Source organism: Neoarius graeffei, chromosome 24 (assembly GCF_027579695.1).
Source record: "Neoarius graeffei isolate fNeoGra1 chromosome 24, fNeoGra1.pri, whole genome shotgun sequence".
Lineage (NCBI taxonomy): Eukaryota > Metazoa > Chordata > Actinopteri > Siluriformes > Ariidae > Neoarius > Neoarius graeffei.
Window position 1 is genome coordinate 9212896 of NC_083592.1, and position 508584 is coordinate 9721479.

General features: G+C 43.8%; 11 protein-coding genes across 26 annotated transcripts in view; 6 read left to right on the forward strand and 5 right to left on the reverse strand.

Moving 5' to 3' along the window:
* The window catches only part of LOC132872919 (occludin-like), a 9533-nt gene extending 8428 nt beyond the window's left edge, over window positions 1-1105 (forward strand). The window contains exon 6 of the mRNA XM_060908042.1: window positions 1-1105. This exon is cut by the window's left edge and continues 48 nt beyond it. The gene's annotated coding sequence lies outside the window, so the exon portion shown is untranslated.
* Window positions 1106-9678: 8573 nt separating this feature from the next.
* LOC132872920 (uncharacterized) lies at window positions 9679-14140 on the reverse strand. The gene is made up of 14 exons (XM_060908044.1): window positions 13976-14140; window positions 13024-13242; window positions 12841-12902; window positions 12530-12644; window positions 11686-11910; window positions 11509-11580; window positions 11369-11401; window positions 11151-11219; window positions 10980-11060; window positions 10829-10891; window positions 10540-10742; window positions 10304-10461; window positions 10126-10213; window positions 9679-9994 (listed from the first exon to the last, which is right to left on the reverse strand). The coding sequence occupies exons 5-13, from the start codon at window positions 11813-11815 to the stop codon at window positions 10174-10176; spliced, it is 849 nt and encodes a 282-aa protein (XP_060764027.1). The 5' UTR covers window positions 11816-11910; window positions 12530-12644; window positions 12841-12902; window positions 13024-13242; window positions 13976-14140; the 3' UTR covers window positions 9679-9994; window positions 10126-10173.
* A 4622-nt stretch (window positions 14141-18762) lies between these two features.
* LOC132872917 (occludin-like) lies at window positions 18763-34195 on the forward strand. The gene is made up of 9 exons (XM_060908040.1): window positions 18763-18860; window positions 19437-19494; window positions 19589-20300; window positions 20394-20558; window positions 21226-21335; window positions 26988-27092; window positions 29906-30077; window positions 31151-31192; window positions 32655-34195. Exons 2-9 carry the CDS (start codon window positions 19457-19459, stop codon window positions 32751-32753), a joined length of 1443 nt encoding a protein of 480 aa, XP_060764023.1. The 5' UTR covers window positions 18763-18860; window positions 19437-19456; the 3' UTR covers window positions 32754-34195.
* A 55-nt stretch (window positions 34196-34250) lies between these two features.
* Window positions 34251-43997, forward strand: gtf2h2 (general transcription factor IIH, polypeptide 2). The gene is made up of 15 exons (XM_060908041.1): window positions 34251-34568; window positions 35269-35346; window positions 35447-35483; window positions 35576-35662; window positions 35755-35805; window positions 35905-35959; window positions 37450-37555; window positions 38408-38498; window positions 38595-38682; window positions 38914-39021; window positions 40477-40540; window positions 41868-41974; window positions 42074-42176; window positions 42606-42645; window positions 42761-43997. The coding sequence occupies exons 1-15, from the start codon at window positions 34510-34512 to the stop codon at window positions 42869-42871; spliced, it is 1185 nt and encodes a 394-aa protein (XP_060764024.1). The 5' UTR covers window positions 34251-34509; the 3' UTR covers window positions 42872-43997.
* Window positions 43998-45926: 1929 nt separating this feature from the next.
* Window positions 45927-67409, reverse strand: LOC132872921 (endoplasmic reticulum aminopeptidase 1-like). 2 transcript variants are annotated; one of them, XM_060908046.1, is made up of 18 exons: window positions 67362-67409; window positions 65477-65991; window positions 65203-65341; window positions 60484-60618; window positions 59893-60013; window positions 58591-58745; window positions 56207-56320; window positions 55958-56089; window positions 55408-55539; window positions 52366-52523; window positions 52025-52104; window positions 51456-51639; window positions 51210-51369; window positions 50902-51086; window positions 48609-48770; window positions 47960-48100; window positions 47456-47537; window positions 45927-47378 (listed from the first exon to the last, which is right to left on the reverse strand). In XM_060908046.1, the coding sequence occupies exons 2-18, from the start codon at window positions 65974-65976 to the stop codon at window positions 47193-47195; spliced, it is 2766 nt and encodes a 921-aa protein (XP_060764029.1). In that variant the 5' UTR covers window positions 65977-65991; window positions 67362-67409; the 3' UTR covers window positions 45927-47192. The 2 variants fall into 2 exon arrangements, with proteins under 2 accessions (XP_060764029.1, XP_060764028.1); XM_060908045.1 differs by having other exon boundaries at window positions 65477-65988; window positions 67362-67404.
* A 16706-nt stretch (window positions 67410-84115) lies between these two features.
* On the reverse strand, window positions 84116-102543 carry LOC132872925 (endoplasmic reticulum aminopeptidase 1-like). Of its 4 annotated transcripts, none has more exons than XM_060908053.1 (18): window positions 102482-102543; window positions 101642-102153; window positions 101404-101542; window positions 101096-101230; window positions 100403-100523; window positions 100037-100191; window positions 99481-99594; window positions 98562-98693; window positions 98346-98477; window positions 98099-98256; window positions 95555-95634; window positions 93374-93557; window positions 93128-93287; window positions 92820-93004; window positions 91094-91255; window positions 90863-91003; window positions 85457-85538; window positions 84116-85379 (listed from the first exon to the last, which is right to left on the reverse strand). In XM_060908053.1, the coding sequence occupies exons 2-18, from the start codon at window positions 102139-102141 to the stop codon at window positions 85194-85196; spliced, it is 2766 nt and encodes a 921-aa protein (XP_060764036.1). In that variant the 5' UTR covers window positions 102142-102153; window positions 102482-102543; the 3' UTR covers window positions 84116-85193. The 4 variants fall into 4 exon arrangements, with proteins under 4 accessions (XP_060764036.1, XP_060764037.1, XP_060764038.1 ...); XM_060908054.1 differs by having other exon boundaries at window positions 101642-102156; XM_060908055.1 differs by lacking the exon at window positions 102482-102543 and adding an exon at window positions 102405-102460.
* Window positions 102544-104180: 1637 nt separating this feature from the next.
* naaladl1 (N-acetylated alpha-linked acidic dipeptidase like 1) lies at window positions 104181-119953 on the forward strand. The gene is made up of 19 exons (XM_060908058.1): window positions 104181-104383; window positions 105332-105504; window positions 107751-107869; window positions 108392-108514; window positions 110785-110974; window positions 111054-111147; window positions 111237-111341; window positions 112814-112899; window positions 113003-113122; window positions 113510-113595; window positions 115731-115794; window positions 115985-116052; window positions 116134-116225; window positions 116337-116430; window positions 118860-118941; window positions 119035-119208; window positions 119358-119445; window positions 119519-119611; window positions 119767-119953. The coding sequence occupies exons 1-19, from the start codon at window positions 104181-104183 to the stop codon at window positions 119951-119953; spliced, it is 2241 nt and encodes a 746-aa protein (XP_060764041.1).
* A 115-nt stretch (window positions 119954-120068) lies between these two features.
* On the reverse strand, window positions 120069-313023 carry arvcfb (ARVCF delta catenin family member b). Of its 5 annotated transcripts, none has more exons than XM_060908052.1 (18): window positions 312956-313023; window positions 219298-219456; window positions 211902-212497; window positions 198853-199343; window positions 181857-182040; window positions 172937-173054; window positions 172575-172746; window positions 170175-170192; window positions 168806-168877; window positions 146982-147109; window positions 146160-146310; window positions 141695-141887; window positions 135730-135841; window positions 135360-135447; window positions 134750-134803; window positions 125598-125689; window positions 123550-123662; window positions 120069-122304 (listed from the first exon to the last, which is right to left on the reverse strand). In XM_060908052.1, exons 2-17 carry the CDS (start codon window positions 219421-219423, stop codon window positions 123561-123563), a joined length of 2697 nt encoding a protein of 898 aa, XP_060764035.1. In that variant the 5' UTR covers window positions 219424-219456; window positions 312956-313023; the 3' UTR covers window positions 120069-122304; window positions 123550-123560. The 5 variants fall into 5 exon arrangements, with proteins under 5 accessions (XP_060764035.1, XP_060764031.1, XP_060764032.1 ...); XM_060908048.1 differs by lacking the exon at window positions 312956-313023 and adding an exon at window positions 246311-246785; XM_060908049.1 differs by lacking the exons at window positions 170175-170192; window positions 312956-313023 and adding an exon at window positions 246311-246785.
* A 124800-nt stretch (window positions 313024-437823) lies between these two features.
* On the forward strand, window positions 437824-461463 carry tango2 (transport and golgi organization 2 homolog (Drosophila)). 3 transcript variants are annotated; one of them, XM_060908060.1, is made up of 9 exons: window positions 437824-437940; window positions 438684-438937; window positions 443331-443419; window positions 448710-448829; window positions 449685-449799; window positions 456555-456622; window positions 456778-456928; window positions 460548-460652; window positions 460869-461463. In XM_060908060.1, the coding sequence occupies exons 2-9, from the start codon at window positions 438882-438884 to the stop codon at window positions 460987-460989; spliced, it is 825 nt and encodes a 274-aa protein (XP_060764043.1). In that variant the 5' UTR covers window positions 437824-437940; window positions 438684-438881; the 3' UTR covers window positions 460990-461463. The 3 variants fall into 3 exon arrangements, with proteins under 3 accessions (XP_060764043.1, XP_060764042.1, XP_060764044.1); XM_060908059.1 differs by having other exon boundaries at window positions 438811-438937; XM_060908061.1 differs by having other exon boundaries at window positions 437825-437940; window positions 438811-438937; window positions 456781-456928.
* A 7580-nt stretch (window positions 461464-469043) lies between these two features.
* On the forward strand, window positions 469044-478715 carry tmem150aa (transmembrane protein 150Aa). Of its 5 annotated transcripts, none has more exons than XM_060908062.1 (8): window positions 469044-469134; window positions 470082-470297; window positions 470395-470442; window positions 470531-470617; window positions 470968-471035; window positions 472449-472576; window positions 472685-472862; window positions 475507-478715. In XM_060908062.1, exons 2-8 carry the CDS (start codon window positions 470233-470235, stop codon window positions 475767-475769), a joined length of 837 nt encoding a protein of 278 aa, XP_060764045.1. In that variant the 5' UTR covers window positions 469044-469134; window positions 470082-470232; the 3' UTR covers window positions 475770-478715. The 5 variants fall into 5 exon arrangements, with proteins under 5 accessions (XP_060764045.1, XP_060764048.1, XP_060764046.1 ...); XM_060908065.1 differs by having other exon boundaries at window positions 469063-469134; window positions 470079-470297; XM_060908063.1 differs by having other exon boundaries at window positions 469084-469159.
* Window positions 478716-482887: 4172 nt separating this feature from the next.
* rnf181 (ring finger protein 181) lies at window positions 482888-487039 on the reverse strand. 2 transcript variants are annotated; one of them, XM_060907596.1, is made up of 6 exons: window positions 486956-487039; window positions 486418-486595; window positions 484793-484926; window positions 484470-484585; window positions 483714-483788; window positions 482888-483296 (listed from the first exon to the last, which is right to left on the reverse strand). In XM_060907596.1, the coding sequence occupies exons 2-6, from the start codon at window positions 486501-486503 to the stop codon at window positions 483237-483239; spliced, it is 471 nt and encodes a 156-aa protein (XP_060763579.1). In that variant the 5' UTR covers window positions 486504-486595; window positions 486956-487039; the 3' UTR covers window positions 482888-483236. The 2 variants fall into 2 exon arrangements, with proteins under 2 accessions (XP_060763579.1, XP_060763580.1); XM_060907597.1 differs by having other exon boundaries at window positions 486418-486463; window positions 486956-487014.
* Between the last annotated feature and the right edge of the window lie 21545 nt (window positions 487040-508584).

The window sequence follows — 508584 nt, forward strand, 5'->3', positions numbered from 1 at the left end:
AAACTCTCCCACATCAAGCAGAAGATCCAGGAATATGACAAAGTGATGGACTGGAATGACGGCTACAGTTAAAACGTGACCTCATCATCATCTCTGCTGTCTGACATCGTCACTAACCCAGAGTACTGACAGCGTTAATGTGTGTGTACTGTGACCCCAGTCACCTGATCCAGGGTTAAGTCTGATCTCTGATGCTTCACTTGCCTGTAAAATAAACACTAGCACTGTTCATGAAGTTGTATATAGTACTATAATCTAAAGGCAGAATGCTTTTAAGAAGTTTTTTTTTTTGAAGGGGAAAAAAAACGGCTATTTAAATTTGAAATGAATTTTTATTACACGCAGCTCGACAGGTGCCAAAAATCCGTGTCCTTGTTCCGACTGCTGTCCGCACGCAGGCAGCCTCCTGGAGTGGAAAAGCGTATTTGAACGTGTCCTTGCTCCACTTACACTAAGGATTTTTAAATTGTCACATGTTAAATGAGGTGATTTATATTATTTGTATATATATATATTTTTTCTCCATCATTTCATATGATCCCCATCCACCAGGAGAAAACAACTTTTACGCTAACCTTATACTTTGTGAAGAAAGAGAAATTCCCTCACGACTACTTTTTTTTTTTCCTTTAAGCGTACGGTCACGGTGATGGACATAACTTTGTGTGAAAACCTTTTTTTTTTTCTCACGTTTTATAACAAGTTCCTCAAATTCACTCTGGCTTGTTAGAATGTTTAGGAAATTTGTGCGAGATTGTAGTTTTTTTTAAAAAAAAATGTGAATTCTTGTAATTGTGTTTTTGAAAGATGATCTATGCAATGTGAGACAATGTTTTAAATTTTAAAACATTTTTTAAAGTCATAGCCAATTTTACAGTCCTAGCCAATGTTTCTACAGAATCCCTGTATGTACAGTATGTGCTGCTGGATGTTATTGAGTGACGTGGCTTATTTTAGATGAGACAAAATGCACAGGTTTTTTTTTTTCCTCTCCAGCTGTCTGCATAATCTGTGATCTTTGCCATAATGTAACATGTTTGCATGGAGGTGCTTAGAGAAATTTTACACTTTTGTATCAGGAGAGTAAAAAGACAACTTGCGTTAATGGGGCGTGGTTTTATTTTTTTATTTATTTTTTAATTGTGTTACTGTTATGCTACTTAAGTCATAAACATTTCTTTTGATTATCTATAGTTGAGGTTTTACTTTCGATTTTGACTTCTACGACATTCTCCTCAGGGACTTTTTCAAACGTCAGTGCATTTCACATGGTAACATTTTATCGTCAGACATCTTCAAGGATCTAAATGCCTCAGAATGAGCGCCGTTATTGTAATCTCTCCTGAAGGGCGTCATAAAAGAAACTTAACGTACAAAAACTATGGCCAAGTGCCACTGAATCTCTCTCTCACGCACTTACACTGTCAGAACTAGGGCTACAACTGGGGTCCATTTCTGTCCTCCATGGTACACTAATGTAGATTATACACTAATGCTCTTTGGACCTAAAGGTAACTATGTTTACATTTTTAGGGTCAAAAAGATGCATATGGGTCTGTCTCAGAAACTGGGTACTGTGGGGGAACCCCACTAAATATACTCACAGTCAATATATGGTTTTGAATGGTGATGTTGGTTTTAATTTGAAATAAAATGAAAGAAATAATACAGATAAAACTAAATCTTTGATGTGGATATTCTATTCAGAATTTGTCAAAAATTCTGCTAATTTGCAGAAAAATGGCGGCTTGATCTGGGACATGATAAATGGTTGACTACATTGCATTCCCTTAAAAAGGCTGTAGTCCACTGAAAAGTCTACAGTTATCACTAATTGTATTTTAAGTGGTAACTTTATCCACCTAAGAATCGGTGCGCTCACAGAATAATCATAACCATAATAAAACATCATGCAAAATATTTGATCACCGTTGTAACTCAGTGTTCCGCAAACCCAGAACCAATACAATCGTGTGTTTTGATCTAAACGGAAAGCCTCAGGGTCAAGGTCACTACCTCACCAAAAGTAGTAACTTGAATCACTACGCCATATAAAAATTTAATTATAAATCTATGATTTTTTTCAAAATGAAAGCTGAAAGTTAGGTATAGAATATGTTTCTTACAGAATATGTTACGATGGTAGCTGGTCTTGTATGAATTTCTGAGCTATAAAATGAGTTGTGGTCTATTTTTTACCGTAGCGTGTTATGTGTGTGCGGGGAAGGACACACATTAACAATTTGCATGTGTAGAATGGAATTTTCCACTCCAACAGTTAGAAGTTGATCGTGCTTCCATTTGCGGTCTTTCTGTTACGCGGGTGATCTGTTCGGACGTTATCACTGAAAAGGTGAGTTTTGACAGTTTTATTTTGTTTTAGTCTTGCAGTATAAGGCAATAGAATGATTCTTTTTCATCTTACTTTCATATTTTGTAGTGTTTGCGCATTTTTGGCCAATATTTTGCAACCATGGTCAATTTAGATCAAACTTTTGATCGAATGTACGGCCAGTCGTTTTGTGCAGCAGAGACCCGCACGACCTTCAGCCGGTACAGTCGCTGTTCTTTTACCACCGCCGTTATTCTCATCTTTCCGGTGTGTTCTTGATTTTTCCATTGTGTCCTATTTCGCCATATCAAATACCCAAAATGTATCATATTATTCATATTTAAGTGAATAATCAATTCAGTCATCATAACTTGGCATTTTTAACCCAAGCAATCAAAAAGAGGAAATTTATTCAATATTTTCACTCATCTGGGAAGGAGGAGCTTTAATTCTTCATGATGGAGTTATTTTATATGGAAATCAATTTTACAAAAGCATTTGAATTGTAATCAAAAAAAAAATCCACAGTGGAGGCCAGATAAAGCAAGATACTATCTTTATTCTTATTAAACATGACAAAAGAAACATTGAGTGTTAGGCAAATGCAAAAAAAAAAAGTAAAATTAGAAAATTTATTTTTTGACCAGGGGCAGCACAGTGGTGTAGTGGTTAGCGCTGTCGCCTCACAGCAAGAAGGTCCGGGTTCGAGCCCCGGGGCCGGCGAGGGCCTTTCTGTGCGGAGTTTGCATGTTCTCCCCGTGTCCACGTGGGTTTCCTCCGGGTGCTCCGGTTTCCCCCACAGTCCAAAGACATGCAGGTTAGGTTAACTGGTGACTCTAAATTGACTGTAGGTGTGAATGTGAGTGTGAATGGTTGTCTGTGTCTATGTGTCAGCCCTGTGATGACCTGGTGACTTGTCCAGGGTGTACCCCGCCTTTCACCCGTAGTCAGCTGGGATAGGCTCCAGCTTGCCTGCGACCCTGTAGAAGGATAAAGCGGCTAGAGATAATGAGATGAGATGAGATTTTTTGACCATAATGTCCCAAATGAGAGGCCAGTTTCTGAGATGGACCCATATACACTCACTGTTCACTTTATTAGGAACACTCATCTATCCACCTGCTGTTTTTTAATCAGCCGATCCCTTGACAGCAACACAATGCATCAAATCACACCGATACAAATCAAGAGCTTAAGTTAATGTTCGCCACATTCAGATATCTCATCTCATCTCATTATCTCTAGCCACTTTATCCTGTTCTACAGGGTTGCAGGCAAGCTGGAGCCTATCCCAGCTGACTACGGGCGAAAGGCGGGGTACACCCTGGACAAGTCGCCAGGTCATCACAGGGCTGACACATAGACACAGACAACCATTCACACTCACATTCACACCTACAGTCAATTTAGAGTCACCAGTTAACCTAACCTGCATGTCTTTGGACTGTGGGAGAAACCGGAGCACCCGGAGGAAACCCATGCGGACACGAGGAGAACATGCAAACTCCACACAGAAAAGCCCTCACCGGCCACGGGGCTCGAACCCGGACCTTCTTGCTGTGAGGCGACAGCACTAACCACTACACCACCGTGCCGCCCACATTCAGATATCAAAATGGGAAAAACCGTGATCTCAAAGTGTGACTGACTTTCCCTGTGGTATGTGTGTTGGTTTGAGCCAGATGGACTGCTGATTTGAGTATTTCAGGAACTGCTGATCTCCTGAGGTTTTCACACACAACAGTCTGGTTGGTGGCAGCAGCGTATTCCAGGCGTCCCTCTTCCCAGTTCCTTCTGGGGGGTCCCAAGGTGCTCCCAGACCAGATGACATACATAATCTCTCCAGCGTGTTCTGCGTCTACCCTGAGGTCTCCTCCCAGTTGGACATGCCCAGAAAACCTCCACAGTAAGGCGCTCAGGAGGCGTCCTAATCAGATACCCCAACCACCTCAGCTGACTCCTTTTGACATGAAGGAGCAGCGGCTTGACTCTGAGATCCCTCCAGATGTCTGATCTCCTCACCCTGTCTCTAAGGGTGAGCCCAGCCACCCTACAGAGAAAGGTAATTTCAGCCGGTTGTGTCCGCAAGCTCATCCTTTTGGTCACTACCCAAAGCTGATGACCATAGGTGAGGGTTGGAATGTAGATTGACTGGTAAATTGAAAGCTTTGCATTCTGGCTCAGCTCCTTCTTCATTATGACGGTCCGGTACAACGCCCGCATTACTGCTGACGCCGCCCCAATCCGCCTGTCCATCTCACACTCCATTTTACCATCACTCATCATCAAGGGTACAAATAAGTACAGTACGTTAGAAGATCCTGCCCCAGTGATGAGCCTTTGCGCCCCTAAAGCTACAATAATGTGCAGTATTTTGAAGAATATCCGCTGTTTAAAGGACAAAATGGAAAAAGATCAGGGTCATTTTAGCACCATAAGAAACAAAAGGATTATCCCAAGAATTAAATATAAAACTGGGCGGCACGGTGGTGTAGTGGTTAGTGCTGTCGCCTCACAGCAAGAAGGTCCAGGTTCGAGCCCCGTGGCTGATGAGGGCTTTTCTGTGTGGAGTTTGCATGTTCTCCCCGTGTCCGCGTGGGTTTCCTCCGGGTGCTCCGGTTTCCCCCACAGTCCAAAGACATGCAGGTTAGGTTAACTGGTGACTCTAAATTGAGCGTAGGTGTGAATGTGAGTGTGAATGGTTGTCTGTGTCTATGTGTCGCCCTGTGATGACCTGGCGACTTGTCCAGGGTGTACCCCGCCTTTCGCCCGTAGTCAGCTGGGATAGGCTCCAGCTTGCCTGCGACCCTGTAGAACAGGATAAAGCGGCTACAGATAATGAGATGAGATGAGATGAAATATAAAACTGAGTTTTACTTGGAGACACTAAATTTTCAGTCATTATGAAAAAAAAAAACCTGAGAAATTTTCTCTTGTTGTGCTTAAAATGAAACTTTATCCTTGAATCACCTGATAGAAGTACAGTAATGGATTTAATTTCTTTTACAATGTAGTGTTGTATACGCCATGCAGCGTTACACACTTAATCCATTTCCTCAACGTTTTTTTTAAATGAACTCTTTCATGCATAAATTTGCATGTCATATAAATTGAAATCAAAATGATTTGAAACTAAATTTATAAAACCAAAAATGATATGAATCTCAATGTGCAGGAAGGCAATGTGACAATAGCAATAAAAAGAGATTAAAAAATATTATATATAGGGGGAAAAAATCATGTGTTAATATTTGGATCTAAATTTAGGTGCAATTTTGATAACCAGAATTACATACTAGTATATGGGTCCGTCTCAGAAACTGGCCTCTCATTTGGGACATTATGGTTAAAAAATAAATTTTCTAATTTAACTTTTTTTTTTTTTTTTTTGCATTTGCCTAACACTCAATATTTCTTTTGTCATGTTTAATAAGAATAAAGATAGTATCTTGCTTTATCTGGCCTCCACTGTGGAAAAAAATTTTTTGATAACAATTCAAATGTTTTTGTAAAATTGATTTCCATATAAAATAACTCCATCATGAAGGATTAAAGCCCCTTCTTCACAGATGAGTGAAAATATTGAATAAATTTCCTCTTTTTGATTGCTTGGGTTAAAAATGCTGATGACTAAATTGATTATTCACTTAAATATGAATAATATGATACATTTTGGGTATTTGATATGGCGAAATAGGACACAATGGAAAAATCAAGAACACACCGGAAAGATGAGAATAACGGCGGTGGTAAAAGAACAGCGACTGTACCGGCTGAAGGTCACGCAGGTCTCTGCTGCACAAAACGACTGGCCGTAGATTCGATCAAAAGTTCAATCTAAATTGACCATGGTTGCAAAATATTGGCCAAAAATGCGCAAACACTACGAAATATGAAAGTAAGATGAAAAAGAAACATTCTATTGCCTTATACTGCAAGACTAAAACAAAATAAAACTGCCAAAACTCACCTTTTCAGTGATAACGTCCGAACAGATCACCCTTGTAACAGAAAGGCCGCAAATGGAAGCGCGATCAACTTCTAACTGTTGGAGTGGAAAATTCCATTCTACACATGCAAATTGTTAATGTGTGTCCTTCCCCGCACACACATAACACGCTACGGTAAAAAATAGACCACAACTCATTTTATAGCTCAGAAATTCATACAAGACCAGCTACCATCGTAACATATTCTGTAAGAAACATATTCTATACCTAACTTTCAGCTTTCGTTTTGAAAAACAAAATCGCAGATTTATAACTAAATGTTTATATGGTGTAGTGAGTTTAAGTTCCTACTTTTGGTGAGGTAGCGACCTTGACCCTGAGGCTTTCCGTTTAGATCAAAACACACGATCGTATTGGTTTTGGGTTTGCGGAAAATGGAGTTACAACGGTGATCAAATATTTTGCACGATGTTTTATTACGGTTATGATTATTCTGTGAGCGCACCGATTCTTAGGTGGATAAAGTTACAACTTAAAATACAATTAGTGATAACTGTAGACTTTTCAGTGGACTACAGCCTTTTTAAGGGAATGCGATGTAGTCAACCATTTATCATGTCCCAGATCAAGCCGCCATTTTTCCACAAATTTGCAGAATTTTTGACAAATTCTGAATATTCACATCAAAGATTTAGTTTTATCTGTATTATTTCTTTCATCATTTTATTTCAAATTAAAACCAACATCACCATTCAAAACCGTATAGTTTATTGACTGTGAGTATATTTAGTGGGGTTCTCCCACAGTACCCAGTTTCTGAGACAGACCCATATATATATTTAAATTATGAATTTTATATATATTTATGGTATTGTTGCATGATACAGCTGGTTTCTGAGATGTAAATAAATATAAAAGTCTACAGAGTTGATTACATAGCCTAAATATCTATTTAATTTTTAATTTTGTGTCGAACGTTGTGTAAGGACATACCAGAGACACTGAGAATGACAAATAGTCTAGAAAGCAATAGAAATTACGAATAATGATTTACAGTACTGTGCAAAAGTCTTTGACACCCTAATTTTTTTTCATACAAATTTTGTTATAGATTTCTATTTTATGACTTCTACATTATCGAGTCAAAACATTACAAAAACATTTTAGAGTCCAAACGTTCGTGTTTTTTTTTTCCAGCAAAAAATTAAATGTTACAGGAAAACAAAAGTTTGTATCTGAGCAGCGTATTGCACAAGAGAGCACTTTTCAGATTACAGAAGAAAACATAATGAAGGCTGCTGGGTTTTGGTGCAAAATGAAGAAACGAATGTGACACTCAAAGTGTCCAGAAGAACCGCGGCTGGTTCTGGAAGATGCTCAGGAAAACCTACAGCTCATTTCCGCATAAAACTGCACTCACTGGACCGGAGACTAAAGCAAAGGGTCGTCTCACACCAAATACTGACTTTGTTTCATTTATTATGGCTTACTGATTACTGTTTATAGCGCGGTGGCTACAATTATCGACAGTCCATAATTATCAACACCTTTTCAGATTTACCAATAAAAAACAATTTTACAAAGCTGAGTTTCAGTTCCAACAGTTGTTATCGGTTAATTAATCAATCAGAAGACGCCCTCGCCCTTTGATCTTGTCATCTGATGACACAGCTCGTTACCTGAGATTGAAATTTTTTTAGCACAATCAGCAATTTTTCGGAAAACCTGGACGTTATCATCTCAGGTAAGCATGGTGGAAAGATCATGGACATGGTTTTACTTCTCAATTTCACCGATATTTCATGATCTCCTCGTCGAAACTTACTTTGTTTCTTACTCTTTCATTTGACAGTCACCGTTGTGTATCTAAACATACGTTTGAGAAGTCACGTGAGGTGTCGATAATAGCGATCACTTTCACTGTCCACCATTATCGAAATGCTGTGGAATTAAGTGACATTTACAACTGTTAAGGATCGATCTTTGAGTAACATTCTTGAAGTAGATGTGTGGTACTACATTTCTTGTGTGTCCGATCCAGTGGCCTTTGCTGGCCCAACTCAAGACAAGGCTGAAAATGTAGAATTTATATGTGATCAGTGCGACAAAGTTTCTCATTCTTTTCCAAATTGAGGATGTAAATGACATTTATTGGTAAACTATCCATCCAATCATTATCTGTAGCCACTTATCCTGTCCTACAGGGTCACGGGCGAGCTGGAGCCTATCCCAGCTGACTATGTCCGAGAGACGGGGTACACCCTGGACAAGTCGCCAGGTCATCACAGGGCTGACACATAGAGACAAACAACCATTCACACTCACATTCACACCTACGGTCAATTTAGAGTCACCAGTTAACCTAACCTGCATGTCTTTGGACTGTGGAGGAAACCGGAGCACCCGGAGGAAACCCACGCGGACACGGGGAGAAAATGCAAACTCCATACAGAAAGGCCCTCGCCAGCTGCTGGGCTTGAACCCAGAACCTTCTTGCTGTGAGGTGACAGCGCTAACCACTACACCACTGTGCCACCTGGTACATAAACACTGACATCCATATATTTATATAAAATATATTTTGCACTAAATATAAGTCTGTGTAAAACAAATTTTAAATAAAAACTATGTTTTGTTAACTTAATACCACATACCGATTATTTAAAAAACTTTTTTTTATAAATAATCATCTGGGTGTCAATAACTGTGGACAAAGGTGTTGATAATTGTGGAACGGTGTCACGTGATCTGATACGCTAAGTAATCGGGAATCAACTCTTTTTTTTTTTCCCAGTGGAATTTTGAGTTCATGCACAATTAACGTATTGAAAGTCTTTTCTACTTTTTGCAACGGCCAAAAGATCGTTAAGGTGTCGGACATTTTTTTTTTTTAATGTTGAAAAAATGTTTCATTTCATCATTTTTAAGCTATTTTTGGTCGACAGCATTTCTTTACACGTACCTCAGACTTTTGCACAGGACTGATTTCGAGTGATTCGGAGGAGTTGTACTTGTTATATTTTCCTAAAATCTGACCAGTCACTGCCCTAGTAACAATTTTATGTTCCCAGAACGTTCTGGGCACGTACGCCTTTGGTTGCCTATACGGTGCATATACGTTAGGTTTGGTTGCCACTTGGTTGCCACGTGGTTGCCATGGAAAGTTTTTCTGACGTTGCCCAAACATTTCCTGTTGGTTACAACAACAACCTTCCCCTGCCCGTCCCCTAACCTTGCTGGTTGCATGTTTGGTTCCCTGAATGTTAGCCTAACGTCCCCCTGACGTTGTAGAATGTTATGTTTTGGTTAGATTTTGCTTTCAACTAATTAGCAACATCAACACATAACTGCTAGCACATCTACATGAGAAAACTCAGTGATGAATGAACAGGCAAATTTGGCAGGTCTTGAAAGTTTAATGAGATAAAATATCAATAACAAATTTGAATAAAAAAATGTTTGAAAATAAAAAAAGTTTCTGAAAGTGTAACAGTGCATTCAATAAAACAATCATATATACAAAACAGAATAAAATAGAAAAGTTTCTGAAACGGTGCATTCAATAAAACACATTCAAAACAGAATAAAATAGAAATAACAGTTTAAAGTGTAACTGTGCATTCAATAACAAAATAGAATTAAAAAAAAAAAAAAAAAAAATCACTTCACAAAAAAATAGAATAAAAATCACTGTTCACCCGTTGCTGCTGACCTGAAAAGAAAAAGGAACAAAATGTTTAAAAACAAGAACCATGAGCACATGTCCACAAAAGCATGATAAACCACCCTACTACCAACCACGAAATTTCTGTGATTGCACCAAATTAGAGAGCAGAAGTATACCGTCTGTGTGGTGCAAATTTTAGAGTCTGCCCAAGGCATTCCTCCACTTCAGCTTCCGTATGGCCAGGAAATTTTTTGACGCATGCAGCTAGAAGGCAAAATAAAGGAAAGTTACACATCAAAACCTAGTCAGTCAAGCATGGCATAAAAGTGATGTGATCAATATATAAACACTTACCCTTTATAATCTTGCACAGAATGGACATCAAAGGACATTTTGGCCCGTCTGACCCGCAAGCTGTACTGGGCGAGTACCTCATTATTTGCCGCTCGGCGTAGCATACGGTGAATGGCTGCCCCTAAACCTGCCCCTCCGACAGTTTCAAGAAAATGTTGCTGTAAAAAAATAAAAATAATTATACAATGAAAATTACTGTAGCGAGCATAGATAGATAGATAGATAGATAGATTTACCATCTTGTTCCTCTTGTCTGGTTGTTCCAGACTCCTATCCAACTCCAGCAGCTCCATCACCATGCTGCATGGTTTAGCCAACACCACATCTTCTTGCTGGAGTTGAGGCGTGTGTGTCGGGGCGTTGGTCTCCACCAATGACTCAATCTTGTCAAACCTAGCCTCGAGCCTCCGCATCAAGCGACTCATGTGGGCCTCTGTGACTATGGGGACAAATGTGATGGAAGTTGTAATTTATAATGTACTTCCCTGAGTGAGTGAACTAGTTAGTGTGTATAAAAGTACTTACTTCTCTCAAACATGGCTGTGATAGCCGAGACACCCTGTCCGTCATGAAGCGCCCGGCTGCTGGCTGAAGTTTTCAAAAAGAAAATATTAGTTTTCCTGTTCATGATTTTGTATTCCAACATCTGTAAATGGGAACTTGAAAGCAACTGTACCTTGAACAGAGTCAAAAGAGGTTTCCAGTGATTCTTGGAGGTGCCTGGCTGACTGAATTGGGTGTAGTGCCCGGCTGCTGGCTGAAGTTTTCAAAAAGAAAATATGTTAGTTTTCCTGTTCGTGACTTTGTATTCCAACATCTGTAAATGGGAACTTGAAAGCAACTGTACCTTGAACAGGGTCAACAGGACTTGGGCTAGGGTGGTGAGGACTGGCTCCAGTCCCGGCTGGTGTTGACCCTGAAAAGATGGTGCATATGGATGTTAAGTCATTTATTGGGGGGGGGGGGGGGGGGGGGGGGGGGGTGGTGTTCTTATACATGGTATTCACAAAAGAAGAACCTATGATAATACATTAGACATTTACAAATAAATTGAAAAACACTTACATTGTGGTGGTAGTGGCATTGGGTCCTGCTGACCTGAAAAGAGCACACAAACATCAGATCAGTCACGTAATATGCACCGGTTATTCATCATGAATGTTAGCTCCAAGCTATGAATGATGATTTGGGAACTGTTAACTTACACACAGGGCTTCCAGGCACAGTCAGAGTCTTGGGTTGCTTTTTGGTTGCTGCTACCACTGGAGCAGAATCATCTGGAAGGAAAGACCATACAATGTGCAATGTAAATTTCTTGTAAATGACTTGAAAATGAACACTGAATTGAGTAACTAATGTTGTCATTAGTGAAGAGAGCTTACCATCATCAGAGGATTCGGAGACAAACCTCCTTGGGCGCTTACGCTGCCTTAGGCAGCTGGGCCATAGAAGGTTCACGCTGCACGCTACACGTTCACGTGAAGAACCGGACCCTGGGCCATTAAACTTCATGCTTGGATGTTCACGTGTTGCGTCTGTTCTACTTTGACCGAGTAACCAACAATATGGACTCTTCGGATGACGACGATTGCCTCATTCTGCTTTTACTGAGACAGAGGAAGAGAAAAAGGAACAGAATTTGGAGCCGAGAACACTTCCTTCTGAGAGAAACCCGTGGTGAATTTCACCGAACATTCTATAATCTGCTTGACAATCCCGATGAAGAACTATTTTTCAATTATACCATTCAATTATATTTTTTCTGAAGTTTTCCCCTGAAAGCATAGAGTTATCTCCCTAGACCCGTTCTGATTGGCTGGCGCGGCGGTGACTGCATGCATTGACTGGAATTTCCATCTTCACGCCTAGAAAAAAGTGTGCATGTTCATTTCTCGCTTCACGCGTGAAGTGTGCAGCGTGAACGCCGTTCTATGGCCCAGAGCAAGTCATGCTACGTTTGTCCACTTTTCTTTACATGCGTGTAGCGTGCAGCATGCAGCGTGCAGCGTGAACCTTCTATGGCCCAGCTGCCTTGTTGCAAAAGTGTTCACATCATCCTCTGTCTCAACACTTGAGGACTCCATCAATTGCAAACACTTCTGTTCAGCTTTGGCGTATGAATCTATGGAAAATGACTTAGTCAGTAGCACAAAAAAAAAAAAAAAGTACTGCCATAGAGAGAACAATTCAGTATATTCTATGTAGTGCATAGCAGCGATAGCTCACCTGTTTCGTACCAGGTTTTCTTAACGGGATGTTTGGCCCAAGTTGTATTTGGTGCTCGGCACTTCACAACATGCAATCGCACATTGTGTGTCGTCCAGTAGCAGACCATGCCATGCTAAAAATATATATAATTAAAAAAAAAAAAAATTATATATATATAAAAATAAATACAAGCATATATATATATATATATATATATATATATATATATATATATATATATATATATATTTGCTATCAAAAATATATAGGCATATATGTAAGCATACATATTTGCTATGTATCGACAAAAAAAAAAAAAAGACTCGTACCTCAGAAGTGTGTCCAAGCCATGAAAATGGCACAACCTCAATAGCATTGTCTGTGAACTCATCTGTGAAAACAAAGGCATCATTAGCAACTTTCCTTGACCACAAACGTTTGAGACATATTTGCAAAACAGACGGAATTCTCCTTTAAGGTATAACCACAACCAGAAAGAAATCACAAATTACCTTTTCGAAAGTAGAGTACTTGAACAGAAGCAGGCTTCAGTACTTCCAACAGAGACGTTTGCTTCCAAATCCAAGTTCCGGGTAGTGACTTTACTACACGCACCTACATCCTCTTATCCATCTGTCCAGCCAATGAGGAGTGCTCATTTTGCGTCACATGCCGTTGCGTCAGGCAACCTGACCAATCAACAACTTACAGTGGCTAGGTCTCGTTTTTTCCTGTAGACCCCATGGGAACAAATCCAATGGATAAGGGAATCTGAACTATAAAATAAGTTACTTATTTTATAGTTCAGATTCCCTTATCCATTGGATTTAATACATGATGATTATTAACTTTTAGACAACCCTTCACACCAACAAAGTGTTGTTTTTCAACAGACAGTAAAAGTTACGTTACGTTTTCTGTGCAACCTCTGAACTACAATGCTTGTCTCGTGCTATATTCTAAACTCTAAGCAGTGTGGTTTGAGTGAGCTAGGCCAACAGAGTACTGCAGTAAACGTGTTGCTGATCTTTGCAGCCTACAAAAGTAGGCCATCACATGAGGTTTTATCCACCAACATACTATATTTCGTCAAATAATACATGGGGAAATCCGTACTGCTGTTATGCCGCCGTTCTGAGGCACAAATACACAGACATTTTAACAGAGAACACCGTCACCTACACGACATGTATATCGATATGGAGTAATCATGCGTAACCTCGGCGCTATGGCGTTAGCCATGCTAAGGTATGCTACATAGCATTATATCAGCGTGCTAAATCACAACAAAGGTGAAAGAATTATGTACAAGTTCTTTGTCAGATGGGAGACTGGAAAAGACGTGTTTTAGAGATACCAACAACGATTCACTTCGTATAATGTGACCGGAGATGGTTGCACGCATAGCAGCTAACTGCTAGGTGAATACTATTCACATTTATACAGAATAAAATAACACATTACCTGATCGCACGTACTGTAAATCCAGATAACGTACACTGGCGCTGGTAGTTCTAAATCCAACAAGGAGACTCGGTGAAATTTTCAAATAGCTAAATAAAAGGGCTATCATAGCATCCATTAAGTCCGCCATTTTGTTATTTGCCTTAGAGCTGTTTGAAAGCACAGAGAATTCTGGGTAATGTGCAGGATGATGATGCATCGAAGCTACCTAGCTGGACTTTTATTTTTAGAAAATAAGAGGAGAAGAGAAGTGGATTTTTGTATTGCAGCAGATTTTGTTAGTGGTACAGGGTGGATTTGGTTGTTGTTGGGACAAAGTACAAATAAGTTGATCAATGGAGCTGGGTGTGAGTGAGTTGGGGCAACAATAGGGATAATGTACCAGAAGTATGTGCATGAGAAAATGTAGTTGGGGCAACAATAGGGATAATGTACCAGAAGTATGTGCATGAGAAAATGTAGGCATTATTGTAATGCAGCATGTTTTGAGGGCGAAATGTGTGACCACAACTTAAAGGTCAAACTTTTGTTGCTGCTCTGCCATATTATCAGGAGCCAATTTGCACCACACAGGACTGTGCACCAAGTCACAACGACCCATTGCCAAACCATGTTCACCCTCTTCATATGATATATGCTGCAGCCTGCTCATTACAGATCACTTGAATTCCACAAAAAACATCACCACTTACAATCCAAACAAATTTAGCTTATAAGTTTATTTCTGCAAATCAGCCACACTCTACCCACATTGCACTAACTAGAAAAACATTTAACCTGTCCATTTTTGCTTTCACCATTCCCTTCTTGCCCAGTAAAATATCTTTTACATTTAACACTCAAAATGCTTCCTTTCCTTCGTTCTTAATGGGGTCTCCTGGAATTGAATTGGAGTCGCCTGAAATAACCAATAGAAGGAAAATACTGAAAATAAAAATGTTCAACTAATTATGTTATATATTACAAATAAAATGCTATATATCAGCTTTGAAAAGAAAACATCCACATAACTGAAGGCTAGGCTGCTGATCAAAATATAGAATATGTGACACTGTGCAATCTCTATAAAATCTAAAAAATGTGTATGGGGTCATGAGAAATTGGTGATGTAAAAATGGGGTCCCAGGCCAAAAAAGGTTGGCAACCACTGCTTTAGACAGTCAAAACACATTACTCAGGAATGTACATGGGTTTGTCGCCTATTTTTGTGAAAATTTCCTTGCAATATATCTCACAACTCAACATAGACTAGCCTATTTATCTGGCCTAGTATGCACACATTTCTGTTGACCATATGGTGTCTTCAATGTGTGAGGGTTGGATTCCAAACCAAAATGGCACGACATAACAATGCATAACAAAAGGAAAGTTATATGTGACAGTTTACTATGGCAAAAAAAAAAGGCTACAAGTACAAAAGAGGTTGAAATAAAAGATTAAAAGATAATTTAGCCAGCATCAGGAAAAGCAGATAGTATAGTTCTCAGAACAACAAAAAAACAACCAAACATAACGTTGTGTGGAGGTTATAGTGTAACCAAATGATAACGTTTCAGTTGGTTAGTTACCTCAACGTTTCGGGGACGTTTGGCTTCGTTAGGTTTATGCATAACCATGAGGAAACGTTCTCTAAATGTTAGTTGTTGGTTACGTTCTAACAAACCTTTAGAGAACCATAGGCTAACGGTACGTTGATGGATTAATTTGCTGTTTCTCACCTGTGAAAGGTAATCCCATGTGATCTCCTTTGGACGGTAAACCTGTTGGTACAGTTAAACGCAGCTAATCTTTATTCTCCGCTTTGACCTTTCCAAAATGGCGACGAGGATGACGTACGCGGAAGGCGGCGTCTTTAATTGTCCGGAATAAATTGAATGATACACGTTGATGGATTAATTTGCTTTTCTACGCCCTTTTTTGAGGAATGTATTGTAGGACTTAAACCATCATCTGAAGAGGTGAGATCGCTCCTTTTTTCCCCTTATTTTTGCTGGCGGGATTGACTCTGCCCTAAGGGCTATTCTCTCTCTCTCTCACTTTGCACCAGGCATTACACAATAAATATTCACAGTGAAAATATTTTGTAAGCGCGTTTCATGAACCAAGTTATAGGATTTCTTGACAACTCGCATCGCATCGCAATGAGATCATTGGCACTACTGGTGTTAAGAATCAGACCATTTTATAAATGAATATTTTGCTGTAGAGCTGCAGTGTTTGTACAATTGCATGTTTTTGCTTCACTATTACTGTCACTATTCTGCTTCTTGCATTACTACTGTGAACTAACACTGAACATAATAATAATAATAATAATAATAATATCCAAGCTCGTGTTTCACTCTCACTAGTGCTCTGTAAGGCTTTTTCCTGGTGATATTCGTTACACTTCTACCCGGCGTGAAGCATTCACAGTCATGTGGTTGTGACGTCATCGTAAACAAATCCGTTTTACTCATCCAGACGACTTCACAACGGCAACGTTGCCAGATCTTTCCACTCTGGAACCCGTTCTCAAAAAGATTGCGTTTTGGGCACCCAAAACGCCGGCGCCGTGTGGACGCCAGGCCTAAACGATAAGCAATTGTATCGGAGTCACCTGAATCCGTTGCCGTGTGGACAGGGCCTAACATTCTGTGTTACTAGGGTGTGCATGAAAAGGTTAATTTGACACACTGCTCGAATTCTCCCTTATCATTTCCCTTAAAACATCATTATTTTCTGCAGCACGCTCGTGGTTTCAGTGCACGGTGTGCTGTCATGTGTCGGGAATGCTGTATTTGTGATGAAGGAATTTGAGATGTGAGTTTCGACTGGTCTGACAGGTTTGTAGACGGCAGTTTCGCTGCACTACCCATAACTAGTTTCAAGGAAAGAGCCTGCCTTCCACCAGACACCGCTCCTGATAACTAATTTAACCATTTAAAAAAGATTTTCTAAAGTTTGTACTCTCAGTATTGATCAGAAATGAAACTGTGGTGTTGTCTGGTAATATAATCACACCGCGTCCTGATCAAACTCAAACACAGGCCTGCTCCAAGCATGCATCGAACTTTAGTCGAGGTTACTAAACTCTATCATTCCCTGTAAATTGAGTGGCTAATAAAGCAGCATGGATATCCTTCACCTGGAAATGTGGACATGGTGTGTGTACGACATGCCACTGGACTCATTTACTTACTTTCCTCACTTTTTATTACAGCTTCATACACTCTAAAGTTGGGTGGGTATATACCCTAGGTGTGTGTGGGTGTGGATATATGAAAAATGGACATGAAAGGAAGAGGAAGTACATTAGTAATGACACCGCTGTCAGCAAAATCAGACAATATCTACTATCTGCAACATCAAATCTCATCTCATTATCTCTAGCCGCTTTATCCTTCTACAGGGTCGCAGGCAAGCTGGAGCCTATCCCAGCTGACTACGGGCGAAAGGGCAACATCAAATACCCAGGAAAAAAAAAATACCAGACAAGCTTTAAAAAAGGATGTGTGTCTTGTATCTCATCTCATCTCATTATCTTTAGCCGCTTTATCCTTCTACAGGGTCGCAGGCAAGCTGGAGCCTATCCCAGCTGACTACGGGCGAAAGGGCAACATCAAATACCCAGGAAAAAAAAAATACCAGACAAGCTTTAAAAAAGGATGTGTGTCTTGTATCTCATCTCATCTCATTATCTCTAGCCGCTTTATCCTTCTACAGGGTCGCAGGCAAGCTGGAGCCTATCCCAGCTGACTACGGGCGAAAGGGCAACATCAAATACCCAGGAAAAAAAAAATACCAGACAAGCTTTAAAAAAGGATGTGTGTCTCGTATCATTAAGCACAAATGACCTGAATAAGTTTACAAATGGAAATCGAAAGCAGTCACAACACATTTACATGATAGAAAAAAACAGATCATGATGAAGAAAGGTAAAAACGGTGCCAAAGGAAGAATGCTTAGAAATGTTGGTTGACCAACATTTCTTGTGTCCGGAAACTGGAACATTCTGCCGTTGGTGTAAAAATACAGTATATTTAGCATAGCAGACAGCAGTCAACATGTTTTTTTGGACGGTGGAAGGAAACCTGAGAACCCAGAGGAAACCACAGACAGACAGACAGTAAGTGGAGCTCAGGAGCAAACCTTTTGAGAAAGTAGCACAGGATGTTATGAAGCATTTTTCGAAAGAAAGCTTGATTTGTATGAAATGATTTCTAATTCGTGATTGTTCATGCGGGCGACACGGTGGTGTAGTGGTTAGCGCTGTTGCCTCACAGCAAGAAGGTCTGGGTTCGAGCCCCGGGGCTGGCGAGGGCCTTTCTGTGTGGAGTTTGCATGTTCTCCCCGTGTCCGCGTGGGTTTCCTCCGGGTGCTCCGGTTTCCCCCACAGTCCAAAGACATGCAGGTTAGGTTAACTGGTGGCTCTAAATTGACCGTAGGTGTGAATGTGAGTGTGAATGGTTGTCTGTGTCTATGTGTCAGCCCTGTGATGACCTGGCGACTTGTCCAGGGTGTACCCCGCCTTTCGCCCGTAGTCAGCTGGGATAGGCTCCAGCTTGCCTGCGACCCTGTTGAACAGGATAAAGCGGCTAGAGATAATGAGATGAGATTATTCACGCGAGAATGGATTACAGTGTCGTTCTAACATGCTTACAGATGAAATGAAAAGTAGAGCAACATGTACAAAAAAAAGGAGACTTGGTTAGGGAGGCAAAAAGAGATGAAATGCGCATGCGCAGTAATGCATTCGGGCCCTCAGGGCTTTGTGGAGAGATGCGGTCGGTGCTGCAGGGTGTGGTCTGTGTACCTGTTGCGCACTGCTCACCTGTCTTACAAAGAGAGAGAGAGCAGGGTGTTTTGTGTATAGACACACACACAGTGCTGCGCAGGTGAACAGGTGAGTACTGGCTTTGTCTTGGTCTTTTTGGATTGGATTTCAGATTAATCTACCGTAACACCTTTTCACTAAATTGTCGATAATCCTTAATGTAAAACAAACAGGTTTTTGTGGCGCATGATGAATAAATAGGCTCCGTGTGTCTTGTGCGTTTTTATTTCTACTCTGCCTAAAAGGCACGCGCTTGCTCCTTATCTCTAGTTTTCTCTCTCCAAAAGTCTGTTTATGAGCACTGACCACATGAATTTAGTCGTTTCTTTTAGCCTACCGTCTGATCTGATCTGATCTGATCTTAAACACAATTAAAGCAGCATGTGAGTTCTCTATACCATGTCTCAAGATTGAAATCAATCATCATCATCATCATATATGCAAATCTCTGCGGCTGTGAATGTAAAAAAGGTCCGTCAGGGCCCGTGTCCTTGTTAAATGCATCACTTCCGGTCTTAAGTGTAGCCTTCATGTGATTAAAAATGATCAGTGGACTTCAAGTTCAAATAGTGTTCGTGGTAAACTCGTGTTGTTTTGTTTGTTGCCTGACATAATAAAGGTGGATTTTCTTTTTGGTGCTAACAGGACGACAAGCATCCACCAGAATGCCTTCACATAAACACCACAGCAGCAGTAAGGATAAGTAAGTCGTGTGTGTGTAAATAGATTTGTGATTCAGGAATCACTCCGGTAGGAGACTTGATACATGTAAGTGATTTTGTTTTCTAATTCTTTAGTCCTCTCCAGGTGTCCCAGCACACGTTCTCGCACTACCACAAGGATGAAATGCTCCACTTCTACCGCTGGACGTCGCCACCCGGCGTCATGAAGATCCTGAGCATCATTATCATCATCATGTGTGTGGCGATTTTTGCGTGTGTGGCATCCACGCTGGCATGGGATTACAACATGGGGATGGGCGGCATGGGCGGCATTGGCGGCATGGGTGGCATGGGCGGCATGGGCGGCATGGGTGGCATGGGCGGCATGGGCGGCATGGGCAGCATGGGCGGCATGGGTGGCTCCTATGGAACAGGGTACAACTATGGGTCAGGCATGTACGGAAGCAACATCGCAGGCGGGTCGTATGGGAACAGCTACTACATGGACCCTGTGTCGGGCAAGGGCTTCATGATTGCCATGGCTGCCATCACTTTCATCGCCGTGCTCATCATCTTTATCCTTGTCATTTCGAGGCAGAACGCAGCCAAGTCCCCCAGGTTCTACTTGGCAAGTATCATCATCTGTGCAATCCTGGCCTTGTTCATGCTCATCGCCAGCGTGGTGTACCTGGTGGCCGTCAACCCCATGGCACAGGGCAGCGGATCCATGATGTACAACATGATGTGGCAGATATGTGCCCAGTACCAGAATCAACCACCGACACAGACATCTACCCTCTTACTCGACCAGTACTTGTACCACTATTGTGTGGTCGACCCTCAGGAGGTGAGCAGTTGACTTTCAGGAGGGAAACACATACTATAGCTCATGATTAAAGGCAAATTCTTCACTTTGAGTCTCCCTTTTTGCTTCTTCCAGGCTGTTGCTATTGTTTTGGGGTTCCTGGTGTTCATAGGGCTCATTGTTCTGATGGTGTTTGCCATTAGAACCCGTTCCCAGATGAACCAGTATGGGAGACACCATGTGCTCTGGGAGGAGCCCCGTAATTTGAACGACGGCCTTTCTAATGGCGTCGAAAAATGGGTGAGTAGAACACAATAGGTTTGCTGTTCATTTGATACTTCATACTTGATCCTTCACAATGGGTGTGTCCCAGGCACCCAGAGGCCCTGGAATTGCTCAGGATATCTTAACTTACGATCTGTGAAAGCAGCAGCAGTTGTTTGAAGGAAATAAAGTTCAAATGATTGTAGCCCTGTTAAACAGCAGACCCAAGAGAAAGTGGTCCTCTGACTTTCTTAAAGCTCTTTTAAATTCTTCTCATATTTGGGGTAGACAGAGGCAGCGCTTGGCACTCGTCAGTGAAAGCTTCAGCAGTTTCGTCCTCTTTTTGTGTCCTGGTATCTGCAGATAGTGACTGGAGGAACTGGTTCTACCAGAGCTGAATGTTGTTTGTGAGAGAGAGAGAGAGAGAGAGAGAGAGTTGATGACGACGACAACAAACTAAAAAGTCAACAGTGCTTCCTGATACTGTAAAAACAGGAACGGGTGCTGCATATTTAGTCGTTGTGCTGATGTTGAAAATAATCAGCTTGCTTTAAGAATGTTGTGATTAGTATCCAAAGGATATTCCCCAAAATATCCAATGTTCTTTCTACTAACCAGACCCTCTTTCATAAACAGACTTAATCTGGATCACTTGGAGGAAGGGCTGTAGGAAGGTTGTAATCTGTTTCAATTCTGTTCTCAGGTGACTGATGTGTCCGGGGAGCCAGAGACTTTCCTGAATGATCACAACGACCAGATTGGGAATTATCTTCACCAAAGCCCAGACGTGACGAAACCGCTCTATCTGCCTGGGTGAGTGTGCGCACCCATTAGACTGAACGTCTAAAGTCCTTCACATCAGGCGGCGCCGATCTTCATTTCCATGGCCCTTGGCCTCTCGCCTATACAGCTAGGGTTACAGTGGGGGGCGGGTCCTCTGGTAACCGCGAGAGTTTGACTCCCCACTTGCTGCCGTCTGGCAAGGCACACTGTAGGTACCACTTTTATGATGGTCTTTGGAATGACCCAACCATGAGTAGAACTCGTGATCTCCTGATCGAGAGGCGGACACACTAACCACTAGGCCAACTCGCGGTCATTAGACAGAACATAGCCCTGAGTTTACATCGATTTGGTCTTGCCAGTTCCAGCACACTAGCTAGCTTGGGTGAAATATTCGTAAACAATATTTAAAAATTAAAATGTCATTACCACTCTTGGAGAGAGGTGCTACAGAGACAATCGTCTGGGGACACATTGTCTCGTCTCGTCTCGTCTTCTTCCGCTTATCCGGGACCGGGTCGCGGAGGCAGCAGTCTAAGCATGGAAGCCCAAACTTCCCTTTCCCCAGACACCTCGGCCAGCTCCTCGGGAAGAACACCGAGGCGTTCCCAGGCCAGCCGAGAGACATAGTCCCTCCAGCGTGTCCTGGGTCTTCCCCGGGGCCTCCTCTCGGGGGGACATGCCTGGAACACCTCCCCAGGGAGGCGTCCAGGAGGCATCCGAAAAAGATGCCCGAGCCACCTCAGCTGGTTCCTCTCGATGTGGAGGAGCAGCGGCTCTACTCCGAGCTCCTCCCGAGTGACTGTGCTTCTCACCCTGTCTCTAAGGGAGCGCCCAGCCACCCTGCGAAGGAAACTCATTTCAGCCGCTTGTATCCGCGATCTTGTTCTTTCTGTCATTACCCAAAGCTCATGACCATAGGTGAGAGTCGGAACGTAGATCGACCGGTAAATTGAAAGCTTCGCCTTTTGGCTCAGCTCCTTCTTCACCACGACGGACCGGTAAAGCGACCGCATCACTGCGGAGGCTGCACCGATCCGCCTGTCGATCTCACGCTCCATCCTTCCCTCACTCGTGAACAAGATCCCGAGATACTTAAACTCCTCCACTTGAGGCAGGACTTCTCCACCAACCTGGAGAGGGCAAGCCACCCTTTTCCGGTCGAGAACCATGGCCTCGGACTTGGAGGTGCTGATTCTCATCCCAGCCGCTTCACACTCGACTGCAAACCGCCCCAGTGCATGCTGAAGGTCCTGGTTTGAAGAAGCCAACAGGACAACATCATCCGCAAAAAGCAGAGATGAAATCCTGTGGTTCCCAAACAGGATTCCTTCCGACCCCTGGCTGCGCCTAGAAATTCTGTCCATAAAAATTATGAACAGAACCGGTGACAAAGGGCAGCCCTGCCGGAGTCCAACATGCACTGGGAACAGGTCTGACTTACTGCCGGCAATGCGAACCAGACTCCCTGCTCTGTTCGTACAGGGACTGGACAGCCCTTAGCAAAGAGCCCCGAACCCCATACTCCCGAAGCACCCCCCACAGAATACCATGGGGGACACAGTCGAATGCCTTCTCCAGATCCACAAAGCACATGTGGACTGGTTGGGCAAACTCCCATGAACCCTCGAGCACCCTATGAAGGGTATAGAGCTGGTCCAGTGTTCCGCGACCAGGACGAAAACCGCATTGTTCCTCCTGGATCCGAGGTTCGACTATCGGTCGAATTCTGCTCTCCAGTACCCTGGAGTAAACTTTCCCTGGGAGGCAGAGAAGTGTGATTCCCCTATAATTGGAGCACACTCTCCGGTCCCCTTTCTTAAAAAGAGGGACCACCACCCCAGTCTGCCACTCCAGAGGCACTGTCCCCGACCGCCACGCGATGTTGCAGAGGCGTGTCAACCAAGACAGCCCCACAACATCCAGAGACTTGAGATACTCAGGGCGGATCTCATCCACCCCCGGTGCCTTGCCACCGAGGAGCTTGCAAACCACCTCAGTGACTTCAGCTTGGGTAATGGACGAGTCCACCTCTGAGTCATCAGCCTCAGTCTCCTCAGTGGAAGACATGATGGTGGGATTGAGGAGATCCTCAAAGTATTCCTTCCACCGCCCGACAATGTCCCCAGTCGAGGTCAACAGCTCCCCACCCGCACTGTAAACAGTGTTGGCAGAGTACTGCTTCCCCCTCCTGAGGCGCCGGACGGTTTGCCAGAATTTCTTCGAGGCCGACCGATAGTCCTTCTCCATGGCCTCCCCGAACTCCTCCCAGTTCCGAGTTTTTGCCTCCGCAACTGCCTGAGCTGCAGCACGCCTGGCCTGCCGATACCCGTCAGCTGCCTCAGGGGTCCCAGAGGTCAACATCGTGGTTGGGAGGAACGGCCTCCCCGATCTGAACCCGAGTGGTGTTTTGTTATTGGACTTCTGTGCTAGTCACGGTTTGTCCATAACGAACACCATGTTCGAGCATAGGGGTGTCCATAAGTGCACGTGGCACCAGGACACCTTAGGTCGGAGGTCGATGATCGACTTTGTAGTCGTTTCATCTGATCTCCGGCCCTATGTCTTGGACACTCAGGTGAAGAGAGGGGCTGAGCTGTCAACTGATCACCACCTGGTGGTGAGTTGGATCCGCTGGCGGAGGAGGAAGCTGGACAGACCTGGCAGGCCCAAACGTATGGTGAGGGTCTGCTGGGAACGTCTGGCCGAGCACTCTGTTGGGGAGGTCTTTAACTCCCACCTCCGGGAGAGCTTTTCCCAGCTTCCGAGGGAGGCAGGGGACATTGAGTCTGAGTGGACCATGTTCTCTACCTCCATTGTGGACGCAGCTGTTCGGAGCTATGGCCGCAAGGTCTCCGGTGCCTGTCGTGGCGGCAATCCCCGAACCCGGTGGTGGACACCGGAAGTAAGGGATGCCGTCAAGCTGAAGAAGGAGTCCTATCGGGCCATGTTGACCTCTGGGACCCCTGAGGCAGCTGACGGGGGACACATTGACTTGATTTTTATTTCTTTTGACTCATTTCACTCCACAAAGTCAGGAAATCAAATACACGTGAATCCAAATCTGAAAAAAAAAAGCAACTGGATTAAATTTCAACACGAACCTTAGAATCGCTATTCTGCAGACTATTCTCAAGTTAACATGTGGATATTGGAAGCTTAATCTGTTTGTTTTGATAAAAAAATGGAACTGAGATGTGCAGAAACACACTTTGGAGGATTATTCGTATGTTGCAGGACCTGGAAAATCTGACTGATTTTTATTCAGCCGCCACGTCATCCTCTTTTCCACCGCAGTACTTCAGGCACAGATGGTGATCTGTAATGTAATCACTGGTACACATCTGGGTTGTTCAGGATTTTGCATCGTTTATCCTTAAAAGACAATCCACCAAAAAGTAACAGTCTCCGAGGATTTAGGTCCGCTGATGACGGGTTTAAAGTAGGCAGTGGAATGTGGATGGAGTTCAGAGATTTTGTTCATTCTTTAAACTTGATGATCCTGCTCCACAGGAAGTGAGCATGGTGACCCAACAGAGACCAGGGTTTCAATCATTAATTAAAGGTTTGGTCACTGTGTTTTTTTTTTTTTTTTTTCCCCACGCTGCGCCTGAACCTTGAAGTGAAAGAGACAAAAAGCACAATTTGTAATGTTGGTGAGAAAGCACAAACCCATCTGTCTTTCTGAAGACTTTACTGTGGTGGAAAACCTACAGACTAGGGTGCATCAGTTGCCCCCTAAAAATGAACAGTTCCTCCGATCATGATGCATTTTTGTTTTTATGTTCCTTTTGGTAAGAAGGGTGAAATATTTTGACAAAATTCAAAAGTTTAATGGTGGCACCAGGAGCTCAAAGTTATGGAAAAAGCTGCTATTTTATGACTTTTATGACAAAATTTCAATCACTTTTCATGAAACATTATGGCACCTTATAGAGTATACCAAATATCTTAGATACACATTTTTAGTACATATTCTAAATATATTATCAAGCACAGTTTGAGTTTTAGCTGTTCATTGAATCATTGTTCAACTACTTTTAAACAATACAAATGTATTATGAATCACATTAATGCTTCTCAATCCCTTGCAAAGGTTCTTAGCATGATCTCTGGCTCACAAGAAATCAATAAATGGAGTCCAACATTGTGATTCAAACCTTACACGAAAACATAAAATAAGCGTTTTTTGGCAAAAAATGAACCTCATGGTGCCACCATTAGACTTTTGAATATGGTCAAAAAATTTAACAGGATGTCTTTATTGGTGAGAAGGAACACCCAAACAAAAATGCATCAGATTTTATGAAAGTGAGGGCAACTGATGCACCCTACTACAGACTGTGACAAAGCGCTGACACATCAGACTCCTTCCATAAATGCGAAATAAACGTCTCCTTACGGAAAAACTCATATCAGCAAGTATATGTTTTTCTCTGTTAAATAAAACCGCTATTAAAAATACGTTTGAGATCTAATTAGTGTGGCGCATTTGCAGAACAAGCTGTTACTACAGAAACAGTAACATATGTCAACGTGTGCTTTAATATAAACCTGTGGTTTGCGGTTGCGCTCATGTCAGAAAATTAATCAACACCTTCTGACCAATCAGCATCCAGAACTCAACATCGCTGTGGTTCATGTTAAAGAAGGTTGGGAGAAAAATCGATTGCTGTAATTCATCTAATTGTCAGCTGATCTGTGATTACAGTCATTAAAACTGGATTATGACTCAGTTGCGAATGAATCAGAAGAAACACAGTGTGCACTAAATTTACTTCATAGGACGAACATTTGGCACAAAACTTCGAGACGAGTTAAAACCATGAGTCAAATTTTGTCAAATTCCCCTTATGCGTTTGTAAAATGCCAGGCTGGACTTCCTCTTTCTACACAGTGTGCTCGGTCATGTGACTAGCAGCCAGCAAGTAGTATACAAAAACAAACAATAACAACAACAAAAATAATCTCATCTCATTATCTCTAGCCGCTTTATCCTGTTCAACAGGGTCGCAGGCAAGCTGGAGCCTATCCCAGCTGACTACGGGTGAAAGGCGGGGTACACCCTGGACAAGTCGCCAGGTCATCACAGGACTGACACATAGACACAGACAACCATTCACACTCACATTCACACCTACGGTCAATTTAGAGTCACCAGTTAACCTAACCTGCATGTCTTTGGACTGTGGGGGAAACCGGAGCACCCGGAGGAAACCCACGCGGACACGGGGAGAACATGCAAACTCCACACAGAAAGGCCCTCGCCGGCCACGGGGCTCGAACCCAGACCTTCTTGCTGTGAGGCGACAGCGCTAACCACTACACCGCCGTGCCGCCCCCAACAAAAATCATACTTGCTGTAAATAAACCAGACAGATTATTGAAAATCACAAATTTTTTTTTCATTTTTGTTTTTCATATTGGGAAATAGAACCATATTCCTGACCGATCATGTGACGCTTAGTCACATGACTCATTAGTTGTGTATTTGCAAGAAAAAAAATATGAAAATTATATTTAAATTTTAAAAATACATCTGGAACATTTATAGCCCTGGTGTTTGTGTCAGTGACCTTGTGTGTTTGTGATCCTGGTCGCTTTGTTTGAACGTTTTCAGTGACTAAAAGTGTGTGTTTTTTTTTTTTTTTTTTAACATTTCCGTGTTTCCTTATTTGACAGTGACTCTGAAACAACCAGTACATCGATCATGTTGAAAGGCCGACCGAGAGATTATGACACGGGAGCGGAATCGGCGGATGAGCTGGACGATGCTGAATACGACAGGTGAGAAGTTTTAAAATGAGCTTTACGTGAACAAGGGTTCGTACGAGCTGTTTCTAGTTTACGTTGTGGATGTGCTGTACTTGTTCTCACTTACTTCATTCCCTCACTGGACTCTCTTGAAGTTAGAAAAACACGCAGCTTGTTATGTGACAGGAAACCGCAAAGCGTAAATGTCTCTTTAAGCGACGGCGTTCATTCTGGCTGTTAGCATTAATATTAATCCTCTGTGCTGATTTATGCCTTACAAAAACAGTCAGTGTTTTTTGTATTGGGTTTACACCGTGCGATTTTCATCCTGATTTTGCTGTCACAGATGAATCGCTTGTCGTCATAAGTGAATCTTACAAATCAGCTGAATTTGGTGCCACCATGACCAAAGACGGCGATGACAAAGTTAGAGTGTGAGCACTGCTACGATACTCATCTAAAAGCCATCAATAACATGATTCCAAACTCGCAGGATGGCGTAAATGTAAACGAAACGTGCGAATGGACATAAAACAAATCTCTGCATTACCTCAAGTTTGTGTTTTTAAGCCCGTTTTCCATACATGTCAACCTATACGGAATGTCTGTATTTTATACGGATTTGATTCAATAAACGTAGTATACAGGCGTACAAATAGTTATACGGATTCTTTAAAAAAACTTCAATATTTATTTAGAGCTATAATCAATTCCCACGATGATAAAAGAGCGCATAACATTTACAAACGTACCGTACACCACAGAAAGCACAAAGAGCCAGTAAAGAGTCTTATGAAATCGCGCGTTATCTTGTGGTAGCAAGACTTCGTTCCACTTCTGATCATGCGCACACCGCATTGCGAGAATCCCGCCAACCATGAAGTAACATTTTATTTGAAATGCGTATTTCCACCTGAGCGACTTTCACTAGTGACTGAAAAGATTCTGAATGGGCACTCTGGCAAGATCAACACAGACACTTGCTGTGACATGCAGCCTAGTGAGGTATTGGTGCGGAGTGCTAAAAAAGCTGTCATGGAGTACAATTCAGAACATTAGAGTGACACTTTGTGTTTTTGTCGAAGATTGGAGCTTTGTATTCATTCTGAAGGTTTATTGTTATTAATATTGAATAAAAAGTAACTTGGATATATCATTGTTAATTATCATTCAAATTTTAGGTAAATTATTTTAATTTGCATCTTATACGGATTTTATAAGGGAAATATGGATTTTGGAGGTTGGTTATACAGGTTTGATTGACCAAAGGTTGACATGTATGGTTTTCTGTACAATTTCCAAATCATAGCTCTATCGTTAGAGGATCTTCATCATATAACCACCGGACATGAGAACATTATTACAGAGTCTGGTTTGGAATTTGGCAGATATTCATCTACAACATACTGGAGCTCCTACTTTTCTGTCACAATCACAACTTTGTCATCATCTGTCATGAATGAGCAAACACTGTAAACCTGCGAGAGTTTAAACATCAACACGAGATTCAACCGCACCCTGCCAGTGATGATGTAATCATGTGTAAGAACCAGAAATTGATGGATTGAGGAAACACGGTATAAACAGTTTTCGGTGAACTCTGTGTTTGTGTGTAATATAATAGTTCCTGGGATGGAAATGATACTCTTCAGGATGTTCAGGGACACTTTTCTTCCAGGGAGCCGTAGACTTCTTGGAAGAAAAGTGTCGAAACTCGGAAACAAAGAATCTGAGAAATCAGCACGAAGAAAAAAAAACACAAGTAGCGAAAAAAAAGCAGAATCAAGCAGTTGATTTATTGATTACACAGAGGAGTAAATGGATTCTGTAGTTAAATTTTCATAACCCTTTTCTTTCATTCTGTTTGATTAATTAATCAAGAAGCGTTTATTTTCATAATATCTTCATATTTCAGCCTGGTTTTTTTTCCCTTGTGAATGTGTGATGGCTCTCACCACGATAATGAATGTTTGTATTCTGTTGTCTGAATACAGTCTTTAAATTACAGCCGCTATAATTAGCAGTTATTCCACGAAATCAAGTCGTACATGAGCTGATAGCCGACGAGGCGCGTAGCACCGAGTCGGCTGTAATCCATGTACGACGAGATTGAGTGGAATAACTGTTTTATTCTATCCACATTCACTGTATTTTGAGAAATGGAGCATTTTTATTTTTTGCAAATTCAATAAATAGCAACTTTATACAAAACGTCCAACAAAATAATTTCTGCTTAGAATGTAAACAAACTGGCGAAACGACAAGAGCAATTTGTGAAAAATGCGATAATTATTCGTAAAAAATAAAAAAAGATACGCTCTTACCATCAAATACATTTATTCCATATTTTGTTGCTTTTTTTATTTTTAGGGTTTTGTTTTTGAGTAGTTTTGATTTCGTCCTTGGTTGCTTCAGCAACACGCTCTGACATTTTGTATATGAGCTGATATCCTAGTAGTACAGTAGCCAATCAGGGCATGCGATTGCTCATATCCAGTGAATGTGGATAGAATAATTAGAGTTAGCGGTGTGTAACTTTATCAGATTGACGTCTCCGTGACTTCAGCACTTTGCTGTGTGCACCGCGTCCTGCACGGATTATACACTAAATAAGGGACCGTATGAGAGAAATTTTAGCCGTTGCTTTACTAATAGATCAGCGCTGCTTTGGCTCTAGAGTTTGGAAACCACGGCGCTGTTGGATTCTCGAATCTGATTGGTCAGAAGGATTTAATTGGCACATAAAGCTGAATTTTGTTACTGAAGATTTCCTGAGGCGACACTGCAGTCTGCCTAATGACTTATCCAGTGACCTCATTGTGTAATTCTCTCTCTCGCTCTCACAGTGAGTTCCCTCCTATCTTGAATGAAAACGCGAGGGTGGAATACAAGCGCCAGTTTGACCGCAACATCATGGAGTACAAGCGTCTGCAGGCGGAGCTCGACGACATCAACCTGGGCCTGGCCAAAGTGGACCAAGAGCTCAACAAACTTCAGGAGGGAAGCCCACAGTTCCTGGTGAGTGGAAACTAGACATGTGACTCAAAAAATGATGGCTCTGTAGTTCTGACTGCACAGAAACTATCATGCTACTGAATAATACATACAGATCATTACAGCACTGTTTAATTAAAGCATATTCACTAACCAGTACAGTGACTAGTTCTGGTCTCACCAGTGGTCGCTAAATATACATCTTTTACTTGTAACGTCCTCCTGGATGAAATAGTCTCATAAACATCACTGAAGACGTCTTTATCATGCCTTTTAAAGCTAGACGGCCTTTCGATTTCATAAAATCGGCGAAATTTAGTTCCATCTGAAATGTGGTCGTTGTGATATATGTTAATTTCTGTAATATCTCACAAAATATCAGGCCATTCTGTGGCTGGGAAGTTATTTAATTTGAGGGAATTAAAGCAAATAATATGCATGACCTCACTCGCTTCGCACAGTCAAGCAGACAGAGGAAGTCCGTGTGTGTGTGTGTGTGTGTGTGTGTGTGTGTGTGTGTGTGCGCGCGCGCGCATGGGCAGGTTTACTTTTAACCGTGCACTGACAGTTCCAACATTCTGTTGCTAAACAAAAAGCTGATCACACCGAAGTGCTCGCTGACGCCGATATTTATTAGTTTGGTCCTGCGTTTCTTTTCCGTTACTGTAGTCAGTCTTTCACGTTTCATTCGCACACTCACGTCGTCCATTTTTCTCTTCCGTTTCAAATTTGTACCCCACAATGCCTTGCATGAACCGGGAAAGCCCACCACGTGATGTGATGTAGTACCTTGAATTGGGTCATGGTGAAGCAGGAAAAAATAGTGGAGAATTTAGGGCCATGTGGCCTTAAATTCATTAATCGTCCTGTTTAAAAAAAAAAACTAATACAATTGGAAGTCTGTGATTTGAATTCGGTAGCTTTCGGTCACTAAACAAAAATAACTTGGTGTTGGGGAAAATTCTTTTTATGACCTACACTTGAAAAATCTGAAAGGCAGTCTAGCTTTAAATGTCTTTGTGTTCATTAGATGTTTTTACCAGCTTCATTTGTCCAATCGTTATTATTTATTATTCTTTTTTACTTGTTCCAATCAGGACGCCATGGATGAATACACACGATTGAGGAACTTGAAAAAGGTAACAAACACTCATCCATTTTTTTTACAGTACTGAGTTTTCCATTTATCTTTACTTGAGCTAATACAAGATAAGAGCCTGTTATGCTTTAATAGAACAGGATGAACATTAGTTTTGCATTCGTTCAACAAATACTTAGATATAATTTCTGAAAAAAAAAAGACAAAGGACGTCCCCATGGATTACACAAGTGTCCGTTTTTAGTGTGCTGGATAACATTTGACTTTGTCAAGGTCAGGTCAATCATGATACACCGCGACAATCTTATGTTTCTGTAATAGCAGGAAAATGTGCTTGGAATGTTTTCAGGATGGAATAATAAGAATGTCTTAGGATAATTCTGTTAGCAAGGGAGCACCAATAAACGTCTAATAGGTGTACAAGAACCAAGACGGTTCAGCTGAATGCTAAACGCCCGACACTAATTACAATATCCAGTAATTTGGTGCTTGTACTGTACACTTACTCATTCACCTCATTCTTCAAGGGTTCGTTGACTGATTAAAGAGTCAAGCTTCTGAGAAAAGGTCTATTTAGCACCTTTTCTAATAAAGAACCACTCTTACCCCTTTTCCACCAACAGGGAACGGGTTCTGTTCTGGTTCACACACCAAAAATTAATTGGTTCGTAATCTGAAAACTTGGCTCCCAACTGGAACCGCAGTAGCTGTTTTTTCCAGCGCAAATCATGACATCAGTCATTATTTTGGCAAGGAAGCAGAGCACAGCAATGGAGACCGCAACGGAAACGGAAAAATGGGACGAAAACAAATATCTGGAATAACATAAAAAAAGCTGGCATGTAATCAAAGTGCTCTGCCATCTTGCTCCTACTATTCACTCCTGTTGTGAATTGTGTCATGCCGTCTGTTCATGATGCATCCTTGCTTACATTGGCTCAGTTCAAATCTGGTGAACATGTGGGCTGGTTCGTTAGCAGGCACCAAGGTTCAGAGAATCCTGAACGAAACTAGTTCAAGAACCCGTTCCCTGTTGGTCAAAATGTGGCTTCTGTTGTCGGGTTCTCCGTAAATGTTTCTTCCAGAAAGAGTCTAGTGAAGTTTATTGCGCATGATCTCATCTACAGATCTTGATCTTAGTTCAGAAGGTTTTCAGAAGTTGTCTTGTTCCATCTCCGACTCTGAGACCTGTCAAATCTCCATTGATTTGTGTCCAGTGACTGAGCGTGATCTGGATACTTCGATGAAAAAATGGGCTGTAATTCGGCCTAATCTATTTTTTTAAACATGGATCTCTGTAGCAGAGACTAGATGAAGGATGAAGGGCTACAGATGTGGGCTTAGAAAGGGGAGATTTTTCCACAAATTCAGTCATGTTAGTCACTAATCCAGACATTTATAAGTGAAGAATTTATGTAACTTGAGTATCGATCGATAGATAGATCGATCGATCGTCTTCTTTAATTGTTGTCTCATGCTCTCTGCCGTTGTCTCCCTCACAGTCGTCAGAATACCAGATGAAGAAGAAGAGAAGCAAACAGCTGAAAGCCAAACTCTCGCTGCTCAAGAGGAGGCTGAACGATTACGACCACAGACCATGAGCAGCTCGGCCACTTTGTGTTTTTGTTTCCTTGTGTAGCTTTCCAATGCTTTGTTTATTGTCCATGTTTGGGCCTCTCAGCTTATTTTGACGTTGTCACTTTTGAGCCATTACAAAACAATAAGCTTTTTTTCCCCCTCATCTGGTTTTATCATACATTTGTGTAACATAGTGTAACATTTGGTCTTTTGTGTTTGTTTGTTTTTTATTGGTGGCTTTCTGCTGTATGAGAACCCATGACGGGATAAAGGCACCAAAGCAGGATGCAGATTGTCCTAAAGTTCCTGTTGTTTTATCAGGACGTGTGTACTGTTCCTCTTCTTCTTTATACTTTTATTTTTTAAAATCAACACTGCATGAATAAATTATTAGGATCACACTCAGGGCAGCACGGTGGTGTAGCGGTTAGCGCTGTCGCCTCACAGCAAGAAGGTCCTGGGTTCGAGCCCAGCGGCCGGCGAGGGCCTTTCTGTGTGGAGTTTGCATGTTCTCCCCGTGTCTGTGTGGGTTTTCTTCAGGTGCTCCAGTTTCCCCCACAGTCCAAAGACATGCAGGTTAGGTTAACTGGTGACTCTAAATTGACCGTAGGTGTGAATGTGAGTGTGAATGGTTGTCTGTGTCTATGTGTCAGCCCTGTGATGACCTGGCGACTTGTCCAGGGTGTACCCCGCCTTTCACCCGTAGTCAGCTGGGATAGGCTCCAGCTCGCCTGCGACCCTGTAGAACAGGATAAACGGCTACAGATAATGGATGGATGGATGGATGGATGGATGGATCACACCCGGGTGAGAGCTGGAGCTCTGAACACCAGGGTACAGCGTGACCATTCGAGGAACAGAACAATAAATGTGCAGAACGTTCCAGCTACATAACCTTACCTCTAACTAGGACATTTAATCCAGGAAACACTTTAAAATCGTGATCACTTTAATCATCAGGGTTGTAGGATCAACGAATACAAAGTGTAACAGCTGTGAAGGAATAAAAGCTTTTCACACTTAAAACTCACATGAAGCTCTATTTTTTTAGTTCATTTTTGTAAAGGATCTCGTTTCTTTTTGATTACTATTCATTATATTATAATATTACATAATTTGCTATAATACTGAATAATTATATTCTGTTTTCTCTTTTAATGTATACTTTTACTACAGCCTTTGTGGGAAAATGTAATTTTACTTCATTTATTTTTTATGCAAGTTTGTGACATTGCTGATTTGTGTTATGCATTTTTTTCTGTGTGCATAATTCTCTCTGTATTTTGTCTCAGGCTTTAGAAAACAAATTTACATAGACATGTAAAATACTTGTACATTCTGTATTGAACAAAGTTATTACTAATGTATTATTTTCTTGTTTTTTTTCACACGTTATGAAGTTTGTATTCTGTCACGTTTTGTTCTTTAAATAAAGAATATGATGAACACATTATGGAACCCGGAACCGAAGATCCTGCGTGTTTTATTTCCGAGGGGAAGGGTTATGGTGTTGCACACGCTTGTGCAGGAATGAAGCGCTAGCTACCTACATGTTTATTACAACTCAGATAAATTATCATATTTATACATGTAGGCAGTGTGTTTATGTGAAATATAATAAACTAGAATTAGTATTTTGTTTCTGAAAAATAAACTCCGTGCATGAGTTTGTAAGCTAATTATTTTTTTTAGTTTGCTAGCAAAGCTAGGCTAGCTAAAAAAAAATCCGCACACACTTGTTTGTTTTCCCTCATTTTTTAAAAGTTTAATTCTGTAAAAATGATTGATGAGGAACCGGAGAGAGCAAAGCGCTGGGAAGGAGGTTATGAAAGAACATGGTGAGTGAATATTAACCACTAATAACAGTCTGTGTTTCTTTGTTTATAGATATATTCAACAACAACAGCCCAGAATGTTCCTGATTCCCTTTAGACTTGAATTAAAACTTCCGCTTTATCACGGAACTGATTAAATCACGGTGTAGAAATGCTATTAAATTAATCCCAGGTAGAATTGAATACATTTGAATGAAAATCTAGACATAAATACAGACATTTGTTCATGTTGGTGCTCTAAAGCAAGTGAGACGGAGTCCAAATTGTGGCTGTCAGTCCTGAGATCTGACCCCATAACCTTCTGTTCCTAACCCTGACTTTATAACAGCTAAGACACTGGATTTAAGAGTTTAAGATTTAAAAAAAAAAAGCCTAATACACAGTAGTCCAGTGGTTATGATGCCTCAGGTTTTGGGGTTCGATCCTAAGCTTGAGTTACTGTCTCTGTGGGTTTCCAATGGTTTCCTCACACCTCCAAAAACACGCCAGTAGGTAGACTGACTATGGTAAATTCCCCGTGCACGCGTGTGTGAGAGAGAATGATGTACTGGGATGTACTGACTTCGCATCCCTTCCCCATACCATCCCAGGCATTTTCCTGCCTCACCTCCAGTGTTCCCGGGATCCACTGTGACCCTGTCCTGGATAAAATGCTTCCGGAAAATGATTAAAAAAAAATTATTCAATCTGTTCATGTCCTCAGGGAGGTGCTGAAGGAGGATGAGTCCGGGTCCCTGAAAGCCACCGTAGAGGACATTCTCTTCGAGTCCAAACGGAAGAGGTGAGAGTGAGGGAGGGACATGTGTGTATCATGTGTATTATACTAAACAGCACGTATCTGTGCGTGCTGATGTTCAGTGTTGTCACTTGTTGTGTTGTAGAGTGTTTGAGACTCATGGGCAGGTTCGGCTGGGAATGGTGAGCGCTCATTATTATCATCTGACATTTAAAACAACAACAAAAAAAGGTTGACAGTGTTTTGTAATAAAGCTGCTGTAATCTGTGTGCAGATGCGCCACCTGTACCTGGTGATCGACTCGTCTCGGACGATGGAGGACCAGGACCTGAAGCCTAACAGACTCACGTCCTCTCTGAAGGTGAGATCTGATTTCCTCACACTCGCTGTGTGAAGTTAATACACACGAAATGCAAACAAATCCACACACTCGCGCTCTCGTTTCCTCCTCAGCTCATGGAGTATTTTGTTGAAGAATATTTTGACCAGAACCCCATCAGTCAGGTAACATGTAGATTTAATTTTTTTTAACAGTATTGATATGATATTAGCTCATGCTGTTCGAGTTAGTTATCGTTAATTTGTTCCTTTTCTCTTCGGCAGATTGGAATCATCACCACCAAGAACAAACGAGCTGAGAAACTCACCGACCTCGCAGGTAAAAACAGACCGACACAGAGTTTTATCCCTCACACACATGGATCACACATTATTTTAGAGCAGGATAAAGTGAATTGAAGATACATTAAATGAAGCGAATGAGACGTGCTGGAGTAACAATCCTGCTGTAAAAACACGACTATTATTATTAGTTATTACTGCAGTAATTAATAATATCATTTTTATTACAAAAGAAGTAATAATGCTGATTCTACTACTACTACTACTAATATTATTATTATTATGTAGTGGGTTTAGTACATTAAAATGCAGTTTGAAGTGCTTTACAAAGGGAAAAACATTAAAAACAGTATAATGGAAAAATAATTCTAAAATCGTTCAAATGAGCCATGAAATAAACAAGTACATAAGTGATAATAATGAATTGGGTGAGGAAGGGGATTAATTAATTAATTAATTAATTAATTAATTAATTAATTAATTAATTAATTAAAATTATTTATTTCATACAAATTCAACTAAAAATTGCTAATCATAATAATAATGGGCTTTTTATTGTCTAATTTTATTTATTAAATATATAACTTTTAGCTCAGAATTTTACAAGAAAAGTGTGTAAAATTAAATGTTTAATACAAAGTAAAATAAATTGGTCTAGTTGTTGTTGTTATTATTAGTAATAACAATAATCATTTTGGGTTTTTTTTAGTTTGAAGCGTATCCCAAAAAAAACCAGAAAATAGAAATTTTGCCAATAAAAATTTCTAAAAAATAAATCATAAAATAAATAAGCAAAATAGATAAAAATGATTAAGTCGGGTGATGCAGGAAATTATATAATTACTCTATAAACTCTATAGTTAAATTTGTAGTCAATGTAATTAAGTAATTAAATGTAATTCAAATTCTATGTTTGATACAATTTAGAAAAGAAAGAAAGGACAACTTTATTCATCACACACTTGTGAAATTTCCTCTCTGCATTTAATCCATCTGAAGCAGTGAACACACACATGTGCGTGCACACGTGAGCAATGAGCACACACACACACACACCCAGAGCAGTGGGCAGCCATGCTAACAGCGCCCGGGGAGCAGCTGGGAGTTAGGGGCCTCGCTCAAGGGCACCCCAGCCCAAGGCCGTCCCATATTAACCTAACCGCATGTCTTTGGACTGTGGGGGAAACCGGAGCACCCGGAGGAAACCCACACAGACACGGGGAGAACATGCAAACTCCACACAGAAAGGCCCTCGCCGGCCACCGGGTTCGATCCCAGAACCTTCTTGCTGTGAGGCGACAGCGCTAACCACTACACCGTCCAAAAAATTTCATAAATGAATATAAAGCGAGAGGAAGCCTGCAGTAAATTAATCTGTTTGAAGGAGTGTTTTTATCGTGTTGTGAGAGTTCCACAGATGGAGTGTGTGTGAGTCCTGTGAGACTGAGTCACTGTGAGATACAGACAACTAATCTGGCTGATTTCTGTGTTGTGTTTTTTTTTTTTTAACAATTCTCCTTGAACCAGGAAACCCGAAGAAGCACATAGCGGCGTTGAAGAAAGCCGTGGACTCGGGGTGTGTGGGCGAGCCGTCTCTTTACAACGCTATCAGCATCGCCATGCAGACGCTCAAGTGGGTGGAGAATTTACATCACAGACCACACCATGTCTTAGATAATGCCATGTCTCAGATTATATCGTGTTTCAGCATCAGTTTCATATCAACCTGTGAATGCAGGCATATTAGAGATGGAACACTGTTTATTCATCACCTCACAAAGAGTCGATTCAAAGAGTCGATTCCTTCACAAACAACACACCAGTGTTTGTGAAGGAATCGAGTCTTTGAATCGACTCTTGATTCAAATCCTGACTCGTGTATTTGTGTAACTTGAGAGCTGTTCATTTGTGTGAATGATTCAGTGTGATCCGAACGACTCTGCACCAGAACTGAATCTTTTTAATGAATCACAGATCCATGAGCACTGTAATATTCATGCTGTGACTTACTGTATTTGTCAGTGTACATTTATGATGCCTTTCTAATTTTAGATTAGATAGAACTTTATGCAGGCATATTAGAGCTGGAACACTGTTTATTCATCACCTCACAAAGAGTCGATTCCTTCACAAACAACACACCAGTGTTTTAATAATTAACTGTTTTTTTGTAATATACAGTGCAAATTAATGTTATCTTTTAAATTAGAAATCAGAGTAGGATTTCGTTAAACAATTTCAACCATAGTTAGGTAAAGAATAATAATCGACTGGTTAAAATCTCACAGACTTTGTCCGGTTGAAGTAAAAAGCCTAGTGAGTCATTTTGAGGTTTAAAAAAAAAGTTAATCGACTCTGATTTGTGAGCTGAATCAAACGACCTGACTCACTGTAAAGAGAGAATTAACATCATTAGTTGGCTGTGTACATTCTGTCATGTGTCCTGCTCTGATATGACTCTGTGTGTGTGTGTGTGTGTGTGTAGACACATGCCAGGACACACCAGCCGAGAGATTCTAGTCATCTTCAGTAGTCTGACCACCTGCGATCCATCCAACATCTACGACCTCATCAAGGTACCACAGCAGAAACGCTTTTTAACCGAAAAAAGTGCATTTCTCAGATCAAGTGCTGATCTGTTTGTCTGATTAAACATTTTTTCTTTGAAACAGACGCTGAAATCGCTTAGAATCCGAGTGTCTGTGATCGGACTGTCTGCTGAGGTCCGGGTGTGTACCGTTCTCACCAGAGAAACAGGAGGTGGGTGTGTGTGGGTGTGTTTTGTTCCTCTCTTATGATCTGCTTCTCCTCTTTGTGACCCAGTTTCAATGCTGGTGGAGCTCCTGTCAACACACCTTGGTGTGATGTAATAAAGCCAGGATTAACAGAGGGATGGGCTGTAACTGATTGTTAAAATGTCTGATGATGTAATAACACCAGATCGGATTAGATCATATCAGCAGAACCTAATCCTGCCGTGTGCTTTAACAGGAAGCTACAACGTGATCCTGGACGAGAGCCACTTTAAGGAGCTGCTGACGTTCCACGTGAAGCCTCCTCCTGCCAGCTCCTCCTCCGAGTGCTCACTCATCCGCATGGGTAACGCTACAGAACGTAGGAATGTAACGATGTATTGTGCGACGATAAATGATGAGTCAAATCGTGGGAATAAAAATGGAATCAGCCTGCATAATTGCTGAGTTTTTCCTTGCATTGTTGAGACACCAGGGGTGCAATAACATACATTATTATCTATACAGGACACTTTTTCGATGGAATAAAAACGTGTTCTATTCCCTTCTAGCGAGTTTCATTCATTTGGTTTGATAGCATGCAATATTGTTAGCATATCGCTTATCCTACGTGTATTACATCAGTCTACCCAATGGAGAACGAGTGTTGAATATGGTTTACGATATTGCATGGTTGTCAAGACAACATGACATCACACGTCGGAGACGTAAAAATTTCATGCTAGCCAGCGACTGTGACAATTTGTAAACAAACATGGCCGCCAGGCTTGCTGTATTAAATGTGGAAGATTTTGAGAGAGTTTTGAAAGAGAAAGACGCGCTGAACACCCGAAAAGAATGTGTATGTATTATAATAATATTAATGGCTTTTTTCGTGATATATCAGATATATTCCATTCAGCTAGTGTGATAGTCGAAGTCGAGTAGCTGAATGGAATATATCTGATATACCACCAAAAAAAGCCAGCCAATATTATTTAAATAGAGAGAGTGCGCCTGACTTAACTGTAGGCAGAAGTAATACAGCTCTAATGCTGCAAAAACAGGTCTAAAATGTGAAAGAGCTGTTGTGTGATTGTGTGCAAATAGATTTAACAAGAAATCGGAGTTCTCTTTTTACAGACTGCTGAAAGATAAAGAAAAGAGAAGCAAATGGAGGCACTGCAAATGTTCATAAATGTTTTATTACAAAAAAAGGAATATTTGTTAATTTTATTTGTTAGTAATGTTATCATTTTTAATAAAAGGAATATTTTAGTTAATAGGCTGTTATATTTTGCGCCAACCTTTTATAAGAGTTTGTAAAAAAAATATTGTTGGTTATTAAGAAAATTAAACAAAAGGTTTTTTTTTATTTCACAAAAGGAATATTTAAGTTGATAAAGAATAGGAAAATGAATGTTGCACTTTTTGTACTAAAAATTTTATTCATTTAATTTTTTTAAATTGGAAAATCAAAGCGATCTGAAATTGGCCGATTCGTTACATACCAAACATAAAGTCAGCTTTCACACACTACAGTGAACGGGATTCAGTTCCACACGCATTAAACACCGTTGCACACTGAGTCATGATCATGGACAGTGTGCAGATCCAAGTTTGAGAACGATGACAGATCCGAAGGTACTGGAATCCACCCACTGATGAGGACAGGCCACACCTCCTTGACTGTGATTGACAGGCAGAGAGGGCACGCCTCCTTCACTCTATTCTGAACACTGCAGGAATTTACATTCATACAGCATTTAATCAGCCAGAATGAACTGATGGTGTACTGACTGCGTGTCTCTCCTTTCTCCAGGTTTCCCTCAGCACGTCATCGCTTCTGCGTCTGATCAGGACGCCAAGCCTTCCTTCAGCATGTCGTACGTACCGATCACATGATCACATTCTGAGCCAATGAGAAACGTCCTGAGTTATAATGACTGTAGAAGCACACTCCCAAGTGTGTATCAGTACACAGAGTATACATAGTTTTCACTGACGTCACGGCATTCCGGGGAACGCCCCCCAGCTGCCATCTTGTGGGGCAAACAAAACGGACCATCGCCATTACCGGCTACGTTATCTCGGACGAATTTATGAAGTTATATAGTCAGTTTTCTAAAATAAAGATCAACGTCGGCAAAATCAAGCAAACGGAAGTATATAGATACATTGGACGACATCTCACGACAACGGTATGCAGCCAGACTGGCCTTGATTGGGGGAATTGACCCCTACTAAGTGGACAAAGATGCATTTTCAAGTGACTATACAGGGCTGCCATCCATATCGTACCCTGATATTGTGAACTATTTCGTGAATAGTAAAAGTGCCTACACACTTGACGACCTCAAAGCATACAAGTCGCTGGAGTCATACAATTATTTTGTCTGTGGCTGGGTCTGTGAAGTCCACCATATAAAAACAAGTGAGAGCCATGTCCTAATCACAGCCAAGGTATGTAAACATGGGAATTTTAGAGCTCTCAACACTGCATATAAATATATGTGTGTGTGTGTATAATATCGAGTTGATTTAAGACAAATTTTACATGCATTAGTGCTATTACAGTACCATGTCAGTGTACAATGTAAACGTACACTCAGCGGTTCCAGTTAGGCATTCTCCAGAGATTGTTTACACGATGTTTTGGTTTCCAAAAACAAACTTAAACACAGTTGATTGTTTATTTAAACAACTTACCACTTATAAAATGATCGGAGCAGACTTTGCTGTGTTTGGAAGGCTGATAATCCTTGTGGTTGATTCTCGCAAGCCATAGATTTCTCCTTTGTATGCCGAGTTTCTTTGTTTGCTCGCCTTCGTGCTCCCGTACAGTGGGAATTCCATAAAAGCTCCGCTTGACGTCATCATCTGACCTATTACGACAGCCGTGAATACAACAGGTGTGCACCATTGCTAGCTTTAAATAGCCTGCTTGGGTTCTTTTGAAGACTTTGTACTCGCGCGTTACAATGTGTGCTCAGTGACCCGTACGGTAAGCTTGCCCCACAAGATGGCCGCCACTAGGGAATCCCCGACTCTGTGACGTCATGTGAAAACTATGTATAGTGTTACAGACATTTGTTTAATAATCTGGAACATTTAACAGCCTGTTAGGAGGACAGAGGTGCATCTGTGTATGTGATTTGGTCAGTGAACATGGTGTTTGTATGTATTTATGAATGTGTGTGCGCGCGCGCTCAGGCACTTGGAGAGCTCAGACGGAGGGCCAGGACTCAGTCTCGGTGGTTATTACTGTCCCCAGTGCAGAGCCAAATACAGTGAGCTGCCTGTGGAGTGTAAAGTGTGTGGTACGTCCTGATGTGAAGCTGAGATTTAACGTTCCTCTCACACATTCTGTGCTCAGATAGCGCTGATTGTGTGTGTGTGTGTGTGTGTGTGATGCTCAGGTCTGACGCTGGTCTCTGCCCCTCACCTGGCTCGCTCCTTCCACCATCTCTTCCCCCTGGAAGCGTTTCAGGAGTGTCCTCTAGAGGAGCACACAGGAGACAGGTGTGTGTTTTTATATTTACATACGGTTTATAGTGTGTGTGTGTGTGTGTGTGTGTGTGTGGTAATTAAAGTCATACCAAACACTCAGATAACACTGCTAACACTCTGGCGGTTTACTTAACGGACAGGTTGCCTGGGTCAGTGTAAAGGTTTGGGGCTGGACTTCCTGTTAAAATGAGCAAATAAATGAAGCAATTACTATTTTCATAAACGCGCTGTACGGTCGTGCTTTCCAAAGTTGAATATCTGATAACCACAGATCAGTGAGGGACAGAATGAGAGTAGTAGTGATGATGATGATGTTTTCATGCTAGTGCTAATAATGACCACATCAGTGATCTGCCACCAAAATATCTGCTCAGTCGTGGTCCTTTTTCTTTCTTTTTTTAAACGCGTGGTACACACAGTAACGCGTTTCTCCTCACTCAGGTTCTGTCAAGCCTGTCAAGGAGAGCTGAAGGACAAAAGTGTGAGTTTCACGTCTTTTTGTGTCGCCAGTGGCTCGTTTTTATATTCAAACAAAATCTGTAATTTTTCAAATTGTATATTCTGGGTTACTGTTTTTCTCTTAATCCCCTCCGCAGGTGTTCGTGTGTCCAGTGTGTGCGAGTGTGTTCTGTGTGGAGTGTGACGTGTTTATTCATGACACGCTCCACTGTTGTCCGTGCTGTATACAGAAACAGGGGGCTTCCTGAGGACGGAGTTTAAATAACACACACGCGCACACATCCCACATTCCTCAGCTACGCTTCTGCTTTTTACTGGAACCTTCTGGATTCACTGGAAGATTACAGCTTTCGGCGAAGAAGCTGATTCACAATTGTGTGTGCGCGCCTGATTTTCGTGCACCTAAAATGGGTGTGAAATGTGTGTCAACTAAATTATACATCATAGATCAAGGTCAGGTGACTCCACTGCTTCCAGCCGTATTATCACACACACCTACCTCATAAAGATCCTGATTAGATGGGTAATAAACAGCTATTAGGAACAGGGTGTATGGTGTTATTGTACTGTCTGTCTGCTGGCTGTAAGAGCCTGGAGACGCCCAGCGTTCCCAAACGTGAGCAGCGGGGCTCCCAGGAAGCCACTGGAGCAAAATTCGCTGTGCTTTCTAAGTGGGAGGGGCAAACTTTTTGTTCTCTCGTCAGTCACAGCGATACTAGCCAATCGTGGGTGTCGGTGAGGTTCGGTATGCGGAAGAGGGTTGATGGTGCTTTCACCCTACCAGGTGGGTGGGAATTGACAGCACTGATTTAAAGAAAATGGTATTGAATTCTGAATACAAAACAATTTGGAAATAGTTTTACCACACTGAAGTTGATTATTTTCTCATTACAGCATGTTCCTAAGTGTCCTACTGTTCTTGCACAACAATTTGTTAACTATTTTTGTTTATTAAATAATGACTCATTTTTTTTTATCCTTTTAATGTTGTGGCTTGTATTCGTGTGTGTGTGTGTGTGTGTGTGTGTGTGTTAGAGTAAGACAGTATGGATTCAGAGGAAAAAAAAACAACCCATACACCTGTCCATCATTCCTGGTGTACTGTACACTCCTGCATATTATAAATCCTGGAGTTATCTAGACTGCTCATTTTAATAGAAGGTAAAATACGGTATTGTTTTTCAAGACGCAGTACGCGCACTCTGTGACGGAATGAGACTAAAATCCCAAATTAATAATTACATTACCTCACATCCACATGTAAAACTAATGTGGTCGGAATAGGGCTCTGGAAGGACATTTTCCAGAAAAGCTTTGTGTCAGTATTTATTATGGTGAGAGAGAAAAAGAGTGAGTAATTAAAATCACTGGGTTTTTTTTTTAAAGTCAGTGTCCGATCATAGACAAAAGCTGTAAAAAAAAAAGTGAATTAAAGGATGAGATGGTAAACAACAGCAGAGAGCTTTTTCTTTTTTCTTTTTAAAAAAAATAGATTATATTGTAGTGAGTGGAATAGTGCGGAAGTTGGTCCTCAGCCCCACTGCTCCGGCTCCAGTCCAGCAGGTGGCGATAAAACTCAAATGTACAAATTATGTAAAGGTGCTACAGTGATTATTTAAAAAAAAAAAAAAACTCCATTAAATAAACGCTTTCCTCATCCGGAAGAACAAACAGCAGCACACGGTTCTTTCAGAAACAAAAATAAACATTAAAATAATAAATATATTAGAGTAAGAATAAACATTAGCGCTTTGGAAGTTTTTCTCTCACTGAGCACTTTATTCTAGTAGGTACACCTACTCACTCTGTACAACTGTGATGAACAGAAAAGCATCTCAGAATGTACAACGTGTTGAACGTTGAGGTGGATGGGCTACAACAGCAGAACACCACTTTGGGTTCCTCGTCTGTCAGCTAAGAATGGAAAAACAGCCTGGTCTGATGAATCTTGATTTCTGCTGAGGCTCACCGCTGGTGGGGTCAGAATTTGGCCCGAACAATCTAAATCCATGAACCCAACCGGCCTTGTGTCAACAGTCCAGGCTGGTGGAGGTGGTGTAATGGTGTGGGGAATGTTTTCTTGGTGCACTTTGGGCCGTTAATACCAATCACTCATTGCTTGAATGCCACAGTGTATCTGAGGATTGTTGCTGATCATGTGCTTCCATTCATGGCCACAATGTACTATCTTCTAAAGGCTACATCATCCAGCATCATAATGCACCATGTCACAAAGCAAAAGTCGTCTCAAACTGGTTTCATAAACATGATGAGTTCAGTGGTCTTTCCAGGCACCATATCTGAACTCAGTAGAACACCTTTAGGATGTGGGAAAATGGGAGATTGGCAGCACGGTGGTGTAGTGGTTAGCACTGTCACCTCACAGCAAGAAGGTCCTGGGTTCAAGCCCAGTGGCTAGCGAGGGCTTTTCTGTGTGGAGTTTGCGTGTCCCCCCCCCCCCCCAATGTCTGCGTGGGTTCCCTCTGGGTGCTCCAGTTTCCCACAAAGACATGCAGGTTAGGTTAATTGGTGGCTCTAAATTGACCGTAGGTGTAAATGTGAGTGTGAATGGTTGTGTGTCAGCCCTGCGATAACCTGGCGACTTGTCCAGGGTGTACCCCGCCTCTCACCCATAGTCAGCTGGGATAGGCTCCAGCTTGCCTGCGACCCTGTAGAACAGGATAAATGGCTATAGATAATGGATGGATGGAGAACGGGAGATTCACAACATGAAAGTGCACAATGCTCAATAAACATTTACCTGTGGACAGTTTTGAAATGGCTCCAAGAGACTCTTTCTCAGATCTGCACTGAGCTCCTTGGACTTTCCTGTTGTACTGTGTGTTGGTCAAGCCAATAAGTGCTATCAATCAAACCCTTTTTATGTTGTGCACAGAGAAGCTACTAGCTGGAGTCAGTCATCACTAATAGGAAGTTAAGAAGCCTTGGATTTGGCAAATTTAGACACTTGGGAACCACTGAATTAATAACCTCAGTGGGGGTATGTAAACTTTTGACCCTGTATTGATTTCAGAAAACCCAGAATAAATTAAAACTGCACCAATTTCTTGTTTTTCTATTAAAGGTGTTGTACAGTCATTCTGTCATTAACGTTCTGCACATTATTTCCATAACACTCATGTCCGCGTATGTAAACGCTTGACCACACCTGTAGTTTTGACCAGGAACCTGTAAAATGTAACGAAATGAATGTCTTAATTTGTAGCTGTGTGTGTTCAGCGGATTGATGACAGCACAGAGATCACATGTTTCAGTAACAGGAAGTATGGAGATGGAGTCTAGTTTAAAAGGTAAGTTTTATTTCAAAATTTATATCTAATCTATCAAAACATTTCACTGAGATCTGCACAAAAAAAAAAAAAATCAGCAATAAAATAAAAATACAGTGTGAAAGAAACCAGTGGACCAGCAGTTGACCAACAGCAAGACGTCTAAAAAAAAGTTAGGGCTCAAATTTAAAATCACAAAAGTGCCTTTTCTGAACCCAAAAAAAAAAGCTGAAATTAGGAATAGTACATTTAGTGCACTGGAAAAAAAAAAGAATTATTTTGTATTTATGTTAAATTAAGATGGATGTTTTTCTCACAGTCAGAAAGAATAGTCTGGACATTTTCACTTATTCAGAAATATGTGCTAAAATTCACTTTATTGCCTTTAAATCCATCATATTATAATAATAATAATAATAGCAGCTTCTCAAATGTGTCATCACTTTACAAAATCCATGAGAGAAATCAGAAATAAGAGCTGTGACAAAGTAAGGGTAGTATCTCACTGGGCTGCGACAGCCTGCGACTAGTTGGAGACACAACAATTGCGATAAAATATGCAAATTTTCACTTGGAATCACACTGAATTGATATTCGCATATTTTACCGCAATTGTTGTGTCTCCAACTAGTTGCAGGCTGTCGCAGCCCAGTGAGATACACTCGCACTTCCTGTCTCACAAAAACTGACTTGAGAAGTGTTTGTGACGGCTTTGCGACACCAGCGACGTGTTTGCGGCTATTTCGAGAGAAATTTTGTCGCGCTAATTTTTTGAACGTGTTCAAAATTTCAGCAATGAAGGAGCGACACTTTGCGACTCATGCGAGGAAATTGAGAAGCCCCGCGAATGTTTCAAGACACTTTTGAAACTCTCTCGCGAATGACGTTCGCAATTTGTCGCAAGCTGTCACAGCCCAGTGAGATACTGGCTTATGTAGAACAAAGACAAATAAAAACAAAACAAATAAATCCTTTAAAAACCCACCCAGGCCGATATCAGGCTGTCCGAAAACATTCGGTCTCAGAATCAAGCGTACCTTCAGGATCACAAATGTTTTCTCTGAACATAAATAGGGAATAAAAACGCACCAAATATTTAGGAACTAAAGATGTTTCAAGTGTCCACGTGAATCTTCTCCAAAGAGATACGTATCTGCGTTTTACTTCAGTGTGTGTTTTGTAAATCATTTACACACACACACACCTGACTGTTTTCTTCTTGTAGCTGTTTCAGGCCCGTGATCAGGCGGGTGTTCAGGTCCTAGCTGATTCTAGATCTTCACAGGTCCGTGTGCAGGTCGTAGCGCTTCTGTGCTTCCGGATGGTTCTTATCCAGCCAGGCCTGCAGCAGCGGCAGGTTCTTGTCCATCCAGCGGATGTTCTCCTCTATGGTCTCCAGTGCCTGCTGGATGCACCTCATTTCAGAGCCTGTCTCAGCGCTCAGAGAACCGAAGAAGCTGCGAATCTGATGGAGCAGAGACCTGAGGTGAGCTCGTGTAGCACCTTACACAGCAGAACCTGGACACACGTTCTCATACATACCTCCTCCAGCTTCTCTCTGGTGGAGTACTGACTGGTCACGCCCATCACCATGTGCGCTATGGAGTGGGAACCAAGGTCAAACCTAAAAGACAGAGGTCAGGGGTCATGCTGGAGGGTCTTTTTTTTTTTTTTAACTTGTTTTGTGAATGTTTGAATTTGTTTCCTGTTAGAACTAGAACATTGGTGGAAATGCCTTACTGATAAGAGAGGTCAGAGGAAAAAGGCCAGGAAGGATCTATTAACTTATATAATCACTCTTTACAACTGTGGTGAACAGAAAAGCATCCCCACATGCATAAAACATCAGGTGGACAGGCTACAACAGCAGAAAACCATATTGGGTTCCACTCCGGTCAGCTGAGAACAGGATTCTGAGACCATCATGAGCACAGATTCATTTAAGACCAACTTTACACATTGACTTGCGTTCTGGTGTAATTACATCACAGAACACCTTCACACACACACTCGGATGTTTAAAGAGCTGCAATATGTTCGACTCACTTCTTCACCAGCGAGTGCCAGTTTGCCCTCAGGAACTCCCAGGCGTGTTTATGACCATTAGGGTTCTTACTGATGGACACCACGACGTATGGCAGGTCCTGAGTCTTCATCACCGAACCCTCCAAACTCTGCTCCATCATCCTAGAGACATTATTATTATTATTATTATTATTGGGCGGCACGGTGGTGTAGTGGTTAGCGCTGTCGCCTCACAGCAAGAAGGTCCTGGGTTCGAGCCCTGGGGCCGGCGAGGGCCTTTCTGTGTGGAGTTTGCATGTTCTCCCCGTGTCTGCGTGGGTTTCCTCCGGGTGCTCCGGTTTCCCCCACAGTCCAAAGACATGCAGGTTAGGTTAACTGGTGACTCTAAATTGACCGTAGGTGTGAATGTGAGTGTGAATGGTTGTCTGTGTCTATGTGTCAGCCCTGTGATGACCTGGCGACTTGTCCAGGGTGTACCCCGCCTTTCGCCCATAGTCAGCTGGGATAGGCTCCAGCTTGCCTGCGACCCTGTAGAAGGATAAAGCGGCTAGAGATAATGAGATGAGATTATTATTATTATTATTATTAAAGATGATCTGTGAAGTTTGACAGAATGCTAAAGATTAGACTTACTGTGACACTTTTTTATCTCCTAATTGTAAAATCTCACCATTTCAGTTTGTGAGCGAGGGGAGTGATGGACAGGGCTGACTTGATCCGTCTCTTCAGAGACGTGTAGATTGTTTCACGATACTTCTCAAACAGGAAGTTCCATCCTTCCTCGGTGCGAGCCCCGACCGCAAACACTGCCAGGCTCACATCGTTAGGAAGACTGCAACAAGAGAAACATAACGCAAATGTACAAATTATGTAAAGGTGCTACAGTGATTATTAAAAAAACCCTCTAATATCCTAAAACACCAATTAGAATTTTCTGTATTTCTGCATATATATGACCAAAAACATTATCAGATTTTCACACAAGTCCTAAAAGTAAATAAAGAGAACCCAGTTAAACAAATGAGACAAAAGTATTGATTGAGAAAAAAGATCCAATATTAGATATCAGTGTGTGGCAAAAGTATGTGAACCTCCAGGATTAGAAGGTGAAATTGGAGTCAAGTGTTTTCCATCAATAGAGTGACAATCAGGTGCCCTATTTTATTTAAAGAACAGAGATCTATCAAAGTCTGATCTTCACAACACAGTTGTGGAAGTGTATCATTGCATGAACAAAGGAACTTTCTGAGGATCTTGGATAAAGAGATGCTCATCAGGCTGGAAAAGGGCACAAATCATCTCTAAAGAATTTGGACTCCACCAATCCACAGTCAGACAGAGGGAGGAAATTCAAGACCATGAGCAACAAAGATCACTGCAAGAGCAAGGCGTGCAATAGTCCACGAGGTCACAAAGGACCTTAGGGTAATTTCTAAGCAACTGAAGGCCTCTCTCATATTGGCTAATGTTAATGTTCATGAGTCCACCATCAGGAGAACACTGAACAACAATAGTGTGCATGGCAGGGTTGCAAGGAGATGCTACTGCTCTCCAAGAAGAACATTGCGGCCTTATTACAGTTTGCTAAAGAGCACGGGGACAAGCCAGAAGGCTACTGGAAAAAATTGTGGATGGATGAAACCAAAATAGAACTTTTTGGTTTAAATGAGAAATGTTATGTTTGGAGAAGAGGCGGCACGGTAGTGTAATGGTTAGCGCTGTCGCCTCACAGCGAGAAGGTCCGGGTTCGAGCCCTGTGGCCGGCGAGGGCCTTTCTGTGCGGAGTTTGCATGTTCTCCCCGTATCCGCATGGGTTTCCTCCGGGTGCTCTGGTTTCCCCCACAGTCCAAAGACATGCAGGTTAGGTTAACTGGTGACTCTAAATTGACCGTAGGTGTGAATGGTTGTCTGTGTCTATGTGTCAGCTCTGTGATGACCTGGCGACTTGCCCAGGGTGTACCCCGCCTTTCGCCCGTAGTCAGCTAGGATAGGGTCCAGCTTGCCTGCGACCCTGTAACAGGATAAAGCAGCTAGAGATAATGACATGAGATGAGATGTTTGGAGAAATAAAATGCTGCATTCCAGTATAAGAGCTGAAATTGAAGCTGTTTTGTACAGAGGAATGGGCTAAAATTCCCCTAAGCCGATGTTCAGGACTGATCAGCAGTTACCAGAAACATTTAGTTGCAATTATTGCTGCACAAAAGGGTCACAGCAGATACTGAAAGCAAAGGTTCGCATACTTTTGCCACTCACGGAAGAGTAACACTGAAAATGATTTGGTACTCTCTTTTGAACTACATGCCTTGGCAGTGATCTCTCTTGGCATGCTCTGGTGGCTGGATGAGTCTAAAGTGGTTGAATCATGGGTTTCTGCCCAAAGTAATGTCGCCCACTTTTGTTAATCAATGTATTGACCTTGCACTGTTCCATGACTGGGAACCTGTTTTGCATTCCTTTCTATTCCCAATTTGCAACCTGTGGTGGTATTTGGACTAGATTGCAAGGATTTGATCATCAGATCAAGCACAAGTTGTACCTTTGATTAGTATCTCCCCTCCCAGTTTGTTAAAGACATGTTGGTTCCTCAAGACCATATATCCAGGTCATGCTCACCACCCTTGGCTTTTGCATTGCTAGATACCTCTGTAACTGTTGTTCTAGGAACACTGGTTAACCACCAGGATTACTGCTCATTGGGGTCCAGCACCAACCTGGTGGGAATTCAGCAAGAAGGTTCTAGGGAACAGTAGTGTCTATATAAAATACTGTGATACATGACTGTGACTTTGTTGAAGGTCTGACCCTACATGCACACATTCTCAAGAACATAATCCAGGTGATCCTTGCACCTTTTTCAATTACTGATTGACTTGTAGAACTTGTCGTGTACCCCCTGTCTATAGAGAGAAACCGATTATGCCTTTACACCCATCTACCGATATGTCTAAATGACCTCTGACCTCATTTTGCCATCAGACTCCTTCCACTTGTTGAAGAGCTCGTTGGCGGTGGAGATGCAGGGCGGGTGACCCCTCACACACGCGAACAGGAGCAGATAACTGCGCAGCATTCTCTGAGACACCGACCCATCATCACTCCACACCTGCTGATCAATGAGCTTGCGGAACAGCTGCACGATGTAGCTCTGTGTGACAGCCACAGCACGTTTGGGATGAAAAATCTCCAAGATAGTCACCAGGACGTGCGATACTGAGATGGAAGTCTGAAGGAGTCATGTTTTAAAACGTCTGCATGATCCATGACTGACCTTCATCTGGTGCTCCAGTGCCTCCAACGTGTCCCTCTTCTCCATCAGCTTGTAAAGTGGCACGAGCTCACTGAAGCCCTGCGTGACGGGCATGATCTCCGTCTCCCGGCTCAGATACAGCGACAGGTCCAGGGCTTTGTCCAGCGGCAGCTTCCCCACACTGTCCAACAGGGTGAAGGATTACTCAAAAGTGGAACATGCTACGTGTCTGAGGACAATTGACCAATCAGAACACAGGAAGCTCACCTGACCAACTGGAAGGCGTTGTTGATGAGACTGGCCCGGTCGTTGCTGCTCAGAGCCGTGTGGTTGTGATTGAGCAGAGTGATGAGGTCGTCCCAGCCCGAGCCCTCATAATGGACGATGTAATATCCGCTCATATCCACGTTAAACTTGATCCAGTCCACTTCCTCAGGCAGGTACAGCACATCTGTCATTAAAATATCAAAGTGGTAACTTTAAGTGGAAACAGTAATATAACGCGACCCTGTTGTTGATTATTTTACTACAACACCACACACTCTTTAACACTGAGCTCCATGAGGACAGGGTTTGTGCAGGTTGGAGTGGAAGAACTCGAGTGTCCTACAGAGCCCTGATCTCACTAATGCTCTTATGGCTGAATGAACACAGCCGTGATCCACAGCCATGCTCCAAAATCTGGTGGAAAGCCTTCCCAGAAGAGTGGCGCTTACTTTAACAGGAAAAGGGGAATAAATCCGGAACGGGATGTTCAACAAGGTCATGGCCAAATAGTGCATCAGCTAACTTTAATGACCCTCATCAGTGTTGTTTTTGTGGGTGCGCACACACACCTGTCTTGGTCTTCAGCAGGAAGCGATGCACTGTACTCGAGCTGCTGGTGATGTAGGTCAGCGGAACATGCCACAGAAATCTGTTTCCAAAACAGGAGTGTTCGATAAAGAGACACCTCAAGACATCTAGTAATGAACTGAAGCGGTTTTAACATGCAAAATCCAAACAGATACAGTGTCTCCCTGCAGTGTTCCTTCCAAAGCCATGCACCAAAATCTACTGTATGTGAGCTTTGTTGGTTTCCCTAACAGAAAGGTTTCTGAGTAGTTCTTGGAAACGACTTATTAGCTGCAGTAACTTTTGTAATTAGAGGACTGTGAGATCTCAGTGCTGTCCTCACCCAGAGGTTTGGGACGAGTCGTCGCCCTTCAGGTATCGCTCCTGACTCAGGCGCACTTCACGACCTCTGACCTCCACCGTGATGAGCGGGAAGCCTTCCTGCAGGGTCCACGTGTCCATCATCACCCTGACGTCCACCTCGTCTTCAGAGTGCTGCTTCTGAGAGAACCAAACACACACACAGTTTAATTCACCTTCCATTGAATTACACAAGCCCTAGTAGAGATACCTGGCAGCTCAACCAAGGAATAGTTTAGTGAGAAATCAAATTTAGAAGAAGAAGAAGAAACCTTTATTTGTCACATGCACACTCCAAGCACAGTGAAATTCATCCTCTGCATTTAACCCATCTGAAGCAGTGAACACATGCGCGCACACACCCGGAGCAGTGGGCAGCCACACTAGAGCACCCGGGGAGCAGTCAGGGGTTAGGTACCTTGCTCAAGGGCACTGCAGCCCAAGGCCGCCCCACATTAACCTAACTGCATGTCTTTGGACTGTGGGGGAAACCGGAGCACCCGGAGGAAACCCACGCAGACATGGGGAGAACATGCAAACTCTACACAGAAAGGCCCTCACCGGCTGCTGGGTTTGAACCCGGAACCTTCTTGTTGTGAGGTGACCATGCTAATTTAGACATTTTTCTTGAATTTAAATATAGTTGATTAGTCAACTGGTTGTTTGGTTAAATTAAACCACATTTGTTTCTTCAGACGGAGAGTAACAGAGAATTGCTGATGTGTTTTAGGACACAGTGGGACACCGCCACAGAGCCGAATGTTGTGTCTTGGACACATGGAATCACTTTTTTCCTGACCTTAAGTTGAAATCACCCATCTTTCCCCAACCCAAGCCAAAGTTTCAGGGGGAAGTGACACATATGTAGTTGATGTAGTTCTACTTTTAAATTTATTTTGTACACATGGACTATCCCTATTTTTTTTTTATTTTTATAAAAACCTAAATATAGAAATTATGGAGCTTCATTAATATTTTTAGACTTCTATTTCTTGTTAGCCTCCCTGCTCTACTGCAAACCGTAAAAAAGTAACCGTAAATATTCAGATGTGTCCGGGCTGAAACTGTGGACATTTTGATTTTTCACCAAATCGTTCCCTTAATCAAAGGCATTACAAGACCAGACTGGTTCAACCATGCAAAATTCAATAAATTCAGCGTTTTATGCAAGTTGTCAGACTTGCATAGCTTGCACAGATGGACAAAGTACCCAACTTCATTACTTAAGTCAAAGTTCAGATCCCATTGGTCAAATGTTACTCTGATACAAGTAAATGTTGTACAGTCAAATTTTTACTTAAGTTAAAGTACTGAAATACTTGCTTTTAAAAATACATTTTCTGTCAACACATTGTTGTATTATTGCCACAACGCTTACAAAACCTAATGCCGTTACCAAAGACAGAAACGTGAATTCACAAAATGAACTCATGCTGTGCATCATGGTGGTTTAACGTTAAGCTAGCTAGTCAGTGAAACTCCACCTGACATGCTAGCAAACTCTTTTCAAACTCAAAATCATATTGGGTAGCTAATGCTACTAGAAAAGAAAGATTTCTACATTCTGTTTATTTAGTAAGAATATGCTAAAACACATTTCTGAAAGGACTTCAGATAAGTTAGCATTATTCATGTTAGTGTAACTCCATTTTTACATGCTAACTAAAGGCCAATTTATGCTGACAACCCAGTCCTCGCAGATAGCGTCGCAGACAGTGTCTGCGTAGCCCCCCCACCTTCACAGACGCTCTGCGCGCACCTCCCAAAAATTGTGACCACCGCAGAAACCTCGCAGACAAGAGGGCTCTGATTGGTCCACTCTACATCCGCTGTACACGCACTTCCGCTTCCCTACTTTCCCGGTTTGGTTTGTTTTCACGACCGGCATTTTTAAAAACACGAGTGAACGAAGCACGAAGAGCGGTTGATTGAGGAAGTACGTACATCTATACGACTCCAGTTCTAGTCATTATAAAAAAAAAGTTCTAGTCATTATAAGTAACCGGAGGATAAACACTCCACTAACCACACCCACCAACTACTCCTAGCGACTTCGCGCCCCCTTGCGTTGTGCCAGTGAATAACATCGTGCACCCCCGCTCAACGATAAATTACAACTGTCTGCGAAAAGCTATCTGCGAAAGCCTTGTCGCAAGAGCATGCAGAGGCCTTAACGGTGTCCGAGTTACCTAGCTACGTGTTAACGTTATTCGTGGACAAGGCTATGGCAACTTGGCGGGCAAATCCATAGAAAGTCATTTGACTAACCAGACTGCATAGCTATTGCAACGTTATCGCTAACTCTAAAAGCACAGACAACTTCATTGCAAGCTTTCTCTTGGAATAAAATGTTTACAGACCTCAATATGCTTCCGCAGGTTGGATGGTGAGTTTTTGTAGGCCGTGATGTGGTTTGTTTTCAGCAAACAAAGCAAACATTTAAAATTAAACGAATCTTTAATCCTTTCAGAAAACTGAAACATGGGTTCTAGCTATAGAACCGTGGGTGCGTGCATTCTCCAGAAGAACGCCTCCTTTCATTCTACCATCAACTGATTGTGTTCAGATAATGCTGCGGAGAAATCACTGCACTTGATTTTTTCCGGTCTACGGATGTGACATGACACTAGTGATTACTGATAGACTGTCTCAGTGTCACCTGCGAAAAAAACAATCATGTTTTAGACAAAACAAACATCCACTTTCAAAGCTGCTTCATAGTCACGGGGACCTTGATAGAAATGTAGTGGAGTAAAAAGTATGATATTTGTCTTTCAAATGTAGTGAAGTTAAAGTCGTAAGCTTCCAAAAAAATACTCAAGTGCAGATACTCAAAGTGTGCCTAAGTACAGTACTCAAGTATAAATGTGCTTCGTTACTGTCCACCTCTGATAGCTTGAGATTCATTCACTTTCTTCTATCATCAGTTTTTAAGCACCTGTGACATGTGACTTTACGGACACCAGGAATAAACCATAGATGTGTGCTCAAGTACTCCTTTATATTCACACCAGCGTGAACTCACAGCGGTCAGACTCTCCCACAGGTGTGTGTTGACGGTGTTCTGGTAGCTGTAGCGTTTCAGGTAGGCAACGATCCCCATCTTAAAGTCTTCAGGGCTCAGGAACTCCCTCAGCATGTGCAGGATACACGCACCCTGACAAACCACACACACATACACAAGTGATTCACAGTTCCAGGATTTAGCTGCCCGGATGGCCTGAGTGATTCACGTAGGATTGCCTGTACTTGCTATAAACTGGCAAGGTTTGATTAAATATTAACAGTAGACATTGTCTAAAAGGCATCATGCAAAATCACATCATACCTCAAACTACTTAAAATAATTCAGTATCTCAGACCGACTAATGGAACGGTTTCTAACGCCGTATTGGTGCTCACTAATCACATAAGCTCTGCATTTTGAATCTGGAATCTAAAATTATTTGTCGTCGTTGTTGCGTTGTTTGTTTATTGGCTTCCGCTACTTGTTAACTGCATTAGCTTTGTACATGCAGTGCAAACACCCCAAACCCATTCATTTAACACAATACAGCATTGAAATCTGGCCAAACCTTGTCATAAGACACATCATCGAACATCTCCTGTATCTGAGCCGGGTTCTCCACAGGGATGGACACGGGGTGAGAGGAGCTTAAACAGTCCACCTCCATCGCCTCGAAACACTTCCCAAGGAAATAGTCCTCCTGCAGAAGACGGGCTTACGTTCAGAAAGCAAGTACTATATTATTCAAGTCGTTATTCATTCATTTGACGGGTCTTCGGGTCAAGTTGACAGTTTATTGCACTTCGGAATGACTCACCACTTGCAGCTCGGGGTTGGTGATGTTCACAGACACAAACTCCATGAACTTAGCGAAGCCCTCCTTCAGCCAGAGATCGTTCCACCACTGCATCGTCACCAGATTACCGAACCACTGTGGAACAGAACCGACAACACAGCTCAAGGATCGTGAGATGGGAAATGTGCTAGTCAGGATATTCCCGGTTATGGATAATAAACACAAATTTGTTATGTGGCGATCTGGGAAAAGCCTTCACGTGATCAAATTTAACATTGGAGATATTTTTCTGAAAATTTCAAGGACCAACTTCCTTGAAACGTGTTTCTCTTTTGCATTTCCATCAGCCAGAGGAAAAGTTCGAACATTTTACATTCTGCTTGTCTCCAAAAAGGAGAAAGTAGCATTTTTCAAGATTTAATTCCAGTTTCAATAAAATACTCCACACTTACAGTACCTCTACACCAATAACCTAATCTACTAATGGGAAAACATTACTGCCATATTTTAGAATTCCAAGTTTACAATGGGGGAAATAAGTTCTCCCTTTGATGATCTGCATCATCCGCATCAGTCTCTGCTTCATCACTGGAGTGAAAGTCAATGAGAATTTAAACACAAGCCTCATCATCATCTCTTCACTCCACTGATCTCTGTACAGTGTTCGTAAGTGCTCTTCTCTGTTTTGATGATTTTAGTTGTTCTCCAGGACTTGGACACATCACACTGGGTTTCACAGAATGTCATATAATACAACCCCGATTCCAAAAAAGTTGGGACAAAGTTCAGATTGTAAATAAAAACGGAATGCAATGATGTGGAAGTTTCAAAATTCCATATTTTATTCAGAATAGAACATAGATGACGTATCAAATGTTTAAACTGAGAAAATGTATCATTTAAAGAGAAAAATTAGGTGATTTTAAATTTCATGACAACAACACATCTCAAAAAAGTTGGGACAAGGCCATGTTTACCACAGTGAGACATCCCCTTTTCTCTTTACAACAGTCTGTAAACATCTGGGGACTGAGGAGACAAGTTGCTCAAGTTTAGGGATAGGAATGTTAACCCATTCTTGTCTAATGTAGGATTCTAGTTGCTCAACTGTCTTAGGTCTTTTTTGTCGTATCTTCCGTTTTATGATGTGCCAAATGTTTTCTATGGGTGAAAGATCTGGACTGCAGGCTGGCCAGTTCAGTACCCGGACCCTTCTTCTACGCAGCCATGATGCTGTAATTGATGCAGTATGTGGTTTGGCATTGTCATGTTGGAAAATGCAAGGTCTTCCCTGAAAGAGACGTCGTCTGGATGGGAGCATATGTTGCTCTAGAACCTGGATATACCTTTCAGCATTGATGGTGTCTTTCCAGATGTGTAAGCTGCCCATGCCACACGCACTGATGCAACCCCATACCATCAGAGATGCAGGCTTCTGAACTGAGCGCTGATAACAACTTGGGTCGTCCTTCTCCTCTTTAGTCCGAATGACACGGCGTCCCTGATTTCCATAAAGAACTTCAAATTTTGATTCATCTGACCACAGAACAGTTTTCCACTTTGTCACAGTCCATTTTAAATGAGCCTTGGCCCAGAGAAGACGTCTGCGGTTCTGGATCATGTTTAGATACGGCTTCTTCTTTGAACTATAGAGTTTTAGCTGGCAACGGTGGATGGCACGGTGAATTGTGTTCACAGATAATGTTCTCTGGAAATATTCCTGAGTCCATTTTGTGATTTCCAATACAGAAGCATGCCTGTATGTGATGCAGTGCCGTCTAAGGGCCCGAAGATCACGGGCACCCAGTATGGTTTTCTGGCCTTGACCCTTACGCACAGAGATTCTTCCAGATTCTCTGAATCTTTTGATGATATTATGCACTGTAGATGATGATATGTTCAAACTCTTTGCAATTTTACACTGTCGAACTCCTTTCTGATATTGCTCCACTATTTGTCGGCGCAGAATTAGGGGGATTGGTGATCCTCTTCCCATCTTTACTTCTGAGAGCCGTTGCCACTCCAAGATGCTCTTTTTATACCCAGTCATGTTAATGACCTATTGCCAATTGACCTAATGAGTTGCAATTTAGTCCCCCAGCTGTTCCTTTTTTGTACCTTTAACTTTTCCAGCCTCTTATTGCCCCTGTCCCAACTTTTTTGAGATGTGTTGCTGTCATGAAATTTCAAATGAGCCAATATTTGGCATGAAATTTCAAAATGTCTCACTTTTGACATTTGATATGTTGTCTATGTTCTATTGTGAATACAATATCAGTTTTTGAGATTTGTAAATTATTGCATTCCGTTTTTATTTACAATTTGTACTTTGTCCCAACTTTTTTGGAATCGGGGTTGTAAATAAATGCAATTTACAAGTCTGAGAAACAGAGAAGGTGTGGAACCTGATGAGCGAGCTCATGTGCGATGATCATGGTGATGCCCAGCTTATCAGAGGCTGAGGACTTGTGGGGGTCAAACAACAGTGCTGTCTCTTTGTAGGTGGTCAAACCCCAGTTTTCCATAGCACCTGCCTCGAAGTCCGGGATGGCAGCCAGATCTGAGAGGAACCAGCGATATACAACAGTGAACGCAGAGGAATCTGCTGTGAATTATTCTGAATGTGCATGTTACTTTTCAAAAAGAAGAAACCTTTATACTTGGATAAAGAATGATTCGTGACTTGACTTGGACTTGAGCACTGATGACTCAGAATTGGACTCGTGCATTAACTGCTTTCAGACTTGTAAATTGGAGACGAGGACTCTGATTTTTTTCTTTATTTTTTTTGTAACCTGTCATAATAATTTGGCATAAGATATTTATATTTACATTCATTTTTATACTAATTTTGTGCAAGAGAATGCACATTCACCTGTTCATACGTCATGTTCAGGAACAAACTAACGTTAAAGGCGCTAAAATGCCTGGAGAGAACGCCCCTAGGACTGACTGCTTTGCTGATACAGACTTCTCGTGCATTGGGAAAAAATGCACTACTGTGTGTTCCATATGTAGAAGAACTATCGAGGAGACGACGGGGACAACCTCGAACTTCAATTGTCATTTGGTAAGACTCCACCCAGAGAAGGAAGTGACACCCTATGTTCATTGCTCTGTTGATAGTGGGCGGGGCTTGCTGAGTGATGAACAAGCTTTTCATCTGTAGCCTATTAACTAAAATGCGGCAGTCGAGCAGTAACATTAGTCCAATACAGTAGCAGAGATGGCTTCACATAATGGCAGCAACAGCCACCGTCAAATAGTGTCGTTGGAGTCTTGTTCTCGGCCTCGACCCGGATCAGTAGTGGACTCGACTCGAAATTTTCTTGAATGACTTGGACTTGACTCGGACTTGAACACTGGGGACTCGAGACTGGACTTGGACTCGAGGTTTAGAGACTCGACTACAACACTGGTAATGGTTTAGGTATACGGTGTACACAATGCTAAACTGGTAGATGTATCTTCCATTAGCGTTAGCGACATTTTAGCCTTGTAGTGCCAGGGCAAATTTAAAGCGACAAACTTTGGGCATCTTTTCTTGTAAAAGCCTTGTTTAATGCTGCATTAATGACTGGCATTACTAATGGCAGTGTTTGAATATGAACCAGGAACCTTCTGGCAACTATGTCATGAGTAAACGTAGCACATCGATGTGATGTGCGAGATGTGTACCAGTGTGAAACAGCTGTACAGATGTTCACCTTGTTTAAGTAGAGGATAGGGAATGTCGAAGTAATCATCGTAGAAGTCCAACAGCTTCACTGCAGCGTCCAGAGCAAACTCGGCCTGGTTGATCTTCTCAGGGACAGTGTAGACCGAGATCTGACACAACAGCACAGATGAATAAGGACAAAATGAAGAGAGTTGCTTTCCTTCAGTGACCAAGAACCCTGATCCTGACCCTTTGGGAGCAACTGGAACACCGACTGCACCCCAGACCTCCTCACCCAACATTGGTGCCTGACCTCACTAAGGTTCTCGTGGCTGAATGAACACAAATCCCCACAGCCACACCCAAAAATCTAGTGGAAAGCCTTCCCAGAAGAGTGGCACTTATTATAACAGCCAAGGGGGAATAAAGCTAACTAATTTGTAGTGCGTGAACCAGGAACCAGAGTTACTAACAAGCTGGCTAACATTAAGATATCCTTTATACTGTGTAAACCAGTATACAACATCACAAGTCTGCTAGCACCAGGCCATTATTTTGTGTAAATGGCTTTTCATTTTCCAGCTGTAGTAATATTAAAAAAAAAAAAACGAGTTCTAGTTGGACTGAAACCTGCTCTCACCTTGACTCCATGCTGAGTGTGTTTGCTGATGGACGGGAAGTCACACACGATGAAGGCCACCAGGTACGTGCTCATCGTCACACTTTCATCAAACTGATCCTCAAACAGACCTCCTGGGAGAGCCAGCGTCCTCAGCTGAGACAGGGACAGGACAAATTACACATCTTATAACTGAAGAGAGAGATGAGCGACTCTTCACTCTCCATTAATATTCACTTTTATGATTCAGTCTAATGCTGATGGTTCAATGAGCAGACAGACTGCAAGCTAATGCACCAGTACACACTCATTTCTATGTTTTTGGACAGCAATGGACATCTCTGCAGTTTTTGCTCTGCACATTTGTCCTGGAAACAAAAAACTATGAGTTTAAAATGAATCTGAATCTATATACTGGTGAAATGAACAGCCAATTCAACTTTTGTTTCATTTTCTTAACGAGTCTATCAGTGACGGCGTAGCTCACTCGGGCCCCGTCTAGTCCAAAAGGAACGATCTAAAGTGGGCCACCTTGCACTATAAATGTTGCAAGCTATATACACTATATACACGCTATATATAGAAGTGATATCCACCCTAGGAATACCGACCTATTTACCAGAAAGAATCCAAAACAGCGAGGAATTGACCGAGAAGAAGCGATTTTTGTTGAACTGCTCATTAAGGCTTAAAGGGATAGTTTGGGATTTTTGACATGAATCTGTATGGCATCCCCATCAATAGTGTCATGCAAACACACTGACTTGCCCCTGACAGCATCCTGTGAGTCCAGTTCTTGTCCAGTTTTGGTCCAGACGAAAGTAGTCCGGCAAGTTTGTTGGGGTCACGAAAGTAAAACGTTTTTCGTCTCAAAACAGTATGTGTTCAAAAGAGTGATATATTTGCATCACAAAACTGTTGCCAAATAAAAAGTCAGACCTCGGTATCACCTCGGTATCACTGCGCGCTGTCATGTTGACATGTGCGCAGGAATCAACACCTTTCCCATTGTTTGGCAGTGATTAGGAGTTCAGATCAGTGGCGCTAACAAGCTAATTTGAGAGCAAGAACAGCGACAAATTTATTACCTTCTATAACCTATACAATAATATATTTGTGAAAATGGTGCGCACTTGCGACTATCCAGGCTGTAGCAACAAAGATGTGGCTGAATCTCCGCACACATTTCACCGTCGTAGTCAGACATGTTGTCGCTAACTTTGCTAGCAGTAAACAATGTAGTGATGTGTCGGTCGCGAACGATCCGGTTCAAAGAGCCGGTTCTTTGAAGTGAACGACGGGAGCCGGCTCTTCGGTGGGAGCCGAGTTGAGGAACCGAATCAGTTTTTTGTCCTTAGGTGCCTCAGAGAGAGAGAGAGAGAGAGAGAGACAGAGTTCAGCTCAGCTGAAGGATGATTGTCTATTTGACAACCATGATCATTGTTTTGTTGCCGTGAATTCCTAAAGCTCATGATATAAATTGTCGCTCATAAATTGACAGGTTCAGGCGGCAACCGCCTTGGCATGGCCAGATTAATCTGCGGTATACAACGAGACAGCAGTCATTATAACAGGAGCATATTTGCTGTTCCAGCGGCTTCTCATTACTGGTGGAGCAGAGTGCGGCACTTTTTTCTCTTTTTACATGCGCTCAAGGTGCCACATATTTTGTTGCACATTGTTCTGTGTTTGTTAAAATAATTTCCAACTTTGCTTCATAGTTTCTTAGGCCTGATTTATACTTCATAATTTATTTTGTGGCATTTTGTTCAAGGTCGAGTGTGAAATAAAGCCATAAAGGATAAACAGTTGATGTCTTCTGTGTATTTTATATTGGTAATATAACACAGTTTTGCATTATGTTTGTGAGAAAATAATTTATTAATTGGTAAGTAAGTTTTATTTCTATAGCTAGAACATTGTTACACTGCTATACTTTACAAAGTTTTACAATGGCTACAAAAACTAAAAAATAAAATGGAAAACATCCTATTGATAAAATATAAATAATAATGTAATTAATTAACTAGTTAATTGCAGCAATTAAATCAAAAATAAAATCTCAGGAGCCGTTTGGGAGCCGAAAGAGCCAGCTCCTTATAGTAAGAAGAGCCAAAAGAGCCAGCTCCCGAAAAAGAGCCGAAATTCCCATCACTAAAACAATGAATGAAACAGCCGTGGCTGTCACCTGACGGCAGCGCGCAGTGATAAGAAGGGAGAGAAAATAGTGCCAAGCGATTTCGAGGTCTGACTTTTTATTTGGCAACGGTTTTGTGATGCAAATATATCACTCTTTTGAACACATACTGTTTTGAGACGAAAAACGTTTTACTTTCGTGACCCCAACAAACTTGCCGGACTACTTTCGTCTGGACCAAAACTGGACAAGAACTGGACTCACAGGATGCTGTCAGGGGTAAGTCAGTGTGTTTGCACGACACTATTGATGGGGATGCCATACAGATTCATGTCAAAAATCCCGAACTATCCTTTTAATTACTCCATATCTTCATTATTAATTGCAATTATGCAAATTTGGGTAGAAGCTATATGCACCCCAGGCAGATCTACCTTCCTGCCAAAAAGAATACAAATCGGTGAAGAATTGAGAGAGAAAAAGCGATTTTCGTGAAATGTGGACGACGACGGACAACACATAATGGCATAAACTCATCACCTGTCGGCCGGATGAGTTAATAACCAACAATAATTTACTCATGATTGTAAAGATTGGAGTAAAATGTAATAGTCAGTTAACTAAAATATTCCTTTTATTAAAAATGAAAACGTTAATAACAAATAGGCCTTTTCTTAATAAACTTTTATGAACATTTATGCTGCCTCAATTTGCTTCTCTTTTCTTTATCTTTTGGCAGTCTGTAAAAAGAGAGCTCTGATTTCTTGTTAAATCCATTTGCACAGCAACTCTTTCCAATTTTAGATCAGTTTTTTGGGGGGCATTTGAGCTGTGTTACTTCCGCCTTAGGTGAAGTCATGAGTATTCCCAGTACTGTATGTTATGTATAGACAGTCCTCTGCTCTCTAAACAACATAGTAACAGCTAAGAAAATCGAAGAAATTATGCCACCTGATAATAATCGCAATTCATTTTTTAGTTCATTGATTCAAATTGTCATAAATTTGTATTGCGATTTATCGCTCCACGATGTATCATTCAGGCTTGTAGTACTCGAGTCCGGGGCTCGAGTCCAACTTCTGCCCTAATTTTAAGGGCTCATGACTTGACTTGGACTTAAGCACTGATGACTCGGACTCGTGCATTAACTGCATTCTGACTCATAAATTAGAGACGAGGACTCGCATTTGTTACGATAAAAAACAGAGTGTTATGTTTGTGAGAGTGTTATGTTTTTGACATGGATGCTTAACATCAGTGCCACCAGCCTTTTCCTAAATATTCCTGATAGAAGACATCTTTTTTTGTAAATTTATTGTAGGCTATGGCAGTGTTTCTTAACCACTGGGCCGCAGCCGCGCCATCTAGTGGGCCACGAATTTTTTTTCAAGTTGAAGCTAATTTTTAGTAGGGTACAATTTTAGGTAGTTTGAGATGTCGGGGAAGTCACCGGATGGATCATTTTCCAACTCGTAGGAAAAATCCTTCTTTGTTAGTGTGTAAGGATCTAATCCCATTCAGTGGTTTCTATATCCACTTCTTTTGAGTGAACTTCTTGGTTTTAATAACTTGCTTGTTTGCTGAACACAAACATGGCAATAAGTTCTTGTGTTAATCAACCAGACTCCACTTTTGGATCATTAATGCCTTTTGACTGAGAATGTCCTGCATGCAGGGTTTTATGTTGGCTTCTGGCATATCCATACAGTTTTAAATACAATACCTACAATTAAAAACAGTTTGTTTTGATTGCATTTATTTAATTCCTGGGCTCCCATCTGTAACAGGGAGTGATGTCGTATCCCATTAATACACTTTACAGTAGATAATTAGATTCTAATAGAATAGATGAGCCAAAATAATTGGGGATCTTTGTTTTAATGGTCCTTGACTTGTTAAAAGTATGAATAGGTGGGCCTTAAAGTAGAAAAGGTTGAGAACTCCTGGGCTATAGTATGGGATATACATCTTCACACTACCCAAAGCTATCAGTGTTTTAGAGAGTGTGCATGTGCGACAGCTGTGTCATTTGTGTCAGACTCGATTCGGATCAATAGTGGACTTGACTCAAAATTTTCTTTAATAACTTGGACTTGACTCGGACTTGAACACTGGGGATTCAAAACTGGACTCGGACTCGAGGTTTAGTGACTCAACTACAACACTGATCTCATTCCCTGCCTAATCAACCGTTCTCTTATTATATTCTCTTATTTAACTGCTCTGGTAATAACAACGTCCCTCTGTGACATTAGCACGAACAACCGCTGACTTCTTATAGAATTAATGAAAATACAGCATCAACCAACAGATTATCACCAGAATCAATAAACATATCACACAGGGTGGAGGTTTCCTTGAAGATGCTGTATATTTGTGTTTAATTGCCCCAGCGGCAAACGCTACATCTCAAACAATTGTTGGGCATCGACTAATGAGAAAACAGCAGGTTTTTGTTTCCTGCAGTAGGAGCAGTACGGTGCTTTACTTCTAATAGTTTGATATTTAAGTTTGGATTCTGCATTTTAATCCTTATTAAAAGTCACTGCTTTATTTCAGACATTAAGATCAGAGTGATGAACTGTACGGTGTCTGAATGTTACCTTGGGCATGTTGGAGATGGCGATGTGTCTGCTCTCTCGGCGAATGTGAATAGAGAAGTTGGCTTTAAAAGCAGGTTCATCGAAACAGGGGAACGCTGATCGTGCGCTGGTCGGCTCAAACTGAGTGGAGGCCAACACCCTGTCAACACACACATCAATAAAGTGGGAAATGAGTGAAATATATTCTAGATAATTTAGAAAAGACGCCATATATATAAATTTCAACTATGGGGTTCAGACATGTCCATAGATCTCCCCATGATTGGTTCCTCACCGTTCCTCTCCATCGCTGGTGCGGTACGTGCTTTTATAAAACCCAAGGAAGCTCTCAGACAGTTTGGCTGCAAACTCCAGCTCGATGACATACACAGCTCCCTTCCTCAGCACCATGTGTTCGCTGATGAGAGCGATCTGCTGGTAGGCCGAATACTCCAGAACCCTGAGAGCCTGGCTCTGACCTTCAGCCAAGCCCCGGAGACCAGCCCTGGAGATGTTGAGCTCCTTGCTGTGGAGGACGACGGTGTGTGTGTCCTGGAGGACGTCCACTCGGATCTTCACGCTCCCTGTGAAGTCGAGGCTGGTGAGGTTGGGGTGGATGAAGAGAGTGTAATGGAATGGAGAGACGGTCTGAGGAAGCCTCATCTTGTTCCAGGGGAACGTCTCTCCACTGGTCGATTTTGGAAAAGAGGACTCGCTTTCTTCACTGGTTTGTGTCACTGCAGTCCAAGATGACGACACGAAGAACAAACACAGGAGGAGAACCAGGAAGGACATGTTCTCCAGAAACTGCTGAGAAACAGGAAATGGAAACAAATCAACATTTGAAATAATCTTACAAATAATCCAATTAGCCATTACATTAAAAGCAGTGGCAAGTGAAGTGAATAACATTATCTCGCTATAGTGGCACCTGTCAAGGGGTGGGATATATTAAGCAGCAAGAGAGCAGTTAGTTCTTGAAGTTGATGTGTTGGAAGCAGGAAAAATGGGCAAGCGTAAGGATCTGAGTGACTTTGACAAGGGCCAAATTGTGATGGCGAGATGACTGGGTCTGAGCATCTTCAAAACAGCAGGTCTTGTGAGGTGTTCCCGGTATGTAGTGGTTAGTACCTACCAAAAGTGGTCCAAAGAAGGACAACCAGTGAACCAGCGACAGGGTCGTGGGTACCCAAGGCATCAGAACACACAGTGCATCACAGCTTGCTGCGTTTGGGGCTACGTAGCCACAGGCTGGTCAGAGTGTCCGTGCTGACCCCTGTATACCACCGAAAGACCTACAATGGGCACATGAGCATCAGAACTGGACCATGGAGCAATGGAAGAAAGTGGCCTGGTCTGATGAATCATGTTTTCTTTTACATCATGTGGATGGCTGGGTGTGACGTGGGGAAGAGATGGCACCACTAGGGTAAGAAGGCAAGCCGGTGGATGCACTGTGATGCTTTGAGCAATGTTCTGCTGGGAAACTTGGGTCCTGGCCTTCACAGAGATGTTACTTTGACTTGTAACACCTACCTAAACGTTGGTACAGTCCAGGTACACCTCTTCATGGCAATGGTAATACTCCGTCATGGCACTGGCCTCCTTCAGCAGGATAATGCTCTGTGCTACATTGCAAAAGGTGTTCAGGAATAGTTTGAGGAACATGACAAAGAGTTCAAAGTGTTGACTTGGCCTCCAAATTCCTCAGATCTCAATTCCATTGAGCATCTGGAGGACGTGCTGGACAAACATGTCTGATCCATGGAGGCACCACCAAGCAGCTTACAGAACTCAATAAAGGATCTGCTGCTCACATCTTGGTGCCAGATCCCACAGCACACCTTCAGAGCTCCTGTGGAGTCCATGCTCGAGGGTCAGAGCTGCACAATATTCAGCAGGTGGTTTTAACGTTATGGCTGGAGTTCAAATTACAACTCTGAGCCTGAAACACCATCAGTGTTTTTATATTTATGATGTTTAACACTTATTTGCTGATTCCTGAAGGTTTCTGATTCATTTCTTGTCACATTTCATCCACAAGCCCTGGCTGTACACGGACACAATAACACTGCAAAATCCCTCCATTTAGAAAACACACACAGTCTCACACTCTCCTGGTTTGCAGCTTAAACCTCATGAGCTTCTGTTTCACAGCTCGGTCATTAATATTTACTCACAGTGACTCTGCGCTGAAACAAACCGCTCACAGTCCGGGAGAGTGAAAGTGAAACAAACCGCAGTGCATCATGGGAAACTCGCACAATTTAAAAAACAAACACCTCAAATCATCCACAGTTACAGCTCACACACCAAAACTATGAAACTGAAACTTCACGATATAAAAACAAAAAAATATATATAAAGTGATGAAATGTCACTCGATGTTAATCAATACTATGCGCAAACAGAGCGCAGACACCACCGCGCGAACAAACCGGCGGCCATGATGGATTTCAAAATAAAAGTCCAGGACCTTTAACTGTGAGGAAAATCTTGAATAGCACTTTCTCTGGAAAGGAAAATGTAAAAAAAAAAAAAAGCTAGTTAGTCAAGTCAAGTTTATTTGTATAGCGCTTTTAACAATAAACATTGTCACAAAGCAGCTTTACAGAATTTGAACGACTTAAAATATGAGCTAATTTTATCCCTAATCTATCCCCAATGAGCAAGCCTGTGGCGACGGTGGCAAGGAAAAACTCCCTCAGACGACATGAGGAAGAAACCTCGAGAGGAACCAGACTCAAAAGGGAACCAATCCTCATTTGGGCAACAACAGACAACATGACTATAACATTAACAGCTTTAACAAAGTCAGCTTCATTGATGCTATAAACCCCCCACCGATGGAAACCCGAGTGCAAAAGAAGAAAACCTTTATTCGTCACATGCACACTTCAAGCATAGTGAAATTAATCCTCTGCATTTAACCCATCTGAAGCAGTGAACACACACACACACTCACAGCAGTGGGCAGCCCAGAGCGCCCAGGGAGCAGTCAGGGGTTCGGTACCTTGCTCAAGGGCACCTCAGCCCAAGGCCGCCCCACGTCAACCTAACTGCATGTCTTTGGATTGTGGGGGAAACCGGAGCACCCGGAGGAAACCCACACAGACATGGGGAGAACATGTAAACTCCACACAGAAAGGCCCTCGCCGGCCGCTAGGTTTGAACCCAGAACTTTCTTACTGTGAGGCGACCGTGCTAACCACTACACCACCATGCCGCCCAAAACCGTTCACGATAACCATTAGTTATTTCCTTACTTGATTACTTGCTTATTTATATACTTATTAATTTGTTTATTTATATAGTTACTTATTTAGTTATACAATTTATATACTTATTGATGCTCTTTTTTTTACCCATTTACATAATTACTTATTTCATTATTGTTTAATACATTTATGTATTTACTTACATATTTATTTATTTACTTTGTTATATTTGTTTCTTTATTTTTTATTTTTTGACCCATGTATTTAATCATTTACTTAATTATTTAATTAATTGTTTACGCATTTACCTATTTACTTACTGCTGATTTCTAAAATTATTTACTTAATTATTTATTTAGCTACTTTCTTACTTTTTTTTTTTTTTACTCACTCACCTTGATCAGGTTAAAACTGTTAATGAAAGGGCACATTTCCCAAACATTTCAACCCTGTTGTGGGAAAAAGCTCCTGCTAGAATATAATAATAATAATAATAATAATAATAATAATAAATTGTAAGATAAAATGTGTCAGTGATGTTTAAAATAAAACAGGGTGCTCACTCACACCTGGTTGTCATCCACTTTGACTGAAAACACCTGACTCGAATTTCACTTTTAAATTAACCGCTAATCCGGGAGGTGCACATACTTTTGCCACTCACTGATATGTCATATTGAATCGTTTTCTTCAATAAATAAATTATTAAGGTTTTTTTTTGTCTCACTTACTTAACTGGGTTCTTTTTTAATCTACTTTTAGGACTTATGTGAAAATCTGATATTGTTTTTGGTCACATTTATACAGAAATATAGAAAATTCTAAGGGGTTCACAAACTTTCAAGCACCACTGTGGAGACGTTTTTATATTTGCGCTGGTGATTGGAAGTTAGAGTGGAAGTTCGTCTTTCAGATCGGCAGAGACAGGAAATTGGGTCTGTAATGATCTGTAGATTTCAGGAAATAGTTTCTTTCTTCTCTTGGGTTGTGTTTATGAACACCAGTGAGGTGAGTTCAGTTCCCTCAGCCAGCTGTGTTGGAGCAGGTTATGTTTTCGCTTCAGTTTGTTTATCTGTTCCCAATGTAACTCAAAAAGTACTAAGACATGCGGTGAGGTTAATTTGGGACGGCCTTGGGCTGAGGTGTCCTTGAGCGAGGCTTCGAACTCCCAACTGCTCCCTGGCACTGTTAGCACGGCTGCCCACTGCTCTGGGTATGTGCGTATGCTCATTGCTCATATGTGTGTTCACTGCTTCAGATGGGTTAAATGCAGGGAGGAAATTCCACAAGCGTGTGATGAATAAAATTATTCTTCTTCTTGGATGTAATTTGGTGGACAGCTTTAAAGCCAGTATCTCACTGGGCTGCGACAGCTAGTTGGAGACACAACAATCGTGATAAAATATGCGAATTAGTGACAATTTTCACTTGGAATCGCACTGAACTGATATTCGCATATTTTACCGCAATTGTTGTGTCTCCAACTAGCCGCAGGCTGTCGCAGCCCGGCTTTCCCTCGGCAGGCAGGGAAGTAGAGGAAGCCTTACGGAAACTGACTTGAGAAGGGTGCGCGACGGCTTTGCGACACATTTGCGGCTATTTTGAGAGAAATTTTGTCGCACGAATTCTTTGAACGTGTTCAAAATTTCAGCGACGAAGGAGCGACACTTTGCGACTCATGCGAGGAAATTGAGAAGCCCTGCGAATGTTTCAAGACACTTTTGAATCTCTTTCGCGAATGACGTTCGCAAGCTGTCGCAGCCCAGTGAGATACTGGCCTTAGTATTATCTGAGGTTCAAGTGATGTGATTTTGATGTGGCCTGGTGGAGGTATGAACTCTACCGAGCGTCCTTGTGGTTTGGTGTTTTGAGTTTCATGTGTAAGACATGAAATTTAGGAAGTAATCTATTGGCAAGAAACTGCTATGTTTATTGAGGTTTAAAAAAAAAAAGACCCTACATTTGAGTGTCCTCTGTGGAGAGTAAACGTGTTTAAAGTGTTTTGTTTGTGGAACCAGTTGTGTGGTGTGTGTGCGCCTGAGGCGGGGCAGGAGCGCCATCTGTCGGAACAGGACTGAAACACACTGGCTGCTCGCTTAGCCGTGGTCACGTGACCGGGTCGCTCTGAAGCCGCGGAGTTTGGAGCGGAAACGGCGGCGCTGCAGAGACTCCACACAACGCCAAACCGGCAGCTCCGAGCGGCCGGTTCCTGAGAGAAACATCAGCGCTTTTCCGGAATGAAGCTGAATGAGGAATTCAGAGCTGTTCCTGCGCACAGGTGAGCTAAGAGCTAAAAGCTAAGCGCTAACTCCTGTGTAGCTAACTCTGCTAGCACCTGGAATGAAGGTCACGTGACTGATGGAGCTCCTACTGCATGTTTTCTGCTGAAAGCTGTTTTCCTCCCTGTGGAGTGAATTTATAACCGGATCTGTTCTTCTGTCCGACCTTGAGAGAGTATTATTGCAGATAAAAACCGTTCCATACACCTGGTTCTGTTCGTGTTGCTGGCAGGAGGACATTATTACAGAGCCTCGAACCCAAACCAGCATGCCCTGAGGCCACATCTCCCACACAGGAGTAATAACTGCCTGAATATTACACAACGCTAGAAAACCAACCTTTTTATTTCCTGTGAAACCCATTCCCAGTGCACTGATTCACACTGAGCAGATGTTGGTATTAAAGGTCATAGGCAAGGGTCGGAGGTGAAACGTAGAATATCAACTTTATTGTCGAGAAGAACGACCCAAAAAGCGAATTCAATCTTCCTGGTGTCTAATTTGCACCCTAAAATTGAATAAAACGGTTAAAATATACCGTTTTGCCCAATTTCCGAAGGTTTGTTTACAGCTCACTTATGCGCACTTTCACCGCCAGGGGGCAGTCGTCGTGACGTCATTTAAGCCAAACAGACTGGGAGCAGCTCTGTGTTTACCTGTGAACCGAGCACACGTGTACAGACTTTGGTCATGAGAGATGGTGATTTTGAAGTAGGAACTCTCCAAATTGAATATCGAGAGGTGAAACCATATATGTTTGACCCTATGGCCAGCGCTCGAAACTAACGGTGTCCCGACGTCCCGGGGACTATAAAAAATGTCATCGGGACACAAAATTATCATATCTGGGACAATGGAAAAAAATAGATCTAGAAAAAAAGTAATACATTAATATTATTTACAAAGCCGTAACACATACGTAGACATTCACCTAATTTGTCAATTTTAATTTTAAAACGTTAACAGCGAAAAATACATAGTAGCTACACTTTCGATGCACCTGCATCCGTAGGCTACAGAGCAGCGCATTCTGTTCTAGAATCTTCGGCCGGAGTCCGCATTATATGGACTTGGAATGGAATTGCTACCGCACACGCTGCGCCGACTCTTGCCAGAACAAAAATGCTTAAGTGGTTGAAGCGGACCGACCGCGGGGAAGAAACTGAAAGCCCAGACATAACGTCTCCGGGACCTTCAGGATCCAAAGTGTCATCGCCTGGTCTGCAGGCAACGCTAGCAACTGAATGAACTTAATGAACACTGTTAGACACGTTATAAAATACAACAGGAATGATGTGGATGATATTGACGGAAGATACCGTTCAACAGAATAAGTGAGTTTTCTTGGTGTCTTTCTCGTTCAGAAAGTTTAGTCAGTCAGCAGCACGACTAGGCTCGGACCTGGCACTATGCTGATGTTGCTAACATTTGCACCCGGCAGCGAAAGTTCGTAAAATGGATAACGGAAAGTTCATAAAAATGGATAACGGTAATGGATAACGGAAAGTTCATAAAAATGGATAACGGTAATGGTGAAAATTATAAGTTGGCCTTATAAGTGCCAACAGATATTCAAGGTATAAGTAGATGAAATGAACATAAAAGGGGTCTTATTTTCAACTAAAGTGTACTGCAGATGTAGGGAGTTGAAACATTTTCTGAATGAGCTAGTTGGCCCCTTTAAATAAACGGGTATCTATTCATACAGTGAGATCGCCAAAGTTTAATAAACTGAAAATGCAATAACTGTAATTTTGAAGTAGATGCTGTATAGGACATGTGTCGCTTGTGTCTTGTGACTTATTGTAAAAATGATATAAAGGGTTCAAAATCGCATAGTTACAAATATAATAGTAACTTCATATGATAATATTAACCACTGGTTATTTCAGAGAGGAAAAAAATGGGGACACTATTGCTTCCATTCGGGACAATACAACACAGAATTCGGGACCACTGGGGGGGACAAAGAAAAAAAAGTTAATTTCGAGCCCTGATGTAGACTGTTTCTATTTTGTGCTACAATGTTATTTAGAGGTGTGTGTGTGTGCACGCGTGTGTATGTCGGTGGCGTGGGGAGATCAGCGTGCAATCACCGTTATTTATTTTTTACTAAAATTCCGAGTCTGGAGTTGAACGAGAGGGTGGAAAGGCTGTTTCTGTTTGTGCCTGATGCAGTGTTTGAAGAAGGAGGAGCTGCTATTTGTACAACAGTAGACACAGACGCTTCAGCTGTTTTGGCTACAGCACACTCGGATGAAAGGAGAAGAGAGTGGTCGTTTAGACAGGTTCTTTTGTTTATAGGCAGTATTTAACGAAAGGTGGATATGATGTGTTAATAGCACCTGAAGATACGGTATTAACTGAACAGCGGACATTTTGCTCATGTTATAGAATCTCTTTCAGAGCCTGTAAATACAGAAAAAAAGCAACGACGAGTTAGTTGAGAGAGATAACAGGGTGGCATGTCCGTTCATTGGATATTGAAATCATGTTTTTAGATGCAATATATCGTCACATGTTTCAGTGGACAAAAAGGCAACGACAAGATTCAGAAATGGGTCAGTCCATGAAATGGGGTTATCAAAATGTGACATAGAGGGAGTCACTTAAAACAATTTACAACTGAAAACAACTTTTATTTCCATGAAGCATTGACCATATAAGAAAATATAACATAGTTGTTAAGATAACTCCTGCTCTACAATGTATGATAAAATCCATAAATATTTACCCGGTTGCTAATGTAACAAGGACACGAACAAGCTTTTAAAAATAAAGGAAAAATATTGATAAAATCAATTTTTTGCTTTTATTTGCTTACTTTAAACATTAACACTGAATAAGAATTCATTAGAAATATTAGTTCAACATCATAAACACTGAAAATATGAAATACCAGTATTTCACAAACTTCATAAAATCTCTAAGATTTGAACAATAACAACAGTCATTAACAGGAAACAGTTTCATCCTATATGGGGTAAATGAGATTATTGAATTCATTACTTTACTTAGTCACACTTCTATCTGCACTTCTCTAGAGCACGTGTTGTGGCGTGTGAGATCCCGCAAGAAGTTATCTCGCATCAGTTCAGCTGACCTAGATTGAGTAAATAGGTCTCGCAGGTTGTGAACGAACCAGGAAGTGAGTGGACGCTAAGTTAGGATGTGAGAAAAAACATCGATAATTTCTTTTATTGCCGTTTTTTTAAATTTCTTTCTACCTACATCGTTTTATAGTATATTCTTCTTTATATTAAAAACATCAATCATGATTTCAACTCGTTTTATCATTTTTTATAAGCCTGGTTTCTAACGTAACACGGTAGGACATCATAATGTTACGTTCACAACCTATTTTTAGTGGATGAATTCGAAGCTAAATAGTTTATAGAACCTTCTTAACTTTATTATTTGAGTGTAAAACTAAATTGCAAGTACCATGAAACTAATTTTATTGAAATTCTCAGAAAGTAATGAAGGTTTATTTAAGCTCAAAGTCAGCAAATATTCCATGTCACAAAAAACGTGTCATCCGTGTCCAGTCACAGGGGAAGAAAATGTTTCACATTTTTTTATTTATTTATTTTATTTCTTCAAACAATATTTATGGATAATCTGCTAAATATTTCTTTAAATCATGGAAATTAAAGATGAAATGATTATGTAAACCCGGACCAATGAAAAGTAACATCATTTCATGGACTGACCCAAATACACGGAATTTTATCACCGAGTGATTATAAATTAATCTTGCAGTCGCCTTTTCCTTCACGCCAATTCCATGATTATTGTAGTGACTTTACCTTAAAATTTAAAACAAGTTCAATTCACCTTAAAATCAGCTCTCTGTATGGGGCACCATAAGAAGATCGTAGGAAGATCATATCAAGAACGCACGCCATTGCAGAGAATAGTGTAGAGTCCGTGTGGATGCAAGAGAAGGCATTTGACGTCACGCATGCAGCGCCGCTCACCTGTGAATCACTGCGATCTAATAATGGCGGACAAACTTTTAGTGATTTTTGGAAGAGTTCAGATGCAAAAAAATTTTTTTTCGAACCAATCATCAGTGAACTTTATAACCTATTTGAGCACATCACGCACATCCTGGGATTTTATATGATGTAATTTTCATTAGACTGGCACTTTAAGAGTTTCTGCTTCACGGGTCTGGGAGCAAACAGTCACAGCTGCTCAGAGATGTTTCTCAGTTGACTGTAGGACCACCATGAGGATATATTCATATTCAGGAGTGTGTTGTAGCTCTGTGATTGGATGATTTTAATTGACGAAGCTAAGTTATCTATGCATAATGTAAATGATGATGAAGCATTACATCACTGGTTTAGACGACACTACTTTATGAAAGAAGAGACATTATGTACCATTACATCACCCATCAGGATCGTAATCTTCTGAAAAGAAGAAAGACATTACTGATCAACATCACCTTCATTAAGCAGAGAGAAGGATGTGCGAGCGAAGATAAATCTCAAGGATTTAACAAACCAAAACAAGCCTGCCTGTTCCAGTTTCACTCATGCCAAACATGTATCTCTGTCACACACTAACGAACTGAACTGCATTTAATCCATGGTGGTGAAGTCTGCGTTTCCTGTAACAGCTTCAGGACGCTTCCTGGAGGAAGAAACGAATCTCTCAGTGTTCAGGGGGATTTTTGGCTCAGTCTTCGACACACTCTTTTTAAATGAAGTTGTGAATCCTGACCTTCATTTTATTCTCCATTTTCTGTTGGGTTTAAGTGTGCTGATTGACCGAGTCGTTCCACACCTTTATTTTCTTCCTATGGAACCAATCCACAGTTTCCTTTTGCAGTATGTTCTGGATTGTTGTCCTGCTGGAAAGTCCAACCATGTCTCATCTTCATCCTCATGGATGGCAACAGATTCTTCTCAAGAATTTTCCCTTCGATAATTTGGATTCTGTAGAGAAACCATACCATACCACCTCTGAACTTTACTGTACTGGAGGTATGATATGTTCAGGGTCATCTGCAGAGCTTTAAAGAGTTTGATTTTTTTTTTTTTTTAGTCTTGTCTGAGCACACTACAGTGCTCAGCGTAAATGAGTGCACCCCCTTTGAAAAGTAACATTTTAAACAATATCTCAATGAACACACACAATTTCCAAAATGTTTAATATAACATCTGTTTAACTTATAGCGTGACAGTAAGGTTAATAATATAACTTAGATTACACATTTTTCAGTTTTACTCAAATTAACGTGGTGCAAAAATGAGTACACCCCACAACAAAAACTACTACATCTAGTACTTTGTATGGCCTCCATGATTTTTAATGACAGCACCAAGTCTTCTAGGCATGGAATGAACAAGTTGGCAACATTTTGCAACATCAATCTTTTTCCATTCTTCAACAACGACCTCTTTTAGTGACTGGATGCTGGATGGAGAGTGACGCTCAACTTGTCTCTTCAGAATTCCCCAAAGAAAATAATTTCTTTACACCACAAAGGTGAAGGCTACAAGATCATCAGCTAAGCTTTACTTATCAGTCAGAATACTGTTGCAAAAGTGGTACAAAAATTTAAGAAAGATGGAGCTGCAACCATCTCAGATACCCCTTTTCCACCAAATCAGTTCCAGGGCTGGTTCACAACTCGTTCAACTTGCGAGCCAGCTGAGAACCAGTTTGCTTTTCCATAGCTCGCGGTGCTAAGGGAAGCCACGTCATTACGTCGCTGTATACGTCATTACGTCGCTGTATACGTCAGTTATGTTGCTACGTTTGCATAAACCTTGGTGCGAATATCGAAGCAAAAACAACACGGAAAAGAAGAAGCAGCAACAACAACAATGATAATAATGGATGACTTCGCGTTTGTACAGCCGCTGCTTCTCGTCGCTTAAAAATGGCGATCTTTCGCGGTCTTGTTATTGTTGTTGGTCTTAACAACTCCGCCCCCCCGCTGACGTAAGCGGTTCTTTCCCCTGGCCCAGCAGAGAGTTGGTGCTAGCCTGGAACCGGTTTTTCTGGCCCCAGAGCCAGTTCTTTGTCAGTGGAAACAGAAAACCCGGTTCCAAACTAAGCACTGGCCCCGAACCAGCCCTGGAACTGCTTTGGTGGAAAAGAGGCGACAGAGACGTCCAGGTCGTCCACGGAAGTTAACACCTCAACAGGAGCGTCTTCTGATGAGAAGGGTTGAAGAAAATCGGCATGCAAGTTCACTGCAGTTATCTAAAGAAGTAGAAAGCCAAACCGGGGTGACTATTTCCCGTGACACAATACGGTGTACACTGCAGAGGAATGGCATTCATGGATGCCGTCCACGAAAGAAGCCTCTCCTAAAGCCCAGGCACAAAAAAGCCCGCCTAGAGTTTGCCAGGGCCCATGCTGACAAAGATGAAGACTACTGGGACTCTCTACTCTGGAGTGATGAGACCAAGATAAATGTTTTTGGAACTGATGGCTTCAAAACTGTATGGCGTCACAAAGGTGAGGAATACAAAGAAAAATGCCTGGTGCCTACAGTGAAACATGGTGGTGGCAGTGTCCTTATGTGGGGCTGCATGAGTGCTGCTGGTGTCGGGGAGCTGCATTTCATTGATGGCATCATGAATTCACAGATGTATTGCTCTATACTGAAAGAGAAGATGCTACCATCACTCCGTGCCCTTGGTCGTCATGCACTTTTCCAACATGACAATGATCCTAAATGCACATCTAAGGCCACTGTTGGATTTCTGAAGAAGAACAGGGTGAAAGTGATTCAGTGGCCAAGTATGTCTCCTGATCTGAACCCAATCGAACACCTACGGGGAATTCTGAAGAGACAAGTTGAGCGTCACTCTCCATCCAGCATCCAGTCACTAAAACAGGTCATTGTTGAAGAATGGAAAAAGATTGATGTTGCAAAATGTTGCCAACTTGTTCATTCCATGCCTAGAAGACTTGGTGCTGTCATTAAAAATCATGGAGGCCATACAAAGTACTAGATGTAGTAGTTTTTGTTGTGGGGTGTACTCATTTTTGCACCACCCTAATTTGAGTAAAACTGAAAAATGTGTAATCTAAGTTATATTATTAACCTTACTTTCCCGTTATAAGTTAAACAGATGTTATATTAAACTTTGTCTTGTCAACATTTCGGAAATTGTGTTCATTGAGATATTGTTTAAAATGTTACTTTTCAAAGGGGGTGTACTTATTTACGCTGAGCACTGTACGTTCTCCAGTAATCTCCAGGCTTCTTCAGATGTTCCGTAGCAAACTTCAAACAAGTTACAACCTGCCTTTTCAGTAATGGAGTCTGATGGAAATGGAGACCATGGCTGTGGAATGTGTTGCCTGTTGTTTTCTTTTTGGCAGCTGTACCCACTGCTTCCCGATCTTTCTCCTTAACTCTTGGGCTGCTCTTCTGACTAACGTTCTGACCGCCTGGTTGTAAATCTTGCGGGGACTTCCTGTCCGTGCCTGGTTGATGGTTGAATGATGTTCCTCCCGCTTGGTGAGGGTCATGATGGTGAATATAGGACATTTAGGAGTCGAGAAATTTGTCAGTATCCAGTGCTGTTGCTGTGCTGCTCAGCAGTTTTGTTGTGAAGGTCTTGGGAAGCTCTTTGCCTCGACACGTTTCTTGTGTAACAGCTTGGAGGCAAATAATTTGTTTACTTGCATTCAGATGTGGGTTCCACTTTTTTAAAGTGTATGTAATGCCTTATTGTAATGCTTTAAAATGAATATATCATTAGTAACGAGCAAAATGAAGTAATAAAGCAGGGGGAAAATATTAATTATTTATTTTATCATTGAGCACAAAACTATCGATAAATCGCGGCATCCCAGAAAAAGGCAGCCTTGCCTCCGGGCTAATCTCGCATGATGCCACGCGTGGAACCCCGGTCTGGTTATCTGGGTCATTTCCGTTCATCTGACTCCGTTCTTGTTTACTGTTATTGTAATCTTACAAAAATAACGATGTGAAAGTGCTGCGCTGTGTTTGGATGTTCAAATCCATCTACAACAGGACATTCAGTTCACGAATTTCCGAGAAATGACATTAATCTAAAGCGACAGTGGATGAGGTTTGTGCAAGCGAAGCGGGCAGATTTCATGTCGCCGACTAATAATAAATCTGATTCGTCACCACCAGAACGACCACACAGGAATTATTGGAGCAAAAAAGGAAACCCATTGATTTAATGAATGACATTTGGACAGTTCGTCGATTCTCCTGTTATCTCACACATACAGTGCACCAGACGCAGGATTATGAGCAACATTTAGACGATTGTGACATCCGATCTGATCATATCTGATGCACTTTAACAGGAAGAAAAATGCGCATGTGCAATCATTAATTATTAATAGTGGGCCTGTTAAGCATAACAATTGTGCACAAAATGAAAAAAGCATGAAACTTTCAGGGTTTGTTCTTGAAGGCATAAGCTTTAATTTGAGACGTGGAGGCATTCTCAGTTTGACCTCTGGGGTCAGCTAGAGGTCATTGACCTCCATGATATCACATTTCTATGCATGAAATTAGAAAAGGCTGTATCTTAACATCTAAATGTGATGTAAATGTAAAATAAATATGTGTTTCCATGTGCCTGGACATGAAAAAAATCACATATAATACTGATATTCCTCTTAGGGGTAACTTCAGGGGTCAGGTAGAGGTCATTGACCTTTGAAATTTGAAGTTTCTATGCATGAAATTCTAGACGGGTGTATCTTAGGATCTAAATGTGATAGAAATGTGAAGTTAATGTGTATTTCCTTGTTTCTGACCATGAGAAACCCATTTTTGATACTGATATTACTCTTACAGGTCATCTCTGGGGTCAGCTAGAGGTCACTGACCTCTAGCATAATGCATTTCTATGCATAAAATTAGAAACGGGTGTACCTCAGGTTCTAAGGCTACGTTTCCATTAGACCATATCTGTCTCGTTTTCTTCGCGGATGCACTGTCCGTTTACATTAAACCGCCGGGAAACGGGAATCCGCCAGCGTCCACGTATTCAATCCAGATCATGTCAGCTCCGGTGCTGTGTAAACATTCAGAATACGCGGATACGCTGTGCTGAGCTCTAGCTGGCGTCTCATTGGACAACGTCACGGACTTCCGCCTTGTATTAAAGAGTATAAAAGTATGAAAATACTGCAAATACTGATGCAAATACTGCCCATTGTGTAGTTATGATTGTCTTTAGGCTTGCCATCCTTCCACTTGCAAGTAGTAAGTGATATGCGCTGGGATCACACACACAGCGGCTCAGTCCCGAATCGTGGCTTGTGCACTTCACTCACGCGCTGTGTGAGCTGCACAGGGCCGGAGTGCGCACCCTCCAGAGGGCACTCGCTGTTCAGGGCGGAGTGATTTGGAGCGCAGGATGCCTGCGGAGCCGAGCGTATCCGTGTATTGGTGTTGCTGTGTGCACACTAATCGTTTTAAAAACGTTAATCTGATGATCCGCTGATACGGTCTAATGGGCTAAATGTGATAGAAATGTAAACTAAATTTGTATTTCTATGATTCTGTACATGAGAAACCCATTTTTGATACTGATATCATTCTGAGAGGTCAACATCATGGAGAACAGGCAAGGTTGGGAAACATCCCACATGAATATGAACATGACAGAAATATACTTCAACTTGTCAGAAATTATAAACTTTAACTAATCAAAAACTTGAACTACAATCAAAACTCTAAATGCAGTGTAAACAGTTGAACAGGTTCCATAAAGAACATTTTAAAATCACTACAGTATCTACATTTATTCTAAGGGCCTTGACCTTTGGGGATTACAATGTTGGCCTACAAATTGTAACTACAGAACACTGATTTAGTCGCTGCAGTCACCAGAGCATGTGCACAGTGCTGTGCACTTTAAGGCTGCCTTTTTACATCTACAGTGCCCAGTACAACCCTTTTTGCAACCACAGTGCACAAGTTCATAACAAGCCTGTGAAGCTTCAGGGAGTGTTGTCCAAAGTGGCTGCCATCCAGCATCGGTGTCAGTCCATCCCCAGTCTGATGGACTGGGCAAACATGGTTGAGAAACCAAAGCAAGGTTCCATATATTAGCCTGGTACATTGCTCTTTTTATGTGTTGCCTTAAAGCATCTTGTGTAGGGGGGATGTTTTCCAGTGATCTTGACCTCTGGGTGAAAAGATGCTTCCTTGCCTCATTCACATCTAAGCATGCACTTGTTCTGTCATACATAAGCACGACAAAACGTTCCAGTGTAGACAAAGAAAGATCACTCAACTTTTGTGGCCTCTGTAACCTCTGGATATACACGCCATGTATCCCAGGCAGTCTTTTTACCACGACCACAGAATGAGGAAGTTGTGTCGCAGCCGGTGAAAGAATGAAATGCTAGAAGTGCGGGACAAGTGGAAGGACCCAGTGCAGCAGCCACCTTGTGAATGGCTATATAACAGAAATTGCTACCAGCTCCAAAGGCAATCCACATTATTATATACAGGGGTGATAGCGTTCCGGCACCGCGCCGGATTTCCGGCGTACCGTGGCTGGGGGGAAAAAAAAAAATCTAGTTCGCCCATTGTCCTAATTCGTGCCGTGACGGCACTTTTTTCCCGCTAGTTCCATATCATGCGAATTCCCTTTACTGTCTATCTGCGCATCTCAGAATGACACAGGACAATGGGCGAACTAGATTTATTTTTTTTTCTTCCCCAGCCACGGTACGCCGGAAATCCGGCGCGGCGCTGGAACGCTATCACCCCTGTATATATGATTTTTTCATGCCCAGTAACATGGAAAAACACATTTATTTTATATTTACGTCACATTTAGATGTTAAGATACAGCCTTTTCTAATTTCATGCATAGAAATGTGCCATCATGGAGGTCAATGACCTCTAGCTGACCCCAGAGGTCAAACTGAGAATGCCTCCACGTCTCAAATTAAAGCTTATGCCTTCAAGAACAAACTCTGAAAGTTTCATGCTTTTTTCATTTTGTGCACAATTCTTCTGATAATAAGAGCTTAACAGCCCCACTATAACTGAAACGTGTTAAATGATCTCAGATTGAAATATTGCAAGACTCTATTTGTTTTTAGTTTTGTTAAGGAAAACATGATGAAAGGTAACCACCGTGTTCTGCACATATCTATCTATCTATGTATCTCGCACACGCTACAGAGGAAGGCTGTCATGAACTGCCAGTTTCTCGTCTTGGGGGCTGGAAAAGATAACCATTTACTCCGGAATATCCTCGATAATCATCTGCCCTGTCATCCGACATATAAGAATCCCAATCACTATCTGAATTCTCTCCAAAACGTGATTCCATATCGAGACTGCTCTAACCACTGCTGCACACATGAACGAAACTGATACCTGGATTGTGACACATGACGTCACGCACCACTTCGGGATCTTCCGGTTCAGTCTTGGCAGATTCCGTGAAAATCAGTTGATCTTATTGATTTTCCATTAATTTATGGCCTTTTGGATCAGCTATGGTTCAAAACCACATGGTCACTCAACATGATGATTTGTTACTTTGTAGAAGGAAAAAGTGGGGTTTAGGGACGTTACATTCACTTGAGTGGAAGCACTAAACCTACCAGCATGCACTAACCCACTAACTTTAGTTCTCCTACCTGTGATAATTAATCCGTGCAGTCAGCTGGGTTTCTTACGGTGTTCAACACTTCTGTTCCGTCTCATTCCACTTTTAAATAGATTGGAATATGATGATCTTTTTCTCCATAGTTTTTATACCAACGTCTGCTCAACATTTCATGTAAATGGCTCTTAAAGTGCATATCCTGGACCAATTTTTTTTTATATGAAAGTATGTCCCTTTACATACTCATCCAGAAGGGTAATTTTGCACAAGGCCGTCTGTCTACAGCAGGAAAAAAAAACGCGTCTGGAAAAATCCCAAGGGAGTCTGGAGCCAGATTCATGATGTCATGTGTGGATCTGCCAGCAGGCTGCGAGAGCTTGTACGGTTTCAGTGCACAGCCTGTGTAGACCAAGTTTAGCAGCTAGCGATTTTGCATTGAAATATGGAATTGTCACCTGAGCGCAATGTTACTTCACCTTTGGATGAAGAATATAATGTCAGAATTATTTCTTACTCTGGCAATCGCTGATTTTCTTGGTCTTTTTCTCGGCTCTGCTTTGGTCCTTGGCTTCCGGGTAGCTCGCACGAAGTGCTCCCATTTCTCTCTCATTGTCCGGTCTTTTGGGAAACGATGAGTACTAATCCCATCAAGATTGGTGTTGCTACACCCTCCTACGATACATCTGTTAACCATTTTAATAATTACGTGATAACGTTGAAGAAATTTGCAGAAAACCACCAGGTCGTTTTCTCATAAACAAACCAGCGCTGACGGAGGATTCAGAGGGAGGCGTCCCGCACGCGACGTCACGGAAATCAATGTTTGCCGGGAAATCCAAACGCCAAGTTTTTTCAGAGGCGGACCAATTCACCTCAAATGGCTCGATTTCAACTGAATTTTTCTGGTATTGTGCAAGGTAAAAAAAAAAAAGTGCAGAGAATGCAGAATGTGACAGATATTTGACCAAAGTTTAATATAAAATAGGAGAATTACATTGATATCAGCACTTTAAAGTATGTATTTGTGTTCTGCACAAGGCCCCAACAGAATGTGATGATTTGCAAATGATGGAAACCCTATATTTCATTGAAAATAGTACAAAGATGACATATCAGATGGTGAAACTGAGAAATTTTGAATTTGATGTTAGCAATACGTTTCAGAAAAGTTGGGACAGGGGCAACAAGAGATACGCCCCAATTCTTTTTGCTGACATCAAATTCAAAATGAGCATATAGTTTTCAAATTTTGTTTGCACAGCGTCCCAACTTTTTCTCTGAGTTATTTACATATTTTGCTGATAATTTGATGAACTCTGGGACAGCTCTTAAACACAGCTGCAGTACACGCTCTCGTTTTGTGTGTGATGTTCCTGTATTTTAATACAGGATAAGAGGAAAATGTTCTGTTCCCATCTGTCCTGAGTGCAGTGATTTACAGATTCTCTCCTCTCAAGGTTGAAGCTGTGTGTAACGTCGTCTGTTCAGTGATCCTGCAACATGGAAATTTAATTTGATTTCTCACACAAGTAACAGGACAGTGTTATTTATCTAGCACTTTAACTCCAGCCATGCTGACCAAAGTGCTTTTATAGAGATGAATCAATTATAAAATCCTAAAATGTGCGAGCTGGATCAGCTGGGATTGTGTTGGAGGTTATACTCTCACTGAGCACTTTCTTTAAGTGAAGATTTTCCCTCTAGATGTGTGGTGTTGGGGTAAGAAGCCAGTTTGACTTCTGACTGGGAACCAGTAAAGTTTTATTATTATTATTTTTTTTTAGCTGTGGATCAATGGCATTGGCACAGATGTGTTTCAGTGACAGGAAGGACAGAGTCGAGTTTAAAAGGTGAGTTTTATTTCAAAATTTATATCTAATTCATAAATATTTCACTGAGATCTGCACAAAAATAGTTGAAATTAGGAATAGTACATTTGATGTACTCAAAAAAAAAAACCCTCTTATTTTGTATTGTACTATTGATTTTTGACCAGTAGATGGCGTTTTGAGCCATTTATATAAAAGTGATTGTCACCAACACCAGCAGTAATGTTTCATCACAGTCCAGTTATCATTTAGTTTGCAGCACCTCTTTCAGATGGAGGTTTTTCTCCCTACTTATTCAGAAACGGGTGCTAAAATAATGTTGTTGCCTTTAAAGGGGACACGCCATACACTTTCAGTTATTTGATATTATTCACCGAGGTGTGTGTAAAAACAGGCTGATTTTGCAGCTGTGCTTTGAAATATGTAATCAACTTCGCTCTGGTTAGCGAACATCTTTAAACAAGGACTCGGTCAGCCTCACCGCCAAGACGTGTGGAGTTGTAGTTAAACTCAGAGGTAAGTAATGACTTCTGAAGAGGAAAATAAAGGAGCCAAACACCGAACCAGTGCCATAACCAAGAGACTGTTCACCGGACATTTGGAAGAATCTGTAGACTCGGTTTTTCTTTTGTGCATCTTGGAACAGCACACTCGCGCTGAATAACTAGGGAAGACGGCTCCATTGTCTTGATTCAGATTGCGAGGGGTGGGGTTCCCAAAAGCCCTTTCTTTGTGCGGTGATGCTTTTGGGAACGCCGGCCCAGTACTATTTGACAAACTTCAAAAAACAGTTTTCCATGGCATGTCCTCTTTAAAGCCGTTGATTGATTGATTATTTTAGCAGCTTCTTAAATTCATAGTCAGTTTACAAAGTCCATGAGAGAACTTGGAAATAAGCGCTGCGACAAAATCAATAGAACAAAAACCCTTTAAAAAATCACACCAAATATTTAAACATGTTTCAAGTGTCCATATGAATCTTCTCCAAAAAGATTTTACTTCAGTGCGTGTCCTGTGAATCTCACACACACCCCTCACTTTTTTTTTTTTTTTGCAGGGGTTCAGGTCCTGGCTGATTCTAGATCTTCACAGGTCCGTGTGCAGGTCGTAGCGCTTCAGGGGTTCCGGATGGTTCTTATCCAGCCAGGCCTGCAGCAGTGGCAGGTTCTTGTTCATCCAGCGGATGTTCTCCTCTACGTTCTCCAGCGCCTGCTGGATGCACCTCAGCTCGGAGCCCGTCTCAGCACTCAGAGAGCCGAAGAAGCTGCGAATCTGATGGAGCAGAGACCCGAGGTGAGCTCATGTAGCACCTTACACAGCAGAACCTGGACACACGTTCTCATACATACCTCCTCCAGCTTCTCTCTGGTGGAGTACTGACTGGTCACGCCCGTCACCATGTGCGCCATGGAGGGGGAACCGAGGTCGAACCTAAAAGACAGAGGTCGTGCTGGAGGGTTATTGTTTTTTACCTTCTACAAAATGAACACTAGAAATATCCCCAGGTAGTATACACTCACTCTCCACTTTAATAGGATCAGCTGGGATTTTCTCTCACACCATTCTCCAGAGTTTACACAGAATGGTGTGAAAAACAAACATTGAGAGAGCGACAGTCCTGTGGGTGTAAAAGCCTTACCGAGGGGAGATCAGAGGAAAATGTGTCAGAGTAGTTGGAAGGACACAGTAGCTCAAAATCACTCGTTATATGACTGTGGTGAGCAGAGAAAGCATCTTGGAGTGCAGAAGACCACCTCAGGTTCCAGTCTTGTCAGCCAGGAACATGAACCTGAGGCTCCCATGAGCACAGACTCACCAAAACTGGATAATTAAAATAAAATCTGGTCTTTTTCCAATCTTCAGCTGTCCAGGTTGGGCGAGTCTGTGCTCGTGGTAGCTCAGCCACCTCAAGGCTTGACATGATGTGCGCTCTGGGATACTTTTCTGCTCATCAGGGTTGTAACAAGTGCTTATTTGAGTTACTATATCCTTAAACAATCGGGCCAGTTTCCTTTGATCAACAAGGCGTTTACACTCAGAACTGTCGCGCTCACAGTTTGTTTTTCGCACCATTCTGTGTAAACTCTAGAGAATCCGGTCAGGTGTACACTAGAGGTCCGCGCGGGTCGGATTTTTCAGTCCCGCTCCCGCCCGCAAATCCCACATGATGCAGGCGTTATTTCTCAGGAAAGTTCTTGTCTTGACACAGCGTGATGGTGCCCCGCCCCCTACTTTGAGTGGATTTGAGCATAAATATCTACAGCTCACGTTCATGTTTGTTATTATTTACCTTGTTTCTGAATTCAGCATGTAGTGTCTCTAATAATAATAATTAGTGCTGTCAAGCAATTAAAATATTTAATCGCAAATCGCACATTTTTATCACATGAGAAACCATTGTAATTCACTGATCAGCATAAAGTGAATGGGCTTGCTTTGTACCAATGGTGTTTTGTTTTTTATTGCAAAGCAGAGCTAGTAAGAGAAGTGAATTGATTTACTGCTTGAGTTAGTCTACAACTCTAATCAGAGAGACAGGTTACACAGTGACGGTAGGCTTGACTCAATGCTATCCCAGAAATCCTTCCTGTAATATGCAAATTTGGCCGCCTCTGATTGGACAGCCAAATTTGCATATTACAGGAAGGATTTCTGGAATAGCATTGAGTCAAGCCTACCGTCACTGTGTAACCTGTCTCTCTGATTAGAGTTGTAGACTAACGCAAGCAGTAAATCAATTCACTCATGGTTCTCTTGCTAGCTGGGTGTGAACTGCAAGTCATTAGAGTGATCAAAGGATTTCCCGTTAGGCTGATCAATGGCAAATTTAAGATGCCATTCCTCACTCAATCTGACTCTCTCTGCAAATTTAGGCATCTTAAAATGTTTTTATTAATGCCAAATAAAATATCCAGCACAAATTATATATGATAGACATTAATTTATAAATTTTATTTCAAACACGTTTTTAGTTAGTGGGACTGCAGCTTGCTCCCGCCCGCATATGTGCACTTCCGGTCCCGCCCGCAATGAGCTTTCAAAATTTGTCCCGCGGGACTTCCGCGGGAGTGCAGGGCTCTAGTGTACACATACTTTTGGCGAGATGTAGAACTCCTTGTGACCGAATATCTACTCGGGACCAAAACCAAGTCCAGTATGAAGTGAGAATGCTATACAGTGTAATCCGATGAGGAAATCAGGTGTTAAAGCGCTTGTTTTCACCACCGACAGGATCATACTGTTGTTAAGTGTCCGACGACATGAAACGGATCCCTACAGAGGTTTACCTCATGGACTGTTTCTACACTCACCGTTTTACCTTTCATGGATTTCCTGATGCTCACAAAAGAAGCCAAGTTCCAAAATAATGCCTGAGTATTTAGCAGATTACAACAATATGGACGAGGCATTTGATTGCCGTCCCTATTTATTTGAGCCAGAGTATAAACGAGCTCTGAGAAATTGGAGCACTCTGTACTCTTCATTCAATCCCAGTGAGACTTTAAATGTATTGGCTGTATAAATATTTAATCAACTACAGGCACTGAGTGTAGAGACAGTGTTTTGATTTCATAAAATCGATGATATGTTTATTTCTGTATTATCTCAAACGTTGTTTAATTTGAGGGGATTAAAGCAAATAATGTGCATGAAATCACTCGCTTTGCGCAGTCAGGCAGACAGAGGAAGTCCGTGTACTGACAGTTCAATCATTGTCGCTAAATGCCGATATTTATTAGTTTGGTCCTGTGTTTCCTTTTCTTCTCGCTTTCCGTTACTGTAGTGGGCTTTCACGTTTCAATTTGCCTGGGGCAAGTGAAACGAGCATATATTATGAACTAGCACCACAAAAAAAAAAAAAAAAAAGAGGCTTTTTGAGCTTTTATTTCAGTTCCTAAAAGCGTCCCTCACTACGTCTTGGCTGTTTTTTTTAGTCTCGGTTTCATTTACTGCTTTGCAAGTTATTTTCTATCCCCCCGCTGCTGTAGTACAGGACGCGTAATACTTATAGACCCCTTGTGCATGACGTCACACATCACGTGATAATTACAGCTGGGGTCAGATAGACACCGTCTTTTATGTAAGCAAGGCTTAATCTGGTTCATTTTTACTTGTTCAAACAGAGATAAAAGGTATTACCGTCTCCCCGCTATCAAGAACACGAAGAGAGGAGCTCAGCCTGAAAACTCCAGAGAAATTTATGATTGTATTTGTAAACTACAAAGTCGGAAGTGAGGATGGAAGGAGTTTGCTGAAGAATCTTGTTTTATTTTTTTTCTGCTCGCATTCGAGTTAGCTCCTTCATGAAAGCGTTTGATTTTCTTACAGGTGAAGCCGCTTCCTTATTCGACACAGAACAGATTCAGAGCAGAGAGAGCTGGAGCTTTGTTTCTTTTATCAGAGGAACACAGTCCTGTGCAAAATATTTATAGCTTGGGTTTAAAAAAAAAAAATCATCCACCTCGAGGTTTATAAAACACCCACAACCTACACATGGATGATTAAAAAAAAAAAAAATTCTCAAACAGTACTGTTCAAAGTCTTAGCACCCTATTGTTTTCTTTGTTATAGAGTCCAACACACCGAGCTTTACAACAGCTGCATGCATGTTGTAAGTACAACGCCACCGTCCTGTCTGAAGGCCTCTGCATGCTCTTGCGACAAGGCTTTCGCAGATAGCTTTTCGCAGACAGTTGTAATTTATCGTTGAGCGGGGAGTAATAGGCGTGCACGATGTTATTCACCATCACAACGCAAGGGGGCGCGAAATCGCTAGGAGTAGTTGGTGGGTGTGGTTAGTGGAGTGTTTATCCTCCGGTTACTTATAATGACTAGAACCGGAGTCATATAGATGTACGTACTTCCTCACTTGCTCAATCAACCGCTCTTCATGCTGCTCCATCTTCGCTCGTGTTTTTAAAAATGGCGGTCGTGAAAACAAACCAAACTGGGAAAGTAGGGAAGCGGAAGTGCGTGTACAGCGGATGTAGAGTGGACCAATCAGAGCCCTCTTGTCTGCGAGGCTTCTGCGGTGGTCACAATTTTTGGGAGGTGCACGCAGAGCATCTGCGAAGGTGGGGGGGCTACGCAGACGCTATCTGTGACACCGTCTACGAGGACTGCGTTGTCAGCATAAATTGGCCTTAAGAACTACAACTCCCATCAATTAACTTCCGCAGTGACCTACGTCACTTCCTCCATGATCCTATAAGTGACCCGGAAATCCGCCATACTTCCTCTTTTGGCGTGAGCTCAGCACACGGACACAAGGAGATCCGCTCCTCCGAGCACCCAAGATAAAGACGTCTTTCTCCCGAGGAAAAGAATTCAGCACGGTTTTTGTTCACCATTGGCCACGGTAGAACTACTTAAATCGTGCTGTCTCTCTCGGTTGAGCTACAGCCGGTTTGTTTGTCTATTATCAGTATCGTTACAACTGCCGCCCAAGCAGTTTAATTAAAAGTTAGAAACGACCGGATTCCTTCTAACTAAATCGCTGTGCACATTGTTGATCAGAGACTTTTCTTCACGAACGACAAGCGTCAGACCAAGAAATTCTCTGCGCCTTCCACGGAATCGACTCGCGTGCTCCTGTGGACTCCAAAAGTCTCAGAACACCTCTAGAAGCAAGATACTGAAGACAGACTGGCATTTTTGGGCACAAAGACTAGTCTTAGGAATTAGCTTTATGAAGTAGTGTGAATTTAAACTCAGGAATTGTTTGTGTACACTGCAGACACTTAGGGTGTTGAATTGATTATTGTTCTATTTGTGTTGATCTTTCAGTTGTTAATAGATAGGCTTTTGCATGCTCTTGCTATCCTTTCTAACCTTTAATTTCATTATTACACACATTTTGACCTCATCAAGATTTCAGTGGATTTAGTAATGCTATAAGCTAGTGGGTTAGCTACCACGGCTAACCCTTTGTTCTACAAAGAAACACGTGGTGACCCCTCCTCCACACACCTTGGATAACATTCCTTTGTCTTAGTTAGCAACCAAGGCTAGTCCTTTGTTCGGGCCACAAGGCCCCACACACACGCTCATCAAGTATATGACCATATCATATTTGAATGTATTCAGCTGCTATTATTCATTTTTATCTTTATAATAAATTCAATTAATTGTTAAACTGTGTCTGTGTTGCTTCCATATTCTTTGAAGTTATCCAATCTCAAAGAATTCCAAGGTGCATATGAGTTGTGTGATTCATTATTGCTGCATTGGTAGTGATTAAATAATTTGGAATATACCATAATTTAGCTGTTTGATTTATTATTAAGCACCAAAATTAAAGGTATTATTAATGAGACTGATTTAATGAGTGATCACTTAAGGCCAATTGCACCTACACTGTGAAATGGAAATAAATTGACGAAGGCAGGAAAAACTATCTTGGATAAAATTGTCTGTTACAAGTAATCTTCATTTTATGTTGTAATTCACAACTATTCTATGGTTTTCCTAATAAAAGAAAAAAAAAGTAGTACTCGCAAAATGGGGGAAAGCCCACCAGTATCTTGAATTGGGTCATGGTGAAGCAGGAACAAATAGCAGAGAATTTAGGGTCACGTGGAAATAAATTGTTCTATTTAAAAAAAAAAAAAACTAATAAAATTGGAAGTCTACGGTGCATCTTCTCTCAACTTAAGACTGACTTTACACCCTGACTTGCATTCAGCTGGTGGATCTAAACATCGGAGTGGGTGAAGGTGTTCTATTGCGTAGAGGGTGCAATATGTTCTACTCACTTCTTCAACAGCGAGTGCCAGTTTGCCCTCAGGAAGTCCCAGGCGTGTTTATAACCTTTCGGGTTCCTACTGATGGACACCACGACATATGGCAAGTCCTGAGTCTTCATCACCGAACCCTCCAAACTCTGCTCCATCATCCTACAGACATCGTTATAAAAGACGTTTGGACAGAATGCTAAAGATTAGACGTACTGCAACATTTTTTATCTCCCAATTGTAAAATCTCACGATTTCAGTTTGTGAGCGAGGGGAGTGATGGACAGGGCCGACTTGATCCGGCTCTTCAGAGACGTGTAGATCGTTTCACGATACTTCTCAAACAGGAAGTTCCATCCTTCCTCAGTGCGAGCCCCGACCGCAAACACCGCCAGGCTCACATCGTTAGGAAGACTGCAACAAGAGAAACATAACGCAAATGTACAATTATGTAAAGGTGCCTGATGAACAAGATACACACTCCATCTAATATCCTAAAGCACTACTGAGTTTGTCCTTCTGGAGAAAAAGGTAGATCCTCTATAGAAAGCGAAATCATCAAAAAAAAAAAAACATTTTGAGCGTTTTCAAGATGATGCAAAACTTTCTCCCTTGGGGATTCCTTCTTCAGCCCGTGCACTCCTTAAGGTTCACCACCAGCTTGGCTGGAGCTATGTAATGAGGCATGCTACATGCTCATGGAGCCAGTGTCTAAATTTCCTGGAAGTCTTAAGGGCTCTGCATGCTCTTGCGACAAGGCTTTCGCAGATAGCTTTTCGCAGACAGTTGTAATTTATCGTTGAGCGGGGAGTAATGGGCGTGCGCGATGTTATTCACCGCCACAACGCAAGAGGGCGCGAAATCGCTAGGAGTAGTTGGTGGGTGTGGTTAGTGGAGTGTTTATCCTCCAGTTACTTATAATGACTAGAACCGGAGTCGTATAGATGTACATATTTCCTCACTTGCTCGATCAACCGCTCTTCGTGCTGCTCCATCTTCGCTCGTGTTTTTAAAAATGGCGGTCATGAAAACAAACCAAACCGGGAAAGTAGGGAAGCGGAAGTGCGTGTACAGTGGATGTAGAGTGGACCAATCAGAGCCCTCTTGTCTGCGAGGCTGTCTGCGGTGGTCACAATTTTTGGGAGGTGCGCGCAGAGCGTCTGCGAAGGGGGGGGGGGGCTTCGTAGACGCCATCTGCGAGGACTGGGTTGTCAGCATAAATTGGCCTTTAGAGCAGCTGACCATCTGATAGAAGGCTTCGTGTGGCCCCTGTGGCAGACTTGGACAGTGATTTAGTGTCAACTCTGACCCAAACGCATCAGTCTAAAAACGCATGCCCACAGCAATAAACTGGCTTGGCATGCTTTGGTGACTGGATGAGTTCAAAGTGTTTGAACCATGGGCTTCTACCCAAAGTCATATTCACCCACTTTTGTTAATCAATTTATTGATCTTGCAGTATTTCCTGTGACTGGGAACCAGTTTTGAATTCCTTTCTATGCCCAGAACACACCCTGTGGTATTATTTGGTCTCGATGGCAACAATTCGCTCATCAGATCAGCTGTTACTGGCTAGTGGGTGATGGATGGGCGTGTTCACCTTGGCCTACCTGCAATGAGCGTCTCCACTTCATTAGTGTTACATGGAGACGTCAGAAGTAGTACTTTCTCCAGGGTTAAAATACTGTAGACACTCCCCATCCCTGGCTTTTACATCGCTAGTGTTACCCGTCATTGGGGTCCAGCACCGACCCGGTGGGAATTTGGTAAGAAGGTTCCAAGGAACAACAGTATTTATATAAAATACTACGTTACACATGACTTTGAAGGTTTGATCCTACATGCACACAAGAACATAATCCAGGTGATCCTCACCACCACATACCTTTTTGAATTAGTGGTTAACTAGTAGAGCCCGACTGTCTGTATAGATAAACCGATTATGCCTTTATACCCATCTACCGATATGACCTCTGACCTCATTTTGCCATCAGACTCCTTCCACTTGTTGAAGAGCTCGTTGGCGGTGGAGATGCAGGGCGGGTGACCCCTCACACATGCGAACAGGAGCAGATAACTGCGCAGCATTCTCTGAGACACCGACCCATCATCACTCCACACCTGCTGATCAATGAGCTTGCGGAACAGCTGCACGATGTAGCTCTGTGTGACAGCCACAGCACGTTTGGGATGAAAAATCTCCAAGATAGTCACCAGGACATGCAATACTGAGACGGAAGTCTGAAGGAGTCATGTTTTAAAACTTGTGCATGATCCATGACTGACCTTCATCTGGTGCTCCAGTGCCTCCAACGTGTCCCTCTTCTCCATCAGCTTGTAAAGTGGCACGAGCTCACTGAAGCCCTGCGTCACGGGCATGATCTCAGTCTCCCGGCTCAGATACAGCGACAGGTCCAGGGCTTTGTCCAGCGGCAGCTTCCCCACACTGTCCAACAGGGTGAAGGATTACTCAAAAGTGGAACATGCTACGTGTCTGAGGACAACTGACCAATCAGAACACAGGAAGCTCACCTGACCAACTGGAAGGCGTTGTTGATGAGACTGGCCCGGTCGTTGCTGCTCAGAGCCGTGTGGTTGTGATTGAGCAGAGTGATGAGGTCGTCCCAGCCCGAGCCCTCATAATGGACGATGTAATATCCGCTCATGTCCACGTTAAACTTGATCCAGTCCACTTCCTCAGGCAGGTACAGCACATCTGTCATTAAAATATCAGAGCTTTATTATTAAAGGAATAAACTGACCAAAAATGGACACACTTTGCCCTCTTTTAGCACTGGAGCTATGAGACTAATGCAACATAATAAATGTAAGCGAAGCTTAGCACTACCAGTTTAGCTTTGTACAAAGTGATGCGTGTAAATCTTCATCAAATATTTCTCAAGTAAGTTTCTTTGGCGCAGTTACATTTGTACCTAAACAGAGGAAATATTGGACTGTAAACGTGTCTTTGGCTGATCAGCTATGTACAAAACACACTAGGATATGCTGTTTTTGGAAAATAATCAAATTTGTGGCATGGAAGTAGCTCATATCACAACCCCCATGGTGCAGTGTTTTATTCCTTATACAACCCCGATTCCAAAAAAGTTGGGACAAAGTACAAATTGTAAATAAAAACAGAATGCAATAATTTACAAATCTCAAAAACTGATATTGTATTCACAATAGAACATAGACAACATATCAAATGTCGAAAGTGAGACATTTTGAAATTTCATGACAGCAACACATCTCAAAAGAGTTGGGACAGGGGCAATAAGAGGCTGGAAAAGTTAAAGGTACAAAAAAGGAACAGCTGGAGGACCAAATTGCAACTCATTAGGTCAATTACATGACTGGGTATAAAAAGAGCATCTTGGAGTGGCAGCGGCTCTCAGAAGTAAAGATGGGAAGAGGATCACCAATCCCCCTAATTCTGCACCGACAAATAGTGGAGCAATATCAGAAAGGAGTTCGACAGTGTAAAACTGCAAAGAGTTTGAACATATCATCATCTACAGTGCATAATATCATCAAAAGATTCAGAGAATCTGGAAGAATCTCTGTGCGTAAGGGTCAAGGCCGGAAAACCATACTGGGTGCCCGTGATCTTCGGGCCCTTAGACGGCACTGCATCACATGCAGGCATGCTTCTGTATTGGAAATCACAAAATGGGCTCAGGAATATTTCCAGAGAACATTATCTGTGAACATAATTCACCGTGCCATCCGCCGTTGCCAGCTAAAACTCTATAGTTCAAAGAAGAAGCCGTATCTAAACGTGATCCAGAAGCGCAGACGTCTTCTCTGGGCCAAGGCTCATTTAAAATGGACTGTGGCAAAGTGGAAAACTTCTGTGGTCAGACGAATCAAAATCTGAAGTTCTTTATGGAAATCAGGGACGCCGTGTCATTCGGACTAAAGAGGAGAAGGACGACCCGAATTGTTATCAGCACTCAGTTCAGAAGCCTGCATCTCTGATGGTATGGGGTTGCATTAGTGCATGTGGCATGGGCAGCTTACACATCTGGAAAGACACCATCAATACTGAAAGGTATATCCAGGTTCTAGAGCAACATACGCTCCCATCCAGACGACGTCTCTTTCAGGGAAGACCTTGCATTTTCCAACATGACAATGCCAAACCACATACTGCATCAATTACAACATCATGGCTGCGTAGAAGAAGGGTCCGGGTACTGAACTGGCCAGCCTGCAGTCCAGATCTTTCACCCATAGAAAACATTTGGCGCATCATAAAACGGAAGATACGACAAAAAAGACCTAAGACAGTTGAGCAACTAGAATCCTACATTAGACAAGAATGGGTTAACATTCCTATCCCTAAACTTGAGCAACTTGTCTCCTCAGTCCCCAGACGTTTACAGACTGTTGTAAAGAGAAAAGGGGATGTCTCACAGTGGGAAACATGGCCTTGTCCCAACTTTTTTGAGATGTGTTGTCATGAAATTTAAAATCACCTAATTTTTCTCTTTAAATGATACATTTTCTCAGTTTAAACATTTGATGTCATCTATGTTCTATTCTGAATAAAATATGGAATTTTGAAACTTCCACATCATTGCATTCCGTTTTTATTTACAACTTGTACTTTGTCCCAACTTTTTTGGAATCGGGGTTGTACATCAACTAACTTTATATACTCATCCATATCCCCCTCTCAGGAGCTTCACTGTGTGTGTGTACACACACCTGTCTTGGTCTTCAGCAGGAAGCGATGCACTGTGCTCGAGCTGCTGGTGATGTACGTCAGCGGAACGTGCCACACAAATCTGTTTCCAAAACAGGAACAGTGAGTAAACAGACACCACAAGCCTGAAGCTGTAACTCAGTGACATGAGCCGAAAGGGTTTCCTTCCAAAGCCACGCCCAAAAACACACACGTGCACTTCGTTGGTTCCCATCACAAAAGTTCCACAAGAACCCTGAACTATCCAAAGAACCACTGAGTACGAGGTGGCACTTTCTTCATTTACAGGTAAGCGGTGACGCCTTCTTGTTCTCACTGGCTGGAGTCTGAGGTGCTACAGAGAGCAGAGTTTCTCCTCAGAGAAGATACTTCACGGGGAACTGAAGGCAAATTTTTTTTTATTAAATATCGGAATGCATTTTTGATCGCTATTTTGTCGCTGCTATAGCAAGTTATGAGTGTTTGAAATATGCTCTGTAATACACAAGTCCATATGTCAAAGCAACGGCTGTAAACGAGATTCGTTGAGACCTGTGCGAGACATCGTAGGACGGGAGTAAAACGTACAGCGGAAATCAAAGTGACCGACGTCTGCCAACGTTCCCTCTGTCCGAAATCGCTCACTTGTTCCCTACTGCTTATACAATGAGCTCATTGGTAAAATGAAAAACCACTTTCGGACACTACTCCGTCGCGCTGGTATTTACATCATTACTGTCGCACAATTAAAATGTGCCCGATCAGTCGGCTGGTGGGTTTCAGAATAATAAATCCATATTATACTCAGCGCATTTCCCACATTAATCAATACAAAGTACCTGCAGCTTTCAGTTCTTTTAAATCAAGGCTGAATACTTTCTTCTTTGCCGCTGCCTTTTATTAAATCACATTCGAGACTTTTAATTTGATTTCTTTCAGCGCGACTGCAATGCATGATGGGATATATTGCTTTGGTTGGTGACCATCGTTGTACACTACTTTGAGTGCGCGATAAATAATCCTCACTAAGGTTTTGGACAGCACTACAGAATGGCGTCCCCACTATTTAGTGCCCTATATAGTGAATAGGCAGCGATTTCGGACACAGGGGTCGTCAAAAGACACGCACGCCCTCTTTCGAACGCTGACGTAATAAAGCCAGAAGTTTTGTTAGCAATCAGGAAAGTTTGGAAAAAGTAGGCAGTAATCGTCATTTAAACTAATTTTTGTACAATATTTCGTTTGGAAAACAGTTTTCAAAATGGCGGCACTGACACCTGGCTGACACGTCACATTTTGAAGTCTCGCGAAGATCGCGTGGATAAGCGACGCCTGCCGTGGACCAAACGAACTAAATTCAGACATGGCTAAAAAACCAAATAGGCCGGTAAGTACAATATTTAATTGCAATTAGTTACCAGTACGAGCAGGGGCGGTCCTGGGGGCGGTCCGACTGGGCAGCCGCCCGGGGCGGCACAAGTGCGGGCGCGAAAAAAAAAAAAAAACGGTCCCAAAAAAAAAAAAAGTTCCCCCCCAAAAAAAAACCCCGAAAAAAAAAAGACGGGTGGGGTGAACATTTTGGATGGGGAAGCCCAATACCAAAGTTGCGCAGGTGACGTCATCAGTGTGTGTGCCTAACTTGTCATAGCCCCATAATATGCACAATCCCGCCAGCGGAACGTTGTACTAGTCATCAAAAAGACTTTACTACCATAGTACTACACTACTATGACATTACACAGAGTCTTAAGTAATACATTACGACTTGATCATTGCCATTCTGGTAACAGCAAATTTATAACGGGCCGCGTCCGCGACGTACAACACACGACGAGAAATGTTTAAACGACCATGTAAAGCTGTTAGCATTCTGTTGGCTAATACAGAGACCAACGCGGGGGGCGGCACGAGCACGGGTGCGAAAAAAAAAAACGGTCCCAAAAAAAAGGTCCCCCCCCCCCCCCAAAAAAAAAAAATAAAACAAGACGGGCGAGGGGGGGGCCGGCAGGGGGTTTTGCCAAGGGAGTAAATCACTCTAGGATCGCCACTGAGTACGAGTCATGATATAAGGTTACTGAAACCGAAAAACACGTTAATTAAGAAATAAAGCAAGTTTAAAAATGACTTCAGTTCTCCTTTAACACTGCTGGAAGGTTAAAACTCCATAACTCGCCTTTTACACCAGCAGCTTAATCGTTACATGGTACATTATTTAAAACTATTACTCCGGCTGCAGTGACGTGTGCACACACATGTTCAACCGTAAGTATATAAAGGGGCTTGAAATGTTCTGAAGCAGTGAACTGCTGCACTAGCGGCTACCCTGTTAGACATTACAGGAAGAGACTCAGTGCCGTAATGAAAAAAAATAAACCTATACTCCATGCTCACGGGAGGTGTTATTCATTTCGCTGAAGGGTGCCAATAATTCTGGAGGGCACTGTAAACTCTTGGCTGGCGAAGAGAATGATATAAATAGTAGATTTGTGTCACGTTCCAAACAACAGGACCAATCAGTAACTTCATAACAGGTTTAGAGGACTGTGAGCTCTCAGTGCTGGCCTCACCCAGAGGTTTGGGACGAGTCGTCGCCCTTCAGGTATCGCTCCTGACTCAGGCGCACTTCACGACCTCTGACCTCCACCGTGATGAGCGGGAAGCCTTCCTGCAGGGTCCACGTGTCCATCATCGCCCTGACGTCCACCTCGTCTTCAGAGTGCTGCTTCTGAGAGAACCAAACACACACACACAGTTTTACACAGTTTAAATCTGTACTGATATTTAGGTTTTTGTTTCACACCAGCGTGAACTCACAGCGGTCAGACTCTCCCACAGGTGTGTGTTGACGGTGTTCTGGTAGCTGTAGCGTTTCAGGTAGGCAACGATCCCCATCTTAAAGTCTTCAGGGCTCAGGAACTCCCTCAGCATGTGCAGGATGCACGCACCCTGACAAACCACACACACACTTTATATATGCACAAGTGTTTTCCAACTCTGGGACTAAAACACAACACTAATCTGCTGTCGAACCTTGTCGTAAGACACGTCATCGAACATCTCCCGGATCTGAGCCGGGTTCTCTACGGGGGTGGACACGGGGTGAGAGGAGCTTAAACTGTCCACCTCCATCGCCTCGAAACACTTCTCAAGGAAATAGTCCTCCTGCGGAACACAGCGTGTACGTATGATTCAAGGAACATCACTTTTATTATTTCACATTTAATTCCCAGGCTTTTTTTTTTTTTTAAAAGCAGTTTGTTGTGTCATGTTGAAGAATCTGAAATCTCTAACAAGAGGCCATCATAGGAAGAGACCGAGGTTTATTATAAACATGTACGATTAACCTGTACACTTTATTTTCTAATAAAACACCCTTTGAATTAGAGAAGTGTTTATTCAGTCTGATTCTGTTGAGTTACTGTTCACTTTTTTTTTTTTAGAACGACTCACATTTCATTTAGCTTCACTGAAGTGCTTTGAATAAATCAATTTAAAAGAATCATTTTGAATGAATCTTTTACAATAACCCTAATGAAGGAATCACTGTGAATGAATCTTTTAATTAATTGTACTGAAGGAATTCATAAATGAGTATTTTTGAACTAAAGGAATCATTTTGAATGATTTTTTTTTTTGGTAATAACCCTACTGAAAGAATCACTATGAAGCTTTTTGAATCAACTGTATTGAAGGAATCGTTTTGAATGAATCACTTCGATTTAATCTTTTAAAATAATCGTTCTGAAGGGAACGTATTTCCTGAGTCAGGCCTGTAATGATCTCTGCCAAGTTTCCCAAAAGCATCGTAGCACAATGAACACTCACTCTCTCCCTCCTAGTTAAGATGCTCTTCGTGTTAAGAGGCTTTTGGGAAACCCAGCACTCTGTGATAATTGAATAGATGGTAGAGTTTGTGTTAATTTTGTGGTTTAAAAAAAGAACGACTCACCACTTGCAGCTCGGGGTTGGTGATGTTCACAGACACGAACTCCATGAACTTAGCGAAGCCCTCGTTCAGCCAGAGATCGTTCCACCACTGCATCGTCACCAGATTACCGAACCACTGCAGAGGAGATGCGACAACACAGATATATGAGAGAGAGAGATCCTGAGTTCCTCACTGCTTCTCCAAAGTTCTACATGAAACTACTTTTTTCCCCCAGAACAACCATTTCAAAGCCTTTTGATTTAAAAAAAAAAAAAAATTACTAATAAAGATATACCTGAGCATCCTTCACTAACCGTTGTAGAAACAGCTTTCAATCAAAAGCTTTGACATTATTGTGTACTCAACTTTTACTCGCCGGCATCTACACTGGAAGCTTCTTTAGAGTTATATATTCACACACAAGGACGGGTGACAAGTTAAAGGAAAAACCATCGCAAGGCTTCGAGGCTCCAGAACACCATTCTTCTCAAACTGAACCTCATGTCCCCTCAGCTGGTGGAGCCTCGGGGTCTGTAGAAGAAAAGCTCCTCATGTGAACATGTAGAAGGTATTAAACCTGATGTGCGAGCTCGTGTGCGATGATCATGGTGATGCCCAGCTTGTCGGAGGCTGAGGACTTGTGGGGGTCGAAGAACAGAGCTGTTTCCCTGTAGGTGGTCAAACCCCAGTTCTCCATCGCGCCTGACTGGAAGTCCGGGATGGCAGCCAGATCTGAGAGGAAACGATGAAAGACAGTGTGTCGTACATCGCTATAGAGTTGTATGATGTTTGTTATTTTTCCATCGTAGTGCTCAGATGATGAGCTGCTGTGCTTTAGATTTTAAACTAAGCTCATGATGATGTAGGAAACTCATCACCGCCAGTCAATTAGTACCAGATTCTTAAACCAGTAAACCCAGTGAGATGTGTACCAGATGTTCACCTTGTTTAGGTAGAGGATAGGGAATGTCGAAGTAATCATCGTAGAAGTCCAACAGCCTCACTGCAGCGTCCAGAGCAAACTCGGCCTGGTTTATCTTCTCGGGGACAGCGTAGACCGAGATCTGACACAACAGCACAGACGAACAGATGAATAAAAAATAATAATAAATCGAGAGGTCAGAAAAACGTGCACATGGTTTATTTTCTTCAGGATTTTTAGCCGAGACTCGGAGGAGTTTCCACACATGACCTTATTATGAGTAAAGACACTATCATCATCAGTACGACACCACCATCCGAGGAACTCCTAACGGGAATCAAATCATTTGACTCGGCTCATCAACAAGAGTCGACTCTTTTTCACTTTCAGCTCCTTGACGTTTCTCCACGGATGTCTACGTCCTGATTAACAATATATTAAACTTCACGTTGTTTTGTTGTTGTGCTGCACTGTCTCTGTGTTTAACATTCATTAAATTAAATTCAAAGACGACTCATTTGATTCTTCACCGACATGCCAAAAGAGTCGATTCCTTCACAAACGACACAGCGCTCTGTGGGTGTGTTCTCTTTACGCCAATTAACCAACACTCAGGCACAGCTTTATTTACTGCATCGTTCACACGAACTAAACAAAAAGATTCAGTCTCTGTAGAAAACCTTCATGAAGCTCGGAGTGAAAATCCGTTCTGACCTCGACTCCATGCTGAGTGTGTTTGCTGATGGACAGGAAGTCGCACACGATGAAGGCCACCAGGTACGTGCTCATCTTCACAGTCGCGTCAAACTGATCCTCAAACAGACCTCCTGGGAGAGCCAGCGTCCTCAGCTGAGACAGGGACGAGACGAGACGAGACACAAGAGACAGACCAATGAGTCATCCAAATATCACCAGGTGTTTGAAGATGCTTTTTAAAATAAACATTGACCATTTTGCGTCTGTATTTGAATCCTCCAGACATTAAGATCAGAGCGATGAACTGTACGGTGTCTGAACGTTACCTTGGGCATGTTGGAGATGGCGATGTGTCTGCTCTCTCGGCGAATGTGAATAGAGAAGTTGGCTTTGAATGCAGGTTCATCGAAACAAGGGAACGCTGCTCGCGCGCTCGTCGGCTCAAACTGAGTGGAGGCCAACACCCTGTCAATACACACATCAATAAAGTGGGAAATTAGTGAAAAATTTTTCTACTATGGGGTTCAGACATGTCCATAGATCTCCCCATGATTGGTTCCTCACCGTTCCTCTCCATCGCTGGTGCGGTACGTGCTTTTATAAAACCCGTGGAAGCTCTCAGACAGTTTGGCTGCAAACTCCAGCTCGATGACGTACACAGCTCCCTTCCTCAGCACCATGTGTTCGCTGACGAGCGCGATCTGCTGGTAGGCCGGATACTCCAGAACCCTGAGAGCCTGGCTCTGACCTTCAGCCAAGTCCCGGAGACCAGCCCTGGAGATGTTGAGCTCCTTGCTGTGGAGGACGACGGTGTGCGTGTCCTGGAGGACGTCCACTCGGATCTTCACGTTCCCTGTGAAGTCGAGGCTGGTGAGGTTGGGGTGGATGAGGAGAGTGTAATGGAACGGAGAGACGGTCTGAGGAAGCCTCATCTTGTTCCAGGGGAACGTCTCTCCACTGGTCGATTTTGGAAAAGAGGACTCGCTTTCTTTTCTGGTTTGTGTCACCGCAGTCCAAGACGATGACACGAAGAACAAACACAGGAGGAGAACCAGGAGGGACATGTTCTCCAGGAACTGCTGAGAAACAGGAAATGGAAACAAATCAACAACATTTGAAATAATCTTACAAATAAATCTTACACTCGAGTTCAAATTACAACTCTGAGCCTGAAACACCATCAGTGTTTTTATATTTATGATGTTTAACACTTATTTGCTGATTCCTGAAGGTTTCTGATTCATTTCTTGTCACATTTCATCCACAAGCCCTGGCTGTACACGGACACAATAACACTGCAAAATCCCTCCGTTTAGAAAACACACACAGTCTCACACTCTCCTGGTTTGCAGCTTAAGCCTCATGAGCTTCTGTTTCACAGCTCGGTCATTAATATTTACTCACAGTGACTCTGCGCTGAAACAAACCGCTCACAGTCCGGGAGAGTGAAAGTGAAACAAACCGCAGTGCATCATGGGAAACTCGCACAATTTAAAAAACAAACACCTCAAATCATCCACAGTTACAGCTCACACACCAAAACTATGAAACTGAAACTTCACGACATAAAAACAAAAAATATATAAAGTGAAATGTCACTCGATGTTAATCAATGCTATGCGCAAACAGAGCGCAGACACCACCGCGCGAACAAACCGGCGGCCATGATGGATTTCAAAATAAAAGCCCAGGACCTTTAACTGTGAAGAAAACCGTGAACAGCACTTTCTCTGGAAAGGAAAATGTAAAAAAAAAACGCTAGTTACTTGTTTACTTACTTGATTACTTGCTTATTTATATAGTTACATATTTAGTTATATTCCAATTTATGTACTTATTGACTCGAAAGCGGCGCGTCACTCGATGTTAATCAGTGCTATGCGCAAACAGAGCGCAGACACCACCGCGCGAACAAACCGGCGGCCATGATGGATTTCAAAATAAAAGTCCAGGACCTTTAACCGTGAGGAAAACCTCTGTCAAGAAAATAAATAAATAAAACCAAAGTAGTTACCCGTTTACTTACGCATTTACTTTATTTATGTACTTATTTGGCTCTTAATTGATGTACTTCATTGTTTTGCTTCACATATTTTCCTGATATACCCATTATTTATTTACTGACTGATTTACTTTGTTACTTGCTTTTAACTCATTTACTTACAAACCCATCTATTTACTTATTGTTTACAGAAACAATTACGTAAATAAAGTATTTACTTAGGCGGCACGGTGGTGTAGTGGTTAGCGCTGTCGCCTCACAGCAAGAAGGTCCGGGTTCGAGCCCCGTGGCCGGCAAGGGCCTTTCTGTGCGGAGTTTGCATGTTCTCCCCGTGTCCGCGTGGGTTTCCTCCGGGTGCTCCGGTTTCCCCCACAGTCCAAAGACATGCAGGTTAGGTTAACTGGTGACTCTAAATTGACCGTAGGTGTGAATGAGAGTGTGAATGGTTGTCTGTGTCTATGTGTCAGCCCTGTGATGACCTGGCGACTTGTCCAGGGTGTACCCCGCCTTTCGCCCGTAGTCAGCTGGGATAGGCTCCAGCTTGCCTGCGACCCTGTAGAACAGGATAAAGCGGCTAGAGATAATGAGATGAGATGAAGTATTTACTTACTTAATTTATCTCCTCTCTCACTTTTTTACTCACTCGTTCACCCTCACCAGGTTAATGAATAACAGCTAATTAAAATGAATATTTCCCAACCAATTTCACCCTGTCCTGGGAAAACACTCTTGATAGAATTAGACAAAAATTAAAAATGAATAAATTATAAACTATGATAAAACGTGTTCCTGTATGACGTCTAGAAACTCCAGAGTGAGATGTGGTGCATATTTACCTTTTGCTCATTAACTGATTTAAGTGGGATAAAGTCCAACTAGAACCTCACAAGCTCATTAATCAATAAACTTTATGGTCTTTGAAGCTGCGTCTCATCTTTGTTTCTGCTCACCCCAGTCTCAGAGAAGAGTCTGACCTTGAGGGCCAGACCATAATGTCACATCCCATACGTCACGAACTTACAGCTCCGTCAGTGGAGTCGTAGAGCTGGAGATTACAGTGTCCAGCTGAAGGAGCTGTGAGAGCTGTGCGAGAACTCCACCATGCTGAAGAAGCTGCTGCTGTTTGCTCTGGCTGGAGTGGCCGTCTTCACCGTAGGGATCCTAATCGGCCATTTTGGGATCAAACAGAAGAACTCGACTCCGTTACCCAAGTGGGTGCAGCAGGTGGCTCAGGATGTGGACGAGAACTTCATCGAGAAGTTCATTGCTCAGGTGGACAATGTGCAGATTGAGGAAAGCCTAAAGTGAGTTCGGAGTCAAACAAGCAGGTGCACAAAAAGTATCTGAATATGAATTTCATCGATATTTAAATTACGTACACATCAATATTTAATTACATTCTTTCTCCTTGTGTATTTACTACATTTACATTTTTGACAAACATTTCTTTTGTTTTGAACTTGGGGTAAGATTTGCCTTGAAAAATTTATCATTCTTAATTTAGTGTCTTTAAAAAAAAAATCGAAACACAAAATGTCCAAAAATACAAAGTAAATCAGGCTGAATGTGAAACATCTCCGACTTCTATAAAAAAAAAAAAAAAAAAAACAACTGGAGGCTTTCAGAGACGCCAGAGAGATAAAGATTTGAAGCTCAGCACAAACAGTGAGTTTTCTAGTTTAATATTAAAACACTCAGTGCTCAGTATGGACCAAGTGCAGCTGTTTACATTTTAGCTAGCTCGGCTATGCTAACATTAGCTTGCTGGCATTTGTTAGCTAGTTAACAGCAGGTATTTATATTCTTTTTCGAATTTAGCAGTTATCTTCTGTTTCGTCTCCACTGAACGTGGTCTTTCCTCTTCATGGACATGAGCGCGAGAGATGCCTGCGATCGACTAAATGCCGAGATCAAGCACTCTGAAAGCGTCAACTTTTCCCCCGGACACTTTATGTAAAAACTCTACTTGAGATTTGTCTTAAAGGTTCTGATTTAAAAAAAACCCCCTCAAAAATAGCATCCTGTAATTCCGAATAATGTTTTAAAACACTGGGGAAAGTTTTTTTATATATTTATTAAAAAACACCACAGATCATTTTTATTTACATGAGATGAGAAATAAAGATCAATGCAAAGGGCAGAATTGGAGCAGATGTCATGTGTTAAGAAATGTAATAAGCATGTGGAAATGAGGGGCGTGTGCGGGCGTTAGTGAACAGCTGAGTGTGACCCGGCCTCCCTCCCTCCTCCAGGGTCCTGACCCATGTACCCCACATGGCCACCACGGCCGGGGACGAGGCCACAGTCCAATACATGCTGAAGCGATGGCAGGACAGAGATACGGGGCTGGACGCTGCATGGAGGGAGGACTATACAGTTCATCTGTCCTTCCCAAACAAAGACAAGCCAAATAACGTCACTGTAGGTGAGTCTCTGCAGAACGCTCAGTTACTTTCCAAACCCAGTCATGAACTGATTAGTTTCCTGTAACATCATGTCCCAAAGTGTTTTACTTCCATCCATTTACAGCTGTGTTTAATGCTGTGGAAGGCCGCATAATGAGTTCATTCCTGTTCTCACTTGGGTGGCGTTAAATATCAAATAAAGTGTGCTGAAGTGATAATCAAAGGGCTGTAATGGATACGAGATCGAGGAATATTACACAATATAAATCATTTAGACATGAATGACAAGAACAACGTTATCAGTTTAACAAATGTTATCAGTTTAACGACTATAAAACGATAACTAAATAATGTCACCATGGCAATAAGAGCTGAACACAAGTCGATCCATCTTATGGATTGTTTTAGTCGTCTCCGTTCCAGCTGTTAAATCTAAGTTATTTAGAGTTTAGATGCTGGTATGTAGCAGGATATTTTTACATCCCACTGAAATGGCAGACAGGATGTTGGTGTGGACGTATGGAGGAAAGTGCGCTGCACAAACACCAAACTACTGGTGTAAAGGTCGCAGGAGATTTTAACGTTTCGATCCTGTTACCGTTTCTCCTAAAGAGTCGTTCGTTACTTTAACGGTGAGCTTACTCACAGCACGCTGGTCCACAGAATATTTTTTCCTCATTCTGAAGAACACGTTCAGAAGCCAATAATACTCGAGTAAAAACGATCACTTCCTCTTCGAGCCCAGGATCAGTTCAGGTACAGAGGACGAGACTCGGCCATGACGAACAATTTCAGTCAGAATTAATATCATCAGGGTAATTTTTGTTAGGTTTGAGAAGCAGAGCACTCCTCTATCGGAAAGGGTTCCAAGTAGAAGATTTTCCAAAGCTTAGAACTGGAAAATCATCAAATGACGTGTTTAGGAGCCATGTCTCAGTCAGCTTTATACTGCAGGAGGAAGTGTAACAGGGTGCGATAGTAACGTTTCATTCACATTCAGTGAGCTTCCCCCCCCCTTTATATCATGGCCAAGAGGTTCTTACTTGAAGGAATAATCGCATCATTAGTTTTTCTTTTGCTAATCAGACACAAGGTACGCCACCACACTTGCCAGAGCACTTGGGGTTTAGGTGCCTTGCTCAAGGGCACTTCAGGGAATTGAACCAGCAACCTTTTGGTCCCAAAGCTGTTTCTCTAACCATTTGGCCATGGCTTCCCCCTTACAGTCACCAACCCGAGGGTGGGTTTCCCAAACGCATCATAGCACTAAGATCATCATTAAATGGTAGAGCGAGCATCACAATGAATACACACACTCTTTCTCTTAGTTAAGATGCTCTTAGCATTAAGAGGCTTTTGGGAAACCCAGCCCTGACCTTTACAGTCATGTCGTGTGGACATGTTTGTGTAAGTCAAACCAAACTGGGCTGAGTTTCCCAAAAGCATCGTAGCACAAAGATCATCGTTAAATAGTAGAGCGAGCAGCACAATGAACACTCACTCTCTCCTAGTTAAGACGCTCTTAAGCCAGTATCTCACTGGGCTGCGACAGCTTGCGAACGTCATTCGCGAGAGAGTTTCAAAAGTGTCTTGAAACATTCGCGGGGCTTCTCAATTTCCTCGCATGAGTCGCAAAGTGTCGCTCCTTCGTCGCTGAAATTTTGAACATGTTCAAAAAATTCGTGCGACAGAATTTCTCTCAAAATAGCCGCAAATGCGTCGCTGGTGTCGCAAAGACGTCACGCACCCTTCTCAAGTCAGTTTCCGTAAGGCTTCCTCTACTTCCCTGCCTGCCGAGGGAAAGCCGGGCTGCGACAGCCTGCGACTAGTTGGAGACGCAACAATTGTGGTAAAATATGCGAATATCAGTTCAGTGCGATTCCAAGTGAAAATTGACGCTAATTCGCATATTTTATCGCAATTATTGTGTCTCCAACTAATTGCGGGCTGTCGCAGCCCAGTGAGATACTACCCTTAGCGTTAAGAGGCTTTTGGGAAACCCAGCACTGAACATTTTCTCCGTATGACGATAAAGGCCAATTCCACAAATCTCCATAAAAGCTGAAAAGAGGAGTAAAAGTGATACTGCAGCTTGACACCAAGCAGATGAGTCGCTAATCAGCGCTGCCTCTGATAAATGATTAAGCTACTGCATTATATTACACTATTATATTATTTCTAAATAATTAGCTCGATTTAATCAACCAGGTAATGATTGTTTTTGGGAATGGATTTTCTTATTTTGTGCTCATGGTCGATGTTTCAGTGAGAGGTGCGGACGTCGTGGACTTTATACGAGAAAAAGAGAAGGCATACTACGCAGATCAGGAGAATCCGGACGTGGTGCAGCCGTACGCCGCTTATGGACCTGCAGGACACACTCAGGTGCCTTATTTGTACATTACAGGTTGTGCAACATCCATAAAACAACTTCGCTCCAGTTATCACTTACGTTATCATCGCTATAAACACTATAAAATTGTTCATCAGAGCCGAGCTTTCCGAGTCCGACAGATAGGACTTACAGGGCTAAATACTTGTTTTTTTAACCTCTTTCTCAGAACACACTAAAGGAAACAATTGTCCTTTCATAAGCAGCCATAAACCAACATTTCTTTTTTTTTCCCCCACCTCATTTCAGACTTATCACTCCTGAGTCACCTCTCTGAACACTTCACTCTGCCATCCTTCCTATAAATCCGGTCACTGAGTAACAGATAGCAGGATAATAACACCTTTAATAGACCTCCGACTCTGTAAGAAGTGATTTATCTGCTGACCTTTGAGGCCGTCACACAGCACGCCTCAAATCTGTCAGAGAAGCCGCCATGTTTTCAACCTTAACTGAATATTACTGCGTCCGTCTGTGATGTTTAATCAAAACACACACCTTTACATGTGGTACAGGGGAAGCTCGTGTACGCCAACCAGGGGAAAGTGAGCGACTACGAGCTTTTAAACCAAACGCTGGGCGGCTTAAGTGGAACGATCGCCATCGTCAGATACGGAGGAGCGGGAAGAGCTGATAAAGTAAGCAAACCACCACACACCACATTCACAAGTCCCCAGCAAACACATTTCCTGTCATGAAGATCCAGCTTCCTGGCTTTTCCTACAGTGGTGCTTGAAAGTTTGTGAACCCTTTAGAATTTTCTATATTTCTGCATAAATATGACCGAAAACATGATCAGATTTTCACACAAGTCCTAAAAGTAGATAAAGAGAACCCAGTTAAACAAATGAGACAAAAATATTATACTTGTTCATTTATTTATTGAGGAAAATGATCCAATATTACATATCTGTGAGTGGCAAAAGTATGTGAACCTCTAGGATTAGCAGTTAATTTGAAGGTGAAATTAGAGTCAGGTGTTTTCAATCAATGGGATGACAATCAGGTGTGAGTGGGCACCCTGTTTTATTTAAAGAACAGGGATCTATCAAAGTCTGATCTTCACAACACACGTTTGTGGAAGTGTATCATGGCACGAACAAAGGAGATTTCTGAGGACCTCAGAAAAAGTGTCGTTGATGCTCATCAGGCTGGAAAAGGTTACAAAACCATCTTTAAAGAGTTTCGACGCCACCAATCCACAGTCAGACAGATTGTGTACAAATGGAGGAAATTCAAGACCATTGTTACCCTCCCCAGGAGTGGTCGACCAACAAAGATCACTCCAGGAGCAAGGCGTGTAATAGTCGGCGAGGTCACAAAGGACCCCAGGGTAACTTCTAAGCAACTGAAGGCCTCTCTCACATTGGCTAATGTTAATGTTCATGAATCCACCATCAGGAGAACACTGAACAACAATCGTGTGCATGGCAGGGTTGCAAGGAGAAAGCCACTGCTCTCCAAAAAGAACATTGCTACTCATCTGCAGTTTGCTAAAGATCACATGGACAAGCCAGAAGGCTATTGGAAAAATGTTTTGTGGACGGATGAAACCAAAATAGAACTTTTTGGTTTAAATGAGAAGCGTTATGGTTGGAGAAAGGAAAACACTGCATTCCAACATAAGAACCTTATCCCATCTGTGAAACATGGTGGTGGTAGTATCATGGTTTGGGCCCATTTTGCTGCATCTGGGCCAGGACGGCTTGCCATCATTGATGGAACAATGAATTCTGAATTATACCAGCAAATTCTAAAGGAAAATGTCAGGACATCTGTCCATGAACTGAATCTCAAGAGAAGGTGGGTCATGCAGCAAGACAACGACCCGAAGCACACAAGTTGTTCTACCAAAGAATGGTTAAAGAAGAATAAAGTTAATGTTTTGGAATGGCCAAATCAAAGTCCTGACCTTAATCCAATGGAAATGTTGTGGAAGGACCTGAAGCGAGCAGTTCATGTGAGGAAACCCACCAACATCCCAGAGTTTGAGCTGTTCTGTACGGAGGAACGGGCTAAAATTCCTCCAAGCCGGTGTGCAGGACTGATCAACAGTTACCGCAAACGTTTAGTTGCAGTTATTGCTGCACAAGGGGGTCACACCAGATACTGAAAGCAAAGGTTCACATACTTTTGCCACTCACAGATATGCAACATTGGATCATTTTCCTCAATAAATAAATGACCAAGTATAATATTTTTGTCTCATTTGTTTAACTGGGTTCTCTTTATCTACTTTTAGGACTTGTGTGAAAATCTGATGATGTTTTTGGTCATATTTATGCAGAAACATAGAAAATTCTAAAGGGTTCACAAACTTTCAAGCACCACTGTAGATACTAAACTGCATCAGTCCTGATCCTGGAACAGTGTCTACCTTTTAAAGTGACATTCAGGGTTCACACTGATGCAACTACACATCAAGTTCAAACAGAAATATCACACATTTTATCTCGAAGGTTTAGAACATTGTAGGGTTTAAAAAAAAAACTAAACATTATGTCCTTGGCAGTATCTACACTATGTGGAAGTTAAAGTCAGTGTTTATCAATATCAGCAGAAATAAAGGACAACAAATCTGTCATGCAAAGGGTTAATATTTTCAGAGTGTCTCCTAAATTAACATTTCTGGATGCTAAGAACCCTTAGCTATCTTAAGAAAAAAGTGCCATTGTTCAAAGAGCTTATTGAGAACATTGTATCTTGATGACACGATCATAAATTATCTTTGTGCATCCCAAAAGCAGAAGGTTTCCAATATCAGGCAAGTAGAAATCTTCCAGGAAGCTAGGATCTCAAACTCCTCGAGTCCATCAAGCATGTTGTCCGTGCAGTAAACCTCAGATCTGCAGGTGGGATGTGTGTTTGTGATCTTTCTTTGACTTGATTTGTCTTGTGTCCTGTTCAGGGCATCAACGCTGCCCCTTTCGGCGTCGCCGGTGTGCTCGTCTACACAGACCCTTATGACATCAATGACGGGAAGTCGGATGAAAAAGACACGTACCCCCACTCGTGGTATCTCCCTCCCTCTGGTGTTGAGAGAGGAGGCTACGTAACAGACTTTGGAGATATGCTAACACCGTACCTGGCTGCCAAAAGTAACCCCGAGTGATGTGCATGTGATACTTATTCTAGTATTTGAAATCATTTATTAATGAAAACAAATCCCATTTCCAGAGGACACGTACAGAATCGAAGAGAAGGACGTCACTGGGGTTTCGCCCATTCCGATCCAGCCAATAGGGTTTGAAGATGCTCAGAAGTTTATATGGTGAGTTGAGAACGGTTAGCCAAGTTTCCTCTTCAGTGTGTATCCTGATTTCTAGCTTTACTGATGAATATTTGTGATGATTGTGACAGTGAGCTTGGTGGATCTGAGGCTCCTGAAACCTGGCAGGGCTCGCTTCCCTGCAAGTACAACTTCGGTGGACCGGGATTCAAAAACACGTCTCGTTTTAAAGACTGGTAGGTTCTAACTGGCTTTCCATTCCACTGACCAGGTACAATAAAGAAACCTTACGAGTCCCAGTGTAAGCGGTTACGATAACGTGTTAGAACAAGCGCATTAATATAAAGCTGTGATGTGCAGTGGCTCTGAATCAGTGTTGTAGTTGAGTCACTAAACCTCGAGTCCCCAGTGTTCAAGTCCAAGTCATTAAAGAAAATTTCGAGTCAAATCCAAGTAGAGTCCGACACAAGCCCCGCCCACTACCAACAGGGCAAATAACACGAGAGAGGGTTAACACTAGCGAGTTCATCAGTCAGCAAGCAAGCCCCGCTACCAACAGAGCAATGACCACAGTGTGTCACTTCCTTCTCTGGGTAGAGTCCTACCAAATGACGATTGAAGTTCGAGGTCGTCCCCTCGATCGTTCTTCTACATATGGAACACATAGCAGTGCATTTTTTCCCACTGCACGAGAAGTCTGTATAAGCAAAGCAGACAATCCTAGCGGCGTTCTCTCCAGGCATTTTAGCGCCATTAACGTTAGTTTGTTCCTGAACATGACGTATGAACAGGTGAATGTACATTCTCTTGCACAAAATTAGTATAAATATTAATGGAGATATAAATATCTTAAGCCAAATTATTATGGCTCGTTCCAAAAAATAAAGAAAAAATCCGAGTCCTCGTCTCCAATTTACGAGTTCAAGTCCAAGTCAAGTCACGAGTCCTTAAAATTAGGGTGTGAGCCAGACTCGAGTACGAGTCCTGGACTCGAGTACCACAAACTTGCTCTGAACTCTTGTCCGAACTGCTGTTAGAGAAAATTAAACACCTTCTGACCAATCAGAACCCAGAAATCAACAAAACTCTAGTTTCCTAAACTCAGGAAAAGCTGGGCAGTGAGCTGATCTTTGTCAAAGTCCAAACAAACCTTCACTTCTTCTGTGTTGTTTTTTTTACTTAGTGTTTAAGAGTAAATCAAGGTCATCCAGGTTGTTCATAAAGTGAATTCTTCAACATTTTATTCTTCTCGTCCAGAACCTTCACTTCACACTCCTTATCAGGATAAGCAGCTCTAACAGCCAAGTAAGAGATCACACCCAGTCGGTGTGTCCTGATATCAGACAATGATGGAGGTGAAACAGATATCTGAACACTTTCATGAACACCCCCACCCCACCCCACCCGACCCGACTGGCTTTGGATCTTTTGCCTACTCGTAACTGAATGATATGAAATAGCAAATTTGTTCCTTCAGCTCTTCTCAAGAATTTTGGTCTCTTAAGAAAAACAATATCATTATTCTACGACTTTGGAATGAGAACTTGTCAGGGCCATTTCAAAAACCATGATACAGAGTGTGGACCAGTGTAGACCAGTTTAGCGCCAACCACCAGGAAGTGATGTTCAAAAGATCTTCATATGGTCAGGAGCAGAGCTGGACAGTTGAGGATAAAACCCAAGCTTTGTTTCTGACTCTGTTCACCAGTGATGTGAAGCTGGACGTGTACAACAAGGCAGAATTAAGAGACTCGGCGAATGTGATGGGAGTGATCTGGGGCAGTGTAGAGCCAGGTAAGCTCAGCACCTACCTGTACATTCAACACGTCTGTCTATTAAACTCCATGTCTTCATTTAACTTTCTTTCCTTCGAAACTCTATCCACGGACGTGTTCAGACAGGTACGTGATCTATGGGAACCACAGAGACAGCTGGGTACATGGCGCCGTCGACCCCAGCAGCGGGACGGCAGTCATGCTGGAGATCACCAGAATCTTAGGCCAAATGGTCAAGACAGGTGAATTCATGCAAAAAAAAAAAAAAATTTTAAATACTATAAATGTTACATAGGATGTGGTTACTCTGATCAAAATTGTTCAACGCCTGATGACGACGCAGCCGTCCAGGGCTGGGAGTCCTAGAGAATGTAATTGGGTGTGATTTTTGTGTGGGAGGAGCAAACTCTTTCTTCCCTGTCAGAGTGACCAATCGCAGATGTCTCTCAGCTTATGTATAAGGAAGAGGGCGGATAGCACTTTCCTCTGAGCAATGTAGCTGCTTCAAATGTCGCTAATTTATTTATAATCTTCGTCAAAATGAAGGGGTTAATAATGAAGCGTTAGGTATAGGTAAAGTTGTGTTAATATCGGAGAAGTTAATCTCAGACGTTCTCCGTTTATGATAGGAACATGGCGGCCTCGGCGGACGCTGATCTTCGGCAGCTGGGGAGCTGAGGAATTCGGTCTGATCGGATCTACTGAATACGCTGAGGTGAGAGTAAAGGGGTGTGGATTATAAGGAGGTGTGTTTTGTGCCACTGGAAGTGCTGGGACGCATACAAGAGACACTTCAGAGTGCTACATGGAGCGTTACTTTAATTTATTTCACCTAATATTGTTGCCTGCTTGTTTTAAAAAAAAATTATTTTAAATCAAGTGTGAAATATTGCTGGGTTTGGACAAAACCAAAGTGTGTATATACTGTACAGTGCTGAGCGTAAATGAGTGCACCCCCTTTGAAAAGTAACATTTTAAACAATATCTCAATGAACACAAACAATTTCCAAAATGTTGACAAGACAAAGTTTAATATAACATCTGTTTAACTTATAACGGGAAAGTAAGGTTAATAATATAACTTAGATTACACATTTTTCAGTTTTACTCAAATTAGGGTGGTGCAAAAATGAGTACACCCCACAACAAAAACTACTACTTTGTATGGCCTCCATGATTTTTAATGACAGCGCCAAGTCTTCTAGGCATGGAATGAACAAGTTGGCAACATTTTGCAACATCAATCTTTTTCCATTCTTCAACAACGACCTCTTTTAGTGACTGGATGCTGGATGGAGAGTGATGCTCAACTTGTCTCTTCAGAATTCCCCATAGGTGTTTGATTGGGTTCAGATCAGGAGACATACTTGGCCACGGAATCACTTTCACCCTGTTCTTCTTCAGAAATCCAACAGTGGCCTTAGATGTGTGTTTAGGATCATTATCATGTTGGAAAAGTGCACGACAACCAAGGGCATGGAGTGATGGTAGCATCTTCTCTTTCAGTGTAGAGCAATACATCTGTGAATTCATGATGCCATCAATGAAATGCAGCTCCCCGACACCAGCAGCCCCACATAAGGACACTGCCACCACCATGTTTCACTGTAGGCACCATGCATTTTTCTTTGCATTCCTCACCTTTGCGACGCCATACAGTTTTGAAGCCATCAGTTCCAAAATCATTTATCTTGGTCTCATCACTCCAGAGTAGAGAGTCCCAGTAGTCTTCATCTTTGTCAGCATGGGCCCTGGCAAACTCTAGGCAGGCTTTTTTGTGCCTGGGCTTTAGGAGAGGCTTCTTTCGTGGACGGCATCCATGCATGCCATTCCTCTGCAGCGTACGCCGTATTGTCACGGGAAATAGTCACCCCAGTTTGGCTTTCTACTTCTTTAGATAACTGCAGTGAACTTGCATGCCGATTTTCTTCAACCTTCTTATCAGAAGACGCTCCTGTTGAGATGTTAACTTCCGTGGACGACCTGAACGTCTCTGTGAGATGGTTGGAGTTCCATCTTTCTTAAATTTTTGTACCACTTTTGCTACAGTAGTAAAGCTTTGCTGATCATCTTGTAGCCTTGACCTTTGTGGCGGAAAGAAATTATTTTCTTTGGGGAATTCTGAAGCGACAAGTTGAGCATCGCTCTCCATCCAGCATCCAGTCACTAAAAGAGGTCGTTGTTGAAGAACGGAAAAAGATTGATGTTGCAAAATGTCACCAACTTGTTCAGTCCATGCCTAGAAGACTTGGTGCCATCATTAAAAATCATGGAGGCCATACAAAGTACTAGATGTAGTAGTTTTTGTTGTGGGGTGTACTAATTTTTGCACCACCCTAATTTGAGTAAAACTGAAAAATGTGTAATCTAAGTTATATTATTAACCTTACTTTCCCGTTATAAGTTAAACAGATGTTATATTAAACTTTGTCTTGTCAACATTTTGGAAATTGTTTGTGTTCATTGAGATATTGTTTAAAAAATGTTACTTTTCAAAGGGGGTGCACTCATTTACGCTCAGCACTGTATATTAAAAAAAAATAATAATAATAATGCAGGACTCAAACTCAAAATCCAAGCCTAGTATACTCAAAAGATAAGATCTGCAAAGGTTCTTCTGAAATTCAGTCTTCTCAGAAAGCAGGAATAGAATTGATGGATTTTACCCTCCTGCCTCACCGCTGTGATTGCCCCCCCCAAAAAAAACAACCTTCCAAGACGACAATAATGTTTCAAGTGATTCACTGTTCACCTGCTATTGTGGTTCAACTTTAACTGAAATTAAAAATTCTTTATTCCTCCCAGAAAATAAAAACCCTGACCCTTCTCTTCTGTTTTCAATTTTGTCAGGAGTATATAAGCAAGCTGAGCCAGAGAACAGTGGCCTACATCAACGTGGACATCTCCGTGTTCGGTACCGTATCACTATTCTAGTAATCTTTTCATGCTGGTTAAACACTGGGGTTTAATCCAAGTGGGAATGTTCATCAAGAGGGAACAGGATCAGGGTTGCAGGCTGGAAGAGATTTCTTTACCAGCCACTGTAGCAGAGCTTCATCCGAGAGCAGTAAGTAAAGTAACAGTGTCTTGGTCCTCTAACACAGCTAACGCAACACTGAGAGCCTTGGGGAGCCCCATAGCACAGCACGTCATCTTTACTGCCTCCAAACAGGTGAGCCACAGGGGCCCGAACATCTCAACCCATTTTATACATGAATCCGAGGGGTCTAACGTGTCACATTATTGCTATCAGGTGAAGATACCTGGATCGGACACTGTGTCCGTCTACAGTAATTGGATGCGATATTCGAACAGGACGAGTCCCACGCATGGCGTCATCCCCAAGTACGTGTTTCTATTCCATCCTTTTACCTCTCGGTAGATCATAAAAAAAGCCCACCCAAATAAATGATGGATGGTATTCTGCTTGTTGACTGCTTTGTGTTGTTCAAGCAGTATGGGATACCTGACAGGAGCAGGAAGTGACTACGCTGCATTTATGCATTACCTGGGAATATCCTCAATGGACATCGCCTACACCTATGACCGGGTCAGATGCCTCTTTCTCTTTAACTTCTCTCAACTGTCTGATAAAAATGGATGGCATCTGGACTTTACTCTGTTACTGATGGATTCTTTAGATCTTTTGGTGTTTTTGTCAATTTTGTTTAGTACTAAACTGGGAAGACCTGATCCACAAACAAGACGTTCTGGAGCTTCTGAATATTGCATCGAATTTTATTCTATCCACATTCACTGGATGTGAGCAATCGCATGCTCTAATTGGCTACTCTACTACTAGGATATCAGTATATATACACCGTGAGTAGAGAGAAACAAAATGGCGGCTTTGCTATCCATCCATTATCTCTAGCTGCTTTATCCTGTTCTACAGGGTCGCAGGCAAGCTGGAGCCTATCCCAGCTGACTACGGGCGAAAGGCGGGGTACACCCTGGACAAGTCGCCAGGTCATCACAGGGCTGACACATAGACACAGACAACCATTCACACTCACATTCACACCTACGGTCAATTTAGAGCCACCAGTTAACCTAACCTGCATGTCTTTGGACTGTGGGGGAAACCGGAGCACCCGGAGGAAACCCACGCGGACACGGGGAGAACATGCAAATAGAGCCCTGCACTCCCGCGGGAGTCCCGCGGGACTTGCCGCAAAGCAGTGCGGCACGGGAAAAATTTTGAAAGCTCATTGCGGGCGCGGGCGGGACCGGAAGTGCACATATGCAGGCGCGGGCAGGAGCGGTGATAAGCTGCAGTCCCGCTAACTAAAAACGTGTTTGAAATAAAATTTATAAATTATTAATTTATGTCTATCATATATAATTTGTGCTGGATATTTTATTTGGCATTAATAAAAACATTTTAAGATGCCTAAATTTGCAGAGAGAATCAGATTGCCAGATTGAGTGAGGAATGGCATCTTAAATTTGCCACTGATCACCCTAACGACTCGCCGTTCACACCCAGCTAGCAAGAGAACCATGAGTGAAGTGATTTACTGCTTGAGTTAGTCTACAACTCTAATCAGAGAGACAGGTTACACAGTGACGGTAGGCTTGACTCAATGCTATCCCAGAAATCCTTCCTGTAATATGCAAATTTGGCTGTCCAATCAGAGGCGGCCAAATTTGCATATTACAGGAAGGATTTCTGGGATAGCATTGAGTCAAGCCTACCGTCACTGTGTAACCTGTCTCTCTGATTAGAGTTGTTCACTCATGGTTCTCTTGCTCTGCAATAAAAAAAAACAAAAAAAAAACATTGGTACAAAGCAAGCCCATTCACTTTTTTATGCTGATCAGAGAATTACAATGGTTTCTCATATGACAAAAATGTGCGATTTGTGATTAAATATTTTAATCGCTTGACAGCACTTATTATTATTATTATTATTATTATTATTAGAGACACTACATGCTGAATTCAGAAACAAGGTAAATAATAACAAACGTGAATGTGAGCTGTAGATATTTATGCTCAAATCCACTCAAAGTAGGGGGCGGGGCACCATCACTCTGTGTCAAGACAAGAACTTTCCTGAGAAATAACGCGAACATCTGCATCATGCGGGATTTGCGGGCAGGAGCGGGCAAAATATGGCAGGCGCGGGCGGGACTGAAAATCATAATTCTTTGCGGGCGCGACTGAAAATCAATTTTTTGCGGGCGCGAGCGGGACTGAAAAACCCGACCCGCGCAGACCTCTACATGCAAACTCCGCACAGAAAGGCCCTCGCTGGCCACAGGGCTCAAACCCGGACCTTCTTGCTGTGAGGCGACAGCGCTAACCACTACACCACCGTGCTGCCTGGCTTTATCAAGTATTGAAAAGAAACAGGAACAGCTAAAAGAATATAGTCCCCCCCCCAAATATCGCCTGTTCCACACTCCAGCCCAGTCAGTGGCAGTAATGCACCTTTAAGTCGGTTTGCCAACCGCCAAAAAACCCTAAAAAAGAAAAACAAAATGGCAGAACGTGTTGAACCAACCAATAACAAAAAAACTACTCGAAAACAACCCCCCCCCCCCCAAAAAAAAGCAAGCAATAAAATATGGAATAAAAAGTATTTGATGGCAAGTACGGATCTTTTATTTTTGAAAAATTATTATCGCATTTTTCACAAATTGCTCCTGTCATTTCGCAGGTTTGTTTACATTCTAAACGGAAACGATTTTGTCGGACGTTTTGTATAAAAGTTTTTAATTTATCGAATTTGCAAAAAATAAAAATTCCTCAAAAAAAAAAAAAGTTTCTCAAAATCCAGTGAATGTGGATAGAATCAAACAGTTATTCCATTCAATCTCGTCGTACACGGCTTATAGCCAAGTCAAAGCTACGCACCTCATTGCCCATCAGCTCATGTACGACTCGATTTCATGGAATAACTTAAATATTTCAGGAGGTGCGAGTTAAAAAGAAACTTTAATAATAAACCTGCCCTGTGTTTTTGTTTCCAGAGTAAAACCAGAGCACGCATCTACCCTGCATACCACACGGCGTACGACACGTTTGATTATGTGTCCAAATTCATCGACCCAGGTGTGCTAATGACCTTCTCATCCATCGCTTTCCTGAAACATGCGCTTCTTTTTCTCCACGTGATGACATTCTATTGTATTTCTCTCAATGAAGGCTTCACCAGTCACCAGACGGTCGCGAGGACGGCAGGGAACGTTCTGTTGCGGCTAGCCGACAGCATTTTGCTCCCGTTTAATTGTAGCGACTACGCGGAGACACTTGAGCAGTACCTCAGCGTAGCTGTGGAGAACTTCGAAGCTGAACTGAACACTTCCGGCATCTCCATGGGTACAGGATTAAATCATGCGACTTTATTTAAAAAAAAAAAACCTGAACACAAGTAGTAAACTGTAGCTCTTTAAGAACTGTAATGCTAACGCAGTAATTCCGCATTAGCTGTGTACTGAAACACAATTTTTTTTTTTTTCTTGTGCTAGAACCTTTAAAGGAAGCGGTGAAGTCATTCCGGACTGCAGCCGTGAATCTGGAGCAGATCATTACCAGTTCGGACGTCGTGAATAACTCGTAAGTCAGAACGATTTGTGCTAGAGGTCGAAGGATTTGTTATTGCTACAGATAAATAATTGTTGTTTGCCAGGCCACTGAACGCTCGCAGGATCAACGACCAGCTCATGCTGTTGGATCGTTCCTTCCTGAACCCACTCGCCTTCCCTGACAAATACGGATTCAGGTACCGTTCCAGAGACAATCCGTGTCTACGATCAGGCATGGAACTGTAATAGGAAAATAATCAACACCTCTTAAAATGCCACACTGTACAGAACTCCGCGCCTTTGGGTTCTGGTGACGTGAGATAAACGTAAACCGTCGTCGTGTCTCCTGCAGGCATGTCATCTGGGCGTCCCGGTCCTCCGGCGTGGCCACGTTTCCAGGTCTGGCAGACGCCGTGGCGAAAGCGAAGACGAGCAGCCTGAAGCAGGATTGGGCTCAAGCACACAAACACCTGTCCATCGTCTCGCAGGCCATCTCCGGGGCGGCGCACACCCTCAGCGAAGCTCACGCTGCCCTGTAACACAGCTTCATCAAAGCAGCACGAGATACATTTTAAAATATAATTATTTTGTATACAGTTCTAATTTTAGAAGTAACTAGTCGCAGGAAGAATAAAATAAACTCTGTACAAGCGATGAAATCTTTCCAGGCATGATTTATTGAAAACACACCAAAGTGATACCCTACAAATCTCGGCTGGATTCTAACAAGTGCCGTCTTCCCGTTAGGGGATTAGTAAAATGAACGGAATACATTCTTGGAGCATCGTGGCATCGAGCACTACGAAAGCGTGAACGACGTTCTCCTCTACGTCATCGAGCCCGTTTAGTGTGTCTATAGAGTACAATGTAAAACACAAGGCAAAAACCCACCACCAGTCTAGACTACACTGAGGACATGGAGTGAGTGAGTGAGCGAGAGAGAGAGAGGGAGGGAGGGTGGGGAGGGATGGGATTCGGAAAGAGGAACAACAAAGAGCTTAATAGAAAACACAGTTATTCTCGATCTAACACAGAGAAGGGTTAAGGCACATATGATAGTTACAAACACGTTTGCTACCGAGTTGTACATTTACCGTGTGTGTGTGTGTGTGTGTGTGTGTTATCTACAAAGGTAGGTCTTGATTCCACTTTTCCACTCTTTTCTGTAAATATACAATTCTTATTCACGCTCGTAGATCCAACTTCAGAATATACAACCCCAAAGTCCTTTGGTTGCGTACTGCAAAAAAAAGGCAGTCTGGATGAGGGGGATATGGAGTACAGTCCATCTTTCAAAAAAAAAAAAAAATAGATATATATATAGTTAGTTAATACACAAAGCTACTGACATACTGACAACTTCTTGTTGCTGTTAGACGTCTTGGTTAGAACGCGATAAAAGCTAAAAGAAACGAACCCACTGCAAGCGTGCGACATGAGGAGCGTGGAGGGATACAGCAGGCTCATGCTGCGAGATTCGAGCTGATGTTACAGATCACACCTTCACCACATCCTGGCAGGTTTTCCGGAATAATCGACACGCCAGAAAATGGAGCCAAAAAAGAAAAAAAAAAAAAAAAACACCTCGTCCTGCCTGTGAGTGACCCATCACGCTGTATTCCCTCTCCAGCATGGAAATGTCTGACATTTACATCGAGTGAGGCAGAATCCAATCCAGTCCAATCACAGAGCTGAGAGTCAGGGCTCAGGGTCGCGCTCATGAGCTCAATCTTAAAACCCACGTCTTACACACCCATTCACACCAAATTATACTTTTTTTTTTAACATTTATCCCGAAGCATGAATCCTTCATTTTTTCCAGCACTCCTCCACTGCCTTTTCATACACACCTTTAATTAGAAATAATTTTTTTTCTAAACAAGGTGACGCTTCATGCCTTACATCCTGATCCGAAACTCACAGACGTCTAGCAATGTATAAAGTGTGTGTGTTGGCTCTGTTCCCCCCCGAATATACATTTACAAGAGCAACAAAAATATAAAACGTTTTAAAACATGACTCTGTCCCTCAAAATCAACCGTGAAATCCGTCCTTCACACCATCCGCCCGTTTCCATTTCTTACTTGTGTTAATCCAGCCCGAAGTACGTTCGCAGGTGCTAACAACATGCTACATGCTAATCCTGCTAACAACAAATTCCACCTAGCCTGTTAGCGAACGCAATGATGCAAACATGCCGCTCTTAGCGTACGTTCAGCTGGGTGAGTTAGAGCACAAAGGCGACACCAACGCCGCGTGAAAACTGGAGGGTGGAATCGGTTCATGGGCAAAATTAGCAGAAGGTCACGACAACGTTTTTTTTTTTTTTTAGGTTCCGTTAGACTTAAAATTTCAAACCAATACACAACCACCAATCGTTTCTTTCTCCCCCTCAAAGCACATCCTTTCATCCACCATCTTCACTTCCAAAAAAAGAGCAATATTCATAATATAAAAAAAAAGAAACCAGTGAAAATGAGTAACAAAAAAAAAAAAACCCACAAACTGAATATTTTTATTCATTTTCCTTTCAGTCCGTTTCTTTCCCGTACACCTTCGTGTCCACATCACCACTTTCCTGTTCCCCGCTGCACTCATCCGTCATCTTTCCTTCATCCGTGGAGTTCGTGTCGTGCTGCTTGGATCCTCACCGCGCTGTGGGAATGCACGGGTGGGAGAAATGTACAGTTGTGTGCGTGTGTGTGTTGCTGCCGTCTGTCGTTTCATCTCATTTCGCCAAATGAAAGATTGCGCTGTGTGTGTTTTTGTTTGGTTTGTGTCTCTTTGCTGATGAATCCACGTCGGCGAATCGTGGAGAAAATGGCAGTGGTGACTCGTGTCTTGTGAGATCCTTTGACTGGTTGTGATGTAGCGCTGACGCTGGCTAAGCCTGGGGAAGAAAGAAAAGTGCAGGGAGGACGGGAGTAAAAAAAAAAAAACCAAACAAGATTGTTTACAGACTGAATGACGATCCTGAAAAGTTTAACCAACAGCTTCAGCACTAGAACTTTTCCACCAAAACACAGCTGTTTAATGAAATAGTACACAAATTACACAGCAATGTCCATCATCATCATAATAATAATAACTTTCATAGCGTTTCTAGAAAATAACCAGACTGTGTGAGTGGAAAAGCAGCTACAGAGCACGAGCGTCATGTTTCTGTTCCCAGATGGATTGGAATGCAGTAATGAGAGCCAGGATGACGAGCTGGATGATTTTCACGGCGTTAATGAAGCACACACGCACCTCAACATTCACATCTAGCAGGTTCCTTACCAGGTTTCTTCTTCACCTCGAGCTTTAAGAGGAAGGTCACAAGCCCCGCATGAAGCCCCGGTTTCTTATGAAAAGACAGATGTGGCAGAACCCATGGTGCAGAACCCAACATGTTTCCCAGAACCACAGGCTACACAGTGAAGACCATCGGAGCCCAAGCAGGATGACGTGATGAGTGTGAGTGTGAACAGCTGAAGCGAAAGCAAGGCAAAGCGTTCCTGATAACCCAGAGAGGATTTCTTTGAAATTTGGGAAACCTGCTTCGTTGGTTAGTGTTCATTAATTAAGGAGTAAAACACTCGCGTGTGGTGCTGTGATAGGAAAATGAACAATGACGAGGTGAAGCGGAATGAAGTGTTTTATTCCTTTTACATCACAGCAACTTGCCAAGGAATCCGTGTGTTTATGTATTAAAGAATAAGACCATTGTTTTTTTTTTCCCGTATACGTGTAGTTACACTGATACTGGAGACTCCTTCCATAAATGTTGATGAGCAGTTGCTATAGAGAGGAATCCAGGTGTGGTGTAAAGTACTCGGATTATTAATTACCCATGAGGCATAGTTAGAAAATTGCCCAGCATTAGAAAAATGAGTTTGTTTAAGCTGTAACTCGGCGCTACGATGATGGTTATATTTCCGGCGGTTAATCGGCGGGTTCTGTAAACCGCTGCACGACTCAAACACAACTCTAAACCACAGACATGAACGATGCAGGAGATCATCAGAGTGGAAACGATCCGATTACGCTTCGAGTTAGACAATCTGCTCTCTGGGTTAGGGTGAAACGGGCGGGGTGGACATGGGGACCGGTCACAAACAAACGCTCTGAAGCAAACACTCGGAGAAAAACCTACCATGCATGCATTTACACCCAGGAGTCAACAGGCTGAGGCTTGACATCGCAAGCATCCACAAGACTCACTGTCGGCCTGTTGCTCCGGATATAGTGCTTCCTATTCGAGTCATTCTGCAGCAACGGGAGAAGGGTTAATAAATAAACAAACAACAACAATAATAATAATCAGCAAAGAACAAATGCATTTCACACAGAGAGAGAGACAGACAGTGTGAGACAGACGGAGAGACACAGAGAGACAAACAGACACACGGAGAGAGAGACAAAGAGACAGACACAGAGAGAGACACAGACACAGAGAGAGACAAAGACAGACAGACAGACAGACAGAGACAGACGAGAGACAGTGTGAGACAGACACAGACACTGAGATAGACACAAAGACACAGACACAGAGAGACAGTGAGTGTGTGAGACAGAGAGAGACAGACAGAGAGTGTGTGAGACAGACACAGACAGAGAGACAGACACAGAGAGATAGACAGAGAGAGACAGACAGACAGAGAGAGAGACAGACAGATATGGAGAGATAGACACAGAGACAGACAGACAGACAGAGAGAGACACACACAGACACAGAGAGATAGCGAGAGACAGACAGACAGAGAGCGAGACAAAGACAGACAGAGACAGTGTGAGACAGACACAGACAGACACACAGAGAGAGAGAGAGACAGACAGACAGACAGAGAGAGAGACACACAGTGTGAGACAGACACAGACAGAGAGAGACAGTGTGAGACAGACAGACACAGAGAGAGACACAGAGACAGACAGAGAGAGAGAGAGACACACACACAGACACAAAGAGAGATAGCGAGAGACAGAGAGAGAGACAAAGACAGACAGAGACAGACAGTGTGAGACAGACACAGACAGACACCAAGATAGACACAGACAGACAGACACAGAGAGAGAGAGAGACAGAGAGCGTGTGAGACACAGAGAGAGACAGAGACAGTGTGAGACAGACACAGACACAGAGAGATAGACAGACAGAGAGACAGAGAGAGAGACAGTGTGAGACAGACACAGAGAGAGAGACACACAGAGACAGACACAGAGAGAGACACACACACACACACACACACAGACACAAAGAGACAGAGACACACAAAGACACAGAGATAGCGAGAGACAGACAGACCGAGAGAGAGAGACAAACACAGGCAGACGAGACAGTGTGAGACAGACACAGAGAGAGAGAGACAGACAGACAGAGATACACACACACAGAGGTGAGTGTACTGAAAGTTAGTCATCATTACCAAAAAAAAAAAAAAACCACCCAAAAACCATGCCAGTCAAAACAGAGGACAAACAGATAAAACCTTTTAGCTCAGGTGGTACTGAAGGTGTTAAAGCGGGGGCTGCACAGAGCTCAAACCAAACAAGTGACCGCGCGTGCGTGCGTGTGTGTGTGTGTGTGTGTGGGTGTTGCACCATCACCTTCAGCCTGCTGGTAATGTAATGATGAAACAGTTCGGCTCTAGTCTATTAGATTTAACGGTGGTGTTTAAATCTTTAGCTTAACTGGACACCTTTAATCATGTGCTCAAACTCGGAGAGCCTCACGCTGCTCGAGGCTCTGGCGGCAAAGAGACCTTCGATCAAGAATTGATTTCTCGTGAAAATGATGTGTGAATTATTCTCCAACGAAGAGAGAGCGCTTCATGAAGAGGTGGAAGAGACGGCTGGGTGATCTGCCGAGGTCTTCATCATCTCCACGTTAAAATCAGAGCGAGCTTAAAGTCACACTGTGTACACACAGCTTTAGAAGAAATCTTTCTCTTTTTTCTTTTTCCTTCAAAGTGACCAAAAAAAGAAATCACACTAAAATCACAACAGAGTGCACTGGAAATGTAGGACGGCCCAAAAACTTCCCCAGAAAGATCGTATTATACAACAACTACTCTTCCATCTCAGAAAAGAGACAGGAGACATAAACCTGAAATATTTATTGAATAAATAAATAAATAAATAAATAAATCCCCTGAGCCTCTTTCGATGTGTGTTAGACGTGTGGAATCGTGTATCGGATCTCACCTTCAGAGGCTCCCGCTCCGTCAGATCCGACGAGACGTCGCTGGTTTTATATTTGCAGTCTTTGTCCCTTTGGTCAATAGTTGAATAACCGTCTGGAAGAGGACAGGAAGACGAGACTGTTTAGTTCTACACTAAAGCAAGCGGGCCGATCAGGTGGCTGTGTCGAGGGGCATGCGCGGCATGTCCGTGATCCGACACGCATCACGGAATCCTGTGCTGAATTTTTTATGGTGTTTTTCCTTCTAGCAGGGCTGAAACGAGACTTTTCGTTTTCTTCTTCACATTATCCTCTTTCTTCCATCAATATGTCTAACGCTGTTGCTCACCAGCCCAGCTCCCTCCGCTCACATTCTGTCCAATTACTGTCAGTCAGCCTTGCTCCATCTGCAGAGCATCATGGGACACGAAGCAGCATAGTGAAAAGGAGAGCACCAGTTGGTTTTTTGTGTTATTACTGTCAGCTTCTACAGCCGTCACTGCACCAGTGCTACTACTTCAGCCATCGCTGTACTTCCTCTTGCAGATGTAACAGCTTCTGATCTCATTACAGACACTACTGATGCCACCGAGACTCTTCCTACTGACCTCACTAAACTACCTCGAGATCCTCTCAAGACAAATCTACATCCTACATGCTGAAGATCTCACTCGCACCACTAAAGTTTCGACATTTCCGATGCTACGAAGAGATCTACTGACGCCGCTCACACTCCTGGAGGCGGGCTTATGATTAAATATCCAGCTAAAATGTACCAGTCAAGCTCTGACTGGTGAGATCAGTGAAACGACTAAAGATCCTCTTAAAGTGCTCGTCTTATGAAAACGACACCTTATAAAACTAGACATGTCAAATAGTTTACTGTCTAAATCGTTTTTTAATACGAGACCGGGAACATGTTCCGTTTCGCTGGTAAGAGTCCGCCGTTACATGAATGCGTTCCTGGTAAGTTACTGTTAATTCAAAGAAAGTGACCTCATACTTGAAAGTTCGCGGCATTTCTGGCTTTGCAAAATATAGCACAGGGCTTTTCAAAGTGTGGGGCGCGCCTCCCCTAGGGGGTGCCAGAGTTCTTCGGGGGGGGGGGGGGGGGGGGGGGGGGCAACGTGAGGAAAAATAAACCAGAATACGTTACTATTGCGGACATTTAGTGAACTTCAGCTAGCCTTTGCCAGAGACAAAATGGATGGATTTTTAGTACCTAAAGCTACAGTGAGTGAGGAGACAGAGTCTGGGCCAAGCAAAAAAAGAAGGAAGTATGACCACGATTATTTAAAGTTTGGATTTTCATGGACTGGATCTGAAGATGCTTCACTGCCACAGTGTGTTGTCTGCCAAGAGGTGCTAGCTAACGATGCTATGAGATGTTTAAAATGTGTAAAAAAAAAAAGTTTTAAAAAAAAAAGCACAGATGTTTAAAATGTGTAAAAAAAAGATGTTTTAAAAAACCACAGATGTTTAAAATGTGTAAAAAAGATGTTTTAAAAAAGCACAGATGTTTAAAATGTGTAAAAAATGTTTTAAAAAAGCACAGATGTGTAAAACGATGTTTTTTTTTAAAACGCACAGATGTTTAAAATGTGTAAAAAATATGTCTTAAAAAGCACAGATGTTTAAAATGTGTAAAAAAAGATGTTTTAAAAAAAGCACAGATGTGTAAAACGATGTTTTTTTTAAAAAAACAGATGTTTAAAATGTGTAAAAATGTTTTAAAAAGCACAGATGTTTAAAATGTGTAAAAAAAGATGTTTTAAAAAAAGCACAGATGTTTAAAATGTGTAAAAATGTTTTAAAAAGCACAGATGTTTAAAATGTGCAAAAAAATGTTTTAAAAAGCACAGATGTGTAAAACGATATTTTTTTTAAAAAAAAGCACAGATGTTTAAAATGTGTAAAAAAGATGTCTTAAAAAGCACAGATGTTTAAAATGTGTAAAAATGTTTTAAAAAGTACAGATGTTTAAAATGTGTAAAAAAATATTTTTAATAAAGCTCCTATGTTTTAAATGTGTAAAAAAAGATGTTTTCAAAAAGCACAGATGTTTAAAATGTATAAAAGAAAAAAATAATGTGTACAACAACCATTTTTTAAAAATACGAATGGAACATTAAGTATAGCAACAACAAATATTGTGGTTGGGGGGGGGCGCTGTTGTTTATTTGCTGTCTGAGGGGGGGGCTGACTCTCCCACACCTTGAAAACCCCTGATATAGCACATTAACAATTTTTTTTTTTAATTCCTAACCAAAATTAAAACCAAAGCATGCTTCTTAAGAGGCGTGTCATTCAAGGACACTTACAGAATGAACAGGTTTGATTCGTACGGATAAGAAAGAGCGGTAAGTTCAAGCCGACAGGACGGTTTGCTGTCTGCTCCATACATTCGTGAGACAGATTCACAAAGAAGGATCTGAGCGACGTCTGGTACGCAGAGTCGTTCCTACCATCTGGAGACAAAAGTCCGAAGCACCGTCCCAAAGAGCTCACCGCCGCACAGGAAGCATCTAGCTCATGTTTAGCCTGCTGCTTGAATTGATTAGTTGTCCTTAGCCACGTCAATAACGTTCTATGTGGCCAAATAGAATATTTAGATAGACGACAGACAAATTATTGATCTAAAAGCAAACCGAAACACGCTCACTCCGAGCCACTACTTCTTCATCCTCGTTGTCGTAAAGTTGTGTCGAGAGCTTTACAAAAGAAGGCAGCTGCGCATATGACGTCACGCATGCAGCGCCGCTGACCAATAAATTGCTGCGATTTAACAATAGCGGACAAGCTTTTAGTGATTTTTGGAACGGGGGGAAAAAAAATTATTTTCCGAACCAATTATCGTGAACCTATTTGAGCGCATCACACACAGAAAACCCGGGATGTTATGAGATCATTTTTGTAAGACTAGCACTTTAAAACCAGGTAGTGAAAGTCTGCTGATGTTAGTTACTCCTCCTGAAGCTTCACCTAAACGTTCCATTTAACTAAATTTCCTGCTCATGTTGCCAAGGCTGACGTCGTTATTCAAGTCATTAATCAAACTTCCCACACCGATCCAAAGGTTGTACTGAAGCTCCAATCCACCTTTTTAATGAAGCTCTACTGAAAAATTCAACGGAAGCTCCATCTAAACCTCTCCCACTGCCTTTCCTGAAGATCCTACCAAGGTATTTATCAACTCTCCTACTGGTGAAGCTCCTACGCGTCTACCAAGAAAATTACAACTGAACTTCCTGCAAAAGTTTCCGACCAATCGGCTCTTTGCAGCTAGAGGTCACGTGCTTGGATACCACATCGCAACACCATGCTGGAGAGCAAGCATTCAGGTAAACAAAACCCTCCACAAGGTCAAACATATAAAAGTTTCAGTGGTTTACAGCGCTTCATCTTCCTTTTCTAGAAGAATAGTTTTCCAAGTCTACTTTAGGCTCATTTTTACAGGAAAATTTATTTTAATCGCAAAGGTACTGCGACTTTTGGATCTTCGCTGTCAAACACCACGCCGACTTTGCAGGGTCTGTACACCAAAAAAAACTTGTGAAAGCACTTACTGTAATTCTAACCAATCAAAGCAGCTCCATAATACAAGTTTTCAAGATATACATGTTATTTACCAGCTGGGAGGTCCGTATCGTGAAATACCGTGACCGAGGTCTTGAAAGTGCTGACCGAGGCCGAGGTCAGTATTCAAGGCCGAGGTCACGGTATTTCACCATACGGACCGACCTTAAGCTGGTAAATAATATATTTATTTTTTCTTTACCAAATTCTAACAGAAAACAAGAGCGGCCGAAAGGGAAAACCGAGCCGAGCCGCCATTTTGAATCCCCATTCACGGCTGTAATGCAAATGGCTTCCTCCTTGGTGTACAAGTGCACTTCCATGGCAGGAAAAAAAAACTACATTTTGCCGCCTGTGTAGTCCCCTATTTATACAAAGAGGAGTCATTCAGGATTCAGCCATGTTTTTGCTCAACCAAAGTTAGACAGTATTATGATCTTAAATTGCATAAATAAAGCCATTTGGTGAAACTCTGAAGAAGAGATTGTACTGGTTTAAAGTTTTTACCTAATGTAATATTATGTATTAGGATAACATGATCCAAAATGGGCCTCATTAACTAATGAGATCAAACTGTTAGCAAGTTAGAGGTTTTTAGCTTTCTCCTGAAATGTTTTCTTTTATTTTGTCTTCCTCAGGGTAGTAAAACTCGCTTTAGCTGTGAAGACTGTCGTTATCGCTATCCATGCTGTAAAATTAACGCTATTTTGAATCCTCATTCACGGCTGTAATGCAAATGGCTTCCTCCTCAGTATACAAGTGCACTTCCATGGCAGGAATAAAAACTACATTTTGCCGCCTATGTAGTCCCCTATTTATACAAATAGGAGTCATTCAGGATTCAGCCATGTTTTTGCTCGGCATTAGCAACAGTTAGAGGTTTTTAGCTTTCTCCTGAAATGTTTTATTTTATTTCTTCTTCCTCAGGGGAGTAAAACTCGCTTTCGCTGTGAACACTGTCGTTATCGCTATCCATGCGGTAAAATTAATGCTATTCTCCTGAGAAATGCTGGCAAACATTTATAAGATTTTTGATAATCTTATAAATAAATCTTGTAAAAAAAAAAAAAAAAAAATGTTGACAAAAAACGCTACCATGTTGTTTGTTGTTGTGAACGAGCGAGTCGCCAGAGGTCCGTAACCAGGGTCCGTACCGTAGGATACGAACCCACTCACCAGCCAATCAGAGTGCAGGATTTGGACCGGGAAAAAACGGAGTTATTTTTCTAAGGTTTGGCTCCATCTTGAAGATATAAACGAACAATTTACCACAATAACAACAACAACAACACGAAGCTCGGCTGCTTCCCTCCTCCTTATCAGCTGCGTGTGTGTGTGTGTGTGTGTGTGTGTGTGTGTGTGTGTGTGTGTGTGTGTGTGTGTGTGTGTGTGAGACAAATAAAGGCTCCTGATTCTACAAACCTAATCAGAAATGTTCTGGAGCTGTGTGATTTTTCCTGGCAATAAACGACACGAATCAACAGACTTCACTTTTATGAAGTTTAACTCTCACTCTACTGGGCACGGACACTAGTAAACAATCCTGTTGCCATAGCAATGTGATTCCTGCTGTCTAAAAAGATTGCTTTTCTCAGTGAATAAAAACTGACAAAAGTATGTCACATACAATGATGAGTGAACCATTGATGTGCTGTGATAAGTTCGTCTTGTTTTATCATCAGAGGTGGACAGTAACGAAGTACATTTACTTGAGTACTGTACTTAAGTACACTGAGTATCTGTACTTTACTCGAGTATTAATTTTTTGGCAACTCATGACTTTAACTTCACTACATTTGAAAGACAAATATCACACTTTTTACTCCACTACATTTCTATCAAGGTCCTCGGTACTACGAAGTGGCTCTTTTTTCTTTTCTTTTCTAAAAACGTGGTTGGTTTTTTCGCAGGTGACACTGAGGCAGTCTATCAGTAATCACTCGGGTCACGTCACGTCCGTAGACTGGATAAAATCAAGTTCAGTGATTTCTCAGCAGCGTTATTTAACACGATCAGTTGATGGCAGAATGGAAGGAGGCGGTTCTTCTGAGGAATGCACGCACCCATGGCTATACGGTAGCTAGAACCCATGTTTCAATTTTCTAAAAGGATTAAAGAGTCGTTTCATTTTAAATGTTTGCTTTGTTTACCAAAAACGAACCAGATCACGGCCTACAAAAACTTGCCGTCCAACCTGCGGGAGCATATTGACAGATGTAAATGTTTTATTCCAAGAGAAAGCTTGCAGTGAAGTTGTCTGTGCTTTTAGAGCTAGTGCTAACGTTGCAATAGCTGTGCAGCCTGGTTAGTCAAATGACTTTCTATGGATTTGCCCGCCAAGTTGCCGTCGCCTTGTCCACGGCTAACGTTAACGCGTAGCTAGTGAACTTGAACAGTTAGCGTGTAAAAACGGAGTTACGCTAAAGTCCTTGCAGAAATATGTTTTAGCATAATTTTGCCAAATAAACAAAATGTAGAAATCTCTCTTTTCTAGTAAGGTTAGCTACCCAATATGATTTTGAGTTTGAAAAAGAGTTTGCTAGCGTCAGGTGGTGCTTTACGGATTAGCTAGCTTAACGTTAAACCACCATGATTCCACAGGCAGATTCATATGTGCATGTACGTGCGCGCGCATGCGAGACCTGTGAGATGGACAGTATTGTACTAGTCAGTCGCAACAAATTGTTGGAATTTTTTGTTTTGATGTCAGATGATGGCCTTGAATTTTTTTTCGTCTTGCTGTTGGGCTATTATTAAGCTCGAGGTGTGGATCTGGGTTTTAAGCAGGTTGGATGGTCAGTTTTATTTTCTGAGCGAGCTGCATTTACAGCTATCCCACTGTCTTCCTGATTAACATACACAGGCATGTGTGCACACTAGGGATGGCGAAAACTAAAAAAAAATTTTGACCGACCACCGAGCCTCATTAGCCGGTTAAAGTCGGTTAACCTATGAGTTTAAACAGGGATGCAAACGGCGCGCCTTTTTCACAGCTCGTGCAGATCCGATTTTTTTTTTTTTTTTTTTGGGGGGGGGGGGGGCATTGGAGTGTCTGAATAATTTCATCAGAGTAAATTCTGTATTAAAATTACTACATAAGCAAACGCCGTTACAGTCCATGAAAAAGCCGTGAAAAAGTCGGCACCTGCGCCTTTAGTTTGTGTGGAGAGATCTGATCTGCAATAACATGCATTGTTGGCTACAGACCGAAACATACTTTCAGAATGCACTGGCCAAGGCAGGACTAAACTCCATGTGCCTTCTAATAATAATAATAAAAAAACAGAATAGTAATTTGTAAGCTAAAAACCCTGTGTCTACACTTTTTTCTTTCGCCAAGTGGCAGCCAATGTTGCCAGATATTGCTGACGTTTTCCAGCCCAAAATATGTTCAAAACCTGCCAAAATCCACTTAAAACCGCCCAATCTGGCAACACTGGTGGCAGCTGTGTTCAACTGGGGTGGGACATGACTGAATGGGTGCTTCTGATTTGTCAGCTGTCTTTAACTGGGGCGGGAGGGCGGGACATGACTGAATGGGTGTTTCTGATTTGTCAGCTGTCGTCCTTACACCGCATGGCATGCCCCAAGCGTTTACAACACAGAATTCCAGGTTCTCCGCTCCAAAATCGGCAGCTTCAAAACGATTGATTTTTTTTTTTTTACCAACAACCAAAAAAAAATTAACCGGTTAACGTTGATTTGGTCAACCACCGGTCAAACAGTCATCGGTTAACATCCCTAGTGCACACACTGCCAGAGCCGGGTCAGAACACGACCATGCTGCTTCGTTGGGGTGGGGAGGAGTGTTACAATTAAGAAAAAAAAAAAAAAGGTTATTTTTCAGTTCAGTTGTGTTTCATTTTGTAACGTTCTACCAGGTGTTTATGCTACAGGTTCTACAAGCGAGTCAGTAAATCCAGTCGGTTGTTTCAGAGGCATTAGGTTTTATAAGAGGTGTGGCAATAATACAACGATGTGTTGACAGAAAATGTACTTTTAATACTTAAGTATTTTTAAAAGCAAGTACTTCAGTACTTTAACTTAAGTAAAAATTTGACTGGAGAGCTTTCACTTGTATCGGAGTAACATTTGACCAGTGGGATCTGTACTTTGACTTCAGTAATGAAGTTGGGTTCTTTGTCCATCTCTGGTTATCATCATCGCAGTAATATCATTCGTTTGTATCTTCAAGATGGAGCCAAACCTTACAGAAATGACTACATTCCTTGAAAACTTGTATTATGGAGCTCTTTGAGCTGTTCGAATTAAAATTAGTGCTTTCACAAGGTTTTTTTTTTAGCGTACATACACTACCGTTCAAAAGTTTGGGGTCACTTTGAAATGTCCTTATTTTTGAAAGAAAAGCACTGTTCTTTTCAATGAAGGTCACTTTAAACTAATCAGAAATCCACTCTATACATTGCTAATGTGGTAAATGACTATTCTAGCTGCAAATGTCTGGTTTTTGGTGCAATATCTCCATAGGTGTATAGAGGCCCATTTCCAGCAACTCTCACTCCAGTGTTCTAATGGTACAATGTGTTTGCTCATTGCCTCAGAAGGCTAATGGATGATTAGAAAACCCTTGTACAATCATGTTAGCACAGCTGAAAACAGTTGCGCTCTTTAGAGAAGCTATAAAACTGACCTTCCTTTGAGCAGATTGAGTTTCTGGAGCATCACATTTGTGGGGTCGATTAAATGCTCAAAATGGCCAGAAAAATGTCTTGACTATATTTTCTATTCATTTTACAACTTATGGTGGGAAATAAAAGTGTGACTTTTCATGGAAAACACAAAATTGTCTGGGTGACCCCAAACTTTTGAACGGTAGTGTACCTTGCAAAGTCGCCATGTTGCTTGGCCGTGAAGACCCAAACACCGTCCATTGAAAGTCGATGCTTTTGCGATAAAATAATTTTTTCCTGTACAAACGAGCCGAAACTAAACTTAGAAAAACAAAAAACCCTGACAATTCTTCTAGAAAAGGAAAGATTGAGCGCCATCAACTGCTGAAACTTGTGCTTGACCTTGTGGAGGGTTTCATTTCCCTGAAAGCTTGCTCTCCAGCATGGCGTTGCTGTGTGGTATCCAAGCACACGACCTCTAGCCGCAAAGAGCCGATTTTAAACAGACGACTGCTGAAGCTCGGACTAAAACCAACATTCCTACTGAAGCACCAGCACGACGGAAGTTATTAGCGAAACTCCTCCCATCGCGTTTGGTCACGTTCCTACTGAAGCTTCACCAGAAGTTGTCCTCTTCATCGCAAATGTTACGGGTTCAGATCAGAACGACACATGCTCAGTATCGCTTCGCTTCGGCACACGGTCTCCAGTCTGAAAGCACGACTGGTTCCTCGCAGCTCACCGGAAACCCCATTTTAAAAGAGGAATTTCACAGACAGCATTAGAACCAACATCATGAATGACAGGGTCGGGTTAGAGAACAAAAAACACTCGGATTTGATTAGTGAGGAGGTTCGTGATCGTTCCCATTCCAGAAAAAGACGTCTTGGATGAAATGGGAAATTTAACATTGTTATGAATTAAATTTTTTTTTTTTGGGAGGGCGGCATGCAAAAACGCTGTCTTACCTGGACCCAGTTCATCCATAGGTATCATAGCACCAGTGCCACAGCCTCTGTCGCCTGCAAAGCATTCAAAGGCTGTTTCTTTTATCTTTTCACTGCATATACAGCTTACTGCTGCTGGATTTAATTTAAAAAAAAAAAATCATCATCATCATCATCACATTTCCTAATCCTCAGCCAGTCGTTACTGAGAGAGGTAAGCTGATGGATGAAGTAAGCTGAGGATGAAATGAGAGTTGCAGCGAGACACACTGTACATCAGGTCTGGATTTGTGAGCTTCAGCGATAAATAGCCTTTAAAGAAAATGCTGTCATGGTGAAGACTCCTCCCTTTAATGAGATGCCTGGAGCTCATAATCTCCCCTGCGGCGCTCAGCATCACCACGCCTTCACTCGGGCTGACGTCTAAGAAACACTGCTGTCTTTACCGAGCACGTGCAGTGAGAAGACAGTGATGACTGTCTAATGAAGCCGTTTATCTGCCGTCCTGTCCCGTCCACATTCGGTTAATACGACGGCTATAAAACGTTCTTAGCCTTAGGCCCACCTTTCATGATCAAGACAAGGCACATGAAAGTGGTGTCATGGGGGGGAAAAAAAAAACAAGACGCACCTTGGCTCTTCTCCATCAGGGGGAGGGTGGAGTCGTCGTATCCTGACCTGCTGCTCTTTGTGCCTTTCGGAGCCACGGTCGCTGTGGGCTGTGGGACAAACGTAGCTTTAAATTAGCGCTCGTATAAAACATCACCATCACAGTTTTACATCATCTCGCCGACCTTGTAGAAAGAGAGGACGCAAAAACCGACATGGGCGCGTCTTAATAGTGCACACACATCGAGTTTGTCCCGTTATTACGCAACAGAACTCGCACTAAAAGCACTGAAGCTCTTAGAGACAGAGAGAGAGAGAGCCTGGAAATAAGCCTGATGAAAGAGAAGAGAGAAAAAAAGACGCTGCTCAGTCCACACTCTCTATAATCGCACCTGAAAATGGGTTTTGTTCCAGCCGTCCTTGGTCAGAGTGTTCCTCAGCTCTTTGTAGCTCCACACCGTCTGCAGGATGTGAGAAGCAGCCTTGGTCTCTCTGGCTGACTGGCTGTGGGGCACAAAACACAGCACAGGGGTGGAATTCAAGTCTTCCGGAGAGCAGAGTGTCGCTGTGAAACTACAACCTAAACCCACTTGAACTGAAACATGTTCGCTTGTGCTTTCGCCGCTTCCTGACGGCTCTGTGACCCGAGTGGAAAAGTGCTCCGATAAATCCGGGCCTGTATGGGATCAGAAGCATCACGGGGAGAATTTGCTGCTCGGAGGAATCAAATCCATTTATTCCCTGTGTCCGAAATCGCTCCCTACTCACTATATAGTGAGGACGCCATTTTGTAGTGCTGTCCGAAACCTTAGTGAAGATTATTTACACCCTATGTAGTGCACTCAAAGTGTCCCACAATGCTTCACGAAAAGTAGTGTACAACGATGGTCACTAACCAAAGCAATATAGCCCATCATGCATTGCGGTCGTGCTGAAAGAAATCAAATTAAAAGTCTCAAATGTGATTTAATAAAAGGCAGCGGCGAAGAAGAAAAAGTATTCAGCCTTGATTTAAAAGAACTGAAAGCTACGGGTACTTTGTACTGATTAATGTGGGAAATGCGCTCAGTATAATATGGATTTATCACAAAAACATACGCACGTGTTTATTATTTTGAAACCCACCAGCCGAATGATCTGGCACGTTTTAACTGTGTGACAGTCATGACGTAAATACCAGCGCGACGGAGTAGTGTCCAAAAGAGTTTTTTTCATTTTACCAATGAGCTCACTGTATAGTCCTCTATATAGTAATTCCCTATATAGGGAGTAGTGAACGAGTGAGCGATTTCAGACACAGGGCAGGACTCTGAATTCTGCTAAAGCTTCAAACGGCCACCGCTGGCTCCATGTCCACATCGTTAGCTCCTCGGTCAAGTCCACGCTGAGCAACTTGGCCTTTATTTCACATTTATGCTCAGAATTCACTATGCCCCTTTTCCACCAAAGCAGTTCCAGGGCTGGTTCGGGGCCAGTGCTTCGTTTGGAACCGGGTTTTCTGTTTCCATTGACAAAGAACTGGCTCTGGGGCCAGAAAAACCGGTTCCAGGCTAGCACCAACTCTCTGCTGGGCCAGAGGAAAGAACCGCTTACGTCAGCGGGGGGGTGGAGTTGTTAAAGGAACAGTCCACCGTACTTCCATAATGAAATATGCTCTTATCTGAATTGAGACGAGCTGCTCCGTACCTCTCCGAGCTTTGCACGACCTCCCAGTCAGTCGCACAGTCACTCCTGTTAGCAATGTAGCTAGGCTCAGCATGGCCAATGGTATTTTTTGGGGCTGTAGTTAGATGCGACCAAACTCTTCCACGTTTTTCCTGTTTACATAGGTTTATATGACCAGTGACATGAAACAAGTTCAGTTACACAAATTGAAACGTGGCGATTTTCTATGCTATGGAAAGTCCGCACTATAATGACAGGCGTACTAACACCTTCTGCGTGCTTCGGCAGCGCATTGATACGGAGCTCAGATATCAATACGCTGTCGAAACGTGCAGAAGGTGTTAGTACGCCTGTCATTATAGTGCGGACTTTCCATAGCATAGAAAATCGCCACGTTTCAATTTGTGTAACTGAACTTGTTTCATGTCACTGGTCATATAAACCTATGTAAACAGGAAAAACGTGGAAGACTTTGGTCGCATCTAACTACAGCCCCAAAAAATACCATTGGCCATACTGAGCCTAGCTACATTGCTAACAGGAGTGACAGCGCGACTGACTGGGAGGTCGCGCAAAGCTCGGAGAGGTAGGGAGCAGCTCGTCTCAATTCAGATAAGAGCATATTTCATTATGGAAGTACGGTGGACTGTTCCTTTAAGACCAACAACAATAACAAGACCGCGAAAGATCGCCATTTTTAAGCGATGAGAAGCAGCAGCTGTACAAACGCGAAGTCATCCATTATTATTATTATTATTATTATTGTTGTTGCTGCTGCTTCTTCCACGTTGTTTTTGCTTCGATATTCGTGCCAAGGTTTATGCAAAAGTAGCGACGTAACTGACGTGGCTTCTCTTAGGACCGCGAGCTATGGAAAAGCAAACTGGTTCTCAGCTGGCTCGCAAGTTGAACGAGTTGTAAACCAGCACCAGCACTGGCCCCGAACCAGCCCTGGAACTGATTTGGTGGAAAAGGGGTATATGAGACTCCTGGAGTGGGATTAACAGAGGGGAACTGTCAGGGCCTTCTAGTCCTTCAGAGGAGCCCAAACATACAGTTAGGTCCATAAATATTTGGACAGAGGCAACATTTTTCTAATTTTGGTTCTGTACATTACCACAATGAATTGTGAACAAAACAATTCAGATGCAGTCGAAGTTCAGACTTTCAGCTTTAATTCAGTGGGTTGAACAAAATGATTGCATACAAATGTGAGGAACTAAAGCGTTTTTTAAACACAATCCCTTCATTTCAGGGGCTCAAAAGTAATTGGACAAATTAAATAATTGTAAATAAAATGTTCATTTCTAATACTTGGTTGAAAACCCTTTGTTGGCAATGACTGCCTGAAGACTTGAACATCACCAGACGCTGTGTTTCCTCCTTTTTAATGCTCTGCCAGGCCTTTACTGCAGCGGTTTTCAGTTGCTGTTTGTTTGTGGGCCTTTCTGTCTGAAGTTTAGTCTTTAACAAGTGAAATGCATGCTCAATTGGGTTGAAATCAGGTGACTGACTTGGCCATTCAAGAATATGCCACTTCTTTGCTTTAATAAACTCCTGGGTTGCTTTGGCTTTATGTTTTGGGTCATTGTCCATCTGTATTATGAAACGCCGACCAATCAGTTTGGCTGGATTTGAGCACACAGTATGTCTCTGAATACCTCAGAATTCATCCGGCTGCTTCTGTCCTGTGTCACATCATCAATAAACACTAGTGACCCAGTGCCACTGGCAGCCATGCATGCCCAAGCCATCACACTGCCTCCGCCGTGTTTTACAGATGATGTGGTATACTTTGGATCATGAGTTGTACCACGCCTTCGCCATACTTTTTTCTTTCCATCATTCTGGTAGAGGTTGATCTTGGTTTCATCTGTCCAAAGAATGTTCTTCCAGAACTGTGCTGGCTTGTTTAGATGTTTTTTAGCAAAGTCCAATCTAGCCTTTTTATTCTTGAGGCTTATGAGTGGCTTGCACCGTGCAGTGAACCCTCTGTATTTACTTTCATGCAGTCTTCTCTTTATGGTAGATTTGGATACTGATACGCCTACCTCCTGGAGAGTGTTGTTCACTTGGTTGGCTGTTGTGAAGGGGTTTCTCTTCACCATGGAAATTATTCTGCGATCATCCACCACTGTTGTCTTCTGTGGGCGTCCAGGTCTTTTTGCATTGATGAGTTCACCAGTGCTTGCTTTCTTTCTCAGGATGTACCAAACTGTAGATTTTGCCACTCCTAATATTGTAGCAATTTCTCGGATGGGTTTTTTCTGTTTCCGCAGCTTAAGGATGGCTTGTTTCACCTACATGGAGAGCTCCTTTGACCGCATGTTTTCTTCACAGCAAAATCTTCCAAATGCAAGCACCACACCTCAAATCAACTCCAGGCCTTTTATCTGCTTAATTGAGAATGACATAACGAAGGAATTGCCCACACCTGCCCATGAAATGGCCTTTGAGTCAATTGTCCAATTACTTTTGGTCCCTTTAAAAACAGGGTGGCACATGTTAAGGAGCTGAAACTCCTAAACCCTTCATCTAATTTTAATGTGGATACCCTCAAATGAAAGCTGAAAGTCTGGACTTTGTCCATTATATAACGATAACTTGAATACGTTTCAGTAAACAGGTAAAAAAAAAACCAAAAATTTGTGTCAGTGTCCAAATATACAGTATATGGACCTAACTGTATCAGCATTTCAAAGGTTACATTTAATTTCTTTCATAATTTCATTATAATTATTCTCTTCAAATTCGACGTCACTTTCTATCAAATGTGCTTCAGAAATGAAAGGGTTACGGTCCTGAAAACATTAAAATCGAGTTATCCAATCAGATTGTTTTGTTGTGTCTAGGCTGAGAAGAGTTTAAAGCTGCTCACTCATTGGTTAGGACTTCATTGCCGAGAGCAGAAGGCCATGGCAGTGTGTGTTTATGTAGGAAGTGACAGATTAATGAATTAACCAATCAGATTTTGATTTATTATGGGAGAGACCAAAAATTTATCGACCTCTACCTTTTCGAAGGCCAACACAAGCTTAACCGCAAATCAGCGCCGTCAGTGCAGCAGTGAAGTCACCTTCCATCCAGTGTAGCGTTCATCAGTAGTGTTAGCGAATGCTAATAAAGCAGCCAAGCCAGTGCTATCTATCATGAGCTACAGGCTAACGACTGAGAAACTAAGATTTCTGTCTCCAGACTTTTCTTCCACGCTGCACGCTCGCGACAGTATTTTCCACTCGGACTTAAGTATTCATTTCCCTCTTAGTGTAATTTACTGAGTTACTTTTAAAATCAACATCGACAGCGACACACAGCGGAGCGACCTGGCAGCCTACCGCTAATCCCTTACAAAATCCTTTACCCGGTTGCTTTTTTGGTGTCCGGCTCAGTTTTGGCTGAGCTCAAGTCCCAGCTCTAACAGTAACGGTTCGCCACTGGTGATTATAGACCCCTTCGCAGTAAACGTCATTCATACGCAAGAGGAAATTGCACGCGCAGCCTGGACTCAAAAAAGACTCAGCGATGCCTAGTTGTGTTGTCGGGTGTCAGAATCGTAGCAGTGATGGGGTTAAAATGTACAGAATTCCAGCAGGATCTCACCCATTCCAAAAAAATCGCCGACGTCTATGGCTACAAGCCATCAAACGTGTAGACTGGGATGAAAGCACCATCAAAAATGCGCGGGTTTGCAGCGCCCACTTCATCACAGGTAAGATCAGGCTATTTATTAAATCTTTCTTTTTTATTCTTTCTAGTCTTCGTTTACTGACGTAGCAAAATACTTTGGTAACGTTTGTCTGATTAGCTGGGTCATAGTTACACAATGTAATGAATATTGTTAGCATGTTAACTTAGCTTTGCATGCAATTTTGTTTGTAGAAGAGGTCTCGCTTGACTCAAGCAGTCCAGATTTTGTGCCGTCATTATTTGTGTATGCCGAAAATCACAATTTTAAAGCAAGGATGGAAAGGTAAAATTGTGTGCCCTCACTCTAAATGCCAACTTACGCTGACTGCTCTAACCTAGCTCCCGCCCCGTTCAGTTTCATTTCTGCTCTCTGCCTCTCGCTTTTTACGCAGCTCTGATTTCTCTTAGCTGCACTCTTTACACTGTCATTCCTTTCATGCCATTACCTCCTGCAAATTGCTGTTTAGTGTTGGGATTTGCTGTTGTAGCAAAATGAATATGAATGTCCCATTGTTAATCAAGTTGTACATGCCCGAACATAACAATCATATGCGTCTAAAGACTTGTAGGCACGAAGTTTTTCGTGGGTGTGCACTGAAGTCTTGTCAATAAGGTACGAGTATATATCTGGCCATTGTATACCAGGGAACTTACTAACATCGTCCGTCCACTCTTTAATTAAATACGGATCCGGTAGGCGATGTCCACTTGTTAGAGTTAACTTATTTATGTAGCATTCTCGATCTTGTAACGACAATTGTTTTGCATAATCTGACAGCTCGTAATGGCGGTCTATGGGCAGCGCCATTGTTTCTGGGTCCAGGCTGCGCGCGCATCCTGGCAACGGTCGGTGTGTTTACAAACATGCGAAGGGGTCTATAACACGCTCTATAATCACGTGCATCTTATAGAAAATTAATCAAATCATCTGTCCAATCAGAACTGAGAATTCAACAGCACTGTGGTGTAAAGGAAAAGAGAACAACATTTTCAGCTCCGTTTTACCTGGTCCTGTGGATGGCCACCAGTTTATCGATGGCCTGAGCCATGATGAGCGAGCGAGCGTTCTCCGAGCTGTCCGTCACAATCTCGTGGATGGTGTTGAGCACGGCGACCACCGTGTCCTCCTCCAGGTTCTTGGCTGGACGCTGCTGACCGCTCGGCAGGTTACTCACCAAGTCCCTCATCGCGTAGCTCCCTGGAAAACACACACACACACGACCGCTCTCAGCAAGACATTCGGTGAAAGCTAGACGGCCTTTCGATTTCATAAAATCGGTGAAATTTAGTTCCTGCTGAAATGTGGTCATTGTGATATACATCAGGGCTTTCCACTAAGGCTCATACTAGCCAGCCATGACAAATAAGTAGCCGGGGGGAGTAAACACAAAAACTCCTGTGCACGCAGTTCCCAGGATTAAATGCATTTTCCACAGACCATTTATTTATTCACTTTACTCAAATACAAAGTAAAATGGCAGTAAATCTTCTTTCTTTTCTTGCGTATTGCATCATGAGGCGTTCCTGGCTTGTAAATCTCTTATTTTCGGTGCATGACACATTCACGCAGCTGAGCATGCTATGAGTTAACAACGACAACGGTCTGCAGTGGGGCGACACAATTACACACCCAGCGAACATTTCTCCATTTGTGTATGAAAATACACTCCAACCACTCAGTTTGGCTTCATTTACAACCAACGGTGTCTTTTGATGCCAGCACGGAATTGAACGAGAGAAGACTGGTTTACCGGAGACAAAATAAGCGTCATCTCTGCTTCTGTCCCCTCCGAGTGCGCGCGCGCACACCGCATGTCGGGGCCGCGGATGAGTTACTCTCCCTTGATCAACGAAGTCTGCGGGGAATTTGTGGTTATTATCGGTACAAACAGCGCGAATCACAACTTAAATGAGTGCGGTTCAGTTTGACATTATTGTCAGTCCGTTAGATAAACATTTAATTTTATTAAAATCGAAAATTAATATTTAGAGCCTGTGGGCTACAAAAATAGTCATTAAAGTAGCCGGCTGGACTTAATTGTGTAGTCAGCTGTATGGCTGGCAGCCGGCGCTTGTGGAAAGCCCTGATACATGTTTATTTCTGTAATATCCCCCTCCCCCCCCCCCCCCCCCAAAAAAAACGAGGCTATTCTGTGATTCTCGAGCAAATAACGTGCATGAAATCGCTCGTTTCACGCAGTCAAGCAGACAGAGGACGTCCGTGTGCGCGCGCATGCGCAGGTTTACTTTCGACCGTGCACTGGCAGTTCCATCGTTCTGTCGCTAAACGAACAGCTGATCACACCGAAGTGCTCGCTGAGCGCCGATATTTATTAGTTTGGTCCTGCGTTTCCTATATAAAGTCTTTTCTTCTCGCTTTCGTTCTGTTACTGTAGTCGCTCTTTCACGTTTCATTCGCACACTCACGTCCTCCATTTTTCTCTCCCGTTTCAAATCTGTATCCCACAATGCCTTGCGCGAACGGGGAAAGCCCACCACGTGATGTGATGCGTGATGTAGTATCTTGAATTGGGTCATGGTGAAGCAGGAAAAAATAGCGGAGAATTTAGAGCCACGTGAAGATAAATTCATTAACCGTTCTATTTAAAAAAAACTAATAAATTTGGAAGTCTGTGATTCGAATTCAGTAGCTTTCGGTCACTAAACAAAAATAACTGCATGTTGGGGAAAATTCCTTTTATGGCCTACACTTGAAAAATCTGAAAGTCAGTCTACCATTAAATTCTAAATAAAAGCTGATTACTGTGAGCGGTTTTATTCGATGTGGCAGTTTACACCGTTGCTGTGAGGAGCTTAATTTAGATTTTGGTTTGCGTTTGACGTTTTGTCTTAATTCTTCTGTATCTGTTTTTCTTGGGAATTTACTTGGGAATAAATGCATCTCTCCTGCTGAAACAGTAATCCAGAAGACACAAAATACACATCTAAAACTACATTTACAGAATAAATTAACAGACTTTTACATAGTATTCTATCGACCGTGGTGCTTGAAAGTTTGTGAACCTTTTAAAATTTTCTATATTTCTGCATAAATGTGACCTAAATCTCATATCTCATTATCTCTAGCCGCTTTATCCTTCTACAGGGTCGCAGGCAAGCTGGAGCCTATCCCAGCTGACTACGGGCGAAAGGCGGGGTACACCCTGGACAAGTCGCCAGGTCATCACAGGGCTGACACATAGACACAGACAACCATTCACACTCACACCTACGGTCAATTTAGAGTCACCAGTTAACCTAACCTGCATGTCTTTGGACTGTGGGGGAAACCGGAGCACCCGGAGGAAACCCACGCGGACACGGGGAGAACATGCAAACTCCGCACAGAAAGGCCCTCGCCGGCCCCAGGGCTCGAACCCAGGACCTTCTTGCTGTGAGGCGACAGCGCTAACCACTGCACCACCGTGCCGCCCGTGACCTAAATCATCAACAGATTTTCACGCAAGTCCTAAAAGTAGATAAAGAGAACTCAGTTAAACAAATGAGACAAAAATATTATACTTGGTCATTTATTTCTTGAGGAAAATGATCCAATATTACACATCTGAGAGTGGCAAAAGTATGTGACCCTTTGCTTTCAGTATCTGGTGTGACCCCTTTGTGCAGCAATAACTGCAACTAAACGTTTGCGGTAACTGTTGATCAGTCCTGCACACCGGCTTGGAGGAATTTTAGCCCGTTCCTCCGTACAGAACAGCTTCAACTCTGGGATGTTGGTGGGTTTCCTCACATGAACTGCTCACTTCAGGTCCTTCCACAACAATTCCATTGGATTAAGGTCAGGACTTTGACTTGGCCATTCCAAAACATTAACTTTATTCTTCTTTAACCATTCTTTGGTAGAACGACTTGTGTGCTTAGGGTCGTTGTCTTGCTGCATAACCCGCCTTCTCTTGAGATTTAGTTCATGGACAGATGTCCTGACATTTTCCTTTAGAATTCGCTGGTATAATTCAGAATTCATTGTTCCATCAATGATGGCAAGCCGTCCTGGCCCAGATGCAGCAAAACAGGCCCAAACCATGATACTACCACCACCATGTTTCACAGATGGGATAAGGTTCTTATGCTGGAATGCAGTGTTTTCCTTTCTCCAAACATAACGCTTCTCATTTAAACCAAAAAGTTCTATTTTGGTCTCATCCGTCCACAAAACATTTTTCCAATAGCCTTCTGGCTTGTCCATGTGATCTTTAGCAAACTGCAGATGAGCAGCAATGTTCTGTTTGGAGAGCAGTGGCTTTCTCCTTGCAACCCTGCCATGCACACCATTGTTGTTCAAGTGTTCTCCTAATGGTGGATTCATGAACATTAGCCAATGGGAGAGAGGCCTTCAGTTGCTTAGAAGTTACCCTGGGGTCCTTTGTGACCTTGCTGACTATTACACGCCTTGCTCTTGGAGTGATCTTTGTTGGTCGACCACTCCTGGGGAGGGTAACGATGGTCTTGAATTTCCTCCATTTGTACACAATCGGTCTGACTGTGGATTGGTGGAGTCCAAACTCTTTAGAGATGGTTTTGTCACCTTTTCCAGCCTGATGAGCATCAACAACACTTTTTCTGAGGTCCTCAGAAATCTCCTTTGTTCGTGCCATGATACACTTCCACAAACGTGTTGTGAAGATCAGACTTTGATAGATCCCTGTTCTTTAAATAAAACAGCGTGCCCACTCACACCTGATTGTCATCCCATTGATTGAAAACACCTGACTCTAATTTCACCTTCAAATTAACTGCTAATCCTAGAGGTTCACATACTTTTGCCACTCACAGATGTGTAATATTGGATCATTTTCCTCAATAAATAAATGAGCAAGTATAATATTTTTGTCTCATTTGTTTAACGGAGTTCTCTTTATCTACTTTTAGGACTTGTGTGAAAATCTGATGATGTTTTAGGTCATATTTATGCAGAAATATAGAAAATTCTAAAGGGTTCACAAACTTTCAAGCACCACTGTACATGCATACGCGCGTGTGTATGCATGTGTGAACCTTATGTAATTACAGAAATTTACTATAAATATATAAAAAGCCTCACTACAGTGTTGACATTTCTCCCACATCTCTATTAAGACTCCGGAGAAGATTCAGCCTCTTTAATATTTCATACACTTCAAAATATCAAGTAATACCCTCGCTCGGGTGATGGATAACACCGCTGCCTTCTCGCTTATCTCTTAGATCTAATTTTGAGATGCAGTGAAAGCAAAGGCGGGATGTGTGATTGCAACCACTGCGGCATATTTTTGGGATAAAAATCAAAACGAGTCGTCATTAAGCTCTTCTCGTGCCTCTGCTCGTGCAGTTTTATAATCTGATTAACTTCATTTATCCCTGAGGTGTCTCTGAGGGCCGTGTTTAAGATCCGAGACTCCGGCGCTCCAGTCACGAGAAGAGAACCGGATCTGATGTCGAACTGAGCACTGAGGCATGTGGAAGCTCTCACCTATAAGGTCTTTGTTGCGCCGGTCGATGGAGAGGTTGCGCAGGGCGATGGCGATGGCGCGCACCACCTTATCCGAGTCGGAGCGAAGCAGCTCCACCAGGATCGGCAGGCCTTTCTCCTTACGCACCGTCGCCCGGATGTAGTTGGACCACTGTGAAGAAAATCATCTTTTTTAAATTTCAGTCAGCTGAGATCGAGCGTCATTTTGGAGTTAAATTTGATGTTTAGGGTGAAAAGCGGATTAAACTTCCCAAAGAAACAAACATTTCTCCAGCCTCTTCTAGTAAGCACGTTAGTGGTACACTAGGCATGAAGGGAGTGTGTGCTCACTGCAATGCACATCTCGAACACCTTACAATTTCGCACAGCCGATCCACAACATGTTTCTGGGCGTGGGGGTGAAACCAGAGAACGTCCGACACTCCACCCAGACAGTAACCTGAGCTCAGGATCGAACCGGGAGCACTGGAGCTTCTTACTGATTCACACAACGTCCCCATGTGAGATATGTGAGAACGCTCTCGTCTCCTCAGTAAATAAAGTAATGCAGTAGCTTACAGTGAGCACTAGGAGGAGATAGTGAGCTTCGGCAGGTGGGAAAGACTACACAGAGAATAGGATGAAAGAGCTCTCTGAAATCCTCTTAGGGAGCAGAGAATGTGTCTCTCTCTCACACACACACACACACACACACACACGGTGTAAGCACATGGAGTGTGTGTGTGGCCTGACATACTGCTTAGCTGCAGCGGTTCTGACACTAAAGAAAGCTCTGCTCATATAGCCGTGTGTGTGTGTGTGTGTGTGTGTGTTTGTACTGACGGTCCACTGTCCAGCGCTGAGGTTCTGTAACGCCCCTGCCGCCGCCTCCAGGGTGTTGTAGTTCTGACTCTCAGTCAGCAGGGACAGATAGAGACGCACCACCTCGGGCTGGTAGAGCAACTCGAACCCTACGGGGCGGGGGACATAAAATTACTTTCTGTACTTCACAACAACAAACTCATTCTTAGTTTTGTCAACTAAATGGAAAAAACACCAAAACAGAAAAATGAATTTTAAAAGCACATCATCAGGAACCTTGACGCTCCTCTTCAGATGAACATGAAAGAAGAAAATTTTGATTCAGACACATTCAACAGCTGTGAGGAGACGCGAGAGAAAAACTCTGAAAGAGCCAAATGCTTTAATGTAGGCTTTGTTACTGAATGCCTGCACTGACTATCACTGTCAGCTCAATCAATACTCCGAGAGAGAGAGAGAGAGATGGTAAGAGACAGACCGTGAGGGGGGAAACAGAGAGAAAGGCAGAGAGAGAGAGAGAGACAGCTAGAGAAAGGCAGAGAAAGACAGGCAGTGTGAGAAAGACAGCGAAAGACAGAGATACAGAGATGAAAGAGAGGGGAGAGACAGACAGACAGAGGGCAAGAGACCAGGGAGAGAAAGACAGATGGGGAGAGACAGACGGCAAGAGACTAACAATGTGAGAGAGACAGCAAGGGGGGGGAAGAGAGTGAGAAGGGCAGAGACAGAGAAAGGCAGAGAGAGACACACACAGACGGACGCTGAGAGACAAACGGTGTGAGAAACAGCAAGGGGGGAGACAGAGAGAGAAAGGCAGAGACAGACAGAAGACAAGAGACAGATGTGTGAGAGAGACAGCGGCAGGGACAGAAAGACAAAGAGAAGAGCAGAGACAGACGCCGAGAGACAAATGGTGTGAGACAGACAGCGAAGGGGGGGACAGAGAGAGAGAGAGAAAGGCAGAGACAGACAGAAGCTGAGAGACAGTGTGAGAGACACAGCGGGGGGGGGGGGGGGGACACAGAGAGAAAAGCAGAGACAGACACCAAGAGACAAACAGCAACGGGGGGAGACAGAGAGAGAAAGGCAGAGAGCGAGAGAGAGAGACACCAAGAGACAAACGGTGTGAGAAAGACAGCAGCGGGGAGAGAGAAACAAAGACAGACAGAGAGAGATGAAAGAGAGGGGAGAGAGAGACAGAGTGCAAGACAGCAGCAGGGAGAGAAAGAAAGAAAGAATGAAAGAGATTGTGCGGCTCCCTGTTAGAAGTGATCGTTTCGGACTGATCTGGGCTCAGTGTAAATGAGCCCTGTGCAGAGTGTTACTGTTGAGAGCGGGATGAGAGCTGATCTGGAGTCAGCGTGTGACGTGATCCTGGACGCAGCTGTGTGGACGCAGTTTATTACAAGACTGAGGTGTGGAGATTAGACAAGGTCACAAATAACATGCACCATGGGACTGTGTGTGTGTGTGTGAGAGATCCATCATCCAGGACACTTTCATTAATCCATCCGTCCAACCTGCTGTACTAAACATGACAGGCCCATGTGTACATCCATCCATCCATCCATCCATCCATCCATCCGAATCCCCATCTATCCATTTTCACACCAACCTGACTATCCATCTGTCCAGGTCCATCTCTGTCCATCCATCCAACTGCGTCTCTTTGTTCATCCATGTCTCAGTATTTTTACCCATCTCACCATTTTCCCATCCATTCATCCCTCCATCTGTTTTTCCCTCCGTCCGTTATAATATATTCAGGTATATCTAAACTGGGTGAGAAAGCTGACACACTGGCTCTAGAGTCAAGTTTATATGAAACTTTTTTTTTTTTTTTTAATGGCAGAGTTACTGATGGATGGATGGAGACGCCAAACCCTGCGTGTGACCCGGAACCCAGAACGAGACCCGGCACCCGGTGTTCCTCGTTGAGTCAGTGTCGTCCCGCTCAGCGCCGCTGCATTTATTACAGCGTTAGAGTTCAGACACTGCAGCAGAGCGCGTATCGACCAGTCACGACTCGCAAGGCAACACACACCACTCGCGTGGTCTCTGAGGAGAATCCATTTGCAGTATCTCTGTCTCCATCTCTCTCTCACACACACACACGCCTCTCACTTTAACATGCATTAATCAGAATGTAGATCCAAGAATAAGAACAGTACTCCCTTACAGCAGCACCACACTGCTGGCTGCGTAAATGACGGTAATTCATTATCAACGTATTCTAACAGCTGTAGCTGAATCTTAATCCTTCACTCTCTCTCTCTCTCTCTCACACACACAGCCTTTTTCCTTTTAGTCTTCTGTAGATAAAGCCAGGCAAACATGCTCCTCAGAAACATTTAGCCCGACCTGTCATTTGCAGAGACGTGAAACGGCTGGCTGCCTGAACCCGGGCAAAAATCACATTAAAGTGGCGTGTGATTGATGCACGAGAGCTTTGTTTCACGGTGAAGCTGGAGGAAGGGCCGAGGCAGCAGCAGGACACGAGTGCGTGCTTTGTTTTTTTGATATACGAGTGCACATGAATATGCTTTCTGGATGTGATGAGATGGTTGGGTTTTTTTTTTTTTCCCTTCACCTTGGTGCGTGTGTGTGTTTGTAATGTCGTCTGAAAGAGTGCGTCATCATTCTCTTTCAGTGTTTACACACAGCCATCAGCTTCTGCTCGCTAATCATGCCCCTCCACACACGCACACTATTTCTGGAAGCTGGGAGAGTGTGTGTGTGTGTTCGTCTGGGCGCTTTGCCCTTTTGTTGCAATGGTGCTTTTTAAAAGAATTTTCTTGGCTTGCAGCACAGACAGTCCACAGACACGGCGAATCGTTCACGCGCAGCGACTGGAAAGAGACAATGCAGCAAAAAAGCAGATTCCTATTGGAGCAGATTGTCACGCAGCTTTCAAACCACACATGCGGTCAAGCTAATTAGCGAATGTGTGTGCTGGCGGGAGAGACGTTATCCTTCTGCTCCGGATCTACCGTCCATATGTAGGGTATTTGGATGACTGGAGTTTACACACCAACAGTTCTTCTTCAACAGACAAGCCGAATGACGTTCCATCGTTTTTAAGGATCTGGTGTGATCTAAGGCGGTTCGGTAACCTCGTGGTGCGTGCGTGGATATGCAGGAGCTGTGGAACGCGTTCCTCTTTGCCGCGCCCGCGAGCCGCTTGCTTGTTAAGAAGCCACAGCGGATCGTTATGAATAATTGGTGAACGCCGCGATGCGACCTTCTGTCCCCGATACACCCAGCGCACTGCCATGTACACCATTACTCACTCATCTGGCCACTGGTGTGTGCTCCTAATACACATTACACCTTTTACAAAACAGCCACTTGTCACTCAGACACTACAGCACGCACACACACACACCTACACCTTGTGGGCCTCTTTGAGCTAATTAGTGTAATTAGGTATCCTGAGTGGTGCTGATGCAGAGTGCCAGGAAACGGCGGAGAGCAAAAACACTTCAGTTTGGAAAGTAAACAGATGCTCAGACGCAGGAGTGGTTACAAACAGACCTGGATTTCTGTTTATAAGGTTATTCGACACGTATATATCCAGCTACACTGTACGTGTGTTTTGTTAAAGGGATCCTCCAGCAGATTTATTCTCAAATTTATTTTAAGTCGTCGCAGATTTCAAAAATCAAACTCACATTTTCGGAGACCAAGTAGTGTTTGAAAGAGGAAAAAGAGAAGGGAAAAAAAATCTTTAAAAATGTCAGATGTGCTTCCTGAGACGGTGACGTATGCGATGTCAGGTAGCGTCGCTTGGAGCGATTCAGCCGTTTCCATTCGGTTTACATTGTAGTTTACCAGTTTTTAAAGAAGCACGCCTCATTGTGTCGCATATAAACGCCACAATGATGCTAAAAAGAAAGCTCAAGCTGGAACTGGATCAGACACGAGACCTCACACTGCAAAATCTTTTTTACAACCCTGATTTCAAAAAAGTTGGGACAAAGTACAAATTGTAAATAAAAACGGAATGCAATGATGTGGAAGTTTCAAAATTCCATATTTTATTCAGAATAGAACATAGATGACATATCAAATGTTTAAACTGAGAAAATGTATCATTTAAAGAGAAAAATTACGTGATTTTAAATTTCATGACAACACACCTCAAAAAAGTTGGGAACAAGGCCATGTTTCCCACTGTGAGACATCCCCTTTTCTCTTTACAACAGTCTGTAAACGTCTGGGGACTGAGGAGACAAGTTGCTCAAGTTTAGGGATAGGAATGTTAACCCATTCTTGTCTAATGTAGGATTCTAGTTGCTCAACTGTCTTAGGTCTTTTTTGTCGTATCTTCCGTTTTATGATGCGCCAAAAGTTTTCTATGGGTGAAAGATCTGGACTGCAGGCCGGCCAGTTCAGTACCCGGACCCTTCTTCTACGCAGCCATGATGCTGTAATTGATGCAGTATGTGGTTTGGCATTGTCATGTTGGAAAATGCAAGGTCTTCCCTGAAAGAGACGTCGTCTGGATGGGAGCATATGTTGCTCTAGAACCTGGATATACCTTTCAGCATTGATGGTGTCTTTCCAGATGTGTAAGCTGCCCATGCCACACGCACTAATGCAACCCCATACCATCAGAGATGCAGGCTTCTGAACTGAGCGCTGATAACAACTCGGGCTGTCCTTCTCTTTAGTCCGAATGACACGGCGTCCCTGATTTCCATAAAGAACTTCAAATTTTGATTCGTCTGACCACAAAACAGTTTTCCACTTTGCCACAGTCCATTTTAAATGAGCCTTGGCCCAGAGAAGACGTCTGCGCTTCTGGATCATGTTTAGATACGGCTTCTTCTTTGAACTATAGAGTTTTAGCTGGCAACGGCGGATGGCACGGTGAATTGTGTTCACAGATAATGTTCTCTGGAAATATTCCTGAGCCCATTTTGTGATTTCCAATACAGAAGCATGCCTGTATGTGATGCAGTGCCGTCTAAGGGCCCGAAGATCACGGGCACCCAGTATGGTTTTCCGGCCTTGACCCTTACGCACAGAGGTTTTTCCAGATTCTCTGAATCTTTTGATGATATTATGCACTGTAGATGATGATATGTTCAAACTCTTTGCAATTTTACACTGTCGAACTCCTTTCTGATATTGCTCCACTATTTGTCGGCGCAGAATTAGGGGGATTGGTGATCCTCTTCCCATCTTTACTTCCGAGAGCCGCTACCACTCCAAGATGCTCTTTTTATACCCAGTCATGTTAATGACCTATTGCCAATTGACCTAATGAGTTGCAATTTGGTCCTCCAGCTGTTCCTTTTTTGTACCTTTAACTTTTCCAGCCTCTTATTGCCCCTGTCCCAACTTTTTTGAGATGTGTTGCTGTCATGAAATTTCAAATGAGCCAATATTTGGCATGACATTTCAAAATATCTCACTTTCGACATTTGATATGTTGTCTATGTTCTATTGTGAATACAATATCAGTTTTTGAGATTTGTAAATTATTGCATTCTGTTTTTATTTACAATTTGTACTTTGTCCCAACTTTTTTGGAATCGGGCTTGTACATGATCTACAGAAAGTGTGTGTGGCAAAGGGCAAAGTGTGTGTCGTGTGTCTGGCTGCGCGCTCTCGGATCTCGATTTAAAATGGCTCAACTTGCAGCGCGACATGACACATCGCGTTCTAAAATCTGTTTTGAACCATGCCACACTCTCTGTGAATCGACCCAGCACCAGCTGTAGATCATGTAAAAAAGATTTTGCAGCGTGAGGTCTCGTGTCTGATCCAGTTCCAGCTTTCTTTTTAGCATCGTGGCATTTATATGCGACACAATGAGGCGTGCTTATTTAAAAACGGATAAATTCGGTAAAAATGCTTACAAAACTACGATATAAACAGAGAACATAAACTGCCGAATTGCTCCAAGCGACCGCTACCTGACGTCATCGCATACGTCACCATGCAGAAAGCCCGTCTGACGTTTTAAAGAAAATCCTTTTTTTTTCCTTGAACACTATTTGAGCTCCGAAAATGAAAGTTTGATTTTTGAAATCTGCGACTACTTTTACTTAAAGGTCCCATGGCATGAAATTTTCACTTTCTGAGGTTTAATGTTAAAATGAGTTCCTCTGACCTTCTTAAGTCACCCCAGTGGCTAGAAATGTCATAATGTGTAAACCAAACTATGCCCACCCTTTGTCAACATTTGAGAATGGCGCGTCAAAATGGCGCGTTGATAGGCTCTTCCCTTTACTACGTCAGCAAGGGAGATGATCCCCACGCCCCCCCTCTGGATTCCCACCCACTGTATGGATTGCCCGCCCAACTCAAAAGTTGCCACCATAGATACGTCACTTCAATTTTGTAGTGAGGAGACCAAAGAGGACACAACAACATGGCACCACCTAAGCGAGCGAAACATGGAAGTTGCGCTGTACATGGATGTGACAACACAGAAAGGAGTCTGTTTTTACTGCCGACGGGAGAGCCCCTGAAGACGCAGTGGCTTAATTTTATTTACTCCAATAATACGCCGTCGAGTCTACCCAAGACGGTGTGTGTATGTCAGAAGCATTTTCCTGAGGAATGTTTCCACAACTTGGGACAGTACAGGGCAGGTTTTGCACATCAACTGTCACTGAAGCCTGGGTCCGTACCAAGCATCCCTGCCGCATCAGCAACAAACACCGAACAAGTAAGTGTATAACTGTTAAGTCGTTTTGCCGTGTTTTAAAATCGGTGCCACGTTAGCCTTGCAATGGCTACATTAGCTGTGCAGCTAACCGCTTCCTGCAGTTAGCCAGGTACTCTGCGCTACAAAACCAAAAAGCATGCAGCATGCTCTGTTAAACTGAGTTTAGTCTGGAAATTGACTGTAACTTATGAGCTTATGTTTGACTATTGCTCCGCAATGCATATCTTCTGTTGGATAAGCGATATGTTGCTGTAGTTGCTGCTTCTATCCTCTTTGGTTATGGAGTGCATGTTCAAGCCTAGGGTATTATACGTTCGTAAACTACCACTCCGAACACTCTCACTCATGCCCGCAGCTTGGTCAAGCCCCTCCCCCCATGGCCCGCCCCCACCCTCTACCCTTCCCCGCCTCCTGCTTCTCATTAGCAAAACGACGCACTGGGAAAAGCGCTGAAATGGGGCTTTCTCCCAGGAGGCTATATCTACGTGCCGAGGGTTCATTTCGAGAAAGGCTGCGGATATAACATCCGGAAACCTCCACGAGCCCGTTTAAAGCATCAACAAACCACCATGCCATGGGTCCTTTAAAATAAGTTTGAGAATAAATCCGCTATTATTATTTAACTGCCTATGAACACATGTTTGGGACGCGCGTGAGATATTTCAAATGTGGCTGAAACCGGAGAAGTGCGATTACGTCTGACTAAAATGAAACGAATCGCTGAGGAAGATGTGATTCAGACGGCTCTGCTGCGCGTACAGGAAGACAAATGGAGGAGAACGGATGTAACGATGAAAGATGATGGAATGTCGATCCCTGAGTGGCTCATCAATGAACAATTAGGCTCAATGATTCAGGTGTCATCTTTACTGGTTGAGGTGTTGCGATCTGACAGGAAGTGGAATGGTTATAAATGGAGATAAACCAAGAGACACGATTCATCATCTCTCTCTCTATCTCTCCACCACACTCTCCTTTTAGGCAACTCCGGAAGCTTTCTGCAGAGAGAGTTATGAAAGTGCACGGCAACCGAATTGACCAAAACATGTTATGAAACGAGAAGCATGCTCATCATCAGCTGAAATAAGAAAAGAAAAGAAAACGCACGCTGATCTTTTATCCATGAACAAACCGCAAAAGGAGGAAGAGGAGACCTGGAAGGCTTCTTAAGAAGCGTCTTCTCAATAGAGCGAGTAAAGAAAGAAGCAGGCGCTCGAGTCTCGAGTCCATTAAACCCCAGCAGGATGGAGTTTGTGTGCTTGTGTCTTAAAAGCTCAGCTCTGTGCGTCGAGGACATCGGACCTCACCGAGGCAGGAAGTCGCAAAGCCTTTGTTTCCGAGTGTCAGGGGGACAGCGAGAGCCTGGCAGCGTCTCGGCTTCAAAAACCATCTGCTGAGAGGACGTCTGCAGAGATGGACACAAAAACAAAAGCGCCGTTGTCTTTTTCTCTCTCTGATTACACTTGCTCCAGGAAAAGCTTGCAGCACTGCTACAAGAAGCAACAGCGTTACACCCAGCGCTGTGCGAGAACATGCGAACAGCTGCTTGGCATCGCCATTGTGCCATCTGATCCAGGAAGTCCATCTGCTTCGGATTCCTCAAACACTTTACAGCTGCACTCATCCTCTCCTTCCTTCCTTCCTTCCTTCCATCCACACTCGTACTGGAGAAAGTCAGGTCCTGCTCCTCTATAAACATCACCGTCTTATCCACTGCATGCTTCTCTTCCAAATCTTCATTAGGTGCCTGATTAGGTCCGAGTACCTTTAAGCTGCCGGTAATTGAAATGACGGTGGTGGAAGTAATGGATTTTAGAGTAATCAATTTTTCAAAAAAGTCTAATAACGTTTGCGCAAGACGAGCCCAAGGAGACATCCTGGGGTTTCGGATTCAACGCTATAAAAATCAACAGGAAGGTTTCTGGAGATGCAGAAAGGCTACAAAACATCTCGGAGAAACGTACGAGAAAGATTTCAGGCTTCGGTGAGCTTCCATGCACAAACTACACTCCGAGGAGCTTTTGTCAGGAATACCAGGAGCTGGTTTTCAACTTTGCTTTTGAACCAGTTGAACCCATTCTTGGTGAAAAGAGGAGGGGGAAGTGTGAAGGCTTCCTCGGAGACACGTGAAACCGCATCTTCTGCTCAAAACGGTCACAGGACAGCGTAACACACTGAGGAAAGTGCTATCCGCCCTCTTCCACATACACAAGCTCACAGATGGCCACTATTGTGTCCTAGTCTGGCTAACGCGACTTCAAAGCTCTGCGAGCATTTGGTCTGGCAAAGATATTAAGCCCAACCGTTTCCCAAAGGCGTGGTTGACCCGCCTCCCTGAAATGCCTTAATTTGCTACTGGTCGAAGCCAGAAAAGGCTGTGACGAAGCTTAAACCAATCACATCACTCTTTCCTCTGATGTATGTGACGCGACGGAAACTGCTTGAGTAACAGGAAGATAAATACCTCCAGGGCTGCGCTTTGCTCCATTTTCAATGAGAACTTCCCGTTGGATGCTTTCAATACAGCATCTACCACTGTGTCAAAGGCTTGCCGCTGCTCCATGTTCGTAATGTTTCTAGTGAATGAAGCGCTTCCGGCATAGATTCTGTAAACAATCTATGGCTTCCAGTCGCAGTTCTACTACATCAGTCCCTTGAACACGCCTCTACCCAGGGCCGTTGGAGATGCTCAAAGTTGATTGGCTCCCGATTTTTTGGGAGCTTGGATAGCTTGCCTTGCCAGGCTAAGCTCGCAACAGGCCCTCGTGTTGCATCACACTTAGGATGGGCGGGCCCAGGCTAAGTGTGTCCTTCCCTGAGAGCACGGCCAATTTTGGACTCCTGGGCATGGACTTCTGGTGTCTTGTTGGGATTTGACGGTATGGAGGACGCCACACAGGAGCTTCTCGGGTCTCTAGAGACAGAATACTGCATGTCTGGTCAAAAGTTGACGGCTACTTCAAGCCTGTAGGACAGACAGATGTTTTGTATGATGCAGGATTGTGAAGCGCTGTATTTAAGTAAACACAAGCTTATCTTCAAACAGCAGAGCAACAGACTGGTCTGGAAAACAGTGTGTGTGTGTGTGTAACCAAATGAAAGACTAGCATCCACTAACCCGCGGGAAATCCAGCAGCCAGCATCACCAAGGCAACCTCTGGCCAGTCACGCTGGCAAATCTCTTCTAAGAGACAGAAAGAAAAAGGCCGGGAGGTGTGACGGTCTTTTATCTGCTCTGAGTAAGAAGACTGACGGGCGCAGCGAGAGTGGGCTCGGAGCGCCACCCCTTCCAGCACATGGCGCACAAATGCCACCTCTGATGCAGTTAGCATCCAAATGTGGCCTCGGCTGGCTCGTCCTCTCCGAGAATACACGCAAGCAACAGTTGCGCTCATAAAAGCAGGACAGCAGGCGGAGTATGAGGGGAGCACTTTAAAAAAAAAAAGAAAGAAAGAAAAAATCCACCTGCTTACAAATGCATGACATGGGAGTAAACAAGTCTGAAAACACACTGCAGGGATTGGGATCCGACTCGCTTTCCAACACGAGCTGTAGGATGAAAGTGAGACAGATGTCTGCGGGTGAGGTCCACAATCTGCCTCGACTCAAACACAGCACTGAGTCAGATGTTTTGTGAAGGAAGTGCGATGTTCTGACGAATCTGACAGCCATGTCGCTGCACAATAAAATAAACACGGAGGAGTTCAAGTTCGGCAATTACAAAAAAAAAAAAAACACCATCTCCGAGCCATCTGCTGAACAGAGGGACTTTGATTTGGAAGCACTTTTAATCCAAATCCCAGCTCTCTCTTCGTTCGCCGTCTCCCTCTGAGGCGCTTTGCTTTTCTCATCACCTCTCGTTTACATACCTCCCTCTCGCCCGCTTTATTTTTCCCACCGAACTTGTGTGTCTGATCTCTACTCAAGAAATAAACACCTCCTCTCGTGCTCAGTTTTTCTCCTCACGTCCATTCCACATTCCCTTCGCTCCTCAACTCGGGACCAATTTGAAAAAAATCACGACGTACCCTCTCTCGCGCTCGGAGATCAACCCAGGCTCGAGGTACGATTTCTAAAGACGGAGTGTGGCTCAATGCGTCAGCTCTCTCACGGGAGCTTCTCACGTTATAGAGATCTTGCATGTGACGTCACAGCCGATCCAGATTGTAACAGACGCCATCTTGTCGGTCAAACGCCATATTTCCGCCTTTTACTTCTGCTACCTTTTCTTCTGGAAAACCCTACTATATACAATTCTACTACAACGGCTGCGGCTACAAGCTCTCCCTACCTGTGCACGTTTATGTTTTTTGTGTGTATTTTTGCGTGTTGTTCGTCTGTACCGGACTTCAATATCCACTACAACTGTATGGACTTACTGGACATTGGTTTCCAGCAGAAAATGACGGTTTGTAGTGATTTCCATCGCATGCACAACATTCCGGACGAGATAGCGAGACCAGCGGGGTCTCCGTGGATTGTTATCGGGTCTGGCAGGCGAAGGAGGCGAGAGGAAGCAAAAGCGAGGCTGCAGGCAGAGCCGGCCTGTTGACTAAGCTCAGAAAACAGCCACTCAAATCTCCACTGCCAAGCCTCTATCTCTCTAACGCCAGATCCATGGTAAACAAGACGGACGATTTGGAATTACAGCTGGAATTACCTTATTCTATTCTATAATCGGCTGGTCAGTGCAGTACTAGTAATACTTAAGTGACTTACCCATCCAATGAGGATTATTTTCTTGTTTACAAGATGCCGCGGCTGACAAATCCTGAATTTCTGTAAAGATAACTGTCCAGAGATTTATAAGCACGCAGTGCTTCACCACTGAACGGCGAGGGAAAGTTGATGAGGTAATTATACACATCTGGGTATTCCACCTCTGGCAGTTCAATATCCACTGACACGGTCGTGAAAACTACATCCGGTAAGCCATAAGGGTCACTAATCTGTAGGTCGTTTATTTTAGACATATATCTAGTTATCTGTTCATCAGAAAAATGAGCCGTGTAGTCTGTCGGTTGAAATTGATCCATTCTGTACACGAGTGCAGCAATATTCAGCGGTGTTTTTTACCGACAAGATGGCGGCTGTGAACTTTCCGGTCATGTGACTGCAAGATCTCTATAGCAGCTATAACCAGGAGGAACCAGTGAAGAACCACCAACTCGACAGACTCGAGGTGTCGGAGATGAGGTGCCTCAGAGCTATAGGAAAGATAAACTAGGAGACGGGACCATCAGAGAAAGAAAAGTTAGACGGTTCAAAGAGAAGATACCGTACAAGTGAGCAGACTTGGGTGGTATGGACACAAAGAGGAAATGATTAGATGGGTAGCGGGAAAGAACGGAGATAGGGACAAGACGCTCAAAGATCTCATCAGCAGATTGACCTGACCCGGCTGAGTGATGGACAAAAATAGAGAGTGGCTACACGGAAACCTGACCCTTGCTGAGGGGAAGAAGAAAGAACCAGGAGGAACCTCACCAGCCTCATGCTTCCCTCTGTCTTGAATTTAACAAGAAAAAAAAGACTCCAGGTTGTCATGAAGAGTAGACTCGTCAGTCCTGGACTCTTTCACATGGTGGAAAACACGCCGACTGTATGAACCTTTCTGCTAATCTGCAGAACGTATTAAACGTGTGTAATTAACACGACGCTCTCTCTGCAGATGGAATAATCGATCGGTGATGCGGCTCTGGATCTGCGCTGTGCTGCGCTACAGAACTGCAATCTTCACTAATCGCTCCGAAAGAGGAGCGAAACGGCAGCTTGCGTTTGCACAGAAGCATAAAGCACCGCCGTCGTTTCCTTCGCGTTCTCACAAATCTCACGCTGCATGGTGCTGGATGATCATTTGTACTGAAGCTGCGTGTTCTCCTGGAGCTGTGGGTAGGAAGCGCATGTGTGTGTGAAAGAGTGAGTGAGTGATAATGATTGGCAAGCGAGGCGCAGTAGGATGAGGCTGCCAGTCCTGTGTTACAGCCTGCCATGTCGGCGGGGGGTACGGCGGCAGCTGGCATCCACTGAGGAAATTCAGACTTAATCACACACACACACGCGCTAAGTGTCACCAAAAGCAGCTGTGTGCCTCTGGGCATTAAAACAGCTGCACGTGGATACTAATACACTTAAAGTGTACTGTACTTGGGACATGAAAAGAATTAATTATCGAACCCTCCCTTCTCTAGAAACCACACAGAACGACGCGCCAAGTCAGAGTCAAACTCGAGCATCACTCTTTACAACCGTGGCGAGCAGAAAAGCATCTTAGGATGGACAACAGCAGCAGACGATCCCTCCTTTCCAGCGATTAAACACTTCAACCGTCTCGGTTCCTCCTGGTCGCTTTCTGCACTTTAAACCTCCTGCATGTCTGCTCGGAAACAGCTTTCCAGTCGGGTTAATCATTTGCGTCTCGGAGGTCTGATCTACGATCAGGTTTCGTCTGGTCCACGCCGATCTCGTTCGTTTTATTCCAGAGTTGAACCGATCAGGGGACAGCGACAGCGACGTGCGTGACTGTGTGGTTGACTGAGGACGACGCTGGCCTCAGCAGATTTGGAAAGCCGTGTTTGGGCATGTGGCGTTCCTCTCGCGCTGTTTATCTTCACGCTACAGTGCTGTAATGTGAAAAGCCAGGCTAGCGGGGCGTGATGGGCCTCAGCTCCGTGGGGCCAGAGAGAGAGAGTTCTCACACCAGGGAGGGAGAAATAACAGCAGCAAGTCAGGGGCAGATCGAGAGAGACACAGAGGGGCAGAGGGACGGGCAGCAATAGAGCTGTCTACGTGATGGATGAGAAAGTGTGTGTGTGTGGGGGGGGGAGGCAAGAAATGTGGAGAAAAACAAGATGCAAAAGAAAGAAGACACATATACAGAGAACGAGAGACAGAATCAGGATGCATTGGGAGAACGAGTGAGGGAGAAAAGCATGTGAAACAAAATGAGAGTGCTCGCGCAGGGTGTGGCATTCCTACTGGAGGCGTCATGTTTCCCACTGAGACAGAGTGAGAGATAGAATGAAGAACAGAGAGAGAGAGACAGCAAGTAAGAGACAGTTAGCGACACAATGAGAAAGCAAGAGACCGTGAGACAGAGTGATAGACAGTGACAATGTAAGACAGCATGAAAAAGAGACAATGAGACAGCGTGATAATGTAAGACACAGTGAGGCAGAGTAAGAGACAATGAGATAGTGAGACAGAACACGACAGTGAAAAAGACACCAAGAGACACAGCAGAGACAGACAGTGTGAGAGAGGCAGCAAGAGACACAGACAGTGAGGCACAATGAGACAGAGTGAGAGAGAGACAGTTAGTGACACAATGAGAAAGCAAGAGACACAGTGAGACTGTAAGAGACAGTGAGACAGCATGACGATTAGAGTGACAAGGTGAGACGGCATGCAAAAGAGTGAGACACAGTAAGAGACGATGAGATGGTGAGACACAGTGAGAGCGAGAGCATGAGACAGAGCGAGACAGTAAAAATGAGACACCAAGAGACACAGCAGAGACAAAGTGAGAGGCACAATGAGACCGCAAAAGAGAGCGAGCGCGAGAAAGACGGTGACGCAATGAGAAAGCAAGAGACACAGTGAGACTGTAAGAGACAGTGAGACAGCATGACAATTAGAGTGACAGGGTGAGACAGCATGCAAAAGAGTGAGACAGAGTGACAATGTAAGAGACAATGAGCTAGTGAGACAACGAGACAGAGAAAATAAGACACCAAGAGACACAACAGAGAAAGTGAGAGAGTGCGAGAGAGAGACAGCAAGAGACAATGAGACACAGAGAAACACTGAGAGTGAGACAGAAAGTGCGAGACACTACAGAGCTGCAAAGTCAAAGCGGCTGTCTGTGTGAAGTCCAGCGCCAGCGTTTTCTGCTTCTCCAAGAAGAATAAAAGACGAGAGTTCAAAGCCAACTGAGGAGGGAGCTGATGTGAGCTGGAGGAATTCTGGAGGCAGAAATGTGAATGTACACACACACACACACACACCCCACTGCTGGAGTGAGACAGACGGAGAGAGATGTGTAAAGCTGTGTGCCGTTACTGCTGTACTGAGGAACGGTCCTGATAAACTCTCCCGCTGTAAATAATTCCCTTCTGCTCAGCAGCATGCTGGAACGCAGCAGACAGCCAGGACAGAGACGCGAGGACACGGGATCTCCCACTAAACCACCTTCAACACGACGCCAGATGTTTTTATTGTGCATGGGAGGGGCGCAGCAATACAGATGTTTATAAAGCTGTCTTAAATTCGCTGAAGAGCCCGTAACAGAACGGGCACGATGAAGCGGAAAACGGCGAGACGCTCCAGACTCGAGGCCTGCTAATGACGCTCCTCACTCATCAAGCTTATTACAAAAGGAGGACGTGTCCAATCAGGCGCCAATCAGTCTGGCGGCTGAGACACACACAGAAAGACACGTTCTCCTCGGAGGAGCCGTCAATATCCTTAATTAATTACTGCCCGGGACGTGCACAACACACAGCAACACGCTGGATAGGAGCCTCTTCACTGTGTTCACCGAACACCAGGAACACTGACGGATCGGAACCAGTGGGGCGTGGCCTCTGTACAGGTCAGGCGTAAGGAAGAAGGCGTGGCCAGTCCCTATTAGTTTCAGTGGATGGGGTGTGGCCTTTGTTGCAGCGCCACGTTAGTAAGAGTGATATTAAATACTGTATCATGATTGCGCTGATGATCATCTCGTGTACACTGCAGCGTCTCAGGAGATTTTTGGCACGGAAATAGCTTGGCTTGTAACCAGCGCATTCTCTCATTGTCTCTTCTCTCTCTCTCTCTCTCTCTCTCTCTCTCATGCAAGTCAATAAGCTTTATGGCTGGATTTTGTTACAGCGCTGCCAAACAATCGCTGAAGTGCACATTAAGATCACGCTGCAAAATTCATAAAGCATCGAACACAACAGCGATCAGATTCCACCTGCGATCATCACGGAGGAAAACCTCTGTCCGCGTCTCTCTGTGCCCCGCGTGAGACCGCGATGGGAACGGAAATGGCCGTGATTCTCCACTGCACCTGATGCTGCTGCATTCCCTGAGCACCGAACGAGACGGGAGACTAATGACCGCTGTACGACGCGTCCTCTCCGCTGTCTGGGCTGTGTGCAGAGAATTTCTGCTCCGATCCTCGTCTTTCCAATCCACTGCGGGATAGTGTGTGTGTGAGAGAGAGAAGAGGATGTGCACTGTGCCCTTCATCAAGGTTAAAAGCTAGATTTCAGTTAACAGCAGCAACGTACGGGCACACGCACCTCCGTCGCTCTCTCACGGTTAATTACCGCCTCCTGCCGATCCCTTAATTACATCTCCTCTGCCTCGCCTTGTTGTCGCTCTCTTTCCCCTCCTCGGCGCGATGAATAATGCAAACAGGAGTGCTGTAGGTTTTCCACGCTTTGTGGTTTTCAAACACGTCCTGTCCACTGTGAATACCACCAAAAGGTGACGGGAATCAACGGAGAATCGATAAAACGTCGGCGGCGTCCTCCAGACAGCGGCTCGGTTTCCTCACCAGGAAAACAAAGGGGCCTGACACTCATTTCTATGTGCACATCAGAAAGGGCAGAGGTGGTGGGGGGGGAGAAAAGAAAAAAGGCCACCCTCGTGTCCTCACACGCACTTCCGGAGAAAAACACGACAAGAGCTTTCCAAGACTCTCGGCTGGTCCGTTATCAGAGAAGCGGCAACAAGCTTCTTTTACGCAACATGATTTCAGGTCACGATTTCAATCGCGGCCCGAGTCTCCTCCTGGAGATCAGCGCTAATCTCCATCTCGCACATCTGAACAATCTAATGTGTTCCAGCAGCTGAATATTAAATCGCAAAAGCTCTTGTGATGTCAAGAGTTCAGCAGTAAGAAAGAGGTTTTTGTGGTTACTCTGTTTGGATGATGAACAACAGGCCCATAGCCTGCTTTCAAACACGCCTTTTGGCCAATCGCGTGTTCCGTTACCGAATCCCGACACCAATCAGAACAGCAACAGGTTTGTGGGCGTCACCAGTACAGATCCATCTCAATAATAATTAGATTCAACATAAATCAATATTTTTTTCGCGCTCCGGTTTCCATCAAATCCTGTGCTCTGATTGGCTGGCGAGTCTGACCCCAGTTACGGACCCCGGTTACGGACCTCTGGCGACTCGCTCGTTCGCAACAAACATAGTAGAATGTTTTGTCAACATTTATAAGATTTATTTATAAGATTATCAAAAATCTTATAAATGTTTGCCAGCATTTCTCAGGAGAATAGCATTAATTTTACAGCATGGATAGCGATAACGACAGTGTTCACAGCGAAAGTGAGTTTTACTACCCTGAGGAAGAAGAAATAAAAGAAAACATTTCAGGAGAAAGCTAAAAACCTCTAACTGTTAATGCCGAACAAAAACATGGCTGAATCCTGAATGACTCCTATTTGTATAAATGGGGGACTACATAGGCAGCAAAATGTAGTTTTTTTCCTGCCATGGAAGTGCACTTGTATACCGAGGAGGAAGCAATTTGCATTACAGCCGTGAATGAGGATTCAAAATGGCGGCTCGGCTCGGTTTTCCCTTTCGGGCGCTCTCGTTTTCTGTTAGAATTTGGTAAAGAAAAAAATAAATATATTATTTACCAGCTTAAGGTTGGTCTGTATGGTGAAATACCGTCACCTCGGCCTTAAATACTGACCTCGGCCCAGAGGGCCTCGCTCAGTACTTTCAAGACCTCGGTCACGTTATTTCACCATACGGACCTCCCAGCCGGTAAATAACAAATATTTATTTTTTTCGCGGTCCAAATCCTGAGTTCTGATTGGCTGGCAAGTGGGTTCGTATCCTATGGTACAGACCCCGGTTACAGACCTCTGGTGACTCGCTCGTTCACAACAACATACATAGTACAATGTTTTGTTGACATTTATCTTTTTTTTTATAAGATTTATTTATAGGATTATCAAAAATCTTATAAATGTTTGCCAGCATTTCTCAGGAGAATAGCATTAATTTTACAGCATGGATAGCGATAACGACAGTGTTCACAGCGAAAGCGAGTTTTACTACCCTGAGGAAGAAGAAATAAAAGAAAACATTTCAGGAGAAAGCTAAAAACCTCTAACTGTTGCTAACGCCGAGCAAAAACATGGCTGAATCCTGAATGACTCCTATTTGTATAAATAGGGGACTACATAGGCGGAAAAATGTAGTTTTTTTTTCCTGCCATGGAAGTGCACTTGTATACCGAGGAGGAAGCAATTTGCATTACAGCCGTGAATGAGGATTCAAAATGGCGGCTCGGCTCGGTTTTCCCTTTCAGGTGCTCTCGCTTTCTGTTAGAATTTGGTAAAGAAAAAAATAAATATATTATTTACCAGCTTAAGGTCGGTCCGTATGGTGAAATACCGTGACCTCGGCCTTAAATACTGACCTCGGCCTCGGTTAGCACTTTCAAGACCTCGGTCACGGTATTTCACGATACGGACCTCCCAGCTCGTAAATAACATGTATATTTTTCAGGAAATAGTTAGCTTACTAAGAAACATAGCTAGCTACCCGATATCTGTTTATTAGCCAAGCTAGCAGAGTTGTGTTCATGTCTTGACCATCTAGCTGATCAACTTTCAATTAAAGTCCTTTGGATTTGACCCAGAAACAACTGTAACCCTTATAAACCAGGATCAAAACTAAACGTGGGATGTAATCTAGCTTCGTTGTAGCTCCGAGCTCATCCGTGTGCTGACTGAGCTAGATATACTAAAAATAAACCAGAACGTCAAGGGCGGAGTCGCTCATCTGGCCTGCCATCAAAACAACCTCAAACAGAACTGAAACGTGAAAGAGGACCGACCTCCACGACAAACTGTTTACAACAGGAAGATCAACAAAAGGAATACATTTTGTTCCCCGAGGGAAGATCGACCCAAAACAGCCATCAGAACTGAATTCACATGATCAATGAGAGAGCAGACACAATTCTCGTCAGAAGAAAGTGTGTGAAGTTGACCTATTGATTAATTTGTTAGCAAAAAATAAATAAATCAACACCACAATGACCGAGTTCTTTCAAATAAACAATCAGAACTGAAATCCACCGGGAACCGAGAGAGGAGATACGATTTAGCTGAAAATAAACAAAGCTGGAAACCAACAACCAACCAAGTTTTGTTCCTCAAGGGAAGATCTTACCAAAACATTGATCAGAACTGAAATCAGAGAGGAGATACAATTCTAGTCAGAGGCCTGGGAAATGCGCTAATTTGGCCTAATTAGTAACTCATTAGCAAACATTTGATAAAACAACGACAAAGTTTTGCGCAGAAGGACGAGTTCTTTCAAAAAAAAAAAAAAAACAATCGGAAGGGAAATGTGTGGAGAACTGACGGACGAGATACGATTTAACTGAATTGGGGACGACGGATGCTACACCATGGCAACAGCTCATCGGCATTCTGGTCAGATGAGCTAAAAAGGTTTATGGGCAGCGCTCGGTGAACGACGACCGTGATTAACGGTGAGCTTGTTTAATAAGAACAGCACTGACTTGCTAATGGGACTAATTTCAGAGAGGAGGACTCGCTCTGGACTGAACAGCTTCCATTAGCTGCTGATGGGGGACGTGTAGGAGGACCGTTGCGTTGTGTTCAAGAACCTCCTCCCCACCACCACCACGCTGTGCTTTAATGCACAAGTACAAACACACAAGTTCTATGAAGCTATGACGCCAACAACAGCGAGAAGTCTCACCAAAATCTCTTCCATAAATACAAACAGCGTTAAGACTGAAGAGAAAAGGGGGGAGGGGTAATAACCAGGTATCCAAGATGGCCACTTCTGGAACATTCCATTATTCAGCTCCAGCACCTCCAGCTCATACTAATGAACAACTGAAAGAAAAATGGAAAAAAAAAAAAAAAAAACACAATTAGCCGTGAGCTACTGCTCACTTGCGTATCCGCCGCTCTCGCTTAAGCCTAGGTCACAACCGGACGTACGATTTTTTTGGCCGTGGGATTTTTGGCGTTCCCCAAATCGCTGCGTTTTTGTTTTTTTTTGTTCGTGGAGAAAGACGAACGTTGGCCGCAAGTTTGTTTTGCAACCTGAAAAAAACGTAAGCGTCCGTAGAGTTTGTTTGACATGACAAAGAACCTCTGCGGCCGGTCTACGGCTCGAAAATCAGCACGTCACACGCACGCCCTCCGTGCGTTTCTTGCGTTTTTTGCACGCAGACCGGCCATAGGAGCACGTACCGAGGCTTTATATCAGAATGCAAGCGATCGAAGGAACAGGAAACATTATCAGGCTTTCGTCTAAACGGGGGAACAGGGGCGCTGCGCCCTCTTACTCTCGGCGTGCGCCCCCTTACCGACTCCGTGAAAACATCCCAGCAACACTACGTGACAATGTGTCTGATCATCAAATACGTTATAATTGCTCCAAAAATATTCCAATCATAGTAGATACACCGCCAGACGGTGCAAAAACAATCCGAATTGGCGTTTTCCAGACTGAGGCGCCATGTTGTTTAGTTGTTTACTTGTCGCGGCTGCTCTCGCGAGATTTGACATGGGTTACTACAAGGTCAGCTGACTTGTAGAGCGAGATTTCTCGAGACTGAATGACCTTTCACCCACCAGCGCGGGAGCTTTTGACAGAAGTAGTTCGCGAGTTGTTTTTGTTGACACTTGGGCATTTAAAGATGTCATCCCGCGGCACGAAGCAGAAGAAAGCCAAAGACTGTCCGGGGCAGAAGATGATTACTTCTTTCTTTTTCAATGTTGACAGACAATTTGTTACAATTTCCCTCTCAGATAGCCTCAGAATGTCCCATTGGAGCATTTTTCAAAGGCTTTGCACGGCGGAGGGGGGCGACGAACAACCGGCACCCCCCCGCTTCGCTCCCTCGCCATGGTGAGCGCCCTCATACTAAATTTTTCTAGAAAAAAACCCTGATTATGAATGTTGACTTCAACAAATAACGAAACCCTGAAACAAGGACGTAAAAAGCAGCGTCTCTCCCCAGGGATCTCAAATAGCATCCTAAATCCTAAATGAAATGGCGTCAAAATCCACCGCGTGTTTCGTAAATACGTTCCGGTCGGTAAACAGGAAGTTGATGTGGGACGGACCTGAAAATGGTTTACACGGTATAGAACCCTAAGCTGAAGCTCGGTACCAGGTGGCTAAAGGCCAATTTATGCTGACAACCCAGTCCTCGCAGATAGCGTCGCAGACAGTGTCTGCGTAGCCCCCCCACCTTCGCAGACACTCCTGCGCGCACCTCCCAAAAATTGTGACCACCGCAGAAGCCTCGCAGACAAGAGGGCTCTGATTGGTCCACTCTACCCGCTGTACACGCACTTCCGCTTCCCTACTTTCCCGGTTTGTTTTGTTTTCACGACCGCCATTTTTAAAAACACGAGCGAAGATGGAGCAGCACGAAGAGCGGTTGATCGAGGAAGTGAGGAAGTACGGACATCTATACGACTCCAGTTCTAGTCATTATAAGTAACCGGAGGATAAACACTCCACTAACCACACCCACCAACTACTCCTAGCGATTTCGCGCCCCCTTGCGTTGTGGCGGTGAATAACATCGCGCACGCCTATTACTCCCCGCTCAATGATAAATTACAACTGTATGCGAAAAGCTATCTGCGAAAGCCTTGTCGCACGAACATGCAGAGGCCTTAAGATTTACGGTTGCTGACAAAAAGGGGGTTTCAGACAGACGGAGGTAAAAATACCAGCATCCCCCCGCAAATTTCCTTTTATTCTAAATGTAAATAATCAGCCGAGAGGTCCAGCGTCTGAAGTTTAGATTTTTCTCTGAACGAGCCATGTTTGCTAATCATGTGACAACTCGAACAAAAGCTTATATTTCACAGTCTCTCTCTCTCTCTCTCTGAGGATTACGGCTCTGCTTTGTCACAGAGCGAGAGCAGGTGTGTGTAAGCCTGCAGTCTCTGTGGTTTCCTGTACACACACACACACATTTCTGAAAAAGGCTTCACACGCCAAACGGTGGAAAATGAACAAAAGAACATTTCACATTCACACAATCTGTAATAAAAGGGTTGTGCTTCTGAGCACGGAGACGAAACGTCAGACAGAGAACAGTCTCGGCGACGCGTCTCGACGTCCCTCTGTGTACCTTTAGTGGGCTCTGTGCGCTTCGGGAGGTCCATCGTGTCGTAGTTTTTCTCGCTGTCTCCGTTTCTCCTCCCTGAGAAGAGACAAAGAGGACTGTAAGAGATAGCGAGAGGGTTGAGAGCTATCAGCTTTACTATGCGGAGAGTAAATGTCCATATCTCAGCCGTTTACACACACACACACACACACTGCTCTAATGGCTGCGGCTCTCCCGAGTGGAAATCCTGCTTAATAATGCATGAGGGGAAATACATCTACAGCAGAGTGAGCTAATGAATATCCCACACACAGACTATGAACAGACGACTCAAACAGATATAAATGATAAGACGCGAACAAAAGTCTGGGCTCTAAGGTATGGAATCAATTTTGTGCCAAAATGATCATACAATACTTTTGAAATATCAAACGAAAACGACAAATCAAAATACAAAAAAAAAAAGAACAAAAAGTCAATTTTTTTAGACTGGCAAATAAATTATTCGTATAATCGTGCAAAATATCAGTCTATTACTCTTCAGAAGCCTTTTATTTTTGTTCCGCGTCTTTCTCAGTTTTGTTTGACGTAATTTATTTTGGTTGCGATTCCAGCTTTCTCGTTTGCGCTCCCTGACTTTTTGCTTGCAGTTTTGGCACAAACTTCACGTGTGGGCGGGCTGTCCAGGAATGCATTCCCATTGGCTAACTTGTGTTTGACTGACAGCTACGCTCAGCCATTCCCTACTCGGATTCTGGCGGACTGTTTGCAGAGTGACCGATCCATTGACGGTAAACAAGGATGGAGTGGACTTCAGTGGCGACTAGGATATTGAATTAATTCAACAAAGTGTAAATTCAATATCATAGTCGCCACTGAAGTCCACTCGATCCTTGTTTACCGTCAATGGATCGGTCACTCTGCAAACAGTCCGCCAGAATCCGAGTAGGGAATGGCTGAGCGTAGCTGTCAGTCAAACACAAGTTAGCCAATGGGAATGCATTCCTGGACAGCCCGCCCACACGTCATGTTTGTGCCAAAACTGCAAGCAAAAAGTCAGGGAGCGCAAACGAGAAAGCTGGAATCGCAACCAAAATAAATTACGTCAAACAAAACTGAGAAAGACTCGGAACAGAAATAAAAGGTTTCTGAAGAGTAATAGACTGATATTTTGCACGATCACACGAATAATTTGTTTGCCAGTCTAAAAAAATTGACTTTTCGTTCTTTTTTTGTATTTTGATTTGTCGTTTTTGTTTGATATTTCAAAAGTATTGTATGAACATTTTGGCACAAAACTGATTCCATACTAAGGCAGCCGTGTCTCACACAGAACACACACGAGGAGAGATGGAGTGATGGACGAAGAGAACGTGAAAGAAGAGAAACTCACCTTGATTAAACCATTCCTCTACAGATAGCCAGCGCAGCAGCAACCAAGCACAGGGAAAGAACAGAAAGAGGCATGATATAAACGTGCGTGTGTGTTACAGTACATAGGCTTCACTGATAAACCCGTGTTCTTGCTAAATATTTACTGTGACTGTGCTAACGAGCATAAAGGTCAAAGGAACAATAAGGCGTTTTGTTCCTCAGATGATTTCTAACATTTCCTTATTTTAAACGAATGAATTCGTGCAGCAGGTTAAAAATCTGCTCGTAACAAGTAGTGCAGCCGACGCTCCGTCGACGCGCTTTCCGGTTTCAAAGCAAGTCGTTTACTCGTTCAGGAGAGCGGCTCGGCAGGAACTAGCCCTCGCTATCTTCTGTACACTGAGGCGCCGCTGCCAGTGAGATTTATCGGCATTAAGGGTTTTTAGATGTTGCAGCTTGATTGGCGAGAATAATTCTTCACGAGTTCCTGACCGTATGGATTACAGTTACGGCCATAAATATTTGGACAGAGGCAACATTTTTCTAATTTTGGTTCTGTACATTACCACAATGAATTGTGAACAAAACAATTCAGATGCAGTCGAAGTTCAGACTTTCAGCTTTAATTCAGTGGGTTGAACAAAATGATTGCGTAAAAATGTGAGGAACTAAAGCGTTTTTTAAACACAATCCCTTCATTTCAGCGGCTCAAAAGTAATTGGACAAATTAAGTAAATTGTAAATAAAATGTTCATTTCTAATACTTGGTTGAAAGCCTTTTGTTGGCAATGACTGCCTGAAGTCTTGAACTCATGGACATCACCAGACGCTGTGTTTCCTCCTTTTTAATGCTCTGCCAGGCCTTTACTGCAGCGGTTTTCAGTTGCTGTTTGTTTGTGGGCCTTTCTGTCTGAAGTTTAGTCTTTAACAAGTGAAATGCTGCTCAATTGGGTTGAGATCAGGTGACTGACTTGGCCATTCAAGAATATTCCACTTCTTTGCTTTAATAAACTCCTGGGTTGCTTTGGCTTTATGTTTTGGGTCATTGTCCATCTGTATTATGAAACGCCGACCAATCAGTTTGGCTGGATTTGAGCACACAGTACGTCTCTGAATACCTCAGAATTCATCCGGCTGCTTCTGTCCTGTGTCACATCATCAATAAACACTAGTGACCCAGTGCCACTGGCAGCCATGCATGCCCAAGCCATCACACTGCCTCCGCTGTGTTTTACAGATGATGTGGTATGCTTGGGATCATGAGCTGTACCACACCCTCGCCATACTTTTTTCTTTCCATCATTCTGGTAGAGGTTGATCTTGGTTTCATCTGTCCAAAGAATGTTCTTCCAGAACTGTGCTGGCTTGTTTAGATGTTTTTTAGCAAAGTCCAATCTAGCCTTTTTATTCTTGAGGCTTATGAGTGGCTTGCACCGTGCAGTGAACCCTCTGTATTTACTTTCATGCAGTCTTCTCTTTATGGTAGATTTGGATATTGATATGCCTACCTCCTGGAGAGTGTTGTTCACTTGGTTGGCTGTTGTGAAGGGGTTTCTCTTCACCATGGAAATTATTCTGCGATCATCCACCACTGTTGTCTTCTGTGGGCGTCCAGGTCTTTGTGCATTGATGAGTTCACCAGTGCTTGCTTTCTCTCTCAGGATTTACCAAACTGTAGATTTTGCCACTCCTAATATTGTAGCAATTTCTCGGATGGGTTTTTTCTGTTTTCGCAGCTTAAGGATGGCTTGTTTCACCTGCATGAAGAGCTCCTTTGACCGCATGTTTTCTTCACAGCAAAATCTTCCAAATGCAAGCACCACACCTCAAATCAACTCCAGGCCTTTTATCTGCTAATTGAGAATGACATAACGAAGGAATTGCCCACACCTGCCCATGAAATAGCCTTTGAGTCAATTGTCCAATTACTTTTGGTCCCTTTAAAAACAGGGTGGCACATGTTAAGGAGCTGAAACTCCTAAACCCTTCATCCAATTTTAATGTGGATACCCTCAAATGAAAGCTGAAAGTCTGGACTTTATGTCCATGTCCATTATATAACTACAACTTGAATATGTTTCAGTAAACAGGTAAAAAAAAAAAAAAAAATTTTTGTCAGTGTCCAAATATATATGGACCTAACTGTATAAAGAAAGAGTGGGTTCCTGCTGGCACGCTCCAGGACACGCCCACCAGAGCGAGACTGGCTTCTTCTACACTGTTTACTCACACACTCCAGTCACGAAACGTTCCTGAGTCATCACTCAACAGCCGCCGCCGCTACGCTACAACTCGCACAGCACACGACCGCCGTACACACATCGGTGACTAATCACGGCTTGTCCCACAACAACAAGACGACTAATCATTTCCAAAATCGTTAACGCTCGAGTAACATCAGACTCTGGAAGAGACTGACCTTTAGCCTTCTTGCCACCGAAGCAGCCAGCGTCGTCCTTCTTCTTCCTGTGCGTCCCCGTGGAGCCCGGTGCCTGGAGCGAGGACGGGTCCTGGTACTTCTCTGCTCCCGGGACTTCTTTATGAACGTGGTAGGAAAGGTTCCTCATGATGCACACACAGTTCTCCACAGACTGAGGGAAAAACAGACGTCCAAGAGCCATCATCACCAATGTTTCCTGCACGGGGTTTTAGTTTAAAATCTCGATATCCGCATACCGTCAACGGAAAACTTCCCAGAACCTTGGCGTCCACATTCTAGCTCTAACAAAATACTGATCCGTGTTCCTAACTATCTTGGAACGAGTACACGGCGAGTCTGACCTTGTTGTCCATGTCCTTCTTTCCTACGGCTGAGAGCAGAGCGTGGAGCAGGGCGTCCACCAGGCCGTCGCACTCCCGCAGCCTCCTGCGCGCCTCCGCTCCATCCGAGCTCACGTTCCTGCACACACACGCACCATGTAGAGATTTTACATTCACTGAACAAAAGCAGTGTTATTATTATTACTACTACAACAAAAACACAAGCTGTGGTCCATTAGCAAATTTCTATTTCCATGGCAACATTCCATGGACCGTATCGGGGGGGAGAGGGGGGTCTTTTCATGTGAATACACTAAACCCATGTCTGCGTTGAGGAGTAAACACACACATACTGTACAGTATATAAATACGTTTTACAGTAGACCTGTGGAAAAAATCACGACTCGGGTTACATGATCACACATGGCGTCTTGCTGCACTTCATTGCACATCTGAGTGAACGACTACCACGACAAAGACGTCGTCTTTCATCCAGCACACGCCCGTCTGTCTCTCTCTCTCTCTCACACACACACTTCAGCAGTGCCACGAACGCTGCTCGTGGCAAATCAGGCTCAGGCTCTGAGCTGCTTCCTAGGCAACAGATGTCGGTGCTTACAGTTGCCATGGATACAGGCAGAGTGGCAGGGATGGAGATGGAGTGGCATCAGGAGCTGGCGACACACGGGCACGGAGCCGAGGTGCTCATATTCCCAAGTGTGTTCTACCACCTACAGGGCCAGGGTCTGTCTGTGTGCGCGAGCACGCATATCTGTTTCAGGCTCACTGGCTCTCAGACTCTTCTGTCAAAGCCAAGCCTGATTATACTGATTAAACTGCTACAGGGCAAGAGGCAGAATCTACAGGCAGGAGAGAGAGAGAGAGAGAGAGAGAGAGAGATGATGAAAATGAAAGAGGGATGGAGGAGGAATGCAATTTCAGGCTCATCAGACCCTGCAGTCCTTAAGGTCAGTTAATCAGAACCACATGCCGAGAGAAAGACAGTTACAGAAAGAAAGAGCGAGAGATGATCAAACACACACACACACACCCCAGACGAATGAGCGCTCCACAGTAATACAGTAGCAGTTGTAGATGCCTCCACCGTCCTGTGTATTTATCGTCAGTCTGAAACTGATACTCGTGACACTCTTGGAGAGGAAAAATGGTTCCTGAATGGGTTCAAGGGTTCTTCAGGTGGTTAACAACGTTTTTTGAAAGGGTTCTGCTAGAAACATGGTTGGGAACAGAAATCTTCTGCTGCAAGTCTCTACACAGAGACTAAGAGTTCTCTCAAAGGGGAAACACCAAAAGAACCCAAAAGGGTGCTCAATTTAAAAAAAATAAAAATAAAATAAATAAATAAATAATCCAAAACACTCCAAAGGGTGCTGGAGAGGAAAAATCAAGGAACCCTTATCCTAGATGGAACAAATTCTAAAGCCATTCACAAATGGTACATGGACACAAACCAAAGGAACCCTCACAACTGCTCCAGACGGAACAAACCACAGAACCCTCGCGACTGCTCCAGACGGAACAAACCACAGAACCCTCGCGACTGCTCCAGACGGAACGAACCACAGAACCCTCGCGACTGCTCCATACGGAACGAACCACAGAACCCTCGCGACTGCTCCAGACGGAACAAACCACAGAACCCTCGCGACTGCTCCAGACGGAACAAACCACAGAACCCTCGCAACTGCTCCAGACGGAATGAACCACAGAACCCCCGCAACTGCTCCAGACGGAACAAACCATAGAACCCCCGCAACTGCTCCAGACGGAACGAACCACAGAACCCTCGCGACCGCTCCAGACGGAACAAACCACAGAACCCTCGCGACCGCTCCAGACGGAACAAACCACAGAACCCTCGCGACCGCTCCAGACGGAACAAACCACAGAACCCTCGCGACTGCTCCAGACGGAACAAACCACAGAACTCTCACGACTGCTCCAGACGGAACAAACCATAGAACCCTCACAACTGCTCCAGACAGAACAAACCACAGAACCCTCGCAACTGCTCCAGACGGAACAAACCACAGAACCCTCACAACTGCTCCAGACGGAACAAACCATAGAACCCCCGGAACTGCTCCAGACAGAACAAACCACAGAACCCTCGCAACTGCTCCAGATGGAACAAACCACAGAACCCTCGCAACTGCTCCAGATGGAACAAACCATAGGAACCCTCGCAACTGCTCCAGACGGAACAAACTACAGAACCCTCGCAACTGCTCCAGACGGAACAAACCATAGAACCCTCACAACTGCTCCAGACGGAACAAACCACAGAACCCTCGCAACTGCTCCAGACGGAACAAACCACAGAACCCTCGCAACTGCTCCAGACGGAACAAACCACAGAACCCCCGCAACTGCTAGCAGACGGAACAAACCACAGAACCCCCGCAACTGCTCCAGACGGAACAAACCACAGAGCCCTCACAACTGCTCCAGATGGAACAAACCACAGAACCCTCACAACTGCTCCAGACGGAACAAACCACAGAGCCCTCACAACTGCTCCAGATGGAACAAACCACAGAACCCTCACAACTGCTCCAGACGGAACAAACCACACAACCCTCGCAACTGCTCCAGACGGAACAAACCATAGAACCCCCGCAACTGCTAGCAGACGGAACAAACCACAGAACCCCCGCAACTGCTCCAGACGGAACAAACCACAGAGCCCTCACAACTGCTCCAGATGGAACAAACCACAGAACCCTCACAACTGCTCCAGACGGAACAAACCACAGAGCCCTCACAACTGCTCCAGATGGAACAAACCACAGAGCCCTCACAACTGCTCCAGACGGAACAAACCACAGAGCCCTCACAACTGCTCCAGATGGAACAAACCACAGAACCCTCACAACTGCTCCAGACGGAACAAACCACACAACCCTCGCAACTGCTCCAGACGGAACCAACCACAGAACCCTCACAACTGCTCCAGACGGAACAAACCATAGAACCCTCACAACTGCTCCAGACGGAACAAACCATAGAACCATAGAACTTAAAGTGCTTCCAGTCTAAACTGCTGCATCGATTCCAATAGAATTCTCTCTGTAATAAAAGATGGACATCAGACGGACAACTGAAGAACGACCTCACAAACGGTTCTGGTGTAAATTAGCCTTTAGGGATGCTACATGGAGATCAACCAAAGATGTCAGATGTGACAAATAAAAGAACCCTTAGAGGTGCTAAATGGGACAAACCAAATATATCCTCTGCCCATTTTTCCGTACCCCCCCCCGGTCCAGTCCCAGTGTTCTGGACTTACAGAACAGTGTTCTGGTGCGTTCATGTGCGATGGGAATTATGGTAAATACCAAATGCCGACATGGAAAGCGCACACAAACGCCCCCTCTTGTGGTATTTTCCACTGGGCAACTCGTAGAAAATTTTGCTACATGAGTTGCCGAGATTAGATGAACTTTAACCTTTTGAACATGGCGGCGAGCGGTACAAGACACTTGAATGGTAAGCATTGTACGCTACTAAAGTTTTTTTTTTTTTTACTAGTACTAGTGGGTAGTTTTTGGTGTCTATGCAATGTTGCGTCATTAACAAGTGTAACATAATACGTTAGAAATCCATTTCCTTTAAAAATGTGTTATGGTTTGTTTTTACCTATCCAGAGCAGACGCTATTGCTAACGATAGCTAACTAACTATTGCTAACTAGTAGGGCTGTAACAATATGCATATCGAAATCGCGATACGCAGAGCCAAGATCCGTGTCGCGATACAAGAAGGCAGAATCGCAGTACACCCTTTCAAACTTCTCCTCAGCCCAAAAACAGAGGTGCTTCCAAACTTCAATTTATGAATACTTTACTTTTTATTTAAATTACATTTTAAACTTACTTAAATTACTTTTTTTTTTTTATATCTATTAGTAAGTCGTTTTTTCGCCGACCTGCGACAATCTTCTGCGAGTCACGCAACGTCCACACTCGCCACTGGCAGAGCATTCATTTCTTTTAAGCGGTCGCCATTCTGGTTGCGACGCGGGGAGCGAATCTGTAAACAAGCAGCTCATTGGCTGGCTAGGTGTGCCACAAGCCAATCACAATCACTTGACCGGAAAGGCATGCAGTGTTGCCAGATTGGGCGGGTTTAGGTGCTTTTTGGCTGGTTTTGAACATATTTTGGGGTGGAAAACGTTAGCAATATCTGGCAACACTGAAGGCATGTCTGCTTGGGCGGAAGCCTTCTGCGGCAGTTACATTTTGACACGCGAGCAATGTTTCACCATAAAAATTCCGTAACTTCCATCTGTTTTCCGCGATCACAGAAAATCATTGGCCCTATGAGAGTGAGACAGTGAGAGAGCCACCCCCCCCCCAAAAAAAATCTTAACGGATTTACACGATTTGGAAAAATGACTTTTTCAGAACCGAAAAAAACAGAGCTTCCGGCTCAACAGTATTATTTTGAGAAATAAAACAGTCTTTGGATATACATTTGTTCATTTTTGCATACATATTACTCATTCTCTGCAGTGGTCTGAATTATTTGTTATTAAATAGTTAATGTAAGTAAGTAAAAGTCAAATTTACTACTTTAAAAAAACATTTTAAAAAAAATCGTGGGTGTATCGAATTGTGGGTCAAAAATCGCGATACGAATCGAATCGTGAGTTAGGTGTATCGTTACAGCCCTACTAACTAGCAGTCCGCGTCCTTTGTCAACAACAAAAGCATGTGAACACAACACACTGGTAAATACCACTTCCCAACTGGAAAATATCATCTTCCCATAGCACATGAACGCAGCATTAGGAGACATGAGCGACACAGAGAGACCACCGAAGCACTCGGAGTCTCTGCGACTTTAATGAGAAGCTGCGCAGTTGGAAAGTTTGGAGGAAAGCTGCTAATGAAAACATCAATACAGAGAGAAAGGGACTGAGGCCATGAAGATCAATTTCAGCCTCTCGACTGCCACTGAAGTGTGGAACAATCAATCAAGCATTACGCTGCTCTTTACAGTCACAAAACACACCGGCGTTTCATTACGACTCGGCTTTTCATGCTCATCGCAGCAGCAGTGAGACAGGCCTGTGATGTGTGGAGTCCTGTTCCTGCAGGAGGGACAGCAGTACGAAGTAACGCTAAAATCTGAGCAAACGGGAACAATTAGCATCTATAATAAACTCGAAAGGGCCGCCATTACTTTGTTACAACGAACCGCACATTAAATTCGTCATGGTTGGCAGTGATCGTAACAAACACGTTCTGCGCACTGATCTGAGCGCACGCTTCACTCTCGCAGGCTGTAATCTGATTGTCTAATCATACTTCAGGAAATGTTTGCACACTGCGGCACAATGAGCTCTTCAGAGCAACATATAATCACTGGATTGAAAAACATTCACAGCATTACGTCTTTCTTTTCCCCATTGTGAACGCCAGTCTCTCTACATCCCCAGTCGAGCAATTTTCACATAAGTAAAATCACGTCGGTGAAATTCCTCATACTCAGGCGTGCACAGAGCTCCAGCAAAATATCTGCGAGCTTCAGAGGTGCTGATGGGAGTTAGGATTGTGATCCAATAGGACTGAACCTTCATTCTTTTTTTTAAGAATGAATAAATTTTCATGCTTGGTAATACACTTAAAGCCCCAGGAGCTCGAGTTCCACACGGACGCTCCTCACTCTCATAATGACACACCGTTCCTATTAGGTTCAGTGTGGCTACGGAATAATACGCTTTTAAAGATTAAAAAGAGAATACTAATTGATGAATACCAAGTGATGCAGGCTAGACAGAAATGGCTTTTTTCCCCCCACAGACCTCATAACGGGCAGCATTCCTCCACGTATCTAAAATTGCCAAACACTAAGCATTTAAAGAACCCAACATCATTCACACATTCATCTTGTGTTCATGTGTTAGAAAATGAAGGAGGAAATGCCTAGATTTATCCAAAAGCCACACATATACATCACAGGTAAATAACGAACAGAACACACACAGCTAAACAGAAGACACCAGTGACATCGACTCTGAATCGACTCACCTGCAGGAACTGAACTCTACTGAGAAAGTTATTTGATTCTGAATCAATTCACCTGTACAAAGTAAACTCAAGCAAGACAGTAATTTGACTCTGAATAAAGTCACCTGTATGAAGCGAACTCAACTGAGAAAGTTATTTGACTCAGAGTCAATTCACCTGTGTGACGTGAACTCGCATAAGATAGTGATTTGATTCAATCGACTCACATGCAGGAACTGAACTCTCCTGAGAAAGTTTTTTGACTCTGAATCAATTCACCTGTACGAAGTGAACCTCATATGAGATGGTGATTTGACTCAAATGCAGAAACTGAACAAGTTATTTGACTCAGTCAATTCACCTGTATGATGTGAACTCAAGGAAGACAGTAATTTGACTCCGAATCAATTCACCTGTACGAAGTAAACTCAAGCAAGACAGTAATTTGACTCCGAATAAAATATCGCCTGTATGAAGTGAACCTCATATGGAGACGGTGATTTGACTCAAATGCAGGAACTGAACAAGCTATTTGACTCTGAGTCAATTCACCTGTACGAAGTAAACTCAAGCAAGACAGTAATTTGACTCCGAATAAAATATCACCTGTATGAAGTGAACTTGACTGAGAAAGTTATTTGACTCGGAGTCAATTCACCTGTGTGACGAGAACTCGCATAAGATGGTGATTTGATTCAATCGATTCACATGCAGGAACTGAACTCAGAGTTTTTGACTCTGAATCAATTCACCTGTATGAAGTGAACCTCATATGAGACGGTGATTTGACTCAAATGCAGGAACTGAACAAGTTATTTGACTCTGAGTCAATTCACCTGTAGGAACTGAACTCTACTGAGAAGTTATTTGACTCCAAGTCAATTCACCTGTACGAAGTAAACTCAAGCAAGACAGTAATTTGACTCTGAATAAAATCACCTGTATGAAGTGAACTCGACTGAGAAAGTTATTTGACTCGGAGTCAATTCACCTGTGTGACGTGAACTCACATAAGACGGTGATTTGATTCAATCGATTCACATGCAGGAACTGAACTCTACTGAGAAAGTTTTTTTGATTCTGAATCAATTCACTTGCATGAAGTGAACTCAAGAAAAACAGTAACTTGCCTCAAATGATTCACATACAGGAACTGAACTCTACTGAGAGAATTATTTGACTCTGAATCAATTCACCAGAATGAAGTGAACTTGCATAGGACGGTGATTTGATTCAATCGATTCACATGCAGGAACTGAACTCTACTGAGAGTTTTTTGACTCTGAATCGATTCACCTGTATGAAGTGAACCTCATATGAGACGGTGATTTGACTCAAATGCAGGAACTGAACAAGTTATTTGACTCCGAGTCAATTCACCTGTATGAAGTGAACTCAAGCAAGACAGTAATTAGACTCCGAGTCGATTCACCTGTATGAACTCGTAAGACAGTGATTTGACTCAAATGACTCACATGCAGGAACTGAACTCTACTGAACAAGCTATTTGACACTGAATCAATTCACATGCATGGATTGAGCTCTAGTAAGATGCCAATTTGACTCCGAACTCTACTGAGAAAGTTATTTGACTCTGTATGGACTCGCCTACGAGAACCAAAGTTTTTAGACAGAAAGTGATTCAACATGGAATCAGTTCACCCACAGGAGCTGATGTGTAAGAAACGACTCACTTGTAGGAAGTGAATCAAACGTGCCATGTGTTTCGGATTGCAGCGTTCGATGTGCAGACGTGAGCCGCTAAACTGAGCCAGGAGTCGTAAACTCGGTCAAAGGACAGCGCTGTAGAACCGCAGTAATGCCATGTGTTCTGGAGAACTGAAACCTATTTATATGATCATTCTGATCAACGAACGACAAAGAGGTTTTCAGCACATCCCTACACCCTCCTCAGCTAACATCATTTTGCTTTTTGGTTCCTTGAATTGTGCTGAGTGTAAAAACAAAAATGAACCGAATGGCAAAGATGCAGCAAAGTGGCCTGAAATCTGATCACAGCAACGCTGAACCCAGTTCCTCCAGGCAATTACGAGAAACTTGATCACATGCTACCGGTAACTTCGCCATGCCTCACAGTATAAATTATGGCCAACAAGGCTGTAATTAGGCAGCGTGTTCGCGCTCGATGTGTAAACAGCACTAAACTGTGATCCGATAGGGCTGAACCTGACGTACTGCTTTCCTAATCTGTTTTTGTCAAAAAGTCCCAGGGAGATAAAACCTCTTGTCAAATGTTTTTCACCGACTCTCATTAAATAACTAAGCGCCTCCATATTTTAGGGCTCTTCGTTTAATTCACTTATCTACTTTTCTCTCAAAAGCCCCTGCAATAAAATGCCTTTGCTGTCGTAGTACTTTTGCAAACGGCACCGAGTGGCTATTTAATGGACAGCCGCGGCTAAATGCGTCTCTTCCTTCGTCCCCGTGGACCTTGTGAAAAGAAATTAGTATTAGATTAGATGTCTAAGAGGCGCAGTGTACAAACTCCCAGACTGTAACTGCATCACTAACATGGTGGATTTATTGAGACGATTAAAGGAAGGAGTCGCCGACGACATTCTGACCTTGGCCTTTAAAAAAAAAAAAAAAACCCTGTCCATTCGGTTTCTTAATTAAAAGCCTTTTAAAGTCGGAGAATAAACATATGATCTGTTTCAGAGACGGAAATCACGCTTAATTAACGCACTCGTCAATGAAAGGTCAGCCATTATTCATAAAGTCCCGAAAACTACTTCAGACTTTTATATTGTCTGATGAAGTGTTTTATTCATGGGATCCTACATGCCAACCACCATCTGAACTAAAATTAAAAAGTGTTTCAGGACACCGGACCAGAACTGAGAAACAAAGCCGTTTTGTGAGGACTGCGCGTGTGTTGGCGAATACCGCAGGCATCCGGATGTGTTCTTGAAGACGGTGGTCCACTGGGCGTCCCGGGGCTTCGAGTCCTCATTGGGCTCGGCCTCCCAGCCCGAGTGCGGGATGATCACCTCGTTGGTCATGGTCTGCAGCGCGTGGTTTATGATCACCATCTTCAACGGCTCGTACGAGGACAAATTCCACAACGTTCCTGTCAAAAAACGTGGGAAAAAAAGTTAGAACGTCACGTTGATGGAACATGAAAAGCAAACCGAAGCAACAGAAATGAAGTGCTTTGAAAATCAAGGCCACGTTGTAAAGTTCCTGACACGCTCAGATCTCTCGACGAAGAGGAAGAAAGAGCAAGACGCTGGCTCAGGTGTGGCACCTCTCTTGGATCCACGCGTCATTCAGCAGCGCTCGCATCATCAGATCAGAGCGAGAGTTTGTCTCACATAATCAGCAGAGAAATCCAAACACGGCGAGCCTGCGTCTCGCGACAAAGAACCGACAAGACGTTCGGCCCAGAATTTAGACTTGCGCGTCATGTTTCTGGTTTACTCTCAAAACCTAAAGGAGTCACAAACAACTCTGGGAATTCTGGGAGTAACGGTTCTGGTTCTAACACCGTCGTAAACGCTGCTCTCCCACCCTGATCCAGCTGAATCCACACACTCGGAAATGGTTTCAAATCTAAAAATAACGCCCCTCCCAGAAGCCCCTGTGGTGCCTCTCAGCCCTTTTATTTGGAAATAAAAGCTACCTCTGATCACCACATGTGTACGCCTCCATTTACAAACGCCGTCCCACCCGGTACAGCACTGGCATGATGTAAAACGCATCACGTCGCGGAGGCGGCGAGCGGCTTTGAGTAAAGTGGTTAAACTTTGGGTTTCTCAAAGCGTTTGTCATGAAGACTGGATTGGAAACGTATTTATTTAAAATATGTCTAGTTAACGTATGAAATTGCATCAGTGCCAGAGTACTGAGAGACATAACACGCACCCTGACTGGATCTGAGGCAGGATTAGACCAAAAACTAAGCCGTTAAACCAAACCATTACATTTCATTTCCCGCGACAGGAGAGAAAGTGGAAAGTTTTCCTGGAGCGCTGCACTACACGTGACACCGATTTTTTTCCCCGAAACCCCAGTGGTGGTTTGGTTATTACGTGTGGTATTAAGTTGATCTGGTCGGTGCCTCGTACGAGGAAAGCTATTGAATGTGGCTTGCGGTGTGCGAGCTTTCAGATGCTGCAGGGATTTAAAAAAAAAAAAAAAAATCTCACAAAGCCCATGTTTTCCGAAATAAACTTGGTGGGAGACGAGTCAAGCCACAAAAACGGTAAATCAAAGTCTCAAAAGAAGAATAAGACATGATGAGAAAAACGCATTCTTGGTCTATATGGAGAGAAAGGAGGAAAGAAAAAAAAAAAAAAAAGGAACCAAACCCAAAACGTTCAGAAATACAGAGCCACTCCCTGTAGTGCAAAAGCGTACGTCCAATACTCATTCCATTCAGCTGGTAAACACTGGTTCCGACTCGACACGTTCCTACGTATCGCTCAATTGAGGTTTTTCACCTGACGTCACAGGGTCACGTGACGCCCCGGTGTCCGCCATTTTGAAGGTCAAGCTAGCTAATGTCAACAACAGTAGCTAGTATGTTACTGTAGCAATGTTTACGTTCAGTCATTTGGATGACTGTTAAAACCTTTCAGTCTCAAGTTTTTCCTTTACTGGATTTACTAGTTTACTGTAATTATGATCCGGCAGCTATTTACACCGGATCCAGTGTAAATAGCTGCCGGAGCGCGCTCCGGCTTGCTCCCCCTCAAATTAAGCAGCGCGCTCCAGCTTGCTCCCCCTCAAATTAAGCAGTGCGCTCCGGCTTGCTCCCGGAGTGCTCCGGCTGAGGTTCCGGAGCGCGCTCCGGCTTGCTCCCCCTCAAATTAAGCAGCGCGCTCCGGGAGCAAGCCGGAGCGCGCTGCTTAATTTGAGGGGGAGCAAGCCGGAGCGCACTGCTTAATTTGAGGGGGAGCAAGCCGGAGCGCACTGCTTAATTTGAGGGAGAGCAAGCCGGAGCGCGCTGCTTAATTTGAGGGGGAGCAAGCCGGAGCGCGCTGCTTAATTTGAGGGGGAGCAAGCCGGAGCGCGCTGCTTAATTTGAGGGGGAGCAAGCCGGAGCGCGCTGCTTAATTTGAGGGGGAGCAAGCCGGAGCGCGCTGCTTAATTTGAGGGGGAGCAAGCCGGAGCGCGCTGCTTAATTTGAGGGGGAGCAAGCCGGAGCGCGCTGCTTAATTTGAGGGGGAGCAAGCCGGAGCGCGCTGCTTAATTTGAGGGGGAGCAAGCCGGAGCGCGCTGCTTAATTTGAGGGGGAGCAAGCCAGAGCGCGCTGCTTAATTTGAGGGGGAGCAAGCCGGAGCGCGCTGCTTAATTTGAGGGGGAGCAAGCCGGAGCGCGCTGCTTAATTTGAGGGGGAGCAAGCCGGAGCGCGCTGCTTAATTTGAGGGGGAGCAAGCCGGAGCGCGCTGCTTAATTTGAGGGGGAGCAAGCCGGAGCGCGCTGCTTAATTTGAGGGGGAGCAAGCCGGAGCGCGCTGCTTAATTTGAGGGAGAGCAAGCCGGAGCGCGCTGCTTAATTTGAGGGAGAGCAAGCCGGAGCGCGCTGCTTAATTTGAGGGGGAGCAAGCCGGAGCGCGCTGCTTAATTTGAGGGGGAGCAAGCCGGAGCGCGCTGCTTAATTTGAGGGGGAGCAAGCCGGAGCGCGCTGCTTAATTTGAGGGAGAGCAAGCCGGAGCGCGCTGCTTAATTTGAGGGGGAGCAAGCCGGCGCGCGCTCCGGCAGCTATTTACACTGGATCCGGTGTAAATAGCTGCCGGATCATAATTACAGTAAACTAGTAAATACAGTAAAGGAAAAACTTGAGACTGAAAGGTTTTAACAGTCATCCAAATGACTGAACGTAAACATTGCTACAGTAACATACCAGCTATGTTGTTGACATTAGCTAGTGCTAACAGCTAGCTGCTAGTACACTGCTACAACACAGACACCGACCCTAATAATACAGTTCTTGGTCATTGCCTGGTAACAGCAAATTTATAACGGGCCATGTCTCAACAGACTAAGAAGTTATTTCAGTGACATTTAATAACATTTTGTTTATCCTGAGGACCAAAAGTAAATGAAAATGTGAACAAACCTTAGCTGTAATAAGATGGCGACCACCGGCTCCAGGGACGACCCGCTGATGTAGGCATGTTACCCAGCCTGACACAAAATATTTGTAGGCATCCAAACTCTTATACGCTTTCAGATCAATACCTGTGTATGGCGATGGGCTTTTAACGACATAGGTATACAGATCATGTGGGCCGAAGTCAGGTAAAGACGAGGGCTTCGTGTACTTCCGTACGTCAGTGAACAATCCTGGTGGAAGCAGGTAAACGTTGTTCTCCAAGCCTGCTAACCTCAATTTTTGCAAATACCTCTCCCTCTGCTCGCCCTGTAAATGCCCTACGTCGCTGGATAGTGAAGGTGTTTTCTGCATCTCGCTCCTTTTTCTTTTATGTTTTTCGCCTTCCTCGCATTCAAACTGATTCGAGCCGTGACGTCCAAAATGGCAGCATCACATGACTTGGTCACATGGGTGAAAAACCTCAATACACACGTCCCTGACTCGACAAGACTGGACGTCTTCCGAACCCTATAGAGGGCTACCGCATGACGTCACCGCGCCACGAGATTTTGTTAGGCGCCATATTGGAAGACTAAGTACACGCACTCACAATATAAAACAAAGTACGAGTGAGAGTAAAGTGACACGATGGCTGATAATTAGGGTTATGTGAGTACATTACCAGCTGCAGAAAGGGCACGGTATGTGGAGAAACTGGCTGTGATTGATGGGTTTGACCCATATAAGACAAGACTCGGGGCAAGGGAGAATGGAAACATAAGGAGGACCGGACACCAATTCTGCCATCTGTTTGCTCCCCAGACATTGTAAACTATTTGTTGTTTACACCCAGTGCCTACACTGCTGATGACTTGAAGGCCTACAAAGGGCTACAGGCTTACAATTATGTTGTTAGTGGCTTGGTTCGTGATATTACAGCTGTTATTAAGAATAACCTACACATAGTTATGGCCAAGGTAATCTTGTTGATATATATCTTTTAATAATATATCTTTTCAGTTGAAAAATTAATACTTTTTGTTACTATTAAAGGTATCCATAATTTAGGTTAATTTATCCAAATTATACATATGTATTTATGATATATGCCTACACAACAACTATGCTTTATTTACTGTATATAATAGGAGGGAGAGCAAGCCCCAAACCATCCTAAATTATTATTATTATTAAATTGTAGAAGTCTGGGAGGCTTGCTCCTCATCCAGTTATCAACTTGGGGCCACTTTAGCATGTTTTAAATCTGAATTTCTTGCGTTTGCTTACCTCAAAAAGTGTCCACAGATCATGCACAGACTTATCCATTATATCCACAGTTTTTTGCCAAGTCTCACACAGGTTTCTTTCAAGTCTACTGTTGGGCCAATAAATCATAAATAAAACAGCTCAGATTTGTTTGTTTAAGTCGTTTGCCACTCCACTTTATTTTCGTGGGTTCACATACCGCTGCTGTTATTTCCCCCTAATCACGAGTTTGTTGGTCTTCCAATATGGCGCAGGGTCTGTTTACTTCCGGTTTCGGGTGACGTCAGTGAAATCCCTCTATAATGCTGTGTTCACACTTATACCGGTACGATAGTGGTATAACTGTATCGATACAAAGTATACCGGTACAGTTTAGTAGTCTGGTTAACACCAGACCATATCACAAGTGAAATATGGTCTGGAATCCGCCTATTGAATTTCTCGTAGGCGAGGTGTGGTTTACGATGGTCAACGGCCGTTTATTGGACGTTGCAAATGTCTATCATTTGGCGTATACGTAGCCCATGGCCAGTCATGGCAGTTGTACCCGGTGACATAGTTAGAGCGACGAAGACGACGAAGAAGAGAAGGAAAGAGAAAGAGAAGGCAAAACAAAAATAGGAAAACAATGGCACCGAACGATTACTGCCGTTTGTGCAAGACAAAGCTTGATCGAAAGTTTGGTTCGTATCGCTCGCCGCCATGTTAAACGTGATCCGTAAACAGTCCCAAATAAACTACAAGCTTCCGTTTGTCCAGTAGTACGCATCACCGTCTTTCCACCCCTCCCCACTCTCTGATTGGCTCCCTAACTCAGGCGAGCCTTTAGACCATAGTTTCCATGCTGTCTTTTCAGATCGGAACGATTGTGCAAGGCAGCATGGGATTTCCCAGGCTAACAGTTTAGTGCATCTGTCCACACTAGCGAGAAATGTTTGCGGTTTTCTTTCACGGTAGTTGAAATGCGCGTGCGCGAAATGTTTCCGTGGTTACCGAGTAACTTCCTTCCGAGAATATGGCGGATGAAACAACGCGTGTGCGCTTTTTGTTGTCAACGTACAGTCTGTATTTCTGGTGGTCGTTTATTCAGTCGAATCGTATAAAACGTGCGAGGCAGTTGAGAAAGAAACAAAGAAAACGAATCTCCCTTTCTCCCTCCTTTTCCCCCCCCTTTCTTTGCTCCATGTAGCTCCACGGTCGTTTTGAGCCATTTTGACGTTTTATTTACAGCTGGAAAGCACGTGCTTATTGCCGGAAGACGTAGGAATGGTTCATTGCGCATGCGCATTATATTTGTATCGATACAGAACCGCTTCATCTGTCCGCACTACAGCGAAGCGCTACAGTACCGGTACGAAACCCATACATTTGTGGGTTTCGTACCGATACAGTTATACCGCTACAGTACCGGTATAGTTGCTAGTGTGGACAGGTGTTGCGGTACAAAAGTAGTATCGTATCGGTACAAAATCCCTAGTGTGGACAGGGTATAAGACTCAACATGTCCCCGACCCTCAACATCCAGGACTGGTACTAAAGCATCATCTCGGACTCAACAACGTCCCCAATTACAACATTCTAAGACTACGTTCACACTGCAGGCTGAAGTGACTCAAATCCGATTTTTTCGCCCATATGTGACCTGTATCCGATCTTTTATTGACAATATGAACGACACAGATCCGATTTTTTCAAATCCGACCCAGGCCGTTTGGATATGTGGTCCTAATTCCAATTCCTATCCGATCTTTTCATATGCGACTTCAGTCTGAACCGCCAGGTCGCATTCATCCGACTTACACGTCATCAACAAGCCACAAACGTCACTATTCTGCGCTGAAGTAGGCGGCGGGTCTCTCAAAAAAAGTTACAACAACAAAACCCTTGCCCTCTTCCTTCTCAACCTCCTCCTTAACATCAGGCTATTGTGCATGTTCTGGCTCCGTCGCAACAACTGCATCATCACCAGGTACTCCATGCTGGCTACTGTCATACCCAGGAAACTTTAGGTTACTTCCGTAAACACTGGCCATGCTCACTGCGTGTGACGTCGTCGTATCCTGCAGTGCGCATGCGGAACACTTTTAGGTCGCTTTTCGTTCATACTGAGGATCACATACAAGTCGCATATGTTTGTTAATGTGAACGACCTCACAAAAAAATCGGAATTGAGCATTAAGCCTTGCAGTGTGAACGTAGTGTTAGTGCGTCCGGCTCTGAAAGACCCAACATATCCCTGACCGTTCAAAACTCTGCGCGCCAGACCCTATCTCGGGTTTTACCAGGTGATGCCCTTTTACGACCCACTATTAAAACGCACACTGCTCTCTGTCGTCACCTATTTTTCAGTAACTCCTCATCAGACGGATTCCTCGGAAATCAAATCCAGACGGGGGATGAAATTGTGTTCGGTGCCCTGAGGAAGCTCTGTATGTGTGTGTTTGCAGCTTTATTGGGTTTGCAGTTTCCTGCTCGGCATTGCAGCCTTCCAGCTAATTCAATTGTGCAAGGAGCAAAAGACATGCTGCTCTTACGGGCCATTGATTAGCGGTGCTGTTACGGCCCAGACTGAGTGGAGGTGACGGAGCGGGCGGATGTCAGGAGGGTAAAGAAGGGAGGGAGAGGGGGAAAAAAAAACAGAATTCTTCTCAAACGCCACCCTGCATTCTGCTTTAAGCCCCTTTGAACAAATTTCAGCTGATATTCGAAAACTCGTAGAAGGCGGATATGAGACACAAGGACGTAAAACACCACGTTCTCTCAAGCACCAACATTCTCCGTGCGAAGGGTTTCAGACAAGAACGCTAGAGTAGCTCAGGCTTCATAATGACAGCATTACAGAGGGTTTTTTTTTCCCTTTTCACTTTTGCCAAATGACATCCGACAAAACTTCAGGACCTTTTTAAATGTGGCATTTTCCAAAACAAGGCCTGCTGGAAAGAAAAAGGACGAGCGTACAAAACTAGCCACTACTGTGAGTAGACCGTCCTCAGAAGGAACAGTGAGTGAGCTGCTGAGGTTTTTCTGGACTCTTTCTATTTTTGAGACTCTGCAATTATGTTTAATTGTGCTGCATAGTGCCCAGTTCCTTGCACTGATCCTGTATTATGAAGGGGTTGTGTTTTCATAGGGGCCTCGCCAGCTAAAACCACATGGGCGTTTGGGGTTGGGGCTGTGGCCCTCCCACTTGTTGCTATTTTTAGCCTTGACTGAAAGGCCCACTGCGCTGTAAAAGCAATCAATCATCGCAGCTGGGGCACGGTCGCCCTTCACCGGCTTACGGCCCACGAATCCCACGCCTTCTCGGTGCTCCTAGCGGAGTATTCGTCCGACCGAGACACAACGGCAACCAGTGGTGTACAGGATTATAACATTCAGAATTAATATGCTGGAAAAAGAAATGACGACGCAAGTTCGTCTTCCCATTTTCACTTTTTTTGGTCAAACTATTCAGGGCAACTCTGATTTATTATCCTTCTCAGTAGTGTAGGACCTAGAACCAAGAGAACCTTGCGATGGAGGTTTGATCAGAGAGGATGCCTACGCACTCTCACACTGCCTCTAAGCAACCTGTAATACAAGTCACTTTAGGCAAAGTGTAAATATAAATAGGTAAGAGAGGAAGAAGATACGTAAAAGCCTTTAGACCACCCATGCTAACATGATCACTGCAGTTCTGCGGTTTATCGCAGCTGCTATAAGCCTCTCCTGGATTTTTCAGTCTTCCTGCAAACGCATGCCAGGTAAAACCAGTAAGTGGATTAAAGCATTAGCCGTAGGGGGACAAAACCCCATTGTACTCTCCCAGGGCCATTTAGCAAATCGCCGGGAGATTTAACCCAGCTGGGCAGCCTGAACAGTTGATCCAGGATCAGGGCATCAGTCTGAAAAATCTGGCGTTGCACGGGCGTGCACTCAAATACTGAACTGAAAGAAGATCAGAACTTCAACCGGACAGCACGCTCTATAAAACTGATTACCCCCCCACAAATAAACAACTTCTGGTATGCCAGACTCTGGACAGTCGTGTTTAGTAAGCTTGATCCAGAACCACTATACCAACCCCAAAGTACAACCCCGATTCCAAAAAAGTTGGGACAAAGTACAAATTGTAAATAAAAACGGAATGCAATAATTTACAAATCTCAAAAACTGATATTGTATTCACAATAGAACATAGACAACATATCAAATGTCGAAAGTGAGTCATTTTGAAATTTCATGCCAAATATTGGCTCATTTGAAATTTCATGACAGCAACACATCTCAAAAAAGTTGGGACAGGGGCAATAAGAGGCTGGAAAAGTTAAAGGTACAAAAAAGGAACAGCTGGAGGACCAAATTGCAACTCATTAGGTCAATTGGCAATAGGTCATTAACATGACTGGGTATAAAAAGAGCATCTTGGAGTGGCAGCGGCTCTCAGAAGTAAAGATGGGAAGAGGATCACCAATCCCCCTAATTCTGCGCCAACAAATAGTGGAGCAATATCAGAAAGGAGTTCGACAGTGTAAAATTGTAAAGAGTTTGAACATATCATCATCTACAGTGCATAATATCATCAAAAGATTCAGAGAATCTGGAAGAATCTCTGTGCGTAAGGGTCAAGGCCAGAAAACCATACTGGGTGCCCGTGATCTTCGGGACCTTAGACGACGCTGCATCACATACAGGCATGCTTCTGTATTGGAAATCACAAAATGGCCTCAGGAATATTTCCAGAGAACATTATCTGTGAACGCAATTCACCGTGCCATCCGCCGTTGCCAGCTAAAACTCTATAGTTCAAAGAAGAAGCCGTATCTAAACATGATCCAGAAGTGCCGACGTCTTCTCTGGGCCAAGGCTCATTTAAAATGGACTGTGGCAACGTGGAAAACTGTTCTGTGGTCAGACGAATCAAAATTTGAAGTTCTTTATGGAAATCAGGGACGCCGTGTCATTCGGACTAAAGAGGAGAAGGACGACCCAAGTTGTTATCGGCGCTCAGTTCAGAAGCCTGCATCTCTGATGGTATGGGGTTGCATTAGTGCGTGTGGCATGGGCAGCTTACACATCTGGAAAGACACCATCAATGCTGAAAGGTATATCCAGGTTCTAGAGCAACATATGCTCCCATCCAGACGACGTCTCTTTCAGGGAAGACCTTGCATTTTCCAACATGACAATGCCAAACCACATACTGCATCAATTACAGCATCATGGCTGCGTAGAAGAAGGGTCCGGGTACTGAACTGGCCAGCCTGCAGTCCAGATCTTTCACCCATAGAAAACATTTGGCGCATCATAAAACGGAAGATACGACAAAAAAGACCCAAGACAGTTGAGCAACTAGAATCCTACATTAGACAAGAATGGGTTAACATTCCTATCCCTAAACTTGAGCAACTTGTCTCCTCAGTCCCCAGACGTTTACAGACTGTTGTAAAGAGAAAAGGGGATGTCTCACAGTGGGAAACATGGCCTTGTCCCAACTTTTTTGAGATGTGTTGTTGTCATGAAATTTAAAAATCACCTCATTTTTCTCTTTAAATGATACATTTTCTCAGTTTAAACATTTGATATGTCATCTATGTTCTATTCTGAATAAAATATGGAATTTTGAAACTTCCACATCGTTGCATTCCGTTTTTATTTACAATTTGTACTTTGTCCCAACTTTTTTGGAATCGGGGTTGTATCTTCTCGTACGCCAGGCTTTGGGCCATGTGTTTCTGTAAGACCGATATACGAATCAGTACATTAAGACCAAAATAACCGTCTTCTGGTAGGTCACACTCTGGACACTGTTCTGTCTGGCTGATCCAGAATCAGTACATCAGACCAAAATACCTTCTGGTATGCAGAAACCAAATTACCATCTTCCAAGAAACCAGAGTCTGGACAGCAGCGCTCAGTAAGACCGAGCCAGATCTGGATCCAGTAGAACAACCCAAAATATGACCGCATGCTTAAGCAAGACTGACCTAGAGTCAGCCTAAGTCACGTTAGGACCAGCATTACTAAAGAGCAGACTATGGAAATTGTGCTCAAAAAGACTGATCTCAGTACATTAGAACCAAAATACCTTCTGGTATGCAGCGACCAAAAATAAAGCCCATTTAAAATTAGGACTATCGTGGCTATCTTCCAGAACTCCACACTCTGGACAGCAGTGCTCATTAACCCTGTTCCAGAACCCGCACTTCAGCCTCAAAACATCTTCTGGCTGGCCAGACACTGGACCAGACGTTCTTTAAGCCTGGACCAAAGCCATGCCAGAAGCTCAGAGCCGAAGCTCTCGTACCGCGCCAGCGTGCAGCAGTCAGAAGAGTGCAGGGTTTAGGAATTAAACATGGATACTAAGGGGCTCCTCTGGGACTGTAGATTTGCTGTGTCTTAGAAACAGCGGAGATGTGGGACAAGCTCGCAGTTATTCTTCTGTAAATACCCGTGGATAAAGAAAAGCGATGATGGCTTCTGCACTGAACGTGTTTGCAAAATAAGGACAAAGGAAAGCAATCAGCGGGCTGAAGCTGGATGTATTTGCTCAGATCCAAATCAAAGCTTGTTAGGAAAACAATGGTGCCGTCGGAGAAATCTCTCCTGTTCCTATTAGGTGTCGCATGAGGACCATTTGCTCCTAATTGAAGCTGCAGAGAGGCTCCAGATTCCATTTCCAGCTTGGGTGATCTTTTAAGCTACACGGTGAACAATGAATTACACAACAAAATGTGCAAAACTATTAAGCGCGTGGGCCATTACAGTACACCGATTCTTCAAACGGGCTCGCGTGGTCGAGGTGACGGCTCAGCTGAAATAACGGATTTGTGAAACAGAGTGCACGGCGCTGCTTTCTTTACCGTTTACCTTCAACGTTACACTGCGAAAAATAAAAATCTTAGCAAGTTTTTATTTGTCTATTTTCAAGTCAAAACATCTAGCCACCCTTATTATAAGACGTAATTGCCCAACAAGCAAAACCTCATTTAGCTAGAAAGGCTAGTTTTTAGACAGTCCATCTTGAAAATCTTGTCTAGACAAAATGTCTTGAAAAAGTCTTATTTGGAGCACCTTTGAAAATAAAACAAGGGTTTTTTTTTAAAACAACTAAGTACATTTTGGACGTTTGTCAAATGCGGTTCATCTTGTTTCAAGAAAAAAAAAAGTACGCTTGTTTTGGGAATAAATGAACTTTACTGAAATCTTTGAATCTTTCATTACACTCTAGACCAGACAAGTGCCTTCAAAAAGGCTAGGAGTGAGTGGAGGGCGTTTTAGCGAGGTCTTTTTGGAATGCTGCGAGTTAAAGACCCACTGACACAACTTTTTACACCACGTAATGTGTATTTATTGTTTTATTGCTATATTGTGAAATAAAATATCCAAAACTCAACTTGAATAAAGGGTCGTCTTTGTAGAAAATCAAGAATTTCAGAGCCGATTTTGAGCAATTCCAGCGTTATGGACGTGACACTTGAACTCAAAATGGCAACAAATGACCCAGTGCATGTTTTGTCGTCTCCCGGTATTTAAACAGGTGTTGCATATTTTAAGGCTGTACCATACTGGAGAAGTGATAGAACAAGAACAATTCCCATAGTACATCTAGGGCATGCCAGAAAACGCCAATAAAAGATGCGTTATGGACGTGACAGAAAAAGTATCACTTTTCTTGGGTGACTGTACATTTTTATCAAACTCTGTGAAATTGTAAACCTAATGTCGAAATGGAGATATCCGTTTGATAGAGGGGTCCAAGGTGAATATTAAAAAATCTTTGTTTAAAATATTTTGTATTTCATGCAGAGTTTCGGAAGGAAAAGTCAGCGTTATGGATGTGACGAAATTCCGTTATGGATGTGACGCGTCTGAAATAGACATGGCATATGTTTAGAAAATCAGCAATTTAACCACCATAACCCTTTGAAAAACTCTCTAAATATCAGCTAAAACTATCAAAGTTCTTAAATAATACTTAGGATGGCTATTGTTTTGCTGTTTTGTGGATTTTAGCATACATTTCTGTGGCTTGTGGGAATAATATAGAATTGTACATGATCAAAGTTGATTTTAGCTTGGGGTTTACATTATAAGAAAGAAAGACTGACTGACAGTGACGTATTAGGTGATCAAAATATTTATGTATGTATTTATTTATTTGTTTATTTATTTAGTTTGAAATTTGGGATCTCCTGTGAGGTTGACATTTACATGGAATTGCTCTTTTGTGTTTTTTGCCCCGGCTTCTACAAGCGCCATGAGCCATTTGCCCGTTTTTGCCGCTAGGGCGAGTGACGTCACATCAGTGTATGTCATTCTGGATTGCATGAAAACAAAACATGAAGCAGGGAAGCTATCGAGATTGTCTGCCCTCACGTCTATTAAAGATTCTGTTTAAACAGCATAATGTCTTAAACATATGGTCCTGGTCACGTCACACTACTGGTCCCACTCCAAAAATCATCATGTCTAAGCTCCTGTTAGATCATGTTAGATACAGTAGCTACCAGAAGTTTAGGTCATATTTATGCAGAAATATCAAAAACTCTAAAGGGTTCACAAACTTTCAAAACATGCCGGATGACATCTTGTATCTATCATTCCACACATATATCATGTATATTATCCTAACTAAATATATGAAACAAGGTATTGGCCTTTCAGTTGTTGTACATTACTGGTATTAGCTGCTTTGGCCTATTGATAAGTAATATGCAATAGTATAAGACGCATTTGTGACGTTACAATAAATTTTAAACAACATACATGTATTGAATAACAACGCATAGCCACGTACCCTGGCTCGTTCTCTTTTGGCAAAGGCACCACCGGACTTTCGCTTTTTGACCGCCCCTTCGGGGGGTCTGCTGTCATCTGTTTCTCTTTTGACAGATTGATTCGGCCCGGGCCTGTCAAACAACGTCGGCACAGCTGACTCCTCCAACACCAGTGGATAAGTTGGATCAAACGTTCTTCGAGTTCTGGACGACAAAGTGAAACAGTGCTCCTCGAAACGTGCTGAACAGAGACGTGACCATTTTGTTGACTTCCAGTTCGCACGCGTTTTGGAAACGTTTCTTTCCCACTCTTTTGCTATTTCAGGGTGTTTTTTCCAAGGAAAGGAATGGAGTTTCACTCCTTCCGACGTGGTGTTAGAACACCCGTAAGCCACACATATAATCCCTTTTCGGTTAGACGCCATTTAACTTTTTCACGCAAGGAAATCGCAACAAAACCACAGCTCAATATCACAAGACTTGTGAGAACTGAACCAACATAGGGACTTGTAAACGAAAACGACACAATGATGTGACGTCACTTCCGGCATCTCTGAATGAGCCCAGTTCATATCCAGGTCAATCTCCCTGCGCGAAATTTAAAATTACTTCTGATGTTTAAAACGGACAGTTAAACCAAGGATTAAAGCCAGAATTTATCTTTGGAGTCATATATTGTTTGTTTAAAAATTAATACGAAATGACTGTCAGTGGGTCTTTAAGTTCAGTGGGTTTTTTTCTGGTTGGTTTGTTTTTGTGCCTGATCTTGTAAACCCCTCGTACACATGAATAGTCAGTGCCCCCAAAATGCACTGTTGCTTTGGCGTTGTGTCAGCACTGTAAGTCAAAGGCCGAATCCCATTTCACCCCTTGGACCAACCCCTTGGCCCTTCCCCTCCATTTTGCGCGTTCACGTGAAGGGGTAGGGGTATCCCAATCCCAGTTAACGCGGAGGGGTAGGGGAAGGGGTAGGGCTTCTGTACCCCTCCAAACGGAGATTTTCCTGGAGCAGACTCCGAACGAAGGGGTTTGAGTGATTTCCCACAATGCCATGCGGATTTCAGCGAGATTTCATGCGGATTTCAGAAAGATGGCGGTTCCCGCGGCGAAAGATTGTCATAAATGTATTTTCTCCATTATTTACGTGTTTTAAGTTGTTATCCAGAGGAAACACGCCGCTTGATTCGCTTTCGAGCTGAGAATGAGCAGCGATTTCTGAAATCCAAGCTGCTGCTAAAAAGCTTTGGGAGTGAGTATTGTTTTCGGTTGCTTGACTGCGTACGTTTTGTTCTGTTATTCTCGCTTTTATTGTTTACATGAGTGTTCTGACACCTCATTCTGTCGGATGTGGTGCACGAAGCGCCAAAGATATCCCATTCAGTGGTGTTAGTTAACAAATCACACCCTGCCAGCAGAGATTTCTGGTTCTGCCTCTGGCTCTGACTGTAGCGGCTGGTCGCAGCCAATGACGCATTTGGTTGCGTTTTGCTAACGTAAACGCTGACGGAGGTACGCGATGACGTATGCGATCGTTGAAGGGCTATCCCAATACGTAAGGGTTGAATTTCAAGCCCTATCCCTTGTAGCTCAGTTTCAAGGGGAAGGGCCAAGGGGAAGGGGGAGGGGGAGGGGTAGAAATTAGAATTGGGCCAAAATGCGTAGACTTTATTTTATTTTTTTGGTGCCTGAGGTCCTGGGGAAGTGGAATCTTAAGAGACGTTTTAGGGCCCGTTTACACAAGGACGCTGTCGGGTAAAAACGACTAAATATTTTAACAGAAGTGCCTTTCGTCTACACAGGGACGGCGTTTCCGAGGCTAAAAAACGGAAAAAATTGAAAACGCCTTCCAGAGTGGATAAGTTAAAAACAGCCCCCGTTGTATATCCGTCTAAACTTCCCAATACGCCAGACCTGGGCATTTTACAGCCCGCGGGCCGCATCCGGCCCTTTGGTTCATTCTGACCGGCCCGCGTAAGGTTAATGAGAAATTACAAAATAAACGTATTTTCTAATTTGACCTCATGCATGGACTGAATGTGCATTGCTTTTATTTTGAAGTTGTGTTCAACAAAAACGCAATGCGCGCGACATGAACATGACATGAAATCCCACGAAACCTAATCACGCGATAACTACTTCCGTAATTTGTCCAGACCAACCACAAACTTGCACGTCATCCTTCAAACGGTCCAGCCAATCATCATAGTGTGACGTCACCAGCAGGCGCCGGAGCCGATCTCCGGCGAAAAGCACCAAATGAGGTGATTAGACTACAAATGTGGGCATCATTATTATAATATGATGCATCTTGCTTGATATTTGGAGTAGAAAGACAATATTGTGATGTCTTTATTGTGTTTTGGGGTGAATGTGACTGGAAAAAAAAAAGGTACAAACGTTCACATTTTGTTAACCATTGTTTTGGGAAATTTGATTGAATAAATGACATTTTTTGTAAGGCAACCTCGTTTTTTCCCCCATACTCTTACCAGTCTTAGCAGCTTGTAAAAACAATGTTATTTATTGCTTTATATAAAGAAATACAATTAATATTATGCAGAATTTAGTTCAGCCTTTTGGTCCGGCCCTCCACAAAATTTTCTGTTTCTCATGTGGCCCCATGGGAAAAATAATTGCCCACCCCTGCAATACGCGAAACTCTGCTCGGATCTGCTCACGTCGGGTACGCGTTTACGTCATACATATGTCATATACTATACATGCCAGCCCGGGAAGTAAGAAAGTAAGTAAAAAAGTAAGAACATGTCTGATTACATCGATCCAACGGACCTTCAAGCTGCTCTGGCAGCTTTAATAAACGTCCAGGAGTCCTTCGAACATCTATACCGAATCTGCGGGTATAGTATGCTCTTACTTTTTTTTTTACTTACTTTCTTACTTACCATAGCCAGAGTAGTCAAAGTTTTCGCGGCGCAGATGTGCAGATCAGACAAGACGGAAGACGTTGCGCATGCGTGCAGACATAGCGGAGGTCTTTCACAGCACCGCCTAGCCGCCTGGCATGCACATCCAATTGAATTCCACACATTTACGCGTCACCATATAGACGCAGATTTCCTCCTTGAAAACGGTCGTGTAGACGCGGAAAAAAGCGAGAACGAAAACGGACTTTTGCGTTTTTGTTTCAGACCGTCCCCGTGTAAAGTGGGCCTTAATGTATGAATGTTGAAATGGGAAAAAAAATAAACTTGTTGCAATGCTACACGTGTCGTCAACTTGATTCAAGGTAGTCTCTGGTCTCATATCTAGAGTATTTTACTAATTACACGTCACAAAAGGAGAATCTTTTAAGCTAGCAATGCTTCGTTGTAGAATTTAATCCTAATATTAGTATATTTATCTTAAATTCAGTTTTTACTGCTAAGACTTTGTCATGAATTTAAGTGAAATACCCTTAAAATGAAATAAATAAAAATGACTTGAATGGCTAAATGTAAGAAGTACGATCTTGTTATAAGAACTATTTTGATTATTTTGAGTGAATCAGATCTCGCATAACAAGTTGCCCAATCTTATTTTGGAATTATTTCATCTAAAAACAGGTTAGATTTTTCATCTTACTTTAAGAAATCTGACAATTTGTCTAGTTCCATTGGCACATTTTTTTCACCTGATTCAAGCAAATATGCTTTGTTTTAATCTTTTCTTATTTTTGAAAGGCCGTTTTCCGCAGTGTATTTTCATGACGCGGCTGGTCAACATCTTCAAAGCAGTAACGAGTGTGTGTTTTGCAAACTCTGGTGTAAAAAAAAAAATAGTTACAAAAATGTCTCGCTGTAAATAAATATATGACGTACCTGTGACAAGCTCACGGATCTCAGCGTCGCCGCTTTTCCTGAGCAGGCGAACGAGAGCGGGGATGCCGTCGCAGCTCCTGATGGCCGCCTTGTTTTCATTGTCCTTGCCGAAGGAGAGGTTGCGCAGAGCCCCGCATGCCTTGCGCTGCACTTCGCCCTTGGGGTGCTCGAGCAAGGCCGCCAGAGCCGGGATGCCGTTCAGCTGTCGCACGGCCTTCTTCACTGCGTCGTTCTCGTAGCACAGGTGCTGCAGGTAGGCGGCGGCGTTGGCCTTGACCGGATCCAGAGGGTGGCCCAGCATAGCGATGACCTCGGGGAGGTCTGGGTCGCGCCAGCAGCGAGGGTCCTGACGCGCAATGCCACCGTCGATGCCACCATCCAGGCTGGCCGTGCTGCCCCGCTCGGGCTGCGCAAGTGGGGCGGGGTACATGCCAGGAGCATAGCGGTGCCGCTCATCAATTAGCTCAGACTCCGTGGGGTCATCATAGCCTCTGGTTAGGGTCAGAGAGAGATGGTGGTTAGGTTATCCCCTCGTAACTAATCTGATCAAGTCCCCCCTGATCACATATGTGACCCCTCACCGAATCCAGGGACACATGTCGGCCGAAACAAATCCGAGATAATCGCAAAAGAAGCATTTTTTTTCCGAAATTTGTGATTTTTGTTTTTTTCCATCATGTGCAAGTTGAGATCTTGAAGAATGCAATCAGTATTTCAGATAACAGATTGCTTTGTTGGAAAAGCATACATTTTTTGTTGCAAATTGTCTCGTTTTTGTCAGGACTGTAGCCTGCTGGGGGGTGTGGGTAAATTACCATATGGGCCATTCACATGATGATTTAAGTATTTTTTTTTTTTTTTTCGCGAATCAGCTGTATGATACGAGCTGAGCTCGTGGCTACTTGACCTGCATACAGGCGTGTGATTTCACTATGGAATGAGGAAGCTAAACAGAGCGCAGAGGAGCTGAAACACCGCGAAGCAAACAGACACACGGTATTTACATCGGAGATGACCATTTCGAGCAAAAAAAACCGCAACCTCGTTTTCCAGATTGAATGGAATACTTGAATGATCGGATGATACACGGACCGTTCTAGGACTACATTCCATCGGAGCATTGGTGTGTGCAAGGCGCCGTTTCTCTTTCTGATGGGGTGAGTTTATTAATCTAAGGCTGTGTGGTTATTTTTGCATGTAACGGAGAGTGTTGTGGTTTGGTTAAACCTAGGTCACAACCGGACGTACGATTTTTTGGCTGTGTGATTTTTGGCGTTTCCCAAATCGCTGCGTTTTTTTTTTTTGTTCACGGAGAAAGACGCGCGTTGGCCGCAAGTTTGTCTTGCAACCTGAAAAAACCGTAAGCGCCCGTAGAGTTTGTTTGACATGACAAAGAACCTCTGCGGCCAGTCTATGGCTCGAAAATCAGCACGTCACGCGCGCGCCCTCGTGCTTTTCACGCACGCGCCCTCGTGCTTTTCATGCGTTTTTTGCATGTAGACCGGCCGTAGGAGCACTGTACTGTACGGCCGGTTGTGACCGAGGCTTTACATGAAACTAGTGTTGTGTTAGTTGTGTCATCATCGTGCTCTTTCTTACGGTGTGAGTAATTTTTCAACCACAAAACGTTAAAGTATACTTTAGGACTTATTTTTGTACTTCATAATTGTGTTGGGCATACTTTGCATGGACGGAAAATTGACGTGGTGATCTTTGTTTACATGAAAGTAGTATCGTGCTAGCTCGTAGGGGGTAGGGCTTTCCTTAATGTCATGCAAATGAGCACCATTATGTGCCCGCCCTACACCCAGAGTAGCTGAGATGGAAAACTTTTGGCCCTTTTCCACTACCCTTTTTCAGCTCGCTTCAGCCCGACACGGCTCACGTTTCGACTCTCAAAACAGCACGACTCGGCTCGCTTCAGCCCTGCTTAGCCCCTAAAACTCGTACGGTTTTGGAGTGGGGCTGAAGCAAGCCAAACCGAGCTGAGTGAGGTTGGGGGCGTGAGCAGACACTCCCCTGTGCACTGATTGGTGAGGAGGAGTGTCCTCACACGCCCCGCGAGCACGCTGGGATCTGTAAACACCGTAAACCCGGAAGAATAATTATGAATTACGAGAATTATGAAGCCTTATGCGCCTCGCCTCATCTATACGCTCTTGCCAGTATCTGTTGGCGTTGTCGGTGACAACAAGCCACAGCACCAAGACCAACACTAACGACTCCATGTCCTCCATGTTTATTGTTTACTATCCGGGTCGTGAGACTACCGCTTAAAAGATCACTGATGTCACTATTTGCGCCGCCTAACGACATCACCTGACGTCCACCCACTTTCGCTAACTCCACCCAATGTGTCCACCCACTTCCAGCCAGCACGGTTCAGCGCGGTTGTAGTCGAAATGCAACTCCAACAGCCCCGCTCAGCTCGACTCAGCATGGCACGGCTCAGCCCGACTCAGCCGCGTTTGTAGTGGAAAAGCGGCATTTGAGGGCGATTTTCTCCCTTTTCTGTTTTAAGAAGTATACACTTTCAAAAGGCCACACATTCTTCAAATATTGTCAGATCTCCACATGGAAGGCATCATTGGAAAGCTTAGAAACTGTACTTTCTCAATCTGTCAATAACTCAAAATGCCCCCGGGCAGACACGTGTCCCTGGATTCTGGATTTGGGCACATATGCCGATATTACTGAGAACTAAAACTATAATAAACTATATTATAATAAGGCTTAAGGCGTCGCACACACACGAACAGCAGCACAGATTACTTGACAGCAGGAACAGTTGCCAAGTGTGTCAAAGCGAGTCCGATGAAAAAGCTCTTTTATTTAAAAAGATTTAACCGTCACCGACACGTTAAAATGACACCGTGATCGCTGCCTGATCGCTTCCTTGTCAAACAGAGAGACGTGGCTAGACAAAGAGCGAACAAGATTATTAAAGAGCTCCGTGGGAAAAGCAGAAAAAGCGCCTTTCGGAGACGGACAGATCGTCTGAGGAGATGAGTCGCGAGCTAAGACAGACGCGAGGAGGAAAACGGAAGAGTCGGAGTGAGACGGATTGTGATGGGAACGCCAAAACACGGAGATAGAGAGAAAACAGAGCCAGGTGAGAGGCGAGTGTGGACGGCTATTAACCATGCTGTCAAAGAAGCAGCCAGAAGAGCCACTCCTGTTGATAAGAGGACGAGCTGCCACTTCCTTATTCATGGATGGTGCCAGAGAGGAGCAGCGCTTTGCTTTTATTAATGGTGGAGAGCGGACCGTGCTGCACGCTGCCTTGGGAAAGCACAGTCGCGCCGCAACATCTCCATCGACTCCTGATTCATGCAGAAAATAAACGCGCTACGTGTCTTTATGAGCGCCTAATGAATTTTAACGCTCGGAATCCTGAGAACTTCATCTGGATCGCTCGATGTCAGTCCAATACGTTTTCATTTATTCACTGGTCAAATGGTTTAATTAATCCAAGGGGAATCGGTTCTAAGGCGGAATCCAGTCCCAGACTAACCCTCAAGTGGCTCGGCTATCATCTCCTCGCTCAGTGGCTTAACACTGACCTTGGGCATCACGGGACTTAAACTCACAACCTTCACTGCTCTGTATTGCAAAACCACAGACTGGGATTTCATCTCCTGAGGCAATTTATAACCGAGATAAATAAATAAATAAACAGACAAAACCGACAGATAAATAAATAAAAATAGCGGACTTATTCAAAGCCTAAATGTTCCTCAGGGCTGAAAGCCAGTCCATGCTGAGATCTGAAGCAGGAGAGACTGGGCATGTAATTAAGGAGTGCTCTGCTATGAGAACGTTCTCTGGAGTTCATTAAAGCCGGTGCTCTGTCTTTTCCCGTCTCGTGCGCTCAGGCCGAGCGTCTGGACTGAAATTTCGGACGTGTTGTAAAAATCTCATTACGTACGCGTGTGTATATATTTATAACGAATATGAACATTGTATAATACTCGTTTGTGTTTATGATGTGCCTCTGTTGTGCCTTTTTTTTTAAGCATTACACTTTATATAATTCTATAATTACAGCTCTACTCTATTGCACTTTAATAAAGCAAGCATTCATTAGCACCAAAGCCGCGACGGGTTTAGAAAAGAAACGGACGGATTAGATTGGATTTAACTATTTGTATTATAGCTGCACGTTGAAAAAGGGGTTTAAATAGAGTACGCTGATTAGCCGAAGCTAAACATCGCTGGAGAAGATGGTGTGTGTGGTGCGTGTAAAATTTAAGACATGACCGATTACTGCCAAAGTGTGATTCTTCAGTGAGCTGTTCAGATTTAATCCTCGTCATATAAACATAAAGCTTGTGTGTGTGCGCGCGCGTGTAAAAGAATTGTCTGAGAGAGTCGGCGAGGGAGGCTGTTCACGGATGACGTGACGTACAGGATACAACAGAACAAACCCTGATAAACGATGTCGTTGTCATAAGCACTTGGCATAGCCAGCCACACACGCACAGCGTGAAAACCGAAGTTCCCGAGAGCTCGTCCGCTTGACTTGACTGATGGGAATGTCAGGATTTGCATTTAAACCGCAGCCGTGTGCATTCCCAGGACAAGAACGAGACGGACACTAGGACCTTGGCGCTGATTATGGACGCCCCTCCATCCAACTATAATTGATCATTTTGCTAATAATAATAATAATCTGGCCTGCAAAAAAAAAAAAAACCTTCCTTATAAGGCAAAAAGCAGCGAGAGGAACGAGGCCCTCTCTGACTCTGTCCGTGTCCCACGCAGAGCGTCTCGCCGTGGAAAGGAACCCGATGGCTCCTCAGCGCGGCGCTGAGACCCCCGACGAGGCTCAGAACGGGAACGCCATCACGCCTGGGCTTGTGCTGATGCTGCGCTTACAGATGGAGATATTCGCGTGACCTCTTGGCATGGTTCGGCGACGTGCCGGTAACCAGATGAGCAGCTTTCCCTTGGCTTTTACACGTTTATACGGCGTGACCCCGGATATGATATGATTTCATCTTCCCTCTCGGCTGAGGAACGCGCACGCGGTCAGGAGATAAACACTGCAATAACGAGCTCGTCACTAACGGACTGAAGCGGCCGCGTGTGCTGTTAACTCCTCCATCTGCACGCTGAAACCAAACCTGATCTCATGATACACACATACCAGGGGACAGGGGGCATCACTAGGGGCCTCTGGGGTCATCTCCATGGCAACCTGCCAGGATACACGGCTGTATAAGGAGTCATTCAGAGAGAGAGAGAGCAGAATACAGAGACAGTGAGAGACAGAAGAATACACAGAGGAAGAAGAGAGAGAGAGACAGAAGAATACAGAGAGAGAAGAACAGAGAGAGACAGAAGAATACACAGAGAGAAGAACAGAGAGAGACAGAAGAATACACAGAGAGAAGAACAGAGAGAGACAGAAGAATACACAGAGAGAAGAACAGAGAGAGACAGAAGAATACACAGAGAAGAACAGAGAGAGACAGAAGAATACACAGAGAGAAGAACAGAGAGAGACAGAAGAATACACAGAGAGACAGAGACAGAATACACAGACAGAGACAGAATACACAGAGAGAGAAGAATACACAGAGAGAACAGAGAGAGAGAGAAACAGAAGAATACAGAGACAGAATACACAGACAGAATACACAGAGAGAGAACAGAGAGAGAGAAACAGAAGAATACACAGAAGAATACACAGAAGAATACAGAGAGAGAGAATGAAGAATACAGAGAGAATGAAGAATACACAGAGAGACAGAAAAATACACAGACAATACACAGAGACAGAAGGAGAGACAGAAGAATACAGAGACAGAATACACAGAGACAGAAAGAAGAATACACAGAGACAGAAGAAAACAGAGAATATACAGAGACAGAAAGAAGAATACACAGACAGAAGGAGAGACAGAAGAATACAGAGAGAGACAGAAGAATACAGAGACAATACACAGAGAGAGACAGAAGGAGAGACAGAAGAATACAGAGACAATACACAGAGAGACAGAAGAATACACAGAGAGAACACAGAGAGAGAGACACAGAAGAATACACAGAGACAGACAGACAAGGATACACAGAGAGAAGAACACAGAGAGAGAGAATACACAATAGATAGAGACAGAAGAATACACAGAGAGACACAGACAGAAGAAAACAGAGAGAGACAGAATCCACAGACAGACAGAATACACAGAATACATATAGAGACAGAAGACGACAGACAGAATACAGAGAGAGACAGACAGAAGAATAGAGAGAGACAGGAGAGAGAAGAATACAGAGAGACAGAAGAATACACAGAAAGAGAGACAGACAGATAGAAGAATACACAGAGAAGAACAGAGAGAGACAGAACAGAGCGTGAGAGAGACAGAAGAATACACAGAATACATAGAGAGACAGAAGACGACAGACAGAATACAGAGAGACAGACGAACAGAAAGAAGAATAGAGAGAGACAGACAAGAATACACAGAGACAGAAGAATACAGAGAGAGAGAGAGACACAGACAGAAGAATACACAGAGAGACAGATTCCACAGAGACAGAAGAACAGAGCATGAGAGACAGAAGAATACACAGAATACATATACTGTAGAGACAGAAGACGACAGACAGAATACAGAGAGACAGAAGAATACAGAGAGCAGAATAGACAGAACACACACAAAGGGAGGGAGAGACAGCAGAATAAAGACAGTGAGAAACAGAATACACAGAGAGACAGAAGAGAGAGAAGAATACAGAGAGACAGACAGATAGAAGAATACACAGAGAGAAGAACAGAGAGAGACAGAACAGAGCGCGAGAGAGACAGAAGAATACACAATACATAGAGAGACAGAAGACGACAGACAGAATACAGAGAGACAGAAGAGAGAGAAGAATACAGAGAGACAGACAGATAGAAGAATACACAGAGAGAAGAACAGAGAGAGACAGAACAGAGCGCGAGAGAGACAGAAGAATACACAGAATACATAGAGAGACAGAAGACGACAGACAGACAGACTACAGAGAGACAGAAAAATACAGAGAAAGAGCCAGAAGAATACAGAGAGAACAACACACGGACAGAAGAACACAGAGAGACAGAAGAACACACAGAGACAGAAGAACACACAGAGACAAGAACACAGACAGAGAGAGACAGAAGAATACAGAGAGAGAAGAATACACAGAGAGACAGAAGAATACACAGAGAGAAGAATACACAGAGAGACAGAAGAATACACAGAGAGAAGAATACACAGAGAGACAGAAGAATACACAGAGAGACAGAAGAATACACAGAGAGAAGAATACACAGAGAGACAGAAGAATACACAGAGAGACAGAAGAATACACAGAGAGAGAGAAGAATACACAGAGACAGAAGAATACACAGAGACAGAAGAATACACAGAGACAGAAGAATACACAGAGACAGAAGAACAGAGCGTGAAAGAGAGACAGAAGAATACACAGAATACATATAGAGACAGAAGACGACAGACAGAATACAGAGAGAGACAGAAGAATACAGAGAGAGAGACAGAAGAATACAGAGAGAAACAGCAGAATAGAGACAGTGAGAGCAGAATAAACAAAAAAAGAGAGACAGAAGAATACAAATCAAGATAAAGACAGAATGCAAGAGAAACAAGGCGTGCGAGAGAGAGAGACAAGAATACAAAGAGAGCAGAATACAGAGAGAGACAGACAGCGAGAGAGCAGAACAGACAGACGTCTACAGAGAGAGAGAGAGCGAGCGCAGTGTGAGAGGATGTTGGGAGGATGTACAGTTTTCTCCTGTTTTGACGTAAAACGGAGATGAAAAGTGCAGATTTGAGCAGAAACCCCGACGCTTTGGGCCGCGTTGTGCTGCATCTGTCGAGCGTAATGACATAAATGCCAGTCCGCTCTGAAGCCCATCGGGCACGCAGCACATCACGCTGTCTGCCTTTTGTTTTCATACATTTTCAGCACAAACCAATCAGCCTCCCGATAATAAAGTCCTAATGAAGAGAAACGAAGACCTGTACCCAAACCTGAGCGCGTCCTGCGCTGACAGGAGCGCGTCAGGCGCGGCGGCGTGAGCAGCGTCTAATTACAACTAGAAGATTTGATTTAATGATCTACACGGCTCATATTTATCCCCACATCCTGTCCTTCAGCGTCCACTCCGTCCAGCTTCTGTTTACACGAAGGACGAAGTAACAGTGAAGTGCGTGAATTAAACGCTCAGTGTGAGAACGTCATCTCGCCTTATTCCCTCGTCTCATTCGTGTTACTGGGGTGATTTTTTTTTCAGTTCAGCATTTCGATGTGAATTGTTGATCATTAAGCGCGGGGCGTTTCTATTCCTCCTGCCTCGATGAGCTATTTTAACTCATCAGAGCTTGTGGAGCATGAATGTTAATTAAGTGGCGTGCAGAAGAGACACGCTGCATACAAACACAATCATCCACAGCAAATAATGGAGAAGGGCAAAGGAACCAATTTCCCACAGCAAGCAATAAACACGGCAGACAGCTAATTCACAAACAGTTTGCAAACACCGAAGAATATTTGTGATTTAACACTTGGATGAAAAGTGTGGATTGTATTTTCATCAAATCTGTACAGTTTTTGAATGTGAACAAACACTGATGAAGTAAACTAGTCTCAAGCGAACCCAGACGGTGAAGGCATGAAGGAGCCGAGAGGGCGAGGGAGCGAAGGAGCCGAGAGGGCGAGGGAGCGAAGGAGCCGAGAGGGCGAGGGAGCGAAGGAGCTGAGAGGGCGAGGGAGCAAAGTAGCCGAGAGAGCGGGGGAGCAAAGGAGCTGAGAGAGCGGGGGAGCAGAGAGGGCGAGGGAGCCGAGAGAGTGGGGGAGCAAAGGAGCAGAGAGGGCAAGGGAGCCGAGAGAGCGGGGGAGCAAAGGAGCCGAGAGAGCGGGGGAGCAAAGGAGCCGAGAGAGCGGGGGAGCAAAGGAGCTGAGAGAGCGGGGGAGCAAAGGAGCTGAGAGAGCGGGGGAGCAAAGGAGCTGAGAGAGCGGGGGAGCAAAGGAGCTGAGAGAGCGGGGGAGCCAAGAGAGTGGGGGAGTGAAGGAGCAGAGAGGGCGAGGGAGCCGAGAGAGCGGGGGAGCCGAGAGAGCGGGGGAGCCGAGAGGGTGAGGGAGCCGAGAGGGCGAGGGAGCGAAGGAGCCGAGAGAGTGGGGGAGCTGAGAGAGCAGGGGAGCAAAGGAGCTGAGAGAGTGGGGGAGCAAAGGAGCAGAGAGAGTGAGGGAGCCAAGAGAGTGGGGGAGCGAAGGAGCAGAGAGGGCGAGGGAGCGAAGGAGCAGAGAGGGCGAGCAAAGGAGCTGAGAGAGTGGGGGAGCAAAGGAGCTGAGAGAGCGGGGGAGCCAAGAGAGTGGGGGAGCGAAGGAGCAGAGAGGGCGAGGGAGCCAAGAGGGCGAGGGAGCCGAGAGAGTGGGGGAGCGAAGGAGCAGAGAGGGCGAGGGAGCCGAGAGAGTGGGGGAGCGAAGGAGCAGAGAGGGCGAGGGAGCCGAGAGGGCGAGGGAGCCGAGAGGGCGGGGGAGCCGAGAGGGTGGGGGAGCGAAGGAGCAGAGAGGGCGAGGGAGCCGAGAGAGTGGGGGAGCGAAGGAGCCGAGAGGGCGGGGGAGCAGAGAGAGTGAGGAGTCGCCGAGAGGGCAAAGGAGCAAGGTAGCCGAGAGGGTGAGGGAGCCGAGGAGCCGAGAGGGGCAAAGGGGTGAGGGAGCCAAGAGAGCGAGGGGGCAGAGAGGGCAAAGGAGCTGAAAGAGTTAGGAGGAGCTGAGAGGGCAGAGGACCCAAGAGGGCAAGGGAGCTGAGAGGGTGAAGGAGTCGAGAGGGTGGGGGATCCAAGGAGCCGAGAGAATGAGGAGGAGAAACTTGCTCATGCAGTGTGAGTAATGGATTAAAAAAAAACACCCCACACTACCCGTCACTCACTGGGATGTTTCTCTGGTAAACACCACCATTTTCTCATGAGCGTAATTGACGGTTTTGTGAGCCGCCCGCACGATGAGCCGTAATTATAACATCCGGATCTCCTCAAGCATCCATCAGTTCCGGCCTGCAGTGCGATATTATAGAGACGGAGAGGCGAGTGGGACCACAAAAAAGTGATCAGGAACATTGGGGACTTTGTGCCCTGATCACAGAGGATTACGCAGAAAACACTCAGCTGTCTATCACAGAAAAGTGCGCGTGTGTTCAAGAGTACACGTCACGATTATCTCGTAAAATGTGCATCAGTCAGGACTGAAATCCTGCTCTCACACACACACACACACACACACACACACACACACACTTCATATCAAATGCCAGCTTCTATTTGCTCTAGCTTTTTAGAAATATGTGCTTGTGTCAGAGCAAAGAGCCAGCAGGAACATGCTAGCTCTGTGTGTGCGAGAGAGAGAGAGAGAGAGAGAGAGAGAGAGAGAGAGAGAGAGAGAGAGAGCGCAAGCCAGACAGGGATGGAATGGGGCTGGTGACCAACACGTGCCCATTTTGGTCTAAACGATGTACCGTGATTTTCAGAAAGCAGCACTCGTTAGTCTAAATCAGGAATAATAAAATTACTCGTCGCTGCCAGCCGGCGCCGTCACTACGACGAGCCGAACATCAAATTTCATTCGAGGGAAACCTGAGAGAGATGAGATACGGCTCACTGGCTCCACCCATTTCAGCCTGAAAGCATGAGAGAGAAGAGATGGGAGGAGAGCATGTGCAGGTTGCTCCCGCTGGCCCAGCCACATGCTCGCGAGCTATTAGCGTTTACACTCCCCTGAGCAGTGTCGTCATTCTGAGCAGCTGTTTACGGCGACATCCCTCAGCCGCACCAACAGCTGCTTTATCCTGAACCATCCACACTCCTCCTCTCCCCATTCTCATCTGCAGCATGGCAGCGACCGCGTCATGACATCGTCGGTATATCCAGCCCATAAACACACCGTACGGATATAAAGCACCGGGATGATCAGACTCAACTTGTGCTGAAATCCTAACCGCGTAAACACCGAGCGAGCAACAGCAAAGCAGGACGCCGAACCACCAGCACAAACTCCTCACAGCTAACTACAGACTGAAACAAAAACTCTCTGCCATTTCATTAATAAGCAGAACAGAACTGGGGGTTTAGCATTAACAAACCATGGAAGACCAACTAACTACAGTGGTGCTTGAAAGTTTGTGAACCCTTTAGAATTTTCTATATTTCTGAATAAATATGACCCAAAACATCATCAGATTTTCACACAAGTCCTAAAAGTAGATAAAGAGAACCCAGTTAAACACATGAGACAAAAATATTATACTCGGTCATTTATTTCTTGAGGAAAATGATCTAATATTACGTATCTGTGAGTGGCAAAAGTATGTGACCCTTTGCTTTCAGTATCTGGTGTGACCTCCTTGTGCAGCAATAACTGCAACTAAACGTTTGCGGTAACTGTTGATCAGTCCTGCACACCGGCTTGGAGGAATTTTAGCCCGTTCCTCCGTACAGAACAGCTTCAACTCTGGGATGTTGGTGGGTTTCCTCACATGAACTGCTCGCTTCAGGTCCTTCCACAACATTTCCATTGGATTAAGGTCAGGACTTTGACTTGGCCATTCCAAAACATTCACTTTATTCTTCTTTAACCATTCTTTGGTAGAACGACTTGTGTGCTTAGGGTCGTTGTCTTGCTGCATGACCCGCCTTCTCTTGAGATTCAGTTCATGGACAGATGTCCTGACATTTTCCTTTAGAATTCTCTGGTATAATTCAGAATTCATTGTTCCATCAATGAATTCCTGGCCCAGATGCAGCAAAACAGGCCCAAACCATGATACTACCACCACCATGTTTCACAGATGGGATAAGGTTCTTATGCTGGAATGCAGTGTTTTCCTTTCTCCAAACATAACGCTTCTCATTTAAACCAAAAAGTTCTATTTTGGTCTCATCCGTCCACAAATTATTTTTCCAATAGCCTTCTGGCTTGTCCACCTGATCTTTAGTAAACTGCAGACGAGCAGTAATGTTCTTTTTGGAGAGCAGTGGCTTTCTCTTTGCAACCCTGCCATGCACACCATTGTTGTTCAGTGTTCTCCTGATGGTGGACTCATGAACATTAGCCAATGTGAGAGAGGCCTTCAGTTGCTTAGAAGTTACCCTGGGGTCCTTTGTGACCTCGCCGACTATTACACGCCTTACTCTTGGAGTGATCTTTGTTGGTCGACCACTCCTGGAGAGGGTAACAATGGTCTTGAATTTCCTCCATTTGTACACAATCTGTCTGACTGTGGATTGGTGGAGTCCAAACTCTTTAGAGATGGTTTTGTAACCTTTTCCAGCCTGATGAGCATCAACAACGCTTTTCCTGAGGTCCTCAGAAATCTCCTTTGCTCGTGCCATGATACACTTCCACAAACGTGTGTTGTGAAGATCAGACTTTGATAGATCCCTGTTCTTTAAATAAAACAGGGTGCCCACTCACACCTGATTGTCATCCCATTGATTGAAAACACCTGACTCTAATTTCACCTTCAAATTAACTGCTAATCCGAGAGGTTCACATACTTTTGCCACTCACAGATAAGTAATATTGGATCATTTTCCTCAATAAATAAATGACCAAGTATAATATTTTTGTCTGATTTGTTTAACTGGGTTCTCTTTATCTACTTTTAGGACTTGTGTGAAAATCTGATGATGTTTTAGGTCATATTTATGCAGAAATCTAGAAAATTCGAAAGGGTTCACAAACTTTCCCTTTGATGAGACACTGAGATCAGACTCAGATTAGATGCTAATTGTCCTGAGGTGATGGAGCTCATGTTCAGATTACTGTAGATGCAAAGGTCCTCGACGTGATGCTCAAACTGAACCCAGGTTGTCCTGAGATCAGACTCAGATTAGACCCTAATAGTCCTGAGGTTATACGGAGACCAGACTCGGAACGCTCTTCGGTAAAATTAAGACAGACGCAAGTTTAAGCATTGAGCATGCTGATAATACAAAAAGGTAACGTATCCTGATACTACTTTGATTAGACCGAGATCAGACCCCGAGCCTTACCTGACACGAGGACCATTGCGCAGCGGGTCCCTCATGGCACGTGCAGCACTGGGCAGTGTGCGGCGATTGGCAGTGGAGTAGTCGGGCTCCAGCTCGTATGGCTCTTCGTCGTCAGGGCCGAGGCTGCGCCGGTCGTCCTCCAGTCCATACGGCTCAGGCTGGAAGCGCTCCGGCTGCGAGCGATTGAGGTCCATGGTGCTGCTGCCGCTGCCCACGGGGACTTGCGGCTGTGCCATGTGGCCGTAGTCATCTCTGCGAATGGGGAGGGTGTAGCTGTTCTCCATGCGGTAGCCGTAGGGCCGGTAGGGGCGGTAGTTGAGGCCGCGGGAGAGGCTGCCATAGTTGTCGCAGACGTCCCCGTAGGCGTCGTGCGGGCTGTAGTACGAGTCGCCGTAGTTGCTGTGGTTGTAGGAGCGCGTGAGCGTCGATGTGGCCTGAGGTGTAACGAAGCGCTCGCCGTTCTTCATGAAGCGACGGTCGATGGAGTCTGTGTAGCTGCCCAGCGGCGAAGAGCCATCGGCGATCGGCAGACCATCTGGACCCAGCGGGACCTGACGCACAGTCCGGGTCGTTACCGTCTTCACCATCTTGGTCACCTGGGAGAGAAAACGAATGAAGAAGTTGGCGAGAGGAAATAAAACCACACACAACCGAGAGGATGCCTGAGGCGCCACAGAAGAGAAGAGAAGAGCGTGAAGGAATGCCAAGTACGATGAACGTGTTGTGAAGGTCCACGAGCTCCAAGTTTATTTTAAACACCACGTGCTGGAGTTCAGAGCCAAAAAAAAAACCCCACAAAATGAAGAAAGATTTCTTGATTAATTACAGCTCAATCACAGCCCACTTAAGGGGAGTTACAGAGCTGTTTGAAGATCATTTCAGGACACGGCAGTCTGCGTCAGTGCTTTCTGAGGTGATGCTGAATTTCTGGGACGAATACGAGCGGGCTCTGCGGAGGTGCCGCTGACGTTTCTACCGCGCGCCATGTTACTGAAGTTCGTTTAATAGCGAGCATGACGTCGAAGTGCTGTCGGGCCTTTTTCTTAACATGGTTTCTCGCGTCCGCAACATTACATCGTGCCTGTTTGGGTTGTAAGTCAGTCATTCATATTTACTTTGAAGTTTAATGATCACAGGGTACTGCAGGACCGGAGTTCAAAAAATCTGGCCTGCTGGATGAGTCACTGCTAAAGCTGGAAGAAGGAGGGGAGAAAAAAAAAAACAGGGCTGGAAGGATTAATCACATCACTGCACTGCTCATCAATCTGTCTGTACGCTTTAGAAGTCAATAAACGAATAAACAGCAGCATGACTGACCAATCGTGTCACGGCATCAATCCTGGAGCGTGCCTATACACCTAACGATCAATTAGCATAGACAGCATTAAAAAAAAAAAACTCTCTCTCTTTGGAGTCATTCCCAAAGCAGGCGTGGCCTAAACATCTCTGTATGGTGGTTTTCATTCCCGTTTAAAGACTCCCTAAAGCACTCTCCGTCCATCCGAGACGTCTCTGTGGGCGGATGTAAATAAAAGGGGGCCCGACCCCTGACTGCCAGCTCGTTCCGTTAAGCGTCCACGCTCGGGGACGAGAAACGCCTTGGTGTTCTGGTGCTCGCTGTTGACTCTGAAACCAATTTGCTGCCCAGCAAACTCCCCAACGCCGTTAATTAGTTATTTTGTTCGAGGCTATAAATTTGTCTTGGGAATTAATGAGGCTGATGAAAATTAATCGCCAGCCGAGAGCGTCTGTGTCTAGCAACAGGGCACGGCCATTTGTTAGCGCTTAATACACTCGCAGGGAACGGTGCTAACAAATCAACTCTGCAAACTTCTTTCCTCTTATCGACACGGAAACCTGGACCACGGCGGCATCTTCAGACCTCTAAACTTCAGGAACTTCGGAAATCGCAGCCGTCGCTTTAGTTCATGGTTATTTCGGCTCATTTAAATCATTCGCGAGCACGCGCAGGCTGGAAGTCTGACATTTCAGACGCAAGAGATTAATAAGAACCGTAACCAGTTTAAACAGACTGTTAATACCGCTGGGTGGTTTAAAGAAAAAAAAAATCGATTTATCACTGCCTGTTTCTATAGAAACCCTAACATATTAAAGTGCGTATCACGGGTAAATTCAGGAGCAAGATCAATGTACAGTAATTCTCCTATTTTATATTAAACTTTGGTCAAATATCTGTCACATTCTGCATTTTGCGCAATACCAGGAAAATTCAGTTGAAATCAAGCCGTTTGAGGCGAAGTGGTCCGCCTCTGAAAAAACTTGGCATTTGGATTTCCCGGAAAACATTGATTTTCGCGTGCGGGACGCCTCCTTCTGAATCCTGCGCCAGCGCTGGTTTGTTTATGAGAAAACGACCTGGTGCTTCTCTGCAAATTTCTTCAACGTTATCGCGTAATTATTAAAATGGTTAACAGATGTATCGTAGGAGGGTGTAGCAACACCAGTCATGATGGGATTAGTACTCATCGTTTCCCAAAAGACCGGACAATGAGAGAGAAATGGGAGCGCTTGGTCTACACAGGCTGTGCACTGAAACCGTGCAAAGCTCGCGCAGCCTGCTGGCGCTTCCGCAGGTGACGTCACGAATCTGGCTCCAGACTTGCTTGGGATTTTTCCAGACGCGTTTTTTTTTTTTTTCCTCCTGCTGTAGACAGATGGCCTTGTGCAAAATTACCCTTCTGGAAGAGTGTGTAGTCTGGAAGAGACATACTTTCATATTTAAAAAAAAAACGAATTTGGTCCAGGATATGCCCTTTAAAAGACGCGAATTAATATAAACCTGTGACATGCGGCTGCACTACAGTCTGAGCTGCTGTTTTAGGAAATGAATCAACAGCTTCTGACCAATCAGAAGATACAGATAGGTTTTAGCAATCAGAGGATCACAACCAGCATTAAAGTGGAGCAGGAAAAGCCCAACGTGTCGCCCTCCCCTCGCACATCCCCCCCCAAATCACGTGCACACACTTGCCCCTTTTCCACCAAATCAGTTCCAGGGCTGGTTCGGGGCCAGTGCTGGTTCACAACTCGTTCAAATTGCGAGCCAGCTGAGAACCAGTTTGCTTTTCCATAGCTCGCAGTGCTAAGAGAAGACACGTCATTACGTCGCTGTATACGTCAGTTACGTCGCTACGTTTGCATAAACCTTGGCGCGAATATTGAAGCAAAAACAACACGGAAGAAGCAGCAGCAACAACAACAACAATAATAATAATAAATGACTTCGCGTTTGTACAGCTGCTGCTTCTCGCCGCTTAAAAATGGCGATCTTTCGCGGTCTTGTTATTGTTGTTGGTCTTAACAACTCCACCCCCCCGCTGACATAAGCAGTTCTTTCCTCTGGCCCAGCAGAGAGTTGGTGCTAGCCTGGAACCGGTTTTTCTGGCCCCAGAGCCAGTTCTTTGTCAGTGGAAACAGAAAACCCGGTTCCAAACTAGGGCTGTGCGATGTCCCCTTAATTGGCATCGACGATGTTTACAGTGCAAACATCGTGATGGACGATCATATCGTGGGCGGGGGGGGGGGGGGGGGGGGGGGGGATTTTAATACCACATTATTAAATATATTATTATTATTATTATTAAAAGTATTAGATACTCATCCGAGGCTTTGGCACGTAAAGAAAAAAAGCGCTAGGTGATGTGGAATATTTGGCCTTGATAACGGATATGTGGTCCAGCTGCAACATGATGCCCTATATGTCAGCTACCGTACATTATGTGGACTGAGAGTGGGCAATGCAGTCCAAATGCCTGCAGACGAGTTTCATGCCAGACACACATTCAGCGGACAATTTAGAAGACGCATTGCGCGAGACACTTGCCGAATGGAAAATAGAGGAGAAAAAGATCGCCTGTATAACAACGGGGCGAATATTGTCGCAGCCATCAGGCAATTGAAATGGCCGTGGTTAAGTTGTTTTGGGCACAATTTGAACCTGGCCATAACCAACTCGCTTGCGCAACAGAGGGCCAGTACAGACCGAGCGTTTGGAGTTTGCCGAGCAGTCAACACTGCGTTTGCGCACAGCTGGCTTCGGAGAAATGAGCTGCGCAAAGCGCAGGTGGAAATGAACCTCCCCGAGCACTCACTGATCACGGTAAGATATTAATCTGCTCTAACAATGAAAGTCTAGTATTCAAACTATGAGAAGAAACTACACTTAAGCTATTACTCATTGTTTATTTACACCATATCAATTGAAGATGCGTTTCGGCCTTTAGTGCGCACTTGAACGCGCTAATTTTTCCAATTTATTAGTGTTTGAATTATTGCGCCAGCTTTTAAAATCATGATTTAATATTGTTTTTTTTTTTACACTGTCTTTACATTTATCAGAATCACCTTCATTCTTCCATTTGGTTTGACATTATGGCTTAGAGTGGGCCATTTTGTGTCTGAAAGTGGGCCTGTTTACCAGATTAAAGTTATTTGACTTCTGCCGAAGTCTGCGCTTCACTGCCGTTTGATAAGGTGCAATATTTCCCGACTGAAGTCGTTAATAGTGGCTATTTGTTTGAACAACATGACAAATTTTACATTAAAAGTATAGTGTAGGCTAAAAAATGAAGTCGAAATTTATTATTAGTAGCATACTGTATTTGTGTAACCACGTTATGTTCACTAGCACGTCCCTGCACCATAGCCTACGTGAACAAGCGGTAATAGGATATTACTTTATAATGATTTATATAATTATATATTTATATATAAATATATGTTATATTTATATATTAAACAAAACTAACTAACTAAACTAACAAAAAACTAACTTTTTAGGTTAAATAGGCCCAGATGATATGTATATGCATGTTTATGACAGGAGGGGGCGTGGTATCACGATGGTGGCTCTCCATCGTGATGGATGACCACCATCGTCGATGGACGATGGCATCGTCTATCAGCACAGCCCTATTCCAAACTAAGCACTGGCCCCGAACCAGCCCTGGAACTGCTTTGGTGGAAAAAGGGAAACTGTGTCCCTCTGGTTCGGGTCCCAGATCGGTGATGCTGAAGACTGAATTTAAATAGTTCTGTAGTTTAACAGAAAGACGACGGAGTGAATGAGCGTGTGCAAGTGTGATATAAGCACCCTGCAGGGGCGGAGGGTTATATGGAGGTGAGTGCTCGGAGAATCAGCACGCCACGCTGGAATTTCACACTGGCGCTGAGCGGCTATGAGCTACAGAGTAAACACCGCGTCTCCGTCAGGCAGAGTTTTATTTCCATTTCCGTGCTTTAAAGCAGAAGTGCTCAAACCTTTCACTGTCAAAATAAATTCTACAGACCTGCTCAGTACAGAGTTATTTCAAGACCGTTACTGAAACCTGTCGAATAATATTCAAGTCGATTTCCGCTAGCTTGGAGCCCTAACGTATCTAAACGAGCTTTGTTCGAGTACGGTAGGTCATGATTTCTACCACAGTGACAAAAGGAAAAGCTGTGCTTCATGAACCACTAGGGGCCCTGGCTTCCACTTGGAGAGCTACTGGGTTCGGGGAGGCACGCTAGAAATGATTCCTATTACTGTGAATATTCAACGCGTTTACACTCTGTAAATGTCCCGGAGCATGAACGCCACAGCGTGGGGACTCGTAGCTGGACGGAGTGTGAAATTTGAGTTCCTCGATCGTGCCAAAACACGCCCTGGACGCTTGAGAAAACAAGGAAAACGTGCAGCTGTAAAAACTAGGGATGTTAACCGATGACCGTTTGACCAATGGTTGACCGAATCAACGTCAACCGGTTAATTTTTTTTTTGGTTGTCGGTGGAAAAAAAAAAAAAAAAAAATCAACCGTTTTGAAGCTGCCGATTTTGGAGCGGAGAACCTGGAATTCTGTGTTGTAAACGCTTGGGTGTAAGGATGCCATGCGGTGTAAGGATGACAGCTGACAAATCAGAAACACCCATTCAGTCTTGTCCCGCCCTCCCGCCCCAGTTAAAGACAGATGACAAATCAGGAACACCCATTCAGTCATGTCCCGCCCTCCCGCCCCAGTTAAAGACAGCTGACAAATCAGAAACACCCATTCAGTCATGTCCCGCCCTCCCGCCCCAGTTAAAGACAGCCGACAAATCAGAAACACCCATTCAGTCATGTCCCGCCCTCCCGCCCCAGTTAAAGACAGCCGACAAATCAGAAACACCCAGTCATGCCCCACCCTCCCGCCCCAGTTAAAGACAGATGACAAATCAGAAACACCCATTCAGTCATGCCCCGCCCTCCCGCCCCAGTTAAAGACAGCTGACAAATCAGAAACACCCATTCAGTCATGTCCCGCCCTCCCGCCCCAGTTAAAGACAGCTGACAAATCAGAAACACCCATTCAGTCATGTCCCGCCCTCCCGCCCCAGTTAAAGACAGCTGACAAATCAGAAACACCCATTCAGTCATGTCCCGCCCTCCCGCCCCAGTTAAAGACAGCTGACAAATCAGAAACACCCATTCAGTCATGTCCCGCCCTCCCGCCCCAGTTAAAGACGGATGACAAATCAGAAACACCCATTCAGTCATGTCCCGCCCTCCCGCCCCAGTTAAAGACGGATGACAAATCAGAAACACCCATTCAGTCATGTCCCGCCCTCCCGCCCCAGTTAAAGACGGATGACAAATCAGAAACACCCATTCAGTCATGTCCCGCCCTCCCGCCCCAGTTAAAGACGGATGACAAATCAGAAACACCCATTCAGTCATGCCCCGCCCTCCCGCCCCAGTTAAAGACGGATGACAAATCAGAAACACCCATTCAGTCATGTCCCGCCCCAGTTAAAGACAGCTGACAAATCAGAAACACCCATTCAGTCATGTCCCGCCCCAGTTAAAGACAGCTGACAAATCAGAAACACCCATTCAGTCATGTCCCGCCCCAGTTGAACACAGCTGCCACTCGGCGAAAAAAGTGTAGACACCGGCTTTTTAGCTTACAAATTACTATTCTGTTTTTTTTTTATTATTATTAGAAGGCACATGGAGTTTAGTCCTGCCTTGGCCAGTGCATTCTGAAAGTATGTTTCGGTCTGTAGCCAACAATGCATGTTATTGCAGATCAGATCTCTCCACACAAACTAAAGGCGCAGATGCCGACTTTTTCACGGCTTTTTCATGGACTGTAACGGCGTTTGCTTATGTAGTAATTTTAATACAGAATTTACTCTGATGAAATTATTCAGACACTCCAACGCCCCCCCCAAAAAAATCGGATCTGCACGAGCCGTGAAAAAGGCGCGCCGTTTGCATCCCTGTTTAAACTCGTAGGTTAACTGACACTAACCAGCTAATGAGGCTCGGTGGTCGGTCAAGATTTTTTTTTAGTTTTCGCCATCCCTAGTAAAAACTAAACCCATACTTGAGAAACCCGTGTGCGACACCCATACCTTGGTCTCCGTGCGGCGTGTGGTTCCATCCTCGGACGTCACCACCGAGACGTGTGAAGTGGGCGTGCCGGGGTCCTCCTCTATAGTGACCGTCTCCTCCACCAACTCCTGCGGCTCCTGCATCATGGCCAGAGACGTCTGGTTGCTGGGACTCTGCTCCTGTTCAACACAAGTGGAAGGTCGTCAGAGTGCGCCGGTGCTCCCTCGCCTTCCTTTATTAGTAGTTTTAATAGAACTCGCTTGCTTAAGAGCTTTGCAGGGGAGAGACAAAATGTCATGCTGACGAACATGGATTGAGAGAGAAAGATGAGAAGAGGAACACGGCCTGTGACTAAACTCCGGTGAGGACACAAATCAACAGAGACCAGGAGAGGAGTTTGGTGGTGGAGGAAGCTGGAGCAGGCAGACCTGAAGGAGTAACCAGTTTACTGATGGAGAACGCTACAGAAAACTCTAAAAGGAACTCGTCTTCCTGTCTGCTCCGTTCGTCGTCTGCACTCGTGGGCGAGGAAAAAGTTCCCGAGCTGAACTGCCTCCTACGAACACTGGAGTGCTGTCTGCTTTAAAAAGCAATATTGCGCGGTAATGCTGCCTTGATTAACTCGCACAAAAGCCTGTTAAAAGGCCCGTGGGTGCGGATTTTAATATCAGCTGTTTATTTGCTATAGAGCCAGGCGAATTTTAAAAGAAGAAAAAATAATAAATAAATAAATAATGAGCCGCAGACGCAGGTGTCAGTGCCGCCTCCATGCTCGCTGACGGGTCGAGAGCCGGTGAGATTGGGCTGAATAAGTGGAAAGCCATGTTCAGTTCTCACCTCTGGATTGCGTGCGCACTCGGTTCGGGTGATAAAGCGAAGGCCTGTCGGTCTGAATAACGGCGTCTGACAGCACGGCTCTTTTCCAGCAGGTCACGCTGATGACCAGCCGATGCCTCTCGGCTCCTCGGCATGAAACGCTCGGCTGAACCAAACTTTAAAACGAGACCAGACCTCGAAGGAGCTGGCTCTACTCGAGCAGGCTGTTTAAACGTCGTATGCATCTGGAGAATTTCAAGATGTACGGTGGACGCGCCACACAATCTACGATTAATCACTGCTGCACTCTGGCCCGGTCCGGACGAGTGCACAAAGAGAAAAAACAACACTCTAACCATCTGAAAGACCAGTTCGCATCATCTCCGCTACTATAAATACACGCACAGTGTTACAGAAGCTCCATGAGCACCTCCAGGGACCGAGCCGTTTTGTCACGTCGTTATTATAATAAACGCAGCGGCGATGGGTTGACACTCGGCTCTCAATCCTCAGTCTAATTACCGTGGTTGTGTTGGTGCGGGGTGTGGACTCGTTGTCCTGGGAATCGTTTTATCCAGACATGAAAAGATCAGGGGTTTTTTTTTTTTTTGGTCATGCTTTTCTGGAAACAATGTTGGCTGGAAAACACTGCGTACATAAAAGCCTTGATGTCGATTTAAAAAAAAAAAAAAAAAAAAAGCCGTGCTTGGCTGTACTGTTTTTACAGTCCTATTGAGTTATTCAGTTAACTGGGCTCTCTGGAAACGTTCAGAATGCACAGAGGTGACTTTGCATGCTAATGACCAAACGACAAAGCCCACGGACACATGGCAGTTTTTGGATGAGAGGAGCACAGTAGAGAAATTCTACCAACAATAACCGAGGAACGCTGGGTGAAACGGAGTCGACCCACAGCGCCGGCACAAAAATACTGGCTTAGGATTGGGCAGGAAGTGTTGAGGTGCATCTCGACGTGCTTGTTCATAGGTTATCGTTTCTAAACATTCATGGAAGGAGTCTCCGGCGAAGGAGTCTCAGGGCTTTGTCGCTCGGTTTCTCAGTGACTAATAATAATGGCTGGCTTTTTTCGTGGTCTGTCAGATGTACTCCATTCAGCTAGCATGATATTGAACGAGTCGAAGACGAGCAGCTGAACGGAATGTATCTGACAGACCACGAATAAAAGCCAGCCGATATTATTGTTGGGGTGGAGTCCACCAGGGGGCGAGGTATTGTTTTCAGTCGGGTTTCTTTGTTTTTGTTAACGATATTACAGGGAAACGGCTGGATCAACCGTCATGAAACTTTCAGGATAGATGGACGCTGGTCTCAAATAGAACCTCCAACTAGAGGTCTGCGCGGGACAGAATTTTCAGTCCCGCTCCCGCATTGCGCAGTCCCGCTCCCGCAAGCCATATTTTGTCCCGCTCCCGCCCGCAAATCCCGCATGATGCAGACGTTCGCGTTATTTCTCACGAAAGTTCTTGTCGTTGGCTTGGGGAATTAAACATGTCCTTTTAAGACCGTACATACATGGCGATTCAGGCCTGATGTACCTGATTTATGGCCGTTGTATGTCAGAACCTTTTGGCGCTTATCACAACAAGCAAAGGGCAGCTGATTTCCCTCTGCGTCGTGCACGAGTGAGAACGACTTCCAAATGTCTGATTTCAGGACTCTTGACTTTAACACTAAATGTACCTCTTTTTAAAGCAGCACTTGCTTCTGAAGCACAGTGAGCTTCACTAGAGGAGCTCTGCTCTTCTGTCATGATCGGAGATCTCAAATGCGGAAAGGAATCGGAAACGTACGCGAGATTAGACCACATCCACAAATTTAGGCATCTTAAAATGTTTTTATTAATGCCAAATAAAATATCCAGCACAAATTATATATGATACACATAAATTAATAATTTATAAATTTTAAACACGTTTTTAGTTAGCGGGACTGCAGCTCATCACCTCTCCCGCCCGCAACGAGCTTTCAAAATTTGTCCCGCGCCGCACTGCTTTGCGTCGGGTCCCGCGGGACTCCCGCGGGAGTGCAGGGCTTTACCTCCAACATTCTGAGGGTCATCGTCACCAAAAAGGTCAAAATTGTTTTGGTTGTGGCTCCTGCCTCATATCGAGGCGCTCATCACTACGTCATGAACGTAACAATCGCGCATGCACGTGTTCCGATTAAAATGGCCGGTGAGTGTATACACGTCGGTTCACCGTTCGAAATAAATGGACTAGACTAAAGAAATGGCTTTCAGACATGCTCGTGCTTATTACAGACGGAAAGTGCACTCCACTGAGCTCTAGCGCCGGGCCGTTTCCGGGAAATGGCGACAGCGTGTGTATGTCAGCCTCGGTTCGGAGGTTTCAGTCTTGAAATCTGTAAGGAGTAGAATAATATAAAGTACAGACACTTGGTATATTTTACCGTACTTCTGTGATTTTTAAAATTGTTCATTTTTGGATTGCGCTTCATTTTTATGGCTACTGCCTCATACAGGCTATATTTACTGTAGGGACATGGGATCAGAAAACTATTTTATTTATAAGCAGTAGCCACATGGACCCATAGGGGACCGATTTTTTTTTTTTTTTGCGATCTCGTCCTTCATATTCATAAGTGCTACCGGTGAGGTGAGGTTTGTTTTGCTTTGCCTGGCAACACGTTATTATACGCTCCTTTCGGGTGTTCAATGCGTCTTTCTCTTTCAAAATTCTCTCAAAATCTTCCGTATTTGATGAACCAAACCTGGTGGTGATGTTTGTTTACAAATCGTCGCTAGCGCGCAAGTTTTACGTCTCTGATGTGTCTCTCTTCCAGGTTTTCAACGTCCGTTGGTATGTTTTTTTCTCTTGTAAATGCGTGTGAAGGACGCCTGAAGTAGCCTTTTGGGTGTTCAACCTGTCTTTAATCTGCGCTAGCGCAAACTGCTACTCTCACTTAGGATCTTTCTACTTTCTTCTATTTGTTTTTAGAGGTGTTCACATGGCACATATTTGCATTGATGCTGCACCGATGTATTTTGTTGCGATATATCTTGTTGCGATACATCTTACACCGGTGTAAATTTTGTGGCGTGTTCACACGTCACTACCTGCTTACTAGAGAGAAGCGTGTTAGCACCGGTGCAGCCCCACTTGCGTTCACACGGCAGTTTTTGCGACCGTGCTATACGATAGTAATAATGCGGAAATGAAATATGCGCATGCGTGAAAATGTACTTTCTTTTCCCGGTTGTCATAGCATCACCAAGCGCCGGGAAAACAACGTGGATGAAGACATCAGTGTTGCCAGATACTGCTGACGTTTTCCAGCCCAAAATATGTTCAAATCCGCCAAAATGCACTTAAAACCGCCCAATCTGACAACACTGGAAGACACGCAGTTCTGTTGTTGTTGATATTCGCCATTTTGGAAGCGCAAAATACCAGGATGCAAATTATGCAATGCCTGTATGTAATCAGCTCTCCTCACGCGTAGCGAGTCTACCCCTGTAGCGTTCAGACGGCCCATTTTATATCGGTGCTGCCCCGCAAACTAGCGTTTACTCCGGAGTAAATTTCTTAAACCGTCTCCCGAGCAGGGTTAGATTTGCACCGGTTTAAGCGGCTTTCAGGGGCGACACCGGTATAACTTTGTACCGTGTGAACGCTCTACCGGGGCAGCCCCGGTGCTACACCGGAGTAAAAGTTGCCGTGTGAACACCCCTATTATTCTCCGAGCATTTCTAGCACGCCATTTCTCCCTCAGTTTTCAACCAATCACCATTTTGGTGCCGATCCCGATCACTGATCCGGAATGATCCATGAAAAAACAGACCCCCCCCCAAAATCACTTAGAACTGTTAATTTTCATGATTTTTTCAAATCGGTTTTTTTTTTTTATTCAGGGCAGCAGGGTGCAACTTTTCCTTGACCATCAATTGACAAAGGTAATCTAGCGCAAATTACTGCGACTTTAGGTCAGTCTCTATCTAGTTCTCTTTCCCGACAACAAAGAAATGCTTTTGTGCACGTGCAGCAGAAAAAAAAAAAAACCCTCACTGAATATTCGCATCAGCTCCGACATGTGACGTCGTGTTGTCTTGACAACCGTGCAATATCGTAAACCATATTCAACGCTCGTTCTCCATTGGGTAAAGCGACGTAATACACGCAGGATAAGCGATACGCTGACAATATTGAATGCCATCAAACCAAATGAACGAAAGCCGCTAGAAGGGAACAGAACACGTGCTTTTATTCCATCGAAAAAGTGTCCTGTATGGATAAGGCCAAAAAAAAAAGCGTGTTTCCGGTAACCCGACCGATCGAGAATTTCCGCTTCGAAATTACCGACCGTAAAGTTTTTATTACAAATTTCCCTCAATATTTTAGTATAAGCGGCGTTAGTCTGTCATAATTTGTTGTTTCAACACATTCAAGTTGTGAAAGAAACAATAAAAAGTAAAATGTTTCGCCATTTCTATCAGCCCTCCTGCATAAACATGGAAGCGCACTTGTATACTGAAGGAGGAAGGGAAAACTGAGCCGAGGCGCCATTTTGAATCCTCATTCAAGGCTGTAATGCAAATTGCTTCCTCTTCAGTATACAAGTGCACTTCCATGGCAGGGAAAAACACTACGTTTTGCCACCTATGTAGTCCCCTATTTATACAAATAGGAGTCATTCAGGATTCAGCCATGTTTTTGCTCGACCCAAGTTCTACAGTAGGCTAGGCCGTCTGCTTTTAATGGAAGTAGCCTAGGACGTTATTTTCACGTTATTTCTTGATAAGGTGTTTTCACGTTATTACATGAAAATATCATGAAATAACGTGATAATTTCGTATCATGAAATTACGTGATAACTTTGTTAATATCTTTTCACGTAATTACTTGATTCTAAGCCAATTTTTTTTTTGAGTGTGGCAGCAATACGCTTCCGTAGATCATAACTCGAACTCTCGCGATATATTTTTTTTATTCGTTTAAAGATTTAAAACACTTTTATTTTATGATGATGTGTGGTATAAAGGATTCTGTGCCAAAATACTATTTTGTAAGATGTTTACTTGTGTTAATTTTTTCGAACAAAATAAAAAAAAATTAAGAAAAAAAAAAACTTTTTCCTACCTACCAACCTTACTTTAGTATTTCGTGTTACCTGAAACACACTATCTTTTTTTTTTGGCCTAATAAGTCGGTCATTCATTCATTTCAAGAGAGAGAAGCTGGTAAGGGAACGACTGTTTAGAGCTGCTAGAACTTGTGAGAACGTATGGAACCTCGCAGGAGATTTGGATTCCATGAAACCAAAACAAAATGCACTCGACTTCTATTCGGCTTAAAAAGCAATAAAGCTGTAAAGAACGAAGGAGAGAATGGCCAGACAGCCGGATGGATTGGACTGTGGATTAGATAAAACCCATTCTTCATGCTTCACAGCCTTCACGACTGATCTGCTCAGCATGGGGAAGGATATCTCCAAACACACACACACACCACAGCTGCCTCTCCTGCAAACACATTTTCACACCTCTGACATTCTGACTTGGACACAGTGTCAGACGCTCGCAGAGACACATTACTCTCGGTGTAACAACCTTTTGAGCTCTGACCTTTATTACAGCGATACTTCAGCATTAATGCTGCTCGCAATCTCGCACCGACGAGTCGATCTGAAAGCGTCAATGTCCTGTATTTTTACTGCTCCTGACTCCTAATGGCTTTATAACTCGCCCAGTACGCCCGATACGATTCATATTCGGAGCAAACGGTTTACGTCAAAGATTAGCACTTCTGCGAAACCCTAAAAACCCAGATTCTCCCTTCAGAAGTGCGCTTGTTCGTATGTCGTGCCAGCGAGACGTTCTCTGGGCCTTACGAGAAGCCATCGGATTGAGGAAATGAGACCATGCTTTTGTGCATTCCGCATTTCGTGGTTTCCATCTCTGGGCCTCGTCTTAAACACGCAGATGGAGGGCCCCGTGCAGGGCAGAAGGGCGCACAAGAGGCTGCTGCCACACAGCAATATGACCGGGGAAGCAAAAGAGGAGGGGGAGGAACGGAGTGTTTCCTAGCAACAGTCCAGAGAATGAATACCCGTATAGCAAAACACAAGAAGGGTGAAAACCTTCAGACGACCCACCAGTGACATCATCAAATCCACATGCAGTGGTGTTTACAGTTCACTACAAACTCACGATAATTACAAAGTGAGAATCCGTGTGTGCATGAGCTCGCGATCTTACCTCGCTGTCGCACAGACGGGCACAGTCCCAGTCCATACGCCGATATTTACACACCACTGAATTCTCTAATCTGATTGGTGTCGAAATGAATACATTCACGTTTCTATAGCAACAGCTCATTCATCACGACTTGTACGTACAATGGACGCTCCAGAGTGGGAAGGGGGTTTGACCCCGGAGTCAAAGAGTTGACATGGTCAAGTTTTCTGCAAGATATTTATGGAAGGAGCCTCCAACGGCAGTGCTTTGCAACCCGTCTGAAGTAAAGGTTCTTGACGAGCAAGAACAGGAACCCGTTTTGCAGAAGTTCCAGAACGACTCAATGCAACTCGAGCTGTAAAGATGACCCAGGATGCTGAGAGATCGTGCAATTCATCAAATCGGCAGAGCAGGTTACAGAAAGTTCTTGTACTTTCTGGTATCCGATGTCCTCAAAAAGCTCAGAACAGGAAGTCCTGCATCTCGTGGCACTCAAAATTAAACTGGAAGAACGCCAAACAGGTCAGAGGAGCGCCACAGACGCTACGATCAAAAGGATACTTCAGCATCACAACATCCTTCAGTCCAAACGCGGGAATAAAAGGGTGATTTAATTAACGTCCGAACATTCTGGTAGAAGAACGGAGGAAAAAAGTAAAAGCTTCAAGAATGAATCGAGCTGGGTTGTCTTGCCTGAAGGTCAGAACACAGCGTGATGGATTTGCTCCTCTTCCTCCGTGGTGTTCGCCTTAAATCACCTGAGCAGCGGTAACTCACTGCACCGTGGCTAAAGGGATTTTGAGTCGGGCCGCAAGCCAGAGATCATTACCAGGCTTTTATGCAATTAATCCCTTCGCAAAGACAGTCAGGGTAACCTTGGGTCATCCAATTTAGCCACAGTCCCTTCTGTTCGACCTTCTGCTTTGCCAATTCGCCAAAGTAGCAGGAGTAAAGCTAACGCTAGCTGGCCTTTAGCTCTCGCCACTGGAAGCTTCAGAAAATAGTCAAAACCACATGCCGTTATCAACTATTCATGTCAAGGAGGTCCAGTTCTCGAGAACGAGGATGGAAGGAGCCAAATAAATCATCTGGGGGGAGGAAAGGACGTCGGGAGGAAGGGACGAGGGTGATTGGCAGCACTCCAGCTCGTCCCTCTGGCCAGAGGAGGCGCAGATTCTGGCACTGGCTCCACGGTCGAGGTCAGCCAGGTCTGGACCAGAGGACGTCGTGGTGATAATGAAGCTGAATGGCTGTGAGCAAAGGTGGATTTCGGGTAAAGTACATGCAAGAAGGTTTCTGCAGAGGGAAAGTTAGTTTTGGAAGCAATCTTGACAGCGTGCACCCTCTCCTCCTCCTCCTCGCTGCTCACACTCTTTCACCACGTCTGTCTGTCTGTCTGTCTTTTTCAAGACCTCTCGCTCGTTCCTGGCCGCTCTTTTGTTCTATTGTGCAAAAGGTTGTTTATTTTGTCGAAAAATAAAGTGTCTTGCTCTGCAGCACAGGCGACAAAAGGCTGCTGCTTCCTTTCACCATGGCACGGAGTCAAAATAACGAAGAATGTGCTGATGGATTTCCTTGCTGAAGCCCGGAAAAGTTCCACCGACCAATCGGAGCGTTGTTTACTCTTCCATTACAGCATGATCTGTGTGACGGCTTTACTGCGATAAATAACGTCTAAACAATACACCGATTCCAAAAGCTATGAAAAACATAAGGCTTCTGAGATGAGAATATTTTGGAGATGGTCATTTTTTTCCCCCCCCCGAAACATCTGGAACGAATCAGAGACGTATAAATTCGTGTCCACACATTGTAGGCATTCCTGGAGCTCTGAGGCTTACAGTAGGGTTCGAGCCCCCCCCCGCCCCCCCACCCCACAGACAATGTGGAGAGAGGCAAATCTGTGGAATGCGACCCATTGTACTTGGCTAGGCCATTTATCACCACTGTTCAGCACCACTGAAGGTGAAGAATAACGGAGAAACGGAACAGCAGAAAGCGAGAGCAGATTATTCCGGTGTCGGGCCGGAGCCACGTGGGCTTGCTCGTTTACATCCAGGGGAAGCGTCGAGAGAGAACTACAGCCGTACAGATTGACTGGAGGTGTGGGGTGTAAAGGACAATCCACAATATTACACGCAACTATAAACGGATGTAAAAAAAAAATAAAATAGCATGATGTGTCGACAAGTTGTTGAAGTGCTGCGAAAGAAAAATAATCAACTTCGAAGTAGCAAAAGAAAGTGCACGCTTGATGACATCCCACCATCTTGGATTATTTTCCTTTGTTTAATTCCTTACTCGCCCTGCGTCAGTATGTACAGCAAGCGCGTGTGTGACCCACAGCCAAAACCTGCAACCCAAAACCCCTAAACAAACCTCTGAGGACGAGATAACATGCAGTAAGAGGTCGCGGCCGGACGTTAAACGGCCCCAGGGAAGGAGGTTTAGTTCCAAATGTCAGCAGCAGAAGCTGAGCATATTGTTCCTGTCAGAAGTGTTTAAACAGCTGCTTGGATTGAGATGGCTCCTTCTTTCTATCCTTCCCTTGGATACGCTGCCAGTCAAAGGAGATCAGCACATTAAGACCGAGGGTCAGCGTTCGCCGTGTGTGCGAGCACCAGAAGCGATGTGTCCGTCAGGGACCGGGGATGGATGACATGGCGTTATGGCTGAACATCATGGCAACGTCTAGTGATTGATGGACACCAGGGCTTTGGATGAAATGAAAGCAGAAATTGGAAAAAAAAAATGTCGAACAAGTCAAGACCAGAGTCTCCAGCTGCTCTGTCCACAGCTGGAGCTTTCAGCAGCGTCTGGTTCAAGCTGATATCGCTCAGGAAACAGAACCAGGACGGCGAATGGAGCAGGAATTGGGAGATCCATCACAGGGGTTGGTTTGAAACCCATGTGGAGTGTTGATGATCATTTCAAGCACAGAGATTATGTTTAGGATGTTTGAATGCTAAACTAATCGGGCGTTTAAGGTCCATCGGAAAGCCGTGTGATTGTGGAGCTCCTGGAGCTGGACGTGCCATTCTTCTGTAATCCGAGATTCCTCTGAGAGGAACTGCCTCCACTCTGGCTGATGTAACATGAGGACGCCGCTCAATGCTCCTGCACCGTCCTCCATTAAAGCAAGACGGCCTTTCGATTTCATAAAATCGGTTCCCTCTGAGATGTGGTCGTTGTGATGTATGTTTATTTCTGTAATAAATTTCAGGCTGCTCTGTGGCTGGGAAGTTATTTAATTTGAGGGGATTAAAGCAAATAACGTGCGTGAAATCACTCGCTTTGCACAGTCAAGCAGACAGAGGAAGCGCGTGTGCGTGTGCATGCGCAGGTTTACCTTTGAGCGTGCACGGACAGTTCCAGCATTCTGTCGCTAAACGAACAGCTGAGCGCCAATATTTATTAGTTTGGTCCTGCGTTTCCTTTCCTTCGTATATAACATAACGTCCTCTCTTCTCATTACTGTAGCCGGTCTTTCACGTTTCATTCGCACACTCACGTCGTCCGTTTTTCTCTCCCGTTTCAAATTTGTATCCCACGATGCCTTGCGCGAACGGAAAAAGCCCACCGCATGATGTAGTATCTTGAATTGGGTCATGGTGAAGCAGGAAAAAATAGCAGGAGAATTCAGGGCCATGTGGCCTTAAATTCATTAACTGTTCTATTTAAAAAAAAATTGGAAGTCTGTAATTCGAATTCAGTAGCTTTTGGTCCACTAAAGAAATTAACTGGGTGTCAGGGAAAATTCTTTTTATGACCCGCACTTGAAAAACCTGAAAGGAAGTCTAGCTTTAACTCTCCGTGTACACGTGGATGCCAATAAGCTGCACGGCCGCCCTTCTCAATTAATAGTTCAGTAAAAAAAAAGATACCAGGGCGCCGTTAAGGCCTCCGCATGCTCTTGCGACAAGGCTTTCGCAGATGGCTTTTCGCAGACAGTTGTAATTTATCGTTGAGCGGGGAGTAATAGGCGTGCGCGATGTTATTCACCGCCACAACGCAAGGGGGCGCGAAGTCGCGAAATCGCTAGGAGCAGTTGGTGGGTGTGGTTAGTGGAGTGTTTATCCTCCGGTTACTTATAATGACTAGAACTGGAGTCGTATAGATGTCCGTACTTCCTCACTTCCTCGATCAACCGCTCTTCGTGCTGCTCCATCTTCGCTCGTGTTTTTAAAAATGGCGGTCGTGAAAACAAAACAAACCGGGAAAGTAGGGAAGCGGAAGTGCGTGTACAGCGGATGTAGAGTGGACCAATCAGAGCCCTCTTGTCTGTGAGGCTTCTGCGGCGGTCACAATTTTTGGGAGGTGCGCGCAGAGCGTCTGCGAAGGTGGGGGGGGGGCTACGCAGACACCATCTGCGGCACCGTCTGCGAGGACTGCGTTGTCAGCATAAATTGGCCTTTACTCGTAACGCATTTCTCTGAGCTGCCTTTCTGTTATGATGCGGCCGCTCAGACGGTGTTTCTCGATTAGCGTCGGATTGGATTTCCCGCGCGTCGCCGCTTAATTTCTTGCAGGGTTTTTTCTAGAAAAATTTAGTATGAGGGCGCTCACCATGGCGAGGGAGCGAAGGGATGGTGCCGGTTGTCCCCCCCCGCCGTGCAAAGCCTTTGAAAAATGCTCCAATGGGACATTGAGGCTATCTGAGAGGGAAATTGTAACAAATTGTCTGTCAACATTGAAAAAGAAAGAAGTAATCTTCTTCTGCCCCGGACAGTCTTTGGCTTTCTTCCGCTTCGTGCCGCAGGACGACATCTTTAAATGCCCAAGTGTCAACAAAAACAACTCGCGAACTACTTCTGTCAAAAGCTCCCGCGCCGGTGGGTGAAAGGTCATTCAGTCTCGAGAAATCTCGCGAGAGCAGCCGCGACAAGTCAACAACTAAACAACATGGCGCCTCGGTCTGGAAAACGCCAATTCGGATTGTTTTTTTTTACTGTCTGGCAGTGTATCTACTATGACTGGAATATTTTTGGAGCAATTATAACGTATTTGATGATCAGACACATTATCACGTGGTGTTGCTGGGATGTTTTCACGGAGTCGGTAAGGGGGCGCACGCCGAGAGTAAGAGGGCGCAGCGCCCCTGTTCCCCCGTTTAGACGAAAGCCTGTCTTGTTTATATTTTTAATCATAGATTAAACGGCACACAACAAAAGAGCTTGTGGCTAATAAACCAATATCCCAGGCGTGAATAATACGCGCCCAAAGAAGATGCTGCTTGTACACAAACCGCGCGCGCCGAGTTTACATGCTAATCTGTAGGCCGTTATTGAACGCTGCTGTCCGTAAAAACATCCTGGGGAATTTGGAGAAGCTTTAAAATGTACGAATGCTAGAGATGGGACTTGTGTGGAGTACATCACACTCCGCGCAACGTTTCATAAATTATAGATGTAGAAATGCAGAGCGAGTTTAATCTCGGCGAGTTAGCGTGCTGTTCGCCAGGCTGCTGCTCGCTGCAGGTGGCCGGGATTTAGCCTGGTGTGTGTTTGTGTGTGTGGATTCGCTGTAGATATGAAATATGGATTATCTGCTGGGAGGATTTAAGCCGCTGCCGCCTTCAAAACAGCCCCTCGGATAAATCCTGAACATCTCATGCCATTTCTTTTCCTTTACCGCCGTCTATTCTATTCTTTCTTTGGCAAGCGATGAATCGAGACGCAGCACGGCCGTCATCACTACGCAGAGTGGGTTCGGTGGGGAAAGGAAAAACAAAAGCGTGGAGATTACACTACTACACCACAGCGTTTGACTCATCGATTTGAACAACGGCTTGTTTACATGCCGACGAGTCGTCATGGAAACGTTGACGGCTGGACAGAATGGTTGTGTTTTTCAAAGACGGGATCAATAGTGGCCTCACTGAAAAGGTTTGAAAAGGAGGATTTTTCCGGGTTCATCAGCGCAAACGTGAGCCGGACTGATGAGCCGGGACGCATTAGGATGATGATGATGAGTTGGATCAGTACCTGGAGAGGCACCAGCCTTCCCAGCTGTCCTTGCAGTGAGCAACTTCCTACAAAATCAAGCATCTCTGCTGCATGTGGTCAGCGAGTTATGGAAAGAGTCCATTATCTCGGCTGCCAAATCAGTTTAGGCTCATTTCAGAGGCAATGACACTGACTCGGACACCTGCCTCGCTCGCCAAACAAAAGCCCGACTCAAGCCTCGCAAACCAAACAGTGTGAAACCTGTGTGCGAGAGAGCGAGAGAGAGAGAGAATACACATACGTGCACAGAGCTTTGGCACAAACACTCTTTGTATTAGTACAGGAAGGATGTGCCGAGAAGCTTCCTGTGTCCGAGTGCCTGGAATGTAGCCCCGCCCTTCCTGTCCACAACAAACAAGTTCGATTCTCCCCGTCCTAGCCCCCCCACCAACTCTTAGGGGAAAGAAGCAATGAAAAAGCAGATCAGGAGAAAGATTCTCTCCGTCTCCGGCGCGTCCCCTTTCCAGTCTCTGCAAAACCGCCTTCGTTCACGATTAACAGCGCCGTACAAATAAAACGCGGATTGCATGCATGTATGTCGACACGACAAGCGCTGATCAGAAGACACAGCGTGGTGCTGTTCAAGGAAAACGATCAACGATGGGGTGGTGATGGAGCAGCGTTACTGTAAAGCGTGTTGTTGTTGTTCATCCTCAGCCACAACAATTCATTTTAATTTACGGCAGCAGAATGATCAGTCGTGCTTTTTATCCGTTTATAGTTACATGTTAGTTCCTGTCGGTGATTACATTACAGCAGAATCTCCGTTTTACGGAAAAAACATACTGACTGGTACAAAGGACACGCCTCTTTAGCGAGCACACACACACACACACCTGACCAATCAGAATCCAGATCTGATCTAAACTGGTCAGGTCAGGAGTTCACGAGCGTCCTGAAAGCTTGAGCCGAGGTCCAGCTGCGGTCATCCTGGAACAGATGATGATGAGAGAGAATGCCGAGGAGGTTCTGGAAGCTTATTTTGGCAGAAGTGCAGGAACACGATCCCAGAGAGGACGCACACCCTTCTGCGTCGCACCCCAACACGGCACGGGGCTGAAAATAGCCTACAACTGCATTCTCAATTCGGAAAATTTACAGTTGGAACTATTTTCACACACGCGGTGGGTTACAACTGCAGCAGAACCAAGTCCAACCTGAGATGAGATGAGATGAGATGAGATGGGCTACGCTAATCTAATCTGTGTACAAATCAGGTCTGTGGGGCTCTGGCTTAATTTCAGTGAAAACACACACACACACACACACACACACACACACACACACACCCTCCTGCTTCGGGGAATGTGCTTGCTCACTGCAGTGAGTGAATAAAACAGCACAATGAATAACAGGACAACAAAATCAACCCTCTTTTTTTTTTTTTTTTAAAAACGAGAAGCCTGAGTTCACGAACCCGGAGCGAGACAGGTTTCCCGACAGCAGAGCGAAACGAGACGCGTGCTTTCAGACAGTGTAATAAGGCGCCTGGACCCTTGATGACCTCCGTCAGCTCTTCGACGTCCTGAAATTAGAGAAAAGCGGCAAACAAAAACAAGCGTGCTTTCCTGACTCCACCATTGTTCCCAGCGGCCTGGAGCGAGAGTGAAAGACGGAGTCATGGTGAATCACTAGGTCACACGCAGGGTGTTCTGGGTGGTCGGCGAGTTGTGCACCTGCCTCGCAGGTTTGTGTATGGATGACTGGGCGAGATAAATTCATTAGAAATTCTGTGAAATCCCTGCAGCTGCCGAGGGAGGAGGCAGACAGGAAAGGGAGGATGGCATCGTTTCATCCCTCCGTTCTTGCTGAATTGATTTTAGTCTAATTATATCCGGGTCATCTCAGGGCAGAGTTAGCGAGTATAACGTGCTACTTAACCAGCCACCTCGCGTGCTCCAAAAAGACGCTGAGAAAGTCACTGGTGGACATTTCGCACGGAAAAGATCATATTCAAGTCCGGTTCAGCAGGAAAGTTAGCTTCCGGGAGTTTATGCCGTGTCCCGAAACGATCTTCCGCCAACCGAGCCGTCGAGTGAAAATTGTTCTATGGTCAGCCGACGCGAGTAGTGCAGCAGCAGGAGGTCCGTATAAGGCTGCGTACCGGTACTGTACCGTGAAAATCGATTCGGTACAGGTCCAAAATACCGGATCATGAAGTACCGATATAAATTTACACCGAGTATCTGCTTATTTTGCGACTGAAGATGCGTAAATCCTACCACAAAGACGAACATTTAGCACTGGAAAAGACAAAATGCCGCGCTGAAACTTGAAATCGGAGCCATCTTTGATTTGAGATCCTCTCGCCACAGTCTCACGAGACATTGCGAGAGCTAGGCTGATCCAGCGTTCTGATTGGTCAAAAAGACTCCAAAGCAGGTCAGACATTTTTCCTTTGCTGGTACTGGCGGGCTTTGTGTAATTTTGCCGCGCAAGTTAAAGGCCGCGGACTGCGCGGAGTGAATTTGTTTGTCATGCCACGTGGGAAGACCAGTAAGGTCTGGGATCACGTAACAAAGCTTTCAGGGGGCCAGAACACAAGTCGTCTCGCTGTGAGACAACTTATGACTTTTTGTCCCAAGTTAACTAAAGGGGTGTTCACACGGCAACTTTTACTCCGGTGTAGCACCGGGGCTGCCCCGGTAGAGCGTTCACACGGTACAAAGTTATACCGGTGTCGCCCCTGAAAGCTGCTTAAACCGGTGCAAATCTAACCCTGCTCGGGAGGTGGTTTAAGAAATTTCCTCCGGAGTAAATGCTAGTTTTCGGGGCGACACCGATATAAAATGGGCCGTCTGAACGCTACAGGGGTAGACTCGCTACGCGTCAGGAGAGTTGATTACATACGGGCATTGCATAATTTGCATCCTGGTATTTTGCGCTTCCAAAATGGCGAATATCAACAACAACAGAACTGCGTGTCTTCCAGTGTTGCCAGATTGGGCGGTTTTAAGTGCATTTTGGCGGATTTGAACATATTTTGGGCTGGAAAACGTCAGCAGTATGTGGCAACACTGGTGTCTTCATCCACGTTGTTTTCCCGGCGCTTGGTGATGCCATGACAACCGGGAAAAGGAAGTACATTTTCACGCATGCGCATATTTCATTTCCGCATTATTACTATCGTATAGCACGGTCGCAAAAACTGCCGTGTGAACGCAAGTGGGGCTGCACCGGTGCTAACACGCTTCTCTCTAGTAAGCAGGGTTGTGACGTGTGAACGCTCCACAAAATTTACACCGGTGTAAGATATATCGCAACAAAATACATCGGTGCAGCATCGATGCAGATATGTGCCGTGTGAACACCCCTTAAGTCATTATTGAAGAAGTTCAGAACACCACATGTTAATTTGTCAAATTGTTCAGGTACAGGTCCGGACCTGTACCTAAACCTCTGTACCTGTACCTGATGTTACGTTTAGGTACGCAGCCCTAGGTCCGCATCTAATTCTTTGTGGAGTCATAAAGACTCGACCCGGTGGCGAAACAAGCGATCGAGATTTTCTTTCTATAAAGCAAGAATCCTTCCTCCAAGAGCACACCGTCTAAGCCGATATGAAAGCTTCAATAAGACGAGCCGGGCTTGCTGCTCTAGCCCCTCGGACTGTTGAGGTTTTTCCGATCCACGCAGCCAAACATTCCTAACGCTTATCCCTTCTCAACGCTTCATATGGAGCTTATTGTTGACGTCCCCTGAGGGACCTCGAGCCATAACCTATACTGGACTCGATGTGTACGGGCCTCTCAGACAAAGAACAGCTTATCCTACTGCAAATATGTCTACAAGACCACAAGAGCTGCATATCTGAGCAGGGGAAAAAAAAGCCAAACACTGAAAGAAGAATAAACCTCTGGAATGTCCTTGAAAGCTCCATCTTATTGCACGGATGAAGCTGAAGTACAGAACCGGCTGATCAATGCGACCTGAAAAGCACGGCGTGCTTGGATCTGACGGGGTGAGAAAGTAAAGACTACTGTGGGGGAAAACGGACTGCACTGCGAGTTCGTTCCTGAAGAAACTAGATGAGCAAGGACCAATGCCTTTCAAAAAAAATCGAGCTAAAATAAAATCCCGGGGCTGCGTCATAGAGGGAAATAACCTTCAGCCATTGGAACTGCAAAGGACAAAAAACAAGCAGCAAGGCCAGGTCTGTGCAGACGCATCATCATCATCATCATCATCATGGGTTTATTTCCAAAGAACGAAGAACCCAAGCAGCAAGACGTTCCACGGTCCACGCAGGGCCAATCTGTCCTCCATGCGTCTACAGTTTGGTTCAAACGTGGTGCCAAAACACCGTCCTACCGTCCATCAGGATAAAACGGAGGGCCAACGCGCGAGGATCAAGCTCCTGTTTGATGAGCCGCGGCGCTGGGTAACTGGTTGTAGCGTTCCAGATGTGGAGTTAACCTGCCTCGGCGATAAAACAAACCGAAACCACGTGCGCAGTAAAACAGTGGAAGGAGGGAAGTTATATAACTTGGGTGAATAATGGCAAATCAATGGCATCATGACTGCAGGTTTTTACGCTCCAGGCTACGCCGTCTAATAGAGTCATTTGTTACACGGCCTACATTTAGCATCGGCGACAGGACGGGCTCTGAACAACGAGTCCATTAGGCGTGTATGAGGGAACACACAAGGCTCCGGATTTCTCCATATTTCACGCTGACGTGCCGGTCGGACGTTTCTTGGACGCAAGTCAGAAACCTTTTACGCGAGATTACGGACGCACTACGCGACAGAGTGATGATGAAACGTCCCGTGCGAGCTGCTACATCATCTCTTGGCCAGCTCCCAAGCAATTCCACCGTTTGTCAGTTATTTAGCTGAAGGCAGCTCAGACTAGCGACAAAGAGAGAGACTTAAACCTTTTTTTTTTTTTTTCACCAAAAGTTTCCTCAGAAAAGCTTTTGAGATGCTATAAAGATCCTCCGTGCTATTACACGGCGCTTGCCCTTTCCCTGAACTACAATCAGCTCATGCTGTCTGATTACCGACTCGGAAATCACAGTCGGCGCTGAAAGGGCAACGTTGTCCCGCTGGCGCGAGCTGACGCCGTGCGCGAGTCACCAGGTCTTTCTCCAGGCGGCGGCTGCTGCTTAATTCAGGGCTCCTGCGTATCTGACGGGACTCGCTGTATCTCGAGAGAGGCGTGAGCACAAGATCCTTCCCTCGCTTATCTCCGTACATTATTCATCCTAATTAGCGCGACTGAAATGCAGTTCCAGCTGCGATCACGCCCGTGTCCCTTTCACCAGCTCGCTCTGCGCACGGGTGTCTAATCAAAAGTTCAGAGTGCGTATCAAAAAAATCATTACGCGGCGACGGCATGAATAAATAAAGGCGTGTTTAATAGCTGCACGGAGGCAAAACGTGTCGGCATCAGCATTCCCTTTTCAGCGCTTGGATGACTTTCATTTATTTCAAAACAGTGACACCGAAAGCGTCGACAGCGCCAGTGCACAAAATTTTAATTCTCTCATTTAAAAAAATAATAATAATAGTTCACCGACTCAAGACTCGGTGATTCAGATCCTTTCGCAAGGAGCGAAGACTAGATGGAAGGTGTGCAGAAGCCGAGAGGCCTGCGAGAGCTGAAGATGGAGCTCCGAGGTGCCATGTGCTTTGCGCACACCGTTGTGGGAGGGGTCTGAGTGCGGTCTTAATGGATTAAGGCTCCAGAAGGAGGAGGGGGAGGAACAGAAAACAAGCTCGACCTCATCCGTTTGGTCAACAGTGGGAAGCTTTTCTCAAAAAAAGTGAGCGTATTGAACTTGAGGAACCCTCGTTCTGCTCCTCACCCCTACACACACACACGCGTGCAAAACCAAACCACGCTGCTCATTCGAAGGCGCAGAGGAATGTGTGGGCTTCTGGCTCACCTCCGAATCTCTCCACTGAATCGGTCGCCACAAACAAAAGGGAAATTCCTCAGGATCTGCTTGCACACCGAGTCAAACTGCACTCTCAAAGTCAAGTCAAGGACAAAACCAAGTGCTACACTTCTGATGGAAATGGATGCTGGGTAGATATAGAAGTTTAAAAAAAAAAAAAAAGAGAGAAGCAGAAAACCTTAGGAACAATTCCGGCACGCTGATTCAATGCCAATTACGGCCTCCAAAACAAATTAAACTCAGACAGCGAGAGAGAGCGAGAGACACAGAGAGAAAGAGTAAAATAGCTGTTTAGCCGAAACAGAGTGAGAAACGGACCAGTCGAGGTTCATTAGACAACTCAATAGCGCTTTAAGGAATGTCAGAAGCACGCCTCTCGCTTTTGTTCCCTTTTCACGTCCTGGTGGGAATGAGACACTTGGCCGTTAAGGGGAAAGAAAATGAGACGAGGTGAGCTACCAGTCGCGCTAACAGCAGATGACAGCTTTCAAAATGGATGCATCTATTGTTTCCGAGCCCTATTGTTGACGTAGAAGGCGGCATTAAAAAAAAAAAAAAAAAGCGCTCTTTTTTGCACAATTTAGTCTCCTCGGTGGCCTTCTGATATTTATTAAAAGTTTGTAGCGAGTGCTTAGAGACCGACAGACGGAGAAAGAGGAACGGGGAACGTGTAAAGGGAGCGGAGTGCGCACCGAGGCCAACGGCCCCGTCAGCTTCCATTACAGTGGGAAGTGGAACACGTTCTCTGGACCTCCACTTCCTGTAATGAGCCTGTATTGTGAGATAAAGCTGCAGGGGAATCGTACTCAGCCCACACACACACACCGCTCCCATCTGGGCGACTTCAACACTAAATTATTATCAGAGTCAGGTGCGCGTCATATTTTTGACAAGGATGTCAAGCTGCGGGGAAAAACAAACAACAGGGTGGGATCAAACCCGGAGGTATGTACAGTGGTGCTTGAAAGTTTGTGAACCCTTTAGAATTTTCTATATTTCTGAATAAATGTGACCTAAAACATCATCAGATTTTCACACAAGTCCTAAAAGTAGATAAAGAGAACCCAGTTAAACACATGAGACAAAAATATTATACTTGGTCATTTATTTATTGAAGAAAATGATCCAGTATTACACATCTGTGAGTGGCAAAAGTATGTGACCCTTTGCTTTCAGTATCTGGTGTGACCCCCTTGTGCAGCAATAACTGCAACTAAACGTTTGCGGTAACTGTTGATCAGTCCTGCACACCAGCTTGGAGGAATTTTAGCCCGTTCCTCCGTACAGAACAGCTTCAACTCTGGGATGTTGGTGGGTTTCCTCACATGAACTGCTCGCTTCAGGTCCTTCCACAACATTTCCATTGGATTAAGGTCAGGACTTTGACTTGGCCATTCCAAAACATTTACTTTATTCTTCTTTAACCATTCTTTGGTAGAACGACTTGTGTGCTTAGGGTCGTTGTCTTGCTGCATGACCCACCTTCTCTTGAGATTCAGTTCATGGACAGATGTCCTGACATTTTCCTTTAGAATTTGCTGGTATAATTCAGAATTCATTGTTCCATCAATGATGGCAAGCCATTCTGGCCCAGATGCAGCAAAACAGGCCCAAACCATGATACTACCACCACCATGTTTCACAGATGGGATAAGGTTCTTATGCTGGAATGCAGTGTTTTCCTTTCTCCAAACATAACGCTTCTCATTTAAACCAAAAAGTTCTAATTTGGTCTCATCCGTCCACAAAATATTTTTCTAATAGCCTTCTGGCTTGTCCATGTGATCTTTAGCAAACTGCAGACAAGCAGCAATGTTCTTTTTGGAGAGCAGTGGCTTTCACCTTGCAACCCTGCCATGCACACCATTGTTGTTCAGTGTTCTCCTGATGGTGGACTCATGAACATTAACATTAGCCAATGTGAGAGAGGCCTTCAGTTGCTTAGAAGTTACGTTGGGGTCCTTTTGTGACCTCACCGACTATTACACGCCTTGCTCTTGAAGTGATCTTTGTTGGTCGACCACTCCTGGAGAGGGTAACAATGGTCTCAAAGTTCCTCCATTTGTACACAATCTGTCTGACTGTGGATTGGTGGAGTCCAAACTCTTTAGAGATGGTTTTGTAACCTTTTCCAGCCTCATGAGCATCAACAACGCTTTTTCTGAGGTCCTCAGAAATCTCCTTTGTTTGTGCCATGATACACTTCCACAAACATGTGCTGTGAAGATCAGAATTTGATAAATCCCTGTTCTTTCAATAAAACAGGGTGCCCACTCACACCTGATTGTCATCCCATTGATTAAAAACACCCAAGTCTAATTTCACCTTCTAATTTTAACTGCTAATCCTAGAGGTTCACATACTTTTGCCACTCACAGATATGTAATATTGGATCATTTTCCTCAATAAATAAATGACCAATTATAATATTTTTGTCTCATTTGTTTAACTGGGTTCTCTTTATCTACTTTTAGGGCTTGTGTGAAAATCTGATATGTTATAGGTCATATTTATACAGAAATATAGAAAATCCTAAAGGGTTCACAAACTTTCAAGCACCACTGTATATTCGTCTCATCCGGATTCATTTTCGATAAACAGCAGCTCTGGCTGTAGCGTAGCTGTGACCAACAGGTTCGAATGCGTTCCCGTTTCTATAGTAACGATTTACCGAGAGTCGCTCTGGTAGGAGACGAACATTAGGGAAGGAGTCTCCGGTGCCAGTGTTCAAGTTTCCCATATGAGAAACGCTTTCACACTCACTGCAAAGTCAAAAAATGGGGCGTGTGCGCCCCTGGAGCCGTGAGCTTCACGCGGTGTCGCTGTCATATCCAACATGGCCGACGCTGCCTCAGGAGCTCGCTCGCCCCTCCCCCACCTGGCGCCTCTCAGCCTGGCTGGCTGAACTGAGAACAAATGTGATTGTGTGTAAAATGCTCTGGATACATCTGTCAGAGGAGCGCCGGCCCTTTTTGAAAGGGAAGCGGGAGCGCACTGGAGGAGGCAGTAACAGAAGAGTGGAGAGGGGGATGAGAAGGAGGTGGGGAGGTGAAATGGACTGGCTCTTAATCGATCCAAAGGCTGATGGATGGAAAAAAAGTGTCTCGCGGCACAAAGACATCGATCTTGCGTCAGTATAAAGAACTCCCCATTGTGCTCACGTCAAAGGCATTTTCTCAAGTTCAAAGTGCGTGGCTTTATTCTTAGACAACCGTGTGTGTGAGAGAGATGGCTGATTAAACAAAAATGGAAAGAAGGAGGACGAAAGCATGAAACATGTCCGTCAACGTCCTTTCACTTTCCAACGTTGGCCAATACACGGCAGCCATGGGGGGTGGGGTGGGGGGGTGCGCGCACGAGATCAACCCTGATGCTTGGACCAACCACTTCTACCCTCGTTTCCATGGTACAAGACGAAAAAGAAGTGCCATCCACACCTCTTGGTCTCTCTGCACACACACCTTTTTGTGCATCTCTGTGCTGAGAGGTGAAGCTCCATCAGATAAATCATCTGAGAAGAGCATGATTACCTACTGATCTCTACACACCATCAGCCGTTCTACACCACACACACACGACAGCAGATTAATGAAAAACAGGGCAACCCCTCCTCCCTGTCAAACATGCATCTGATAACTCTCTCTCTCTCTCTCTCTCTCTCATGCGGTCTTTCTGTCTCTCTCGGTCCCTTGTCTGCTTTCTCGGTCTTGCTCTATTTGTCTCTCTCCTTCCCTCCTTTCATAATCTCTGTATAGCCAACGAAAAAACGATACCCAGTTAAAAATGGGTACAACAATACATCATTTGGCTGGATGGGAGGGGACACACGCGGGCACACACACCTAAACTATTTAAAAACACGGTGTAGGAGAGTACTACAGCTCATAAACCTGGCCAGTGACTGCAGCTCCGTGTGTGTGTGTGTGTGTGTGTGTCATGAGAAAGCACAAGGCTATATCAGTTACACATCCAGCTTGCCAAATGGGTTACAAAAGCGCTCATGCTAACACTGCACTGCATGTTGGAGAGCAAACTGATCTCAGACCTGCTCTGTGGATTTTACTGCAATGTCAGCAAAAATACTGCTGATCCTGGATCAGTGTGAAGGTACAAACTTGTGCGGGGAGCTAAAAAGTGATGGTGGAGATCCTTTTATAGAGTGGGGCAAAAAAGTATTTAGTCAGTCACCAATATTGTGCAAGTTCTCCCACTTAAAAAGATGAGAGAGGCCTGTAATTTTCATCATAGGTACACTTCAACGATGAGAGACAAAATGAGGAAGAAAAAAAAAAACCAGAAAATCACATTGTTTTTTTTTAAGAATTTTTTTGGGGCTTTTTGCACCTTTATTGGATAGGACAGTGTAGAGACAGGAAATGAGCAGGAGAGAGAGAGACGGGGAGGGATCGGGAAATGACCTCGGGCCGGAATCGAACCCGGGTCGCCCGGATTTATGGTATGGCGCCTTATCCACCTGAGCCACGACGCCCCACACATTGTCTGTTTTTTAACGAATTTATTTGCAAATTATGGTGGAAAATAAGTATTTGGTCAATAACAAAAGTTCATCTCAATACTTTGTTATATACCCTTTGCTGGCAATGACAGAGGTCAAACGTTTTCTGTAAGTCTTCACAAGGTTTTCACACACTGTTGCTGGTATTTTGGCCCATTCCTCCATGCAGATCTCCTCTAGAGCAGTGATGTTTTGGGGCTGTCGCTGGGCAACACGGACTTTCAACTCCCTCCAAAGATTTTCTATGGGGTTGAGATCTGGAGACTGGCTAGGCCACTCCAGGACCTTGAAATGCTTCTTACGAAGCCACTCCTTCGTTGCCCGGGCGGTGTGTTTGGGATCATTGTCATGCTGAAAGACCCAGCCACGTTTCATCTTCAATGCCCTTGCTGATGGAAGGAGGTTTTCACTCAAAATCTCACGATACATGGCCCCATTCATTCTTTCCTTTACACGGATCAGTCGTCCTGGTCCCTTTGCAGAAAAACAGCCCCAAAGCATGATGTTTCCACCCCCATGCTTCACAGTAGGTATGGTGTTCTTTGGATGCAACTCAGCATTCTTTCTCCTCCAAACACGACAAGTTGAGTTTTTACCAAAAAGTTCTATTTTGGTTTCATCTGACCATATGACATTCTCCCAATCCTCTTCTGGATCATCCAAATGCTCTCTAGCAAACTTCAGATGGGCCTGGACACGTACTGGCTTAAGCAGGGGGACACGTCTGGCACTGCAGGATTTGAGTCCCTGGCGGCGTAGTGCGTTACCGATGGTAGCCTTTGTTACTTTGGTCCCAGCTCTCTGCAGGTCATTCACTAGGTCCCCCCGTGTGGTTCTGGGATTTTTGCTCACTGTTCTTGTGATAATTTTGACCCCACAGGGTGAGATCTTGCGTGGAGCCCCAGATCGAGGGAGATTATCAGTGGTCTTGTACGTCTTCCATTTTCTAATAATTGCTCCCACAGTTGATTTCTTCACACCAAGCTGCTTACCTATTGCAGATTCAGTCTTCCCAGCCTGGTGCAGGTCTACAATTTTGTCTCTGGTGTCCTTTGACAGCTCTTTGGTCTTGGCCATAGTGGAGTTTGGAGTGTGACTGTTTGAGGTTGTGGACAGGTGTCTTTTATACTGATGACGAGTTCAAACAGTTGCCATTAATACAGGTAACGAGTGGAGGACAGAGGAGCCTCTTAAAGAAGAAGTTACAGGTCTGTGAGAACCAGAAATCTTGCTTGTTTGTAGGTGACCAAATACTTATTTTACCGAGGAATTTACCAATTAATTCATTAAAAATCCTACAATGTGATTTCCTGGATTCTTTCCCCCCATTCTGTCTCTCATAGTTGAAGTGTACCTATGATGAAAATTACAGGCCTCTCTCATCTTTTTAAGTGGGAGAACTTGCACAATTGGTGGCTGACTAAATACTTTTTTGCCCCACTGTGTGTGTGTGTGTGTGTGTGATATATATATATATATATATATATATATATATATATATATATATAAAAATAACATTGGCACATGTTCAAAAACACACACACAGCTATCAGAAGCAGCCTCAGGGGGTTCAGCACAGCCACCACACACCGTGCACTCAGCATCAACCCATAAGGAGGAGTGTTTCAGACACCAGTGGACGAGTGGATCCTCTCCAACCTTGTAGCAATCCAATCAGGAGATATCTCTCCACACACACACACACAATATTACAAGACTTGATCTCAAATCTCTTCCACTGGTCCAGGATCAGCGTAACGAACGAACGCAGCTGTGAGGGAAGTCTGACGCACTTGAACGGCGAGATGAAATTTAGACCCGGCAGGAAGTGAGGTCACTCGGCACTCGTCTGTCAGTTTGGGGAAGAAAAACAAACAGATACACATCTGAACCATTTCTAACATTTCCTGTGTGAAAACTTAGGCCCTGTCCACACGGCAACGGATTCAGGTGAATCTGATAAAATTGTTTATCGCTTCGGCCTGGCGTCCACACGGCACCGGCGTTTTGGGTGCCCCAAAACGATATTTTTTGAGAACGGGTTCCAGAGTGGAAAAATCTGGCAATGGCGCCGTTGCGAAGTCGTCTGGATGAGTGGAACGGATTTGTTTACGATGACGTCACAACCACACGACTACAACAAGCAGCACTCTCGCGCGCATCATTCGTAACAGCAACAATGGCGGACCCCAGAGTAGTAGTAGTTTCAGTGCTGCAGTCACTGCTAAGTTTATTCGCATTATTGAAGCAAAACGTACAGGTGTTATACCAACTAGGTGAGCGGCAGAGACGCTTACACGACCACTTGTTGTTGTGTGTTTGTTCCTGTGAGTGCTTCACGCCGGGTAGAAGAAGGAGTTTATGCACATGCGTCCTACTTCTTCTATTGTTCTGGTGTCTCTGATGGGACCGTCTTACAGCGCACGTAGTGGTGTGGCATGTGTATTGCATCGTTTTCAGCAAGCGTTGCGTTGCCATATGTACCTGATATTTTACTGATCCGTTGCCCATGTGGACGCGATTTTTTTTTTACCCGCTAAAAAAAAAAAAATCTCGTTGCCGTTGTCGTGTGGATGTAGCCTTAGAGAAAAACACAGTCCCAGTTCGGAGTGCGCTGGAAGGACAAATTCACATCATAAAATCATCCTCATGCCCATCATCATCATCATCATCATCGTCACGTGACCGAGATAACGGCATGCCAGGCACACGCCTGGTCACGACGCACCTCCAGAAACCCAACCGTCTGTTTTTCTGTCTCGGATTCATTTCGACAACAAAGCGAACAGGAATTCCAACAGGCCCCAGACGGACAGGTTGATTAATGCGACGGACTGTTGAGTATGTGAGGAATCTCACTCATGTCGGGGTTAGAGGTCGCGTTTACCGAGCTGCTGATGCTCTCGGGCGTCAAACACAAACACGAGGGTCAGAACGGAGCGAGGAGTCCGTTAGCAGATTAACGGGCGCTGGAATGCGTCTCCGTGCCAACTTCTTTATAGACTCGGAAAGCAATCGATCTCGGCGCCTTTTATCCGCTTTGGGAAGGAGGAGGAGGTGTGATCTGTGTGGAATGAGCGCGTTCGTGCGGCAGCTGCTGTGGAAACGGCTCTTTAAGCGAAAGGCACAAAGACTAACGCGCTTCGAGGAAAAAGCAGGACATTCCTTTGATATCCGAACGCCTTTGCTAAGCGATGAAACGACGCCATCGAATCGCCACGGTGTTCTTCACAGCCAATGAGGCGTCCAGATGTGCTAAATCTTCTCGACTCTGGCACTGCATCCAGCGCACATGTAAATAAAGTTCAACATCATTTCTGACTCGCTGATCAACCTTTAAAAAAAAATTTTTAATTAAATAAATAAAAGCTCAACACTTGTTTCTCACATGAGTGAGGGATGAACACCGCATCCAGTCCAATCCGGTCCTCTCTCACACACACACAAGCCATGAGTTACTGTTGTGTTGGAATCAGGTGGCATTTAAGACAAAGACACTAACTGAGAGATTCAGAAAAGAGAGAGAGACACAGAGGGAGAGAGAGAGAGAGATTACGGATTAAATTCCTCCACACTGACCTGCTTGACTTCAGCGGGCATGGCTCAATCCCCGTGTGCACGCAGACACCGTGAGAGCAAACTTTCAGCGCGCGCGTGTCCTAAAAATCACTGCGTGGAAAATAAGCGGCTCAGATCTACACGGCCATCCTTTCATCGCACGCGTGCACTCCTCCTCCTCCGTCCGGTCTCTCGCATGCTCCGAGGACTCGAGAACGTCGGTCCGAGGCGAGAGCTCGGGGTAAAGAATCCACGCGAAAAGGCGAGAGTCAAAACAAACCCGCGTGCACGCTCACGCTCATGCACGAGCACCGTGTGGGGGGGTGGGAAGTTACCCCGACCTAGAGAACAAAACCCCTGGGTCGAGCGAGGGAGGGGAAGAGGAGGAGGAGAACGACAGAAAGAGGAGGGGTGTGCGAGTGTGTGTGAGAAAAGAATCCTATCGGAGTTGTCCGGTGGTGCGAGAGGAACGCTTTCCTGCTCCCTGTCTCTGCTCTCCTCGCGCTGGATCTGAGCAGACGAGGCGGAGAGAAAAAGGGAAGGAGGGGGCTGACAGACAGAGAGAGAGAGAGAGAGAGAGAGAGAGAGAGAGAGAGAGAGACTCCACCTAACTGACATGCCAAAGGAGCACAATGCTGGTGAAGGAGATGCAACTTTCCCTTCATCTTGCCCTCTCTCTCTCTCTCTCCTCTTTGTCCTTTTGTCCTTCAGTCTGATCAGTATGCGAGACATTATTCAGGGAGTCAGAATGAATTTTACGTGTTTCACTGAAATATAATTAAAAGAGTCATATTTCCAACAGCAGAGATTTTTTTAAATATATTAAAAAAAAAATTGTATATAAAACGGCATCCAAACCCTTCGTCCAAGTTCAGCTTTAAAACTTTAGGCCACGCCTCCTACGATGCTGGCGTGGAGTGAACCTTTGTGCTTTGACTGGTTTTCAGCTCTACAGCACGTTGTGTGTGTGTGTGTGTGTGTGTGTGTGTGTGTGTGTGTGTGTTTGGCGTCTGTCTGAATAAACAGATCAGACCGTGCTGCTTCGGGCCGATTGATATTCGGAGGAGTAAGAGCGGAGGAGGAGGGCTGCCGACTCCAACGCTCCTTTCCGTGGCTAAAAATACCCACGTGTGACAAGAAATCCTGAGATGTTTCGCCAGCCGCCCAGAAGAATTCACATCGCCTTCAGTCAGAGCTTCGTTCGTTCCATCCTCGTGCAGCAGAAACGTCTCCTTCACCAGCTTCACGCTGCAGCTTTCATCTTTAAATAAAGCACCCGGTTATTTCAAGCGCACGCCGCTCGGCCTGCGCTCGAGCCTTCGAGAAATTTCCAAACAGAAACTGCGACTGAATGGTTTTTTTCCCCCCCCATCAAATCCAGCAATGAGGAACATCCTGATGATGATGTAATCACGATTAGAGAGAGTTGTGTAACGTGTACAGTCGGGGCTTTTTAGCTTTCTAAAAGGGTCTCGTTAGAAAACACCTGGTTTCGAGTTCCTACACGGAACCTTTCAGGTGTTTCCTCCAGAGGGACTTCCAAAGAACCATTGCTGGGTTTAGAATTTACTTTTTTTTTTTTAAAACAAGATATACAAAGCACACACCTGTTTTCCTAAAGAAATGAAAAGAGCAGCACGTTGACAGTGTAATACACAGACTGAGGTTTGGTGTTCATCGCCTGAGCCACTCCTCGATTAACTGGGACGCTCCACCGAATGGGTGCCATTTGCTTGTTGTACCACTCCCAAATTAATTTGTTATATCTTTTCAACACTGACTATAACAACACACATATTTAACTATTCAAAATGTGTATTGGTCAACCTCAGGCTACGTTACAAGGTTTGGAAGTCAAAGATGGCTGCATTTTTTTTCAGTCCTGTTACCAAAACTCTGAAAGTAACAGGACTGAGTTTTTAGCCTAGGATTAGCTAATACATGGAATTAAGCCACGTGGCGTCATCGCTAATAGCATGGCCACACTTGGCACATTCTAGTGATTTACCAAAAATCTGCATTTTTAAAATAAACAAATATCATCTAAGAAATAATTTAAGTAACAGGACAGTATGTTGACATTGATGTCATCAGTCAAAGTTAAAAAAAAAAAAAATCAAATGTACAGAAAAGTAAATGAGAGAACTAACTTTTGGTCTTCCCATGGCCCTCAGAAGACACAACTGATGTAACTTCCTGTTGAGCATGTGATTTATGGCATGTTCCAAATTTGTCAGATGGGGTAATATGTTTGGGTAACAGGACTGAGTGAAAACCCAGGGACACGACTAAAATGTGTATTTTAACGAAGATATTGTGGATTTCTTATGAAAAAAAAAATATTTAAACCATGGATAGGATATGGAGTCACAACAGTGCAAAAGAAATACTGTTTCTGAAGGATTTTAATCATAATATTTCATAGTTAATATTTCATGAAGTTAGAGTGCGGGGACAGGTAACACATGCTATTTTTCAGTGTTTTAGGTAGTTTTTATTAATCCTTACAATTATACATCTTAAATTTGAAATCAGATCAATGTGCAGGACATTCTGCGTAATAAGGAAATGCATTTTAAAAGTACATTTTCATGTGCATTTATACATATCATTTTCTAGGGACGGAAATAGCACCGATTCGGTGGAATGGCTCAACTCACTCAGAGCTTTCATTCACCGAGTGAGTTGTTTATTGATTAATTCATTCATCTTCCTTCTGAAAATGAATCAATGAATCACTCCATGAATGAAGATGAACAAATGAATCATTGAATCGCTCAGTGAATGAAGAAAGATGAATGAATCACACAGTGAATGAGTCAGTCAGTGAAATCACTTGGCGAAAGAAGGATGACGAGCGAATGAATCAGCGAATCACTCCGGAAAGGAAAACGAATGGTTCAAGAATGACTCGGTGAAATGAAGATGAACAAATGAACCATTGAATCACTCAGTGAATGAATCATTTGGCAAAAGGAGGATGATGAATCGATGAATCACTCAGTGAATGAATGAAATCGGTCAGTGAATCACTTGGCGAAAGAAGGATGATGAGCGAATGAATCAGTGAATCACCCCGTAAAGGAAAATGAATGGTTCAAGAATGGCTCGGTGAAATGAAGATGAACAAATGATTCATTGAATCCGTTGGTGGTTGATGGAATTTGAATGAATCAATCACTCAGTGAATGAATGAAAATGAATCCGGTCAATGGAATCATTCATTCTCCGGCTGATCCATCCATTCATTCAAATTCCTTCATCAACCAACGGATTCAATGATTCATTTGTTCATCTTCATTCATGGAGTGATTCATTCATTTTTCATTCACTGAGTGATGCACGGATTCATTTGTTGTTCTTGAACCATTCACTGATTCATTCGCTCATCATCCTTCTTTCGTCAAGTGATTCACTGATCGAAGCTGAAGGAATCGTCGACGCTCTATCCTGCTCCTGGATTAATGTTACTTTTGTTAATCAAACTCAAAAACCCTTTTCATTTCTTCATTTGTTGCGATACGTTTCGATAAAAGCACCGTGTGACAAGTTTCCCCACTTCAGACGAAAGAAACCACATGACCAAATTTTCCACTTCAGTCGAGAGTGAAACCTTTTTTCATTTCCTTTTACAGACTCGCATTTAAAATCTCAAGCTTTTCCAAACAGCAAACCTTATAGAGACGGATTATAAAAACACACGTTAGGTTTTCTTACAAGACGAACTGATTCGCATCAGTAGGAGCTTCCTGAAATAAACAAACACGCTCCGTTAGTGTTTAAAAAACAAAAAACAAACAGCAAAAACTGCTCATGAAGGAACCGGATGGAGACGAGCGAACAGTGTAATGATGCCGAGACCGTATTTAACGCGTCTACGTTCAGTAATTAGAAGACGGACCTTACGAAGCCTTGTTTCAGGTTTACGGCTCATGCGCCGGCGGTGACTGTGGTCAGAGCATCAGCACGGCAAGAGAATAATCTAACAATGCAGGAATGAAACGGTTTGTTAATCTTTATCTCCGTTTCCTCCAAGGACTGCTTACGTAACCTGGAATAACATCCTGAAACAGATTCAGCTAATCAGCCCCAGAGCAGGTGGGCGAGAGACAGAGAGAGAAATAATAATAATCATCATCATCCGTGAGCAAGCATTTTCACTTCGGCAGCTTCTCACACACCCCTACACCCCATGACGCTGCTCCTCAGCGCTGGTGTGTTTGAGTAGATTTCCGACGATTCGTTTGACGCGTCCTCATGCCAGTTAACCAGCTTGGTGAGCGACGGCCTTCTAATGCACCTGATCAAGCCGTACAGCCACCGAGCCGCTTTTAACCTGGGTGAACACGCTGGTCAGAGACGCACAGCCCGGCCCAGGGAGCAGAGGTCACATTCCTCCATTGACTCGAGAGCCTTAAACACGTGAGGATGTTTTCCGGAAACCTGAGATCGTTTGCTGGGCGAAGGTTTGGAATTCCTAACCGATGTCGCACTCTATCGCTGCTGCTAAAAGCGCCCGCCGTGCCTCGAGGACAGGACGAGCGCAGAGCATAAACAAACAGTTTTTATGAAGTCTGGAGCTCTTCAGGAGGCGAATGGTGTAACAGGGCGTAATTGTGTGGTTTAAACATTAAGGGCCCGAGCTCAGAGTTCGCCTGGGGGATGAGGAGCGTCTCTATGGCCTTGGAACGAATATAAATGAGTGAGGGAGAGTGAGAACAACACTCGTCCCATGGAGGAGAAGAATGGAGAGTGTGTGTGGGGGGGGAACGACGACACAGTAGCAGTTTAAGCCCTTCTGAAACCAAAAAGGAACGAGAGTCTGGGTGAACGAGGAGGTCTGAGAGATAAACAAACAGGAGTTATCCGAGTGCTTACTGTAGTACTGTTAGTGCCGATCTTCACCATCAGGGTCATACTTGATAACTTTTCATCAGAGTAACATGTACGAATATTTCGACGGCGTCAAGTGAGAGGTCTGAAGGGGGCGGGGCGGGGCGTGGGATTGCTAAAATAAACTCAATTTACACGTTGGCAGGAGGTGTCAGCTTCCCTAAAGACTTGCGAGGAAGCAGTGCGTGCGAGGGGGAATGATAAAAAGCGTCATTGTTAAGCAGCTGATTTACGACGGTCTTGCAAACTTGACCTTTGACACTTGGCACACTGGGCTTCCATTGTGTGAAAGGGATATGAGGGTTTTTTTTTTTTAAATAAATAAAAAAACAAAACAAAACATGGCATTGAGGAAAAGCGCAATTAGTCTTACAATAAAAGGAGCCACTGTTCTTAACAAGCGCTACCCGGATACTCAGCAGCTCTGCTTCCGAGTCGGATACGCGCTACATTCTAAATTCAAGGATGTCGGGCACGGAGCGCATGTCCAGCGGACCTTCCGGCTTGCTGGCTCACAGCGGCCTTGCGCCTAATCAGACAGGCTCAAAAAAAAAAAAAATCAAAATCAATGGCGCTGGAGACGACGAGGCTAAAAAGAAAGTGAAATATAGAGACCTGAGACAAGTGGTCTGACATCTCTGGCACCTGTACAATCGATGGTCCGGTTCAAATAACGGGGATCGCGAGCCGTGGCCCGTTACTGAGGTGTGACTATAGAGTGAGACCCGTATTGGATCTGTCTGACACGCTGCCATGTCACAGAGAGAGGGAGGGTGTGCGTCTCTAACAGATGATGGCTAGAATATCAAAACCCTGGAATGGAGTGAAAATCATTTACTTCGAACGCATCGCTGGGCTCGAGTTTATGCCACTTACTCCCTCTCGCTCTAAGAGTCCACTTGAATTGTTTTTGGATCGGGTTCACGAGGCAGTTCCTCACTGCTCGCTCAATGAAAAACTGGCACGGCTTTCCGCAGGAAGGCGTGAGTCATTGGCACTACTTGTGGCTACTGAATCAGCGACTCGCTCATTCTGTGATTCACGTCCTGGCGAGTCATTGAGCCAGACAGAGAAGTACAGGGAAACGAAGCTTCACAGTAGTATTCCCGAGATCTGTATCCAAGACTGATCGATCTCGGGGAAAGGTGTTTCATGCAGCCTTGTTTCAGCTCCCGGGCAAACCTGAAACGAAAAGTCTGAGACTCCTAATAACTCGAGCGCGCGAAGGCTTTCCGCTCTCAACGTCTCCGAGATTCTGCATCATCCAGACTTGCCGAGGCCACGGTGCCCGATCTGCATCAGCTAAGAAAATGAACATGCTGTCAAAGGGCTAATTTCCCAGCTGTCACATTAGAGACGGGGATGTAAATCACGTTCGGACTTTACGAGCAGGCGAGGATGCCAGGGCTTCTGAGGAAATGGAGATCGTCAAAAAGTCCCGCCTGTAACGCGGGCTCGGCGCGCACCGATGGAAAATAGATTGACACTCAATTTTCTCTTTATTGGTTTTAAATTGGCGAGTGCATCACGCGCAGTTACGCCGCAGGGGGGAAACTGGAGCTGCTGGTTAGAAGCAGACACAAAGATGCAGCATAGTGTGTGTGTGCTGGGTTGGAGTCGTGAGCACAGCTTGTGGCTTGGACAGGGTTTGGGGTGGAAGTTAACGGGACGTTTTAAAAGAGAGGAGATAAATCAGTTATGAATGACTGAAACTGGGACAAATGTAATATTTAAAAAAAAAAAAAAAGCCTAAGATGGACTGAATGGGGCGGAGGGTGAAGACTGGTGGGCGGAGGGTGAAGACTGGTTACGTCCAAGTTATGGATAATGACAGCTGCGCCAGTGACTCCAATCTCGCCAAATGAAATGACATCACAGTTCCCCCTGAGATGAGATGATGTAATGGGCGGGGCTTGTGTTCCATTCTCAATCAATCAACCAACCAACCAACCAACCAGTTTACCTGCAGGACCACCTGCTGCCACGGGAGGTGGTCGGTACATGGCATGTTGGCGCGGTCCAGCTGCAGTGAGACGTGGCGTCGCTCTTCCTCAAGTGCACGCGTCAACTGCTCGAACCTCGCTTCCTGCTCTTTAACCGAGGCCAGGATGCTGGCGGCTGAACGCGCCTCGTACTCCTCCATGTCCGCTCGGACCGTGCGCTGGTTACAGGACGGGGCTGGGTTAAAGCGGACGAGGATTGAAAGGTTTAAAAACGAGAACCAGAAAAAGGTCAAGGCATCATGCTTTAGGACGGAAGCGGCAACGTGGAAACGTCACACGGATACGTAAAGAATTGTCTCGTGCACCGATGACAAAACACCAACACACACTCGACACTGACGTGACCAGAACGGTGAAGAAGCGAGAATGGCATTTTTCATACACACCTAGAGGTTAGTGGAACAGGACGAGTTAGAGCAAGGACATCCTCCGCTACACGCCGACACAGACGAGAGAGACGCGCCGCTGGCTGGAGGAGAGAAAGAAAAAGTGGAAGACAGAAGAAAAAAAAAAATATGTTAGAAAGGTAGAATTCACCTTTGGAGGGAAATAAAGGACATGGATGGAATCTATAGCGGGCTCGGAAACCTCAGTCAAGGTCTTTCACACTGCTGTTTAGGGAAGGAAAGAGAGATGAAGTAAATGCTGGACAGAGGAGTACAGGTGGAGGCGGCTAATGGAAAAGAACCCTGCGCTCCACACATACACGCACACAATTCTCATCATAGATGTATTCCCTTTGAAGCAGCACACCATCTTTAGGCTTTGATCATTTATTTATCTGGACACGGCTCACACGGTGAACGAGTGCAGTGGCGGCGACGGCAGCGACGGCGGCGGCCCGCCTGGAGGAATCCTTCTACCCGTACTTCCTCCTGTGTACTCGTTCCCAAAAGGAGGAGAACAGCACACATCTCTATTACTTCAAGACCACGAGTACGAAATAGCCGTTAAGCACTTGTACATGTGCATCTCAAAAAATCTGAATACCATGAAAAAGTTCTTTTTTTTCATAATTTAATTCAAAAAGGTAAACTTTCATATATTCTATATTCATTACATGTAAAGTGAAATATTTAAAGCCTTTTTTGTTTTAATTTTGATGATTATGGCTTATAGCTCATGAAAATCAGAGATCCAGTATCTCAAATTATTAGAATATTCCCTAAGATCAATCAAAAAAAGGATTTACAATACAGAAATGTCCAACTTCTGAAAAGTATATTCATTTATACACTCAATACTTGGTTGGGGCTCCTTTACCATGAATTGCTGTATCAATGCGGTGTGGCATGGAGGTGATCAGTCTGTGGCACTGCTGAGGTGTTATTGAAGCCCAGGTTGCTTCGATAGTGGCCTTCAGCGTATCTGTATTTTTGGGTTGGGTGTTTCTCATCTTCCTCTTGACAATACCCCATAGGTTCTCTACGAGGTTCAGGTCAGGCAAGTTGGCTGGCCGATCAAACACAGTAATATCATGGTCAGCAAACCATTTGGTAGTAGTTTTGGCACTGTGGGTAGGTGCCAAGTCCTGCTGGAAAAGGAAATCAGCATCTCCAAAAAGCTCGTCAGCAGATGGAAGCATGAAGTGCTCTAAAATCTCCTGGTAGATGGCCGTGTTGACTTTGGACTTGATAAAATACAGTGGACCAACACCAGCAGATGACATGGCACCCCAAATCATCACAGACTGTGGAAACTTCACACTGGGCTTCAAACACCTTGGATTCTGTGCCTCTCCACTCTTCCTCCAGACTCTAGAACCGTGATTTCCAAATTAAATGCAAAATGTACTTTCATCTGAAAAGAGGACTTTGGACCACTGAGCAACAGTCCATTTCTTTCTCTCCTTAGCCCAGATAAGACACTTCTGACATTGTGTCTGGCTCAGGAGTAGCTTGATATTAGGAATGCGAAAGTTGTATCCCCTTTCTTGAAGCTGTCTGTTCGTGATGGGTCTTGATACACTGACACCAGCCTCAGTCCACTCCTTGTGAAGCTCTCCCAAGTTCTTGAATCAACTTTTCTTGACAATCCTCTCAAGACTGCGGCCATCCCTGTTGCTTGCGCACCTTTTCCAGCCACCCTTTTCAGCAATGACCTTTTGTGGCTTACCCTCCTTGTGGACGGCATCAGTGATCATCTTCTGGACAACAGTCAAGTCAGCAGTCTTCCCCATGATTGTGGTTGTGTGTACTGAACTGGACCGAGAGATACACTGTGTTCATACTGTTTTACTCAAACTCGAAATGAAATATTCTAATATTTTGAGATTTTTTTTTTAATGTTTTTGTACTGTATGCCATACTGATTAAAATTAAAATAGAAAAATGCTTGAAACATTTTAGTTTATGTGTAATGAGTCTATAATATATATAACATTTTCACTTTCTTAAATAACTGATGGAAAATATTGAACTTTTTCCACAATATTCTAATTTTTTGAGATGCACTAGTATAACCTTAATAAAGGAACACCGTATTGTTCAAATCTTTCATCAATAACAAATCTCGTTAACGTTTATGCCATCCATGACTTACAAAAAACAAAATCACTTGGGCTGAAGTTGAATTACGTGCAGGTTGATGATTAGCTGAACTCGCGTTAGTGGAGATTCAGCTTTGCGTCTAAACGGCTCCGTACAGTTCATATTGATCATGACGGACAAGAAGTGCTGGTTTGGGTTTTTTTTAAGCGCTGCTTTTGGTTTATCCTGCATGATCACATTTACTGCATGTAATTACTGTAATTTTTTTTTTTAAGTACGTGTGAGAGCAGAGGGACGAGATGAACGTCATGTCACAGACACCCACTACACTTATTATTTCTGGAGTCTGGTCAAGGCTTAAAATAGAACACACACACACGCGCGCACACACACACACGAGTGGTGACTGATGAAATCCAGGCCACCGGGCCGCAAACTTGGTTGACAGTGACGCAGTAAGACTTTTTACGACTTTAGATGTAACCTACATTCAGCGAGCAGCTCATACAAAACCGTATATACACACGCAAGTCTGAGGCTCTGCGAGTCCTGGGATTTCAACTCACAACCTTCTGGTCGCTAGAGGACAGACACACTGGAGCGACGACTATCCCCTGCACGAGTTTTACTCTGCTCGACTTGTCCCTGTGCTAAAAATAGATGGATAATAGATGCACCAAGATGTGAAATGCAGGAAGCGAGCTGCGAACTAAATCCCTCCGGGCCGGCATGACAGCGTTGGGAAACTCCGAGACGAGCCGGCTGGACAATAAACACTGACTTGTGACTATTTTACACACACGGCTGAATTGGACAAGTCAATCTGTGTACCCCTGGAGCTATGCACAATCCATACACAACGCGAGGAGGAAATAATCAGCATCGCGCCGTTACGCTTCGGCGCTGCAGAACGGCGGCTCGACTCAAAAATGGATGAAAAATGGCGTGCTGGTCCAAATCGATAGGACATCCTGGCGGGAAAAGGGAGATCATTAAGTCACAAAGCACAAGGTTGGTGCAGGAGGTCGGCTCCAAACCAGACAGGCGTCAGAGGTGGGGAAACGGGGGATGGGAGGAGAGCAGCGAGACAGAGAACTGGCGTTAGAGACGCAAACAAATTAGAGCGCGGTCCCGTTTCATTACCCCGGCTGGTCCCCTGTTCACGCTGATTACCCCCTTCATTTCCCCTCTGAGGAAGGCTAAAATCAATCCCCACCAGCGTCCACCTGAGCCTCCATCTGCGTCCGACACCAGCACGCTGAACTGGGGACACAGTTTCGTCCCTGATTAACCCGAGCGGACCTGAGATTAGTGCACGACTCGGACACCTGCTCAAGACTGGTGCAGCTGCCACGCCCACCCACACTCCAAATCTCACACGTTAACAGACTACGCTTTGTGCGAGGCGATATTAAACGTGCTGCGCTGGAGGTCGCGGCTCTTCCCGCTGAAAGGCACTCTGGGAAATATTCCATAATTTAACGCTCTCCGTTTCAACCCGAGAGCACTCAGGAGGTCAAGAGATTTTTCACAAACCCTCCAGAAGATGAAAAACGGCCCTTTTTTTTTTTTAAATGAATTGGACGCGCACACAGAATATAAACGTCCGCGTGTCGGTTGTTGATCGAGGAGTGGCCACACTGACGGCTCTTAAAACAGACTGCATGTTTTCAGAAAGGGGACGGATTCCTGAAACGCAAAGCAAACGTATCGGATTCACGTCTTCAGTGACGGGAAAGAAAGTTGCCCAGTGAGAACTTCCTTTAATAAACGCAAGCATGGCTCGGCCTTCAGGCAGCGAAGTGGCTCCAAACTGTGATGCTCCCAACACCACGCTTCACAGGTGGAACACGGTTCGAGTGTTGGTGTATGGGTGGGGTCCCTCCACTTCAAACACAGTGTAGTGAAGTTCTGCTAAAAGTGCTCGACTGTCCACACTTTTACGCAAGTGGAAGTCGGTGGCGTGTTTTGGGACGCAAAAAACACTGGCGCTTTGCTTCGCTGTGACGGAAACAATTATATCCATCTGAAAAGCAAAAGGAAACTCTGGCTTTGATCACCACAGTGGAAATGCACACTTGCACTCCAAACACCCAAGAGACCCCAGATAAAGGAATAAAGCTCTTCAGATTGCCTGTAAACTAAAAGCAGGCAAACATGACACACACACACACACACACACACACACACACACACACACACCCCGAGGATCTCAGCCCTGATTTAGGATTCAAAGCCGCTTCTTTTTAAAGAACATTAAAGAGGAAGTAAAGCCAGGAGAAGCGCAGGACGAGGCTGAGTGAGCTTAAAGGAAAAGCACCGAGTCAGACACTGATAAAAGAGAGAGACACACACACACACACACAAATGGAGACGGGGGGAGAGACAGACAGAAGGGGAGATGGGGGGAGAGACAGACAGAAGGGGAGACGGGGGGAGAGACAGACAGAAGGGGAGACGGGGGAGAGACAGACAGAAGGGGAGACGGGGGAGAGACAGACAGAAGGGGAGACGGGTGAGAGACAGACAGAAGGGGAGACGGGGGAGAGACAGACAGAAGGGGAGACAGTAGAGAGAGACAGAAGGGGAGACGGGGGAGAGACAGACAGAAGGGGAGACGGGGGAGAGACAGACAGAAGGGGAGACGGGGGAGGGAGAGACAGAAGGGGAGACAGGAGACAGACAGAAGGGGAGACAGGAGACAGACAGAAGGGGAGACAGGGGAGAGAGAGAGACAGAAGGGGAGACAGGGGAGAGAGAGACAGAAGGGGAGACAGGGGAGAGAGAGAGACAGAAGGGGAGACAGGGGAGAGAGAGAGACAGAAGGGGAGACGGGAGAGAGAGAGACAGAAGGGGAGACGGGAGAGAGAGAGACAGAAGGGGAGACAGGGGAGAGAGAGAGACAGAAGGGGAGACAGACAGACAGAAGGGGAGACGGGGGAGAGAGAGAGACAGAAGGGGCGACAGGAGAGAGAGACAGAAGGGGAGACAAGAGAGAGAGACAGGGGAGAGAGAGAGACAGAAGGGGAGACAGGGGAGAGAGAGAGACAGAAGGGGAGACAGGGGAGAGAGAGAGACAGAAGGGGAGACAGGGGAGAGAGAGAGACAGAAGGGGAGACAGGGGAGAGAGAGAGACAGAAGGGGAGACAGGGGAGAGAGAGAGACAGAAGGGGAGACAGTAGAGAGAGAGAGACAGAGAGAGACAGACAGAAGGGGAGACAGGGGAGAGAGAGAGACAGAAGGGGAGACAGACAGACAGAAGGGGAGACGGGGGAGAGAGAGAGACAGAAGGGGCGACAGGAGAGAGAGACAGAAGGGGAGACAAGAGAGAGAGACAGAGAGAGAGAGACAGAAGGGGAGACAAGAGAGAGAGACAGAGAGAGACAGACAGAAGGGGAGACAGGGGAGAGAGAGAGAGACAGAAGGGGAGACAGGGGAGAGAGAGAGACAGAAGGGGAGACAGTAGAGAGAGAGACAGGGAGGGCCATTGTTCATCACTTGGCTTTTCTTCTTCCTGCTTTTGCTTTGAAGTGTGAGCTCTCAGCTCTTAGACTGTAGCTGTCTCGCACTCACACACACTTTTCAAGGCTCCTCAAGACAGCCCTGGTTTCATCCAAGACATGAAGGAGAACTCATGCACTTGAACTTTTCCAACTTCTTCACACACACACACACACGGCATGCTGTGGAGCTTCTCCTCATGTCATTAAGACTGAGCAGATGAGGAGAGCCCCAGACTCCGAGCTTCTGCGGCTTTAATGCCATTTGTAGCGCTGGGCTTCTCACCACACCTCCTCCGTCCCATGAAGCTCTGCGTACGAGCTGAGGAACTGAATCAGGAGGTTAGAGTCTGCAGCGCTCTTCCTGCTCTTCTTTACTCTCACACTAATTGATCTGCTCTGAACACAAAAGACGCGTAATCCACACCACTTTTAATCCTGACGCGTGTCGAAACGCTACACGCGAGGAAGACGGCGAGATGGAGCTCATTCAGCGCAGCATCAGGATACGACACTTCCTGCGAGGTGGCTCTTTTGAGGACAGAAGTTGAGAGTGACAGCGAGGGGACGGTCCCGCCTTCACCTGCAGGAGAGAAAGGAGCAGGATGCTCGCGCTCTCCATGATGACTCGCTTTGACTTCGAGGAGGTGCGCGCGTGTGAGCGCCCAGGATTACAGAGACGCGCTTCAAACGCTCGGCTAAGCCAAGCAGCATTAGCCAGGACGCTTTTCTTTCCCTCTCTCGCTCTCCGTCTGTCGCTTCTGAGGAAAGATTACGCTGAAGCATGCAATCGTGTCCCAGTTAAACCTGCGCGGTCGCTGTGAAACAGCAGTGATGGAGCTGCTTTATGCTCGACACAATACAGCAGCTCTGACTGAACCAGCGCCGGGAGCTCGGCTTTCACCGCCGAAAGGAAAGGGAATAACTGATCAGTCGAGATCAGACAGGCAACTGGATTATTAGTGTATTATTAAAAACGCAGACGAGACACGTTTTTATACACTACGGTTTCATTTCTTGTTTTTTTCACAAAATATTTAAAACTATTTCATTCTAACTGTTATAAACTTCCATATTTATTCTGTTTTTAATACATTTCCCCTCATCCTTGTTTTTTTCTTTAAAATTATTTTACTTTATACATCACACACTAGAGGCGGCACGGTGGTGTAGTGGTTAGCGCTGTCGCCTCACAGCAAGAAGGTCCGGGTTCGAGCCCCGTGGCCGGCGAGGGCCTTTCTGTGTGGAGTTTGCATGTTCTCCCCGTGTCCGCGTGGGTTTCCTCCGGGTGCTCCGGTTTCCCCCACAGTCCAAAGACATGCAGGTTAGGTTAACTGGTGACTCTAAATTGAGCGTAGGTGTGAATGTGAGTGTGAATGGTTGTCTGTGTCTATGTGTCAGCCCTGTGATGACCTGGCGACTTGTCCAGGGTGTACCCCGCCTTTCGCCCGTAGTCAGCTGGGATAGGCTCCAGCTCGCCTGCGACCCTGTAGAAGGATAAAGTGGCTACAGATAATGAGATGAGATGAGAGACATCACACACACACCTTTATTCGTCCTCATTCATATTTTCAACTCCCTTTTACAGTACATTTCTTCTGAATTTTCAAAGAATACGCATAAAGATTTCTTCTTCTGCTACACTCGTTTTTTTCATAAACCATTTTATATTTCTCCTAATTTTATTTACTCTCCTTGTTTTTATTTTATGAACCACTTTTTTTTAAAACGGTTTTGTTTCTCTTCGCTCTCATTCTTTTTTTCTTTTCCAAAATCTAGTATTTCTTCCGTTTGATTATTCATTATTCTTTTCTGTTGGCTAATTTTTTTTTTTTACAATTCTTGTTTTTTCCTTTTAAACCAAATGAATTCATTCATTTCCTCATTTTTTTCTATTTGCTTTTCTTGTCGAAACTTTAATTTAGTTTGTTTTAATCATCTTTTCGAAGTGATTCAGTATTTCTTTATTCTCTTTCATTCTTATTTATTAGCTATTTTTAGGCTTGCATTTATTTTTTCTCCCTATTTACCGTACCATCGTTCTTGCTTTTTTTCTTTAAACCATTTTACCTTTCTTCTCTTTAATTACGCACTTGTTTTTCTGTTACAAGCTTAACTCGTTTCCTTTTTTTTTAAACTCTTCTACTTGTTTTTTCTCTCCTTGTCAATGTTTTATATTTATATACATTTTATTGCTGCTCATATTGCATCGCTACTTAAATCTAATCATCTCTTATTGTCTAATTTACAAATAATCAATTAGTATTACTCCTTCAGTCGGATGGCTGAGGAGGACAGAAAGCAGGTGATCGGGTCACGTGTCCGGACGCGTCACTGCTGATGTTGGAAACGGCGTTGACGGCGATGGTGAAAGGTGGGGACTGTAGCGGGCGAACTCACTGCTGTATGATGGAGCTCCGGTCTCAGCTGAAGGAGACTCTGAACCTGATGTGGGCTGTGAGCTCCACTGATAAGCGCTCGGTCCTAAATATTCCTTCACCTCTCCGAGCGCGCTGTAATCTGCAAAATAAATAAGAGTGTGACGCTTGGAAATGGGGCACGGCGCAGATTTACGTTCAATAATAAGGGTAATGGAGCTATTGTAGGAAATGCTGTCAGGGCTGGAGCTGATGGACTGCTCTCTGTGGTAATGGAGAGGCATTTATCTCTGTGTGTGTGTGTGTGTGTGTGTGAGAGAGAGAGAGAGAGAATATAAAGGTTGGAGGAGTGCACAGTCAGAGTGGCGAGGTCAGTATGAGATGAACTATGGAGAATTGATGCATGTTGATCCACATGGTTACTGCGCGTGTGTGTGTGTGTGTGGCTGATTCTCCTCCGTGGCGGAGCCGCTACTCGCTGATCATCTTTAATGTGCGCCGCCGAGCGAGCCGAGTCTAATTGGCAGACTCTGCTGAAGACATCCTGTCCCTAATGACGATAACGATCCCTCATTAGCGGGCGATAACTTTCACAAACCCTTCAAAAAACCAGGCTGAAGTGCAACGCTACGCCGAGCTCGCCGGCCAAGAACTCATCAAAGCGTCTGAGACTCTGCGCTCAGCCGATCACGTCGAGCACTTCAGAAAAGGACGCAGTGCTCCTGCGGCAAAGCAAAACTCGACGACCACGAGGCTCACATTAGGCACGGCGGAGCTTACGGATCGGCTCGCGCCGCAACACTAAGGCCAAGTTTACATTAGACCGTATCTGTCTCGTTTTCTTCGCGGATGCACTGTCCGTTTACATTAAACCGCCTGGAAACGCCGGGAAACGGGAATCCGCCAGCGTCCACGTATTCAATCCAGATCGTGTCCGCTCCGGTGCTGTGTAAACATTGAGATACGCGGATACGCTGTGCTGAGCTCTAGCTGGCGTCGTCATTGGACAACGTCACTGTGACATCCACCTTCCTGATTCGCTGGCGTTGGTCATGTGACGCGACTGCTGAAAAACGGCGCGGACTTCCGCCTTGTATCACCTTTCATTAAAGAGTATAAAAGTATGAAAATACTGCAAATACTGATGCAAATACTGCCCATTGTGTAGTTATGATTGTCTTTAGGCTTGCCATCCTTCCACTTGCAAGTGGTAAGTGATATGCACTGGGATCACACACACAGCGCCTCAGTCCCGAATCACTGCTCGTGCGCTTCACTCGCGCGCTCTGTGAGCTGCGCAGGGCCGGAGTGCGCACCCTCCAGAGGGCACTCGCTGTTCAGGGCGGAGTGATTTGGAGCGCAGCCGCTGAGGAGGAAGTGATGAGCTGCACTGACACATTTCAACTTATGTGCCGAATTAGTCATGTGATTAGTGTATCCATGTATTGGCGTTGCTGTGTGCACGCGAATCGTGTATTGGCGTTGCTGTGTGCATGCTAATCGTTTTTAAAAACGTTAATCTGATGATCCGCTAATACGGTCTAATGTAAACCCCACCTAACACTGCTTAAAATCATTTCCTTATATGGATATCTTCTATTAATTTCGCCGCATTCAATGGATGAGCAATCGCATGCGCCGACTGGCTACTCTACTACTTGGATATCAGCTCATATACCATGAGTAGAGAAAAACAAAACGGCAGCTTCGTTATCAAGTATTTAAAAGAAACAGAAATAGCTAAAAGAATATACATTAGTCCCCACCCACCCACAGATATCTGGCCATTATTAAAAAATGATCTGTTTCCGGTCCACCGGCCGGGTGAGTGCCGTTTAAATTTTTTTTTTTAACGCCATTTTTTTGACATTTTTTTCAGGTTCATAAATCTAAAATCAAACTTGACATTTCCGCATTCCCAGGGCTTTCCACTAAGGCTCATACTAGCCAGCCATGACAAATAAGTAGCCAGCCGGGGGGGGGGGGGGGGGGGGGGGCACAAACTCCTGTGCACGCAGTTCCCAGGATTAAATGCATTTTCCACAGACCATTTATTTATTCACTTTACTCAAATACAAAGTAAAATGGCAGTAAATCTTCTTTCTTTTCTTGCGTATTGCATCATGAGGCGTTCCTGGCTCGTAAATCTCTTATTTTCAGTGCATGACACATTCACGCAACTGAGCATGCTATGAATTAACAACGACAACGGTCTGCAGTGGGGCTACACAATTACACTCAGCGAACATTTCTCCATTTGTGTATGAAAATACACTCCAACCACTCAGTTTGGTTTCATTTACAACCAACGGTGTCTTTTGATGCCGGCACGTAATTGAACGAGAGAAGACTGGTTTACCGGAGACAAAATAAGCGTTATCTCTGCTTCTGTTCCCTCTGACACACTACTGCCCTCCGCCGAGTGCGCGCACACACCGCATGTCGGGGCCGCGGATGAGTTACTCTCCCCTGATCAACGAAGTCTGCGGGGAATTTGTGGTTATTATCGGTACAAACAGCGCGAATCACAACTTAAATGAGTGCGGTTCAGTTTGACATTATTGTCAGTCCGTTAGATAAACATTTAATTTTATTAAAATCGAAAATTAATATTTAGAGCCTGTGGGCTACAAAAATAATAGTCATTAAAGTAGCCGGCTGGACTTGATTGTACGGCCGGCAGCCGGTGCTTGTGGAAAGCCCTGTCGAATCAGCTCTGCGCATGCGCCGTGCGGCACAAAAAAACGGCAGCCACCATGAAGGAAGGAGATCCGGAGTTTTCAAACATTTGCTTAAGTGTGAAATCGCAAAATGGTATTCTAGCGAACAACAAAATAAAGAAAACAAATCATTCAGTGATCATTTTAATAGTGTAATTTCATCCGAACTCGGCCTAACGCTCGATTTAGAACTACAAAAAGTCCGTGTGTTGGACATTTTAAATACCTTTGTACAAGTTTTGCAAATGTTGCAGTCAGCGTTTAAAATGCTAACTTAAAGTTTTTGTACAAGTTTCAGTTGATTAAACTGTCATATTTTATTAAATGTGTCTGCTTTTGTAAGAAAAAAGTACTGAAAGATAAAGCAAACAGCATTGCGATTTATTATCCATCCATAAAAAAAAAAAAATCCCTCCCTCCCGACTGAAAATTTTTTTGCTCACCCGGTGGACAGGAAACGGATTTTTTTTTTTTTTTTTAAGGATGGCCTCTCCTGCGCCATACTCCAGCCCAGTTGGTGGCAGTAATGCACCTTTAAGTTGGTTTGCCAACCGCCAAAAAACCCTCAACAACAAAATGGCGGCGCGTTGCCGAACCAACCGAGAACAAAATAACTCTACTTGAAAACAAAAACACACACAAAAAAAAGCAACAAAATATAGAATGAAAGTATTTGATAAGAACGTATCTTTTTATTTTTCAAGAATCATCATGACATTCTGATTTTGTTGGATGTTTTGTATAAAAAGTATTTATTTATTGAATTTGCAAAAAATAAAAAAAGCGCCATTTCTTAAAATCCAGTGAATGCGGCCAGAATAAAAACCGTTATTCCACTCAAATCTTGTCGTACGTAGATTATAGACAACTTGGTGCTATGCGCCTCGTCAGCCATCAGCTCATGTACGACTCGATTTTGTGGGGTAACTTAAATATGGTGAATTGAATATCAGTTCAATATTTTTTTTTTAATGAACAAGTATCGGATTACTCACAGGCTTTCAGACCGCAGAACAAAGTCCAGGGGGCGGAGCTGGACCTGATCCAACTCCTCCTCGATCCCGAGCCCATGAGACTCTGAACAAAAAGCACAGACCCGCACTTGCTCATCTCCACCCCCTGCGCTGTTGGTTTGACCCCGCCCACTTGAAGGTGCTAAATTAGGTCTGACTCCGCCCCTGGACTTCTGGTTCTGCAGCAAGGTGATCTTGACCCGATGTCACGTTATTAATTACTCGGTGCAAACTTCACGCTCGTGTCCATGTTCAGATCAACGACGTGATCGTTCCAGCTCCCGCCTTTACCCCAACGACCCTCAAGTTCCTCAAGCTCAGGAGCTATCGGCTTTCGACGCCGGTCTGCACGTCAACTCCTCAAACACTTGCTCCTGAAACATGCGGAGCTAATCTGAGGCTGCTCTGACCTCACTTGACATCTAAAAATAAGCAGCTGACGTCCTGTTAGATGCCCTCGCAAAGCATTTCCACTTCAGAATGACCTTTCACTTCCTCATGCTTTCTTCCTGAACTTCAAAATAGAACTCGAATCATTTTTTCACAAAAGTACAGAGTGATAAATAAATCCCGGAGAAGGCTTTGGGTGCGTGTGGAAGCGTGCCGAGGGCCCGGGCGATGAGACGTGATGCTCGAGTGGAAAGATGAGAACCTGCTGCCTCATTCCCTCGCGGAGTTTCAGCCCGTGTGTGTGGTTTCATTACTGGATGACCCCAAGCAACCTCAGAGCTTCTCTAATGAGACCGGGTGATTGATCGCGCTTCCACACAAGAGGAAAATCCAGGCTGCATCGGGAATATTTGTTTTAACCAGACGGAAAGGCACGCTATGAAACGGAAACTGAGATGCGACTGACAGCCAGGGATTAATAAGGAATCACAGCAGGAAGACATCAATCAGGACATGAATATGGAAGACGCGTCTCTCATTGTGGTGAAAAAAAATAAATAAAGTTTACATAACCAAGCAGAGTTCTCAAGGCTTGACTGTGGAACGTACACAAGCTGGTTTGTTTGAACCCTCGCTTCCAGAGACGCACACCTGGGGTTCAGAGCCCAAAACAAGACGGCACTTCAAACGCCTGGCTTTACGCATAAACTGGGTTTATAACCATCTCAACTTCAACAGTACGCACTTGCTTTAATAAAGTGAAGGGAACTTGTCTGGTATTGGAGCGCGACAGTACACCGGAACCGTCCTTCGAGCTCTGCTAGCATGTTCTCGGTCAAGATGGAACCAAATGTGTTTCAACACATTTAAGGAGAAAAAGTTGGGACAGTAAAGCATTCACGACTATGCCGTTTCCATTCCTTTTCACAACACTTAAAACAGTGGTTCCCAAAGTGGGGGGTGCGCCCCCCGGGGGGGCGCAGAGCCATTGCAGGGGGGGCGCAGAGCCATTGCAGGGGGGGCGCGGGGCGTGGATGGAATGAATGAATGAATGAATGACACTGCTAGCATAACATGGAGAAGTTTTTGGCAGGGGGTGCGGGGCTCCCACATAAACGCAAATCAGAGGATGAAGCATCGCCAAATGTGCTTCCAAAGCAAGTTCATTCCAAGGCAAAGACAAGAAAATATGACGACGCATATCTTGTCTTTGGCTTCACCTGTACAACGGTGGGTAATGAGGAGAGACCGCACTGTGTTGTCTGTCTTAAAGTGCTAGCTTGTGACAGCTTGAAGCCGAACAAGCTAAGACGCCACTTGGAGACAAAACATCCAGAGCGCAAAGACAAGCCAGTTGAGTTTTTCAGACAAAAACTCGTAAACTGCCGTGCTCAACAGTCCCTATTTACTAAAGCTGCAGCCGTGCCGGCAAATGCTCAACTCGCCTCATATAAAAAGTTGCCTACCGAGTGGCACGGTGTGTATAAAAAAAAAAAAACACTTTTTTTTTTTTCTCTTTCACTACGTTCACACTGCAGGCTGAAGTGACTCAAATCCGATTTTTTCGCCCATATGTGACCTGTATCCGATCTTTTATTGACAATATGAACGACACAGATCCGATTTTTTCAAATCCGACCCAGGCCATTTGGATGTGTGGTCCTAATTCCGATTCCTATCCGATCTTTTCATATGCGACTTCAGTCTGAACCGCCAGGTCGCATTCATCCGACTTACACGTCATCAACAAGCCACAAACATCACTATTCTGCGCTGAAGTAGGCGGCGGGTCTCTCAAAAAAGTTACAACAACATGGCGCATAATCACGGGCGCAGATAGAGGGTGGGACGAGTCATATTTAAATTCACCTCGTTCGGTCCCCCCCACTTATAGGGAGGAAAAAACGTCTATGCTGTCTTTCTTTGCATAAGGCAAACCTCACGGAAAAATCAAAAGACTAATTACCATTCGGTTTATTGAGGTGCACGGCAGTGTATACATAGTTGCAACAACTCACATAAAACAAAACAAAGACTGATATTCGGTTGGTTGAGCTGCGCAGACTGCACAGGTTGCGAGCTCGAGCTTGGTTGCTATGGTTACTAACAACAAGTTTGACAGGCATGTTGGGGTTGGTTTGCTGGCAGCTTTGTCCCCCCCCCCAGTTCAAAAAACGTATCTGCGCCCCTGCGCATGACATCAATGCGAGGGACGCTTCGGGCTGTGAAGGTTCTGAATCTTCTCAATGGAAGGACGCAGAGGTTAGGGAGCTGATTTCCATTTGGGGGGATGCAGCTATTCAAGCTAGATTGGATGGGTCATACCGCAACCGGGCGGTTTTACTTCCGTAAACACTGGCCATGCTCACTGCGTGTGGCGTCGTCGTATCCTGCAGTGCGCATGCGGAACACTTTTAGGTCGCTTTTCGTTCATACTGAGGATCACATACAAGTCGCATATATTTGTTAATGTGAACGACCTCACAAAAAAATCGGATTTCACAAAAAAATCGGAATTGAGCATTAAGCCTTGCAGTGTGAACGTAGTGCAAGTGTTTCAGGCGTTATATTGCGTGTAACAGTACAGTGTCATCCTTGTCATATTTTTTAAATTTCTAAATTCTCCACACATTCTCTAGTGGGGACAGAGGGGACACGCCGCCTTCTTCCACAGCCACGCCTTTGTAAGCGTGTCCAGAATGCCATTTTGCATCATCTTGTTGAAATCTCCCTGGAAAAGATGTTGCTCCAAAATCTCAGTCTACTTTTCTACATTAACGCTCCATCACAGAAGTGTAAGTTAGCTTTGCCAAGGGCACTGACCCAACCCCATACCATGACACACCCTGGCTTTTGGACTTCTTCCTGGTAACAGTCTGGATGGTCCTTTTCATCTTCAGAGCACACGGTGTTCATTTCTTCTAAAAAAAAAAAATCTGGAATACTGATTCGCCTGACCACAATACCCGTTCCCACCGTCCGTCCCAGACACGTCCGAGCCTAGAGAAGTTGATGGCGCTTCTGGACACACTTAACCGAAGGCTTCCTTATTGTGCGGTCAAGTTTTAATTGGTGTTTGTGGATGTAACTCCATATTGTAGCTTGTCATTCATCAGCTGTAGATGAATGACGGTTCTTGATGCAGCGAGGGACTGGAGATCACGGGGGTTCGGATTAGGCTTGAGCCCTTTACACAACGAAATTCCGCCAGATTCCTTGAATTATTCAAAATATTACAACACACCATAAAGGATGAAATATCCAAATCCCTTCCAATTATTCTTTAAGGAGCGTTGGTTTTAAACATTTCACTTATTTTCTCTTGGATTTGTTGACGAACTGGAGATCCTTGGCCCAGCTTTGGCCCTCAGAGACTAGGCCTTTCCTGGATACTGATTTTGAACCAAATCATGATTACAGTCACCTGCTGACGTCACATCATTTCATTCTTTTACCTTATTATTAGCCGTAAATCATCCTCCTCCCAACTTTTTTTTGGGAATGTGTTGCAGGTCTGAAACAGGAACGGATGTATTTTCACCCTCAGGGTTTGAGAGCTTCACCGGCGAAGCTCGGCAGGTTTAGAATGAGTAGGTCATGTATTTAGATAAATATCTTCCCGAGTTAAAAAAAAAAAAAAAAAAAAAAAATCATACAAGCATGATAAAGATATTGACTCAAACTTTATACTTTACACTTTCCTATGTGCCCACTGCCAAATCATATAATAGTTTGTAAATTACCGAAATTAGATGAAACCTAAAACTGGTCACCGTACTCAGTCACACCGGAGTCGGAGCGCTGAGTGCGCACTTGCACATTCTTCAAAGACTGTTCCCATGGTAACGGCATGATAATCACTTTCACTCTTTCAATTTCAATTGGTTTCTCTTTCGCTATGGGAACGCCCACCGTAAACGGGATAAAATCTGTCAGACATGGTTTACGCGACCTGTTCGGAGGTCGAACTTGTGTGGCACGCGGGTTTTCGCGATGGCCCTTCGGATGACTCAGGACAGCGATTCAATTCAATCTTGAGAACTGCGACACTGATGAGCCGCGTCATTTTGATCTTCAACTCGATCCGGCTAAAGATCAACTCGAGCAAGTGTAAATATTTCTTATTTCTGATGAGCAGATCGGTTGGCGTGCGTGTGCTGTAGTGCAGACACAGGAAAAATGACTGAGCAAGTTTTCCAGAGTTAAAAGTATTTTCCTCAAAAATAGATAATTTTGAGTTTAGAGAGTAAAATTTAGAGTGGGAGTAAAATTCAAGTGTATAACAGAGTTGGTTGTGGCTCTGAATTCAGTAATATAATACAAGAGTTCATTTCAAGACACACTGAAAAGAGTCAAACTTAAAAAAAAAAAAAAAAAAATGAAGCTGGGCGGCACGGTGGTGTAGCGCTGTCGCCTCACAGCAAGAAGGTCCTGGGTTCGAGCCCCGGGGCCGGCGAGGGCCTTTCTGTGTGGAGTTCGCATGTTCTCCCCGTGTCCGCGTGGGTTTCCTCCGGGTGCTCCGGTTTCCCCCACAGTCCAAAGACATGCAGGTTAGGTTAACTGGTGACTCTAAATTGACCGTAGGTGTGAATGTGAGTGTGAATGGTTGTCTGTGTCTATGTGTCAGCCCTGTGATGACCTGGCGACTTGTCCAGGGTGTACCCCGCCTTTCGCCCGTAGTCAGCTGGGATAGGCTCCAGCTTGCCTGCGACCCTGTAGAACAGGATAAAGCGGCTACAGATAATGAGATGAGATGAATGAAGCTGTTGTAAAAAGCAGTTTGAGAACTGTGTTGGAATGTGTGTGGAAGAAAAAAAAAAAAAAACCTTATTCATTGTGTCGAACCATTTTGATCACTTGACCTAATGGGATTAAGACCCCGTCCACACGTAGCCGGGTATCTGCTAAATCGAAGATATTTTTCTACGTTTTGGCCTGTCATCCACATGAAAACACATCAAAAACGAACATTTAAAAAAACTCCGGGCAAAGTGAAGATTTTTGAAAACTCCGTGTATGCCTTTTCGTGTAGGCAGAGATAACCGGAGTTTTGCGTTTTAGAACGTCACAATCTGCGCCAAAAAAATGACAACAAATCTGCCCTGACGTCAAACGTGCGACCTTTGTTTACTGCAGAAGCCAGATTAAGCATGGACAAAGAGTAATGGATCGGAGTAGTGCCTTGAAAGCGTTAATTATTGTGCAGGTGCTATTCTGATGTGATTAGGGGGTAGGATTTGGGGAAATAATGCCATCTACAGGTTTGGAATGCTTATGAATGTGATTGAAAACGCAGATGTTCGGTTATGTGTGGAAGGGATTTTTTTCGAAGACGAGGTGGTGTGGATAAAACATTTTTATAAACGGGGGGGAATGTTCGGTTTTAAAAATACCCGGCTACGTGTGTACATGGCCTAAGAGTTGGCAGCGGGAGGGGTTCTCACTCTTCTCATGGAACGGAATGGAAATTTTTACTCTTCTCATTGAATCCCCCTCCCACGGCCAACCCTTTATCCCAAAACAACAGGACGTTAAATGTTTTGATGGCCAGTTAATTGAACAAATCAGTGGAGCAGATTTAAGTTTTTGTGCTCGATCCATTCCTAAGACTGAACAGAATCCTCTCAAGTGACCAAAACGGTTCATCACAATGGGTAAGGGTCATGGTTTTTTTTCCCCCCCCACACACATTCCAACAGTTCTCAAACTGCTTTTTACAACAGCTTCATTTATCTGGGTTTTTTTTTTTTTAAGTACAATCATGAAATACAGACTACAGAGATATTACTGGAGTTGAACTTGTGCTGAATACAAATAAGTCATTTGACTTTGAAAAACACTGCTTAGATTTGTTGAAATTGACAACAGAATCAGAGCGTAACAAAATCATTAGAGTGCCCCCAAAATACCCTCAGACCCCAGAGGGTGAACAAATGAAATATATTGGGTTTATTCTGTCTGCAGTGAAATACAAGTCAAAGAACATTTAGAAAATCACTGCTTTTTTTTCCCCCATTTGCAGTTTCCACACCGCCCCAACTTTCTCATGTTGCGTCCTTGTGAGGTTCCAAAGCACTGACACTAGAGACTCCTTCCAGAAAACTTCACATCATGCTGTGTTCACATGTATACCGGCACGATAGTGGTATAACTGTATCGATACAAAGTATACCGGTACAGTTTAGTGCATCTGTCCACACTAGCGAGAAATGTTTGCGGTTTTCTTTCACGGTAGTTGAAATGCGAGTGCGCGAAATGTTTCCGTGGTTACCGAGTAACTTCCTTCCGAGAATATGGCGGATGAAACAACGTGTGTGCGCTTTTTGCTGTCAATGTACAGTCTGTATTTCTGGTGGTCATTTATTCAGTCGAATCGTATAAAACGCGTGAGGCAGATGAGAAAGAAAACGAATCTCCCTTTCTCCCCCCTCACTTTCTCCCTCTTTCCTTCTGTTCCCCTCTTCCTCCCTCCTCCCCCTCTCCCTTTCTTTGCTCCATGTAGCTCCATGGTCGTTTCGTTTTTGCATGCGCATTATATTTGTATCGATACAGAGCCGCTTCATCTGTCCACACTACAGCGAAGTGCTACAGTACCGATACTGTACCGGTACGAAACCCATACATTTGTGGGTTTCGTACCGATACAGTTATACCGCTACAGTACCGGTATAGTTGCTAGTGTGGACAGGTGTTGCGGTACGAAAGTAGTTTCATATCGGTACAAAATCCCTGGTGTGGACACGGTATTACAGACGTGTTTTTCTCCGTTTGTGTGGAGGCAGAGAAAATGAAGCACAAATTTCTAACCAAATCAGATTTGACCAATCTGACTGAGTCCCACGTGTCATCTCTACCGATGTCACCAAGTCCATGATGGTCCTGACAAGCTGAAGACGGAGGGCTTTCTTTAATTTCATCTCACGACACGAAAGTGAATAGACGCAGGAGCCGTACGGGCGCGCTATTCACGTCTCGCTTCTTCATTTTTTTTTTTATTAAAAATGTCTGCTTTATCAAATCGTGCTGTACATGTAAAGACAGCCTGAGTACTACTGTATAATGATGCCCTTGATTCAAAATGGAGCCTCAAAAGTGACATACATTTTTTATTAATATCCAGACACCTAGTACTGAATGCTGAATCATGGCAAGTTTTATATTTTAATCATCAGCTGCCACAACACCATTACAAACAAACAACTTTTGCAATGCAAAGTGACTCCTTTAAGCAGAGCGAAAGCTGCCCGAACCGTAAAATCCACATAAAATCCGAGCATCAATAAAACCCTGATTAATGAGCCGCCACCAAATCAACATGAAAGCAGCACAAACACTACAAGCGGAAGAGGTGATGAGAATAAACCCGCGTTATTACGTGCCGTTCTGACACCGCAATAAAGCCGGAGTGGATGGAAATATGAAAATCAGCATTAATACAGGCCACGGCTAAAAGAGCGCAAAACAAAATAACAACCGTCAGACAGGATCCGAGCGATGAGCGTTTCACGAGTTCTAATCCCGGGAGTCATGAAGCGTCACCATAATAAACGAGACGCATGTCAGACACACGGCTCTGGTTAAACCGCAGCCTCAGAAAGTTCCGCTGACTTTTTAAGCAAAACTTGTTTGTTGGAAATCTCTTTCTATTTGCTTTAAACCCAGAGGAACCCCTGTCAGATCTGTTATTTATGATTTACCCAGGATTCGGATTTGCATGGGCATTAGTATTCACCCCAGAGTTTGTCTGGTTTTCCCCCCCCAGTCTAATTTTCTTACTTCGGCAGTTAATTTCAGCAATCTAGGCGATTTGTCATCTCTGCGTTCACAAAAGCATACAAAGTGACAGGAACATTTATTACATTTACAACAACGCAGAACGACTCTGGATGCGTTCTATTGTTTATCAGATAAATTACAGTCAGGAGAAAAAAACAACAAAACAAAAAAACCTTTCGTCCCATCACCGGCAGATTGTGAATCATATCCTGAAGATACTCCAGATCTCTACATCCAGGAGTCAACCAGGCAGAACTGTCGCGTTTACTCCGCCTCTCTGATCACGGGCGTGTGAGAGCTCATGTATGCAGAAGAGGGCAGACGGCGCTTTCCTCCTCGTTCAGGATGTTGTTGGGGAAGGAAACTAAAACGTGACGGTGCGTATTTGCTACAGCAAGTTTAAAAAGTGTCAGTAAACTTTATACCACTCAGCATACGCGCCGTTCTCGTCCTTTTTGTGTGTGTGGGTGGAATTTTTAAAAAATGCAGATGGTATCGGGAAAACTGAAAACTCTGAGCAGTAATTTTGCCTGAAACGCCCATGGCTGAGAGATGGAGCTTCTCTGTTACAGAACATCTCTCCTTCTTTATAGGAGATTAAAATGGCACACAGGTAGCACTAACTGAGATTCTTATCTTAATCCTCATACTTTGCGACACACACACACACACACACACACACACACACGCACCCCAGGACGTATGAAGAGACGAAGCACTGGGGGGTTAAAGTCGTTAGCGTTATGGGAAAATACTTTTAAGCTTTTCTGATGCGCTGTAGGCGAGCTCGGTTCGTTCTCCGCGATACGATCTGGCCGTTTCGCCGTCCGGTCCCCGTCTCTGACTCTCCGAGACGAAAGCCGGGTGCGTAATTAAGGCTAAATATCTACTAAACTTCACTGTAAAGGAAAGCTGCTACGGGTCGAGACGCACCAGCTGCTGCCATCACAGACACTTAAAGCGCTCTCGGATTCCAGACAGAAAGCGCTGAGATGTGTAATTCTCACTAAACTGGGGGAAGATGCATTTTTCACAGTAATTACCAAGTGCTACTACTGGGAGGAAGAGAGAGAGAGAGAGAGACACAGAGAGAGACAGACAAACAGACACTTTCTCTGCATTTCTGTGTGAGAGAGAGATGTACAGAAAGAGACAGACAGACGTACCGAGAGAGACAGACACACAAACACAAATACTTTCTCTGCATCTCTGAGACACACACACACACACAGAGACCCACAGAGACAGACACACACACACAAGAGAGAGACACACAGACAGACACAGAGACACACCGTGAGGGGGGAGAGAGAGAGACACACACACACACACCCCGTGAGAGAGAGAGAGACAGAGACACACACACACCCCGTGAGAGAGAGAGACACACACAGAGAGAGAGACCCACAGAGACAGACACACACACACACACGAGAGAGAGACACACAGACAGACACAGAGACACACCGTGGGGGGGGGGGGAGAGACACACGCACGCCCCGTGAGAGAGAGAGAGAGAGAGAGACACAGAGACACACATGCACCCCGTGAGAGAGACAGAGAGAGAGAGAGAGACAGAGAGAGACAGAGAGAGACACACACACACACAGAGAGAGACCCACAGAGACAGACACACACACACACGAGAGAGAGAGACACAGAGACACACCGTGAGGGGGGAGAGAGAGAGAGACACACACACCCCGTGAGAGAGAGAGAGAGACACACACCCCGTGAAAGAGAGACACACACACACACACACAGAGAGAGACCCACAGAGACACACACACGAGAGAGAGAGAGAGAGAGAGAGAGAGAGAGAGAGAGAGACACACACACACAGACAGACACAGAGGCACACCGTGAGGGGGGGAGAGAGAGAGACACACACACCCCGTGAGAGAGAGAGAGAGAGAGAGAGGGGGGGGTCTGGAGGCAGTGTGGGAAATGAGGCCGGACCGGTGGACGTTGCCCGGTCATTTTCCAATGTGTCCGTTTGTATTTCAAAAGCATCAAACCGGACAGCCCAGAAAAACTGAAGCTACGGGTCGACAATCCACTTATAATCGTCTTCCAAATGTTCAACTCACTGAGTGAAGACATTCCGTTGCAACATGGCCTGTGAAACAGGGGCCCCGCAGGCGAAGCCCTTTCAATTTACAAGCACCCCCCCCTTCGAACCAGCCCAGGCTCGGCCCGATCGGACATCAGGAGCGAGCAAGCGTGGAAAGCTTTAGCACGAGCCCCACCTCCAGCCGCTCGCACAAGTTCGAGTCCAGCAGATTTCAGTCCGAATGCTGTAGAGGAAAATCTCATCTTCACATTTTCCTTATGCTTTTAGAGATATTTCGAAAGGTAAGCGTCAGAGACTCTGTGTAGGGAAAATCTAATTTTTTTTAGAGAACTCGTGCCTCTTCGCTACTTAGAAGATCAGACACTGTGTCTCATGTTTATATAAGAGGAAGAACGCTGTGTGTTCCATTTCCTCGTCCGTGCCGAGACGGTGTTTTATGAGCGAGGGGGCGCCGAGGCTGGACGCCCTGAGATTAAGACGACACCTGTTGTGTTATTGTGCCGTTTTGACAAGTACATAACGACGGGTGTGGAAAGGCAGACAGCTCTTCCCCGGGTGAAACCCTTTCATTCGAGAAAGCGCCCCCTGCAGGTCGTATACTCGGAATTCAACTTTCAATAAATCCATATTTCTGCTGGTTTCTTCCGAACAGTCTGGAGTTTTACGACACTTTTCCACCACAATGCCAAAAGATATGAACACGTCTAGTTCAGAGTCCGTTTAAACGTCATTTTGTTCCAAAGTTACTCGGAATCTCGGACTCAAAATTTTAACTCGATTATGTAAGAATAGTTGTATTGCTTATTACTAAAATTTATTATAATGACAGTATAAAATAGTCATTGTTGACATGTTTGAGTGTTCTTAGAGTACCTGTACAGGAGCGTAGCTGGGGGTGGGGGGTCCTGGGGTGCCCGTGACCCCTCCTTTGCCGGACCGTACATTTTTTCAATAGCCGCATGAGAATATTAGAAAAGCGCCTATTGTAATTTTTCTAACTTTTTTTTTTTTTTAAACTAGATCATCACCTCGGCTTCATTAGGGTTTCTAAAACCTTATATAGACTTCCTGTGGTTTGGGCACGAAAACCTAGTTCTGCGCAACCGCAACACGATCGCACTAGAAAGCATGGGCAAGCTGCCAGTGTAGCTGCAGTCTTTAATAATTCGCCATGTCAAAACGAGCGAAACTTTCCTCCTTCTTTCGATGTGAAGAGAGGGAAGCAATTTATTTTATTTTTAATATTTTATATACATCATGGGCGATTGCTCTAAGACAACGAGGGAGGCTCAGCCTCCTCTAAAAATGACGAACATCGTGTAGGATGAATTGCGCTAGGCTTATGTTATAGCCGACCTTATAACATTGCTATTTCAGATCCAGAATCATAGAAATATATGTGCTCAACCCAACTACAGTGTGAAATCATTCCGTTATAACTTTCCCCAGTTCGCCTAATGTGTGCGTGAGTTTTTCCCCCTCGTGACAACGCGATGCAGCCCAGCCTCAGTGGATTGGGAGCTATGTGCTTGTCAATCTTAAAATGCAAGGCGATTATTGGACAAATACTGCGAAAATGCCCGCCCACGGACTCCCAGCCTCACAGTGGGAGGGACATGGCAAAGCTTTCCGCGAGGACACCGGTGATTGGTGAAAGCGGCCTGATATTTTCTTTGATTGACAGCTCGTTTCAACTATAGACAGGCAGCGGTGAATTTCAGTTCAGTCCCATGCGGATTCGCAAGTGCTGTGTTGTATTGTAAGAGATCAGCTTACATTTCGATTTCATTCATTACATACGGTTTCTACCAGCTTTTTTAGTTTGTATATATTTTCATTGTAAATAAAGTGTAAATATAGTGTTGTCAAGTTTGCTATCTTAGTTCCAGAAATTTCGTTTATTTGAGTGACTGAACTTGAACTTGAGGGGGCTAGTCAGCTAGCAAGAAAGCTGCGCATGGATGCCAAGCATTGCTGATTTAATTTTGGCGAAGCCATTTGCCAGTCTTCCTTTCGAGGAAAAAATTAAAGAGCAGGGTAGACCAACGCCTCAAATTGACTTGGTGAAAAAGGTCGGGAATAATACTCGTTCCTTTCAGCTCTCCTGGTACGAGAAAGTGAATTGGCTAACAGCAAGTGACCCACATCAACAACAGTAAATAGGCTACTTTAGTAATATGTCATGGATGGACCAAAAATATAGAATCTATTTAAAATGTTTATGCTGAGTATATTATATTGGAATATATATTTCTCTGGATATGAATTAAACACAGCTACAATTTGGAAAACATTTTTAAACAAAAACACAGCCGAGAACATTTCACACTACAGACCTGGATTAAAAGTGAAGGGTTATCAAAATTGTCAATAAAACATTTCTCAGTCAAAATAAGTAAAATATAGGGAAAGTGTCATTGAATGAAATGTGTGGCCCCCAGCTCTATGTTTGGCTCCCCAAGGTCAGTGCTTGTGCCTATTCCAGAACACTCTGCTGTTACTGCTGAGGTTCCTGACAAAGAGCTGCTTTCAATAATGATCAATTTTTAAACATGCCACAATTTTAAAATATAAAATGTTAAAATATACCCCCCCGCACCACCATCATGTATATTGGACAGTAGGCTAATGGGCCAAAAGAACCTGTTATTTCACAGTTTGTGACGCTGCCAACAATCAGCCAGATCAGAGGCAAGAGTATGGGCAAAACTGATGTGTTTTTTCTTTTAAAATCTGGAAATATCGTAACCGACCAGCCTCTCCTGTTTGAAAGACTATCAGCCGCCACTGATGTATATCGAAGTTGCATTTTGTGGCTTCGAAGCTAAGTTTTAGTGCCGTTTCTAGAACACAGCATCAAGAAAACGTGGAAGAAACAGCAATAATGGAAGAGCCGGTTTCTAAGCGACCTAAAACTAGCAATGGTGGTTATTTTTTGTTACATATTTTTCTAGTGCCAAGTCCATTATGATAAAACAGACTCAAAAGATGAAACCGCTCGCAACAAGAGATGAAAGAATGACGGCGCAAAGTCGGCGTTATTTTCTCAAACGCATTCTTTCATTTACAAACCTGTGGGTATGGGCTCAGGTTGCCAGTCAGTCAGTCAGTCAGTGTGTAATCCCCCTCCCACCCTTTGAAAAGTCCTAGCTACGCCCCTGCTGTATATGAGGACCAGTAAGCTGGAACATCCTTTCTTCGCCATACTTTGTTCTAGACCTGGAACTGCCGTGTGCGCGCTCGCGCGACTGTTTTCTCGGGTAGAACTTTAAACATGCTTTTCTTGAATCTTCTGACGTTTCCTTGTAAATTAGATTCAATTTGTAGTGTAATCAGCAACTAAATCTCGAGTGTAACTTGGCCTTTGAAGATCACAAAAACGTGCCTGGAAATAGCTAAGAAGCATCTCCAGCTTCCAGGGCCCACCTTCGGGCCCTGGACCCGCCGCCCGTCATTTGGACAGGCTGAAATTTGGACAGGCAGACATTTCGGACTCGTCTGTCCTGTGACGGTCTGCTTAAAATCCCTCATTTCCCACACTGGTGTGTGTTGAACAGAATTCGAGCATGTTTAAGAAAGTAATTGGCGAGCGAGCCGGCCTAAGGTAGTGATTCCACAGTCGCGGTGTGGCGCCATCGCGTACTGACTACGTAAGCGCCACATTACATAACCTCGGTTCATAATGTAATCCTCCGTGGCCGAGCGGTCTCGAGCACTGTCCAGGAAAGGAACAGATTTTGCAACGTCGGCTCGAATCCTGGTGTCGATGCATTCCTGAGTGGCCTTTTTTTTCTCTATTTATGCACCGTAGCTTCAATCTCCCAAGCCGACAAAACGCTGAGCTCAGACCTGCGCAGGTCTCTAGTCTTTCCTAGCAGTGGCTCCTGCGTGCTTCAGGGACAACAATCCTGCCTCCGAGACGAGCGCCTCACTCAACTCCGAGCCTTATTCGCATCCACGGCCCTTCGCTGGACTGGCGTTCGGTGACGCGATCTCAAAAGGAGGTCTCTGAAGCCTTCCTGAAATACTAAAGTCAGGATGAGGAACACGTCCCCGGAGCACGGGCGACCCTCAGGGCTGTGGGTTCGGTCCACTCAGCACTGTATACCATCCTCTGTGTGTCTTGTTCTCTTGCGCTGACATTCTGCCCGGCTGTAAATTAAAAAGTACAGACGGCGATGCAGATCGAGGATTTTAAGAGCATGCTCGAGGTAGAAAAGGACACGACGTAGTGGCTTTCATCAAGGACACGAGGAAGAGATTTATAAAGATGATGTCGTGTCATGTCGTTGCAGTACATCTCTCTTTTACAGAGAGGAAGTCCTCTAAATGCCATAAGTGCGACTGACATTTTATGGTTCCTTTTATTTTTCTAGCCCGGATATAAAGCCGTAACAGTAAGTACCTTTTTTTTTTAAATAAAGTATTAGTCGACTAGATCTCTGCTAATGAGATGGATCTGTCTCAACCAAAAAAAAAAAAAAAGTGTATAAACGGGTGCAACCTTGGATAAATCTATAAACGTGTGTGACGACACTGTACGTCTTTGGCAATATGAACACGCGTCTGTTTATTCGTGAACACTGAAGGCCACGCTGATTCGATCAGAAATTATCTGCTGGCATTTTTACAGCGACCTTCGCTGGCGATTGCTGTGGCGCTCGCTGATTAATTAGCCGAGGAAATAAGTTAATACGGCGAAAAATAAAGCTTTCCGATTCCATCTGCTTGGTTAGATTTGTTCGACAAATTATCCTTGGCATGGACTCGAGTCTATAGCGTGCGAGAACATAACGCCAGTTACCGCCGGATAATTAACACGTATCCTGGGAAATAAAGGAACGCAGGTGGGAAGGACGGCGATCCTGGAATAAATCTGAATCACGTGGACAGACCTGCGTCATGTTTTATGCACGAGCGTGCATTTAAGTTTCCTTCCAGATGCAGATGCATCTGTCTGAACTGAATAATGCACCTCAGACAGGGGGTGGGAGTCTACCGTTGTTGACTCATTACACTCCCTAATTACCAGACGGAAAACACACACACGCTCTGCTCCTGCAGAGATAAAACATCATCTCCTCAGTAAACCAACCACGACTGCAGTAAGCTCATGTATAAGCTCTAATTACACGAGGAGTCCATGAAGCAGAGCTACTCGGGGTGGAACGATACATCGGGACACGATGCCAAAAAAAAGACCGCTCGTTCATTTCCCATCGAGCATTCTGCACCGCTTGAACACCAGCGGTCCCACAGACATGACGAGCACTCTGGTCACGTGATCACGTTCTTTCTTGGACAGTCCGTGAGATCTGCACTTGTGAAGTCTGATAGTTCTGGATTCGAACAATCAACACGCATCACATTCGCACACGACCTCCACAGAACAGCGAACACGAGCACTTCGGCACGACGACGAAGGCAGCGGAAAACGGCCACTTTAGCCGGCTTTGGAGCTCCGTTTCTGCGACAGGAGGTCGTTCCTTTTGGGTTCCTCATCATCTTCCCCAGGTTTGTGTCCACAAATCAATATTTTCAGGAGTATTCATACATTTATTTCTTTAGGACATCGTGAACCTGTTTACAATATTAAAGCTCTGTTCAGAACATTTTGGATTTTTTTTTTTAATACAGGTGTTTTGCATTGTTTACAATTTAGAAATAAAAAAAAAAGAAGCATCTTTTCAGTTACATTTTGTCAAAATATTCTGAGAATCAAATCAAAAAGCCAGCATCATGAATCGAATCAGGAGTCTATCTTTCCACAAAGTTACTGGACTTAAAGGTCCCATGGCATGAAATTTTCACTTTGAGGTTTTTTAACGTTAAAATGAGTTCCTCTGACCTTCTTAAGTCACCCCAGTGGCTAGAAATTTCATAATGTGTAAACCAAAAACTATGCCCAACATTTGAGAATGGCGCGTCAAAACGGCGCGTTAAGAAGCTCTTCCCTTGCCGACGTCAGCAAGGGAGATGATCCCCACGCCCCCCCTCTGGATTCCCACCCACTGTATGGATTGCCCGCCCAGCTCAAAAGTTGCCACCAAACATGGAAATTGCGCTGTACATGGATGTGACAACACAGAAAAGAGTCTGTTTTTACTGCCGACGGGAGAGCCCCTGAAGACGCAGTGGCTTCATTTTATTTACTCCAATAATACACCGTCGAGTCTACCTAAGACGGTGTATGTTTGTCGGAAGCATTTTCCTGATGAATGTTTCCACAACTTGGGACAGTACAGGGCAGGTTTTGCACATCAACTGTCACTGAAGCCTGGGTCCGTACCAAGCATCCCTGCCGCATCAGCCACAAACACCAAACAAGTAAGTGTATAACTGTTAAGTCGTTTTGCCGTGTTTTAAAATCGGTGCGTTAGCCTTGCAATGGCTACATTAGCTGTGCAGCTAACCGCTTCCTGCAGTTAGCCAGGTACTCTGCGCTACAAAACCAAAAAGCATGCAGCATGCTCTGTTAAACTGAGTTTAGTCTGGAAATTGACTGTAACTTATGAGCTTATGTTTTGCCGTGTTTTAAAATTGGTGCCACGTTAGCCTTGCAATGGCTACATTAGCTGTGCAGCTAACTGCTTCCTGCAGTTAGCCAGGTACTCTGCACTACAAAACCAAAAAGCATGCAGCATGCTCTGTTATAATAGCCAATCAAAACAGTTTTTACAAAGACACCCACATTCTTTTTTTTTTAAGTCACTCGTTCATTTTATGTGTTTGTTCAGTAAAAACCCAAACATTTGTTGAATTTATTTTATTTCCTCGCGTCGCACCTTAATGACATCAGCGCGCGGTATTTTTCCCTTCGCGGTTTGTTCCTTCTCTCTCGCCATAGTAAGACACCCACATCCGCTTGTTCTGACCCACTGGAGGTAGCGGCACAGTGCTGTTAGCCAATCAGAGGTAACACGTTTACATGTCATGAATATTAATGACAAGACCCGCCCCCACCCTCTACCCTTCCCCGCCTCCTGCTTCTCATTAGCAAAACGACGCACTGGGAAAAGCGCTGAAATGGGGCTTTCTCCCAGGAGGCTATATCTACGTGCCGAGGGTTCATTTCGAGAAAGGCTGCGGATATAACATCCGGAAACCTCCACGAGCCCGTTTAAAGCATCAACAAACCACCATGCCATGGGACCTTTAAAAAAAAAAAAAAAATTATATATTTATATATATATATATATATATATATATATATATATATATATATATATATATATATATATAGACAGACCCAACCGTGGAACAAACGACAAAGATTGAAATTATATTTTTATTTATTTTGGAAGTGGATTTTTTTTTTTTTAGCTTTTAAGATATTTTTAAGGTAAAGGATTGTGTAAAAGATTTTTCTGAAGCTATGTTGTTGCGTCAGTGTTTTTAGTCGTGCATTTCGTCCTGTCATGTAAAAGTGCCGTCTGTACGCTGTATTCCTGCACTCTCGTCCTCGGCTAGTTCCGTTTTGTGCTAATTCTACTTTAATACTCTTGGAATGAACGCTAAACATTAGCTAACCAGCAAGGTTTGTCGAGAAGGTTAATAGAACGGCTGATAAATATTACAAATCGGTAAATAATGAATTCGATCATTCATGTCAGGATCCTACTCCTACTTTTAATCCTGCTAATGGAGCTCAGAACGATAGCGTGACGCGGCAGTGGGTTGGCTCGAAAAATACAATAACTGTACGGCAAAAAAAATATAAAAATTAACACTTCTTATCCGACACTGATTGCGTCATGTTTAAAATAAACATGAAACGAGACGCTAAAATGACTGAAGACGCTACCGATGTATAAGTGCAGTTACTCGTTTCAGTAAATCCTTTTGTTAAAACTCAAGTACAGTTTCAAATTCTTCCCTCGAGTTAAAAGTTTAAAAAAAAAAAAAAAGTATAAACTCCTGCAGGGATTTCATTAAGCCAGTATCTCACTGGGCTGCAACGAGTTGGAGACAACAATTGTCAAATTAGCGACAATTTTCGCTTGGGATCACACCAAATTGATATTCGCATATTTTAAATCGCAGTTGTGTCTCCAACTAGTCGCAGGCTGTTGCAGCCCAGTGACATACTGGCTAAAGAACTCGCACTTCCTGTCTAGCGGAAACTGACTTCAGAAGGGTTCGCAACGGCTTTGCGACGCATTTGCAGCTATTTTGAGAGAAATTTTGTCGCGCAAATTTTTTTGAACGTGTTCAAAATTTCAGCGACGAAGGAGCGACACTTTGCGACTCGTGCGAGGAAATTGACAAGCCCCGCGAATGTTTCAAGACACTTTTGAAACTCTCACAAATGACGTTCGCAAGCTGTCGCAGCCCAGTGAGATACTGGCTTTAGAATATGAACAAAGCTAAAGTTTACAAAAAAAAGCCCAAATGATTTTAATTCCTGATGATAAATTAGTGCTTCATTCACCAGACAGCCAAGATAGCATTAGCTAAAGCTAACTTGGAACAGCTTTATTGCTAATCTCTTCTACGTTAGCTAGCATGATCATGACGACGACTAATATAAACTAGCTGAACTGCTGTGAAAAGTCCATCATGTACACAGAAGCAGGTATAGTACAGGTGATGGGGTCGGGGCTCTTCCTTGAGGTCGCCTGCGTTAGCAATTTGGATCAAAAACAAGACTTGAATTAATTATAGTTTGGGGACTTCTCAACTCTACCTTCCATGTCTTGGTCTCCTGACTGGGTGGTCCACGAAGATGGTCCCAGCATCACCTCGTCCCAGTCTGTAGGAGTGAGTCACTGGAGTGGGAAATTGTTCTCCCTCTCTCTCACACACACACACCAGTGGGAGCTTGAGTCAGGGACAAAGGCATGAAGAGAAAGAACGCTGGAACGGCGGAGTGTAGCCAGGAAACCGAGTTGGTGAAGACCGTCCATCCATGAAACGCATTAGTAATGTACAAAAGGGACAAAAGAAGTAGTAGTAGTACAGGAACACGAGCACGGTGGTGGGTGCATCGCGATTTAAAAAAAAAAAAAAAACCAAACACCCTGATCAAGTCTCAAGGTACATCTCTCTCCGTCTCTTTCTTTCCACAGAGAGCTACAAGCCACTGCAAAGAAGTTTTGCTTCTGACAGTTTTATTAGGAAATGGTGCATCAGAGCAAGCACACATCTCCATAAATCATTTTTATTACTTTTTTTTTTTTTAATCAAAAGCCACAAACAGTTCAATGTAAAGCGAATCCTAATAAAAAAAGTGCCAAGTTAGCTCGGAAAGTTACAGATGGACGAGCGCGGACCTGCTTCCTCCGTTCTGAAAGTGACTGCATGGGCACATTCTGGATTTCGGTAATTAGAAGGACAAAAAGGAGCTGGCTAAGGGGCACGCTGGGTGCAAACGCAAACACACACAGAGATAAAGGGTTTGCAAAGAACACAATGAAAACACTAAACTCGCGCTAAGTTTCCATCCGTCGAAGTCGGAGGAAAAAAAGATCCCCGGAGCGCCGTGGAGCGAGCGGCAAAGCTTCCACGTCGTTCAGAAAGTGAATTACCAGGTCAGTCGCGAGTTTCATCAGAAAAGAGAAAAAGGATTTTTTTTTTTTGCCATTTCTGCTGAAAACCTGGTCTTTTGTTCAGTGTTGCACACAGTGAAGCTGAGGTCCAGGATTTTACTTCATGATTTAAAAGTAACGTCGTCAACACCAGTCGAAAAAGGCTCATTTTAAGTATTCAACAATTCTTTAATCGGATGACGCAGTGGTGTAAACTCGGCAGGTCTGCTTCAGCGAGCTCAGACCAGGAATCAAAGACAAGGATCAAAACGTCGCTGGTCAGAAGAAATTGCTGATATCCGTCATTATTACGCGTCAAACCTCAGAAACATTCGACAGGAACTCGGAGTAGGAAAATTATTTAAACCCACCCTCCACACTAGGGGTCGACCGATAATCGGCCTGGCCGATATATCGGGCCGATATTCTGCATTTTTAGGGTTATCGGTATCGGCCATAATTTCCACCGATATGCCGATAACATGCCTTTTTGCAGCCATTTCGTTCCTAACACGACTGTCACTGCACGTCCTTTCCTGCACTCGCCTCCGAGTTCAAGAACACGGTCCCGCCCACCACAACATCTGATTTGTTTGGCACAAGAGATATAGCCAATCGACACGCGTAGCTAAACGCTGTGAACTGTTTCAAGGCGGACGTACGGGCACTCAGGCAGAAGCAGATCCCACTTCAAGGTAAGGACACGCTGCTTTTGCCGCAATAAGTCACAAGCACACAAGTTGCAAAAGCACAATATTATCATTATATGTTTACATTCTTCATCTGCTACTCGTTAAAATTGTCCATTTGCATCTGTGTAGCCAGGCAAACTTAGCTTACGGAAGGAAGCACTTGAATTAGCCTACAACCAAATAGTCTCGCTGAAACTACTTGAAGTTGGTAAGTCTTACTTAGTTCTTAGTGTAAAAGAATCCAGAGTGTATTTTCATTTATTTTCCACTGAAAATGGTGAGCTGTAATATAGTAGGGAGCGATTTATTTTTTTATTGGTGAATATTTATTTTATTATTTTATTTCTCATTTTATTCTAACTAATGTTTGACTTTATTGTACAAATGCTGCTGGCATCTCCCTGCACAAAATTTCATGTTCAATTTTACAATTAAACATACATTTCATGGATATGAAGGTCTGTCTCAGTGTGTGCTATGTTTAATTTCGTGTGAATTATAATGTTTACATTTATCGGTTGCACATATCGGTTATTGGCATCCCAATTCCATAATAATCGGTATCGGCCCTGAAAAAAAAAAAAAACATATCGGTCGATCCCTACCCCACACACAGAGAGAGTAAGAGACACTAAGGGTAGTATGTCACTGGGCTGCGACAGCCCGCGACTAGTTGGAGACTCAACAATTGCGATAAAATATGCGAATTAGCGACAATTTTCACTTGGAATCACACTGAATTGATATTCGCATATTTTACCGCAATTGTTGCGTCTCCAACTAGTTGCAGGCTGTCGCAGCCCGGCTTTCCCTCGGCAGGCAGGGCAGTAGAGGAAGCCTCACGGAAACTGACTTGAGAAGGGTTCGCGACGGCTTTGCGACACATTTGCGGCCATTTCGAGAGAAATTTTCTCGCGCTGATTTTTTGAACGTGTTCAAAATTTCAACGACGAAGGAGCGACACTTTGCGACTCATGCGAGGAAATTGAAAAGCCCTGCGAAATGTTTCAAGACACTTTTGAAACACACTCGCGAATGACGTTCGCAAGCTGTCGCAGCCCAGTGAGATACTGGCTTTACTTAACAGAGTGTAAACAAAAACTAATCAAAACTAAAAACACACAACAGGTGAACACAATAAGAAACAGCGAATGACAGGACGGGGAAGTTAAAACTTGGAGTTACATAACAGGGTTCTCTGGAAAATCTGAAGTAGCCGGCCGGTTGGGGGGGGGGGGGGGGGGGGGGAGTAGTAAGAGGGGTCTGGGGGAAACTTCTGAAGTTTACAGGCCTTCTGGTGCATTCTTGGCTAATAAAATGCTTGCAAAATATATATGAAATTTCCCTCCAGGTGTGCGCATGCGCGCGCTCAGCTTTCAGGTCCCCTCTGTAGTACGCTGCCTGGCTCTGTAACACAACTACATACACTACAGCGTGGTTATGTGGTCCAGCTCAGCCAATCAGAGTGCAAGAACTGATCAACAAACATGGTGTCGCTTGTGGTCATGCTAGAGCCGAATCGAAGACAGTTTCATGGTGGAATAATTGGATTTGCAGCAAATTATGGGCAGCGGAGACAATCTAAAAATCGCTTGAACATTGAAAGGCAAGGTTTTTTTTTTTTTTCCCCTGGGATCGAGTATTGACCCATCCCACGTGATGTCACGACAAATGCGGCTGCCATTTTGGACATGAACTACCAGTAGTCTACCACAGCCAACAACGAGGAACGACGGCCAAGCATCGAAAGGAATATAGCCATCAAAAAAAGTTTTTACTTTCAGCAAGACTTCCATCATGCCATTATATTGTTGTGCACCTGGATGTAGTAACCATCAACACACAAGGCAAGATTTATCATTTTATCGGATCCCGACAGATGCTGACCGACGGAGATGGATAGCGGCCATTAACAGGAAAGATTGGCAGCCCTCGGCATACCAACGCTTGTGTAGTGACCACTTTGTTGGAGGTAAGACGAATAAAATTAGCCAGAAAAGGTATTACATTGCTGTTAACATTCTGTGGCGGCAAGTGTGTAACCAAATAGGCTAAAATAACCCATTGTAACCTCTTTGTTCTTCTGTAGTAGCTATTAGCTAACGACATTAGCTAGCGTTGTGTTCCTTTGCTGTTGGTAGACTGTAGGACAGATCAGAGGTAATGTCCTACAAATAAGTGTTCAAAACAAGAGGAACATGTATTTGTCTCTTAAATCCAGGCCGTTCCCTGTAATCTGTAACAACGGTTGGAGAAAGTAATGGCAAATAGTGAGTGCACAAACCATAGAAGGTAAACTGTACACAGCGCCAGGGCAGTGTGATGGTATGTCTACTTTTAGATTGTGTTAGCTCATCAATGAACACACTCGTCACTCGACGAGTTTCACGTCTTTATGACGGAGACTTAAATGTGTTAGGTATTATTGTTGCAGGTAAATGTCGTTCTCTAAGCCTGCTAACCTCAATTTTTGCAAATACCTCTCCCTCTGCTCGCCCTGTAAATGCCCTACGTCGCTGGATAGTGAAGGTGTTTTCTGCATCTCGCTCCTTTTTCTTTTATGTTTTTCGTTTGTCGTCTTCCTCGCATTCAAACCGATTCGAACCGAAGTCCACTTCATGTCCAAAATGGCGGTCGCGTTTACGAAGGTCACGTGAGTGGGAAGGGTCAATAGGCGGAGAAAATCGCCGGTCGCTGGCGTTTGTGGACATCTCTGGGTAATTTGATCGACAAAGTGAGAAGAAAATCATACACGCCTCCGTGCTTGTCTTTTGTTAGCAACAAGCTAGCTCGCCAACAGTGAAGAGCAACTTCCTCCTCAGGACAGTGAACTGTGTAGTCAGGGGTTTAGATCGAACAAGCGAACGCCGATTTATCTAAAGTAAGTAAATCTGGCGCTTTCTCAGTCAGAGGTTGTAAATTAAAAAATTACAGGTTTCTTTCTAAGCTAGATATCTGAGTGGTGTATAAACTATGCTCCTTATTGTTCATGACTGCCATGTATCCCGAGACGAGTCATCGTCCTGACCTCTGCTTTCACCCCACACAGTAGCGGGAACAGTCCTCTGCTGTCGGTTCTCCTGCTGCTGCGGTTGGAGGCCGGCGAGAGGTTTGCGCACACATTCCTGCAGTGTGAGCATTTTCTCACTGTAGTGGCTGGAATGTAGCCGCTCGCGGCGTCCTGTGGGTCTGCTGTTGGTTTGCCGAGGCTCCCTTTCCCCGGTGTTAAAAGAGGAGCCAGTGAAGTGATTTGGGAACCTATTAAAAGAAGGCGAGCGCAGGGGGTGAAGGGCTCGGGACCTTCCTTATCTCTGCAACGGCTCACATGGACCAATTAACATTCCATGCTGCTCCGGACATGCCGAGAATAGGAAAAGCAGACAGACAGACACGGCCTCCATCTCACATCTAGAAAATAAAATCGATCTGGTTTCTCCTTTCATACTGAATATTAGGGCTGTAACGATACACCCAACTCATGATTCGATTCGTATCGCGATTTTTGACCCACGATTCGATACACCCACAATTTTTTTTTTTAAATGTATTTTTAAAGTAGTAAATTTGACTTAACATTTACTTACTTACATTAACTATTTAATAACAAATAATTCAGACCACTGCAGAGAATGAGTAATATGTATGCAAAAATGAACAAATGTATATCCAAAGATTGTTTTATTTCTCAAAATAATACCGTTGAGCCGGAAGCTCTGTTTTTTTCGGTTCTGAAAAAGTCATTTTTCCAAATCGTGTAAATCCGTTAAGATTTTTTTTTGGGGGGGGGTCTCTCTCACTGTCTCACTCTCATAGGGCCAATGATTTTCTGTGATCGTGGAAAACAGATGGAAATTACGGAATTTTTATGGTGAAACGTTGCTCGCGTGTCAAAATGTAACTGCCGCAGAAGGCTTCCGCCCAAGCAGACATGCCTTCAGTGTTGCCAGATATTGCTAACGTTTTCCACCCCAAAATATGTTCAAAACCAGCCAAAAAGCACCTAAACCCGCCCAATCTGGCAACACTGCATGCCTTTCCGGTCAAGTGATTGTGATTGGCTTGTGGCACACCTAGCCAGCCAATGAGCTGCTTGTTTACAGATTCGCTCCCCGCGTCGCAACCAGAATGGCGACCGCTTAAAAGAAATGAATGCTCTGCCAGTGGCGAGTGTGGACGTTGCGTGACTCGCAGAAGATTGTCGCAGGTCGGCGAAAAAACGACTTACTAATAGATATAAAAAATAAAAGTAATTTAAGTAAGTTTAAAATGTAATTTAAATAAAAAGTAAAGTATTCATAAATTGAAGTTTGGAAGCGCCTCTGTTTTTGGGCTGAGGAGAAGTTTGAAAGGGTGTACCGCGATTCTGCCTTCTTGTATCGCGATACGGATCATGGCTCTGCGTATCGCGATTTCGATTTGCATATCGTTACAGCCCTACTGAATATTCATCTGAAGAGCGATTTTTTTTTTTTTGAGCCAAGAATGAAGGCGTAATGAGAGACAGAGACGCCACCGCAGCGACAATGAAACAAAAAAAGTGACACAGCACAAACTTGGGTGAGCTCTGCTTGGCTAAAGCGCTCCGAGTACCGCAGGGAGCAGCAAAGGAACTCTCTACCCACACGAGGCACAACATAAATAATCAGCTGTAATTTGAAAGTTCTTTATAATTATCTAATCAGCTCGAGTGTGAATGCAATTCGATTTTTGCACGAGTCGCTAATTAGAGCATTAGCATACCAATGCCGACATGAAACACGGTGCGCTCGGATTCGAGTGGGCCTCCAGGGAAGCGGAAGGTAACAAATCTTTCAAACGAGCTCATTTTAAACCATTTCTGTTCCCTCTGGTGGAGCGCTGGCAGGAACGAGGCGTCATTCAGTAAATGGGAAAAGCAGCATTGATGTGCGGGGGAGGGGGAATGACTGACCAAAAAAAAAAGAAAAAGCAGCAGCACAAAGTCCTTTAACTTGCCGGCCAAGGACTCAGGAATAATTAGACACGTTAAGCTGTGTGTGAAAAATAAACAACAGTATGGTCTGAGATCTGAGGACATTTTGCCTCGCCATGGAACACTGAAGGGAAGAAAAAAAAAAAAAAATTATCGCCATCTTTGTTTGCAACACCTGGCAATCTTCGGGATGAAGATATAAACGTCTAATATTCACGAGAGACGTCGGCAGCAGACAGGTAACGGAGCACACGGTGGGCGATTCTCAACGAGAGAGCTGCTCCTGTTGAACTTGGTTAGCCAAGGATGAGCTCAGCAGATAGGCTTCACACTGCAGGTGGACGAGAGCAGCTGGTTCGCTACCGATGCAGAACTGAACGCAACTAAATTCACTCGGGAAATGAAGCAGAGATGTTTGTACTTTATTAAAAAAAAAAAAACTTCAAAAATAAGATCTTTAAACAGAGTATTGACTTTCATAAAAAAGATTTTTATGCACTGAACAAAACGAATCTGCAACAGCTGCGATCCTGAGCACTTGATCAAATCAGCTACGAAGACCGAGACAGAACGGCTTTTATAAACTACTCCCGACACAATTTAACACGCACTTGTTCAATCATTTTGCAAGCAAGACCTGTTGGCGTTTTGTCAACTTTGTCTAGAAGCATTATTCGTTTATAAATAACCTAAATAACACTTACTCATGCTAACATAAGAGAGTAGCTAATTAGCATTGCCTTCAACATACTTCACGCCGAGGACTACTGAATGCTGCGGACGACATGCAGCTAATCAGAAGCGCTAGCTGTAAACATTACACTATTAAGCTAGCCGCACACTACGCCGATTTTCAGCGTACCGAGCCAACTGAAGTCGCGAGTCAGGCGTAAAGACTAGTTTTCGATGGTACCGACTAGGGCTGTAATGATATGCGTATCGAAATCGCGATCCGTATCGCGATACAAGAAGGCAGAATCACGGTACACCCTTTCAAACTTCTCCTCAGCCCAAAAACAGAGGCGCTTCCAAACTTCAATTTATGAATACTTTACATTTTATTTAAATTACATTTTAAACTTACTTAAATTACTTTTATTTTTTATATCTATTAGTAAGTTGTTTTTTCGCCGACCTGCGACAATCTTCTGCGAGTCACGCAACGTCCACGCTCGCCACTGGCAGAGCATTCATTTCTTTTAAGCGGTCGCCATTCTGGTTGCGACGCGGGGAGCGAATCTGTAAACAAGCAGCTCATTGGCTGGCTAGGTGTGCCACAAGCCAATCACAATCACTTGACCGGAAAGGCATGCAGTGTTGCCAGATTGGGCGGGTTTAGGTGCTTTTTGGCTGGTTTTGAACATATTTTGGGGTGGAAAACGTTAGCAATATCTGGCAACACTGAAGGCATGTCTGCTTGGGCGGAAGCCTTCTGCGGCAGTTACATTTTGACACGCGAGCAATGTTTCACTATAAAAATTCCGTAATTTCCATCTGTTTTCCGCGATCACACAAAATCATTGGCCCTATGAGAGTGAGACAGTGAGAGAGCCACACCCCCCCCAAAAAAAAAATCTTAACGGATTTACACGATTTGGAAAAATGACTTTTTCAGAACCGAAAAAACAGAGCTTCCGGCTCAACAGTATTATTTTGAGAAATAAAACAGTCTTTGGATATACATTTGTTCATTTTTGCATACATATTACTCATTCTCTGCAGTGGTCTGAATTATTTGTTATTAAATAGTTAATGTAAGTAAGTAAATGTTAAGTCAAATTTACTACTTTAAAAAAACATTTAAAAAAAAAAATCGTGGGCGTATCGAATCGTGGGTCAAAAATCGCGATACGAATCGAATCGTGAGTTGGGTGTATCGTTACAGCCCTAGTACCGACTCATCTCACAGCCGATTCGAAAAACTAATCGGGAGCCAGACTGATCGGCGAGAGTCGCTAGCAATAGCCAATCATATCTTTCGCATATAACACGTGACATCATTAAACACAATTTCTAGCGCGAGAAATACGTGTTGGTAGCACCTAATGCAGGTATATACTGTAATTCCATAGACTGAAGCTTTATCCATAGACACAGTGGGCTGGAAAGCCACTCTGCTCAAGTTGTGTGGCTGAATTCCAAATCGCTTTAAGGTTGGGAATAATAGCTCATGCAGCCTAGATAGTGCGCTACATATTCCATGTTGTGTCATTTGTAATTCAGCCTGTAGCATCTTCAAGTGTTGGATTTAACAGTAACTATATCCAATAGCCAATCACAAAGCTATTAAGTTGTCACGTGATATTTAGCGGAATGTTTATGATGATGCTTAGTTCGCATAATCTCGTTTGGTGTCGCTTCAATCGTGACTGCACTCGTCAACAGTCGTGAGTTAGTTGGGGATATGTGCGTGCCCTGTCGGGAGTCGGCTCTGAAATGGGTCGGTTCGGTACCGCGTGGATCGGCGTAGTGTGCGGCTAGCTTTAGCCTCTCTCACAGCAGTGTGACCAGAACGTCGTTGACTCTGATTGGTCAGGTGGTGATTCACTTTCTCCATCCGCTCAGACACACGCTTGTTTCAACAAGATTCGTCATCAATGGCTTAAAAATCCACGTGCGAGTGTCGATGTGGTGCAAGGATCTGCGTATTTAACGGAAGGAGTCTCCAGTTTCAGTGCTCTGGAAAGGTGAATAAGTTTTGAGGTTCCACTGTGAGGTTCACCGTCCTCTACCTAAACTCCTTGGGTCACTTTCTTTCATACACACACACACACACACACACACACACACACACACACACACACACACGGGATTGGAAGGGATTTTAACAGAACAGGCTCAGGGTCTTCCAGGTGCCGTTCATTTCTGATAGTTTGATCGGCAAAAATGCTGCGCAAGATACGGCACGTTTATTCAGCGGGGCATGAAGGACGAAACGGCGCCTCAGACAGATTGGACAGGAGATCCTGGGATTAGTCATGCTCCTCCAGTTTGCTCACCGTCTCTCTCTCTCTCTCCTACCTGCTTTAGACAAGGTCACAGTAAACACCATGTCACAGCTAGACTGGGAATATACCGCCTCAATTTACTACATGATTGAAATTCTTTAAAAAAAAAAAAAAAAAGCCAAAAAAAAAACCCCACACTTTTTTTTTTTTAAAAACAAGATCAACTGTGAGCTACTGCTCACTTACAGTGGTGCTTGAAAGTTTGTGAACCATTTCGAATTTTCTAGATTTCTGCATAAATATGACCGAAAACATCATCAGATTTTCACACAAGCCCTAAAAGTAGATAAAGAGAACCCAGTTAAACAAATGAGACAAAAATATTATACTCGGTCATTTATTTATTGAGGAAAATGATCCAATATTACATATCTGTGAGTGGCAAAAGTATGTGAACCTCTAGGATTCGCAGTTAATTTGAAGGTGAAATTAGAGTCAGGTGTTTTCAATCAATGGGATGACAATCAGGTGTGAGTGGGCGCCCTGTTTTATTTAAAGAACAGGGATCTATCAAAGTCTGATCTTCACAACACATGTTTGTGGAAGTGTATCATGGCACGAACAAAGGAGATTTCTGAGGACCTCAGAAAAAGTGTTGTTGATGCTCATCAGGCTGGAAAAGGTTACAAAACCATCTCTAAAGAGTTTGGACTCCATCAATCCACAGTCAGACAGATTGTGTACAAATGGAGGAAATTCAAGACCATTGTTACCCTCCCCAGGAGCGGTCGACCAACAAAGATCAAGGCGTGTAATAGTCGGCGAGGTCACAAAGGACCCCAGGGTAACTTCTAAGCAACTGAAGGCCCCTCTCACATTGGCTGATGTTAATGTTCATGAGTCCACCATCAGGAGAACACTGAACAACGGTGTGCATGGCAGGGTTGCAAGGAGAAAGCCACTGCTTACGATGACGTCACAACCACATGACTAGAACAAGCAGCACTCTCGCGCGCATCGTCTGTCACTTCTGTTCACTGCTTTTTTAATGTACCAATCACTTTTGTATATAGTATTCTTTCGTGTGGATTTAGTAAACTGTGCGGGTGTTGTACATAGACAAGTGACTCAAACCATTTCTTGCCTGCTTTCTATTGGATAAGAATCTTTTGAAATGGTTTACACATTAACCTGACTCACCTGCCAGACAGACAATTTACACCTGCTTTGATGAACAGAAAGTACAGCCTTCCACACAAAGCAACAGTTACCTGACTATAATGGAGGCAGCGGGGAAAAGGGTCAGAAGACCCTTCAACAGACGGTTTTGTATGAACCACTGCATTGCATTCACTTCTGTATACAGCTTTTCTTTTAAATAAACAAGTAACTGAACCATTTCTTGAATTTCTTTTTTCACTGGATAAGACTGCTTTTCAAAATGTTCACACACAATAAGAAAGTTAAGTTATATAAAACTATGCACACTAATAAAACTAATTTGTACACACAGAAGGCACGATTTCCTCGCGTAGTCGCAGCCATCTTGTTGTTGTTGTGTGTTTGTTCCTGTGAGTGCTTCATGCCGGGTAGAAGGGGTTTATGCGCATGCGTCCTACTACTTCTATTGTTCTGGTGTCTCCGATGGGACCGTCTTACAGCGCACGTAGAGGTGTGGCATGTGTATTGCATCGTTTTCAGCAAGCGTTGCGTTGCCATATGTACCTGATATTTTACTGATCCATTGCCCATGTGGACGCGATTTTTTTTTACCCGCTTAAAAAAAAAAAAATCTCATTGCCATTGTCGTGTGGATGTAACCTAAGCAACTGAAGGCCTCTCTCACATTGGCTGATGTTAATGTTCATGAGTCCACCATCAGGAGAACACTGAACAACAATGGTGTGCATGGCAGGGTTGCAAGGAGAAAGCCACTGCTCTCCAAAAAGAACATTGCTGCTCGTCTGCAGTTTGCTAAAGATCATGTGGACAAGCCAGAAGGCTATTGGAAAAATGTTTTGTGGACGGATGAGACCAAAATAGAACTTTTTGGTTTAAATGAGAAGTGTTATGTTTGGAGAAAGGAAAACACTGCATTCCAGCATAAGAACCTTATCTCATCTGTGAAACATGGTGGTGGTAGTATCATGGTTTGGGCCTGTTTTGCTGCATCTGGGCCAGAACGGCTTGCCATCATTGATGGAACAATGAATTCTGAATTATACCAGCGAACTCTAAAGGAAAATGTTAGGACATCGGTCCATGAACTGAATCTCAAGAGAAGGTGGGTCATGCAGCAAGACAACAACCCTAAGCACACAAGTCGTTCTACCAAAGAATGGTTAAAGAAGAATAAAGTGAATGTTTTGGAATGGCCCAGTCAAAGTCCTGACCTTAATCCAATGGAAATGCTGTGGAAGGACCTGAAGCGAGCAGTTCATGTGAGGAAACCCACCAACATCCCAGAGTTGAAGCTGTTCTGTACGGAGGAACGGGCTAAAATTCCTCCAAGCCGGTGTGCAGGACTGATCAACAGTTACCGCAAACATTTAGTTGCAGTTATTGCTGCACAAGGGGGTCACGCCAGATACTGAAAGCAAAGGCTCACATACTTTTGCCACTCATAGATATGTAATATTGGATTATTTTCCTCAATAATAATGCTCAATTCATATAGCGCCTCTCTCAAAACCCAAGGTCGCTTTACAATAATAGGCAGAAGAAAAAAAAAGTCCACCAAATAGAGGTTAGGATATCATTCCAGTGGTGTAGCAGCCACAGTCCCACCAAAAGGCACACAAAAACAAGTCCCACATCTCCAGCACAGCCGCCGTGACACCGCCAGCAATGTCACTCGAACACCACGCCATGGATCCACAAAGCAAGCACAGAAGCACTGCCATGCAGAGCGCTGGTACGTCCCAAACCGCCTGCACAGCTGCCGCGACACCACCGAGCAACATCACTCGGAACATCACGCCAAGCATTAAAGCACAGAGCGCTGGACAACCACGATGTTAAAATGAGCAACGAGCTCACTGCAGTCCATAGCTGGGAGCACAGGCATCACCCACAGTGAACCGACGCCCAAAACTGGGACCGGAGCTACACCACCACCAGTGGACAAAAACTCAAACATCAAACACAGAAAAAAGAAAAGTTAAAATTAAAGGAGAGAAAATAAAATAAAAAAGCTCTGGTGAGAAGCGGCAGCCAGAATGCACACAACGTACTCTCAACCGGGGGGGAAAAAAAAAAAAAAAAAAAAAAGGAAAAATGACCAAGTATAACATTTTTGTCTCATTAGTTTAACTGAGTTCTCTTTATCTACTTTTAGGACTTGTGCGAAAATCTGATGTTTTAGGTCATATTTATGCAGAAATATAGAAAATTCTAAAGGCTACACAAACCTTTAAGCACCACTGTACGTTAACCTCATTCTGAAATAGCATTCGGCTTCTTGAAATAGCGTCAAAAATCCACCCTATAGGTTTCGTAAACACATCCAGTCGGTAAACCAGAAGTCAATGTGCGACAGACCTGAAAACGGTATACACCGTATAGAACCCCAAGCTGAAGCTCGGTACCAAATATCAAGCAGGTGTGACTTGTAGTTGCTGAGAAAAGTGTTACGAAAATTTTGTAAATCCAGACTATATGTATCGTAAATACATGAGGTCGGTAAACATGAAGTCGATGTGCGACAGACTTGAAAACGGTATAGAACCCCAAGCTGAGGTTTGGTACCAAGTACCAAGCGGCTATGATTTGTGGTTGCTGAGAAAAATGGTGTTTTGGACAGACGGAGGCAAACCAGTACACCCTCCTCCTTCGGAGCGGGGGGGGGGGGGGGAATCATAAAAGTTGTACCAGTCATAAATAAGCCGACAGGAATCCTGTGAAAGGGAGTCAAAGATTTAAGTCTGCATCTCCTCAGGTGAATACAGAGGTGCGGGTTAATACAGCTGTGGAAGTGACGCAGGACGATTCAGATACCCAGGATCCATCGATATCAGGCGTCAGGTACCGGTCCAATTCCGTGCTCATTTACCCGCATGCTCCGATACCAACATAGTCTGGTTAACACCAGACCATATCACAAGTGAAATATGGTCTGGAATCCGCCTATTGAATTTCTCGTAGGGGAGGTGTGGTTTACGATTGTCAACGGCCGTTTATTGGACGTTGCGAATGTCTATCATTTGGCGTATACGTAGCCCATGGCCAATCACGGCAGTTGTACCCGGTGATGTAGTTAGAGCGACAAAGACGACGAAGAAAGACTAACGCCAAACGCTGTTCTTTTTTTAAAACAAACTTTCGCTCTAAACTATTCAGAACAGTGTCTAAAGCTTGATCGAAAGTTTGGTTCATATCGCTCGCCGCCATGTTAAATGTGATCCGTAAACAGTCCCAAATAAACTACAAGCTTCCGTTTGTCGAGTAGTACGCGTCACTGTCTTTCCACCCCTCCCCGCTCTCTGACTGGCTCCCTAACTCAGGCGAGCCTTTAGACCATAGTTTCCATGCTGTCTTTTCAGATCGGAACGATTGTGCAAAGCAGCATGGGATTTCCCAGGCTAATACCAACATTGGATTTGTTACGCATCGTGTAAGTGCAGGGTACACGGTCATGCTTACGGATGCATTTCACACCCAATCAAAACCAATCGGACTGCAAACCGTCTGCAAAACATCATCCAGTAACCTGATGAAACACCTCAAACCCAGCGTGAGGAGTTAGCAAACCACTCGCTAGCTACATCATGGAGATGAGACGGTACGCTTCTGTACTCGCTCGGAGAATTTATCCCTTGATTGTCTTTTAGCTTGCTCAGTCAGATATTTTGATCCGTGGATCTGTTACAGCTCCTGGTTGGTTTGGTGAACAATCATGTTCTTTGGAATAGATGTCTTCTCAGGTCTACAGACGTGTGCGTGCGCCTGGCTCTCTCAGTTCCCCTCTGTACTACACTGCCTGGCTCTGTAGCATAACTATATACGCGATGGTATGGTCATGTGATCCCAGCTCAGCCAATCAGAGCACGAGAATCAAAATCAACAAATATGGCATCGCTTCAGGTCATGCTAGAGCTGAATCGAAGACAATGATTGGATTTGCAGCAAATTATGGGCAGCGGAAACGATCTAAATCGCTTGAACATTGAAAGGCAATTTTTTTTTTTTTCTGGGATCGAGTAGCGACGCAGACTGTCTGCGCAGGCGGAGAAAATCACCGGTCGCTGGCGTTTGTGGACATCTGAGTAATTTGTTGATCTACAAAGTAAGAAGAAAAATCATATACGCCTCCGTGTTCGTCTTTTGTTAGCAACAAGCTAGCTCGATAACAGTGAGGAGTAATTTGCTCTTCAGTACAGTGAACTGTGCGGTCAGGGTTTTAGATCCCAGAAGCGAATACGTCCATGAAGTAAATCTGGTGCTTTCTCAGGTCAGAGGCCATGAATTCAAACGTCACGGGTTTCTTTCAAACGTAGCTAAATATCGGAGTGGTGTATAAATTACGCTACTTATTGTCCAAAACTCCTGAATAAGACTCCACATACATGATGACCACCATGGAACATTTATGACGACGACGAGCCGTCCTGATCTCGGCTTTCCTCACACAGTAGCCTCTGCTGCTGGATCTTCCAAGCAGTTTTGATATTTTGATCCACGGATCTCGATAATGGCTCCTGGTTGGTTTGGTGAACATCGTTTTCTTTGGAACAGACGTCTTCTCAGCTCTACGTATATGAGCAGTAGTATTTAAGGTGCTGTCCATCAGTGAGTCCCGACTGGACCTTCGTTTTCCTTGAGTAGATTATTTCGCTTCCAACCGCTTCTCAAACAAACACTGGGTCCAGCAGACTTCACGCTTCCTCTTCCGTTCCTCCACCATGCTTGTGTCCTGTACGTTAACCTTGAACACACGAAACTTTCCAGTAGCTTCCGACGAGTCTGCACGTTTATGGCTTTAACGGTCAGAACACTGCGGAATTCAGTAAACTTCGCCGGTACTCGTTCAATACGATAACTGGTGAAGCTTTATCGCTGCTGATAACTTGGCTGAGGGACACAAATTGCTGAACGTTCTCGACTGCTTCATCTCCAACACTAAGCTTTTCTAGCAAGTTCATCATTATTAAACACCTGCGTCTTGGGTTGTTGGTTTTTTTCCATGATGTTGTTAACCCAAACCGATTACACACGTTGTTGACCATTGCAAGTCGATTCTCAGCCTCAGGAACAGATTTGCAGAAGGAGGATTACATCATCCGTATAGAGTATCCATCTGATCATTTCTATTCCTCTCCGTTCTCTATTTGTACACCGGTACGAGATACTGTATTCAAATGGAACACCCCAGCCACCTCAGGAGGCTTGATCAATCTCATGAGCAGCGACTTTTAGTACATAAAGCAGCATGGTGATTCTTGGCCTCCCTGTCTGCATCCAGTGAGCACGTCAAACTTGGATTTTGATCCACGAATCGAAGCTCGGGGAGAGAAAATATCAACCAGTCACGTGTTCGGCAGTGTTGGGCACGTTACTTTCAAAAAGTAATTAGTTATAGTTACTAGTTACTTTTACCAAAAAGTAACTGAGTTAGTAACGGAGTTACTTTGTCATGAAAGTAACTAATTACCAGGGAAAGTAATTATTCCGTTACATTTTGTTCCCCCTCAAAAAAATCAAATTCAATTAGTGTAATCATAATAAAAGTGAATGTTAAATGTGTTTAATGACTGAAATGGACACTTAACAGAACCAGTTAGTAACAGAACCAGTTAGTAACATTATCTACACTATATTAATATTTTTGTGGGACAATGTGAGATAAGACATCTATCAAATGTAATATATTTTTGTAGTTATTAAAATTATGTTACTAATTACTGGCCACTGACGAGGACAAACGCTTTGTTCCTCGACATAATGTGCATTGCACGTAGACATTTTTGCCTTTTATTTCAAGTAATGAAAAGTCCTGGCTGTATTTCCAATGTGAAAGCGCAGTGCTGGGCTGACCGCTCGCCATCGCTGGGTCTTCCGATTGAAAGAGCGCGCAGTAGTGCAGTAGGCGTGGCCTACCTACATATGTTGTCCAAATCTACTCTGATTGGCTTACTGTGCTGTTGTCTCGCGTCTCCCCGCCCCACACTAAAGCAGAGTAAAGAAAGGCTGAACGAGCAGCGTGCCAGATGAGAACAGCTTTAATAAAGTAACGCATAGTATTTTATTGTAAGTAACGGGAACGGCGTTATAACGATGTAAAAAGTAATTAGTTAGATTACTCGTTACTAAAAAAAAAAGTAACGCCGTTAGTAACGCCGTTTATTCTAACGCTGTTATTCCCATCACTGGTGTTCGGTGAGCAAAAACAACCAGCGTGCGGTTCTTGACCATCAGACGCCATTGGAGATCGTTATCGAGGAGCGAAAACGCGCCTCGCTAAAGAGTCCGTCTACTGGGAAGAGCTGCACGTCAAATACACCTCTGTGGTCTTTTAATGACAGAGCTACGAGTTTCTTCACGCCTCACGTCCAGTCAGGACGCTTGGTGTTCTAGTGAAGGACTGGAGGACGAAAACACCACCAACCAGCGGCACTGACTCGTCTTGGAAATCTCCGTGGAGATGAAAACATTATTGCTGATTGCATCATGGTGATGGCAGCACACTGATGCCTAGGAGAAAGAAAAAAAAAAAGTATATAGTGTCTGGGGGGAAAAAAATAAAAAATACGGCGCAGAAGAGAGATGGCTGTTCGATCCGCTCTGCTTGTTTTCATCACGCCGGGAATGAAAACGCATCAGGACTGAGAGGAGCATTGCATCCCAGCCCATCACACCACACACTCTTCTTTAATGATTTTAATGTTCCTCTATGCTGTTTTATAACCCACTTAGATCTCGAGAGTATGAATTTCAATCTCGGACCCAGCGCTAGGCAAAGGAACCGCGTAGTAAGCTTTCATCTGGAACGTTATTTCTGTGTCTGCAGCAACAAAACGAGACGATAAGTGATTCCATTGTGGACTGACTGTTTTCGAGTAAACGAACGTGAGCAGTCATACAGTCCCAGTGGAAGTGACGCGGCGCAGACGGGACGATACGACAAACGTTCTGAATGATTACAATCACAATACACTTTGAGATATCTTAGCTAGAACGTCATCTTTTAACAACAAAACTAGTTTAAAGCGCTATACAGGCGCTTGGCTCAACACAGGAGAGCCAGCTCCTCAGGCCAGGACTCGGCGGTCTGCATTCATCTTAACAACAAAGGACACTCATTTCAGGATTGTAACGTACGCATTTTAGCCAGAGAGGATCGTTGGTATGAGCGAGGAGTTAAAGAAGCCATCTTTGTCAACCTGGAACAGCCATCACTAAACAGAGGTGGGGGACTAAGGCCCTGTCCACACGGCAACGGATTCAGGTGAATCTGATAAAATTGTTTATCGTTTCGGCCTGGCGTCCATACGGCACCGGCGTTTTGGGTGCCCCAAAACGAAATCTTTTGAGAACGGGTTCCAGAGTGGAAAGATCTGGCAACGGCGCCGTTGCGAAGTCGTCTGGATGAGTAGAACGGATTTGTTTACGATGACGTCACAACCACATGACTGAGTGCTTAATGCCGGGTAGAAATGTAACGAACTCGGTGCGAGTTGTCAACAAATCAAACAATCCCGCCAGCAAAAATAAGGAAAAAAAAAAAAAGGAGTGATCTCACCTCTTCAGATGTTGGTTTAAATCCGACAATACATTCCTCAAAAGGGGCGTAGAAGAACAAAGTAATCAATCAACGTGTAGCATTCAATTTATTCCGGACCATTAAAGAATTCTGGAGGATATCAGAATGTTGGCGTACCAGCTTCCATCTACCCCCATTCATTCCTCTTTCCGCGTCTCCATTCAAAAACGAGCACGTGATTTAAAGGGATAGGATAGGGAGTGAGAAGGTGTGTGCGTGTGACAGTGACAGGGAAGAACCTTCCGCGCATGCGTCATACTTCTATTGTTCTGGTGTCTCCGATGAGACCGTCTTACAGCGCACGTAGCGGTGTGGCATGTGTATTGCATCGTTTTCAGCAAGCGTCACGTTGCCGTATGTACCTGATATTTTACTGATCCGTTGCCCATGTGGACGCGATATTTAAAAAAAAATAAAAATCTCGTTGCCGTTGTCGTGTGGATGTAGCCTAAGACATCATTTATCAACCATCTACAATGCGGTCTTGGGCACTCTTCCCAGACGGCTGGGTGTACGCCAGGACCCAGCGGTTTTCGGTGGCTCACAGGAGGACAGAGAGAGTCAGCTTTCCATTGATCACCCTAACGGGGAATCCTTTGATCACCCTAATGACTCGCCGTTCACATCCATCCTCCAGTGACCCACATCAACATGATGCCTCAACGACACCTTAGATGGAGCCTGGGCCCGCCCATCCTAAGCGTGACGCAACACGAGGGCCTGTTGCGAGCTTAGTCTGGCCAGGCAAGCTATCTACAGCTCTTCCAAGCTCCCGAAAAATCGGGAGCCAATCAACTTTGAGCATCTCCAACGGCCCTGGGTAGAGGCGTGTTCAAGGCACTGACGTAGTAGAACTGCGACCGGAAGCCATAGATTGTTTACAGAATCTATGCCGGAAGTGCTTCATTCACGAATGCTGTATTGAAAGCATTCAACGGGAAGTTCTGATTGAAAACGGAGCAAAGAGCAGCCCTGGAGGGATTTATTGAAAGGAAGGACATTTTCGCCTTGCTCCCGACCGGCTTCGGTAAGAGTTTAATCTACCAGTTAGCCCCGTCGCGTCACATACGTCAGAGGAAAGAGTGATGTGATTGGTTTAAGCTTCGTCACAGCCTTTTCTGGCTTCGACCAGTAGCAAACTGAGGCATTTCAGGGAGGCGGGTCAACCACGGGCTCTGGGAAACGGTTGGGCTGAATATCTTGGCCAGACCAATAGCTCGGAGAGCTTTGAAGTCGCGTTAGCCAGGCTACCTTAGATGAGCTGGTCATCAGAATTCTGATTCTGATCTATGAGAGGATAAATATTTGATGCTCCCTATTAGTCAGACAGAACTGAGGAAGCCTTTTGGATGAGAGGTGAAACGTTTTCAAGAATCTTCAGGCAAGTCCAGTTGCCCCTTTTCTACCACCCACAGTTTACTATGACCTGGATGACTGAGAATCTTCACAGACAGTTGAAATCTTTTTGCATATTTAATTGATGACCAGGCTTGTGTTCGTCTGATTAAATGCTCTCTAGAATGCAATGCCCCGCCCTTGGGGCGTGTCTCACTTTCTTCAGACGCTACATGCCCTTTAGTCAGTGTGTCATTTCCCCTGGAGTAAAATTTCACGTTGGACAGATTGACGTGCAAACAAAAGCATTAGGACACATTAGGAATCCCTCCCTCTCTCTCTCTGCGCCCAAGTGCAATGGAGCGTTTTGGTTTTTTAATTCCGACCGTTATTGAATATGTCCATCATCTCCAGAAGACTTCATTGCACGCTAAAAGTGCTTAAAAGTTCTCGGACCAAAAAGGAAGCGAGGTCTAATCCCCGTCACTCTGAGTAAAAGTTGTCGAACTGCGAGGAGGAGAAAGATTTCCCCGAGTTTTATATAGGCTATAAATAATTCAGTACAACAAAGCAGACGGCTTCTGAGCAGAGTGCGCCCTAAATAAGGGACTCCTCACTTCGGTGTGTATTATCCTAATGAAACTCCTCTATAAATACACTCTCATACATAAAACATGTTTAAAGAGAGCGGAGCTCAAACTGGCCAAGCACTTCGGCGTGTGCTGCTTCGCTGTTCTTCCCAAAACAAAACACCTTACAGATCAAGTATAATTAAAAAAAAAAAAAAAAAAAAAAAATTTAAATATGGTTGTATGAAAATCCTAGGATTTATTGTAAAATAAAGGAGCTTAATAAAATGTTCCACGATATAAAATCAACAGCAAATCTTTTCCATATTTCTGTATTGATCAGCAAAAAAAAAAAAGCCTGAGGAAGAAAAAATAAATAAATAAATAAACTCCAATTCTGGTCTTCAGTGCTCGTGTGTAATCCGCTCAGAACATCCAACACGCACTTCCTGACTGATTAGAAAACACTTTCCTGTGTAATTAAAGTGTGCGCCATCTCCTGAAGCCCCCGACTGTGCGCCCCCCCCAATCTCCCGAACCCCCTCTCAGAACAGCCAAGGATTTCTTAAGTGTTCTGATGCGAACGCTTGTGGGCCCCCAGGCCGCTCACCTCTAAAGCGCGTGTTGGTAACAGCAGGGTCTCCTTCTGCTGATGACTGGCTCCTGTAAGACTGCGTTATGTAACCCTGAGACGCCATTCGCGTGTGCGCTGCATCCTGAGGGAAAGAACAGTCTCGCAGCAGGTTACACATCAAGTAAATGGTTAGACTTGTGCGGAGTGTGACTGAGGGGGCATTATTTACTCGATTGAATGAAGCATTCATCTTGCACCTTGACGAGCTCGAGTGAGCCCATTAGCACAAAAAAAAAAAAAAAAAATCCTGTGCCTTCAATGCCGAGCCGTATTATCAGAAAGCCTTGACTGTTACAAATTAGACAAGACGGTGCCTTGGTCTTGCGCTGCTTGCTTGCAAGGTTTTCATACCTTTGTAAAAAAATTGTTTTTCCCCCTCATGGCTTCCCGTCCAGTCACAAAAGATTCAGCTGGATTTTTTTTGTGTGTTACTCAAGAGCCGAATGGTACTTAAGGGTCTGGCTGGCATCACTGTTACAAAAACTAAAGATCACACAACCTACACCACCATCCACACAAACTTAGAGTCATCTTAAAAGTTGGAGAAACTGGATTTAAAAAAAAAAAAATACATGAAGCCACAGAATGAGACAAGTACTAACGTCGATCTCCGGCAAAGTAGTAACTGAACTCAGTTCAGTTCTTCAGGCAAGTGACGACACAACAATAACTCTCGGGTACAAGAGCTTCTGAGCAAAGTGAACTGTTGGGAGCGTCGACTGTAGTGAGAAAGCAATTCGACTCTGAATCAAAATCACCTGCACAAAAGGGGTGTTCACACGGCACATATTTGCATCGATGCTGCACCGATGTATTTTGTTGCGATATATCTTACACCGGTGTAAATTTTGCGGAGCGTTCACACGTCACAAACCTGCTTACTAGAGAGAAGCGTGTTAGCACCGGTGCAGCCGCCCTTGCGTTCACACGGCAGTTTTTGCGACCGTGCTATACGATAGTAATAATGCGGAAATGAAATGCGTGAAAATGTACTTCCTTTTCCCGGTTGTCATGGCATCACCAAGCGCCGGGAAAACAACGTGGATGAAGACACCAGGGTTGCCAGATACTCCTGACGTTTTCCAGCCCAAAATATGTTCAAATCTGCCAAAATGCACTTAAAACCGCCCAATCTGGCAACACTGGAAGACACGCAGTTCTGTTGTTGTTGATATTCGCCATTTTGGAAGCGCAAAATACCAGGATGCAAATTATGCAATGCCCGTATGTAATCAGCTCTCCTCGCGCGTAGCGAGTCTACCCCTGTAGCGTTCAGACGTCCCATTTTATATCGGTGCTGCCCCGCAAACTCGCATTTACTCTGGAATAAATTTCTTAAACCACCTCCCGAGCAGGGTTAGATTTGCACTGGTTTAAGCAGCTTTCAGGGGCTACACCGGTATAACTTTGTACCGTGTGAACGCTCTACCGGGGCAGCCCTGGTGCGACACCGGAGTAAAAGTTGCCGTGTGAACACCCCTAAAGTGAACTCTGACAAAAAAGTGATTCATCTCGGAATTGAAATCACCTGCCGTAAGTAAAATCTTGCGAGAAAGTAATTTGACTCTGAATCAAATAACCTTCAGGAAGTGAACTTTGACAAGAAAGCGATTAATCTCTGAATTGAATCACCTGCAGGAGTTGAACTCTCATGAGAAAGTGATTCGACTCTGCATCAAATAACCTTCAGGAAGTGAACTCTGACAGGAAAGCGACTCATCTCTGAATCAAATCACCTGCACAAAATGAACCCTGACGAAAAAGTGATTCATCTCTGAACTGAATCATCTGCAGCAAGTAAAATCTTGCGAGAAAGTAATTTGACACTGAATCAAATAACCTTCAGGAAGTGAACTCTGACAAGAAAGCAATTAATCTCTGAATTGAATCACCTGCACAAAGTGAACACCGACGGAAAAGTGATTCATCTCTGAACTGAATCATCTGCAGCAAGTAAAATATTGTAAGAAAGTGATTTGAATCTGAATCAAATAACCTTCAGGAAGTGAACTTTGACAAGAAAGTTCAAGTTCAAGTCAACTTTATTGTCAATAACGCCATATGTGCAGGACATACAGAGAATTGAAACTGCGTTTCCCTCTTATCCGCAGTGCAAACAGTAATAAACATCAAATATAAAATATAGGTACAAGATATAAACTATAAAAAGGAAAAAAGGGGGGAGGGGGGGTTACACACACACACACACACACAAGCTAAAGCTATCTAAGAAAAGACAAGACCGTGGCAATCCAGAAAGTGCAAATGTGGCAGTGTGAACAGAATTAACGGCATAAATATAAATGTGACGAATGACATGAACAATGTAAACGGGAACAGCAGTCTGACATTATAGTAATTATCAGTATAAATATAAATAAATGGCAGTATGAGCAGAATTCAGTGCAAGTATAAATATGGTATATAAGCATAAAGCGATTCATCTCTGAATTGAATCACCTGCAGTAAGTAAAATCTTGTAAGAAAGTGATTTGACTCTGCATCAAATAACCTTCAGGAAGTGAACTCTGACAAGAAAGCGATTCATCTCTGAATTGAGTCACCTGCACAAAGTGAACACCGACGGAAAAGTGATTCATCTCTGAATCAAATCACCTGCACAAAGCGAACTCTGACAAAAAAGTGATTCATCTCTGAACTGAATCATCTGCATTAAGTAAAATCTTTTAAGAAAGCGATTTGACTCTGCATCAGATAACCTTCAGGAAGTGAACTCTGACAAGAAAGCGATTCATCTCTGAATTGAATCACCTGCAGGAGTTGAACTCTCATGAGAAAGTGACTCGACTCTGAATCTCACAACCTTCAAGAAGTGAACTCAAATGAAAAGTGATTCAACTCTGAAGCAACTCGCTTTCAATAAGTGAATCAAACACGCTGTCTGTTTCGGGGATGCAGTGTTTATTTGTAGAGTTGAGATGCTAAACTTTTTTATTAATTTAATTACATGCACTCTGAAACCAAACACACTAGCAGGTGTGAAAGCGCACTATGATGAACAAACATGTTATGCCTAACGAAGAGCTTGGAATACAGCACTTAATTAGCAGCATGTAAATAATATTTGCATAAAGTGTCAGACAGAACCTCTCTTTTGCAAGGTCTCGATGCAGCTGGATAATAATCTACTAATGAGCGTGCTTATATTCATCACGCACACACACTCGTGGCATAAATCCTTCAACTTCAAGTGCTGATGACACATTTTTGACATCTTTGGCGATGTTTTATAACAAAAAGTAATTCCCGATGATCCATATATTAATTCACGAAGGCGCCTATTTTACAAGTTATGATAAAAAACGTGGCTATTTGGGCAAATTTGACGGGGCTGCAGCACCCAGGAGACGAAAGAGGAGGAGGAGCTATATGACGTCAGCGAAAGAACCTTCTTCCTAACTTACCAGTTTGTTGTTGATGCGGCAGGTGTTCAGTTTATCATTATTATTATACATTATACAAATATATATATATATATATATATATATATATATATTAGTTATTATGCCTTCGCGTTGTGTTGCCGGCTTTTGCTCCAAAACCCACAAGGATGGGGTAAGTTTATTCAAGTTTCCCAGAGATCCCGAGCTGCATGTGAAGTGGGTGAAGCAAGTCAGGCGCACTCGTGACAAGTGGGAGCCCTCACCAACATCCGTCCTGTGCTCTGAACACTTCGATTTGGATTGTTTTGACACCCTTCCCAGCTTAAAGGAATCTCTTGGGTGTTCAGTTCAGCACAAACGTGTGTTACTACCATCAGCAGTGCCTACACAGTGTTGCCAGATTGGGAGGTTTCCCGCCCAGTTGAGTGGTTTCAAGTGCATTTTGGTGGGTTTTGAACATATTTTGGGCTGGAAAACGTCAGCAGTATCTGTTGCCAGATCTGTTGCCAGATACTGCTGACGTTTTCCAGCCCAAAATATGTTCAAAACCCACCAAAATGCACTTGAAACCACCCAACTGGGCGGGAAAACCTCCCAATCTGGCAACACTGCCAGTATTCCGGAGGGGGTCTACTCGTAGCTATGCCGGATCCAAAGACAGTCCTCCTGTCAGAACATGTGTTGTGAAACGACATAAGATAAAGGTACGTAGAGCTATAGATTCTACATGATGATCATAAATGTAATCAAAGTCGTCGTGATATCAGTCATGTATTTGCTTGTGAAAGCTTGCGGCTTTCATGTAACTGCCGCCTAGCAACGAGAGGCAAAGGGTAAAGAGGGTAGGCTATCAGATTCTATTCGGAAGAGATCAACACAATTCTAGACTCCCAGAAGAGGAAGAGCTAGCACTAGAGAGTTCACCGGCGTTTTCATGCGCCATTTCCATTGAGTAGAACCAGAGTAGAACAGCCAGTGAACCGCAGCGTGTTCTCCCACTGACGTCACAACATGGCCGCGAGCCACGGACCCAGTTTTCTTGCGCTGTGCAATTAAAAGTTGGATATTTGCGTAACAACAGCTTCTTTTCACGTAATTATAACAGAAATCTAACATGTTTGCCATGTTGTATAGTTTATTTAAGAAATTGCATAGAGTCATGTTCGTGTCATCAGCACTTTAAACTTGACACATTCATCATTACGTTGTAATTATGAATAAACACTGAAAGACACCAAAGAATACAGGTCACAGAGTGGAAGCTGTTCTTGTGGTGGTGACCTGGAGACTCAGCTTTAATACGGAACCATTTCCATGAAACTACGGTTCTTGTAAAGATAACGGATCTAGATGTGTTAGGATGTGTGTGCGCGCGCGCGCGCCGATTATAAAATGCCCTTTTTCAACATCGAGTCATAGCTTAAGAGCGATGGTAACGCCACCAGAGTCAAATATTAAATTTTTATCAGAGCTGTACAGTAGAATATTAGATGCAGTGCTCTTGAATAAAAGCTGGACCAGACGTATAAATGATACAGGAGGTTTATTAGATCGATAAACTGGGGGCGGGAGAATAACATGGACAGCTGGTGGCAGGGAAAAAGTATATTTTTTTTCAGTTCTGGAAGCTCTAGTGAGTGATGCAACTTATTAAATGGAAATTTAATAATTTATTTAATAAATAAATAAATATCCGGGCCCGTTCGGCTGATCGATTCCAGCCTTGTTAGAAATGCAAAGCCAGCCGTGATCACGGTTATGAAGCTGCGTCCACAGTGAATCTGGACGAGAGCACATATCGATTTCCTCAAGCTACTGTTCTTTTCTTTTCTCATCATACAACTAATCTGATGGAGACACTTAAGATGGCGTTATGGATAAACAATTACCCCTTCAGCCTGGACTTGTTTGTCTTCCAAAGCAAGGCATAATAATAATAATAATAATAATAATAATAATAATAATAATAATAATAAAGTCAATTGATCTCTCTAGTACTTTCTCACGATAATCTTTATTCGTTCCAGCGATTCAATAAGCGACTATTGGCTCCATCTTTTGCATCTCCCAGTCATCCAGTGGCCTGAACTGCTAATGGCGCTCATGCTGCGGTTTTACAGAGTGAAATGAACGAGATGAACGATCGAGGCATTTGTTTGCCTCTAATAGTAGTGATGCGTCTGATTTGGCGAGCACAGACAGTTTAAACGCTCATAACAGCCTCATGAGCAGCCACGAGGGCCTCTTAAGTACAAGTAGTGCTCTGAATCAGCAGCCAATGAGATTGCAGAGACAATAAAACAGAGCTGCAGATGAAACCAGCATTTTCATGGTGTTTACCAAGCGCTCATTGACTTCCTGTCACGACACAAATGTGTTTAACACCGACGCACAAGCAAGGGAGCGGCTTCTTAATGGAATATGGAATACGAGTATGGCTCTTCTGCGCGACAATAACGTGAACATAATTGAAATGGAACATTTGAAATATTTTACTTGTTATTCCACACCACAGTTGAATTCTCCACTCTGATTGGTCAGGAGGTTTTGATCAAAACTAAAACGGCAGCTTTGAAAATAATTAACGTGTTAGTTCTAATCAAATTATCGTTACCATAGCAACAGCTCATGTTGTTGTGTAACAGGAAAACACTCCAGGAGGTGGTGTTACTGGAAAATTCAACTCTGAATTGACTCGCCTGAATGAAGCAAAATATGAGAGGGGGAAATAAGCATTTTGACTCCGTCAACTCACCTGCATGAAGTGAACCATCACAAATAAGCATTTTGACTCTGAATCGACTCACCTGTACGAAGCGAACTACAGCAAAAAAGCATTTTGACTCTGAATCGACTCACCCGTACGAAGCGAACTACAGCAAAAAAGCATTTCGACTCTGAATCGACTCACCTGTGCGAAGCGAACGATCACAAAAAGCATTTTGACTCTGAATCGACTCACCCATATGAAGCAAACTACAGCAAAAAAGCATTTCGACTCTGAATCGACTCACCTGTGTGAAGCAAACGATCACAAAAAGCATTTTGACTCTGAATCGACTCACCCATATGAAGCAAACTACAGCAAAAAAGCATTTCGACTCTGAATCGACTCACCTGTACGAAGCGAACTACAGCAAAAAAGCATTTCGACTCTGAATCGACTCACCCGTACGAAGCGAACTACAGCAAAAAAGCATTTCGACTCTGAATCGACTCACCTGTGCGAAGCGAACGATCACAAAAAGCATTTTGACTCTGAATCGACTCACCCATATGAAGCAAACTACAGCAAAAAAGCATTTCGACTCTGAATCGACTCACCTGTGTGAAGCAAACGATCACAAAAAGCATTTTGACTCTGAATCGACTCACCCATATGAAGCAAACTACAGCAAAAAAGCATTTCGACTCTGAATCGACTCACCTGTACGAAGCAAACGATCACAAAAAGCATTTTGACTCTGAATCGACTCACCCATATGAAGCGAACTACAGCAAAAAAGCATTTTGACTCTGAATCGACTCACCTGTACAAAGCGAACATCACAAAAAGCATTTTGACTCTGAATCGACCTACAGCAAAAAAGCATTTCGACTCTGAATCGACTCACCTGTACAAAGCGAACGATCACAAAAAGCATTTCTCTGAATCAACTCGCCTGCATGAACTGAACTACAGCAAAAAAGCATTTTGACTGAATTGACTCACTTTTACGAAGCGAACTACAGCAAAAAAAAAGCAGACACTGAATCGACTCACCTGTACGAAGCGAACGATCACAAAAAGCATTGACTCTGAATTGACTCACCCGTACGAAGCGAACTACAGCAAAAAAGCATTTTGACTCTGAATCGACTCACCCGTACGAAGCGAACTACAGCAAAAAAGCATTTCGACTCTGAATCGACTCACCTGCATGAAGTGAACTACAGCAAAAAAAAAAAAGCATTTTGACTGAATTGACTCACTTGTACAAAGCAAACCATCACAAAAAAGCATTTTGACTCTGAATCGACTCACCTGCATGAAGCGAATTACAGCAAATCAACATTTTGACTCTGAATCGACTCACCCGCATGAAGCAAACGTGAGTGAGAAAGAGATTGTAGAGGTGTGATCCTAAACTAAGCCAAAGGACAGAAGCAGCACTGCAGAAATGTGTGTATTAATCAGACACAGGATGCTGGATCAGAAGGTCAGAACGTTCTGATGAATGTTCTCGAACAGCAGTTTTGAGAATAATGTGTTTATTCTCCCGTGTTATTTTTTTTTTCCTTACAGTAACCACTCATGTTGCAGTAGAAGAGGAACAAAACAGTCCAGGACGAGCCGTTACTGGAAAACAAATCAACTTCATGGTGGTAGTATTACCGCTATCCCTCGAGTGTTTTATTCCCTACGTAATACACATATAAACGCCCACCATTTCACATCAGAACGTAATATCTTCAGGGAAAGTTCTGCACCGCTACAACTGATGTTAATTAAATCCCTCAGAGCTCCAGAGACTCACCTGAGGAACTTAACCTGAACTAATGAAAGTATTGACGTGATTATGGGGGACAAACGGAAACAAAAGAGCAATCATCCAGAATAAATCCCACTCACCTCCGTCTGAAGAGAAACGCCTCTACAAAAGCTCAGATCCTCATTAGAGCCATCTGCACAGAGCCTCTGATCGAACACGACACAGCTAAAACACACACACACACACAGGTCAATCAGGTTACATCAGGCATCTCAAGGGGAAGATGAGCTTTTGTCTTTCTTGTGCTAATGAAAACAAAACGGAGTGGTGTTGGGTCAGAGTCCTAGTTCACCTCAATTAATCCAACATCCTTCATACACACACTGACTGCGGCACAAGTCTCCGGGTTTAGTCATTATTACCCTCATGGACACTCGCATCTGAAACGCATCGGTGAGATTCCAAACTTTTGAAACAATACATTGTTTGGTACAGAATGGTCCAAAATGTTAGTTTTTACAAGTTGCAAAAATACGAAGTCAATTTACGACCAATTACAGTGGTGCTTGAAAGTCTGTGAACCCTTTAGAATTTATTTTTCTGCATAAATATGACCTAAAACTTCATCAGATTTTCACACAAGTCCTAAAAGTAGATAAAAAGAACCCAGTTAAACAAATGAGACAAAAATATTATACTCGGTCATTTATTTATTGAGGAAAATGATCCAATATTACAGATCTGTGAGTGGCAAAAGTATGTGAACCTCTAGGATTAGCAGTTAATTTGAAGGTGAAATTAGAGTCAGGTGTTTTCAATCAATGGGATGACAATCAGGTGAGAGTGGGCACCCTGTTTTATTTAAAGAACAGGGATCTATCAAAGTCTGATCTTCACAACACATGTTTGTAGGAAGTGTATCATGGCATGAACAAAGGAGATTTCTGAGGACCTCAGAAAAAGCGTTGTTGATGCTCATCAGGCTGGAAAAGGTTACAAATCCATCTCTAAAGAGTTTGGACTCCACCAATCCACAGCCAGACAGATTGTGCACAAATGGAGGAAATTCAATACCATTGTTACCCTCCCCAGGAATGGTCGACCAACAAAGATCACTCCAAGAGCAAGGCGTGTAATAGTCGGCGAGGTCACAAAGGACCCCAGGGTAACTTCTAAGCAACTGAAGGCCTCTCTCACACTGGCTGATGTTAATGTTCATGAGTCCACCATCAGGAGAACACTGAACAACAAATGGTGTGCATGGCAGGGTTGCAAGGAGAAAGCCACTGCTCTCCAAAAAGAACATTGCTGCTCGTCTGCAGTTTGCTAAAGATCACGTGGACAAGCCAGAAGGCTATTGGAAAAATGTTTTGTGGACGGATGAGACCAAAATAGAACTTTTTGGTTTAAATGAGAAGCATTATGTTTGGAGAAAGGAAAACACTGCATTCCAGCATAAGAACCTTATCTCATCTGTGAAACATGGTGGTGGTAGTATCATGGTTTGGGCCTGTTTTGCTGCATCTGGGCCAGGACGGCTTGCCATCATTGATGGAACAATGAATTCTGAATTATACCAGAGAATTCTAAAGGAAAATGTCAGGACATCTGTCCATGAACTGAATCTCAAGAGAGGGCGGGTTATGCAGCAAGACAACGACCCTAAGCACACAAGTCGTTCTACCAAAGAATGGTTAAAGAAGAATAAAGGTAATGTTTTGGAATGGCCAAGTCAAAGTCCTGACCTTAATCCAATGGAAATGTTGTGGAAGGACCTGAAGCGAGCAGTTCATGTGAGGAAACCCACCAACATCCCAGAGCTGAAGCTGTTCTGTACGGAGGAACGGGCTAAAATTCCTCCAAGCCGGTGTGCAGGACTGATCAACAGTTACCGCAAATGCTTAGTTGCAGTTATTGCTGCACAAGGGGGTCACACCAGATACTGAAAGCAAAGGGTCACATACTTTTGCCACTCACAGATATGGAATATTGGATCATTTTCCTCAATAAATAAATGACCGAGTATAATATTTTTGTCTCATTTGTTTAACTGGGTTCTCTTTATCTACTTTGAGGACTTGTGTGAAAATCTGATGTTTTAGAGTCATATGCAGAAATACAGAAAATTCTAAAGGGTTCACAAACTTTCAAGCACCACTGTATATTCCATACGACAGATGAAACCGGTCCTATTCAAAATGAGTATGGCTTCCTTTGCTTGCCGTCCGTCCGTCATTAAAGATTCAACGATGCAAACAAAGAAAGAAGTCCTTCATCAAACCTGTTCCTGGAAGAAACCCAGAGAGTGCCGGAGAACGTCTAAACGTCAAAACCATGACGAGATCAAATCAAGTCCAGGACGAATCTCTGGAAAAGCAGCAAATCAGGGTTTTATGTTACATTACAGGGCATTGAGCAGACGCGCTTATCCAGAGCGACGTACAACGTACCCAGAGCAGCCTGGGGAGCAGTTAGTGGTTAGGTGCCTTGCTCAAGGGCGCTTCAGCCATTTCTGCTGGTCCAGGGAATTGAACCAGCAATCTTTTGGTCCCAAAGCCACTTCTCAAACTATTAAGCCTTGGCTTCCACAAAAATCCCATAATATCCTGGAGAACCTCATTAAATCAGTTATTAAAAAATAAAAATCACGCAAACGTGACTGCTGAAGAGACCAGCTACCAAAAATTCAGCGAGTCTGGCAAGAAACAATGAGGGGTTACCAAAGGATAATGCTTAACGTGATGCTTCCACCACCATGCTTCACTTTGGAAAAGTTCAAGGCGGGTGAATATTTATGCAAGCCACTGAAAAAGTACTTTTAAAAGACATTTGGATCATAATGTTGTATAATGTATGAAAAGCAGGAAGTGACCCCATGAGCTTGGACTAAACCCCACACACACACACACATACACACTGTGGAGTGCAGCAGGCTAATGAATGTGAGCCAAAAGCTTAAGCGCGTGTGTGGTGAGAGCCGAGGCAGGATTAATGTTCTCACGTCACAGGATTTAATTTAGTCGGCGTTACTTTAGTAGAGACACTTTGCAGCGAAACATCCAAGGCTGTGTTTAGCAGATGGAGGAGGGGTGGTGATCACTCTCACTTTCGCTGATAAAACCCATCCTCGATAGAACTTAAACACACTCCTCCAGTATGATGGAACCGAGACCTACGGGTCATGACGAGAGTGCCTGTGTTGACATGAGGTAGTCGGGCTACTGTATAAAAAAAAAAAAAAAATGATGGAAGTGTCGAATTAACACGGTCTTGGTGATCATCATTAAGCTCCAGAAGTGTGGGCTGTGTTAACGCAGACCTGCTTAATCCTCCAGGGGAAGAAGTTTAGCACGCTGGCCCGATTTATAACTCATTAATGAAGTACGTCCAACGAGAGGCCAAGTTTCAGTGCGAGTGGAGCAATAAAAACACTGAAAAGCTTCCTCCCAGTACATACTTCACAGCCAACATGGCAGGAGCTCCTGACCTTCACCCTCTCCTTCCATCTTTCTTTCCTTTCAGCTTTGGTTTTACTGAGATATTGAGAAACATCCTGAAATCGAGTCCGATCAGGTTTGACGTTTAATAATCCATTATTGTTATATACGTGCTTTCGTCTAAACCGGGGAACAGGGGCGCTGCGCCCCCTTACCGAAATGCCGATTGAACCCCAAGTCACACTTAGGCCATGCACTTATATGCTACTGCACAACATGCAATCTTTCTCAAAACGAGCTTTTCTCCATGAAAACATCCCAGCAACACCACGCGACAATGTGTCTGATCATCAAACACACAGAGACTCAGATTGTTGGCGCGCCCGCGTCTAAGACGCACTATTTCAAATAATGAACGCATTGTCGAGAGGGGCAGGGGCCAATATGGACGCGAGCATTTCATACCCTATTTGGAACGTTTCGTGGCGTATTACTTGACTTCACGGTCTCAATATCGAAAATCTTGCACAAATATGCAATTTCCAACATAATTATCTGGATATTCAGCAGATTTCAACATCGGATGAATTTGTTTTGACCGCCGCCATATTGAATATACGTCGGACCCGTTCGTGTATTTACGCCGCCCCGTTTGTAGCGTCCCAAGCAAGTAAAACCTGATCCAAGTCTTTCGCTAGGTGGCGTCTTACGGTCTATGTACAAATATTCAAAAGAGACAAGAAAACATGGATAAGAAAAAAAAGAAAAATACATCTATTTTGTCATTCTTTGGCAGAAAGAGTACATTCACCTGAAAAAACTGATACCCAAGGTAATTAGTCATACTAGATTTACAACAACTACTACTGCAACATCAACTACTACAACAGCAACCACCACTACTACTACCACCATCACTGGTGACTATTACTACTACGGTACTACTACCACCACCACCGGTGACTACTACTACCACCACCACTGGTGACTACTACCACCACTGGTGACTACTACTACAGCACCACCACTGGTGACTACTACTACCACCACCACTACCACTGGTGACTACTACTACTACCACCACCACCGGTGACTACTACTACTACGGTACTACTACCACCACCACTGGTGACTACCACCACCACCGGTGACTACTACCACCACCACCACCACCACTGGTGACTACCACCACCACCACTGGTGACTACTACCACCACCACTGGTGACTACTACCACCACCACTGGTGACTACTACTACTACGGTACTACTACCACCACCACTGGTGACTACTACTACTACTACCACCACCACCACCGGTGACTACTACTACTACCACCACCACGGTATTAGAATTAGACCGTCACAGCATGCAAAAAGCAAACCCATTCTTGTGCTATAATTTACAAGGAGGAGATAATATAGATGTGATATATAGTGGCCTGTGATTGAATTCCAAAATATTGCCACTGATTAAACAATATCTCAATATATTTGGTTGAAGCATTGATTGTCATCTACATTGCTTCATATGGCTTCTAATACCAAAAAAAAAACAGAATTGAGAAGGGAAAAAAAAAAAAAAAAAAAAAAAACATTCCCTGGGCTGCCCCAGCTGTTCATTGGGCTCGCTTCGCTCACTAGGTTTGCTTCAACTGAGGGATAATCACTGCCCCCCCCATTGTAGAAGTGGGCCCCTGTTTTTTCCCCAGGAGGGGCCCTGTGGGCCCCTTGACCTGCAAAAACAAACAAACAATCTGAGTCTCTGAACACGTTATAATTACTCCAGAAATATTCCAATCATTGTAGATACACCGCCAGACGGTGCAAAAACGATCCGAATTGGCGTTTTCCAAACCGAGGCGCCATGTTGTTTACTTGCCGCAGCTGCTCTCGCGAGATTTGACATGGGTTACATACAAGGTCAGCTGACTCGTAGAGCGAGATTTCTCGAGACTGAATGACCTTTCACCCGCCGGCGCAGGAGCTTTTGACAGTTGTTGTTCGCGAGTTGTTTTTGTTGATACTTGAGCATTTAACGAGGTCATCCCGCGGCACGAAACAGAAGAAAGCCGAAGACTGTCCGGGGCAGAAGATGATAACTTCTTTTTTCTGTCAAAGCAGATAAAGATGTTTCCGATGGCGAGATCACGACAATCGAGGGACCGGTCCGTGCCGCCGGTTCCAGGGCCTCATTGAAGGACGCGCCAACCGAGCGCTGTGACAGCGGCAGGGCAGAATCCGTCACGAACGAAGACCAGATGTCTTGCTCTGATGAAGACACCGAGCGTTCAGTGGAAAAGCAGAATGAGGAAAAGGCCGAGTTCCAGGAAAAGCGCGTTTACATTTTTTGCATGGTTTCAAACTTCGCGATTTGGGTTGGATTCAAACTTGACGATGTTTACTTTTTGAGTTTCCTTTTAAAGAAAATAATTTTGCTCTGGAATTTTTTTTCTTTTTTTCCCCCGTTTTGAACAACTGACTCTACCTTACTCCAGTATAAGAAAACAGATTTCTCTGGTGAATGTTTAATACTTTGCAAGTTTGATTCATTTGAATTATAAATTTCAATTTGAATCATGAAGAATTAGTATTGTGTGTAATTTGAATTATGAGGTATTAGAATTTGAATTGTTTGTGAAAAAGTTTAATTTTCTTTTTCAATGTCGACAAACAATGTGTGACAATTTCCCTCTCAGATGGCCTCGGAACGTCCCATTGGAGCCGCAATTTTTCAAAGGCTTCGCGCTTGGCCGCTTCACTCCCTCACCATAGTGAGCTCCCTCATACTACATTTTTCTCGAAAAACCCCCTGATATACATGAATGCAAAAGCTTGCATACCCCAAGAGGAGAGAAAAAAAACAAAAAAACCTGAATTTACACCAACAAGACATTTATTGTTTTGGGTTTCAGAGATGTTCCTTCATTATAAAACAATCCGAAAGAGAGACGGGTTATTTCTCGATGATAATAGAAATGCATGTCGATCCTCTTCTGAATGGAATGAAGATTAGATTTCTCACCACAGCCCTCACAGCAAAACTCATTTCAAACTACTTGTCTTTTGTTGTTAATTTCTTTCCAGATAAATTGAAAAAAAAAAAAACGACACACATTTTATTAAGCCAGAAATCGTGACACATGCGAACTTTTACGCTCAACGTTACGGTGAGGTTTGTTATTGTGTGGAACGTGCCCGTTTTATTGAAATCGTCTCTGCCTCGAGAAGACCGTCTGCCAAAACGTACGACTGAGTAACAACGGGATTAGTCAGTCAGAGAGGCCAAAGGTAACTCTGAACATGATGCGACCACCACCATGCTTCAATTTGGTCTAGTTCAGCAAGAAAAAGTTCACGGCGGCTGAATATTTACGCAAGCTGCTCGAAATGTCCTCAGAACAAAACGCAACCATGACTAACGTTTTGTGAAGTAACCTGGGGTTGAAAATGAAGCGCGTTTTTGAATAAACTGCTTGAGGGGCATGGTCTAAAAGAATTACACACAACAGCAAGGGAGCTTCTCAACTGTTCCTGACGAAAAGGAACGTCTAGCAAAGTGGCGAAGACAGAAATAAAAACGGTTCTTTGAAACCACACTGGGTTCCAGTCGGAGCGGAGAAAGCTAACAGTCAGCATCGGCTCCCTCGCTCTACAATCTGTGCAGCATGTAGAGAAGCGAGTTGATGGATTTCACACCCTGGTGCAATAGTGGAGCAATACAGAGCAATCTGGTTGGGTTAAAGGTTGCCCAGATCTATACTGGCGAAGTTGGTTTGCATTAAAAGATCATGTACAGAGAGGCGTGTTAAAAGAACGCGACAGGAGAAAGTCGAGAGGACACGGCGATAAGGTTCTGGACTGTGCAATTAATGTCGTCGCACGGCGATACAAATCATTACACTCCCAAAGAGCGGGTGTTAACGGAGTACAAATTTTTGCCTCCAAGGCAGCACACGGACTCGACAACGCCAGACTCTTCCTGTTAAATCTTTCAGCTTAAGGAGCTGCTTTCCCAGTCTAACAGAGACCAGTGGAGTAAAAAAACCCACATAAAACACTCAGTGTCTCTCTCTCTCTCTCTCTCTCTCTCGGTGTGTGTGTTGGTACGAACCCGTAAACCACAGCTTTGGGAAGGACTTCTGAAAAATATATATATGTTTCGCACTTTTATTGCAGCAGTACATGCAATACTTAAATCCTGAGGAATAAACTGCCTTGCATAAGTATTCACCCCCACTAAACGTTTTCCAGCATTAAAACACGGTGCTGTAATCGGACCACAGCAGGCTTGTAGGACTTGGACTCTAGTCCGACTCGTGCGTTAGCTGCATTCGGACTCGGAAATCGGAGACGAGGACTCGGATTTTCCCTTTATTTTTTCTAACATGCCAAGATGTTTATACTAGTGCTGTCAAGCGATTAAAATATTTCATCGCGATTAATGTCGTGACTGTCATAGTTAACTCGCGATTAATCGCAATTTAATCGCACATTTTTGTCACATGAAAAACCATTGTAATTCTCTTATCAGCATAAAAAAGTGAATGGGCTTGCTTTGTACCATTTTTTTTTTATTGCAGAGCATAACACTACGGAGCCATAGAGGGGATATGGTGAATAAAAAAATAAAAGCGTGAGAACGACTTATAAGGCGTGTGCACGAGATATTAATGCGCGCGCACGAGTTATAAGGCGTGCGCTCGGGTAATTTGAGGGGACGAGTTACTACGGCTCCGTATAACACGTCTCGTCACAGCCACTGCAAAGTCGGGCTGGAGCCGCCGATGGGAAAACGAAACCTAAGCCGAGCACCGTGGCTCTTCGTCCCGAGGCGCGGCAGCACGAGCTGCCCGCGCTGGTTCTTTGGGGGGAGGGCAGAGGACTCTGGCTGTGCGGGGCATTACAGTCTAGCTGCTATCGTTTTTCTAAGCAAAGTCTCTGTTCCAAGTTCCTGGCAGTTTCAAAAGCTTATGAAAAACCTACATCATGTCACAGAGCATTAATCTCGAGATAAAAAAAAATTATCGCCGTTAAAATTGAGTCAAGTTAACGTGTTAACGCGACATTTTTGACAGCACTACTTTATACACTACCGTTCAAAAGTTTGGGGTCACTTTGAAATGTCCTTATTTTTGAAAGAAAAGCACTGTTCTTTTCAATGAAGATCACTTTAAACTAATCAGAAATCCACTCTATACATTGCTAATGTGGTAAATGACTATTCTAGCTGCAAATGTCTGGTTTTTGGTGCAATATCTCCATAGGTGTATAGAGGCCCATTTCCAGCAACTCTCACTCCAGTGTTCTAATGGTACAATGTGTTTGCTCATTGCCTCAGAAGGCTAATGGATGATTAGAAAACCCTTGTACAATCATGTTAGCACAGCTGAAAACAGTTGAGCTCTTTAGAGAAGCTATAAAACTGACCTTCCTTTGAGCAGATTGAGTTTCTGGAGCATCACATTTGTGGGGTCGATTAAATGCTCAAAATGGCCAGAAAAAACATGTCTCGACTATATTTTCTATTCATTTTACAACTTATGGTGGTAAATAAAAGTGTGACTTTTCATGGAAAACACAAAATTGTCTGGGGGACCCCAAACTTTTGAACGGTAGTGTATCTCCATTAAATTTTTGTACTAATTTCATATCACACCTGCGCCAAGCGGACGCTCACGTAAACAACTCGCACCTGCACAGGATTAAAGCGCAATCAGCGCGCCTATATAAGGACTGTAAAAACGCACATTGCGAAGTATTGAGCTGCGTTACTGAGCCTCATTTCCTTGTTTGGTTTCCTGATCCCTGATTTCCCGTTTCTCGTCTTTGAGTCTGCCGAGTCTACGATAGCCTGTTTCACCTGCCGTTCGGGATTGTTTACGTGTCTTCACTTGTATTAATAAACACACCTTCTGCACTTACATCCGTCTCTCAACCATCTCTGACGGAATACTTCACACTCCCTGATAAAGAGAAGCACAAACTAATGTTAATGGCGCTGAAACAGCCGCCGTCAAATGGTGCGGACGGAGTCTTGGTCTCGGAAATTGAACACTGGGGACTCGAGACTCTGACTCGAGTACAACACCGGACCGCAGCGAAGCATGGTGGTGGCAGCACCGTTAACGTTCACCCTCTGGTATCTTGGTTGGTTCTCCGATTGGGCCGGTCTTCACCTGGTCACTCATTTCAGCGGACGGCTTCCTCGAGACGGGGTTGCAGTCGTGCCATTTTTTAATAATGGATTTAATACGGGATGTTCAAAGTTTGGCTTTTAAAAAAAGGGTCACCAAAACTAGACTGATGCCTTTCTAGAACTTTTTTCCAAACAGCTCCTTGATGACTGTGTGGGAGTGTTTATAATTAAGAGCATGCGACACTTTAATTCCACATCGATCGACTCCATTTTGCTAATTATCCAATTTGTCACGGCAGCTCGTTGTACTGGAACTAACTTGGAGGTTTCACAGCAATGGTGGGTGAATATTTATGCAATCGCAACCTTTTTTTTTTAATATAAAATCTAAATACTTGAGTGAAGTCTGGATCATTTTTCCTCCGCTTCAACATTACGGGCTACTTCGCACAGATTCACGACACAATCCTAATTAATTGGGTTTCAGTTCCAGGTCACAACACGACAAAACGTGAAGTTGTCTTAGGGGAGGGGCGTGAATACTTACACAAGCTACTGTAAAGACGCCTCTGATCCTGTCTTTAGCGGACAGAAAAAGCTCTTCACGTCACTGCGATGCTGCTTTGCTTCAATAGAGAAATAACTCAGTGCGGAAATTTGACTGAACATCTCCCAAAGGTAACCTGAGGAAATAAACCAGCACAAGCCCGAGGACCAGACCTTCAGCAATGTTCTACTGAGCCTATTAACTGCAGCTTTGGTTAGAAGCAGCAGCGCAGTTCAGTTTCTTAATAAAAGTGTGATCGGTTCCGCTGGGAAGGCATCAGAGCTCGGGTTCCAGCGTGTGCGCACTAAACAGGGTGCAGGCTGGAGGATTTCACGCCTTACTGCAACACTAGAAAGCCGTTTGGGATCTTTAGTTGCTACGCTCTCCAAGTTTTCCTGCCTACACTAGTTTTACACAGCTTTGTGGAAAAGGTTGATAATAGAACTGCAGGGATTTGTCCTTCCTCAAAAAAAAAAAAAGTCGCAGTTTAAGCAGGAGGCTGCTGAGCGGGGCAATTTGTGCGTTTTCAAAAGAGCGGATGATGGAAGCTCACGGCCAAAACACACCCCAAAAAGGTCATCCTGATGATGGAACGATGCCGCTGTGCTTTAGTATTTCAGCACGTCACTCTCACTCATTCTTTCTGGGAGAGAAACTTTATCCCGTATATAACCCTACACACACACACATACATTCTCATCTCTTGGAGTGTGTGTGTGTGCACACATTTACATGTGTATCTAATGGTTAATCCCAAACCTGGATGGAATTCTCTCTCCTCACACACTTTTGTCGTCGGTGGACTTGTTGGAACGTCGGCTCTGAAGCCGTGCACCAATCATCCAAGCAGAGATTAGGTTCTAGATCATTTTACAAGGGACAGAAATCCAGTTGTGCGTTTGCTGGAGCACCAGGAGGTTGTTTCTTGCACCACGTCGCACATGTTTGGAATAGAAACGTCTGCCGAGATGTGCGTTGCGCAACCCTGCGAGCACTAAAGCTGTTGTGCAACAGCTCTCTCGGTCCCATGTGTTATTTCTGAACTGGATGTACTACAAGGATCAAAAAAAAAAAAAAAAATCACATTTCTAACATTTCTGAGTTCCTCCCTTCCCTTCCTCCCCTTCACAGAGACATATCACATCTGGACAGAAACGCTCTTGCAATAAGATCAAGTGGTGAAAGGAGAAAAAAAAGGTTTTTCTAAAGATTTAAAAGCAAATTCACACAGAGCTGGAGGAGGGGAGGTCAAAGTTCAGACAACAAGACAGAAGCTCGGCTCGCCACGAGCATGAGCTCTGAATATTCATTAAAAAAAAAAAAAAACCGCGCACGTGTCATCATGGCAACACTTTATCTGAACGTGGGCCGCGTCGGCGCACACCTTGATTCACTACTTCAGTCTGCTCTTAAAGATAACGCCAACAATACGATCATTAAATAAGAAGAGCAGCCAGGTGAAGGTACACACTGATATCTATCTCTGTGTGTGTGTGTGTGTGTGTATATATATATATATATATATATATATATATATATATATATATATATATATGTGTATATTATATATATATATATATATATATATATATATATATATATATATATATATATATACACACACACACACACACACACACACAGTACATGCACAGAGGATTGCAGAGCAAGAACGGTCACATCTGCGCGCACGCACACACACGAACGATGCATTTTCATATAAAAACCCAATAATCTGTTTTCTCAAGTAAATAACACCTCATTAGATGCTGTGGCTCCACGAGGAACCGCCGTAAACACCAATTACACCGTCGATATGCAAACAGGACGACTTCATTTGCATACTGAAGCATGATTGGCTGCTTTATTTTACGTGCAGCGAGATCGTCTTCATGATTACAGTGGCAGCTCTTAGAAGACGTTCGGATGCTTCAATTACACCAACGAATCGAAGAGGTGTGCTCCCCTCCCCTCCCTCCCCCAGGTGAGAGCGAGGCAGGCACACAGACGGGGTGGGGGTGTGGATGCAGACTCCGGCACAGACCCAGACACAAAGGAAGGTGCACAGAAACCTCTGGCATACCGAACAACAGAACCAGGAGGCGGTAAAGACTGGAGAAGTCGCTGTAACCGCTTTATCATCAAACCCCGAGTTTAAAACCTTTACTGTTCTCACTGCAATCATCAATAAACACACGAGCGAGCGGGGTGTCGAGTAATCGAGTTCATTGCAGTATATCATGACGTCTGCCTCAACCTGTAACGCAGACAGTCTTGTTGAAAAGGCTCTCCATCACGTGTTTAATTACGCGCACACCAAGCGTAGGAGTGTGCGATGTCACACGGGAGCAGCTCACTTGTGCGAGCACTGAGCACTTCACTGAGCTCAGGTCTGAAAAACGGACCTTTCCTTGTTTATTTTCGAACACCTGTGGACTCGACGGCATATTTAAACGTTAAGTCCTGTAACATCAGTGTCATAACGTCTAGATCGGCGCACCTTATCGCAGTAGTGATGCGCACACGGCTCACTGCGGCACTCTCGTCCGGCTGTGCTGCTTTATCACTGCACTCGTCTCAATCTGCACATTCACAGAGAAAAGAAAGAGAGAAAGCGCCTCATCACTTACGCTTAATTATAGTACACACAATTATACAGGACACAAAAGGGTTGTGTGTGTGTGTGTGAGTGAGAGAGAGAGGTGTATTAATGGTGAGCCCTGGGTGTTAATGTGATACGGTTAATTTGCAGTGAGATGATGTGTGCATGCATGAGCGTGAGGACAGCGCCATGAACACCCTCACTCTCTCAAAAACACGCACAGCTGCTAAATCTAGCATTAATAAATATTTTATACGCGCGTGTGTGTAATAGAAGTGTGAAAACTGGTTGAGATTACGTTCCAGGCTCAAGTAGGGCTGTGCGATATGGGAAAAAAAAAATGAATATCCCGATACATTTTCTGCATTTCATGATATACAATATAATACATCTCGATATATTTAAATATCTCCTCTAAAGGACCCCATGAAATCTAACTTTTACTCTTTACTGTTTTCACTACAATCCCTGCAGATTAAATAACGTTCTTGGTTAGGGCCAATTCCATGTAAATGTCAACCTCACCATGCAAAAATAAAGCAACATGTAATACATCAAAACCACTCCCAGAGATCTCACCTAGGCCTGTATTTTACAGATGTGAATAAGTTGAACCAATTTGTAACCAACCTAATGTGTCACGGTCCGTCTTTCTTTCTTATAATGTAAACCCCAAGCTAAAATCAACTTTGATCATGTACAATTCTATATTATTGCCACAAGCCACAGAAATGTATGCTAAAATCCACAAAACAATAGCCATCCTAAATATTATTTAAGAGCTTTGATAGTTTTAGCTGATATTTAGAGAGTTTTTCAAAGGGTTATGGTGGTTAAATTGCTGATTTTCTAAACATATGCCATGTCTATTTCAGACGCGTCACATCCATAACGGAATTCCGTCACATCCGTAACGCTGACTTTTCCTTCCGAAACTCTGCATGAAATACAAAATATTTTAAACAAAGATTTTTTTAATACCGTATTTTCTGGACTATAAGCCGCTACTTTTTTCCTAGGTTTTGAACCATGCGGCTTATACAAAGGTGCGGCTATTCTGTGGATTTTTCTTCCACCGCTAGGGGCGCTCTAACTGGAAGTAGAATCAAAAATAAGATAGACGAAAAATCAATGCAAAGAAGATCTTTAGCAGATAGAACACGCACGACAAATTACTAACTGGTAATTATTTTCAAATCCAGCGAAGATGATTAAAGTGACTTGTGGTTTCAAACACAGGAGAAATGAAGGTAAATAAATACCGGTTATTTTCTCTTGGTTCTGTTCTGTTTTAATCAGCAAAGTTGCTGCCGTGTTAAAAGGCACTGTTCGGAAAGAATCTGTTCAGGTACATACATGTACATTTACAGTACAAAATCGTTCTGTACATGCAGTAAATATCTAATTTTTCAACATAGAGATCTGCGGCTTATAGCCCGGTGCGGCTTGTATATCTTTTTTTAAAATTTTTTTTAAAAATAGAGCGGATGCGGCTTATATACAGGTGCGCTCTATAGTCCAGAAAATACGGTATTCACCTTGGACCCCTCTATCAAATGGATCTCTCCATTTTGACATTAGGTTTACGATTTCACAGAGTTTGATAAAAATGTACAGTCACCCAAGAAAAGTGATACTTTTTCTGTCACGTCCATAACGCATCTTTTATTGGCGTTTTCTGGCATGCCCTAGATGTACTATGGGAATTGTTCTTGTTCTATCACTTCTCCAGTATGGTACAGCCTTAAAATATGCAACACCTGTTTAAATACTGGGAGACGATAAAACATGCACTGGGTCATTTGTTGCCATTTTGAGTTCAAGTGTCACGTCCATAACGCTGGAATTGCTCTTAACTTTACAGGTGGTTTTCAACAACACATTTTAAATTGTCATGTTGGTGATTAATCACAATTGAATTGAAATAAGACTATTTTTATTCAACAAAGATGTGGCACAAACTGCAAAAACAATCTTGAAAATTGCAACAAAGGGGCAACACAATACAGAGCTGCTCAGAGCTCAAACCAATAAAGTGCAGCTCAACACTGAGAGACATTTAGCCTAAATAAGAAAAGTGCTCGTTCATTAAATTATTTTAAAAAATAGATCTCCAAGCTATTAACCTGACTACTGAGAACCACTGGAACATTCACAATAGAGAGAGAGAGATTGAGGGAGAGAAGAGAGAGATCTGCAAAACATCATTTTTCTCTTTGCACACTTTCGAACTGAGTGTTTTCTGGCTCTGCCTCTCAGGCCATGTACACACGTAGCCGGGTATTTTTAAAACCGAACATTTTCCCCCCCTCCGTTTATAAAAATGTTTTATCCACACCACCTCGTCTTCGAAAAAAATCCCTTCCACACATAACCGAACATCTGCGTTTTCAATCACATTCATAAGCATTCCAAACCTGTAGATGGCATTATTTCCCCAAATCCTACCCCCTAATCACATCAGAATAGCCCTCTGTTGGCGTCACTTCCGCCTAAACATAAAACATGGCGCCAAGCTCGTTCGTCTGGACAGACTCGGAGACAGAATTGCTTCTAAATGCAATTTTGGAGTATAAACTTCAAAAGACGCAAGAAAACGTTGATTGGGAATCTTGTCAGTAGTTGGGCTTCTAAAATTAAACATGTAAATAGCACCTGCACAATAATTAACGCTTTCAAGGCACTACTCCGATCCATTACTCTTTGTCCATGCTTAATCTGGCTTCTGCAGTAAACAAAGGTCGCACGTTTGACGTCAGGGCAGATTTGTTGTCATTTTTTTTGGCGCAGATTGTGACGTTCTAAAACGCAAACCTCCGGTTATCTCTGTCTACACGAAAAGGCATACACGGAGTTTTCAAAAATCTTCACTTTGCCCGGAGTTTTTTTAAATGTTCGTTTTTGATGTGTTTTCATGTGGATGACAGGCCAAAACGTAGAAAAATATCTTCGATTTAGCAGATACCCGGCTACGTGTGGACGCGGTCTCAGATGTGTAGAATTCCGGTATTGCCTTCTCTGTAAAATGTCTGTGACCAGGCAACTCATGTTTGGGATCGAGTGTGTTTAATTTTTGGAAGCCTGGTTTTTCCACTATACTAACTGGGATCGTGTCTTCGGCAATGACGTTAGTGATCGCATCCGTTATAGCTCTCCATCTCTGACTCGGTTTCTCATAATGGGGGGCTTTGGAGCACGAGGCCGCTATGGTCGTTTGTTTAGCTTGTGGGGGGTTTTAGCTCGTGGGCAAGTAAACTCAACAAAAATAAAAACTTTACACTCGTTTCAAAGTCAATAATTTGAACATTTTGGAAAATAGGTTTGAAATAACGATTGTAATCAATTATCTTGTCATTAAAGATGCTATCGCATACAGATCATGTTTGTCATGGAATCGGTTCCACCGGAAATGCGACGACAATGTCCATGATCAAAAACTGTGAGTCGCAACTTAATGCAGAGCAGAGCGCAGGCGATTTCGAATGGTTTGACAAACCGATTACGTAAATGACATAAGACAATCTGTCGGTCTTCTGCGTGTGACGTCACACGTGGTCGACCAGGACGGGGGCGGTCGGCTGTGGTGCCAGTTTGATGGAGACGTGTCTGGAGATTATGGATGGTCTGTCGACTGCATACCATAACCCTCGCAACATCAGTGACGGATGTTCCCGTATTCAGCATGCCAATGGCACGTTCACGCTGAATGTTTGACAGTCGTGGCATTGCAAATTAACGAATAATTAACCATAAAACCTTGTTTTTCTGAGATGACGCTCTACTCTGCTACCGTGAGATCAATTGCACGTGTATCAATAGGTCACGTCACTTGTGTCACGTGGAAACGTGATTTTAGCGTGCAGTGCTCTCGCACGTGCTACGTAGGCCCGACCAGTAGAATGAATGTGTGACGTAATGCCCTGGACAATGCATTTAACCATAATCACAACAAGAACTCTTTCAAGAAAAGTTTCTAAACACTATTTGAAAAATAATGAGTGCCAAGTTTTTATTTTTGCTGAGTATAGTTCGGAGTTTAAGAGACTCTTCATATCAGGTGATGGAACATATTTGTCGTGCTGCTGCCTTTCGTGATGACAGGTTTTTTTTTTTGCACACTTTACAAACTGCCATTTGCTGTTCCACATCCTCCTCGCGATATCCAAAAAATGCCAGATGACTGACCCCTTACTAGTTCTTTTAGGAACCAATTCGTCTGCCAGAGCTTACACAGTAGCCTATGCAGCACCAGCGACTGCACGAACTGAGTCAGCGCTGGCAACCGGAACTAGGAAGTCTTCCCGCCGGCAGTGTTGCCAGATACTGCTGACGTTTTCCAGCCCAAAATATGTTCAAAACCTGCCAAAACACACTTAAAACCGCCCAATTGGGAGGGAAACCGCCCAATCTGGCAACACAACCGAAACTAGAAAATCTTCCCGGAAGTTCCTTTCAGCACCGAGATGTCGCCCAGGATTGGTTGGCGAGTGCGTGACGTTATTGTTTTTTTTTTTTACCCTTAGGCAGCCTCTCACGTTACTGCCTGAGGGACAGGGAGAAAACCACTGGAAAAGGTTTTAAACGAACGCAACAAACAAGTCGGAAGATGACCATAAAATACTCGATAGTTACAATATAATAATTTTATGTATCGCACACAGAATTTTCGGCGATATATCGAGTATATTCGATATATCGCACAGCCCTAGGCTCAAGCCCCTCCACACACCAGCTGAAATAACTAATCGTTTCTCTGATTTGCCAGACAACTTCATAGACTCCATTAACAAATTAGCAGCAGAAGCTAACCGTGCTAGCTACCGTACAAGCACTCTCCAGACACGCACTTTGTGACGTCGAAACTAAATCACAGGTTAAAAACTAAAAGGCTGCGAGGAGGAGACGAAGTCACTTTCGTGGCATCGCCATGCCGTGCAAAACACGCATAAAATCAAAATCTCGCCACACGTTGCTGAAAGCGCAGCCTATTTAAGAACACCGTTACTATATATTTTTAAAAAGTGCCAATGATGAACGAAGAAGCAGTGCATTAAATACACAGTTTCTTGGAGTATTTTGGGCACGTACCCAATTACAGCTGTGATCTGTGGCACTGCATTGCATCATATTAACCCAAATAACTGTTTCTCTGTGCTTAAGGAAGGTGAGAATATTGGGGGGGGGGGAGGGGGGACCCAGAAAACATTGCACGTGCTTGCAGTACTACCTCCAAATCATCTAAAATGTACTGCAGACAAACACACACACAGAGAGATCTAATTAGGCTGTAAATCCTGCCAGCGCTGCAAAAATCCATCTTTGACGAGGTCACTGCGCTCAGTTTTGTACACACACACACACACGCTATAGCCTCTCTACAGTTAATGAGGCTTTGGTTGAAAAATGAGACGCAGACAATTGAGCGCCAACGGCACGAAAGCGAGCGAAGTGAAACTGGGGGGTCCGGGGGCATGGCCCCCCCAGAAAATCTTTTGAAAATCGATGCTCTCAGGTGCATTTTCAGGGTCTCGGAGGTTTTAGATCCATGATTATCGGAGAGATTTTACCAGTGTTTCAATGATTTCTGACCTAAAGAATATTAAAATGTACACACATTTGAAATTTCACCTTAAAGTTCAACATGCGAGTTAAACTATGTAGTGAAAGTTCATTATGTCTACCTACTGAAACTATTCTTTCAATTCGTTTCTTAAGACAAGGATTTTTTAAGATGTTACCTTGACAGTTTCGGCGAACACTTCCGCCTTCTTCAAAACAGTCACCAGATGTCGAGTGGTGACGTGCCTTATCAGCTGATGTTGCGTTACGGAGGCGTGAACGTCCCGCCCAATTTGACAGGTAGTCCACGCCTCCTGCGGTCAGGTCGCTCCTCCAGGACGGCGCTCCAGGTGTGTGACAGCGCGTACGCTCCCTCATCCCGGTTCATCGTTCTCTGCGCACGCTTTCGTATCTCCACTGCCTCTAAAATCCAACGCTGGTATCTATTCTCTTCAGCGCGAATGACTCTGGCCTCTTCCCAATTCATTATATGATTTTGCCGTTTGCAGTGGTCTGAAATGGCTGATTTTAAGTTTTCTTGGTGTGCTTTTTCTTTTTCGGATCTTGTGAGTCTTTTTGTTGTTTCTTTTTCACATTCTATTTGGTGTTCTTTTTTGCGAGTATGGAAGCATCTGCCCGTTTCGCCAATATAAACTTTATTACATGAACGGCGAGGGATTTCATGGCCGAAACTGTCAAGGTAACATCTTAAAAAATCCTTGTCTTAAGAAACGAATTTAAAGAATGCGAGTTAAACTGTTTTGTTGTAGATTACTGAGCTCTATGATCGAGTGAAAATCTACAGCAATCCCTTAATTATCTACAATCAAGTCGTGTTGTAACAAAAATGTGCATGAAAATACGAACAGTGGTTTACGCCATCTTATGCAATCCAACGAAGAGACTCGATCATCAGGACCTCCTGTTGATCACAAAGGGATCTGAACCTAAGACCTGCCACCTTAAAATAAGTTGTTGTATTACTATAACTGTAATGATTACCTCCGCCAAGGAGGTTATGTTCTCGATAGCGTCGGTTTGTTTGTCTGTTAGCAACATTACGGAAAAAGCAATGAACGGATTGCTCTGAAATGTTTTTTTTTTTTCCAGGAGGTGTGACTGGCCACAAGTAACAATCCATTAAATTTTGGCGGTGATCCGGATCCAGGGGCGGACTGGCAATCTGTGTGTTCTGGAAAAGTCGGCCCTGTTCAATAACCAAAATTTTCAGTCTATCAACTAACAGGTGGCGCTAACGATAATTTATCTATCACTCATTATTCCACAGGCCTAAAAGCCAACAAAGAAGAGTAACGTTAGTGTGTGTCAACAGAAAGATGGCAAGCAGAAAACGCAAGGGGTCATCCACAATTTATCATCATTATCACGAGCGTACAAACCGTACGCGGGGGGGAGGGGGTTAATGACCAGGCGTACACTTTTTAAAAATGAAAAAAAATGACGATCCGTCAATGTGCGAATCGGCGGCCGCCATGTTAAAAATTTCACGCCACATCGGTGTTGCCAGCTAGCTCTACACGCTTTCTTTCTTCAATACAACAATGGCTGACCCAGATTTTGACCCATTTACAAAATTTGTGAATAGCAGAAATACCGCTATTCACAAGACTCCTTCAAACGAGTACGAGCAGTTTTTAAACATTTATTGTTTCCTGCATTCATCTGAGAGGAGGCAGTTAGGGCAGGACAGGCTGCTTGGAAAGAATCAAAAACGAACGTTTCAAAGCCAAAAGGCAACAGCTCCCCTTAAAAAGACAGTTCCTAATTTTCAAAAATCAGACCCTCCAGGATGCTGCGCTTTGCAAATTCAACCAATCCCCGCGAATTCAGGGCGGTGTTGCAATTCTATCCAATCACCGAAACTTTCCCGCAAATTTGACCAATCGTTGGCGTCGTCCTGAGGTGACGTTGACAAACTACCTTCCGCCTTACTTCCAGTGTTGCCAGATTGGGCGGTTTCCCACCCAGTTGGGAGGTTTCAAGTGCATTTTGGCGGGTTTTGAACATATTTTGGGCTGGAAAACGTCAGCGGTATCTGGCAACGCTGCTTACTTCCGTGTATACGTTCAAGAGAAGCAGCACGTGCGAGTCAGTGTTTATATAGGCTTAAATTCTGTTACTGAAAGTGTTATGTTTACAGTGAAGGACTGTGTGCACTTTACATTATTTTTTTACTTAATACAAGAAATTAATGGATGCCAACATTTTTGCCAAAATGGTATTTTATTTTCCATTGTTTAGGCAGCTTCAGCATCATACTGTGAGATTCTGTTCAAATTGTTTTTTTTTTCTATGAAGCCTGAGCCATTTATTTTATTAGTTTATAATTATTGTTTAATTTAGTCTTCAGGAGAGACTGCCTGCACACAGTACTAGTATTAATAGTTTTTTTTTCTTACACGAAAGCTGAGGCATTTATATTATATTTTAAGGTAACTTCATGTTGTGGTGTGAGGTTCTCTGCACTTTAACTTCTGAACCAACAGGAGCATTTGGATAAGTAAAGCCTATTTTTCTGCATTTTTGTAGTCCTGGTAATCTTTTATATTGGTAAAGTTGTTTATAGGACCATTTCTCAGTGTCTGTTTTTTTTAATCAATAGTTTTTCAGTAATAACTTATTTAACATATCACTCAATTTTAATCACAAAAAGAGAAAATCGCAACAATTTCTCGCAACTTCCACTTCCTCCCGCAATGTAATCGCAACAAAAACCTAAAAAACACCGCAACTTTCATCGCAATTTTTTGGAAAAACCCCCGCAACAATCACAAAAATGGCCCGCGAAATCCTGGGGGGGACTGAAAAATGAATCGCCTGCTTTCTATGAAAACTTCTGGACCCGTCTTGTGTCTTCTTTTCTTCTCTTGTGAATCTTTGTATTGTCCTGTCATCCGATTTTAATAAAAATTAATACAAGACATGGTTTTATTTTGAATTCCTATTCCACGTAGATCCATCATTTTTTTGTCCGCTAATGTACACTTTTGGAGGGAGGGAGGGAGGGAGGGAGGGGGGTTGCTCAAAAGTCTACTCTTTGTAGACTCATGATCATGATAAATTATGGATGACCTCTAAGGAGAAAGGTGGATGGGAAAAGTTAAAACAAAAGAAAGTGAAGTCACTTGAAGATGCTTCAAAATGTAGAACACTCACAGGGCTTTTTGGCAGCAGTGCAACGGCAAGCAGCAGCAGTAACGTTCACGTCACGTCATCACCGAGCGAGACTGAGAACCAGGTGGACATCCAACCTGACCAACCACATGCTGATGATAGTCAGGCAGCTGAGGGAATTTCACCGGAGGAGGTGGTACCGGTAAGTGACGACGACATAAAACCATAGCATAAAACAGGTTACGTAAAGGCCACTCATAGACCCCTCTCATAGTAGGCCAATCTTCTATTGACTGGATTTGCGGTGTGATGATGAGAAATATGTGGTTTATTGCTGTCAAAACAAACCCGTAACTACCAAGCAAGCCAATTATAAATAGATAAGCAAGCACAAATGGCCGCGATTTCATATGTCCACCTCTGCATAATTCATGCAGATTACCGGTAGGCTCTTTACGTTCAAGAGAACCAAAGCTCTAGCCCATCATTAACCAAAAGTTTGAGAGGGAGAAGTGTTTTCCATTTTGGCACTATTTATCTTTGTCTTCTCTTTCGTGGTGCGTGGTGGAATGTCTGTGGAATAGGCTACAAATGTTAATCTGTGGTTGGTAGAAGAGAGCAACTGGACTTGCTTGAAGATTCTTGAAAACGTTTCGCCTCTCATCCGATAGGCTTCTTCAGTTCTGTCCGACTAATAGGGAGCATCAGGTATTTATCCTCTCATGGATCATCATCAGAATCTGAATCAGAATGCTGATGGCTGCATTGTAGGTGGCTGATAAAAGATGTCTTAGACCCCCACCTCTGTTCAGTGATGGTTGTTCCAGGTTGACAAAAAAAAAAAAAAAAAAAAAAAAAAAAAAACGATCCTCTCTGGCTAAGATGCCTGCCAGTTTTCTGGAAGTCCTCTCATACTCCCGCACCAGTCGAAGGGATCTCATCCCAAAGTGCGTAGAAACATGTCTTCAAGCAAGTCCAGTTGCTCTCTTCTACCAACCACTGATTAAGAGAGCAACTGGACTTGCTTGAAGACATGTTTCTACGCACTTTGGGATGAGATCCCTTCGACTGGTGCGGGAGTATGAGAGGACTTCCAGAAAACTGGCAGGCATCTTAGCCAGAGAGGATCGTTCATTTTTGTCAACCTGGAATGACCATCACTGAACAGAGGTGGGTATATGCCCCTTTTCCACCAAAGCAGTTCCAGGGCTGGTTTGGGGCCAGTGCTTAGTTTGGAACCGGGTTTTCCGTTTCCACTGACAAAGAACTGGCTCTGGGGCCAGAAAAAAACGGTTCCAGGCTAGCACCAACTCTCTGCTGGGCCAGAGGAAAGAACCGCTTACATCAGTAGGGGGGGAGGCGGAGTTGTTAAGACCAACAACAATAACAAGACCACGAAAGATCGCCATTTTTAAGCGACGAGAAGCAGCAGCTGTACAAACGTGAAGTCATCCATTATTATTATTATTATTATTGCTGTTGTTGCTTCTTCCATGTTGTTTTTGCTTCGATGTTCGCACCAAGGTTTATGCAAATGTAGCGACGTAACTGACGTATACAGTGACGTAATGACGTATACAGCGATGTAATGACATGGCTTCCCTTAGCACCGCGAGCTATGGAAAAGCAAACTGGTTCTCAGCTGGCTCGCAAGTTGAACGAGTTGTGAACCAGCACCGGCCCCGAACCAGCCCTGGAACTGATTTGGTGGAAAAGGGGCACAAGACATCTTTTATCAGCCACCTACAATGCAGCCATCAGCATTCTGATTTGGATTCTATGATGATCCATGAGAGGATAAATACTGGATACTCGCCATTAGTCAGACAGAACTGAGGAAGCCTTTCGGATGAGAGGCGAAACGTCTTCAAGAATCTTCAAGCAAGTCCAGTTGCTCTCTTCTACCAACCACAGATTACTATGTACCTGGATGACCGAAAGCAAAAAAAATCTTAACGGATTTACACGATTTGGAAAAATGACTTTTTCAGAACCGAAAAAAACAGAGCTTCCGGCTCAACAGTATTATTTTGAGAAATAAAACAATCTTTGGATATACATTTGTTCATTTTTGCATACATATTACTCATTCTCTGCAGTGGTCTGAATTATTTGTTATTAATGTAAGTAAGTAAATGTTAAGTCAAATTTACTACTTTAAAAATACATTTTAAAAAAATCGTGGGTGTATCGAATCGTGGGTCAAAAATCGCGATACGAATCGAATCGTGAGTTGGGTGTATCGTTACAGCCCTAGTATAAATCTAAGCATGTCGGATTTTAACTAAAGCCACTAAGCGGATTGGCAGGCAGAGCAAGCGTTCCTGCATGTGTAGTAAAAAAAAAATTTTTTTTTAATTAAAAAATAATAATAAAATAAATAAATAAAACCCACACACGCTCCTCATGGCAAATTCACTATCTGCAATGGAAAGGTGCGTCTGTGCCCTCAGCTCTCCTGCACCTGGGCTGCACTCGGCCAACACAGCAAATGAGAAAAGAGAGACGGAAGGAGGAGAAATCTAAATCCTCCTGAAACCAATGTGAACAAATGCTCGCGTGTGTGTGTGTGTGTGTGTGTGTGTGTGTATATACAGTGTGTATGTTATAGCAGAGCGATTTCAACAAGTGAACTGACGAGAAAGTCAAGTGCGAATTCCATAAACGATCACATCATGCGTCGTAATCAGTCAGTGACCGAGATTTTATCAGGTTTTTGGTGAACGCTGTTGTTGAACTGAGTGGGAGGGGCACACCGTCTCTCCTCTGTCGATCGCGAGCGTCTCCAAGCTCGCGTATGTAGAAGAGGGCAGACTGCGCTTGTGGAAATGTCTTGACCCTCCCCTTCACCCTTTCGCTCTCCATTTCAGCGTCACTCGGGAGACTTTATTCGATTCGATTAAATGAACTGGCTGGCAAACTGATCTTTCAGCAAATTAACTCATTACTTTTCTCCGCTGAACCGTTTAAACATTTTCAAAACCCCAATGACCAAGCAGAAGCACGTCCGTCCCCTCCGCCCCACACACATGCCGAGGGTGAAGGCACCGGAATACCAAACTCCTTACGCATCAGCGCTGGGCGAGATCCGCAGGACTTTTGGAAGAGTTTCTCCAGAAATCAGCGTCCTGAATATCTTCAGTCTTCCTCCAGGTTTCGATTGCAGTCCAAGCGTGATGGACAGAAGCAGCACACAGCCAAACGAGGTGATGGATGACCCTGTGTATGTTCTTATCTCGTAATGGAGGTGTGGAACTCGTCCCTCTCTCTCCCCCGAGTCAGCAGCAGGGATGCCAGTAACGAACACCGATTTATTTTAATGCTGGTTATTTTATTGCACGCATTTAACTGTATATTTTTGCGTATTGTATTGCCCGCTGACTGCTCCTCCAGAATTAGAAGCACAGATAAACTTTCAAACAGATCCTGAACGTATATTACAGTACATTAAGCAAAACCTGTTAACTTGAACAATTAGCTTTTATTTACTTCCTTATTTGTACCAGAAGGCTGGCAAAATGACCCTTTAGTGATTTTACCATCAGCCCATTAAACTTCTGATCTACTGCGCGGGAAGCTTCTCCGGTCCTGGAAGCAAGCAGACGAGTCGGAGATTGTACACTGGTTACGTCTCAAACCAGAATGCTACCATTTACAAAATCATGGAAAACTTGTTTGAAAATAGTCCAAAAAAAACCCCCACACATCAAAATGCTAAAAATGAGAAATCCTGTTTTTGACAAATAAGGCCATTATTAAAAAATGTTCCGTTTCTGGTCCACCGGCCAGGTGAGTGCCGTTTGTGCAGTTGAAATTTTTTTTTTTTAACGCCGGTTTTTCGACATTTTTTTCGGGTTCATAAATCTAAAACCGAACTTGACATTTCCGCATTCCCAGGGCTTTCCACTAAGGCTCATACTAGCCAGCCATGACAAATAAGTAGCCGGGGGGAGTAAACACAAAAACTCCTGTGCACGCAGTTCCCAGGATTAAATGCATTTTCCACAGACCATTTATTTATTCACTTTACTCAAATACAAAGTAAAATGGCAGTAAATCTTTTTTCTTTTCTTGCGTATTGCATCATGAGGCGTTCCTGGCTCGTAAATCTCTTATTTTCGGTGCATGACACATTCACGCAACTGAGCATGCTATGAATTAACAACGACAACGGTCTGCAGTAGGGCTACACAATTACACACCCAGCGAACATTTCTCCATTTGTGTATGAAAATACACTCCAACCACTCAGTTTGGGTTCATTTACAACCAACGGTGTCTTTTGATGCCAGCACGTAATTGAACAAGAGAAGACTGGTTTACCGGAGACAAAATAAGCGTTCTCTCTGCTTCTGTTCCCTCCGACGGCCCCGACACACTACTGCCTCCGCCGAGTGCACGCGCGCGCACACACACACCGCATGTCGGGGCCGCGGATGAGTTACTCTCCCCTGATCAACGAAGTCGGCGGGGAATTTGTGGTTATTATCGGTACAAACAGCGCAAATCACAACTTAAATGAGTGCGGTTCAGTTTGACATTATTGTCAGTCCGTTAGATAAACATTTAATTTTATTAAAAGCGAAAATTAATATTTAGAGCCTGTGGGCTACAAAAATAATAGTCATTAAAGTAGCCGGCTGGACTTAATTGTGTAGTCGGCTGTATCGCCGGTGCTTGTGGAAAGCCCTGTCGAATCAGCTCTGCGCATGCGCCGTGCGGCACAAAAAAACAGCAGCCACCATGAAGGAAGGAGATCCAGAGTTTTCAAACATTTGCTTAAGTGTGAAATCGCAAAATGGTATTCTAGCGAACAACAAAACAGCAAAGATTCAGAAAAACAAATCATTCAGTGATCATTTTAATAGTGTAATTTCATCCGAACTAGGCCTAACGCTCAATTTAGAACTACAAAAAGTCCGTGTGTCGGACATTTTAAGTACCTTTGTAAAAGTTTTGCAAATGTTGCAGTCAGCATTTAAAATGCTAAATTAAAGTTTTTGCACAAGTTTCAGTTGATTAAACTGTTGTTTTATTAAATGAGTCTGCTTTTGTAATAAAAAGTACTGAAAGAAAAAGCAAACAGCATTGCGATTTCTTATCCATCCATCATATATATATATAAAACATTTTTAAAAAATCCCTCCCTCCCGACTGAAAATTTTTTTGCTCACCCGGTGGACAGGAAACTGATTTTTTTTTTTTAAGGATGGCCTAAGCTCATTTAACACACAATAGTATTGGGGCAGAGCAGGGTGTGTGTGTGTGTGTGTGGGGGGGGGGGGGGGGGGTTGGTTAATTGGCAACAGGCAAGTAAGATGATAACGTATAAAAAGAGCATCCCAGAGAGGTGGGGTCTCTCAGAAGTAAAGATGGGGATGGGTTCACTGCTCTGTGAAAGAAAGCGTGGCCACACTGCAACAATTTAAGAATAGCATTCCTCAACATACGCAACTTTTTTAGGGCCCCGTTGTTTTCTGAAGGATTCTTATTATCCCATTTCCACTTCAGCGTAAATGGGATCTTGAAATCGCTTAGGTTTAGTGAACACGTCGTAGTAGTCGTTAGACAAGGGTCATTTCTTGCTCAGTTTTCAAGCTATCTGGATGAAACCGTGTGCATGTAGGTAGCGACCATCTGTGATCGCTATATCATGCATGATATCATTTTATGAAATCATAAAATTTTCAGGAATGGCTATGAATGGGACCACCTGGGAGAGTGCCAGGACAAGCTAGACTAAATTCTTTCATGCCATCTTCCATGGCCTTTACACCGTAACACTTTCTTGCACTCATCTGACCTCTGACCTTGACCCTTTGCCAGAATTAGGTCAAAGGTCACTTATGCGTTAATCACTACTCCTCCCTAATTTTTTCATGAATTTTCACCAAATTGGGAACAGAGAACCTGGGGGGGGGCACTTCAACGATTTGACCCATTTTCACCTTGAACTTGTCAAATCAGGTGACTCTATAGCAAAAGTCAGAGTTGTATCTATTTTTCATGGTCTTTGAGCTAGCCTTGCTCCTTTGCCAGAGGGGAAAAAAAAAAAAATCCATCCATCCAGCCATCATCTGTAGTCGCTTATCCTGTACAGGGTCGCAGGCAAGCTGGAGCCTATCCCAGCTGGCTATGGGCGAGAGGTGGGGTACACCCTGGACAAGTCGCCAGGTCATTCGCAGGGCTGACACACAGACAACCAGCCATTCACACTCAATCAATTTTAGAGCCACCAGTTATCCTGACCTGCACGTCTTTGGACTGTGAGGGAAACCCACGCAGACACGGGCAGAACATGCAAACTCCGTACAGGAAGGCCCCCCATCGGCTGCTGGGCTCAAACCCAGAACCTTCTTCCTGTGAGGTGACCGTGCTAACCACTACACCACCGAGCATAGAAAAACGTTTTAATGAATCAAGTTTTGACCTAAGTCAATATTAGGTCACATATTTTCAATGGCCTATATCTCAAAAACAGAACAAGATAAGACTATAGTTCCTGTTAACCATTAATAGGAACTCATATGGACTTTCTTTTGGCACCCCCCCCCAAAAAAAAAAAAAAAACCTTGATCTAGAGCAGGGTTTCCCAAAGTGTGGTGCCACTAAGGGGTGCGCAAGATAAAAAATGTAATGGCGATTTTTAACTCTTCTACGCCGTAACAGTTCTGCAGTAGTTTGTGGCTTCATTCATTCATTCGCGATGCTCAACTGTGCAAAGCTGGGTTCTCCGCTTTGGCAGCAATTAAAGCTAGCCGCGCACTACGCCGATTTTCAGCGTACCGGGCCAACTGAAGTCGCGAGTCAGGCGTAAAGACTAGTTTTCGATAGTACCGACTCATCTCGCAGCCGATTTAAAAAACTAATCGGGAGCCAGACTGATCGGCGAGAGTCGCTAGCAATAGCCAATCATATCTTGCGCATATAACGCGTGATATTTCGTGATCATGTGACTTCTATCTTTTCGAAAAATGAACGGACTGACAATGTCAAACTGAACCATTGATCAAGGGAGATCCGCGCCCCGACATGCGGTGTGCGCGCGCACTCGGCGCATGCTCAGTCGCGTGAATGTGTCATGCACCGAAAATAAGAGATTTACAAGCCAGGAACGCCTCATGATGCAATACGCAAGAAAAGAAAGATTTACTGTCATTTTACTTTGTATTTGAGTAAAGTGAATAAATAAATGGTCTGTGGAAAATACACTTAATCCTGGGAACTGCGTGCACAGGAGTTTATTTTGTGTTTACCCCGCCCACCCGGCTGGCTACTTATTTGTCATAGCTGGCTAGTATGAGCCTTAGTGGAAAGCCCTGGGAATGCGGAATGTCAAGTTCGAGTTTAGATTTACGAACCCGAAAAAAATGTCGAAAAACCAGCATTAAAAAAATTTCATCCGCACAAACAGCACTCACCTGGCCGGTGGACCGGAAACAGAACATTTTTTAATAATGGCCCAAGATATTAACCTCTGCTTTCTTTCAGTCATGAGTTAGTCGGGGATATGTGCATGCCCTGTCGGGAGTCGGCTCTGAAATGGGTCGGTTCGGTACCGCGTGGATCGGCATAGCGTGCGGCTAGCTTAAAACTAAACATTGGCAAAGACTGGGAGATGTTGAGAAAGATTTGAGGCTGAGACTGTCTTCAATTACCCCAAACATCGGAGAGCGCTGTGCCAAGATGCAGGCCCATCCGTTGCATTAATATTGGTATGTATTTGGCCAAATGGCATTGAACTTGCTAAAAATATATACTGCTACTGAAAATAGGACCTATATAGCCTACTGACCCACCCACCGTCTGTCTGTCTGTCTCTCTCGCTGCAGACTGAGCCGCCAGCGCTGCACTTCACAATCAGATGGATCCTCTTCTCTATCTGTTCCTGATATGCTCCTTAATTGTTGTCTCTCTTTAAAATGCATATGTTCATAATTATCATTGCTATTTTTACTGTTATTATATGTTAACTTTTTTGCAAATTAAATTCATTCTCAATTCATTTTCATAACCTTGTAATGACAGGGTTGTGTTGCTAGTGTTTTAAACACGGATGAAAATCATACATTTTCCCCATATCTGGCTGGTAGACTACATGCCTCGATGTGATCTCCCTTTGGAATGAATTTACCGTGTTGCAACGTTTTAAAACTGTTACATTTCAATCAAATTCTATCTAATTCAAATACGAGAGCGCATAATATGTTAATGTGATTCGATGTTCTCATTCGAGCACGACGTGCTGCCTTTGTAAGAAAGCTTTGGTGGGGTTTTTTTCCCCCCCCTCACTTTTGTGGTTTCCTGCAGGTGTGGCAAACGATGTTTGTCATCATTTTAGCACGATTAAAGGGGAACAGAGGGCAATATATAGAGTAAATAACACAATAAAACACACATTAACGAACCTTATTCAAGACTTACAAAAGTTTTTTGTTCTAAGGTTGGAAAGTTATAGTGTTTTGAAAGTAGCTCGAGCAAACTATTTCTGCAGTTTGAACAGCCCGCCATGATATTAATTTTATCCAATCAGAATGCACGTTCATTTTCTCTGCGTAACACTCATGACGTATGTACGTGCCCAGTTGTGTTGGCTCATTGAGGTTGGGAATAGCACGTGTGAATCGGAAAGTAGGATGAATTGTAAGTGATCGGCTACACAATGCCACAGTGTGTTGCTTTCGGGTGTAATAACGGGACCGATGGAAAGCGTAACGATCCTCCAGACGTGTCTTTTCACTCGTTTCCGCTGAAAAACACCAAGCGAGTTCGAGCCTTCTTCTATTCTTTCGTCATCACCGGAGTCGAGAGTACCTCTCCTACTGTAGGTTCAAACTGGTACCCTTCTAAGCCATAGCCTGCTTGCAGTGCGTCTTGCGGGATCTCTTCGTATGATTCGACAGAGCTGTCGCTTTCACTTGATGTGCCCGACGCCATGATTACACGCTTCTCTCCTAGTGCGGTGGGTAGGGCTGACGTCACGGTCTTTTAAAAATGGCGACTCTTGTGCCGTTTAGCGTACCGACTATTATATTTACAATTACCAAGATATTTCGTTGTTTTCTTGTATATAAATTTGATAGAATACTTAAGAATACGTTACTTTGTCACATCAGCAACTGTATAGATTATATTATATTTGGTACCCCTTTAAAGATGCTGCCTTTATAAGAAAGCGTGTGTTTTTTGAAACTGGGGAACTGGGGGTGCGTCAACCTGGTTGGAGTATAGAAGGGGGTGCGCGGCCAAAAAAGTTTGGGAACCGCTGATCTAGAGCGGCCTTGAAAAGGTCAAATCAATGACCTGCATATTTTCAACAGCTCGTATGATGAAAACGGTGCGAGATAGGCCCATAGTTACTACAGAGGTTTTTCACCTGACGTCACAGGGTCACGTGACGCCCCGGTGTCCGCCGTTTTGAAGGTCAAGCTAGCTAATGTTAACAACATAGCTAGTATGTTACTGTAGCAATGTTTACGTTCAGTCATTTGGATGACTGTTAAAACCTTTCAGTCTCAAGTTTTTCCTTTACTGGATTTACTAGTTTACTGAGCTAGCGCGCTCGGGCAAGCTGGGAGCTAGCGCTAGTTCCGGGCCCGCCCGAGCGCGCTAGCTCAGTAAACTAGTAAATCCAGTAAAGGAAAAACTTGAGACTGAAAGGTTTTAACAGTCATCCAAATGACTGAACGTAAACATTGCTACAGTAACATACCAGCTATGTTGTTAACATTAGCTAGTGCTAACAGCTAGCTGCTAGTACACTGCTACAACACAGACACCGACCCTAATAATACAGTTCTTGGTCATTGCCTGGTAACAGCAAATTTATAACGGGCCATGTCTCAACAGACTAAGAAGTTATTTCAATGACATTTAATAACATTTTGTTTATCCTGAGGACCGAAAGTAAATGAAAATGTGAACAAACCTTAGCTGTAATAAGATGGTGACCACCGGCTCCAGGGACGACCCGCTGATGTAGGCATGTTACCCAGCCTGACACAAAATATTTGTAGGCATCCAAACTCTTATACGCTTTCAGATCAATACCTGTGTATGGCGATGGGCTTTTAACGACATAGGTATACAGATCATGTGAGATACAGATATACAGGTATACAGATCTAGCGGGAGTCGCCATTGTTGTGACCGCCAAAATGGCGCCATCTGCTTGTCGACATGGCAATGGTCACGTGGGTCGAAAACCTCTATTGATCATGAATAGGAAGTCAAATATGGACTTTTATTTGGGAACACTGGTTTTGCTCTGGAGTGACCCTGACAGGTCAGATCAATGATGTGCATATTTTTCACTGGCCTACAGCAAGAAACTGGTGAAAGATAGGAACTTGGTTAATATTATTAACCATGGAAGTATTATATCCTTTTCCCTTTGTCATCAGATTCCAGACAAGTGGCCTCATTTCTCTCAGTTCTGTGACCCTAGTCCCAAGGCCTCAGGTGTGGAAATGGGATACCATGGTGCCCTTGGCACAGTACCTCGAGTTGCTATTTCTTCCTATTCTTCTTCAAGACTTGGCCATTTTTGAGGTGGTTCCCATGGGTGAAAACTCATGAAATTTGGTACACACACACCTCAGTCCTAGCCACTGCTACTGCAGAATAGAAACTTTGCCCTGGGTGTGTCCGGGGGACTCCATAGCGCCCCCACCTCATTGACACTTCTGCCTTGTATACAGTTTCACCTATCCCTGTCAAATTTGGCAAGTATGTGTATATGTGTGTGTGTGTGTGTGTGTGTGTGTGTGTGTGGGAGGGGGGGGGGGGGGCCAAGACAAACAAAATTGTAACGTACATTGTATGAACCATACTCAACAGGAAGTGAGCTATTTTTGGTTTCGTGCATTTTGACACGCGTTACATTTTGACGTTCTCCTCCAAGGCAGGTGGTTGGATTCCTGCCAGATTTGGTGTACCAGAAGTGCTCAGACCCTTCATCGCCAATTGTGGCTATATTCGGAATTGGGGTTGTAAAACTTCATGTTCACTGTACTAGATTTATCCTTGAACTGATTTTCTTCTCTTTGTTATCTGTGAGTAACAAGGAGATAAACACCTCACGCAGGGTCCGATTTTCTCGCGTGCCCGTGATACGTAACATTTTGGGCAGGCACGGAATTTTTTTTTTTTTAAATAGATGGCCACCAACTTTTTGAGACACATTTTCATCAAAATTATTCCTAATAAATTAATACTTATATTGAGCAAAAATTACCGGTTTATGTAGACGGAGGTGCCAATCCCAACATTTGTCGTCACTTTACACGCCAGAAAGGAATCCCAACGTTATTTATAGACCGGGGGCTGCCCTCTTCTAATTGGTTAGTTGGACAGGAAGTATATAATTGTGGCCAATCAAAATCCAGGATTTAGAGTCACTTTACCCGCTGACATCAGGACCTAGACTCTTAGTCACCACATACTCCGCGAAAAGAGCAGTGTTTCTTCAAAATGCGACCAAAATATGAAGACAGAGCCAGAAAACAACAGGCAGGAATTTAGAAGACACGTCTACCTAATAAATAAACTAATATTTATGAAATATGCATTGAACAGCCAGAAATCGGAGCGAAAAAGGACCGGGTGAAGACACCGGTGCCTAAACATCGCTTCCAGGTGTGAGGCACGTTGACCGGGGGAATCCCAACCTTATTAATAAAAACTGGGGGTTGCCCTCTTCTGATTGGTTAGTTGGACAGGAAGTATATAACTGTAGCCAATCAAAACCCGGCATTTAGCGTCACGTTACCCGCCGACAAAAAGCCTAGAACCAAGGCCATCAAATCATTGAGTGACCTAGGCTACGCGTGATACATGCAGGGATGTGATTTGGGGCTGGTGAAATTATCTGAAAAGTTTAGGCGGGGGTCTGGGGGCCGCAGGCCCCCAGCTGGTCCAGGGCAGCGCCCTGGTGGGGGGACAAGGGGGGAAGCCCCCCGAAGCTCCTGGGTTTTTCTGACTTAAAAATTGTACTAAAATGGCAAGCAAAACACACAAGAAAAAACTTGTCATGATTAACAAATTCAAGCCAATTTAATGGTCAACATGCAACTCTGACACACGGTCACTCTCTCACACACTCACTCTCACTCACTCACCCCCCCAAAGAACCAGCGCGAGCAGGGCCCGCTAGCCTTGGGACATAATTCGCCCCAAGGCGAGCCGCGGCGCTCCGCTTAGGTTTCATTTCTATCCCGACTTTGGACGCTCGTAGCTCAGGCAGGGGAGGTCCCAGTATCCCCAAACTTGACAGCCAGAGACCTCTGCCCTCTCCCCAAAGAACGAAATCACTGAACAAATGTCACAGTCTTATGTCCAACGTCTGTAGCAACCTCTTTCTCCAACCATTCCCAGCAGAACTTTTCACTATTCTGTCGATTTCTTTAACTCGATTTGCATCTTTACGCTCGATCACGGAGGCTGCCATCTTTCAACTCTTTGTTTGAAGCGAGCTTACGTACAGCTATCTAACAAGCGCGTTCATTGGTTGTTACAGAGCGATGGGCCAATCACGTACCTCGTTTCATCTCAATGACGTAATTGCGTAAATGACGTAATTACGTCAATGAGATGAAACGAGGTACGTGACTGGCCCATCGCTCTAACAACCAATGAACGCGCTCGCTTCAAACAAAGAGTTGAAAGATGGCAGCCTCCGTGATCGAGGCATAAAGATGCAAATCCCAGGCTGCCATCTTTCAAACAAAGTCGGAACGAATAGGATACGAATGTGGATTTGAGTGAAAAATTTTTTTTTCAAGTTTTGAGGTGAAAAAAGCGGAATTCCGTGAATTCGCGGAAAAATCACATCCCTGTATATGGTGTACTACGTCAGCAAAAGATGAGCACGTTTTTTTGCTGGCCGACCTGTCCCTGACCTCACGAGATACTTTGTGAGGAAGACCACCATCAGGAGGAGTGTGACGGAGTGATGCTAATGTAAACTCATTTCTGATACAAAAATTCCTTACAGCTTCACTTTATCACCACCTTTAGGGCTTTTTTTTTTTTTAAATCACAACATTCCAGGAAGCGTCGAGGCTAAGCATCCAAATTAATTACTTACGGAGAAGTGGCACATTCATGGCCATTTTAGTAGAACTGAGTAGTGTGTGTGAGTAACGTGGATGCTTTAATTCCCCTTTTCCAAAGTACTAGGCGTAAAAAGAAAAGCGAGGCAGCCTTTTTCCTGGCGCGGAGTTAAGCATTCACTTATTTCACCCCCATCAAAATTCCTGGGAGACTCGATGATAAAACCTTGATTCCTGCTGAATGCCATTTTCACAGTGAATAAACCCGACGGCGATCTCATGCTATTAGTCACTGCTGGATTTCCACTCCTGCAGCTACCGTGTGTCTGCTGGTGTTGACATGGAAACGCTAAGAGTCTGGTGAATAAAAACTCCGGGCTGGAGGTTACAGAGCTGTGAAAATGGCACAGTTGGTTGTGGCAGAAATCTTAATCCAAATGAAGCCGGTGCTTCACCTCCTGACTCTTCCAATAACACACACCGCTTCAGACCTGATGAGCGTTTCTCCCGTTCAGAAAGGCCACTCGGAAGCAGCAACAAGTCCAGCAAACACAAGCATCAAATACTGACGCGTGGGGGCCGTCGGTGGACCTCGGATGCCGGCCGTGAGAAAGAGGCGTGAGGTTTTTAACCTTAGATACAGCAACCACACACAGTTGTTGTGTACATGACATGACGGCAATATTAGGCTTCCAGTGATTTCTTTGAAAATGTTCCTTTTCTGTGGCAGAATTATTATACAACATACATCTTTAATAGAAAAAAAAAAAAGGATATGGTGCACAAGTTAATTTGTTTTCTGAAGAGAGTCAAAATTAGACATGGAGCCACCTAACATTCGGTTAAATGTCCCTTTGCGAGTTCACAGGACTGAGGTTCGATGACTGGTCATCTGGACAAACTCCAAATCTTCGAGAGACCGCTAGAACACCAGTAAAAGTCACAATCTTTCATAAATAAACATTGGCACGGATGCAACTCTGTGGTCAGATCCGCATTGCTTTCCTGTTAGCCATGATACAGATCACTGCTTATAGTTTACACAATCATTGCACACAACCAGAGCCGTACTAACACAGATATATCTAATGCTGGGGGACGCTAACGGAAAAAGGACAGCTAGTCAACTAAATTAACCTTAGATGAGTAGCATGCTATAGATGCACAATGGTGAAAAAAATAAAAAAATTCAGGTTTTGATTTTATGTACTGAAATAACTATTAGGCACAATTTTTACAATATCTATATAAATTCATTGTTTTTACCAGGGCTTTGAACCGGTTCAAGGAACGAAAACCGGGAACTTTTTCTATTTCACATGGAACAGAAACGAAACCAGAAACTTTATTATTTTTTATGTTCCGGAACAGAAACACTTATTAAAAATAATGGTAACCGGTTAATACCGGTTTTTATTTTGTTCCTCAAAGTTTCTGTAGCCTACAAATAAAAAAGCCATTCTTCTCCTGCGCAAGTTTCTATGACCCGCTGGGGTTCACTTCCTGTGTGACGTTCGCTGACTGAATGGAGAGAGCGGGAGGGTGGACTACTATCACGTCTCCATGTGATAATAAGTGAGTAAGTGCATTACTGAGTGTCTGAGCAAAGAAGAGTCTGAACGTTGCAACCTCCCTATTGGCTGTTTGTAAAAATGTATCAGTTGTTGCCCCTCCCACGGGAATCATCGCGGGCTCGAGAGACGAGACCTGACGAGTTAGTTCGTTGGTAGCAGAACAAAATGTCTGGACACAAATCGGGTTTTCAGAAAAGGAAAGAAAATAAACGGAGGGTCGAAAATACAAAAAAGGAGGCAGAAAATGCAAAACGAGTTAAGGTAGGACAAATGGTTACTTTTCTGAGGCAGCCCGCCGTGGCTGCCTGCAGGCTTATTTATTATAGCCCATTTAGTTAAAATAGTTGATATAAAATGTTTATAGTTATGTGATGGTTGTCCTGATTTAGACTGGTGTTTTGTGTTTTTTTTGGGGGGGGGGGTGTTGCGCGATGTTGCACCCGGGTCCAGATTAGGGCAGAACCGGCCCTGGCTACATTTCAGGTGTAGTTTGTTTTATGTATGTATGTATGTATGTATATACTTGCATAGATGTGTACTTGGTCTTCCAATATGGCGCCTAACAAAATCTCGCGGCGCGGTGACGTCATGCGGTAGCCCTCTATAGGGCCTGACTAGCCTTTGGTAACACACTAAACGAATTCTCTTTCATTTTTGGCACTTTTTCTGTTTGTGTAGATGGGAAGACATACTGAGAATCCAAATCGCCAACATTTGAAATAATAATTGTTTTGAATTATTTCTTGTCTTATTTAATGAAGGTTGTAATAGAATTAGCCTACATTTGGCTTAAGCTGGATGAGACAGAGACATAATTTTATAGCCATTTGTTAAACAGCTGACAGGGAACGTAATTAACCGTTCCGGGAACGAAATTTTTTTGTTCTAACCGGTTCAGGAACGTCTATTTAATAGTGGAACCCAAAACCAGAAACGTTAAAATTCCGTTTCTGTTCAGAACGAACCGATAGGAAAAAAACTCTGGTTCAAAGCCCTGGTTTTTACCCATTTTAACCTTAAAATCAGCATTTTAATGATTACCCATAATGCATTGTTTATCACACTAAAACAAGCAAAAACATCATAAGACAGTGGTATACAGACAATACTACCTTTACTACCTTCACGTGGCGTCTTTCTCGATCGCACGTGCCTAGAAGCGTACCTTCTAGAACAGGCATCACCAAATGGCAGACCTCGGTCCGGATCCGGACCCAGTGATGGTTCTGTCCGGACCCGTGACCAATGGTAAATTCACGAGATTAAGTAATTTTCATGGAGCATTATTTTGGACAGTCGTGCCTATTGACAGCGGGCGCTGCTACTCCAGTTAATATGACAACAGCTTCACTCAGTTGAGCCAATAAAATCGTTAGTTTACCCAGCGCACCACAGCAGAGCAGCAAGCAGAGAGGAAGAGAGTTAAGTTCAGAGACAACCGACCGAGACAACATGGCTTGCTCCAAAAGGCTGCGGAAAGTAGACAAGGAAAATCGTCGTTTTAAAGATGAATGGACAGAGAAATACATGTTCATTCTTCCGGCGAGCAGTTCAAAACCAGTGTGCCTCATATGCTCCGAAAACGTGGCATTAATTAAAAGCGGTAACTTGAAGCGCCACTACGAAACAAAGCACAGCTCTTTTGAGCAAAGTTATCCCCTGAAGTCCGAGCTGAGGGCACGCAAAATAAACCAACTGCAAGCACAATATGACAGGTCTACCCGACTCATCACACATACACTTGGGGCCAATTTATGCTGACAACCCAGTCCTCGCAGATGGCGTCTGCAAAGCCCCCCCCTTCGCAGACGCTCTGCGCTCACCTCCCAAAATTTGCGACCACCGTAGACAGCCTTGCATACAAGAGGGCTCGGATTGGTTCACTCTACATCCGCTGTACACGCACTTCCGCTTCCTTACTTTCCCGGTTTGGTTTGTTTTCAAGACCACCATTTTTAAAAACACGAGCGAAGATGGAGCAGCACGAAGAGCGGTTGATCAAGGAACTGAGGAAGTACGGACATCTATACGACTCCAGTTCTAGTCGTTATAAGGACAGCGCATTATAAGGACAGCGGTGTTGAATGACCTGTTGCTCAGTAACCGGAAGATAAACACTCCACTAACCACACCCACCAACTACTCCTAGCGACTTCGCGCCCCCTTGCGTTGTGGCGGTGAATAACATTGCGCACGCCTATTACTCCCCGCTCAACGATAAATTACAACTGTCTGCGAAAAGCTGTCTGCGAAAGCCTTGTCGCAAGAGCATGCAGAGGCCTTTACAGCCCAGCAATGTGCAAACGAATGTTCCTTAAAAGTAGCGTGGATTTTGGGGCAACATAAAAAAAACATTTAGTGATGGGACAGTTGTGAAGGAGTGCTTAAACACCGTTGCTGAGACATTGATCTGCTCATTGATCTGCAAGGAAAAGCTGCATTAAGAGAGTATTTTGAGACAACTGACCCTGTTACTTTCTGGTTACAGACTGTTTCTGATGGCGTATTCACACCTACGTTGTTTGGTCCGGACCAAACAAACCAAATTTCCCTTGGTCCGGACCTTTTGGGTTGGTCTGAATACAAGCCACCGAACTCTGGTCCGGACCAAACAAGCGGACCGAGACCGAGCTGCAAGGTCGGACTCGGTCCGGACCAAAGGAACCCTGGTGCGGATCTTTTGGAGGTGTGAAAGCAGACCGGACCTAATCCGACAGTTTTGCTTTTTTGTACCTCGGGAGCTTCCGTCGTTTGTTGAGCATTATGGGAAACAGAGTCTTGACACTCCACCGCAAAGTCCAAACACTGTTTCGGTTGTCAAGGGAACCTTACAACAGTCGTTCAGTCATTCAGACCAGTGGTAGGCTAGACTACAGAGTACAAAAAATGAGTAGGGGGCAAACGTGGGCCGAGGAAGAAACGTGTACCCTTGTGGATATATGGGCAGATGTCCACATATCTGAGCTTTTGGAGAGAACACACAAAGATGCCGACGTGTTTGCTGTATTCAGTGAGAAAATGAAGAAGGGGTTCACACGCTCCCCAGAACAATGTCGGCTAAAAGTGAAGAAACTCCGTCAGACCTACATTAAAATCAGGGACATTCTTTCAAAAAGTGGCGGTACTAGCGACGCAAAAAAGAAATCCATCTATTACGTGAAGAGCCAGAACTGTCACAACATGATGTGCGCTCATCAGCGCTATCCTCCGTAGCTGCCTTGCCCTTTGTCATCGTCGATAAATTACTTGTACAACAGCATAGTAATCGCACAATTGTGAAAACAGTAAAAACTGGAAAAAACCTATAGCTTTGATGACATTAAAAAAGAATAACAGCACGGAAAACCTCCGTGACTACTTTTGAACTTAACGCTTTGTGCGCGTGTCGTCTCTGACCAATAGCTGAACGACCTCAGGGCGCGTGGCTTTGTTGACAGATTTTGGTCCGCTTACTAAAATGTACAGTGTGAAAGCGAACTGCACCAAAATGAAAAAAAAAAACACAACATTTGGTTCAGACCAAAGCAATTGAACTATCAAACTATCCTGATCTGAATACACCCTAAGAGAAAAAGGAGTTATTCCACTCTGTTTGCACTTTTTTTTAATTTATTTTATTCTGAGGTTTCTGTTTTCTTTAATCTGAAATAAAGGCCTTGAATTTATTTTCCTGGGACGACTTTTATTTAAAGGAGATAGTTGTGCACTCAGTTCATTTCCTGCATTGGAAATTAACAATAAATATTGTTGAAACCATATGAAAATGTGGACATGGGGAAGGCTATAAGACAAGCTGGACTTCGGGTCGGACCTTCTACTTGGACAAAATTTAATAACTGGACCTCAGTGACTTAATTGAATACCCCTGTTCTAGAACATTCCTGGGTGGTCACGGACCGTCACGTAGCCTAGTTCGGTTGCGAAACTCGCTAGGAGTATTTTCGCGAGTTTAGTGGCAAACTTTTGCGCCGCAATTTCTCTATTCTCGAAATTTGTAACCAGAAACCCTACAAGAAATGTTTCATAATGTTTGGGATTTTGAAAAATGCTTCTAGCAAGTTTATTTCGCTGTATTTTTCCGTGAAACTTGGCATAAATCATCCGTAAGTGATGAGCGTGACGTTATTTTGGTCTGGGTCACGGAGTTAGTTGGAAGCGGGAGAAATGAGAGTTTCTCAACTACAGCAGCACTTCTCACCATAGATGGCTGGCGTGTTTCACAGCGTTTGGGAATTACTAAATCGACCAAATCTCTAGATCTACCGAAGCTACGAGGATATAAATCACCAGGATTCTAATTTACTGGGTGAGGAGTATTCTATATATTTTTTGAAAGGTTTATTCGCGCTACAAGTCCATGAAAGTTGGAATTGTTCGTGAAGGGGTTAGTTAGATTTTGGTAGCGTGACGCGCACAACAAGCAAAAGAAAAAACACATTTTCTTCCGAATTTCCTTGCTTTATCAAAATTATTTTTTGATACATTAAAAGACTGTGTTTATAATACTTAAGCGATTTTTTATTATAGAGAATATTTGATCAAAACTTTCAAAACAGCATTCAAAGTGATTTACACCCGTGAAAAATGTTACGCATGGCGTCCATAATTACGTTAAATTTTAAGAACTAAAATTCTGTTAAAAATTCTAGATTTGTGCTATCATTCTGGGGTTTTGCTGAATAATACTTTAGGGAGTTCTCTTACAACGATGAAAATTCAATGAGTTTTGGTGAAATTCTAGAAAAAAAGTTATTTACATTTTAACGCGCCTGATAGCGATTGTGCTCACACAGCGTGCTACTCATACTTACAAACTTGAATGGCCCTGATAAACTGATGCACACTTGGGTGGCAAGCTCGCCAACAAAGCCGAACAGCCTCGGACACAAAAGCACTAATGTCCGAGTGTTACCCAGCAAGTTTTCTAACATCACCTTGAGATGTATCTAGCGGCTAAACCTCTACCGAAATGGACTGACTTGGCTTCGGACCAAAAGCTAGCAAGTTGACGACTTTGCTATCACAGCCAAAAACATCAAGCAAGTGCAACACCACCACAACCCCTAGCAAGGCAGCTAATGCAGCCTCTCTCAACCGGGGTTCCGCGGCACCCTGGGGTACCGTCTGGCTTCATTGGGGTGCCGTCAAAAAGTTATATATTCTAACATTGAAATAAATAAAATGAATTAAAATTCCATCGCCGCCTCATGCATCATCAAAATTTGTCTCACGGCCCCCTTTCCCATGTCACAACGTCACTGCCGGGGTCAGCGTGACTGCATATATTTTATATGGGGGTACCTTGAGAATTTGCATACTTCTGAAGGGTGCCGTGACTGAAAAAAGGTTGAGAAACGCTGAGCTAAAAATGTACTGTAGTACTACTTACTAGTTCAACAGAATAAAGCCCAGCTCAGCGTCTGTCTTACAGCCTTTTCTCTCTCTCTTTGCTCTCGCCAACCAGCAAAATTCAGTCCAAGATCCACTCCTGTCTAGTATCTTGCTCGGTCACTTTTTTTTCTTCCTGCTTTCCTTCGGCAGTGTCTTCTTTGGTCTCTTCGCTTCTGCCATTGTGTCTATACTATGGATGCGGATTTGTCGGCTTCTTATGGGTACTGTCACTACCCACAGTGCTGTCGAGATTTGTCTCAGGGATGCACCAGAGTTACACAGCGCTGTAACTGAGGAACCGGGCGTGTACAACAAGCCATTCTCCGGAGATCATCAAAATGACTCTGAAGCTGATATTTTAAGGTAAAATTCCTACCCAATGCTGCTTTACCCATTCCACAAACAGCTATGATGTGTATTTGGGATCACGGTCCTGTTGTAACACCCAATTGTGTCCAAGTTTCTGATAGTTTGAGATTATTCTGAAGTAGTCCTTCTTCAGGATTCCATTTCACTTTATATAAGTGAATACTAGTCCCACTGGCAGCAAAACAGCTCTAGAACATGCTACCACCACCATGCTTAAGAAATGGTCCAAGTGTTCCTCTGGCCATTGTGGCCAAACCACTCAATCTCTGATGGTCTTTTTCCAGAACTTGGCAAAGTGGCTATAACTCCCAAGAACCTGTATACAAAATGTTTGAACTGATGATCTTGGAAACTGCAATTGTTCAGAAATGGCTTCAAGAGACATTCCTGGGTGTGTAAATCTCTGATCCTTTGTCAGATCTGCACTGAGCTCCTGGGAGACTCTCATTGTACTGTGCGTTCGTCAAGCCAATGAGTGTTGATCAAGCCTTTTTATGTTGGCACAGAGAAGCTACCAGCTGGAGTCAATCATCATGGACATTTTTGATCCCGTGTTGACTTCAGAAACCCAAAGTAAAGTGCCACTTGTGCACCAAATCCTTGTCCCCCCCCCCCTTATAAAATATGCATGTTGTACAATCCTCTCCCACAAGGAGGTGAAAAACAAACAAACAAACAAAAAAAATCAAAATCAATATTGCAGGACATTCATGTCCATGTATTTAAATTTCCGACCACAACTGTGTGTGTTACACACCACCAAACATCATGTGTCTGCTCCATCAGTTTGGTCTTTCATGTACAAAAATAAAAACAGCTTTACGCTGAAACACAACCGCTGAGGCAAAGCGTTTTTGCTTTTCCCACTCGAGAGACTCCAGCAGACGCAGTGCATCCGTGCCTGTGACAGCAAATGAGCTAACAGGGTTAGAAATGGAGAGGAATCCAGGCTGCACTGCTTCTCTAATGTTGCATTAAACGGAGAGTCGCCTCCGCCTGCAGAGCCGTTCAAGAACCCAAGACGCACAGACTCCGAGTGACTGATGAAACCGAATGGGGAGGAATAAATAAATCATTTATCTGGGTGGAGAATCTGCTTCTGATTTATCAAAAAAAAAAAAAAAAAAGGGCACAGCAGTAGATGGTTTACAGGTGCACATGCAGTGCCTTGCAAAAGTATTCATCCCCCTTGGTGTTTGTCACATTACAAGCTGGTATTAAAATGGATTTTTGGGCAGTTAGCACCATTTGATTTACACAACATGCATACCACTTTAAAAGGTAGCCATTGTGTTTTTTTTTTTTTTATTGTGACACAAACGATAAGATGAAAAAATCTGGAGTGTGCATAAGTCAATACTCTGTAGAGCCACCTTTTGCTGCAATTACAGCTGCAAGTCTCGTGGCAAGTCACTATTAGCGTCGCCCATCTAGCCACGGGGATTTTTATCCATTCCTCAAGGCAAAACTGCTCCAACTCCTTCAATTTAGACGGGTTACGTTGGTGGACAGCAATCTTCAAGTTAGGCCACAGATTCTCAATTGGATTGAGGTCTGGGCTTTGACTCGGCCATTCCAAGACATTTAAATATTTCTCTTTAAACCACTCCAGTGTAGCTTTAGCAGTACGTTGAGGATCATTGTCCTGCTGGAACGTGAACCTTCATCCCAGTCTGAAACCTCCGGCTGACAAACAGGTTTTCCTCCAGAATTGCCCTGTATTTAGTGCCATCCAGCTTTCCTTCAGTCCTGACCAGCTTTCCTGTCCCTGCAGATGAAAAAAACAATCCCCACAGCATGATGCTGCCACCACCATGCTTCACTGTAGGAATGGTGTTCTCAGGGTGTTGGGTTTGCACCACATATGGCGTTTCCCATGATGGCCAAAAAGTTCAATTTTAGTCTCATTTGACCAGAGAATCTTCTTCCATGTGTTTGGGGAGTCTGCCACATGTTGGACAAACTCCAAACGTGTTTTCTTCAGCAATGACTTTTCTGGCCACTCTTCCATTAAGCCCCGCCTGCTCTGTGGAGTGTACGGCTTAAAGTGGTCCTATGGACAGATACTCCCATCTCCGCTGTGGATCTTTGCAGCTCCTTCAGTGTTATCTTTGGTGTCTTTGTTGCATCTCTGATTAATGCCGCCCTTGCCCGGTCTATGAGTTTTGGTGGGCGGGGCCTTCTCGTCAGGTTTGTAGTGGTGCCATTTTGCTATAATGGATTTAATGGAGCTCCCTGGAATATTCAAAGTTTGGGATATTTTTTTATAACCCAATCCTGAGCTATACTTCTCCACAACTTTGTCTCTGACCTGTTTGGAGGCTCCTTGGTTTTCATGTTGCTTTCTTAGTAGTGTTGCAGAGTCAGGGTCCTTCCAGAACAGGTTGATTTATACAGACATCATGTGACCAATCATGTGGCCCTTTGATTGCACACAGGTGGATCTTAATCAACTACAACCCCAATTCCAAAAAAATTGGGACAAAGTACAAATTGTAAATAAAAACGGAATGCAATGATGTGGAAGTTTCAAAATTCCAGATTTTATTCAGAATAGAACATAGATGACATATCAAATGTTTAAACTGAGAAAATGTATCATTTAAAGAGAAAAATTAGGTGATTTTTAATTTCATGACAACAACACATCTCAAAAAAGTTGGGACAAGGCCATGTTTCCCACTGTGAGACATCCCCTTTTCTCTTTACAACAGTCTGTAAACGTCTGGGGACTGAGGAGACAAGTTGCTCAAGTTTAGGGATAGGAATGTTAACCCATTCTTGTCTAATGTAGGATTCTAGTTGCTCAACTGTCTTGGGTCTTTTTTGTCGTATCTTCCGTTTTATGACGCGCCAAATGTTTTCTATGGGTGAAAGATCTGGACTGCAGGCTGGCCAGTTCAGTACCCGGACCCTTCTTCTACACAGCCATGATGCTGTAATTGATGCAGTATGTGGTTTGGCATTGTCATGTTGGAAAATGCAAGGTCTTCCCTGAAAGAGACGTCGTCTGGATGGGAGCATATGTTGCTCTAGAACCTGGATATACCTTTCAGTATTGATGGTGTCTTTCCAGATGTGTAAGCTGCCCATGCCACACGCACTAATGCAACCCCATACCATCAGAGATGCAGACTTCTGAACTGAGCGCTGATAACAACTCGGGTCGTCTTTCTCCTCTTTAGTCCGAATGACACGGCATTCCTGATTTCCATAAAGAACTTCAAATTTTGATTCGTCTGACCACAGAACAGTTTTCCACTTTGCCACAGTCCATTTTAAATGAGCCTTGGCCCAGAGAAGACGTCTGCGCTTCTGGATCATGTTTAGATACGGCTTCTTCTTTGAACTATAGAGTTTTAGCTGGCAACGGCGGATGGCACGGTGAATTGTGTTCACAGATAATGTTCTCTGGAAATATTCCTGAGCCCATTTTGTGATTTCCAATACAGAAGCATGCCTGTATGTGATGCAGTGCCGTCTAAGGGCCCGAAGATCACGGGCACACAGCAGGAAAGAATTCATTTGCCTGCAAATGACCTGTGAGTGCTCCAAGTGTGGCGTGAAACGCTTCCTTCAAGGCCACTCTGTATAACAGAACATTTATATTAACGTCTTCAGAATTTTCATGCCAAAAGCAAAAAGGTTAAAACTGCAAGAACTATAGACGACTTCTAAAAATGAATGAGCCAGGTGGCAAACACTAATGCGAATCAGGTCTGAGTGACGTCTTTCATCAACTGTGATAAGTGCATGGCAGCTGTCACATGGTATTACGAGACGTGCGCTTGCTCCGTGTTGTTGGCTGTGAATAATTCACACGCCCTAAAGGATTCATTTGATGTGATGTGTGTGCACGGCGCAGAGGATCGATTGTTTTTCAGTAGTTACAGTGGCCTCAGCTCGGCCTGTCAAACAAGAAAAGCTCCTTTGGCAACAAAATCAAGAGTCTTTACAAGATCTGCACACCTGGGTTTGGGCCATTTCCTCACCGTCAGATTCCCTCAAGTTTAGACAGATTGGTTCAACTGCTATCTTCAGCTCTCTCCCAGGATCATGCCTGGGTTTTAGCTCGGCCACCCAAGGACATTCAGAGACTTGTCCTGAAGCCACTCCAGCATCATCGTAGTCATGCTGAAAGTTGAACCTTGGCCCAAGTCGGAGATTGTGTGCATTCTGGAGTAGGTTTTCCCTCAAGAACATCTCTGTATTTGGCTCCATTCATTCCCACAGTTTTGATCAACGTCCTCATTTCTGCTACCGAGAAGCACTCTGAAAGCATCATGCTGCCAGCACCGTGCTTCACCATGATGTATTACATCAATGCATTTCACAGACACTCTTATCAAGAGCGACATACAACATACCCAGAGCAGCCTGGGGCGCAGGTGGGGGTTAGGTGCCTTGCTCAAGGGCACTTCAGTCATTCCTGCTGGTCCAGGGAATCGAAATGGTGACCTTCTGGTCCCAAAGCTGCTTTTTTTTTCCCCCTTTTGAAAAGACCAGATAATCTTTTTTCCCCCTTGTGCTCATTTAAATGTATGGCAGAAGGTTGACTCACAGATGGTATCTGTTTAACCTCTTCCATAAAGGCTTAATTGTTTGCGTATTTCCTTTAGAGTGGCCATTGTTTCCTTGGTCATCTTTTCAAAGCCTTTCGATTTCATAAAATCGGTGAAATTTAGTTCCTTCTGAAATGTGGTCATTGTGAGGTGTTTAGTTCTGTAATATCTCAAAATATCAGACCATTCTGTGGTTGGGAAGTGATTTAATTTGAGGGGATTAAAGCAAATAACGTGCATGAAATCGCTCGATTTGCGCAGCCAGGCAGACAGAGGAAGTCCGTGTGTGCGCGCGCATGCGCAGGTTTCCCTTTGAGCGTGCACGGACCGTTCCATCATTCTGTCGCTAAACGAACAGCTGATCACGCCGAGCGACGATATTTATTAGTTTGGTCCTGCGTTTCCTTTCCTTCGTATATCACATAACGTCTCTTCTTCTCGTCTTCCGTTACTGGTAATTAACAATGTGTTAACTGTCAAATTCATTAATTGTTCCATTAAAAAAGTAAATAATTAAAAAGAAACTAATAAAATTGGAAGTCCGATTCGAAATCAGTAGCTTTCGGTCCACTAAACAAAAATAACTGGGTGTCGGGAAAATTCTTTCTACAGTATGACCTACACTTGAAAAACCTGAAAGGCAGTCTAGCTTTAATCTGAACGTCCAACAGTAAAATGTGCAAAAACTGAAGGCATCCAAATACTTTCCAGACTCGATATATATATATATTTAACTGCTTTCCTGAGGATACGCGATCAATTATCCATCAAATAGGAGGTGCACACCCACACAGAGCTGCAGGTTTCACTCGCTCACTCAGACACTGCTGCGGAACATTAATGTCCTCAGTGATGCTGAGGCCGGAAAGGGAAAAAATAAATCCTACTTCGTTCTTGTTTTATTCTTCAGGTTATGTGCACTTTGTCCAGTGCCTTGCACAAGTATTCCACCCCCATAAAACTCCTCAGAAACCATCCGGATTACAAATGACAGATTTTCACACAGCTCTTCCTGAGCAGCGGCTCCTTCTTCACCACCGTCTCACAGGGCCCTCAATTACGCAGAGGTTTTGAAGTGGCGGCGTGGAACAGCTTCACTCCGCTCTCAGCCGCTGCACTCGAGAGCTCCTTCAGAGTGACTGTTGGCCTCACTGTGGCTTCCGTCACCGGTCTCCAACTTGGTTTTTGTGTTCTGAGGGACGGACTTGTCTAAAGGAGGACTTGGGTGGTGTGACGCAGCTTCCACTTCCTCACCATCGATCAAACAGTGCTCACCTCTTAAGGGCCCCATACACGTTCAAAAAAGTCGTCAAAATTGATATCAAAATTTTGATGCAAAATTTTGATGTAAAATGTCCACACACGATTCAATGTTTTTTTTCTATCAAAAATTCAGTATTGTCAAAAACTTTGACATGGACGCAGCAGTGGCCGTAGCACTCGTGTTCGCTTTGGACAATGAACCGCCTCGGCATCGACGGAAATGGTCGAAAGACTGGTTTTTGAAACGGCGAACGTACGGTCATGTCAACCTCCTCAGAGAACTTTGTCTCAAATAACCAGAGGACTTCCGTAATTTCCTTAGGATGGATGCCCCATCCTTCGATGAATTATTGGACCTTGTCAAGCCATTGATATTGAAAGAAGACACTGTGATGCGTTCATCTATACCACCAAGTGAACGCTTGTCCATCACACTGAGGTACCTAGCATCTGGAAATTCTTTTGAAGACTTGAAATTCCTGACTGCAACGTCTCCACAAGCAATTGGAAAGATAGTTATTGAAACTTGCGAGGCCATCATCTTTTGTCTGAAGCGTCAACAAACAATAAAGCCCCCCACACACGCATCAATAATTTGACGACTCTTCAAAAAATATCAAAGTGATTTGATATGTCAAAATTTGGGTTCAAATTTTGACATCAAAACACCCTACACACGATCAAACTTTGTATCAAAATTTTGATATCAAAATTTTGATACAAAATTTTGACGACTTTTTTGAACGTGTATGGGGCCCTTTAGATAGAGTTTCATAACTTGGGTGCAAAATTCTATTCTCTTATATTAACTTTCTTCGTCGTTCACATCTTTCCGTCAGACTGACTGCGTCTTCAATGACGGTCCAACTCCGCTGGGTTTCGTTAGAAATGGGAGCTGTTAATACTTCACATGTGAAGGCCAATTATGTCATTGTTAAGAGAACATCTTTCATCTGAAGCATCCGGACCCTGGGGGGGGGCCCTGAATACTTAGGGCAAGCTTTTTAAGTTTTTGACTTTCTTTGAGGGCGGCACGGTGGTGTAGTGGTTAGCGCTGTCGCCTCACAGCAAGAAGGTCCAGGTTCGAGCCCCGTGGCCGACGAGGGCCTTTCTGTGCGGAGTTTGCATGTTCTCCCCGTGTCCGCGTGGGTTTCCTCCGGGTGCTCCGGTTTCCCCCACAGTCCAAAGACATGCAGGTTAGGATAACTGGTGACTCTAAATTGAGTGTAGGTGTGAATGTGAGTGTGAATGGTTGTCTGTGTCTATGTGTCAGCCCTGTGATGACCTGGCGACTTGTCCAGGGTGTACCCCGCCTTTCGCCCGTAGTCAGCTGGGATAGGCTCCAGCTTGCCTGCGACCCTGTAGGACAGGATAAAGCGGCTAGAGATAACGAGATGAGACTTTCTTTGAAATGCTTGCTGACCAATAATTCATTTTGACTTTGAAAGTTCACTGGAAGAGAACAGGACTTTGCACAAAACATACTGAAGTGTTCATTTACGATCTTTTATTCAGACAAATCTGAAACGGAACACTTGTGCGAGCCACTGTATAACTCCTAAAATATTTGAAAAATGATATTTGCCTTCATTCAAGTTACTCCTGATCACACCACAGTGCTCGCTGCTCAGTACTTGAACCTGATTGGTCAGAAATGATTGATCTCCAAGAGCAGTTCTGACATTAATGCTGGCTCAATATCATTCACCAACATGAAACGTTTGTCGGCTCTGGGTTCCGGTCATCTAAAGACCAAAAAAAATTACAGCAATTTACCAAGTCTTAATTATTTGAAGCCAAAATTCTCAAAATAACATTTCGCTTGTTTCTGTTTGGCTCGTCTTTGAGATCTAAACTCGCCACAGCCACCAAGAATCATCACGCACTTTTCACAAGATATCGCTCACAAAAACACACAGTTTTCCAAGTGTCATCTCGGCGCCCAGATCTGATTCAGCCCCAATTTGTGCTCTGTGGAAGTGTTTAGATGACCGAACCGGATGTGCTGGAGAAATCTGATGAAGTAGCTTTGAAGATGATGTAATTTGGAAAGGAAGGTTGCTGGTAAAGGAAGGGCACGGATCAAATGGGTTCTAATTACAGCGTGTCCACTAGATGATGAATACGGAGGAGATACGGACGGCCCTAATGTGGGTATCGTGTGTCTGAGGATTTCGGATTCATCCTGCAAGTGACATACGAGTTCTAACCGGAAGTAAGGACCATGGACTGAGCAAGTGCGTGTACACACACACACACACACACACACACCAGCAGCGTGTACAGTTCCAATTCTGCTATAATTAACTTCACTAACTGGATTAATCCCCCTCTCTCGCTCAAATGCACTCACATGGTGGGTTTGTGACGGATCATCAGCTGCAGCCACCGAGGGACAGCAGGACCACCGATGGAATGCAAATCAAATTAAATCCAAATAAGAAATGATACGCTTCACAGGCACGTGCACAGATAATGCTGGAAAATTCTCTTTCAGTGTGTGTGTGTGTGGGGGGGGGGGGGGGGGGGGGGGGGGGGGGGTCCCTTCTGCAAAAGAGCTTTTCCTTGTCTCCCTGTCCCCATTGGGGAGGGGGGAGAGAGAGAGAGAGAGAAAGTGCACAAGGGAGGAGAAGAGAAAAAAAAAATCAGCACAGCAGCCTGGTTTCCCAAAGCTGCTGGGGATAAATTAGCACATATTCCATATTCACTAATCGCCAATTTTCTCCTGATCAAATGACCTTGAAGCAAAAATATCCCCAGGGAAGGGCAGCTGAGGTCTGGGAGGGAAATCAGCCTCTTCATGTGGCTAATTGTATGCTCTTTAAACTTCCCTTATCACATCGAGAAACAGACTGAGGAAGTTTAGCAAAGCCATGAGAGAGAGAGAGAGAGAGAGAGAGAGACACAGGAAAAGTCTATGCAGTGAAGACAGAGCTGTACTTGCTGGATAAACACAGCAGGTGCAGACCCAGATAGAGCTGCGGTTGCTAGATTAAGACAACAGGAGCAAATCCAGATAGAGTTGCTGGATAAAGACCAGATAGAGCAGATCCAGACAGAGTCGAACTTGCTGAATAAAGGCAGCAGGTGCGGATCCAGATAGAGCTGCAGCTGCTAGATTAAGACAGCAGATGCAGACCCAGATAGAGCTGCACTTGATGGATAAAGACTGCAGGAGCAGACCCAGATGGAGCTGCTGGATTAAAACAGGAGCAGACCCATGTAGAGCTGCAGTTGCAGGATAAAGACTGCAGGAGCAGATCCAGATAGACCTGCAGTTGCAGATCCAGATCGAGCTGCTGTTAGATTAAGACAGCAGTAGCAGACCCAGATAGAGCTGCAGTTGCAGGATAAAGACTGCAGGGGCAGACCCAGATAGAGCTGCACTTGCTGGATAAAGACTGCAGGGGCAGATCGAGATCGAGCTGCTGTTAGATTAAGACAGCAGGAGCAGACCCAGACAGAGCTGCACTTGCTGGATAAAGACTGCAGGAGCAGATCTGAATAGACCTGCAGTTGCTGGATAAAGGCAGCAGGAGCAGATCTAGATAGAGCTGCTGGATTAAAACAGCAGGAGCAGACCCAGACAGAGCTGCAGTTGCAGGATAAAGACTGCAGGGGCAGACCCAGATAGAGCTGCACTTGCTGGATAAAGACTGCAGGGGCAGATCCAGATCGAGCTGCTGTTAGATTAAGACAGCAGGAGCAGACCCAGACAGAGCTGCACTTGCTGGATAAAGACTGCAGGAGCAGATCTGAATAGACCTTCAGTTGCTGGATAAAGGCAGCAGGAGCAGATCTAGATAGAGCTGCTGGATTAAAACAGCAGGAGCAGACCCAGACAGAGCTGCAGTTGCAGGATAAAGACTGCAGGAGCAGACCCAGACAAAGCTGCACTTGCTGGATAAAGACTGCAGGAGCAGATCTAGATAGAGCTGCTGGATTAAAACAGCAGGAGCAGACCCAGATAGAGCTGCAGTTGCAGGATAAAGACTGCAGGAGCAGACCCAGATAGAGCTGCTGGATTAAAACAGCAGGAGCAGACCCAGATAGAGCTGCAGTTGCTGGATAAAGACTGCAGGAGCAGATCTAGATAGAGCTGCTGGATTAAAACAGCAGGAGCAGACCCAGATAGAGCTGCAGTTGCAGGATAAAGACTGCAGGAACAGATCTGAATAGACCTTCAGTTGCTAGATTAAGACAGCAGGTGCAGACTCCGATAAAGCCGCAGTTGCCGGATAAAGATAGCAGGAGCAGATCTAGGTAGAGCCACAGTTGCTGAAATAAGACGGTAGTAGTAGAACCAGATAGAGCCGCACTTGCTGGATAAAAACAGCGATAACAGCTGCAGATATCACTTTTGGTGCGAGATTAAGTAGTAACAGATGCAGATATATCAGTGTAGTTGCTGTGTAATTAGCGAGCGGCTGACGCAGCAGAAGCAGAGCTCTGTCATCAGCACTAACGTACTGCTGTACTGCATTCCCAGTAATGAAGACAAACTGTGCAGAAAAAAAAATTGTCTGAGCAAAATGTGAGAACGAGTGCATGGGAGTTAGCAAACAGATGAACGAGCACACAAATGTTTGGCCAAAGCCAGACTTCCTGAGCGCAGGATACACAGATATTCTCTCTCTTTTACTTACACACACCCCCCTCTCTCTCTCTCACTGTGTCCTTACACACCGTTTTCTCCTCTCTGGCTGAAGTCTAAAGGCCAATTTATGCTGACAACGCAGTCCTCGTGTAGCCCCCCCCCCTTCACAGACGCTCTGCGCGTACCTCCCAAAAATTGTGACCACCGCAGAAGCCTCGCAGACAGCGCCGCAGACAAGAGGGCTCCGATTGGTCCACTCTACATCCGCTGTACACGCACTTCCGCGTCCCTACTTTCCCGGTTTGGTTTGTTTTCACGACCGGCATTTTTAAAAACACGAGCGAAGATGGAGCAGCACGAAGAGCGGTTGATCGAGGAAGTGAGGAAGTACGTACATCTATACGACTCCAGTTCTAGTCGTTATAAGTAACCGGAGGATAAACACTCCACTAACCACACCCACCAACTACTCCTAGCGATTTCGCGACTTCGCGCCCCCTTGCGTTGTGGCGGTGAATAACATCGCGCACGCCTATTACTCCCCGCTCAACGATAAATTACAACTGTCTGCGAAAAGCTATCTGCGAAAGCCTTGTCGCAAGAGCATGCAGAGGCCCTGAGAGTTGTGTCTCTGTCCAGGACAGAAGCTGCCTTTGTGCTGCCACTCGGATGACTCCGGGAGGAGAAGGGCACAGAGACGGATCTCCAGTCAGGACACCTTCCCTGCCCCAGAAACCCACGTGTGCACAAACACTACTGCGATCCTCGCTACATAATTCAATCCCACCAACATACAGAAACTTCACAACATGCTTCCTGAACGCTACTTTCTATCACCAGCAGCTGAGAAGATATTAATCCACATTTACGCCAGCGGCTCCATTTTTCTTCCTTTTTGCTGTTAAATAGTTAACTTTTTTTTTTAAAAATAAGGATTAAAAAGAAGAAATTTATATATATGATATGATATGACCTCAGGTTTTGCCATATTCACAGACGTACATACTGTACACATACATCCATCACAGGATGTTTTTTAATGATTCATGATGAAAATTAAACTGCGGGGTTAAATTTAAAAAAAAAAAAAAAAAAGTTTCAAGCAGCACACACACACGGAGAGCAATAGATGACTTGCAACCACGTGATCAAAACGTGCTACGTCGTGAGCGTCCGCCATGATGGTGGAGATACAAAGCAACTCGGACGGCAGCCACTGAAAGCGCGGCTGTAAGCAGTGCTGAATTCCCTTACTATTGCCACAATTTGAACGATCAACCGAAGACTCAATACAAAGCGAAGAGAGACGCGTGTGTGGTTTTGACCCATTATTATATAAAAAAGTCAGACTTTTCTGGAGATAAGACGCTTCTGCCAACCACTGAGTACAAATACAGGTCATTTCATCCAAACCCTTATTCAGACGCATCATCACTTCTTTTATATTTCAGGTCTCTGTTTGTTCGAAAAAAAAAAAAAAGTTCTCAGTGGAATTTGACCGAAGCAAAAGACATTTTTGTAAAGCAAATGAGTGCCATAGTACGGTACGTGCGCTTCGACACTAAAGAGCGGAATAAGGGGGGGGTAACCACGTCGGCCCGTGCCAGTGGGATGAGTTTAACTCCCTCGTCATTGCAGGCTGCTGGCTGGCATGTCCGTGTTTCCGGCTGGATCGTGTTAAACCTTCAGGCGCAGAGCAGCGCTCTCGCAGGGCTTTTGTTCGTGAAGCCCGGAATGCCTGAAATATAAAGTAAATGATAGCGCATATAAAAAAGGCTTTGGACGAAATGGCATTGAGCGAAGTGTCCTGATCCCCTCGTCTTCTCTCCATACTAAGCCTCAGACTTTCCTCTTTCCAAATCACAGACGGAATCCTTAAAAAAAAAAAAAAGGGGACCGTTCCACGGTCAGAAGTCCTGTTGTGACCACAACCACATATGTAGTAGTGTTAAGAATAAAAATGTTTCTCCAGTAGTGAACTTCCCAAAATCGGTGCTGTGTAAATATTTTAAGTTCCCTTGTTGCATTTTCTGGTGGGGCGATCATTAGTGTGACACACCTGGGAACTATTGGTGGGACATGGCGATTCATTTCCGCCAGTTCGTTCATGTCGGTCAGTTCAGCAAAGAAATTCGTTCGTTCAGTTCGTTCACTCGTTCATTTTGATGACGTCACACCAAAGCGGCACAACAATGGCTGTCGTCCGAAGTTTAGTTCATCTTGAGTGAACGAGAGGCGGCAGAGGTGCCATCCACAATAGATTTTCATACATTACAATGTGCTTGAGAAAAAGATGGAAGAAAAACATTATCCTAGCATTATCTGAAAAAGACTACATAAACAAAGCTCTGAAAGTTAATTACATGTAGATGAGAATAAAGCTGTTTTTATATTTATTATATTTATTTTAGTAGAGCCATGGTCTGCCGGCTATGCAGTTGTTCTCTCAAACCCATTAAGCAAAAAAAAAAAAAAATTGCTTATTTAACAGCAACACTCATTTCAGAGAATAAACAACTTTACAAGTCATCGTATTCAGCGAACAGTAGCCTGCGATGTCTCTCTGCTGCATTCATGATCATTCATTGTTTGGCCTGGTCATGGACATGGAAACCGTTGCTATGTGCCCAGCCCAGTATGGCAGCAGGCAGGTTGGCTGTTCGTTCGTTCGCGAACTGCTGAGCTCGTTCGCTGTGAACTGAAATGTATTGCTGAGTGAGAGCTCTAAATTGTAAACTAAAGACCTGGCATGTGTCAACGCTCTGATAATAGGGCTCAGATAGCCCTTAAAGAAGTAAAGTGGCGCTGCTCTGCACAGATCAAAATGCAAGTTGGACGCCCTTCTGCTACTGAACAGATCCTGCTGATTCGCCAACGACCGAGATCCAGCGACCGCCCTGCTGCCAGCGAGCAGAGACTGCTGATTCGCGAACGACCGAGAACGAGAGGCAGCGCGAACTAGTTCTAGTCGTTCACTTCGAAGACTCGTTCAAAAAGAACGGTTCGTTCGTGAACGACACACCACTACTGGGAACTTCCTCACACTTTGGAAGCCTGGGAAGGGGTAAGCTGTTTGTGATTCCTCCATGAATGAAACTGATGAATACGATTTATTTACTGTACTTTTCTTTAAGTTATTTTGCTAGTTTTGATGGAGAGATATTCCGTAATGTTTTCGTTTTCAATACCGTTGTCAAATATGCAAATTAGCGTCATAAATGCCGACGATTGTTATCTAGCTAAATAGGCGCTAACGGGTCCATTGTTTTGTAGGAATGCCAGCTTTCCCCTCATTCCCCCGTGTATGTAAATTGTCTGCCCCGTCTGTCTTTTCAGGCATGCTGAAGTGTTAATGTAATGTTGTTTTAAAAAAAGAGATCTGTCATGTGTTTAATGTGGTGCTGTACATTTTATTTGCTTTCGGTATATGTACTGTAATTCATACTAGACGATCTAAGGTGCTATGATAGCCTTTTTTTTTTAGTTACACAGTGTAAGCAGTAGCTTAGGCTGCTGTATGCCACTCACACTTTGGAAGCCTGGGAAGGGGAATGCCAGCTTTCCCCTCTTTCCCCCGTGTATGTAAATTGTCTGCCCCGTCTGTCTTTTCAGAAAATAAATACTGACTGATCGAGACCCCGCCTGCTGTACTTCACTTCTGCATCAGCCAAAAGACTGTTTTGTTAAATGTAGCTGACCAGTTCAAGTCGGTTACACATACAGCACAGAGATGTGGCGTAGCTAAAAGAACACTTAAAGCGGTGGAAAAACACAGAGTTGCACACGCCTGACTGTTTTGTATGGAACGTCGCTTGACCCCGCATTTGTATCTCCACCAACACGGCCGACATCCGGGTTTCTATTTTGCGTTGATGTCACTTGCAAGTAAAGGACACAGACACACCGAGAGACAGCTCGATACAGAGTGCGAGAGAGACACACAAACAGGAGAGAGACAGACACAAACAGGAGACAGACAGACACATGCAAAGTGTGTCTCTCTCACAGGAGAAAGACAGACACACAGAGACAAGAGAGGAGGAGAGAGAGCACAAGAGAGACAGACACACAGACGGGGAGAGAGAGAGAGAGAGACAAGAGAGAGCACACAAGAGACAGACAGAGAGAGAGACACACGAGAGAGAGAGAGAGAGACACAGACACACAGGAGAGAGAGACACACAGAGGAAGGAGAGAGAGAGACACACACACACACACGAGAGACACACAGGAAGAGAGAGAGAGACACACAGAGGAAGGAGAGAGAGACACACACACACACACGAGAGACACATGAGAGAGACACAGAGGAAGGAGAGAGAGACACACACGAGAGAGACACACAGAGGAAGGAGAGAGACACACAGGAAGGAGAGAGACACGAGAGAGAGAGACACACAGAGGAGAGAGAGACACAGGAGAGAGAGAGAGACACAGGAGAGAGAGAGAGAGAGACACACACGAGAGAGAGAGAGACACACACGAGAGAGAGAGAGAGAGACACACAGAGGAGAGAGAGAGAGAGACACACGAGAGAGAGACAGACACACAGAGGGGAGAGACACACAGAGGGGAGAGAGAGAGAGACACACACACACAGGGGAGAGAGAGAGAGAGAGAGACACACACACACACAGAGAAGGAGAATGCTTAAACAGATGGCTCTAATAATCCCACATCAACATCCAGTTATCCTCATTCATTCTCTCTCTCTCTCTCTCTCTCTCACACACACACCAAAATTAGCATCATTAAAATTTGCAGCCAAATTTAAACTCCACTCATGCCTGGTCTACTTTAAACAGAGTTTAGGAAGCACCTAGATAATTAAAAATGAATGACGTTTATTAACCCCCCCACCACACACACACACCATGATACATCAGGAAAACGTCTGAGAATTATAATAGGATGTTTCGCTCACATCGTCTACCAACGTCACTTACAACAGGCCAAAGTCATGGGCGTTTCTCTAAAACCACGCAGACCACATGATGAACTAGATATATTCTTCAAAAATGAACAGGGTGTGTGCGTGCGTGCGCGTGCGAGAGAGAGAGATTAAAGTCTAATAGATAGAGATCTACAGATAGAAATATTACCCTCCTCCCGACCGTGGAGAAAAGGCCTGAGGTCCACACACTTCATTTGAAAAGATCACGGCGACCCGGCGGGGCTGTTGGATCAATGGGTTTCAGGCGTGGATTATTAAAATCATGCAAACGGATGCGTCGGAGCTGCTCCTCTGACAGGAGCTAATTGAAGCGGACGCTTTAATGCATTCTAATGGATTCTGGATGTTAAATCTTTTAAACCAGTCACACTAAAATATTCAAATACAAAACGCTCAGCGTTCTCATCACACCTTTACAAGGTATTCAGATGCACAATGAGGCGAGCGAGGGAGGGAAGAAACATTTCCACAAAGTATTTCTTCGTGTTTTTCCATCTCTGGAGAGGTTTATCGACGTGCGGCTCGTGCAATTTTACAGCGGCTCTGGCGAACTCCTGCCGAGATTGAATTTACGGGTGAGTAGAGAGAACGGGGGGGGGAAGAAAACGAGCCAAAGTGCTCAAGTGTTCAAAGTTGACTTTCTGTTTCAGCCTCGAAGCTCCTGAGGCCTAATGAGAGCAGGCAGCAGCTCCTGAGCGCTCGGCAGTCATGGAGTGGTCATCTCTTACTGACGGCACACGCGCACACACCTCGTACTTTGCAATACATTTTTAAATAACAGCAAGAGACAATTAAAGCATGTTCAAATAACTTCTAACCACAGCATATCCAGTAAACGAAACATGAATTAATTCCTTGACCCGTTAACTCCCAGAGGTCCCTGAATCTCCTCCCAACACGCCATAAGCTCATGATCCATCCTACTGTGCGAGTTTTCCTTCGGCTTTTGGTTTTTACGACCATGAGCTAATTGGGGTCGCTTCACTTGCCCGGTACTTTAATTAGCCTCGGATCCACTAGCTTCATCCTGAAAATGGAACGTCTGCGAGGCTCTACGCCGATCAGTCACAAGTTTGAGTAGAGAAAGAGAGCGAAAGAAAAAAAAAAAAAAAGGGCATGCGGTGAAAAATACTCCAGCTAATACGCCGTGAGGCATTACCGACGATTCCATCACAGCCACTGAATTAATGCGGCCGCCTCTCAAGGTGAGAGAAGCTTTCGTATGAAAATGATGCTTTATTGCCTCGGGTTCGACTGGAGCTCACTTTGTACAAGTTCCAAAAGGTCAGGAAAGGAGGAAAAGATGATCTCAGGCTTGAAAAGGGGAGGAAAAAAAAAATAAAATGGAGGAGTCTGTCTGTCAGTCATTCCTCCAAGATTTTTTTTGACAACAGATATTTGAAGGGAGGGGGAGAAAGAAAAAGAAGCCCACAACCCTCAAGGACTTGCACAAGGATACACAAACGAGTCCTATTTACAGACGCGTCCTCAAAGCACAGAATGACGAGGAGACGTGCAGAGATTTTTTTTTTTTTTTTTAAAAAAGGAGCATTTCAAACGTCACTCCACCTCATCATTCCTGAAGCAATAATTCATGCTTGGTGTGACGCAACCCTCATTAAAAGTCGTTCCCGTGGAAATAAAAAAAAAAAAAAAAACCCGCACATCTCTCAAAGAGACAGGGATGATTATTTCACTCAGACAGACAGACAGACAGACGTCGCTGCTGATGTGGGAACTTGCACTCTCGGGAGATTACATTTCTACACATGACCCTGATGGAGGTCGAACATGTTAAGAAAACGCATCAGTGTTAGAGGCTCGTTCTACGATGAGGGGTTACAAATGCCATATACCAGGTTTGTGGTTGTGTAACATGAGCGAGAATAAATAGAAACAAGAGCGCTCGGAGAGCACAATATCCCCCGCTGGCGACTCGGCCACAACTCTGGTAAAACGTGACTGAATGGAACGAAATTACAATATGCGCATTTTTGACATATAACAAAGAATCCTGTCAAGTTCAAGGCGGCACGGTGGTGTAGTGGTTAGCGCCGTCGCCTCACAGCAAGAAGGTCCTGGGTTCGAGCCCCGTGGCCGGCGAGGGCCTTTCTGTGCGGAGTTTGCATGTTCTCCCCGTGTCCGCGTGGGTTTCCTCCGGGTGCTCCGGTTTCCCCCACAGTCCAAAGACATGCAGGTTAGGTTAACTGGTGACTCTAAATTGAGCGTAGGTGTGAATGTGAGTGTGAACGGTTGTCTGTGTTTATGGCCAAGTTTACATTAGACCGTATCTGTCTCGTTTTCTTTGCGGATGCACTGTCCGTTTACATTAAACCGCCTGGAAACGGGAATCCGCCAGCGTCCACGTATTCAATCCAGATCGTGTCTGGTCCGGTGCTGTGTAAACATTGAGAATACGCGGATACGCGGTGCTGAGCTCTAGCTGGCGTCGTCATTGGACAACGTCACTGTGACATCCACCTTCCTGATTCGCTGGCGTTGGTCATGTGACGCGACTGCTGAAAAACGGCGCGGACTTCTGCCTTGTATCGCCTTTCATTAAACAGTATGAAAATACTGCAAATACTGATGCAAATACTGCCCATTGTGTAGTTATGATTGTCTTTAGGCTTGCCATCCTTCCACTTGCAAGTGGTAAGTGATCTGCGCTGGGATCTCACACACAGCGGCTCAGTCCCGAATCACTGCTCGTGCGCTTCACTCGCGCGCTCTGTGAGCTGCGCAGGGCCGGAGTGCGTACCCTCCAGAGGGCACTCGCTGTTCAGGGCGGAGTGATTTGGAGCGCAGGATGCCTGCGGAGCCGAGCGTATCCGTGTATTGGCGTTGCTGTGTGCACACTAATCGTTTTAAAAACGTTAATCTGATGATCCGCTGATACGGTCTAATGTAAACCCCACCTGTGTGTCAGCCCTGTGATGACCTGGCGACTTGTCCAGGGTGTTCCCCGCCTTTCGCCCGTAGTCAGCTGGGATAGGCTCCAGCTTGCCTGCGACCCTGTAGAACAGGATAAAGCGGCTACAGATAATGAGATGAGACATTTGAAATTATTTTCTTGCTCCATTAAGAAGAGTTCTTATATTATTAGTCTGAGAAATGACCATTTTTGTAAATCTTTTGGCTCAAAAACGAGGGTGTCCCTAGGTTACACGCGTGACGCCAGATTTTCACAGCGGTCTCCTGCACAGCACAGCAGGAGAGTGTTATCGCCTCCTGATGATGGATATACCAGGGTACGACAACTATTAATTATAACCCATATTTAAAGCTCTCCGTGCAGTTTGAGATTGAGTGGCACGTCACAAAGTAGTAACCCCTTATCGTAGAAAGAGCCGGAACCCAGAATCCAGTTTCAGTCCAGTAAAGTGTGCTCCTTTAGGCGTTACTCTATATGTAGAGTACGAGGCCAACAGTGGGTAATCTCTCTCTCTCTCTCTCTCTCTGGTTACAGTATACACCGTATTAAACCGTAACACCACCGACAGTGCCATTAACATCTTAAATATATTTAATTACACAAATATTACAGACCCGCAGTGTGACTTCCTGTTGACATCTAGAACCATGAATTAAACTTCAGCATGGAACATTATAGGAGCCGCCATCTTGGACAATTGGAGTTGCCTTTTTTTTTTTTTTTGGTGTCCCCCCCCCCCCAAAAAAAAATTAATTCAGTCTTGTTTTTACACTTGCCCCCCCCCCAAATTGGACCCAGGATCTATTTGTGCACTAACCAGACAAAGGCCATCAGTCTGGGTCTGGTGTAGGATCCAGAAATGGAGGTGTGCTGGCTAAACCCTCTTAAGGACCTCCTAAGGATAAGGCCCTCCTTCAGAAATGTATCACGCAGAGGTATTCATTACTCAAGGGCAGGATTTTATGAAGAAGTCATGAGCTTTTTGAAGCTCACGAGTCTCAGCTTTCAATTCGCATCAGCTCCTAAAGCTGAGCAACACAATTAGGGTTTCCCATCCCAGACACACAATCGCTGCATTCTCTTCCTCTCAGCCCACGTTTTTAATACTGACAGCCGAGACAGACGGTGAGAATGGAGTCGATGCCTCAAACAGTCAGAACGCTCAGCCTTTCATTATGCCGTGTCAAATCTTCTCATCCTGTAAAACATCTGCGGAAGGAGGAAGACGGGCTCGTGATGACGGCTCCTCTAGATTGAAGCAGCTCGTGTTTGGATATCGTGTTCTAAAACACTCCAAGTTTTTAAAAAGGTGACGTCATGCCTAAATAATTACATGCGTCAGTGCTGAGCTACTACTTCAGGCAAAGAGAACGCTGGAGGGATCCACAGCTCAGGTCTCAGGACGACCATGTTCACGGTGGCGAGCCGTATCAAATCCTGTTTGCCAAAAGGCATGTGGAAAAAAGATTCTCCACAGTGATGAGACCAAATCTGTAAATCTGGTCTTTTCTGCCTTGCTGTAAAGAATTACATTTGGCTGAAGCCCAACACTGCTCATCACCCTGAGAACGCCAACCATACAGTGAAGCATGGTGGTGGTCGCATCATGCTGAAGGTTACTTCACTGACATTCTATTTGAAATAACGGAGGTTGACGTGCCGAAGGAAAAAAATGGCACATCGCCTTTAACAAGTGGTCACATGTATACTGGCTGAAACATACAGCATTCATCATCCCTTTTTGTGGCTACTGCCTCATTGAGGCGGAGCCACTAAGGCATCGTGTTGCGAGAATGAGTGGAACAACAGCAAAACTTCAGAACCAAAATCAGCACTTATCCTGATCAAGTTCGATTACTCGTTTTACTTCTTGATAAAACTTCGGAACCAGTCAGAACCGGAAACGAAGCAAGAGAAACCTTGTTATAACTTCATAGTCTTAGAAGATAACCGGCAAATAAAAAGATAAACGTAATTCATCTCGTGGTTCGCCGAGGATATGGATTCGATATCAAGGTTTTAATTTTAAGAAAATTTACATTTTGATCATCACAGCTTTTGTTTGGTCCTTCTGAAAGGTCAAATGAGTGGTGGTTTTTTTTAGCCTTTTGGCAGATATTTACGCCAAGAATTCCAGCCATTCAACAAAAGTCGGCGAAGGCAAAGTTGGAATCTTTTCAGCGATCCGCTCAGTTTGCAATTACAAAAGTCCCATGTGGGAATAAGAGTGCGTTCATGTGCTATGGGAATTATGGTAAATACCAAAACGCCGACATGGAAAGCACACATGAACGCCCCCTCTTGTGGTATTTTCCACTGGGCAACTCGTAGAAAATTTTGATACACGAGTTGCCGAGATGAGATGAACTTGAACCTTTTCAACATGGCGGCGAGCGGTACAAGACTAGCTTATGAACCAAGAAAGAAGTGGTTTTCACCTACGGAAAGCTGACTCTCACCTTTTAAACGAGTCATGTATATTATATTATTATAATATGTATATTATAGCCTAATACAAAATATTTTGTGGCTGTCCAAAGAACGCCAGCAATGATCTAGATACTGGCTACTCTCATTGTGGCTACAGCCAAATTTCCAAAAACTGCGTGGCATTCAATGTGTTAAGAAAATCTCTACTTGTCATGATCAGGAAATATTCAGCATTTTTTGACTTTTGATAACTCATATTCCTGCTGCAGCTGATGAACAAGGCAATCTATAATTGTTTTAGCCAAATAACAGGCCTGATTCTGAATCTGGTCCACTATCTTTAATTTGTCAACAACAACAAAAGCATGTGAACACAACACACTGGTAAATACCACTTCCCATCTGGAAAATATCATCTTCCCAGAGCACATGAACGCAGCATAAATCCGCTCCTTCGGGTGATAACGGAGCGCTTTCGAGGGATTATTTAATTTTAGAGTCTTTACACTACACTTACGAAACAAAATGTGCTCATTAGTACAAAATAATGCTTCTAAGGCAATTCATGAACAAGTGCTTGCTTTCTTACTATTTTGAAAATAGATCTAGTTCACAGCACTGGATTTTGAACAAAAACACAGTAAACAAAATACTCCAAGCCCTGATGCTGCTCACAGCTTGGTGATGCTTGTGAGAGACGAGGCGAGCATCATTGAGAACATGCATATGGGTCTGTCTCAGAAACCCCACTAAATATACTCGCAGCCAATAAACTATACGGTTCTGAATTAGGGTATTAGGCAGAAAAAGAAATTTACCAGTCAAAAATAATATTTTATATAATCCTGATAAGCGCCGCAGGTGCGAAGACGAGCGCCGCAGGCGCGAAGTCCCTCTAGGGGGGTCTGGGGGCATGCCCCCCCAGAAAATTTTTGAAATTTAGACTTCATTTCCTGCATTCTAGGACATTTTCAGGGTGAAATGGCGTGTAATTTTTGATCAGAAATATTGCATATTTTTACTCTGTATTTTTTTCAGTTTCACTCCTGAATGTATCAGATGTATGTATGGTGTTTGATTTGGTAACAAAAGTGAAAAGAAAATAAACAACAATGAATTGTATATAATCTTTTGATCTAGTTACAGTATTTAATAATAAAAAAAACCCAACAGTATTCTATTTTACCATACCCCAATGAACCCCCCTTGTTAATCAATGTATCACACATACCTTTTCTGTCTTTTTGTGGAAAAACGAATCAGTTTTTGTCACATTCAATTTGGGGCGTTTGTTGGGATTCATCTTGATCCAGAAGAGTGAGTCAGCAAAAAAAAATGCGGTTCTCCCGCCAAGAAAGAGGAAACTACAACGCAGGGTGTTTGGCAATTTTCGACCAACCAGAATTCGCGATTTATTCAGTCCGCATGTTACAAGATTCAGTGCGGGCCAAAATGGCGGAAACGATGAAATATTCTGATTTTTCATTTCAAGTTTTCAGTATTTTTCGTATTAAACTGTGTTTCTTACGATTTGTAAATGATGGCGGAACCACACACGGACTGGCCATCGGGAGTAGCGGGAGTTTTCCCAGTGGGCCGGTGGTTCAGTGTGGGCCAGCGGAGAAAAAAACAAAAAAAAAAAACAGTTGCGCGCTGGCCTTTAATATGATAAGCAATGTTAACAGTTTCTTTAACAAACTGTTAACATTGCTTATCATATTAAAGGCCAGCGCGCAACTGTAATAAGCAATGTTAACAGTTTGTTAAAGAAACTGTTAACATTGCTTATCATATTAAAGGCCAGCGCGCAACTGTTATTTTTTTTTTTTTCTCCGCCGGCCCACGCTGAACCACCAGCCCACCGGGAAAACTCCCGCTACTCCCGATGGCCAGTCCGTGTGTGGGCGGAACATAACTGGATTTATCGGATGACATGTGGGAGTATTCATGTGCGAAAATTTTCGGCATTATCGTCCGTTTCAGTATCCGTCTGTGTGTATACTTGCCCGTTGAAATCGGCAATTGCCCGTCAAATTTACGGGTGGACGGGTCTCTGCCTAATACCTTATTCTGAATGGTGATGTTGGTTTTAATTTGAAATAAAATGATGAAAGAAATAATGCAGATAAAACTAAATCTTTGATGTCAATACTCTTTAGAATTTGTCAAAAATTTGTGGAAAAATGATCTGGGACATGATAAATGGTCGACTACATCGCGTTCCCTTAAAAAGGTTGTAGTCCACTGAAAAGTCTACAGTTATCACTAATTCTATTTCAAGCTGTAACTTTATCCACCTAAGGATTGGTGCGCTCACAGAATAATCATAACCGTAATAAAACATCATGCAAAATATTTGATCACCATCGTAACTCCGTTTTCCGCAAAACCAATACGATCGTGTGTTTTGATCTAAACGGAAAGCCTCAGGGTCGAGGTCACGACCTCACCAAAAGTAGTAACTTAAACTCACTACGCCATATAAAAATTTAGTTATAAATCTGCGATTTTGTTTTTTAAAACGAAAGCTGAAAGTTAGGTATAGAATATGTTTCTTACAGAATATGTTACGATGGTAGCTGGTCTTGTATGAATTTCTGAGCTATAAAATGAGTTGTGGTCTATTTTTTACCGTAGCGTGTTATTTGTGTGCGGGGAAAGACACACAAACAGTTTGCATGTGTAGAATGGAATTTTCCACTCCAGTAGTTAGAAGTTGATCGCGCTTCCATTTGCGGTCTTTCTGTTACGCGGGTGATCTGTTCGGACGTTATCACTGAAAAGGCGAGTTTTGACAGTTTTATTGTGTTTTAGTCTTGCAGTATAAGGCAATAGAATGTTTCTTTTTCATCTTGCTTTCATATTTCGTAGTGTTTGCGTATTTTTGGCCAATATTTTGCAATCACGGTCAATTTAGATCGAACTTTTGATAGAATCTACGGCCAGTCATTTTGTGCAGCAGAGACCCGCGCGACCTTCAGCCGGTACAGTCGCTGTTCTTTTACCACCGCCGTTATTCTCACCTTTCCGGTGTGTTCTTGATTTTTCCATTGTGTCCTATTATTTCGCCATATCAAATACCCAAACTGTATCATATTATTCATATTTAAGTGAATAATCAATTCAGTCATCATAACTTGGCATTTTTAACCCAAGCAATCAAAAAGAGGAAATTTATTCAATATTTTCACTCATCTGTGAAGGAGGGGCTTTAATTCTTCATGATGGAGTTATTTTATATGGAAATCAATTTTACAAAAGCATTTTCCACAGTGGAGGCCAGATACAGCAAGATACTATCTTTATTCTTATTAAACATGACAAAAGAAACATTGAGTGTTGGGTAAATGCAAAAAAAATAGTAAAATTAGAAAATAAATTTGACCATAACGTCCCAAATGAGAGACCAGTTTCTGAGACGGACCCACAGGGCCGCTGACGGCTTTGGCTGGGCCTGGGACAAAATGCTCTGAATGGGCCCCCCCCCCGGGCCAACCCACACACACCTCTCTTATCCCAGTCTCTACTCACTCCAACCCTTAAATGACAGGTATTCAAAAACCATTCAACCGGTCAACAACCATTTCATTTTAGCATTTCAACATTTTTACAGTTTTCACATTTTCTTAGAAAAAAAAAAAAGCCCAAAACCAGCAACCTCACACACATTGTGATCCTGTGAAGTAATCCCCAATTTCACTGAATCTTTCCCCCCTGTACTGTAACGGAATAAACGGTTACTGTTATTTTGTATCCTTTAACCGAACGCCATTAAATGTATTCTGTTACGCCCCAAGCCTGCATGCGACAGCCCCCGCAATGCCTTCCTAAACTCGTGGATAGTCTACTATAATCACGCGATTGGGGTGCTCTTGAAGGAGCAGCGATGGACGGGGGATTTCGGGCAGGGCTGGGGGCGAACATAGTATACTGTGCGTGCGTACTGTCCAGTGTGAAAAGCAGAGAAACACACCGCTCGAGAAACGGCGGGATATGATTGCGGGCTAATGTGAATATTCTTAGCTTCAATCAGATATATGAAACACAATGTTATTAAGCTGTTGTGGTTATGAAATGATTGAATGCCCTGTGCGTTTGATATGGTGTTGAGTGTGACTTGCTCTCCCCTCGTTTGTAACATGAATTGCGTGCCGCGCGTGCCTTGGTTGGGGTTACTTTACGGGGCTGGAAAAAGTTGGCTGTCTTACCTGGCTCAGCTGCCCCACTGCCTTTGCTAGTACCTGCTGCATCATCTGAATCTTTAAAATATTTATGCAGTCTCTTCCTCTCTTTCTCTTTTCTTTGCTCCTGACTTGTGCATGTTGGCAAATGGCACGCACGCTGATTGTCGTAGCGCTATGATCGAACGATGTCGTTTTTTTCCCCTTAATCAAAAAGAGTCAGACCAAACCATTTTTGCATTAGGGGTGGTAGGGGGTTCTTGACGCCTTTTTCAAAGACAATAAAGGCAAAAAAAATCTAGAAATCATTTATTGAATGCAAATATAGCACATTTCTCCCCCAAATCAACACATTTTGAAATGAAATAAAATAATCGCAACTTCATGAGAGCCCAGTTCTGGGCCCTCCCCATTCCTGGGCCCGGGACAACATACCCGTTTGTCCCCCCCTGTCGGCGGGCCTGCGGACCCATATATGCGATATTTACTGAATGGACATGGGATCAGAAAACTATTTTATTTCTAAGCAGTAAATCACATGGACCCATTTATTTTTTTTAAATCCTCCCCAATTTGGCCAGGTAACTGTTCTGCTTAGCTTTACATGAATAAACCTCTCCTTTACACACAGTGTTTACTCCAGATGTGGCTTTTGCCTCTGTTGTTGCTCATTATCCAAAGTATACCACCAAAAGGAGTCATGGCCAAATAGTTAGAGAAGCAGCTTTGGGACCAAAAGGTTGCTGGTTTGATTCCCTGGACCAGCAGGAATGGCTGAAGTGCCCATGAGCAAGGCACCCAACCCCAGCTGCTCCGGGTATGCTGTACGTCGCTCTGGATATCACTGGCTCAGGAGCGTCAATAACTCCCAACCGAACAGATTACGTCATGACCAGCACAACGAACTCTGAAAAACTCACCAGAACCATCTTTATTATAAAGGTTTAAAGGCTTCAAACCCCAGCAGGGGTGTCTTTCTTTGCACTCCGAGATGCCAACCTCAACCAACCTGAAGGATCACAAATCAACACTTCCTGAAACAAGCAGTAAAACCGCCATGTTGCAGGCATCGGGCCTGAAGGAGCGAATCTGCAAGCCAAAAAAATTCAACTTCCATGTTCATAACCGTAACAAACCTCGGAAACGGGAGCTCGAAAATGTCTCCTGTATGGTTTAAGCTCGTAACACACTCCGAGGAAAGCGCCATCTACATTAGGGATGTTAACCGATGACCGTTTGACCGAATCAACGTCAACCGGTTAATTTTTTTTTTGGTTGTCGGTTAAAAAAAAAAAATCAATCGTTTTGAAGCTGCCGATTTTGGAGCGGAGAACCTGGAATTCTGTGTTGTAAACGCTTGGGGCATGCCATGCGGTGTAAGGACGACAGCTGACAAATCAGAAACACCCATTCAGTCATGTCCCGCCCTCCCGCTGCCACTCGGTGAAAGAAAAGTGTAGACACAGGCTTTTTAGCTTACAAATTACTATTCTGTTTTTTTTTAATTATTATTAGAAGGCACATGGAGTTTAGTCCTGCCTTGGCCAGTGCATTCTGAAAGTATGTTTCGGTCTGTAGCCAACAATGCATGTTATTGCAGATCAGATCTCTCCACACAAACTAAAGGCGCAGATGCCGACTTTTGGAGGGAAGGGGAGAGAATGAAATGACAGCAGTGTCTGGAGGGGGAGTGACAAACGCAGCTTTTATGTCTGTGAGCCAAGTCGGTGACAGCTTCAGAGCAACTTCAATACCATGCAGTAATGGCGTGTTGATATTAGTAACAGCGTTATAACGATTGTAGCTAATTAATTAGATTACCCAGCATTATAACAGCCTTTATTTTAACGCCGTTATTCCCATCACTGAATGTTATGTACCTCTTCTAGCACTTGACTTCATTTTCAACGCCATCATGGCCAACTGAAACTGTCTCTAAGCTGGAGCCGTTTGTCCTCCGCTCCAATACAAACCCCTCGACATCAGTGCCGCGTTTGACTAAATGTTTCGCGCTGTAGAAAAGGTAACGTGAGTGGAGGGCAGCGACTGGGACTGAATGTGCGGATGCTTGTGGTTAGATTTAGAATAGATTCTAATAATTCCAACTAGAGACAATTCCCCTGTGGGAAATTGAGAGTGTGATGCAGTGCGCATAGCAGGCGCTATTGCAGGAGCTGCACTGTACTGTGTGAATGTGTGACTTGCCATGATGCTACAAGCCTGTCTCTCTCTGATGCCCCTTTTCCACCAAAGCAGTTCCAGGGCTGGTTCGGGGCCAGTGCTTAGTTTGGAACCGGGTTTTCTGTTTCCACTGACAAAGAACTGGCTCTGGGGCCAGAAAAACCGGTTCCAGGCCAGCACCAACTCTCTGCTGGGCCAGAGGAAAGACCCGCTTACGTCACTCTAAATTCCTGAGCCCCACTGGTGTGTAACGCAATAGACACCCATTATCAAGTCTGATGTTCTCCAGATTTGATCATGGTGTTTGAGCTGGGACTGATCCAAAAGTATAGAACCTAGCAAAAAAGTTGAATGCCAGATTCACACAGGAGAAGTTTGTCTACGTTTTAAAGTTTGAATCATGTCTGTAGGTGAAAGCATGCCAGAGCAGCGGATGTTTGAAAAAAAACATTGAAAAAGTGCGTAGTTTTTCAATTATTCCATAGAAATGAATGGGAAATTTTGGGTGATATTTTCGCGACTACGTCGCGAAAAAATCATATTTTGATGAACAAAGTAATAGCATAGTGAGTCCGATCGAGCCGCACGTTTTGATATATTGTTTGTCTGTGTGCGATGTACGGTTATTGGGTTATTCGAAATCGAAATTTGTAGGGAGCCTAGGCTCTAGCCTGGGCCCGCCCATCCTAAGTGTGACAACACGAGGACCTGTTGCGAACTTAGTCTGGCAAGGCAAGCTATCTACAGCTTTTCCAAGCTCCCGAAAAATCGGGAGCCAATCAACTTTGAGCATCTCCAACGGCCCTGGGTAGAGGCGTGTTCAAGGCACCGACGTAGTAGAACTGCGACCGGAAGCCATAGATTGTTTACAGAATCTATGCCGGAAGCGCTTCATTCACGAATGCTGTTTTGAAAGCATTCAACGGGAAGTTCTCATTGAAAACGGAGCAAAGAGCAGCCCTGGAGGTATTTATTGAAAGGAAGGACGTTTTCGCCTTGCTTCCGACCGGCTTCGGTAAGAGTTTAGTAATAGGATGTCTATGGTTTAATCTACCAGTTAGCCCCGTCGCGTCACATACGTCAGAGGAAAGAGAGATGTGATTGGTTTAAGCTTCGTCACAGCCTTTTCTGGCTTCGACCAGTAGCAAACTGAGGCATTTCAGGGAGGCGGATCAACCACGCGCTTTGGGAAACAGTTGGGCTTAATAGCTTTGCCAGACCAATGATCGCAGAGCTTTGAAGTCGCGTTAGCCAGACTACCTAGGCTCTGCTTCACTAATAATAATAAGAAACACACAGAACAACAATAGTGATGCGTGCCTAGGCACTGCATCACTAATTAAACTCATAGGTCAGGGCTTTTCAAAGTGTGGGGCGCGCCCCCCCCGGGGGGCGCCAGAGTTCTTCAGGGGGGGCGCAACGTGAGAGACAAAATGGATCGATTTTTAGTACCTAAAGCTACAGGGAGTGAGGAGACGGCCAAGCAAAAAAACAGAGCCTCCAGGATGTTGCGATTTGCAACTTCAGCGCAAATTCAACCAATCCCCACGAATTCAGGGCGGTGCTGCAATTATATCCAATCACCGCAACTTTCCCGCAAATTTGACCAATCGTTGGCGTCGTCTTGAGGTGACATCGACAAACCACCTTCCGCCTTACTTCTGGATGTCTATGTTCAAGAGAAGCAGCATACGCGCAGTGTTGCCAGATTGGAGGTTTCAAGTGCATTTTGGCGGGTTTTGAACATATTTAGGCTGGAAAACGTCAGCAGTATCTGGCAACATTGCATGATGTGCGAGTCAGTGTTTCTGTAGGCTTAAATTCTGTTACTGAAAGTGTGTTATGTTTACAGTGAAGGACTGTGTGCACTTTATTTTTTTACTTAATACAAGAAATTAATGGATGCCAACATTTTTGCCAAAATGGTATTTTATTTTCCATTGTTTAGGCAGCTTCAGCATCATACTGCGAGATTCTGTTCAAATTGTTTTTTTTTCCTTCTATGAAGCCTGAGCCATTTATTTTTAGTTTATAATTATTGTTTAATTTAGTCTTCAGGAGAGACTGCCTGCACACAGTACTAGTATTAATAGTTTTTTTTTCCTTACATGAAAGCTGAGGCGTTTATATTATATTTTAAGGTAACTTCATGTTGTGCTGTGAGGTTCTCTGCACTTTAACTTTTGAACCAACAGGTGCATTTGGATAAGTAAAGCCTATTTTTCTGCATTTTTGTAGTCCTGCTAATCTTTTCTATTAGTAAAGTTGTTTATAGGACCATTTCTCAGTGTCTTTGTTTTTTTAATCAATAGTTTTTCAGTAATAACTTAATATTTAACATATCACTCAATTTTAATCACAAAAAGAGAAAATCGCAACAATTTCTCGCAACTTTCACTTCCTCCCGCAATGTAATCGCAACAAAAACCTAAACACCGCAACTTTCATCACAATTTTTTTGGAAAACCCCCGCAACAGCAGACATTTTAGCCTGCAACAATCACAAAAAAGGCCCGCGGAATCCTGGGGGGACTGGAAAAAGAAGGAAGTCTGACCACAATTATTTAAAGTTTGGATTTTCATGGACTGGATCTGAAGATGCTCCACTGCTACAGTGTGTTGTCTGCCAAGAGGTGCTAGCTAACGATGCTATGAGATGTTTAAAATGTGTAAAACAAGATGTTTTAAAAAGCACAGATGTTTAAAATGTGAAAAAGAAAAAAAAATGTGTAAAACAACCTTTTTTTTTTTTTTAAATACGAATGGAACATTAAGTATAGCAACAACAAAAATTGTAAAGGGGGGGGGGGGGGGGGGGCGCTGTTTATTTGCTCTCCGAGGGGGGGGCTGACTCTCCCACACTTTGAAAACCCCTGTCATAGGTTAACCGACTTTAACCGGCTAATGAGGCTCGGTGGTCAGTCAAGATTTTAAGTTTTCGCCATCCCTAATCTACATCCATGATCCCAGAAACGCCATCGAGTGCCTAGAGTTGCTATGATTGACAGGGACGCGAGTATATGGGCCCCCCCCCCACACACACACCTCCAGTCTCAAACAGGTGCCCCAGAGTGTACATGTCCTAGTCCTTGCTGCACTGACTCTAGAGAAGGTGTGCGCGTGTGGCACGATGCGCTTTATAAAGCAAAAACGCCACCAAAACACACGAGCCGTTATGAACAGGAGCGTGGAGATTGTTCTGATGCGGCGGGCGCACACAGAGGCACAACAGGGAAAATTACATTGTTCTAGCTTTCACACAACACACCAAAGTGGACATTTCTGGGCAGCGTTCACACGCAGACAAAACGAAAGCATCACATCAGTCCATTTCGGTGTTGGCAATGCCAGGATGCTTTTCCCAAAGCGATGAAACGCACATGAGCCATCACGGCCCAGTGAATCAGATCACAGCTCTAAAAACGGCGGCTTCTTCCAGAATGGCAATGTTACGCCGAGTCGACAGGGCGTGACGTTCGCGAGCCACAGCTTCAGATTCGAGAACGGAGTTTTGGACATAAACGCAGAAGATGGTATGGATGATCCTGTACATCTGGGACTCCTGTGCATGCCAATCAAAACCGGCCCCGCCCCCAGTTCATAAACCATGCCATACCATCCTCTCTTCATGAAATCTAACCCTCTCTCCCTCCATGTTTTCCCAGCTCTGCCTTCCACAGTCTCGTCTTCGGTTTTCACTCCCGTCCCTCCCTCCCTCCCTCTCAGTCTTCTCATTACTAGAGACGCAGCGGGACAGACGTCTCACTGGGACCGTGGGGTTGCATGCGTGAGAGCTTTTCCTCTCCATCTTTGAATTACACACACAGACAGACCGACAGTGAGCGAGCAAACAGCATCCGCAGGTCTCTGCTACAGCACGCTGGAATGCAGGGGCAGAGAAAACAGACATTAGCATGCTAGTGGATCAGCGCCGCTCTCTGTGGACCCGACTGAAAGAGATGGACGATACTGCAGAATTTTTACTCTGCCTCCTTCCTCGCAATTTCTCAGTTACTGCTAAGGTTAGCGTGCACGCCAGGCAGCCATGGAAAAAGCATCTCTACAGATAAAAAGGACGTCGATTCAAGTCCCTGACAGAGAAAAGTGAGCATTAACCAAGACTTCGTTCTATACAGAAAAACCACAACTTTATGGAGGACGTGAAACTAGGGCTGGGTAAAAATCGATTTAGGATCGATTTCATTTAAAATTTCGCGCTATCGATTCACAGGGCATGAGATCGAGGGTTTTTTTTTTCCCCCACAACACAATTTCGTGTGTTGTGCGATTTTCCTCCCTCAGCCGTCTCGTGCGTGATGACACAGCTGCACAGTCGTACGTCGTGACGTTCAAGCACGCACACAAAATGGCTGAGGCCAGAGCCGTGGCTGAGGCAGGGAAAACGCCGCTCGGCAAGCCGTCTCAAATGAAATCTGACGCGTGGAATCATTTCAAATTTAAAACGACAAAGGACGAAGAGCTTGATAAATCCAAGGTAGTTTGTAAGATATGCCAAGCAGAGCTCAGTTATTGTAGGAATACTACAAACCTCAGAAACCACCTGACAAGGTACCGCACTACGCTAACCTTAGCTTCCAACAACAAGCCGCCCGGAACAAAGCAAAAGAAACTGAAGGACCTGCTAGCATTACCGTCAGAGTCTCCGCGGGCCATAAAGATAACTGAGGCCATCGCAACTCTTGTTTGCAGAGATTTACGCCCATACTTCGTTTTGTTAGTATTAATACTTTTGTTAAATATTTTTTTTCACTTAAACAATACAATTTGCTGCAACGTTCATTTGCACTTTTAACATTTGCACTTTTATAATTACAGGAAGATAAGAGTTTTGTTTACAGTTACGTGTGAACTGTCAAATTTACAAAACAAAGACGTGTATTTTGCAACGTATTGTATGGAGATATTTTCATTATTTAAGAGCAGATTGAACTGATTCAGATTGAATCGAATCGAGATTAATCAATTTAAAACCCTAAGAATCGAAATCGAATCGATCTAGGAAATTGACGGTGATACCCAGCCCTACGTGAAACGTCCAGACACGGCACAGACTCGTAGCGTTGAAGAGAGGACGCACATTCGGAATATAAATTGCAGTGAGAACATGATCCGACCCCAACGTAACCGCCCACAAGTTAAGAGTCCGTTTGATCAGCTTAAAGGCCCGGTCTCTCAATACCGATAAATAAAATCAGTCCCCTGCAGTTTGTGTGGTCGGTGCTCACACCAGACCGATAACGATCCCTATAGTCCAGGCCTGGGTTTATCCGTATCACCGAGATCGCTTCTGGAACCATTCCCCCCCCCCCCAAGACCTGATCCGATAAAACATCTGACCAATCAGGTAATCGTTTACATGTGATGTCTGAGCACGTGCTATTTTTTATTCCCCCCGGGTGTCTTTGGACATCCTTGTTGCATCATGAAAATAAAAAATATAATCCAAAAGCACGGATCTCTTATTCACGGATGTGTGATTTTCCGTGAAATATCAATAGTAAATTAAAACGTATAAATGCACTAAGATATTTTAAAATTATGAACTTCAGCAGTCCAAATATTTTAGATTTCTTAAATTTATCTGCGAGGAGTCATCTGTAATATATTAAAACGTCCGTGACCAATCCGTAAATTATCAGCATCTGTATTAAAACCCGTAACCACTCCGTATTTTGTATCTTTCATTATATTTCCGTAATCCGTGAACTATCCGTATTTTATCAACCCCTGGAGCGTGTGCACGGGTTGTTTTGGAGTCCAAGCTGTACAGTAGGGCCCGGAATAACGTGCTACTACTTGGAAAAACCTCCCATGACTATTCCTAAGTTGCATGCATTTCAGGCTTTCATCTAAACGGGGGAACAGGGGCGCTGCGCCCTCTTACTCTTGGCGTGCGCCCCCTTACCGACTCTGTGAAAACATCCCAGCAACACTACGTGACAATGTGTCTGATCATCAAATACGTTATAATTGCTCCAAAAATATTCCAATCATAGTAGATACACCGCCAGACGGTGCAAAAACAATCCGAATTGGCGTTTTCCAGACCGAGGCGCCATGTTTACTTGTCGCGGCTGCTCTCGCGAGATTTGACATGGGTTACATACAAGGTCAGCTGACTTGTAGAGCGAGATTTCTCGAGACTGAATGACCTTTCACCCACCAGCATGGGAGCTTTTGACAGAAGTAGTTCGCGAGTTGTTTTTGTTGACGCTTGAGCATTTAAAGATGTCATCCCACGGCACGAAGCGGAAGAAAGCCAAAGACTGTCCGGGGCAGAAGATTACTTCTTTCTTTTTCAATGTTGACAGACAATTTGTTACAATTTCCCTCTCAGATAGCCTCAGAATGTCCCATTGGAGCATTTTTCAATGGCTTCGCACAGCGGAGGGGGGGCGACGGACAACCGGCACCCCCCCCCCGCTTCGCTCCTTCACCATGGTGAGCACCCTCATGCTAAGTTTTTCTAGAAAAAACCCTGCGTTTATTTCCTGGAGCATCAGGACCGAGTGATATTATAGTGGGGATTATAGTTGTGGTGTTTCTGCTCCAGACTGGAACTAAATCCAGGCAGAGGCGTTAGTTGGAGTTACTGGTGTTGTGGGCCCGGGCCCTAAAGGTGCGCAGCGCAGAAGTTAGTTCACACCAGACAGAAACAAACCAAAAAGGATCAGTAGGACTCTGATTCGTACGCGGCAAATGGATTAACACATCATTTAGCTCCGAATATCAAGCTGCTTTTACAGCAAGGACATTCTGCCTGTGACGTAAAGGTCAGTTTTCCAGTATAACTGGTATTTCATGATTTTTAAGGGTGTTTTCACACCTGGTCCCCTTTAAAGGAACCAGACTCAGTCCTCTAAGTGGACCAACAGAAAAAGAACTCCGTTCTTTTTGTGTTCACACTGTGAATTTATTACAAAGAGGACTGGGTTCTCTTTCTGGTCCAGTTAAGCTTTGATGGGGCCTCAGTCCTCTTTCTGTTCACACCAGGTCCTCTAGAGCCCTCAGACCCTCAGTGCACGGAATTCTGGGTAATTTTCTCTTGAATCAAAATGTCTGCTGCCATGCTTGCCCTGCTGTATTCTTTGATCAAAATAGTGCAGATTAAGGAAAATAGATTTATTCCAGCGGCTGTGGTAAGTTCCAAAAGGAAGTTGAGTTTCCCTGCTACAGTCACATGACCAACTACGGCAAACGAAGAAGGTTAAACTACAGTGAAAGAGGCGAAGTGAACCCGGTGCGCTTTTTGTTCACAATGCGCAGATTAGGCGAACCGTACCGTTGATTTTTAGCGAACTGTACTGAGACCACCTCCTGGTTCGCTTTAAAGGGGTCTGGGTACGGTTGGAGTGTTCACATACGCGCAAAACATGCTGAGTCATCGATCTGAGTTCGGTTAGATGGCTGAAAGGGACCAAGTGTGAAAACACCCTAAAACCGATCTGGTTTCTGCATCAGGACGTCGCCCCCTTGTGGTGTGAAAAGATCCGTTATGCAAATTGCAGTTTCCAATGTTACGAAGAAACGGCGATCGTTAAGCATCCGTATCTATGTGGGGCAGAAAACGCAAAGAGGACAAAGAATAGAAATGGACTAAATGCTAATTAGTTCATTATTTCACTTTGTAAATGAAATAGAAAAATTAATAGCTAGCTAACATCTGGCGCAAGAAGTGTTCGACTTCTCGCTTTGACCACGACGGCCTGTGGAGCGCTCACGTGCTCGAAACGATCGCCTCCAGTACTTTTTACAACGAATGCAAATCAGAACCAAAGAAGAAACGGTCTTCACGTGTTCTCAGGAAACGCACACGGGATCAAAACATCAACAAAATTTAAAGCAGAATGCTACAGTAATGACTTAGGAGGCTTGTGGTCATGTCTCTGTGGAAATCCATCGTCTCTAAGAAACGTCTGCCGACATGAGAACGATGATCCGAAAATCTCCTGCTTGGATGCGGAAGGAAAGAATCCTGCAGCGTAAACCGTATCGTGAACGAAGCGTTTTGTGCTTTTCAAGGTGAACTCCGACACGGTGCTGACTCTTACACAGCGCAGCCCAGAAGTGCGGCAGTGGACTTTCAGACGAGACCCAGCTGCACACTGAGAAGCAGCTGTTCACGCCGTCGCCACGGCCACACGAAGAATCCTGACTGCTGTGCAAATTGGTCATCAGATTCAACGAGATGTGCTCAAGCACATCAGCGTAGTCACATTTTCGTGCGACTGGAAGAAGTGGAGGAACTCGTCTGCTCTGACCCTCAACTCCTCCGGTCTGATATCGGGCATCTTGGGACTGCTGAGATAATGGGCAGGGTGTGCTGCCATCTGCTGTTGTACGAACTGTACATGAATATGTGCAGATATGAATTCTAGACACGCGCCAGACATTTTTACCCTTCACACGCTCCGTTCCACACTCACTCCAGCACCGTAGTGCTCTTCCTCTTTTAAAACCATGGAACCAGGAGATACCATGTTCGATTACATGGGTACTACACGCTGGCAGTGGGATATCAGAGCGAGGGAGTAGCTATAGATGGATTAAAGGAAAAAGGCATCGAGTTTACAAATTATTCTCCGGAACTGTACCGGAGCGATCAACTCTCTTCTTCCAAAAAGATTCCCGCTCATCTGGTGCTGCCCGTGACGGTGGTCGAGAGCTTCGTCTAAAAATCTCCTTGAAGCGTGTGAAGGCCACAGCGTACGACTTCCGTTATTTCTTTCCTTTTAAATCCTCGTCAAAACCCATTCGTTCGGTGAGCCTTGTGTCAGGTGATTGACTCGGACATTGCAGAACACGTCACTTCTTTGCCTTCAAGCCCGGCTCGATCAGATTGAGAACGTTCCTCACGGCAAATCAAAGACGCCGATTTTGCACTCGACAGCAACGACAAATGACCGCACTGCACCAGAACAGGAACGTTCCCTGCTCCACAGGAACCGATCGGCCTTTTTACAAGCCAAAGTGTCCGGTGTCGTTTTTCACTCCTAAACTGTGTGCACAATGAAGCCGTGTTCTGGCGTGGTGCCTCGGCCATTTAACAAGAAACAAACTGCCATGTCCTTTGATGAGATGTCCGCCTCTGGAAATGAGCTGCTTGGCACCGTTTCTCTCCCTCCCTCCCCCCTCTCTATGCTTCAATACTCTCCACTGATCCGTTTAGAAGTTTCAAAAAATTATTCCTGCACCGTATATGGGTCCGTCTCAGAAACTGCTCTCTCATTTGGGACATTATGGTCAAAAAATTCATTTTCTAATATTTTACTTTTTTTTTTTTTACATTTGCTTAACACTCAATGTTTTTGTCATGTTTAATAAGAATAAAGATAGCATCTTGCTTTATCTGGCCTCCACTGTGGAAAATATTTTTGATTACAATTCAAATGCTTTTGTAAAATTGATTTCCATATAAAATAACTCCATCATGAAGAATTAAAGCCCCTCCTTCACAGATGAGTGAAAATATTGAATAAATTTCCTCTTTTTGGTTGCTTGGGTTAAAAATGCCAAGTTATGATGACTGAATTGATTATTCACTTAAATATGAATAATATGATACAGTTTGGGTATTTGATATGGCGAAATAGGACACAATGGAAAAATCAAGAACACACCGGAAAGATGAGAATAATGGCGGTGGTAAAAGAACAGCGACTGTACCGGCTGAAGGTCGCACGGGTCTCTGCTGCGGCGCGCGAGCAACGGGACATCACTACCGCACCGGACGGAACACGAGGCGGGGGCGGGGCAAAACGACTGGCCGTAGATTCGATCAAAAGTTCGATCTAAATTGACCGTGGTTGCAAAATATTGGCCAAAAATACACAAACACTACGAAATATGAAAGTAAGATGAAAAAGAAACATCCTATTGCCTTATACTGCAAGACTAAAACACAATAAAACTGCCAAAACTCACCTTTTCAGTGATAACGTCCGAACAGATCACCCACGTAACAGAAAGACCGCAAATGGAAGCGCGATCAACTTCTAAAGGCCAGTTTATGCTGACAACCCAGTCCTCGCAGACGGTGTTGCAGATAGCGTCTGCGTAGCCCCCCCACCTTCGCAGACGCTCTGCGCGCACCTCTCAAAAATTGTGACCACCGCAGAAGCCTCGCAGACAGCGTCGCAGACAAGAGGGCTCTGATTGGTCCACTCTACATCCGCTGTACACGCACTTCCGCTTCCCTACTTTGGTTTGTTTTCACGACCGGCATTTTTAAAAACACAAGCGAAGATGGAGCAGCACGAAGAGCGGTTGATCGAGGAAGTAACGTACAGCTATACGACTCCAGTTCTAGTCATTATAAGTAACCGGAGGATAAACACTCCACTAACCACACCCACCAACTACTCCTAGCGACTTCGCGCCCCCTTGCGTTGTGGCGGTGAATAACATCGCGCACGCCTATTACTCCCCGCTCAACGATAAATTACAACTGTCTGGGAAAAGCTATCTGTGAAAGCCTTGTCGCAAGAGCATGCAGAGGCCTTAACTGCTGGAGTGGAAAATTCCATTCTACACATGCAAATTGTTAATGTGTGTCCTTCCCCGCACACAAATAACACGCTACGGTAAAAAATAGACCACAACTCATTTTATAGCTCAGAAATTCATACAAGACCAGCTACCATCGTAACATATTCTGTAAGAAACATATTCTATACCTAACTTTCAGCTTTCGTTTTAAAAAAACAAACAAACAAAAAAAAAAATCGCAGATTTATAACTAAATTTTTATACGGCGTAGTGAGTTTAAGTTACTACTTTTGGTGAGGTCGTGACCGCGACCCTGAGGCTTTCCGTTTAGATCAAAACGCACGATCGTATTGGTTTGCGGAAAACGGAGTTACGACGGTGATCAAATATTTTGCATGATGTTTTATTACGGTTATGATTATTCTGTGAGCGCACCGATCCTTAGGTGGATAAAGTTACAGCTTGAAATAGAATTAGTGATAACTGTAGACTTTTCAGTGGACTACAACCTTTTTAAGGGAACGCGATGTAGTCGACCGTTTATCATGTCCCAGATCAAGCCGCCATTTTTCCACAAATTTGCAGAATTTTTGCCAAATTCTGAATATTCACATCAAAGATTTAGTTTTATCTGTATTATTTCTTTCATCATTGTGTTTCAAATTAAAACCAACATCACCATTCAAAAGCGTATAGTTTATTGACCGAGTATATTTAGTGGGGTTCCCCTACAGTACCCAGTTTCTGAGACAGACCCAGATATGGAACCAAATTATGTTCATCAACCAAGACATGGCAAAAAGCTTCCTTGCTGCATTTCTGCAAGTTAGCGGCTCTAACAAAAACTCCGCAACCACAACAATTATCCGTCGATAAATAAACTGCACAAGTGACCATCACTTCTCTCGGCTGAGAGAACCCTTTTCAGACTGAAGGCCCTAAACGGCGCCTCGTGTTACTGAAATCACACGTTTGTTTTTGCATGGCGCTTTACTGAGAAAGTGGACATGAGGGCTCTTGGAGCAGCCCTTATTATTTGCTACTCTGTTTGAAGAGCTCAGCTTTAGAAACGCATTTAAAACGCTTTCTTCTCAGCCCCACTTATCCTCAGCCATTCTGGCACAATGTCCGCAAGTTTGGCTAAAGTGTCGGCTGGCAATATGGTCCCTAACAAAGTGGTTCCCATGTGTAGCTAATTAGATGGACTTTTAAGAATGCAGTTAATCAGTCAGGGGATTTCTAACAACTCCAGCCAGACAAGGACATCTGCTCGCGTCGGGTCATACCGAAAGGTTCCATTCAGACGAGAGAATAGGTCGTCAGGATAAAGCGACGTGGTTGGATGGGAGCCACCACCCCTATCCGGTCAGTGATGAGTGACCGTTAACTAGTTGAAATGCAGAACTCGAACACAACCGTTCCCGCTCTTCCACTTTTGTCTGACAACGTGACACTGGCATCCAGATATTTCTTCACTTCCTGTTTGGCGACGTCGGCAATAAATTATGGACAAATCATTCATCATATCCAAAATCTAAGAAACGAGCATCACTCCGGTTGGTCTCCCGTCACCGTCTTACAAATTTCATGGTTACTGGACAACGCGTGTCGGAGGAGAAGTCCTTCCCCTGCCACAGGGCACATCGGGCAGCACCGACCTCCGTTTCTATAGCCCTCGGCCTCTCGCCTATTACATAGATATAAAAATAAATAAATAAAAAATAAATAAAATAAAAAGTGTACACACCCTGTTTAAATGACAGGTTTTTCCTGATGTAAAAAAAATGAGATCATGATAAATCATTTCTAAACTTTTCCCACCTTTAATGTGACCTATAACCTGTACAATTCAATTGAAAAAAAAAAAAAAATCAATCAATCAATCTGTTGGGGGGGGGGGGGGGGGGGGGGAGTACAATAAGCTGGTTGCACAAGTGTACACACCCTTAAACTAATACTTTGCTGAAGCACCTTTTGATTTAATTACAGCATTCAGTCTCTTTGGGTTCACACCCGCCATCAATTAAACTGACTCTGATTAACCCCAAATAAAGTTCAGACATTTCCTCAGTTGCCTCCTCCAGCAAAAGCCAGGGTTCACAGAGAGCTTACAAAGCATCAGAGGGATCTCACTGTTGAAAGGTATCAGTCAGGAGAAGGGGACAAAAACATTTCCACGGCATTATTAGATATACCATGGAGCACAGTGAAGACCGTCATCAACAAGTGGAGAAAATATCACTACGTTCAGACTGCAACCTGAAACGACCCATATCCGATTTGTTGTGAAATCCGATTTTTTTGTTAGGCCGTTCACATTACCAATTATATGAGACTTGTATGCGATCTCCAATATGAACGGAAAACGACCCAAAAGTGTCCCGCATGCGCAAATTGACACGTAATAAGCACATCTACGTAATACGTAAACAAACAAAAAAAAGCGCACTCTTCAAGTTTAATGATTTCTTTTTTGTTTGTTTGTTTAATTATCTGGTTAGTGTTCAAGTGTGAGGTCTCGTGTGTGTTTTTGTTTCTGAACTGAAATGAAAACGTGTAGCCTGGTAACGAGGGTTGACTCCTAAATGTCTCTCTAATTTCTATGTAAGTGCACTACATGTTACTAGGAAGTAATGGATTTTTAAACTCTATATAGTGCACTCGAGCTTCAGTAGGCAGTCATTTGGGATACGGCCGCTGTATTACCAAACTCTTAATTCAGGCTTAATCATTTGCACATATTTATTTCGTCATATTAATAAACTTTTTCTACATTTTTATAAATATTTATTTAGATTGTTTATAGCCAGCTGAATTCTGCAGCTTCTCTCAGCGCTGGCTCAAGGTGCAGAAACACCAGTGCAGTTTGCGATGGAGATGAGGCGAGACCTGGCGATGTGGTTTTTGTGGCGGCGGCGGAACTGACACAATAATCTGATTAATGTGGGCAGCAGACTAATGAGACCGAAGGTGTCAAATTACTGGAAATTTCCAGAACAATCTTATAATCTTGTAATACAGGATGGTTTAAGTTATAAATCAGTTATAGAAACTGTTTTATTTAATCAGGCTAACAGATCAACATCCAGGTCCCTACCAAATCCACCATTAGCTTGATCAATTCTATAAAAGTCTATTTAAATTCTGAAAACTGTACAAATGTTGCTGTTTTCCACCAAAGAGGCGGGATTAGCCAACGCAGAATAGTGACGTTTGTCTCTTGTTGATGACGTGTAGGTCGCATGAATGCGACCTGTCCGGTCAGACTGCAGTCGCATGTGAAAATAACGGATATGCATCGGATTTAGGACCACATATCCAAGCGGCCTGGGTCGCATGTGAAAAAAAAAAAAAAAAGAAAAAAAAGAAAATCGGACCTGTGTCGTTCAGATTGTCAATAACAAATCGGATACAGGTCGCATATGGGCAAAAAAATCAGATATGGGTCGTTTCAGGGTGCAGTCTGAACGTAGTCTATGAGACAACAGTGACGTTACTGAGAACTGGACGTCCCTCCAAAATTGATGAAAAGACCAGACGAAAACTGGTCAGGGAGGCTGCCGAGAGGCCTACAGCAACACTGAAGGAGCTGCAGGGATTTCTACCGAGTACTGCTTGTGTACTACATGTGAGAACAACCTCCCGTATTCTCCATACGTCTGGACTATGAGGTAGGGTCAAAGAAAAACATCCAGGCCCGGATACATTTTGCAGAAAAAAAAAAAAAAAACCTCCCAAAAGCATGTGGGAAAATGTGTTCTGGTCTGATGTAGAGATGAAAGCGGAGCAAAGAAAAAAATCCTGAACTTTTGAAAGTCAAACGTCCCCCGAAAAAATTTTAATAACATAGCATGTAAACCCCTGCATTCTAGTGCATTTTAGTACTTATTTTCACTAAAACAAGTTATAACTTTTAAGCCCTTTTCTTTCCTGTACATTAATGATTAACATGTCAAAAATATCAAATTTAATCCCCCTAGTTAATGAGTAATTTTCAGGAGTGCGTTTAGAAAACGCGGTGATTTTCCTGGCTACACAGTTCAGTACTTTGGGGAAAAGAGGAAAAAAAAAAAAAAAAAAAAAACAGACAGTTGAAGGTAAACTCGGCAAAATCCCAAAACAGTACTGTTAAAAAGTAAAGGTCTGTAATGGCCCTTTTCCACTACCCTTTTTCAGCTCGCTTCAGCCCAGCACGGCTCGCGTTTCGACTACCTCAGAGCAGCACGACTGAGCTCACTTCAGCCCTACTCAGCACCCAAAACTCACACGGTTTTGGAGTAGGGCTGAAGCGAGCCAAACCGAGCCAAGTGGGGCTAGGGGCGTGAGGAGACACTCCCCTGTGCACTGATTGGTGAGGAGCAGTGTCCTCACATGCCCACACACGCCCCACGAGCACGCTGGGAACCACCATCTGTAAAAACTGTAAACCCGGAAGAAGAAGAATTACGACAAATTATGCGCCTCGCCTCATCTATACGCTCTTGCCAGTATCTGTTGGCGTTGTCGGTGACAACAAGCCACAGCACCAAGACCAGCAACACTAACGACTCCATGTTTGTTTACTATCCGGGTCGTGAGACTACCGCTTAAAAGGTCACTGATGTCACCGTTTGCGCCACCTAACGACATCACGTGACGTCCACCCACTTTCACTAACTCCACCCAATGTGTCCACCCACTTCCAGCCAGCACGGTTCAGCGCGGTTGTAGTTGAAATGCAACTCCAACAGCCCCGCTCAGCTCGACTCAGCACCGCACGGCTCAGCCCAACTCAGCCGCGTTGGTAGTGGAAAAGCCCCATTAGAGTTTCTAAAGCTTTCAGGTTTCAATGTTGGGGACGTTGATAAACGAGGCTCAATCTTTTAGTCGAGTTGTGCGTTTGCAGAAGCTAAAGTGAACTAAACATTTCCAATTCAGATTTATGCGAGTTGAAGCCAATTGTTTACATTAGTTCGTATTGTCTGTAAATTTAAACACACCACCGAATACCAAATTTCTCATATAAATCAGGGGCGTAGCTAGGATTTTTCAGGGGCGTGTGTGTGTCACACATTGACTGGCAGCCTGAGTGCATTATGTAACAAAAAAATAAATTACCCTTGCTAGTTTTAGGCAGCTTAGAAACCGTATCTTCCATTATTGCTGTTTCTTCCACGTTTTCTTGATGTGTTCTAGAAACGGCACTAAAACTTGGCTTTGAAGCCTCAAAATGCAACTTTTTACCTCTCCATGTCGAAAGAATGAGGCAAGTTGTGTTTTGACATGGCGAATTATTAACACAAGGAAATACTGTACATGTAATTCGCAACTAAAAAGACCGCAGCTACACTGGCAGCTTGAACATGCTTTCTAGTGCGACTGTGTTGCGCTTGCGCAGAACGGTGTCAGTCCTGCGCACCTTAGCACGTGCGCCTGAAGGCACGCGCGCGCCTAACGAGCTCCGGCATGCGCGCCGTTAACAAAGAACACCTGTCTTTAATCAATTAACTATGTTTGGGCTATTTAAGGACTGCACCCATGCAAGGACGATGCGAAGTGTTACGCCGCGTCTAGGAACGCGAAAAATCAAATTTCTCCATTCGGAAAACCGGAGATTTAAGAGTTTTGTCAAATATCCGGATTTCCGGGTAAATCCGGAAGACTTTCATCTATACTGATGAAACCAAGGTTGAACTTTCTGGCCACAATTCCAGAAGGTATGTTTGGTGCAAAAAACACTGCGCATCACCTAAAGAACCCCATACCCACGGTGAAGCATGGTGGTGGCAGCATCGTGTTTTGGGGTTGTTTTTCTTTAGCTGGAACAGGGGCTTCAGTCAAGGTGGAGGGAATTATCAACAGTTCTAAATACCAGTCAGTTTTGGCCCAAAACCTGCAGGTGTCTGCTAGAAAGCTGAAGATGAATTTCATCTTTCAGCATGACAACGACCCCAAAAAAGTTTTGGAACGGCCCAGCCAGAGCCCAGACCTAAATCCAATTGAAGATCTGTGGGGTGACCTGAAGAGGACTGTGCACAAGAGACGCCCTCGCAATCGGACAGATCTGGAGCGCTTTTGGAAGGAAGAGTGGGCAAATATTGCCAAGTCTAGATGTGGCAGGCTGATAGACTCCGACCCAAAAAGACTGAATGCTGTAATTAAATCAAAAGGTGCTTCAACAAAAAGTATTAGTTTAAAGGTGTGCACACTTGTGCAGCCAGCTTATTGTATATTTTTATGTTTTCCCCCCGGCACGGTGGTGTAGTGGTTAGCGCTGTCGCCTCACAGCAAGAAGGTCCTGGGTTCGAGCCCCGTGGCCGGCGAGGGCCTTTCTGTGTGGAGTTTGCATGTTCTCCCCGTGTCCGCGTGGGTTTCCTCCGGGTGCTCCGGTTTCCCCCACAGTCCAAAGACATGCAGGTTAGGTTAACTGGTGACTCTAAATTGACCGTAGGTGTGAATGAGTGTGAATGGTTGTCTGTGTCTATGTGTCAGCCCTGTGATGACCTGGCGACTTGTCCAGGGTGTACCCCGCCTTTCGCCCGTAGTCAGCTGGGATAGGCTCCAGCTTGCCTGCGACCCTGTAGAACAGGATAAAGCGGCTACAGATAATGAGATGAGATATGTTTTTCCCCCTAACAGATTTGTTTTTCAATTGAATTGTACAGGTCACATTAAAAGGTGGGAAAAGTTTTGAAATTATTTATCGTGGTCTCGTTTTTTTTTTTACATCAAAAAAACCCATCATTTTAACGGGGTGTGTAGACTTTTTAGATCCACTGTAACCCTACAGTAGGGGGCTGGGCTGGTCCTCTGGTAACGGCGACTTGGCCTCATGGACAGCGTGTCTGCCTCTCAACCGGGAGATCAGGAGTTCTATTTGCAGTCGGGTCATCTCAAAGACCATCATGAAAATGGTACCTACTGCTATCTGGCGAGGCGCTGCAATACAGATGTGAGTAGCGAGTCAAACTCTCGTGGTTAAGGTGTAGAAGAAACGAGAAAAGTTAAAATTCAAAATGACTGGCCTTCTGTTTGACGAATCACAGTCGTTCCACGAACAACACTTGGCGTCTTGCAGGGAATCAGAGGAAAGAAAAACCCGGATATGATCCTGAACGGTTCAAATGTTATGAACATTTTGGAGTTATAGCACAAACGAGAGAGGAATTTGGACAAAACGTCTGGGAGGTCCTTCAGCCTGCTTCACAGTTTGGTCTGAATATGTTGCGCTATTGCCGAGACGCCTTCACTTGTTTGGCAACTTCACCATCGAATGTGTTTGTGATGGATGAACCATGACCCTGTCGATCAAAAATCCATGAAACATGTTGTTTGGGATGTTCTCACAGCACGCTGTGATGAGTAGCATGCTATAGATGCACAATGGTGTAACAAAGGGAAAAAAACTAAAAATTCAGGTTTTGATTTTATGTACTGAAATGACTATTCAGCACAATTTTTACAATATCTATACAAATTGTTTTTACCCATTTTAACCTTGAAATCAGCATTTTAATGATTACCCATAATGCATTGTTTATCGCGCTAAAACGTCATAAGACAGTGGAAATACTACCTTTACTACCTTCACGTGGCGTCTTTCTCGATCGCACGTGCCTAGAAGCGTACCTTCTAGAACATTCCTGGGTGGTCACGGACTGTCACGTAGCCTAGTTCGGTTCCGAAACTCGCTAGGAGTATTTTTGCGAGTTTAGTGGCAAACTTTTGCGCCGCAATTTCTCTATTCTCGAAATTTGTAACCTGAAACCTGACAAGAAATGTTTCATGTTTGAGATTTTGAAAAATGCTTCTAGCAAGTTTATTTCGCTGTATTTTTCCGGGAAACTTGGCATAAATCATCCTTAAGTGATGAGCGTGACATTGTTATTTTGGTCTGGGTCACGGAGTTAGTTGGAAGCGGGAGAAATGAGAGTTTCTCAACTACAGCAGCACTTCTCACCATAGATGGCTGGCGTGTTTCACAGCGTTTGGGATTTACTAAATCGACCAAATCTCTAGATCTACCGAAGCTACGAGGATATAAATCACCAGGATTCTAATTTACTGAGTGAGAAGTATTCTATATATTTTTTGAAAGGTTTATTCGCGCTACAAGTCCATGAAAGTTGGAATTGTTCATGAAGGGGTTAGTTAGATTTTGGTAGCGTGACGCGCACAACAAGCAAAAGAAATTTGTAACCTGAAACCCTACAAGAAATGTTTCATAATGTTTGGGATTTTGAAAAATGCTTCTAGCAAGTTTATTTCGCTGTATTTTTCTGTGAAACTTGGCATAAATCATCCTTAAGTGATGAGCGTGACATTGTTATTTTTGTATGGGTCACGGAGTTAAGGCCTCTGCATGCTCTTGCGACAAGGCTTTCGCAGATAGCTTTTCTCAGACAGTTGTAATTTATCGTTGAGCGGGGAGTAATAGGCGTGCGCGATGTTATTCACCGCCACAACGCAAGGGGGCGCGAAGTCGCGAAGTCGCTAGGAGTAGTTGGTGGGTGTGGTTAGTGGAGTGTTTATCCTCCGGTTACTTATAATGACTAGAACTGGAGTCGTATAGATGTACGTACTTCCTCACTTCCTCGATCAACCGCTCTTCGTGCTGCTCCATCTTCGCTCGTGTTTTTAAAAATGGCGGTCGTGAAAACAAACCAAACCGGGAAAGTAGGGAAGCGGAAGTGCGTGTACAGCGGATGTAGAGTGGACCAATCAGAGCCCTCTTGTCTGCGACGCTGTCTGCGGTGGTCACAATTTTTGGGAGGTGCGCGCAGAGCGTCTGCGAAGGGGGGAGGGCTTTGCAGACGCCATCTGCGAAACACCATCTGCGAGGACTGGGTTGTCAGCATAAATTGGCCTTAGTTGGAAGCAGGAGAAATGAGAGTTTCTCAACTACAGCAGCACTTCTCACCATAGATGGCTGGCGTGTTTCACAGCGTTTGGGATTTACTAAATCGACTAAATCTCTAGATCTACCGAAGCTACGAGGATATAAATCACCAGGATTCTAATTTACTGAGTGAGAAGTATTCTATATTTTTTTTAAAGGTTTATTCGCGCTACAAGTCCATGAAAGTTGGAATTGTTCATGAAGGGGTTAGTTAGATTTTGGTAGCGTGACGCGCACAACAAGCAAAAGAAAAAACACATTTTCTTCCGAATTTCCTTGCTTTATCAAAATTATTTTTTGATACATTAAAAGACTGTTTATAATACTTAAGCAATTTTTTTTATTATGGAGAATATTTGATCAAAACGTTCAAAACAGCATTCAGAGTGATTTTTCACGGGTGTAAATGTTACGCGTGGCGTCCATAATTACGTTAAATTTTAAGAACTAAAATTCTGTTAAAAATTCTAGATGTGCGCTATCATTCTGGGGTTTTGCTGAATAATACTTTAGGGAGTTCTCTTACAATGATGAAAATTCAAGGAGTTTTGGTGAAATTCTAGAAAAGTTATTTACATTTTAACGCGCCTGATAGCGATTGTGCTCACACAGCGTGCTACTCATATGTACCAAATGTAGCACTGTGACTGGAGAACATTTCAAAAAGGTTTTTTTTTCGCCCCATAATTAAAAATAGAATGGTGGAAATTAACGTCAGTATTTGGTGAACTCAGCTCGACCCAAAGAATCAAAGGAAAGCAGAACTGGAGTTCTATGGCATTGCTTTGCAGGGTTTTTAATTGTAAACAACTCCGACTTTGCCCTGTTTGTGAAACTCTTGAGTGATGGACACCATTTTCTTGATTTGTTTGTTTGCACTAAAGACACTCCGGCTTGGTTACCTAAAGAACCCGTAGAGAAATTCCCATGCAAGACGGAAAAGCTCGACTTTGTAAACCGTTCAGGAGAATCGACTTAACAGTTCTGTCAGAGTTCTATTCTCTTGTATTATTCGTATTCGGTAGACAAAGACGATGGATTATAAAGCTGTTGAGACGTTCAGAGGCCAAGCGTTATCATTTTCTCTCTCATTATCTTGACTTATTTGGATCAGCGCGTTTGACTCACGTCATTAGCCCCTCTTCGGGGAAGCTGGTACGACTCTAAAGAGGGGACTTCGTTATTATTGAGCGATTGTATAAGTACTGGGAGATAATAATGAATGGAACCGGACTCAGCGTCCACATCTCCAGTTTCTTTCCATCCCCTGCCCTCAAAGAGACCAAAGCCTGGCCAAAAACACCACAAAGCACACGGATCTCCTCTCAGGGCAGTACGGAAGAGACCGATACACTAAAAGATCATCACTTATGACAAATGCGCTTGTTTACTCATATAATGAACATTATTATTAGAAGATTAACGGGTACGCAGCACAACAGGACTCAAGGTATTATCCAGTCCCATCTCTGCTCTGGCACCATTTTCACAAGGCCAAGCCTTCGCACACATTCACGATTGCCGTTACTAAGACAGCGCAAAAGTATAAAACACATGATGAAGGTCTCATTGGATTGGCTCAGGTCGTTCCTCACATTTCATAAAATAAACTCGTTCCTCCATAATTTTGGCCTGTAGTTTCATGTCATAACGAGAACTCTAATCGTTTGTCTCTGCAACATCCTGAAATTAAAGCCACAACAGTCAATAATGTTACATTTATATAGCGCCTTTCAAAAAACCCAAGGACGCTTTACAATTATAGACAAGGAAAGAAAAAATAAATAAATAAAAAGTCCACCAAGTAGGGGTCAGGATGTAATTCCCGTGGTGTAGCAGCCACAGTCCCACCAAAACAAGTCCCACATCTCCAGCACCGCCGCCGCGACGCCGTCAGCAACATCACTCGAACACCACGCCGTGGATCCACACAGCGAGCAGAGAAGCTCCGCCACGCAGAGCGCTGGTGTGTCCCAAACCGCCTGCACAGCCGCCGCAACACCACCGAGCAACATCGCTCGGAACATCACGCCAAGCGTTAAAGCACAGAGCGCTGGACAACCACGATGTAAATTGAGCAACAGGCTCACTGCAGTCCACAGCCGGGAGCACAGGCATCGCCCACAGCGAACCAAGGCCTGGAGGGAACCGACGCCCAAAACTGGGTCCGGAGCTACACCACAACCGGCGGACAAAACTCAAACACCAAACTACACAAACACACAGGAAAGAAAAAAAAAATAGAAAAAGAAATAAAATAAGAGCTCCGGTGAGAAGCGGCAGCCAGAACGCGCACGACGTACTCTCAACCGGAAACGAAAAAAAAAACCTTTCGGACTCTTGTACAAGTCGATAAACGCGCCGATTGATCAAGACGCATAAACGAAAAGGCACGAAATCCTGCACTGCTTCGTTCTAAATCCAGCAGTGGGTCAGAACCGGGTCAACGTAAAAACACAGACGACATGAAGTAAATCCGGAATTATTCACCTGGTAAAGCGCGACTGAGCCTCGGGGACCGAGAACGAAGGTGAAAGAGACGGCCTACGGATCACGCCGCTTCGGCTTTCAGCAGCTGCTGTTCTGAAAGAAGGTTCAAACACAAAACGTGTCCTATCTGCTGCACGTACAAAGGGGTTTGGCTCCTTCCCCCCCCCCATCCTCATTCATCCCAGATGCCCAAAGTGTAATGGTGTGATGGATGGGTGTTAAAGAATATCGCACCTTGTGCTCGACACCGAGAGAGAGGACACAAATACGTCTCGGTCTTCTCACGCCTCTTATCTGGAACATGAGGACAACACAACACATCGAGTGTGTTACAGGACTGTCAAATAAAAGAACACACAATTTCACACACACAGAGAGAGAGAGACTCAAATACATGACAGAAAGACTTCAGGATGTACTCTTGTAGGAAAATAATCACTGGCAGGGTGGTGTGATGAAGCAGACCTATTCTTCCCACCCTGAAGCCTGTTCGCGACATTAGACTCATTTGTGTCGATGTATGTTGAAAGAAATAACGCTCCGAAAAGCCACGCTCATTACCGAGTAGCTCCTCGCACAGAGTGAGAGAGAGAGAGAGAGAGAGAGAGAGAGAGAGAGAGAGAGAGAGAGAGAGAGAGAGACACACTCAATGCCCTGCATGCTAATTTCCTGTTCTCACAAAACACACAGACAAATAAGAGCATGACATTATGATCGAGTGCATGAGTCCGGCCCACGTGAAAGAATAAGAACTCATCTAAATTCTAATATGCATCAGGTTTTGGGTTTTTTTTTTTCCTTCCCTACCCCCCCAACCTCCACTGCAGCGAGGAGCAAGTTAAATACCCTGCTGCTTTGGTGAGATGGAGCAGGTGCCCCGGCCCGTGCCAGGAGAGACGCCGTGATCGAGTGCTGCAGCATACCAAACGACCAGAGAGAGACTGACTCTAGAACAGGAGGCTTTATCTCGGTTCGGTCCGAGTCAGATTTTTGAGTCTCTGTGAATAAAAAGGAGTTGAAACTCAGCATCACATCACCACTGCACTGAGCACACACACGCACAGAGAGAGAGAGAGAGAGAGAGAGAGAGAGAGAGCGCGACAGGTGGCCACTCAAAGGCTCATTCATTCTTGCACAGATAGAGAGACAGAGAGTCGTATCTGTCCTCATTAGTCGTGTTATATTCCACTTTAAATCTATTTTGAGTCACAGTTTGATGAAAAAACACACGGGCGGGCGATGAAAACGGAGGGAAAAGTATGACTTTGTGCACAAATGTTGACACGTTCTGTGATTAATCTGCACTGATCGGGGGGGGGGGGGGGGGGGGGGACCCTAGTCAACAGGAGACCAAGAGGAAAAACGGATTGCCATCAACACGCACACGTTTCTGTCAGACACCGTTAACTCTGTCTCACTCCATTCCTCTCTGTCGTCGGATGCCTTCAGGGTCGTCCTTGCATCCTTGCAGGATCGCACCTGACAGCTCCGGCATGTGAACTGCGAATAAACAACTCCTTGAAGGAGTGAGGCACAATTAAACTGTGGCGCAGTCCTCCCTGTCAGCGTACAGCTAAAGAAATAACAGACACCAAAGACGGGGGGGGATGTTTAAAAAACAGGTGGGCAGAACAAGAGCGCCACATTAACATATGAAGTGAGCTCTTAGCGGCCGAGCCGACGCATTCCAAAGTCTTAACATTCCCCAGTGGGTTCTGTTCCAGGAAAAGATGGGTGGATACGAGCATCAAGGACGAGCTGAGAGCCGGCAGCGTGAAAGCGATTTCTCCACGGCGGGCTCAAGTGCATGTTTCAGCTACAAAGTTTCTCACCTAGCAACGGCGCGGCCTGTTTCCCAGCCGAGCAGCCTATGGAGACGTCAGAAGCGTGCACGCGCATGTGTGCGCGCGCGTATATATGAGACACAATGGAGAAATGTCATGAAAACAGAGCATGAGGGGGGGGAAAAAAAAAAAAAAAAAGAGAGAGATTCATTCTGGCTGACACCTGTAGCGTAAACGTGTCGTGCTCAGAGCTGGGGTTCAATCAGATGATCCAGATACCGTGCACCTTCTCGTTCGTTTAATAGACGGGAGCTTAATCATTAATTATGCGCAGTAACAATTAGCGGGGTCTTTGGAGAGCGCCGGGTTTGATGATTAACGTGCGACGTTATCAGTGTTCTTCGTTCTGCTCACTGCGGCGGAGACTCTGGGACAGCGTGTTCATCTGCAAGGACACCAAAGAGACCAGAAAAGTGGCTTGCTGCAGTGAGGGGGGAGGAAAAGGAAGGGGGGAAAAGTAAAAAATGCGGCTTCGTGCTTTATTCTGAACACACAGCCCTGAGCCAGGAGGAACGACGTGTCCCCTCTACATCTACACTGACTCGCTTTGTTTTAAGGAAGGGATTTGGTCGCAGTGTTGTGCGCGGTGAGCTCTGCACTAGAACACAACCCTTCTCCTGTCACACTCGGAATCTGTTCCATCACTCCAGAACCAGAGTCTCTTTACTGCTGTCAAAATCAGATCGCATCGCATCTCATCTCCGCGAGGGGAGAGAAAAATCGATTCTCTCAGTTCTGATGGTGTCAAACCCGAGCAGGCACTGATTCAATCAGGCACGGCTCTGCGAGTTTCAACACCTTTCGGTCATTAGGTGTTGCGTTACACTTCCTGCGAGTCCTTTCGCGTGTCAGCCGAGGTCAGGAGACGCCTCCGCATACGCGTGTGTGAGAGAGACAGAACTCCACGTCTGAACTCGCCATGCGCTTGTTACTATTCCACACACAGCCACGAAAAGGAAAATTAGGAAGCCTCTCGACAAGTCACGGCTGTGAACTCGTTCTGGTGGTGACGGAGAAAATTAAAAGGCGCAGGCAGTAACGGAATCCTAATCTCCACGACTGATTTGCAGCGGATCGAGATGTTCCGTCATTCCAGACTCGTCTTTCGAGACGCCGTCTCCCAGCTACTTGCAGGGGTTTTTTTCTAGAAAAATTTAGTACGAGGGCGCTCACCATGGCAAGGGGGGGATGGTGCCGGTTGTCCCCCTCCGCCGTGCAAAGCCTTTGAAAAATGCTCCAATGTCACATTGAGGCTATCTGAGAGGGAAATTGTAACAAATTGTCTGTCAACATTGAAAAAGAAAGAAGTAATCTTCTTCTGCCCCGGACAGTCTTTGGCTTTCTTCCGCTTCGTGCCGCGGGACGACATCTTTAAATGCCCAAATGTCAACACACACAACTCGCAAACGACTTCTGTCAAAAGCTCCCGCGCCGGTGGCTGAAAGGTCATTCAGTCTCGAGAAATCTCACTCTACAAGTCAGCTGACCTTGTATGTAACCCATGTCAAATCTCGCGAGAGCAGCCGTGACAAGTAAACAACTAAACATGGCGCCTCGGTCTGGAAAACGCCAATTCGGATTGTTTTTGCACCGTCTGGCGGTGTATCTACTATGATTGGAATATTTTTGGGAGCAATTATAACGTATTTGATGATCAGACACATTGTCACGTAGTGTTGCTGGGATGTTTTCACGGAGTCGGTAAGGGGGCGCACGCCGAGAGTAAGAGGGCGCAGCGCCCCTGTTCCCCCGTTTAGACAAAAGCCTGACTTGTTTTAAAGAGCACGTGCAGTGTTCTGGACATCGATACGTCACGATACGCACAAGAACCAGGGATTAACCGTCGAGTCTTACTCCTTTCACGTCAAAGCTTTTTCTAAATAGTGCCAACAAACGGCTCGTCAGTCAGCCAGCCAGCACTCTCCTTTCACGCAAGTCAGTCAAACGTATCAAAAACACCTGATCGGGTCGTTTGATCAATATGGGTCGGCCAATCCTCCTCAGTATCATCACTTTTAATCGCGTGTGTGCTCTCAAATAGCAGGCTAATCAATCAGCGAGGACTGTGGACAGAACTAAAGACCACCTCACGAATTTCATTACAACTCCTCAGCACAAACACACGATCGCTCGCTCTGAAAATAACAGATCAAAACCTAAAGCAAGGTGGCTGCACATTAACCGGCGTGACCTCCCGGCATGGAGGTCGATACACGCAGCGCTAATCCAATACGAACTGAGTTACATCCGGACTCTGTTACTTCATACGGCCTTTCAATTGACCAGTAACTCGAACGTTTACCAGCAAATCGAATAAAAGTGGAGCTCGCTGCCTCGGGCTCGCCCTGCCTGGGAGAGGAGACGGGCCACGTTCGCTCGCTGTGCTGCATTAATCCTTCATACAGCCTTCTGATCGAGATAAACACGTGTCTTACACACACACAGAGCTTTGAAAACAACCTGACTAGGGCTTTTCCCCCCCTCTTCAAAACCTTGTGTTTATGGATTTTCATAACAATAGACAGACACTCTTATAAAAAGTAGACATCAATTGAGGTTTTTCACCCACGTGACCAAGTCATGTGATGCTGCCATTTTGGACGTCACGGCTCGAATCAGTTTGAAGGCGACAAACGAAAAACATAAAAGAAAAAGGAGCGAGATGCAGAAAACACCTTCACTATCCAGCGACGTAGGGCATTTACAGGGCGAGCAGAGGGAGAGGTATTTGCAAAAATTGAGGTTAGCAGGCTTAGAGAACGACGTTTACCTGCTTCCACCAGGATTGTTCACTGACGTACGGAAGTACACGAAGCCCTCGTCTTTACCTGACTTCGGCCCACATGATCTGTATACCTATGTCGTTAAAAACCCATCGCCATACACAGGTATTGATCTGAAAGCGTATAAGAGTTTGGATGCCTACAAATATTTTGTGTCAGGCTGGGTAACATGCCTACATCAGCGGGTCGTCCCTGGAGCCGGTGGTCGCCATCTTATTACAGCTAAGGTTTGTTCACATTTTCATTTACTTTCGGTCCTCAGGATAAACAAAATGTTATTAAATGTCATTGAAATAACTTCTTAGTCTGTTGAGACATGGCCCGTTATAAATTTGCTGTTACCAGGCAACGACCAAGAACTGTATTATTAGGGTCGGTGTCTGTGTTGTAGCAGTGTACTAGCAGCTAGCTGTTAGCACTAGCTAATGTCAACAACATAGTAGCTAGTATGTTACTGTAGCAATGTTTACGTTCAGTCATTTGGATGACTGTTAAAACCTTTCAGTCTCAAGTTTTTCCTTTACTGTAATTATGATCCGGCAGCTATTTACACCGGATCCAGTGTAAATAGCTGCCGGAGCCGACGTCCGAGCTTGCTGGAGCTAGCGCGCTCGGGCAGGCTGGGAGCTAGCGCGCTCGGGCAGGCTGGGACGTCGGCTCCGGCAGCTATTTACACTGGATCCGGTATAAATAGCTGCCGGATCATAATTACAGTAAACTAGTAAATCCAGTAAAGGGAAAAACTTGAGACTGAAAGGTTTTAACAGTCATCCAAATGACTGAACGTAAACATTGCTACAGTAACATACTAGCTACTACGTTGTTGACATTAGCTAGCTTGACCTTCAAAATGGCGGACACCGGGGCGTCACGTGACCCTGTGACGTCGGGTGAAAAACCTCAATAATCAGAGGACCACCCAGTCCAGACAGAAGTGTGAGATTTTAGCACGAGCGGACAGTATAAAAGGTGCTCGCGTGGCAAAACACACCATTTCCACCAAAGGTAAGGTTTCGGAAATTTCTTAAACGTTCCATATTTGCTGCAGCACCACAAAGCGTCGCGCAAGAGGATCTGAAGACGCGAAATGTGATGCAGGGGCTGATTTCCATCTCTCCCAGACTGTAGACTCTGATTGTTGTATCAGGTGATCGCACACAGAGAAAGACACGCCCCCCTAGATCTGACCTCCGTTTGATCAGACGCAAGTCACGTGCCGCGAGTGTGAAACCGTCCTTCCGTCCCCAAAACACAAAGTTGATGGCATGCGCTCCGCTCCGTCTGTCAAATCACAGCACAAATGATCAAAACGCTACGTTTAAGAGGAGTTCAGTGAGATTTTGATTTTGTTTAAAGGAAATGACGACAGCTTCTCCGTTTAGCGCGTTTGCTATTCAGAGGAAACATGACGCGAGCCTAGTCAAGCATGACAGGCTTAAATTTACATCTAAATTTTTTGAAAGTTATAATTTCAAGATGTTCTTGAAATAATACAGTGGGGCAGAAAAGTATTTAGTCAGCCACCAATTGTGCAAGTTCTCCCACTTAAAAAGATGAGAGAGGCCTGTAATTTTCATCATAGGTACACTTCAACTATGAGAGACAGAATGGGGGGAAAGAATCCAGGAAATCACATTGTAGGATTTTTAAAGAATTTATTTGCAAATTATGGTGGAAAATAAGTATTTGGTCAATAACAAAAGTTCATCTCAATACTTTGTTATATACCCTTTGCTGGCAATGACAGAGGTCAAACGTTTTCTCTAAGTCTTCACAAGGTTTTCACACACTGTTGCTGGTATTTTGGCCCATTCCTCCATGCAGATCTCCTCTAGAGCAGTGATGTTTTGGGGCTGTCGCTGGGCAACACGGACTTTCAACTCCGTCCAAAGATTTTCTATGGGGTTGAGATCTGGAGACTGGCTAGGCCACTCCAGGACCTTGAAATGCTTCTTACGAAGCCACTCCTTCGTTGCCCAGGCGGTGTGTTTGGGATCACTGTCATGCTGAAAGACCCAGCCACGTTTCATCTTCAATGCCCTTGCTGATGGAAGGAGGTTTTCACTCAAAATCTCACGATACATGGCCCCATTCATTCTTTCCTTTACACGGATCAGTCGTCCTGGTCCCTTTGCAGAAAAACAGCCCCAAAGCATGATGTTTCCACCCCCATGCTTCACAGTAGGTATGGTGTTCTTTGGATGCAACTCAGCATTCTTTCTCCTCCAAACATGACAAGTTGAGTTTTCACCAAAAAGTTCTATTTTGGTTTCATCTGACCATATGACATTCTCCCAATCCTCTTCTGGATCATCCAGATGCTCTCTAGCAAACTTCAGACAGGCCTGGACACGTACTGGCTTAAGCAGGGGGACACGTCTGGCACTGCAGGATTTGAGTCCCTGGTGGCGTAGTGTGTTACTGATGGTAGCCTTTGTTACTTTGGTCCCAGCTCTCTGCAGGTCATTCACTAGGTCCCCCCGTGTGGTTCTGGGATTTTTGCTCACCGTTCTTGTGATCATTTTGACCCCACGGGGTGAGATCTTGCGTGGAGCCCCAGATCGAGGGAGATTATCAGTGGTCTTGTATGTCTTCCATTTTCTAATAATTGCTCCCACAGTTGATTTCTTCACACCAAGCTGCTTACCTATTGCAGATTCAGTCTTCCCAGCCTGGAGCAGGTCTACAGTTTTGTTTCTGGTGTCCTTTGACAGCTCTTTGGTCTTGGCCATAGTGGAGTTTGGAGTGTGACTGTTTGAGGTTGTGGACAGGTGTCTTTTATACTGATAACGAGTTCAAACAGGTGCCATTAATACAGGTAACGAGTGGAGGACAGAGGAGCCTCTTAAAGAAGTTGTTACAGGTCTGTGAGAGCCAGAAATCTTGCTTGTTTGTAGGTGACCAAATACTTATTTTACTGAGGAATTTACCAATTAATTCATTAAAAATCCTTCAATGCGATTTCCTGGATTCTTTCCCCCCATTCTGTCTCTCATAGTTGAAGTGGACCTATGATGAAAAATACAGGCCTCTCTCATCTTTTTAAGTGGGAGAACTTGCACAATTGGTGGCTGACAATACTTTTTTGCCCCACTGTAAGTGAGATAAAGTCACATTGACTTTACGACTTTAGCATCTTGAAATTATCAACGATTTAACGGCTCAGGCTTCATATCTTGACACGGAGTTTCTTCTCTCAGTTAGGACTTAATACACCTCACCGGCCACTTTAATAGGAACGCGTTGATGAGTCTACGATCCCTGGTCAAGGCTGCAGGAGTGGAACCCAATGTGTTCGTCTGCTGTCGCATACCGAGATGCTTTTCTACTCACCATGGTTGTAAAGAGAGTGATTTATACAAGTCCCTGTATCCTTCCAGGCAAAAAAAGGCCGCCGAGTTTCCCAAAAGCATCGCAGAACAAAGATCATCGTTAAATGGTAGAGCGAGCAGCACAGTGAACACACTCTCCTAGTTAAGAGGCTTTTGGGAAACCCACCGCTTGCCATTTTCCTCGGACCCCTCATCAACAAGTCGTTTGTTTCCGCCCACAGAACTGTCGCTCACTCGCTCGATGCTTTTTGTACCGTTCTGTGTAAACTCTAGAGACTGGCGAGTGTGAAAACCCCAGGAGGTCAGCAGTTTCTGAAATACTCAAACCAACACCGCTACCACAGTGAAAGCCAGTCACACTGAGATCACAGTTTCTCTCATTCTGATGAACACTAAACATTAACTGAAGCTCTTGATTTGATGCGCCGCGGCCACATGATCGGCTGATTACAGAACCGTATCAAAACAGCAGGCGGCTCGATGGACGTTCCTAATAAAGTGATCAGCGATACCCCTTTTCCACCAAATCAGTTCCAGGGCTGGTTCGGAGCCAGTGCTGGTGCTGGTTCATAACTCGTTCAACTTGCGAGCCAGCTGAGAACCAGTTTGCTTTTCCATAGCTCACGGTGCTAAGGGAAGCCACGTCATTACGTCGCTGTATACGTCAGTTACATCGCTACGTTTGCATAAACCTTGGCACGAACATCGAAGCAAAAAACAACACGGAGAAGAAGCAGCAGCAGCAGCAACAATAATAATGGATGACTTTGCGTTTGTACAGCTGCTGCTTCTCGTCGCTTAAAAATGGCGATCTTTCGCGGTCTTGTTATTGTTGTTGGTCTTAACAACTCCGCCCCCCCCCGGCTGACGTAAGCGGTTCTTTCCTCTGGCCCAGCAGAGAGTTGGTGCTAGCCTGGAACCGGTTTTTCTGGCCCCAGAGCCAGTTCTTTGTCAGTGGAAACAGAAAACCCGGTTCCAAACTAAGCACTGGCCCCGAACCAGCCCTGGAACTGCTTTGGTGGAAAAGGGGCATGAGTGCATCCTGTAATTATGACACAAGCGCTCAAAACTATACCTTATAACTAGGACGTGGTCTCTCAATTATAGCTTTATATCTTGATATGACATTTTTCATCTCAATTATTACAGAACCTCTCATGATTGAGACGTTACAGGATTTTATTTTTAAAAAAAGTGGAAGAAATGGATTTCCACAGACCGTCTTTAAGAGCGTGCGTGTGAGAGAGTGAGACAGTCGGCTACACATTGTTCTTGTTCGCCCATCCGTGAGCCTTTGTGAGATGAGACGCTCCTCAGCCCTAACAATTATGAACGTACTGATACTGATGTTAGCTGTGAGAGCTGAAATCTAATATCTTGCACGCACACACACACACACCCCGAGTCCAAAATCACTCACTACTCACTCTATAGTGGACCATCTAGAGAGTTCACCATTTTGTAGTGCTGTCCGAATGTACAGTGAGAATTATTACACCCTATATAGTGGACACATACAATAATATCCCACAATGCATCACAAAAAGTAGTGTACAACCGATGGGCACTAACCAAGCAACGTATACTATCATGCATCGCGGTCACGCTAAAAGGAGAGGGAAAAAAAAAAAAAAGTGTTGGGGTGAACGGACAGAGGAAGAAACGCATTATAAACGGACATTCAAGTCCAATTAAAAACAGCAAGAGAAAAGGGGAAAAAAGCAGCTAAAATAGAATCAGACAGATAAAATACAAGAAAGTTAGAGTGCAGAGCGAGGAATGAATTCTAAGTCTCAGATCTGATTTAATAAAAGGCAGCGGCGAAGAAGAAAGTGTTCAGCCTTGATTTAAAAGAACTGAAAGATGCAGCAGACACAAAGTACAACCCCGATTCCAAAAAAGTTGGGACAAAGTACAAATTGTAAATAAAAACTGAATGCAATAATTTACAAACGTCTAAAACGGATATTGTATTCACAATAGGACATAGACAACATATCAAATGTCCAAAGTGAGACATTTTGAAATTTCATGACAGCAACACATCTCAAAAAAGTTGGGACGGGGCAATAAGAGGCTGGAAAAGTTAAAGGTACAAAAAAGGAACAGCTGGAGGACCAAATTGCAACTCATTAGGTCAATTGGCAATAGGTCATTAACATGACTGGGTATAAAAAGAGCATCTTGGAGTGGCAGCGGCTCTCAGAAGTAAAGATGGGAAGAGGATCACCAATCCCCCTAATTCTGCGCCGACAAATAGTGGAGCAATATCAGAAAGGAGTTCGACAGTGTAAAATTGCAAAGAGTTTGAACATATCATCATCTACAGTGCATAATATCATCAAAAGATTCAGAGAATCTGGAAGAACCTCTGTGCGTAAGGGTCACGGCCGGAAAACCATACTGGGTGCCCGTGATCTTCGGGCCCTTAGATGGCACTGCATCACATACAGGCATGCTTCTGTATTGGAAATCACAAAATGGGCTCAGGAATATTTCCAGAGAACATTATCTGTGAACACAATTCACCGTGCCATCCACCGTCGCCAGCTAAAACTCTATAGTTCAAAGAAGAAGCCGTATCTAAACATGATCCAGAAGCGCAGACGTCTTCTCTGGGCCAAGGCTCATTTAAAATGGACTGTGGCAAAGTGGAAAACTGTTCTGTGGTCAGACGAATCAAAATGTGAAGTTCTTTATGGAAATCAGGGACGTCGTGTCATTCGGACTAAAGAGGAGAAGGACGACCCAAGTTGTTATCAGCGCTCAGTTCAGAAGCCTGCATCTCTGATGGTATGGGGTTGCATTAGTGCGTGTGGCATGGGCAGCTTACACATCTGGAAAGACACCATCAATACTGAAAGGTATATCCAGGTTCTAGAGCAACATATGCTCCCATCCAGACGACGTCTCTTTCAGGGAACACCTTGCATTTTCCAACATGACAATGCCAAACCACATACTGCATCAATTACAGCATCATGGCTGCGTAGAAGAAGGGTCCAGGTACTGAACTGGCCGGCCTGCAGTCCAGATCTTTCACCCATAGAAAACATTTGGCACATCATAAAACGGAAGATACGACAAAAAAGACCTAAGACAGTTGAGCAACTAGAATCCTATATTAGGCAAGAATGGGTTAACATTCCTATCCCTAAACTTGAGCAACTTGTCTCCTCAGTCCCCAGACGTTTACAGACTGTTGTAAAGAGAAAAGGGGATGTCTCACAGTGGGAAACATGGCCTTGTCCCAACTTTTTTGAGATGTGGTGTTGTCATGAAATTTAAAATCACCTCATTTTTCTCTTTAAATGATACATTTTCTCAGTTTAAACATTTGATATGTCATCTATGTTCTATTCTGAATAAAATATGGAATTTTGAAACTTCCACATCATTGCATTCCGTTTTTATTAAAATGTATTTTATTAATGTGGGAAACACGCTCGGTATAAGATGGATTTATTATTTTGAAAACCCACCAGCCGACTCATCTGGTACGTTTTAATTGTGCGATAGTAATGACGCAAATCACAACATGGTGGAGTAGGTGTCCAAAAGCGTTTTATTTCATTTTAACAATGAGCTCACTATATAGTCCTCTATACAGAACTCCCTACATAGTGAAGGAGTCATTTTGGACACAATCAGTGAAGTGACCTCCGGGACTGAAAGCGGGCATCAGCGCTGATCCAAAAACAAAAACTGGTCAGGTAGAAATCTGAAAGCTTGTGATGCAAAAGGTAGTACAGCGGCAGCTATAATCATCAACACCTTAACGATCTTCTGGCCGTTGCAAAAGTAGAAAAGACTTTCAGTATGTAAATTGTGCATGAATAATTACTCAAACTTCCACTGGGGGGGAAAAATAATTTGATTCCCAATTACTTAGAGCATCAGATCACGTGACACCATTCCACAATTATCGACATCCAGATGATTATTAAAAATAAATCGGTATGTGGTATTAAGGTTTACAAAACAGTTATTTAAAATTTGTTTTACACAGACATTTAGTACAAAATATATCTTTTATATAAAACGTCGATGTCGGTGTTTACGTAAATGAGGAAGTAATTCTAATTTCCGTAAACAAATGAACTGATACTGTTTAACCTGCAACAGGAACTCTCTCTGTCCCACTTCCTCAGTGTTTTCGTAGCTCACATTTTGTTAATCATTCGTTGTTGTTTTGTATTAATTTCTAGTTTTGTCGTTTACCAATTAAAGCCTCGGTCACAACTGGCCGTACGTGCTCCTACGGCCGGTCTCCGTGCAAAAAACGCAAGAAACGCACGGAGGGCGCACGTGTGACGTGCTGATTTTCGAGCCGCAGAGGTTCTTTGTCATGTCAAACTCACTCGACAGGCGCTTACGTTTTTTTCAGGTTGCAAGACAAACTTACGGCCAACGTGCGCCTTTCTCCACGAACAAAAAAAAACAACGCAGCGATTTGGGAAACACCAAAAATCGCACGGCCAAAAAAAAAAAATCGTACATCTGGTTGTGACCGAGGCTAAATATCAACAGGCAACTGACATTGTAACCACGTGAAAATCCAGGTCAAAGGTCGCATGTCATTCCTCCAACCAAAATATAAAATGTCTACCTCATATTGTAATATGTAGTAGATATTTACAACAAGCTGAAAAAAATATATTTTCTGAATAGAATAGAAAAATCTGAATATTTCGAGCATGCAATTTTTTTTTTTAATGCTAGGAATTTAATTCTGGTCTAATTCTATTTACTGCACTCAGAATCCAAATACTCTATAAACATTCCATTCTGTTACCAATCAGAAAAAAAAACACATTATAAAATCACAGCACTTTTATTTCTCTTTTTTTTTTTTTAAAAGTACTTCATCGACTTCAACAATGTTACACAAAGATCGATCCATAACGGTTATAAACCTCACGTCATTCCACAGCGTGTCGATAATGGTGGACACCGGTGAAGGTGATCGCTATTATCGACACCTCACACACACGACTTCTCAAACACGCGTTTAGATACAAAATCTAAACGTGACTGTCGAATGAAAGAGTAAGAAACAAAGTAGGTTTCGACGAGGAGATCATAAAATATCGGTGAATTTGAGAAGTAAAAAACATGTCCGTGATCTTTCCGCCATGCTGACCTGCGATAATAACGTTCGGGTTTCCCGAAAAACTGCTAATAAGATAAGAGAGCCTTTTATTATCCCACAAGGAGAAATTTTACATTGTTACAGCAGCAAAATATATATAAAGAGAAAAAGATAAAAGCAGCAGTGCAAAAGTATACAAAAAAGGATTTATATCTTAAAGAAATAAACTGCAAATTTGGAGATATATATAGAGTAGGCTTGGCACGGTTATGGGAAAAAAAACGAACCGTACGATACGCCTGTTGCGGTGCAATACGTGTATAAACCGCAGTACCCCTATTTAAGACGTTCGCCAAAAAAAAAAAAAAAAATAGCCGAATGCCCGTATGAAACCACGTGGTTCTCTTTCGCGCGAACAGGGGTGATAGCGTTCCGGCGCCGCGCTGGATTTCCGGCGTACCGCGGCGCCGGAGGGGAAAAAAAATAAATCTAGTTCGCCCATTATCCTGTGTCATTCTGAGATGCGCAGATAGACAGTAAAGGGAATTCGGAATTCCCTTTACTGTCTATCTGCGCATCTCAAAATGACACAGGATAATGGGCGAACTAGATTTTTTTTTTTTTCCCGGCGCCGCGGTACGCCAGAAATCCGGCGTGGCGCCGGAACGCTATCACCCCTGCGCGAAAGAATTGAAGTGACAGCGGAGTGTGGATGGCAAGTGCAAAAATGGCAAGTGGGAGTGGAGAAGGCAGGTCGTCGTACATAGAGGATGCACCCGCGGCATTCAAATCAGGTGTGTGGGAACATTCTGGTTTTCCCATTACATGCGATGACGCCGGCAAAAAAATCAATTGACAAAAACGTCACAATATGCAAGCTTTGTAAAGTACGAATGCCGTACACTCGTGGGAATACTTTAACACACACAGCTGTTCAAAAGTAAGCTTTAAGAACTCGTTTTTATTTCTTCCAATTATGAAAACTCTGTATGTGACAAAAGACACCTGGTTCCTCTAGATGCCACAACATGGCAGCAAACACTCCTGACACTTTGTATAAATACTGTAGTAAATAAAAAAGCTGTTGAAATCATCCATGTCTTCCCTCTTGCTGTTTCAAAATACTATCTGGCTTTTCATCAGAGATTGTTCATAAAATGTGCTTATGTCAACTCAAACTCAGTTTGTGCATGATTATTTCATTGTAACTATAATGTTAACCTCTCTTAAATGCTGTATCCTAAACTATGTTTACTTAAGGTAAATAGTAGGCTATATGCCCAAATACAGAGTACTTAAGATTTAAAAAAAAAACAAAAAAAAACGCAATACGTACCGAACCGCAGACCTCAAACCGCAATACGTACCGAACCGCGACTTTTGTGAACCGTGCCACCCCTAATATAGAGTTAACATAAGTGTATTACAAAGGTGAAATTGCATGTGTAAGTATAGCACAAGAGCCATTTTAAGCGTGTGTAGCGAGCAGTTCGCTGTAAAGTACTGATGCTGATAGTCAGTGCACGCACTACACGTTCAGAGGCGTTTCTATGGATGTAGACGTGATCCGGACAGCATTGTTGATTACTGTGAGGAGTGACTGGTGCTGTTTTTGGTTAGGTGCCGGTTGTACAGTCTTGCAGCAGTAGGGCGGAAAGAGCTGATATATTATATATGATCGTGCTTAAAAAAAAAAAAAAAAAAATCCATCTCAGGTAATGAGCTGTCATCAAAGAGCGAGGCGGGTCTTCTGGTTGATTGATTAATAAAAGAAAGAAAGAAAAGGGGGCGTCGTGGATCAGGTGCCATACCATAAATCCGGGGACCCGGGTTCGATTCCGACCTGAGGTCATTTCCCGATCCCTCCCCGTCTCTATCTCCCGCTCATTTCCTGTCTCTACACTGTCCTATCCAATAATAAAAGTGGAAAAAAAAAAAAGCACAACTTTATTCATCATCACACACTTGTGAAATTTCCTCTCAGCATTTAACCCATCTGAAGCAGTGAGCACACACACACACACACCCAGAGCAGTGGGCAGCCATACTAACAGCGCCCGGGGAGCAGTCAGGAGTTCGGTGCCTCGCTCAAGGCCGTCCCATATTACAGTAACCTAACCGCATGTCTTTGGACTGTGGGGGAAACCGGAGCACCCGGACACGGGGAGAACATGCAAACTCCACACAGAAAGGCCCTCGCCGGCCGCTGGGCTCGAACCCAGGACCTTCTTGCTGTGAGGTGACCGTGCTAACCCAATAACAACAACAACAACTGTTGGAACTGAAGCTCAGCTTTGTAGAATTGTTTACTGGTAAATCTGAAAAGGTGTCGATAATCATGGACTGCTGATGATTGTAGCAAACGTGATAAAAGAAAGAGAGAGAGAGAGAGAGTGAGTGAGTGAGTGTGAGGTGGTGGCAGCTCTCTTTATAATAACCTGATCTGGATTAAATTGCAAATCAGTTGCAAACACACACACACACACACACACACACACACGGTTGAAAACTCGTACCTTTAATATGCAGAATGTGGCTTCCATCCAACGCCTTTTAATTCTGCAGTTTAATAATGAAGCGCAGCTCAGTCCTGTGGGATAAAAAAACAAACACACACACACACACACACACACACACACCGCTCCGGTCAGGATGAGGAGAAAAGCACAGCCTCACACACACACACACGCGCGCGAGATTGTGATTTGCTATGGCAACAAGATGCACCTGAAGAGAAGCAACACACGCATCAGCGCAGCCTGCCAGCACGGGCCGCGTCCCGATCCACACCACTCCGCACTAATTAATGTCTCACCACAGGGCGCGAGCTGTGGTAACCATGGTAACGCACAGCCCACTCTGCGGCAGTGCGGAGTCTCGAGGCTCCTGTAGGGCGCAGCGCGGATTGAGACGCGGCCGCGCAGTGAAACGAACGCTCTGGACTGTGGAAGCGCAGCGCAGCGCGCGAGGGATTAAATGCTGCAGTTTAGCCGAACTTTTTCTTTCCCTCAAACCGGAAGCAGTTTGGAATGTAAACATGCGGCGAATATTTATCCAGGCTAATGGCGCGAGCTCGCAGACCGCCTCAGGAAGCGGCGTCGAGTCCCTCCGCTAAACACCGGGCGGGAGTGAGAGACTGAAAGCGCGGAAGAGAGGTGCCAGCGGTTTACGCGACGGTTCTGCTCCTTTTGTGACAGAATTTCCCCGCGTTCCTCTGACCGGGCCCCCGGGCTCCTCTCACCGGGCTCCTCTCACCGGGTCCCGGGCTCCTCTCACCGGGCTCCTCTCACCGGGTCCCGGGCTCCTCTGACCGCCTCACTCCGCGCTGCCAGTTGAGAGTGGTGCGTGTGCGCGTGCGTAAACTGGCACGCGCAGGCTACTCCAGCCCGAGGGTGGTCTCGCGCTTCACCCTGAAGAAGCTCCCCAGTCAGTCAGTCACGCGCGCGCGCTCCGGTCACTTCAAATTCTAACCGTTACACCTGAGGCGGAAATAAAAAAAAAAAAAAAGTTTGTGCCCCCTGTAGCTGATGAGCAGAAAAATACCAACTTCCTGTGTGAGAAATGACCAGCACGGCCTCACTGGTTTCCATTACACAGCTCTAATGGTTTTAGCCAGTATCTCACTGGGCTATTGCGATAAAATATCCGAATTCGCGACAATTTTCGCTTGGAATCACGCGGAATCGATATTTTACGCAATTGTGTCTCGAACTAGTCGCAGCACAGTGATATGGCTGAAGAACTCACACCGACTGTCTCGCGGAAACTGACCTGAGAAGGGTTCGCGACAGCTATGCAGCTACTTTTCGCGACAATTTTCGCTTGAAATCACATTTTACGCAATAAGTGTGTCGCAGCGCAGTGACGTACTGGCTGAAGAACTCACACTGTCTTGCGGAAACTGACTTGAGAAGGGTTCGCAACAGCTTTGCAGCTACTTTTCGCGACAATTTTCGCTTGAAATCAGATTTTACGCAATAAGTGTGTTGCAGCGCAGTGACATACTGCCTGAGGAACTCACACTGACTGTCTCGCGGAAACTGAGTTGAGAAGGGTTCGCGACAGCTATGCAACTACTTTTCAAGCGAAAATTGTTGCGAAATCACATTTTACGCAATAAGTGTGTCGCAGCGCAGTGACATACTGGCTAAAGAACTCACACTGACTGTCTCGCGGAAACTGAGTTGAGAAGGGTTTGCGACAGCTATGCAGCTACTTTTCAAGCGAAAATTGTTGCGAAATCACATTTTACGCAATAAGTGTGTCGCAGCGCAGTGACGTACTGGCTGAAGAACTCACACTGTCTTGCGGAAACCGACTTGAGAAGGGTTCGCGACAGCTTTGCAGCTACTTTTCGCGACAATTTTCGCTTGAAATCACATTTTACGCAATAAGTGTGTCGCAGCGCAGTGACATACTGGCTGAAGAACTCACACTGGCCGTCTCGCGGAAACTGACTTGAGAAGGGTTCGCGACAGCTTTGCAGCTACTTTTCAAGCGAAAATTGTTGCGAAATCACATTTTACGCAATAAGTGTGTCGCAGCGCAGTGACGTACTGGCTGAAGAACTCACACCAACTGTGTCACGGAAACCGACTTGAGAAGGGTTCGCGACAGCTTTGCAGCTACTTTTCGCTTGAAATCACATTTTACGCAATAAGTGTGTCGCAGCGCAGTGACATACTGGCTGAAGAACTCACACTGACTGTCTCACGGAAACTGACTTGAGAAGGGTTCGCGACAGCTTTGCAGCTACTTTTCAAGCGAAAATTGTTGCAAAATCACATTTTACGCAATAAATGTGTCGCAGCGCAGTGACATACTGGCTGAAGAACTCTCGCTGACTGTCTCATGGAAACTGAAGTCAGAAGGGTTTGCGACAGCTTTGCAGCTACTTTTCGCAACATTTTGCGCTTGAAATCACATTTTACGCAATAAGTGTGTCGCAGCGCAGTGACATACTGGCTGAAGATCTCTCACTGACTGTCTCATGGAAACTGAATTGAGAAGGGTTCGCGACAGCTATGCAGCTACTTTTCAAGCGAAAATTGTCGCGAAATCACCTTTTACGCAATAAGTGTGTCGCAGCGCAGTGACATACTGCCTGAAGAACTCACACTGACTGTCTTGCGGAAACCGACTTGAGAAGGGTTCGCAACAGCTTTGCAGTTACTTTGAGAGAAGTTTTGTCGCGCGAGTTTTTTGAACGTGTGACGATTACGAAGGAGCGACACTTTGCAACTCGTGCGAGAAAACTGAGAAACCCCATGAATGTTTCAAGACTCTTTTGAAACTCTTTCACGAATGACATTCGCAAGCTGTCACAGCCCAGTGAGATACTGGCTAACGACTCCATTCCATGATAAAACCAACAGAGGTGGACAAAGAACCCAACTTCATTACTGAAGTCAAAGCTCACATCCCACTGATCAAATGTGACTCCGATACAAGTTGTACAAATTTTTACTCAAGTACTTGTTTTTAGAAATACATTTTCGGTCAACGCATTGTTGTGTTATTACCTAATGCCGTTACTCATTCTCATTATCTCTAGCCGCTTTATCCTGTTCTATAAAGTCGCAGGCAAGCTGGAGCCTATCCCAGCTGACTACGGGCGAAAGGCGGGGTACACCCTGGACAAGTCGCCAGGTCATCACAGGGCTGACACATAGACACAGACAACCATTCACACTCACATTCACACCTACGCTCAATTTAGAGTCACCAGTTAACCTAACCTGCATGTCTTTGGACTGTGGGGGAAACCGGAGCACCCGGAGGAAACCCACACGGACACAGGGGGAACATGCAAACTCTGCACAGAAAGGCCCTCGCCGGCCACGGGGCTCGAACCCGGACCTTCTTGCTGTGAGGTGACAGTGCTAACCACTACACCACCGTGCCGCCCTAATGCCGTTACCAAAGACAGAAATGTGAGTTCACAAAACGAACGCATGCTGTGCCATCATGGTGGTTTAACATTAAGCTAGCTAGTCAGTGACACGCCACCTGACATGCTAGCAAACCCTTTTCAAACTCAGTCATACTGGGCAACTAACGCTACGAGAAAAGAAAGATTTCTACATTGCTTATTTAGTAAGATTATGCTAAAACATTTCTGAAAGCACTTCAGATAAGTTCATGTTATTCACCTTAGTGCAACTCCATTTTTACATGCTAACTAACAATATCCAAGTCAACTAGCTATGCGTTAATGTTAGCCGTGGACAAGGCTACGGCAACTTAGCAGGAAAATCCATACAAAGTCATTTGACGAACCAGACTGTGTAGCTATTGCAAAGTTATCGCTAGCTCTAAAAGCACAGACAACTTCACTGCAAGCTTTCTCTTGGAATAAAACGTTTATATACCTCAATACGCTTCCGCAAGTTGGATGAAGAGTTTTTGTAGGCCGTGATGTGGTTCATTTTCGGCAAACATTTAAAACGAAACAAATCTTTAATCCTTTCAGAAAATTGAAACATGGGTTCTCGGTAGAGCCATGAGTGCGGGCATTCTCCAGAATAACCGCCTCCTTCCATTCTGCCATCAACTGATCGTGTTATAACGCTGCTGAGAAATCATTGAACTCGATTTTATCCAGTCTATGGACGTGACGTGACCCTAGTGATTACCGAAAAAACAAACCACGTTTTAGGAAAGAAAAAAAAAAAAAAACATCCACTTTCAAAGCTGCTTCATAGTAATGAGGACCTTGATAGAAATGTAGTGGAGTAAAAAGTACAATATTTGCCTTTCCAATGTATAGTGGGCCTGTTAAGCATAACAATTGTGCACAAAATGAAAAAAGCATGAAACTTTCAGGGTTTGTTCTTGAAGGCATAAGCTTTAATTTGAGACGTGGAGGCATTCTCAGTTTGACCTCTGGGGTCAGCTAGAGGTCATTGACCTCCATGATATCACATTTCTATGCATGAAATTAGAAAAGGCTGCATCTTAACATCTAAATGTGATGTAAATGTAAAATAAATGTGTTTTTCCATGTTACTGGACATGAAAAAAAAAATCACATATAATACTGATATTCCTCTTAGGTGTAACTTCAGGGGTCAGGTAGAGGTCATTGACCTTTGAAATTTGAAGTTTCTATGCATGAAATTCTAGACGGGTGTATCTTAGGATCTAAATGTGATAGAAATGTGAAGTTAATGTGTATTTCCTTGTTTCTGACCATGAGAAACCCATTTTTGATACTGATATTACTCTTACAGGTCATCTCTGGGGTCAGCTAGAGGTCACTGACCTCCAGCATAATGCATTTCTATGCATAAAATTAGAAACGGGTGTACCTCAGGTTCTAAATGTGATAGAAATGTAAACTAAATTCGTATTTCTATGATTCTGTACATGAGAAACCCATTTTTGATACTGATATCATTCTGAGAGGTCAACATCATGGAGAACAGGCAAGGTTGGGAAACAGCCCACATTTTGATAAATCTATATAAAAATCTCATGTGTTTTGGATTGTAAGAAACAATTCCATATGAATATGACAGAAATATACTTCAACTTGTCAGAAATTATAAACTTTAACTAATCAAAAACTTGAACTACAATCAAAACTCAATGCAGTGTAAACAGTTGAACAGGTTCCATAAAGAACATTTTAAAATCACTGTAGTATCTACATTTATTCTAAGGGCCTTGACCTTTGGGGATTACAATGTTGGCCTACAAATTGTAACTACAGAACACTGGAAAACAGAACACTGAAAACAGAACACTGGAAAACCACACCCCTTGCCCCACTCTGAACCGCGGGAAAATAATGGGCTACACACAAAACATGAACATGAAAATTCAGTTGAATCTCTACCTCTGCTAGACTGACATAGTTATTCCTGTGAATTTAGAATTGCCCTATCAATGTCCAACATTAAAATGACTGAAAATTAAACTACAATATACTGTATTCTTCAACTCTAGTGCAAATGAGAGCAAATGCTCCAAAACATTACTCACTTTGAAATTATCAGTGGAAATGGGGCAACTGTGTTCAGCTTCTGACATAGTTTGTGACCACTGGAGATGTTTTACTTATCAGAAATGAGTTGTGTCATGTCCAGAAACATGGAATCATATATTTACTTTACATTTACAGTATTTCACATTTTAATCCAAAGATAGATTGTTTCTAATTTCATGCTTAGAAATGCATTATCGCGGAGGTCAGTGACCTCTAGCTGACCCCAGAGATGACATGTAAGAGTAATACCAGTATTAAAAATGGGTTTCTCATGGTCAGAAACAAGGAATTACACATTAACTTCACATTTCTATCACATTTAGATCCTAAGATACACCCGTCTAGAATGTCATGCATAGAAACTTCAAATTTCAAAGGTCAATGACCTCTACCTGACCCCTGAAGTTACCCCCAAGAGGAATATCAGTATTATATGTGATTTTTTCATGCCCAGTAACATGGAAAAACACATTTATTTTATATTTACATCACATTTAGGTGTTAAAATACAGCCTTTTCTAATTTCATGCATAGAAATGTGCCATCATGGAGGTCAATGACCTCTAGCTGACCCCAGAGGTCAAACTGAGAATGCCTCCACGTCTCAAATTAAAGCTTATGCCTTCAAGAACAAACCCTGAAAGTTTCATGCTTTTTTCATTTTGTGCACAATTCTTCTGATAATAAGAGCTTAACAGCCCCACTAGTAGTGAAGTCATAAGTTTCCAAAAAAAAAAAACTCAAGTACAGATACTCAGAAAAAAAAAAAGTGTACTTAAGTACTCAAATAAATGTACTTCGTTACTGTCCACCTCTGAAAACCAACCAGGATACATTCATTCATTCGTATCTGACTAACTGAATTATTTTCCACTTCAATCTAGCCAACCAGAAACACAAACATCTCTGATGTTTTTCATAAGGTCTGAAACAATGCACCGTATATTCACTCTCCACCATCAGACTCGTGTTCTGCATCTCAGAAAACCACCAAAACACCAATAAAGTCTCAGGTTACTCGCACAACCATTAGGACACATTACAGAAGTGATGATATCCATTATGGAAAACTGCTCATACTGTACAGCTTGCGTTTATGGCAGGCTGGTTAGTGTACATTTTAAATCATTAGTCTCCAGTAACCACCTTGTCCTGGTGAGGGTTCACCATGAAACACTGGGAACACACTCCAGATGGGATGGCGGTCCATCACAGGTTACCATTCACACACACACACACACACACACACACCCCTAATCTAGCAAAGCCAATCCACTTATGTTTTTGTAAGGTATGAGGAGACTGGAGAACCTGGAGGAAACCCACACGGACATGGAGAAAGCATGCGATTAACCTGCTGCCCTACAGAACAACAACATTTATTCATCATATCACTGTAAAAAATGATGGGCTGATTTTACTTACATTAGTGCAACATTTTTGCAGCCGTAATTTTATGTAGAAAATGCATAAATTGAGTCATTTTTACGCATAAAATTAAGCTGACTTTACTTTAAAAAATAAATAAATAAATCTGAATTTCACTTCATGCCTTTACTGAAAACTTTAGGTTTCTCCAGCCAGTAAAATTAAGCTGTTTCATTTAGACTTTCGTAATATTTCAAGTTGTATAGTGCAATATCTTGGTTAAACACTACTACTACGAAAACTACTATTATCGCTACTTCTGCCACAGTGAAAATCTATAGCACACAGATTTTCTTATGACAAATAAATTAATAAATCACGATATAATAACAGAACTTTAAAATCATTGTGTCAAAAAAAAAAAAAAAAAAAAAAAACCACTTGATCAACAGTACTGTTAACTAGCAAAAACATACAGGTGCAAACTTGGATCACCGACCGACTTCACGATGTAAACAAATAAAACCCGAGAAGTTCTAGCACGGTCATATTGAAGAACATCTCTGGTAAAAGCCTGGATTAATTATTTGAAAAACTGATTCCACTTAGATTTGCTAATTTATCAGCGCTAGCTCCACTTTGCTAGCCTCATGTTCCCTGTGAAGCCAGCCTTGCAATCAGAACACCTTCTGATGGAGATAAACACAACCCCATAAAACATTACGTCAATTCTTTGAAACAAGCCAAAAAAAACAAAGAAAAAAACCCTGATAACTGTAAACACACAAAAACGAGCAGTCTGATATGCTTTTACCTCTGCAATTCTTCCTTTCGGTGTCGTGGCAAATGGTCCAAATGCTTCAAAGCTGACTGAGTACGGTCTAATGGTGTGGTGTCAGAAGATCTCAAAATATTTAGTTTAGTGTTCCCAAATCTCCTGAACATAGGTATTGCTAAAAATTATACACAAGGTTTATGCAAAATCTTAGACACTTACACAAAATAATGACTTTACTACACTTACGCTACGTTCACACTGCAAGGCTTAATGCTCAATTCCGATTTTTTTGTGAGGTCGTTCACATTAACAAATATATGCGACTTGTATGTGATCCTCAGTATGAACGAAAAGCGACCTAAAAGTGTTCCGCATGCGCATTGCAGGATACGACGACGTCACACGCAGTGAGCATGGCCAGTGTTTACGGAAGTAACCTAAAGTTTCCTGTGTATGACAGTAGCCAGCATGGAGCACCTGGCGATGATGCAGTTGTTGTTGCGACGGAGCCAGAACATGCACAATAGCCTGATGTTAAGGAGGAGGTTGAGAAGGAAGAGGGCAAGGGTTTTGGCTCAGGCGTTCTGCGGGGTAGTGACTGCAACCTCCGTTCAAAGGAACGTGTCATGTGCCATGTTTTTGTAACTTTTTTGAGAGACCCGCCGCCTACTTCAGCACAGAATAGTGACATTTGTGGCTTGTTGATGACGTGCAAGTCGGATGAATGCGACCTGGCGGTTCAGACTGAAGTCGCATATGAAAAGATCGGATAGGAATCAGAATTAGGACCACATATCCAAACGGCCTGGGTCGGATTTGAAAAAAATCAGATCTGTGTCGTTCATATTGTCAATAAAAGATCGGATACAGGTCACATATGGGCGAAAAAAAATCGGATTTGAGTCACTTCAGCCTGCAGTGTGAACGTAGTGTTACTCTTTTAATTGAGCCAAGTTCAGATAACAGCATTTTGTCTTTCATGTTGGTCTCCTTGTCAGATTAGTGCCATAATTTCTTGCCATGCTAGTCTCCAGACTAAGACAACAGTACAAGTTCGACCAATTATCATTCATGTCTTTGTGCGTCATCACCACTGGAGGAAGGCCAAGAAGTTTTTGATTACGGATACAAAAGGAACATGTCACAGAAGTTATCAAACTAGGTGAGAAGATACAAAACGTCCTGACATGCTCAACTTTTCATTGGGGTGTTGTAAGGGTAGTATCTCACCGGGCTGCGACTAGTTGGAGACGCAACAATTGCGATAAAATGTGCAAATTGGTGACAATTTTCACTTGGAATCACACCGAATTGATATTCGCATATTTTAAGCCAGTATCCCACTGGGCTGCGACAAATTGCGAACGTCGTTCACGAGAGAGTTTCAAAAGTGTCGTGAAACATTCGCGGGGCTTCTCAGTTTCCTCACGAGTCGCAAAGTGTCACTCCTTCGTCACTGAAATTTTGAACATGCGCGACAAAATTTCTCAAAATAGCCGCAAACGTGTCGCAAAGCCGTGGCAAACCCCTCACAAGTCAGTTTCCGTGGGGCTTCCTCTACTTCCCTGCCTGCCAAAGGAAAGCCGAGCTGCGACAGCCTGCGACTAGTTGGAGACGCAACAACTGCGGTAAAATATGTGAATATCAATTCAGTGTGATTCCAAGTGAAAATTGTCGCTACTAATAATACGATACATTTTGGGTATTTGATATGGCGAAATAGGACAATATGGAAAAATCAAGAACACACCAGAAAGATAAGAATAACAGCGTTGGTAAAAGAACAGCAACTGTACCAGCTGAAGGTCATGCGGGTCTCTGCTGCGGCACGCGAGCAACGGGACATCACTACCGCACCGGATGGAGTGCGAGGCGGGGGCGGGGCAAAACGACTGGCCGTAGATTCGATCAAAAGTTCGATCTAAATTGACCATGGTTGCAAAATATTGGCCAAAAATACGCAAACACTACGAAATATGAAAGTAAGATGAAAAAGGAACATTCTATTGCCTTATACTGCAAGACTAAAACACAATAAAACTGTCAAAACTCACCTTTTCAGTGATAACGTCCGAACAGATCACCCTTGTAACAGAAAGGCCGCAAATGGAAGCGCGATCAACTTCTAACTGTTGGAGTGGAAAATTCCATTCTACACATGCAAATTGTTAATGTGTGTCCTTCCCCGCACACAAATAACACGCTACGGTAAAAAATAGACCACGACTCATTTTATAGCTCAGAAATTCATACAAGACCAGCTACCATTGTAACATATTCTGTAAGAAACATATTCTATACCTAACTTTCAGCTTTCGTTTTAAAAAATAAGATCGCAGATTTATAACTAAATTTTTATACGGCGTAGTGAGTTTAAATTACTACTTTTGGTGAGGTAGTGACCTCGGCCCTGAGGCTTTCCATTTAGATCAAAACATACGATCGTATTGGTTTGCGGAAAACGGAGTTACGACGGTGATCAAATATTTTGCATGATGTTTTATTACGGTTATGATTATTCTGAGGGCGGCACGGTGGTGTAGTGGTTAGCGCTGTCGCCTCACACCAAGAAGGTCGTGGGTTCGAGTCCAGGGGCCGGTGAGGGCCTTTCTGTGCGGAGTTTGCATGTTCTCCCCGTGTCCGCGTGGGTTTCCTCCGGGTGCTCCGGTTTCCCCCACAGTCCAAAGACATGCAGGTTAGGTTAACTGGTGACTCTAAATTGACCGTAGGTGTGAATGTGAGTGTGACTGGTTGTCTGTGTCTATGTGTCAGCCCTGTGATGACCTGGCGACTTGTCCAGGGTGTACCCCGTCTTTCGCCCGTAGTCAGCTGGGATAGGCTCCAGCTTGCCTGCGACCCTGTAGAACAGGATAAAGCGGCTAGAGATAATGAGATGAGATGATTATTCTGTGAGCGCACCGATCCTTAGGTGGATAAAGTTACAACTTGAAATAGAATTAGTGATAACTGTAGACTTTTCAGTGGACTACAACCTTTTTAAGGGAACGCGATGTAGCCGACCATTTATCATGTCCCAGATCAAGCCGCCATTTTTCCACAAATTTGCAGAATTTTTGCCAAATTCTGAATACTCACATCAAAGATTTAGTTTTATCTGTATTATTTTTTTCATTTTATTTCAAATTCAAACCAACATCAACATTCAAAACCGTATAGTTTATTGGCTGCGAGTATCATTAGTGGGGTTCCCCTACAGTACCCAGTTTCTGAGACAGACCCATGACACATCTCTCTGATGAACAATGTACAGATCTGAAGCAAGTAATCTCTATAATGCATGAATAAAATATACACCACCAACCCAACTTTGGTCATTTGGGTGAGAATTGTGTTAATGCACAGTATTTTGAAAATTTTATAAATAAGGAAGTGATTTTTTTTCTCCTACTCCTAAATGATACATCTAACATCATATTTAGCCTGTTTGAATGTGTGTTCACACTCTTACCTGAGGATCTGCTTGATTGATGATTGATGCAATAACACTTCCGGTCAGGTGTGTCCCATTAATATAACACAACCCGATCCATCAAACTAGCCAAAACAGGGCAGAAATAAAGCTCATGCGGTTGTAGTTCCTTGTTTTTGTGTGCTATTCTCAATAACAACAGGATTAACTGATTTAAAAAAAAAAAAAAAACCTACAGCAACAAGAGCACATGGGGAAAACAAGTCTCCATCCAAATAAATAAGCCCCGCCTCCATTACACCCTAAACGCTGCACCTTATTGGCTGAATGCGCTGCCAATCAAATGCAGAGGCCAGTTCATTTCTCTCCATGGGGTCAGGTGGCAATCCGCGCGAACCGCTTAGATTTCAAATGTGTGTGTTTATTTATATAAAGTCAGATCTAGAACAATTAAACAAACAGAAAATATTATTATGCGCATGTAACAGTGTTCATGAATAAACCTGGATTCAGCAGGGCTGTGGAAATTATTATTATTATTATTACTTCAAGGTGTCCTTTTATTGCAAAAAAAAAAAAAGTTCCGTTACCCATAATGCATTTCGGCTCTGCAGGGAATCGAGTACAGGACTATCAGTGATGTAAATGATTTCATCTCATTAACTTATTAACTCAATGCTTTAATTAACAAACACAGAGAGTCTGTGCAGTCTGACCAATCAGAGACGAGCATTTCCCAAGCCTGCCTCCGGTCTGTGTTGCCAGATTGGGTCGGTAAATCCCCCACTGGATGAATGCGTATTTTCAGATAAATTGTTTTCTTTGTTGAAGAATATTTTGGAAGAGTTTAGATAAGCTTTACTTTAAAATATTACACGTGGATATTTCTGCAGCATAAATTTACACAATTATGGCTAAATTGGGGTATTTTACGGCACAAAAATGTCTCCATATTATAGAATGTGGGCGGCACGGTGGTGTAGTGGTTAGCGCTGTCGCCTCACAGCAAGAAGGTCCTGGGTTCGAGTCCAGCAGCCGGTGAGGGCCTTTCTGTGCGGAGTTTGCATGTTCTCCCCGTGTCCGCGTGGGTTTCCTCTGGGTGCTCCGGTTTCCCCCACAGTCCAAAGACGTGCAGGTTAGGTTAACTGGTGACTCTAAATTGAGCGTAGGTGTGAATGTGAGTGTGAATGGTTGTCTGTGTCTATGTGTCAGCCCTGTGATGACCTGGCGACTTGTCCAGGGTGTACCCCGCCTTTCGCCCGTACTCAGCTGGGATAGGCTCCAGCTTGCCTGCGACCCTGTAGAACAGGATAAAGCGGCTAGAGATAATGAGATGAGATGAGACATGTGGATATTTCTGCAGCATAAATTTACATAATTATGCCTAAATTGGGGTATTTTATGGCACAAAAATTTCTCCATATTATAGAATGTCGATAGTATTATACAACCCCGATTCCAAAAAAGTTGGGACAAAGTACAAATTGTAAAAAAAAAACGGAATGCAATGATGTGGAAGTTTCAAAATTCCAGATTTTATTCAGAATAGAACATAGATGACATATCAAATGTTTAAACTGAGAAAATGTATCATTTAAAGAGAAAAATTAGGTGATTTTAAATTTCATGACAACAACACATCTCAAAAAAGTTGGGACAAGGCCATGTTTACCACTGTGAGACATCCCCTTTTCTCTTTACAACAGTCTGTAAACGTCTGGGGACTGAGGAGACAAGTTGCTCAAGTTTAGGGATAGGAATGTTAACCCATTCTTGTCTAATGTAGGATTCTAGTTGCTCAACTGTCTTAGGTCTTTTTTGTCGTATCTTCCGTTTTATGATGCGCCAAATGTTTTCTATGGGTGAAAGATCTGGACTGCAGGCTGGCCAGTTCAGTACCCGGACCCTTCTTCTACGCAGCCATGATGCTGTAATTGATGCAGTATGTGGTTTGGCATTGTCATGTTGGAAAATGCAAGGTCTTCCCTGAAAGAGACGTCGTCTGGATGGGAGCATATGTTGCTCTAGAACCTGGATATACCTTTCAGCACTGATGGTGTCTTTCCAGATGTGTAAGCTGCCCATGCCACACGCACTAATGCAACCCCATACCATCAGAGATGCAGGCTTCTGAACTGAGCGCTGATAACAACTCGGGTCGTCCTTCTCCTCTTTAGTCCGAATGACATGGCGTCCCTGATTTCCATAAAGAACTTCAAATTTTTATTTGTCTGACCACAGAACAGTTTTCCACTTTGCCACAGTCCATTTTAAATGAGCCTTGGCCCAGAGAAGACGTCTGCGCTTCTGGATCGTGTTTAGATACGGCTTCTTCTTTGAACTATAGAGTTTTAGCTGGCAACGGCGGATGGCACGGTGAATTGTGTTCACAGATAATGTTCTCTGGAAATATTCCTGAGCCCATTTTGTGATTTCCAATACAGAAGCATGCCTGTATGCGATGCAGTGTCGTCTAAGGGCCCGAAGATCACGGGCACCCAGTATGGTTTTCCGGCCTTGACCCTTACGCACAGAGATTCTTCCAGATTCTCTGAATCTTTTGATGATAGTATGCACTGTAGATGATGATATGTTCAAACTCTTTGCAATTTTACACTGTCGAACTCCTTTCTGATATTGCTCCACTATTTGTCGGCGCAGAATTAGGGGGATTGGTGATCCTCTTCCCATCTTTACTTCTGAGAGCCGCTGTCACTCCAAGATGCTCTTTTTATACCCAGTCATGTTAATGACCTATTGCCAATTGACCTAATGAGTTGCAATTTGGTCCTCCAGCTGTTCCTTTTTTGTACCTTTAACTTTTCCAGCCTCTTATTGCCCCTGTCCCAACTTTTTTGAGATGTGTTGCTGTCATGAAATTTCAAATGAGCCAATATTTGGCATGAAATTTCAAAATGTCTCACTTTCGACATTTGATATGTTGTCTATGTTCTATTGTGAATACAATATCAGTTTTTGAGATTTGTAAATTATTGCATTCCGTTTTTATTTACAATTTGTACTTCGTCCCAACTTTTTTGGAATCGGGGTTGTATAATTTCACATCAATTAATGAAAAAAATTCACAATTTGGGGCAGCACGGTGGTGTAGTGGTTAGCACTGTCGCCTCACAGCAAGAAGGTCCGGGTTCGAGCCCTGTGGCCGGCGAGGTCCTTTCTGTGTGGAGTTTGCATGTTCTCCCCGTGTCCGTGTGGGTTTCCTCCGGGTGCTCCGGTTTCCCCCACAGTCCAAAGACATGTAGGTTAGGTTAACTGGTGACTCTAAATTGACCGTAGGTGTGAATGTGAGTGTGAATGGTTGTCTGTGTCTATGTGCCAGTCCTGTGATGATCTGGCGACTTGTCCAGGGTGTACCCCGCCTCTCACCTATAGTCCGCTGGGATAGGATCCAGCTTGCCTGCGACCCTGTAGGACAGGATAAGTGGCTACAGATAATGGATGGAATTAACAATTTGCTTCGAAAGCATTATATTCCAGGTATATAATTGATGTTTATTGGGTTACTAATCATGCCTGCTACTGTTATTTATATCAGAGGATCCACAAAGTACTGCAATAACCTGGCGACTTGTCCAGGGTGTACCCCGCCTCTCACCCGTAGTCAGCTGGGATAGGCTCCAGCTTGCTGGCGATCCTGTAGAACAGGGTAAGCGGCTACAGATGATGGATAGATGGATCCACCAAGTGAACTTCAAAACACCCAGAAGAATTAAATTTTCATGCTGAACAGGCAAATCTAGCAAACATCCATCCATCCATTATCCATAGCTGCTTATCCTGTGCAGGGTTGCAGGCAAGCTGGAGCCTATCCCAGCTGACTATGGGCGAGAGGCGGGGTACACCCTGGATAAGTCGCCAGGTCATCGCAGGACTGACACATAGAGACACACAACCATTCATGCTCTAAAAAAAAATTGCTGTGTTGTAATTTCACAAAGACACATACACAGGACATAGCCTGCACAAGGATTTGTTGTTAATGGTGGTGATGAGGGTGTGCAGTCCTCATCTGCACCACTTCGCTCCCCGCCAGGGATCCAGGTGGCGAGCAAGGGAACAGGATGACCAGGGCCAACGGGGAGCTGCACCGCCAATGATGGTTCCCAGGAGGATGGGGGTGCGTGCCTGTGTTGGCCACAGGAATCACCAGAGCGTTTGGACCACCTGGCTTTCAACCTGTGTTCACCACCAGCGATTCCAGGAATCACACCCTTGCAGGCATTGAGGTCGCAGGACTCCAAATTCGGAAGGGTCACAAAGGCATAAGTATGATTGTTGACATGGTGAAGTTTTGTAATAAGGAGATGTTTATTTAACATTTGTGGAAGGAGTCTCCAGTGTCAGCACTTTGTGACTTTCATCAGAGATTAAAGCTGTAACTTTAGGTTTTCCCACATATTCACGGCAGAGGAGTTTGTGTTTTGTGATTTCTTGATAACATAATAAGCTGTTGAGAGGAAAAAAAGAGCCTGGTGAGGGAACAACCATAAGTCAAGCCAACTGCTATAAGTAAAGACAACGTGTAACACTGTAACACTAAATGGATTAAAAAGTATGACATTTCATTCATTCGTGAATCAAAATTGCAATAATGGGCAAATTGCTGTGGCGTAACTGGAATAAAACAGCGAGCCGAATGCAGGAACAGAACCTGTGCTTCGTCACACCACCCTGTTGTTGATGAATTTCCTACAACAGCATGATACAGTGGTTTTTTTTGTGGACCAGTTTCCATCAAATCGTGCACTCTGATTGGCTCGCGAGCAGACCGAAATCCTACGATACGGACCCTGGTTACGGACCTTTGTCGACTCGTTCATTCACAACAACAACAAATGTAGTAGCAATTTTTTGTCAACATTTATTTTTGCATTTCTCAGTATAATAGCATTAATTTTACAGCATGGATCGCGATAATGACAGTGTTCACAGCAAAAGCAAGTTTGACTATCCTGATGAAGACAAAATAAAAGAAAACATTTCAGGAGAAAGCCGAAAACCTGTGACTGCTGCTAACGCCGAGCAAATCCAGCAGTTTATTGAGGAGCAAAGGGCAGAAAATACAACAAAAATGACGACCCACGACCTCAGTATCTTTGGGAAGTTCTGTCGAAACCTAAATGAAGGTTGAAAGGTGGAAGACATACCTGGCGGAGAACTAGTGCAACTTTTTCATGTCCGCAACAAAGAAAAATGGCGACGTGTACGAGCCGCCCTCGCTCACGTCTTTCCAGAGAAGTATCCAGCGCTATCTGAATCAGTCCGGCTCGAAACTAAATATCTTCACGGACCCTGAGTTCAACTGCCCGTAAACGGCAGTTGGTCGAGGTTTTCGCGAAGGGAAACCGTCCACAAGCAGCCAGGGCGTGTTTTTGACAAGCTTGTAGCAGGTTTGTTCTAGATATGGTTTCCCTTTCGGGCGCTCTCATTTTCTGTTAGAATTTGGTAAAGGAAAAAAATTTATATATATGAGTGATTCCACGCTTATGGGTACTGAAATGGGGACATGAACTTATTTTTAAAAATTCACCTAAAACCATTTCTTTTTTTTTACCATCAGGTCACAAAACATGTAATCTTTAATGAATGATATGTTAAAAGATAACTTTAATTTTCTGAGATGTAATAAAAACATATTTATATGCCAAAGTCAGAACGTAACAGAAGTGTTGTGGACATATAGATTCTCAATTTTAACAATGTAGAATTACTTTTTGAAACATAGGAAGGTGATGTTTTAGCAAATATAATTAATAAACATGTGTAGTAGAATAAACATACACATTCTTTCAATAAGATTAACATGGTATATAGCTAGATTGTAATTAATTTGTAACAGACGCGAGATGGACAATCGTAACAGAAGTAATGTAACAGACATCATTTTGGAACTCATAGGCTTGACTTTGGCATATAAATATGTTTTTATTACATCTCAGAAAATTAAAGTTATCTTTTAACATATCATTCATTAAAGATTACATGTTTTGTGACCTGATGGTAAAAAAAGAAATGGTTTTAGGTGAATTTTTAAAAATAAGTTCATGTCCCCATTTCAGTACCCATAAGCGTGGAATCACTCATATATATAATTTACCAGCTTAAGGTATCGTGAAATACCGTGACCTTGGCCTTGAAAATACTGACCGAGGCCGAGAGGTCACGGTTTTTCACGATACGGACCTCCCAGCTAGTAAATAATATATATTTATTCCTTACTTATGTCAAAATGTCTTGCTATAAACTTACATCGATACTGTAACGATCTCTAATGAAACGGGAGTCTGTTCTTTTACAGATTTACATCCCGCCTTGATGAGAGAGAAAAAAAATCTTCAAAATGGAGTTTGATTGATCAGCTTGGGTGGCACGGTGGTGTAGTGGTTAGCGCTGTCGCCTCACAGCAAGAAGGTCCTGGGTTCGAGCCCCGTGGCCGGCGAGGGCCTTTCTGTGTGGAGTTTGCATGTTCTCCCCGTGTCCGCGTGGGTTTCCTCCGGGTGCTCCGGTTTCCCCCACAGTCCAAAGACATGTGGTTAGGTTACTGTAATATGGGACGGCCTTGAGCGAGGCACCGAACTCCTGACTGCTCCCCGGGCGCTGTTAGCATGGCTGCCCACTGCTCTGGGTATGTGTGTGTGCTCATTGCTTCAGATGGGTTAAATGCAGAGAGGAAATTACACAAGTGTGTGATGAATAAAATTGTGCTTTCTTTCTTTCTTCTTTTCTTAATCAATCAACCAGAAGACCCGCCTCGCTCTTTGATGACGGCTCGTTTGCCTGCGACCCTGTCGAACAGGATAAAGCGGCTAGAGACAGTGAGATGAGATGAGACACTTGGATATTTCTGCAGCATAAATTTACACAATTATGCCTCAATCGGGGTATTTTATGGTACAAAAATGTCTCCATATTATAGAATGTCGATAGTATTATATAATTTCCCATCAATTAATGAAAAAAAAATTAACAATTTGGGGCGGCACGGTGGTGTAGTGGTTAGCGCAGTCGCCTCACAGCAAGAAGGTCCGGGTTCGAGCCCCGTGGCCGGCGAGGGCCTTTCTGTGCGGAGTTTGCATGTTCTCCCCGTGTCCGCGTGGGTTTCCTCCGGGTGCTCCGGTTTCCCCCACAGTCCAAAGACATGCAGGTTAGGTTAACTGGTGACTCTAAATTGAGCGTAGGTGTGAATGTGAGTGTGAATGGTTGTCTGTGTCTATGTGTCAGCCCTGTGATGACCTGGCGACTTGTCCAGGGTGTACCCCGCCTTTCACCCGTAGTCAGCTGGGATAGGCTCCAGCTTGCCTGCGACCCTGTAGAACAGGATAAAGCGGCTAGAGATAATGAGATGGAATTAACAATTTGCTAATAATTGTCAAAAAGACATACGGTTAGGTTAATATGGGACGACGTTGAGTGAGGCATCTAACTCCTAACCGCACCCCGGGCGCTGTTAACATGGCTTCCCACTGCTCTGTGTGTGTGTGTGTGTGTGTTCACTGCTTCAGATGGGTTAAATTCATCACAAGTGTGTGATGAACAAAGTTGTGCTTTCTTTCTTTGCCACCGTCATTGAGAAGATTTACGTCAGTGCAATCTGGCAACCCAGACTCCACCGTGCACTTGTTAGCTAACAGACTTCATTTCCGTTTTTGCACTTCCTGCATCCTGACTGCTGCCATGAAGTGATTATTAACAGCACATGGATTCGTGAGTAACATAATAAACATGTTTATTCTTCTGACACCCCGAATATCGTGTGTTTTCCTGCGTCGCTTTCATTTGGCGCAGATTAGCCTAGCATTGTACAGCCGACTAGCCTTCAGACAGCGGCCGAGTTCCAAACCGCGAGCGCTCCCTTACCTGAGTGCACTACTCTGAAGCGCGCGATAGGGCGGCTTGTGAACACTATGTAGTGCCCTATATATGGAATCGGGCGCGGTTCTGATAGTGTCAAACTATTAGAGTAGACAATCAGATTATGAAGGGTTTAAGGGACAAAATTAGTCCTTTATTACATTTCTGATTGGAATAGCTAGTTAGCAACTCTCTCTCTCTTTTTTTTCTCTTTTTCTCTCGCTTTCTCTGTGTGTTTTCATCTCTAGATCACTCATTGTGTATTAGGAAGCTATCAGGGTCTGGATCATTTCAGTAATAATGTCCCTTTAGCTGTAGTTTATTAATATTTATAAAACAAATGATGAGGTTAGAGAGGATTAAAGCGCTGCTGCATCTCTCTCTCTCTCTCTCTCTCTCTCTCTCTGCACGTTGAAACATCCCAGCGATTGTAAGAAAGCAACCAAAGTGAAAACAGACCAAGTTTAATCTTAAAAAAAAACTATTATGAAGTCAATAGGGGTGATATGATGAATTGATTATTTTCCTTTCCCAGCACACCTTGAGGTGTTATCCTGAGAATTTGTTAACAATTACGTTGTTTTTATTTTATTTAGATCTGCTATGATGCAAGTGAGAACAGGGACGAGTTTTGAAAGCTGCTTTTAGACATCTGGGTTAATCCGGGAAGATCCCGTCACATTGACGTTCCCGTGCTGCTTTCTGTTCCTCTTCTCTTCCCAGCACTTAGCACGGGTTCTCGACTCAAGCGCCGCTGTGATAGGTACGGCTCTACGGCCGAGCGTGACCTCCTCATGTGTATCATCTTCTTCAAGTTCGATCCCAGACCTGCGTCCAAAAACGCCTACAGGTAAGTGGCTCGGCCGTGTGCGGCTGCGCCGTGTGTATATATACGTATATAAAATATAGTGAATTTAACTATTGGAGGCACGTCAAAACAGCAGAATTCATCTGGTGAAAAAGCTGAATGGGAACAAACGTAAATGAGAGACGTAATGAGAGCGTAAAGAACCTTTGCGTTCTTGAACGGTGGTCTTGTGTGCCCAAAGAACGCAAAACGCCATAATAAAGTGTCGTGCTGTTTTGTGTCGATCTTGATTTAGATTCGAGGCGAATCTCAGCTCCTTAAACGGATCTAAATCGGCATTCCAGTTTGTATCTGTTTTATTGAGCATTCGGAGGTTAGGCGCTCGTGTTCAAGCAGTTAAACTGTCAGTCGTGTGATAAGAGGAACTCCGAACCTCTTCATCGTTAAGGACTTTAACCTCTGCGCTGGAGCGTGAACACATTTCATTGGTGTGTCACAGAGGAGATTTTTTTTTTTTCTTTTCAACTACCTGGAGCTGTTTTTGAATCCTCGCTTCAGAATGGAACTCAAGGATTCCATTTTTCTCGCCAACGTTGTGACGTCTGTCTCTTCCGTTCCAGTAAGCGTAACACGCTACACGCTACACGCTGTTATTTGCTTCTAATGAGGGTGATATTGGTTTATGCACACAAAACTATGAACATCTGATGATATTCAGACGTCTACATGCACTTTCATTTTGAAGAGGAAATGCAGATCACGTTTGCGCAAATTGATCCGTTCTTGCTTCAGTATATACGGCACTCGCTTTCCAAATTGTGCACTTTTTTTATCATCTCGAGCATTGGATCTCGAAAGAAAAAACAATTGCAGATCCGAGAGTTTTTGCAAACTTTCCATCCAAAGAACCCGTTGTTACCTCCGCCAAGGAGCTTGTGTTGGTTGGTTGTTGAGGTATAAGCAGGATTACGCAAAATTTACCAACTCGGGTTCCATGAAACTTGGTGGAAGGGTGGAGCATGGGCCAAGGAAGAAGTCTTGAAATTTTGGTGCGAATCCAAGTCTCAGGGCAGAGCCACACATTTAGTTTCACTTTCACTTATGTTGTGAGAGAACTTGGTGTCTCATTTGGCCTGGGTGGAGCTCTGTGCTCTCCAAGTGCCTGTCTAGTTATTCAAGTTATCATTAGAATCCTTTGTTTTAGTTTTGGCTGGGCATTGCCCGAACTGATAATCATATCGGTTTTTCTTTGGCTAATCAGACACAAGGTACGCCAGTACTCTTACCAGAGCAGCTAGGGGTTGGGTGCCTTGCACAAGGGCACTTCAACCAGTTCTGGTTGTCCAGGGAATCAAACAGGCAGCCTTTCCTACCTTTTATAGGATCAATAACTTGGATAATGGTGTGTTTATGATGTCACACCATCACTCTTCAGGTTCCCAGGATCCATCATTGAGAACCACAGATCTAAAGGAGCAACAGTGGCTCAGAAAAAGTCTTCAGAATGGCTGCCTTGTTTGGAGACTTTTTCTTCCATCCATGTGGTCAGTTGCTTGTTGTCGGTCACCACCTCGACCTTGAGTTCTTCCTTGACAGAAATGTTGACGAATGTTCTCGCTGGAGTCTGCAGACAAGGATTCTCAGTCAAGATCACGTGTGGCTCTGAATGACCAAGTCTTGAGAAATCTAGCAGACATGCTCTACTGCGTAATTTGTGACCGGACTATGGAGGATTGCGCAGTAATGTTGCGTCTCGCCCAGTGGGCTGTCTATCAAGAACGATTATTCAGGGCCATACTGGAGATTCCACCAGCTGCGACTTTTCAGTAAACTATCTCGGTTGTTGAGACAAGAGGAGCTTGTTTGGAAAGATAAACTGTTGCCAGTTGGATAGTTTAGTTTAGCTTTGTGGCTCGGGGGGGGGGGGGGGGGAGTGTGATGGAAGAACATTTGGATGGCGTGACGAGAGCCCTCCAGCATTCAGACTCCTGATGAAAATGTGGCACCCTTGCATTTATGAGAACGGGGACGGTGTATCTATCCTCCACCGTCCAGAGCAGAGCGCTGCCCTCAGAGACATAGAACCTGACTCGGAACCATCCTTCCTGAACAAGTCCACCAGCTTCTCTCCTGCTCCCGTGGACGCCTCTGTAAACTGTGTACTGCTGTGGACAGATGATCAACATCTGGTGAAAAGATTTGTTCTGGACGTTAAGGAAATGATGTTTTCAGGGAGAAACACTCGATGTGTTCCTGACTCCCCACTGAGTTAGAAAAGTGACCATGTTGTTCCATCTCTGTACAAGCTGGTTAATCCACTGACTTGCCACCAGGGCCGGGGATTAACGAACGCAGCTGATCACACCGTAAAGCAGCGAGATTGATATTGCTGTGCGTTTCCTGTTGTGGGTCTCTCTGATTGCTAATCAATTGAAGGACCTGTTCATTAGCTTAACGACTCTGCAAAGGTTTTTACAGCTGCAAAGAACAAAAGTGTATGAGACTCTTTGAAATTGGTCCCCTTTTTTTTTCTCTCTCTTGTGCACTTTCCCTCCATTTCACAACCTCTCTGCAGTCATTCCTTCTCTTTCACACAGTCTCCCTGTATCCCCCCCCCTCTGATTTGAGGAGGTGATTTCCGTCTCTGTGGTTTCGTGAGCCAATCTAATTTTCTTCACCCCGCAGAAAGGAGCGCGTTGCTTTCAGACTGAGAGCTGTGGTGCTTCTTTCCAAACCCATCGTTAGGAGTGAAATGAAATGGAGCAGAACAGACTTAATGTCATCGACCACATGAGCTCCAGATGCAGTCGAGTGCTGTGAAGCAGCTCCCTATAAAAAACTGCTTTTATTTGATCAGTCGTCAATAATTGATACATGGTGGCGGTAGCTTGGAGGAGAACTGATGAGTGCAGAGGCCACACGTCCTTTACTGTTGCTGACTGGTGTAAAGGCCACACCTCCTTATCACTGTTGCTGATGGGTGTCGAGGCCACACCTCCCTATCGCTGAAGGGTGTCAAGGCCACGCCTCCCTATCGCTGAAGGGTGTCGAGGCCACGCCTCCTCATCACTGTCACTGATGGGTGTCGAGGCCACGCCTCCCTATCGCTGAAGGGTGTCGAGGCCACGCCTCCCTATCGCTGAAGGGTGTCGAGGCCATGCCTCCCTATCGCTGAAGGGTGTCGAGGCCATGCCTCCCTATCGCTGAAGGGTGTCGAGGCCACGCCTCCTTATCACTGTCGCTGATGGGTGTCGAAGCCACGCCTCCCTATCGCTGAAGGGTGTCGAGGCTACGCCTCCCTATCACTGATGGGTGTCGAGGCCACGCCTCCTTATCACTCGCTGATGGGTGTCGAGGCCACGCCTCCATATCGCTTGCTGAAGGGTGCAGAGGCCACGCCTCCATATCGCTTGCTGAAGGGTGCAGAGGCCACGCCTCCCTGTCGCTGAAGGGTGCAGAGGCCACGCCTCCCTGTCGCTGAAGGGTGCAGAGGCCACGCCTCCCTGTCGCTGAAGGGTGCAGAGGCCACGCCTCCCTGTCGCTGAAGGGTGCAGAGGCCACGCCTCCCTGTCGCTGAAGGGTGCAGAGGCCACGCCTCCCTGTCGCTGAAGGGTGCAGAGGCCACGCCTCCCTGTCGCTGAAGGGTGCAGAGGCCACGCCTCCCTGTCGCTGAAGGGTGCAGAGGCCACGCCTCCCTGTCGCTGAAGGGTGCAGAGGCCACGCCTCCCTGTCGCTGAAGGGTGCAGAGGCCACGCCTCCCTGTCGCTGAAGGGTGCAGAGGCCACGCCTCCCTGTCGCTGAAGGGTGCAGAGGCCACGCCTCCCTGTCGCTGAAGGGTGCAGAGGCCACGCCTCCCTGTCGCTGAAGGGTGCAGAGGCCACGCCTCCCTGTCGCTGATGGGTGCAGAGGCCACGCCTCCTTCACATATTTATATCTAAGAGACCTGAATTGCTCAGACTTTGCTCAGGCTGTTATGTCAGTAATGAAACTCTTCCTGTCATGCTGTCAAACATCCCAGTGTTTCGTTCCTCTTCTCACTCCAAACCGGATGGAAACCAGACAGGTAACGATCAGGTGATTGTTTGTTTTTCCCGTCTTTACTTGTCCACTTTGGGTGATTTCTGAGCCCTTGCTGACAGGAGTCAAACCCGATGCGGTCTTCTGCTTTTTGTTGCTCATCCACCTCCTGGTTTGACGTGCTGCATGCTCCGAGATGCTTTTCTGCTCAACACGGTTATAAATTCAACAGTGATATAAAATACACCACTTCTTCTATCGTACATCCGTGTTCATGAGGGAAACACAGAATCACAGAATAATCTTAATGCACATGATGTGAAAAATATTCACCTGTCTAATTCACCTGTATCCTGCTGTTAATTAATGTTGTTGTTGTTGTTTTTCTGTTTGTGTGTCTATCTGCTTTTCTCTCCAGGCTTATTTTGGCGTCAAACAGAGATGAGTTCTACAGCAGGCCGTCCAAAGCTGCCGACTGGTGGGGCAACAGTAAAGAAATCCTCAGCGGTAAGAGCGCAGTCATGTGACTTTGGCCCGTATCATCATCCGCCATCTTTATTTCCTCTGCACGCACGATTTATTCTTCTATTCCCTCTTCATGCTCAGGACATGCGATATAGAATAATGGTGGTGTTGTACCTGTGTAGCACACAACATGGACATGAATTAAAATTTTTGAAAAAAAGCAACCGTGAGGCAGATATCATCTAGGATCGTATTCTACCTCATTTATGAGTCAGAACCGTAGTTGTAAAGAGCACGGTGAGAGAAAAGGATGTGAACAACGGGGAAAGACGTGTTAATCTTGGCAGCTACAGCAGCGGGATCAGTGCGTGTAATTGAGCGATCACAGAATCCGAGTGGTTGTGAGCAAGGTCTGAGGTGTGGTGTTGTTCACTGGCCTCTGTTTGCGCCGTTAATCACGGGGTCAGTGACCAACAAGGGCCTTTAATTGATGGGCGCTTTTATGCGAGGTGACAGAAATGAAGTGGAGGGTGTTATCTGCTGCAGGAGGGACGAGGAGATGAATGTTGATGAAGAGCGACACAGGACCCAGAACCCACGGGATTCTCAGGCGACGTGACCTGCTTCGAGAAACGGCTCTACCGCGTCACGTCACGTCCGTTTCTCAAAGCTAATGAGATGTACAGTCGCTAATGAGACCTTAACTGACGGACTGATTTAGAGTTAATGCGTTCGTCGGACTGAAAACGGAGACGACTGCGCTTTTAAATGCTCCATTCTGATTGGTCAGGAATTGTAATAAAGTGTTCATTAATCCTCTTGTGTTTTTGTTTCCATAGTAACACCTCAGTAGGATTCTGTGGTGTTACACAGACGCTCACGCTAGCTACACGCTTACTTACTACGCTAAGTGCAAGGATTGAAATTCTTTTTTTTGTTATACACATGAAATGCCTAAAGAGTAAAGAATATTTAAAAAAAAAAACCTCACAACAATACAGTAATAAAAGCGATACTTGAAATAATGTTAGCTGCTAATGTAGCTAAGTAGCAGTGAGTAAAACAGTGTGTTTGTTTGAGATTCGGGAATATTAGCGCACATGCTCGTGTTGTGAAGGTGGCTAACGTTCAGTAACAGCCAGTGATGTTTTTTTTTTATCCAAAGGTATTTACTGTATTTTAAAATACATGGAATATAAAATGTATTTCTGGAAATTAAAAAAAAAAAATTTTCAATTAAAAAAATTTCAGATTCATTGTTCAAAATTTAGAATTTTTTTATATAACTGCATGTAACGATGATAATGACGATTACAAATGTTTTACTGAAAAATTATATAAATTTTTATATATTAATATATATTATTTTGAATACACAATATGCATTATATTTCTGTCAGTCAAAAATTTTACAAATTTTGGAATGTTTTGTTGTTTTTAAAAAAAAAAGCAAAAAAAAATTTAGAAATATACAATTTTTAAACACAATCTTAATCAGTTTTCGTTTTCCAATTCTTTTAACGTGTGTATTTACAGCGCCGTCCACAATTATTGGCACCCCTCGTTAAGATATGTTCTTAGGCTTCTAATAAATTCATTTTCTTTTAAAATAATATCAGACAACAATGCAAAGAAAGAGAAAAATCCAACCTTTAATTCAAGTGCATTTATTCAGTGGGGAAAAAAAAATCCCACATTAAGAAATCATTCTTTTACATGAAATCATGTGTGCTACAATTATTGGCACCCCTGATGTTAATACTTTGTACAACTCCCTTTTGCCAACAAGACAGCACTTAATCTTCTCCTATAACATTTCACAAGATGGAAGAATATGGAGAGAGGGATCTCCGACCATTCCTCTTTGCACAATCTCTCTAAATCATCGAGAGTCCTGGGTCCTCTCCTATGCACTCTCTTCTTCAGCTCACCCCACAGGTTTTCAATTGGGTTGAGGTCTGGGGACGGAGATGGCCATAGGAGGAGCTTGATTTTGTGTCTGGTGAACCATTTTTGTGTAGATTTAGCCACATGTTTAGGGTCATTGTCTTGCTGAAAGACCCAGTGACGACCCATCTTCAGCTTTCGGGCAGAGGCCACCAGATTTTGATTTAAAATGTCCTGGTATTTCAAAGAATTCGTGATGCCATGCACCCTAACAAGGTTCCCGGGGCCTTTGGAAGAGAAACAGGCCCACAGCATCACCGATCCTCCCCCATACTTCACAGTGAGCATGAGGTGCTTTTCCGCATACTCATCTTTTGTGATGTATTAGAGTGTTTGTTGCCAAAAAGCTCTATCTTGATCTCATCTGACCAAAGCACACGGTCCCAGTTGAAGTCCCAGTACCGCTTAGCGAACTCCAGAAGTTTACATTTATGCTTGTGAGAGAGAAAAGGCTTTTTCCGTGCATGCCTCCCAAACAGCTTGCTGGCATGTAGATAGCGCCTGATGGTTGTTATGGAGACTTTGTGACCCCAAGATGCTCCTCTTTGATGCAATTCTCTAACAGTGAGCTTTGGAGAACTTTGTACTTCTCTTACCATCCTCCTCACTGTGCGTGGTGGCAAGATAAACTCGCATTCTCGTCCAGGCTTGTTTGCCACTGTTCCAGTTGTTTTAAACTTCTTGATGATTCCTCTGACTGTAGATACGGGCCGGTGTAGGCGAGCGGCTGTTTTCTTGTAGCCATTGTCTGACTTATGAAGGTCGACACACATCTGCCTTACTTGAATGGTGTGTTCTCTTGTCTTTCCCATGCTGAAGAGTGGATAAGAGAAATAGGCCTCTGTGTCGCATCGTATTTATTCCCCAGGGAAACAGGATGTGATGAATTACTAATTAAAGGTTCCTAGATACTCTGATCGACTTTATAAACTACAGTAGAAATTACAGAAATGCTTCAATTACATTTATTTTCTAGGAATTATGGGTGCCAATAATTGTGGAACAGATGATTTTATGAAAAATAATTATTTCTTAGTCAGGGATTTTTTTTTTTTAAATTCACTTAAGGGTTACAATTTTCAGTGTGAGATTATGCTTCTGCAATAAAAATTGAATTTATTTTAAGGCATTTAACACATCTTAACCAGGGGTGCCAATAATTGTGGAGGGCGCTGTATATATAATTTTTTTTCTTGCATATTAAAAATTGTTTGTGTGTGGGTTTTCTCCCCCCCCCATGATGTTAATACTCATGTAAAAAAATGTTACTGTGTTTACCGTAGTAGAAAAAAGTTTGAAAAGGGCATATTCTGGACCAGTTTCGTGTTTTTTTTTTTTTTTTAAATATGAAAGTACGTCCCTTTACACACTCATCCAGAAAGGTAATTTTGCACAAGACCATCTGTCGACAGCAGAAAAAAAAATTAAATAAAATGCGTCTGGAAAAATCCCAAGGGAGTCTGGAGCCAGATTCGTGACGTCACGTGCGGCTCCGCCAGCAGGCTGTGTGAGTTTTACACAGTTTCAGTGCACAGCCTGTGTAGACCAAGTTTAGCAGCTAGCGATTTTGCATTGAAATATGGAATTGTCGCCTGAGCTTCTAAACCCGTGGATTCATGTATCAATGCTCATCTATCTATTGTTACAGAAATCATATTTTTTCTAATGACTATTATGTATTTATTAGTGCTGTCAAAAATGTCGCGTTATTAACGCGTTAACTTGACTCAATTTTAACGGCGATAATTTTTTTATCGCGAGATTAACGCTCTGTGACATGATGCCACACCCCGCACAGCCAGAGTCCTCTGCCCTCCCCCGAAGAGCCACGGTGCTTGGCTTAGGTTTCGTTTTCCCATCGGCGGCTCCAGCCCCACTTTGCAGTGGCTGTGACAAGACGTGTTATGCTCTGCAATAAAAAAAAAAAAACATTGGTACAACCAGTGTTTGAACTATGCCGATATTTTCGGGGGGTCCCTTTATTCCCTTGGGGGGGGGGGGGGGGGGGTGCTTGCGCTTGTCTCAGAGCGCGGATCTCCATCGCGCGCTCACTTCGGATATGCAAATGCTTCCCGTTACACACGATTGCTATGTCAATAAACATCATTTTGCCAATATTTTAGAGACCCCCCAACATTTCCCAAATCATGTTTTCAAGGGATCTCATGTCTGTTTCAGGGGATCTCGGATCCCCCGAGTACCCCCGTAGTTCGAACGGTGAGCAAGCCCATTCACTTTTTTATGCTGATAAGAGAATTACATGGTTTTTCATGTGACAAAAATGTGCGATTAAATTGCGATTAATCGCGAGTTAACTATGACAGTCGCGACATTAATCGCGATTAAATATTTTAATCGCTTGACAGCACTAGTATTTATATATTTCTTCATTTCGAAGAGTACTGGCTACTGTCGGACAAAGATTTCATAAGCTACACACATGGAATCGGCTAAGCAGGGTTGTAGATACATTTAATGTGTTTGACAGGTCCCAAGATCTCAAGCCCTGACACACCATATATCCCTTGATACATGTGAAGTAAGTGTATTATCGCCCAGCGTGTTCGTGTTGTTTACTTTTGCGTGTGTCAATAAATAACGTTATCCGTGTACCACACAAACACAGGAACACCTCATTTAGAGTATAGTCTCTCTTATTTCTTACTCTGGCAACAGTCGACTTGCGAATCGCCGATTTTCTTGGTCTTTTTCTCGGCTCTGCTTGGTCCTCGGCTTCCGGGTGCCTCACGCGAAGCGCTCCTGTTTCTCTCTCATTGCCCGGTCTTTTGGGAAACGATGAGTACTAATCCCATCAAGATTGGTGTTGCTATACCCTCCTACGATACATCTGTTAACCATTTTAATAATTACGCGATAACGTTGAAGAAATTTGCAGAAAACCACCAGGGCGTTTTCTCATAAATGAACCAGCGCTGACGTAGGATTCAGAAGGAGGCGTCCCGCACATACGTGACGTCACGAAAATCAATGTTTGCCGGGAAATCCAAATGCCGAGTTTTTTCAGAGGCGGACCAATTCGCCTCAAATGGCTCGATTTCAACTGAATTGTCCTGGTATTGCGCAAAATGCAGAATGTGAGAGATATTTAACCAAAGTTTAGTATAAAATAGGAGAATTACATTGGTCTTGCTCCTGAATTTACCCGTGATATGCACTTTAAGTGAGGATTTAGCGAACGTTAGCTCAGTTGGATGGAGCTCCACTTTTATTAATGAAGAACTGTTTTCATTCGTAGCTGGACTCTTAAGCTGAACGCTTTACCACTGTAGTCCTGTGCAGTCCGGGGCTTCGTCTGCCCAAGCTGGGACTTTATATTGTTCCTGCAGGTGGACATTACTGAAACTGTGTGTGTTTGTCCCTTCAGGTTTGGATATGGAGGAGGGGAAGGAAGGCGGATCCTGGCTCGGCATCAGTAAACGAGGCAAACTAACAGCGTTGACTAATTACCTGGAACAACATAACAGTCCGGACGCTGTGGGGCGAGGTGCGACTTGAACGCTTTATTAGATATTTGACTTCGCAAAAGTCTTAGAAATGTTTTTCCTGACGAACTTTTGTTATAGATTTCTATTTTATACCTGCTGTAATGAAAATGACTTTGTTCTGAGGTGTCGGTTGAACTCGATGAGTTTTTCCCGACCAAATCTCACTGCGAATTTTGCGCTTGTGATTCGTATCCGTGCTTCCTGATTCAAACGATGAAGTTTGTTTCAAAGTTGTAAACTTGATGTGATGTATAATGTAAAGTTTACAGGTTCAGATGTTACTTTGCTGGCTGTAGAATCAGATCAGCGCCACTTTGGCTGTAAACGGGATGTCGTGTTTACACACACATGCACGCGTGCATTAAGCCTCGGTCACAACCGGCTGTACGTGCAAAAAAAACGCAAGAAACGCACGGGGGGGCGCGCGTGTGACGTGCTGATTTTCGAGCCGCAGACCGGCCGCAGAGGTTCTTTGTCATGTCAAACAAACTCTACGGGCGCTTACGTTTTTTTCAGGTTGCAAGACAAACTTGCGGCCAACGTGCGTCTTTCTCCACGAACAAAAAAAACCGCAGCGATTTGGGAAACGCCAAAAAATCGTACGTCCGGTTGTGACCTAGGCTTTAGTGTGTGAGGACGGTCTGAGTGATCCGCTCAGTGGGTGCGAGATGTGCTTCCGGATAATGATTTTTACTCAAGGCCCCAGTTAGCGACGCCGCTGATAAAGTGATCTTGGCTCGTAGTGCTGTGTGTTTTTATTGGTGTGGTGAGACACTGCAGTGGCATCAGAACGTCGGCGAGATGCTTTCGGATTACGAAAGATCATTTAAAAGATGTTTCTTTTTCGTTCTCAGGATTTTTGGTGCCAAATTACTTGACGGAAAACACGGACAGCTTCTCGTACCTGCGCAAGGTGTCGTCCGAGGGCCAGCTGTACAACGGCTTCAACCTCCTCACCGCCGAATTCCGGTAACTGCTCTCAGGGGTGTGGCGTTACTGTTATTACAGGATAGAGGACTTCACTGGTGTGTTTTTTTTTTTTAAACATTCTTGTTTAATAATGGGTTCAAAAACCCATTCAGAACCACTCAACAGGCCGCTGTATGTCCTGGGGGCGGAGCTTCGTGAACATTAGGAGGAATTTAGGGGAGGGAGAGGGGGTGTTTAAAAAAAAAAAGTCAAGATTGTTGGTTTAATTTAATTGAGTTTAACTCGCTTATCATTTTCTACATTGCTATATAGAATTCACGTCAGTCTTGGAGCTGAGGATGTTTATAATTTTAAAATGGTTGCATGTTATTAATCAGATCGACGATTGATTGATTCGAAAATATTATCCCAAATTCTGGAGCTTACTTTTATCATGAGCAGCTTCACTCTGTTTCTCGTGAAGGTTTGAGGAAACCTGGTGAAATTTTATCCCGATTTATCGTCCTTTCCGCACTGCCGTCTTTTTTTTTTTTTATATTCAAGAGGAAGATCGTCTCGGCCCCTCCCCCTCCCTTTGTGATGTGGCTCGAGCTGTAAAAGAAGCGATTATATCTGATCTCAAAAGGTCTGCTGGCCACCTGCTCTCGCTGCTCTTCCTGGACGGACTTTTAGACGCCTGTTTGTCATTCAGCTCCTCAGCTGTTCCGTCCAGCACACCGTGTCCTCTGGAGCCGTGTGGGCTCTTTGTTATAGTGAGGTTTTTATTTTAAAGACGTGATTCCAGCAGACACAGCTGTGGGATTTGAAACGTTGGTGAAACACTGTGATTGATCTCGCTGTTTTGGATGGATAGCGATGCATCCTTGAGCGTAACCGAGACATCAGTTCAATGAAATTATTCATTTAATATCAGAATCAAGCAGGGTTCAGCTGATCCAGGATGCTGCACTTGGCTGTGGGAGGCTGTGAATTTGGGCACTGAGTCAAATGGGCACTGATCCAATGTAAGGTTGCTACAGAATGAGCAAAAATCTACACCGTGCCTGGAAATAGACAGCACACTCCCAGGGATTGTGCGTGTGTGTGCATGCGGGCGTGTGCAAAGCCTGGAATAGCAGCAAAACAGTGTTGTCTGATTAGTGACTGTCCGTAGATTCGACAACTTCTTTTTAGACACTTTTTTTTCCCCTTCCAAAAATAAGCCGAGTGAGAAACTCAATACAGCTCTCCAGTTCACATCTTGGCTTCTGACAAACGAGCTGAGAGAGGGTGGAAATGTTTTCAAAAACCAGCCGATGACCTCCGTCACTCCCGTCAACCAACCGACGACGCCCGTTGCTCCCGTCCACCAACCGACGACAACCATCCACCAGCCGATGAGCTCCATTGCTCTCGTCCACCAACCGACGATGACCGTCGCTCCCGTCCATTTCCTTTGATCCCGTCAATCAACTGACAAGGACTGTCACCTCCGTTGCTCCCGTCAGCCAACCAATGATCTCCGTCGCTCCTGTCCATCTCTGTCGCTCCTGTCGACCAACCGATGATGACCGTCGTTCCCATCTACTTCCTTTGATCCTGTCGACCAACCGACAATGACCATTGCTCCCGTCCACCAGCCGACGATGACCGTTGCTCCCGTCCACCAACCAACGACCTCCGTCACTCCCGTCCACCAACTGATGATCTCTGTCACTCCCATTCACTTCCCTCACTCCTGTCCACCAACTAACGATAACTGTCGCTCCCATCCACCTCTGTCGCTTCTGTCTACTTCCTTTGATCCCGTCAACCAACTGATGATCTTTGTCGCTCCCATTGACCAACCAACGATCTCCGTCGCTCCCGTCGACCAACCGATGATCTTCATCGCTCCTGTCCATCTCTGTCGATCCTGTCGACCAACCGATGATGACCGTCGTTCCCATCTACTTCCTTTGATCCTGTCGACCAACCGACAATGACTGTCACTCCCGTCCAGCAACCGACAACCTCCGTCACTCCTGTCCACCAACTGGTGATCTCTGTCGCTCCCATTCACTTCCCTCACTCCTGTCCACCAACCAACGATAACTGTCGCTCCCATCCACCTCTGTCGCTCCTGTCCACCAACTGACTATGACTGTCGCTTCCGTCTACTTCCTTTGATCCCGTCAACCAACTGATGATCTTTCTTGCTCCCGTTGACCAACCAACGATCTCTGTCGCTCCCGTACATCTCCGTCGCTCATCCCACTCTCATACTACTTTGCTCTTTGTTTGAAATGCTATTCTCCTCTTCTATTTCCCGACTTGCACCAACTGCTTCACTTGTGCAAAATTTTGTAAATATACAGTTTAACAGTGAATTACTTTTTCTGAGCCTGTTTTTCAGGCTACTTTCCCCTGAAAAACAGCTGAAACACTACAACCAGTGGAGTCCTTGAGGAGAAAGTTGACTGGCTACACCATGTCATGGTGGACCTTTCGCCTCTTTGAATCGATTTTGGGCCGCTTAATTTCTTTACTTATTAAAACATTCGCAGGTATAAAAATCTTCCAACTTTTTTTCTTTCCTCCTGACAGTGATGCATGCAACAGTAATCTCACTGTAAACACGATCGTGGCTCTTTCGTTCCCAAATCAATAGCAGTTTCCTGCAGCCGGAGAAGGGTTTTCGATTATAATAAAGAGGGTTGTTGTTTTTTTAAATATTTTATATATATATATATATATATATATATATATATATATATATATATATATATATATATATATATATATCCTGGGCTCCTTCAATGCTGCAGCTCATGATGAGATTCTAATGATTGCTGTGATGTATTGGATGATGATCCAAAGGTCCAGCATAAAAATGCAGCACAAACGCGTTAAAGAGTTCTCGCTAGTCTTGGGTTGAGATTAAACTGTCCTGCTTGGAACTGTTTATCAGCTGCTCTCTGACCTTCAGCGGCGTGTTTCTTTCTGTCAGGAGGCACTTTCCGGAAGATAAGACTGAACAAGATACTGCTGGCCACGATAACGTTTCACACTCGCTGTTTACCCGACATGGTGTAAACAACAGCGATGTGTTTTTCGCAAACGATTCAACTCCTGATGTTTGTAGGGGTGGACAACAGGACAAACATATCATCACAAACAGGAATTTCTGAAATATCAGGAGATAGAATATAGGTTTGCTAAGAAGCTGCTAGTGATACAGTAGTGTTACATTTGGGAGAGAGAAAACCCCTTTTCAATGATTCCACTCCTCAGTGAATCATTTACGAGTCGACTCTTCCTGACAAGCCGAGTCAAACGATCTGACTTGGGGAAACGAGTCTGAATTTCCTTCTCCAAACTGAACAGCAGTTACAGTGGTGCTTGAGAAGTTTGTGAACCCTTTAGAATGTTCTATATTTCTGCATAAATGACATCAGATTTTCACACAAGTCCTAAAAGTAGATAAAGAGAACGCAGTTAAGCAAATGAGACAAAAATATTATACTCGGTCATTTATTTATTGAGGAAAATGATCCAATATTACATATCTGTGAGTGGCAAAAGTATGTGAACCTCTAGGATTAGCAGTTAATTTGAAGGTGAAATTAGAGTCAGGTGTTTTCAATCAATGGGATGACAATCAGGTGTGAGTGGGCACCCTGTTTTATTTAAAGAACAGGGATCTATCAAAGTCTGATCTTCACAACACATGTTGGTGGAAGTGCATCATGGCACGAACAAAGGAGATTTCTGAGGACCTCAGAAAAAGCGTTGTTGATGCTCATCAGGCTGGAAAAGGTTACAAAACCATCTCTAAAGAGTTTGGACTCCACCAATCCACAGTCAGACAGATTGTGTACAAATGGAGGAAATTCAAGACCATTGTTACCCTCCTCAGGAATGGTCGACCAACAAAGATCACTCCAAGAGCAAGGCGTGTAATAGTCGACGAGGTCACAAAGGACCCCAGGGTAACTTCTAAGCAACTGAAGGCCTCTCTCACATTGGCTAATGTTAAAGGACATGGGACATGGATTTTTTTCTGGGTATAATTATGTATAAAGGACATAAGAAATGCCATCTAAATCACTGCAGGGCGTCAAAAATGTGAAAATCATCACATTTATTCAACTTTATTTTATACATCAGCGTAAAACAATGATTCGTTAATTAGCTAAGTGGTCACGTGACCCGTGACGTCACAAAAATTTTTGAAGGAGCCAGCGCTTGGGTATCTAATGTAAACAGGTTACCGAAATGGACACCATCGACAGTGATATTCCCAATGTTTCACAGAGATGTGAAGTTGGACCCTATCAATTTGAACCGATAGCTGGAAATTCACATGAACATAGATCTTGTCTTTACTCTGACGGGTCAGATGATTCTGAGAGTGAGAGTTCATTCAATCCCCATGAAACTGAAAGCGGTCGGCTCGATAACACTTCCTGGTAAGTTAAAAACAATTCTGCTCAAAGGCTAATGATCTGTTGAAAGAAGTATTATTTTTGTATCATACATTGAAAGTTCATCATAGATCTAGCTAAAGTCCGTTGCAAGCTAGTTTTTTTTTTGCTGATATTTTTCGAGATTGATTGAGATACAATGCTTCCAGAGTCCGAGATGAAAACATTCAAAATGGCGAAACGAGTCAGAATTATGATAATCAATAATTGATACACCCAAAATTATAATACTAATCCTTACCGCATGAGGCCCATGGTAAAACCACACTTCCAGGAGGGGCTGCCGTCTGCCTCCCAAGCCGGCCGAGAGCGCTCCTCGGCGGGCACGGCCAGGCGGGCAAATGCCCTGGTCCGTCCGCCCTGTCTAAAAAATAATGGTACAACTCCGAGTGAAGGTATCAATGCGCTGTCGAAGCGCGCAGAAGGTGTTAGTACGCCTGTCATTATAGTGCGGACTTTCCATAGCATAGAAAATCGCCACGTTTCAATTTATGTAACTGAACTTTGTTTCATGTCACTGGTCATATAAACCTATGTAAACAGGAAAAATGTGGAAGAGTTTGGTCGCATCTAACTACAGCCCCAAAAAATACCATTGGCCATACTGAGCCTAGCTACATTGCTAACAGGAGTGACAGCGCGTCTGACTGACTGGAAGGTCGCAATACACCATGATGTTCAATGTACGTTAAACACTCTAAAAACGAAACAATTTTCTTGTCATCCAAGACACAAAAACTATTTTGTCGCATTCGTCATCATCACGATTCACACTTCTCCATATTCATCTACCCGCTTGTGCTGTACCCGAAAGTTTTTGTGACGTATGATCACGTGACAGCGGCTCTTCCGGTTGTAAAATATGCATATCGGAGCTCGAGCAGAAATGCCATATAATCATCATGAATATAACGATTTTGCTGAATTTAATAGATAATTTTGTATTTGTTGATGCAATTATTTCATATTTTTAATGGAAAGAAACTGATATAGCGTGCATTTATGTTTCATGTCCCATGTCCTTTAATGTTCATGAGTCCACCATCAGGAGAGCATTGAACAACAATGATGTGCATGAAAAGGTTGCAATGAGAGAGCCACTGCTCTCCAAAAAGAACATTGCTGCTCATCTGCAGTTTGCTAAAGATCACGTGGACAAGCCAGAAGGCTATCAGAAAAATGTTTTGTGGACAGATGAGACCAAAATAGAACTTTTTGGTTTGAATGAGAAGCATTATGTTTGGAGAAAGGAAAACACTGCATTCCAGCATAAGAACCTTATCCCATCTGTGAAACATGGTGGTGGTAGTATCATGGTTTGGGCCTGTTTTGCTGCATCTGGGCCAGGACGGCTTGCCATCATTGATGGAACAACGAATTCTGAATTATACCAGCGAATTCTAAAGGAAAATGTCAGGACATCTGTCCATGAACTGAATCTCAACAGAAGGTGGGTCATGCAGCAAGACAATGACCCTAAGCACACAAGTCGTTCTACCAAAGTATGGTTAAAGAAGAATAAAATGAATGTTTTGGAATGGCCAAGTCAAAGTCCTGACCTCAATCCAATGGAAATGTTGTGGAAGGACCTGAAGCGAGCAGTTCATGTGAGGAAACCCACCAACATCCCAGAGTTGAAGCTGTTCTGTACGGAGGAACGGGCTAAAATTCCTCCAAGCCGGTGTGCAGGACTGATCAACAGTTACCGCAAACGTTTAGTTGCAGTTATTGCTGCACAAGGGGGTCACACCAGATACTGAAAGCAAAGGGTCACATACTTTTGCCACTCACAGATATGTAATATTGGATCATTTTCCTCAATAAATAAATGACCAAGTATAATATTTTTGTCTCATTTGTTTAACTGGGTTCTCTTTATCTACTTTGAGGACTTGTGTGAAAATCTGATGATGTTTTGGGTCATATTTATGCAGAAATTTAGAAAATTCTAAAGGGTTCACAAACTTTCAAGCACCACTGTAACTGAACGAGCTGCTCATGAAGAACCGTTGTTTCGGATTAAATTAATCTCCTCTCTTGCCTAAACGTCGTGTAGTAGTTAGCATGGACACTGCGCTTTATACCAAGCTAATGAATCTTTTGACTCTAACTCTTCACAGGAGGTCATGTCTCGCCCTGTGACATTTGACCTCTGCGTTTCTCGCCATGAGTGCTGATGCTGATTAGCATGTTAGCGAGCGTCTTCACTGTCCGTCACTCATCTGTGTGTTCCGGCTTTATCGGGGCAGCACCAGTGTTCTACGGAGATAAATGGACTTTATAATGGCACTAATTTGTGTGTTTAGTGTTCGCTAATTGTGTTTCATCTCCCTGTGTCGCCCAATGCAGAGCCAACGAGGATACGATGTGTTACTATGGAAACAGGGGCAGTCCAGAACCTGTGCGCCTCAAAGCGGGTTTGTTTTGCTCCTCTTTGGAGGGATGGGCGCACACGTACTTTTTTTTTTTTTTGACAAATGCATGAGGGGGAGAAATGCAAGTGTGTCAATAAGGAGAACAGAGCAGTGTGTGTGTGTGTGTGTGTGTGTGTGTGTGTGTGTGTGTGTTCCAGCAGGAATCTACGGTCTCAGTAACTCTCTGTTGGATACTCCTTGGAGGAAGATGCAACACGGTAAACAGCACTTCACCAGTGTGGTGGATAAAACGCTGCCCCCTGAAGGCCTGGTTCAGGAACTGCTGCAAGTTCTCAATGACGAGGAACTGTGAGGATCTGTCTGTCTGTCTGTCTGTCTGTGCACCTAATGTTTGGTTAAATGTCCCAAGTTCCACCTTGACCAGAACCTTTTGTTCGCCATCAACAAGCTTCTGTCAGAAATCTGGTTGGATATTTTGCCCACTCTTCTTGGCAGAATTGGTCGAGTTCAATTAAAGCTGTATGTTTCCTGGAACAGACCCGCCTTTTAGTCACTGTCCACATATTTGTTTGGGCTCATTGTTCTGTTGGAAAACCCGGTTGTGTCCAAGTTTCTGATGGTTTCAGGTTATACTGAAGAATTCTGATGTAGTCCTCCTCCTCCTCTTCCTCAGCAAAGCAGCCCTGGAGCATGATGCTACCACCACCATGCTTTCCAGTCGGTACAGTGTTCCTCTGTGCCTCTGGTCATTGCAGGCAAACAGCTCAATCTTTATCTCGTCTGACCATCAGACTTTCTTCCAGAAGGTTTTTCTTTGTCCATGTGCCCAGCTGGTAGCTTGAAGGTGTGGATTTTGGAGCAGGGGCTTCTTTCATGGTGATGGAAAACCTTCCAGAAGCTTCCAGTTCATGACAGGCCTGTGCCTTGGTGGTTCCTGGGTTGTTCCTTTATCTGTCTGTTACGCACACTGTATTCTGTACATCATGTTTTGACTCTTTCTCGGGTTATATCAAGTCACACACTCGCTGTCCAGTTACATATTGAAAATCATTCTACATCCTCCACATCTCTCTCATACTTTTCAGTCCTCTGATCTTTCACTTTAATCTTTAAGTCCTCCGGGCGAAATCCAGGATAGTGTATTAAAGTTATTTCAGAAAATCTTTAAAGCAGCAGTTCGTGGGTTTTATACACCGTGATCTAAGGAGGCTGATTAATGAACTCCTCATTTGTGCAGCGGCTCACATAGGTCTGATTATCAGAAAAGTACAAATTTCACTGGCTCTCTCTCATTTACACGCTCTCTAACACACACGCACACAGATACGTCACTCACACTCCCTGTCTGCACCTCATTATCACTTCACAAACGCTGACGGTTGTCAAGTCAAGTCAAGTTTGTTTGTATAGCGCGTTTAACAATAGACACTGTCCCAAAGCAGCTTTTCAGAATCTGAATGACCCAAGACATGAGCCAATTTTATCCCTAACCTATCCCCAATGAGCAAGCCTGTGGCGATGGTGGCAAGGGAAAAACCTCGAGAGGAACCAGACCCAAAAGGGAACCCATCCTCACCTGGACAACAACAGAGAACATGACTATAACATTAACAGTTTTAACATGAGGGCGGCACGGTGGTGTAGTGGTTAGCGTTGTCGCCTCACAGCAAGAAGGTCCTGGGTTCGAGCCCCGTGGCCGGCGAGGGTCTTTCTGTGCGGAGTTTGCATGTTCTCCCCGTGTCCGCGTGGGTTTCCTCCGGGTGCTCCGGTTTCCCCCACAGTCCAAAGACATGCAGGTTAGGTTAACTGGTGGCTCTAAATTGAGCGTAGGTGTGAATGTGAGTGTGAATGGTTGTCTGTGTCTATGTGTCAGCCCTGTGATGACCTGGCGACTTGTCCCCGCCTTTCGCCCGTAGTCAGCTGGGATAGGCTCCAGCTTGCCTGCGACCCTGTAGAACAGGATAAAGCGGCTAGAGATGATGAGATGAGTTTTAACATGAAGTCAGTCTCGTTGATGTTATAAACTCTTCACTGATGGAAACTTGAGTGCAAAACTGTTCATGACAACTGCAGTCCTAAAGTTAGCAAGTCAACTGCAGTCCTCAGCCATAAAAGCATTACTGTAAGAGTCCAGAGCGTCCTCCAGGTGTGACTTTCAACTGTCCACATGGGGCCGTCCTCTACAGGAGCGATGTGATGAGACTCCAACCAGACACAGGGCACCAGGATGGATCAGGCAGGTCCGAGGAGCAGAAGAGTTTCAGCATCTCGATCCCAGGATTGACATGTAACTCAGAGGGATAGATTTGAGGGGGGAGAAAACACAGGTTGTTAGGTATGTCACCTGAATAAGTAGGAACAGTGTACATATTGCGCTGAGTACAAGCAGGGACTCCGGCAAAACTAACTATGACAGCATAACTAAAAGGGGAGAGCCAGAAGGTAACACAGGCCTGAGGGAGCCCCGGGACATAAAGCAGCAGCCGCTACACCGTCAACAAACTCGAGTGAGCAAGCGAGTGGGGACTGACAGCATCCGTACATCCCAGTTTACCAAAACACTCTGTCTGAGGATCCTCCAGATCTCCTCCTTTACCTCATAAACACCATTAACACAAGGCTTGACTAAACAGATATGTTTTCAGCCTCGACTTAAACGCTGAGACTGTCTGAGTCTCGAACACTACTTGGAAGGCTGTTCCATAACTGTGGGGCTTTGTAAGAAAAGGCTCCGCCCCCTGATATAGCCTTCACTATACGAGTTACCAGCAGATAGCCTGCACCTTTTGATCTAAGTAGGCGTGGCGGGTCATAGAGGACCAGAAGTTGTGAGTCCGCGAGCATGTTTAGCCGTGCTGATGCGTGGACCAGCTGGAGAAATGGTTTCCACGAGGATGCTCGTGCCATTCCTGTGACCGGAGGCACAGATTTTCGCTTCATACCTTTCTGTGAGCTGCACTGTTATCAGGTGTGTTTTAAAAAGCATCAGGATTTGGAAAGCTTTCGATCGTTAATACTGAACGTGAGCGGAGTACCTGATGAGCCAATCAAAGCTGTTCTGGGTTTTAGTGAGCACTTTAGATTCACGCCAGCGAGCACCAGGGGGCCAGTCATTTCCTGTGGAAGTGCAGTTGTGAAGGGAAACATAGCGATATCAAGGCAGATTATTTCTAATGCTGTGAAAAGCCAAAAGATTGGGGCTGGTTGGTCGTTTCCTCAGGCCTCGAATTGAAGGGAATTTCACTGGGATTAATTGGTATTTTGTTCAATTTTATACCTTCTTGCTTGTTAGAGATGTGCATGAAAATCAGCGAAATAGCAGCCCATTAAACGGCGCAAAACCGCAGCAACAATAAAAGCTACACAATGATGAATATAAAGTGGGCTTTATGTTTGAGCTGTTGCTGGGAAATTCATGATCGAAAGATCTCTCGAGGCCTCTCATGACCGAATCGAACTAGCGCCGATGAAATATATGAATGAGCGAACTATAATTTTATCCTTTCAGGTTCAGGCTTCAGTGTTTTTGTCTGAGACGCTCTTCTTGGGAGCAGAACTCTGTGGGCTTGGAGATGTTGTGAACGAAGAAAGCATCGTAAATGCGGGTTGATGTTGTTATTCATGAGCCGGTGTGATTTTTTTGATCTCATTATTCTGAACAAATCCAGGCCTGCGTCCCTGCTGCTTCAGTTCCGTCTCTCTCATAATCTCTCTGATTACGGGTCTGTGCTACAGTCATACTCGTGTGCAGTGATCCCTGCTCGGAGAAGCAACCATGACCATCTCTCAGGTCGTCTCGGTGTTATTTATTATCTACTTATCTATTATGTATTACCTATCTGTTCCTTTGTTGGAGAAGTTATTTGAATGGATGAGACGAGGAGGTTGTATTTCAGCAGATAGCAGACAGAATGTACTCAAAGTCCATTCCAATTGAGTTCAAATTCTCTCTCTCTCTCTCTCTCAGAAACACTCCTGACCCCATCCAGGAGAGTCAAGGTGAAGGCTGCAGTAAGGACTGGCTTAAAGCTCTGTCTGCTGTCTGTGTGCGTTGCCCGGGTTACGGCACCAGGTTGGTGAATTATCGTGTTTATCTTAAGCGTTCTATGAACTACTGCAAAGCCTGGAGCCACTTTTCATAAACGTTAAATAAACCTCTCCTTACAGAACCTTCATATCAGCATTTTTTTTTTTTTTTTTAATAAAGGGATTAGAACGAGCCCAGTAATATATAAACCGATCGTTTATGTTAGTTTACTTTGCGTTTGTTTCTTGCTTTCTGGTTCAGGACGAACACCATCATCCTGATCGACAGCGAGGGTAACGTCAGCTTCACCGAGCGCACCATGCTGAACTGTGACGTCACCCAGTGGAGCACACAGACCTTCCAATTCAAGCTGCAGGAATGAGCGGAGCGCACCACACCACACCGACCTCCACTTGTGCCTTTCTTCACTTCTTCCCTTTTATTCTCCCACTTTTCCTGCTCAAGCGGAAGGGATGGATTTAATTGCAGTTTTCTTCCAGCAAGCATCTCTGTGTAGTTTCATAAGACTTTTGATGTTGAGGTATCATCACACGGCTAAACTGGACCATGATGTCTGTCGTGTTGAGCGTTGCAGTAAATGTCGTTTTGGCCGTTTTTAAAAATAACTACTATTTATCAGTAGTGATGGAAGGCGTGAGTAGTGATTAGTGAATAGGTTAAAGGCTATCTCCCAAAGAAACCTGTTTGTTTTATTTTTTTTATTAGAAGATATAAGCAAGTTTTGTTTTATTAGTGACCTGATATAAAAATCAGTTCCTGTACAGCACAACTCAGGAACTACACAGCATATATGGAACTTTGATCACCACAATAAACTTTATTTCACCTTCCATAACTGTCCAAACCAGGCGTTGTACATGGCATGGATCGTTCCGTGGATCTTTAGTGTAATTTGTATGAACCTGTCTTGATAAGGTGTTTTTTTTTTTTTTAAACATTGGCAATGTCTCATTGTACACTAGGCACAATTTAGTGTAAAAAAAAAAAAAAATCCTTTTTTATTTCCACCACACATGTACCAATCCCAAAAGGTAATATATGCTTCCTCTGAGACCACACATGAAGCGGTTGCATGTTTTAGAAGAGTTACTGGGCCTTCTTAAATACCTTAATGAGTCCTGATAACTCCAGCAGAAAGTGTATCAAGTCCTGACGGCTCCACCGGAAGGTCTGACCAGTCCAGATCGCTCACGCAGAAGGTCTGACCAATCCAGTTCACTCATGCCCATAGAAGGTCTGACCAATCTCACTCACTCATGTAGCAAGTCTGACCAATCCAGATCACTCACATAGCAGGTCTGACCAATCCAGATCACTCACGTAGCAGGTCTGACCAATCCAGATCACTCACATAGCAGGTCTGACCAATCCAGATCACTCACGTAGCAGGTCTGACCAATCCAGATCACTCACGTAGCAGGTCTGACCAATCCAGATCACTCACGTAGCAGGTCTGACCAATCCAGATCACTCACGTAGCAGGTCTGACCAATCCAGATCACTCACGTAGCAAGTCTGACCAATCCAGATCACTCACGTAGCAGGTCTGACCAATCCAGATCACTCACGTAGCAAGTCTGACCAATCCAGATCACTCACGTAGCAGGTCTGACCAATCCAAATCACTCACGTAGCAGGTCTGACCAATCCAGATCACTCACGTAGCAGGTCTGACCAATCCCACTCATGCGCACAGCAAGTCTAACCAATCCAGTTCACTCTCGCAGAAAGTCTGACCAGTCCTGATCACTCCCAAAGTAGGTTTCAGTAATCTAGATCACTCCTGTGCAAGGTTTGGCCACTCCCACCCTCTCCTGTAGAAAGTTTGACCAGTCCACCCACTTGTGAAAAGTTGACCAATCCCGCTTGCTCCCAAAAATTTGACCAATCTACTCCCTCCTGCAGAATGTTTGACCAATCTACCCTGTCCTGCTCCTGCAGTAATTTAAGTCACAGTGACCCAGACCAGAGTGAAGCATTTATCCACTAAAGCAAGGGACAAACTGTCTTTTGGGAAGTGTTAGTCTTTAGGCTCTCCACATGGGGCCATTTACAGGAGCAGAAGGTGAGCCACAAGTAGCAGAGCATCAGGGCAGCTTAAAGCCTTGGTCACAACCGGCCGTACGTGCTCCTACGGCCGGTCTACGTGCAAGAAACGCATGCAGGGCGCGCGTGTGACGTGCTGATTTTTGAGCCGTAGACTGGCCGCAGAGGTTCTTTGTCATGTCAAACAAACTCTACGGGCGCTTACGTTTTTTTTTTTTTTCAGGTTGCAAGACAAACTTACGGCCAACGTGCGTCTTTCTCCACGAACAAAAAAAAGCAGCGACTTGGGAAACGCCAAAAATCGCACGGCCAAAAAATCGTACATCCGGTTGTGACCTAGGCTTAAGAGATGTACTCTGATCATATTGTTCTTTAACTGGGCGAACACTGTACAAGTGGAGACTCTGACAGGACTGGCTATGACAGCTTAACTAGCATGGGTAACAAAAGCATGAGTGCACTCTGGGACATAACAGATCACCAAACGCCATAAATGGCTTGGTGGCACTGAAAACTTCCTTGTTTACTAAAACTCTGAACATTCATGGGGCCCACCCTGATTTGCACCTTTACCTAAGAGAAAAGCCGTTTGATCAAAAACTTGAAGAAACAAATAGTTTTTCAGTTGAGACTTAGAGTGACGCTGTGTCAGAGTCATTGTGTTAAACGTTACCGTAAATGGAAAGGCTGTTCCCTAGCTGGGGGATTTCTGACCCTTCCTCCTCTTCCTCCTCCTTCTTCTTTTGGCTGCTCCCGGTAGGAGTCGCCACAGTGGATCTGTTCTGCAGATTTGATTTAGCATAGGTTTTACACCAGATGCCCTTCATTATGCAACCTTCCCCAATCTGTCCAACCTTGGGACCGGCGCTAACTATACACTGGCTTATACAACCCCAGTGTCTGGGTATTTTTACCTGATCACCATGTCTTTGAACTGTGGGTGGAAACCAGAGCACCTGAAGGAAACCCACGCAGACACGGGGTGAACATGCAAACTCCACACAGAAAGGCCGTGAGGTTCGAACCACGGACTTTCTTGCTGTGAGGCAACAGTGCATTATTCTATGTGTAGTGGTGCTTGAAAGTTTGTGAACCCTTTAGAATTTTCTATATTTCTGCATAAATATGACCTAAAACATGATCAGATTTTCACACAAGTCCTAAAAGTAGATAAAGAGAACCCAGTTAAACAAATGAGACAAAAATATAATACTTGGTCATTTATTTATTGAGGAAAATGATCCAATATTACATATCTGTGAGTGGCAAAAGTATGTGAACCTCCAGGATTAGCAGTTCATTTGAAGGTGAAATTAGAGTCAGGTGTTTTCAATCAATGGGATGACAATCAGGTGTGAGTGGGCACCCTGTTTTATTTAAAGAACAGGGATCTATCAAAGTCTGATCTTCACAACACATGTTTGTGGAAGTGTATCATGGCACGAACAAAGGAGATTTCTGAGGACCTCAGGAAAAGCGTTGTTGATGCTCATCAGGCTGGAAAAGGTTACAAAACCATCTCTAAAGAGTTTGGACGCCACTAATCCACAGTCAGACCGATTGTGTACAAATGGAGGAAATTCAAGACCATTGTTACCCTCCCCAGGAGTGGTCGACCAACAAAGATCACTCCAAGAGCAAGGTGTGTAATAGTCAGCAAAGTCACAAAGGACCCCAGGATAACTTCTAAGCAACTGAAGGCCTCTCTCACATTGGCTAATGTTCATGAGTCCACCATCAGGAGAACACTGAACAACAATGGTGTGCATGGCAGGGTTGCAAGGAGAAAGCCACTGCTCTCTAAAAAGAACATTGCTGCTCGTCTGCAGTTTGCTAAAGATCACGTGGACAAGACAGAAGGCTATTGGAAAAATGTTTTGTGGACGGATGAGACTAAAATGGAACATTTTGGCTTAAATGAGAAGCATTATGTTTGGAGAAAGGAAAACGCTGCATAAGGACCTTATCCCATCTGTGAAACATGGTGGTGGTAGTATCATGGTTTGGGCCTGTTTTGCTGCATCTGGGCCAGGACAGCTTGCCATCATTGATGGAACAATGAATTCTGAATTATACCAGCGAATTCTAAAGGAAAATGTCAGGACATCTGTCCATGAACTGAATCTCAGAAGAAGGTGGGTCACGCAGCAAGACAACGACCCTAAGCACACAAGTCGTTCTACCAAAGAATGGTTAAAGAAGAATAAAGTGAATGTTCTTTCGCCCATAGTCAGCTGGGATAGGCTCCAGCTTGCCTGCGACCCTGTAGAACAGGGGTGTTCAAATTGATCCATAAAGGGCCGTGTGGCTGCAGGTTTTCATTCCAGCCATGCAGCAGCACACCTGACTTGGCTCATTCAATCAACTGAACTGTCTTCACACAGTCAAATACTTGCAGCCACACCCACCCTTGATTAAAGGGTGGGTGTGTCAGTTGATTGAATAAGCCAAATCAGGGTGCTGCTGCATGGCTGGAATGAAAACCTGCAGCCACACGGCCCTTTATGGATCAATTTGAACACCCCTGCTGTAGAAGGATAAAGCGGCTAGAGATAATGAGATGAGATAAAATGAAAGTGAATGTTTTGGAATGGCCAAGTCAAAGTCCTGACCTTAATCCAATGGAAATGTTGTGGAAGGACCTGAAGCGAGCAGTTCATGTGAGGAAACCCACCAACATCCCAGAGTTGAAGCTGTTCTGTACGGAGGAACGGGCTAAAATTCCTCCAAGCCGGTGTGCAGGACTGATCAACAGTTACCGCAAACGTTTAGTTGCAGTTATTGCTGCACAAGGGGGTCACACCAGATACTGAAAGCAAAGGGTCACATACTTTTGCCACTCACAGATATGTAATATTGGATCACTTTTTCTCAATAAATAAATGACCAAGTATAATATTTTTGTCTCATTTGTTTAACTGGGTTCTCTTTATCTACTTTTAGGACTTGTGTGAAAATCTGATGATGTTTTAGGTCATATTTATGCAGAAATCTAGAAAATTCTAAAGGGTTCACAAACTTTCAAGCACCACTGTAGAAATAAAGAACCTGCAACTGGTTGGGGTTTGTTCCTGTTGAAGCTCAACAAAAAATATTGAGTACTTTCCATTTAGTACATGATATTAGCTTGATTTGAGATGTTATTACCCTACCAAAATCCAGCCACTACATAAAAACATACATAGGGTACGCTGGAAGAATATAGTGCGTGTTGCATTTGAAATTCCTATATCCATGCTAGTGCAAGTTGGCATTAGAAGAGCAGCATTGATCATCTCATATCATCTCTAGCCACTTTATCCTGTTCTACAGGGTCGCAGGCAAGCTGGAGCCTATCCCAGCTGACTATGGGCGAAAGGCGGGGTACACCCTGGACAAGTCGCCAGGTCATCACAGGGCTGACACATAGACAACCATTCACACCTACGGTCAATTTAGAGTCACCAGTTAACCTAACCTGCATGTCTTTGGACTGTGGGGGAAACCGGAGCACCCGGAGGAAACCCATGCGGACACAGGGAGAACATGCAAACTCCACACAGAAAGGCCCTTGTTGGCCACGGGGCTCGAACCTGGACCTTCTTGCTGTGAGGCGACAGCACTAGCCACTACACCACCGTGCTGCCCAGCATTGATCAGCCAAACAGAAACAAATGACAACGTTTTCAGCATTAATAATTGCTGTATAGCAAGGACAGACTTCCAGACCTGGCTTTAAGATCCAGGAGAAAGACCTAGACCCTGAACTAAGGCAGCAGTAATAGGACAACTGCTACACTCAACTACACCAAAGCACTGGTTGTCTGAGCAGATCAGATTTGCTGGAACGTGTCTTATGAATCCGTTTTGCCATTACAGAAAGTTTTGAAGTGAAATATCAGTTTCTCTTTGTTCATTTTATGACCTTGAATGACTTATAACTTCCATCAGTTAGTCAGACGGAACTTTTGATTGCTTAGGGATGGGAAAAATTACCTGCTGTCTTTTAAAAAGATGCTTCATTGATGCACTAAAACTTCATAATGGATTTTATACAACTATAAGCAAACATTGCCTAAAATAAACAGATGTTAAGTGCAGATTAATTTAAAAAAAAAGATCAATTTTAATCAAATCATTTTCATTTGACTGAGATGATTTTTTTTCAAAAAACCATGACGTTTTTATCCAAAGCAACTTCCAAGAGAAGCAGAAACCAATCCAAGCAAAGGGAACACCAGACCAGTAGCAGACTGAGCACTCTATGGCCAAAAGTATGCAGACAGCTGGCCTTCACACCTATATGGGGTTCTTCGCCAAACTGTTGTCACGAATTTAAACGCACACAATTGTGTAGAATGTCTCTGTATGCTGTAGCATTACCATTTCCCTTCACTGGAATTAAGAGGCCCAAACACGTTCCCGAATGATTCCATTGCCCGTGCACAAAGCGAGCTCAAGGGTGTGTCAAGGTTGGTGTCGAAGAGCTTGAATGTCCTGCACAGAGCCCTGACTGAACCCAACCCCACTGAACACCTTTGGGATGAACAGGCACCCCAGACCTCCTCACTATTGCTCTTGCGGCTGAGTGATCACAAATCCCCAGAGCCAAGAATGAAAATGTAGTGGAAAGCCTTTCCAGAAGAGTTGAGATAGCAGGAAAGGGGGAATAAATCTGGCGTGTGATGGTCAGATCTACACATACTTTTGGTCATATTGAGTATTTCATGGTGGTGTAGTGGTTAGGACTGTCACCTCCCAGCAAGAAGGTTCTGCGTTTGAACGTTACAGCCGACGGGGGCCTTTCGGTGTGGAGTTTGGTTTGCATGCTCTCTCTGTGTCGGCGTGGGTTTCCTCCCAACATCCAAAGAATCTGGAGTTGTACAAACCAGTGCATACTTAGGGCCAGGCCCAAGCCCGGATAGACTGGGGAGGGTTGCGTCAGGAAGGACATCTGGTGTGAAAACCTATGCCAGGTCAAATACATGGATCATGATGATCCACTGTGGCAACCCCTACCAGGAGCATCCAAAAGAAGAAGAAGAGTATTTCAGAAATTACGACAATTTCTTGAGTTTACACAGAATGGAAATTGAATGGAATTGAGGAGAGGTTGACAGGAAGACCCTGGTAGATCAAATAACCACTCTTTACAACCATGTTGAGCAGAAAAGCATCTCAAAACACATAACACACTGAACCTTGAAGTGGATCCTACAACAGACCACACTGGGTTCCACTCCTGTGAGCGAAGCACAGGAATCGGAGGCGACAGTAGGCACAGACTCACCGGAACCTCACCAGGAATTGATTCTGAGTTAAATTAGTTACAGCATGCCGTTTGAAAGCCTCGTACTGCCTGTGAAACAAATTACAGTTGGAGTGAAAACACTGATGAGCCCGAAAGCTATGTATAATCTTTACATGATATTCTAAATCCTGAAAGACGCAAAATATGATAATTTTATAAATCATGTTTTCTGATGATGCATCACACTGAACACAGCCTGACTGACTTTAATCACCAGTTTACGTTATCAGAGTAGCTCAAAAGTTTGCGTCCCCATCGACGTTCACAGTTATTTGAATGCGAGTCAGTAAGGTGTCTAATAACACTGGTTTACTTAAGAACAGGAGACTCAGAGACTGCGCATTAAATAGACAGAAAATAGTCCTTAGAAGTATTTAATTAGAGGAATTAAATTTATATATCTCATCTCATTATCTGTAGCCGCTTTATCCTTCTACAGGGTTGCAGGCAAGCTGGAGCCTATCCCAGCTGACTACGGGCGAAGGGCGGGGTACACCCTGGACAAGTCGCCAGGTCAACACAGGGCTGACACATAGACACAGACAACCATTCACACTCACATTCACACCTACGCTCAATTTAGAGTCACCAGTTAACCTAACCTGCATGTCTTTGGACTGTGGGGGAAACCGGAGCACCCGGAGGAAACCCACGCGGACACGGGGAGAACATGCAAACTCCGCACAGAAGGGCCCTCGCCGGCCCCGGGGCTCGAACCCAGGACCTTCTTGCTGTGAGGCGACAGCGCTAACCACTACACCACCGTGCCGCCCTAAATATATATATATATATTTTTTTTTTTTTAAATCACGGTTAAACTGGCTATATAAACATATTAAACAACCTAGAAATTCTATGGTGACTTTATCAATGTTTAAATATAATTAAAATTACACTATTTTTTTTAAGTAATAAAACAATCGTACACTTTTATTTTATTTTCCATATTAAAAGTAGCGTTGCCTTTCCGCTGTGCGCGCGGAGCTAAAATCACCATATTATGCGAAATGGGTGCATTATGGGTAACGTAGTCCTTCAGTCCGCCATCTTTGTTTTAACTGAACGCAGGTGACGGCTCCGAGGACTACACTGACCAAGAGGCGGGGCGAGCAACTAAAACAAGACGGACGTAGGCGTTAGCTTTAAAGCAACACCACCAAGGTTGTTTAGGTACGTATCAGAAGAATAACAGCGCGTAAGTTATATTCAGTGTAGTGGTTATTTATTTTTATAAATGTTAACGCTAATTTAGAAACGACACCATTTAGCTGTGAAGAAACCGCGAAGCTAGTCGGCTAATTATCCCGAGTAGCACTCACTCCTCAGGCTAGTGATAGTTAGCTGTCAGGTAAGCGCACTCGGTACCACTTTATTACATTATTAACCTCAGTTTATTTCAATATTATAATCATTTAAAACTCTAATATCGGCGTCGCTATTGAACAAGTTTTCTAATTAGTCATTTATAGCTATTTTTTTTTTCTATCCGGAGAAAATACTTAGTGTTTTATGGCTCGTTAGGAGCTAAATTGGCGCAAAAGTTGAATAAAATGCTAACCCGAAGGAAAAGGGATGTTTAACTATTCAAGACGAGAACTTTCTGTGAATTTAAGCCTCGAAAAGTTACACTCACACTCGATATTCTCAGTTTGGCATCGGCTACGAGTTGTTTTCCTACCTGTATTGCGTGCTGCGCTGTGATTGGCTGATATCCCGTACTCGTGTGAAGTGAAAAAAACCTAGCCAATCATAATACAGAACGAGGGTTCTCAGTAACCAGTCGGGAAGCAGGAGGTGGGACTTGTCGGAATGTGATTGGGGAGAAAAAAAACCCCCAAACTAGGCAGCTAGTACAGTTTAGCTACTAAACTGAGATTTTTTTTTTAAACCTGTTTTCCCTCCAGTTTGTGTGGTTTCCCTGAAGCCTGTGGTGAATTTCTAATCTGCTGTTGCAAAATCATTTGTCCTATATCCATAATGTGTAGTTGATAAACTTTTTTTTTTTTTACCTTTTATTTGTTTAACACCCCTCCCCCCCAAAAAAATAATAATGATGATGATGATAATATGTGGACGTTTTTTCCTCTTCCCTGGACCTGGTGGTGATCTGAAAGCAGCGCCCCGTCTCCGTCCTCCTCTCATGTCCATCCTCTGCGTGTCCCGGTCCATCAGCGTCCCCTCTTCCTCCCCTGTCCCTCTCCGTCCCCCCTCACACCCCTGCACCCTGTCTCTCTGTGCCCCTGATGTGCAGGACCAACAGTCAGCCTCATGACTGCGTGGATCATCCTGCCTGTCAGCCTGGCCGCCTTCTCCATCACTGGGATATGGATCGTGTGAGTGTGGAAGCATCGAACCTGCTCTTCAGTCCAGCTGTGTGCATCATGATGGATCCTACGTTAACTCTCCTTCACTCTGTGTGTGTGTGTTTAGGTATGCCATGGCCGTGATGAACCACCATGTTTGTCCTGTGGAGAACTGGTGAGCACACATGTGTGTTTAATGGGAGAGTTTTATATTCATGTTACTCCACTACAGCATGATTTATGGTCCTTGTTGTTTGCTGAAGGTCCTACAATGAGACGTGTTCAGAGGAAAAAGCTGAACCAGGCTTCCCCAAAACCTGCTGCACCATCCAGGACATCCCACTTATCAGGTACACACACACACAACTGCAAAGCGCTGAGCTTAGTGTCCCTGAATAATTAAATAGAAGACTCGGGCCAAAATTCTCATTTCACTGACACGGAAACAGAAGATGGATAGATGGACAAGTGGAGATGATCAATGAATAGAGGAGAGGACAAATAGGTGGCTGTATGTATAGACGGAAAGATGAGTAGATAAGTGTAAAGATGGATGGATGGATGTTTAAGTGAACCGAGCTGCTTGAGTGGATGGATGAGACGATTTAGTGGATGAATGAATAACAGGTGGACTGACGATATTGATGGACAAGTATGAGGATACGTGTGTGTGTGGCTGATGATCTTTGTTGTGTTGCAGTAAATGCGGCTCGTTTGCTCCAGAGAGCTGTCTGTTCAGCCTCATCGGCAACGTGGGAGCCTTTATGGGTGAGACTCCCGCCTCATCTCACTCTCTCTCACACACTGTAAACATAAATATGAAGTGGATGGGTTTGGAAGAGGGTAAAGTGCTGAGAGATGCACTCCTAATGGAAAAGGGAAGTGATGCATCTGGACATTATAGGGGTGTTTACACCATGCACCTGCACACGCGCGCACACACTGCTGCTGTTTCGGTGAGAACGCGGAGGAAAGGCTTTAATTTGTTTGGGTTTTGAATTTCAAACAGGCTCGCTCCATCTGGCCATGAGAGGAGGAGGAGAGTTCCTCAGTGTTCCCTCTCAAACAGGAGCTCGTTGTCACAACTGTGCTGATCAAGCAGGCTTTACGTCACTCACACCTGCACCATTTGAGTGGGATTTTACTGGGACACACACACACACGATTACACCGGCTGCGCTCATCTTAACCTGGATGTGACGGAACTGATGAGTGGATTTGGTGGAATGTGTTTCAGATGCTGCTGCTGATTCACTCGAACGCTCGCCTGGGAAATCCCATGCTGCTTTGCACAGTCGTTCCAATCTGAAAAGACAGCATGGAAACTATGGTCTAAAGGCTCGCCTGAGTTAGGGAGCCAATCAGAGAGTGGGGAGGGGTGGAAAGACGGTGACGCGTACTACTCGACAAACGGAAGCTTATAGTTTATTTGGGACTGTTTACGGATCACATTTAACATGGCGGTGAGCGATACGAACCAAACTTTCGATCAAGCTTTGTCTTGCACAAACGGCAGCAATCGTTCGGTGCCATTGTTTTCCTATTTTTGTTTTGCCTTCTCTTTCTCTTTCCTTCTCTTCTTCGCCGCTCTAACTACGTCACCGGGTACAACTGCCATGATTGGCCATGGGCTACGTATACGCCAAATGATAGACATTCGCAACGTCCAATAAACGGCCGTTGACAATCGTAAACCACACCTCCCCTACGAGAAATTCAATAGGCGGATTCCAGACCATATTTCACTTGTGATATGGTCTGGTGTTAACCAGACTACTCGAACGCCACGTCCTGGAGTAAATGTTCCGTTAACCTGACAAACAACTAACACACCGCTTCCACTCATTCCTTTTTTTTTTATTTCTTTATTTTAAAACCTTTTAAACTTCCCTCACTGTCTGGACCGACGTTTATCTCCTGTTTGCACAAAGATTACAAAGTTTGAGTGAAAATGTTTGCCATGTGGAACCATTTTGCCATTTCTATGAGGGGCATTTTAATTATGATTTATCTACTGTATATTCCATGTGTGCGCGCTCGGTGGCGTCGCCATTTTGAGTTCCAGGTTAATCACGGTCCAGTAGAGCAGGGTGTGTGTACACGAACCCTGACGTAGTGTGAAGTAAAACTGCTCTGTGACTCCTCACTAACGCCCTTTGACCTTTCCTGATGTGTGTACAGTGGTGATGGTGTGTCTCCTGCGCTACGCTCAGATCATAGAGCACAGTCATCACTGTTGGACCAACACGAGCAGCCTGGCGTCCGGGTTCACCAACGCTGCGGGGCTTGTTATGGTGGGGAACTTCCAGGTCTGTACTGAAAATAAATCATATTTCATGTTTCTTAACTGTAACCTGTTCCACAATTTCCTCTGACGCACGCCGAGCCTTGTTTGAGAAATCTGCTCGTTCCTGCAGGTGGACCACGCTAAGACTCTGCACTACGTGGGCGCGGGCGTCGCCTTTCCAGCCGGCATGCTGTTTGTGTGTTTGCAGTGCGTGTTGACGTACCGCGTCGCCGTCACACCGCTCGATTACCTGATGGCCCACGTAAGGGTGGCGCTCTCCAGCAGCTCTCTGATCGCCCTCATCCTCAGTATCCTTCCAACACCACGCCACTATCACCTGATGGAACGTTACTCGAGTGGAAGTTAAAATCTATTAAAAACCACATGAAATAGAATAATTACACAATAATATAGCTGCAAGCAGTGATGAGGGGGCCAAGCATCCCAGCAGGGCATAGTTGCCATGGAAACTTCATTTAGTAAAGGGTATGGCTGTCTGCACTCACAGCAAGTGTCATGTCAGTTGGCCAAGATGCACGCTCACTTCCTGATTGGTAGCTTTGCCTTCCAGTACTATCTCAGAACAGGAAATGGCAAAACGTCCTCATGTCACAAAAGGCCCGATTTTTGTTTTTTTCAAATCAGGACTTTTGACAAAAGACATGATAAAAAAAATTCTTTATCATAACGCCCCCAGTGGTCAAACGTGGTAACTGTTGCTGGACTCTCCAGAGTTGTTTCACCAAGTTTGGTGTAGATTCATAAAAACATATCGAATATGATTGCAGAACAGGAAATGGCAACAAACAAATTGACTTCAAATAACAGTCATGATTTTAGACCAAAGATATGAAGAGTAAGGATAAAAAAAAATTTTCTTCTTAAAATGCCCGAGTGGTAAAACGGGGCTTTAAAGTGCCATTCCACCATTGGATGTATTCTTTGGCATAAAATACAATATATTTTGACAACATATATAAATGGTATCACTAGATAAAGAAATCTTTTAGCTTCAAAATGATATATCAAACATAATTTGACAACAAGTATATTAATTTTGCGACTAAAGTCACCTACCCTTTTAATTTCCGCACGTGATGTCATCAGCAGGTTCCCCTTGTGTACCACGTGACGTGTGACGTGGCACATATTCTCAGCAATGGCAGATAGAACGCGATAAAAATAATGCCAATAAATCTAGCTAACTGAAAGATTAACTCAATTTTTTTGGCCCCCATATACGAGGAGAAATGACTCTCTCACTTTGGGGGTTTCCTGGTCTAAAAATAGACCGACACGTGGTACACAAGAAGGGGAACCTTCCGATGACATCACGTTTCACTACCGCGCGGAAATTAAAAGGGTAGGTGACTTTGGTCGCAAAATTAATATACTTGTCGTCAAAAAATTGTTTATATCATTTTGAAGCTAAAAGATTTCTCTGTCTAGTCATGTTGTCATAAAATATATTGTATTTTATGCCAAAGAAAACATCCAACGGTGGAATGGCACTTTAAGTCCACCAAGTTTGGCATAGATACGTAGTGTTGCTCTGCTATGGGCTCACTTCCTGTTTGGGGTCTTCACCATTGAATTTCATCGGACAAGCAGCTGTTTGCCGTTGCAAAATTCTTTGAATAAAGTGGGTCCGAACCCTCTGTAGATGATGAGTACTGTGTCAGCTTTGGTGGTGATAGGATCAATGATCTAAGACAAGTTTGCAAAAGCATGTTTATTGAAAATGGTGGAAAATCCAATATGGCAGACTTTTCATGGCAGTGTGTGATTTGAATAGAGATGACTTGAGGGAAAGATCACAACCGGTGGCACGGTGGTGTAGTGGTTAGCGCTGTCGCCTCACAGCAAGAAGGTCCGGGTTCGAGCCCCGTGGCTGACGAGGGCCTTTCTGTGCGGAGTTTGTATGTTCTCCCCGTGTCCGCGTGGGTTTCCTCCGGGTGCTCCGGTTTCCCCCACAGCCCAAAGACATGCAGGTTAGGTTAACTGGTGACTCTAAATTGACCGTAGGTGTGAATGGTGTACCCCACCTTTTGCCCAGAGTCAGCTGGGATAGGCTCCAGCTTGCCTGCGACCCTGTAAAACAGGATAAAGCGGCTAGAGAGATAAGATCACAGCCCAACAAAAAAAGGTTCAAAACTTTTCAGCACAAAAATACCTTGAAATTTGGCCTGCAGGTGGCGCTACAGAGACGGGTGAATGGATTGATGCCAGATTCAATGCCTGGACACTTTGAACTATTCTATTAATGTGCCAAAATTTATCAGAATCCATCAAGAGGTTCTGCGGGCTGCTGTAGACCCCAACAGCAGGAAGTGCAATAATAGTGAACTAGATAGAACTCGGCGTCGATGGGGACGCCTCCGCCCGGTAGACTACACGCCTTAAGTTGTGATTTGGGGATGGACATTTGACCTCACAGTAATCTTGACCTGGTGAAATTACGTGTATCAGCCTTGGAGATAGTGTTCACAAGGTTTTCAGACAGACATTTTACCTCACAGTGACCTTAGACCTTTTGATCTCAAAAGCTAATCAGTTTATCTTTGTCCCCAAACGCACAAATGGTGAAAGCTTGGTGAAATTCCTTTCATTAGCCTTTGAGATATCATGTTCACAAAGTTTCGGGATGCACGGACAACCCAAAAACATAATGCCTCCTGCACCTTATGGGGGCGGAGGCATAAAAATTTGAACAATTGCAGTCGGTGCCTTGCTCCTTTGCCGCTTGGTCCCTAAATATATTGGAAATAAAATCTAAATTAAATCATTGCCTTGTGTAAATAGTACTCTCAGGAAATAACTTGGTTTGAATTTAAGTTATCAATGATGATAAACATGACACTTTGATTTTTAATTTTTGTAAATATACCGTGTGTGTGTGGGGGGGGGAGGAGAATGACGCGCATCATTGCTTTCCCTAACCGTTTGTCTCAGGCGGCGCCTTCTTCATCCACGAGAGCTTCGTCCTGCAGCACGCCGCTGCCATCTGCGAGTGGGTCTTCACTGTTCTCATCCTCGTCTTCTACGGAACGTTCACCTACGAGTTCGGCTCAGTCACCAGAGACACCCTGATAGCCGGGCTGCAGAAGAACCTCCCCCTTGGGGGTGGGGCTTCCAGGGAGCTGAAGACTCCAGGCAGGAGCAGCACCACGTCTACACAGCTGAACTGCATGCCAGAGAATATAGCTATGCTTTAACTACAACTCCCCCCACCCCACATACACACACACTGCTGCCTTGAACTAAGTTCTAGAAGTCTGAGAATTCTCCTGCACTGCACAGTTTAGTGGCAACTCCCAATTTAAAAAAAAAAAAAAACACCAGAATGGTTGACCATCACGATATTAACCAACACCTCCAGAAGCCCCACCCGTTCAATTAATTCCTTGTGAGAGTTACTTTTTTTTTTTTCTTCTTCCCCCCCTTAAATGATTAACAGATTTGGAGCTCTCTTGCTTTTGGTCACAGTGGGGGGGGGGACCAGGGAGGAAATCGACGTGTGTCCAACTGAACATCTGTTAACAGCTGTGTGTATATATTTTTTAAAGAGATGCACAGAAATTTCAGCCACTCCACACTTTCAGTAAAACACTCCAATCATTGGCTGAATTTTCGATGCGTCCCTGATGAGCTTCGTTAACTGATGTTCACCATGTACTTATTTTAAAAGAAGGGCTAAAAATGTTGACGCACTGTTTGATCTCCAGCGCCGGTCAGCATGTGTAGAACCGTTTCAGTTTCTACAAAGTACATTAGACAAGTGATCTAACATGATGTTGACCGACTTGATGGATTCTCACTCCTCTGTTCTACATTCAGCTCCTAGTACTAGAGGGTTTTTTTTTTTAAAGTGTCAATCAATGACCTTCCCAATGAAGGTGTGGCTTTAAGGCTACACCCTTAAAATCAGATGAAGGTAGAATGTTCTGTAGCTTCTAAACGGTGCAGTGCAGGTCATAATCACTCCACAGAGGGATGAGTTGAACAGGAAACATGGCTCATGGGGCTTAGTTTAGTTGCTGAAATATTCGTGTGGTGATATATGTGCACACACGGGGGTTTTGTAAGGTTTGTCTATCAGTGGTTGGGTTGAAGTACGTTTTCGCCATGTTTGCACAAGGGCCCGCTCTTTAGTGGCCTGGAGCTGCTTCGCGTCATTATGACATTTACATGGAGGTGCGTCATATACCGAAGTGTGCCGGCGTGTGCACCTGCTTAGAAATTTACAAACACAATCGAGTCGCTGCACATCCCAGTAAAATCCCTGATCGTAAGTAATCACGGCCTTATAGAGACAATATTTATGCCTGATTTTTAATACATCTCATAAGTTTCTATTATCTTTGTGTTTAAATATGTTTTTTGTATCTGGTCAATCACACCTGTGACACCTTTCTCAGCCACCCATCAGGCCACTTTCTACAGTTACTCCATTTTCTGCTCGTTCACGAAACATTTCATGCCAATGACAAGTTCGATGATGAACTTCAGCTTTGGTTGATTATTATTATTATTTTTTTTTACATTTTGTGCTGTTGCTATGTCAGTTTCACGTTCAGTCTACCAAAGCCTTCAGTATATCAACGTCGAACACGATCGCTGCGAGCAGCCTCCATGTCGAACCACTCTACACGAGACTGAACTGTAAATCCGTGTCTGTGCGTCCAGGCTGGATCCTGGGAATCAGTGTTTGTGGCCTTAATCCTCTGTTGGTGGCGCTTCAAAAACCAAAGTGGGCTCCGTCATGTGACGCCTCGCCACGCCGTTTCCGTTGTGCACAAGCGTTTGCCGGAACATGCGTGTTCGACCACGCGGTCTCTGAAGGATTCAGAGGAACTTGTTCACATTTTCGGTGTAGCGAGGATCATTTCTGAGAAGCATCACGTAGAGCTGGGCGATGATGTTTTAATCAATGCTATTTCCCCGAGTCCGGACACTGGAGACGCCTTCCATAAATGTTCGTCTCCTTCCAGAAAATATCGCCATATCGACAGTCTCCCACATTTTTCTTTCCTGTTTGTCAATCGTACAAGTCCCTGTGATTGTGCCGTTACTACAGAAACGATAACCTATTAGAACGAGTGCATTAATATAAACCTGCGCTACTGTCAGAGCTGCTGTTCTACTGAATTAATCAACAACTTCTGACCAATCAGGACCTGTTTGTCACATGTTTAACAAGTATGAGATGTAGAGACTCGAGACACATCATTGGCCAATGAAAATGCTATAATCTCTATTGTTTTTAGAACCAAATTGTATTCTCGACATCGTGGAGATTTCCAAACTGCAGAGATTTAAACTGAGCTGAGGTACGTGTTGCTAAATCGTGTGCATGTTAAACAAACCAAAAGTTTATTTTCAAAAAAAAAAAAAAAAAGTCAGGTGTGCGCTATGATTTGTATCACAACGAGAACAGCAACGTGGTTTCGGTCGTTTTCTTTCCGTCGCCCAGCTCCGTTTGTGTGGAGGGATGTCTGGTGTGCAGCTTTTCTAGCCGAACTGAATGTCGCCATGCCGTTTTCTCTTCAGTGCAAGTTAGTGCTAATTAAAGACGACCCGCTGCTCTCACTGCTGTCCGTCCACTCTGTAGACCGTAGACGCTTTTTACAACTTCCAGCACTGTATGAAGTGCAGCACTGCTGACTCGACTGATACATGATTGATTGTTTAAATGACATGTTTTGGGTTTTTAAGGTGTCCAAACTTCATCAGGCTGGAAACCAACTTTTCAGCGACGGAGTGACCGTTGTGATGAGTCGCTTCCAGCTTTTATCCACGTTCACGTAACCAAAGTCCCACGCTTTTCACTGTTTTTCTTTAAATACCATTCGTGTTCTTGCATCTGCTTGACAATCAGGAGTTCTTCACAGCTCAAATCCTGCCAACTTTTATTTTAAAAGACCCAGTCAGTCAGTCAGAATGGGGGGTAAAAATTAAGTCACTTATTTTGTGTACGTTCCCAACCCCAACCTGTTGCACTTTTTTTCTAATGTCTTTTAAATGTTTTTTTTGTTTGTTTTTTTTAATCTGCACAGTCTCTTCAGAAAAAAAAGCATAAAAGGATCAAATTCCAAATCTGAAATATAAACCAGTGCCGAAAGTATGTCACTTTGTAAGAAAAATAAATTCTGATTTCTGTATTGTTTTGATTTCACTGATCCAATATTTCCATTCAATTACAGTCTGAAGAATAAATATACAGTTGTGAAAAAGAAAGTACACCCTCTTTCAAGTCTAGGTTTTAAGTGTTAGGACATTACAGTGAGAGTAAAAAGTATTTGATCCCTTGCTGATTTTGTTGGTTTGCCCATTAATAAAGACATGATCATTCTATACTTTTAATGGTAGATGTATTCTAACATGGAGAGACAGAATATCAAAAAGAAAGTCCAGAAAATAACTTTAAAGAATATATTAATTGATTTGTATTTCATTGAGGGGAAATAAGTATTTGATCCCCTAGTATGCATTAGGAGTTCTGGCTTTCACAGACCAGTTAGACACTCCCAATCAACTTGTTACCTGAATTGAAGACACCTGTTCACAGAATCAGACAGATTCCAAACTCTCCAACATGGGTAAGACCAAAGAACTCTCTCAGGACCTCAGAGACAGGATTGTTGACCTGCACAAATCTGGAATGGGCTACAAAAACATTAGCAAGATGCTGGGTATTAAAGTAATAACCATTGGTGCAATTATGAGAATTTTAAGAAGTATAACGTGACCATCAATAGACCTCGGTCTGGTGCTCCACAGAAGATTTCACCTTGTGGGGTGGCAATGATCATGAGAACTGTGAGAAATCGGCCTGCAACCACACAGCGGGAGTTAGTGAATGACCTCAAGGCAGCTGGGACCACAGTCACCAGGAAAACAACTGGCAACACTTTGCGCCGCAATGGATTAAAATCCTGCAGTGCCCGAAAGGTACCCCTGCTTAAGAAGCACATGTGGAGGCCCGCCTAAAAGTATGCCAATGATCACCTCAAAGATGTACAAAGTGATTGGGAGAAGGTTCTGTGGTCAGACGAGACCAAAATTGAACTATTTGGCCTAAACTCTACTCATGTGTGGAGGAAGAAAAATGCTGCCTACACAGCAAAATCCCCAGTGTTGATTTAACACCCTACTGTGTTTATATAGGTCCAACTGGACAGAAATTAACTCTGAAAGTGTTAATTCAACACTGAGGAATTTGCTGTGTATGACCCCAGGAACACTGTGCCCACCGTCAAGCATGGAGGTGGAAGCATTATGTTTTGGGGGTGTTTCTCTGCCAAGGGCACAGGGCTACTTCACCGCATCAGTGGGAAGATGGATGGAGCCATGTACCGTGCAGTCCTGAGGGACAACCTCCTCCCCTCTGCCAGGAAGTTGAAAATGGGCCGTGGTTGGGTCTTCCAACATGACAACGACCCGAAGCATACAGCAAAGGCAACGAAGGAGTGGCTCAAGAAGAACCACATTAAGGTCATGGAGTGGCCCAGCCAGTCTCCGGACCTCAATCCAATCGAAAATCTATGGAGGGAGCTGAAGGTCCGAGTTGCCAAGCGACAGCCCACCAACCTTAATGATTTAGAGAGGATCCGCAAAGAAGAGTGGGCCAAAATTCCCCCTGATGTGTGTGCTAACCTTGTGGTTAACTACAACAAACGTCTGTCCGCTGTGCTTGCAAACAAAGGCTTTGCCACCAAGTATTAAGTGCTTTTGGCTAGAGGGATCAAATACTTATTTCCCCTCAATGAAATACAAATCAATTAAAATATATTCTTTAAAAAGTTATTTTCTGGATTTTCGTTTTGATATTCTGTCTCTCCATGTTAGAATACATCTACCATTAAAAGTATAGAATGATCATGTCTTTATTAGTGGGCAAACCAACAAAATCAGCAAGGGCTCAAATACTTTTTACTCTCACTGTATATAAAATCATATGGTCCTTACCAGCTCTTAAAATTAGGCAAATACAACCTTAGATGACCAATAACACATGACATGTTCACCGTCATTATTTAACACAAGCCAAAAATGCAGCAGCAGTCTGTAAAAAATTAAGTACACCCTGACTGCTTCCATAGAAATTATGAAGGCAATTAGCAGCCAGGTGTTGATCAAATTAATTTGATTAAATCAGCCAGTGTGGCCACCTTGTAAAAAGCAGAAGTTTTGGCAGTTTGCTGGTCTGGAGCACGCAGGTGTATGTTAACACAACGCCAAGGAGGAAAGACATCAGCGATGATCTTAGAGAAGCAATTGTTACCGCACATCAGTCCGGGAAGGGTTATAAGGCCATTTCCAAACAATTTGAAATCCATCATTCTACTGCAAGAAAGATTATTCAGAAGTGGAAAACATTCAAGACAGTTGCAGATCTTCCCAGGAGTGGACGTCCCAGCAAATTTACTCCAAGGTCAGACCGTGCAATGCTCAGAGAAACTGCAAAAAAACCCAAGAACTACATCTAGGACTCCAACATGCTAACTGTGGCCTGTAAAGTTCATGACAGTACAATTAGAAAAAGACTGCGCACGTATGGCTTGTTGGGAAGGGTTGCCTGAAGAAAGCCTCTTCTATCTAAAAACAACATGGCAGCACGGCTTAGGTTTGCAAAGATGCATCCGAACAAGCCACAAGCCTTCTGGAACAATGTCCTTTGGACCGATGAGACCAAAGTGGAAACGTTTGGCCATAATGCACAGCGCCATGTTTGGCGAAAACCAAAACACAGCATATCGGCACAAACACCTCATACCAACCATCAAGCACTATGGTGGAGGGGTGATGATTTGGGCTTGTTTTGCAGCCACAGGGCCTGCGCACCTTGCAGTCATTGATGCCCCTTTTCCACCAAAGCAGTTCCAGGGCTGGTTCGGGGCCAGTGCTTAGTTTGGAACCGGGTTTTCTGTTTCCACTGACAAAGAACTGGCTCTGGGGCCAGAAAAACCGGTTCCCGGCTAGCACCAACTCTCTGCTGGGCCAGAGGAAAGAACCGCTTACGTCAGCGGGGGGGCGGAGTTGTTAAGACCAACAACAATAACAAGACCGCGAAAGATCGCCATTTTTAAGCGACAAGAAGCCGCAGCTGTACAAACGCGAAGTCATCCGTTATTATTGTTGTTGCTGCTGCTGCTTCTTCCGTGTTGTTTTTGCTTCGATATTCGCGCCAAGGTTTATGCAAACGTAGCGACGTAACTGACGTATACAACGATGTAACTGACATATACAGCGACGTAATGACGTGGCTTCCCTTAGCACCGCGAGTGATGGAAAAGCAAACTGGTTCTCAGCTGGCTCGCAAGTTGAACGAGTTGTGAACCAGCACCAGCCCTGGCCCCAAACCAGCCCTGGAACTGATTAGGTGGAAAAGAGGCATAAGTCAGCCATAAACTCCTCTGTAAACCCAAGTATTCTAGAGGCAAATGCGAGGCCATCTGTCCAACAGCTAAAGCTTGGCCGCAATTGGGTCATGCAACAGGACAATGATCCCAAGCACACCAGCAAACCTACAGCAAAATGGCTGAAAAAGAAAAGAATCAAGGTGTCCAGACCGCAACCTAATTGAAACGCTGTAGCGGGACCTTATGAGAGCTGTGCATAAACAAGCGCCCTCAAACATGAACGAACTGAAGCAATGTTGTAAAGAAGAGTGGGCCAAAATTCCTCCACAACCATGTGAGAGACTCATAAAATCATACAGAAAACGATTGCTTCAAGTTCTTGCTGCAAAAAGTGGTTCAACAAGCTATTGAATCATGGGATGTACTTCCTTTTTCACACATGGAGTCTGCATTTTCACTTAATTTTTGTTAAATAAATAACACTGTGGAATCTGTTGTGTTGCTTTACACCTCAGGTTAGATTTGCATGATTTTAGGACCTGGTAAAGATCAGATGATTTTTTTTTTCGCTATGTCTTGATTGGTAAAAATCATGTAACTGGAAGAGGGTGTACTTTCTTTTTCACATGACTGTACATGTGTATCCTTTTTCTGCAGTTTGTAAAGGTTATTTTTATTATTATATTGATTATTAAAGCAAAATGATGAAAACTGAAAGGAAGTCAGTGTAAAATAACTTCCTGGGCGTCTCAATCCGCTACACCGTCGTAAGGCTGCTTTGTGTCTTATTTAGAGCGACATTTACAAATCATAAATTAAATTTCTTAAAAATTGACCTTTAGTCTCAGCTTTCTCTCTTTAGTATATGGTTTAATTTTTTAATATTGTGCATATTAAATATGAATGATTGCAAATATTTCAGTGCAATTAATTTTACACAAGTATTTTCGTGATTATTGATAACTCGATAATTGGTTTTATATAATAATTTTATTTTCCTCAGTGATTCTAGTACAAGCAATAAAATTCAATTCTAAATCTTTGCTGTTAAAGCATAAAAAATAAACAGCAGGATCGTGACGGAACCGTGCCGCCATTTCACAAAGTATGACTTTCTGTATTTTAAAAAAAGCTTTCAGTAATTTGATGCTAAAATCATCCAGGACAGCAAGAAGATAATAATCACTCTGTATATGGAGACGCTCAAACAAACCCCACTTTAACATAATTTATATGTACACTGTATATAAACCTGGTCCAGCTCACGTGCATCAGAGACGGCAGCGTGTCATGATTTAATCCCTGCGTGTAAAGAGTGTGTCATGTGTACATGGCTCCATGAAGATCCTCCAGACGATATTCTCTCTGTCTCCTCCGGTCCTACACACACACACATACACGATTATAACTCTTCAGTACCATTCAAGCTGATTCCACTGATGGTGTTTTTCAAGACTGTCAGGTGTTTGTTGCCCTCTGGGTGGTGCTGTGACATAATTCTGACAGTCCTGTGTGTGTGTGAAAGGAAATAAGCATCATAAACTCTCAGCATCACTCCCTGTGGTGTAAGAAGTGTTTGTGCTGCACGCTCGCTCTCTCGCTCTCTCACTCACACAGGACTGTTCCTGAAACAGGGCGTGGTCCTATGACAGGGCTGGTATATAAGCTGTGATAGGTGACGTTTGAAGTGATTAATATATAATGACCGTGTGCGTGTCAGGGTGGTTGCATCAGTCACATGACTGCGTGTGATGAATGAGTGCAGTGAGTTCCGTATAGAGGCGGGGGTTTACTCACCTTCTCCTTTTTAAACTGCTCGTAGTCGGGGTTGTCAGTGGGCAGCTCGAGTCGACACAGAGGACAGGAGTTGGTCTGAAACAAAAAACAGCTCTGATGTTGATTTCATAAGGCAAAAAAAAAAAAACACCACACACTGTAGTGGTCATGTGTGCACGCGTGTATACATGCGTCAGTGTCTCTCTCTCTGCCTCAATCTCTCTTTTTTTTTTTGTCTGTCTGTCCCTCTATCTGTGTCCCTGTCTGTCTTGCTCTCCCTCCGTTCAGCTGTGCCTCTCTCCAGCACTCACTCTCTCCCTCTCTAGCTCGGGGGAGGACTCGGTTACCCGGTGATGGTGAGTAGAGGGATGAGGCAATGATGCCCCTCTCAGAACGACTTGACAGCTTGATCACAGACCCATCATTGTGTAAACCGAGAGCCGTAACCGAGGCACAGACACGACAGCGTTTTTATATCAAGGAGCTGGTATGGACTGGAGCGGCTGTGTAGAAAATCTGGAATATGATAAACATCTGCTCTTATTAGAGCTAATAAATAAATAAATAAGAGAGTGAGAGATGGACTTCTCTACAACATCCTGTATTTACCAGTCTGTTTTAAAGCATGGAGCTCAGCTTTTAAAGGGAACAGAGATGGCCGAGTACTCAGGGGTGATCAGGAGCCTCTCTTTTTAACTCTGTCCATCTTTCTCTCTCCCTCTTGAGCTGTCTGTCTGTCACTCTGTGTGTGTGTGTGTGTGTGTGTGTATCCCTCACCTTTCCCAGCCAGGGCAGGATGCAGCTGGAATGGAACAGATGTTTGCAGGGCATCTCCCGCACCGTCTCCTGCTCCTCAAACTCCAGCAGGCAAACAGGACACTTCAGCCCTTTATCTACACACACACACACACACGTGAGACACAACCTCTCTGGCTCTGTCTCAAACCATAAACACCGTGAAACCCTAATGACTCATCAGCTGAAAGAGTTCCCTGTCTCTTCATGAAGCGTCAGTGTGTGTTAAAGTGCTGCACGGCCCAGTAATTCACCTCCACCACCTGGAGTAATAACCATCTCCTTCTGAAGGTGCTCCATGTTACCTGCTTGCTGTGGGGATATGACGAGAAGAGGAAGACTCTGCACTACAGTTTTGGCCGCAGGAGGAGGAAGACGCTGATCCCACTCGGAAACATCCAGAGATCCAAAGTCCACATCCAAACCCTGCATCAGAGACCTGGAGAGGGGAAAAAAAAAAAACAAACCCACAGATGTAGTGTGTATCACAATCTATAGTACATATAGTGTACACAGACACAAATACTGTATAGAAGTCTGTGTATGAGCGCAAGCGAGTGTATGTGTGTGTGTGTATACAAATGTATGAGAGCGAGAGAGAGAGCGCGCGTGTGAATGAGAGAGAGAACGTGTGTGAAAGAGAGAGAGAGTGCACGTGTGTATGTACAAATGTATGAGAGAGTATAAGTGTGTGAATGTGTGTATGCAAATGTACGAGTGTGTGAGAGAGCACGTGTGTGAATGAGAGAGAGAGCACGTGTATATACAAATGTATGAGAGAGAGTATAAGTGTGTGAATGTGTGTGTATGCAAATGTATGAGTGTGAGAGAGAGCACGTGTGTGAATGAGAGAGAGAGCACGTGTGTGAATGAGAGAGAGAGCACGTGTGTGAATGAGAGAGAGAGCACGTGTGTGAATGAGAGAGAACGTGTGTGAATGAGAGAGAGAGAGAACGTGTGTGAATGAGAGAGAGAGAGAGAGAGAGTGCACGTATGTATATACAAATGTATGAGAGAGTATAAGAGTGTGTGAATGTGTGTGTGTATGCAAATGTACGAGTGTGTATAAATGTATGAGTGTGTGAGAGAGAGCACGTGTGTGAATATGAGAGAGAGAGAGAGAGAGAGCGAGCGAGAGTGCACGTGTGTATATACAAATGTATGAGAGAGAGAGAATAAGAGTGTGTGAATGTGTGTATGCAAATGTACGAGTGTGTACAAATGTATGAGTGTGTGAGAGAGAGCACGTGTGTGAAAGAGAGAGCACGTGTGTGAATGAGTGTGTGCACGTGTGTATATACAAATGTATGAGAGCGTATAAGTGTGTGAATGTGTGTGTATGCAAATGTATGAGTGTGTACAAATGTATGAGTGTGAGAGAGCACGTGTGTGAAAGAGAGAGAGAGCGAGAGAGTGCGTGTATATACAAATGTATGAGAGAGTATAAGAGTGTGTGAATGTGTGTGTATGCAAATGTATGAGTGTGTGAATGAGAGAGAGAACGTGTGAATGAGAGCGAGAGAGTGCACGTGTGTATATACAAATGTATGAGAGAGTATAAGTGTGTGAATGTGTGTTTATGCAAATGTACGAGTGTGTGCAAATGTATGAGTGTGTGATAGTGTATGAATGTATGAGTGTGTGCGAGTATGAGTGTGTGTGAGTATACAAATGTATGAGTGTGAAAGAGACAGTGTACGAGTGTGTGTGTGTGTATACACAAATGAATGAGTGTGGAAGAGAGAGTGTATGAATGCAAATGTACGAGTGTGTGATAGTGTATGAATGTATAAGTGTGTGAATATGTGAGTGTATGAATGTAGTGTGTGTGTGTGTGTGTGTGTACAAATGTATGAGTGTGTACGAATGTATGAGTGTGTGATAGAGAGAAAAAGTGTGTGTGTGTGTGTGTGTGTGTGTGTGTACTGACCGAGCCAGTTCCAGCAGCGCATTCTGTCTGTACTGCTCCTCAGGGTCTGTGGGCTCACAGTCATGTTCATCAAAATACGAGCTCATGATGCATTCAAACCCACACACACACACTCTCACTCACAACACACACACACTCTCACTCACAACACACACACACTCTCTCACACACTCTCCAGCTGAGGAGACACAGTGCAAGAACATCATCATTACTCTGCATGATCTTTACTTCACCAGCTCCATTACACACTTCCTCCGGGTATTAAAACTTCTTCTGCTCATTACAGCAGATTTCTGAGATTAAAGACACGCTATTATTATTATTATTATTATTATTATTATATGAGCGCTATGCGGCTACATTTCTGACTAAAACCCCAAACAGCTCCTCCAGTTCATCACCTGACTAGCATCACATTAGCAAACAAGCTAGTCAGTTAACTAGATTAGCTGCTCGGCTAACAGTTACATTAGCTTAAAAGAGACTAAAATAAGTGTAGAAAAAGAAATAACAAATTATTTATTATTAAGTCTCTGACCCGTTTCTGGAGGATATTCGGTGGCGTGTTGCCGGTGAAAGCCGGAGCTAACTCTGCTTTATCATCGTCACACGGCCCGCCCCAAACACCTCCTGACTCACTAGACAAGTGCACTACAAAGTGTAAGACATAAGGGACTACACGCCCTTCGTAGTGCAGCCTTCGAACAAACAAGGAGCCGTTTGAGAGACGGCCAGTGGCACACGGATTTCGTCACTTCCGAAACAGAATCGAGTTTACTGCCAAGTCAGTTCTCACATACAGGCCAGGGAATTTACTTTGGTGACTGGTGCTTGAACAGTGAAGATATAAGAATAAAAAAAGACAGAATTAGTTTTATAAATAGAATAAAAAAATAAGACTCTAAAATACAGAAATTTGAAAAGTGGACATGTTTCCGGGTTGTTTTGAAGTCCAAGCTGTGCAGTATGTTCCAGAATGTGCAGAAACAGGTCACGTGATGAAGATGAAGAAGAGTCATGATATGAACGTGTGAGAAGAAGAGAATCTGTGCAGTGGGTTAAATAAATCACCAAGCTGTGCAGTGTGAGCCGGAATGCGCAGTAAAAGTTCACAGAATGAAGATGACCATGAAATGTGCAAAATGGCAGTTCAGAGACAAAGTGCCGGACACAAGGAAAAATGCTATGGAACTTCATGAATACGATTGTACACGTTATGTTCGAAGGGGTTAATATCACAGATCGAAAGTGTGAGGTTGGAGTCAGTGGGGTCTCGGCCCTTATTGATGAGGCGACTGCAGTGGGGATAAAGCTGGCCTTAAGGCCTCTGCATGGTCTTGCGACAAGGCTTTCGCAGATAGCTTTTCGCAGACAGTTGTAATTTATCGTTGAGCGGGGAGTAATAGGCGTGCGCGATGTTATTCACCGCCACAATGCAAGGGGGCGCGAAGTCGCGAAATCGCTAGGAGTAGTTGGTGGGTGTGGTTAGTGGAGTGTTTATCCTCCGGTTACTTATAATGACTAGAACTGGAGTCGTATAGCTGTACGTTACTTCCTCACTTCCTCGATCAACCGCTCTTCGTGCTGCTCCAACTTCGCTCGTGTTTTTAAAAATGCCGGACGTGAAAACAAACCAAACCGGGAAAGTAGGGAAGTGGAAGTGCGTGTACAGCAGATGTAGAGTGGACCAATCAGAACCCTCTTGTCTGCGACGCTGTCTGCGAGGCTTCTGCGGTGGTCACAATTTTTGGGAGGTGCGCGCAGAGCGTCTGCGAAGGTGGGGCTACGCAGACGCTATCTGCGGCGCCGTCTGCGAGGGCTGGGTTGTCAGCATAAATTGGCCTTTATGGCATGAGGTTTTGGTTCTCATGGGCCGCAACCTCCTACCAGAAGGGAGTGATTCAAAAAGGTTGTCCCCAGCATGAGAGGGGTCGGTGACAATCCTTTCTGCTCTCCTCAGGGTCCTGGACTCGTACAGGTCCTGAAGAAATGGAAGGCTGCAGCCGATCGTCCTCTCGGCAGAGCGAGTGATGGACTGCAGTCTGCCCTCGTCTCTGGCAGTAGCAGCAGTATACCAGACGGTGATGGAGGAGGTGAGGATGGACTCAATGAGTGGACTAAAAGTGCTCCATCATTGTCTTTGTCAGGAAGAACATCCTCTGCTGTGCTTTCTTGGTGAAAGAGCTGATCTTAATCTCCCACTTGAGGTCTTGAATGATGATAGTGCCCAGGAAATAGAAATATTCCACAGAGGTTACTGGGGAGTCAAACCAGGTGACAGGGAGGGTGTGGCAGAGCTCCTCCTTAAGTCTACAATCATCTCCAATGTCTTAGATCAGGGGTCATCAAACTACGGCCCGCAGGCCGACTCCGGCCCGCCACCCTCCTTTGACCAGCCCCTCTGCCCCCCACCACTTGAACCGGCCCTATGAGGCAATCCCCAAAAGTGGTCATGGCCTATTTTTTTTTAAATTGCTTTTTGGCAAATAATAACATGTCTGCATCTTGTATTTTGTTGATTTTATCACTTAAAATTGATATTTAGTTATAAAATGAACTATTCATATTTTCCGAATTTTCGTCATATGCTCGTGATCAAGCAGTGACAGGCAGCGCACGCGCAGAGAACTGTCAGTGTTCAGGACAGCAAAATGGCTAGCGGTCAGCGAAAAGCTGACAGAGAGTGCAGAGTTTTTAAAGAACAGTGGACCACCGATTATTTTTTCGTTCAGTGTAAGGACTGTGCAGTTTGTCTTGTATGTAAAGAAAGTGTGTTGGTTTTCAAAGAATATAATCTGCATCATCACTACGAAACCCGCCACAAAGAGTATGCTAGTTTGCGAGGGCAAACAAGAGAAGACAGGATTCGGAGGATGAAATGCGGACTGGCTGCACGACAGAATGTATTCCTTCGCCAAACCCAGATTAACCAGGCTACTGTCCGAGCTAGCTATAAGGTAGCTCACCTACTAGCTACCCATGGAAAGCCGTTTACTGATGGGGACTTTGTTAAAGTATGCATGCTTGCTGTGGCCGAGGAGGTGTGTCCCGACAAGAAGGATGCGGTCAACGCGGTGAGTCTCTCCGCACCTACTATGACCAGGCAAACCGAAGATTTGGGGGACAACGTGTATGACCAGCTGAATGAGAAAGCATCAGAATTCGAGTTTTTTGCTTTGGCCATGGATGAGAGCAATGACATGCAGGACACAGCACAACTGCTGTGATCTATTGATCTATTGCTCATATTATTATAACTTCACTGTTTTTTTTTAAATGTATTTATTTTCTAGGCCTATTTATTTGACCTTTATTAAGTGCTGCACACAGTTTATTAATATTATTAATAATATCAACAGGCCTACCTACAATTTATAATTTTCCACTCCCCTTTGCCAGTGTCAATCACCTCAAATAGGCAGATGTTTCTTACCTTGACAGCTTTGATGTTATTTTTATTAGAAAATAAATAAATGGAATATCTGTGGTATTTCAAATTAAAACAAAGTGTGAAGACTCGATTACTACTTTTGCAAACCACCAGTAAAGATAAACAAATATGTGCCAGGAATCAAGTGTGGGTATAGTAGTGTGGATATAGTAGTGGGGATGGCTGTGCCAGGCTAGTAATCTCTACTACACAATGAGGCCTGCTGGTGGTCATATTTGTCTGGGTCATACAATTCTGTTATATAGCTGACCCGACCCCGGCCCCCCATCACAGTCAGGAACGACAATGTGGCCCCCAGAGAAAAAAGTTTGGTGACCCCTGTCTTAGATCATTGAGACTCTAAAGTTCTTCCGGTGCATGTTTTAGGTTTGTAACGGACAAGTGGTGGTGTGTGTGGTCTCATTTCACTATTTTGTTAATAATAATAATAATAATAATAATAATAAGGTCTTTGGCCTATGTCTGTGGGGCCTGGCTGGGCCCAGCCTGAATGAGCAACATGGAACCACTCTCTTGTGGACCCACCACCCCAGGAGGTGCCATAAGAGTGCGGTGCATTGTGGATTGGGTGGCAGCCAAAGGTGGAGGCCCTGGCGTACTGATCTCTGACTGACAAAACTGGCTTTTGGGACATGGAATGTCACCTCTCTGGTGGGGAAGGAGCCTGAACTTGTGCATGAGGTTGAGAGGTACCGACTAGACATAGTTGGGCTCACCTCAACGCATAGCTTGGGCTCTGGAACCAATTTCCTGGAGGGGGGTTGGAGTCTTTTCTATGCTGGAGTTGCCAAGGGTGAGTGGTGCCAGGCAGGGGTGGGGCTATTGGTAGCCCCCCAGTTTGGCACGCTAACATCGGAGTTCTCCCCAGTAAATGAGAGGGTCGTTTCCCTGTGCCTTCGGGTCGGGGAACAGTCTCTGACTGTCATTTGCACTTATGTGCCAAATGGTAGTTCAGAGTACCCGTCCTTCTTGGAGTCCTTGAGTGGGGTACTCGACAGTGCACCATGAGGGGACTCCATTGTTTTACTGGGGGACTTCAATGCTCATGTGGGCAATGATGGTGAGACCTGGAGGGGTGTGATTGGGAGGAATGGCCTGCCTGATTTGAACCTGAGCGGTGTTCTGTTGCTGGACTTCTGTGCCACGCACGGTTTGGCCATAACGAACACCATTTTCGAGTATAAGGGCATAAGTGCACATGGCACGAGGACACCATAGGCTGTAGATCGATGATTGACTTTGTAGTTGTTTCATCTGATCTACAACCGTATGTCTTGGACAGTCGGGTGAAGAGAGGAGCAGAGCTATCAACTGATCACTATCTGGTGGCAAGCTGGATCAGATGGCGGGGGAGGAGGCCGGACAGGCCTGGTAGGCCCAAACGTGTAGTGAGGTTATGCTGGGAATGTTTGTCGGATCTTCAACCGCCACCTCCGGCAGAGCTTCAACTGCATAATGGGGGAGGATGGGGACATTGAGTCCGAATGGACCATGTTCCATACTTCCATTGCTGAGGCGGCCATGTAGAGCTGCAGCTGCAAGGTTGTTGGTGCCTGTCGTGGCAGTAATCCCCGAACCCGGTGGTGGATAACTGCGGTGAGGGGAGCCATCAAGCTGAAGAAGGAGTCCTATCGGGCTTGGTGAGCTTGTGGGTCTCAAGAGGCAGCTGATTGATATCGACGGGCCAAGCGAAATGCAGCTCTGGCGGTCGCTGAAGCAAAAACTTGAGTGTGGGAGGAGTTTGGTGAGGCCATGGAAAGCGACTTTTGATCAGCCTCAAAGAGATTCTTGTTATTTAATTAGTATTGATTACCATACATTGAAAAATACAAACTACTCAGTGATAGTCAATATGGATTTAGAGCAAATAGATCAACAGAGCTGGCACTAATGGAATCAATTGAAGAAATCAGCAACTCTATAGATAATAAAAATATGTCGCTGGGATATTTATTGATCTTCAAAAAGCTTTTGATACTATTAATCATGATATATTAATTAATAAGATGGAACAATATGGGATAAAGGGAGTTGTATTAAATTGGATAAGAAGTTATTTGAGTAACAGGACACAATTTGTGAAGTTGGGTGACTCTGTGTCAACTCGTTTGAATATTAATTGTGGTGTCCCCCAGGGGTCAGTATTGGGTCCTAAACTGTTCATTCTTTATATAAATGATATGTGCAATGTATCAAAGATATTTAAGATGGTATTATTTGCAGATGACACGAATATGTTTTGTTCTGGAACAAATTTACATGAGTTAGAAAACATAATCTCTTCAGAATTGTGCAGGTTAAAAAGTTGGCTTGATCGAAATAAATTATCATTAAATCTATCTAAAACAAAAATCATGTTATTTAATCTCATCTCATCTCACTATCTCTAGCCGCTTTATCCTGTTCTACAAGGTCGCAGGCAAGCTGGAGCCTATCCCAGCTGACTACGGGCGAAAGGCGGGGTACACCCTGGACAAGTGTAACTGAATTGTCTTGGCCAGGCCTAAGGGTCCCATCTGCATCTCATCATTGCTGAGGAGTGTGCTCCCATCACCCAATCAAGCATCCAGCCAGAGCAGGTCATGATATATTTTTTACCATATTAACATGCCATTGTGTGTTATGCCTGATGTAAAGACTCTCGTCTCTGCGAGCCTACCACACAGATTTAATACTTGTCATTTTTAGGGCATACCTAACAACGTGTTTTCTTTCTCTCTCTCTCTCTCCCCCCCCCCATCTGTCCCTCTGAGTTACATGTTGATCCTGGGATTGAGATGCTGGCCTCTTCTGCCCCTCGGACCTGCTTGATCCATCCTGGTGCCCTGTGTCTGGTCGGAGTTTTATCGCCCCACTCCTGTGAAGGACGGCCCCATGAGGACAGTTGAGGGTTATACCTGTTAAAACTGTTAATATTATAGTCAGGCTGTCTGTTGTTGCCCAAATGAGGATGGGTTCCCTTTTGAATCTGGTTCCTCTCGAGGTTTCTTCCTCATGTCGTCTGAGGGAGTTTTTCCTTGCCACCGTCGCCACAAGCTTGCTCATTGGGGATAGATTAGAGATAAAATTAGCTCATGTTTTAAGTCGTTCAAATTCTGTAAAGCTGCTTTGCGACAATGTTTATTGTTAAAAGCGCTATACAAATAAACTTGATTTGATTTGATTTGACAAGTCGCCAGGTCATTACAGGGCTGACACATAGACACAGACAACCATTCACACTCACATTCACACCTACGGTCAATTTAGAGTCACCAGTTAACCTAACCTGCATGTCTTTGGACTGTGGGGGAAACCGGAGCACCCGGAGGAAACCCACGCGGACACGGGGAGAACATGCAAACTCCGCACAGAAAGGCCCTCGCCGGCCCCGGGGCTCGAACCCGGACCTTCTTGCTGTGAGGCGACAGTGCTAACCACTACACCACCGTGCCGCCCCATGTTATTTAATAATTATAAAATAAATAAGGCAATAAATGTACAGGTAGATGGTGTTGACATTGAAAGAGTTTCTAATAATAAATTTCTTGGGGTAATAATAGATGATAGAATTACTTGGAAATCACATATAAAATACATACTAATTAAACTATCAAGAAGCATATCTGTGTTGAGTAAAGCTAAGCACGTCCTGGACTATAATTCACTCCGCATTCTTTACTGTTCCCTGGTTTTACCGTACTTAAATTACTGCTCAGTGGTGTGGGGAAATACTGTACGTATAAATGTTCACTTCATGCAATAACTATACTTCAAAAAAGAGCTATAAGAATAATTCATAGTGCTGGTTACCGAGATCATACAAATTCACTATTCTTAAATTCAAAATGTTTAAAATTCAGGGATATTATAGAATATAAAACTGCCTTAATAATGTACAAAGTAAGGAATTATAAAGTACCAAGGAATATCCAAACAATGTTTTCGGATAGAGAGGGGGGCTATAATTTTAGGGGGAAATTGAAATTTAAAATTCGCAGTGCTAGGACAATGTTAAAAATGTTCAACCCTAACCCTATTTGTGGAGTAAAGCTATGGAACAGTTTGAATGTGGAGCTCATGAAATGTACAACTACAACCCCGATTCCAAAAAAGTTGGGACAAAGTACAAATTGTAAATAAAAACGGAATGCAATGATGTGGAAGTTTCAAAATTCCATATTTTATTCAGAATAGAACATAGATGACATATCAAATGTTTAAACTGAGAAAATGTATCATTTAAAGAGAAAAATTAGGTGATTTTAAATTTCATGACAACACCACATCTCAAAAAAGTTGGGACAAGGCCATGTTTACCACTGTGAGACATCCCCTTTTCTCTTTACAACAGTCTGTAAACGTCTGGGGACTGAGGAGACAAGTTGCTCAAGTTTAGGGATAAGAATGTTAACCCATTCTTGTCTAATGTAGGATTCTAGTTGCTCAACTGTCTGGTCTTTTTTGTCGTATCTTCCGTTTTATGATGCGCCAAATGTTTTCTATGGGTGAAAGATCTGGACTGCAGGCTGGCCAGTTCAGTACCCGGACCCTTCTTCTACGCAGCCATGATGCTGTAATTGATGCAGTATGTGGTTTGGCATTGTCATGTTGGAAAATGCAAGGTCTTCCCTGAAAGAGACGTCATCTGGATGGGAGCATATGTTGCTCTAGAACCTGGATATACCTTTCAGCATTGATGGTGTCTTTCCAGATGTGTAAGCTGCCCATGCCACACGCACTAATGCAACCCCATACCATCAGAGATGCAGGCTTCTGAACTGAGCGCTGATAACAACTTGGGTCGTCCTTCTCCTCTTTAGTCCAAATGACACGGCGTCCCTGATTTCCATAAAGAACTTCAAATTTTGATTCGTCTGACCACAGAACAGTTTTCTACTTTGCCACAGTCCATTTTAAATGAGCCTTGGCCCAGTGAAGACGTCTGCGCTTCTGGATCATGTTTAGATACGGCTTCTTCTTTGAACTATAGAGTTTTAGCTGGCAACGGCGGATGGCACGGTGAATTGTGTTCACAGATAATGTTCTCTGGAAATATTCCTGAGCCCATTTTGTGATTTCCAATACAGAAGCATGCCTGTATGTGATGCAGTGCCGTCTAAGGGCCCGAAGATCACGGGCATCCAGTATGGTTTTCCGGCCTTGACCCTTACGCACAGAGATTCTTCCAGATTCTCTGAATCTTTTGATGATATTATGCACTGTAGATGATTATATGTTCAAACTCTTTGCAATTTTACACTGTCGAACTCCTTTCTGATATTGCTCCACTATTTGTCGGCGCAGAATTAGGGGGATTGGTGATCCTCTTCCCATCTTTACTTCTGAGAGCCGCTGCCACTCCAAGATGCTCTTTTTATACCCAGTCATGTTAATGACCTATTGCCAATTGACCTAATGAGTTGCAATTTGGTCCTCCAGCTGTTCCTTTTTTGTACCTTGAACTTTTCCAGCCTCTTATTGCCCCGTCCCAACTTTTTTGAGATGTGTTGCTGTCATGAAATTTCAAATAAGCCAATATTTGGCATGAAATTTCAAAATGTCTCACTTTCGACATTTGATATGTTGTCTATGTTCTATTGTGAATACAATATCAGTTTTTAAGATTTGTAAATTATTGCGTTCCGTTTTTATTTACAATTTGTACTTTGTCCCAACTTTTTTGGAATCGGGGTTGTATAAACCAGTTCAAAAAAAGGTATAAGGAACAGATCTTTATGAGGTATAGGGAGGAGGAATTACAATAACATTCTATTGATAATATAAGTGTATATGTGTGTGTATGGGTACATACGGATATATATATTTATATCATAATGAGTATATGCATGTGTGTGTATGTATATACTGTATGCATATGCATAACTATATATAATATATATGCATAATATGCATAATTATGATATGGGTGTCTGTGTATGGATATGTGTATAGTTATAGGTATGTGTATATGTATGTACTGTATATATATATTGTATGTGTGTATATGTATAACATAAGTATCTTTATATACGTATGATTTGATTTGGTCGATATTATACCATGTTGGTATGTCTTGGTATGTTGGTATGTTTTCTTTTTTGTTTGTTGCTTTTGTTTTCTTTTGTATATATAGTTTATTATGGCGGAAAGTGACATTTAATTAGCGGTGGTATAGAGGGTTAGGATTTGATAAGTTATTTACTTCTTCCTAATCCTTTCCGAACATTATTATGTTACTGCCTTGTGGCTATGCTATTCTGTTTGTTGATGACGATGTTTTGATTATTGCAATTTTTATTTAAAAATTTTTTTAATCTTTCTTCTTTGCTGTTTGGAATCAATCAATCAATCAATCAATCAATCAATCAATCAATTCTGGCAAACCGTCTGGCGGCTCAGGAAAGGGAAGCAGTGCTCTGTCCCTACTGTTTACAGTGGGGATGGAGTGCTGTTGACCTCAGCTGGGGATATTGTCCAGTGGTGGAAGGAATACTTCGAGGATCTTCTCAGTCCCACCTTCACGTTGTCCGAGGAGGACACAGAGTCTGAGGGTGCTTGGGAGGACTCGCCCATCACAGGGGCTGAGGTTGCTGAGGTGGTTAAAAAACTCCTCGGTGGCCGGGCTCCGGGGATGGATGAGATTTGTCCTGAGTTCCTGAAGGCGCTGGATGTTGATAGACTGTCTTGGCTGACATGCCTCTTCAACATTGCGTGGAGGTCAGGAATAGTGCCTCTGGATTGGCAGACTGGGGTGGTGGTCCCCCTTTTTAAAAAGGGGGACTGGAGAGTGTGTTCCAACTATAGGGGGATCACACTTCTCAGCCTCCCTGGGAAAGCCTATACTGGGGTGCTGGAGAGGAGAGTCTGGTCGATAGTCGAACCTTGGATTCAAGAGGAACAATACGGTTTTCGTCCTGGTCATGGAACACTGGACCAACTCTTTACCCTTGCAAGGGTATTGGAGGGTGCATAGGAGTTTGCCCAACATGTGTTTTGTGGACCTAGAGAAGGCTTACGACTGTGTCCCTTGTGATGCCCTGTGGGGGGTGCATTGGGAGTATGGGGTTCAGGGCCCACTACTGTGGGCCATATGGGCCCTGTGTGACCGGAGTAGGAGTTTGGTTCGTATTGCCGGCAGTAAGTCGGACTCGTTCCCGGTGCATGTGGGACTCCACCAGGGCTGCCCTTTGTTACCGGTTCTGTTCATAACTTTTATGGATAGAACTTCTAGGTGCAGCCAAGGGGCAGAGGGTGTCTGGTTTGGTGGCATCAAGATCACGTCTCTGCTTTTTGCGGATGATGTGGTCCTGTTGGCTTCATCAATCTGTGACCTCCAGCACGTGCTGGGACGGTTTGCAACCAAGTGTGAAGCGGCTGGGATGAGGATCAGCACCTCCAAGTCCATGGCCATGGTGCTCAGCCAGAAATGGGTGGAGTGCCTACTTTGGGTCGGGGGGAGTTGCTACCTCAAGTGGAGGAGTTTAAGTATCTCGGGGTCTTGTTCACGAGTGAGGGTAAGGGGGAGCGGGAGTTGGACAGACGGATTGGGGCAGCATCAGCAGTGATGCGGACGCTAAACTGGTCTCTTGTGGTAAAGAGAGAGCTGAGCCAAAAGGCAAAGCTCTCAATTTACTGGTCCATCTACGTTCCCACCCTCACCTATGGTCATGAGCTGTGGGTAGTGACTGAAAGAATGAGATCGTGGATACAAGCTCTTGAAATGAGTTTTCTCTGCAGGGTGGCTGGGCTCTCCCTTAGAGACAGTGTGAGAAGCTTGGTCATTTGGGAGAGACTCAGAGTAGAACCACTGCTCCTCCATATTGAAAGGAGTCAGTTGAGGTGGTTCAGGCACCTTGTTAGGATGCCCCCTGGATGCCTCCCAGGGAAGTTCTCTGGGCATGCCCCACCGGGAGGAGACCCCGGGGCAGACCCAGGACATGCTGGAGAGATTACATCTCTCGGCTGGCCTGGGAACGCCTCGGTATTCCCCCGGAAGAGCTGGTGGAGGTGGCTGGGGAGAGGGAAGTCTGGGCTGCTCTGCTTAGGCTACTACCCCTGTGACCCGGACCCAGATAAGCAGCAGAAAATGGATGGATTGATGGATGGATAATAATAATAATGTACCCCGCCTTTCGCCCGTAGTCAGCTTGCCTGCGACCCTGTAGAACAGGATAAAGCGGCTAGAGATAATGAGATGAGATGAGACTTTAAACATTTATCTTTGTCAGCTGATATTCTCACGTTTTACTTCATTTACATTGAGCCTCTTCATGCAAATGAGGTCTCATCTAATTATGCATAAATTTGCATACATAACCAAAGATCCATTCTTTTTCATTTTGTTCGAAATGATATGTTATTTCAATGGGACCAAACTCTCAATATTTATTAATTTATGATTAAATCAAGAAATTATACAAAAATGCAACTTTTCAGAATAAATTCAAACATAAATCCAACAGATAAAGCAAGTTCAAGGCAAACCATTTGCAATTTTTTTTTCTGGAAAATAAATAACAAGTAGTTAAAACACCCAAAGTTAGAAAGGAAAATAGCTTTTATGTTGAATAATAACAAAGGTTTTAATTCTTTCAGAGTCACTGTCAGGTTCATTCTGCAGCTCAGGCGAGTGGTTCTTTTTTCTTTTCACAAAAGCTCAAGTTTACATCTTTTATCAAAACGCAGATGAAGGATTTATTGGACTCAGAATAAAATTATTTTGCACTTCACAAGTTGCTAGGTTTGTTCCCAGCTTGTTGTTTGCTAGTGTGCGAACAGCTTTTAGCATTAAGCTGTCATTGTTTTGCAACACTCTAAAAAACGTAGAATTTCAGATGGAGAGTTGTCGGGACGATGCTCAGATCCACAGGGACCACTTCATCAGTCCAGATGTCTGAAGACACGTCTAGAGTAAACACAGAATCCCAACTCTTGTGTTTAGTGACTTCCTAAAGAGTGACTTTTTTTAAACACGTTGAGATGAAATCGGATCACAATCTTGTTTCCATCATCTTCCAATGAAGTGGTAATGCGTCCCCAAGATGACGATGACGATGATGATGATGATGATGACAAAGACAAAAATTACACAAGAAATCTTCTTCCTATCTGTGATACTCCGATGCTGCGTTTCTCTATGTCTACTCGTGGTCTTGTAAAACTTCTTACTCTGAAACAAGAGAAGCACAATCAAAAGATTAAGGACTCCATCGCCAAAAAAAGCAGTTTTAAAACAAGCCAGAGATGATACGATGAAGAACACCTGAAGACTCAGAAAGAGAACCGGTGCTCTTCTGGACTAGTGAGATTATAAATCATTAGAGGCCTGAGATGGGCAACAGTCTTCATGATTACAGTAGGAACAAGTCGACAGTATCCAGGTGAGAATATTCATATCTAATAACAAGCAAAATCACACGCACATTTTGGAGCAGTTCGTCTGCTCTGTGGTCCAGGTCACTGAGATTTTCTCCACGTTCTCTGGCTGCTGTCATGTTCCCCTGCATGATAACGCAAACATCCACCACATCCTGCTTCAGTTTCGGCAGAAGGTTTTGTCTTTCCTCCTGAAGACAGACAAACATAACAGGTAGAGACTAATATATATATATATATATATATATATATATATATATATATATTATTACATACTGTGTGTGTGTATATAGTGGCATGCAAAAATTTGGGCACCCTTGCTGAAAATGTCTGTTACTGTGAATAGTTAAGTGAGCAGAAGATGAACTGATCACCAAAAGGCATAAAGGTAAAGACGAGACATTTCTTTTCAGCGTTTTCTGCAAGATTTGGGTATTATTTTTGTTTTGTACAACTGGAGAGTGAAAAAAGAAAAGGAACACCATGCGAAAGTTTGGGCACCCCAATACATTTGAGTTCTCAGGTAACTTTTACCAAGGTTCCAGACCTTAATTAGATTATTGAGCTGTGGCTTGTTCAAATTTTTCGTTAAGAAAGGTCAGATGATGCAGATTTCAAAGCTGTATAAATTCTCTGACTCCTCAAACTTGTCCCAAAAATCAACAGCCATGGGCTCCTCTAAGCAACTCCCTCGCATTCTGAATAATAAAATAATTGATGCTCACAAAGCAGGAGAAGGCTACAAGAATGTAGCAAAGTGTTTTCAGGTAGCTGTTTCCTCAGATTGTAATGTTATTAAGAAATGGCAGTTAACAGAAACAGTGGAGATCAAGGTGAGGTCTGGAAAATGAAGAAAACTTTCTGAAAGAACTGCTCATTGGATTGCTAGAAAGGCAAATAAAAACCCCTGTTTGACTGCCAAAGACCTTCAGAGAGATTTAGCAGACCCTGGAGTGGTGGTGCACTGTTCTACTATGCAGCAACACCTGAACAAATATGACCTTCATGGGAGAGTCATCAGAAGAAAAACGTTCCTGCATCCTAGCCACAAAATTCAGCGTCTGAAGTTTGCAAATGAACATCTAAACAAGCCTGATGCATTTTGGAAACAAGTCCTGTGGACTGATGAAATCAAAATAGAACTTTTTGGCCACAATGTGCAAAGGTATATTTGGAGAAAAAAAGGTGCCAAATTCCAGGAAAAGAACACCTCTCCAACTCTGAAGCACGGGTGTGGATCGATCATGCTTTGGGGTTGTGTTGCAGCCAGTGGCACAGGGCACATTTCATTGGTCGAGGGAAGCATGGATTCGAATAAATACCAGCAAATTCTGGAAGCAAACATCACACCATCTGTAAAAAAGTTGAAGATAAAAAGAGGCTGGGTCCTACAATAAGACGATGATCCAAAATGCACCTTAAAATCTACAATGGAATACCTCAAGAGGCCCAAGCTGAAGGTTTTGCCCTGGCCCTCACAGTCCCCGACCTAAACATCATTTGAAAATCTGTGGATAGATCTCAAAAGAGCAGTGCATGCAAGACAGCCCAAGAAACTTGTAGAACTGGAAGGCTTTTGCAAGGACGAATGCGTGAAAATCCCCCAGGTAAGAACTGAAAGATTATTGTCTGGCTACAAAAAGTGTTTACAAGCTGTGATACTTGCCAAAGGGGGTGTTACTAGGTACAAACTTTTGCTTTGGGCCCTTTTCCTTTTTTGTCATTTAGAAAATGTAAAAGATGAAAATAAAAAAATTGTTTTTGCTTAAATTATAAAGGGAATGAGTCATCTTTAACTTTATGTCTTTTGGAGATCATTTCATCTTCAACTTGCTTAACTGTTCACAGTAATAGCAATTTTGACCAGGGGTGCCCAAACTTTTGCATACCACTGTGTGCTCACTGTGCTGTGTGTGTGTGTATATATATATATATATATATATATATATATATATATATATATATATATATATATATATATTTTTATATATTAGGGCTGTCAAAGTTAACGCGATAATAACGCGTTAACGCGATCTCAATTTATCGCGATAAAAAAAAATAGTGCCATTAACGCAAATTCTAATTTGGCCCTGCGAGTCACCCGTAGTTCCTGTTGAGGCTTGTTGTGTGCTGCTTCAGTAAGAGTATGTGTGAGTGATGGAGAAAGGCATAGACATATAAACATAGACGCCGCATTCTGCGTAGAATCATACGTCATCCTTGCCGCCATATTGGATGTGGCAAAGTGGAGATCCTTCAGCCGTCTCTGGTATAGCGTCTAGACAGTAGCCGAGAATAAAGATGCCTCATTCATGTGCTGCGTTTAACTGTACCAACAGGTTTACCGTCCAAACGAGATCACATGGGATTACCTTTCACAGGTGAGACTGGAAAAATACTTTTCAATACTGTTCCTTCAGTCTGCAGTTTCCCAGCTCATCTCCACCGGGTAGGTGTAGAGTTATAAGCAGTGAGAATTAGAGAATACAGTGCCACACTATGATGAACGTTTTTGAACGTATGATGAATGTTTTTAACCTTTCTGAATGTGAAGGAATCAGTGATGTATTTTGTTTTGGTATGACGTTAGAACCTGGCCGAACTCAGTTTGGCGGTCATTCAGCTCACTTTATTCAACGAGAGTAGGTCTGTGTGGTGACTCAATAAATAAAACAGTAAATTTTTTTTATTTTCATTCACTATTTCCAGTTTTTCCACTATTTCCATCATTTATCATATTCAGTCTTGTAGGTTGGTTATTGTGGCCTCAGGTTTTGGTAGCTTGCTACGGTATGCTGACTGATTAGCTTACCTCAGCTATCTATCGCGTATCTGTCGCTAGTTTGCAGTTACAGGGTATTTCACACACTATTTATAACCATCACATTAAAAGTTATGTGTTGTTTTGATGCCTGTTTGTTTCCCAAATATATACGTGTGTGTCTTAATGGGTGAATAAAAGGCACCGAGTTAAATATTATTGTAGAAAGGGGCTTTATGAAGTTCAGTCCATTTACTTGCATTGGTTTACGGGGAAGATTTGCCACATCCAATATGGCGGACACTCTGACGTATCCCAGCAACGGGCCACCACTCCAGCACAATTGAAGCTTTATTTCATTATTTTCTTTTGTCACACATGTCTGAACTGAGACACAGTAGTATGTGACTACATGTTTTATATTTGAGACTACAGCTCCCTAATCCATCACACAAAACACAAAATTGGATTGTATGTTCAGTACTGCCTAGTATGTGAGTGAATAAACTCCCTTACCATTTTCTCTTGTCCCAGCAGTTTTTAACAAGTACTTTTAGCATAAAATGTGTTCACCATTTTAATTGTAACATTTCACTTTAAAAGCCTTATTCATTTACACAGATTTAAAAAAAAAATGCGATTAATCGCGATTAACTATATGAAATCCTGAGATTAATCGCGATTAAAATTTTTAATCGTTTGACAGCCTTAATATATATATATATATATATATATATATATATATATATATATATATATATATATATATAACACACACACACACACTTATTTATTTAACAGTTATTCCACGAAATTGAGTCATACATGAGCTGATAGCCAATGAGGTGCGTAGCACCGAGTTGGCTATAATCTATGTGTGACGAGATTGAAAGTGAGCAGTGGCTTTTAGATTACTCTGATAAGTTATCACTAGTTGTTTGCACTACGGCAGCCATTTCAACCACCAGCTATCACTTCCTGTAAAACCGCTAAGAAAAGTCATTTGACTGAAACCCAGCAATGAGATCCCCTTTGTAAGCTCTCTTGCTTAGTTTACACGTACCTGGCTATGTATAGAAATGGATAACCCCGTCTCTCCGTTTTCAAAAATATCCGCGATTACACCAGACCATTCTCCAAAATATCTGCATTTACACGGATCCGCATAGATACGCGGCTAAGCGCTATTATGAGCATGCCAAACGTATAGGTGGCAGTATAAGGAGAAGTATAAAGCCATATTAGCCTATCAGAATCATGAAAATACAAATGACATGACGGCGGCGGCGGTGACATTGGTAAGCAGCAAGCCTTTGTCTTGGTGGGAGGAAAAGTGCCTGAAAATCTGCAACCCTCCTCGCAGTCCTTCTCCTCTGCTCCTCATAAAGCAGTTGTAGTCCTATTTGCAAATGCAAACAAACCAAAAGTGTTTGCAAATATGTAAAAAGGACGACCACCCGTGTTGCATCCATGAGACCATCAAACCAAAATATTGAGCGCTTGACGCAAGTATTGTTCTGTGACGCATATCGTGACGTCGGGAAACCCTAAAACTCCGTTTTCCACTATTTACACGCAGGCATGAAAACGGAGTTTTCAGAAATCTCCACTTTGCCTGGAGTTTTCAAAGATATCCGTTTTCAGTGACTGAAACCTCTGTTTACGTGTAAATGAGAGGTGCAACCGCATAAATAAATATGCGTCTTCATAGATATCCGGCTACGTGTAAACGGAGCATGTGTGAACCCTGGCTTTTGCTGGAGGAGGCAACTGAGTAAATGTCTGAACTTTATTTGGGGTTAATCAGAGTCAATTTAATTGATGGCAGGCGTGAACCCAAAAAGACTGAATGCTGTAATTAAATCAAAAGGTGCTTCAGCAAAGTATTAGTTTAAGGGTGTGTACACTTATGCAACCAGCTTATTGCACATTTTTTATTTTTTATATTCCCCCCCCCCCCCCCCCCCCCCCAGATTTGTTTGTAATTGAATTGTACAGGTTATAGGTCACATTAAAGGTTGCAAAAGCTTTGAAATTATTTATCGTGGTCTCATTTTTTTGCTCATTTTGAATTTGATGTCAGCAACACGTTTTAGAAAAGTTGGGACAATTGGTCTCCTCAGTTCCCAAACGTTTACAGAGTCTTGGTAAAAGTCGAGGTGATGCAGCACAGCGGTAAACCTTTCCCAACTTTTCTGAAACGTGTTGCTGACATCAAATTCAAAATGAGCATATATTTTTCAAAAAACAATAGACGTTTCTCAGTTTCAAAGTTTCATATGTTGTCTTTGTACTATTTTCAGTGAAATATAGGGAGGGCTTCCATGATTTGCAAATTATCGCATTCTGTTTTTATTTATGTTTTACGCAGCGTCCCAACTTTTTTGGAATTAGGGTTGTAGATAGAGAAAGAAAGAAAGAAAGAAAGAAAGAAAGAAAGAAAGAAAGAAAGAAAGAAAGAAACCCCTTGTTTACTCATATTTGCTGAAGTCCAGTCATTTATTTGGACATGTGACACAGCTGCTGTATTTCACAGTATATTTTGGTAAACTCACAACGAGGATATTATTTTAAAATATATTCTGATGCACCTTTGTCCATCCCTCATAACAACTATGTGGGAAAATTTATTTCATATTCCTACAAGAGCTCCACCACACGTCCATATTGAAACCACGAGCACTCCACCTGCAACATTTAACATCCTGTAGAAGAGGAAAAAAGGAAAAACTCACCATAATTCTTCTTGTTTTCCTGTGTTCTTGTTACTGACGGCTTCTGAAGGAGCTCTGAAAGGCAGCAGTGAAATTCATCCTTTATTTCCTTGTGTGTGTTTGTTTGTTTTATACACATATCTGGGTTGCCAGATTGCTTGTTGAGTGTCAGGATATCGGACTCCAGACCTGGACCTCATCATAGTTACAGTTCTATTCCATTTCTCATCTTCACACACTCCACTTCGTGCCTTAAAAGTACTGTGACCCTGCAGGCCCCGAGACAGACCATCATTCACACTAACTCAATATATTAACTTATTAGAATAAGATTGAAATGAAAAGATTTTCAGTAATAGAGAACTGAGAATCGAGTCCTGTGATGTGGTCTGGTCGAATGCAGATGTGACTAAGTTGGAAAGGCTTTATCGTTTGCAGAAAAGAGGTGCACATTTGATACTAAAGAAGAAAATCAGGGATGAATGTTCTGAAGTCCTTTTCAGAAAGCTGAACTGGGTTCCTATTGTTGAAAGATGGAAATTGAACAAATGTCTGATGGTATACAAATGTAGGAATGGAATTCTACCAGAATACCTATGTAAAATTTTTTGTCAAAAACCTCTGATGTCGGGCGGCACGGTGGTGTAGTGGTTAGCGCTGTCGCCTCACAGCAAGAAGGTCCGGGTTCGAGCCCCGTGGCCGGCGAGGGCCTTTCTGTGCGAAGTTTGCGTGTTCTCCCCGTGTCCGCGTGGGTTTCCTCCGGGTGCTCCGGTTTCCCCCACAGTCCAAAGACATGCAGGTTAGGTTAACTGGTGACTCTAAATTGAGCGTAGGTGTGAATGTGAGTGTGAATGGTTGTCTGTGTCTATGTGTCAGCCCTGTGATGACCTGGCGACTTGTCCAGGGTGTACCCCGCCTTTCGCCTGTAGTCAGCTGGGATAGGCTCCAGCTTGCCTGCGACCCTGTAGAAGGATAAAGCGGCTAGAGATAATGAGATGAGATGAGATCTCTGATGTCCATAAATATAACTCAAGAGCAAAGAACAATATTAATATTGAGAAAATATACTCAGAATCAGGACACAGAACTTTTGTTCTTTAAGCTGCTATGATATATAATTCTCTGCCTGACAATGTTAAAAATTCTGAGACTATGAAGAAATTTAGAATTAGTAGGTGTTGCCAGGCAAAACAAACGTTGCCCAGCAGCACTTATTTTATACCCATATTGTTGATAATGGTAATATTTCTCAATCATCGGCTGTCAGATTATCAAAGTCCTTCCCACACCATTCATGGCGCGTTTGGTGGCGCCAATCTCCATTTCATAGCCCTGGGCCTCTCACCCATATTACATAGTTAGGGTTCCAGTGGGAGGCTAATCCTCTGGTAACCACGAGAGTTTGACTCCCCACTCGCATCTGTATTGCAGTGTGCCTTGCCAGATGGCACCATTTTTATGATGGTCTTTGGTATGACCCGACCGTGAGTAGAACTTGCGATCTCCCGATCAAGAGGCAGACACGCTAACCACTAGGCCACTCGCTGGTCAGGTTATAATCCTATGGAAATCCATGACCTTGAGTTTGACATTTCAAAGTCATTCAAGGTCAAAGGTCATGGCAGCAACTGAAAGCCCATATGGGACTTCTTATATGTTGATAATGGTAAACATCTGGCTATCATTAACCATTTTAAAGTTATAGCCCTTTAAAATGGTTGAGTTTGACCTTTCAAGTTACTCAAGGTCAAAGATCATGGTGCCAAATGAAAGGCCATATGGGAGTTCCTATATGCTCATAAAAGTAAACATCAGTCTATTGACAACCAATTTTGAGTTATAATGGAAAATGTTATTTTGACTGATGACCCCCCCCCCCCCCCCCGACTTTTAACCCCCAACCTCTACGGAGACTGTCCAAGCTACCCCATCATGCAGCATATGGTTGGAAGCAGAAGTGAAAGATGCACATTTTGGTTTTGGTTTGAAGTCAAAATGATGAATTTGAAGAAAGTTATTGCAAAAAAAAAGATTTTGACCTTTCTGGTGACCTTGACCCGATTAGCCCCAAAATTTGATCAGGCAATCTACGGACTATTGCCCACCTACCCTGAAAATTTGAAGTCAATCAGTGCAACCATCGAGACACTAGATTGGTAACAGACAGACAGACAGACAGACAAACAAACAAACAAACAAACAAACTGATTACAATACCTTGCCCCACTTACTCCGTTGTGGGTGAGGTAATTATTGGAAGCACTTTTCCGGTATTTAGATATTTTTACAAATGGAATATAAATTTTCATCATAATAATATGTTTGTCTCACTATATTGTATATCACTTATGTTATAAATTTTATGAATTTTATAATGTAGATATAGATTATTAGCATAAGTTTATACACATCTCCAATGTAAACTAGCATCAGCTGAGTGGATCTTGTGTTTAATAAAGCTATCTATCTATCTATCTATCTATCTATCTATCTATCTATCTATCTATCTATCTATCTATCTATCTATCTATCTATCTGTAAGCATGAAATGGATTTATTTTTACAGCAGTTTTTCTGAATGTTTTGTTATAATAAGAAACATCACAGTATTTAATACTCTCTTATAAAGTAAAGGAAAACTAGTGTTTTTTTATTTTATGAGAAACTTCCCAGAAATGAACTGTTTATAAATAAGATTAAAATGCATGTTGATGAATACCAACTAATTAGATTGGAAAATTAATGAGGGGAGAAATTAATTTGATAGATAGATAGATAGATAGATAGATAGATAGATAGATAGATAGATAGATAGATAGATAGATAGATAGATAATCCAATATAATTTTTTTGTGGATATGGTGTAAAGCCATTTAACAGTATTTAATAAAACTGAATTAATTACAGGTTTAATTAATTGCCCAATAGATGAGTGATAAGATTCAGGAAATGAGTCTTTTATTTATTTAAACAGGATTTAATAAAAGTAAAGTAACTTATGTAATTCAATAAACTGACTCTTAGAATATTAATAATGTCTCATCTCATTATCTCTAGCCGCTTTATCCTGTTCTACAGGGTCGCAGGCAAGCTGGAGCCTATCCCAGCTGACTACGGGCGAAAGGCGGGGTACACCCTGGACAAGTCGCCAGGTCATCACAGGGCTGACACATAGACACAGACAACCATTCACACTCACATTCACACCTACGCTCAATTTAGAGTCACCAGTTAACCTAACCTGCATGTCTTTGGACTGTGGGGGAAACGGGAGCACCCAGAGGAAACCCACGTGGACACGGGGAGAACATGCAAACTCCGCACAGAAAGGCCCTCGCCGGCCACGGGGCTCGAACCCAGGACCTTCTTGCTGTGAGACGACAGCGCTAACCACTACACCACCGTGCCGCCCTATTAATAATGTATCACAGATATTATATTATGTTATATTATAAAATTAAGATCATATGAATAAATATTCCTCAGCATTACTTATGTGCTTTTTACACAGGCAGCAGGAGCACAGTGCACTCAGAACAAGTTGCGCTCAGAACAAGTTGCACTCGGAACAAGTTATGTCTGGAACAAGTTGTGCATAGAACAAGTTGCACCCAGAAAAAGTTGCACTTGGAACAAGTTGCGCTCAAAACAAGTTACACTCAGAACAAGTTATTCCTGGAACAAGTTGTGCATAGAACAAGTTGCACCCAGAAAAAGTTGTACTTGGAGCAAGTTGCGCTCGGAACAAGTTACACTCAGAACAAGTTATGCCTGGAACAAGTTGCACATAGAATAAGTTGCACCCAGAAAAAGTTGCACTCGGAACAAGTTACGCCTGGAACAAGTTGCACTTGGAACAAGTTACGCCTGGAACAAGTTGCACT

Coding starts and splice junctions, on each gene's coding strand:
- LOC132872920 (XM_060908044.1), bottom strand. CDS start 11,815: ATGAAGTTTAATGGCCCAGGGTCCGGTTCTTCACGTGAACGTGTAGCG. Junction 10,892..10,979: donor CTCTTTTGACTCTGTTCAAG/GTACAGTTGCTT, acceptor TGAAAACTTCAG/CCAGCAGCCGGGCGCTTCAT. Junction 10,743..10,828: donor CACAGCCATGTTTGAGAGAA/GTAAGTACTTTT, acceptor TTGTCCCCATAG/TCACAGAGGCCCACATGAGT.
- LOC132872917 (XM_060908040.1), top strand. CDS start 19,457: ATGCCTTCACATAAACACCACAGCAGCAGTAAGGATAA. Junction 21,336..26,987: donor AAACCGCTCTATCTGCCTGG/GTGAGTGTGCGC, acceptor CTTATTTGACAG/TGACTCTGAAACAACCAGTA. Junction 27,093..29,905: donor GACGATGCTGAATACGACAG/GTGAGAAGTTTT, acceptor TCGCTCTCACAG/TGAGTTCCCTCCTATCTTGA.
- gtf2h2 (XM_060908041.1), top strand. CDS start 34,510: ATGATTGATGAGGAACCGGAGAGAGCAAAGCGCTGGGAAGGAGGTTAT. Junction 38,683..38,913: donor TCTCACCAGAGAAACAGGAG/GTGGGTGTGTGT, acceptor GTGCTTTAACAG/GAAGCTACAACGTGATCCTG. Junction 39,022..40,476: donor GTGCTCACTCATCCGCATGG/GTAACGCTACAG, acceptor TCCTTTCTCCAG/GTTTCCCTCAGCACGTCATC.
- LOC132872921 (XM_060908046.1), bottom strand. CDS start 65,976: ATGTCCTTCCTGGTTCTCCTCCTGTGTTTGTTCTTCGTGTCGTCATCT. Junction 51,640..52,024: donor CCTGCTGAAGACCAAGACAG/GTGTGTGTGCGC, acceptor TTTTAATGACAG/ATGTGCTGTACCTGCCTGAG. Junction 47,379..47,455: donor CCAGAGAGAAGCTGGAGGAG/GTATGTATGAGA, acceptor CTGCTCCATCAG/ATTCGCAGCTTCTTCGGTTC.
- LOC132872925 (XM_060908053.1), bottom strand. CDS start 102,141: ATGTCCCTCCTGGTTCTCCTCCTGTGTTTGTTCTTCGTGTCATCGTCT. Junction 100,524..101,095: donor ACACTCAGCATGGAGTCGAG/GTCAGAACGGAT, acceptor CTGTTGTGTCAG/ATCTCGGTCTACGCTGTCCC. Junction 98,478..98,561: donor ATGACGTGTCTTACGACAAG/GTTCGACAGCAG, acceptor GTGGTTTGTCAG/GGTGCGTGCATCCTGCACAT.
- naaladl1 (XM_060908058.1), top strand. CDS start 104,181: ATGCTGAAGAAGCTGCTGCTGTTTGCTCTGGCTGGAGTGGCCGTCTTC. Junction 115,795..115,984: donor CGTGGACATCTCCGTGTTCG/GTACCGTATCAC, acceptor CCTCTAACACAG/CTAACGCAACACTGAGAGCC. Junction 116,431..118,859: donor TCGCCTACACCTATGACCGG/GTCAGATGCCTC, acceptor TTTTGTTTCCAG/AGTAAAACCAGAGCACGCAT.
- arvcfb (XM_060908048.1), bottom strand. CDS start 246,331: ATGCCCGCTGAAGTCAAGCAG. Junction 135,842..141,694: donor GTGGCCATCCACAGGACCAG/GTAAAACGGAGC, acceptor TGTGCCCCACAG/CCAGTCAGCCAGAGAGACCA. Junction 134,804..135,359: donor CCTGATGGAGAAGAGCCAAG/GTGCGTCTTGTT, acceptor AATGCTTTGCAG/GCGACAGAGGCTGTGGCACT.
- tango2 (XM_060908060.1), top strand. CDS start 438,882: ATGTGTATCATCTTCTTCAAGTTCGATCCCAGACCTGCGTCCAAAAAC. Junction 438,938..443,330: donor GCGTCCAAAAACGCCTACAG/GTAAGTGGCTCG, acceptor TTTTCTCTCCAG/GCTTATTTTGGCGTCAAACA. Junction 456,929..460,547: donor GTTCTCAATGACGAGGAACT/GTGAGGATCTGT, acceptor TCTCTCTCTCAG/AAACACTCCTGACCCCATCC.
- tmem150aa (XM_060908062.1), top strand. CDS start 470,233: ATGACTGCGTGGATCATCCTGCCTGTCAGCCTGGCCGCCTTCTCCATC. Junction 470,618..470,967: donor CAGGACATCCCACTTATCAG/GTACACACACAC, acceptor GTTGTGTTGCAG/TAAATGCGGCTCGTTTGCTC. Junction 471,036..472,448: donor CAACGTGGGAGCCTTTATGG/GTGAGACTCCCG, acceptor ATGTGTGTACAG/TGGTGATGGTGTGTCTCCTG.
- rnf181 (XM_060907596.1), bottom strand. CDS start 486,503: ATGAGCTCGTATTTTGATGAACATGACTGTGAGCCCACAGACCCTGAG. Junction 484,927..486,417: donor GCGCTGCTGGAACTGGCTCG/GTCAGTACACAC, acceptor TCCCCTCTCCAG/GTCTCTGATGCAGGGTTTGG. Junction 483,789..484,469: donor TCCTGCCCTGGCTGGGAAAG/GTGAGGGATACA, acceptor TTTTTGTTTCAG/ACCAACTCCTGTCCTCTGTG.